This window comes from Theropithecus gelada, chromosome 3, assembly GCF_003255815.1.
Source record: "Theropithecus gelada isolate Dixy chromosome 3, Tgel_1.0, whole genome shotgun sequence".
Lineage (NCBI taxonomy): Eukaryota > Metazoa > Chordata > Mammalia > Primates > Cercopithecidae > Theropithecus > Theropithecus gelada.
Window position 1 is genome coordinate 84,597,347 of NC_037670.1, and position 539,840 is coordinate 85,137,186.

General features: G+C 40.4%; 2 protein-coding genes, 1 non-coding gene and 1 pseudogene across 12 annotated transcripts; 3 read left to right on the forward strand and 1 right to left on the reverse strand.

The window, feature by feature from the left end:
• The first annotated feature begins 19,725 nt into the window (after nt 1–19,725).
• On the forward strand, nt 19,726–372,493 carry JAZF1 (JAZF zinc finger 1). 3 transcript variants are annotated; one of them, XM_025381213.1, is made up of 5 exons: nt 19,726–20,075; nt 209,436–209,508; nt 306,552–306,748; nt 362,263–362,432; nt 370,101–372,493. In XM_025381213.1, exons 1-5 carry the CDS (start codon nt 19,961–19,963, stop codon nt 370,275–370,277), a joined length of 732 nt encoding a protein of 243 aa, XP_025236998.1. In that variant the 5' UTR covers nt 19,726–19,960; the 3' UTR covers nt 370,278–372,493. The 3 variants fall into 3 exon arrangements, with proteins under 3 accessions (XP_025236998.1, XP_025237001.1, XP_025236999.1); XM_025381216.1 differs by lacking the exon at nt 19,726–20,075 and adding an exon at nt 128,585–128,651 and having other exon boundaries at nt 370,101–372,489; XM_025381214.1 differs by lacking the exon at nt 19,726–20,075 and adding an exon at nt 209,165–209,247 and having other exon boundaries at nt 370,101–372,489.
• Nucleotides 81,598–81,704, forward strand: LOC112621847. The gene has a single exon (XR_003118785.1). It is a non-coding gene; the product is annotated as a U6 spliceosomal RNA (small nuclear RNA).
• Nucleotides 372,494–373,292: 799 nt separating the features above from the next.
• On the reverse strand, nt 373,293–465,669 carry TAX1BP1 (Tax1 binding protein 1). Of its 7 annotated transcripts, XM_025381208.1 has the most exons (18): nt 465,450–465,669; nt 457,942–458,110; nt 448,164–448,266; nt 438,745–438,932; nt 434,983–435,141; nt 419,391–419,539; nt 419,213–419,303; nt 417,088–417,273; nt 412,176–412,400; nt 411,190–411,336; nt 409,983–410,106; nt 408,219–408,322; nt 404,348–404,473; nt 400,960–401,031; nt 387,364–387,409; nt 386,720–386,868; nt 375,031–375,113; nt 373,293–374,422 (listed from the first exon to the last, which is right to left on the reverse strand). In XM_025381208.1, the coding sequence occupies exons 1-18, from the start codon at nt 465,464–465,466 to the stop codon at nt 374,221–374,223; spliced, it is 2,340 nt and encodes a 779-aa protein (XP_025236993.1). In that variant the 5' UTR covers nt 465,467–465,669; the 3' UTR covers nt 373,293–374,220. The 7 variants fall into 7 exon arrangements, with proteins under 7 accessions (XP_025236993.1, XP_025236994.1, XP_025236995.1 ...); XM_025381209.1 differs by lacking the exon at nt 400,960–401,031; XM_025381210.1 differs by lacking the exons at nt 400,960–401,031; nt 465,450–465,669 and adding an exon at nt 464,706–464,880.
• Nucleotides 465,670–472,056: 6,387 nt separating this feature from the next.
• On the forward strand, nt 472,057–473,386 carry LOC112620998 (annotated as a pseudogene). The gene has a single exon (XR_003118637.1). The product of XR_003118637.1 is annotated as a phosphatidylethanolamine-binding protein 1-like (transcript).
• Nucleotides 473,387–539,840: the final 66,454 nt, after the last annotated feature.

Consider the following 539,840-nt stretch of genomic DNA (forward strand, 5'->3'; position numbering starts at 1 on the left):
AAACAACAGCCCTAGACACTTAAAAGCAGATGCTAAGTGGTTAGTCAGTACAACAAATAGCTTTTATAATGTATATTTCCAAATGTTGCATGATGAATTTAGTACCTAAGAAGTAGGCTTTGTAGATACAAATGAGTCAGGTAACCCATATTACAATGAAAGCAATGATATATGCATTTTATAGTACAAAGCATTATTTCACAGTTATATAGTCCTTTGTATCTGTTAAATGTTTTCTAACCTTTAATTGTTTCTGTTGATGATCTAGTGAGACCAATCCTGGTGGGTACCAGCATCACTTGAAAGGTGAGAGAAAAAGGCAGAGGCTACAAAAAATGATCTAAAGGGCAGAAAGATACAAATACCATAGGAAGACAGACTCTAAGCAGTGAGAATATTGGAGAAATCCAAAGGCAAATATAACTGAAATGAATGCAGTTGTGACCAGCATAGAAACCTGAATTTCTAGACTGTGGCGAGGGGGTATCTTTCAGAGATTGAGATGTCAGAATCAATGACAGGACATATTAGTTATCTCACTTAGACATAAGCACATGGGGCCGGGCGCAGTGGCTCACATCTGTAATCTCAGCACTTTGGGAGGCCAAGGCGGGTGGATCACGAGGTCAGGAGATGGAGACCATCCTGGCCAACATAGTGAAACCCCGTCTCTACTGAAAATGCAAAAATTAGCTGGGCATGGTGGTGCGTGCCTGTAATCCCAGCTACTTGGGAGGCTGAGGCAGGAGAATAACTTGAACCAGGGAGTCAGAGGTTGCAGTGAGGTGAGATCACACCACTGGACTCGAGCCTGGTGACAGAAAGAGACTCTGTCTCAAAAAAAAAAAAAAAAAAAAAGCACGTAGAACATGAGGAGGTAGTATTTGGCCAAATTTACAAATGACCGGGCCATAACGAACTACCATGAGAGTGCAGAATTCCCTCTCAGTGAATGTCAGAGAGGAAACTCAGGCCTTCTGCTTGCAAATTTCCTTAGCATCATCATCCTTCAAAAAGTCCAGGGAGGGCAACTTGGACCTGAGCCAAGACAGCCACACATACATCACGCCTATCTCACTGACTGCTCAGAGCCTAGAGTACTTCCACAAACTACCAACTCCTCCATGGTCAGTTCAGAACCAGTTGAAACATTTAGACTAACTCTGAGCAGCTGAAATTCCAGCACTGTAGTTAAGGATGTTTAGAAAATAATAAGGGCTACCACTAAGTGCCAGGCCCCATCCTAAGTACTTACAGACATTAACTCATTTAATCTTCATAACAACCTTGTAAGATAAGAGCTAAGTTGACAGATGAGAAAAGTGAGGCCCGGAAGAGTTGAGTAACGTGCCCACGGTCACATAGCTAGTAAACAGCAAAATCTGGATTTGAACCTTGTGCAGTCCCTTTCCAGAATCTGTGCTGTAATTGCTTCTCTATAATGCCTTATTAAGGGCCTTATTTAAGGCCGGGCATGGTGGCTCAAGCCTGTAATCTCAGCACGTTGGGAGGCTGAGGCGGGCAGATCACAAGATCAGGAGTTCAAGACCAGCCTGGCCAATGTAGTGAAACCCTGTCTCTACTAAAAATACAAAAAATTAGCTGGGAGGCAGGAGAATCACTTGAACTCGGGAGGCGGAGGTTGCAGTGAGAGGAGATCACACCACTGCACTTCAGCCTGGGCGACAGTGAAAGAATGTCTCAAAAAAAAAAAAAGCCTTTAAAATCTTATTCATTGTATTATTCACATATAAAATGTCAATGAACATTTCAATATTTCAATAGCATCAGAAAAATGGACAAAGACAATGACCAAGCTATTTTTAAAGATGAGAAAAGAATTTATATATCCTTGCCTCCAGGATTACTCACATAATATATGTACTTCTTTTGTGCTTCTAAGTTGTTTTGGAACTTACTGTACTTGTTATTTTCTTGGTTATAGTTGATTGGTGTTCCTGGGGCAAGTCCAGAAAACATTTCTGTGTTCTTCTACTGATGTGTGATGTACCTGAGACAGGAACCTTTAAAAAAAAGTCCTTGTATCTCCTGGAGTATCTAGGAGATACAATGCTTCATACAATGTAGGCATTTAATAAATGTTAATTGAATTAGTGGTGTTTTTAGTCTAGTCAGGCTGCAATAACAGAATATCAAAGACTGAGTGACTTATAAACAACTGTTTATATTTATTTCTCACAGTTCTAGAGGCTGGGAAGTCCAAGATCAAGACATCAGCAGAATGTGAAGACTCACTTCTTTGTTTGTAGATGGCTCCTTCTCATTGTGCCCTCACATGGAGACAGGAAGGGGTGAGCGTGCTCTCCGGGGTCTCTTTTATAAGGTCAGTAATCCCATTCATTAGGGTCTGTCCTCGTAACCTAATCACCTCCCAAAGGCCTTACCTTCTAATACTACTACCTTGGGGATCAAGTTTCAACACATGAATTTTAGGGGACATAAACATTCAGTCTATAGGAAAGAGTTAAATGCAGTCCAGGCAACAGATTGGTCCTAATTTGATAGTGGATTAAAAGATCATGCTGTACCAACACTGTACAATGGAACTTTTTGCAATGAAGGAACTGTTTTATATCTGCATTGTCTAATGTGGCAGTCACCAGTCACATGTAGCTATTGGGCACTTGAAATGTGGCTAGTGTGACGGAGAAACTAAATACTTAATTTTATTTAATTCTGAATTACTTAAATTAAAGTAGCTACAGCTGTAGAGTATTGGGTTTTTAACCAAATAAATTGTTTCAGTTCCATGAATATAAAACCACTTCCTGAGACTCAGAGTCTTTGTTAAAGTCAAGGATCCAATCGTAGCAATCACAGATAAGAGAGTAAATTATATTATCTTCTAAATGGTTTAGTGATATTGTGCAGAGTTCCTCAAGCACAATGAAGGATAGTCACTGAAGCACTGCTTGTCATAAAAGATGATCTAAAAGCCCATATGTAGGAAGCAGATAAAATAAACCAGGACACTGTGGTAGGCAGAATAATGCCCCCTGCAAAGATATCCACATCCTAATCCCGGGAATCTGTGAATATCTTCCATGGCAAAAGAGACATTTCAGCTGGATCTTGATTAAGCATCTGGAGTGGGGGAGACTATTATCCTGGATGATCCAGGAGGGCCCAATGTAATCACAAGGCAGGAGTGTAACAGCCAGAGAGAATGAGATGTGATCACAGACACAAAAGTCACAGCGATAGCACTGGTGAATGGGGGCCATGAGCCAAGGAATGGGGGCAGCTTCTAGGCTGGAAAAGGCAAGAAAATGGATTTTGCCCTAGAGCTGCCAGAAAGAATGCATTCCTGAGGACACCTCAATTTCCACCCAGTGAGACCAATTTTGGACTTCTCACTTCCAGAACCACAAGATAATAAATATGTATTGTTTTAAGCCACAATATTTGTGATGGTTTGTTATAGAAACAATAGGAAACTAATACAAGTACTTCTACATATAATGGAATACCATGCAGCCATTTAACAGAATGAAGAGCACCTACACATTTTCATACAGGAAGATCCCCATGACATATTATTAAATGAAACACATAAAAGTCTCAGACAATGTGAATATCATGCTACCCCTTGGTTACAGGGGACATACACATGGGCCTGTACATATCTGGAAGGCAAAACAAAAAGTGAGTAATAGTGATTGCCTCTGGGAAGGGGCACACTGGGGAGGGTGTGGTCCTTGTTGGAGGCAGGACTTACTTTTCATGATGTACTTCTGAGAACTGTATTACATTTTGAGAACTGTCACTAGATAGAAAATCCGTTTCCACACCAAATTCTTTGGGGAAGAAGATGAAGAAACCATATTAAGCCCTATTGGCATTTTGCAGGTGTGTTGCTCTAAACTTCAGGGGAGAGTAGATAAATAACATTCCCTGACATGAGCAATTAGCTGCTGAGTGTGAGAACTGCTCATTTCTGGCCCAGCGCAGCCAGACTTGAAGTTCAGATGGAAGCTGAGACAGAATTAAAAAAAAAAAAAATCCAAGGTCATTGTGGAAAAAGTAGGCACTAACTCCATGTTCAGGATCAAACCATTCAGAAAAGGAGATCGTGCTTCTTTCCCAGAAGTATGTGAGGAAGAAATGTTAGAAGGAGATTTTTGTTTTGCGTGCTAGAAACCTAGAACAGGAAATTGAAGAAGGTGGTGAGGCTATGGCTAATGATGAAGTGTGAACTGGAGAAGAAACGAAACAGTCTGCAGCCACTCCTGCAAACTGGTAGAGTTATCACCCAAGGCAGCCAACTGTCCCTGCGGGGCGGCAGGCCCCACTCTCAGCAGGAGCTACACCCCTCTCTCTGCAGTGAGGCATCTCCCCCAACCAAGATTTCACCAGGAACCCTGGCGAACGTGGCCCCAGGAGGGAGGAGGGGCCTAATTGTGGGTGAATGGTAGGAGTTAGCACTGGGACAAGGTGAAGGAATGTATTTTCAGTTTAGGTTTGAGGTATAGGGAAACAACCTGTGAAACCCAATGTCAATTTGGGAAGTATGGGTGATGACCCCCCACCCATGAGATCTAGGGCTTCTCAAAGCAAAGGAGAAAAGGAGAAAAACCCCAGGTCCTCAAAAGCACAGTTGCTTAACATTTGAATCACTTAACCCTTCTAAACCTCAGTTTGTTTATCTGTGAGATAAGAATAAATGGTACCTACCTCTGTGGGAGGGTAAACAAGCTTCCTGTGCTTGGCAAGCACTCTGGCACCCGCTGTCTTACTTAGGGCTTGCATGGGCTTGGCGTTCACTCTCTCTCTTGCTGTGGGCTTCTCCAAGTGTTTTAATACCATTAGCTTCCTTTCCCTCCATGACAGCCCTGTAAACGTAGGCTCCTTCTTTTCCCCATTTTACAAATGGAGAAACTGAGGCACAGAGCCTTCAAACAGCTTGCCGTGGTTATCTAGGAATTCAGTAGCAGAAGCGTGGCTTGACCCCTGCAATTTGGCATTACAGATTGTATGTCTAACCAGTAAGCCATACATGCCTTGTAGTAAATGGGGAAAAAAATGGTAGTTGTGGCTGTGGTGATAATGACTGCAACGTGAAGGTACCATGATTTATCCCCATCATGCAGATAAATAAAATGAGGTTTAGAAGGATTAAGTGATTCAAGTGTTAAGTAACTATGCTTTTGTGACCTAACTTGTGGGGCTCAGGTACCCATCAGAGGAATCCAGGCAAATGTCACTAGGCCTACTCCAGTGACAGTCCCTGTGTGGCTGGTGGGAGCCAGAAAAAGGGGCCCCCCGAGCACATTTGGAGATGACAGATCTAGGGGCAGCCTGATGTGCCCTGTGCTGCTGGGACTCCTCACTCAGGTTACCAAGGTAGAGAAGGCCTCAGTGGGCTTGGCGTGACTCTGGAACAGGGCTCTGAGCGGAGCAACATTATGATAACACATGCAAGACCCTGCAAGAACCCCTGGATTCTCCAGGTGGGGCTGCCAGGGACAGACATTGACACTTGTAGGAATGGAAGCCATTATAGGGCCCCCAGCAATTCACTGTCTTATTTGGACCAGACAGAGGAGATTTAGCCTAAGCAACATAGTGAGACCCTACATTTACAAAAAATTAGCTAGGTATGGTGGCTTGCGCCTGTAGTCCCAGCTACTCAGGTGGCTGAGGTGGGAGGATCGCTTAATTCGAGGAGGCTGAGGTTGCAGTGAGCCATGATCGCCCCTCTCCACTCCAAACAGGGTGACAGAGCAAGACCCTGTCTCAAAGAAATAAAAATAAAAGAAAACAGAAAATGAAGGAGGAGATTGTGGGAGTCGGGACACAGAATGTGAGCTTTATTCCTCATTACCACTTTGAGCATACACCTAGCATGGTGGTCCAGGGAAACACCTGCTCTAGTTTCTATTGAAGTCTATAACACACTAAAACAGCGCTTTGAGTTAAATGTAGTTTGAAAAGCTGGCTCCAGCTCAGCTTAAGAAACCACAGGAGAGTGAAAAGTTTATAAGCTACACCATTACTAAAATGACTCTGGTATTAAGGGATATAGCTCAGATAATTAATTTAATAACTGGCAGAGCGAAAAAAAGTTCTTGATTTTGGAAATGGTCTCATTCATTTACCAAGCAGGTAGATCAGATCTGCTTAAGTTTAAATTCATTTCTTCCTTCCTTTTTGGTTTTTTTTCCCTGCTTTAATCTTCAGTTTGCTTTAGTTTTCTGTATCTATAAATTGCTTTTGGGAAATTGTACTCACAAAATGTTTCAGTATGCAGTTTACCTGTTTTAGTTCCTACAAACATTTTCTATTGTAAACACTTTTTTTATTAATAAAATGATGAGGCCAGGCGCGGTAGCTCATGCCTGTAATCCCAGCACTTTGGAAGGCCGAGGCAGGTGGATCACCTGAGGTCAGCAGTTCAAGACCAGGCTGGCTAACATGGTGAAATCCCATCTCTACTAAAAATACAAAAATTAGCCAAGTGTGGTGGCACACTCGTGTAATTCCAGCTACTCAGGAGGCTGAAGCACGAGTATCACTTGAACCCAGGAGGTGGAGGCTGCAATGAGCTGAGATCACACCACTGCACTCCAGCCTGGGCCAGAGTCAGACTCCATCTCAAATAAAATAACGTAACATAAAATAAAAAAATGATTTGAGAGAATAAAATTTTAAAAACGGGGAAATGGAGTGGGAGATAGAAAGGGAATGGGAGTGAGAGCTGCCACAGTGAGCATTTTCGCTGCTCCTTTCACAGCTGCAGTGATCTTTCCAATGGTGGTGGTGTTGGGGCGGGGGAAAGAGGGTAGAGAATCATCCCTAGTCTGAGGCCAGGTGGAAAAAGGCAGATGCAGTGAGAGAGTGCCTATGGGCTGACGACAGAATCCTTCACAGCTTCCAAAAGCTCTCGACATTTAGATTCAGGGGGCTTGATTAACTCAACAGGTGGGCCTGCAAGTCTCTAGTGTAAAAGCAGGGGGAAGTTTCATATTTGTCGCCACACATTGTCATGGATCTCTCCTTCCTGCTATGACAACAGGCAGGGAGCTCTGCTGTGATGACCCTCAGACCTCAACTTTTGATTCCATCCTGTGGACTTTCCGACGCTACCTTGGAGTAGAAGGACCTGCCCTGCCACTCAGCCCCTTGTTCTATAGTGGATAATTTGGCTTGGCAGAGCCTTTAAAGCTTAGTCTTTCATGACCCAGGTCAGGCAGCCTGAGTGAGTTGTACGCATTTCTGTTGTATAGACTTCTGTTCCAAGTCAATTGTAAAATGTTGAACAAATCAAATGGGGGATTACATTGAATGAATATTTAGAATACCAGAATTGCATTCGACTATGAGTAATAGAAACCTGAGAAGCAGTGGTTTAAATAAATAGGAATTTATTTTTCTCTCACAGAATGAGAATTCCAGAAGTAGGCAGTGCAGGGCTGATAGGGCAGTTCCAGTTCATCAATCTAGTGTGATCCATATTCTCACATTCGTAAGATAGCTACTGTCATTCCGGCTGTCACATTGTGCTCTTGGAAACAGAAGGGAAGATGGGCCAAGTGAAAACAATGCCCAGCAGTTGAGTCAGTATGGTTTTTATTCTCATCCTGTTACTAAGGAGCAAGTGAGAATAGATATTGGATAGGCACCTAGAAGTCTCTGCCACAAGACGTCTGTGAATGCACGAAAATGGGAATTGTTGAAAGTGCCAACTGTAACATGGCAGGAACAAGTTCATAGAAAAATTCAGGAACTCCTGAGCTCTGTTCATGAGCTCCCAAAGGCCGGTAGGTAACACTGATGGATAATAATCCCATTAATCTAGCATATATGACAAGCCTACCTAATAGACAGTGAAAGACATTGCCACTGGAAACACGGACTCCAATTCATGAGGCTGCCACCCTCTACTCCAAGGATGGAACCCATGAAAGGCAACATAGGAATATGTTAGGTAGTATTTGAGTGAACATGCATAGTTTTGTCGGTTTGCATGTTTTGCTTTTTAGGAGATATACATTTAAATGAAAATATTAAGTCAATTAAATTTATATCAACTCTCTCCTCCATCTTCAAGTAAATCTTTCATGCTTAACAAGCTCGTGCCACTAGACAACTAAGCCCAATGAAATGAATTTTTTAGATAACTGAGGCATTACTTTAAGTAAAAATTAATTTAAAAATTAACCAGCAATAGTACCAAATCAAAGCAATAATACCAAATCTTATTGCTTGTTTCATCAACATATATTGAATAATTTAATATAATGGAACGTTGTTTTCTTTTGAACTGACACATAATTGTACATATCAATGAGGTACAGTGTGATGTTTTGATACATGTAAATATTGTGTAAAAGTCAAATCAAGGTATTTAGCATATCCATCACCTCATGGATTTAGCATTTCTTTGTGGTGAGAACATTCAAAATCCTTTCTTCTAGTTATTTTGTGATATACAACATTGTTAGCCAGAATCACTGTGTAACACAATGCCAGAACTTATTTCTCCTATAGAACCATAATTTTGTACCCATTGACTGATCTCTCCCCATCTCACTCTCCCTTTTTCCTCCCCAGCCTCTGCAGCTGTGAGATCAACTTCTTTAAGTTGCACCTCAGTGAGATCATGCAATATTTGTCTTTCTGTGCCTGGCTTATTTCACTTAGTATAATGTCTTCTGGGTTCATCCATGTTGCTGGAAATGACAGGATTTCATTCTTTCTTTATAGCTGAATAGTATCCCATTGTTTATAAATAACACATTCTCTCTCTCTGCTCTATTTCTTTCTTTCTTTCCTCAGGCTATCTCAGTGAAAATACCATATTTTCTTTATTCCTTCATTCCTTGATGATATTTATGAAAAATGCTCAACATCAGTAATCATCAGGGAAATGCAAATCAGACCACAATGAGATATAACTTTACCTCAACTAGAATGGCTACTAGCAAAAAGAAAAAAATAACAAATGGTGGCATGCAGGTGAAGGGGAACTCTTATACACTGTTGATGGAAATGCAAATTAGTACAGCCATTATGGAAAACAGTGTGGAGGTTCCTCAAAAAATTCAAAATACAACTACCATATGATCTAGCAATCTCACTACTGGATATATATTCAAAGGAAATGAAATCAGCATGTCAAAGAGACATGTGCACTCTCATGTTTATTGCAGCACTATCTGCAACAGCCAAGACACAGAATCAACCTAAGTGTAATAAAATGTTTTTGACTGGCTGCTACTTGTGCAGAAAACAACCTTCCCTACCATTACCCACCCCTTCATCATTTGCCCCCCCGCATACTCCTTCCCCTTCCCTCTCCCCACATGACTGCTATATCAGGAAGACAAATTTTGATGGGGGTGCTAAGATATTCCTATTTCATGGAGAATAGGTTAGAACCAGCAGGTATTCAGGCACTTTTGTTATACTTGCATTAAAAAAAAAAAAAAAAAATTTAAGAGAATCGAAATGTATTTAGCCTGTAGACAATGTAAATGTAAAATGCTCTGGGAACTCTGAACCAGTGATGATGAGTATGTAAATTGCTAACCTGGCTCTAGAAAATGGTTTGGCAGAATCTGTGAAAACTGAACATAGGCATATTTACGGACTATACCATGGCCATCAACTTAGTGACACAGCTTTATCCACAGCCCTACCCCAATGCTAGGACCCAGTTCAGCCTTCCTTCCTCTGTGATAGCTCAGGCCTCCCTCCTGCAGTGTTCTCTCCATCAGCTGATCATACGTGGCCCCACCTTAGCCCATCAGAGGCAGGTTCACTGCGGTGAACCTCATTAAGAAAGATTAGGAGACAGGCAGCTGCCTCTCAGTAAGCTCCCCGAACACTGTGTAAACTTTCCCACCCCTTCTCCAGAAACCTTCAAACTCTGTATCATTTAGGATGATGACTTCACCGTCACTATCTAGTACTCTAAAGCCCAACACAAACTGGCTTGTACAATAAAGATGAATAACTGGATCGTGTAACAGCAAAGACCAATGTGGGCTTCCAGCACAGTTCTATCAGAATTCCAGTTCAGTTTCTCTGAGGTCTCTTAATTCCGCATTCTGCTAAGTTGGCTTTGTCCTCAGGCAGAAGTCCCTCATGGTCTTAAGATGTCTGCCAGCATCAACTGGGCTAAGTACCTCCTTCTCAAATGATGAGAAGAGAGCAGGCAGAGGCTTATCTGGATAGAAATGCAGATAACCACTGGATAAAAGCACTGAACTTAATTCTGATGGGACTTTCTGGCCACATGCCCATCTCCCGAACCAAACATTTTGGCAGCAAGATTCCAGCTGCCTGCAGTGCTGAAACCTCAAGCCCCAGTCAAGCAAACCAAAACCAAAACTAAAACAATACCTGTTGTACTCCCCCCAGAATAATAAATGTCTTACTATGTCTACATCACTCAAAAGGATCCACTCAAATGGCTCATCTCAAAATAAAGCAGGTATGCTCCAAAGTGATTTCACATCCTCATGATGTCTCTGAAATAGCAATGGTTGGCAACTTAAAGTTTCCTTCCTATAACTTCAAGCTCTACCTTATTGCTGCACCAGACTGTAACACCCACCCCCTCCTCCAAAAAAATCTAAGAAAATTTGGTTAGATGACCACATGCCATAGCATTTGTAGCACTGGATTCAGAGATAATAATGGTAATACCTCATCTTTGATTAGCATTTTATAGTTTCCAGTGTGTTTTCACATGCAGCATTTCATTTCATCCCCAGAAGCTGGATAGGATCTGTACTGTTATATCCAGTGTGTAGGTAAGGAAGTGTCAGAGAGATTGAGCGACTTCCCCAAGGTTAATGATCTGCAAGTCAAAAAAAAGAGTTGGTATTAGGATCTAGGTCTTTTCAACACTGAACTTTTGTGAAGCCCTTTCCTCTGATCAGTCTTTTGGATCAGGGTACATAATAAGGAAGATAAGAGGCAAATTTGATTGTGGTTCATAAGAATAAGAGACCGAGTATACGGATTATCTGAAGAGACGATTCCTCTGCTGCAGGACTTTGGTGCACAGGACAGAGAAGACAGAAAAGATCTCTCAACCTTTGCTTCTGCCCTTTTTTAGTTTTCTTTCCCAATTTCCTTTTTCCTGTTTCTTTCTCGAATTCTCTTCTCTGGTGCAACTTTCTCAAACACAATACCAAACACTCTCCATGCACAGGCCCCATGCAAGAATCAATCCTGAAAAGTCACCATATTTTCAGGGGGTTGGGGACAGGCAGGGAAAGGTAGCAGGGGAGGGACGCTGGATTGGGAAGGGGAGAGTGAGAATGGTAATGGGGAATGAGAGAGAAAGAAATTGGAATCATGAGTTGGCTCTAACCCTGAAGACTGTAATCTAAAATGTTTGTTTACTGTATACATTTTTAAAGAGAATATCTTGCAAGCAATGTGACTTTGAGCTGCAGACACAGGAGAGGGAATACTCAAAGACTGAGCAGCCCAAACCTACCAACTGAAGGGTTTTGTTAATTATTTTATAGATGAAGACTGGTCAGGTGCTATACAACATTATCTTTTACGTCACTCACTTTAGATAAATTTGGAGTATTTATACAGTCAGCTTGTTGAAAATTTTCTATGACTTTGATCTGCACTGGGTAATATAGAAAGATGCTGAAAACCAAGAAATGTTACAACCAGGAAGACAGTCCTTATCAACTATTTATTCCCTCTGATATGACCGTTTACCTGGGCAGCTCAGATATTATCTTCAAGATCTGTTTAAGGTGCAAAGGACCCTTCTTGAATTGTTTACAACAAGAATTAGATTACATCTCACAGTGATGAGAAATAATTAATCTGGATATTCTTGGGCTGTTGTGGCAATAAGAGTAATCTAATTTGGGCACTGTGGCATGGAAATTAAAACAGAGATTGCAAACTGGAAGGCTCATGGGCCAACTGTGGGCTGCAGGTGGAACGTGTTTGCTTTCCAGTATCTTAAAAGAACAGTTCTGTCCAGGTCACCATTGCCCCACCATTCACACAATACAAACGTGCATTCACACACCTCTTCTCTCACTGCATCCTGTTTGACTCTAAGGTTTCTGAGTTTGAGGCCTTATAAATAAGGAAACTCATTACATATATAAGGCAATACAGAGAAGAAAGAATCATTTATCTTGGCAAACACATAATGGGATGAAAATTACAGAAAGGCAAATTGAGTTATAAAACCCAGGGGGAAAGTCATTTCCTAGAGAAATGACTGGAATCTGGGTCCATTTTCTGTAAGGCAAAAGTAGCCTCCACATTGGTCCAGATCTGCAAAAGAAGGGATTGAGCTGCAGAGCCCTTTGAGATGATGTTTAATGGGACTGTTTGTTCTGTGACTCTGGGAACTAAAATTGCAACAGAAAATATAATTATGCCAAACAATTGGCTGAAAGACAACATGAGTTAAGTCCTTACAAAACAGGAGCAAAGACAAAGAGCATGACGAAAACAAAAGGGTCACCTTTCCTCATGATAGGTGATGCCTGTGTTCCCTATTCCACCCCGAAATCACCAGCAGGAAGGCACAGAGTGGAGGTTGTCAGGAACAGGGTGAAGGGCAACACAAGGGTATCTTTTAAAAGTCTGACATCTCTATAAAGTTTAGTTTTAAAATAAGGCATTTAAGACCAGAAACAAGCTTGGTAACAGCAATGAGAGGACCTCCCAATAGAGAAGGAGAGGGCAAAAGACAAGCCAAGAGCTTCAGTTCCTGCTGGAGGCCTCATGACATCTCCATCATCAAATCCCCATCCTGATTCTCAGTATCCTCACCTAATGCATTTGGCAAACGAGGATGCTTTTGCCCCTCTAGCCCAGTGTCTGTGATTTATGTGAGCACGGGCCTGCCCCCAGATTCAAGGGGAGAGAACAAAAGTGTTCTATAATCCACAAATTCAAGTATGGATAGAATGTTAAGTGCCAGGACTCTGGAGTCAGACAGAGCTGAGTTCAAATCCTAGTTCCAGCACTTATTAGCTTTAAGGACCTCAGCAAGTTACCTCATTTCCCAGGGTCTTGTTTTTTCTCATCCATAGTTTGGGCATAGCATTTGTCTACCTCACAGGATTTAAGAACTGCTCTGTGTTAAGGCATCAAGTCCAACAGTAGGCACAAAATGAATGTAGTAATAGTTATTTAAAATAATCATTATAGTGAATTTGAACATCTGTGAAAGGGAAAGATATCCTAGTCAGTCTACAAAAGGAGAGCTAGTGTCAGATCTCATGTCATGACTGAACGGCTCCCTGCTTATCTCTGTCCAGTTGAATGGCTTTGCGTCAGCAGAGACTAGGAAACCAGCATCATCAAAATAAATGAGACAAGCAGTTTGTAAGTGCCTGTTATTGGCACAGCACAGTCATTGCACTAGACCTTAGAGAGAGGTCTCGTCAAAAGTGGATCCACAATCACAGGAAGGAATGACTTGTAATCTATCCAAGCTAAGAGACTGAAGACTCTTTCCTTGATGCTACATAAGAGAAGAACAGTAACAAATTGTTAGAAATAACTTTAACATTGAAAACTGAAATCTTAGCACACTGCCTTATCACAGTGCTGAACTATACTTCCACACAACTTTTATTGAGCAGTGCAGGCCTAAAGATAGTTTCTCTTTGGGAGGCTGAGGTGGGCAGATCATGAAGTCAGGAGATCGAGACCATCCTGGCTAACACAGTGAAACCCCGTCTCTACTAAAAATACAAAAAATTAGGGAGGTATGATGGCACGCACCTGTAGTCTCAGCTACTCAGGAGGCTGAGGCAGAAGAATTGCTTGAACCCAGGAGGCGGAGGTTGCGGTGAGCTGAGATCGTGCCACTGCACTCCAGTCTGGGCAACAGAGTGAGACTCCAGAAAAAAGAAAAAAAAAAAAAAAGTTTCTTTCCTCAAGGAGGCTACCATCAAGTGCAGAGGCCTCCAAGGAGGAATACATTTACCCCAGGATGTGGGCCAGGCAATACTCTGCAGTATAGTATGAAGATACCAGGCCTTCTATTCCTACGTTTAAAAAAGAGTTTATTTCATAATATACATACTACATTTGGTTTTTGGTTTAGAGAGAGAATCTCGCTCTGTAGCCCAGGCTGGAGTGCAGAGGTGTGATCATAGCTCAGTGTAACCTTGAACTTCTGGGTTCAAGTTATTCCCCCCTTGCCTCAGCCTCCTGAATAGCCAGGATTACAGGGGTATACCACCATACCCAACTAATTTTTTAATTTTTTGCAGACATAGGGTCTTGCTATATTGACCAGGCTAGTCTCAAACCCCTGGCTTCAAATGTCCTCCCACCTCAGCCTCCCAAAGTGTTGGGATTACAGGCGTGAGTCACTGTGTCTAGCCTATAATATACATACGATATGTGAAAAGTAGCACCTGTATATAATTTATAAATAAATATAAATATTAATGAGATCAAGTGGATTCTTGATCAAAAGGTTTGAGAACTACTGGTACACAGGAGATGGAAGACCAGTAAGCCAGCAATCAGGATCTGATTCAGAGGGAATTTGGCTAGAACACAGATGATAGGCATCCAGCTCAGCAGGGAAGGAAGAGGAGGTAGTTATAGGGAAGGCTTCCTGGAGGAGATTATATGCTGAGTTGCTGCAGTATATTCGGGGGAGGGAATGGGGAAGAGGGAAAAAGAATGTTCCAGGCAGGCTACACAACATTTGCAAAGAAAGGCAAGGTGGCTTTTGTGTGAATAAGTGAATGCATTTTGAAAACTAAAATGGCAGCATGCAGTGGCTCACGCCTGTAATCCCAGTACTTTGGGAGGCCAAGGCGGGTGGATCGCTTGAGCCCAGAATTTGAGACTGGCCTGGGCAAATGGCGAAACTCCATCTCTACAAAAAATACAAAAAATTTGCTGGGCATGGTGGCGTGCACCTGTAATCCCAGCTACTCAGGAGGCCGAAGTGGGAGGATTGCTTGAATCCAGGAAGTTGAGGCTGCAGTGAGCCGTGATCGTGCCACTGTACTCCAGCCTGGGCAACAGAGTAAGATCTTATCTCAAAAAAAAAAAAAAAAAGAAGAAGAAGAAAGAAAACGAAAATGATTTGGTACATCTTGAACTGTCAGTACACGTGGGAAAACTGTAGGAGGTAAGGCTGGGATCAAATTTTTCTGCAGAGATCAATTTTGGTCATTGAAAAGCAGGAAGCTTATTCTGGTAGTGAAAGTTACCACTAAGACATTCTAGCAGGGGAGATGAGATCATGGAGTAGTATTCCCAATTTGATCTTCTAGTCCAATCTCCATTGATACTTGTCTGAGTCCTAGAGGAAACGGACTGCAATAGTGTGAGCTGGTAAAACCTCAAAAAGCTACAACAAAAAAGGTGCTAGCAGCCTTTGAAGTTATAGAAATCCTCAAGACTGTGCATTGCTGTGTGAGAATCAGTGATGCCTAAAAACACATCTTTGGGCAAAAACGGTTGTGCAGTCTTTTACAAGCATTAGTGGCCTTAGTGCCTCCAATACAGTCAACAGCAACTGAAGTTATCATCTGAGTGAGCCAAAGCTGGAAAGAAGGGAAATAATAGATACTAGAGCAGCCAAGAGGGTAGTACACGGAGTCCAACCAAGCCACCCCTAGCAGACCCTTAGAATAGATTGAGGAGGACCTTGCAAAGCACCTAGTGCTCTCTCATGTGAGGACAGACTGGGCTTGTCTCATTCAAATTGTATCCCTCATATCTTGCATGGTGGAACAGCACTGCAAGGCTGCACAGATCCCAGGGTCACTGTTCATGCAGTTGCCTATATAAATAGAGCTTTCTGGAGTTGTGTAACAGGAGCCTTGCATAGATGTTCAATCAAGATAGGTTAAAGGCAAAAATGAAATAGTAATTGCTTAGCTGCTTTTGTTAACATTATTCTAAATCTCAGGTTGGGCTGGCCTGAGCAGCAGTGGCTCCCATCAGATTTGGATTTGGAGTTATCATCTGGATAGCAGTGTAGCACATAACGTAGGGGAATGCATCCAAGACGCTCAATTAGAACTGCAGTGATTGGTGGGGTGTTTCACTATTTTAGTTCTGGAAAAGTCCTAAAAGGAACTGGAAATAAATGCCATAACTACGTATACAGTCAGTAGGCAGGAGGAGCCAGGTGGAGAGCTAGGGGCTAACACTCATGAGGTCACTGGTGGCAACTAATGAGAATACCCCCATTACTCATTCTAAGGCTAGCTCTTAATCCTAGGCAAAATGAGACTGGGGGACAAAATGAAAATTAATCAGCAGAGAGCAGATAAAGCTGATTCATTTCTGAGCTGGAATAAAATCAATACAGAGAACTTGGTTGCATAAATATTAAACAATAAAACCTGGAATAGACATCATCCTCCTCAGAAGAAGATGGAGCCTAAAGAAGGCATGCCATTGAGCCCAAGGTTGCTGTTGGTGGAAGTGGCAGCCTTAGTATTCAAGAGCCGGGGAACATCAGACATTGTAAGTGTCCACAGACTTGGATGAGCTGAAGAAGACCGAGATTCATGATCTGCTCATTCGACACAGTGGTGACAATAGAAGAAATATCTAGTAAACCTGAAAAGCACCTCAAGAGGGACCTGGAAAACAATCTAAAAAGCCAGAGAAAGCTAGAGTTGAAGGCAGTATAGAGTTAGATTCAAGATAGAATCTAATGTTCATATAGATCCTCTTGCATCGTTAACAGATGTCCACACAGGACACAGGAAGTGCACGGTTTTGATTATCAGTGTATGCCAAAATAAACCAATTCCTGCATGTGGAGGACAGACAGCTGTATGAAGCAGGATCCTCAGTGTCTTCAGTTGGCTCCATTAGACCAGTGGATTCACACCTTCCGGCAGCTGCCCCATCTTGAGGGCACTGGACATGCTGGATTTGGAGAGACTGTTATGGGATCTCAAACCATTTGTAATGCTAAGTACCACACTGTGGGGCCACTGCACATCCATACTTTGTGCCTACACATTGGGAGGCACTAGGCTCTGGGGAGAGACACATGTTTTCAAGGAAGGCTCTTAAACCCAGAGAATGCTTCTTGTCTACAGCCACTGTCATATCATTCTGACTTCTCAGTTCCCTCACTGTCCCTCTCCTTTCAAATATTTTTACTTCCCAAATCAGACAGATAAATGTTTTTTGCAAGTACAGAGGTATGTCAGTCATCACCTTCTCTCTCGGATGCAATAAGTTGAATTGTTTGTTTTATATATTTTTGTAGCTTAGATGTTGACTTTATCTAAAGGAGTATCCTTGAAACAAACACTTTAAAAATGTAAGTACAGAAAGGTAAGCATGCTATTAGCAATTTTTTAAAAACTTTGCATGTGGTTACCATCTATATATTTGTCCTTCTATTGTTTATCAATGCCTTCTAAATGCACCACGAGTACAGAGAAAAAACTGTGTGCACCTGGGAGAACTTGCTTGATGCCCCTGGCGTCAGTTTACCACATTTCCAAAACCAGTGGTTCTGACAGCCAGAGCATCTTCCAGATCTAAGAGATCATAATCATGTATCTTATACAAAGACCAGAAATGCCTAGAGTATACAGATTATTAAAAACTAGTATAAGCAGAATGACACATAAACAAAGCTTCAGTCATATATGAAGAAGTAGTAGGGTGGATTATTTTCAGGCAAAATGAACTGATTCCTTATAAAATAGTAATAATTATCCAAGGTAGAGAAAATAATTTTGTCTTAAAAATCAAAATCTTGATTTACTTCAGAAGTTATTTTAGCTCACTTCATTTTTTAAAAAAAATCTATTTTTTCAATTTGGTCTAGCAAGGTTTTATTTTAGGAATAGTGAAACTGACAGGAGGTAGTAGAAAGCCATGTATTAGTGAAACCCAGGCCCCTTACTTCCTTCATCTTTCACCTGCACATTTCCGGCACTTTCCATCTCGGAACTTTGTTGCCTGAACCACCTCTCCACACTCTTGGGAGTTAATAACTCCACATAGACAATTTTTCCTCCGGAGGACAGAATTGCTACTTCTTCAAAGCTATTGGGGCTCCCAGATGCTGCACAGTGGGGGTGCCTCACACTCATCTCTAAGAGTGGCTGTTTTGGCACCATTTTTGGCTGAAGTTTTTGTATTGCATTTCCATGTCATTCGGTGTGATGTGTGCCTGCCAGATATTCTGCCTGCTCTCAGTTGAAGGCCTTCCCAGATTGGGCAGCTGAATGTACTGCACAGCTGCCAAAATTCTAATTCAAGATCTAGAATTCTAACTCCTGCTCTTTAGACCCTTGTCTGGCCTTGGCCTCAGTCCCCTGCCAACTGGGTCCCTGGCTCATTATCAGGCCCACCAGGGCCCTGCCCCCTCCCTCATTGGGACCACGAAACCATTCTTGGCACCAAAATGAACTTCAAGACACAGCTGCCCCAGCCCCACCCAAGCCAAATCTCATCTTAGCAAAAGTTTGTCACCTTGTGAGCTGCAAGACAGAAGAGATGAGAAGAGAAAATGATACCGGTGATGGTCAGATCATAAAACTTCCTGTAGCAACAGACATATTACATGTACCTTTACTCTAAGAACTTGCATGAAAAGCAAACAATCCCATTATTAGAAATAACACTAGACAGGGATGCATAGAGTTTATGGAGGGAGGAATACTATTTCTCCATTTATCTGCACCAGAGGGTAAGTAAAATTTGCCGTAAGGAAAAATACTAAATTCAGTATGCATATATTAATATTAATAAAAAATGTACTGTTGGGTCATAAACTGCTGATAATGTGTAGTATTTCTTAGGCACCTGAAAACTGCTATGGCAAATAGACACTTTACAGCAGAAATATGACTGCAACTGGAGGAGGGGGTGGGGACCAGAAAGTAATTGATAATCAGCAAAATGCTGGTTTTCAGGGAAGCTACTATATTCAACTTAAGTGGTTACCTGGTCAACATTATGGTTTAAATGCTCACAGGATGAAATCGCTTCCTTTTTAAATAAGAGTCACCATTTCCCTCGCCGTTGTTTCCATTCCTTCTAGCCTTAACCAATGCACCGTCCTTTCTGCCGTGGCTGAAACGAGGATGGGTTAATTACCACACCTGAGATGGTGGAGTGGGTGCAGTGGGGTGCTGTAATTTCGGGTGATTAAATTATTTTAGCTTTTGTTTTCCTAGAAGGAGCAGGGAGTATAAAAAACGTGGTACATATGTAAAACACAGGCAAATGCACTTGACAACCAAGCACTCTATTTTGAAATTTAAATAAAGCTAAGATTTTCTTCTGGCCTAGAGGGAAGCTTCATTAAAATCAATTAGTACAAACCTCCGGAGAATGCAGACTTTTTCTAAAGAAGGTTTAAAGAAGAAGGTGCACACAATTACCTTTCCCGGGTCCCCTGTGAATGTGTCACACCTAGACAGGTGGCTGAGTACAAAAAAATGTCCCCGAGAGGGGCCAGGGTAACTCCCTGAGTTCTCCTCGCAGGAAGGTAGGTGTAATTAATCCATGTGGGTGCATTAAGAACGTCATATACATAACCAAGGAGGCTCCAAACAGATGGCACGGATCGCAAGCTGTAAAGGGCAGGCCTAGCGAGATAAAGTTGGTGGCAGGGCTCGCAGGTGAGGCCTGGGTCCGGGCGCTGAGGTTGGGGCCGCACAGCTGTAGCCGCGCGCCCTGGTCCCTCCTCCCAGCTGCGGCGGCCTCCCCCCCGCCCCCGCTCCCGCCCTCCCCGCGCCGCTCCCGACGCCGCCGCCGCAGCCGCCGCCTCCCCTCTGCCTCCCGGTGGCTCCTTGCTCTCCTTCCATCTCTCTCGCCCCCTCTCCCTCCGTCCCGTCCTCGCCGCTCCCCTCACCCCGCCTCTCTCCCCCTCCCCCAGCCCCTCCTCTCCTCACCCCACCCGGCCTCCCTCCCTCCCTCGCCCGCCCGGCGCTCGCAGAGCCGACACCAGGGGGGCTCTCCATGTAGCACCATGACAGGCATCGCCGCCGCCTCCTTCTTCTCCAATACCTGCCGATTCGGGGGCTGCGGACTCCACTTCCCCACCCTGGCCGACCTCATCGAGCACATCGAGGACAACCACATCGGTAAATGGCCCGGGGGTGGGCGGAGGTGCCAGGCGCGCGGAAACTCCTGCCTGGGCGGGGAGCCCCGGAATGGCCAGGGGTGGCCCGCAGGGAGGGAGGCAGCGGGCCGGGGAGGGCGCGTGCGAGCCCCGAGGTGGGGGTGGCGGGATGCGAGGACGCGAGGTGCCGGGGGGCGGGGAGCGGTCTGGGGTGGGGGAGGGGGCGGGCGCCCCGAGGTGCCGCGGGCGGGCGGGCTGGCGGCTGGGGGACTCAGGGGCGTGCACGCGGGCTGCGAAGTGGTGGGAGCGGGGAGCGCCGCGGCGGGGCGGCGGGGGGTGCGGCGGCGGGGCCGAGCGCCGGCTAGCGGGGCGCGGGGCGGAGGGCGCGGCGGGCGGCGGGCGCTGGGCGCTGGGCGCTGAGCAGGGGCGCGGAGTTAGTTGGCCCGGGTGGTCGGAGCAGCCCGAGGCGCTGAGGGCAGCGGGGGGCGGGCGCTGCACGCCGCCGGGCGCTTCCGCCCCGGCTCGAGCTGTCAGGGCTCGGCGGCGGCTGCAGCCGCGGGGAGGTGGAGCGGGGGGGCGGGGGTGGCTCCACCGCGGCAGCCATTCCGCTTCCTCCTCCCGCCGCCGCCGCCGCCACTGCGTCCTGTCAGCGCCGGTTGCTAGGTGTGGTGCATCGGGAGGGGGCCGGCGGCCGCGGGCGGGGGCCCGGGCGCTTGCCCTCTCTCTGGGAGGCGGCCGAGCGACCCGGGCGGGGCCGGGGACGCGGGCCCGGGGGCTCTGGGTGCCCTCCCGTGCCCCGGCCTGGCGCGGACGCCCGGGCGCTGCGGGCTGAGGTCTTGGGTGCGCCCGCGGGCCGCGCCCAGCGCCCCGGGGTCGACGCGCCCTGGAGGCCCTTGCGGCAGCGTCCGCTGGAGAGCCACCCCTCGGGCCCATGGCCGGAGATTTAAATGCACCCCGGCTCTGCGATTTGCCTTTCTAATGGTGCTAGGCCCGAGGTGCGCTGGCTGCGCCCTGGGACCGGCGGCGGCCTGCGCAGTGCCCCGGGCCCGGGGGACGCCGGGGAGAGGGCGCCCCGCGGGGTGGCTACTTTCCCTTCACGCCTGGACCCCTGGACCTTTCAACAAATCCTCTGATTTGCAGAAGTCCTTGCACACATTTTCACACTTCTATTCGGAACCCCTGCTAAGGGAGGTGGGCCGGGTGCATCTGGCGCAGGCGGTCCAACCACCTGCGGAAGGTGTGGTCAACGCCAGCGAATTGTCCTGCGTGGGCTGGAAGGTGAAGGGTCCGAGCGGTGTCCCAATGGGGCTGTCTAATCCAGAGAACCTGTAAATTGCCCCCAGGAAGTCCAAATGAATGCCATGGATTCAGCCATGTGGATGCAGCTCACGTTTCTACAAAGTTGAGAGAATAAATCACGACTGCTGTGTATTTATGCAGGAATAAAATGAGGCAGAACCCTATGCTCCTTTGCTTAGTATAGTGCTGTCTCTGCACACAGTGGGTGCTTAATAAGTGTTGAATGCCTGTTTAGAATGTGATTTGATGGGCCATCCGGAATAGGAGATAATCGTGGGAAACGTCTACAAAATGTCTTTCAGAAGAAAATTCTGTTGAGTAATTGTCCACGTTTTGAAACTTTTCAAGTTTTCAGGTGTCCTTGTAATAGCTTCTTCCATTTCCTCTGCTAAAGGTGTGACAGAAGAGCTGGGCAAGTTTTGGTAGTCTTAAAAGCAGTTTAATGGAGCAACAAATTTGCTGATTCATATCATGATTGAATAGTCATTACTGAAAGTGCTTTAAAGTATTAAATCAGATTTTTCATGATGGCTAGTTTAAAATAAAGCGAAAACACCAGTACTGTGAAGTTCTGGTAGAAATGTTACTAGTTTAAGTTCTTCCCCTTACTCCCAATAATAAGTAAAAAATAAGAAATATAAATAATGCTATAAATTCATATGTATGATATAAGTAATATAAATAAATAATATCTCTTGACTTAAGGAAGGCTGTCATTGCATATCCCATTCATTCTCGCTAACAGTTATTTCAGAATAAACTATATTATGTAAGCTGAGTAATAATTTTACCCCATTGCCTGCCTACTTAGACAAGCTGGTTAAAAGACAGTATAAATTCTATTTATTAAAATGTGTTAAAGACAGTTATCCTTCTTGAGGAGTTTGTATGAGATGGTCTAAAACTTGGTGAGTCATGAGGTTTTTTTAAGTGTAGAAATTGTCCTAATATTTTGCACACATTTTTTAAAGAACGTTAAGAGTTTGATACATTTTCTAAAACTCAACTTTGAAGTAATGCTATCTCATTCCCAGAAGGCTAGTGTTGTCCTTTTAATAGTGAAAATATGAAAAAATTAAGTTTACAGCAATAGCAGTGACCTAGGTGAACTGTGTCGCAGGGCTAACACAGTTGAAAATAGTTTGAACCAGCAAACTTTATGAAAAGCAAATGTTAAAATGAATGAACACTTGCAGTTCCCAGGGTGAAGTGGCTCAAACTATTATACACCTCTGCTGGGGAGAGGCCCTTTACTATCAAAGGCAGCCCTATATGCAGAAAGAAGTAAGAATTGATCTTAAGAAAGAATAAAAATACCCCGATTAGTAGATAGTGTCATAATACACTTTTGATGAAGAGACATGGGTGAAAATATAAAGCATTTAGTGAAAGTTCTAGACTGGTATTGTTATGTGGTATTTATCGTTTGTAATTCAATCTATAAGAGTTTGGAGACTGTTATTTTTAATGATTGACTTACTGATTTCATGTCTGTTGGTGAGTGGTTACATTAAAAAGATTCAGGAAAAAAATAAGAGATGTGTTGTTTTGCTTTTAATTTGTTAAGCAGTCTTGTTATTTAGCAACGATGAGTATTAGAGATATGCTTAGGCGAGCGTTCCATTTTGGGGGCCTATCTGGGTTATTACCTTTAGCCGCTAGTAAAATCCCTTAAACAGCGATAAAATGAACATTTATGGGAATGTGGTGTGTTTCTTGCTTGGCAGATTTTTCAAGGCCTGTATTTTTCATTATCAAAGTATTATGTTTAGTTTGGATTAATTAAGCACATTAAGTTGAGAATAACTCTCTGTTATCTTATACGTGTATGCTTAACTTTTGTTTTTAACTATTTTCCTTTCCCCATAATGAACAAGGATTTGGGGCTTTGGCACCAAGGGAAGTGTGATTTTCACCATCCACTGTTTTAGCTCTTTTCCCTCCTGGAAGGGTGCTGTACTGGTATTCCTGTTTTCTTTCTTGCATTTCACTGCTGGTTCAGTACTGGAGTACCTGTCTCAGTGTACACACTGAATATCCTAGCTAAAACTGTCCCCCATTCCCACTTAAATTTAAATTGCCTAGAAATCCCATAGCCCTGCAACTGTGAAGTGCTTCTCCATCAATTTTGTTATCAATTCATTCATAGGTCTGGGTCTGTTACATGGAGGTGGGAAAAGCAGGTCCGGATTTGCTTGCTTCTTATTTTGAGTAGGTATTTGAGTTTGTAGAAACACTCTTGGTATGAACATCCTAGATAGATGAAGTTAAACTGGTAACCGGGAATCTTAGAAACACCAGGAGCACTAAATTTAGCACTGAAGGTCATGCCCCAGGCCCATGAAATGCCTGCTGCAATCCTGCATCCCAGTGCTGTGAAATCGTATGACTTTTCGTCTCAGAAACACAACTGTTGAATCATTCTTATTTATTTGGTGCATTTTTAGAAGTACCTCTGCATTTTGAATTTATTTATGTAATAATATATTGAGTCCCTGCTTTATGCCAGGCAAAGTTATGAGCACTTGATATTTTTTGGTTTACAAAATGAAGATACCACTCTAGGAAGTTTATATTCTAGGGTAGGGGGCCGGACAATAAACAATTGAAGTATGTGATATACAGTATGTTGGGAGGTGGTTAATGATACAGAAAAGAGAAAAACTAGAGCAGGGTCTGGAGGGTTGGGAGGAGAAGGTATTGGAATTTTAAATAGATTGGTCAGGGTGGGCCTTGCCGAGAGGCTGATATGGGAGACAAAACCTCCACGGAGGTGTGAGAGTTAGCCGTGAGGACATTCCGGGAGCAAGCAGTGCACAGGCCCCAAGGCAGGACTGCACCGCTTGAATAGAAACACAGGAATCTGACCCAATTCAGTTATTTGTGTGATAGTACCAGACTAGCAGGTCATTCAGAACTCTCCTCAGATGTTAGGACTCTCAGCTTTGCTATTGAAAGAGATTTCCCTGCAAGGGCCCAGTTAAGGGGCAGAGTCTCACTGACCAAGAATGGCTTGCATTAGCTATAACTTGGTTCTTAACCCCAAATATCAACAGGTTTCTTGTTGTGAGTCTCTACTTGTTAGTTTCCTCATCTCCAAAACCCAGGTAATAAAGCTATAGTGCTTCATTTCATAGTATAGATTTGTAAACCATCTAATTAATAAAGGTCAAAGTTTCTGGAAAGAAAAATCAGGCCACTTACTATCAAAAATATAGAATTTAGCTCCTAAGATGATTTAGTAAATATTTGCATTATCTTCTCAAAGGAGCACCACAGTGTACTAAATAGATAAGTCATACAGTCTGTCATTGGCCCTTATTACTCCCACTTTTAGGTGAGCAAACTAAGGAACAGTTTATAATTGCCTAAGCTTTCGTGGCTGGTTTGTATGATTTGGAGATTTGAATTCCAGACAGGTATGCAAAGCTGAGCCTATGCCAGTTGCCAATTAGGTGAAGAACTCGACAGTCCCCTCCTCACCTCCCCTCACACGATTGGTCTGTGTTTCCTCCTTTAGAAAGTAACTGAACTCCACATGAAGGTCATCTGAGCAGTGGCATAGTGAACCCAGACTGCTTGGGGTTGGACACACATGTCTGCCACTTGTCAGCCGTATGACCAGGGACAAATTAACCGTACTGTGCCTCCTCTGTAAAATGAGGATAGTAGCAGCACCCATCTCACGGAGTGGTTAATGAGGATTAAGTGAGATAATATATGTGAAGTATTTATCTACAATAATAAGTTGTCTACATCATGTAGTTTCTTGCCATTTGTGTATCTGCTAAATAAATATGTAATCCTACTGTCAAAGTCTACCTTCGAGATTAACATGGGTTGTATCCACCTATTTGTGGTATTGTTTTGGGCATTTTATAACTGTGTGACATCATTGGGTTCTTCCTGGGAAGGACTGAGAACGGGAAATAGGAGACCCCTCAACAATCTAGCGGTAGTATTGCAGCCTCTGGCCACGTTCTCTTTTGTGTGGCCAGAGGCACTTTATACCCTGGCAGAGGTATTTGCCACAGTGGACTGGGAAAGTGCTGTTAAAGCCAGCGGCCTCCAACATGGCCTTTCCTTGCGGCCTGAATTTATTTGAAAAAATCCAGGACTAGAAAGAGGCACTGTGCCTTGGGCCTGTGGGTGCATTCCCTTGAGGACACTTCCTGTGGGGAGAAGGAATGACTGAATGAATAAATGAATGAATGAAAGGCTTGTTGCTGCCTGCCCTGCTCTCTGCCTGCACCCTGTGGCTTGGCGGCAAGATCTCCCTGTTACTCCCAGGGTTCCCGAGAAGCCCCCAGGTGTAGTGCTAGGAGAAATATTAAATGCATGTGCATACACACACACACACACGCACACACACCATAGGCAGGATAAGGGAACCTGAAATCTGAAACTTCATGGCAGTCTCCAAAACTCTGTCTTCACTGGTTTTTGCATAAGCCTCTTCTCACCTGTAAACAGTCAGATCATCCTTCAGAAAACATCACTGTTGAACATCCTGTCTCATAAGTTTCACAAGCTTCTAATTGTTTTCATTTGGTATACACATTTTCTGACGTGTGACCGAAATGTACAGACACCAAAACTCTGCATGTAACTGGGTTGACAAAAACATCCATATTCTTCAGAAAATGGTTTTCTTTAGAGTTCATATATTTCAGAGATATCTCCTACGTTGACAGTTCTGGAAATACAAACTGACAGCTGTTTTGAGAAAACCCAATTCTTCCTGTATATGACAATGAGGACGCCTTAAGGCTGGTACAGGCTGGTGACACTTGATGAGGGGCTTCCCTGGGACTGTTGAGAAGCCAGAGGCCTGGTATTGTAGAGCATTGTTTCTGAATTCCTTAAAAATCTTCCTTTTCTAGTTTTTGCTTCTAGAGCAAGAATCATACATACCCCACATTTCCTTATATTTCTCCACCCCATTCTTACCCCTGCCTTTAGATCTTAACAGTGCAGACATGTCCTGCATACAAAGAAATACCTGCTGGATTGTAGATACACATTTTGTTTCCATGTTGACCTGGCTAACATATTAAATTGAAAAGTGTTCTTTATTTAGAATCTGTAGGTGGGAAACCATAGATGTCAGAAATTCATTATGTGTGTATTTTTTAAAAGTGCCTTTCATTTAATATATTTAATTGGTGTAAAGAAAATTGTATTTTCCCCTCGCTGTAAGCACTGGAACATGGCAGTAGTTTTCACCTACTTTTTTTTTTTTTTTTTTTAAGCTAGCTGCAAGCAGGGACCAGATTAGTGGATATCCTCTTTAAGGGTGAAGTCTTTCCAATTGCTCTCAACTTTGGCAGGAGTCAGAGGGACTCTTCTAGGGTCACTAACAATAGACCGTCTGCCCAGCACCAGAGAGCACTGATAGCCCCTGATGGCCATTGTCCCTTGCCCGGCTCACCCACGGGCCTCCCAAGGAAGCACTGTTTATTGCCTGCCAGACTTCAATGGTGACTTTCGCCTGAGATAGACCTCCTTGAAGGGACATGGTCTGGATACCAGGTTAATAACACTGAAAAACTCACCATTTTTTTGGTATTATAGATATAATTGATATATAGAAATAAATATATATTTTAGACACAAAGGCATATAGGATATCTAACACATATATAAATATACATGTATATGTCTATACACATAGCACATATATGTGTGTATGTATATCCACATGTTTGTATACATATTTATGTGTGTGTATATATATACATTTGTATTATACATTTTTCCCTCTCTTTTAAGATCGCCATGGATAGTGAAGACAGCCACATATTTTTTAGTATTTCTTATATGTTAGTGCTTAAGACAGTACTTCCTATCTCTAAGGATTTGAAATTTATTTGGAGAGACCAGACATGTACAGACTGAGATAAATGATGAATAATAATAGGGACCACAGAGGCAGATTTATTGTGAAGTTAATGAAGCTCCAGCCCCAGGGCCCCTCACCTGTACAACACATTCCTTGCCATTTTTGAATATATTGCCAGGGCTCACCTAGCACTTTCCAGGCCCCTGGAGGAGCCCTAGCAGTGTATGTAGCTGGGCCTTTGTGAGATCATAACTGGTAAAATTGGAAGAAGATTTTAACAGCAATCACTTAATGTTTTTCTTTCTCATTCTGACTTCCCTGCTCTCACATTTCTGTTTGGGTTCGATGACATTGGACTTGAAAGTGCTTTTGAGATATAGCTAGAGGGAAGTCAAATTGGGGCCACATTTCGTTTGGGCTTAGTGGGATGTATTTATGCAGTTCACAGTTACCTCTGTGTCAAGTTATCCGTAGCCATCCTAGTGTAGAAATTGCTTCATAGGATCGCCACCCATTGTGCCAGCTCACCTGGGGTCCTTACACAAAGGGAGAGTCAGAGCATTGCAGTGTTAATGGGTACCATGACATCTGCTGTGGGATGGTTTATGGTGTATGGAGCCAGGTCTGTGGAGAATTCTTTCACTTGTTAGATGTGTAAGATTCTACGTGGAGGATTCAGTTCTTATCTAAGTGTAGTCAGTATGAAAATTCTCTTCTTTTAGGAATATACTCAGTAATACAAATATACTATTAGAAATGCACTATTTTTAATGAGAATTCTGTGTTTAAGATTCTTGTTCATTTGACATGAATATGCCTGATACCAAAAATACAACAAACTGGTTAATGAGTATCATTGTTAAAAATATGTTTAAAGTTAGTCACTACATGAGAAAACTTGAAATGTCCTGGGTTTTTATGACTCATATGTGAAAGAAAATTAAGAGATGTGATTAGAGGTTTGATAACAATCCTAAAAATGTATATGTCATTGCCAATAAAGAACTATAAGGCTAAAAGTAAATTTTCTGAATTATCAATAATTAGGAATAAATTTTGATCACCCATGCTTGAGGGGAGATTGAGTCATCTTTCTGCCCTGTAGAAAATGGTATGAATATAAGTCTTTGTGATATGAGGATTCGTCAGAGTATCCAGCCCAAAAGAAGTATTTATAACAGTGTGTCAGGAAGTTAATTAATACACATACTGGGTTCTTTTCCTGGATTCTGATTTTAGGATGTTTTGGGATTGCAGCTTGTAAAATTTTGTGATTTGTTGTGATTTGTTAATCTCAATAAATAATCACTTTGGTAAACATTTTATAACATTCAATTTTTGTTTTTTTCATAAGAAAAGTCTGAATCTGCAGGCCCACAAAACTTGGGTCTATTCCATGAGTTCCCAGTTCGGGAATCATGACTATGTGCCACAGACTGTGCTAAATAATTTTTGTATATTATTTCATTGGCCCTCACAGCAAGCCTGTGAAGTAGACATTACCCCCATCCTATACGTACTGCCTTCTCCTTTGGAGTTAAATATGCTACCATATTAATTAAATACCACACCTAGTGAAATATGAACTAGAGTGTTTGTTTATATTGGTATAAAACAGAAATATTTTCCTTCAGGACAGAAAGCCTCTTTTACCTCAATAAATATCATTATTTTAATAGGTCTTTCCCTTTCTGTCCTGTTGCCCCTGCCCACAGCTGCACCAGCAGGGGTGTGCATTGAACTGTGTGGTCACCTCCTGTGCACTGTTTCCTCCCCCAGAAACTCAGGGTCTTGTCATCATCCTATCCTCCTCCCCAAGACGTGTTTTCAGAAATGGTATGAAAATAAAAATTGAGAAGTACTTTGGGCTGTGAAAAAAATAAATTACAAAGGTAACTTTGGACAGTGAAAAACATCTTTGAAATTAATTTCTGTAGGTTTGCATCTATGAGGGCTGTATATTTATGTGTTTATGGCATTCACACAAATACCGGTTATGCAATTAGTCCAGTGTAGTTTATATTAAGGGAATCTGAAAAAGGCTTTTTTTTAAAGCTGATTTAAAAAGGAAATTGATTTTCCTTGTTAAATTGCCAGGGGTGTTTGGTATACAGGAGGCAGAGGCCTGGGTGGTGAGAAGCATGGACTGTGAAGCTACACAAAATTGGATTTTGAATCCTCCTGATCTCACTAACTTGAGCTTTTCAAACCTGAGCAGCTCTTACAGTCTTATTTGTATGAGATAATAATAGTATTATTTATTATTTGGGGGGTCCCGAGATTGATTTTCCTTTCACAGTACCTACTGGCTAGTTGCTTTAATATGCATTATACAGTGTTAGTCCCATGCAACACAGGAGGAAGCCAGGACACAGAGCAAAGAACAGCCAGGAAAATGCCTGGGGTAGCCAGGGACAGCTTTGCTCCCAGGTGTGCCCATATACTCCATACTTGCTCTTTACATCCTAAGTTGTGATCTTTTACAAGACGTTTGCATTTTCATTGAAGGCTCTTCAGCACCTGAAAGTCTTGCAGAAATAAATACAGAAAGGCTGGATTTCCACCAAGAGCAGTGTGGATGGGAGCAATATGGATGATTGATGAAATATGTTGATGCTGGTTGTCTGGTTGAGGTAGAAATGTTTCTGAATGTTTCAAGACTTCTGAAGAAAACGCTTAGGTAGGACAGGAGGGTCCATGAGCATCCCATCACAGTAACAACAATGAAAACAATACTTTGGCAGTTCTAAAATGGTTGTAATTACTGAATTGTCTAAAGATGCTAACTGGATTTCTCTCCCTCACTGATGATTATTTAAGGATAGGTTCTCCTGACAAACGCAATACCTAACCCTCACACACACACACCCCAACACCAACTTCTCTTTTGCTTCAGATTTCCAAAATTGAAATCATGTAATTATGTTCATGTACTTTACTTTATTATTATTTTTCAGACAGGGTCTTGGTATGTTGCCCAGGCTGATCTTGAACTTTTGGACTCCAGCGATCCTCCGCCTCAGCCTTCTGGTAACCGGGATTGCAGGCACATGGCCCAGTGCTCAGCTCATGTACTTTATTTTAAAGATTTTTTTTTTTTGACCAACGGTACATACATACGGGCTCCAACTATAAACATTGTGAATTAAGCACTGAAAACCCTCAGTGCTCGTGGCCTGTGTGTAGAGCCCTCACTGCTGGACATCTCCCTGGTGCCATCCACACAGAGGGCACACGTCAAGTCCTGTCACTCCAGCACCAGATCTTAAATCGCTTCTGCAGGAGCACATCTGGGCTTAAAATTGAAGCACCCATTTCTTACCTAATTCATTTAGCGAGAGCCTCTCGAATGCTAATTTAGCTGCCTGATTTTCCATATATGGCATAATTATGAAAGTAATGGCAAAAGCAGGGGAATCTGTAGAGACATACTTGTACGGTTTTCTGTTAAGTAAATTGAACACCATGGCAGTAGGCATACAGAAGCAGAAATTATGCCCAGGCTTCCTCAGGTATCAAACATCACATGAAGGAAATGGGGTTTTTGAAGTTTCTGTGTAAACCCAAGCTGAGTACTTCTTATGGAAAGCTGTGGCCTCGACAGTTCCCAGTTAACTTTTCCTAGGCCTCTCTTTTCCTCATTGAGCTCATCTCAGTTTACTTGGGAATCTGACTGGCTGATGGACTGTGGAGTATGACTCATCTTCAGGACTGATAGCAAGTGTTGCACAGGTGTTTCGCAGTCCTTGTGTAACTTAGACATAGTTTAGGTTTCAGAGAGATGCCAAGTACATCTTTTAATAAGATCTTTCTGACACTAGACATCTGGAGTTTGGCATCAATTCAACCAAGTGGTTGATGATGTGTGATTTAAACTAATGTGTCTCAATATTCTGCCCAGATTGGAAACTCCCTTTTATATGTTGGCTCCACTTCAGCACTTTCAGGGGCCCACACCAAAGTATTTGCTGTTAAAATATGCAAACATCGCACAGAAAAATCAAGAGATTAACATATAACGTTAAGTTATACATGCACTTCACTTCAGATGTTAGAGTAAAGGAATCGTCTTTTGTCAATTGCTGGAACTATCATGGCACCTTCAGTGGAATATATTTAACATAACTTGTAATGAGAATGATTCTCATCTGTGGCTTGTGGAAAATCAGCCTTATTGATTGATAAGTCACACCGTGTATGTTAGAGCTTACCCCAGTACTTTAACACATGGCTTGCCATTCAGAATCACTTGGGTGAAGCTGGGGGAGAAAAGGTTTCCAGGGTTCTATCCCTGGAGCTTCTGATGCAGTTGGTGTGGAATGGTCTGGGTCAGGGCCTATGTGTTCTTAGCCCTTCAGAGTTGATTCTAATGTGCGGCCAAGGTTGGGAACTCATTGGGTTACACTAATGAAATATCGAGCATTGGGAGGATTGTGTTGTTTCAAAAAGGAATCAGACTTTTAAAGGGGTGTGTCCATTTTGGGTTTCAGTTCTGTGGGTGTAGTTTTTAGTTATACTGGAGGCAGACGTTTAATATACAGCAAGTTTGATGCTGTGATACTATCTCAGCTATGTGGTTAGAGTAGAAATGCTCAAACCGGGGAGCCTGTGGTGGTGAAAGGATCTTAAACTCACATGCCTGAGGACATAGTGTATGGAGGAAGTAACCAAGTTCAATGCAATGGGGCGTGGTGGAGACTTTGGCAAACTGAAGAGTCTTTGCTTTGCTTAAAAGGGCAGCTGATACCCAGTGTTGCCATGTTGGGGTACAGGCCCTTTGTTGGCAGATGCTTTTATTTATTTATTATTATTTGAGAGAGAGAAGCTAGGAATTAAGATTTTTACATGAAACTCATCTTTAAATGCTGGCAACTAACACAAATGGGTTTAAAAACATTGTGCAAGACAACTACTGCACTCCACCCAATCGCTGTATTTAATAAGAGCCATTGATGACAGGCCACGTGCTTTAATGAAGCACATATGAATGGCAGGGTACAAAGTAAACCTTTTATACCATTGCTTCCTGCAAAGAAGCTATCCAAACTATAGAATAATGAAAAGAATAATAGTTTATAGTGGTTTTTATTCAAAATTTCCATTGTTCTTTATGAAGCAGTTAACTATTTTTAACATGAAAACATTGTAATTAAAACTTTTTCTTTTATACCAAATTCTAAAATGCTAAGCCTTAATCCTAAAAGTGTATTAAGATTATTATCAGTACCATTTCTTTCCCCTGGGAAAAAAAAAGCAGGACCACTGAAAAACTCTCTCCAGAGTGTTTTTATCGTAGCAAAAATCCTTTTGCAAGTGAATTGAGCATCCTATCATTTAAAAACGGAAAGGAAATTTACAGATGATCTAGGCCAACTAGCTAATTCCGTCCTTGAAAATTTAAAGTTGTGAGTGAGTGCAGGTGCTTGGATGAGAAAAGTTGAGAGAACAGCAGTAAGCCGTGGTTCAGTGTGAGGTTCCTGGAGCTTGCCTGCCTCTCTTGGGATCCTGGCTTTGTTCCTGTCAAGTTATAGAACCTCCCTGTGCCTCATTTTCTTCCTCTCTAAAATGGGATGATAGTATGAACATATCACAGTGTTTTGTGAGACACCACCTATATGCAGTGTGTTAGCTGGTGAATTCTGAAGAAAAAGAAGCTGTCTGGTTATTTCCCTTCCTTGTCTCTTGTAGGAGGCAGGGGTGGAGGTTTTACTGTGAAGCGGTTATGCATGCCACTGGAATCCCACAGGCTACGTGACCTTGGCCAACTTATTTAATTCCTCTAGCCCTCAGCTACTGTGCAGTGAGGATGGGAATAGTACTTATCTCCCAGTGTTGTTGTGAGAATTAAATAGAAACATGATTACGAAGGGCCTGGTGATCAGGAAGCCCCCACACATGTTGTAATACTAATAGGATTTACCTTTTTTTTTGCATCCATGGTGATGCCCCCCATGCCACACACTCCTCAAATTCTCCTGTCCTCTTCATGTTTCCATAATATGATGGGAGGAAAATAATCAAAATAACCATATACATTTCTGCTTTTGTTAAACTTTTTAACTTGGAGATATTTGGTGAAATTTGATTTCCCTGGTAGAGTTTTGGTTTGTGTTTGTATAAGTCATACTGAGTGGTCGTAGGAATTCATGAGCTGTTAAAACATTCCACACACAAATTCTTGCTGTTTGAAAATATACCAGCCTTAATTTAGTATTGTTTATCCAGATTTAAGTTTTTGAGACATTAGATCATGTGATTAGAAAAATACTTCCATGTTTGATAAATATAATTTTCTATTTCAGAGAAAAGGCATTTCAAGAGTCTAGAGAGGTTTGTTAAACTATATAAGCAGAAAACATAATTATTTCATGTTGCAACAACTAAGCAAAGGAAAAAACAAGAGATTATTTTATATGTCTGGTTTATAAAGGTTTGTTGTGAATCATTCAAAAGGATTTGTAGGGCTTTTATGAAGAAATCCAAGAACATGACTATAGGACTCACAAAATGCTATGCCTTCCTCTTTAAGGGGCCGTGCATCTCTTTAATAATAGTCCTTGAAATGTTACAGACTTAAATGCTGGAAGCTTCTCGGGCAAACCCCAAGCTGGGCCCTGTTTTAGAAGCTTGCATAGCAATAGTTGAGTTGTTTACTTATTGCAGAGAATATTTAAAATACTTTATTCCTAAACAATCTTTGTCAACATCAGTTGAAACCATTTTTAGCCTTACAGAATATATTGCCCTGATACAGTTAAGCAGCTGGTCCAGGCTTATTTGACTTAGCAGTAGTTGAGTAAGAAAATGGTTTCCAACTTTTTTTTTTTTTTTAATATTACTGAGGGCCTCTTTTGTTAATTTTCTTTCTCCCTTCTCGTGGGTTCTATTTCTTGAAAGATTTTGTCTAACAAAACAGGCTGATTTAATAAGTAATTAAATGCTTCGTTTTTAAATTTTTCATGCAGCACCATCTGAAACACCCAATTTATGTGTTTGGTAACTATTTATTGAGTGCCAGGTACTGTCTAGGAGCTGGGGATATAGTAGTGAACTACACAGTTAAAGCCTCATGTTCATGGAAGAAGCAGACAAAACACAATACATGAGCTAATTTCAAACAGTCATAACCTTGTGAAGAAAAATACAGCGAGTCAGGAGAGGTTGAAAGGCCTGTTTGAGATAAGGTGGTCTGGAACGGCCTCTTTGAGAGGGAAACATTTCAGAAGGGGTCTGAACAAAGTTCAGTGAAGCTCGATGAAGGGGAGTGAATGAGCCATTGGGGTGTCTTGGGAAGAATGTTCCAGGCAGAGGCTGCAAGGGCCTGAGATGGGAGTATCTGGTGTGTTTGAGGAGGAGAATGGTGGGGGTGGGATAGGAGGGGGAGCTGGGACCTGCATGCTTAGCCTTGTGTCAGTCAATGTCACCACGTGGAGGCAACCTAATTCCAGCCCCAAAGGATGATGTGGAATGTTGTGTGGCTTCATTATGGTTAGTTTCCGTTCTGCTTTTTTATAACATTCAAATAGCTCAAAGCCCCATTACCACCTTCAAAGACCCCTAGGGACCCGAGAAGCCCTAACTGGCACTTTAGTTCTCTTTAAATCTAGTTTGCTTGTTTTTTAATCCTAAAAGCTCTATTTATTTTTTGTGTTCTGTATTGAAATAAAAATTTTTGGCTAATGTAACTCATTTGACTAATGTAATTTATTTAGTGTTTGCTATTTGGAAGTGGGAGTGAAAATAAGGTTGTTGTTTTTGCTTTTTTCTTTTGCGACAGAGTATCACTCTGTCACCCAGGCTGGAGTGCAGTGGCACCATCTTAGCTCACTGCATCCTCCGCCTCTCAGGCTCAAGCAATCCTCCCTCCTCAGCCTCCTGAGTATCTGGGACTACAGGTGTGCAGCACCACACCTGACTGATTTTTATATTTTTTGTAGAGATGGGGTCTCCCTGTGTTGCCCAGGCTGATCTCAAACTCCTGAGCTCAAGTGATCCTTCCACCTAGCCTCCCAAAGTGCTGGGATTACAGACGTGAGCCACATGCCAGGCCAATTGTGATGTATTGAAAATAATGTTTGGTACGGTTTTCAAACTGAGAGCCTATAGATTTCTTTAAAAAAATTTCTTCAGTAGCTTTATGAAATCTGCGTATATTTTAGTGGTTATGAGACTGCCAGAAATGGGGGCAGGGAAGGAGAATGGTCTTGAAAGCAGTAACGTGACATATATTTTATTTGAGAAAAAGTACTGTGGGAGATTGTATAGATTCCAACTCTGAAGATACTATTTCACCATCACAGTGCCATTTCTTTAATTCTGAAAGGTAGTATTTTATGAATTCCATGAACAGTAGTTTTTTTCTTTCACATCTGCATGTCATGGAGAGATGTTAGTAGAAACACTTTACTGTCAGAATACGCCATTTGTTTTACCGCAGACATCTGGACCTGTTTTCTGTATTTTCACCTGTCAGCATCTTTGTTCAAGTAATTGAAAAGTAATGTGCTTTGGGTGACAGGATGCCCATGCAGTCAATGAAGTTCAAGAGAAAAATCAGAGTGTGAAATATGCCAAGATAGATATATTTGTACCTGTAATTAAGCCTTTCCTTAAGTAAAATGATGATCAGCTACTGCTACAATAATGCAGCATCACAAACTATCCCAAAACTCGGTAGCTTTAGACAATAAGCACGAATGCTATCTGGTCTGCAGGGGGACTGTGGTTTGGCTGACTGAGTCTGGGTTCAGCTGGGTGGCTCTGTGTTAGGCTGCTGGTCAGCTAATGTGCTGTGGGTTGGGCTTACATCTGCCCACTGGTGTTCCTTCTGGGAACCAGGCTGAAGGGGCAGCAGCTAGTAGGGACATACTTTTCTCATGGTGGACTACTAGAGCTCAAGTGCCAAGCCAAACCACAGAAGCTTATTTAAGGCATCTATTCACATCGTGCACACAACATCCCTTTTGCCAAATTAAGTCATATGGCCAAGCCCAGAATTAATAGGTCAAGGAAGTATATTTCTTTTGAGGAGGGAGAGCTGTGAGTGAACAATAATCCAATCTATCATGGATGCATTTTATCAGAAATAGGAAGAGTCCAAAGGATTTTGATGTTTAGTACAGAGATAAAAATCTTCTCCTAAAGTGACCATGGTACTCTGTAAACAGGAGGTTGCTGTCCCTACAGCATCCCAGAGGGCTTGGGATGCATATGTTGTAACTCCCCATGGAGGAGTTAATAAGCATTTCAGGCAGGGAAACTGAGGCTTGAAGGAGAAAAAAAGCAATTAAATGATTTCTGCTTGGCCACAAAGAATAGGGGAACCTGCTGCTTTTTTTAGGGATGACCCCTTTTCATTCTAAGTTTCCTTAAAAATCTAAAGGCTTTAATTTGGGTTGCCCAGTCTTCTGCACTTGTATTCTCAATTCCTGAGCTGCTTGGCAAGGCTGAGAAGGTTAAGGGATGCTTTCTGTGATGCCCTCCCCTAGCATAGAGAGCTTTAAGAATTTTGGGGCTGCTTTGCCACTTGTTCATTTGCCCCTTTTCTTCCCCAGTTCCAAGTCAATGTCATGGAGGATGGAAAAGGGCAGCCCAGCCAGTTGGGAACCTCTTTTCCCATTCTCCCACTGTATGTCACACCTTCTTGTGGCAGAGAGAGCTGTCACTGATGTCAGTTGACCTAGGTTCTGGTTGGACTGCTGTGTGACCTTGGGCAACTTACTAATATATGATTTTCCCATGTGCACACTGAGGAATGAGGAATAGGATACCTGCCATATAAGACTGATGTGAGAGGGGCACATGTTAAACATTTAATGACTATGAGCTGATAATGCTTTTCTTATTATCTGTTATAGCAGGCACAACAGGCAGCACTCTATTATTGTTATTCCATTATCTTCCTGTTTCTCTTCACTAAATTGTGGGCCTCCAGAAGACATGATCCATGGCTCTGCATCTTATCTTCAGTGGCACTAAGTTTATGACACAGGAACTTAAACTGATTGCCACTGAATCGTATTCAGATATGTTTCCTCTACCATGAAGTCTTAAGCTCCAAGGACCAGATTAGATTATGCCTAAAAACAGATTTAGTCCTCCTTTTTTCACTTTCATATTTTGCCTGAAATAAAGACTCTTGAAGCCATAGGAATGTAAAGGCTTTGAGTTAGTTTCATGCTTTGCCTTTCATCAGACATTTTATATACCCAAGGAAGCCCCTGGTGTCTTTATGTTATATCAGAAGAGTTGCAAAAAGCATGGAGACTAATTTTCATGGTGTATCTACAAGACTTAAAGGGTATTTAAAGAATATATTCTTCTAATATTCTTCTAACACCTGTCCTTTTACTTGTCTCTCAGGTTGTGGCCATGATCTTACTGTTTAGCTTGTTGACAGGTGTTGTAAATGTTTCAGCTTAAGTCACTGATCCCAAGGAGCGGTCACTCTAGGACAGAAAGTTCAGCTGTTGTAACAAATAGGCCCAACCTTACATGTACTAAAGGCTCAAGAAGTTTATCTCTTTCACGTAAGGGCCCAGGGTAGGTAGGCAGTCTTCCTGGCTCCATGTAGTCATTGAGGGCCTCAAGTTCCTTTCATCTTATTTCTCTACACTCCTAAACTGTATTCCTCTTCTGTATGGTAGAAGCTGGATTCTCTGGGGCCTGAGGATGAAACTTTGTGTTCCTCTGGAGGGAAAGGAAAAGAGTATGGAGGAGTACACATACAATGTGTATGGCCTAGGCTGTTAGTGATAACTTGTTATTTCCACTTCTATTGCATTAGTGAGAACTTAATTCCATGGCTACATGGAGCTGCAAAGGCACAGGTGCATGTATCCTCAGCGTGGCCTAACTATAATTCTATTACTGTGGAGGAAAGGAAGGCCTAATTTGGGTAGGCAGCTAGCAAGTTTCTGCCTTGGACCAAATAAGTGAGCCTGCTGTTGAGAACTTTGCCTTTCCTTTGAAGAGCTAACATATAGCCTAATGGTTTAATGGAGAGAGTAGATGGTTATAATGATAATTAATAGCAGTTACAATTTATTGTGCTGCAGCTAAGTATTGGGGACTATAAAACACAATTGAATGCATTTTCTCATTTGACCCTCTCGGAAAGGCTGCAAAGGAGGTACTATATATTTTTTGGATTTTATAGGTGAAGACACTGAGCCTTAAGGAGAGTAAGTAACCCCCTCAAGATCACACAGTCAGGCCTGCTTGACTCCAAAGCCTTCACCATACTGCCCTGGGAATGGTGAGATTCTTGGGGAATAAAGGATAATCATATGCTGCTTCTAAGTCTGGTTTCTATAGCTAGTTAGCAGCAAAGGCTGTCAGGAAAAGCAGTGGGTTCATTGGAAATATTCAAGCAGAAGCTGTATAACCATCTGCTAGGGAAGCCCCAGAGAGACTTACTGCTTTTCACTTTGCCATGGGGACCTCCATGATTCTCTATGAAGATCACGTGCAGTTTCTGAATGTCACTCTTGACACTCATTCCCGTGACAGCAGCAAAGCCCCCATTAGCACATGTTCTGTACTTCCTTAATAACGAGGAGGCACCTGGTAATGCAGAGCGCAAGAGGGCCAGTAGTTGAAACTGGAGTACTCTGTGACCTTGACTAGCCACTTCAACCTGCAGCCTCCATTTCTTAGGGAATAAAATATGTGCATTGGGTTTAATCACTGGTTTTCTAGTTCTTGGGGTTCTAGGATTTCTGTAGGACTTCCTAGTAGTTTTCATCCTCTACCTACAGGGCTTTTTGAATAGACTTGTTTTTTAGATTAAAGGGTTTTTCAAGTTAAAAAAAGTAAAAACCAAAAGGCTTTTTATAATGATAATGGCTAATATTTGTTGAATGCCTGAATTGTGCTACACATTGTTATCGTTCAGACAACCTTACATGAATTAATTCATCTATGGGGTGTACCTAGTATTATTCTCAATTTACAAATGAGGAAGCTGAGCTACAGAGTGCTTAAATAATCTGCCCATTGTTACTTACTAGAACGTAACCAGAGTTCAAACTTAGATGTTGAGATCCACAGCTACATCCTAATGCAGGAACGGATGATTTCTGAGGTTTCTTTCAGATCAAAAAATACTGTGGTTCTATACCTGATAGCTCAAGAACGTTTCTCTCCAAGCAAACCAAAAACGAACTTCCAAATGATTTACTACTTCCTTCTTGAAAATTAGAAGCTGAATGCAAGTCATAAAGGTCCATATCTTGCTGATAATTTTAGAAAGCCTGTAATCTTTTCTTGATCACCTGATGCAGCATGAGGTACTGTCATGCTGAAGTTTCTGACCATGGAGCTGCTTTGATAAATATATCGTGGCCTTCCTAAAACACAGCTGGTCCTGGGGGTGGAGATCATAAGTGGGGCCACCTTCTGATGAGATGGTTTTGGTATGCAAGGAATGGCCTCCTGGGATGGATCTTAAGCAATGTTTTGTGACTGACAATGCTGCAAGGGTATCTGAGAATCTTACAGTTTTGCAGCAGAAGGAACCTTTGAGGATGTCTCACCCAACAGCCTCCCTTCACAAAACAAGCCTCGCCTACCATGTGCCAGGCCCTGCTGTAAGTGCTGGGGGTGCAGCCACAAGCAAAGCCCCTGCCCTCATGGAGCCTACATTCTAGATAGGGGACACAGATAGACAACAACAGAAACAAAAGTATATCGTGTTAGGTAGTGGTAAGGGCTGAAAAGAAAAGAAGAAAGGGTGAGGGGAGAGAGTGACAGGGGAGTTCTGCCTGGGTTATGCTATATTTGGGGTGCTTATGCAAATTCACATTTCTCAACCCTTTTTTCACAATGTGCCCCCATACCCCGGAGCCTTTTTTGACATTTTTTCCTATTCCCATCCCTCCTCATGAGATTTTAATACCACAGATAAACTGTGCATCTGTTGATGTCCTATACGTAATCTGTGCTTTACACTTAGAGTAAGATTCCCTGCTCCACCCAAAACCAATTTTCACCACCTGGAGGGCAGCATCACCCCATCATTCTGTTAAGTTCTGCTTTTTGCTATTGTAAGCAGAACCAAACTCATGAAGTAGCTGTTTTTAAACTATCACAATCTAACCTAAAACAACTTTTTAATTCAAAGCACTTTATTTTGTAATTATGGCTTTGTTTATAAGGGGTATCAGGGCTTGGGTGAATATTTTTAAAAACTGTTGAGGCACCAGGAGTGAAGTATGAGAATCTGGACTCCCCAGTTTTCATGCAGTCTACAGTATAATAGGCTGTGTGTACACCAGGAAGAATGAACTTTACTAGTACAACTAATTCTTCCTGCAGTTGGTGAGGAGGCTGAAGACTGTGACTGAAGCCCCATCACCTTCCTCCTGGGCCTCCCTGCCTCTACGTCCTCCACCGCCCTAGAGCTTGTCCTCCATAGCGGCAAGAGTGATCCTTCAGAATGTCAGTCATGTCAAGCCACTGTGCTGACAAGGCTCTCCATTCCAACAAAAGGAAACCCAGACACCTTCCTAAGGCTTATGGTCTCAACACCTCCTGCCCATGCCCCCTTGAAGGCCCCACCTCCCTCCCGCCTTCCTCTCTGCTCCTATGCTGCACCCACTCACTGTCCTCTCCTGAGTTGGCCAGTGTTGTTCATGTCTCAAGATCTTTGCTCTTGTTTCTTCTGCTTAGGTTACTCTTCTTTAGAGTTTACAAAATTTGTTAAATTAAAAATTAATTTTTAGAATAATTTTAGATTTACAGAAAAGTTGCAAAAGTAGTACAGGGAGTTCCCATCAACCCCACTCCCAGGATGTTTGTGCCAACTAGAGTCTCTGCCATTCTCTTCCCCTTTCGTTAGCACTCCATGATTTCTAGGCTTCCAGAAGAAAGGGCAGGAAGGCCAAAAGGGCTTTCTGGAAGGCCCTACCAATAACTACTGCCTCCATTATGTTGGCTACCCCTCCTTGCCTTTTTATCTCCTGTCAGTCCCCTATGGACGATGGGTTTTGGGTGAGGCCCAGGCAACGTTAGGAAGTCTCTCTCTCTCTCTCTCTGTTTCTCTCTCTCTGTCTCTCTCTCTAGTGCTATCTGTCTCTCTGTGTGTGTGTGTGTGTGTGTGTGTGTGTGTGTGTGTTTTTTTTTTTTACAATGTGGCCTCCTTTCTCCCTAGGCCCAGAGTGCCTGCTTTCAACCAAGTTTTGAGAGGTGGAGAAGTATAATTCCCCCTGCAGGGCACATTGTCCAGGGTTCTGTTATGCAGAGATAAGGAGAGAATAGGCATTGGGCAGTCCCTGCTGCAGGAACCAACATGAGTGTTTATTCCTATCAGTTCTGCTACCTGAGAAAGTTAGGAGGTGACCATGTGGAATTTAAGCTTACATTGGGAATTAAAAAATAAAGAGGACTCTTCCATTCCTTAATTTTTTGTTCATTTTGAACAGTCCTAAACTCAAACCATGTCACACCAAAATGTGATTGTGTGTATGTAGGTGCATGAGTTAGCATTACATGCTAAGCTTCATTAACAGGGACCCTGAAATCAATTGTTTAAAAGAAGATAAAAGCTGTCTCTGTCACTAATGGAAGTAGATTGTGGTTCAGGGTGGGTAGTAGGTCTCCTCCACGAAGCTGTCTAAGGACGGGTTCCTTCTGTCTTGTGTCATCTTCCCACTGGGTAGGGGTTGGCAAATTACCGGCCTTGGGACAGATTTGCCCTGTCTCCTGTTTTTGTACAGCCCACATACTAAGAATAGCTTTTACATTTTTAAATGGTTGGAAAAAATGTGAGAATTATTTGCAACTCAGATTTCACGTCCATAAATAAAGTTTTATTGGAACACAGTCATACTCATTATTTTCATACCGTCTGTGACTGCTTTTGTGCTACAATGGCAGAGTTGAGTAGTTGTGATAGAGCTGATCGGGCCCACGAAGCCAAAAATATTCACTGTCTGGCTCTTTACAAGAGAACTTTGCCACCTTCTACTCTAGGCTGCGGTCCTGACTTGGTGCTTGAGGCCAGCCTTCTCTCGCTTTATCTGCTTTTCAGCCTGTGGGAAGAGGGACTTAGTGGGCACACCTAGCTACGGGGTGGGGTGAGGAGGTCAGTCTGCAGCTGGGCAGCCATTTGCCCAGCAGGCACTCTGGAGGTTCTGCTATTAAAAGGAAGGAGAGAGTGGAGGTTGGGTTACATTGAGCAGACCACCACAGGGGAGGTGTGCATGCACATGTATGTATGCTTTCAGAACCCACTGTGGTTGGTTGAAGGATATCGAAGGCCATCTTTATTTATATGTAGTATGAAGTCCAGTATAAAGAAATATGGGAAATGTAGCATGATAGAGGAGAAGGTATTTATGTGCTCTTTGGTTCATGTATTCATTCAATGACTGTCTCATGAGAATGATTTCCCCCCTTGCTTGGTAGTGTGCTAGTTCTCGGATCTGAATTTACGTTTCTTACAGTTAGTGACGTACTCTTGCTTATAGAGCAGTGGTCTCCAAGAGCGGTCTCTGGACAAGCAGCATCAGTATTTTCTGAATTATCATATTAGATGTGCAGATTCTCAACATTGTGTCCACTTGCCCTAGACCTATGAAATCAGAAACTATGGGGCTGAGACCCAGCAATTTGTGTTTCAACAAATTCCCAGGCAATTTCAATACACTCTTGGGAACCTCTGCTATAGAAGATGTAGCGTTAATTCATAACCATAATGAGTGAATGGCCTTCTCTCTTCACTGAATGAACATTTTGTGCTTTCTGGGGAATCAACAAACATTCTCTCCACTTACCTAAACTTCTTATCAATAGTCTGTTGTACTCAGAAAATGTACACACGTCAAAACAGACAAATCATATTTTGGCTCCACATTTGTTCTAGCAGACAGTGGCAGACTCTGCCAAAGCCACGAAGTGACTCCCCATGCAATTGGCCAGGTGACCACCACCACCACCACACAGAGCAGTCTCAGTCCTTGACTGATTCCTCTGTGTGAAAAGGGGCCTCGACAGCCTTGACCCAGTGACTTTCAGATTCTGAGGAAAGCAGATGCTTGATGCCTGTCCAAAGTAAACAGAGCCAAGATAACCTTTCACAAGCCTGGTTAAGGATCGATGATTCCACCCAAATGATTTAGATGATTTGATGTTTAAGTATATTGTTGCATAACTTTTGGCAGCCGGAGATACCAGCGTGCTAGAGTGAGTGGCAGTTTGGATTGAATGAATACGGTGTCTATCAAGGATGTATATAGAGATACATAGATAGATATCCTTGATCTACATATATAAATATATATAAATATGTAAATATATATGAATAAATATATATGTACACACACACACACACACACACACACACCAGGTACTGTGATTTGGACATTATCTACATTAGCTTATGTAACCTCATAGACACTTTATCAGGTAGGTACCCTTATACCCTTATGATCATTTTCCAGATCAAAAAACTGAGGCATTGTGAGGTTAATTTGCACAAGGTCATCTTCCTAGGGAGAGGCAGGGTTAGAATTTGGACCCAGGTAGTTGGTTCCTATACATCCCATGCTCGCTTGCTTGCTCTCTCTCTCTCTCTCTCTCACACACACACACACACACACATATTCTGTGCTGTCACAACCTAGGTGTGGTTGTTTCTCTTGGTCTCTTCTGCATGGGTCGTTTCTTGTGTGATAATTCTGAATTTAGGTGGAGGTTGTAGTTGCTGAATGGGCATGGGTGGCCAGGCCCTCCATACCGTGTTCAGTACCTTTGATGATTAACTCTGAAAGGGAAGAAAGGATTACTTAGTGCAGGCTAGAGAGCTGTAAAAGATTCCTAAATTACTCATTTCCCATCTGAATTTCTCCTCTTGCCTCGAAAACTAAAACACACTTTATAGGGGAATAATGAAGACCGTATAACTCTGTGGCAGCACAGTTTGGTAATTAATGGACTTGTGCCTCTATCAGAAGAATGATGTATTATTCCAGAGCCCTGCAGAATGAGTTAAACTGAGAGTGAATTATTTGGTTTGACTGATGTGTATAGTAACTGAAGACAGTTTATTAGTGGGCCAGGTTTTAATCTTCTCTCAAAATGAGTTCTCCTCATATTCTGCCCAACTGCCCAGTCTCTTTCATGCCCTGAAATTGAGTAAAAGGAGAAGGTGCTAAAATGGTTGAAACAAGAAGTGAAACCTTCTGTTTCATCATACGTTCCAGAAAATATACAGTATATTTTTACTACAGCCTCCTTTCCATCCCCCCTCCCAATCATTTTCATTAGTGATTGATGTGATTGCAGAGTGGTTTGGTGGGGAAGAGTACTTGCAACCAAATTTAGTAAACCACAGGCCAATTTTATTTTTAGTTTTAGTGAGCAAGGGCAGATAGCAATTGCAGATAGCTTACTGTATCTACTTCTAAGCTTTTTCTTTTCTTTTTCTTAAATGTTTTGCCTTTGCTCTCCCTAGTATGTTTTGTCTATTATGAATATAATTGTTTTTAGGAGAAAAGGCCATTTTTTCGGTCTATCATTGAGACCCCCTTTTTTTTCAATATTGTAGGCATCATCTTTGTAGGAAATATAATATATTTATAGTCATTGATGTTACAGAAATTTTGAAACTGAGAAGTTAAGTACCATAATTAATAAATGTTAAGTAGGAATAGGGAATCATAAATAATTATTTAATATTGTCAGCAGCAGCCTAAGTTTGCTCAGTGATAGATTAATAAGATCCAATTGGCCAGAGAATGTGAGTGGAATTCCTTTTTCACTTGTATGGCACAATGGTGGGCATTCAAGAGACATTCAGTAAATGTGGTTTGGTTAGTTGTTTGATTGTTGAATAAATGTTTGAGTCCTGCGCTCACTCCAGGGCGTCAGAGTATTGGATATGAGGTTAAGTTTGACCAGAGGATCTTGAAGAGGCTATATAATGATCATATCTTAAGTACTGGAAGAGTCATTAGTGGTCTCAAACCCATCTGTTCTCCCCATTGGAGACTTCTGTAGGGACCCTGACAGTGGCCCTCTGCCATGCTTGAACATTGTAATCACTAAGGGCACATCAGCTTATTGCAGGTCTATTCTGTGGTTGGACAGCTCAGATTGTGGGATCAGCTTGTGGGATTGTAGCAAAAGCAGATTCTTTCTTAAGTGATTATACAAGCCAGTTACCCTCATGGGTTGAGATGGGAGGGGGGCAGTCAAGGAGGACAGCAGTCCCCAAAACTTTGGGGAGGCTTTGATAGGGGCCGTCTTCATGTGTACCTCTTCCTCCCTTTATGAAAGTACCCAAGGACTGAGAATTCTTGGCATTTCCCAGTGTTCTCCCTGGATTTTTCATAGTGACATTTTGATAGGGACTTCTTTTAGAGTCTCATGATAATTGTTCCAGCGGGAGGGGGTAGAAGGTAGGTGGAGGGCAGGAGAGGATACACATCTTACAAACAATTCTGAGCTGCAGACATCCCAAAGCACCCCTAATAGAGGTATGGATTTCTGGGTATGGTGAGTGTTAACCCCACCATGCTGATTGCCAGACCACATCAATTCTGATTGTCACATTCAATGAAGTAGTCTCTGTAGAAAGGCTATCAAGAAATGAAGGCTGTGGAAGCCATGAATGAGTAAGCGAAGAGGGACTGGTAATGCTTAGCTTGGTGAAGAGAACATAGTTCCAGATATGAGGAGGGCTGTCAAGAAAGAGGGAATAGATTTCTTCAGTATGGCTGCAGAGAGTGAGACAGTTAGAATGGAGATGGCTGTGGGATAGGTTTGCCTCAGGTAGAATTTCCTGGTATCTTCATCTAACTGAACAATCTTTTTCTTTTTTTTTTTGGTCTTTGCCTTTTTATTATAATTGGAAAAAAGCTGCAATCTGGTTATTAATGAAAATTTCCCCAATAGAAGTTAGTCACTTTTTTTGAATAGTCATATTGTAAATACAGACTTTAGGAAAATAAATTTATAGAAAACATTGTTGCTAATTTTTTTTAGTAGAGATATGATGCTTTTTATCATTTGCAAAGAGCCAGATGCTTACATTTCATTAGTTTTATTTCAGCAAACATTTTCTGAGAGCCCATTTCCTCGCTGACAGTGTTAAGAACCATGTGCTCCAAGATGAGCAAACCAAGGTGTAACGTTGGAGAGTACTAGTGGCCCCACACTGCTCATAGGCCCACAGTGGGGGTGCTGAATCGAGGGAGAAATTGTGATGAACTGGACGTTGGTCTCTGGAAGTTGGAAATTACCTAGACTGCTCAACAAACATTTTACATGATGTATACATTTTAAAAATTCTTCCTAGAAACATAAGAAACTATATAATACAGCTTTGTGAAAATGCAACACCAGGCCGGGCGCGGTGGCTCAAGCCTGTAATCCCAGCACTTTGGGAGGCCGAGGCGGGTGGATCATGAGGTCAGGAGAGTGAGGCTATCCTGGCTAACATGGTGAAACCCCGTCTCTACTAAAAATACAAAAAACTAGCTGGGCGTGGTGGCGGGCGCCCGTAGTCCCAGCTACTTGGGAGGCTGAGGCGGGAGAATGGCGTGAACCCGGGAGGCGGAGCTTGCAGTGAGCCGAGATCACGCCACTGCACTCCAGCCTGGGAGACACAGCGAGACTCCATCTCAAAAAAAAAAAAAAAAAAAAAAAAAAAAAAAAAAGAAAATGCAACACCAATTTACACTGTTTTAAAAAACATTTAATCATAATAGTTATGAAAAAGTTGTAAAATTCAAATGTATTTCTATGTATCTGTATTGGGTTATCTCTGTATCTTTCTTATGCTTTTTCACTGTCATTTTTTGCAGTGTCCCCTTTTCAGACCTCCTACCTTCTTCCTTTTCCTGTCCTGTATCAACAGACCTAGCTGAATTTCACCTCCGCATAACCCATTCTTCAATCACTACTTTCTTGTCTGTCATTCTTCATTAACTCGCCATATTTACTTAACTATTCTTTTATTTCCTGAGTCAAATTTTTAATTTTCATCTTTCTCTTTTACAAAGGAGCAGTAAGTCAGAATTCATTTGTTATTACTTATATGGCCTTTGATTTTTCTTTTCCCTTTTCTGAGTCAATGGGAGATAGAAAAAACTAATTCAATGCCTGACATAGAGGAAGCACTGAGTACGCATTGGAAGAAATGCAGTGGGGTTTGGGAGAGGAAAAGATGTGCTCGGTAGCATAGTGGGGTAACTGGGAGATGGAGTGGGTCAGAGGGCCAGCTTACTTATACCAGGGATTAGATTCACGGTTTCCTGAGTAATCAGTCAAGCCTTTTGATTTATTCCAAATATAGGACTTTTAGATATTCAGATGAATATTTGTGAAGTTGTTGAAGAGATGTAGCCAAATATGGGAAAATCCTATAGAGCAAAGTTTTAGCAACCCTGTCATGAAACCATGAAACCCAATTCATTTCCTTTAAAAACCATCTATATCATTAGCTGACCTGTAGTTGTAGTAGTTGTTGTTGTTTTATATAAAATAGCATCTGATTCATCAACAGACCTAGCTAAATTTCCTCTGCATAATGATATAATTAAGTCAAATCGAAACTCTCACATTGTCATGTGAGGATGAAACTACGTAAAGACATGAAGCTGCTGGTTTGATTTGGGAAATCTATAAATGAAATACTAATGAGATAGTGATAGTAAAGTAGAAAGAAAAATAATTATTAAGTATATGTCAACATGAGCCACAATTCTTTCTTGTTTTTTTTACTAGTAGAGTGAATTGTGGCAATTTATGACAATTTCAAAATGCAGTTTTTTTTAAAAAAATAGTTTTGACTCAAACTTTTAAAAATTAAAAGATTTTATCCTCAGTGGTTTTTTTTTTTTTTTTTTTTTTTTGAGATGGAATTTCACTCTTTTGGTCCAGGCTGGAGTGCAATGGCGTGAGCTCACTGCAACCTCCACCTCCGGGTTCAAGCGATTCTCCTGCCTTAGCCTGCCAAGTAGCTGAGATTACAGGCATGTGCCACCATGCCCGGCTAAGTTTGTATTTTTTTAGTAGAGACAAGATTTCACCTTGTTAGTCAGGCTGGTCTCGAACTCCTGACCTCAAGTGATCCATCTGCCTTGGCCTCCCAAAGTGCTGGGATTACAGGCATGAGCCAATGCACCTGGTCTTATCCTTTGTTTTTGAAAGTATTGTAGAAAATATAGAAAATAAAGGAAAACGTGAAAATAAATGATAGTACATTTATAAGACGTAGAAAAGCATTTTTTAAATTCCCCCTCCAAGCCAGGTATAGTGGCTTATGCCTGTAATCCATGCAATTTGGGAGGCCAGGGTGGGCAGATCACTTGAGGTCAGGAGTTTAAGACCAGCCTGGGCAACATGGTGAAACCCTGTCTCTACTAAAAATACAAAAAATTAGCCAGGTGTGGTGGCATGTGCCTGTAATCCCAGCTACTTGGGAGGCTGGGGCAGGAGTATCACTTGAACCCGGGAGGTGGAGGTTGCAGTGAGCTGAGATCACACCACTGCACTCCAGCCTGGGCAACATAGTGAGACTCTGTCTCAAAAAAAAAGAAAAAAAAAAAATCCCCCTCCCAAGAGCTACTGCTGTTAACATTTGGATGCATTTCCTTTCAGTCTTTATTTACATTATTAATTATTATGTATAATTTGTATTGTGCTTTTCCATTTGCCTTATAACCTAAAACTTTCTTACTTCTAGTACAAATTCTTCATACATGAAATTTTTAATAGTTCTATTCTATAGAATGAACACATTTTAATCTAAAATACTTGACGACTATACTTCACATGCTACCTGCAGACACTTAAATGACTGGTGGAGTTTTGGACCTCAACAACCAGTCTCCTTCAGTTGTCAGGCCATCAGCATGGGCCTCGAGGTGAGGTGGCCTGTAGCATGAGAAGCAGGTGGACACACAGGCTTTCTTTCAGACCCCACCTGAGTGCTTCCTAATGTCTCCCTTGTGTGAGGCTTGGGCAAGTTGCGTGGCCTCTTAGGAGAGGAAAGCCCCTTCCTGTGCCCTGTAGTCATCATGCCCAAATGTGCAGACCAGGGCCGGCCCCATGACAGTGTTCCCACTGGTCCTCATGCAATGAGAAAAAAACATACACACGCTGTTGTGACTGTTCCCTCAAGTTAGATGTGGGGGCATTTGTGGCCTTTATTCGGAGGTGATACCTTTTGATGAATGTGTGCACTAAACTTGTTTCTTTTACAAAATGAAGATAATGATAGTCATTATCTTTGTTTTCTGGACTCTTCTGTGGGCATTACTTTTCTTTCATGGCCTGCTTTGTGAAATCCAAAAGTCTGCAAGCAACTCTTTTGCAGGCCAGCTGTGCCAAATGATTGGCAGTTCCCTGAGTGCTCCCAACACATGTTTGCCCACCCTGTTCCTACTTCCTTGAATGCCCGCCTTTGACAAGATGACAGATTCTATCAAAATTCCCTTGAGCAGTACCCTGCCCCCCTGAGCTTTCTGGACCTGCCTTCCCACCAGTCAGGATGATCCTGTCCTTACAGTAACACTCATTTCAGTTACTCAGTCCTCTGACTGCCTCCCCTAGAAAGTTCCTGAAGGAGGTGGAGTCCTCTTCAGGAAACCTGTCTTCAAAGGAGCCAGGGAATGTTTGTCAGGGTGCTTCTGGCAAGGGAATAGAGGAAGGTAAAACCTTCTTGCAGATCACGTGGGTGCTCTGTTTGCTCTAATGGTCACTGCTGAGGCTCCTGCCAGAAGGGACTTTCCAATCAGCATTGTGAGACTTTGTTTTATTTCATCAATGTGTTTGTTTCCTCAGGGGAAGAAAATGTGGGGAAGACAATGGAGTAAGAATATGGACAGTGGGAAGAAAATGAGATGACTGCTAAGTGAATTAATTAGTAATTATTTAGCCCATTGCTATATCCCATGTTTCAGCAGATACGTTCGTTTCAGACAACTCTCACGTTTAAAGATAAGTGACCTTTCCCCCCACTGATTCAAATTGACGATCAATGTGTGCTTGTGTGGGAATCCAGTTGAACCCGTGGGTTCAGGCTTTCCCATTACCTCTTTATTTCTGTGCTCTTACCAACTGGATGCTCCTCCCTATTTCTGACACTTCTCAGTGTCCTCACCGATGAGGGAGGCATGCCAAGGAGGACTTGCAATAGCCCGAAAAGACAGGCCCTCATAGAGCAGAGAGACTGGGGGTGGGGTGGGGACCTTTGAGTTTGACCCAGGCCTTTCTGCTTGCCTGCCTTTGCCTGCCTGTTTACATTTTGATCTTCAGAGGGAAAAAAATAGGTGAACTGTTGCCCTTTCTTTCTCCATGGACATCTTTCTTGACACTGGCGACATACTTCTTTGGCACTTTTTCCAGTCTGATAGGCATTAAGAAAAAAAGAGTCTTTTCATGCATTTGTTGACAGAGCAAGAAAGGGGATATAGTTGTCTGGTTCAATTGCTAAGATATGAGAGATTGGGCTGCTTGAGGAGAGGAGGCTGTTTACAGGCTCTGCAGCCCAGCCTGTGTGTGAATGCTCCCTGGTAGCACAGGAAAGGTGGTCCATCACCCTGATTCCCTCACCAAAAATGATGGGGACAGCATGTAATGCCAGGAGACAAAGAGTTATTTTTGCTCTACTTGACTTTGGATTGGGGGAAAGATTTGAGTACCATCTCTTCGTTAATATGAGAGCAGTAAAATAGATAAGTAAAGCCAGCGGAAATGGAAACCTCGCCTATCCTTAAGGACTTCTCAGCTGCCCATTTCTGACTGCGTAAACCACAAGGAGGTTTTCTTCCTGCAGACCCTGAGTTGCATGTGTCATTCACTCAGCAGTGAATCAGTGAATCCTTCCTCGTTCCTTTGTTGCTGTCTGATTGTTTCAAGTGTAGTGAGTTTGTCTTCACAGCTAGTTCATGAGCTTATTGAGCGCAGCAACCATGCATTTTAATTTATTTCACTAAAAAAGATCTCTAACATTAAGAAGGAACTTGGTAAATGTGTTTCGAGTAAATGAATAGATGGATGGATAAATGAATGAATGAATGAGTGAATGTAACAGTTTCTTTATTTTTAAGAAACAGAGTTTCTTAGGCCTCACTCTGATGATAACAAGTTAAGTCAAGAAATACTCAGATATGCCTTCTCAGTAGATTAAAAGTCCAAAGACTAAACCGTATACTTAAAGATATTCTCTGGAGTCTATATACAATAGCAAATAATTGGAAATATCCTAAGTGAGTAATGATGAGAGAGGATTGGTTCAATAATGAGTATATTCACTTGCTCTGCTATGCAGCCTCTAAAAAATTATGGTATGTAGCAATCTAAAGAAACATGTGGGCCAGGCGCGGTGGCTTACGCCTGTAATCCCAGCACTTTGGGAGGCCAAGGTGAATGGATCACCTGAGGTCAGGAGTTGGAGACCAGCCTGGCCAACATGGTGAAACCTCATCTCTACTAAAAATACAAAAATTAACTGGGTGTAGTGGTGCGTGCCTGTAATCCCAGCTACTCGGGAAGCTGAGGCGCGAGAATTGCTTGAACTCGGGAGGCGGAGGTTGCAGTGCACTGAGATCACACCACTGCACTCCAGCCTGGGCACAGGGTGAGACTCTGTCTCAAAAAAACAAAATAAAGTAAGAAACGTGTGATAAAGTGACATACCTGGGAAACCCAGTTGCATGAGGATAAAGGAAAGAAAGAAATTCACCAAAATGTAAAGAGTGGTTGTGGTATGTTAAGAGTGATTTCTTTTTCTTACCTTTTCCTTTTTTTTGAGACAGGGTCTCACTTTGTCACTCAGGCTGGAGTGTGGTGGTGCAATCACGGCCCACTGCAGCCTCAGCCTCCCCACGTTCAGGTGATCCTTCCACCTCAGCTTCCCTGTCCCCCATCCCCCCAGCCCACTCCCAGGTAGCTGAGACTATAGGTATGTGCCAACACACCTGGCTAATTTTTGTTTGTGTGTGTGTGTGTGTATGTGTGTGTGTATATATATATACACACACACACACATTTTTTTTGGTAGAGATGGGGTTTTGCCATGTTGCCCAGGCTGGTCTTGAGCTCCTGGGCTTAAGCTCTCCACCTGCCTTGGCCTCCCAAAGTGCTGGGATTACAGGCATGGCCCACTGTACCCAGCCAAGACTGATTTATTTTCTCCATTTTCCAGATGTCTTGGAAGGTAGCTACACTTTCATAATGTAAAAAAAAAAAATTGTTTTTACTAGTAGGGGAAAGGTGATCTGAAAGAAGTATGTTAAGTGTGTACAGTTGCTGAATCAGAAGGTGGGTACTTGGATACTTATTCTTTGGGCTTTTCTGTATGAAGGAAATATTTTATATTTTTTTATATAAAAAGAGAAAATAGTATAGGCTAAGCATCCCAGATTGGAAAATATGAAATCCAAAATACTCTAAAATTGGATATTTTTGGGGTGCTGACCGGATGCTCAAAGGAAATGCTTAATGGGACATTTTGGATTTGGGGTTTTCAGATTAGGGATGCTCAACCAGTAAGTATAATGCAAATATCCCAAACACCAAAAAATCAGAATTCTGGGCCAGATGCACGGGCTCATACCTGTAATCCCAGCACTTTGGGAGGCTGAGGTGTGAGGATCACGAGGTCAGGAGTTTGAACCAACCTGACAAACATGGTGAAACCCCGCCTCTACTAAAAATACAAAAAATTAGCCAGGCATAGTGGTGGGCATCTGTAATCCCAGCTACTCAGGAGACTGAGGCAGAAGAATTGTTTGAATCCGGGAGGCGGAGGTTGCAGTGAGCCGAGATCGCGCCATTGCACTCCAGCCTGGGTGACGGAAAGAGACTCCGTCTCAAAAACAAAAACAACAACAAAATACCGAATTCAAGCATTTAGACAAAGGAAACTCAGCCTGTAGTAGGTTAAAAGCAAGAACACAGCAACAGTATGACTAGTGATAGTTAACATTATAGGAAGAAAATTGGAACTTCTATTTTTAAATGACAATACTCTGGGACCATTTGGAATAGGGAGACAATTGTCTACCATCCCTGAGGACAACTCTATTTAAGAGCTTATCATGCAGTCAGACTGTTTATAATGATCAGTCTGCGTCATCAAGTAAACACTTGATTATATTCAGTAGACTCTGTTTAATAAGGCATAGAATTAGCACCTTTTAATACTTAATTAGTACAGTACTTAATAAGATAAATTTCAGTTATCTGAAGATTCACTCATGTGTTACACCAGAACATCCTGAATCTTCAAGTGCCATAGGATAGCTCATGTCACCCTCACAGTGGGACAAGTTACAGATCATCTGGTGTATCACTGTTCCCTAAATGGAAATACTTACTGATCAATCGATCAATGGGGAAATGATTTTCCTTAATTTAATGTTGTTCTAATCTTTTACAGTCAAGAGATTTCTTCAAGATGGTGGCCTGTCATCTGCTGGCTTCTGCTCCTTAGTATGTCTAGGCATTTCCAACTCTTTGTTTAAATTCTTGTTGGCTTACCTAGCTTGGCCCTCCTGACAGGTGCTATTTTTGTACCTGGCCAAGTGGCCACAGCCGTGTTGACATTTCTGCCAAAGACAAAATCAAGGGAAGTCAATAAATAGTATTTAGAATAATAGCATGGGATTTATCTTAAGGCTTCTAGGAAGAGTATAAAATTGACATGGAGAGGTGGAATACTACTCAGCAATAAAAAGGAACAAACTCCTCATTCACATAGCAACATGCGTGACTCTCAAACCCATCATACTGAGTGAAAGAAGCGTTCATACAGTTTGGCTACATACAGTTTGATTTTACTTTATGAAATTCTAGAAAAGGCAAGACTACAGAGACAGAAAACAGATAAGTGGTTGCCAGCATCCTGGAATGGGGGAAGGAGATTGTACAAAGAAGCACAAGGGAACGTTTTGGGGGTGCTGTAAATGTTCTGTTTTTTTTTTTTTATTATTGTGGTGGTGGTTACCCAACTGTAAGCATTTGCCAGAACCCATCAAACTACACACATAAAAATGGATGACTCTTATTTTATATAATTTTTTTTTATTATTATTATACTTTAAGTTCTAGGGTACATGTGCATAACGTGCAGGTTTGTTACATATGTATACTTGTGCCATGTTGGTGTGCTGCACCCATCAACTCGTCAGCACCCTTATTTTATATAAATTGTTTCTCAGTAGCTGTTAAGTGATATGAGAAAGCTTCCAGTCACTTTCCGTGCTCTTTTGAGGATGAATTGTTACCAAACCCTTCTCCCTCTTTTATTATCTGTTGGATTCCTACAAGAATCTGTGGTGCTAAATATTTAAAAATGCTTCATGTGACATTACTTAGGGGTAAGATTAAGTGGTTGATGATTAAGCTGCAGGGTCAGCATATAATTTATCCTTATCTTTGGATTTTCCTGGTCTCCATTTCAGTATGTGCTTAGGCGTGTTTTCATATTTACCTCCAGTATTTTGGGAGGCATGACCTCTTAGCATCATACCCTCAGTACCTGGAAAAGCAAAGATTGTACATGTGAACCTTGACTCACAGGCCTTTTACTGCCCTGGACATTTTAGTTACCTTTTCCTTTGTCCTTCTACTTGCTGGAAATGTGGATCCGGTTTAGAAGGGATCAAGGATGGGAACTCTCTTGGTTTCTTTTTTTTATTTTTCTCTCAGCCTAAATCATGCTTTGATCTCCTGATTTCTTTATTCCTCGTTCAGTGATGCAAACTCACTATGACCTCTGTCATTAGATCTAGCAGTATTGAACGTGTTTGGATAGTTTTGTGGAAAATGATTTTTAAAGCAGAAGAGGAGAGTGATCTCATCTCCTAACTATAAGTAAAAAGTAAACTGAAAAAGTCCAACCAAAATTAAATTTTAAGTTTCATCAAAATTTACATTTTACTTTCCTTTCTTGGAATATGAGTAATAATACTGGAAGCCAAGTGCCATTTTCCAGCAGATTTACCTTTGATTTAAAAAGGCTGAAATAGAAAAATTAGGAATCTTTATCCATCTGTCCATTTTCCGTTTTTAAAAATTTAATTTGGAATCTCATGTATAATATAAATGAGCATATTTGCTGCTAGATGATTATACTGTGATTAAACTGTGATTAAATATATTTATTTTTGATGTCAGCCTATTGTTTGTTTGATTTAATTATTTTCAAGTTAGGTTTTATTTCCTTTTCTCTTTCCTCTCCAGCTGCTCTGTAAAGAGCCTGTACAAACCCCTGGCAGTGAGCGAGCCCCAGCCTCCTGGTGACAGAGTGGTGTCACTGCTGATTGGCAGGCAGGGCCTGAGACTCTGGAGCGAGACTGCTGCTCCCATTGTTTCCTGCAAATGTCTGCCTCTCAGGGCCTTGGAAATTGATGACTGAATAATGCAGTGTATACACACTGAGAACTTACAATTCCAGACAGAACTGTCTGTTTCTCTTTCGATGCAGTGTGCTGAGAATATGTGCAAAGCTTTCTGGGTCCCATGCCTTCAACTCTTACTTTCTCTAATATTTCAACCTTTTGGAGCTCAGCAGTATCTTTAATCTTATTCTTATTACTGGCTAGGGGCTAAGCATTGAACTTGAAGCTGATTTGCTGTGTGACCTTGGGTTTGAATTCCCTTATCTTAAAATTGGGAGGATAGGCACTACCTACATTGGAGAGAATGTGGCTAATTAGTGATTATAAAGCAATTTGTAAACGTGTTACAAATGCAGCACCTGTTCCTAGTTCTTTCCCTCCTCTTAACACCCCCACCCAGCAACTTTAATTTTCATAGGCTTATTTGTTCATTTATTCTTTCATTCAACAACGTTTTACAGAGCACCTTGTAGGCTCCAGGTGCTGTTTTAGGTGGTGAGGATTCAGCACTAAATGAAATTGACTTTGATCTGCTAGAGCTTACATTTTAGGAGGAAAGACAGATAATAAAATAATAAACATGACCTGGCTTACGGTATATAAGGAGGAACTTATATGTAAGGAGAAAATGATACTATCCATAAAAGGAACCTCTTTAAGACCTGCAGTCTGGCTGCATTGATGAAAAGAATATACCATAAATTCCTTTTATGAATAGTATCATTTTCTCTTCTACTTAAAGGATCTGTCTATAGCTCCAAAGACGACATAGGTCCATCCCTCTCTTTGATCAGAGGGACACTTTAGTAACTGCTAGAGGGTAGAAGAAACAGTTTTCCCATTTATTAATTCCTTCCATGAATGCTGAGCATTCTAAACCTGGGACTGTATAGTCAGTGGAATATCATCTCCAAAGGTTGTGTACCTGCATGCAAAGGGAAGACTGGCACACCAGCCAGGAGCTATAATACAGTGTGATGCTTTGTCTAAGGAAGGCGTTTATGTTCAAGGTGTAGTGGTTGGAAGCAGTACCTGAGGGAGTCAGAGAAGGCTTCCCCAGAGATAAAGGGCCATAGAAATAACTATTTCTATTTCAGCCTTTTAAAATCAAAGTTAAATTTGCTGGAACTTAAACTTGAAGGACATGGATGAGTTCTCAAGACACACAAGTATCAGGAAGGGCTTCCCAAGCAGGGAACAGCACCACAAGGCTGGAGGCATCACAGAGAAAGTCTGATGACTCTTGGAAGTAGAAGTATTTGAGTCAATCTGCAGTATAGAGAAAGAGATGAGAGTTGTGGAAGGTGAGACTAGACCCAGAGGGTTGGACCTAGGCTTAAACAAAACTCTTCATTCTGTCTCTCAGAGGCTGCAGAACAGTGTGGCCCAGTGACGATCTCAGTAGCTGGTTGGAGGCAGGGTAGAGACTGAAAGCTCTCCTGACTCCCAGTACAATGCTCTTTCTGCTCCAACACAATGCCCGTACTTTCTATCCCCAGAACACAGAAAAAGCTCTAGGCAGGGTTGACAGTGAATTGGATTGCATCTAGTGTGGTTGTGCAGGCTGTTCACTGTGCGTGAACGCCTGGGTGGGGGAAAGGGTGCTGAAATCCAGCCTGCTCTCTGCTGGCCATGCCCTGCATCTCGTGCTAGGTTGTTGTCCTACCCAGAAGTAGTGGTACCTCTTTTGACAAAAGGGCTGCATGGGCTAGCAGGGCCCTGGGTGGCCTGCTGAGACATGCTCTGGCTCCAAGGGACAGATATAGTGAGCAACGTAAGTTCAACAGCAAGGCCTCCTATACTTGACGTCTTACTGAAGTGTCCTTTGTGCTGGGAGCTAAACATGGCAGGACAAAGGAAAGGTGCCCACAGTAGAAGGGCCTTGAGTATTTAGGAAGTACTTACGGAGTCACCTCCTCCATTGCCCTTAGAACTTATTTCTGACTCCTGGCGGTCAGTGTTTCCCAAGTGTTTATTTTAAAGTGGAGGCTTTATTTTAAAGTAGAGGCTTCTCAGCGAGTCTCAGGGAATATATTACTGCTCACCTGAGTGTCAGTGAGGCTTTAGAAATGGTTCTCGAGGTGTGGTCCTCAGAGTACCTTTGTTGGAATTGTTGCATGTGTATATGTGTGTGTGGGTAGGGGGTGGTACATACCAAAAATACCGAATTCTGAACATCACATCAGAGTCTCTGAGGATGAGTTCCAGGAGTTTCACTGAGTTCCCCAGATGATGATGATGTTTATGGGCAGTAGCATTTACGAAATTCTGTTTTCATGTCCTGTTGACAAAGAAGAGGGAAAAAAATGCTTGAACATCATTAAGAAGGTAATCCTAATATTTTAAAATTAATTTTCTTACATTTAATCATGTATCTTGAAAATCATTCCATATGAGTAGAACTGCCTCATTGTTTCTAACGACTGCCACATATTTTGCTCTGCAGATGTAGTATAATTTAGCTCATTGGTATTTTTCTGACTGTAGTCTTTTTTCTAACTGTAAACCCAATAAGAAGTTGTATATCAATATCGACCAGTAAAAAGTATTATTTTTATAATAAAACAAATTAGAAAAGAGTGTTTTGTGAAACTTTTTCATTTTAAACATGTAGGTATACTGATGAAGATATTAGAAATTATTTCTTACTGTCAGCCTTGGTCAAAACTCTGAAAGTCATAGGTTAAGAGAACTATACGTAAAGTATCCGTCAAGCACCTAACATCAGAACCTTGCATTTTCTTTCTCAGGGGGAGGTCACAGTAACTGGTGAACTTACTGTATGTGAACATTTGTACTAAAAACCAGGATTTATTTTTCTTTTGTAGTTTAGTCTATGCCTGATGATAATGAAGGCTTCCTGTTCTTAAGGCACGTTTTATTGAAAACATCTAAATTGATCTTAGGGCTATAATACAATCCTATAAAAGTTGAATTGACAGTCTTATGGGAATTAACTCAACATACTCTAACTACACCTTTTTTACCGAGAAAACTGGCCTGGTTTGAGTAGCATTGGCCTCTTACCAACACCTTACAGGAATTTTCTGGCATTCCGTGACTGTGTACCTAAAGAACTCAGGGCAAGTTCTGAGAATCCACCTCTATAGCTTAAAAAGCCGAGTCTTTGAAAAATCCTTTCCTTAAACCTTCTCTTCTGGTTGTCAGGCTTTCCATGTAGGAGGTGCTTGTTCATTTTGTTTGTTAACTTCAACCTTCTAGAAGTCACAGGTCTCTGAGTTGTGTCTGCCTCGATTTTCTATTTCACATTTGGCTTGGGATTTCACTGTAACAGGATACAGGGCTGTGGCTGCATCTTTTGAGTCTATGAAATTTTGTTCTACTCCAAATTAAAAGCTGGGATAGCATAACATAACCAAGAGCTTCCTAAACTATATGCTGTGAGTGAGTTTCACATTGCCACCAGATATTCACAGCTGTAAAGTTCTTTCTGTTAAAACATTTAACATTTCCTACAACAATTCAAAACATTATAACAGTTCAAATTATATTTGAGCATCACTTATGTGGCTCCTTATGTAACTTATGTAAACTTCTTGAATTTAGTGTTTGGAATATTTCTAAAAATTCTTGCTAAGATCTTCCCTAGTATTTTATTTCTCTTGCCATAACAATGTGATATAAAGAATAAAAACAGATTCTTATCTGCATAAATGTTGCGAGGTTATCTCTACTTTAATTCAATGTGTTGTACACATATTATTATTGACTCTATGTACTGTGATGTGAAAATGTTGGGAAGCACCAACAGAATCCATGGGGGCCTGGACAGTAAAATCTCCTCTAGAACGTTTTAAGGGCATACATGTTCTCTCCCCACCCCAGATCTACTGAGTCAGAATCTCAGTGGGGTTTAGGGTGAGGGGTGGCAGGTGTTATGTTTCCTAGACTGCAGTAAAAATACTATAGTGAGTATTTCTGTCTCTGTTAGCCTTCCTCATATTTTGACACCTTGGTTATTTTATTCTCTGCCTGTTTTCTGGGCTACTAAGATTTGTGACTTTTGCCTGGGCGCGGTGGTGGGTGGATCACCTGAGATTGAGACTTGAGACCAGCCTGGCCAACATGGTGAAACCCCGTCTCTACTAAAAATACAAAAATTAGCTGGTGTGGTAGCAGGCACCTGTAATCCCAGCTACTCGGGAGGCTGAGGCAGGAGAATTGCTGGAACCGGGGAGGGGGAGGTGGAGGTTGCGGTGAGCCAAGATCAGCCTGGGTGACAGAGCGAAACTCCATTTCAAAAAAAAAGATTTGTGACTTTCAACTTTTATAGGAGCTGGATACCTTGAAGGACTTATTTTGTCAGAGTAAGCACTTCTTTCTGCAACCTTTTCTAGTCTCCCTCCCCATCCTCCTTCCCTTTCCAGAAAGAACCATGCCTTCTTCCCTGTTCCGCAAATACGTATACTCTAAACATACCTCGACACCACTTTATCACGTTTGTCCAGAGGGCTGTTGCCTCCTACCCCACTCTAAGTTATTTAAAGGCAGGATATAGATGTCTTCTTCATCCTTGTCATTTAGTGGATCCTCAGTAAATATGATTAAATGAATGAATTATTGAGTGTAGGGAAACAGGAAAAGTAAATCCTAAATATATGATTTCCTGGGGCTACAATAACTGTACCATAAACCGAGTGGCTGATACAGTAGGAATTTATTGCCTCCCACTTCTAGGGACTAAAATTGTTGGCATCAAGGTATTGGCAGGGTTGTGCTCCCTCTAAAGGTGCTAGGGAAGGGTCGATTCCAGGTCCTCTTCCTAGCTTTTGGTAGTTTCTTGTCAGCATAACTCCAATCTTCATAGGAAGTTCTCCTTGTGTGCATGTCTGTCTGTGTGTCCACATGTCTCCTTTTTGTAGGGACACCGATTACACTGGATTAGAGGTCCACCCTAATGACTCATCTTAACTAATTATATCTGCAATGACCCTTTTTCCAAATAAAATACATTCTGACGTACCAGGGGTTAGGACCTCAATGGATCAGCTCTGGGGAACACAGTTCACTTCATGGCACTAACTGTTCCCTGGGCCTCTGGCTGATGCACAGAAGAAGGAATGTGCCCTTGCAAAGAGTTTCCTTTGGTGTTTCCATGAAAAGCTTGGCAGCTTCATAGATGCAGTGGGTTGATGGCCCTTGAGGTCTTCAGGTACTGACAGGAGGACACAAAATCAGTGTTTTGTGACAAAATCTAAACCAAGGTCACTATAGGCAGCCGGGAAATTTGCCTCTGATGGTGAAGCAAAACAACCAGTACCAGGCCCCTGATCTTCAGTGCTGGGCAGTGGAGCAGTGACTCAGCCCCTCCACTTCAGGTCTACCTTGACCTAATTAATTAGCCAGTTCACCATGTCGTTCACGTTCATGTGATGGTACAGTTTCCAAACAACTGTCATGTATGTTATCTCATTTGAGCCTCCCGCCACTCTGGGAGGTAGTCTGGGAGGTGCCTCTATTTTATAAATATGGAAACTGAGGGCAAATTCATACTCACAAGTGGTAAGTCTGGGGCCCGAGCCCAGGTCTTTGGACTCCTAATTTAGTGCTCCAGCACTCGACGTCTACAATTTCCTTCCGGGACTGTCAGTCTTTGCAAGTGTAACACTCAGCATAACAAGGAAATCTAAAACCCTTTGGAGAAGAAGATGGGCGGCAAATATTCTTCACAGAGCGAATTAGGATGAGAAGCCTACTAGGATTTAGAAATCAGATTTCCTTTTTCTCTTTGAAAAGTGTCTTTAGTCTAATCTTAAAAGCCTGTCATGCCTGTCAAAAGAAGCTAGCGACAGGTGAACGGCGAAGCATTCTGAGAATGAGAATAAAGGGTTTTTTATTAGGGAAGGAAGGCATAGCAACTTAATAATTACTGTTGAAATAGTCACAGCAATGCTGAAGCTTTTCCATAATTTAATCTAACTTAATACTAACTGCCTCCTCCCTAGTGGCAATACATAAATTAATTAATAGTAGGTTGGATTTGAAGCTATGTCTTTATATTTAGGCCATTATTAACTTGTTCTCTGTGCCTGTCTTACCTGGCGGGGTCTGTTCATAGCTTCTGGCTCCTGCTTCCACTGTGACTTCTACCAGCATCAGGCTTTTGAAAATGTGTGCTTTTTAAATCTGTGTTTATTCCCTTCTGGTAATAAATACATAAGCCCTGCAGAGAGGTTATACCTGCTTGTTTCATAGCAGGTGGTAGGTGTGGTTCTGGAACATGGATCTCTTTTCTTTAGTTTTTCTTGTGGGAGGCGTTGAACAGAGGATAGTAGTTAAGACTAAGGGCTCTGAGTGAGATTACCTGGAATTGAATCCTGGCTCTGCCACTTACTTACCTACTGTGTGATTTGGGGCAAGGGACTTAACCTGCCTGTCCCTCAGTCTCCCTATCAGGAAAATGGGTAATAATTAGTTGTGTCTTCCCATAGGATTGTCATGACAATTGAATGAATACACGGAAAGTTCTTGGAAGAGTGTCAGATACCTTCTATGTACCACTCATGTTGGTTCACATTAATAATGGAATCCCTTTGGGCTCTCAGTTGTCATATGGTCTCAAAGGATTGAAGTTGGCCATCCTGAGTTCCTGGCTGCATGGAAGACACCATTCATGTGGTGACTATCAAGAAATGGCATCTGTGGAGAGCGGTAGGCATCATTTAGAAACCACTGCCATCTATATCCCAGGGATACGTAGTGGAATTATGCACAGTTCATCCAAGAGCGTACCCTGTGGAGGCAGAAAAGGACTTGCAAGGCCTCTTGAGGCCTGTGATAAATGCTGTTAAGGAGACCCAGGTAGGGGACTGGCAAAGGGCATTCTGATTTGCTATGGATTGCTTGTTCCAAATACATTCCTTCCTTGTTTTGGAATGCCGCAGGCTTGTGAAGGGTGACTGGCAGCGGGAGAGGGAGCTATCAGCAAGAGAAGTTTGACCACAGGAAGATGCTGTTGCTGAGCAGTTGACTGGTCTCCGTGCCTCTGGTCCACCCCTGCCGCTTACTTTTCACAGCTGTGAGAGTGGTGTTCGAAGACACAGATTGAATCATGTTCCTTCTCTACCTAGACTCTTTGTGAGTTGCTCTTTCCTGCCCTCAGATGCTTACTGAGCCTCAGAGGCCAACAGCACCACAGTTCTCTGCAGGCTTTGGAGTGAGAGGTTCTGAGTCTCAGTCCCTACCCCACCATGTTAACTGTTGAGCAACTTCACACGAGTCACTGCTTTCCAGTGCCCCAGCTGCCTTGGTAAGACGACATCAGGATGCCTAGCTTATCGGACTGTTGGGCATTAAAGTACATTTGCACAGGGTCTGGCACGGCATAAGCATTCAGCATTGGCCGTTGCTATTTTCTGGCCCTGCAGCCTCATCGCCTGCGAGCCTCCCGTGCGAGCACTCATCCATCCTGCGGCCTGCAGGCTCTCCACCCATCTCACTCTGTGGGCTCCTTCAGGCCTTCTCCTTCAGGAAGCCTTCCTGTCTTCCTCACCATAGGCTGGGTCTAGACATACCCTTGTCCCTGAACAATTAGTTCAGAATTGGGTCTCTTCATGCAGTATTTTAATTCATCCTCCTCCTATCTCTCTCCCTAACTAGACTACAAACTCCATAAGGACGAAGACTTACTCATCTCTGAAATTGTGGCATGTGTTGAAATGGTGGGTGTATAGTGGGTGCTCACTAAAAAATAGGTGGAATTGAGCTGTGTACTCATACCACACATTCAACTCAGTGCCGGAGGCAGCCCTGCACAGACCCACTTCCACCAAGGTGGTGTTTCTCGCTAGATTCTGAGCACGCTGCTGTTTCTAGACTCATCCTTGTTGGGGTGATGCAGCCCAGATCCCCATATGTGTCCAGGGATTTCTATCTTTTCCTTCTTGAGGGAGGTTGAATTTCCGTTTATGACATCACCAGGGCAGGAACTGGTTCAATATGGGAGATAAGGGTATTGGGTTAGAGTTAGAAAAACTGGGTTGGAATCCCACGCCTACCACTCGTTCTTAGCTGAACTACCTTAATCGAGTAACTTAAACTCTGTGTCCCAGCTTCTTCACCTGCAAAATAGGGAGAATAGAGTGTGAGGGTTATTAGAGATAACAAATACCCAACATTCAGCACGGTGCCTGACACAGTGAGCATTCAGTAATTACTCCCTGCTGCGATCATCCTAGTTGTTGTTGTTGTATTTTGGGCTTCCATAGCAGCGTTGTAGATTGGCAGTGCTATCCATACATTTCAGAAGAATGAAATTCTTTCCTGAAGTGAAACAGGGAGAATGGAAAAAGGTATTTGTACAGTTGCCAATCCCTGCAGCTTGCAGAAACTTCATTACATAGAGTTGCTTAAAATAAGAGAGCCAGTACAATAGCACAAGACTCTAATACAGGAAGAGGACCAGAGATGAATTGGTTGATAATCTCCATCTACCTAGTTACATAGATACAAACAGAATTTTATGTTTATACCACCTACTTAGCCAGAATACCACCAGCTTGTTTATAAGAATTTTGTTCTTGGTGTTGCTGTAAATGTCACTGCACCTCACCCTGAAATGAGTTTTTAAGAGGTATTTTATAGTTCTTGCTCTTCGCTATTGATCAGACTTAAAAAGTAATTGCCTCTTTTGAAGCTTTCTTTTGCCCTTGAAAACATCTCCGTGTTCTTTCAAAACAGTGTTTCAAAATGCCGTCCCCAGATGTCCATGTGTGGGGGGCGGTTATCAGATAAGATTTTGGCAGAAAGTCCTAAGTAAACTTATTTTGCTGTAAATCCAGTCCAGTTCTTATTAAAATAGCCAAAGAACATGTGGCTGTGAGCATGTGGCAGGGTGCTGTTTGTTCTTATAAGCAATTAACTGACATAAGAACAATTGTAAAACTCATAACATGTAGCAACCCTTACATATTAAACAATATATTTAGTGCCACATAGTGAAAACTCTGTCTCATATCTGCCTTTTAGTTAATGTTTGTGGTAGCAACACAGCCTGCTTGTTAGGTATCAAGCCGGTGGAGGAGACAGGGCTCCTTAGTTTTGGGGAACACAAACTTTGGGAATAGAACTGTCCATGTTTAAATGTTCACATTTAATTTTCACTCAAACCTGTGTCTGTGTGTATACAGTGTAACTTGTGCATGTTTGTATTTCAAATAGTCTGTATTTTTCAGTTGTCATTTAGGCTGCTACTATAAAAGGAAAATATTGCTTCCCTACAATTACCCAGTTATCACTTAGGGAAATTGCTGTTGCAGACAGGATACGTCATAGTTTGAGTCACTTTGAGTAACAGTGCAAGTATAATTTGTGCATTCATTTGGGATCTGTTGAGCACGTGTATAAAGCACAATCCTAGGCATTCGGGAGGTAGCAGGAATCAGACATGGATTCCACTCCTCAAGGAGCTTATAGTCCAAGCGAGAGAGTATGTGTGTACATAAAACCTTAATACAAAATAGAAGATTTTAAATGATAGTGTAAAACAGGATTGGACAGTATACTGTAGGAGTCACACACCTATATACACATAGTTTTCAATTCTCTCTTCTTATATCATTTATAACAAATGATAAATTATCTTATATCATTTGTTAAAAAAAATATATATCACTTAGATTGGGTTCTAATTGATGGCCTCCAGGAACCAGGGTCTTGTATTTGTTCAGTAAAAGACAAATATTGGTAAATTTAAAACAATGATAGAGGCTGGGCACAGTGACTTGTACCTGTAATCCCAGCACTTTGGGAGGCTGAAGAGGGAGGATCGTTTGAAGCCAAGAATTCGAAACCAGCCTGGTCAAAAAAGTGAGATCCAGTCTCTATGAAAAATTAAAAAAAAAAAAAAGCTAGGTATGCTGGTGTGCATACCTATAATCCCAGCTACTCGGGAGGCTGAGTTGGGAGGATCACTTGAGCCCTGGAGATGGAGGCTGCAGTGAGCTGTGTTTGTGCCACTGCACTCCAGCCTGGGTGACCAGAGCAAGACCCTGTCTCTCTCAATCAATCATCAAAGAAACAAAAATATGTGGAGACCGAACTTGGGCTATTAGAACTATAAATATTTAGTTGGAGATGATTATTGGCTATGCCTTTGAAACCATTCATAATAGAGAAATTCCCAAATTAAAAAAAGAAGTGTCCCATATAGTTACTGAAATTCTTTTCTGAACTACCAACATGCAGAGTGCTCAGTACCCACCAGGCGCTGTTCAACGCACAGGGTTGACAGCTGCCATCAAGAGACGTCACCCCTGCCTTCAGGAAATTTGGGTTGTAGTGTGGAAGACAGATGATACGTGAGTAAATAAATAAACAAGATAATATTTCTTATAGGCCTAAGTGCTAAGAGGGAAGTAAGTACGTAATGAGACTAATAGAGACAAGTAGTTATGTGTGAGTTTTGTGGAATGGCAGTGGGACACCTTTGGTTAGGGTCAGGGAAGGCCCATCTGGAGAGGTGAAATTTATTGAGACCACAGTGATGTGAAGGACTCTCTGGAAGAAGACGGTTTCTCAAAGGAAACAGCAAAGGCGTAAGGCAGGAGCAAGTTGACCTGTTAGAGGAACAGAACACTGAGTAAGGACCATGGTGAGGTTGGTGGGGGAGCTGGTGTCCTAGGAGGCCACGATAAGGAATTATGACAGTGGACAGGTTCCTAGGCTAGTGCACAAAAGACCATATATCTCAAGTGGAAGCCCAGTTCTAGTTTTTGGTTTTTTTTTCCTCTTTAGTGAGCCTAAGTTGAATTCTGGGGCCTGGAAGCAAGTTGCTGCTAGGGAAAGAAGGAAGAAAAGAATATTTGTTTTATTTCCTGGATTCTCCTGGCAGATTTTGAAAAGTACAATTTATGTCATCATCTCTCTTCATCAAGAGCCCTTTAAGCAGCTGATAGGCTTATGATTCTTGGATTTTCTTTCCCTGTTGTGATACTCCTTCCTTGTCATATTCCTGTAGCACTCCGTTTTCTGAATTTAATTTTACCTTTCTTACTCTTTTAATCATTCTCAGTCAAAACTCTCATTCCTTCAAGGCAGCTGATGGTAGCTGGTAGTAGGAAAGTAAATCTGATTCACAGTGTGAATAATGGATGTGGTCTGGTCCACTTATCAAGTCATTTGCATTTTACAAAGGGTGTTTGTTAAGCCGAATGAATCTCCTGCTTTAGTGAACAAGATGGTAAAATAAAGATGAGTAATCCATGTCAGAGGTTTGGAGGGTGATCTTTTTGGGAAGGGGTGAGCCAGCCTTGTTTGCTTGCCAGAGGGGGTTTGCTTCTGTGCTTAAAGCACGTCTGCTTTCACGGCTTCTTCCTTTCTTCCACACACACATTCTCTTGAAAGTTCCATTTTTATCCATAAAATTATTTGTGTTGCTACTGCAGCAGCAGCAGGGAGTTCCATAGTCAAGAGTACATAGTGTGAAGGCTCAGAGATGGGTAGGGGTGGGGGGGCAGCGGTGACAATGAATTTATCAATTGCTTGTAAGTTGAATATTTATACATTGAGCGCTAACTGTATTTTAGTATTTTGTTTGAAAAGTTTCACCTGCAGCTGGAGGATCTGAAAGATGTGATTATGTTTGACCTTTCTTCCATGTCTATGTTTAATTTCCACTCTATGTTTATGCATGTGGATGCAGGGTAATTCTGAGTAATGGTAATGATGAAGGGTCATCATTACACAGAAGATCATTCTATGCTTCTAATTAAAATTATGGCTGGAAATTGCTTCCTTATGTGTAGCTCCAATTGCCTTTGCAATAATTTCACTTTATAACTTCTATTTAATCCTCTCCTTACCACCCTTAAGAATCTTTCCATGTCCTTGAAGTTGACTCCTTTGAAATCTTTGCGGGCAGCCCTGGTTTCCCCTAAGCTATGGGTATCCTGATACTTTGTTACCACAAGTCTTTAAGCTTCTAAGTAAAACAGTCTTTGCTCCCTCTTCTCCCACTACATTTTTAATGAGTTCTGGTTCTGGAACGCGACTTGATTTCATGTTGTGGTCAATATGATAAATTAGCTGAGCCTTGCTGATGCTCGTTCTCCCTAATGAATTCATTGCTGTCTTTCGGGCCAAGACCGCCATGTACTGCTTACCCTAATTAGTATTCTCTGATGGAAACCAAGTGACCAATAGCTCACATGTTTTCAAAATGAGCACTTATTGCATTCCATGTCATCAGCTATAGTAGGAAAATTACCTGTAATGATATTCTCCATGGAATTCCAAGTAGGAAATGTTTTCACCAAGAAGCATCTGATCATGGGGGTAGTAGGATCAAAGAGTATTTTTTTTTTCAAATCAATATTTTATGTGGTCAGTCTTTGCCCCATATATTCTAGAGAGATTGTTTAGTACAATAAATTTGAAGATTTGTGCATTGCATTTTCCATTCCATTAAATTTCAAGAATCACTTCTAATAATACACTGAGTGAAGTATTTTGTCAATTTTCCCATAGCAGAAGAAACTTTTGAGAAAAAATGCCCATGGCAAAGTAACAGCCCAGTTTTCCAACCTAGAGCTTAGAAAAATTAGGCAATATTTGAATATCTGAGAGTGGCAACAAAATTCTATGCAAATTGCAGGATACTGCTCCGGGATAAGCCCTGAAGGTTTGTGGTTGGTGTTGAGAAGTGCTTATTTTGGTCATTTGTTGGATAAATAAAAGAATGTTGTAAAGAGCTTAGTCCATATATTCAAAGATAAGGTTGTATCGACCATGGACCAAATGTCTGTTCTTTGCAAATGCTTACAGGAAAAAGAGATAATACCTATAATTTTAAGGATATTTTTAAAGATTCTGGTCATCTAGTGCATATTGTGGTTTTATTTATGTAAGGAGAGAAGGCTCTGGTGAAATAAAAAGTGTTTTGGAAAGGGATTGAGAATTTTCTGTTATTTCCCTAACATTGGGCAATAGGGAGAAAGTTTGTTGTGTACAGTCAGGTATACTCATTTAGATTTTTTTTTTTTGGAAGTGATAGAGAACACTCATTTTAAGGGTCATCTGTCTTTGTGAATATAAAAATCACTGACATGCAATTCAATCATATTGTACTGAGGGTTCCCAGTCTTACCGAAATGAATGTACAATCTTTTGTCAAGTACAATTTGGCACAGAAAATACTAAGGTAAGTTAGGGCATCTTAGAATTGTCTGTGTGATTAAGTTAAAAGCTCCGGAATCTCTGATGTGAGGCCTGAGAATCCATTGTTTCTGAAAAACCTACCAGGTAATGGTGATGATAAGCTCAGTTTGGGACCATGCCCGATAATTCTCAGAGAATTATTATTAACAAAGATTTTCCCAGAATATATAAGTTTTCATGGTGGTAGTGAGGGATCCATGGGTCTGATTCAATTGTAAGCAGCCATTGGGCCAAATATTGAAAGATTAAATTAGTCTCTGTTCTTTGGCCTAACACACATGCATTTGGTATTCTATCCAATCCCTTGTGTTCAGGAAGTTGCGGAATACTGTGTGTGGGCAATAGACTAAGGAATGGTGAGCAAGCACCCTTTCGAGAGAGAGAGAAATACCAGTTAGACTCCTGATCACATTGGAGTACCACTTACAGTTTACATAGAGCTTCATGTTTTCTCCCATGTGGCCCTCAGAAAACCCTGAGTAAATTAGCACAGATGCTCTTTAGTAGCCTCCATGTTTTCCAGACGAGGAAACTAAAACACAGAAGTATTAAGTGACTTGCCTACATTCATGTGACTACTGTGTTGAAGCTTTTACAAGCTTTCTGATACCAAGCAGGCCTTGCAAGGGAGTGTGAATGTGGGTTGTTACATAAACTCACATTCTTTGTGTCTCATTTATAAACATGCAAGAATTTAGCTCTCAGTTTATGATGAGTGCATTCTGTGAAATATATTTATTTTTCAACCACTCCCTAGTTGAACAGAATTAGTTTATAGACTCTCAGGGCAAGTTAAAAAAAACATCTTTTGTTTGGGGGAGGGTCCTCGGTTTTTTTTTTCCAGTAGAGTCTTTTGGCTCCCTTTGGATTTCATGAGAAAAACCTTCATCGAATACATTTCATTAAAGTGGATACTTGTTGTATGAATATATTGTAGGTGTATCCAGAGGCCTCCAGTAATGTGCATGCTTTCACTAAAATGAGCTAATGAGCTAGTAAAGGTTACTAATAAACTCTGCCTCAATACAAAATCACTTTAATAAAAACAGATTTTTAGCATACTTGTACAAGTGCCATAAATATTTGTATTTATGTGCTGGTTACATAGAATTTTAATTCCTTGATTTAAAAAAAAACTTATCAATAGAGAGTTCATGTTTAGGCATTCTTTCACTTTATATCTTAAAGAATTGAGGAGTGGCGGAAAGATATTGACAGTATTATTAAATGTGAAAAACATATAACACAGTAACTGCATATACTCTGATCCCACTATTTAAAAAATGTGTTTGGAAAGAGCCAGCAGGTTATCTGGAAGAATGCAATGTACCAACTTATCTCTGGATGGTGCGATTATGGGTATTTTATACTTTCTCCCTTTTGTTTTTCTTTCTTTTCTTTTAAAATTTTTTACAATGAACATGTATAGCTTTTATAAAAAGAAAAAAAGATTACTTATTACAAACTTACTTTAATGAGAGACATACAGACTTTTTCTCAACTACTTTAGTAAACACCCAGGGGAAAAGGAAATTGTAGTTCTTTTGCTATAGTATTGCTTTGTTTCCCTAAGTTAAAAAGCCCTCTATCATTATACCATATTAATACCCCTTGAAAACTGGAGAAGTTACCATGCAGATAAGTTAAACACAAGTCTCTCTATCAAAATCACCTGGGCAGATTCTTGGACCCCCAAAAAGGCAGATTCTTGAGCCCCAGTTCACACCAAATGAATCCGAAATGTTTGGGGCCCAGAAATCTCCATTTTTATTAGGCATCACAAGTGATTCTGATGTGCAGTTACATTTGAGATTCATCCTTCTGCTTGTAGATTTCTTCATGTATAGCTATCTTATAATGGTTAAAACATCTTCTAGGCTCTGTTTTCATCTTCAGAGTTTTTAAGTAACCATACGCCTGCATAATATCCATTTTGTTGTCAGGAACACTAAGAGATTATATGATTCTGTCTAAAATATGAGAGGTAGAGGGAGTTTGGGGGGTATTCACAGAGGGTCTTCTTGTATGACTAAGACCCTCTGTCCACTGCTAGGGAGTTCCTGCTGTTTAGGATGGAGACCTGACAGCTGGCCATGAAGGGTCAAGGAAAAGAGTCTCGCATAAAAATAGAGAACCCAGTGATTCTCAGAGCTACTCTCAGAAGGCTACCCCAAACTTAAGTTTCCTAAAGAATAACTCACTTTTTTCTTTTTACTTCTCTCCCAGTCAGAACAATGGGTTATCTTAAGAAATCAGTAAATCAGCATCTTGTGTTCTGAGTGGTACATTCTTTTGAAGAAGTCATTATGTGAAAGAATTCACACCATGAATGTGTTTATTTTGAATGTGTGCCATCGTGCAGGAGGTACAGTGCAACTATCCTTGGTTTCCTGTTGATTGAAATAATTTGCAGCAAGTCAGTGCTAAGTATAAACTCAGCAAATATAAAGTCAGTGCTAATTATAAACTCAGCCAGACACACCTTCCTGCTGAATTGGCCTGGAATGGTAGTTCTCAAATATACCGTGCATCAGAAGCTCCTGGGGGCTTATTAATGCACAGGTTACTGGGGGCACTGCCAGATTTCTATAAGTCTGAGGCCGGGCCTGTGAATATGCATTTATTTATTTATTTATTTATTTTATTTAATTTTATTTTTTGAGATGGACTCTGTCGCCCAGGCTGGAGTGCAGTGGCATGACCTTGGCTCACTGCAACCTCTGCCTCCCGGGTTCAAGCGATTCTTCTCCCTCAGCCTCCCAAGTAACTGGGACTACAGTTGCGTGCCACCACACCTGGCTAATTTTTATATTTTTAGTAGAGATGGGGTTTCACCATATTGACCAGGCTGGCCTCAAACTCCTGACATTGTGATCCGCCCCCCTTGGCCTCCCAAAGTGCTGGGATTACAGGCATGAGGCACTGTGCCTGGTCGAATATGCATTTCTAGTAAGTTCTCAGGTGTTGCATCAGCTGCTGCTCTGGGGACCAGACTTTGGGAACCACTGATCTAGAAGATACATCTCAGTAACTAGGACTATAATCACATGTACAACCTGATTCTTAACTCACAATTTAATATGGCCTTCTGGAACTCTGAGTAGATGCTAGTAAGAGAGGATATCTCTTTTTTTGTAACCGAGTGGTAGGCCACTAAAATGGTTTGGCTGTGTCCCCACCCAAATCCAAACTTGAATTGTAGTTCCCATAATCCCCATGTGTCATGGGAGGGGCTCGGTGGGAGGTGATTGAATCATGGGGACACTTACGCACCGTGCTGCTATTCTCATGATAGTGAGCGAGTTCTCATGAAATCTGATGGTTTCACGAGGGCTTTTGCCCCTTTTGCTAGGCACTTCTCCTTGCTATCACCATGTGAAGAAGGATGTGTTTGCTTTCCCTTCTGCCATGATTGTAAGTTTTCTGAGGCCTCCCCAGCCATGCTGAACTGTGAATCAATTAAACCTCTTTCCTTTATAAACTACCCAGTCTTGGGGATGTCTTTATTAGCAGTGTGAGAATGGACTAATACAGCCACATTTTCTCTTTTTTTGACATTTATCTCTACTTTTCATGAAATAAAACTTTTTCGCACTTTTTTCCTTTTAGACCTCCCTGGTGAAGTGAGGTGCCAGTGGTGTTTCTCTCTAAGGGTTAACATGAATTAAGGCAAGCCCAGTGACGGTTTGTGTTTTCCAGTCAGGCATCACAACTCCCCTTGCATACCTTGACATTGTCACCATTCCCAACGCAGGTCCGTGCTAGGCCACTTGATAGTTTAGGTTCCATCCCACTTCCACAGCTTCCTCTGGCATCTGTATCCCCACCCTGATGTGGGTTATACCTAAGGTTACACATGTTTCTGTAAAGGGCATTCGCATTTAATAGTAACCCTTAAATACTTCAAAGACTGAAGGCATGACTTCTAAGGCTAGAGTGAGATGCATTGCAGGAAGGGTCTGCCAATTTTCCCTTGCCCCAGTACTCTTAAGGTTAACCTTAGGATCCTTGGCCTAGTATGCAGCTGTCAGGAGACTATCAATTTTAATCAAAAGCAAGCTTCAGAACTTTGTGGAATATATGTCCTGTTGACCACTGCCTGGGATATCCCAGAGCCTTGATTGAGTGTCTGGAACAAACTGTTCATTGAGAGGCAGGGGGCTTTGGCCAGAAAAGCCATTCCCCGTTTTCTAGAGGAGATCAGTTTAAGAATGTACTTTCCACTGGTATGGAATCTTTTTGGGGGTGGGGTGGGGTTGGAAAGGGACTGGGCCTTGACTTGGAAAGGAGATGACCTTTAGGGTTCTGTGGACTCACCCTCTCTTCTCTTCCTCTCTCCTCCCTTCTTTTCACTCCTCCCCTCCTCTTCCTTTCCCTCTCCTCTCCCTCACATGGCAGACTTTTTCTCCTGCACTGTACCCTGAGGTGGCTCTAGAGACGACTGTGTCCTTGAAACACCGTAAGGTGGGGAATGGGGAGTGCAGTCTTGTTGGAAGATGGTTTAGGAACTTATCTCAAAGTTGCTCTTCTTTCATCATCACCGCTCCCCGTCCTGTTTTGTCATACTCAGAGCCTCTGGCCTCCGTGCTCTTCCAAAGTCAATCCTGCCTCTGGGTGAGACTCGCTTCCCCCCACCTTGCTTGGCTTGCTCCTTTTCCTTTAGGTCTGTGCATAAGGTATCCTCCCTCCAAAAGACCTTATCCAAAGTGGTCCCCCAGCCATGCCCATCCCCCTCTCCTCATTAAGCTACTTTTTTCTTCCTAGCTCTTATCACTACCCGAAATTATTGTTTCTAAGTTTATTTATGTATTTGTCTCTCCCCTGCACTAGGAGGGATGAGAGTAGGAACTTTTTCTAATTCACTTCTGTGTCTCCAGCTCCCTAAGATCATTGCCTGGCAAATAGTAACTGTGCAATAAATATTTGTTGCATGAGAGTGAAAGTGAGGCAAGCACATTGCTTTTGTCTGGAGTAGTGTGTTACTAGGGTAGCTTTGGGGGATGATGGAGATTATGAAGGGGCTACATCCTTCCCACCCCTAACACCTTCCTGGTTCCTCCATTTACTAGAATATGCTACATTTGAACCATAGGATAAGGCCAGGGTATAGCTGAGGAAGGCTGCCTTATTTGGCAGTCTTGCAGGGAATTTGTTTGCTTGGCTCCCATTCCGGTGGAGTCACCCAAAGGTCTTGTTCCATCTGAAAAACTACACTTGAGACCAACCTTGGTCTTGAGTTGGCAAGGCCTTTGCATCAGCTGATGGAATTCTAAGCTGAAAGCATCATCTGTCTCTATCATTTAGCACTGATGAGAAACCAGTGCTTGAGAAATCACAAGGCCCAGCAATCTCATTTTTTAGTCATCTCTCATGCTGGCACTGAGTGAGGGTGGTGGTGAGGTGGGACAGGGAGGACAGGTACAGAAAAATGCCAGACAAGATGGGCAACCCTGGCAGCTTGCAGTCCTTCCAAGGGAATATCCTCAACTCTAGTGCTTTGAACACCAGAATGATGTTAATCAGGGGATTTTTTGTATCAGCATTGTCAACATTTACATTCACTTTACACATTGGATTTGCATCTGAAAAGACCAACTATAATCAACATTTAAGGGATAACACTCAAATTTGCATCTGATTGAACAGACGTGTTAAGTAATTTTAGCCCCGTTGTTGCTAGGAAACCAATTAATAATGCTCCACATTTCATTAAAAACCGGGTTCTATCTTTGCTTTCATTTAACTTCACAATTCAGCTGCTTGTGCTGCACTTTTTCCCCCTCGGTAAATTGTGACAGATAAATTATCGTTTTACTACATTTATTTCTGTGATTACAATTGTTAGTCATATCTGTCAATACAACTTCAAACTTTTAAAAAATGCTTTGGGGGGAAAACTGAATTTTAACTGTTAATCATTTTTTTCCCTTTATAGCTTATTGGGTCTTAAATGATATTTTTGTGAAGGCCTTCCAAATTGTGGGTTAACAAAAAAAAAAAAAAAAAAGCTATCTTCCCTGTTCCATAATTGCACCTTCTCAGTGTGGTGACTAATAATTAGAATATTAGGCACTATTCAGAAAGTGACAGACAGCTGATTAAGCATTCAGCTGCATTTTATTTTTCTCTGCTTTCCATGGTTTGTAGGCTAGATCAGGTTCTGTCCTTTATACAGTGCAATTAAGATTTTTATGACTTTATTTTACATAATAGACCCTGCTCTTATAAAGTACATTTTTTAGCTACCGTAATGCCTCTTTGAGCCAATCAACTGGGTAGTTGCATTTACACAGTAATGGCATTGTACAGTTCAGCATTTTCTAGTATTGATCTGGTCAAAATGCTCATTAAAAAGCAAAATTAGTTCCTATTCACATCTGTTCCACAGCATTTCAGTCACTTTATTTAAATGTGTCTGGTTTTTCAACTTAGTTAAAATTGTGATCTCCCCCCTTCTCTAAGGGCTAAGAAAAGCAAAATAGAATCTGCTTTCATATTTCATACTCTACTTTGGTCTTTTGCATCTGAAGGTAAAGTGCGAAGGACATGGCCTTGGAAGCACATAGCCCTGCAGTCAAGTTCTGGCTCAGCCCCCTCTGTGGCTTTGAGCTTCAGTGTCCTTATTTGTCAAATGAAGATGAAAGGACGGCACTGGAGAGAAGATGACACCCAGGATGGTGAAGAGTGGGGCAGGCAGCAGATACTTGGAACCTCTTCCTTCCCTTTGTCTCGAGAACTGCTTGGGCTGCCACAGCACACAGTATCACAGGCCAGTTGGCGCCAAGGATAGAAATGTATTTTTCTCACAGCTTTGGACACTATAAGTCCAGCAACAAGGTGCTGACAGGGTTGGTCTCCTCTGAGGCCTCTCTGCGTGGCTTGCAGATGGCCGCCGCCTGGCTGTGTCCTCACAGGGTCTTTTCTCTGTACGTGCGCACTCCTGGGGTCTGTGTGTCCTGCTCTCCTCTTATTAATCAGATTGGATTAGGACCCACCTTAATGGCCTCATTTTAACTTAATTTCCTTTTTAAAGGCCCTATCTCCAAATAGTTACTTTCCGAGGTACTGGGGGTTAAGACTTTAATATATGAATTTTGGAAGGACACAGGTCAACCCCAAACAGGGACTGACCGAGATGCTGCACGTGGCATGTTGTGTCTCCTGTTCATTCAGTTTTGTTCTTTCTCAGCAGTCAAAACAGCTGAAACATCAACAGAAGAGCCAAGAAATGGGTTTTTTGGTTGTGACTTTTCTGGTTAGGTTAGAATTGATCAGAAACAGTAATATTACCCGCCCCCTTGATTTTTGGTTAGTATTTCTACCTGTTTGGATCTGTTCTATGGCCACTTTTTCCTGTCCTTAGTAAGAGTCATCAATCCTAGGATTTTAAGACCCTTATTTCCACCTTCCATCATTGCTATAGATGTATGTACAAGGTGCAGGTGATAGGGATACATGTCCATTTCCATTTTTAAATGAATTCTGGGAAAGTGTTTGCCTCTTGACGTGTCTGGCAGAGGCCAGGCTTTGTGGCCAGCACACAGTGGGCAATTAGAATATAATGACACAGACACTATAGAGAAGGTCATTCGTTCATTCAGCTAATCTTTCCTGAGTGCCTACTGTGCTGGTCACTGGGGTTGCAATGATAGATAAAAATAGTCATGGTCCCTACTCTTACAGAGCTTGCAGTCTAGTGGGGAAATAGACTTTAATCAGGTCATATTGCGGTTCTACAGTACAGCTCTGATAAGTGCAGGAAAGGAAAGGCATGGGTTGCTGTGAGGGTGAATAATGTTGGGGGGTTAGGGAAGACTTTGCTGGTTGAATTGAGATCTGAAGAAGGTGAGTCTTACTTCGATGAAGGGATGAGTGGTGGGGGTCGCAGTGCTGGGGGTGGTCGTGATTTGCAGTACAGGCAGGAACATTTCTCAAGAGCAAACTGCATGTGCACAGGCTCTGAGACAGGAAGCAACTTAACATGGAAGCAATGAAGAAAAGGGCAGTGTGGCTAGAGGAGAGAGTGAAGGTGGGGCATGCAGGGTGGCGTAGCTGGAAAGTCTCCTGGAAAGGCTGGGGGAGTTGGAAAAAACTTCTCAGGGGGGTGACATGTTTGTCTTTAACGATAAATAGAACTGATTGCTGCTGATAGAGAAGAGGGAGAGGCATCTTTAAATAGGATATCAGCATCTTGGTGTGTTCAGGAAATAATGAGAAGTTCATTGTGGCTGAAATGTCACTTATGTGAAGGAACCTATCATTTAGTTAATGGAAGTTTATACTTCTTTGCGTTCCAGCTAACTAGAGGCTCACTAGATTTTCCAAATTGGGATGTATCTCCTTGTAACTATGGAGTGGCTCATTTCCTACAGAATGAATGCATGAACACATGAGTGCTGCGTCCCTGCTTGAGTGGTGTTGGTTAGTGTTCCGGGATTGCCCCGTAGGTTAATATTTCGTCTGTTCAGGTCTCGTGGATTGATAGAAGGCAGGCCGCATTGACATCTCAGGCCCAGATGGTTCCTCAGTCACTGTTTTCTCCTCCTCCACAGATCTGGGCCCAGAGAACCCCTTAAATCCTGCTTGGTGCCCCAGCCTCACCCTAGTTGCTTGAACCAATTTCAGCTCAAGGCAGGAGGGGCCTGAAAGAGCTCCAGCCCTGTGGTCTGGGTCAGCAGTTACTGTTAGGCTGACCTGGGTCATGGTGGCTGGGTTCTGGAAAACAAGGTTCAGATGTTCACATAAGCTGAGCTACAGAGCATGTTCCAGACATGGTGGGAGCCTGGATTGGGTGGAAGGTGCCCGTCCTGTTTGCAGGGGAGGAAGGGGAGGAAAAACTGAAGCATGAGTTTGGGAGCACATTAGAGAAGACGCTCTGGCAGCTGTATCACTGATGGCAGGACTTGTATGTATTTGGTTTTGGCTCAGACATGAATTCTTATTTCTTTCCCCCAAGAAGCTAAAATCAGATAGCATATTTAAAATTGGAGCTTAGAATGGTATGTTTCTCTTGCTTTTAACAGTTCATTTAATTAAACAGAAATAAACAAGGCCACTTGTTGGCTGCTGCTAGGTAGAAAGTCTCTATACCTCAAAGATTTTCACAAATGCAAGGAATATTTTTTGATCTTGAAAACTTTTCTTTCTGTGTGAACATTGGCACCAAACTATCCTTCAGGTGTGATGGCAGCTTGGGAGAGAACTTTTGTCAGCTTCCAAGATTATGGGATTCAGCTAAACCAAAAGACTGGGACATTGAAGGGTGATTATAAAATGCGGGTACAGATTTACTCGTGAATAATGGGAAAGCTGCGTTAAACAACACCTGAAGGGTGTCTAACTTGGTCAACATGGACATCGTAATCTATGTCCAATTAAGTGCTATCACTTTTTCTAGGCCCCACAGAGAAATGTACAAACATATGAGACATTCTTATCTACATTGTCGACATGTCTGCAACTACACCTCTGTTAAATTTGACTTTCACTTTTAGGGGATTCAGGAAACATTATTGAGCACCAATTGTCATTTCAGTGAGCACAGGGGTGGGATGAAAATAGGAACACACATTTCCCCCTTGAGTGTCATACGAATAGTGGAGAGGAAATCACATGGATACAGAAACGGAGCTCATGTTAAAAATCTTATAGCAGGATACACCATGCTGCATCTCACAGCTTTGTAGATGATTCCTGGACTCTACCAGCCTGTTTCAAATTGCATGTCTCATATGATGATTCTTACTTTGTGCTTGTAGATCCTTTTAATTGTAGTCCCATTCTAACTCTAGCTGAGGGTAACAGCTACCTCCCTTAGAGAGCTCTCTGGCTTCCAGCAGGGGCAGCTCACTGGCTAGAGGGGAGGGTAAAGCATTGATATGGCAGAATAAGGGAACCTCTGGATTTTTTTTTTTTTCTTTTTTTTGACAGAATCTCCTTCTGTTGTGCAGTGGTACGATCTCAGCTCACTGCAATCTCTGCTTCCCGGATTCAAACGGTTCTTCAGCCTCAGCCTACCGAGTAGCTGAGATTATAGGCACATGCCACCATGCTCGGCTAATATTTGTATTTTTAGTGGAGACGAGGTTTAGCCATGTTGGCCAGACTAGTCTTGAACTCCTGACCTCAAGTGATCCTCCCGCCTTGGCCTCCCAAAGTGCTTGGATTACAGGTGTGAGCCAACATGCCCAGTGGAACCCCTGGATTTCAAGGCGGGGGTAATATCTGGGCCTAGGGTTTAGTTCTGGTAAGTATCTGGGCTTAGGGTTTAGTTTATTAGCATTGTCTAGGTCCCAAGCAAATGCAAGGAGTAGGGGATTGAAAAGAGAGCAGCAGGGCAGAGCTGAGCAAATCTCCCACTTGGGGTGGCTTCCCAGCTTAGTTAGGCCTCATCTGGGGAGAAGCTCGAAATAATTCATCAGACAGCGTGAGAGCCCCTGCATGAATTCCAGAGTTAAATGAAAATCCCAGCTACTTGGGAGGCTGAGGCAGGAGAATCACTTGAACCCGGGAGGTGGATGTTTCAGTGAACCGAGATCACGCCATTGCACTCCAACCTGGCAACAGAGCGAGACACTGTCTCAAAAACAAAGAACTGTGTACGACTACTGGTTCAGACATCTTCCTTCCTCTACCCCTAGGGACAAAGGGAAGGATGCCTGGTAGACTTCCTTCATATTTTTATTCACTTCTTTTTAGCATTTGATATTACAGTTTAGCTTCTCTGTGTCTCAAGTTCCTCGAGCAATAATATTGGTTTGATGAACGGGGGTCAGAAGTTTCCTTTGGCTCTAGTGTTCAGTGATTATGACATTCTAGGGAGTGCAAAGAAGAGAATAAGCATCCAATCCTCTAAGACCTTTACTCTAATTAGGGAGTTTAAACCCCTGAAAAGCTTAAAAACAAAACAACCCCACCAAACAAATGAAAACCATAAGTGCTTTTACAAGATAAGATCACTGTTGCAAGACAGAGAGGAATTGATGGCCCCTGATGTGGGCTTGGATGCCTACAGCAGTCTTCGCGGAGGTTGGAGGGGTTGGATTGCATATTTTAGGATGGAGGGTTAGAGGGAACAGAAAAGACTACATCTGTCTTGCTGACTGCTGGATCTAACACATGGTAGGGGCTTGTTAGGCATCACTGAATGTGTCAGTACAGTAGAATATAACTGCTGATACAGGTACATGTATAGGTAATGTTTACAGTTATGTAGGGGACTAGTGTGGTAAGGCTCAGGAGAAAACGGGTTAAGACAAGATTAAGCAAGAGTTTTTATCAGTTCATTGATATGTCCCAAATGCCCAGAATAGCATGTGGCACATAGTGGGTATTCAGTAAATATCTGTTGAGTGAATGAAATGATTAATGGCATAATTTGGGGCTGTCATGTAAGTAGTAGGGGGAAGCACGGAAGGTTTCTGAGAAAGTACCGTTTAGGAAAGGTCCATGGCAGCCATGTGGAGAGCCGATTGTAAATGGAGGAATGAAGAAGCAAATTAAGAGACTGTGAAGTAGGCACAGGGTCGTAAGGAGGGTCTGAAATAGATGAGTGGCACTGGAAACAAAAAGGACGGGCAGGATGGAGACATCACAAAAACAGACTTGCTGAGTGGTTATTGTAGGTGTCAAAGGAAAGTTGAGTCAGAAGATGCCTGCCGTTGGAGGTGCTCTAGAGTCCGGGTAAGTTGGAAAATGATCATATGACTGACATAGATAGAGGAAACAAAGTAGGGTTTTGTTGGAGGGGAGGGGCAGTGGTATTAATGGTTAGTTTTAGATACTTAGGTATGATAGAAGGGCAAATCATCTCACTTGCAAGCCGAAAAAAGATTGAAATTCAGGAGCATCCTCTCAGGGCTGGAGATCAGGTTTGTGAGTGATGGTCTGCAGGTTGCCATGGGAAGCAGGAACTTCTTGAGGGTGGGAGTGGATAGGGAGACTGGGGGCTCCCTGGGGAGCAGCATGGCCACTGCCTCTTGGTTCACAGAGCCGTTGGCTTCCAGTTCAACTGTTTCTTTTAATAGCACAGAGGTCTTAGGAGCCATACTTTGTTCATGTCTAGGGAGCTTTCATTCCCAGGGATTCTCCCTGCCCTTTTCCCCAGCATTGTCTTTATTTCTTACGTAGGGGCATTTTGTCGTCATAGCTATTTATCTGGTAAGATCATCTGCTGTGTGGAAGTTTTATAATTTGTCTCTAATAAATTAACATCCCCTGCAGGAACAGATCCCCCTGCTGTTTTTGAAGGATATGCTGCTCATGACTCTGTGTGTGTGTGTATTTTTGTGTGTTTGTGTGTGTGTGTGTGTGTGTGTGTAAAACTCTCTTAGGAATGGATCTCTAACAACTAATCTTACAACCTCAAATGACAGGGTAATGTGTACATTATGGATTGAATAAAAACTTGAAGAATGTTAATATGGAAAATTAGAATTAGTAATGAAATACAAGGTCTTTTGCCATAGAATACTGTAGCTTTCACATTTTTACTTTAAAAATTACAGTTTACAAGAAACTTTCAAATAGAAATAATTGGGAATGTTAGATCCTTGTTAAAAAAAAATTCCCCTTTTTTTTTTTTTTTTTTTTGAGACAGAGTTTCACTTTGTTGCCCTGGTGCGATGTTGGCCCACAGCAACCTCTGCCTCCCAGATTCAAGCAATTCTTCTGCCTCAGCCTCCTGAGTAGCTGGGACTATAGGCGCCCACCACCATGCCAGGCTAATTTTTGTATTTTTAGTAGAGGCGGGGTTTCACCATATTGGCCAGGCTGGTCTCGAACTCTTGACCTTGTTATCCACCTGCCTTGGCCTCCCAAAGTGCTGGCATTACAGGTGTGAGCCACTGTGCCCGGCCAAAAATATTCTTTTTGTGCTCTGCTTGGCAGCACATATGCAAAAATAGGAAAGATACAGAGAAGATTAGCATGGCCCTTATGCAAGGATGACACACACATTTATGAAGCATTTTATATTTTTATCCTTATGAAACACTCAAAGAAATGTCATTTACTACTTTTCCAGCTGAGGTAGACCAGACATTTTCAGATTTGCCTGTTTTCCCTGTCCTATTTTTGTTATAATTTTTTTTAATACTGCACTGGTGTTCATATAAAATAAACTTGAGTAAACCAGAATTCTGTGAGTTTTGCCAGACTTTAATTGTGTTGTATTGCTTGCTTTTTAAGCAAATTAATTGTGAAAAATAATTTAGCGACCTCCCAGTTGTAAACTTCTAAATGGCAGTTTGTGTCTGTATATCTCTTCAAGTCAAGCATCTGCTCAAAAGATACTGTTGATGATGTGATGAATGCAGTTTCATGAAACTTGGCAGTTCCCATAAATAATTTAATAACACAGGTTGTATTTACCTCTGTAGTGTCTAGACTAGAGAATTAGAACCATGAGTTTATAAAAATCTAGGTTGCTGTCTACACACAAATAGAATGGTATTTAAAATTGTGTTTTCCATGGAATGATGAGATTTTTACTGGGCCAAGTAGGTAGATCTCTGGAGAAAGGTGAAGTTGGTTCTATTATCTCATACCATTCAGATAAACTCCAACTTGATCAATTAATTTTATATGATGACCAGCATCATATTCAACAGAGTTATGACAAAGAAAGAAAGGAAGGAGAAATCAGAAAGGCAATTCAGCAAATGTCTAGTCTACCGCAGTTGGAAAAAAGTGAAAAATGATATTTTTAAGAAGGATTTCAATATACAAATATATATTTGTATCTGCATGAAATGCTGAGAAACTAGAAGCCATTCCTTTATAACCTTTAAGAAGGACTTTTTAACCATGACTCAAAATCCAGCAGCCATTAAAAAAAAATTGATAAATTTGACTAAATTCAAATAAAGCATTTTTACCTGATTAAAAAAATGCCATAAGCAAATTCAAATGACAATCAGAGAAGAAACTATTTGCAGTGGACAGTTAACCTTCATATAAAGAGTTTCTACAAATGAATAAGAAAATGACTTTCTTATTCATTGAAGGCCAAGGTGGGTGGGTCATCTAAGGTCAGGAGTTCGAGACCAGTCTGGACAACATGGTGAAATCCTGTCTCTACTAAAAATACAAAAATTAGCTGGGCGTGGTGGTGCATGCCTGTAATCCCAGCTACTTGGGAGGCTGAGGCAGGAGAATCACTTGAACCTGGGAGGCGGAGGTTGCAGTGAGCTGAAATCATGCCACTGCATTCCAGCTTGGGCAACAGAGCGAGACTCTGTCTCAAAAGAAAAAAGAAAATGAATTGGAATACCAATAGCCTAGGCAAAGGATATGAACAGATTATCCTCAGAATAAGAAATACATTGTCTTGGCCGGGTGCGGTGGCTCACGCCTGTAATCCCAGCACTTTGGAAGGCTGAGGCGGGTGGATCACGAGGTCAGGAGTTCAAGTTCGAGACCAGCCTGGCCAACGTGGTGAAACCCTGTGTCTACTAAAGGTACAAAAAGTTAGCCGGGCGCTGTGGCACGAGCCTGTAATCCCAGCTACTCGGGAGGCTGAGGCAGGAGAATTGCTTGAAATGGGGAGGTGGAAGTTGCAGTGAGCCAAGATCGCACCATTGCACTCCAGCCTGGGCGACAGGGCGAGACTCTGTCTCAAAAAAAAAAAAAAAAAAAAAAAAGAAATACATTGTTTTCAAATCTACCAAAAGATCTTCAGCCTTACACATAATAAAAGAATCACAAACTTAAACTGCTGAAGTAGCACTTTTAACTTTTTCCGATTGGCAAAAATTTTACAGTGTGACACTTAGACATTGTTGACCAGTTGTGGAAACATCAGCACTGTACTTCTGAGAGTATGGAATGGCATAACTCTCATGAAGGCCAGTTCGGCCGGTTTTCATCTATCAAGATTACAAATACAGTTACCCTTTGACCCAGCAGTCTAGCTTTGGCAATTTCTCCTGCAGATACGTCTGAATACGTATGCAGTGACCTATAGAGTAGGTGTCTCATTAGACCATTGTTTATAATAGAAAAGACTGGAAGCAATTCAAGTATCCACTGGTGAAAGACTGGTTAAATAAACTATGATCCACCTTTACAATGGAATATTGTGCAGCATTTTAAAGAGAGCATGGAAACTCTTCATACGTTGATATGGAAAGACCTCCAAGATATGTTATTAAATGGGAAAAAAAAAGTATAGAACCATATATAGTATGCTCCCTTTGATGTAGAAAGGAGACAAAATATGAGTCTATAGTCATATCTGGTTGAATCCACATGAAGAAACATTGAAAAGATAAACAAAAGGAGCTCAATAAAAGTGGTTACTTTGAGTGGGTGGGTGCGGGATAGCGTGGATAAGGATGTGGTGAGCAGGAAGAGGCAGGGGGCAATATTCTTCTTTGTGTACTCTGTTGTATTATTTTTATATTTGAAGCCTATAAAGTATTACCTATTCAAAACAAAAAATAAGTTACATGTCTTTACAGTTGTATTTCAGTGCCAGTTCCACATATGTCCAAGGGCCAGAAATACCTTCCCAGAGCTTTATCATTTCTTGTTGGTACTGTTGACTACAGCCTCCTAAGTGGGTCTTATATTAGCTGTAGTGGTTTATCTACAGCTGTGCTGTCTGTCATGGTAGTCACTGGCCACATCTGGCTTTTGAGCACTTGAAATGTGGCAAGTCTAAATTGAGATGTGCTGTACTGTGCCTGATTTAGAAGACTTAGTATGAAAAAAAGAATGTAAGCTATCTCATTTATAATTTTAAAACTCTTGATTACATGTTGAAAGATAGTAGTTTGGGTTTGAGGGGTTAAAGCGTATTATTAAATTAATTTCACTTGTCTTTTCTTACCTTAAATGTGGCTACTAGGAAATTTAAAATTACATAGGTGGCTTGGCCCTGTGGTTGGCATTTTACTTCTCTTGTGCAGCCCTGATGTAGCCTCCTATCCACAGTCAGCTTGTCTGCCAGAATTACTTAAAAGCAACAACAAAACCTACATGTGTCATTTCACTGCTTTAAAACCTCTTGCCTCCTACATGCCTACAGAGACCCTTTGTAAATAGTCTCTGAGATCCTTCCTTTACCCATTCCCCACTTCGCTGCACATACAAACGCTGCTTCTCTTTACTCCCTGGACTGCAGGCCTCTTGATAAATTTGAGTCTCTGAACACACTGTTCTTTCTGTTTGGAATGTTCTTTCGCCTCCATTTTGTTGCCCAGAAAATTCCTACTCATCTATATGCCCTGTTCATGTGGCCCCTTCTTTGATGAGGCATCCCTAGTTCCCCTGTCCCATTTTCTTATAGCATCTAGTAGACCTCTATGTTCTCACACTCATCCTCAGTACCACGGTTGTCCCTTGAAAGGTATTGTCTCCCTCACCAGACTGAGAGCACCTCAAGGGCAGAACCCATGTCATGTTCCTTTTTGTATTTCCAGACCTGAAACTGCCAGTAAATAAACCCTAAAAGTAAAAAAAACAAAAACAAACCTAAAAAGAAGTTGGTTGTATTTGGTTGAGAGTACACCATGCCCGGTTTGCCTTGATGATGCTTCTATTTGTCTAATCTATATATTGAGGAAAGCAGGCTCCAACCTGTCAGCCTTCCTTGGTTAAGAATAGGCCTCTTTGGAGTGTTCTAGCTTTGAACAGGCCAGCCTCCCTGCAAGCAGAAGATGACAAACTGCGGAGTTGTCAGTAGCACCAAACCTGCAGTGAGTTCTAGTTTTCAGGGCTGTGTTCAGACTGGAAGATGGAAATTATCTGTGTTCTGTTCAGAGAGCAGAATTCTCCAGGCTGGCCAGGTGCCTGCGTTTGCAGAAGGTAAAGGTAGCAGGTGGTTGCCAGAAGGTGAAAGCATCAGTGGAACATGGCCAGCGCCAAGGAGGCGGCGAGCTGGAATAATGAAGTTCTCCACAGTCTGGTCTGTGGGATCTTACTTCGGTTACCACCTCTGTGGAAAGTTATTCTTGCTTGTTAATATTCCCATTGTTCTTCTCGTCTGTTGCGTTAAGCTTTTGTTCTAAAGAGAAATGAAGAATAATAAACAATACCCAAGATATGTGGAGCGAAGATTTTTGGAAGGAAAAATTCGAATTTTGCAAGAACCTTCTCTCCTTAGCAAAGTAAACGGAAAGGGCCTGCGTTTACCCCCCAAGATTTTAGAAGCATTGTTACCATTGTTTAGAATCTATTTATTTCTTATATGGAGATCCAGTTATTTTCATCAGGTAAAGCTTCCTGTGCAGCTCTCATAATCAGCTGAATGAGGAGCTCTTTCTTTAGCAAAATTTTGAGAGCTAGTAGCGTAGTAGAAAGGAGAGTGTCTTCAGTGGCTAGAAAAACCAGTCTGAACCTAGGACTGTCACTACTTAGTGGTGTGGACTTAGCAAGTTACTTCATGTCTCTAAGCCTCATTATTGAGTAAAATGAGGCTTAAACGCATCCTAAGTTATAGGCATTACAAGAGGTGAATGAATGCAGGAGCCTAGCACTGTGCCTGGTCTATATAGGTTTTGGTAAATAGGACTTATAGCTCCAATATGAATACAGATTTTATTTGCAGCTATCTGGTGTTGAATAACCAGGTGAGAATGCCCAAGGCCAGAGAGGAGCATGTCCTTTCATAGTGGGCAGACTGTGGTGAGCGAGCGAGTGCTCCTCAGCACCAGTGTTAGTAACTGATCAGAGCCTCACCGCCAGCCCAGAGAGAGAGGACAGGAGCAGCTGGGTAAAGGAGTCAGGACACATGGGTTGGAGAACTGGCTTTGCCATTAGTTAGTCCCATGAGGATTCATTCTGCCTCCTTGGTCCTGTTTGTAAAATGAGGCTGGTGATCATTTCCATCTCTAAATGCTATAGTCTGCCTCCATAAAGCAACAGAAGTGGGCACCCAGAGGTTACGCTGCCTTATTTGTAGGATACCTATTCACCAGGCCAGACTCTGAGAACGAACCTGGACGTTGGGCAACAAGGCTGTGTCACCCCCGAATGCCCTGAACTGGAGGCGGGTTCCCATTTCCTCTTTGAGGTTGTGTCCAGAGGCCCAGGTCTTCTTTCCAGGCTGCATTCCCTGTGTTCTGCTTTCATATTCTCCTGAGCTCGACCTGGTTCAGTTTCTCCCTGGAGAGGCTATTTTTTCTGGGGTTGAGATCTGATCCTTGTCATTCTTTTGATAAGAGATATAGAATAATCATTTTTAAGAGAAAGTTTATCAGCAGGCTGTTTTTAAAAGTGAGTTTTGTGCTTGATACAAATTTTTATGAATGTTTGCTTTCTCTTAAGCACGTGAGGTCTGTACGGTCAGCCTTCTCTGCCTCATTTGCTCCCCTTCCTCCTCTGCCTCCCATCTTATTTGACTGCTAACCTGGGGCAGGCCCACCATTCGTTCATGTTTGAGACAGTTGAACACAGTACTTTGTGTGCCTTATGACCAGATAATTCGAGCTGGCAGTAATCAAGATTTGGGGCTAATTATCATTAAAAGGTAATTTCATTGCTGCCCATAATTGATCTTATCTTAAACCAATTATAGCATTTCTTTTGTCACATGATTTAAAATTTTTTTAAAAAATGCTTTTGGCAATAAACTTTTGCAAACAGATTTTCTACACTCAGTTCTTTTTAAAACCAACTTTACAAACTTTAAGTGTGCCCTTATTAATGTGGTGATTTGTCTGCTTTGTAATATTGCATATTCAAAATAAAAAGAAAATGGAGACAGTTCATTACTGAAATGGATGTTACAAAATCAGCATCTGGTTTGAATAATGAGTCTTCTGGTCCAAGTTTTGCTTCAGTGAATGAAACTAATGAAACTGGCCTCCATTGTTATGTCAGTGACTTCCCCTCCACTAACTTGGTTTCTTTCCGTTGCCAATTTGGAGGCCACTAAGGTTTCTTCAGAAAGTTCTTTCCCAGTGGTACTTGTTCTAAGTAACTCTGGGACAGCCAAGTATCTGTCACCAGCAGGGGAGAGGCGAAGACACCTCATGATCATAAAATCATAGGTTTGGGATGTTTCAAGTATCCTTTGCCACCAGTCAAGCTCTGGAAACAACAGCAAAGTGAAAAAACAGCTCTAGAGTTGGGATGATTAAAAATTAGATGTTGGGATAGCACCGTAATACTACACAATTCTAGGTCAGACATATGATAGCTGTCCCAAGTCTTGTTTCTTCCTTGAACTCTGATGCTTGCAGAAATATAGTTGTACCTGGGAAATTACCATCCTGGTTGCACGGCACAGAGCCACCCTACTTCTCCTGCTGATAACACACACACACTTGTACATGCATGCATGCCGCATGCACACACACCCCTGGGAAGTCTCCTGAAGGTAAATACACTGTTGTTGTTACTAGGTTTTCTGATCCATAGGTATCTATGCTAATAATAAGTAACAATATCCTCTAATACCTACAGAGCACTTTTGGCTTCATCATTTGATTTGGCTTTCAGAAAACCACTTTAAGATGAAAAGCATAGATTTTATTATCCCGCTTTTACTGAGGAACCTCCTCAAAGAAGCCTTGTGACTTATTCAAAGACATAGCTGTCATGTGGTAGAAAGCAATGATATTTTATAAAGGTCTAATTTTATATTTTACCATAAAACTGAAGGAAAATCCTTTATTGCATGTTCTTCCTCAACAGAAAGCTCACCAAATGAATTAATAAACAAAGAAACACATAAATAAAATGTCACAGAACCCTAATAAAACAAAACCCTAGAGAGAAATGTCTCCAGTGGTTAGAAAGTAGAAACATGGAAGCAAATGAATATTTTCTGTTTGTTACTTCTGTACCTATAACCAGATTTGGCAAGGATGCAGGCAAGCCTACAGTAGATTTGCAAGAAGTATTTATTGAACTTAACTGGATTAGCATTGCTTTGCTAACTGGGAAAACAACAGACTATCCCTTTATCTACGAATACTTTAATACTCAGATTGTATCAAGCATAAAATAGACAAAGATTGACTATGAATTCCTTACTTTTCTTCAGCCAGATCTAGTTGTCTACTGTAGCAGAGTCCTCAGGAAACTCTAAGCCAGAAATTCAGGGTCGTTTGTCCCTCTTGTTGACCAGATTGCAAGCATTTTCCCTCATCCTACTTTTTAATTTTAAATGTATTACCAGTGGTAATTTTTACTGCTATCTTCACAAAAATAAGAGGAGAACAAGACTTTTGGATGGAATTAGAAGTCCCTCCCAGGCAAGGCTCCTGGGTTGTGAGTGTGATTTTAGGTGACTGAGATATCATGCTACCCTGTGGCCAGCCATGTAGGCACATCACCACGTCTTAGTCTTCAGGACCCTGAGGCAGAAAGCACTGTTCCATTCACATCTTGGTAACTGAACTCTAACATCTTAGTCTGAGACTCCTGGAAGTTTTGCTTTTTTTTTTTTATTCTTTCTTTCTTTCCTTTCTTTCCTTTTCTTTTCTTTTTTTTTTTTTTTTGATGGAGCCTTGCTCTGTGTCACCCAGGCTGGAGTGCAATAGTGTGATCTCGGCTCGCTGCAACCTCAGCCTCCCAAGTTCATGTGATTCTCCTGCCTCAGCCTCCCAGGTAGCTGAGATTACAGGCACACACCACCACAGCCAGCTAATTTTTGTATTTTTATTAGAAATGGGGTTTCATCGTGTTGGCCAGGCTGGTCTCGAATTCCTGACCTCAGGTGATCTGCCCACCTTGGCCTCCCAAAGTGCTGGGATTACAGGTGTGAGCCACCATGCCCGGCCTAAACTTTCTAATTATAATTCTTTTCAGTTGGTTCTTTTCCTCTTGATTTTAACTCTTCAGCAGTCTTTAAATGTTTTCCCCAGGCTGGAGTGCAGTGGCGTGATCTCGGCTCACTGCAAGCTCCGCCTCCCGGATTCACACCATTCTCCTGCCTCAGCCTCCCAAGTAGCTGGGACTACAGCTGCCCACCACCACGCCCTGCTAATTTTTCGTATTTTTAGTAGAGACAGGGTTTCACCATGTTAGCTAGGGTGGTCTTGATCTCCGGACCTCATGATCTGCCTGCCTCCACCTCCCAAAGTGCTGGGATTACAGGCATAAGCCACCGCGCCCGGTGAATATTTTCATTTTTATTGATTAATGTGTGTGAAGTACAAGTGTTCCTTAAAAAATATCTAGTGTGGTTTGTAATGTAACCTTTGCAGCTTCATTCTGAGTTATTTTCTGACAAATTCTCATTGGGTACTACTACTCTTTTAAATTCACTTAGGCCGTTTAGGATTCAAGTCCTCATATGCCCGTCTCTTTTGGCTTGGCTGATTCTCTCTTCACTTGTTGGCCCAGTTTGGCCTTCAGGAGATAGGCAAGGTGAGTGTCCTCTATCCCCACAGTCTCTCATGGCAAATACTGAACAGGGATTGGCAGAGTGGGTGATGGAAGGACCCTTATTTAGCAGCCTGTTGACAGAGTGAGTCCCAGGTCAGCCATTCCCTAGCTCTATTATCTAGGACTAGTTAATTTGTACAAACCTTAGTTTCCTTGTGTGTAAAATGAGTTAGGTAATAGGCATTTCACAGTGTCGAGGATGGATTGAGATGGTATAATTGGAAGTGCTTTACAGTATTCAGTGCTATTGTTATTGCAGATGTTTTTTCCTGGGCAGGTGGTTGATATACCTTGAGAGAGCGTTTATGGGTTATCAGATGAAATATGTAGGCATGTGGCATATCAGTTGCCTGAATAAGGAAAAGGATAGGCCATTTAAAAAATTATTATTTTTTTATTTCAATTTTATTTTCCCCCACTTTATTGAGGTATCACTGATGAATTAAAATTGAATATATTTACTATATACGATGTGATGTTTTGATATATGTCAACATTGTGGAATGATTACCACAAAACAGCTAATTAACTGACCCATCACCTCACGTAGTTAACTTTGCGTGTGTGGTGAAAATATTTAAGACCAGTCCTCTCACCAGCTTTCAAGTATATAAAACAGTATTGTTAACTATAGTTACTGTGCTTTTAATTACATCCCCAGAATTATTCATCTTATAACTGAAAGTTTATATCCTTTAGCTAATGGCTTCCTATTCCTCCTCCAGCCATCCACCCCCAGCCCCTGGCAACCACCATTCTAATCCTACCCTCTGTTTCTATGAGTTTGACTTTCTTAGTTCCCACATATAAGTGAGATCATACAGTATTTGTCTTTCTGTGTCTGACTTTTTCATTTAGAATAATGCCCTCAAGGTTCATTCATGTTATTGCAAATGGCAAGGTTTCCTTTATTTATGACTGAATAATTTCCATTGTGTATGAATACCACAATTTTTAAAGTCTGTTAATCCATTGATGGACATTTAGGTTGTTTCCATGGCTTAGCTATTGAGAATAATGCTTCAGTGAACACGGTAGTGCAGGTATCTCTTTGAGATACTGATTTTGTGTTCTTTGGGCATCTATCCAGAGGTGGGGTTGCTGGATCACACAGTAGTTCTGTTTTTAATATTTTCAGGCACCTCCATACTGTTTTTTCCATAGTGGCTGTACCAGTTTACATTCCTGCCAACAGTGCACAAGGGTTTCATTTTCTCCACAGAGGACAGGCCCTCCTTGATCAGGCTGCCTCATGGGATGATCAGATCCATGAGAAACTGAGCAAGTGAATGTTAGAGGAGCAGAGAGAACTGACAGGAAGAGTAAAGACAACGTGAGTCGTTTTGATTATAGAGAGATGAGCTTGGAAACTAAGGGCAGGAGCTATCCTGCCACCAAAATGTAGGAGCACCGGCCGGGTGCGGTGGCTCAAGCCTGTAATCCCAGCACTTTGGGAGGCCGAGACGGGCGGATCACGAGGTCAGGAGATCGAGACCATCCTGGCTAACACGGTGAAACCCCGTCTCTACTAAAAAATATTAAAAAACTAGCCGGGCGAGGTGGCGGCTGCCTGTAGTCCCAGCTACTCGGGAGGCTGAGGCAGGAGAATGGTGTAAACCCGGGAGGCGGAGCTTGCAGTGAGCTGAGATCCGGCCACTGCACTCCAGCCTGGGCGACAGAGCGAGACTCCGTCTAAAAAAAAAAAATAATAATAATAATAATAGGAGCACCATGACGAGGCTCCTCATTTGAAACTAGGATGCCAGTGACCTTGGGGACTGAATGAATTTGGCATTGCTGGAAAGGTGAGCGTGAAGAGAGGTTGGAAGGTTAATCCAATCAGGGCATTAACTGGGCCTGGATATGACTGTCTCGACTAGGAAAAAGTATTGCTGAGTCCAGCACCTGGCAGAGAAAGGGCTGAGGAAATATTTGTTGAGTGAGTCAGTGGGCACAATAAAGATAGTGCAGAGAACCAGTTGCAGAATTGAGGTTGTATTGTCACACTACCATCTGGAAAAGCCTGTCCTCTGAAGAAGAGAGTTACTGCATCCCACCTCCCCCCAGGTCTGATCAGTGGGCCTCTGGGACCTGGGAGCTCATTGCTTTAGATCTGGTGGAGCAAATGCCTTCTGAGCTCAGGGAAGTGAGGTATGCCTGGGTGCGATGCTGGATCTAAGCCTTCATGCTTATGTCTCTGGTTTCATTTGTAGTCTACCATTTATTTTAGTTTAATAAGTCATCTCTGTGAAAATGCTTTAGGTCCATCGTAGGGTCTGTAAAGTGGAACTCTGTATGTGTTCTCTGGCAGTAAACTACATTAGATATGTGTGTCTAACAACGGAAATGGTGTCTCTGTTTATTCTTTCCTTTGAACCACTATTGAATGGCATTTTGTTCTGATAATGTTGTAACCTGTGAGGTCCTCATGTCCTCTTTTTGTGTATGTGCCTTGGGCTGACTACGTTTCACTTAATTTTGCCTTGTTTCTGTTGGTCTGCCATGGTGGCCTCTGGCTTAGATAGCTACACGGTAATTTTTGGCTTGAGAAGTTGAAGCCAGTGGAGACACTAGATCCCTATATTCCCGGCTATTTCATACTGTATGTCTTGAAACACATCTCCAGTTTAGGTTTCATCAGTTTGGAGGGAGAAGTACGGTGAGTACAGGCACCAAAAACATTCTCAGTCCCCCAGAGCACATTAGTAAAGTACAGCTGATACCAAGGTGGACACTGCTCCTGGTTGTATTCTCCACAGGTGACTTGTCACAGCTACTGTATGCGCTAACGTTTCTGTAGTAGGTTGTGGTTTTTGAAATACACAAAAATGCTTCAAGAGACTGGTTGTAAAACTCTGCCCATGATGAGAAATACCTTCAAGATACTTCACTCACTAAGTGCTGGAAACATACTCTAGTGGGATGTTTGTGGAATGGCTGGTGTTTGAGGGACAAATATAAAGCACACCTGTCAAACTGGGACAATCAGGTGGCAGATTAATTCGATGTTGGCAACTTGAGTCATCAAAGTTTAGATGATTCTGCTGCAATTAGGAATTTGTAGTCACTTTGTTCCCTCTTCCAGAAATAAAGAACCAAGTTATAATTTACATAATTTTCCTGAACTCAAAATCCGTCAGGAACTAGGCAGTCCTGTAACTTACTCTCAGATTCCTCCAGTTCCAGCCTTGTGCTAGCCCACTAGACCATGGGGCCTGCATGGAAGATGAAAGTGTGAAAGTCTGGACCTGTGTTTCCTGAGTCAGTGGAATGCTGTGTCTCTTGCTTATATATAGAGTACAGTATTTCATATCGGGGTGCGTGGTGCTCACAGCTGAAAGGAGTATTTATATGCAGCCTTCAGAGGTATGCTTGGTATGAAAACCATAAGTGATCTGCCTCACTGGTTTGTTTAAAAATCTCAAGCATATTGCTATCCTAACATAGCTTTTATTCACTGCATCTCCTTTACAGTGGAGGGAAATAACCATGTGGTGAATGAAAAATATACTGGACTTGATCCCTATAGCAAGAAAGGCCGGTAATGTTTATGTTAGAAGGTGATCCTGTGTTTCTTCTGCTTGGCAGAAGGCTTGGATGTATAATGAGGTATTAACATGTGTCAGATCCTGTGTCTCCCTGGAACTCGGTGTTGTCTTGTAACACTTGAGTTCTATTTATTGAAATGATGACATGCGGTAATCAGGACGTTGCTGCTCAGCAAGCCAGGTGCACGTCTGCGTCAGAGGTTGTTGGGAGAGTGGCTATTGGAACATTAACTCCAGATTTCCTGACTTGTGTGTGATGAAAATATCAAACCCAATGTAGAGTTAAACCAACACCAAAAGCAAATGAAAAGAAAAACCATCGCTCTTCGGAAGGAAAAATGCCACATCAGCAATACTAGGGGATTTATTTGTAATCCTTTGGTCTGATACGGATGCATTTATGTTCTCTAGTTTTGCTATCATAAATAAAGCATTTTAAACGCTGAAGTAAACTGTAAGACAGCATTCACAGTGAAGGTTGTTCTTGTTACCTACTGAAAACCTCCACATATGCTTGGATCCTAGCAGAAGCGGTCGTGAGCTTGCCAGTGTGTCATCCTTAAAACAGTTTCCCATGCTACCTCATTTTTTCTTGGGAATATGTTGTTACTCCTGAAAGAGAGTCCAAATGCAAAATAGCTTTTTGTTTGTTTGGTTTACTTTTAACGAAGAAAGAAGCCACGGTTGATGAGGATGAGATGCTGTGTGCTCATTGAGTCACTTACATAAAGTGAGAAATGAAAGCTTTTTCTGTAGCCGCTTGTGTAATTCTTTCCGGTGAACTCTTCCTCTTGCTTCTGGGGTAACGCAGTCTCCATGTAATGAGGTGAGAGGAGCAAGTCAAGCTTGGTATGTTGCTGACAGGCAAAATCTTACAAATTAAGCTGATTAAGTCTTAAATCGGTCAGTTTCCCACTTTGATATTAGGGTATTTTACAGGATAGAATTTTATAAGTTGCTTCTTTCTAAAGGAGCCCTAGGGTGTGACGACGGAAATCCTTTTGTCAAACTGAAAGGTGAACTCAATACAACTGCCTTCCTGTCAACTCTGCGCATTCCTGAAATAGGGCAGGCATTGCTGCTGGGCTCAGGTGTCCCAAGATGCAGTTTTATCCACTTGAAAACCATTATGTGTTCAGCTCAATTAGATTAATTACCTTCCTCACCAGGATTCACAATGCTTTGCAGTTTATCTGCGGTAACTAAGTGTTAGTTTTGTAAGTAAAAAGTACCGTTATTGACCTCGAAAGGGCTATGGTTCTTTTGAACTTACCGAGAAGAGTTCCAAACAACCATTTCTAACCAAGATGGAATGTGGGTCAGCAAAATTGTCTTCAAGTAGAGTTTTCTACTGGCCAAGAGACTTTGGCATTTAGAGGAGAGTTCTTGTTTGTTTTTTAACTCTGTATCATTTCTGTTTGGTATCTTTAAAAAAAATCTGGGCCTGTCATAACCTAACATGCAGTTTTCTGTATCTCCTAGACTTACTAGCATATTTTAAATACTGTTGGTTTCCAGATGAAGATCTTGGAGCTGAACCCAAGCTATTGTCTATTGAGAGAGGTCACACAGAAATCTACCTCGGGTGAGACATGGTTGTTTCATGAGGGCTAAGCAAAAGTCAAGGGCAGAGTCTTCTACCCTGAGCTGCCTTAGGTTCAGTGGTATACTATTTCTGATGCACAGTCAAGAAAGAATAGGCACTGTTTGCACTCTTCGGCGATCACATTCAATGTTTTAATCTCCCCTTATCCTTCCCCATGGGAGACAAAAATGGGAAGATTCAGATAATTATTTAATTTATTGAGTGGGTCTGCGAACCTAATACTTTCCAGAATCCTAGTGTTGTAGGAATTCTCAGTTACCAGCCTTGGTACTGAAATAAATAAAGTAGGAGGGAGGTGGGGAATCACAGGTCAAGCATGACTAATTAAGGCCACATGTGGCAGAACTGGGACACATCTTCAATACAACAGTGATAATAATAACACTATCCACATGTTTAAGTGACAAATTATTAAGTAGTTATGTTTACATTCCTTATTTTGTGGGCTTCTTATATAACTCAGACAAGTAAGGGCAGGCTGTTAAATCCTATTTGTTTATTCGGTAAATATTTATTGAGTGCCTAGTATTTTCCAGGCCCTGTCCTAGGTACAAAGGATACAATTGGGAACAAAACAATAAAGAAATCCTGTTTTTGTGGAATTTATGTGTTAGCTGTGGGGAGACAGACCACAAATAAATGAAGTGAGTGAAACAAAAGTTATGTTGGGAAATGAAACTGCCATGGAGAAAAGTAAGACAAGGAAAGTGGAGAGGAGAGTGTGGGGTTGTCACAGTACTACCTAGGGTGGCCGGGGAGTTGCCCTGGGGAGAAGACATTTGAGTAATGACCTGCAGGAAGTGGGAAGGTGGCCAACTGGGAGAATAGCATTCTAAGTAGAGGGAACAGCTCAGATTGGGGCCCCGAGGTGGGAGCCTGCCCGGTGTGCTGGAGGAACTGCAGGGAGGCCAGTGGAGCTGGAGTGAGTGAGAAAGAGGGCAGGGGGAGATAAGGTAGTGGGCACCCACATAGGCCAGTGTGTGCTTGAGGCATTTACTCTGGGAGATGGGGAGCCAGTGAGGCTTTGAGAAGAGGAGTGACAGGATGGATAAATGGGTGCTTTAATAGTGTGACTCTGGCTGCAGTGTCTTGAGTAGACTGGAGGGGACAAGGGTGGAAGAAGGGAGGCTGATTAAAGGGGGATTGCAATAGTCCAGTAACAAGATGGTGGTCCTGGTGCAGGTAGTACTTGTGAAGGTGGTGGGAAGTGCTAGAGTTCTGGGTAGATTTTAGAGGTAAGGTCAACAGGTTTGGTTTGGGTATGAGAGAAAGAAAGAAACCAAGGATGAATGCAGAGTGTTTGACCTGAACAGCTGGAAGGATTTGGTTGGCATTTGCTAAGATGAGGGTGACTGGCTGGAGGAAGTTTTGGAGGAAGGTGGAAATCAGGATCTCTGTTTTGGCCAGGTTAAGTTTGAGATGCCTATTAGATGCCAGATGATAATCTTCAGTGGGCAATTTAAAAAAAAATATTTTAGAGATGGATCTCGCTCTGCTTCCCAGGCTGGAGTGCAGTGGCTTTTCAGAGGCACAATCATAGTACACTACAGCCTCAAACCGCTGGCCTCAAGTGATCCTCCCACCTCAGCCACCTAAATAGCTGGAACTATAGGTAAGTACCACCATGCAGTTTTGGATATTCAAGTCTGGAATTCAGGAGAGAGGTCAGGACTGAAGATATGCATTTGGGATTGGTGGGCATTAAAACAATAGACCAGATGGGATCCAGGAACCAGTAAAGGAGACCAAGAAGGAAGGACCACCGAGGTGGAAGGAAAAGCCAGGAGGGAGTGACCTGGAAGCCAGGGCAGTGTTCCAAGGAGAAGGGACTGGTCATATCTAGCAAGTGTTGCCACTGGGGCAAAAATGGATACATCAGTCGGTCATAAGCTGAGGCCTAAGATAAATGACTCACCGAGGGCTGTGGCTGGGAAATAGCTGGGTTAGGGCTCAAGGTCAAGTTCACTTTCTCTCTGCCATGAGAGTCCTCTGGCTGTGCTTGACCTTTGAGTGGTGTTTTACGTCATCGTGTGCTTTTGCATTGGAAGTGGTATTGTGTTTGTACTAGTCCTGATACTTTAGCAGCAGTATCTTCTGATTTTGTTTTTTAGTATGTATGAAAATTTTGATTTCTCATATTTTTATGTAACTATGGAATGTATGCTCACTATAGAAAAATTAGAAAAACAGAGAAGCAAAAGGAAAGCCAAAGCTGTTGATTGTAGTTATACTAAGACTCAGAATCTACCATGCTTACAAATCAGTATATGTCCTTTCAGACTTTTTTCCAACCACATATGTAGACTTTTTTTTTCAAAAAATGATTTTATGCTAAATATTATATACCTTTTCACCAACAATGTATAATAAGTATACATTGTTGTATTTTTTTCTCAAATAGTGCCTGGATATTTATGATATGGTTTGCAAGGACATGGTGATAAGAAATAACCTAGGGATTGCCAATGGGAACAAACCCAGAAGTCAGAGAGTGATACTTACGGGAATCGTTTCTATTCACTGAGCCTTAAGCATGCGCTGGGCGCTATTGCCAGGCATTGTATTCACAATATGTCTTTTAATTCTCACGATAGTCCTGTGAGGTGTAGCTGTTACTGTTTCCACTTTTGCAGCAAGCGCCCTAAGAGATAAAGACATTTGCTTGTGGTTACCTTGCAGCAAATGCTGGAGCAGGGATGGGATTTGGTCGTCTCTTATCTCTTTCTGTGTTTCAGATTTGAGCCCAAGCTAAGCTGTCCCTCCAGCTGCCTGCCTCTGCATTGTCCCTCAGGGGTTCTGGGCAATCAGGGTGGTGGCACAGGCTGGGAAAGGTTGTTGGTGCCCTGCCTCCCACCCAGGGTGGCACCACTCCCCAGTTCCACCACTGAGACGTGTCTGATGAGGCACCATTTAATCCTCTGTGGTTCATAAGACAATGCATAGAAAATTAGCATTTTATCCCTCTAGCTGTATTCTGTTAAAAATACATCTAAAAGCATCCCCTGTCATATTGATCCCTTTTGAGCTAAGAAAAAAAAAAGGCATTTCCCTCAAGCAGTTAAATATGGGTTTTTTTTTTTTTTTTTACAGATTCTCAAATACACCAAGCACACACTTAAAATTGGCTTAAATTTTATTTTGTTTTTGTTTTTTTCTGAAACAGAGTCTTGCTCTATCACCCAAACTGGAGTGCAGTGGCAGGATCATGGCTCACTGCAGCCTCAACCTCCTGGGTTCAAGCAATCCTTCCTCCACAGCCTCCCAAGTAGCTGGGACTACAGGCGTGCATTACCATGCCAGGCTTTTTTTTTTTTTTGGTAGAAATGAGTCTCATTATGTTGTCCAGTCTGGTCTCAAACTTCTGGCCTCAAGCAATCCTCCTACCTCAGCCTCCCAAAGTGCTAGAATTACAGGCATGAGCCACCATGACTGGCCAAAACTGTAAATGTGTCAGAATCTTCTGTGATTCCCTTTCAGCCCTTCTTGGGCACCCTAGTCTTCTGAGATATTCTTACAGTAGAATCAATATATAACATAGTATATGTAATAAATAATATATAACACATAGTATAACTGTGTATCTGTGATAGAGGTGTGTTTAATATGTGGTATACAGCAAGAGCTCAAACGTTGAAAAGCTGTAGTGGCAGAAATATCAGATTGATTGTGTTTGAAGTCACAGTTGTATTATTTACAAAATTAATGTGGCACGATGAGGATAAAAAAAGGGTTCCTCCTGTATTTCCAATGCCTCTATTGTTATCTGGAATGCTGAAGGAATGCTTATGTCATTAAGTCACTAAACATGCTTCAAAGCAATTCTGAAAATGTAAACTTCATAAAAATCACTATGATATTTTTATCTTTTCAGGTGCTTAGATGACGTGATCTGTAAATAAGTCATGTCACCAGCTCACTGTTAGATGGAGAGTTTATTCTTTATCCAGAGTGGATGAGTGCTGCCTAAAGTTTTGTTTTGTTTTTTTCCCAGTTTTTAACCCAATACAAAATACAGTGTAGATGCACAGATGCCTCAAACCTGTTTCTTGGTGGCCCCATGACCGCCTACCACAGACTTAGTCCAGCTATTCTCTGGATTCTTTTCCAGACACACCTTTGCTTCTCAGAATTTCGGCACATTTTTAAAGCAGTGCATATGGATGGTGGTCTTGTAATTCTGTTTTCTTTTCCTTTCTTATACTTCTTTAAGTTTGGGTCTAGAGTGATCAGAGTGTGAAGGCACTTCTGTGATGCGTTAAGTTAAACTGAGCCATTTTGTAGGACACTAATCATGTTGCTCATAGAGCCTTAACTTACAGGACCGTAAATTAAGCTTGCAGAATCACCCTAAGCATTGAGAAGTTGTCTGAGATGTAATTCCATCCATCTGAAAGTACCTCTCCCTGCTGGTAAAATGGAGACCTCATCATTTAATAGGGGTTATATCTTGTTATTATATATACATATGTTCTACCTGAACAATCAATAGTTTGAAAAATAAAACTTTTTTGATTTGGATTTGGAATGATTTACTTTATACAAGTTTTAGGCAAGCTCAGAGAGATGCTAATCTAAAACCCAGAGTTCATGTAAGGATTGTGGTTTATAAAAATGTTCTTATGTATTGGTTTAGAAATCCTGGTTTATAGTTTATTTTGAACTTGATTTATGAACAGAAGTATTACTCTCATTTATTAAGGCTGATGGGTTTCTCTCCCCACCCTCTCCTCAGAACTTTCCGCTTTGTCCTTTCTAATAAATTTGGGAGTGTGGAACACACTGTCCACGATTCTTCCTTCCAATACTAGATTTTAGACTAATTAACAGAAGAAAGCAAGCATCTTTCAAAAACTTGACTTTAAGTACTTGGATATATATAATCAGAACCATTAAAAAGAACACGATGTTTAGTGCATCTCTCTTCTCTTAGTGAGCACAGAAACTTCTCTTGGCTGTTCCTAGTGTTGAGGCAGGCCAAGTGGAGCTCCAAGCACTGAAATCTTGGCGACTAAAAGGCCATATCCTTTTGTAGGAAAGTGAGGACCCCTTCTTGTTCATTAGTTCTGTTTTTGTCACTGGTTAGCTTTTAAAAATATGTTAAAAAGGCCAGGCATGGTGGCTCATGCCTGTAATCCCAGCACTTTGGGAGGCCGAGGTGGGCGGATCACCTGAGGTCGGGAGTTCGAGACTAGCCTGACCAACATAGAGAAACCCCATCTATACTAAAAATACAAAATTAGCCAGGCATGGTAGTGCATGCCTGTAATCTCAGCTACTTGGGAGGCTGAGGCAGGAGAATCGCTGGAACCCAGGAGGCCGAAGTTGCAATGAGCCAAGATCGCTCCATTGCACTCCAACCTGGGTAACAAGAGTGAAACTCCATTTCAAAAAAAAAAAAAAAGTTAAAAAGCTGTTCCATCTTGCATACTCCTCTCCCCCATGTTGGTGAAATTCCAAAGCGTGGAAGTTTTAACTTTTCTAAGCTGGAATTTATTAGCTATAAAAAAAAAAATGCTTTTTAGTCTTGCTGGAAGTTGTGAATAGACAATGAAAATTTCATATAATTTCTTTTAGTCAGACTGAATACACATTTAAGAAATAAGTACCAAATGCTAAAGAGCATTGGAATTTGGGGATGGAGATGTGGCCAACTGTCATCATAAGAGACAAGATACTGGACATTTGAACAAAGTATACTTTCCTCTTTGAAAAGAAGAGGAAGGTTTCCATTCCATACTGCAAATAATCTCCACGTTATTCTAAGTCACATTGGCTAACAGGTCAGGAATAACAGAAAGTCCCAAGAAAGTGGTGCTGGCATCCCTCAGTCCTAGTGCTAACTTTGCCCTGCTGCTTATTAGGAAAAAGTAGAGTAGCTCATGGATGCCTATCATGGCCCGAGAGAGAGGACATTTAATTCAGAACATTTTGCTTTGTTTTAGAAATAATCCCAGAGTAGGAGTTGGGCATGACTAGTGGACCTCCCTTTATGGACTATCTTGTTGCACTGGAGGATGGTCATAGTTCTGTCCTCGGAGTGTTTTCCTGATGGTTAGATGAAATGTTGTGCATGATATGCTTAGCACAATGCCCAACATGTTGTCAGTACAGTCAGTGTTAGCGGTTACCATTACCGTCATCATTACTAATCATCTCTTACCATCAAATGTTTCATTGTGAGTCTAGCATTCATTTATCCTCAGTGGGACACATTGTGAGGCATCCCAGAGTTCAAAGGAACTAGAATCTAGTTGCACTTTAGATAAAGGAGACTCTGAAATAAAAAGTGAATAATGTTCCATTCTGAACCAGATTTACATTCTATTGGGGAGATTATGATTGAGTGGTATTTGTTTAGTAATGCCTCCTGGTGGTCGCTGTATACCTCCTATATGCCAGGCACTAAAGGTGCTAGGTACTAAAGACATAAAGATGAAGAAGATGTACCTGGTCCCTGCACTCAGGAAGTGTCTTAGGTTGGGCTGCTACAACGAAATACTGCTACAACGAAATACTGCTACAACGAAATATTATAGACTGTTTGGCTTACACACAAACATTTATTTCCCACAGTTCTGGAGACTGGGGAATCTGAGATCAAGGTGCTGGCTGATTCAGTTCCTGGTAAGGGCCTGCTACCTGGTTTGTGGATAGCTGTCTTCTCGCTATGTCCACATGTGTCAGGGAGAGAGAGGGGGGAAGAAAAGCTCTCTGGTTTCTCTTCTTAAGAGGACACTAATCCCATCCAGAGACCCTCATGATCTGATCATCTCCCAAAGGCTTCACCCCAAATATCATCACATTGTGGATTACAGATTCAACATAGGAATTTAAGGGGACACAGACATTCAGTCCATAGCAGCAAGCTTAAGGTTTTTGGGGTCTAGAGACAAAATGTTCTGTTTGGTGTGCTTCAGTTTCATCATGTGTAAAACTTGGGATTTAATAATAATAGCTATGTTATGGAATAGTTTTGAGAATTTAATGAGTAGCCTGGAGCTGGGCACCCCTGTGCAGAAGTGCGTAGTGTTCTGGGCTTGGTTAAAGCAAGCTGCTGTGTGGCTGCTGGGAGTCATGGCATTTCCAAGATTTACCTCTTTCCTGTCATCCCATTTCTACATGCAAATGACGTCCCAGACTCTAGCAGTCCTGTGGCTGCCACCTTTCTTTCTAGCTCCCCGAAGCTTCCCCTTCATTCAGCTACCTGAAATCCCACCTCCTCCTAAAGGACTTGCTGGCTGATTCGTAGACAGCTGTGATTTCTTCTTGCCCCACCCTTTATATATCCGGCTCCTACAACTCTCCCATTTCTTGCTTCAGAACACAATGTAGGTACATTCACTTAACTTAGTGTACCTGTGTTGTTCTATTGTGTCAATGTGTGTGACTTCATCTATTTTAGGAAATAAGCTCTCAGGCAGGAATTTGTCTTAACTCATTTATACAGGGCTTAGTAAAAGGCTCTCTGGAATTAGAGACACCTAATAAATGCTTCAGACTTTTGAATGATGCTGTAATCATTTTAATGGAGGCTGATGTTGTGTGTGTTTAAACAAATGGCATGTTTTCCAGCAACATTCTGGCAAATTAGCAGCATCTAAATTAAAAAAAAAAAAAGTCTGTACTTAGAAAATGAATTTTGTAAACTGTGGTAACATGCAGTTATTTATTGCTGAGCTGATTTAAACAGAGGCCCAAATGCAGTGGTGGGAGCCAAGATTTAATTTTTTGCAATATTTATTTGTTTTCTGAAAAGTTGGTTGGCATGGCAGGGGTTGAGTGGGAAAGGAGGGGGGTGATTTAAAGGCGTTATTGTGAACTTAATGCATATTTTAAAGAGTTAGTTAAAAACCCTTTATATTAGGTTAGCAGATGTGATTTGGCACCATCTCTTTCTGCACATGTGCCCTTTTCATTAGGAATGTGTGCCTGATGTGGTGCAGATGGCATTTACGCCACTTGGTAATATTTTCCACAACCTGTTTTTAGTAATTAGGCTTGAATTTGCTGGTTCAAAATACTGAACGTCTTTTGGCAACTTTGTAAACGAAGGAACTTGAAATGTGGTCAGTATACCAGCAGAGGGCAGTGTAAGCCAGTGTTTCATTTGCAGTCAGCCTCCCAAGGCCATCCAGCGGCCATGGCTGCTTTTCCACACCCCAGAGGTAGAATGTTCACATTACTTTGAGACACAGATGCAGTTTGAGAATTTAAAAAAAAAAAAAAAAAATTGCAAATGAAAAAGTTAAAAAATAGTCTTTTATTGGCCATCTTCTAGTAAAAAGATAAATTGTTCAGAACAGATTTGAGCTACAGTTCTGTTTTATGAATTTTTCCTTGAATTGCCTATCAACATGCATGAATGATTATGTGAAAACTGTAGTTCTTATGTAAATTATTTTGCTCATGCACTTAAAAGACAAAATATTTAATTTGATGATAGATGTTTTTCCTTGCTCAATAGTGGATAGTATGTTTTTCATTATGTCTATAAGGGTTTCAGTTATTTTTATGACAAGGGAAAGGTCATTTCCGATTTATATGGTCCAGTCAAGTTAACCTTCAGAGAGTTAACACCAAAGGACCGCTTCTTGTCAAAGCTTATTGTGCTTTATAACCAAAAGTGTTGCCTTTTACTCATAATTTTTTCCTCACCACAGAACTCCTCAGACAACCCTACCCTCTGGCCCTCTTGTTCCCTTCATTCTTCTTTTTTCCAACTTCAAGAGCAGACAGAGGCCCTGCCTCCCCCTTCTCTCTTCAGTGGCCTCCCTCTCAGTTCTGCTTATCCCTCTCCCTTTTAGTGTCTTCTGTCTCACGCCACCCTTGCTGTTATGGGATGTTTGTGTCTCCCCAAATTTCCTATGTTGAAGCCCTAACCCCCAGGGTATTTGGAGATGGAGGCTTTGAAGAGATGACGAAGGTTAAACGAGGTCATGTGGTTGGGGCCTGATAAAGGCTAGTGCCAGTATAAGAAGAGGAGGAGCACCAGAGCTCTCTGTCTCAGTCATGTGAGGACACAGCAAGAGGGCCAGCCTATGAGACAGGAAGCAAGGCCTCAGCCGAACAGTCCTGATGGTGCCTTGATCTGGGACTTCTGCCCTCCAGAATTGCTTCTGTTGTTCAGGCTACCCTGGCTGTGGTGTTCTGTTATGGCAACCTAAGCTGACCGATGCCCTCTTAGGATCTCACAGGGATTTGAGGTTCAGAGGAGGGGACCATGATTACCTGTTGGAAGGCAGCAGAGGCTCTGCTAGAAGGACAGGTGGGCTGAAGATGAGCAGAAAGCCAGAGAACTCCTTGAGGAAGGGGCTTGATATGGTTAGGGTTTGTGTCCCCACCCAAATCTCATCTTGAATTATAATCTCCATAATCCCCATGTGTCACAGGTGAGACCAGCTGTAGGTAATTGAATCATGGGGGTGGTTTCCCCCATGCTGTTCGCATGATAGTGAGTGAGTTCTCATAAGATCCGATGGTTTTGTAGGGGCTCCTCCTGCTTCTCTTGGCACTTCTCCTTCCTCCCTGCATCTGCCATGATCGTAAGTTTCCTGAGGCTTCCTCAATCATGCTGAACTGTGAGACAATTAAACCTCTTTCCTTTATAAATTACCCAGTGTCAGGCAGTTCTTCATAGCCGTATAAAAATGTACTAATATAGGGCTTGCCTAGGAGGCCCGAGAGAGTGAACAAATACGTAGAATGATCGTGGTGCTCTTGATGGAGAGTGAAGAGATGGGCTGGGATGAAACTGAAGACTTGTGGGAATAAGATGGAATAGGTTGCGTAGAGCCTTGAAAGTAGTTTGGCTTTGGTGCTGTGGGAGCTTCTCAAATTTGGAGATGGCACAACCTTGGGGTAAATGTGGGTATCGCATAAGCCAAAACACAGAGTAGAGAGTATGCCTCTCTCTGGGGTGCCAGTTTTTCTGGATGGAGCTTCTTTCTTGTTGGGACTCCAGATATATTTCTGTGTGTTTCCTCCTTGCCGTCTTACTAAGGGGGCTTTGGTACGACGATTGAGGGCAGTGGAGCAAAGAGGGCATTGTTAAAACATCATGAGGAGGCACAGCTCGGCCCTTGGTCCCCTCTGGCCACAGGATGGGACTGAGCTGACAAAAACATAAAAAAATATTAATTTTTAAAAAGCACCATAAGCAAAACATGAATTAAGTGGTGGTGAAGCGGGTGCTCTTGCCTGGAAGGAGAAGCTTCGGGTCTGCTTGCCCATGTTCCTTCTGCCAGAAATTTTCAAGTCCTGGGTGCCTACTGGGTTCTTTCTTCCCCCATGACATTCCTATAAGATAGGTGGCTGCTTTTCAGCAGATGACAGTTTGGAGACAGAACTTATTAATGTGTGTAGGGTCACAGACAAGTTAGCTGGTATGTCAGGACAGAAACCCAGGCCAGGCCAAGCCTCTCCAGGCTTTTTGTGCTACAGAGTGGATAGGCAGAAGCGAGCAGCCCTGGAGAGACGTGCTGGGGCTGGAAAGGAGACTGCTGATGTTTGGTGAGTCAGCCCTTTGGTTTCTGTCCTGCCCCTTGCCAGCTGTGGGACCTTCAGGCTGGCAAATGTAGCCTCTGTTCTGAGTGAACATTAGCGATCTGTATTGATGAGAAAAGGGAAGAAGGGATATCGGGGAGTCAGACAACGATTTACTTTTAGATCCTGTCTTGATCCGAAAAAGAAATGCATTCTATCTTGCCTCCGAGCAGATAGAATGTTGACTTCTACTTCAGAGGGTTACATTGCTGATTTATGCATATTACCATGTCTCATAGCCTTACCCTGTTTTGAACATGTATACTTCTTCCACCTCTGAGTCGTGGGGACATGTATCACTGTCTGAAATGATTTTATTTGTGTGCTTTCATAGTTACTGTCTGTCTCTTGCTTTGGCCACACAAGAATCTAAGTTCCAGTTAGGGGTGGGACCATGGTCTGTCCTGCGGTGTCTCTACATTTATGATGTGCTTGTAACATTTAATAAAGATTTGCGAATAAATATATGGAATACTGAAGAAGGAGGGTCAAGTTGTCTTGAGCACTGAATATATTCTTCCCTCCCTAGGTCCTGCCCCCTACACGCTTACTTTTGTCTGCAGCTCATTCTAAAAGGCATTCTTGTTATTGACTTGTTTGCAGGCATTGCCACAGGGGGGTGCTACAGCATTTGAAAAGAAGAGACAGTGGACAGCATCTGCAGGCAGGCACCTGTCTTTTGGGTTTGCCCAAAGCTCAGTGAGAAGTGAACTATCACTGTGGCACTCTCTTCATTTCCCCCTGAATGTGCAAAACAGCCCAGTGAACTCGCTGCCTGAGAGAGTTGACTGGATTTTAGCAATGTGAAATGGTCATATACCAAGAGAAATTTTTAGCAAATTGAAAGGAACATATGTAAGTGGTAATTGATGAAGAATCAAATTTTTCAGATAACTTAAGTTTGAAGTTATCCAATCAGTAATTTTTTTGTCTGCAACACTGTAGTAGTCTGTTTTCACGCTGCTGATAACGCTGCTGATAAAGACATACCCGAGACTGGGTAATTTATAAAGAAAGAGTTTCAGTGGACTCACAGTTCCACGTAGCTGGGGAGGCCTCACGATCATGGTGGAAGGCAGAAGGCACGTCTTACATGGCAGCAGACAGAAGAGAATGAGTCGAGTGAAAAGGGAAACCCGTTATAAAACCATCAGATGTTGTGAGACTTACTACCATGAGAACAGTATGGGGGAAACTGCCCCCATGATTCAGTTATCTCCCACCTGGTCCCTCCCACAACATGTGGGAATTATGGAACTATAATTCAAGATGAGATTTGTGTGGGGACACAGCCAAACCATATCAAACACCAGATTCACAGATGCTAATTAATGGTGGGAAGTAAGGGGTGGTAAGTCCTACTGAAGTATTGAAACATCAAAATTTAAAAATGCTTTTAAAAAGATTGTGCACTTCTGTGTTCTTCAAATGCACATGGCAACTAGAACACTTTGTAGAAACCCTTTCAGGGACATGTTTTAGGAAAGAAATTTAAGTTACATGGAATAATGTTTTGATTATTTGTCTATGAATGGAAATTTCTAGATAAAAATTTCCTTTTTTTCCTTTCCTTCCTTCCTTTTCTTTTTTCTTTTTTCTTTTCTTTTCTTTCCCTCCCTTCCTTCCTTCCTCCCTCCCTCCCTTCCATCCTTCCTTCCTTCCTTCCTTCCTCCCTCCCTCCCTCCCTCCCTCCCTCCTTCCCTTCCTCCCTTCCTTCCATCCTTCCTTCCCTCCTTCCTTCCTTTCCTTTTTCTGTCTCTCTTTTCTAAACAGGGCCTCACACTACCGCCCAGGCTGGAGTGCAGTTGTGTAATTACGGCTCACTGCAGCCTCGATCTTCCCAGGCCCAAGTGATCTTCCCACCTTAGCCTCCTGAGTAGCTGGGACTACAGGCACAAGTCACTACACTCAGCTAATTTTTTCGTTTTTTTTTCTTTTTGTATTTTTGTAGAGGTGGGATTTCACCATGTTGCCCAGGCTGGACTTGAACTCCTGGGCTCAAGCACTCTGCCTGCCTCAGCCTCCCAAAGTGCTGGGATTATAAGTGTGAGCCACCGCATCCAGCCAGAAATTTCTAAAAGCAGTTCTATGAAGTAGTTTAAGCAATTTCTTTTCCTTTTCTTCCCTACTTTTAATTTTTTATATACTTTTAATATTGCTTGCCACTTTCTGAATAGGCAGTATAACATCAAAGCTGAGTCCAACTGTGTATTTTAATTAAATAGAAGCCAAAATAAGGAGCTGTCATTTCTAAAAATGAGATCTTTCTATTTCTTTCTTCCTCTACTTTGACATTGTTTTTTTTTTTTTTTTTTTTTTTTTTTGCCTTTTTTCCCTGAAATGGGATGTTAGAGTTTAGATTATTGCTGTCAGGTTAAAAAAAAAAATTGAAACTAATTAAAAGTTGATAGTTTAAACATTGACTCCTACCCATTGAGTGCCCTTTATATATGTAATTACAGTGTTTACATATATACACAAATACAACATTGTGTTTACATATATACATGAAGTCATGTGTAATACCCCAAATATACCCTCAATGAGAGGAAAAAGAAAATATTGAAAAGTTTCCCTAAATCTAAACCTTTTCTCACTGGAAGTTGAATGTTGCTATGTAGTTGTGTAATTAAGCCATCATAGCAAATTTTCTGCTACGGTAACATACTTGGACTGCATGAAATGTTATTGCCAAGTTGATTTTACAAAGTTTTGACCTATTGACATGCTAAGATAGAAGATATGAGTCTTTTAAGTTCCATTACACAGGATTCAAGGACCCATCATCATTTAAAACAAGAGAATATTTTCCAGTTGGGCCATACATACACTGACTATTCTAACAGCGATATGAATGTTGAAGTGTATTTCTGAATTTTAAAACCCCAAAGTAATAAAGTTTACATTAAACAGATTTTCCTTTGATCTCTCTCTCTCTCTCTGCGTGTGCATATATATGTGTGTGTCTGTACATATATATATATATATATATTTTTTTTTTTTTTTTTAACTTACATTGAGATCTTCATTCAGGACTTTGTTTATTCAGGTTAGTATTAAGTTAATTTTAAGAGGATGAAAGAAAGTAAAACTGTATTCACTTTTCTCCAAAAGTGGATTTAATGGGAAATACCTAAATAAAAAAAAAACTGAACTATTTTAAGAATGTTCTTAGTGGTTAAAATTGTTATGGTAGCATATTGGGAGCAAGGGAAAATGCCTCATAAATAGCTAGTTTAACAACTGTGGTTTTAAATAGTCGTGAAAAATAACATGACTGTTAGGAGGAAACATTAAATATTCATGAAAATATGGACTTCTAGTTGATACATAATGAAAAATTGAAGTTCAGGTTGACAGAAGAAAGTGCATCTCTCAAAAGTATGTAAAAATAAGAATAACATTAGTTCCCCGAAAATAGTAATAATTTAAACTAACTTTTAAGTAAAAAAACTAAAACAAAAAAGTCTGTGGAATAGAAAAAAGTTAAGAACTTGAATAGGAAAAGAGGAAGATAGAGAATGAGGAGGCATGGTTAAAAGTGAGGTAAGTTGGCTTTGATCCAGGTTCCACCAATTACTAGCCCATGGCCTTGGGTAAATTAAGCAGTGAAGCCACCTCACTCTTCTTCTCTATTATATGGGAGTACAAATACCTGTGTTGGAGGATATTGTGATGTTCAAATGAGATATTTTAAACAAAGAGTGAGTTTTTACTTTTCATGTCGATAGAATAGGATAATGCTAAGAATGTACTGTAACGCTAAAATAATTTCCTTTTGGCATGTAATTGGCCTAGAATTTATATTAGATTCTTGTGCTTTGATTTAATAATGTTTAAAGTTATGAAAAATAAGATGAATGGACAAGTTAGGCAGTTATTGAAGAAATTGGGGAAACCCAGTATTAAGATTGCAATTTAACTGGATATTAGCATCTTTGATAAGCAGAGAGATTTGTTGTTCATGATGAAGAAGATGATGTTGATGATAATGACAGTTAATGTTCATTGAGATCATAAGGTATGTTAGGCACTATAAGAGCTATACAGGAAATCTTATCTAATCTTCACTGTAGTCCGATGAGGTAGGTTCAATCATTAAACTGATTTTGAAGTTGAGGAAAGTGTGGTTTAAAGAGGTTGAGTAACTTGTTAGTATCCACAGTGGATACTGGGATTGAAGCCTTGGCAGGCAACCTTGATTCTTGACTGACAATGGCACCATAATGGATTTGATTATGTGGTTAACTTCTTGGGGACCCAAATCTTACATGGACTTTTGAATCTAAATGGTGTAATCTCACCACAGAGTTTCTTGTTTCCCTCACATCTCAATTTCTCTCTTCTTGTATTTTACTATATGTAGTCAAGAAGAACCAAGCTGCTCTTTCAACATGTTGCTTAGAAATTTCCTCAGCTAAATAGCCAATTTTATCACTTGCCAATACTACCTTCTACAAAATACTAGTACATGAACACAGTTCAATCAAGTTCTTTGCCACTTTATAACAAGAATTTACTTTCCTTAATTATTCAATAACGTGTTCCTCATTTGTCTGAGCCTTCATTGGTACCATCCCTATTTCTACCAACATTCTGAACAGCATTACTTATGTGTTTTCCCAGAAGATGAAAACTTTCTATATGTCTCTCCTCTTTTCTGTCTGAGCCCTCACCAGAATCACCTTCCAAAGTCCTTTCACAGCAATATCAACATTTTCTAGCATGTACCTTCCAGCCTCTCTATGCATTAACCAGTTCCAAAGCCACTTCCACATTTTTAGGTATTTGTTAAGGTAGCACTCCACTTCCCAATACCAATTTCTGTTTTAGCTTGGGCTATTATCATAGAATACTGGTATTTATTTCTCATGGTTCTAAATGCTGGGAAGTCTGAGATCAAGTTGCTAGCATAATTGGGTATGACAAGGCCCTCTTTCTGGTTTGCAGATAGCTGTGGTTTTGTTGTCTTCAACTAGTACAGAGAGAGAGAGGAAGCAAGTTCTCTCGAGTCCCCTTTTATAAGAGCATTAATCCCATCATGGGCAAGGACTCCGCTCTTATGACCTAATTACCTCCCAAAGGTCTCATCGCCACATACCATCACATTGGGGATTAGATTTTTAAGTTGCCTTAAAGATTCAATACTATTATTGTTTTGCTTTCTGTTTCTGTTTTATTTTTTTCCTCCTGTATTGCTCTTTGGAATGCACTCTGATGACTGAGTGTATCCAAATGGGAGTTTATTTCTTGGGCAGCATTTTTATTCTTGTTGGAAATTGGTGATGATTGGAAATATGCTCAGTATGTGCAGTGCTGATGATTTGTCCAGTGTCCCCCTAGTTTGGAGATGTTGGTAAAATAAAATTAATTGAAGGGAGGAATTAACATGAGAATCACGCCCATTATTAGTTTAAGAATGCATTTATCGCTCAAGCCTGTAATCCCAGCACTTTGGGAGGCCGAGACGGGTGGATCACGAGGTCAGGAGATCGAGACCATCCTGGCTAACACGGTGAAACCCCGTCTCTACTAAGAAATACAAAAAACTAGCCGGGCGAGGTGGCGGGCACCTGTAGTCCCAGCTACTCGGGAGGCTGAGGCCAGAGAATGGCGTGAACCCGGGAGGCGGAGCTTGCAGTGAGCTGAGATCCGGCCACTGCATTCTAGCCTGGGCTACAGAGCCAGACTCCGTCTCAAAAAAAAAAAAAAAAAAAAAAGAACGCATTTATCCTGAGAGAGATTATATAAACTCAGAGAAACATCCATCCCTGCTTACAACAATAAAAAAGAAACATGTAGGACAACAGAATGCAAATAGTGATTTTTGGCATAATGGTTTGGCAGGTGAAAATAACAGAGTTCTAACAGAGGAGAATCAGAGGAGCTGTCCTTGGGAATGGAGGCAGGCCCCCTTTTCTTTGGGAGATACTAGGAAAAGGGTTGGAAGTAGAAGGAAAAGGAGACCCTCCTTAAACAAACCTAGCTACACTTCATCACACACATCTCTGACTTTGATCCCTGTGGCAGGAAGCACTACTATTAAAATTGGGACTTACTGAGGTTTTCTCATGTAATTAGGAAAAGGAAAGGTGTATTTGACAATGGAGCCTTTAGATCAAATTACCTGCAACCTACTTGTGGCTCAGTGGTCAGAAGGGAGCCACCAAAGCACTTATTAATGTATTGCCTAGTTGCCTTATAAGGCACAGGGAGCCAGTAAGAAAGCTAGCTGCTAGCAGCAAAATATCTCAGAATCCAGAATGGATTCAGCAATGCGGAAGAGAGATTTGCAGAAAAATGTAGAAGTTGCAGTTTTCAAACTGATGAAACTGTTGGAACATGATACCGGTTGAAACTGCTGTCGGCTACCATGTCCCTGCACCATTGCCTCTTGCAGCAGATTGCAGCCCTGCAGGTGTTAACCCTGAGTGACTGTTAAGCTCTGTGAAGGGATGTGTTTTCAGACTCCCTGGTTTTCAGGCTGTGTCTGTTAATGTAGGGCGGCTAATCTGTACGAAGGGGCTAAGGATGTAGTTCAAAAGCTGGCAGGGAGACATCCACTGGGAAGCAGGATTCGTCTTGGTAATTGCTTAAAAGAAATAAAGGCCCTTTGTGAAACCCTTCTCTTTATCTCCCGTATTCCCACGAGGAAAAAAAAGTAGAGAGGAGAAAGAAAATATGTAAGAATACTGATTGTGACTATTTTTTCTTTTTAAAACGGACATTTTCATGGTTTAAGGAAAACAAAAGGAAGGACACAGAGATAAGCAATCTAGATTTTGGTGCTCCCTGTTTGATATTACAAATGGCCTCCTCCTTGCATTATTCCTGATGAGGAATTCTGAAGAACCTTATGTCGAATGATGACATTCTGAAGCTCACTATCCTAAGTAAATGAGTGCTTGATAAATTTTTCTTTGCTTAGAAGCAAGAGATGATTAACTGTATGCAAAGGGTCTTCATTTTATGTGCCCTTTTTCCCCTCAGAAAATTGAGAGGTTGGTTGTTAATACAGACCAACAGTGTGTTTCTGAATGATGTTATTTTCTGAATTAATGCTGCACTACTCTTTTTTTTTTAAATCCTATTTTGGTAAGTGTAAAGTTTTTATCAAAAATAAAGCAAACAAAAAGGAAAATCCCCAAACCACCTAGAAAAAAATTGGGTATCACTTTTGAGGACTGTTCTCATTCAGAGGCAGTCACGTCTGTTTTGCCCTCTGAAATTAAATGGAATATGATTTTTTTTACTTCTAAAGGGGCTCTTCCAAGAGTACTTCCTAGAATAGCTCTGACTGATGTATTCTTGAAATCAAGTGAGACCCTGTCTTACTGTCATCGACATGAATCCAGCTTTTAAGGATGGTATTGGTCCTTGGATTAGCAGCTGCTACGTAATTACTTTTGTCTATCTGATCATTAATGTATAGAGTATCCATATAACTTGTTGAAAGCTAAACAAAAACCTACTTAGGTCAGTCATTTGATATCATAAAACTGATTGTTTATAACATTAAAAATGTTTAACTGAATTAAATTAAATTGATTAGTATGAGTTACACAGTAAAGAGAAGAAAGACACATAATAGTTAAATAAAGGGCTCTGTGTTTTCTGAATGGTAGGAAAATTTCCCAGGGTACATCACCCTTATAATACTACTGTGGGGAAGTTGTTAACTCTTTTTAAAATTCTACTTCTAAGGATATTTGTCATCATCAGTGGCAACCTTTTCTCTTGCTTCAGATGTGTTAAGTCTTTACACTTATTAATTCTTTTATGTAGTGTTTGTAGTTTGTAGAAGGAAATTGATTTTCTTGTAATGGGAAAATCATCGCTCCTATTATGACATAAAACTTTAATTTGATGTCTCCTCCACTGACCCAAACTAATTACAGCAAAAACATGTTAACAAAGTGAGTAAAGTTCTTTCTTTCATGCATCAATTTTACTACTCAGGGCTGCCCCAGAAAGTCTTAAATGAAGGTGCTGCTCTGTTACCCTGGGACTGTGTGTGTGCACATGTATGTGTGTGTCTGGAGTAACCACTGTGACAGCCAGTGAAATATAGATGCTCGTGGTGAAACTTGAACTCCTCAGATCATCAGCTTCTAAGGAGCAAAGAAATATTAAAGGGGTTTATCAGTAATGGTTAGAACACACAACAGCTGAAAACATGGGCAGAGCTTCCTCTTTAATTTGGGCAGATTGGAATGCACCTCCCCAAATGAAACGGAAACAGTAAAATTTAAAAACTTTTATGAGTACCCAGCTCCACTGCACCTGGCTGCTCTAATTGCCTTCAAGCCAGTCATTACTGGGGAGGCAAGATGTTTAGCCACCAACAGCCCTTATTAATGTATAATAGGAATTTACTTGTAAAACAGAATTATTGGGATGGCATGATGTCATAAAGACAGAGTGCTGACATTTCAGATTGTTTTATATAGGGATGTTGAATTATAATTTAGGAGTGGAATATTCTTTTGGTAATTAATCACAATTTGGTACAGTGTCAGTGTGGGTTAGGTATATGGATACATAGAATTCATGATTGTAGTGCTCTTCTAATAAAGGCTGCGTTTGTGCAAATGCATGTAATTCTCATGAATTATCTATGGGGAAAGAAAAATCTTCTCTCGTACTTTGCAGATGTGCAAAAACTGACCATAGCAGGTGTAAATAAATGAAATGTTTCAACAAGTCTGCCTCTGGATTTCTGTAAAAATGTAAAAGCCTCACAATTATAAAGCTGCCTGCAAATTTTCTTCGTGGTATCAATGATATAAGAAATGGGATACATTAATTTTGCTGGACCTCAAACTTAGAATCTGTCAATATGGCTCTGTGATTAATGGCTACAGATTTTACCTGCCTCATAAATATAATGGGCCTTGATTACTGAGCTCGGTTTGCAAAGCAATAGTTAACATGATGTCAACACTTCCATTGTAAACCCCATTTTTGGAGGGGTTTATAACGTGGTCATAAAAAATCACGGGGGGATGACACTTTGAATATGAGGTCTTAGTCTGGGGAAACAAAGATATTTTCAGGAAAAGATTTAAGTATTCCATTTACCTGTTTGTAGGTTTATGAAGACCTAAGCTGCATATAAAAATTTCAAGTTTTATGTACTTTAAAGAGAAAAATCTTAAATAAATAGGATTTCTTATTGCTCCTCTTGTTCAGTTTTTCTAAGGAAATACTCTATAGTTAGAGCATACATTTTAAACTGGAAGGGAACATTTTAAACATGGTATGGTACATATCAGAAGATATTTAAAAAATCATTCTGTATTAATGTCTTCGGGATTTTATGCCTGTCAGCCACATAAAAATCATATGTTTCAGATCCTTCTCAACAAGAATTCTAGGGCAAAGCTTAGTTTTTGCAAGCCTTGGAAAATATAGTATGAACTGGGCCACCTTGGCAAGACAATGTTGCATACAACAGAATACCTGATAATGGGTAATTTATAAAGAAAAGAATTTATTTCTTCCAGTTTTGGAGGCTGAGAAGTCCAAGGTTGAGGGGCTGCATTTGGTGAGGCCTTCCTCCAAGTGGGGTCTCTGCACAGTCCTGAGGTGTGCAAACATGCCAGCCCAGGTCTCTCTGCCTCATCTTATGAAAGCCGACAGCGCCAATCCCATATTAACCTATTAATCTATAAATGTTAATCCATTCACGTCTTAAAGGCTCCACCTCTCAGTACTGCCACATTGGGGATTAAATTGCAACACGAACTTTGGAGAGGATAAACATTCAAACCACAGCAGACAACAAACATCCTTTCTGACCTAGAACATAAGTTGCCTCTTGTGTGAAGAGAGAGTGAGTCTGCCCAGAGCTGCTCCAAGGCCATCTCCATGTCTCCCTCCTGGGCATGGCGATGGCATGATGCTGCTTGCCCCCTGTGGAGTGGGGTCACCCTTAGAAGCTCAGGATTTCTTCTGTGCCCTTACTGACCGTGGCACAGAAAGACTAAAAGAACTCATACACTTTTTAATAGCCAGTACTTCTACAAGTTTGTGAGAGCAAACTTCCTGACGGGAAGCCAGGATTAAGTCTCTTGGAATTTGAGGGAGGTTGGATTGGAGGCCGTGGTCAGAACCCAAACTTTTGAAGTGGGAGTTCAGCTCCCACAATGTACTTGACTTGGTGAATGGCTTAAGAGTTTTCATTTAAAGAGTCATCTCATAGTACTTTGTAATTGGTTCCAAAGCCACTAGGTGGCCTGATGGAAAGGGTTTTTGTTGTTTGTTGTTGCTGTTAGTTTGTTTTTGCTCTGGGGATACGGGGAGACTAGATTGTGCCATAAAATCAGTAAAGCAAAATGGTTAAACCCACAATGATACTGGGCAAGTGTTAGGTTTTTCTCTTCTCTTTCTGAGAAATTCCTTCTCTTCCTTCCACCCTCCCTCACAAGGGGGCTTTTCCACAGTCTTCAGAAGGCAGCAGAAAATGTTGCAGTGTGGTGGTTACAAGGCTGGCATATATTTCAGTGTTGTTTGTAATGCCTGAAATATTTATCAAAATATACCCATGACATCTTCTGCCCTCATTCGATAATCCTGGAAAGAAACAAGCTATTTCACTGTTTGCTTTGTATTGTTAGACTTGTTGTCATAAAATGTAAAATGTAGAAGCAATACCAATAATTCTTAGGCTGGCGGAAATTATCGGATGTTCCAGCCTGCTTGAGTAATAACACTGGGCCCTGGCATTGGGTAAGACAATGTTGCAACAATGTTACAATGTTGTAAGCAACATTTCTTACCCAATGTCAGGGCCCAATGTTTTTACTGGCTGGGTCAGCAGACAAGGCTTTTCCTTGAATAATGCTCACATAAAGAACTTTAAAAATGTCTCTGATGGCCTGTGGGTTAAGGCAGCAATAGCATTAATTGACATAGTGATAAAGAAGTTGGTAGCACTGCATTTTGAAAAATACAAAATAATACAGCACTCTTGGCACTTCACATGCTGTGTGTATTTTAGTCTTCACAGCAACCCTATGAAGTAAGTGGTTGGCATACATTTTCTGAGATCGAATAGCTTGTGAGCTGTGGAGCTGGGATGGGAAACCAGGTCTGTGTTATTTTGAAACCCATGGTACTCCCATTATGTATCAATAACTCATAGGTCAGGTACTAAAATATTCATAATCATGAGTTTATTTATTCAGTAAATATCCATTGAGTGGCTGTCATGTGGTAGGCCTTGTGCAGATTCTGGAGTTGTGATATGAATGAGACAGCCTTAGGGTATATGCACGAGTGGGGCAAGGATACTGAGACGTTACGGGAACTTACACTGAAGCACAAGGGCTAAAATGAGAGATGTGAACCCAAAGAGAGCATGTGGAAGGGGTGCTTGATCTAGGGTTGAAGGGGTTCAGGCAGAACTTACCAGAAGCCAAAAAGCTGGAAGGCAATGGCCCCAGCCAGGTGGAGGGGATTTGGATAAGGGAAAACATTTTAATCCACGAGTACAGCAGAAGTAAAGGAGGTGAGAAAATGTGTTTCCATGAGGGAGAGGCCAGAGCACTCAGTGGTGGTCAGCTCTGGAAGGGCTTTGCGAACCCAGTTGGAGGAGTTTTGACTTTCTCACAGGCTGTAGGAAGGCACTGGTGGGTTCTGAACTGGGACTGAGGTGCCCAGATCAGCATTTGAGAAGCTGACCCTGCCCACCTTGTGGAGCAGGGAATAGTGATGGTGGCACCAAGGCAAAGGCCCCCTTTGCAGTCACTGTGAGTGGAGTTGGAAGTGGACTCTGGTGATGTTCAGCAGGTGGATGCACAGTCCTTGGGCATTTATGGGATGTGAGGGGTAAGGTTCCAGAGAGGTGCCAAGGATGGCTCATGGGTGGCTGGTGGGACATGTGCCTGTCACTCAAAAGAGGCTGCGAGGAGGGAGACCAGGGCAGGGGAGCTTCGGACATACTGCAGCCTGGGGAGCTACCGATTATACACGTCCAATAGGCAGCTGGAGCTGGAGGAAGAGATTTGAGAGCCATCACCATACAGATATTAACTAAAATCACAGGAGACGAAAGATGGTGTGGCATGAGAAGAGAACCTAAGAAGATCCCTAAGGCCAAAGACTCACTAAGGGTGGACAGAGAAAAGGGAGCCTGCACAGGAGCAGAGTGAACGGGCAGAGGTGGGAGAGCGAGGGGAAGCCCAGGAAGGAGAGTTCAATGAGGAGCACTCATCAGTCCAGTGAAATGTTGCAAAGAAAGCCAAATAGACAAGGGCTGCAAGGGTAAGTGATGTCCTTGCCTCCCCACACCCCCATGCATTGTCTTGAAGGAGGTGATGCTTTGGCATGATTTGTCTGAAAAATTCTACCAGGTCTTACTTCATTTTGTCAGAGGGACCTGTCTAGAGGATGCTTTAGCAGGCTAAAGTTTCACGTTTCCAGATACTTTCTCATAATCGTCAAACATACTCTACTCTAAAATAACCTAAGGACTTAGCATTTTTAGGTTGAAAGTAATTTTAGAGATCAACTTATTTAGCCCCTTAATATTACTGTCAGTCATTGATTTATTCTGTAAACACTTATTAAACTCTAGTGTCATCCAGGTATATAGATTAATAGGAGTTTTACTATAGTGATCTTTTTAAGAAAGTATAAGAGTGCAGCATTTTGTTGTAATGAAAATGCCATAATATGTGAATTAATAGAAATAGAGAAAATTCAGTCCATGTTAATTTTTTTTCTCTCTCTGGAAAGATGGAAACACATATAAATGCAGATTGACCCATCCTCCACAAAGTTTTGAGTATCACAAACTCCCTGGCCTTGATGTTTTATTAAATTCTTCTCTGGGGTCTTGTCCCACTTCGCTTTCTGGCAGTGTCGAGACTTTTGGACAAGGCGAAAGGGTGGAGCAGAGGCCGCTACAATGTCCAAGGCCCACTTGCCCACTTGCCAAAGTGCATGGACACTGTTCTGTAGCCCCAGGTACATTTTCAAGTCCCTAAAACCCCAGCTAGGCAGCGTGAAGAAATAGAATAGCAGAGGGAATGGTGCGGCTTGCTGTTTTTTGGTGCTGGTTATGACCAAACCTTAGAAAAAGCATCTGGTGCCCCAAAGTGCCCTCTTGCTCCCCTCTGCAGGTGCAGCCCCCCAGGCGCGCCCGCACCCCTTCCCCCATGTTGGTGTTGGTTCCTCCGAGCTGGCTGTCCTGTCTTCATTTACTGTTTATCTGCATGTGACTCTTCCTCATCATAATGTGATTTGCTTGGGGAGGGGGTGGCTCCATTCCAGGCTTACTGAAGAGTAACAACACTGGGCTTAGCCCTGTCTCAAAACCTTAACCTGACTGGGTCACATCCCGGAGATGTCCTCCACTGCCCTGAGGTCAAAGAATGCAAGGCCTGCTTCATCTCTGCCAGCCTTTCCTGTGCTGGTCCCCACGAGGTTTTCTTGACTTTTCCCATAATTTACCAGCTTACTACTCTATCTTCTAAGGAACTTTGATGCCCTCCCTTCCCTAATACAGGCACACCTTGCTTTACCACACTTGGCGGATAGTGCATTTTTTACAAATTGAAGGTTTGTGGCCATTTTCCCAACGGCATGTGCTTATTTTATGTCTCTGTGTCACATTTTGGTAATTCTTGCAATCTTTTAAATTTCATTGTCATTGTATCTGTGATCGGTCATCTTTGACTTTACTATTGTAATTGTTTGGTGGTGCCAGGAACTGCACCCATATAAGATGGTGAACTTAATAAATGTTGTATGTGTTGACTGCTCTATCAACAGGCCCTTCCTCTGTCTCTCTCCCTCTCCCTGGGCCTGACTATTCCTGGAGGCACAGCAGTGTTGAAATTAGGCCAATTAATAACCTTATGATGACCTGTAAGTGTTTAAGTGAAAGAAAGAGTAACACGTCTCTCACCTTCAACCAAAAGCTAGCAAGAATTAAACTTAGTGAGGAAGGCATGTTGAAAGCCGACTCAGGCTGAAAACTCGGCCTCTTGCACCAAACAGTTAACCAAGTTGTGAATGCAAGGAAAAAGTTCTTGAGGGAAATTAAAAGTGTTACTCCAGTGAACACACGAATGGTAAGAAAGCAGAATAGCTTTATTGCTGATATGGAGAAAATTTGAGTGTTCTGGATGGAAAATCAACACAGCCATAACATTCCCTTAAGCCAAAGCCTAATCCAGAGCAAGGCTCCAAGTCTCTTCAATTCTATGAAGGCTGGGTAAGGTGAGGAAGCTGCAGAAGAAAAGTTGAAAGCTAGCAGAAGTTGGGTTCATGAAGTTTAAGAAACTAAGCCATCTCCATAACGTGAAAGTGCAAAGTGAGGCAGCAAAGTGAGGCAGCTTCTCAAGTACTTGCTGGAGAAGCTGCAACAGTTTATCCAGAAGATCTAGCTCAGATGACTATAAGCATTTTTACAAAGCATTTTTTAGCAATAAAATAATTTAAAATTAAGATATATACTTTTTAAAGACAATGTTATTGCACACTTTATAGACTACAGTATAGTGTAAATATAACTTTTATGTGCACTGGGAAATCAAAAAATTAGTGTGACTCGCTTTATTGTGATATTTGCTATTGCAATGGTCTGGAACCAGACCAGCAGTATCTCTGAGTTATGCCTCTAGATGACTCCCCGATCCATGGTGCTAGCTGAACAATCAGCAGGGTTTGTAAACCGATGCTGCAGTCAGTAAAGGTTATTAACAGCATATTGGATGTTGTGATGAGATTATAAGAAAGCATTTGAAACATGGCGTACTGCATAGTGAGTATAATTAAATGTTTCTCAACTAAAAATTTTAGAGAGGCGTCAAGTTCTTAAGTTCCTACTCAGTTCATCAGCAAGCATGTATTGATTTGCTTGTGGTTGTTATCCTTGTCATTATTTTAATATTTGCTAGCCTTTGGGTAAACTCTCAAGTCATTTTTGTTCAGGAGACTTGTCAGTTTTATGATTTCTCATAATGAATTCTCTTAAGGGATGTTTATGTTTTATTTTGCTCCTCGTGGCTTAGTTTTCCAGTATTTCTTATTCTATATCAATGTCAGAGAAAAATGGGATTGAAGGTGTATTTTGAGTTAAGAAGTGATAAAAACAGAAGCAGGAGGCAGCTCCAAGTGAAGGTGGTTGCTGTGATGGAATTTGGTGGTCAGCGACCAAGTGAGGTACATCTTTCAAATTATGCACATGGCCGGGTGTGGTGGCTCACGCCTGTAATTCTAACACTTTGGGAGGCTGAGGCGGGTGGATCACCTGAGATCAGGAGTTCAAGAGCAGCCTGCCCAACTTGGTGAAACCCTGTCTCTACTAAAAATATTTAAAAACTTAGCCAGGCATGGTGGTGGCCACCTGTAATCCCAGCAACTCCGGAGGCTGAGGCAGGAGAATTTCTTGAACCAGAGAAGTGGAGGTTGCAGTGAACAGAGATCACAGCACTTGCACTCCAGCCTGGGCAACAGAGCAAGACTCTGTCTCAAAAAAAAAAAAAAAAAAAAATTATAGGCATCTTAAATTTTCCATCTGTAAAGAAAGGAGGAGGAACAATGTGGTATCTCAGGTCCTACCAGTTCTAAAAGTCAGTTATTCTAGTTCTAGAGTACGGCAAAACTATGGATGGCTTTTTGTTCCTACAATTTTTATGAACATTTTCACTGGCTTTAATATCCATGTCCAAAGTAACAGGGAAGGTAAGACTTTCACCAATACTCAGCTGATCTCATGCTTCTCTTCTTGTCCAGTGTTTTCCACTTTTCAAAATTTTTATCATTGACTACTAGTACCAGAAAAGGGCCCAGAGTATAGTGTCTGGATTCACTGTTCATAAATGGCATTACAAAAAAAAAAAACCCGAGTAGATCCTTTGAATTGTATATTTCATGTCAAGTGGCCCTCTCTCTATTCGCCTGGCAATTAAGAATTGGTTACATGAAATTAATCTGGTAGTAATACAATCTTAAATTCACAAAATAATTATCTTTGCCTTTGAGTAGCAATGCAGCCTGCCTACCACGAGAGGGCAGTGTAGGTGATTGCATGAAGGAGATGGCTTCTGCAAAAAGAAATGACGTTTATGACACTAGTTTCCAGCTTAGAGAGCATTTTCACATGCACGTATGACTGTCTCAGCAGTTCTCTGTGATGGGTAAAGCATGCATAATTGCTCCCATTTTATAGATGGAGAAACTAATGCTAGAAAGACTTGAAGATAATTTGCATAGAGTTGCACAGCTGATAAATGCCATCCAGTGCTTGAATCCAAGTGTCTTGCCTCCCTGCCCATAAATGGTACATTATCATCATATGAGTGACTTCCTAATGTAGAGCTGAGAGGCTGTACAAAGCTAGGAAACATCTGTTCTATGGGAAAAATTCTCAAATTTTTTCATCTAACATAACATCTTGTGAAAACTTTCAAGACTTATGTTTTCTTCTGTTCCATAAAGATGGGAAAGTCTGGGAATTATTCGTTTCATAAGTGCCACCATGCACAGCCATCATTGCAGTCTCAGTTGTTCTGAGCTAGATTACATAGCGGATCTTAAATAGTTAGTAGATGGGGAGGAGAAGGAGGTCAAAGTGAAGGAGAAATCAGGACCCGGATGTACATAATCCAAATGACCACTTCCTCAGTTTCCATGGTGAGCTTGGAAATTCCCCATGGACTCCCAGAGCTCCAGCTCTTTATGTAGTTTCAAAGGAGGCAGCAGAATACAGTAAAGGCAGAAGCAAGGCTAAATCAGAACCAAAACAAAGCACCCTGTTTTTGTACACCCAGATGAAGATTTTTCTAAGCTCCCAAATTCTAAGACCTAACACTGGGTGGCCTGCAGGCATTCAGACAAGTGATCACTTTGCTGGAGGACTTACATACCGAATTTATTCTACTGGGATTTTGCCAGTCTTTTTTTGTAGTTAAGGTGGTTCGATCAGGTAATTAATTTTAAGTGCTTTTATTTATTTGTTGTAGGAAAGAAAAAAAAAAGACTCCAGTAGCCTTTTTTGTGGTTATACCAGTTGCCTGATGATTCATGAATTCAGATCTAAAACCAGAGTCGGTGTAATCAATACGTGAAAAATAGGTGCTGCCTAATTGCCTTTCTAAATCAGTAAAATAATTAAAGCCTTTATAGTCTGGCCGATTAATGCATTGCACATCCGTATGGTCGGCTTAATAGGGAAAATGCTTGAGAAAGATAAAAATCACAAGACCAAAAGCAACTAATAGCTGAAAAAAAATTTCTATGTAGTTGATTAATTGTCCTCCTCTTTTTCTCTTAAGAGACTAAACATTGAGTAAATCCTCCGAGTTTGTATAGTTCCGATTTAGTCAGCATTCCCATTGTAAAGTGCCAGTGTTATAATTTTTCATTCATCATTTTCTTAGATTCCAATGTAAGTGTCATTGTTGTGTTTAGTGAAAGAATACAAATATTTATTTTAACATTCTTTAAACAGATTCTTAGTAGAGGGTAGAGCTTTCTAATGCTCTGCAGCTGGGTTTCGGGCTTTAAAATTGGTTGTCGTCTGCACACTAAGATCTCTGCAAGTACTCAGCTGCAGAGAGCAAAATCCCACTTGACAAGCAGTCTCTAGATATGGATTTATGCAATAGGATGTCATGTTTACTTTGGACCTGCTATGATCTACCTGGGAAAATTTCCCTATTATGCATTTATTAAAAAGTTCTAAATATATATTTGCACAATGTTTTCTTATGGAAACATCTGTAAGGAATTATTAACTTATTTCCACACGGGATTTTTTTTTTTTTTTTTAAGAGAGAGAAAGACAGCAATTGTGTAAGCAAACCAGAGAAAAACTATGAACATAATACATTTAGAATTCACTCTGAATTCCACTTGGATTTTCTTTCGTTCTCATGTTGGTGAAGGTAGATAAGATAGATAACATAATTGTTATCCTAACCAGAATTCGCATCTCATTCTGATTTCCTTAAACATTTTTAGAATTTCATCAGTCTTTTTTAGCAAAGCCAGTCACGGGAGGAGTTGAGTATTGACCTTTTTTCTTCTTTTTCTTTCTGGTTAGCCTGCATTGAACCTTTGGCCTTACCCCAAGTGTATGGGTGGTATATGTTTTTAAATTGATATATCAATGTTGAATTTTTATTGTCACGGTTTCTGTTCATGCTCCCTTCAAACCTTTCATTTATTTGTTTCTGAACCTTGGATATCTCATAAAAATGTCACCATTGTGGTTGAACATTAAGCACCTTCCCATTTTGCTCTGGGCCGTTGAAATAAATTTGGACCAGGTGCTCTGCTCATAATGGAGCCCCTTGAAGTGCTCTGATAATGAGCCGGGAGCGGAAGCTGTCAGCCTTCAGCTGGCTTGAAGAATGCAATTAGAGCAGTTTTAATACTGCAGAGGGACCCCATCCAATCAAGGCCATTTGAGTTAAACCAAGTCTAGAATCCTAAACATGTACTTTTAAGCTTGTCAGCTTTGTCTCTGCATTGAGAATGGGGAGAAGGCATTCCTGTACAATGGATCCATTTTATGTCCAAGAGAAAAAAAAATGCTCTGAATACCAATAGAAGTTCTCTCTCTCTCGTTTCTCCCATTATGATGTCATTATGACCATATTTATGATCTGATGTCAGTGTGGTCAAGATAACCAGTGTCAAATTAAGTTTCAAATGAATCAAGGACTTAGCAAGCCCATTTCTAGAAATCCACCCTAAAAATAGTGCACAGCCTGTTTTTTTTTTTTTTTTAATAGCAAAATCAGGATTCACCTAAATATCCATTAATATGGGGAGTGCTTCAGTAAAGTATATTCACTATAGGAAACACTATGCAGCCATTAAAAAGAATAATACTGTCTGTTTTATATTGTTGAGTAAAGTAAGTCACTTATAGAACAGTTTGTAGAAGCATGATGTGTTTTTTGGGGAAAACCCAATTACAATATACATTTATAGGTAGAGAGAGAAGATTTGGAAGAAAGCATACTAAATTATTTATGGTAAAAATCAGGAGAAGTGGAGATGGAAGGAGGTAAAGTTTGTTTTTTACTGTCTGTGTATGCGTATTTTAAAATTATTTTCTCATATTTACCTAATGAATACTTTTTATATTCTAGGGGGAGTTTAGCTCACTATCAGGTAAATGCCCTGTTGTAAGTAAATAAATGAGCTTCTGTGGTCCAGGAGGAGTGGGGAGAAACTTCTGGTATTAAGGGATGCTGGGGCATAGTAATGATGAGAGGGGTTATCACTGAGGGAGAACTTTACATTCTTCATTTTGGAAAATCCTTCCAACAGCCCTGTGGGGTAGATGCTGTTACACTTACTTTACATCCGAGGGTGCACAGGTTTGGAGAGATGTGTTGATTTGCCAGGCCACAAATTTGCAGTGAGTGTAGTAAGGCTTTGAACCCAGGTCAGCTTGGCTCCAGCGACATGCCCATAACCTCTTCCCTTTTCCCTGCTTGGTTTCTGAGGACAGTTCTTTAAAAGCGGATTTGATTTCCTGGGACCTGTGTCCTTTCCCTCTTCATTTCTTTCAAGAAAATGAGGACACAATTCAGGAGTAGTTGTTATTGTCGTTAATGGTTGACATTTTTTATAAAGGCTTAGACTAGTCATTAAGAAGTCTCATTCTGTGCTCATGGGATTCACAGTGGATTCTCCAGTGAGTGGAAGCCTTTGTCCTAAAATGAGGCAGTGTATAATAATGTCAGTTAATTTCATTTGAAATACAATTTAAAAATAAATAATTTCACATATCAGACAAGCCAGGGTTGTCTTCATTAATGAGAAATATTATGCAAAATTGAAAGATCAGAATAATTATAAAAGTATGTATAACCTCCTTTATAAACTTAACTCCTGCGAAGTAGTAGCTTACTCAAATAGCTCATTTCTTCTAACATATTTATTAAGCCACGAATCTTTTTGATTTCATAAAAATAAGCTTATTTCATCAACAAAAAATAGGGCTCTCTATATGTATGTGTGTATGTGCACATAAGTACATACATATATGTATTTCTGTTTCAGATTTTTAAAAACTCTCCACAATGTTTTGTTTGTTTTCCATATCTTCTTTAGCTTGGATTTCTGCTTCATATGGGATACTGCTTTCCTGTTGGCTTTTTAAGGTGTTGTGCACAATATTAAAATCTCATTTCAGGTTTCCTCTCTATTCCATGACTCAAACTTTGGAATTATTCCTATGAAAGAAATACTTACTAAATTTAGCCACAAGTTAGCCTCTTCCAGTGACCTTAACAAACATTTCATGGCCCTTCTTCTGACATTGTGACACTGACTTTTTAACTTATTTGGGGCAAGTTAATTACTTAGGACAAATAATGTAAACATCCTTGCCCAGAGGCCTGGAAAAGTAGGAACACATAGGTAGACGTGAGGCACTTAGAAAATGTTGCAGTGACCCCTGTACAGTACTGTCAGCTAATTTTATAATAAAGCATAAGAAAGCAATAGAATACGTTGAAGGGAAAAAGCCTCACTTCTGATTTTTTTTTTAACTAAGTCAGCTTTTTTTTCAAGCATCTACTCTTAAATAGTTGAATTTACTTGGCATTTAGGTTCCTTTTTCTTATGCAATTTCTTTCCGATTATGATTATTTTATTTTATGTTTTGCTTCTTATCAACCCCTTTGACCATATAACCATGAAACTATCACTGGGCCTTCTGTCCCTTTGTTGCGAAGAAAATTCACACATCCAGGGGCTTCTGTATGTAGAAGGCCAGTTTCTTTGAAAATGGCCACAACAGAGTGGTTTTTCCTCCTGGGGTTGCCAGCACTGCCCCAGGCAGGGGCAATAATGCAGACGTGACATAAATAGGCACGTTCACTGTGATGAGACGTGAGGGCTCCTTATTCTTCCAAAGAGACTGTGCCTCGGTGGTTGTAAGTGTACCTTGTGAAATTGTCCCCCAGGAGAACACATGTGCCAAAGTATTAAGAGACAGCCTAACAAACTACTTTGATTTAAAGTGAAAATAAAGCAAAATGCAAAGATTCGGGTCCAGAGAGTCAGGATGGGAGTCGTGTGGTCCTGGCTTTGATTTTCAGTCCTTGGGTGCGCCCTTGCCTGAGAGAAAGCGAGGGGAGACAGCCTGAAGTCATCACACTCCAGGGCAAATCTGAGGACTGACCTTCCCTCTAAGTATAAAAGAGCTCTACCAATAACAGCATGGATGGCTGTGTGGGCTGCATGGGAAGTCCAGAGACCAGGTCTCCAGCCAGGCTCCAGCACGGCTAGCTCTGCTAACTCAAGTACTCTGTAACCTACCTAGATATCAGTTGCTTATTTTAAAACATAGAGGACTGGAGAGGGTCCTGTCCAACTCGGATGAAGGAAATTTAGAAGACAATGGTGTTGTGTTTTGTGTGAAAGGAAGATTGTGGGTCACACATTGCTCACTGCTAACACCTACCAATAGTGCTAATTTAAAAAGTCATATATTTTCACACCGAGGCAAGGCTGGAGTTTCCTTTCCTGAGGTTTGGGAGGAGGGGAACAAGGTGAGAGAGGTTGTCTTTGTACTTTTCTTAAATTTATAATTTTTTTGGTTATTCACACAATGTCATCACTGTTTTGGTTTTTAAAAAATATGTATCTAGAGGAAAATCTGAAAGGTGTATGCAAGTTTATATAAACTATTTTCTAAAAATTAAAAATACATGCACATGACTTGAAAAATTTAAATGATACAAAGAAAGGTAAACTCATCCTTCCCTGATCCTCTAACCCCATCCCAACTTTTGAAACAACTGTTAGGTGTTTATCTCTTTCCTTCTAAAATGTTAACTGAACGTGTTTTGGTGGGGGAGGGGGTGGGGGGTGGAAGGGAGCTGAATTATGGATGGTTTCTATTTTTTCTTTCAGTTTATCTTTTCTATTTTTTATAATGACTTTTAGTCTTTTTAAGTTTTATCCAAGAATTCGTATGTCTGGAGATACTTATCTCAAAAGTGAAGCAAGGCCAATTTACATTAAAGACCTGACTTTGGGAATTGTTATATGCTATTTAAGTGTACAGTTGCATATAGCCATATCCATAAGTAAATATGGTAACAATTATTTGAAATGAACTTTATTCTTCAGCCTGAACAGATTATGTTCTATAGTAGGCTCATGCCATTTTGTTAATTGTATTAATTATTTATTACATACTGCCATTTCGCATAGTTCAGTGGGTTGTGGGAAGCTGATTATAGCAGTTTGTTTCAAGTCAGTTTTACACCCTGGTTGACAAAATCATCACACTTTCTCACTAAAATGAAAGAGCTGGAATAATGCTTGGGGCACTTATAACAGATGCAAGGTTAAGGTGCAAACTGTGTGTGAAGCCTAGCCACCATATTTTTAATGAGATCCAATTTATGCAAGCAATATATACAGTGTTTCCTTCATTCATCTTCTCGGAAGTTCTTCATTTTGGTAGATTTTAGAACGGAAGATGTGTTTGATTCAGACATGTCTCCCAGACTTCATACTATGATGTTAAACTTAACAACATCATCAATTTCTTCTTTAACATTTTCTGTCTTCTGACAAGAAGACAAAAGTTAAAATCAGCTCTTTGGTATCGTTAGTAGTTTCATTACATATTTTTGGAATGAGAAATGCCGAGAACTTGTTAAATATGGAATCACTTGGAACAGCACGATCTCTCCTGAACCCAAGCAGTAATAATGCAAATCGAAAGCAGCTTCCTCCTCCACAGATTTGCAGTTTTTCTGATCACAGATGTGTCCTTCCATGTTGCCTGTCTTTGTAAACCAAGCATATTTTTGTCATCACCTCCAAACCCTTTAATCAGCTGTAAGTGCCGTCACTGGATAGAAGGTCCGTCCTTGGGTCTGTATGTGGGTGGCAAATGGTAAGTGAAAGGTTTCACTGAAATCTTGGCAGATTAGGAGCTGGGTTAAAAATACTTTTATAGGACATACTAACTTTTGTGTATTAATATATTTATTGAAAAACCAAAATCTTTCCAAATGGTTCTATGAGGAAGGAGAGAAACGAGAGTTGAATTATAAAAGTTTGAAAGGAGGATTAAAGAGTTTTTGAGGGCAGTTGAAGCAGGGTTTGCAGAAGAATTTGCATTTAGCCACCAAACTGTCGACGCCTGCTGGTGCTGGAGTTGACAGAGGTGTATCTGCTAAGGATATTGTATTAGGTGTTTGTCCTGGTGCATAAAAGCGGAGAAGAAATATGCTGTGATGAGCTCTTTTCATAACTTTATGAATGCAGGTCTTGCCTGTGATTTAGGACAGTCTCTGTTGGCATCAAACCTCCCTGTGCACTGGTTTCTGGCTGCACATCGTTGGATCTTTGTATCACACCGCATTGCTTGCTGACCTGTAGTATTTCGCTACACACTGGGATTCTGGCTCTCCAGAGCCGATTCCGTTTTAGGCAGCTGCCTTCTCCATGTTGGAATACTCTGTTTATCTTGCCTTCACCTGGTAACCAGTTCTAGGTAAGATGCCTGCTGGTCATGGCCCTGTTCCCATGAAGGTATTCACAGCTTTCATTTCAGTCAATCAAATTTATTGAGTGTCTGCTCTGGGTGTGCAGTATGCAAGTGCTGGAAATAGAAAGATGAATAAACCACAGTCTATGCCCTCGAGGAGCTCACGCTTTAATAGGGGATTTTGGGTGACCTTAATGCTTCAGGACTTAGTAAGAAATAAGCCCGAGTACTTGTGAAATGTTAGGCTTTGTTGATGATTGTCACTAAGAGAACTGGTACTGTTGCCTTCACACTCTGCCTCTGGCCCTCCGTGCTGTTCAAATGCCCGTCTTCCTGCTACCTCCTCTACCTTGGAACATTGCAAGGCTTGGAGGGAGCTTGTTCTAAAGTCAAAGAAGAGCTAGATGCTTTGTGAAACTTTCTTCAGACCAGCTGCCACTGACAGCCTGCCCGGAGCCGGACATGGGGCAGGATCATGCCGGGATTGCTGTGACTGGATGGTGGAAAATTTTGCAAAAACATCTGTTCTGTTTGGAGGGTCCAAATATTTTCAAAAACATTTGCTTAGCCAAAGCTCATATTTCACAAAACCTTTGCAAATATCTAGAAGCTTTTCTTCTTTTCCATGTGGACATGGAAGCAAAGGAGAGGAAAATGTGGCCACATGTATGTTTTCAACTTCTTATTTCCAAGTATTTGGCTGTTTCAGGGATAGAAACCAATCAGATCACTTTCGTGAGGTATGCGGTGCCTCTAGACTGTTCTCTCTCTTTTGGATAGATACATGAAATCTCGAAGAAAGAAAATTTCTCTAAACACAATGGGAGAGATTACAGTAATGCTATCAAGCTGTAGTTTTAATTGCTTGAAAATAAACGAAGAAAAAGGTTCACAGCTGTTTGAGAGTGAGGACCAATCACGGGCAGAGCAACAATAAAGCTCCCCTTTCCTGGGATGACTGCCAGGACTCAGCTCTCCACATCTGAAGATGTTTTACAAAGTGCAGTGTGCCGTGAGCAGGGAGAGAAAGGCATCCAGAGAAGGCGCGGGAGGACCTGAGTGAGGAGCTGGGCCCTGGCTTCATCCCATCTGTGGGCCTCAAGGTCAGGGGAGTAGGAGCTCGTGGCCAGACAGACTGGGATGACAGGGACTTCTTAGGGGACAAGTATGAGTTTGTTCAAACTTGGGGGCATGAGTTTTTGAGAACACTGCTCAACGCTCAGCATGGTGAATGCTGCAGACCAAGCATGGAGCCGTACCCGGCACCTCCAGGAGAAAAGAGCACCCCAAACTGTAAAGCTAAAGGCCTCTGCACATGATTGCCTGTGAACCAGAGGTTTGGAGATAAGTTTTCTCCCCCTTTATGTCATTCTGTATGTTCCAAGTTGGGCATGGAGAGCAGCTCTTCCGCCCTTTGAACCTGGTACAGACCCAGGAAACCTGGGCCTCTCCCTCAGTACCTCTCATTCCAGGTGCATGGCTCAGGCTCGTGGAACAAATCAGCTAACTTTTCTTTTGTTTCTTAATGCTAGGGAGCAAGCAGGGAGCTAATGGCCAAAGGAAGTCGAGGCACTTGTCCTTAAGACTATCTTTAGTGAAGTGGAAGGTGCAGGATCTGCCATTTGTCATGTCACCTTAGAACAAGGAAAAGTCCCCAGAGTACAAACATCCAATTGGCGTACCATACTCGATCTCCAGGTTAAAATATAATACAGCTATGATGCATGAGTCTCATTGTGAAACAGCTGATTGGTGAGGAAGATCAGTTCTCACTAAACTGGAGAGATGAGGCCGTGAGATGAAGAGGAAGCAGTGCTGAGCTGGGAGTCCAGATAGCTGGCTCTTTCTCGGCTCTGCCACCAGTCACGGTGCTGGTTAAGTCACTGGGCTCTTCCATCCCCTCTGTGCCTTGTCGGTAGGCAGATTGGAGGATGTGTAAGTTCCTCCTGCGCTAAGATCCTTGTACTGAGGACCTGATTTCCAGAGCCCTGGGAACATCTTAGAAATGGAGTAAATTCCACGAGATTTTCCCAGGGGAGGCCTTGATCACATTTTGTACAACATTCAGTCATGTATGGTTGCTATGATACCAGGCAGCATTTTGAAACCACACACAGGGATGAGTCTTTCAGTCAGTGGCCTAAACCATCTCCCTTTGCTGCAGAGCCAGCTTTTCTGCAATTCCAGGGGAAAGTATGGGCAATTGTTAATACCCCAAAGATTTTATATGATTTTAAAACAAAGTGGCCAACAGTGTCAACATTGTTTACCAGTGACTCGTGTGTTCTTTTTCTCTTTGTCCTCCTCCTTTTTTAAAAAAATAACATTTCCTTGGCCTCTTAATTTCTCTGTTCTGTGTTGCATGTATGGAAAAGTATCTCAAAACCTATGATGTAAACCTCTCGATTTGCTTTACTTTTCCTGCTCTTGAGATTTTCATGTGGCCCTGATTAAAATTTTAATTTGTCAGTAGAGTCAAATCTCATTAGTGCCATTCCAGCAATTGGGCACTGGAATCATTTGCAAGGTCTTCAGGGAAGTTTGCCTTTGCACAGTTTAGGAAAGATTCTGTTAATTAGGTGAATGGTATAATTGATATGACAAGAGGATTGTTTAACTTAAGGGAAGCAATTTATTATGCATGCATGAGAAGCTTCTAGGTATTTACTGACCAATTGCATGCCCATTACATATCCTTTTTGTATTTTAGAGATAATCATCTTATATTGTTTACCTCCTAGCCCAGTTTTTGGCACACTTGAAAGTACTACAAACTGTCTTAAATAAATAAATAAATAAATAAATAAATAAATAAAAACTAGTCTGGGCACGGTGGCTTATGCCTGTAATCCCAGCACTTTGGGTGGGCGGATCATCTGAGGTCAGGAGTTTGAGACCAGCCTGGCTAACATAGTGAAACCCGTTTCTACTAAAAATACAAAAAATTAGCTGGGCATGTTGGCTTGCACCTGTAATCCCACTACTCCAGAGGCTGAGGTGGGAGGATCGCTTGAACCTGGGAGGTGGAGGTCTCAGTGAGCCGAGATCGTGCCATTGCACTCCAGCTTGGGCAACAGGAGCAAAACTCTGTCTCAAAAACAAACAAACAAACTACTTAGAAGCAGAAGGAGACGGGAAAGGACACTAGGCTGAGAGACTGAGGCTGAAGTCTGGGTTCTGTTCCTCGCCTCAGCACTGATTAGCAAGCGAGCGTAAGTCATTTATCCTATCTATACAGTTTGAAGATTGGGTTGAGCACCTGCCCAAGTCCCCTTCCAACCTATTTTGACACTGAGATTTCACAAATTGAAACTAAATTGCCGTACTTGGTTCAAATAAACTATGTTTTTCTAAGTGGCCCAAATCTACCTTCTTCCTCATTTTTTCATTTTGTTAGCCTGGGCAGAAAACAAGAGAAAGTTTGCCCAACACTTTCTCCATCATTGGTTCTCCAGAGCTTTCCAGCAGCACAAGTCAGATTACCTAAGGCCTGGTGTAGCCTGGGCAGCACTGATGAGGCTCTGGCTGAAGCCTTGGCATTGATTCTCACAGGCCTCTGGCTGTGCTCTGTGGTCACCTCTTTAGTTGCTGGATTGTAGGGGGGCCTAAAGTAGCCCCAAGGAGAGGGCAGGAGCAGCAAGGGGTTCCTTTGGGGATATGGGCACAACAGCATTTGTTAATGGAGAGATAAAGAGTCCACTGGTTTAACAACCAGAACAGTAGAACTCATCCCTGTTGATGTCTGAGTCATCATCTCTGGAATCTTCCCCCCTCACAACACTGATGGAGCAGGGAAACATGTTCACTGAGGATAATATTTACCTTAATTTAGGTTTTTCAAACCCAGCCTTTCCTAGTTCCATCTGCTGTGGACCTAGTAAATGACAAAGCTTCACTTAGTTATCTGGAGTGGACACAGACTCCAGCATTTTCTCCTAGAGTTTTTATCCAGGTGGTCTCACAACCATGGAGGGATGGCAGCAGCTTGTCAAAGATTTTCATATTCAAGGGTAGGCAGGTACAAAGGAGTTAACTTGTGGAAGCTTCATCTGGAATGGGGACCAGCCTTGTGCCGAGATGCTGTAGGTACCTGCTAGTTCTTCTTGGCTCTGGATGAGCAGAGGCTGTCCTTGGATGGATTTTGTAGGGTTTTTTGGATAGCTGTTCTTAAAAAGACCATTCATCTCCTCAGGAGTCATAAAATGGAATTACAAACTGATTTTCCAATTAGAGTTTTAAAACAACAGTAACAACAATCAAATCAACAGCAGCAGCCACCCTCTGGAAGGTGCCATTAGGTAGTAACCGTGAGCTTGAGGCAAGCACAGATACTTTTCCAAGCAGGGACCTTGTAGTACTCTGGTTGAGGATCATTATCTGGTTTGATGGTTCCTACCTTTTGTTGTTAATGCTTTCTCTCTCTCTTTCTTTCTTTTTCTTTTTTTTTTTTTTTTTTTTTTGAGATGAAGTCTTACTCTGTCACCCAGGCTGGAGTGCAGTGGTGCTATCTTGGCTCACTGCAAGCTCCGCCTCCTGGATTCAGGCAATTCTCCTGCCTCAGCCTCCCAAGTAGCTGGGATAACAGGCATGTGCCACCATGCCCTGCTAATGTTTTGTATTTTTAGTAGAGATGGGGGTTCACCATGCTGGCCAGGCTGGTCTTGAACTCCTGACCTTGTGATCCACCTGCCTCAGCCTCCCAAAGTGCTGGGAGTGCAGGTGTCAGCCACCGCGCCCAGCTTTGTTGTTGATGCTTTCTTTGCCACTTCCAGCCCTGACCTGGCCTGTACCAGACTCTTTCCAGTGTTCTTTTAACAATCATCCAGCAGTTCTTAGAAATACCTCTGGTGAAGTTCCATAACCTTAGAGATTTGTTTCTGTAATTGTTAGAATTCAGTGCATCTAAGGTGTGTGTTAACAGTTCTGTAATGTGCTTAGCAAAGACTAAATCTGCCTGGGGTTGATTTCCTTAGCATTCCTAAATTCTTGGTTCTAGGTGGAATGAAAACAAAAAACAGAGATAGCACTAGTGAGTTCCTTGCTTACGTTAGTAGTCCTCTCGTGAACATTTAACTGCACTCTTGGCAAGTTTTGCGATCCATCTGGTCCAGTATTTTGGTCACAAGTAAAAATTTGCTTGATGGAGCTCAACGTACCACCCCCTGCTTTGTGTCAGGTCTGAAATGTACACTGTTTGGGAAAGGAAAAATAGCCCCGGGCTGTAATCGCTAACGCACAAATAAAACGCGTTGTAGTTTTATTTTCTCTGCCTTTTCCCATTTAAAAAGAAGGACAAATGTAGGACCCATATAACTGGCAATTTCCTAGGAAAGAAAAAGAAAAGGCATGAGGTGGTTGGGTGATTTTCTTTTTCTTTAGCTATCACATTAACCCTTGGTATTTTACTACCTAGATAACAAGATGCTAGGCAGGATGTAAAACATTTTTGGTAATTTTTTGAAATAGTTGCAAAATTTCTAGACCATCCTGCACTGACTTAACAGCACATGTTAGGATAGAATAGTGACATTTATGGTCTGCTTGTTGGCAGGAGAAGGTCTGTGAAACATTGTGCAATAAACAAAGTGTGTTTCTTCCATTCCCTCACCTCGCTGTCCTATTGTTCTCTTGAGGCACCTCCCCCCTTCTCTCACCCACTCCTCTACCCTACCCTGGTTTTCACTCTGCTTACATTTGTCAAGAACCCCAAACTGTGTCTCCTGGACCCACGTCTGGCTCCCTTCTGTCCTCTTCTATTTAAAACCTACCACCCCTGAATCTTATTCCCAAAAGATTCCTCATCAGTGCTCAGGGAGAAAGTCAGCTGACTGATTCTTTAGTCATTTTCACCAACACCACAATTAATATGTAGGTTATTGTCTGCCAGGATCTGGGACTATGGAGGTAAAGAGGACCCAGTCATTTCCCTAAAAGAACTTAACCTAAATGTGATTTGGATATGCTCCTTGAGTGAGTTTGGACTCAGGATCTACAAGTGCCCTTCAAACTTTTAGATTCTTAGATCTAAAGTTATAATGAATAACCCTATAGAATGAATCTCTAATGGTGGAATTTAAGATATTCTGTTAGGCTGGTCAAGAAATTTTAAAGGCTAAGTGATCTAGTGCCTCTAAAATTGTACCCTTTTTATTCCACCTGCCCGTAAGATCATTAGCAGAGCATTTTTTAGAGGAAAACAAAAAACAAAAATCTTCTTTGGTTCTCAAGTTCCTAATCTGTGAAAGAAGACTGAGTTAGATGATAATAAGATCTCTTTACGCTTTATCCCACATTCCTGATATTTTGTTTGGCAAACATGAAGTATGAGGAAGTTCTGTTTAACTACTTGAGTGTTGTTGAAAGTTTGCTTCCTCAACTCTCATTAATATTAGTTTAAAAATTTATAGAATTGTTTGTAGCCACATTTCAGAATGCATTGCTTAGTTTTTCAATTTAAAAACTAGTTCTTTGTTGAATGAGTGATAAATAGGACCACATTTCTTTTTGTTCTTTTCTATTTAATAATCAGTTTCCAGAAATCTTGCTTTCTGCTCTCATGTTGGAATAAAAATTGAAAAAGCTTTTGCTTATATAAGATTTTTACATAGTTTCCTTCTTTTAAATTTTATGTTGGTTTCCTGCTGGCTGGTTAAAGTAGAAAATGATGAGGTTTGAAATATGTTTCTATTTTGGGGGAAAATTAAAATTAAAAGAAAAAAATAAGTAAATATATAGCCAGACGTTCTGGTCATTGAGGGTGTTAATTCCGTATCTTTGGTTTCCTTGATTTTGCCTACCTCAGTCATGTATATATTTTTTAATTATAATTTCCAGGATGTCCAATTTTTTTTAACTCTTGGCAGTTACCTATCACTATTAGACTGGTGTGACCTTTTAGAAGATTTTGGGAGGAGAAAAAATAGAGCATTTCTTGCAGTCATGTTGAAACTCTCTGCTTAGATATGATATGCAACTCATTAGATTTAAAATTCCATTTTGATAACTTTCACACTGTGGCATTTCTTGAGCCCTCTCTCACATGTCAAAGAGATGCATATAGATTGGAAACTGTTTATTCAGGGAACCTCAAAGGGTACTATAAATATAGTTGTAAAATGTCAAGTTATTTGCATGCTGGTGAAATAGATGTCCTAAAAATTTTTGTAATCCCAGATATTTGCTTGTTTCCATTACCAAGGAACACAGGAAGATACTACAAATAATGCGTGTCATTCTTTTCTTTCTGTTCTATTTTAGTATAGTTTTGTTTTATATTTTGATTTAATTTAGCTTTGACAGTTAAGAGCCCAAGTTCAAATAGATGTGATATGGAACTATTCTTAAAGATACTTGATTTTTTTCCCCCTGAATTATATGGGTTATACTCTTAAGGAGTGTTTAACAATGTTGGTCATTATTACAAGGGTGATTTTTTGGAGGAAATTTTTTGTTATATCTTGCTATCAAGTCTCCCTGCCTTTCCTTCTCTTTTTTCACCTATGTTCTCGTTCTATTGCAGTTTGCAGAAGTGAGGATGCCTCATTCATCTTTTTAGATCACGGTTCCTAGTCTACAGTCTGTCCAGTACTGGGTACTAAAGGAAAGATAAATAAATGATCTATGTTTTTCAATGTACTTTTTAATGTCTTAGTTTCAAATGTTACTCTGGAAGTAATTAGGATCTGTAAATTCTTGTTAAAATGTTTTAGAATAAGGTATTGTGAAATCTATTTGTTATTTTTAAATTATAAACAAAAGTCCAGCCCTTTTCTGTGGAAGAGAGAAAGAACAGGGTGTAAAAAGAGGAAGAAATAATTAATTTGACTTTAAATCCTTTGGTAGGCAAGGTGCTGAGCTTGGAATTTTTTCATATGATATAAGCAAAGAATAAAATAAGCTTAGAAGATGTTTTCTTGCATCATTCAAAGTTTTTCAAAACATGTAGTTGGCCATCATTTCAGCTGACACGTACATGAAAAGACAGCATATTTTTAATGGATAAAGTAAGTGATGTATGATGAGGAAAGAGTACATGACTATGAATTCAGAAATGAGAATTAAACACTGTGTCAGTCTGGGTCGAACGAGGAGACAAAAACCACAAAGGAACTTAAAACAGGGAAAGTTTAGTGTAAGGAATTACTAAACTAAGATAGGAGAGTAACCATAAAGATGTAAAGAGAACTCAATAAGTGCCCTAAAGCTGAAGAAAAATATGCAAAGAAAGACACACTTGGAAGCCACTCCCCAAGGCTGGGTTCAGACTGTTTTGGGGAGGGTGTGGATGTAGCTCCCTGCCATGGCACGGAAGTTTGCTGGCTTTGGGGCACAGGCAACCTGATGCTGGTGGGGAGTTGGAGTATCGCAGTGGGCACAAGCTGCAGGCGCCGTGTGGGAGGCCTGTGGAAAGGTGGTTACTCAGCCTCAGGACAGGGCTGCGGAGTCGCTAAGGGACTGCAATGCTCTGCACACAAGACCGGAGCAGAGATGTCCCTATATACATGCACTGCTGAAGGACAGTGAAGCAGCAGCAAGAAAATGTCAAAACGCGGTACTCTGGAGCCACTACAGTGTCCCTGCGGCGCCCTCTACTGACAAGGCCTCACTCTGCGCTCACTCTAACTGACATTGAGCTCACTCAATGTTAGGCTTTGAGTCAAGAAGAATGCTTCGAGTCCAGTCCATTATCACAGAGCAGCTATTAAGGGGTGTATTTGGAGTTGAGCAGTGATCACCTGACAGCTGGCACAACCCCAAATCCCACATCCCAATTTAGCCAGAGACGTTTTGTTGTGATAATTTATAAACAAATCAACAGGAGCTCATTTCTCTTGCAGGGTTCACTCTCTACCTTGTAACTGAAGTACTCAGTAAAAAATTGTGTGGTTTTGCTGGGTTTCCCCACTCCGTCCATCACCGTTAGGCCAGATCCTTCGTGTCCAATCATATTTCTGCATGGCTGTTCATTCATCAAACCTAAATATAAAAATAAAGTTTTTCATGGCCAAGCAAAAAAAAAGAAAAAAGTGTTCATGATAATAAGATTGATTTTGATACTTTAAAAATGTTCGCATATTAAAATCAAGAAATACCCCCTTGTCTTACTAAAGCCAGCTCTTTCTGATTGTATGCATAGTATATGCCTTTTTATATTATTTGTATATAATATTAAAAAAATTTGTATATAATTTGTAATATACTGGGTTTTCACCATTGTAAATACAGCCACTCTGGGCCTGAAAACTCTCCTGGCTCTTTTTTGTGTAGCTCTATCTCATAAGGCTTAGTAAGAGCAAGGGATAATCACATTTAACAAAGCCATTTCTTTTTGCTATTAACATGCTCACCTTTACACTTGATGGCAACAGCCAAATCCCTCCATTAGGCATCATTAAAATTATTCTTTGGGTTATTTTGATTAATGCTTTTTAATTTCATTGTGCTCCCTCTTGGTCCTAAATTGTAAGAGCAGTTAAATAGGAGTGTTCAGTGGAGTGTGTCTGCCATTCATTGTTATGCATATATTTATGTGTTTTGTCTACTTTCTTAAATAGCAGCTTCATAAAAATGAGTGCATTGGCAGAAATGTTTATATAAAATTACATTTTGCAAAGCTTGATTTTACAACATGATAATACAAGAGAGAATGTTAAGGAAGTAGAAAGCAACATCTGCATTGTAAGATCTCATCATGGTACCACAATCTAACAGTGATAGTAGTAATAATAATGCCTTTTTTTCTTTTGAGTGCTATGGCCAGCCATGTTCTAAGTAGTTTACTGCACTAATTCATTTGATCCTTACAAAAACCCATGTATGAGGCAAGTACTATTCTTATTCCCATTTTAGAAGTAGAAATATTAAAGCAGAGTTTAAATAACTTCCCAAGGCTGCCTGGCTAGTCAGTACTGTGCAGAAGGTTGAGCCCAGGCAGTCTGGTTTCAAAGCTCTCATTCTGAACCACTGTAAATCATACTGCCTGCAGGATCAGTGGAACAGATTTTTTTCAATTGTACTGCCAATCTGACAAGACAGGAAGAAATACTCAGATGCTAAATACCAAGTGAAATTTGGAAACCCAGAGAGAGCTCTGGAGGCTGACTTTCACCCTGAACTTGCTCTTAGGTTTTTACAACCTCCAGAGCCACAGAAGGAAAACTCTAGGCCCACCCAAGTTGAACTGTATAATTAGCAAAGGCTCCTCCCACCATGGAACTGGTACCTCTAAGCTGTATTCTCTTGGTAACGGCAAGCTAGAAAAAAACCTGAGACTCCTCCAAGGAAAATTTTCTGTCTTGAACCTTAGAGCTATGTGGAGGAGCAAAAAATAAATCTCCTCAGAAAATTTGTAACCACAGAGCAACTTGTGGATTTACAGCTGAAATTCACACTAGCTGAATGGTCAGAAAAACATTCAGCTTAGAATCTAATTAAAATGGTACCAGGTTGGTAGTCGCTCTTGTTACCTAGCAGAAGCAAATGCAGATTCTTTGTGAAGGAATTCTTTCTTTATTTGACCATAAAGAACCCTTACAGAATTCCTGAAATACATTAGCTCCCATTCAAAAATCTCAAAACACACACAAAAAAATAAATCATTGTGAAAAAGAGTCAGCAGAATCAACCTGCAAAGACTTCAGATACTGAATTTATCAGACATGATACATAAAATAAGTATGTTTACTACATTTACAAAAATGGAAGAGAAGATTGAAAATATGTGTAAGGAGCAAGAGTATGGAAATAAAGAATTTGAAAATTAGGCAGATGCAACTTATATTAGCTAAAATATAGAAATTTCAATTAAAAGCTTGATAGGTAATCAATGACAGATTAGATAGAATCAAATAAAGAATTAATAAGCTAGAAGATAAAATTGAATAAAGTATTTAGAATACAGTAGATACAAAGATGAAAAATATAGAAGAGGGCTAAACGACAACAAGAAGAGTGAATTTCCAGAAGTGATTAAAGATACCAACACATTAAACAAGATTAAATTTTTAAGAGATCCGTATGCCTAGATATGGCATAGTAAAATAGCAGAGCACCATCACAAAGAAAATCCTTAAGCAGCCACAGAGAAAAGACATGTAGCTTTCAAAGGAGTGGTTCAACTAACTATAGTGATGACAGGGCAGAAAATAGTGGGACAATGTCTTCAGAATACAGAGAGAAAATTAGCCTGTAATTGTTTGCTCAGCCAAATCTGTCTTTCAAAAATGAGGATAAGATAAAGCAATTTTCAGACCAAGGAAAGAGGAGTAACATATTCTCATGAAAGGAGATTCTAAAATATGTACTTTGAGAAGAAGGTAAGAGATCATGAATAAAATGGTTAGAGTTAAAAGAAGGAATGAAATGGTAAATATGTGGGTAAATTTGAATCAACAGTAACTTTCTTGTGAGCTTAGAAAACCAAAATATGTGTCGATTATAGCATGTCAGTCAGGAGGTGATTACATATAACGTATTATTTGGGAGGAAGGTAAATAAATTGGCAATGTTTAGGTTTTGATACATTATATATAATTTTGGTATTTTCAGAATAACCACTAAATTATATTAAATATAACTGGACAAATTATTCCAGTTAAGAGACAAAGATTATCAGTCTGGATTTTAAAAAATGTTGGCAGCATGCTGCTTCCAAGAATCATCTTCACAACACATAAAGAAAAGATGAAATGAAAAGTATGTAAAGTTATATGCCAGGCAGAGTCCTACAAAAAGAAACCTGGTATATTACTAATGGAATTTAAGCAAAAATATTATTAATGATAAAGAAGGTCCTAGCAGGTTCCATTTACCAGAAACATAAAACAATTCTAAATGTTTATATACTTATTATGTTACTACTATGACCCAAAATATGTAAAATCAAAATTATTGAAATCACAAGGAAAAATAAAACAGTCTTGTTATCATGGGGCAGATTTTAATCTCTTTCTCACTCTGTCTAATTGGTTTATCAAGCAGGCAAAAAAGTAACAGTGTTAAGCTTGATGTGAAAGACGTATAAAGAACGCTGCATCCAACATTTGAAGTGGGAGAGCATTTTAAGGGCACGTAAAATACTTAAGAAAATTGACTGCAATGAAAATATTTAAGACAATTGCACTATAAACTCAGTAACAAAAACTAGAAGAAAACCCGTATGTTTGGAAATTATGAAGCATGCATGCAAATAAATCACAGGACAAAGCAGACATTATGGGAAACATAAAATATTTAGAAATAAGCATGAAAATACATAGAATCTGTGTTAAAACTTATGGGATATAGCTGAATAGTACTTAGAAATGTATTGAAGAAAGGCTGAACATTAATGAGATGAAAGCATCTGTGCTATTCTGTTCCCTGATCAAGTTGGTTAAACTAGGAACTGTTTCCCAGAATCTCCTTCCTTGTATGGGAAGTCCAAAAGAGGAACTTGTAGGAGACTGGGGGGTAGAATTAGTGAAGCAGTGGCCTTCATTCTCCAGAGTACTTCAGGGTGAGATGAGCTGATGAACAGAAATAGAGGCAGGTGCAGGCAGGTTCTGGCTTGTCCTCATTTTTGTCCTCTCTGTATCTAGCTCTTCTTCCCTCTGGCTGGCCACCCCAGGTTCTTTCCTGTGGACCCACAAAAAGTAAGCTTTCCTTAGACCTCTCTGTGCATCCCCCGCTTTGTAGGTCCACTTTGGTGTTATATGAGCCTGGCTTCAGAGTTCCCGGCATACAAACTCTGAGTGGTCCTCCTGCTCCTGGGCTTCAGAAGGAGTCATTGGTGTCCCCATCAGGATCAGCACCACCGCCTTCACTTCCCCAGCCCCTCCCACAGTAGCAGGGTCTAATTGCTGTAAGCATTCCTCCTGTCACATCACTGGTGATGGTTCTGCATCCCTGACTGGTACAGCATCCAGCCTCAGTTAGAAAAAATAAGCACCTAATAACCCCTCAGAAAATGGAAGGATATAATGAAAGAAGAACTAGAATTAAGGGGAAAAAAATTTTTACATTAGACAGGATCAAGAAAGCCAAAAGTTTGTTCTTTAAAAAGATGAATAGAGTTGACAGACCTCTGCCAAGACTGATCAAGGAAAGTGAAAAGAGAAAAGCCATAAACAAATGATGTTAGTAACCACAGTTAGGGCAGAGATTTAAATCTAATAAAAGAATATTTTGAACAGGTTTGGGGCCAATACATTTTAAATCTTAGACACAATGGGAAAATTCCTAACTTATTAAAACTGACTCAAAGGCTGCAAAGACCTAAGTAGCTTATAACCATTAAAAATAGGAGTAAAAAATCCCATAGGTTGGGTGATGGGTCATGAAAATTCATTATAGCATTCTCTTTACTTCCGTGTATGTTTGAAAAATCTCTGTAACAAAAAGTTAAAAATTAAAACAAAATCTTTTCATAGAGAAAACACCAGGCCCAGATGTTTTTATCATATAAGATGATCAAGGATTAAATGAGATAATACATATAAAGTACTTAGAGAGTACTTGGCACAATATTAAGTGGTCAGTAGATCTTAGCTATTATCACTCTTAACATTCCTTGGGCTTGTTTGCAGGGTCTCTCTTCAACCTATACTGAGGTACAGAAGTAGAGTTTAAAATAAATAATCTCTGAAAACCTCATACAGGTAGACACAGAGGTTAAGGTCATAAAAACATTTTTTATGTGCTTTTACAATAATCAGGCTGAAATCTTCCTTATACTACCAGTTCATTTATTTAGCAAATTGTTTACTAAGGTGTGGGTTAAAGGTAAGATTCAGCCTAGCCCCTAGCAGGTAAACCCTCTTTAATGTGCAACAATTTCTGAACTTCATTGATGAGGGTCACAGCATGATGGAGAGCTAGGAACTTGCTTTAATCTTACTTTCTATTATGGAGAAATTCAGAAAAATCGCCAAAGTAGTGTTATTGTTCACGTGTTCCAGAATAAATTTATAGAATTAACATTTTAGTATGCTCTAGAATAGCAGCTCAAAATCTTATCCCCTAAAGACACAAAACATTATGATATATATGTATTCATAAAGGAGAGTACAGGCAGCCCCCAACTTAAGAGATGGGTGGGTTCTGGAATGTCGTTGTACCTTAGTTCTTGAGTCATGGAGGCGAGGAACTACCGACTTGGGAAAGGGTTTCAGGAGCAGGGAACGGGAGGGTGCATCAGGAATTGTTAGCATAAAGAAGACAAAGAGAAGGGTAGTATGCAGCCACATTGGTGATTGCAAAAGCGGCCTGAGCCCCAGCTGAGCATAAAGCCAGATAGCTCTCCTGATGTCATGAGCTGTGTTTGCTTTTAGTTTAATCTACTAGTTTAGCACTTGTGACATGGTGGACATGATTCTTGAGGAGGAAAAGGTTTATGATGATTTCTTCTGTGAAATTTCATGCTCACATTCAGATAATATATTCAGTCCAGCCTCAACAATTTCTTTCTTATTTTTTTTGTGTGTATGTAGTTGTTGAAATAGTTCAAGGAATGAAGCTGCCACGTGGTGTTGCCCTTTGAGTCTTGTAGTTAATTTTTATATGGTAAAGACTTGCGCTCCCAGGAGTCCCATCTGACATGAGGCTGTTCTCTCCTGTCATGTACATGTGGTGTGAACTGCCTGCTTTTACTAATTAACTTTCTTCCTTTTATTAATTAGTGTTCATTTATGCTTTAGTTTATTGCATGCTCCGGGTTTTTTTTTTTAAGAGATATTCTCTAAATCATATTCCCCCACCCCTTTATTATCTACTCTTCAGTCACTCACTAGATATTTATGGAGCCCCTGCACTGTGAAGACTTGAGCTGGGTGCTTCAGAGGACACTGTGATGGGTAAGACAGTCTCTGTTCACAAAGAATGGAAAGCAGAAAGAGAGAACAGGCTACTGTGTAGTGTAGTATCAGACAGAAGATAAGCACCATAGTACAATGTTTTCTGAGAATTCAAAGGAAGAGGAGGTTGAATCCTGACTACCCTGAGCTGTGAGGCCTTAAACAAGTTACTTAACATCGCCGAGCTTCAATTTCCCCATCTGGAATATGGGGCTTATATTATATGTATTGCTTTGGTGTTTTCAGGAATAGAAATGATCTGTATAAAGCACAGTGTGTGGGAAACAGGCTGTCCTTCAGGAAAGCTATTATCATCAAATCAGCAAATAATTATTGTGCACCTACTATGTGCCAGCCACTCTTCCAAGCCCAAGAGATACACTGGTGAATACAACAAAGAGCCTTGTCTTCGTGAAGCTTACATTGTATGTAGTAAATGATATTAAAACATTATTATCAAATCCATAATAAATGAAGATCTCTTGCTGTTACTATTAGAGTATCCATTTGGAGGAAGCTGGAAAGATATACATACATATGTTTAACAGTGGAAGATGGAAATTTGGGGATGGATGGAGGTAGACGAGAGGAAATCACACACACCAAAGTGCGGGCTGGGAGATCTTCATAGGACGGGCTCAAGGAAGGCTGTTGAGGGGTGTTTTGGGCCAGGGCATGTGGCTAACCCTGGAGTGGGGAGTGAGTGCCAGGCCAGGGAGTTCATAGACAGTGATAAACCATGGAGAGCCATCAGGGATTTTTAACCTGGAATATGACTTGATCAGAGTGGAACTTTAGGAATTTTGATGTGTTAGTGATGCAAAAAGGGGATGGAAGGGAGAGAGACTAGACTAGAAGTTGGAGACCTCAGGTCATTGCAAAATTTAGTTAAAAAAAAAAAAACAAAACCTGAAAGGAATGAATTGGAGCCATATTCTGTCATTTAGTAAGTCTATATTGGGAACTTTTAAAATTTAATTTTTCAAAGTCTTACTAACATGCAGTACATGAACTCTAAGTGTACATGACTGATTTTTAACAATTGCATATTTCATCTATAGCCCTGGTAAACACTATCCAGATCGAGATAGAGCACATTGCCAGCACCTATATTGAGGACTTTTACCTCAAAATGCAATGTGAGCGCCATGCATTGTAGCTTGTTTTAGGGAGGGATGGTGTGGATAAGTCTATGAGGTAAATCCTACCTAGCGCCAGCCGTCTTTTCAGCTCTCCGGTCCATCTCCCTCCCCTTCCTTCCTGAGCAGCCAGTTGCTACATTAACCAGACAGCAGGAAGAAAGGCAGACTGTGTCTACCAGCGTCTGCACCTCTTCCTGCGTTAACTTTTTAAGTGGGATACACGAGGCACATTTACCCTAATGGCCTTGAGCATGAGAGAATCACATATTATACCAGGCCCTGGGTTTCCTAAAGGGAAATGGCAGAAATATTTACAAGTAGCTTTAGTGTGGCCAGAACATACCCAAACAGACCGCAAATAGAGATCCTGTCAGCAAGTGTACAAGGGGAGGCTTCACTGGGTCTAGGGGCATGACTAGGGAGCAAGGGCCCTAGAGTCAGTGCTTTTTGCCATTCTCCCTCTCAGAAGAAATTGTATGGTGTTCTCTTCATATATAGGAGAGGACCCATTTTCGTTCCAGTGCTGGTGACTGCCCTGCCATACTCTAGTTGGATATTCGTGCATCAGTTGTTATAAAGGATAACTGGGATTGGTTAAATTAAAAAGGGTAGATTCTTTTCAAGTTGTGTCTCTTCAACTTCTGTAACTACTATGGGGTCAGTTTTATGCTAGAGCAAATAAGAGAGCCATCCATTTAATAGATAAATGGTACTGACTGAGCAAGAATGATGACTGAAAGTAGTGCTTTGTATATTTAAGTAGATGCAGGATTATATGCTCTGTGGAAAGCAGAATTTAAAGGTTTTGTTCTACATCACTGATTGGTTCGAGGCACATTTACTTTTCAAAATGAAGATGGGAAGTGTATACTTGGGGAGGTATATATGCAAAGTGAGAAATAGACAAGGATTCCTATCCTAATTGAAGAAACTGAATTTTAATCCTGGAAGAAGCATGAAGACTACTGGCTTTCCTTTTTTCCTTTTCTTTTGGCTTTATTCAACAGTTTTTTAAAAAGATGGATGCAGAGCTGCTCGGGGCGTGGGGTGGGGTGGGAAAGGTGAGGATGGAAGGGTTCTGTGAGGCCCTCTAGCATCTTCTCAGTATGAGTGGATTCAGCCAGTGTCTTCTTAGCCCCTTCCAGTTCTTTCCATACCTTTCCACTCCTTTGCTCAAAAGCCAAGTGCTGGTGTTATGAAATTTAAGAAAAGCTATTTCATTTCAAACTCTTATTGGTTGAAATCTCTCATTGGGATCACAACATATTTTGGTTCTTTGGGATACTTTTTGCCATTAATAAGAGGTATGAAAATACTGTTTTATCTATTGTTTTCTTTTGCTATATAGTAGAATCAATTTCTTCAATTGTTTCCTGAATACACTCCTGTAAAAGATTTCTTCCTCATATCTGTGTAATTGTCATAGAGTTGACAAGGATGCAGAAAAATTGGAATGGTTATGCATTGTTTATAGGAATAAAAAACAGTACAGCCATTATGGAAAACAGTTCCTCAAAACAGAAACAAAACATTATAGAAAACATGTTCCTCAAAAAACCGAAAATAGAATTACTGTGTGATTCACCAAACCCACTTCTGAGTATATATCCAAAATAATTCAAAGCAGGGTCTAAAAGAGATATTTGCACACCCATATTCTTTATACCATTATTTACAATAGCCAAGGAGTGCAAGCAACCCAAGTATCCATCAGCAGATGAGTGGATTGAGAAAGTGTGGTGTGTAATTACAGTGGAATATCATGCAGATGTAATGAAGGAAATCCTATCACATGTTACCGTATGGCTAACCCTCAAGGACATCATGCTAGGCAAAGTAAGTCTCAAAAGGACAAGTACTGTGAGTCAAAGCATATGACGTATCAAAATCATAGCAACAAAGTAGAAAAGCAGTTGTCAAAGCCTAGGGTAGGGGAAATTAGTATTTAATGGTATAGAGTTTCCATTTTGCAAGATGGAAAATTCTAGAGATCTGTTGTACAACGATATGAAAATACGTAACACTGCTGAACTATATACTTAGAAGTGGTTAAGATGGTAAAATTTAATATTGTATTTTTTACCACAATTTAAAAAAAAAAGTCAGTATCCATACTTGTTGCTGTTTGTTTGCATGAAAATGATTCCTCATCTTTGTGAATGTCCTATATTCTAACACTAGGATTCTTAGCTTGATTTTTGCCAGTTTTATTTTTACATCCTAATTGATCAGCATATCAAGTAATCACAAGTAACACAAAGATACAAGTTGCTTTGCTCTGCTTAAGAAACTGAAGTGATTGGAGGTGTTTGTTTGTTTGTTTAATTTGTTGAATACTTCTGCAACTCCTGTTGTGCCAGATGGCTTCATCTTTTTTATACATGGCTGGAGAAGCCACTTGTAGGTAAGGCCTTGAGTGTAGATTATCTGCTTCGCACTGAGGTAAAATGGCGGGTCAATAGGGATTGCTTTCTTTTACAAGTTTTTATAGTAGATTTTTACACCTGCATATCAATTATCAAATTAGTCAACTGACTCCAGAAACTCAAATAAAATGCACGTGAAGGAGAGACAAAAAGGTATGTCATTTTCTTGGTGCTATTCAACTTCTTAAGAGCAGAAGCACCCATTTTTTAATATGAGCAGTTTACAGCTACTCATGGTTAAATGGTTTATAGGATTCTTTGTAACAAAAGGTGGTCTAATTACCAAGGAGAAGAAAATAATATGCCCAGGTTATTTACAATGTGTGACTTACTTAAATTATGATCCTGTTAACTATACAAAAATGACAGAAAGCAGAAACATCAGAGCAAATTAAACATTTTGGCTTTTCATTAATGATCTTGAATATAGGAGGTGTGCACAAGGTTAATTTTTTTTTTTTCCTTTAAACATCACATGAGGCCTGCCCTCAGAGTGAACCTGCAGTTTCAGATTCTATGCATTGGCTTCTAAACAGAAAAAAATGACAGTGTTTTTTCTTTTCCACTAGGCCACACTAGAATGTTTAGTTTGTCAGTAAATCACTTTGTAAGTTTTCTAATGCCCGTCTAAATCAATTTAAGGTGTGATTTCTTTCCTTGTGATTCTGTTTTCTGAGTTACTAGTTGAGTTTAATTGTTCTTATTTGCAGGCTTTAAATATTGATGAACTGTGTTATTTATAGCACTGTTTGGTGGCACTGACCTTTGTAGGGAGTTTGCATATGAACCTCAGGACTTTTTTTTAGTGGGGAAGTGGGATGGGTGAGGCTTGTTGGGGAGACGCCTTGGTTGTAAGTGAAACAGATGAGTATGCAAAAGGAGCTGGAAAAATTAGGTTTCAAGAGCCAGTTTGCAGGAGACAATGCAGAACTTCACTAGATTAGAGCTATTATTTATTATAAGAATATTATACTCACAGCTGGACACGGTGGCTCACGCCTGTAATCCCAGCACTTTGGGAGGCCGAGTGGGCAGATCACGAGGTCAAGAGATTGAGACCATCCTGTCCAACATGGTAAAACCCCGTCTCTACTAAAAATGCAAAAAAATTAGTCAGGCGTGGTGGTGTGCACCTGTAATCCCAGCTACTCGGGAAGCGGAGACAGGAGAATCACGTGAACCCAGGAGGTGGAGGCAGTGAGCCGAGATCGCACCACTGCACTCCAGCCTGGCAACAGAGCAAGACTCCATCTCAAAAACAAACAAACAAACAAACAAAAAAACAGAATATGATACTCACTTAAAATATAACAATAGTTTCTTTATTAAAAAACAGTTATAGTGGTAGACTTTATTTATTTTATTTATTTATTCATTTTTTTTTTGAGATGGAGTCTTGCACTGTCGCCTGGGCTGGAGTGCAATGGTGTGATCTCGGCTCACTACAACTTCCACCTCCCGGGTTCATGCGATTCTCCTGTCTCAGCCTCCCAAGTAGCTGGGATTACAGGTGCATACCACCACACCTGGCTAATTTTTTGCATTTTTAATAGAGACAGGATTTCATTATGCGGCCAGGCTGGTCTTGAACTGCTGACCTTGTGATCCGCCCGCCTCAGCCTCCCAAAGTGCTGGGATTACAGGTATGAGCCACCATGCCTGGCCATAGTAGACTTTAATATGCCTTTAGCAGAAATTGACAGAATCAGTAACAAGAGAAAGCATATGTAAAATATTAATAACTCGATCAACAACCATGACTTAATGAGAGTATTTGGAATTCTTTTTTTAATCCAACAATGAGAGAATGTATATTCTTTTGAAGTACTTAGTGACACTTACAAAAACTGACAGAGACTAAGCCACAAAGAAAATCTCTATACATTTCAAAAATTGGACACCGTGCATAGTCTAAATTCTCCAAACAAAATACAGTAAGAGTAGATTTTAGCCTTCCCAAATCTAACAACATGGAGATTTGAAAATACTATTCTTTACAACTGTTATTGTTGTGGAATACAATTCATATAAGATAAAATAGACCCTATTAAAGTGTACAATTCAGGGGTTTTCAGTCTGTTCACAGAGTTGTGCAGCCATCAACACTGTCTAATTTCAGGACATTTTCATCACCCCCAAAAGGAACTCTGTGCCCATCAGCAGTCACTTCCCATTCACTTCTTTCTCCAACCCTGGTAACCACTAGCCTATGTTCTGTCTCTTACAGATTTGCCTTGTGACATAATAAATATAAATATATTGGTTTCTGCCCCTGATGCCTGGCACAGAGCTCCTAAAACCCTTGCAATTTTCTGAGTAATAGGGGTGCTAAGTTTATCTTTAATTCTAATATTTGGTCTTTGATCCTGGTTCCTGACACAGAGCTCCCCCATCTCCATTCCTGAGTGACAGGACTATTTGTTGTTCTAATGAGGCGACTCTTGGTGGGCTCCTGAATGGGGATGGCCACCAGAAAGACCAAGCCATGGTTAGAAGGTTGGAGCTTTCAGCCCCACCTGCCAGTCTTAGGGAGGGGAGAGGAGCTGGAGATTAAGTTCATAATCAATCATGCCGACGTGATGAAGCCTCCATAAAAATTCCTAAAGCATGGGGCTCTGAGAGCTTCTGGGTTGGTGAACATGGAAAGGTGCTGGGATGGTGGTGTGCTTGGAGAGGGCATGGAAGTTCTGTGCCTCTTTCCCATAGCTTGTCCAATGCCTCACTTCCATTCCATTCCACTCACATGGCTGTTCCTGAGTTGTATCCTTTATAGTTAATGGGTAAATGTAAGTAAAGTGTTTCCCCTAATTCTGTCAACCATCCTAGCAAATAACTGAACCTGAAGAGAGCTTTCTGTTTACCAGAACTTCCTATTTATAGCCAGTTGTTCAGAAGTACAAGTAGCTACCTGGGCTTTCAATTGGCATCTGAAATAGGGACATTCTTGTAGGACTGAGCCCTTTACCTGTGGGAACTGATACTAACTCGGATTAGTGTCATAATTGAATTGAAAATATTGTAGGACACCAGCTGGTGTTCACCAAGGATTGGAGAATTGCTTGGTGTAAGGGAAAAAACCCCACACATCTGGTGTCAGAAGTGAAGTATTGGAAGTAGTAGAATAGAAAGAAAGGGTTTCTGGCTGGGTGCGGTGGCTCACGCCTGTAATCCTAGCACTTTGGGAGCCGAGGTGGATGGATTACCTGTGGTTGGGAGTTCAAAACCAGCCTGGGCAGCATGGTGAAACCCTGTCTCTACTAAAAATACAAAAAATTAGCCGGGTGTGGTGGCGGGTGCCTGTAATCCCAGCTACTCTGGAGACTGAGGCAGGAGAATCGCTTGAACCCGGGAGGCGGAGGTTGCGGTGAGCCGACATCACGCCACTGCACTCCAGCCTGGGCTGCAGAGTGAGAATCTGTCAGAGAGAGAGAGAGAGATTCTTCGTGCCTCTTCTGGACGTTTCATATAAATAGAAACATGCAGTATATGGCCTTTGGTGTCTGGCTTCTTTTCCTTAACATGTTTTCAGGAGTCATCAATGCTGCAGCATGTGTCAATACTGCCTTCCTTTTTATGGCTCAGTAATACTCCGTTGTATGGTTATACTACATTTTGTTTATCCATTCATCCACTGATGGACATTTGGGATGATTCTGCCTTTTGGCTATTATGGATAATGCTGCTATGAACATTCATTTACAAGTCTTTGTGTGAGCATTTTTTATAACTCTTCAGTGAAAGAAGAAATCATAATGAAAATGACAAACTATTTAGAAGTTAATAGGAATGAGAGTACTTCACATAAGAAACCAGAAGTCTGGCCAAAGCAGTTCTCAGAGAACAAATTATAGTCTTAAAGACATTTATAAGAAAATTAGACAAGCTTTTCGCCAGCATCCCTTGCCTAAAAAAGAAAAGAAACTTAGAAGTGCTGAAAATAAATGGACTAAATATTCAAATCAATATTTGAGAAAAAGAACAACTATTTTAATAAAGCAAAAAGTCAAATATCGTAAGTAATAAGTCCAGAAATTATAGAAAACAAGATTAAAGACAAAAACCTAATGAATTTGATAAAATAAAACTCATCTCTTTGGAAATGTTGATAAAATAGGAACACCTGGAAAGCTTACTTGAGGGTTAGAGGGAGATAGAACCAAAGGTTTATAAAATTTTTCTATGTATCAGTCTTTTAGAAATGAACTTGAAAATTACCAAAAATGACTCAAAAAGGAACGTGTGAATAGAAAGGAACCACAGAAGAAAATTAGTCTTTCATCTCTCTGTCCATCCATGCATCCATGGAGGGTCCATTCATTCTAACCAACCATCTAATTCTTTCTGAAAAGTAGCCAGATCTCCTTCCTCCTAAATGATACTAGGGACAGATTTTATTATTTTACTGGTAATTTGTACACCTCCAAAGCATAGAGAAAGAACATATCCAGGTTTATTCTACAGACTGATTTAACTCTTGTTACCTAAACCAGACAAGAATATGACCAAGAGAACATGAAACCATCTGATTTATCAATATAAGTGTAAACCAAGTACAGCAAAATACCAGAAAAACAATACACCGTGATATTGTAAACTTAGCCTGGGAAAGCAAGACTAGTCCAATATTAGGAAATCAGTGTAATTTGATTAGTTAATAGCATAAAAGGCCAAAATCTATATGATCATCTCCATATATGATAAATATCAGAAGCAATGGATTAGGAGAAATAAAGCTTCAGTAAAGTTTAAGAAAATGAATATTTTTTTCATCTGATAGCAGTAACCATATATATGGTATTATGGGGGGAAGGGATACCTTTCACAATTGCATCACAATCTATAAAAATGTAAAAGTAAAATTAACAAAACATGTCTGTGAGATAAATGATAGAAATTTACTGAAGTATACAGAAAGAGATATTGATAAATGTAGATACATTTCACTCCTGGCTAGGAGCTCAGTATTATAAGTTCTCTTCAAATTAATGTAACACTTCTGTTCAATTTCAATGAAATTCTAATAGAATTTCTTTTTACAACTTTAAAGTTTGTTTCTAAAGTTCATATAGGAGAATAAGTAAGCAAAAATATCAAAGAACTATTTTTAAGAAAAGAAATAATTAGAAGGAATATGCCCCACCAGATTTTAAAATATTCTATGGAGAATCCATAAAGGTACTTGAGAATTTAATATATGATAAAGGTAACTTTCAACTCAGAATAGATGGGATATTTAATATATAGTGTTGAGTCAACTGACAATCTCTTTGGGAAAATATATATTTAGATCCCTAATTCATAACATACTACATTTCAAATCTATAAAATTCTAGAAGAAAACAAAGCAGTATATTTTTATAGTCATGGAGAAGACCTTTAAAAGCATGACAAGAAGCTCTGAAGTCTTAAAATGTTTAACAAATTCAATTTCATGAAATTATGGTGAAAGAGACCATAAACAACATGAAAATATGGAGGGCCAACTGGGAGAAAATATGTGAAACATATGTAACAGAAAAAGCATTAATATTAAAAATTTATAGAGAGCTCCCACAAATCAGGAAGGAAAAGAGTGAAATAGATCAATGTTGGAAGGATATGAACAACCACAGAAGAAATACAAGTGACTCTTTAACATATCAAAATACTTTCAACTTCAGTTACAATCAGGGAAAAAAAATATTGAAATCAGTTTTCACGGCCGGGCGCGGTGGCGCAAGCCTGTAATCCCAGCACTTTGGGAGGCCGAGACGGGCGCATCACGAGGTCAGGAGATCGAGACCATCCTGGCTAACACGGTGAAACCCCGTCTCTACTAAAAAATACAAAAAATTAGCCGGGCCAGGTGGCCGGCGCCTGTAGTCCCAGCTACTCGGGAGGCTGAGGCAGGAGAATGGCGTAAACCCGGGAGGAGGAGCTTGCAGTGAGCCGAGATCCCACCACTGCACTCCAGCCTGGGCGACAGAGCGAGACTCGTCTCAAAAAAAAAAAAAAAAAAAAAAAATCAATTTTCATGTATCAGATTGCCAAAAATGAAAATGATTGGCAGCGTCCAGCACTTGGGAAGGTGTGTCAGAAAGGACGCTCTTGGAACGTTCTTTCTAGAAATGTAGATTTACATAAGCTATTTGGGAGGGTAACACCTATCCAAACTTAAACCATACTATTTTTGATCTAACAGTTCTGCTGTACTGCGGAAATTCATCATAACGATATTTATAATAGAGGAAAGTTTGGGGCAGCCTAAATGTCCCTCAGTAAGAGAACAGATTAAATAAAATTTGGAGTATTCATTATATGTAATGCCATGCAGCCATTTGAAAAGAACAAGCTAGTTTTCCATGGTTTGACAAGGACAGATGCCGTATGTCAGCATAAGGGCTAACAAGCCAGGTCTGGAACTAGGTTTGTCATCTACCAGCTGGTTGACCTTGAGCAAGTTGCTTAACTTCTCTGCGCCTCAGTTTGCCCATCACTAAAAATGGGGCTTTTTGTAGTACTTGGCTCCTAAAAGTTTTGTAGAAACTAAAGAAGTAATTCCTGTGTCATGCTGGGCACAGCTGGAAGCACTGAATAACAAACAGATATAAAATATAACAAAAGCATTTACATATTTGCTCATACATTGAAAACATTAGAGAAGGAAACCTATCACAATTCTTGTAGTAATTAACCTAGGGAGGTGTAGTGGGAGATGAAGGATTCTCACTTTTTAACTTTATACATCTATAAGGCTTTCTTAAAATGTTTAATGGTTTTCCACTTTAAAAAAATGTGCAAATGCTATTTTGTAATTTTTAAGGCCAATAAAATGCTTTTAAACAAACAATAAAAACAGGCCAGGCATCGTGGCTCATTCCTGTAATCCCAGCACCTTGGGAGTCCAAGTTAGGAGGATCACTTGAGGCCAGTAGTTCAAGACCAGCCTGGGTAACACAGTGAGACCCCATCTCTATAAAAAGTAAAATTAGCGGGACATGGTATGGCATGCCTGTAGTCTTTATTACTTGGGAGTCTGAAGTAGGCAGATCGCTTGAGCCCAGGAGTTCAAGGCTATAGTGGGCTTCGAGCACGTCACTACACTCCAAACTGGGTGACAGAGTGAGATCCTGTCTCTAAAAAACAAAAACAAAATTCTGCTGTGAAGTTCTTCTAATCCACACACTCGTTGCGCTTTTAACAGTTCTGTCTATCCTCTAGCCACTAAACCAATAGATGTTTCTTATTCTGAATATAATCACTCCCCATTGCCCTGGGTTTTGAAGATAGCAGAAAATAAGCACAGTGGTGGAGAAATACTTTAATCTCAGTTCAGCAGACCTTTTTCTCAAGAGTCTTTAGAAACTCTTCCCGTTCCTGGCAGCTTCCTCTTCATTTGTTACTCAGGTTGGGTTGAATTGGGTGAAGAAGAAAGTAGCCCAGATACTGTCTGAAGAGAACATATTTTGGATTTTAGGGAAAATGGGCTTCAGGGCACTTAGGCATTCAGCAGCATTTCTGTAGACATACTCCTACCACTCATCCCCACCCCCACCTCCCGCACCTCACCTTCTTTGAACAAGCTAAGCAAAAGAATTTCTTTTATGCCTCCCTAATTTTCACCTTCCTCCTGGCTTCCTCCCAGCCTTTTTCCTTCCTGCCTGCCTGCCCCTTAGGCTAGGCACTGGTCTCACCTCATTCAGAGTTTAAGAGGATGGTGACCCATGGTGTCAAAATTCCATCTCTTAGGGTTGAACTCCTTCTCATGTGCTTTTCTGGTTGCTGGCAGCATTAAAGGAAAAGCTGAGAATAAAGTCCCAAGAGTACCATATGCCAAATAGGTTTGTGTTTAGTCTTTTGCTCCTGAGTGATTACAATGTCTCTCAATCAGTATCCTCCCCGCATCCCAGCAATTAGGTGGTGTGTAGGTACCTAGGAATTCTCTGATGATTATAACCTTTTTCATTGTACTGTCACACTGTTAGTATCACCAGTAAATGACATCGTTTTTCATTACTATAGCTGCCTCCAGCCATAGAATCAGAAAGGTCATTTTTAATTAAAAACTAAAGAAAAATACATTTTGTGTGATTTTTTTTTTTCCTTAGAAGGATAGGTTATTAGCTTTCTTTGTAACTCCCACTGTCTTGCTGAACTTTCAAAGAACGTGGGCAGACTCTTAAAATTTTTGGCATATGGCCTCATCAGCTAGGACAGTGCAGACACTTGGGAGGAGGTGGATCACTCATCCCTGTACCTGCTGTCTACTATGGGATGTCCAGTCCATAGGAACTGCAGCATCCCAGCAAATTATCTGTCAGATGCTACAGCAGAGAAGAGTATGATCATCATCTTCGTGCAGTTCCTATTTTGCAGGTGAAGACTTTGTTTACTTGACTTTGTTGAAGATTCATAGCAAGCTGGGAATGGAGGAAGGAATGAGGAAGAGAGGAGTGTTGAGAGGAAGGAAGGAAGGACAGATGGACACTTACTAGCTAAGAAGAGATGAGATATATTTGATGGTCTTCAGTGAGATGAGATATATTTGATGGTCTTCAGTGAAATGAGATATATTTGATCCATTTTTTTTTTACTTGAGGTAAAGTTCACATAGCGTACTATTCACCATTTAAACATTTTTAAGGGTACAATTTAGTGGTTTTTAGTACATTTACAATAATGTACAACCATCAACACTGTATAACTCCAGAACATTTTCATCACCCCAAAAGAACCTCAAACCCATTAAGCAGTCTCTTCCTACTCCTCCCTCCCCGTCGCTCCTGGTAACCAGTAACCTGCTCTCTGCCTCTATGGATCTGCTTATGCTGGATTTTTCCTCTAAGTTGAATCATACTATATCTGGCCTCTTGTGTCTTGTTTCTTTCAGTTAACATAATGTTTTCAAGGTTCATCCGTATTGTAGCAAGCATCAGTACATCGTTTCTTTTTATGGCTGAATAATACACCACTGTGAGAATATACTACGTTTTGTTTACCCATTCATCAGTCAGTGGCCCCTTGGGTTGTTTCCATTCTGGCTACTATGCATAGTGCTGCTTTGAACATTTATGTTCAAGTCTTTGAACAATTGTATCCGCTCTCTTCGGTATTTACCTAAGAATGGAATCACCAGTCATATGGTAATTCTATGTTTAATTTTGTGAGGATCTGCCAGTTTTCTACAATGGCTGTGTAATAATTTTAGAGCTAGGTTTAACTCACAGTGTTTCTTAAAACAAACACCAACTCATGTATCCGGCCCTTGTCTAGGCCCGGAGAGCACAAAGATGAATAAAAAGTAGCCCCCAAGAAAATGTTGGGGCCGTAAGGTAGGTAGAACATGCTGAGCTTAGGGGAGGGTAGTTCACACTCTGGCTCTCAGAAGAGGCAACACTTGAGCCGAAAGATGGAGGTAATAGGTCATCCAAAAAGACAGACTCACAACAGTTGGCATTCTTGCAACCAAAGAGCTCATGTTCTGGGGGAAAGAGAGCTAATGGTCTGCCATTAACAGGCAGCCATCTTTTGTATAAGGCCATCGGCTAGCCAGTTTGTTGGTTTCCTAGTACTCTACCTTGCCTCCTTATGTCACAGTTCATTGTTACAGACTTAGCTTCACCTGTTAATGTGAATCCTCATTCAATATTCCTATATACTTCCTAGTGATACTCAGATCATATGCATCTTTTGCAGCAGTTTCATATCTATCTTATATTTTTGCAGGTACCCCAGAAGACTGTCAGGTAGGCAAAGCACACATACTTAGTAGAATACAGTCATACGTCACTTAACAATGGGAATACTTTCTGAGAAACCATGTTCTGAGAAATGCATTGTTAGATGATTTCATCATTACCTGAACATTATAGAGCGTACTTACACAAACCTATATGGTAGAGCCTGCTACACACCTACGCTATATGCTATAGCCTATTGCTTCTACAAACCCATATAGTATGTTACTGTACTGAATACTGTAGGTGATTATAACACAATGGTATTTGTGTATCTAAACATAGAAAAGGTACAGTAAAAATACAGCATTACAATCTTATGGGACCACCATTGCATAAATGTTCCATCATTGACCAAAATGTTGTTCTGCAGTACATATCTGTATGTTATAGTGCATAGAAGACAACCAAGACAACAGTGTTTTAAAAACAACCCCTCCCGCCAAGCAGTTTGTTAAAGGACGGTTGTTACTTTGGTTTTTAACATAAATTAATTTGCTTTCTACTTTGGCTTCAGTCTTCACACTTCCCCAGCCTTAACCCATCCATTCTTCAGCTATTGCCATTTCCATTGATCTTTCTAAAACTTGATCATGTCAGGAACCCAGCTCGCCTCCAACTCCCCCTCAAACTCAGAATTCTTCTGTGCTTCTCCATTTCCTTCAGGGTAATTGTCCCACCCTGGCAGGAACTCTAAGGTCTTTCTGAATGGAACTGGCAGTAGTTTCCCCTTCCCTCCCCACACCCTGTGCTGTAATCAGATGGGGCTACTTGTTCCACACATCACACTCCACATTGCCTCTTTCTGTCATAGTTGGCTCCATCCTCTTTGAAATGTTGTCACCATCTCTCAGCCCTCTTAATGAATTCCTGTTGATCCTTCAAAACCTATCCTGTGTGCTTTCAGCACATTCTTCTTCTTGGTTGTCACTGTTTACTTCTGTGCTTCCCCAAGAGGACTGCGTCTTTTAGGCCAGGTCTTTATTTTCCTTGGGTGACCCCACCATCTGTGACTGTACAGAGAATGTGTTTGAGGGCAGCACTTCATAGGGTGATCTAGATACTTGGTGCCCAGTTCGGTTTGATCTCCTCCTACAGGAGTAGAAAGTAGCCTTTCTTTGAAAGTCAAACAATTGTGGAAATGACTCCCTGCCAGTTTCTTAGAAAACTTAGTCATGAGTGGTATTTGTGGGTATGATAAATACTGTTTCTGAGATACTCAAGATGAGTATCAGACAGTGCATTACAGGGGAATTCTCTGAAGATTTATTAACAAAAAGTAAGGTGGCCCTTTCCCAAATGTAGTCAAGGAGACTTGAAATCAAGATTGTTAACTCTGGTATGTATTATAGTCATAACCCATCAATGCAAATCATCTGAAATATGTAGGTCTTGCCCTTAGGCTGATGAGGCTCAGACACAAACATGTCTTGGAAAGTAAAGAGGCACAAGAAGCGGTGATATCTCACTGGCTTCTGGAAGGCTGTGTCTTGGGAAATAGATGTGGCCATGGAATTCTCTGCTGCCTCAGAAATTTGCATAGTAAGATGTCTAGTTTAATTTTTCCCATACCTTTTAAAAAATGTCACCTTTTTAAAAATAGCTTATACCAAATTATAAACTATTTATCCATCCAAAATCAAGCTCAAAACATCCCAAGCAAGGAGATATAATCATTTGGGCCATCTGACTTGGAAGGAAGGTGAACTTCCCTCCCTCCACCATCAGCAATATCAAATCGTACACACTCGCACATTCACACCCATGCAGACACGCACACAATTGGGCTCCAACACACAGACATTCACCAGGTAAACAATAGTTCTTTGTGTTGTGAACCACCACTAGAAAGCCTTTCGCTCTTACGTTCTCCAAATACTCTCTCCGATTACACACATTTTAATTTTTTTAAATTTTTGCCACATGTATCTAGGGCACCCATTTATATGCATTTCTGAAAGAATTTGTTTCTTTGAGAGCACACTGACTATTAAAGAAATATCTATGTAATAGAAATAATCTCCGTGGTTTCTAGATGGGTCTTCTTCTTTTCCTTAATAGAACATTAAGGAACAGTATCTACTCTGTTGAATTTGGGACATATTAAATTAAGTATTAACCGATTAAATGGAATATCTAAAGTGACGCATGGGATAAAGCTTGTTAGAGAATCGTGGTCTTCTACCTTACATCGCTGCAGTCAGTGGCATCCATCCCTAAATTCCATTCCCAATTCCTCTCTTGACTCTGGGCGATCATGGAATTGCTATAAATTATTGTTTTATCATACCATTCTTTAAAGTGGGCATCTAAAATTCCTTGTGTCCAAAATACAATTCTTGATCCCACCAAACACATTTCTACACCCCCACACCCTCATTTGCCGGGTGGCCCAGACTCTATGGCTGCCTTCCTGCTCCTCAAACCTGCCTGGCTCACTCCCACCTCCCCACTGTGGCACCGTGTATTCCCCTCTCTGAGATGTTTACCCCCAGACTTTGTATAGCCAACTGCTGATCATTTAGGACTTGACATAAGTTCTTCCTCTTCACAGAGGCCTTCCCAGTCACTCTTGATTACATTACTCTGTAATTTTCTTTATTGCACACATCTCTCTTCGATATTTTCTTATATATTGGTTGGTTGTTATTTTCCCATCTAGACTGTAAACTGCACAAGAACAGGACCTTGCTTGCCGCCCCCTCCCCCCGCCCCGGAGCAGTATCTGCCGGGCACTTAGTTGGCACTCAACAGATATTTAAATGAGTGGGTGAATGAATAAATAAAAAAATGAAACTGGCTTTAGATGTTGTTTTTTATGTGTTTAAAGGGCTCAAATATTATGTGAAATTGTAGACTTCTGACAGTTTAATTCATTTTTAATAAAAGTAAGGTTTTTCTTTCATGTGTAAAGAATACCCTTTAATAATACTTCAGGTTTGCATTATCTGGACTCTCAGCATTTTTTAATGTGTAGGAGTCTTCAGTTTGAGGACTTTCTGAAAGGCTAACTTTAATAACATCAGACCTGCCATTTCCACAGGGCTTAGAATAGATTCCAAAATGCCAGAGAAAATTAAATGCAAAAAAGCTCCAGTTAATTAATGTTTCAGAATAAATTAATGCTTTAGGCCTGACTTTAACTGACAAGTATAGTGAATTTCAAAGTTAAAACTGCCACCCTTTCCCCACGTCTGTATTTTTTGCTGTATTCAGTCATTCCAGTAATTTATGTCCTTGGGGCGGCGGGAAGGAGACATATACACATTGAATTTTAAATTAAAATAAAAAACACAATTGCAATGATTATTCTTAGGGGAATGGGTTTTAGCATTCCTCATAACTCTCTTTAGTTATGCGATAATTCCAAAACTTTCAGAGTTGAGAGTGGGTCCTAAATATCTTTACCTGTCCCCAAGATGCTGTAACATACTCAAAAGAAAGGAAGCTAACATTATGTGTGTAGTATGTTCCAGGGACTATCTTAGCTTCATATATCTCAGTAAGTCAGTTATAATATTGGTATTTGCATGGGGCAGGGGAGGCACATTTTCATCTTGTCTAATTAATTTCTTATTTATTCTTGGATCTTAGACCATAGAAAAGAATTGGCAAAAAAAACTTGTTTCACTTCTTTCTGGCTTTTTCTTCTTCCTTGTCTTCCCTCTGCCACTTTCTGAACCTCAGTTTCCCTGGTTGCAAGATAAATACATCTGTCTCATAAGACTATGAAATAAGATGATTGTGTGTATGTGTGTGTGTATGCATGTGTGCGTGTGCATGTGTTCCCAATATGGTAGCTAATACCAAAGCATTTTTTAAAACATTAGAACGTTCTTGGAGAAGCTGAGCCCTGCACCAGGGAGGGCTAAGTAAATCTCCAAGGTCTCTTTAAACCTTAAGATGCTATGAGCGTACATTCCATATGCTGAGCGATCATGAATCTTTTTAGATTTAGCATGCTTTGCCTCTAATTTACCACTCTTTATTAATTTGTTAACAGAAATATTTTAGTATGCAGGTCTCATCGATGTGCTATGCATTAAAGTTGTAGAGATAAAAGATAATACCTGCTTATATTCTGCTTTGTTCCACAAAAGAATTTGAGGTAGAAATAAAAGGTAGAGTTCATACCTCATCATGAGCATGGTTTTTTGTATAATACTTTAAGTATACCAAGCATGGACAGTGCAGCTGAATATGTACTGACCTACAGATATGTTCAGCAAGTCTTTTGCTTTAAATACATTTGTATCTTTTTTGTAGTTTCCTACTTTCTTATAAAAGTCATATGGAAAGGACAAGCTTCAGCTCGTCTGGAATTCTGTTTGGTTGGGTTTTGGCTTTCAGTTAATCAAGGATTTGCTGGAGTTATGGGGTGTGTGCATGCTTCTTTTTTGGAATTTTAGTTATGTGATATTTGCAAGTAATTCTTGGGAACAAGAGTTTCAAACACTGAATGTTCACAAGAAATAACAATATTATAAAAAGCAGATGTTAAACAGTTTTGTTTAAATAAAAAGGAAGATTATCTCTAATTTTTTTTTTTTTTTTTTTTGAGACGGAGTCTCGCTGTGTCGCCCAGGCTGGAGTGCAGTGGCCGGATCTCAGCTCATTGCAAGCTCCGCCTCCCGGGTGTTTACGCCATTCTCCTGCCTCAGCCTCCCGAGTAGCTGGGACTACAGGCGCCCACCACCTCGCCCGGCTAGTTTTTTGTATTTTTTAGTAGAGACGGGGTTTCACCGTGTTAGCCAGGATGGTCTCGAACTCCTGACCTCGTGATCCGCCCGTCTCGGCCTCCCAAAGTGCTGGGATTACAGGCTTGAGCCACCGCGCCCGGCCTATCTCTAATATTTTTAAATGCTTGAAAGAAAACAACAAATTCCATAGTAGAATTTTTTATCTTGTCTTCCTTTCTTTAGTTCAGTGATGTAAACAAAATTATATGAATCATTTACTTAACAAGGTCAAGTCTACTTTGGATTTATAGTGTCAGAATCATAAAACCCTGAAAAATGAGCTTGTATCTACTAGTTATGCTAATACAAGCACAGTGAGAAGCTATTTGCCACAATCATTCCCCCATCCCAAAGTTTATAGGTTGTATGTTTTCTTTCACCTGAATGACTCTAATATAATATGTTAATGTTTCATTTACCTTGCCAAAAATAGGCTTCCCACTGCATGGAAATTCCCATTCTCCTCTGTTCTTTCTATTGTTTTGCATTAGCCCGTCGGTTCTGGTATTTTCTTCCTTTGTTTGGTACCATTTGTAAGAATTATCAACTGAGTTTCATGCTTTTCTCTGCTGGAAGAAAAAGAGCTTTTTATTTTTCCTATTTGAAATTGTGATGTTGGCAATGAAAATTCCAAAATCTCTCTGCCCATTTCTAGTAAAGCAATTTATGCGTACACGTGACTAGAGGAGAGAAAAGTGAGTTTGAGGTAGAAAGTATGAGGAAACATATTACCTGGAGACATCTGTGATAAATCATGCTGTCCAAAAATGTCGTGAACCAACTCAGCAAAAGATTCCTTGTTGCTGGGGGTGTCCTGGGTGTCTGGAATTCATTTGTAAGGTTTGAATAAGGAAACTTTCCATCCACACATCTCTGGATATGGAACAATCCTGTGAATTGGCATTTAGAAAGAGGGTTCCTTTTGACCAAGTGTGTTCAACCTGAGCCCCGTTTTTAATAAAATTGAGATGAAATAGACACGTGCAAATAAAACTGTAAAAATTCCTTCTCTTTCTTTCACACGAGGAAAAAGAGGCTCTGAGAAGTGAAGGGACCCCTCCAAAGCCACACAGCTAGTTACTGATCTGGAAATAAGAACTCAGATCTCATGACTCACCTCCTCCACTTTTATCTCACCTTGTCCCCATTTTTTCCCTGAGTCATTTTCAGAATGTTTTACATGAGTCATAAAACTCAACCAAGGTTAAAATGGGGCCTGCTAAACTCTTATAATACTGCACAGATGAATCGTGTCAGCATTGCTTGAGAATTTTATTAAGACAGGTTTAATTGGTCCTGCCTGGAAAACTGAAAAATAAAACAAAGTCACTGATTTCTCTGACTGTGCACATCTCTTGGATGTGTTCTTTAAATTCCTCTGCTTCTGTATCTCATTGCTGAGGACATTTGCAAGAAAACATAATATTTATTGTGTTTGAGTACATCTAGTCTTGCTGCTTTTTCTTTTCCTACATCATAATTGTCTCTTTTCAGAGGTGGACAGTTAAGCAAGTTCTGCATGTACCCAAATAAACTCTGAACAGATTGATTCCCTCTGCACCCCAGTAAGGGTGTGCTCCACTGTGTTCCTTTGTCCCCAGGCCCAGAATCTTCCTAAACTGGGCCACTGAACTGTGCCCATTCGTGAGCCGAAAGATTGGCATCTGCTGTACCTAGAGGGAGTTTGTTCTGTAGATGCCAATGGGCTGCCATGAGGGTTACTGGTTATTCACTTTCTCTGGTCTCGCTATGTGCATTCTTTGCAGATGCTTCTCCCCATCCCTGACCATACTTTCCTACCATCCCCAGGAGCACAGCGTCACCCCCAACATCCCACACCCCTGAGTGCCCAGGCAGGGTTAGGAACCTCTAGGTGTCTAATAAAGGGAGGTAAAAGCCACTAACCCACAATAGGAAGGTAGCTTTCCCTCCTTTCCCCTGTTTGGCACAAGGCATCATGGCATTTGGGGCAGGCCCCAGAATAACCTGTGTGCCACGAGGAAGCCCAAATGTCCTCCAGAGATGACCCTACCTCCTCCAGTGCGAGCCTTTGTCAAGATGCTCTGTGTCCAAAGCTGCCTGCAGAGTGAGGTTGCGTTAATCTACCACTTCTATTTGCATCCTCATTGTTCCCCGCCAAAGTGAGTGAAGACTGTGGCACCAGATGAAGAATAAACAAAGAAAACAACTTCATGTTACTAATATTTCCAAATAATATGCATGCCCCCAATAACTGTACAAAACATAAGAAAAAAGTCACTACAGAAGTCAGATAGGTTTTAGTTTGTTACTATGTCAGTGGTTTGTTAATCAATGTTTATCAAACTGACTCTAACCTGAAGTTTATTCTAAGGCAGGGCTGCTGTCCTTGTGGACTTGAATGTATAATGGAATCATAATTATTGCAGAGTGCTGCATGTTAAAATGACTGGTTGGGGGAAGGTGTTATTTACTTGTATTTTCCCCCACAGTTTTTACATATTAGTGCATCAAGACAGATAAATGATTATAATTTACTGAGTAAAGTTGCAAGGGTCCTTGGCAATCATCTCACATACATGTACTTAAAGAGAGGCTAGAGCTACTCCATTTGACTTTGTGTATGTTACATTGTTAGAAAAAAAAATAAGGTCTTCCTGCTGAATTGTCACAAATATATCTTCTTCCAGTTAAAGATATTATTTGACAATTGCATTTAATTTTTTCTCCTTTATTTTTGTGTATTTATTGCCATACATGTCTATGGTCTGTTCTCAGGGTTTCAGGTTGTTGTTGCTTTAGAACTGAAATTGAGAATTGTTCAGGACAGTGGTTGAAAGCTTTGGTGGGTTTTAACAACCCAGAAGAAAAGTGAATCAGCTATATATATTTTCTGATTGACATCTTGTCACTCTGTGTACTCCCTAATGAGTACACGTTAACAATTTCTAAGCATGCCATACTTTCTCTGCTCTTTATCCTCCAGCTTACTCCTCCTGCCCAGCCCTTCCCAAAAAGAAAGCAAGGAACCACAAACATCTCTCCCGCAGTCATCCATTAGGAGAAAGGGCTGTACACCGAAATTGAGTGGCTTATTTGCTTTTAAGAGTTTGTTGGACATTTTTTGAAAAAATAGTTTCTGAAAAATTTATTTTTGATGATGCTCTTTTTTTAATCTCTTAGATGTCTTAAGTTTCTCATTCTTTTCCTGTTTTTTCACTTGAGATTAATGCCACCCTGATGTTTTTCAACACTATAACAGATAAATTGTGCCTGTTTCTTTCTTTTTTTTTTCTTTTTTTTTTTTTTTTTGAGACAGAGTCTCACTCTGTCACCCTGGCTGGAATGCAGAGGTACGATTTCAGCTTACCAAAACCTCCACCTCCTGGGTTCAAGCAATTCTCCTGCCTCAGCCTCCTGAGTAGCTGGGATTACAGGCGCCCGCCACCACGGCAGGCTAATTTTTGTATTTTTAGTAGAGACGAGGTTTCACCATGTTGGCCAGGCTGGTCTCGAACTCCTGACCTCAGGTGATCCACTTGCCCCGGACTCGCAAAGTGCTGGGATTATAGGCGTGAGCCACGGCACCCAGCCTATTTCTTTTATATATATAAAATATTGCAATTTGAGGATGGTAACTGCTCAGCCTTCATGTCCTTAGCTTCACATTGTAAGTTCTCATCTTACTGGCTGTGATGGTATTTCATTAATATACAGGATAGTAAAAAATCACACTTTGTTTGCAGAGGCCATGGCATGTTTACCTTTTATTCAATAACAAATTCCTTTCCGAGCGAACAGGGAAGCAGGATTTCTCTTTTGATATTTCATCCAGATCTCTGTTTCTGTTAGGAGGATGATGGTGTCATTTCTGTACTTTGTAGAAGGATTGTGGCATTTTAATTCAAAAGACTTCTGTTCAGATTCCAGCTTGGCCATACACCTGGGTATGTGAATATAGGGAAGTCACTTACACAGTTTGGCCTCTGTTTTCTCAGTTGTGAGTTAAAGACAGATCTGTCTCTTTTGTAAATGCTTTTGGAATGAAGCAGGATTGGGAAAAATAAGAATATTTTCCATACAAGAATGTGAATATTAAATGCTCCATTATAAAAATTATAAATCAGTGTGTGTGTATATTAGTTTTCTTTCATATTTTCATTATAACTGGCCACCCTCAAAGGCTGCCTCAAAATAACAAAAGAAACTGAAAGGATTTCTTTGTGCTTCCAATTGTTCTTCTCCCTGTTGTTTGTCTTAAAGGCAGTGGGACCCCCAGTGGACAAAGTCTTCTAGGATTTGGCCAAAGGGAACAAAAACCCACCCTAACCTTTCAGATTCTCATGTTCCTTGACTCAAGTCGCTTAAGTAAGGTTCTGCTTAAACTTTGTGTGTGTGTGTGTGTGCGCGCGCGTGCATGTGTGTGTTTTGCCTGGGATCAGTAGACCACCGAACAGTTTGAAATTTATATTGTGATGTTTTATTTCAGAAAGTCATAAAAGAGAATTTTTTTTTTTTGAGAGGTATTGGTATTTCTTATGCATCAGGACTAACTGATTTAAGAAAGAATTAAGAGTTCCAGCCGGGTGCAATGATTCATGCCTGTAATCCCAGCACTTTGGGAGGCCGAGGCGGGTGGATCACCTGAGGTCAGGAGTTCAAGATCAGCTTGGCCAACGTGGTGAAACCCTGTCTCTACTGAAAAATAGAATAATTAGCCGGGCATGGTGGCGGTGCCTGTAATCCAGTTACTCAGGAGGCTGAGGCAGGGAGAATTGCTTGAACCCGGGAAGTGGAGATTGTGGTGAGCCGAGATCGTGCCTCTGCGTTCCAGCCTGGGTGACAGAGGGAGACTCCTCCCACCGCCCCCCAAAAAAAGAGTTCCCATAGAGTACCATAATTACAAGTTCAGCAATCAGGGCTCTTTGAAAGTCAGGAAGGAAAGAGGTGCATGTCATTTGAAAGAAAGAGGAGTTGCTGTCAAGCACACAGAATAGTATTTACATGTGTGGCTGGCGAGTTCTTGCTTTCCTCAGCTGGAGTGTGCCCTGTGGTCACATTACAGTAATTCCCCGAATCTGCTCCACACCCTCAAGTCTCCTTAGCGCTACGTCCTCTCTCTTCCAAGGGTTCTACTCCCCAAATAACTTTGGGGCCTTCAGAATCTTACATGTGCAGCTCCCGCATACCCTAGGCCTAGCCAGTTTTGGGTCCTAGAGTGTCTCATTTGTAATCAGAGCCACAGTCTACTGCCATCCCAGCCCTGGTGCCATTGTCCTCTGCCACCTTGCCAGCCTCAAGTCTTTATTCACATTACACACTAGGCTCCAAATCTCTGGTCTTCCTCTTTAACTCCTTGAAATGTTTTTATTTTTGTGAACTTTTCGATCTCATAATCCATGTTCCATCCCAGTGGCTGTGCAGTCTCCTTATTTTCACTTGAGTCAGCATTGTATCAACTAAGGACCAAGCACTTTGCTTTGTTCTAGGGGTAAATATGGAAAAGATGGGCTCCCCATCTAGTTTGCTTAAGTAACATAATCCATACTTACATAGGTCCTTTGTTAAATTCAATTTGCAAGGTGCTGTAGTAATATCTTTAGAAAGTAAAAATGAACGGGTCAAGGACCGAGAGGAGATACTTGGACGTTTGTGTTGGGATGCTTTCGCATCCTTGTAGGGAGCTGAGGGGAAGTGCTGGACCTGCAGTGGGAGGACCAAGAGGTATAAAGGGGAGGTGGTAGAGTATGTGGGTACAGCACAGGTTAGGGTCCAAGAATGGGCCCATTGTGCTAATGTTACTTCCTTACCTGGTAATGACACTTGACTGGTCATGGGGTCTCTTCCTGGCCAGAATTATCCAAACTCAGGTGTTTAAAGCTTTCGATCTTTTTGTGTTGATTCTTAGACCTAGCGGAAAATGCCTGAGGCACAGAGGCAGTTAGGTTGCTTCAGGGATAGCCCTGCCTCATGTTCTAAATATATTGGGCAAATTCTCATTCAAGTGAAGATTAGGTTTCACTTATCACAAACACAAAAGGCTGTCTGATCTAGCAAATGAGGGAGTGGGCTTGACACTCTTAAGCTGTCACGCCTGCTAGCAAAGTGAAACATGCTGTTTACAAACATGCCAGGGCAGAGAAAGCTTTCAGCGAGGCACAGCAGAGCCATTTTTTTTTTCTCTTTAATTCCCAAACTATAAGAGGTATTTATCCTCTGTGAGTCTTAAAAAGAAAGCCAGTAACTTTTTCTTATTATTAATTTCCAAATTGCAGATCTATTTATTTAGTTCTGAACTAGTATTTTCAGAGTCCATATTTTCTGTCCTTGGTTTATATCCAAAATATGCAGTGCCAGTGTTGATTCTTATGCAGATTTCACAGTTCCCTTTTGCAGGTTAAAGAAGAGAGAAGGAGAAGGTAAACGTGAAAGTAAGGAAGAAATCATGTTTTATTCATGTTATTTGTACATATACAAGATGAACTTCTATAAACATAGGTCATACCACTTTTAGAACTTTTAGATTTGTTGTGAAGCTTAGGAAGAGAGCCAGCCCCAATCTTCACTTCTGGATGTGTGAGACACTCCAAAGTGTTCTTGGAAAAGCAAAGCCTCCCACACGCAGAAAGAGAAAATCCTCATATCTCCCATTGCAGGTTCCCATGTGACAAAGTGTAGATCCTGTCTCTTCCCAGAGAGTCTTTATCAGAGAAAAGAAGCCCATTTTCTTTTCTTCGTTTTAAAGTTCTGGGGTACGTGTGCAGGATATGTAGGTTCGTTACATAGGTAAACGTGTGCCATGGTGGTTTGCTGCACCTGTCAACCCATCACCCAGGTATTAAGCCCAGCATGCATTAGCTATTTTTCCTGATGCTCTCCCTTCCCCCAGCCCCCATGACTGGCCCCAGTGTGTGGTGTTCCCCTCTCTGTGTCCATGTGTTCAGCTCCCACTTACAAGTGAGAACATGCGGTGTTTGGGTTTCTGTTCCTGCTTTAGGTTGCTGAGAATAATGGAAGAAGCCCCATTTTGTAAGTGAAAAAGTTATGCATACACAAACATATATACACAAATGGTACACTCTGCGGGATAGTCCTAGTAACCAGTATAAGGTCTCACTGCATCACCAGCTGCATTCCTCCGGCTCTCTGCTTCCTAGTCTCGAAGCAGTCTGGGACTGAGGGGTGGGATGTTGGGAGTGAGGGTCTTTCCACAAACACTTTCCCTTCTCTCCATCATCCACTCAACATCTACCATCCACCACCCCCACCGCGCCAGTGTTTGTTCTATATGAATATTCACTGTGTTAGACACACAGGCAGAAATGGCCATCAGAAAGATGATACTTCCTGGCCCCTTCTTCCCCATATCAACTTCTAAAGACCTAAGAAACTTCTAGAAAGACCTAAGGGTGACTTCTTTTTTAGGATCTAATGTGTGAAGGTGCCATCAATAGAGAAAGGATGGAAAGGAGAGCTGAACCTGAGGTATAGATGTCTTTTTAGCTTTAGAGGACTCAACAGCTAGACCATATACTAAGTAGGTGTAAATATGCTTTATGTATAGCAACCAAGCTTTGCCAAGAATAGGTAGGTAGGTAATTGATGAGGTGCCTGGGAACTCTGGTTACTTTTAATGACAACTGTACCTTTGTTGGTATGAATAATAACACCAGGATGAAAATGATGAATATATTTATCTGAATAATCATAAGAAGGTTTATCTTTTTCATGGGGGCAGTTAGGTAGAGCTTGACAATCTTCTTAGTAAATGTTTATGAAATACTTTTGGGCAAGACCAAAATAGAAATCAAAACTTTCATTTTTCTCTCTCCCTAAACCAAAAGAGAGAGAGACATTGTTTAAAGTTTAAGTTCTAAACCAACACAAAGATAAATAAAAACTATTTTAAAGTCAAGATGGTAACTGACGACCTGTACTTCACATTATAAATAGTACAAAGGTTCATAGTAACTCATGTACTTTTTTTTAGTGGTACGAGTCTCAATCTGACAAATAGATAAAGCAAAATTTACAAGATCTTTGCAACTGTCTTCCAAAACGAATGAGGCCAGGCCTTGAAAGGATGAACTGCCCTTATGCAGAGTTACCCATAACAAGTCACACTTACCGTGGAGGTTTACCTGGTCAAGACATCGTTGCTTTTCTCAAGAAGGTAGTGCTGTATCCTGTGTGGTTTCATAAAGCTCTATAACTGGAATAGCCAGACCAAAATTTTCCAAGTCTCCTCTTTTGGCAGTAAACCTGGGCTGCAGAAACATTTTAGTTGTACAAGACATTTAAAACTGTTTATCTCTTACTCCTGTCCACATTGATTTGTTTGTACTCCATGCCTGCCTTCCACAAGCCTATAAAACTTCCCTCAACTACAGTCAGAACTGAGGCTGTGTTCTGTATCTGTATACTTAAACTGAACACTCCTTTTCAATTCCTTAGAAACATTCTCCACCCTGTGCCAGCCCCTACAGGGCTCTTGCTCCTTCTGGTTTGCTCAGGTCTGCATCTAGAGGGGTGCCACCTTCCGAGTCCTTGTCTTTATTTTCTGAATCTCATCAGCTCACCTGCTTTGACACTCTGATATAATGATGCCAAGCTATATTATTAACTCTTCCTGTGTTTCAGATTTTGAAAGTAAGAATGCTTTAACCCAGGTATACCTGAGGCCAGTGCTCCATTCACCTCAACCACTCGACTTTCAAGGAATGTGTGGCACTTTACTGAGTCTGAATTTACCACTGATTCCTATGTTTTGTTTTCCACCTAGTGATGCACTGCAGCCAGCACCTGAGTACTGACTGTGTAGTTCTTCACCTTGTCAGCAAACTTGGCTCTGATCATTGCAAAGGTGCCATTGCTTTCTTTTTCAAGCTTTTAAATACTTAGCTTGTACAGTATAAGAAAAGATCTAAACATTAGGTTAAAAAATTTAATATCTCAGTTGCCTCAATATTTAAAATGGTTCCCATTTGATAGAAAACATTATTTCGTAAGAATTCTATAGATTTTCCTATATAGATTTTGCCATATAGCCTTTCATTCTCTACATAGGTATTACCAAGCTCTGTAGCCTTTTTTATCTGTGATCCATCTGTTTAGGATAAAGAAAGTTAGCAGTCACCTTTGGAGTAACTTCCCATAGTCTGTTTTGTTGCACGTGTTTGATAGTTGATTATTTGAGGGGGGATTTAGAGGACATTCTTTTCATCTGTTAGCAATTCCTTACAACAGACAAAGTGTGATATGTCAGATACTCTTGATTCCATTGTTGCGTCCTCATTCTTTCTCCTTCATTCTTTATTTCATAAGCTTCTGCCTAAGTTTTCTGACTAAAATCTTGCCATATTATTTAGTGATCCAGCGTAAAAGTGAATTGTTGGTTTTGTAGGAAGTAAATTTGACTTGGCAGAACATCACGAGGACAAGTCCTGTGCTGGGAACCCTATTCCTCCCCAGGGCCATCCTCTAAGAAGCACCCAGCGCAGTCTCTTGAATCACTGCAGCCCTTGGAAGTGAAAAACTTCAAGGAAGATGTCAGGAATGTGGATAGTAACAAAAGATGTCTGCATGATTTTGCTTCAAGTTAGGTATATTATGTTAAATCATCTGCAAAATAATATTTTCTTCTAGGATGAAGCAATAAATTTGAGAAAATCATGAGTTTCCATGTACCATGAAAACCATCTAAAAGTCAAATTATTATTTTAAAATTTTAACTTTAATAAGTGAAGTTTTTACTGTATAATATCAAGTTTTCTCTGCACTACAGGGAGAAGTCCATAGTGGCAAGGATTTTTGTCTTTATTCTTAATTCACTTTTGCATCCCCATCATCCTGAACAATGGCTGGCATTTAGTAGACACTTGGTACATATTGGTTGAATGAATAGTTGCCTAATGTTATTCACCAACGCTTAATAGGGTTGTTAAGGCAAAGGAGACATTCCAAATGAGATGCCAAATCCTATCCTTATTTGTGACAATTGATTCTTGCATCTTTATTTGTACCTATTAATGATCGGATGCATTGTTGTTAAATTCCCGGGGTGGATGGTTTTGCTTTGTGTCTAAAAGTGGGAATGGAGCAGAATGGAAAGGTAGTGGCAAAGAATGTTGCAACATCTCTACATATTGCCTTCAGCAGATTCAATGGATGCGAGAAGTTTGATTTAGTATTTAGTGCTATATGACCCTTAAGAATACAGCCATCGTGTGATTTATACCTTTTTAGAAATAGCAACAGCATGGTTAAGTTAAATCTACAGGTAATATTCAAGTGAGCTCCTTGGTCTTTGACATTGTTCAAAATCCTCCCCCTTAAACTCTGGTTTTAATGAACAGTTACTTAAGCCTGCCTGAACTCTTGGAAATGGCAACAAGCAATGAAATACCCACAGGTCAAGAAAGGGAGGGTAATGACTACTTGGGTGCTTCCGATTTGGCTGATGACTATTGCTTTGCAGAAGATAGGTTGCTTGTTTCACATTGAACTTGGGCTTGTTTTGATTAAGTCATTTCCAGAGCCTTGCAGAGCAGTTCCTGAGACCAAACTTTCAAATAAACCAATTAGAAAATGCAGAGAATAAACAAACTTCCATTATAACGTCTTCATGATCATCTGAGTTTTAGAATGTAATAGGCTCCATTCAGAAATGGGTCCCTTCACAACTCTGATTAATTCAAAAGCTCTGTTTTGCTGTTTAGTGAAGCTGATAGCCCTGTTTCCCCACTGCATACCCCGTGCATCAGGGAAAGAAACAGGCATTGGGGCTGAATCCCAGCCTTTCACAGCTACTTGTTGATGGTACATAGCTGCACATTTAATTCCTTAGCTATAAAATGGAAAATGTAGTGTCTGTTTTGCAGGGTAATTGTGAGGATTAACTGAGATAATATAAGTACCCAGCCTGGCCTGGACTAGATGACAAAGATAGCTTTGTTGCCATCCCCATTAGTTATTTAATGTATATGTTGCAGCCAGCAGATTGGAGTTCTGAGATGAGAGTGCTCTCCCCACTCTCCCGACCCACGTTCCCATCTCTCTGCTCTTCAGAAGCCTTGCCATGGAGTCTAAGGAAGTGTTTCCCAGACTTTTGCATTTCAGGGGGCAGTAAAATTTTACCAAAAAACTTTATCAGTATGCCAATGGTAACTCTTTATTTTGCCAATGAAAGACATTTTAAAATGTCACCCACTGTCCAACATCGTTTCACAGAAGAAAGGGTATTTTAATAACCAAACAAGAACATAACCACAAATAAAGGACCGTCCTTATCAATGTTTCATCCCTTGTGAGAGATCAGAAACAGACCAAGGCCAGCATTAGGAACCCTTTTTCCTACTCCCCAGGCACAAATAAAGATTTTCTTCTTCACCATGGAAGCAACACGCCGTATCCCCAAGTGAGCCACTTTTGGGGCAGCCCCTGAGACCGGCATGGGGCTGGGGTCAGTACGTCTGTTCATTCAGGCTATTTCTCCAGGGACGGGAGAAGGGGCCTCACCCCGCCTGACAAGCCAGCTCAGCTGTTACCATTTAGGGGCCTGAGTCTGTGGTGAGCCCAGAGCTTGGAGATTTTCACCAGCCCTAAATGCCCATAAATTAAAGAGTCTGTTTTTAAACATGGGTAATGGAAAAAGACACACTGGCGAATAGGAGGGAAGGTGTGAAGCCCATTCGGGGCAGCAAATCAAATAAGTTTCTGACCTGATGCAGTGGAAAACCGAGGTAAGGGGTGCAATAAGTTTTGTGGTGTAAACCGTTCTGCGGACATCTCCTGACCACTCACCAGTAAGGAGGCACTGACTCCTCTCCAGTGCCGGTGGCTTCAGGAATACTTAACTAGGTCCTATTCAGGTGAGAGAACATTTAGTAAATGACTACGAGGTATAGAGTTCTGTGTTAGGGGCAAGAAACTGGGTCTATCTATTTTTATAAACATGAAAAAATAGCCTTTGCATGGTACCTTAGACAGTTACACAAATGATACCTGCACCATTGGTTGATTCCCCTGCACTGAGGAATTCTTATGAGTAGCACATTCTAGGGGGAATGCATTTTCAACATTCATTCTGTGCTTCTGTTAGAGGCGTTGCAGTCACCCAGAGGAACCTGAGCCTTGAGGGAGAAAGCAGCTGGAACAGGTTCAAAACCCGGACTATTCCTGGGCCACAAGTACCAGGGAATGTCAGTTTGGTATACAAAAGGCTCAGAGCTCTTGTGTCTGCACTACGTTCTCTTATTCTTTTCGTCCTCCTTTGAGAAGGGTATTGTAGTAAGAAAGACAGACTGCCTCCACTGCAGCCCACCCTGCCCCAAGGTTTAGGGTGGATGGTTTGGGCTAACTTCGGGCTTTAGAGAAGAATACTTTTGTAGCTTTTATTCCTGTGGAGCATTTTTCCTTAGATTCATCTTTAGAAGCCACCTGTTGCTATTAGCAACAAGATGAGCATGTGAGCCTGGGCATCCAGACCCAGTGGGGCCTCTAGACTTCCTGTAACCTAGGCCTTAAGCTAGAAAGTAACGGGGCTCCTTATGACCTGGGTGACCATAAGTGTTGGTTTGCGATGGCCAGACCTGGATTACACATTTGTCCTGTTGTCATATTTAATAACACTTCCTTTTGCTGTGTCCCAATGGTTTGGACAAGGAATTATATGATCCCCTACTTATAATTCATTGACATATAACCTACCCTAGTTTATCGGCACCTTGGCAAAGTTTGGTGCCAAGGCTCTGAATAATAACAGTGTGCATTTGGCTAGAGTAACCCCAGCTCCGCCCTAGCTCTCATGAACCTGTGTTCACTATGGAAAACTGGTCTAGAATTTAGGGTTTCAGAAACCTGGCCAAAAATCTTTCCATCTCACATCAGTCCAACATCTGCTGCTGCAAGGGCCTTATTGACAAGACTAAATACGCCACCAAACCATAAATGAAGGTTTAAGAATTGAGGATATAATTTCAAAGTCAAATTTTCAACCCCTGATTGGTTTCTTGACCAATCTTCTGTAGCAAACACGTTAACTGCCAACTTCAGAAAGATAGTATGTTTTCAAATGACCTATTTTACTTCTGAAGAATTAAATAGTGCAGTAGAATGAGGCTGGCCTTGGAGTCAGAACTGGATTTGAAGCCTGCTTATGCTCTTATTTAGCTGTGTGGACCAAGGCAAGTCAATTTACCTTTTCCTGTGTTTTCATGTTTTATGAGGACAAGCACATCTTTTTCTCATGGTGGTGGTTGTAAAGATTTAGATACGATGTTGCTGTATGGAGAGCCTGTTACCTACACTGAACATTTTAGTTTAATTTCTCTTTCTTACTCATAGCTTTGAAGAAAGTAGAATAAAGGGTGGACTGGATTGTTGTTAAGTATGAGGACAAATGTTCTTTAACACTATCATGGGTAAGTGGCATTTCTCCAGCAGGGAGGTGACAAAGTAGCTAAACCCCAAGAGGGAAAGAGTGTGACTAAGCCAGGAATAGCCCTGGACACTCACGGTACCATGTGGACATTGTTAGTGGGTCACCAGGTTAGGATTTGGGACTATAGAAAGGTGTTAGGGGACAGAACCATTGTCCTGAGTTTGTCAGACCCAGAGAAGAACTGGGGCTGTAGCTGTGGTCAGTGCTTCCCTGTGGTCAGGGCTTTCTCTTCCTGGAAGAAGCTTGGCTGTCTTTCAAAGAAGGAACCTCAGTCTATGATTCTGCTGGTCATGGTGCTTTAGAAAGTAGTTGGTCTCTGGAATCCTTGCCAAGCACTGCAGAGAGCACCCAGTGTCCTGATATGCCCCTGGTAGATTATAACCTCCTTGAAGGAAACGGTTCTGTCTATGTTTCCTGATCTCTCAAGTTGCAGACTCAGGGTATGGCATGTAAGATGACAGAAAGTGAGCCCTTTAATCTCTCTGGGAAGCTTAATAAAGATTTTATCATCACTTCCTAACTTCCAAAGCATTCTCTACACTGCATCATTGGTATTTTGCCAGAGACGCAAAATTCATCATGTCCCTCTTCCATTCAGGGTCCTTTGGCTACTTATTGTTTATCACCAACTAGTGTTCTCATACCTGTTTCCTTATCTTCAAAATGATGATAATTATGGGAGGATTGTTTTGAGGTCTAAATGAGTATGTGTGTATACACACATGCCCACACCTGGTTATGTATGTGCTTACTTCTAGCTCACCGAAATCCTCCCTTCTCCACCCTCTGACCCAGCCATTTGAATATCTTTTTTCCACTTTTTCACCATGTTTTTTTCTCTCCCTTAGAATTTTTAACATGCTATTCTCTCTTCCTAGACCTCTCTCTCTTTTTTTTTTCTTTTTGTGACAGAGTCTCGTTCTGTCACCCAAACTGGAGTGTGGTGGCGTGATTACATCTCACTGCAGCCTCAACCTCCTGGTCTTAAGCAATCCTTCCACCTCAGCCTCGTGAGTAACTGGGACTATAGGCCACCATATTCATTTTTACATTTTTTATTTTAATTGTTTTTAGAGATGGGGTCTTGCTGTGCTGCCCAGGCTGCTCTTGAAGTCCTGACCTCAAGCAATCCTCCCACCTTGGCCTCCCAAAGTGCTAGCATGTCAGGCATGAGCCACTGTGCCCAGCCCTAGATATTTCTTTTACTGCCTCTCCTGACTTTCTGCTGTTCTTCCTTAAACTTAAATGTTATCTATTCTAAGAAGCCTTTCCTAATTTTCCAAGCGTAGGGTAATATAGTGTTTTTTCTAGGTGCTCATTTCTTAATGAAGCATTTATATCTGTAGCATCTGTAAGTCCTTAAGGTGGCTTAATTTACCGAGCATTGATTACATTGGGTTGTCATTGTCTGTTTACCTGTCAGCCTTTCTCTTACTAAAACTGTCCACTCCATGATGGCAGGAACCTGTCCATATGGTTCACTTTACCTTAGCGCCTAGCCCAGTGTTGGACTCATTAACTCACATTCTAAAATACTGAACAGTATTTCCTAAATGTATGAGTGGATGAATACAGGTTAAGCAGGAAGGTCTGTCCCAGGAATTAAGCTTGGTTGACAAGTGGTTCCAAGTTTCAATATCATGTGTGGAGTAGATTCTTGCTAATTCTTGTATTATGTGTTATTTAGACACTAGGAATCTGGAATTTCAGAATTGACTTCTAATTCTTCAGATAACCTTTTATTTTCTCTTAAAACCTTGGTTTTCCTCATGAATGCAAACATAATTGGAAAATTGTTTCGAATTACTTACATCCTTATTTATGATATTTGAAAAACAGCTTTTGTGGGAGCTCAGCTTTGTCCGTAAGAACAAAGGCTTAGCAAGGGAAGACTTCAGTGAGCCTGTCCTTCTGTGTATTGGAGAAAGGGAGGTAAATTAGTCATTATCAATTCAAAATTTTTTTTTTTTTTTTTTTTTTTTTTTTTTTTTTTTTTGAGACTGAGTCTGGCTCTGTCGCCCAGGCTGGAGTGCGGTGGCCGGATCTCAGCTCACTGCAAGCTCCGCCTCCCGGGTTTACGCCATTCTCCTGCCTCAGCCTCCCGAGTAGCTGGGACCACAGGCGCCCACCACCTCGCCCGGCTAGTTTTTTGTATTTTTTAGTAGAGACGGGGTTTCACCGTGTTAGCCAGGATGGTCTCGATCTCCTGACCTCGTGATCCGCCCGTCTCGGCCTCCCAAAGTGCTGGGATTACAGGCTTGAGCCACCGCGCCCGGCCTCAAAATTTTTTCTATAGAACTACAATGCTTCACGGCTGGACTCGTTTCTGTCTTCCTTTATGAAGTCCTTGCAAGGCCATTCTAGGCCATGGTAATCTCATCGAGGTGTGAACCTCACAGATGTTGTTTGTACTACTCCGTCTTAAGTCATTCTTGTATCCCATCATTATTGTATGCCATTATTTGTTTTTCCTGTGTGTGTGTCATGTATCCTCATGAAGCACCGACCTCTAGAGAATAAAGACTTCACCTCACATCTCTTTCAATACTGCCAGCTTTATGTAATGTGGTAATTTTTTACAAAGTGAAATGTGGTGGCGCGCACCTGTAATCCCAGCTACTCAGGAGGCTGAGGCATGAGAATTACTTGAACCCAGGTGGCGGAGGTTGCAGGGAGCCAAAATCATGCCATTGCACTCCACCCTGGGCGACAGAGACTCCATCTCAAAACAAACAAACAACAACAAGAACAAAAGTGAAATATTAAATAAATATTAAATAAATCTTCAGCTATAATAAGTGAAAAGATAAGACTGACTCCATTTTAAAAATACATCTGCAAAGAAGACTAGAAGGATAGTAAAGGATATTATAAAATGCACAGCCTGAACTGTGTGTGGATAGTTGATTATGGGTAACTTGTTTTTTATAATTTTCTAGATTTTCTACTTTTTCTATAGTCATCTGTTATTTTTGATCAACAAAAAAGTATAAATGTTATTATTTTTTAAAGGAAGAGATTTTCATGCCCTATTTAGTCTCAGAAGCCACAGCTGAACTTTGTTGGCAGATAGGAGCAGATGTTGTTCTAAACTGTCTCATTGCAGCAACGTTTATCCATTTGTTAGGACGGTCAGGAGAAGGTGGTGCCAACTGCATTCTTTTGGTGGAAATTTGAAAAGATTTCGTCTGGAAAAGCAGTTAAGGGCAGTGCTACCATGGTGTGTTTTTGAAAGCTATGATTAAGAAGTGGGAAAGTTACATAATACAGAGAAATTCAGATGAAAACCCGATTTTCTTAACAACTCTCTTAGAAAATATTGTTGTGATAATATTGTTCAACCCTCTCTGATTTATCCTGAGCATATCCTTAGGTCTTTGAGACTGGGTTTCATAGAAAACAGTCTGCAGTGCTTTCTTTGAAGTTGGCAGCTAGGACTCTAGCAGGTGCAGCTCTCATAGCAGTTATCTTTTATTAGCCTTTTCCCAGTCATTTGTCCATTCACTTGCATTTTCTCATTTAATCTTCACAGCAACCAAAAGAGACAAGTATTCTGCCTTTGTTTGAATTGTACTGAAGAGAAACCTGCCTCCTAACAGAGGTTAGCTAATTTGCTGAAAGTGACCCAGCATCATCAGGGGCCAGGCCAAATGCTCAGTGAGTGTCTGCTCTGCACCTGAGCCTTCTGCTGGACCCGTGATGAACTGTGGCCCATGTCTCCAGAAAGCCAAAATAACCTCGCTGGGGAGAGAGGATATAAAGAGGCAAAAAGAAACCAAGTGAAGAGTCAGGCGACACTATTGGGAGAGCAGAGAGGAGCAAGAGCTGGTCAGGCGACCCTGCCTGGTGTCCAGTGCCTCTGTCCTCCAACCCTGCCCCACCACCTTGTCTTTGTTTGTCCTACGTCCACACTGTCCTCACCTGCCCCTGACTTCCGCAGGTGGTGGCAGCCTTTCCTGCCCATCTCTGCGCTCCTGCTGCTCCTCCAGCTGTTAGCAACTGGCATTCTCATGTGTGTGTCCTTAGTGTGTGCCGAGTCATCGCTTCTACACATTATCTTACTCATTCTTCACAACTGCAATGTGAAGTCAGAATTTTCATCCCTGATTTTCAGAGGAAGAAAACGAGGTTTTGAGAGCTCACAGATCATGTTCAGATGGACAGTTAGGAAGTGATGGGCCTGGGCGTAAATCCCTGTTTTCTGATTCCTAGTAAATCCCTGTTTCCTATGATTCCTAAGGCCTGTGACTTTACCTGCTATCAATGCCTTCTTGCACAACTTTATTTGCCCCACACTGCTCATCCTAAAAGATAAAATGCTGCTTTCCCATGGGAGCCTTTCCTGGTGTCTCCCGCCAGAACTCTCTCGGCCCATGTCCGCCCCTCGCCACCCCTCCTTTACTTCACGGTGATGGGGTCCTGCCCATCTCTTGTTGGATCGTGGGCCCTCTGAGGTGCACTAGTATCCCCAGGTGCTCCGAATGCAGCAGGCACTCAGGACCATCTGGGATTCTGCAAGATGGAGGGTTTCTGGTGCACCTCCATTACTGAGGAGCTCCGGGGAACGGTTGTGAAGAGAAATTTAATTTTGAAATTCCAAAGAACCAGGTTACTGTTCTATTTCCTGCCTTCCTCCCTTAGACTTCATGAGGGGGTGGTTTGGTTGGTGTTTGAAAGCTCTGAGCAGCTGCAGTTTTCATTTCACGTTTAAAACAACCAGTGAGTTTTAGTAATTCTAAAGAAGCCTCGGGTGCTGGAGAAGAAGAGATGCTCCAGCCAAGGCTGCAGAGGCTTGGAGCCACTAGCATGGATGCAGTCGGGGGAGACAAATGCCAGTGTCACATTCATCAACAGTTCCTTCGCTCACTTCTACCTCTACTGAAAACAGGGAGCTTGGAGCTGAGAAAACATTTGATGCTTTTGAAATGCTGCAAAATGAAGACCTGGTTGTGGTATGAATATGCATGTCCATGCTTGCCGTGGGGCCACATAAGTGTCATGACACTTGTAACCACAAGATGTCAGTATGGGATCAGTCCTAGGGGTCATAGGCTTCAACTCCTGCTGGCCCGAGTTTCTGAGTCAGGAGGAGGAGGCACCGTGGAGGCTGGCTCTCCTCCCCTGTTTCCTTCTGCAGCGGTATTACCCCACAGGCTGCATTTCCGATTCATTTTCCCTGCGCCGTTTTCCATGGGCTCACACCTCATCAGAAAGCTTCTCTTCGTTTTCTCTCTAAGCTTACTTTCCTCACTCCTACTTACATCCCAAGTCACCTTAGGAATTCCCCCATTTTGGTGTTATCTCAGCACTCTACTTTAAAAATTTGCAAAAGGATATAAGTTCCAGCATAGTTTTATCTCTTATCTAAGGAGGGTTTTAAGTAGTTCAGCCTGAGAAAAAAATGGTATCTCTGGTAAGAACAGCACTATTGGGATGTTTTTTTTTTTTTTTTTGGTAAAAGCTTAACCTATAGGGAAAATAGCTGGAACTCATATTAACTGAGCAGAGCAAGCAAAAGAGGGAGAAGTGGTGTTCAGGGCAGAACATGTGTCTGTTGAGGCATTTCTGTGCAACATAGGGAGGCTTTTGTAGCCCTCAGAAAGAGGTAGGTATATTGCATCCATTATTCTGATGAAGAAAGATGAATTATAATACCTTTCCTGCAGCCAGTTAGCTACTAGTTGGTAAACTAGTGGCATAGCCTGGATTTGGAGTCAGGTCTCTTTGTCCCCAGAGCCTGTGACCCCTAAAAGCCTGGGAGTGTTACTCTTGTCTCTATCATAAAGCAAGGAGGAGCCTTAAGAGTCCATTCAGGAGTTTGCTCAGCAAATATCTCCCCGGAGACCTGGCTACATGAAAGATGCCATGTTGTGAATAATACAGAGACCTATTAAATACATTATTTGCCCTCAAGAAGCTAAATCAAGTCAAGGAGAGGGGTGGGAAAAGACATGAAAATTCAGCTCAGTATAAATCAATCAGAGGACAGTAACATTTCCATGAAGTGGACGGAGGGGCAGCAAAGCAGAGGGGAAGGGCCACGGTCCAGGGTGAGTTCTGTCCCATCTATGAGCAATTTGTAGGATCAGCCTTCAATAAATCTACCAAATGAAAAGAGTGTTGCTAAGGTCGCGTTTATCCCAACATTCTGAGATTCTAAGATGGAATATGAGAAGGGGCATAATCCAAGCCGACAGAGGTTGCTACCCCTACATGCCTTTATCCCCCAGACACGGTAAGATTATGCTTAATCCTCTCTTTAGGTGGTCTACTCCAAGGAGGACAGGTGGAAGCAAGGCAGGAGGTACAGTGTGGCTTGTCAGCACCGGTTCCAGTTTCCCGGCCCATGGCTTAGATGCAGAGGAGAATGGCTTTGAGGCTTCTGGAAAGATTTGGTAGGGAAAATAGCAGAGGGCTTCTGGAGTATAACTTTAGAAGTACTGTGTCAGTGTGAAGAACTTGGCAAGGATAAACAGAGGAGCCACAAGGATGACTGAACATTTGAAAAATAAGACCTGAGAGGAGAGGTTAGAGAAACAGGGCTTATGTAACCTGGAGCTGCTCGGAGGTGACTTTGGCAGGCTTCTTCAAGAACAGGACTCTCAGGATCTCTGCACAGAGAGCAATGACTGGCCCTTTTTGTCCATATCAAGTGAGGACAGACTCCAACTGAACCACGAAAATTTTAGATTTGATCTGTGGAAAAGTTTTCCCCTCGCAGCAGCTGTAAAATGTGGAATACATCATGGAGAGAAGTTTATAGAATTTTCTCTTCTTCCTGTCTTTCAAAAAAAAAAAAAAGCCATCAGAACACAGTAGAACCTTTTCATAATTGCGGTGCTGGAGGACAGGCTTAATTTCCCACTATAGAATATGTTGTATTCAGCCTCTGCTCTATTTGGGGGGATGTGACTGGTACATAGCATATCAGGTTTCTCAGAACAGTGGATCATGTTAGTTATAATAATGGGTTCTGGATGGGATGACCGTATAATTTTTCCCTTAATCTGCAACACTTTGGAAAGTGAAATGGGGTGCTATTAATAATGATGCTAGGACAACAGGCATAAAGTAACACTGTCCCTGGCAAAGTGTGACATGTAGTCACCCCGATTCTGGGGCAGTCTTTTCAGAGGGATCCTCTTAAAATACAAATCTTGTGTTCTCGCCTGCTTAGACTCTCCTGTGTCTTTCCATTGCACTTAGAATGAAACCCACACTCCCTACAGTGACCTACAAGGGCCTGTGAAAGCTGGCTCCTGTCTTCCCCAGCCTCATCCCCATACTAACTGGACTCTGTGACCACGCACCCAGCACATTTCCACCTCCAGGCCTGTGCCCTGTCCGGCTCCTCCTCCAGGCGCTGCTTCTCAGTATCCTTGCCCACCCCTATCCTGCCCTTGGCCTTGTTGGCTCCTTCTCCCACTTCCTGTCTTGGCTGGAACATCATCTGGGTGGAAAGCCTTTTCCTAGCCTCTGTGTTGCTTTTCTTCTTTTCATCTTCCTGCCGTTTCCTCCATAGAGGTAATCGCTTACCCACTTTGGGAGGCTGAGGCAGGCGGATCACCTGAGATCAGTTCGAGACCTGTCTGGCCAACATGGTAAATCCCTGTCTCTACTAAAATTATAAAAAATTAGCTGGATGTGGTGGCAGGCACCTGTAATCCCAGCTACTTGGGAGGCTGAGATGCAGGAATTGCTTGAACTCTGTAGGCAGAGGTCGTAGTGAACCGAGATCATGCCACTGTACTCCAGCCTGGGCAACAGAACGAGACTCTGTCTCAAACAAACAAACAACAACAACAACAACGAAGAAGTAATCGCTTGTCATTTGCTGGTCTTTTCCACCAAAATGTACACATCACGAGGGCAGGATTTCACTGGTGAGCCCACAAGTATCTGGCTAGTGCTGCACTCATGTGCCTAGGACATGGCTGCTGGAAAATAGGTGTGGAATGGATGACTCACTGCCTGCAGTTGCACCTGAATTAATTCATCTCCTGACTTCCCTGTGCACCCAGAAGGTCTGTGTTTCTAAAATGTGAATCAGCTGTATAAGTTTTTTTGTTCAACAGAATTGGTTGAACGGCGACATTGTATACAATCCCATGCTGGAAGAAGCCAAAAACAGCCCTTACTGTTTGAGAACACAGAGTATCTAGCTGAAGAGGAAACAAAACATTAACTGAGTTAAATAATGGCAGAGTCTGGCTGTGGACTAGGCTGGAGTGCAGTGGCGCGATCTTGGCTTACTGTAACCTCTGCCTCCCAGGTTCAAGCAGTTCTCCTGCCTTAGCCTCCTGAATAGTTGGGATTACAGGCGCCTACCACCATGCCTGGCTAATTTTTGTATTTTTAGTAGAGATGGGGTTTCACCATATTGATCAGGCTGGTCTCAAACTCCTGACCTCAGGTGATCCACCTGCTTCAGCCTCCCAAAGTGCTGGAATTATAGGTGTGAGCCACTGGGCCTGGCCAGATAATGGCATATTTAACCTAAGTGCCAGTGAAGAGAGCAGGACAGCTGTCACTATCATCCCTTCCCCTGTTCTGTTTCTCTTCCTGGAAGTTACCATCTGACATGGTACACATAGCAGTATGTATTTACTGATGTCCTTATTGACCCTTGTCCTTTCCAGAATGTAAATCCTCTTTTTTTGTTGTTCACTGCTGTATTTCTAGTGCCGAGAACAGTACCTGGCACATAGTAGGTCTTCAGTAAATATTGGTTGAATGAAAGAACGAATGATACAAAGGAAAGCAGAGAACGATACAAAGGAAAGCAGAGAACGATTCCCTGGGCTGCCTTTTGGACTTTAACAGGCCCTTTAGGGGGGAATTGGGTTTGACTCCACTGAGGAGTGGAGGGAGAGCAGTCGAAAATGACATAATGGCATGAGTAAGGGCCGGGGGAGCCGGCAGGTACATGAGGGTGATGTGTTTGATCTAGAAAACAAACCAGTAAGCTTTCAGTGTTGTTTCTTGAACTCACAAACAATGCCCCCTTGGCTCCTGTCCCCTCATCCTCACTCATTTGGTCTGGGTAAGACCCAAGGCAAAGGTGTCAGCGGAAGGCTGGCTGCCACACACATTCCTTGGTGTTGGCATTAAAACAGCAGAGTGAAAATAGCCAGCCTCAGAAACGTGTGGGCAGCCGTGAATGTCCCACTATTCTAGGGATTAACATTCAGTTTATGGGTTGTTCAGGCCTCTCAGCTCTCTTTCCTCTGAATCCCTATTCTGTTGGTTTCACTACCTGTTTTTAACTCCTTCCGAGGTTGGAAAAGAGGTAAGTAAATGACTTGATGCATCCTCAAGAGCTCCGGGCTGGCCTCAGAGACATTGCTCCATCAGGAGCCACTGGGGCGAGGGGCATGGGTTTTACTTCTCACCAAGGGCAGCGCAGTCTGCAGCAAAGAAAGGCAGAGGGAAATGGCCAACTGGCTTGGTCTGAAGGCACCAGCAGCTTTCAGCATGCAGTTCACTTCTGCGGGGTTCAGAGGCTCTATAGTGCCCTCATTAAAATGCCGTCACTGTCTGGAGGAGGAGCAGCTACTGTTAGAGGAGGCCTAGCCGAGATGAGGGCCCTGTGGGGTTATAAACATGATGAGATGCCCAGGCCTGTGGTGGGTGTGAGGGGAGAGGCGGGGGCCTGGAGCCTGGGGAGCAGGTGGAACCCAGAGCATCTCCATCACAGCAGTTATTTTTCAGGGAGGATCCTGAGCATGGGCAGGTCCCCTTCGTGGTGCGGGAGCTGACAATACAAAGAGGGCCTGCACAAAAAGGATCCACAGGCTCTGCTGGGACGAGGGGGTGTTTCAGGCCTGCTGCAAGCACAGCATCCTTATCTAAACACATGCCAGTCCTTTTCTGGAGAAAAGACAAAACAGTGTCTGAGTGTAGTTTTTACAGTTTCAAAGTATTATATAGTTTATTATAAAATATTTCATAAATACTTTAAACATACAGAAAATAATGCCATAGGCACCCATTGTGTATTTAGCATCTTTAACATGTATCTCAGAGCATCAGTTCCCTAATTGTTTTAAACAAATTTTTTATTTTAGAAAAAAATCGCAAAGATAGTACAGTTCTTATATATTCCCATGCCCAGTTTTCCCTATTATTAATGTCTTACATTAGTATAGTCTATTTGTTACAATTAATGAACCAAATTGATGCATTGTTTGCTATTCTTTATTCAGATTTCCTTAGTTTCCCCCTAATGTCCCTTTTCTCTTCCAGGATCCTATATTACCATTTAGGCACTATGCCTCCTTAAGCTTATCTTCGTTGTCTCAGTTCAGTTCCCTAATGTTTAAAATGTAATGATACCATCTTTCCCACGTGGTTGTTGGACTTGCCCAAGAAAAGGTATGCAGAGGTGCTTCGAGGACTGTAAAGCTCTGTCAGTAGCTCTCAAACTTGAGCTGCATCAGAATTTTTAGCATGGGACTTGTTAAAATGTAGGTTGCACTGCCCCCTACCCCTAAACACACACACCACACACACACACACACACACACACACACACAGTTTCTGCTTTTGCTGGATCTGGGAAATGGCAGGGGCTGAGAATTTGGCAGGATCCTGGGGGTTGCTGGTCCAGGACCGTACTTTAAACCACTGCTCTCTGCAAATATAAGGGTTGATCCTTGTTGAGTGGGTGAGCCCATCATCTTTATACCACTCCCCTCCCAATAACAGACTGTGTTTCCAGAGAACACAATTTCCTGTTTACTTCTGCTCTAGAAACTCCTTGAAGACTGTCTCACAACCCCAAAGTAGAGAGACATTCAGTTGTCTAACACCCAGATTTATTACTTCTGGCTAGGACCCATATATTAGTCTATTTCCATGCTGCTGTTAAAGACGTACCCAAGACTGGGCAATTTACAAAAGAAAGAGGTTTAATGAACTTACAGTTCCATGTGGCTGTGGAAGCCTCACAATCATGGTGGAAGGCAAGGAGGAGCAAGTCACGTCTTACATGGATGGCAGCAGGCAAAGAGAGAGAGCTTGTGCAGGGAAACTCCCCTTTTTAAAACTATCAGATCTTTTGAGACTTACTCATTATCACAGAAACAGCATGGGAAGGACTTGCCCCCATGATTCAATTACCTCCAACAACATGTGGAAATTCAGGATGAGATTTGGGTGGGGACACAGCCAAACCATATCAACCCATCAGATGGTTCGCCAGAAGTGGAGAGAGAACCCCTGCTTGTGTTACTGTCACAATGCCATTTGTGTCACTGTTCAATGGCTTGGGTGATGGGAGGGTTCCTAGGAACCAGTAGCCAGTGCTTTCTTAAGAAAACCAAATGCAATTGGCATTTTCTTTATTCCTTTGCTTTGTCTGTTAAGAAAGAAATACCTTAACTGGCAGTAGTTGAAGAAAGCTTGCATTTCCCCCCATGTAATTTTAGTATAGCATCTATTTGGATGGCTGTTGGAAGCTTGAATTTTAAACCACTGTATTTTTACAGCTGTAGAATCCAGTGCCTCCGTTGATTTAACTAGCAGCCCTGGGTTTGTTTTCTGGCCTAGGTCTGCCACCGGTTGCTTTTGGAAAATTTGATCTTGGGTCTATTTCTAAGAAAGTGTTACTGTAATTTTTATTTAGATATTGATGGCAGTCTGTTCTTTTTGCCAACCACACCCTAATTCTGAATAGTAGTGGACACATGATGGATAATTCATATACTTAAGCCATGAAGATTAAAGGTAGCGGAGTGACCTGGAATTACAGTTTAAAAGGGAGATTTCCTCAACCCTGGTCTCTGTGGCCAGCAATCAGATAGGAATAAAGACCTGTGCAGCCTCTCCTTGTGATGTCCTTCATAGAATTACTGTCCTTGGCCACCTCATCAGATCCTGCAGTCCACTACTATGTGTCATCTAATCTAAGATTACTAGACGGCTTTGGTCGTTTCAGTGCCTTGGTTCTAGAAGTGTGGTCCTGAGATCAGTCAGCAGCATCAGCATCACCTGGGAGCTTGTAAAAAATGGAAATTCTCAGGGCCCACCCTAGAGCTACTAAATCAGGAACACTGGGGATGCCCGCCCTCCCCCCGACCCCTGCTGTCCTGAGCTGTAACAGGCCTCCAGGTGATTCTGATGCACACTCACATTTGAGAGGCCATCCTGAATGGCCCTCCTATTTTTTCCTCCCACTGTCTTCTTCAATCACTGAACAACATTCTTTTATGTGTTCCATTACTATTTAGCAAGGAGGCCCTGTGCTAGGTCTGGTTCAAAGGTGAACAGCCCCAGGGCTTGTCCTCGGGGAGCTTAGCACAGCAGTTCTTCTCAGCCCTGACTGCACATGAGAGTCACCTGGGGTGCAATCAGGTGTCTCAGTGGGTCTCACATGCCAGATCAATTAAATCGGAAATCACTGGGGCTATAGCAGGGAGACGCTACTTGGTGAACCTACCCAGGTTGAGAATGCCCATCAGGTGGTTTCAAACCATGGGGTACGTGTGAAGATGGGGCAACTAAAAAGAGCAGATGGGAGGGTCACTTTACCCAGGCTTGGGTTGGGAGGGTCACTTTACCCAGGCTTGGGTTGTGGTGGGACAAAGGAGGAAGAAGTATCTGCAAAACTTTTCTCAAATTGTATTTAAAGGTAAACTAAAAGATAAAAACGTGGTTTAAATACAGATCCACAAGTGATTTCAAAACGACTCATGGAGGAGAAGAATCTCAAGAGATGTTGCTTCCTTCTGCAATGCATGTCCATCATCCTCTGTCCACATCTCAACCATCAGTAGCAGTGGGTTGCAAAGGGCCAGCTGAGGCCACACCCAAAGTGGCTGACGTGCCCTTTGACCTTGTGGTCCTCCCTCCACTGGAAATGCCAATTCTGGCTTTGTCTTAAGGACCACCTAGACACCAAGAAACTCCCTTTTCCCTCCTATCCCTCTGTAAGAGGAGGCAGCCCAGGGGTGCAGCCCACACCCTTCAGTGGCCTTTAGTGGCTAAGCTATCAACAACAAATTTGTATCCCAAGAATTTCAGTCGTTTCTTTTCTATCCTTTAAGAGGGGTTTTGTTTTGATTTTTTTTTTTTTTTTTTTTTAAGAAAAAGGAGTGTTTACTTAATTTCTTCTTCATGAGTCCCTCCATTTTTGATTCAGAAGGTCAGGTAGGGAGATTTAATGTGAAATATTAGCTGTCTTTGCCAATTGCTGTGCCCTGTTACCATGCTGTAAGCCAGAAATAGAAGCGACCTGTTTTCAATGACAGATCAAAATTTAGTGCTGTGTTGATAGTTCAGAATGAAGATTTTTTGACACAGTGAATGAAATACATACCAGTGCATTTCTGGTTGTGATTTAGCTGACCAAGTAGTTCAGTTATAATTATATTATTTTTACTCCTGGAGATCATTACTCTGAATGAAAAATGCTTCAGTATCCAGACTGTTAAGATGTGGATGGTGAACATTATTTACAACAAAAAAATTTTTTTCCCTGGACTGTGAAACAGCTTTATGGGCATGTCGAGGCTAGAATATGGTTGTTAGCATTTAAAGTTAAATGAAAACATGGAATTTTTTTGGTTTTAAAAAATAAACTCGACTGTCAGCTATTGTTTGCTGCCTTCTGTGACCCATCTCCCATCCCTTAAGTCCCTTTTAATGGAATGGGGAGACACATCTAGGCAATATATGGTCGACATAAATCTGAGGACATGAATATTATAAAAAGGCATTGCGAAGAAGGGCTGGAGGGAGAGGCTGGAGGGTTTGTTTATCATTTTTTATGAGGGCCCCTGCTCTTTGGGATTGAAGTATCTTTTAATAGTAGGTGTAGGTTTGATTTGATCTCTGGGTCACTGTGTTGTTTTTTGGGCAAATATTTCCCTGCGCTCTGATTACCAAGGTGTTAGAAGAATTTAAAATGTCCTCTCACCCTCAGGTTTAAAAGGCTGTGTGTTTGTAAGGGTCAAAGATGACGTAAATGTTCACCAAGCCCAGTGGTTTTCTCATCATGACACCTTTCTTCCTCCTCGCTTGTAATATAAGAAAACAGAAGCTGACATTTGTCATGTTCAGAAATCCTTGCGTGAAGTGTTTTAAACCAACCAAGTATGAGATTAATGCTGTCTCCTCATCACTACCTTTTGGTGCAGCATAATGATTAAATAACAGTTGTGCAATGCATTCTAAAACTGAAAAGTTTAAACCTAGACTTCATTAGAAGTCATTGGACTAAATCTGAAATGTAAACTTTCAAGAGACTATAATTGAATAGATTTAACCTATACTTATGAAAAGGAGAAATCTCTAGGTGATTATCTATTTTTCCTTCTCTCTAAGGACCTTTTTCCTAAACTCGGCAGGTCTCTTGTCTGTTGACTTGATTAATGAATATTTTGCCCACTAAAATTGGCCATTAATTATTTTCTTGGGTTGCGGCAATAATTACATCTTTCAAGTAAAATCTCATTAGCATCGTAGCATCCCACACCCTGCCAGGTGATGTGGGATTGTGGGGAGCCAGCTAGTTACCACCAGGGATAGGGGGTTCACCACACAGTAAGCAGCAGTTGTCTCTAGCTGGATCCCAGCAGCTACATGTAGAGAAAATTGACTAGATCACCCCAGAATGGGAATTCAGATGAAGCAGCTCTGTAGACACTCTTGTTAGAAAATACTACCTACTGGCATGTAATTGTGATGTCATTTAATAATTGATAATCCTCTTACCTTTCATTCATTTATTCTTTCAATGATCATGATTATTTGCCAGCCCTTGTGCTAAGTGCTAGGGACAGGAGGGAAACAAGTTGCTAGCTTTTGGAGAAGCTGAGTCTGTTGGGAGCAAAGCACTTTAAAATGTAATCTATCTTTTTAATATACCTGACTATTAAGGCAGATTCTACCATGTAGCTTCATGGAATGTTTTATAGAGGAGGTGACTTTTATAGTGGACTTTGGATGATGGGTTTGAGGATGACCACAGAGAAGCAGGTGAGGACGGGGTGTTCTGGGTAGCATGGCATATCATTCTAGGCCCCCAAATAACAGAAGAGGGTTAAATATGGGGGCTATTTATAGGGGTCTGGCAGGGTAGGAGATGTTGAGGCACCCAGGACCTAGCAACAGCAGAAAGCTGCAGGGAAAGGGGAGGTGATGCTGTGAACAGAACCTGGAGAGTGGCAGCCTTGGAAGGGGGACAGCCGCCATCCAGAGCTGTGGCCCTAGGTAGAGCATAGCAGCTGCTTCCAAAACCATGCCTAGCTGGGAGGGAGTAGGAGAACAGATACTGGACCACCTTCTCCTTTCTCCCCCTGATTTTCTCTGAACCTAACCAGAGGCAAGAGAGACTGTGTAAAACAGTACTTGGCACACAGAACAGGACACAGAAAGGCAAACAGGCTAATCAGAACCAAAGGTATGGAGTGTAGACAAGGTATGTGCAGAGGACAGGAAGAAGTTAGAAGCTGCTGGAGTGTAGGGGGCATGTAGAGAACTAGAGATGAATTTGGAGAATTTGATTGAGGGAGCCAAATTGCAAATGATCTTTTATGCTTTACCTAAATCTCATCATGTAAGCTGAACTAGAGATGAGTTTGGAGAATTTGATTGAGGGAGCCAAATTGCAAATGATCTTTTATGTTTTACCTAAATCTCTTATCATGTAAGCAATAAAGAGCCATGTGTAGGAGTGGGCTTAACACACGCCATTATTGATTTGTAATTTAGCAAGATTTGAATTTTTTTGAAGTCACCATTTAGGACTCATTAGTTAGTGACAACATCAAGTTAATGGGTTGTCATAACATTTTTTAAAAATGCAAAGGTGACCGGGTGTGGTGGCTCATGCCTGTAATCCCAGCACTCTGGGAGGCCGAGGCAGGCGGATCACGAGGTCCGGAGATTGAGACCATCCTGGCTACCATGGTGAAACCCCATCTCTACTAAAAATACAAAAACTTAGCTGGGTGTAGTGGCATGTGTCTGTAGTCCCAGCTACTCAGGAGACTGAGGCAGGAGAATCGCTTGAACCCGGGAGGCGGAGGTTGCAGTGAGCCGAGATCATGCCACTACACTCCAGCCTGGGTGACAGAGTGAGACTCTGTCTCAAAAAAAAAAAAAAAAAAAAAAAAATGCAATGGTATTATCACATATGGTGAAGTTTAGTAATGTTTTGTGAAACTTTCGTATGTTTGTGTCTGGAGCGGTGTACTGGTTATGATTTAAAATGTATGTTTTACTGTGAGTTGCATCAAAAATATTGTAAAAACATTGAACTGATTGGCTAAAGTAGGAAGGTGTGAGCTGAAGGGAGGAGAGATTGACAGGCAGAATGGTTGTAGATACTCAGCAACTACTTTTTTTTTTTTTAAGTATGTTATCTCTGCATTCCTTTTAAAACCAAGCCATAGAAATGAAGACGCAGTATCTTTATGATATTGAATCCATGTCTAGAGTATTAAACCTCATCTTAAGTAAGCCTAGAAAATCCATCAGAGTCTCTGCCTTCCATTTGTTGAAACTCAGCTGACAGTAACATTTACCAAATCCCAGAAGTCACCCGAGCTTCTCTGAGGAATCTGATGTCTTGTGTTTACCTTGATAATGTCTATTTTACTAACCATGATAGAAAGTTTTGCATTTGGCTTGAATGTGTGATAAAATCATTTAAATGTATCTTGGTTTTATAAATGGAAAGGCTTTCCTTTTATGTATGAAACAAGTTAGTTGATCACACAGTTTGTAGTGAATCAGAATGGCTTTTAATAAACTCAGCTTAAAGCTAGCCAGAAGGTTTTCTGTCTCTACTGAAAAGTCACATGGCTCTTTGGAAGAACTTTTGAAGAACTTTTCTGATACAGGTCCCTACTCTTGCAAGAGAAAAATCATAATCTGAGTGCATGTGTGCACTCAAGTCCCAAGGATAGAAAAGTAAAATGAAATCTAAGTTCTTTATACAAATAATTCAGGTTTTGGCTGGGTACGGTGGCTCACGCCTGCAATCCCAGCACTTTGGGAGGCCGAGACGGGCGGATCACGAGGTCAGGAGATTGAGACCATCCTGGCCAACACGGTGAAACCCCGTCTCTACTAAAAAATACAAAAAACTAGCCGGGCGAGGTGGCGGGCGCCTGTAGTCCCAGCTACTCGGGAGGCTGAGGCAGGAGAATGGCGTAAACCCGGGAGGCGGAGCTTGCAGTGAGCCGAGATCGCGCCACTGCACTCCAGCCTGGGCGACAGAGCGAGACTCCGTCTCAAAAAAATAATAATAATAATAATCAGGTTTCTATTTTAGTGTATAGTTTAAGCCTTCTCTTCCCAGAGGTTATTTGCCAGAGAGACTAGTAAGTTAAGACATGGCTGCACTGGGTTATTCCTGCTGGAGAGACAATGACTCTGAGGCCACCTTGTCTTGGCAGCTGGGATAGGACCTTAGAATTTATACTGGAATTGACCAATTAAAATGTGTGATTCACACAGTGGCTCACGCCTGTAATCCCAGCACTTTGGGAGGCCAAGGTGGGAGGATCACTTGAGGCAGGGTGTTCAAGACCAGCCTGGTCAAGACCACGTCTCCACAAAAAAAAAATTCTATTTTTAATTCGCTGGACATAGTGGTACACACCTGTGGTCCCAGCCTCTCAGGAAGCTGAGGTGGGAAGATCTCTTGAGCCCAGGAGACTGACATTGCAGTAAGCCATGTTTGTGCCACTGTACTGCAGCCTGGGCAACAGACCCTATCTCTAAAAAAATGATAATTAATTTGAAAAATAAATAATTAAAACATATGATTCTCACTTAAAGCTTGTGAGGGAGTTGGTGCATATATCATTATCTCCTTTTCACAGGTAACTGACTTGATGAAAACTCTAAGCTAGAAATAGTTAGACCCTGGACTAGAACCTCTGGTGTTTTTTAAGATTAGTCACCCAAAGGAGAAACTTAACAAAAGATGCAGGTGCGGTAATAGTGTTGCAGCTGCTGTCATGGGTTTTAATTTCCATCAGAATTTGTCTAAATATTTCATCCCAATGCTTCCAAAGCATTCTGGCGTTCTATGAAGCACTTTTTAGCAAGGAAAAAAAAGAACTCTAGTGGGGAATGCTAGTAATGGGAGAGGCCATGCATGAGGCGGGGACACAAGTATATGAGATATCTCTGTACCTTCCTCTCCATTTTGCTGTGAACCTAAAACTGCTCTTTTAAAAAGTCTAATTTTTCAGTCTTCTTTAAAAAAGGAAAGAGGCATGATTCTGACCTGCATGCTTTCCCATCCAGCCGGTCACCTGGTCAACTTGTATTGATTCCTAACACCATGGCAATGAGGCCAAAACCAACTGCTTAATTCAGAGAGCTGCCTACCAGCCCCAAGAGCAACCTTAGTGTCCAGAAATAATTTTTTTTTTTTTTTTGAGATGGAGTCTCACTCTGTTGCCCAGGCTGGAGTGCAGTGGCATGATCTCGGCTCACTGCAACCTCCTCTTTCTGGGTTCAAGTGATTATCCTGCCTCAGCCTCCCCAGTAGCTGGGATTACAGGTGCACACCACCACACCTGGCTAATTTTTGTATTTTTAGTAGAGATAGGGTTTCACCATGTTGGCCAGACTGATCTCGAACTCACTACCTCAGGTGATCTGCCCACCTCACCACACCCGGCTAATTTTTGTATTTTTAGTAGAGACGAGGTTTCACCATGTTGGCCAGACTGGTCTCGAACTCCTGACCTCAGGGGATCTGCCCACCTTGGCCTCCCAAAGTACTGGACATGAGAAATATTTGGGTCCAGAAATGATTCTAAGCCTAGAGTCAGACATGGGCAATCAAAAACATAAACTTTATTGGAAAGATCAGGAATACCATACTTTTACCTGCTCCTAAGATATAGGGCTGCTGACATCCCATTGCAGTAGCTGGATAGCACTTAAAGAGTGGGAATTGGGCAAGGTGGGGTGCCTGCAAAGTGTTCCACATGCTTCTGGGGATATGCGAGATGATGTTAGGTCATACAAGAACAAAAATGTTTTATGCTAATAGTTACATAATGCTTATTTTAATTTTGTTATAAAAAATCCATGTTCGTTTCTGGAAGAGATATAATAAAATCATCTTAAAAGTTAAAATACAAAGGAAAGGCCACCTGGCAATTTAATTTGAGAGCATTGTTACTGAACAGTGTTGTAGAGCTCCATACTGTGAAACAAGTTATTTCTGCTCAGGGGAAGCAGCAAGTGTGGTCAAATAGCACATACTTTGAAGTTAGACAAACCCAGATTTAAGGCTTTTATCTCCTGGTCATGTGATTTGGGGCCTTCTCGGAGCTTTGTATTTTCCTCTGGGAAGCGGGGTGGGTCAGGAGATATCTCCCTTCCAGGATTTTCATGAGGACTGCACCCGGAAAGCAATTCATTTTGTATTGACCCATAGTAGACACTCAGTGATAGTAATAATACCTTTATTATTAGTTATTATTGCTACTTGAGAACTATTGATTGCTCACAAATGTAGTCCCACAACGTAAGCACTAAATGCTTTCAGACCTTACTACCTAAAATAATAATAGTACCTAGTGGGTAAGTTTTTGGTTTCTTGGGGTTTTTTGTTTGTTTGTTTTTTTGAGACACAGTCTTGCTCTGTCGCCAAGGCTGGAGTTCAGTGGTGCAGTCTCGGCTCACTGTGACCTCTGCTTCCCAGATTCAAGCGATTCTCCTGTCTCAGCCTCCTGAGTAGCTGGGACTACAGAAGCACACCACCACGCCTGGCTAATTTTTGTATTTTGGTAGAGACGGGGTTTCACCAAGTTGGGGTGATCCAGCTGCCACTGCCTCCCAAAGTGCTGGGATTACAGGCGTGAGCCACCAAGTCCGGCCCCTAGTGGGTAAGATTTATTAAGTATTTACCATGTACCAGCCACTGTGCTCTGTGCTGTCTATGGCTTATCTCTTTTAATCCTCATAATAACTTCATCATGTGTAGGAGCCATGAGTCACTGTCGTCTTTATCTGCTGAGAAACTTGCTCAAGTCACACAGAAAGTAGCAGAGTGTCAGTAACTACCATCTTACATTGTCTAAAGAAATTTAAGCCTTTTTTTTTTTAAAGCAACAGAGAGTTCAGAGTTAATTCCCAAGTCCTTCCACAGAAGCCAAGATTGTCAGGAGCCATCTGCCAAGTGCCAGATAACTGAGAAGGTCCAGGGACTTCCCAGACGCCCAAATTCACACCATCAGCGAGATCAATCTGAGTTACAGCTCAGCTTGCTCCCCTACTCATTAGCAAGCAGAATGAATACACAACCTGCGCAGAATCAGGAGCAATAAATCCCCAGCTAGCACGTAACCTCTGTGGCCCATGAGCCTGAACACTGTGTTCCTGGCTGCCACCTGGGCATGGAGTCGGCATGCATAATGCTCTAGCCAGCCAGGCAGAGTCTCTTGGACCAGAATTTGACCTGAGTAAGCTGTGACCTATGTACACTTACCTTTGATAACTGTTAGGCAGAGCCATCCAGTCAGTCTGGGTCCAGATGTTCAGCTCTTTCTCCCTGTGGCCTTTTTTTTTTTTTTTTTTTTTTTTTTTAAAGCAGTGATTCGGCTTCCCTGGGAGATAGGATGTAACAAAGGCAATTTCTTTTGCCAAATCCTTGACAAAACTGGCTTCTGAAATACAAAACTAATATGCCTGGATATGGTCTGATTTATTACTGAGGTGAATAATAACAGCACAGGAAAACCACACTGGTTCTGGCCCATCTGACTTACAGAAAATTTTGAACCGCAGAACAACTAAAGTGATGTGGTCTTATTAATTGTAGGCGCATATTGTGAAGAAAAATAAATGGTTCCCAGTCAGAGGTCTTGTCAGAACACTCTTACTGAATAGATGAAAACCACTCACAAAGACTGTGATTTGGTTTTAGAAATACACGAAAACATTAACTTGTCTACATAACTTCTAAGCTTAATACTTTCTGTATAGAAAGTGAAAGCGGGGGGAATAAACCTGAATCCCAAGTGAAGTCAGGATTTAATGATTTCAGGTAGGTCTTGTGGTTCATGCCTGTAATCCCAGCACTTCAGGAGGCCGAGGTGGGCAAATCACTTGAGGTCAGGAGTTCGAGACCAGCCTGGCCAACATGGTGAAACCCCATCTCTACTAAAAATACAAAAATTAGCTAGGTGTGATGGTACACACCTGTAATCCCAGCTACTTGGGAGACTGAGGCACAAAAATCACTTGAACTCAAGAGGCAGAGGTTGCAGTAAGCTGAGATCACGCCACTGCATTCCAGCCTGAGGGACAGAGCAAGACTTCATCTCAAAAAAAAAAAAAAAAATTTAATGGTTTCACTGGATGTCAGACTTATACAACTTTTAAATCACTTCCAGTAGTTCCTTTCCAGTTTCACAATTGCCTTTTTAGTTTGGGAGGGTGAGAGGGATGCAGATTGGTGTAAATAACTTTCCCAACCAGTTCTCTATCTCTTTTCCAGTTTCTGAGCCTTCTCAGAGTCAAATAGTAGTTGTCAACCCTGATTGCATATTAGAATCTTTGGGGATGGGTCCTTGGCATCAGGCTTTTTTTTTTTTTTTTTTTTTTTAATTACCCAGGTGATAATCATGGGCAGTTATGGCTAGAAACCATTGGCCTCTAGGCTCTTGTTGATTTAGAAATGGCTGAAACCACAGGAGACAGACTCACAGATGGATTCATAGGTGTCAGGTATTAGGCCTCTAGCATGGGTGTTTCTTCTTAGCTTGGGAACACCTGTTCCAACCGGCTCGTCAGGTCCCCCGCCTCTTTGCAGTCATCCCTGCCATTTCTCTAAAGTCTAGGTACTTAAATCACAAAATATGCAAATAGTGGCCTTACACTTTATTAGAAAAGCTGATACTTCTACACTAGATTATTCTTAGATCAATATAAGACACTTCCTCTACAGGCCAGTCTGCTTGAGAGCTGAGACCTTTTTGTATGTGTGTTGGCAGGGGTGGGTAGGGGCAGGCAGGGGGACCTTCGATGCCTAGCACCCCATACTTGACGTATATATTTGGCCATCTGTAAATATCCATTATTGATTATTTTCGTCTTATTTTGTGTTTTCCTGATTGGGCTTACTACTTTATCAACTTCGTTTCCTTGTAGAATCCAAGCTTGTCCTAAATTTATATTTGAGTCAAGGGAAAGGGAGGAAAATTTCTTTCAGTGCAGATAGGAGAGATGTCACGGTGCATGTAGGTTTCAGGTAAATGCGATGCATGATGTCAGAGCTGCCCTTTAAAGCAAAAAAATTTTGGCAGGTGGGGGTGGGATGGGTTATAGGAAAAGAAGAGGAACAAATGGGAACAGATCTGCATTAATAAATATTCAGACTGAGCCCCACTCCTATGTCAGTGTTTGTAGGTAGTGTTATTACATGTAGTATCGGGTGATGGAAGTTGTGCACACTCTCATTTTTCACTTTAATTGCCTGCCTGAAAAGATCCTGACAGCTTCAAAGGTTACTGCTGGTTGTATTGTTCATAACTCAGAAGTAATATGCATGTGCAATTTGCTTCATTATTGCCCACTAATAACTAATTCTGGAGAAAGTCTTAAAACGACCAAAAGAGCCATAATTTGACATGATGATTTTTTCCTCTTCTTTCTCCCATTCTTTAACCATCCTGTTTAGAGTTAGCCACAGAGGCTGTGGTGATTCAGGTGTGATTTTGCTCTGATTTTCTTTCCATGCACTTATTATGATACATTTTTTAAGAGTTTTTTTTTTTCTTTTAAATCCAAGAAAATAAAACAAAACATGAAATATTTCATGTTTCAGATGAGAGTTTCAGGTCCAACAAAATAAACCAGAATTCCGGTGGTTTTGTGTTTCAGTCAAGTTTTGGTTTGGCTTCATATAATTGAAAAACCTTCAAATAATGGCTTAATTGGAAGATAAGTTTATTTCTCTCACTTTAAAGAAGGCTGGAGGTGCTCAGTTCAAGAGTAGTGTGGCGCTTCACCCAATCAGGGATCCAGACTCCTATTGTGTTGCTTCACCATATATGACTTCCATTCACAAGATTATCTCATACCCAGTATTTCTTTCAGGCAGCCTGAAAGAAATCTACCATATTAAGGAGGCTTCCTGAGGCCTTATCCTATTGACCAAGACTTAGTCACATGAATGCTTCTGTCTCAAGGAAGGCTGGGAAATGTGGTTTTTATACCAGGCAGCCATGTTTCTAAGCATTATGGAGGGAAAGGGGGGAAAATAGCTGTTGGGCAGCAGCCAGCAGTCCCGGCCACACTTATGTGAGTGATGAATTCTGAGATTTTCTATGTATCATTATGCCACATAAAATGGAAATAATCCAGAACAGTGCAAATTTTAATTTCAAAATACCTTATGGACTAAAGAACTGAGCAGTAGTTATACTTAACATGCTTGCTAATTTAATCCACATTTCAACCCTAGGGTGAAAGGACTATCCTTATCAATTTCTTGTGGATGAAAAAAACTGAGGCTTAAAGAAGTTACACAGCTAGGGTTGAATTGAGGCAGTTTGACTTGTATGCAACACCAAATGTGCCAATGAGAGGTTGATTGTCATAGTGAGCCTTGGAGACTTGGGTACCAGATCAAAACTGAACTTAGGGCCAATTTTTATTCTATTCTTTTTCCCCCCCAGTCTGTCATGCTCATCTTTTGTGAAATTTACCATTCAGTTGGTTTCAAATGCAGCACAACCTCTGGCTTTTAAAAAATCCCTGCTGGAATTCCACTGGGCCTAGTAGGTTCTCAGCCAGTATTTGGCCAAGTTATTTGATAACTGGGTTTTTAATCAGCGTAGTTGGGATTTTATGGAATATCATTGTTTTGTTTTGAGAGACATGCTTTGGTTCAGTTGCCTGTTGGAATGTGTGGTGTTATGATGGGATTCTTCAGCACTTCACTTCCTATCTATACCATGAGTCTTTTATCTGCCCTTTGAGTTCCAGACTTCTTGGTTCTGCAGAATGTCTTACCACACGTCAGAAGCAGACCTCATATTCTTGTCTAGCAAACTCCTTTTCACCTTCTAGTTACTTTTTGTTTTTGTAATGAAATACTCAGATCTATAACATAAGAAAAATCTTCTATTTCCAGTTCTTTTTACCAAATCTTATATTTCTACATCCCAGTTCCACACCCCACCCTCCTAGTCCTCCCTGCCACCACAGGTTATTTTTCTAAAACATGGGCTTTGTCAGTTTATACCTTCAGTGCTCTGCATCGTCTGCACAACTAAGTTTGATGTCTTGGAAAGCATTGCAAGTCTTTTGCGACGTGACCCAATCTGCATTTCAGGTCTCTTGCTGAGTTCCAGCCCCACTGACTTCTTGCCACTCCCCGCTCCTTTCTATTAAATACTTCTGTTTATCTGCTCAAACTGTGTTCTATTCAGACTCATCATTTTCTCATCGTTTCTGAACGTAGATTTAGTTCAAGGCTCATGTAAATTTTTCTTTCAAAAAGTTCCCCTGAGTAGCACAGAGAATCATGTTTTGTTTCTAGAGTAGTTAGTATTTTCCTCTGTATTGACAAACATTGTAGTCTGTCTTAGATTATTGGGTTTTTTTGTTTAGGTTTTTGTTTTGTTTTGTTTTTGAGACAGGATCTCACTCTGTCACCCAGGCTAGAATGCAGTGGCGTGTTCTCAGCTCACTGCAACCTCCGTCTCCTGCGTGCAAGTGATTCTCGTGTCTCAGCCTCCCATGTAACTGGGATTACAGGCACGCCACCATGCCTAGCTAATTTTTGTATTTTTAGTAGAGGCAGGGTATTGCCAGGTTGCCCAGGCTGGTCTCGAACTCCTGACTTCAAGTGCTTCGCCCGCCTTGGCCTCCCAAAGTGCTGGGATTACAGACATGAGCCACTGCGCCCGGCCAGATTATTGTTAACTGTGAATTCTGTTCATCTTTTTTGCTCAGTTGTGAACCTACTGATTTAAAGTTACCCCTAAGCAACTAAACATGGCAAGAATTCAATGTCTTTTAAATGAATTCAATTTATTTGTCTCCAGTAAGAAAATAAGAACTGGCTAGGCACTGTGGCTCACACCTGTAATCCCAGCACTTTGGGAGGCCAAGGCCAGTGGATTGCTTGAGCCCAGGAGTTCGAGACCACTCTGGTCAACATGGTGAAACCCCATCTCTACTAAAAATACAAAAATTAGTCGGGTGTGGTGGTGGGTGCCTGTAATCCCAGCTACACAGGAGGCTGAGGCATGAGAATCACTTGAACCCAGGAGGCAGAGGTTGCCGTAAGCTGGGATCCCACTACTGCAGTCCATCCTGGGTGATAGAGCGAGACTGTCTCAGAAAAAAAAAAAAAAGAAAAGAAAAAAGAAAAAGAAAATAGGAGCACTTATCCAGGTCCAAACAGCCTCTGTGTTACTCTTCTCATTGCCTCCTCACCAGCCTTCCGGCCTCTTGATTTAGACTGCAGAAAACAACAGAAATTATAACCTAGAAGCAATCTAGGAGCAATAGCTGTGTTTCTCATAATAGTATAGTTTTAAAGCAGGGTTTCTTAACCTTGACATTATTGACATTTTAGACCAGATGATTCTTTGTTGTAGGTGCTACTTTGCGTGCGTATGTAGGGTGTTCAGCAGCATCCCTGACCTCTACCTGCTAGATACTATACTTGAACCCTCCCTCCAATTGTTAGCAGACTTTGCCAAATATCCCAGGGCAGGGGTCGGGGGGTGGGGGGTGCTGCAAAATTGCCTGCAGTTCAGAACTACTCTTCTAAAGTATCTCTATAAGGTATCTCTATAAATATTCTACAACTAATACTAATACTACAACTAATACTCTTCAACTCCACTGCTTTTCCACAGTATCCACGGACTTCTCCCCTGTGCTATTCTTAGGTTTCCCGCCCTCACCTGTGAAGATTCCCTACGCTCATTCCCTTCAAAACCTGGCTCAGTTCCCATTCATCAGTAAAGCCTTCCCGGATTAGCCCTATCTGCCCTCTGTCCCTTGTTATTGTGAATTGTACATCATTTTATAGCTCTCTGAACATCTGTGCTTGGTGGGATGTATTTTGATGGAAGTATATATCCTGGTAAAGTCATTTACTATTCCCCCTCTGTTTGCCTGACTCTCCAAGGCAGAGCTGTCTGAACTGAATGCTTTTGTATCCTCTGTGGTACTGCATGTTCAGGGCATTCATTCGTGTATTCGTCATATATCATCATGGGCACTGATTATTTACAGAACACTGGGCTTAGGATTTGTGGCCTCTAAGATCTGGTTCCTTAAGGAGCTTCCATTTTAATGGACTCATAAGACATATTTGCAAATATATATGGTATAGTGCATGCTGACAGTACTATATGGGCCAAAGCCTTGGAAGATGGGTAGGATTTCCTTGGGCAAACAATGTTAGGCAGAAGGAGGGGAAGGTTTCATTTCCATAAACAGGTTTTTGCCTTCCAGCCTTCAGAGACGAATTCGAGAGCCTCATGTTCCTGCCTTTTCTTTTGTCGCTAAACCTCACTCACAAGCAGCTGTCTTCTTTTCCAGATACCTTCTCATAGGCTCTTTTCATGGGCAGGGGAGATGTAGCAGCTCCTTTATGATCTTTTGCGTTGCATGCTGCTTGGATCTGTCATCAGGTTCATTTCTGGAGAAGGCAGGCATGTATATTTATTTGTATGTGCACACAAATTAACTTGGTCCCAGGATTAAATGGGACTAAATTTTGGCCTTACTCCGGTTTGAAAGAATTTTATTGTTATTTAGTCTCAGCACCCCAGTTTCCAGGGCTGCTGTAGACAGATGTGCAGGTTGTATACTTTACAAGCATATCTTGCAGCCATTATGGTTTCTGGCAGGCTCTTTTCTCACAAGTAGCAAGGCGAGAGCTTGAGTGGATAAAGCACACTCCATCACCACTGAAAAGTGTGAACTGGTAGTGTCCTTTTCATCGATAGAAAGACTATACATCTTATACTTAAGGGAAAATTTCAGCAGTCATTGATGATCCTAGAAGCTTGATAGATTGGTAAAGTTGGGAAGTATCCTAGTCAGAATTATTTTTGATCATTTTAACCCTCTGGTCTGCCAGGAATAGGGAAAGTTGCAACAGCCAGCTAATTTAGCCTATGGAATATTGTCCAAACAGTTCTTGGTTGAATAATGTTTATTCATTCACTTGTGGTGGGAAAACTCGGGCTACAAATGTGAACATGAATGCTTGTTTTAATAGATGGTGTTATTGTGCTGCACAGTGTCCCTGACTTTCAGATATTTAACTCATAAAGTTTACAGCAACACTTAACCGCATCTGGATTTCACATTGAATTGGGGAAAGCCAGCATCTCACTGATTTGCACTGACTTCCCTGTAATGGAAATTATGGCTTGGGAAAAGTTTCAAATGACGTGTCTATAAACTAAGGAAAAGTTGATCCATTCAAAGGCTGGTTACGTGCAATTGTAGAATTTTTTTTTTTAAAGGGCCATTGCCAACAAGAATTATTTGTTTCAGCAGCTGAAGTAAACTAGCCATGAATTAAAAGTTGGTCTTTGTAAATTGTTGATGCAACAAATTCAGTCTTCAAAGTGGACTGAAAGTTGCAACCAACAGAACTACGGGGCTTTTAAGAAAGTATAAAAAAGATTATCTATACGGAGTCCAGTGTTACAACTGGATGGTAGCAATGAAATGTCTTTAGAGGATGAGCAGCATTTTTAATAGTCCAAATGCTGGCCCAATAAGACTTAGGATGCAGGGCTTCTGGTCCTAGCCTTGCCAGTACCGGGTTTGTGTAAGTAGACATGTCACTTAACCTCCCAGGCCTTGATGTGTTTGTTCCTTCGCTCGTGTCTACCTGCCTTCCTTCCTTCTTACCCCATTCCTCTCTTCTTCCCTTCCTTTTTTTCTGTCCTCCCTCCCCATTTGTTTGTTTTGGTTTCTCTCATTCACGTTTAAGACTTTTCCTCCAATGTCTAGAGACAATTTCTTGACTGTTCTTGGCTCATATTTAAAACCAAGGCAGGCTGACCTCGGTGGCTCATAACTGTAATCCCAGCACTTTGGGAGGCCGAGGCAAGAGGATTGCTTGAGGCCAGGAGTTCAAGACCAGCCTGGGCAATATAGCAAGACCCCATCTCTACAAAAAAAAAAAAAAAGAAAAATTGCTCAGCTATGGTGGTGCACACTTGCTGTCCTATCTGCTCAGGAGGATGATGCAGGAGGCTCTCTTGAGCCCAGAGTTTGAGGCTGCAGTGAGCTATGGTCTGATTCCACCACTGTACTCCAGCCTGAGCAATAGGGCAAGACCTTGACTCTTAAGAAAATGTATCACAGCAAGAAAAAACTGCTAGGAGGCTCTCGATGGAAGCATGGATGGAGCTGGTTGACCATGCACTTAACTGTAGGGAGATCGTTTAATTAGGGAATCACCAGATGTTGGCATTGGCAGTCTTTTCTCCACACGCACTTAACTGAATCAGAGAAGAATCCTTCTGACTGGTTACCATTGTTATTGGGAGCAGTGGAGTTGGCATATTTCCGTTTTAACTCCCCTATTTTCAGCCCTGCGCTCTCCCTCTCCTCCCTCCACTATAATTGGTGTCCTGCTTTAGTGTCCCTGGATAATCAACCTTTTAAACAACCCCCCTATTTTCAGGCCTGAACCTTCCCCCACTTGCCTTTTGCCATACCTGACACCTCTAAGTCTGGGGCCTCAGGGTTTCTGCAGGGGCTTCAGATCCTGGCTCTGGGTCTCCCCCACTGCAGGTACTTGAGACTCTGTCTACTCTATGTCTTTGTCTACTCCTGTATGGATTTTCCACCTTCCAAAATACTGGTTGAAATAACTTATTTCCTGATGCCTCTGCTGCCATTCTTCTATCATTAATTAGTTGTTTATTCATTTATTTCTATTTTAGTGGGGCTTTGGATAGTGAAGGAAACATGCCCTTGATGAAGCTGCTACCTATAAGCAAAAGCCTTCAATTTTCTCATTATAAAACTAGTGGAACAGTATATTCATTCAGCAATTACTTGACATCTCCTACGTGCAGGGCACTGAGCTGAGTGCTAGAGAAATGAAAGAAGTTGAGACAAGTTTTTCACCTCTGAAAAGTGTGGAAGGAGGAGAGGAGATGCCTGGATAACATCCCTGCAGGGGCGTAAGTGCAGTGCTAGCACTAGGAATACAGTGGTGCAGCTAGGAATACAGTGGTGCAGAATGAGGAGGAGGAGGATGCAGCAAACTCCACACGGAATGTTGTGGAAGGCTGTGCTGAACAAAGTCTACAACTCTGTGACTTCACAAGTTGGATAGCTGGGGGAAGGCCAAGAACAGACAGCACCCATTAGTTGTTGCTGATTCCCAAGAAAAGTGGTGTATCCAGCCCAGATCTTCAAAATCACTCATCTGGCTGGGTGGATATTCGCCTCCCCAGGGTCTTCCAGCACTGCAAATCCTCCACCCCTTCCCACCCACATCCTCTCAGGCCTCCCACTGTTGCTGTACACAGTTTAAAAAGAACCTGGTATTTGGAGGATATCGAATTTGAACAAGTTCTCAAACGGCATGATATCACATCTTCCCCACCCTGCTACCTCCCAGCCTGCGAATAGCACATTGCCCTTAGAGGCCTCCTTAGTTTTGTTGAGACGTTGTGCGTCTGGTTTCTGACTTTCTAAAATTATAAGTAATCCAGGTTATAAAATGTAGACTAGCTAAAGCATAGCCAAAGCCCAAGAGCTCATTAATTAGCCTCAGTTGACCAGGTAAATAACCCTGATAAAGTTTTCGTTTAGACTCGACAAGAGCACTGCAAAAGGCTATTCTTCAGAACCGTGGCAATCCTGATGCCTAATGGCCGTTGGTTCCAGTGCTAAAGACAACAAAGCTGATCAACATGGGCTTCACAGAGACAACGAGGTGATCTGTGGTGTTCGCCTTTCCTTGGTCACGTTGCAGTTCCAGTTCCTACTAAGGGTCTGAATGCTGTCCTTTCCTTATTTCTGCTATCTACCTTGCTGTTTCCTTGCCACTTGAGAAGCAGTGGGAGCTAGTACTGTGACCCCCAGCCCTTCGCAATGTAATTGAGTCTATAAAACCATAAGTTACTAGGACCACAGGAGCTACAGAAAACTTTCAATTTGTACCTGTGTCTAGTGTTACATAGCGAAGTCCTTATTGTAGAGCTGTGCATTCAGAACCTCATCCCCTGAGATAAAAATAGACACACTGCCATCTACTTTCAAGAATGCTATGTTTTAGAAACTTTGAAATAAGCTAGTGTAGGTGTTTATCACTCGGGTATTTAAAAATATATTTTAATATGTGAATTATTTTAGCCTCCAGTCTACCTGAAATCTGTGAGTATGCAAGGGACTGCGCAAGGAGTAGTCTAGGGCAGAAAACAGTGTCATAATCTCTGTTGGTGCTGTGTTTGGCCCTACCCTGCCCTGCTAAAAAAAAGTTGAAGTTTGAGTTTATCTTCCTGTCACTTCTTAGTGATATGAAAGAGGTTGAATGTTGTTATGTGGCTGTTGACAGCCATGTTATAGAAATGCTTATTCTCTTGCCAAATTACAAGCTTAAGGAGTCTCATGTGGTTATGAAAAACCAAGTACTTTTATTCCATAGACCATTTGCTGAGGTGGATTATATCTCTGGGCAATTGTAACCAATGTTCTAGTTCCAGATTTTTATCGGCACCATAAATGTGTGCCGTGGCCATCTCATTTCATATTATATTCCTTCGTGTAGCGATTTATCATGTTCAAAAAAATTCTGAACAATGTGGCATATTATAAGGAAGTTCTTCCTGTTGGATTTAGTAATGTTTAGTGAATAGTGTTACTCTTTCCAGTTTGTTCTGATTGTATCCCTTCTGCCCTCATATAATCCTCATGAGGAGTATGTCATTGTGCAGGACCTGGGGATCTGTCCTGCTCTGAAAACCTACTCTCTTTTCTCTCTCTTCCTATCCTGTGGAGAGTTTTTAGCATCAGACAGTTACATTTCTGTCAGGGAGGGAGAAATAGTGAAGGCAGCTATTATACTTTTACTGAATGTGAAGTGCTCAACAGCATAATTAAATCCGTAAAATGGTGAGTCATAATCCCCACACACCAGCCAGCCAGGAAGCAAGTGACAGAACCGACATTTATTTGTGACCAGCAGCTGATGTTACTCCTCCGGTGGCACGGGTGCAGGCCTCTCCTGATTTGTGGGTACCAAGTGCCTAATTTCATTTTAAGATTTCAACGCTTTAATGGATATTCTAAAGGTTGCCCAAGGAAACATTTAGTTTGAAAAGGAGATTTGGGGACCCGGTGGATGTCTGTCAAGAAGTTCTGCTGTCTTGTTGGTTACCAGAGTACATTCTAGAGAAAGTAGAATCCTACCTGAGGTGCTTCCAAATGGTTTTTCTGTGATGGAGAGGTTGGTGTTTGAAAGCTTCCAGAAGTCTGTTTCCCACTTACAATTTGAGGATGTGTGAGCCTAGGTCTAGAATAGGTTATAGAAGATGATGAAGCAAATTAAGAAAACAAAACTTTAAAACCTTGCTTTGCAAATAAAGTGCTAAACATTCTTGATTTTTTGTGAATCAAGATTACAAGATGCAGTTTGTGTGATCAGCAGGAGCTGACGCCATTTATATGAGCATCAAAGTTGTAGACTTTTATATAAGATACTTCCTTCCCATTTTCCAAAGAGGTTCTAGAGCTTGAGGAAGGAAAAGGATAATATAAATGTATCTTTGTACACATAGACATGGGAAAAAATAAAAATCGGGTAGTCTGGAGAGGTAATATTTAGAACATTTAGAAATTATATAATTTGGGAACAAAGGAAAGCTTTAGAAGATGATTTGTGGGAATATTGTTAGGTTGGGGAATGTCAGTTATAGGAATGAAGACAAGCAAAAGATTATAAAAATGTTTATGGGCCCCTTTTCCCCTTTATACACAAATTTTAGACTCTGAATGGTGCCCTTTTCTTTCAAAATAATACACCTTATTAAATCATGCACCAGATACCTCTTTGAAGGATGGTTTTTAGCAATTCAAGTTAAGGCCCCTGTGTCAAAAGCAAAGCCCTTTAATCGTCAGTACCTAAACTTGAGGTGAAACTATTTTGTGAGCACTTGAGAAATTTTCTGCATTACCCTGTTCTTTCTTATCTTCCTCCTTTCTTTTCATTTTCATGGTTTTTATCTCTAATTTTTTGTTTCTTACCTCGTTAAGCACCTAGAAAGACCTTGTAGGATTGGCATGTCAGTCACCATTTGCACACATGGCCCACCCAGCATACCAATGTGCCATTTCTTTGGACAAAACACCTTTCCCTGTTGAACATTGTTCTACTGACTCCTCCAGCGAGGATCTTCCTCTCAGAAGCATGGATATATGTTGGGATTACAGCAAATTTAAATGAGTGTGAATAAGAGTTGCATGTGAAAACTGCGTTTCCCCTTGAAGAGTGTTTTTCTTGTATTTAGAGAACCACTCCTTTTATCACTAGGCCAGAGATGGAGGATAGCCTCAGTTGCATATGTACTCATTGTAGGAGGGAGGAAGCACAGAGCTACTGATCTGTTCTCATTTGCACTGCCAAAACCTTCAGACCCGACTCGATGGAGCCATTCAGAGAATCTTTGTCTCTTGTGTCAGAATTTGGCTTTCAAGGACCTGCAGTGGCAAAGACCCAGGAAGCAGGATTTCTGAATAGTGTCTCCCTGAAATTCTTGGCATAGAAAAAATCATAAAGTGAACATGAGATTCTTAACTTTAACACCACGAATAAAACCGGTACTACTGTCCAGTTTTAGTCTGGGAGTTAAAAGCATTGTAAATTGATTTTTATGCTGTCATTGTTGCCACCCGTGTTCTCTGCCACTGTATCTCCTTCCCTCCCCCCATCACCTGTTCATGCACTTTGGAGTTAGTGGACATAGCTTACATCTACCATGTGCAATAAACACTTCCTGTGCAAAGGTGCTGGAAACAACATCTGTCATTACATCAAAGAAGGGGTTACTGCCAAGTGCAGCTGTAAGGTTTCTAATAATGAGATAGTTTTAAGTGGGGTTATAATGAAAATAAATCTATGTGAAGTCTATGAACCTTTTTCTAAGAAAACAAAATTGTGTGCTTGTTTTCTTCCTATGTCCTTATTACATAAACATTGTTTATGCATATGTTTATACAGTCATTTCTCTATGTGAGAAGTTTGAGAATACATTTCTGGTTGTGAAAAGTATCTTCTTGGTGCTGTGCTGGAGAAGCACCATTATAAAGCGTTGCTATGGTGTTGAATTCTGTCTCTTTGAGGGGAAAAGTCCTCTGGTGAATGTAGTGTTTGTTGACTCTGAACCAGTGTGAGAATTTCTGATTGAGAGTCTAGAAAAGTTATAATAAACTCATACATTTTAAAAAGAGAAGAACTGCCCTCCAGAATATGAATCCAAATGCAGAAAAGTGTTTCGTGAACAAGAACAATACTCAGTAGATTTTCAAATTGATGGAGCTTTCCAATGGAAACTAATTTGTTCCAGCATTGAAGTGAGCATAATTAACAGAGACTTTCTTTCTTAGGCCGATTAACCACCAAAAACCATGCCAACATTGTAACTGTAAGCAGTGAAAACCAATATTTATGAGGGGGATTGTGCAAGAGTTTCTGTGACAGATGGACATTTTATCACTGTTGATGTTTGGAATTCCCTTGAAAAGTAATGCAGTATCTTGTTATTTATGAATGAATGAACAAATGATTGTGCTTTGCCGACTGAGTTTGCTTTAAAAAGTGGTGTACTAAATTAATCTTTTTCTCTGCTTAGCCTCTGTTACTTTGTGTTAGGTAGCCTCATATATTCTAATGCAAAAATCTAAAAAAATCATAATTTTATTTTTATTACAGATACAGATCCACGGGTTTTAGAAAAACAAGAATTACAGCAGCCAACCTACGTTGCCCTGAGTTACATTAATAGGTAAGCCATTTTCAGAATTTATACCAACCTCATATCTGCCGCTTATTGACTTTTTAAACACGTCTTTTTTAACAGAGTAGAAAAATGTTTTCAGTCTTAAAATATTTGCATGAAACTATTTAAAAGCAACCTGTGTATGGAATGCTCTTGTTTCTTTGTTAGGGAGAAGTCAAATTGTAATGCTCTGTGCATATGCTGCAAACATGACTGATTTATAAGCTCATTTTGGAAGTATTTTATATGCATAGTTAGAATATGCTCTTTTGATTTCATAGGACGGTTTGGGAGATTAATGGATTTATGTTCGAGTGAACCTTTTAAATCCTGAGGTGAAGAAGTACTTTATGAATTCAAAACATTGTTGTAATATCAGAATATAATAAATTGAAATAATTTAGTATCAGAAAGTTATTTAGTAGCAGCTCATCTTTTAGTAAAAACATTCTCAACAACTGACCCCATCTGTAAAGTAACATAGTTTTTACTTAAACTGAACGTGTGAGCCCAACTTTAGAGCACCATTTCAAACTTGATATATCAGGTCTAAAAGAGGACTTAGTGTTTCAGCCAACTCAAATAATTAAGGAGACAGTAATATTTGGAGAGAAACTGAAATCAACTTAGGTTAAGAAAACATACAGTCCCAAAGCAAAAAAGACAAAGTAAAAGCAAAACTCGTTTTTAATGAGAATGAGAAACTCTCTGCTCATAATTCAGGAAATGAATTTCTATTGATAGGTCTTTTAATAGTAGGTAAGGAGTGTTTTTAGTCTCTTGGTACCAGAGCTGAGGTTCGGGGTCTGAAGTGGAAAGCTGGGAATGAATTATCTGTACTGTTTCATTTGAGTGCCTTTTTAGAAAACTTATTTGATTCTTGCCCAGATAGTGCTGTGAATTAGAGATACCTGTTGTTCAGTTTCAGGCTCTTCTATGAAACATGTTTTTAAAAGGATTTATGGACAGAAATATCTATTTGCATACCTCCCTTGGATTTCTTGCTTATCAGCCTTCCCAAGAAGTGAGATGGAATATCTGCAGTTTTTAATTACCCATAATATTTGACATGTGTTAAATAGAACACCTTCAAAATTACATCAAATGAAAATAAAGACATACAGTTTTCTGGGTTTCTTACAGAGTCACTATTGTCTTCTGTAATTAGCAAGGGTTTTGAAATTTTTTAATTATATATTAAAGTTATATGAATTAATATAACCAATAATATTAGCCTCCTAATATTGGAGAATATGATGAACAGGCATATAGATTAATTATGGTACTGAGTAGGACTTGTAATACTGTGACTGTCACTTTGGGTAAAATATGTCACCTATGTGTATACAAATTTGTGTAATACTAAGCCATATTCTAATAAGAATCTATGAAATTTTCACCTTCATTATTTGTGTTTATATTGTCAGCCATGTTGGACAGCAGGTAGCTACTAATTATATAGGAGTTTTTATTTTATTTTATTTTATTTTTTATTTTTTATTATACTTTAAGTTCTAGGGTACATGTGCACAATGTGCAGGTTTGTTACATATGTCTACGTGTGCCATGTTGGTGTGCTGCACCCATTAACTCGTCATTTACATTAGGTATATCTCCTAATGCTATACCTCCCCTCTCCCCTCTCCCCTCACCCCATGAAAGGCCCCAGTGTGTGACGTTCCCCACCCTGTGTCCAAGTGTTCTCATTGTTCAATTCCCACCTATGAGTGAGAACATGGAGTGTTTGGTTTTTCTGTCCTTGAGATAGTTTGCTCAGAATGATGGTTTCCAGCTTCATCCATGTCCCTGCAAAGGACATGAACTCACCCTTTTTATGGCTGCATAGTATTCCATGGTGTATATGTGCCACATTTTCTTAATCCAGTCTATCATTGATGGACATTTGGGTTGGTTCCAAGTCTTTACTATTGTGAATAGTGCCACAATAAACATACGTGTGCACCTGTCTTTATAGCAGCATGATTTATAATCCTCTGGGTATATACTCAGTAATGGGATGGCTGGGTCAAATGGCATTTCTAGTTCTAGATCCTTGAGGAATCGCCACACTGTCTTCCACAATGGTTGAACTAGTTTACAATCCCACCAACAGTGTAAAAGTGTTCCTATTTCTCCACATCCTCTCCAGCACCTCCTGTTTCCTGACTTTGTAATGATCGCCATTCTAACTGGTGTGAGATGGTATCTCATTGTGGTTTTGATTTGCATTTCTCTGATGGCCAGTGATGATGAGCATTTTTTCATGTGTCTGTTGGCTGCATAAATGTCTTCTTTTGAGAATTGTCTGTTCATATCCTTTGCCCACTTTTGTCTGTGTGTTTGTCTGAGACAGAGTCTCGCTCTGTTGCCCAGGCTCGAGTGCAGTGGCGCGATCTCGTCTCACTGCAACCTCCGCCTCCCAGGTTCACGCCATTCTCCTGCCTCAACCTCCCGAGTAGCTGGGACTACAGGCACCCGCCCCTGCGCCCAGCTAATTTTTTTGTATTTTTAGTAGAGATAGGGTTTCACCGTGTTAACCAGGATGGTCTCGATCTCCTGACCTCATGATCCGCCTGCCTTGGCCTCCCAAAGTGCTGAGATTACAGGCGTGAGCCACCATGCCCAGCCTCCTTTGCCCACTTTTTGATGGGGTTGTTTGATTTTTTCTTGTAAATTTGTTTAAGTTCTTTGCAGATTCTGGATATTAGCCCTTTGTCAGATGGGTAGATTATAGAACTTTTCTCCCATTCTATAGGTTGCCTGTTGACTCTGATGGTAGTTTCTTTTGCTTTGCAAGCTCTTTAGTTTAATTAGATCCCATTTGTCAATTTTGGCTTTTGTTGCCATTGCTTTTGGTGTTTTAGTCATGAAGTCTTTGCCCATGCCTATGTCCTGAATGGTATTGCCTAGGTTTTCTTCTACGGTTTTTATGGTTTTAGGTCTGACATTTAAGTCTCTAATCCATCTTGAATTAATTTTCGTATGAGATGTAAGGAAGGGATCTAGCTTCAGCTTTCTATATATGGTTAGCCAGTTTTCCCAGCACCATTTATTAAATGGGGAATCCTTTCCCCATTTCTTGTTTTTGTCAGGTTTGTCAAAGATCAGATGGTTGTAGATGTGTGGCATTATTTCTGAGGGCTCTATTCTGTTCCATTGGTCTATATCTCTGTTTTGGTACCAGTACCATGCTGTTTTGGTTACTGTAGCCTTTTAGTATAGTTTGAAGTCAGGTAGCATGATACCTCCAGCTTTGTTCTTTTGGCTTATGATTGTCTTGGCAATGCGGGCTCTTTTTTGGTTCCATATGAACTTTAAAGTAGTTTTTTCCAATTCTGTGAAGAAAGTCATTGGTAGGTTGACAGGGATGGCATTGAATCCATAAATTACCTTGGACAGTATGACCATTTTCACAATATTGATTCTTCCTAACCATGAGCATGGAATGTTCTTCCTTTTGTTTGTATCCTCTTTTATTTCATTGAGCAGTGGTTTGTAGTTCTCCTTGAAGAGGTCCTTCACATCCCTTGTAAGATGGATTCCTGGGTATTTTATTCTCTTTGAAGCAATTGTGAATGGGAGTTCACTCATGATTTGGCTCTCTGTTCGTCTGTTATTGGTGTAAAGGAATGCTTGTGATTTTTGCACAGTGATTTTGTATCCTGAGACTTTGCTGAAGTTGCTTATCAGCTTAAGGAGATTTTGGGCTTAATCTCCTTAAGACGATGGGATTTTCTAAATATACAATGATGTCATCTGCAAACAGGGAGAATTTGACTTCCTCTTTTCCTAATCAAATACACTTTGTTTATTTCTCTTGTCTGATTGCCCTGGCCAGAACTTCCAATACTGTGTTGAATAGGAGTGGTGAGAGAGGGCATTCCTGTCTTGTGCCAGTTTTCAAAGGGAATGCTTCCAGTTTCTGCCCATTCAGTATGATATTGGCTGTGGGTTTGTCATAAATAGCTCTTATTATTTTAAGATACGTCCCATCAACACCTAGTTTATTGAAAGTTTTTAGCATGAAGGGCTGTTGAATTTTGTGAAAGGCCTTTTCTGCATCTATTGAGATAATCATGTGATTTTTATCTTTGGTTCTGTTTATGTGCTGGATTACATTTATTGATTTGGGTATGTTGAACCAGCCTTGCATCCCAGGGATGAAGCCCACTTGATCATGGTGGATAAGCTTTTTGATGTGCTGCTGGATTCGGTTTGCCAGTATTTTATTGAGAATTGAGAATTTTTGCATCGGTGTTCATCAGGGATATTGGTCTAAAATTCTCTTTTTTTGTTGTGTCTCTGCCAGGCTTTGGTATCAGGATGATGCTGTCCTCACAAATGAATTAGGGAGGATTCCCTCTTTTTCTGTTGATTGGAATAGTTTCAGAAGGAATGGTACCAGCTCTTCTTTATACCTCTGGTAGAATTCGGCTGTGAATCTGTCTGGTCCTGGACTTTTTGGTTGGTAGTCTATTAATTATTGTCTCAAATTCAGAGCCTGTTATTGGTCTATTCAGAGATTCAACTTCCTGGTTTAGTCTTGGGAGGGTGTATGCGTCCAGGAATTTATCCATTTCTTCTAGGTTTTCTAGTTTATTTGCGTAGAGGTGTTTATAGTATTCTCTGATGGTAGTTTGTTTCTCTGTGGGATCTGTGGTGATATCCCCTTTATCATTTTTTATTGCGTCTATTTGATTCTTCTCTTCTTCTTTATTAGTCTTGCTAGCAGTCTATCAATTTTGTTGATCTTTTCTAAAAACCAGCTCCTGGATTCATTGATTTTTTTGAAGGGTTTTTTGTGTCTCTATCTCCTTCAGTTCTGCTCTGATCTTAGTTATTTCTTGCCTTCTGCTAGCTTTTGAATGTGTTTGCTCTTGCGTCTCTAGTTCTTTTAATTCCGATGTTAGGGTGTCAATTTTAGATCTTTCCTGCTTTCTCTTGTGGGCATTTAGTGCTATAAATTTCCCTCTACACACTCCTTTAAATGTGTCCCAGAGATTGTGCTATGTTGTGTCTTTGTTCTTGTTGGTTTCAAAGAATATCTTTATTTCTGCTTTCATTTCATTATGTACCCAGTAGTCATTCAGGAGCAGGTTGTTCAGTTTCCATCTATTTGAGCGGTTTTGATTGAGGTTTTTTTTTTTTTTTGAGACGAAGTTTCGCTCTTTTTGCCTAGGCTGGAGTGCAATGGCATGATCTCGGCTCACCGCAACCTCTGCCTCCTGGGTCCAAGTGATTCTCCTGCCTCAGCCTCCCGAGTAGCTGGGATTACAGGCATGCGCCACCATGCCTGGCTAATTGTGTATTTTTAGTAGAGACGGGGTTTCTCCATGTTAGTCAGGCTGGTCTTGAACTCCCGACCTCAGGTGATCCATCCGCCTCGGCCTCCCAAAGTGCTGGGATTACAGGCATGAGCCACCGCACCCGGCCTTGACTGAGTTTCTTAATCCTGAGTTCTAGTTTGATTGCACTGTTGGTTGTAATTTCTGTTCTTTTACATTTGCTGAGGAGTACTTTACTTCCAACTGTGTGGTCAGTTTTGCAATAAGTGTGATGTGGTGCTGTGAAAAGTGTATATTCTGTTGATTTGGGGTGGAGAGTTCTGCAGATGTCTATTAGGTCCGCTTGGTGCAGAGCTGAGTTTAATTCCTGGATATCCTTGTTAACTTTCTGTCTTGTTGATCTGTCTGGTGTTGACAGGCAGGCGTTAAAGTCTGCCATTATTATTGTGTGGGAGTCTAAGTCTCATTGTAGGTCTCTAAGGACTTGCTTTATGAATCTGGGTGCTCTTATTGGGTGTATATATATTTAGGATAGTTAGCTCTTCTTGTTGAATTGGTCCCTTTACCATTATGTAATGGTCTTCTTTGTCTCTTTTGATCTTTGTTGGTTTAAAGTGTATTTTATCAGAGACTAGGATTGCAACTCCTGCTTTTTTTGTTTTCCATTTGCTTGGTAGATGTTCCTCCATCCCTTTATTTTGAGCCTATGTGTGTCTCTGCACGTGAGATGGGTCTCCTGAATACAGCACACTGATTGGGTCTTCACTCTTTTTCCAATTTGCCAGTCTGTGTCTTTTAATTGGAGCATTTAGCCTATTTACATTTAAGGTTAATATTGTTATGTGTGAATTTGATCCTGTCATTATGATGTTAGTTGGCTATTTTGCTTGTTAGTTGATGCAGTTTCTTCCTAGCATCGATGGTCTTTACATTTTGGCATGTTTTTGCAGTGGCTGGTACCAGTTGTTCTTTTCCATGTTTAGTGCTTCCTTCAGGAGCTCTTGTAAGGCAGGCCTAGTGGTGACAAAATCTCTAAGCATTTGCTTGTCTGTAAAGGATTTTATTTCTCCATCACTTATGAAGCTTAGTTTGATTGGACATGAAATTCTGCATTGAAAATTCTTTTCTTTAAGAGTGTTGAATATTGGCCCCCACTCTATTCTGGCTTGTAGAGTTTCTGCCAAGAGATCTGCTGTTAGTCTGATGGGCTTCCCTTTGTGGGTAACCCAGCCTTTCTCTCTGTCTGCCCTTAACATTTTTTCCTTCATTTCAACTTTGGCGAATCTGACAATTATGTGTCTTGGAGTTGCTCTTCTCGAGGAGTATCTTTGTGGCATTCTCTGTATTTCCTGAATTTGAATGTTGGCCTGCCTCGTTAGGTTGGGGAACTTCTCCTGGATGATATCCTGAAGAGTGTTTTCCAGCTTGGTTCCATTCTCCCCGTCACTTTCAGCTACAACAATCAGACCTAGATTTGGTCTTTTCACATAGTCCCATATTTCTTGTAGGCTTTGTTCATTTCTTTTTACTCTTTTTTCTCTAAACTTCTCTTGCTTCATTTCATTCATTTGATCTCCAATCACTGACACCCTTTCTTCTAGTTGATCGGATTGGCTACTGAAGCTTGTGCATGCGTCATGTAGTTCTTGTGCCATGGTTTTCAGTTCCATCAGGTCATTTAAGGACTTCTCTACACTGTTTATTCTAGTTTGCCATTCATCTAATCTTTTTTTAAGGTTTTTAGCTTCTTTGTGATGGGTTCAAACGTCCTCCTTTAGCTCGGAGAAGTTTGTTATTACCGATCGTCTGAAGCCATCTTCTCTCAACTCGTCAAAGTCATTCTCCATCCAGCTTTGTTCCATGGCTGGCGAGGAGCTGCATTCCTTTGGAGGAGAAGAGGCGCTCTGATTTTTAGAATTTTCTGCTTTTCTGCTCTGGTTTCTCCCCATCTTTGTGGTTTTATCTACTTTAGGTCTTTGATGATGGTGACATACAGATGGGGTTTTGGTGTGGATGTCCTTTCTGTTTGTTAGTTTTCCTTCTGACAGTCAGGACCCTCAGCTGCAGGTCTGTTGGAGTTTGCTGGAGGTCCACTCCAAATCCTGTTTGCCTGGGTATCACCAGGAGAGGCTGCAGAACAGCAAATATTGAAGGACGGCAGATGTTGGTGCCTGATCCTTCCTCTGGAAGCTTCGTCTCAGAGGGGCACCCGGCTGTATGAGGTGTCAATTGGCCCCTACTGGAGGGTGTCTCCCAGTTAGGCTACTCAGGGGTCAGGGACCCACTTGAGGAGGCAGTCTCTCCGTTCTCAGATCTCATACTCCATGCTGGGAGAACCACTACTCTCTTCAAAGCTGTCAGACAGGGACATTTAAGTCTGCAGAAGTTTCTGCTGCCTTTTGTTCAGCTATGCCCTGCCCCCAGAGGTGGAATCTACAGTGGCAGGCAGGCCTCCTTGAGCTGTGGTGGACTCCACCCAGTTTGAACTCCCTGGCCACTTTGTTTACCTACTCAAGCCTCAGCAATGGCAGACGCTCCTCCCCCAGCCTCGCTGCCACCTTGTAGTTCAATCTCAGACTGCTGTGCTAGCAGTGAACCAGGCTCCGTGGGCGTGGGACCCTCCGAGCCAGGCACGGGATATAATCTCCTGGTGTGCCGTTTGCTAAGGCCATTGGAAAAGTGCAGTGTTAGGGTGAGAGTGTCCCAATTTTCCAGGTACCGTCTGTCATGGCTTCCCTTTGCTAGGAAAGGGAATTCCCTGACCCCTTGCACTTCCCGGGTGACACGATGCCCTGCTCTGCTCCATGGGCTGCACCCACTGTCTGACAAGCCCCAGTGCGATGAACCCGGTACCTCAGTTGGAAATGCAGAAATCACCCATCTTCTGCGTCGCTGACACTGAGAGCCACAGTCTGCAGTTGTTCCTATTCAGCCATCTTGGAACCTTCTCTATATGGGAGTTATACTCACTAAAGTAATAAATATTCTGCCAAGCATGGTTTGGGACTACAAAAGAAGTCAAAGAATAGGGATGGGGCCACATAGAGAAACCACCAGAGAACTTGAATCAAGTGCGGTGGTTTGGCATAAACTGTCAGTAGGATGTGCTGGAATTCTAGAGTCAGGGCATGATCAGTGGGTGTGAAATTTCTTGGATAAGTCATCTCAGAGAAAGTGAGTAATTTTTAAAATAACATTTTATTGTTACAGCCACCTATAGGCATTATAGAAAATTAGAAAATATAGTCAGACAAAAATGTAAAAACAAATTAAAACATCACATTCTCACCACCCAGGTATCACTGCTACTAAAACTTTAACTCATATTTTTCAGATCATTTTATAAAAATACATAAATATATAATTTTTAATCAAGAGCTGTACATACTACTTCATAATCTACTCTTTTTAGTCATTCATCTCTACTTTTCCGTTTCATTAAATTTAAATCTTATCTAATACACAGATTTCTAATCTAATATTCAGATTTCTCCAGGTGGTCTAAACATGTTCTTTATAACTGGTCAGTCTAGTCTAGCATCCCAATTCAGAGAATCACATTGCACGTGGATATTTTCTCCCTCAAGTTTTTTTTTTTTGATCTGGCACAGTCCCTTTTATTGACAATAACTAGTTGAAGAGATAGGCTAGTTGTCCCACAGAATGTTTCTACTTTCTGGATTTTCTCTTGGTTGTTTCCTCTAGACGTCAATTGATGAGTTCCTCTGTCTTCTGTATTTACTGTAAATTAGAAATTAGATCTGGAGAAGATGGGTCTTGAACTGGGCACTTCATTGTAATTACAAACCTGAGAAAATAGGGAATTTGATGGATCAAATTCTGGCTGGGAGAGAAGTGGACATGTATAGTGGATCAGTAAGTTTACCAATTATTTTTAAGTGAAGAGAAAGATTGAGTGGAAGGTTGCCCAAGTTACTACCACCTCCACTCATACCAGATTTCTAGTGCCATATGCCAGAGCATAAGTTTATGCCAGAGCATAAACTTACCACACAATAGGCACTTTGGATATGTATCTGTAGGAAAGTAGTAAATGAAAGAGAGTGCCAAGCAACAGACAACTGCTTCACCTGGCCATGGTAGAAAGATGACCAAAAGGAATCTTGGTGACCTTTGATAAGAGAAAGGAAGCATGCAGTATCAAAATTCAGATGAAGCCAGTATACATTCAAGATGATAGTAATACGGGTTAACTCATGTGAAAGAAAATCAGCTTGACAGCAATAGGCTAAATATGACAGAAGATAATGCTTTTAAAAAAAAATGAGGTTTATACAAATAAGAGATTTTTATTTCCTCTCAGGGGAAATAAGCTCTAATTTTTCTGAGCAGTGAAGACCGGAAAAGAATGATTTTCTGCTCAGATATATGTTTAAACAACCTTGATAGACATTTGGCCGTCTCAAAATTGAGATGAAACTTTCTTTGGCAATAACACTGACTAATCAATCAACAGAGGGTTAGGTTCCTTAAAATGGAGCTAGCTTTTTGGATTATAAAAGAAAGAAGAAAACAGTTAAGTAAAAATTGTTGCCTTTATATACCTATTTAAAATTACTCTACACTCTTGAACATAATATGTTGAACATAATAGATATTTACAGATAGGAAAAAAACCTTTGATTTTCTTAAAAGTGGGCTTTTTAATGACTTAATGGACATCAGCTGGATTTTGGATTTTGCATCCAATCTGCTGCAATGCTATATGTCATACAACCTCTGGAAAACCCCACAGTACACCTATGAAAAAATGAGAATGAAAAAGGCAAATGATAGTACACAGTGAGGCATTGGGTTCAAACCTGCAAATGATAGTACACAGTGGGGCATTGGGTTCAAACCTGCACAGTTAGGCTCTAGACTCTAACCACTGTGTAGCTTGACCTGTTGGGATATCAGAGTTGGAAGTTAAGTATTAGAGGATAGAAAAGTAAGAGGAAAATTTGAAAGAGTATCTAATATTGGAAAAATAGGGTAGGACACCTGGGCAGAGGGAACAGACATAAAAATAATATCAGAATAATTGCTGTGTCCTAGATAATTAGAGGTTAGCAACCTGATAAGATGAAACAGTAGGAGACTGAAGAAGCTGGAAACGCTACGAGAGAGGTAACCAGTAATTCCTATATGATAGATAGCTACCACCGAATTAGGTTGACTGTGCAAGGGAAATCCTAGCATAACAGGCCTCAGCTATAATGGATAAGGACACCTTAGCATCTCCAATCAATAGGAAAGAAAGGGCATAGCACCCAGGAAATCATCCTCCATCATGACTCACCAATGAGGCAGGGGATAGGGGAGCTGCAGGGCAAAGGCAGATGAGTCTCCATAAAAAGGTTACTGAGAAGCATGGGGCTGTCCCTCGGTGTTTCCTTCAGATTATTGTCAGAGTAGTTCAGGTAGCTTAGTAATAACTTGTCAGTCCCCAGAAATGGATAACTGACAAAACTTAAAGATATGATCCTAGGGACAGTGACTCACACCTGTAATCTCAACTATTTGGGAGGCTGAGGTGAGAGGATTGCTTGAGCCCAGGAGTTCAAGGCTGCAGTGAGCTATGATGGCGCCACTGCATACCAGCCTGGGTGATAGAACAAGAACGACTCTGTTTTTTTTGTTTTTTTTTTTTTTAAAAAAGAGAAAGAAAATAAGACATGGTAATGTACATGGCCACAGCTGTTAATTATACTGTATTTTCTGCAAAATACGCTTTTATTAAAATAACATAAATTGGAGTTTCCAAATTAACTTTAACTTAAAAATACATATATAGCATTTAGTATAAGATGTAAAGAATTGTCATGCCTAGGCACAAATTGGCACCTTTTTATACTCGATTCTTTTCATTTACTACCTAACAAAAATATACTATGTTCTTACAAGTTAGTTACAGATCTACCCTCGTTCTCTTTGTAGAACTTCCTGCACTACTTGGTGCAGTAGTGGTAGGCTTGACCTCTAAAAGTGGTTTTTATTTAGCCTAGTATTTGCTGTTGATATTAGATAGCAAATTCTAAAATCTGTTTCATAGAACAATAATTCCAAGGGATATTCACCGGTTTCACATGTACTCTCACACTGTCTCTCTCTCTCTCTCTCTCCGGCCTTTCTCCCCCCAGACACACACACACACACACACACACACACACCCTCACACACCCTCACACCCTCACACCTTCACGCACTTACTCACAGTAGGGTACTGTGGTCTTTGTGTTTGGGAGATTTTAAGTTAAATGGTTTTCTCTACCCTGCGATTTATCAGATCCTCTGCTATGCTGATAGGCATTTTAAGTCTCCAAGAGGAGTAATATAATTCTTATATGCAGCTGATCCCAGAGCACTTTTTCTTGAAGCATCTGATGGGAATAGCGTTCTGTATATAGTTTGTGGTAATAGTAATATCACTAGAGTAGTATCACTTCCACCTACTTCCTCAACTTCCCCAAGGAACCCTGAAGCCTTTTATTCAGAATGGCTTTTTATTCTTTTTCTGATTCAAAAGGTAGAATACTCTTTTTACTCATCATCATCTTGGAAGAACAAGGACAAAATTTTGCCCTAATGGTATAACTCAATCAAATTATCCTCTTGTGCCTCTTTTAGTGGTATTCCCACCTACTTCTCATAACCTGCTCAGACACCAGGCTGGCTTCTATTAAAAATATAGCTTCCGCTTTTTTTGCTCAGAAACTATCACTGTTTTTCCCACATTTCCAATGTATTTCTCCTCTCTTTGAGAAGTAGAACAATGTAGTGGTTAAGAGTATAGGAGCAGGAGTCAGACTTGTTTCAGTTCAAATCTTGTCTCTGCCCCCAGAACACTGTCTGTCATATACAAGACTCTCAATAAGTATTTATTCAATGAATACGTGAATTTGTTTATGAAAGAATAAGAATGAATGATCTAAGAACTCTAAGGGGCCGGGCGCGGTGGCTCAATCCTGTAATCCCAGCACTTTGGGAGGCCGAGGCGGGCGGATCACGAGGTCAGGAGATCGAGACCATCCTGGCTAACATGGTGAAACCCCGTCTCTACTAAAAAATACAAAAAACTAGCCAGGCGAGGTGGCGGGCGTCTGTAGTCCCAGCTACTCAGGAGGCTGAGGCAGGAGAATGGTGTAAACCCGAGAGGCTGAGCTTGCAGTGAGCTGAGATCCAGCCACAGCACTCCAGCCTGGGCGACAGAGCGAGACTCCGTCTCAAAAAAAAAAAAAAAAAAGAACTCTAGGGACACTTTTATGTGAAACCAGGAGCCACTACTGCTACTTGCATTGAGAGAGCTATGTGGAATGTTATTGCAACTTTTATTCAACATTCATATGGCATGGAGCATAAAAATATGTTAAATTGCCATCATGATTTCTCTCACCATAAACAACTGGACAAATGTACAACATAATGGTTTCAGGCTGTAGACAATAAGTAGTACAAGACCATGATCCCTGAGAGAAAGGAAGCTTTGGAGGTGAGCCCCATGGTCACCTACCTGGCCCTCACCATCTGAGGATAATGTCCTTACTGCAATGGAGTAAGCTAGAGTCCAGGCAGAGCGCAGCAGCTTCACTGAACTGAGGAGGCAGAAGTCAGAGTTGGCACAACTAAAGCCACTGAAATCTGCCTGTGTGTGTATGTGTGTGGAGGGAAGGGGGGTGCAAGTGAAGATGAGGGATCTGTGAAGACTTTCCAAAAATCTGTATGAGGATCCTCCGTGAGTCCATGGCTGAGGGTGGGTTGCTGTTGTTCAGGGTAAGACCGTGAGTCTTATCAAAGAGTGGCTGCCACAAGAGTGAGACTAGAATAGAGAAACCATGTTGCACTCCAGCCCAGCCAGTATAGAAACAATTTGTGGACATCTGGTCATTCAACTGAGAAACCAGAAAGACTTCAGATTAGGAATAAGGACTTTGCTCTAAGGTATGACTTGCTCTAAAAGCACCCCAACGATCCCTAAAACCAAACCCACGTAAGATTGTCAGAGGAGACAGAATTTGGAGTCCTGACAAGTTAAAGGGTCTTGGGAAACATTTTGGGCTTTTAAGAGATGTGTTCTAATAAAGTATAAGTCTCGACCTATGCAAGTTCAACATGATCAGCGTGAAATTGAACTGCCTGCTAGAACAAAACTCAGTATCTTCATAGGAATGGATCAGATATCACAATGTCTAATATATAATTAAAAATTACTAGACATGAAGGAAGTAGGAAAATCTTCCCTTAGACAAAACAAAGCAGTCAATAGAGATCTTTTCTGAGATAGCCCAGATGTTGGATTTAAGAGACAATGACTTCAGAGTAGCCGTTATAAACATGTTCAGGGATTTAAAGTAAAAATGTATGGAATAAGAGATTGTTTTGAATGAAAATAAAATCAGTCTGGATGCTTTTTTTCCTCCTTCTACCAGAATGTGAGCTGCTTAATGAAAGCTTTCTTCCTCTTTCCCACATTTCTTCCCACTCCAAAACCTCACCTAATCCTCCCAAACTCTCACTCTTGCTATTTCAGTTGGACTCATTTTTGCCAGATTTTAGTCAGCCATAGCCTCATAAAAAATGCTATAATTAGCTGAGTGTGTACTGGCCTTCTATTTTTTTAATACAAACAAGCCTGAAGCATTTGATGTTTTTTAAATCTAAAAGCAGTGACTTTTTTATTTTTTCATGAAACCACCTGTTTATGGTCTTCTGAGAGCAGTCATATTTATTACAGCACAAGGCATGCCTTCCTATTTTCCTCCCTTGTCTACTAGAACTAAGGTTCTGCTGTGTGCCCCAGCCCCAGACTGAAGTTTGTGGCCTCATACATGCCATAATAAACATGCTGCATGCTGTTTGGTCTCAAACACCAGGCATCATGCTACCATTTTCTTACCCTATATTTTTATGGACATTAGTTGAAGAAAAGCTGAGATGGCTGCCTGCCAGATTTTCCTTGTAATATCTGTAACTTGATTTGGTGTGCTCATTGTGTTCCAGAAAGACCATATATTCTTGAGGGACACTGGGAAGCTGGAAGGACAACCCTTACGTGACATTTCGGCTTGCTCCAACAGAATTAGTTTGCATTGCTCACACAAAACACTTGGTAGGAGAGGTGAGTCTTGGCACAGTTGGGTGATGTGATTCATTTGTTAGGAACTGCACTTCCAGCAGTCTACAGTTCATTCTTAGGACACTCTGTTTTAAAAAGGTTGCTTATACAATTGAAATCACATCAGACCATTTTAAAAAATCTTTATGTCCACTCATCAGTATTTATGACCGATCTTCTTCTTATGCATCTTTGAGCCCAATTCAAAGCTGCTTTATAATTTTTCAAAATTTTTAAACTTGTTACAGGTCAGTAGAAATTCAGTGATACGGAAACTCTCTAGAAATAGACTTGGATTTCCTTTTTCTTTTTTACATAGAAAGCGATGTCTTGGACTTTGTCATAAGCAAGACCTGCTGTACTTTCATTATCTCAAACTGTGAAGTTGACCTATTGACCAGAGGCTCCAGTGCTTCCCCTGCTGTGTCCTCTCCTGGGTGCCACATTTGCCTTGAGACCTCTAGGGTCTCAGCCCGTCCTTCCTTGACATGTGATATAGCTTAGATGTCTACTCCAAATCTCATGTTGAGAAGTAATCCCCAGTATTGGAGGTGAAGCCTGGTAGGAGGTGATTGGATCATGGGGGTGGAATTCTCATGACTGATTTAGCACCATCCCCTTGGTGCTGTCCTTGAGATCATGAGTTCTTACAGGATCTGGTTGTTTAAAAGCATGTGGCACCTCCCCCTCCTCTTGCTCCTGCTTTTAACATGTGATATGCCCGCTCCCACTTTGCCTCGACCCTTGAATGAAAGCTTCCTGGCTGGGCGTGGTGGCTCACACCTGTAATCCCAGCAGTTTGGGAGGCCGAGGCAGGTGGTGAATCACAAGGTCAGGAGATCAAGACCATCCTGGCTAATATGGTGAAACCCCATCTCTAATAAAAATACCAAAAACTTAGCCAGGCATGGTGGCACGTGCCTACAGTCCCAGCTACTCAGGAGGCTGAGGCAGGAGAATGGCTTGAACCCAGGAGGCAGAGGTTGCAGAGAGCCTAGATCACGCCACTACACTCTAGCCTGGTGACAGAGCGAGACTCCATCTCAAAAAAAAAAAAAAAAAAAAAAAAAAAAAACTCCCTAAGGCCTCTCTAGAAGCCAAGCAGATATTGGCACCATACTTATACACCCTGCAGAACTGTGAGCCAGTTAAACCTCTTTTCTTTTCTTTATAAATTACCCGGTCTCAGGTATTCCTTTATAGCTTCACAAGAACAGCCAAACACAACTTGCCTTCACCCAGTTGCTAAATTCAACTTTGAATTTATCAATTAGGTTAATTCCCTTGTCCCCTTGACCTTGCCCACTCATCATCTCCAGTCCTCAGCCTCAGATAAACTTAATACGTGCCTCTCTACTTAGTGGCCACGGAGAATTGCTACATAAAAGTATATAGTGGGATGATTCGTCCCACTTCAAATGCAATCTTTCCAACCTCGGCTGGACCCTCAAGATTGACCTGTAACAGTCTCAGTTACTGCAGTTCAGTTTGAAGTGTTTCATACTGTACTCAAGTTCCTTAAGGAAGTCCCCATCCCCTTGTCAGCAGTTGCTCTCAGTGCTAAAATCCTTTCTTCCTTTGTGCCCATTAGTTCTGTCCTGGTTCTTCTACTTCTTTGCCATAAAAGCGGTGGCCTCTCCCTAAGTTTTGTCTCTAGCATTTTGTTTTTCTGTCTGTATTTGTTCCATGCCTTGACCTTGGCTGTTAACCTATGTGGAGAAGACCCTAGTCCCATGCTTCGTTCAGCCCCCATTTTTAACCACCCCACTACCTGTGGGTTTGGGAATGTTCAGTACAGGCTCAGCTCATCTAGTGCCAGGCCCGTTATTTCACATCCTTCTCCAGAATGTCTCCTCTTTTTTTTTGATTCATATTATGTTAATGGCACCCACCCATTCACTAGTCTAGGAAGCTTGGAATTAATTATATTCCAACCATCTCATTTCCTCACTCCTGTTTCCAAACAATCAAGCACCAAATGTATAACCTTTGCATCCTCATCGCCTCTTGAATGCTTCCCCTGCTCCTGTCCTTACTTGAAGCGCTAACTTCCTGTTTGGGATTGTCCCAAGAGTTCACTGATCACAACGCCCAAAGCCATACAGCAAATGAATGCTTTCTCTGCCTCCATTCTCTCCACTGAAACCCTGTCCACCAGCTGCCATCACAAGATCTGTGGAAAGCATCAGTCTGTTAGTGCCGTGAATGAAAACCTTCCATTGTTTTGCCCTTGACTTGCAGCATCCTCCTTCTTGTCTCTAATTCTTTCTGGCTGTGATAATCCTGGTCTTCAAGATGGACGTTTAACACTATATTAGAAGATTCCCCAATCACTGAGAATAAATTGTTTAAATATTTGATTAAGTGCCTTTTTCAAAATCATACACCCCCTACCAGGCATGGTGGCTCACACCTGTAATCCCGGCACTTTGGGAAGCCAAGGCAGGAGGATCACTTGAGCCCAGGAGTTCAAGGCAAGCCTTGGCAACAAAGCAAGACCCCGTCTCTACAAAAAATTTTTAAAGTAGCTGGGCATGGTGGCATGAGCCTGTAGTCCCAACTGCTCAAGAGGCTGAGGGAGGAGGATCACCTGAGCCCACAAGGTCAAGATTACAATGAGCTATAATTGCATTCTAGCCTGGGTAACACAGTGAGACCCTGTCTCGGAAAATAATAATAAATACACACACACACATACACACACACACACACACACACACACACACTCCAGCCTGGGTGACAAAGTGAGACCACCATCTCTAAAAAGCTAAAATTTTAAAAATCGTAACATTAACACATTTGGCTATGACTGTTGAATAATATAAATTTTAAAATTGTGTACAAATATGTTTAAGACTAATAGCTTCTCTCCTCTCTCCCAAACACCCCACCCTGCCCCATCCCAAGTTAATAAATGTTAACGTTGTGGCGGGTAGTCCCCATGTGTGGAGATATGTACATGTATATATATATATATATATATATATATATATATATATATATAGCCCTGATTGGTTGTGACATTTTTTAAATAAAGTTGAGAGCCTAAAATAAACATCATATGTGTGTGTGTATATATACACACACATACATATATACATATATATGCATAAAATATATCTATTGCATACATATATGCATATATGTATATGTGTATATATCTCATTCCCCCACACACTTATCTTTTGTTTTTCATGTAACATCCTTCCAGGTCAGTAGAGATAGATCTAAGTCATTCTTTTTAACAGCAACACAAAATACTATAATATGGATATATAATTATTTGTTTTACTATTAAGTGGTGGATATCCCAGTTGTTTCCAGGTTTGCTTGCATGTGTTTGTGTTTTTCACCACTAATGATAATCCTGCAATTTGGATTAATCCTTATTTGTTCTACAGACCTATATTTCTTTGCTTGTGTTTTTATCTTAGCAGGAGCTGAGTCGTAGCCTGCCAAAGGCTTCCTGTCACACTAGGAATAAAAGTGAAACTTCTTATCATGGCCAGCATGGCTTCTGCAACCAGGCATCCCCTCACTTCTCCAGCCTCAACTCTTACCCCCATCCCCCTTCCCCCAAAAGAGTTGTCGTTCCTGCCCCTTGAGCACACCCAGCTTAGGTCTGCTCCAAGGCTCTTGTCCTTGTTGACCCTTCTGCTGGGATGCTCTCCCTCCAACCAGAGCTTTACACAGTTCATGTCCTCCCCTTCTCTTAGTCACTGGTCAGATGTCACCTGCACAGCAATATCCTGTTCATCCCTCTCTGTGCCCTTACTCTTCTGTTCTTCATAGTGCTTATCACTGCTTGAAATCACAGTTTATGTAATTGTCTTGTTGAGTACCTGTCTTTCCCTAAGGAATGTGGGCTCCATGGGGGCAGAGACTTTGTCCATCTTGGTCATTACTACATCCTCAGCTTCTAGAACACTGTTACACAGTAGGTAGTACACTGTTACACAGTAGTAGCAGCTCAATAAATATATTTGGGATAAATGCATGAGTAACAAGTTTACAGTTTTACATGTGTGTATATTGCATTGCCCTCCCATCATGTCTTACTAATCTTTCTATTTCCTATCTTTTCACACCTGATTGTATAGCAAGTACTTTGCACATGGTATGAAATTAAATCATAAACTGGCAAATTAAACACAAGAGATGACCTTGGAGATTCCCTTCCACCCACCGTACACATTTACAAAATGACTCAAGGCGCTACACCTCTCTTATTTCATTTGGAAATTCAGATTGCTGGCAGTAATCTACTTGATTTATCGTTTTCCCCTTATGTGCGGCACCTCGGAGTTAATTAAGAAGGCCATGAATCTTCCCTCTGTAGCTCTAGTGCATTCCCATTTGTAGAATACTCTCATATTGCTGAGACTGTTGATTTGGGACTCAAGTTGAAACATTACTTAATTTTCTCACATTGAGGTTCATTATGCTGAGCCTAAAGACTAGTCCTGTCTTTGAAGGCTCTCTCACTGGCAAGCTTTAAAATAGCTCTGTGTTCCCAGTTTCTAAATTACTTGTTCTCATTTCCTCCACTGTGGCCAAGACCTTGCCCATTGGCTCAAAGCAGTTCAGCTAAGTCAGCGGTATATCCCCTATAAGGCGCCCCCATCCTCAGCCAACGTGGACTCATCCCCAGAGCTCTCCCGTCTGGCCTGTGCAGAGGTTGTGTCCAGCGATAGCACTTTGAACTTAGAAGGAAAGGACATCCGCGTAACCATATCATCACAAACACCACCCAAAGCCATACAGCAAATGAAGACAGTCAAGTCTTCATTGACTTAAATCCTTGAAATACCAAAAATGAATTGTATTGAAATTAGGAAGAATGAAAGACACAAAATAGAAATTAATTCCCTTGTCTCATTGTTTCAATGCACACTGGCTTTTGTGTGGGGCACTAGACTGTGTACTTCTCTGTGTCATCTGAAATCTTCACGGTGACCCTGCATCATGGCTCTTAGCTCTCTTTGACACCTAAAGAAATGAATTCCCAGGGAGGTTGTGGGAGCCCTTTGGCAAATTCATGAAGCCTGTGGACTACTTCCCAAAATAGTGTTTTGGAATTAACTAAAACTGGTTAAACTAAGATTCATAAACTAAAATATGTAAGATTCCAAAGAAAACCAGTTACATTAAAATGCTGTTGTCAAAATAGTAAAATTACGAATTTGTGATACACTAATGTGTGCTTCTTTAGTAAAGCCTTAAATAAGGAAGCTTAGGCACTGGGTTAGTAGCTTCCATAATTTCAATTAGTCATGAGTATAAACAATATTTTGAGATACCTGCTACAATGGTACTGTGATATCAAAATATCTGACTTCTAATAGGTACAAAGTCATACGTAGATACTGTGAAAATACTGTGACTCACTGCATATACTTATAATTGAAAGAAATGGTACATTTCAGTTACAGACTAGTTTAAAGTAATGATGTTTTTTGGTGTTTTTTGTTTTTGTTCAGGTTCACAGAGCTCTTAAATTCTCCCCATGACCCCTTTGGGTCCACAGACCTCAGGTTAAGAATGCTTGAGTAAGGTGTCATCACAGTTCTAAGTAGTCAAACTTTTAGAAGTGGGTTCTTACCCAAATTTATGTGATTCCAAAGTTTTTGTTTTTTCTTGGATATCATAGAACTTCTCCATACTAATACCTTGCTTTCTGTAAGATCTTTTATATATTGTACACGTCATCACACTGCCCTGTGTGGTAAATCATGGCAGAAGCAGTAATGAAAACCAAAATGTATATAACCCTTTCTATTTTACAAAGAACTTGCCCAGATACTTCCAGGTGTCTGGTTTATTACAAAGTCATTTGCTCAAGTGAGCCATGATTCTACTTTAAAAGATTGCTCTTACCGCTATTTTTTTTTTTAACAAGGATCAGAGAAATTCAGTGACTTGCCCAAGTTTACACAGCTAATAAATGGCAGACAAGGTTTGGACTCCGAGATCTTTCTATTGTACATCCCTGTTTTTATCACTATTCTTGATTGCTCAAATACAAAGGTAAAAAGATGCTAGATGATTTCTCGCCATACTGCACGGAATCAAGGCATGGCCAAGGCAAGACCTGTGTCTCCTAATCTCCAATTCCATTGTCTTGCCTCATACACATTGCCTCTAAAAACCTGCAGCTCAAGAATTTCCACAGAGTTCTTTAACCAGACATGCAGACTGTGTGGAATTACCAGACTTGAATAATTGAAGTGCTAGCTTGTATTTTATGTCATTGTCTCCAGTTGCAGATAAATCCCCTTGCTTATTGTTTGGTCTTTTCATTCCACCCTAAGCAGGTGGTAATTTAGTCTCTGGTCATTGCACTCGTGTCAGCCTCGTCCCAGGAGCTTTTTTCCCTGGCTTGATATGAGTTACTGCATTTTCCTTGACAATCAATTCACTCTACACCGTTGCTAAGGCCATAAACGTGATGTTCAACAAGCAGAAGGATTCGCAGAGAAGCTCTCCAAGCAGCTTCCACCTTCCGTGATCACCAGAATTTCCCTGCAGATTTAGGTGACAACATGGGCCCTGTGTAATTTACAGTTGGTAGGGCTGGCGTATAATCAGTCCTTGCCATGTCCTCTCTCCCCTAATGAGATATCATTCAGCACACCAAGACCAGAAATGGGATCTGGCTTTTGGAATTGTCCCTGCCTTCTTGGTGATGTCTGTGTGCGTCTCTTCTTGATGATGCCAGACTTGGCTGAACTCACTCTTTCATTTCAAATTGAGAGAGCTAAGCAATCGTCAATAGTTGTGTCTCTCAGGAATCACAGTATCACCTTGGCAAACTGTGAGTTGTCCGAGTTTACCTTTTGACCAGAGTAAGGTTAGCAGAAAAGGATAAATGGCATCACATCCTGACACCCAGAGGAAGAGTGCTATGTTACTCTCAGACAGTGGGGGCCATCTTGGTACTGTAGGCTACCAGGAAAAATACTATCTGTTATTGGTACAAACTTGATTGATCTTTTTTTTCATTTTTATTATTGGGATAAATTCATTTGGAGCAAATTAGCTGGGAGGTTGCTTAGACTTGTCTTCCTTGTGCCCATACAAACATCCCTACTTTCTTTTATTGCCCATTTTATCATGTGTTCAGCACCAACCAGATTTAGCGATGTACACTTCTCCTGGGCCAAATAAGTATGATGAAAAGCTGGTTTCTATATTGCATTAATCTTTGCTAGACAGCAGGCATATTTTTGAAAACTCAAAGCCAGAATGCTTTTAATAAGAAAGGCATATTATGCTCTTAACTCATTTACTGTTTTTGAAAATAGCACTTTCTGGTCTTTGGCATACATTTATCTGAAGGGCTAAGGCATCAAGGTCTTATTTTCTACAATTTTAAAGAGGCATGTGCATATTGTATATAATAGCAAAGTTAAAGAACTCTTAATTTAAATTGGAAAACTATTATAAGCCCTGCAATTTCTGATTTCCTAGGCACAAACACCCTTGTAGCCACTGAAAGATGCTGAACGCAAAAAGACCAGGCTCAGGCCCTGGAATTCTACCTTATATAAGCATTTTTTTTCCATCTTCAAAACAAGTTCTTCACCAGTTGCTACCACCTCTCCCATCTGTTAATAAGTTTATTATGTGACTGTGAGTTATGGGACTAATTATATTATGTATAGAATAATACCTGTTATGGCAAAGCAAATTAATCTGGAATTTCAGGTGGTCTTCGTTTAACTTTCATTTAATTATGTCTGATTTCTTTTGCTCAGCATGTTTTTGAGTTTCTTCTGTATTACTGCATGTGCTAGTACATGTTTTGTTGTTTGTTATATACTGTCCAACTATGTGAGTTTTCACAATTATTTATTCTCTGTTGGAAGTCTTTGACTACTATAAAGAGAGAGGTTATGAATATTCTTTTCCCAGTCTTTTTGTGTACATAGCAGTTATTTCTAATATATTACTAGAAGTGGAATCACTGGCTTGTGGTATAGATGTGTGTTCAGCTAGTAAAAGCAGTCAACCAGTTAAACTTTTTAAAAATAAAATGGACCGGCTGGGCGCAGTGGCTCAAGCCTGTAATCCCAGCACTTTGGGAGGCCGAGGCGGGCGGATCACGAGGTCAGGAGATCGAGACCATCCTGGCTAACACGGTGAAACCCCGTCTCTACTAAAAAAATACAAAAAACCAGCCGGGCGAGGTGGCAGGCGCCTGTAGTCCCAGCTACACAGGAGGCTGAGGCAGGAGAATGGTGTGAACCCGGGAGGCGGAGCTTGCAGTGAGCTGAGATCCAGCCACTGCACTCCAGCCTGGGCGACAGAGCGAGACTCCGTCTCAAAAAAAAGAAAAAAAGAAAAGAAAAAATAAAATGGACCACAATGCTGTCCTGTTGGCAAGGTTTGAGACTTCCTGTTGTTCTGCATGCTTACCAACAATTTGTATTGTCAGTAATTTCAAGGTCTTATTTTAGTCATTCTTGTAGTTGTATAGTGGTATTTAGAGCAATTTATTTTTGATCCATCTTATCTCTTTTTCTATTTAAAAATAATAGGAGCAAAAATGGAAAGAAACAGCACCAGGAATTTATCAACAAATAAGATGCTTTTGTATTTCCCTTCAAGTGTTTATCCACACATATGTGTAAAATTGCATTAGAGGAACTTCTTTAAATTTTGCTTTTTCATTTAACCTATGTTTTCGTAGATTGTTATTTAGTAATATATAGTTTTTAATGACCCTGATTGATCTGAATACACAAATATGGCTGGCAAGAAGACATTACTTCATCTTTTTACAACTGAAAGTGTTAGTCTGTCAGGTCCCTCCCTTTATCACCATGAGAGGGATCGGACAGTCAGAAAGCTGTAAGATGCCCCTATGTTCTGTTTTCTCTTCCCATGTGCAAGCAGAGGACCCCTCAGATTCCTTAGCTGTTCCTGTTCATGTCTCAGGGGCAGGAGTATGGCCAGAGCATGGTCCGGGGGCCCTGCAGTATCTACTCCAAAGCTCTGTCAGGTGCATCATGGGTCTGCCAGTGACTTTGACCCACTGCCCAAAACCATCTGGAGGAGGGTGCAGCTAGTTGAATTTCTTTCCCCCACCCCAAATTAGGACAGCTTTATTTTTAAAAATTAGAACCGATGTGTCTGGGATACATATGTGTATAATAAAAGCATAAAAACTGTGCTTTATGAAAAGGAGACCGCAATAAGAAATGATAGTCGGGTCTTTTCAGATCTCTTGGTTTATCACTGACGTGGACACTGACTAGTCAGTTCCTTAGACCTGTGCAGTCTGCACCATCTTGCCAAGCAACCTGGATGCCCCCATCCATTTCTTTTCTTGTCTAAAGTTGAAGCAGCTGGAAAGTTAAACCACTACCTCATCTTTGTTGCTTATACTGCTTCATTGCAAGTTACTAGGTCAGAATCTCACACCTTTAAAGGAATTAAGAAAGAAGTAGAAGGAACTTTCTAGACAAAATTATCCCTTGAGAGTTCCCTAAGAATTTTGTTTATTCAAAGGCTTTAATATAAAAGCATGAAAAAGAAAACCTGCCTTTTCCACCAGAGAAATTTGGCCACCAGTAACAATTCTTGCAAATTTACCCTGCTTCTGCTTCTCCCATGCATTTATGGAGTCTCAGGAAAAGGGGAACTGTAGTTTATGGACCTCATCTCATTACAGGCATGGCCACATACACCATCAGTGCCCTTCCCTTCCTGGACTACCCCTGTGAACTTGACTGTGTCCAGGATCAGCCTTGAATTGTGTTTTTCTCACTTGTGATGGGAATAGAATTTTGCATCTCACTCTCTACCTCCATCCATTGCCAAACCACCCCAATTCCCTCATCACCACTTCAATCTGTGCAAACCAAGGTTTCATTTCTCTATTTGTAATAAAAATACTATAAATCATGTAAGGCTGGTGTAAGAAAGAGTGGGTGGGATTAAAGAAAAACAGCACCCTCTTCCTGAGTAAAACTCAAACCCAGCATCTGTGCAAGGCACTTCCTCAGAACCTGAGGTTGTGTTAGTAGGAGAGTCTTGCCCTCATTGTAGCGTTGTGGAATGTATTGTATAGTGTTAATGTGTTGAGTGCTTTTTAAAGAGTGAATCTTCTACAGCTAAAAAGGGATGCCAGCATGCTGCTCATAAAGCATTAGCTTTTTCTAATTACATTACCATATTTTGCAATAGCAGGGGAAGGAGAATTCAGATTCTTCCAGTAGCTTTCAGCTTGAACATTCATGACAAAGTACAGAAACACATGTATCCAAGTGACATGTCACTTGACAGTCATCTTGGTTTTGTATATGCAGTGGCTGCATTGCTCATGTGTTTTTATTCATGTAGTCATATCTCTATACCCTGCAGCCTGACTCGTTCTGGAGATGGAACAAGACAAACTTCAGAAGTTAAATTCAAACAAGATGTGCAGGAATGAATTTCTTTTAGGGATAAGGGAGGAATGCCTTCTAGTCAGGAAGGATTTATGATTTTTGGCTTTGTTTTTCTCTTTCGTTTTTCATTAGTCTTTAGACTACTGAAATCTAAACTGCTGAAGATTTATAAAATACAAGGATCTTTCATTTCTTATCAGAAGTAAAGATCAAGAAAGATTAATCAGCATTTTACTGAATATGCTCAAATGTATCCCAAAAAGATGCCTCATGTAGAAATATAACATCTTTTAAAAGAGGGAGACATTTGCCAGTCTTCTTCATGCAGTCAAATTTAAGAATGTTGTGATCCACAGTCTTGATTCACCTCAAGCAGTAATTTTGGGATGTCAGAAGACTTAAGTGATAGGCATTTATGTGTGTTAATATTAGCTATAAGGAAAACATATGTATCTATGCTTTGTGAGACAACTTGACTATAAAAATAAACATGTTCAGATCTTCTTTTAATACCTGTCACCAGTTTTACTTTCTTAGACTTCGAATATAGAATGGATGCATTTTGATTAGATGCCTGATTTTTTGTTTGCTTATTTGTGTTATAAATATCGGGGAATAGAGTATGTTGGGTGTACAATGGCTGGAAAAAGTAAGAGCAACATTTTGGTGCTGTCAAGCGTTAAGATATTTGCTTAGATTTTATGCTGAAGAACAGTATGCACATATTTTAACCTTTGTGTCTGATATATACTGAAATATGCAGTGTCAGTATCTATAAATGAAACCCTGTAGCTGTCGCAGCTGTCTTGACTTCTGAAAAACTTACAGCACATTTCTAGTCATTCTCATGCTGATAATGTTAGAAAAAAGAAACACATGCGAACATACACTCTTCTCCGTCACAGATACCACAATAAATTCCAGACCACAGGATATACTGGGAAAGTGTCTCTCTTGCTCTCTTGCTTTTTAAAATGACTTTTATTGAGATTAGTTTGCCCATTGTAGCCAATAGTTTAAGGACTAACAGATTCATGAGTTACCATTGTTGGCATCTGAGGTGACCCAACTAGCCTTTGGTAAGATTCATGACTACCAAAATATGTGGGTTCTTTTTTCCTTTGGTTTCCTTGGTCATCTTCTGCTTGACTTCTTTTTAAAAGCATAATATACTGTGTCAGCCATTTAAAAAAAATTTTTTTCTGATTATTAGGGAAATAGTAAAAAGTAAGCTTTGAAAATGGTTTTGGTGGTGGGGTGGATCATTTATATTGTACCACTCTTGTACAATATTTTATGTTCAGTGGTTCCATGTTTTTGGTCCCATTCTAGTTTTATAAGCATCTGTGGCAAGATTATAATTGGGTCATACATTTAATTATTGTATCATGAGCATTGTCCATATTGCTGCATCTTCAAAATTACTGTTTTAATGGCCACGTAATATTCCATAAGATAGAGTTCACTGAAACATGCCCTTCATTTTGTCATGATAGCTGCTTACAAGCTTTTATTATTTTAAATGACACTGAAGCAAACATTTTTCATTGTGCCAGAAAAGATCCACCTAATGGATCTTTTTTCCATTTAGATCATTTTCATAGAACCTTGTCTCAGAAGTGGTTGGACTGGGGAGAAAGGATACGGATGTTATAACGCTATTTACCAGTGAGTTTCCAATTTTTATACCAGTGTGTGTTTTGGACGATAATATTCATTAAACATTTCCAAGGGAAAACTTAGACTTTTACTAAATCCCAAAACATTTGGGGGAAGAGGGTATAATAGAAGCACTAGAGAAATTCACAATTGCCATCACTATATTATGGGTATATAGATATATAAGCAACCAGTTCAGATGTTGTCCTCATTCTCCATTGAAGAAATTGTGTTAAAAGAAAAGAAAGTGCTACTTACATCCAGTACTTTAATCTTCAGTCTACTTCAGTTTATTAAAAGTGGAGCCATTGCCTGGCATGTTGGCTCATGCCTTAATCCCAGCACTTTGGGAGGCCAAGGTAGGAGAATTGCTTGATCCCAGGAGTTTGAAATCAGCCTGGGCAATGTAGCAAGACCTTGCCTCTACCAAAAAAAAAAAAAAAAAAAAGCCCGGCGTGGTGGTGTGTACCTACAGTCCCAGCTACTTGGGAGGCTGAGGTAGGAGGATCAGTTGAGGCCAAGAGGTCAAGGCTGCAGTGAACTGTGATTGCACCACTGCATTCCAGCCTAGATAACAGAGCAAGACCCTGTCTCCAAAAAAAAAAAAAAAAAAAGAGGGGGGCTTTTGCAAACATAGATCCATTTGCTGTCATTTGTGCAATTATTCGAATATTTGTGACCCATCACAACAATGTGCAAGACCCCAGGATTGACAGCTGCCCCCAGTTTACCATTGTAACTTGAGTCATCATAGGGAACCAGCATGGCAATTCTGAATTTGGAAGGAAATAAAAGAGTAGGTTTTTTTCTCATCCAAGAATTTACTCTGATCCTCTTAACAGGTGGAAGGAAAGCACCAAAGCTATGTTGTTTCCAATTTAAAGTTAATTGAAATTTAACTGTGATACAGAGAAACATGATTATTACCATACTCCTAAAATTGTCCTTGACTTAACTAGAAAATAAGTTTGCAGAATGCTGTATGTCAAATTGTAACACAGTATACATAAAAATATATTCCCCAGAAAATTCTGTATTATTACGTTTTCCCCTTCATTCACAGAAAATCCATCCCAAAGAATTACACTTTACAGCACAATCTGAATTTGGAATTCAGATTCCCTAATTCTGAAGGTTTGCCGTGTTTGGTTTGCTCAGTTTATTAAACAGGTGAATGCTAACCCCACACAGTGAAGCTTTAAAAGGAGGGATAGTGGGTAGATCATTTCTGTTAAGCTTCAGAGCTTTAGTCTATTCATTTAAAAAGGACAAAAAAGATTTGCAGTGTATTTCAGAAAGGCACATGTAGGATTATTCCACAGCAAAGGCCAAAGTTCACATTCCCTAGAATATCAGGGGAAATTCTCCCCTCAGCATGTTACTGTTTTTAAAACAACTGCTTTTCTTGCTGATTAGAAGTGATTTTAACTCCAGGACTAACTACCAAAATGAAAGCAGCAGATAGGGAAGCTCTTGCATATCTTCCTGCTTTTACCCTAAGCCTGGCTATTAAAGGTAATTAATTTATGGGCTGGCAAAACCTACTGCCTTTCCTCTATGGATTTGTTAGTTCTGCATTCAATATGGGATTCCAAATATAACTTGTATCCACCATTTATAAAATACAAGGACTGATCCCTTTGACTTCTCTTGTCCCTCAGAGATTCCAGGATTAGCATGAAAGCTTTCTGTTTTTAGAAAAGCAAGTCTTGACTCTCTGTGGATTGGGGAAGGCTGTGAATCACCCAGCCATGAGAGTCAGTTGGATAAACTTTTCGTAAGTGATGCATATGAACTGTGAGGTTTGGCCTTCCTAACACTTAATGGGTGTGGTTGTCAGGGTAATTTTCTGAATATTACTATGATCACTTTTATCTTTTTCTAACATAACGTCAACAAAGTTAGGCACCTCTACAATCAGAAAATTTTGAGAAAAATGATTTGATACTTCTTACCTATGTATGTTTCCTCTTGTGTGCAGTTAGTCTGGTATCTGGTCAATATTCAGTAAATTAAGTGAGAATGTTCATACTGCAGTGAATCGTGTTATTGCACATGAAGACTATCAAGAATTCACATCAATCAAAAGTTGATATGAAAAAGCAAAGAGTGTTTATGACCACTATTTAAATAATCTATTATTATGACTGAGATGCCATCTTCATTTTATAGATAAGGTAACAGAGCTCAAAAAGGTTACTCACCACTAGTGGAGCTGGAATTTGAACTGAGGTCTTTCCAGTGCCAAAGTCCTGGACCAGCATATAGCCTTCTGCCTCTAGGTGATGACAGTAAACCTTTGATACCCATGATGAAAGGATCCGGAGAGCACCATGAATCCCTAGATTCTCAAATACTATGGCATGGGTGTACAGTTTCCCCCTTAAAATGCAGTATTTCTCTGGCCGGGGCTCCCACTGAAGCTGTTTAAATGACAGTGTTTCCTTGTTTTACATTGACTGTCTGGTGGACAAGTCCAACTAGCATCAAAGTCAACATTCTATTCTTTAATTTATCCAAAAAGCAATTCTTCTATAATCTGGCAAAACCTATCACTTTTCCTTCTTTCCTGCCACCTCTGGCTCTTGCAGTAAGCTTTCTTTGGGGAGAATATTTTCCTGAAAAATAAACTCTTTAATATCTTCACCAGAGTTCCTGGGCATATGTGTGGTGACAGATAGAAACCAGCTTCTCCCAGTTATGATGTGGTCGAGGACAATCAGTGGGTCTGAGTCATCGCCTGTGCCACTCACCCACACACCAGCTTTGGGCGGCAGTCGGAATTGAGAATCCTGCCTCAGGCAATTATGTTTCATATACAAATCATATATTATAATTGCATGTCGTGGGTCTGTGGGAGAGAGTACAGCTTAGTGACCAGGAATACAGATTCTGGAGGTAGACTACTTGAGTTGAAATTTCATCTTTGCTTCTGATAAGCTCAGTGGCCTTTGACAAGTTGCTTAACCTCTGTGTGCCTTAGTTTATGCATCTGTAAAATGGAAGTTGTAATAGCTACCCTAACGACTGTTGTAAGTACTAAATAAGTTAGTATTTGTAAAATAGTTAGAACAGTGCCTGGCACATAGTAAGCAATAAAACTGCCAGCTATTATTGTCCTGGTTTCTCATAGAAGATCAAACAGTAAGTCCTCAAATGCCATGTTTCCATTTTGATGAGGAGATTTGTTTGACTCCATTTGCTTCTGCACTGCCTACTCTCTGACGACTGTTATAAGTACTAAATAAGTTAATATTTGTAAAATAGTTAGAACAGTGCCTGGCATGTAGTAAGCAATAAAACTGCCAGCTATTACTGTCCTGGTTTCTCATAGAAGATCAAACAGTTAAGTCCTCAAATGCCATATTTCCATTTTGATGAGGAGGTTTGTTTGACTCCATTTGCTTCTGCACTGCCTACTGTCACATGCTCCCTCTATAACACCCCAGGGTTTTCTTTGGCCTGTCATGATTCTCTTGGACTCCTCATTCTTAGCTGTGTTTGTTGTCTGTTCTGCCCACCTTCAGCATCTACCCTCTGCTCCCTCCCTCGCCGTTCCTTTCTTGTCTGCATACCTTCCTGCACTTTTCTCCCAGCAAGCTCTTCCACCAGGTTGTGAGTTGGAGCTGCATGGACCCAAGCCTCCTGGGTGGCTTGGGAAACCAGGCTTTGTTCCTCCAGATTTCACCCTCCTGCGGCTTTACTTTTTGCCAGACTTCTCCAATTCTCATTCTGCTGATGTGCCAACCCCTCAATTGTCAGGGCAACCACAGCAACCTCAGCCCTCTCTGCTGTCCAAAATATGTCAGCAGCCAGGCTGAACTTCCACCTCATGCCACAGCTTAACTTCTACAGAATACCCTGTTGTGCACTGAAGAATATATCAGCAAGACTGTCAGACATTGTTAGAGCCAATCAATCCTTGTTACATTTTTACACAATGCCTTCTCTTCTAAGTCTGCCCGCTGGGTTCATTTGGCATGGGTTACCCCAAAACGAATGTAACCTAAAGAAATTGTGCATACAAGATAAACACTGTGCTCCTGGGAAGAAAGATATGCAGGTTAAAAATTAGCACTTAGAACACAGAATTTTTTTTCGCCAAAGGAGTAAATTCTCACTACTGGATTCCCTGGGTCCTTTCAGTCTTGTGGTTTAAGGAGATACATGAATTGGTTAAAATTTTCCAGTGAAAATGCCATTCAATTAAATAAGCACAATAAGTCTAACGAACTGGGAATATTTCGTGTTCTGAAGTTTGCCTTTTTCACTTAGGGAGTTGCTCACAGATGTATACCTTTTCCAGAGAGAAGAATTGGGGGATTTAAATGCATTTTTATGCTGAGTAAAGTAAGTGGCAAGGTTGCAGTATTTCACTCTAACCTCATTTTAGACCCCCGGTACGTTGGTACAGTCTGTCCTTATCATCTGCAACAGGGCATCTGATCTGAGTGTCATGCACTTCCACAAAATTAAGAAACTCATTTGCACATTTTTGGTTTTTTTTTTTAAGACAACATCTCACTGTTGCCCAGGCTAGAGTGCAATAGCGTGACCTCGGCTCACTGCAACCTCCGCCTCCTGGGTTAAAGCAATTCTCCTGCCTCAGCCTCTTGAGTAGTTGGGATTACAGGCACCCACCACCATGCCCAGCGAATTTTTTTATTTTTAGGAGAGAAGGTGTTTCGCCATATTGGTCAGGCTGGTCTCGAACTCCTGACTCGGCCTCCCAAAGTGCTGGGATCACAGGCATGAGCCACCGCGCCCAACTGTTCATTCATTTTTAGAGTGTCTAACATATGTTCTGTATAGGGAATGGTTACTGTATACTCATGGGTGCCAGGTACTTTAGAAGAGACAAAGAAATATAAATGGTGGGTCTGTATACTCAAGATGACACATATGGAAACTTAAATAGCAGTGTAAAGTATGTCACAGGGCCAAAGTATGTCCTTGTGCCAGGCTAATAGCTCAAATGATCAGTGCTATAACTTCATAGGAGTTAAAGTAATCAGAGAAGTTTCATGGAGGAAAAAGTGAAACGGACTTTGCAGTATAAAGAGGAGCTGGCTAGCTAGAGACATTTTATGTAAAAGGAATGATAAAATGACTAGCCTAGAAGTATTTCCTGAGATTTGTTCAGAGAACCCTGATCATAATTAGAAAGCATTGGGACACTTGGTATCAAATCTTTATCTGCTGTTAACTGTGTGTGGCCTCGGACAGGTTCCCTTGGCAGGTTACAGCTATAATTTTCTCATCTGTAAAGTAAAGATAGTACAGAAAAGTTAATAACATGTCTTTTTATTTTACCACTCAGTAGGCATTTCCCCAAATGATTGCTGCCATTAACATTACTCGTACTACTGTCACTGTTCTGCCACCACCACTGCTATTGCTAATCTTGCCATTACTCTTGCACTTTTACTGGTACTACTAGTAAAACCAGTTACTGCTATTAGTACTATAATTTATATTAGCAGGTCACATCCCAGCTCCTTCCCTGCTTGTCCCCCTCTGCCCTCCCCATTGTCATCCATTCTTCTTTCCAAAAATTCTTTGTAAGGAGCCCTGACTTGGGGATGGCAGGGTGGATCTGGTATCGTCTGGACTGCAAAATCAAATTTGAAGGCTGAAGTCAAAGCCAGAACGTTTGACCTTACTTTACTCCCAAGTTATGGTGAGGAAAGGTAAGTCACACAGAACTGGACCCCCGGCTCGAAACAAGAACGAATCGGAGAGCCTGGGCTGGGTTTTAGGTTTCACCGGAGCCATGTACATAGCTCCAAGGATACTTCAGGTGAGCTGTGAAGTCTAGCCTGCCAGATTGCTTTGGTGGAGCAGCAGCCATGTTCCCTCTGCAGCACAAAAACTAGGGGTTGCTCTATTAGACCACTGTCAAGGCTTCCATGTGATGACTTCATGGAGGTTGAGTCCTGTAGCTCTGTTATCCTTCTTCCTCCTTTCCCCTTAACTTAGAACTGGTTATGTGGCATTTGGAGCAAAAAAAAAAAAATGGTTTCTCTCTACTTGCTTTAGAAGGCATTCCTTTCCTCACAACATTTCACCTACTCTTTAGTTAAAATTTACATCAGTCATCTTAATGAGGCACATTTTGAGCATTTTCTTGTAGAGCCACGCTGAGCATCAAGTCATCTTTTAAGAACAGGAATGAATGTTAAAATATCCAAAATTGGTGAGATCCATGCAATGTTACTTACATATGCCTTTATGCCATTACAGAGAGATGAATCTGTAACGGAGTAGGGGAGTAAGAAATGTAAATTAATAAAGGTGACCCCATTCCTTGCACCTGCTCTCTGTGTGATAAATAATAACAATTTCCAGTTCTCACTCTTGATATATTAGACCACTTTCAAGGTTTCTCTGTGATGACCTATTTCCTCATTTCTTGTTTTACTTACCAAGGTCTCCTATTACATAGATATGTAAAACTTGTCTGGTGGGCACATTAGATATGTGTTTTACTGCTTTATCTCAAGGTCTGGAATATTTTACAAGCTATTCTTAGAATTTTCAATTAGCAAATTTTAATTAACTAATTGGGGTTTCTTATTAAGAAGCTTTTATGATTTGTCATAGTAGTCTAGCTATGTGTGCACCCTGTTCTATTAAGAAGTCATTAAATCCTCAGAAACAGCCTGTGAATTCATTAATCTTACTGTGTAATTGCAGTAGTCTGAGTATGGAGCAGGGGCATTTGCAAGATAGTGTCTTAAAATAGGAGGATCTTCTGGGTGGTAGGACGTTACATCAATGGAACTGGGCTGGGTAGGAAATACAGTAGTCCAGGGTAACCAGAGTGCTCCGTTTGAATGTATTTTTGAGTTGTTTTCATTCCTCCACTTTCTTATACATCTGTATTTGGTGTTCTTGAAATGTATAATGCTTCACACCAGGTGCGTCGTTTGAAATCCTGCAGAAATGTCCCCACTTAGATGAACTACCTCGAGGTATTGCTTCCTCTGAGGACACCTTGAACAAACATCATCCCCTATGTCATCATATCCTAGAAAATAAAAGCAAAAAATCATGTTATTTATTTTATAAATAAAATAATTAAGCACTGAACCACTTCTCAAGTGCCAAGTGGGGCCTCATATCTCGGACACAAAAGCTAGAAATTTCAGGAATAAATGTGGCCAACTGATGTCAGGGTCTAGCTGCTATTCCTGAAGGTCACAGGAGGAGTGCTTTGAGGATTTAAATTCAGTTCACTTACCTGGGAGAGAACCAAAGATGATTCCTATGTCAGGTCCAAATAGGCCTTTGCCACTGGGGGAAGGGAGGGGAAAATGCAGACTCAGGGCAGAGCAGAACTGAGTCAACGGCACAAACTTTCCATCAACAAATGGCTTTATGAGGTACCACTAAAACTCAGAAGTGAGGTTTGCCATTATTTGTGTGCGGCCTTGCCTCCGTGTGATCTCACATAAATAGACTCTTGCTTTGGCAGTGGCACTCAACAGAGTTTACTGCCACTCCAGCCTCCCAGTCCCCCAGTGGTCAAATTGACAGTTTGCAAATATTCTTCTCAGACAGCCGTGGAGGCAGATGTCCTCAGCAGCCCGGACTGGCCATAGCCAGAACCGTGAGGTGAGGTTCGGCATGACCGCATTTTCACCCCATCTTCCTTTTGGGCCATGGTGTGACTTGCCTGGTGTTCTCTGGCCTTGTACTCTGTAGCCCTACCACACAGGGCCCTTTCTTCCAGAAGAGCAGTCCCTGGCACTTTTATGAAGAGAAAATAAACTTTCTCCCCAGTAGTGTTGAGAGGCCTGGTTAGGAGTGGAAAATGGGGAACAACAAGTGGAGCAGATATTAGGGAATAATAATGAGCAATTCATGAGGTTCAAGGGCATTGACTAACCATGGCCTAGCACGTTATCATCCTTGATAGCATTCCCACTTTAAAGTCTTCGGAATGCCTGAGTCACACCCCCAAAGAGCATGATCTTAATAGGGGTCTTTGGTCACCTGGCAGAATCAATGAGGGAAGTAACTGAGTCAGAGGACCCTCAGTTTTATAATATATGGCTAGTCGACTGCTCTCATGAGAATGTGAATGGGAAGGATAGATGCACATTCACAGGTGCCACGTCAGCGCCTCCACTACGTTCCTCCCTTTACTTCATGACAGCTCTCGGAGCCAAATACAGGTTCTGATTCTTGTGAAACGCCTTTAAGATCTGCTCTACCCTACTCACGAACTTCCTTGACACTCCTTCACTACTTCATCTCTGCTACCCCATCCCACCCAATCAGAACACAACAAGGTCGCCTGTCCCTTCCTCCAGCACTCTCTTAATTCAGTGAATGAAGTCAACGTGCCCCAAAGTGAGTTCTTGAGAACACTCATCCCGTGAAACGCTCTTCCAAAGAAGGAGTCTGTGGTTGAGTTTGGGACCTGCTGTGTGTCCTAGGCACAGATTTAAAAGATTCACAGTGCAGGTTCCAGCCTCTGAGCATTTTATTCACTCAAGATAATCTGGCTAACCTTGTTGAGCTTTGGCACTCCTCCACCACCCTTTAGGGAGTGCTTCATGAAGTAGAGGTCATGCCTCATTGTGGTCTCATATTACCACCCCCAGCTGACATTATTGTGTAAAAACATGCCTTTTAGTACACTGTCACAATCAGTTGTAAATAAACAAATACAGTCAAATTGCTGAGCAGCAGGTTTGGGGACTGGGCTGAGAGGGTACAGAAAGAAGCCTCTCTACGTAATTCCCAGTAAACAGTTGCACCCAATTTCACGAAACAACGATTTGTTCTTGACTCACAGAAAGCCTGAAACCCCAAGAATGTCCCTTAACTTCTTGTTCTTTTTTAGAAGCCAGGAAACTTACAAGGCTTTAGGGAGGTGATGTCCATCAGGAAAACACTCTAGAAAGCTAATTAAAAGTCCGTCAGTACGGAAAGTGTTTAAGGGAAACAAATCATTGCAGTTTGATTGGAAAGACCTCTGTCAAAATCAGCCAAGAGCATTAACTTAGCACTGTTGTAAATGAAATGATATAAATTATACCGCTTTTTCTAAAAACACACTGAATTCAGGGAACGCATGTTGGCATCCTTTTCATATGAGCTACAAAGGATGTGTTTCACTTATGACCACTTTTTTCTATTACTTCACAAATCTGGCAGAAACCAATGTTGAACATGTAAAAGACTAATATACTTTTTAAGAAATCTGTGTAGACCAAACCACAAGAATTTATTGGCCAGGCAACTTAATTGTCATTTAGTTGGAAGATGTCAGTTAGAAAGAAGTCCTGGCTGGGCACCATGGCTCATGCCTATAATCCCAGCACTTTGGGAGGCCAAGGCAGGTGGATCACCTGAGGTTGGGAGTTCGAGACCAGCTTGACCAACATGGAGAAATCCCATCTCTACTAAAAATGCAAAAATTAGCTAAGCATGGTGGTGCATGCCTGTAATCCCTGCTCCTCGGGAGGCTGAGACAGGAGAATCCCTTGAACCCAAGAGGCAGAGGTTGCAGTGAGCTGAGAACATGCCATTGCACTCCAGCCTGGGCAGTAAGAGCAAAACTTCATCTGGAAAAAAAAAAAAGAAAGAAAGAAGTCCTGTTTGCAGTCTGGAAAATCAAGTGTGATACTTAGAGAGTGACCTTGTTTACAGATTGGGGTGACATGCCTTGCCCCCCACCCATGGGCCTCAAGTTTTTCCAGCTGGCAAACCACAGGCTGTAAAAGTTAAGTCATGTAAGGCTTTATAGCCCCATGTACTAAAACTATTCCCAGCCAATGAGTAATTTTTAAAGCTGTTCTAATCCTACCTGTAGGTGGATAAATTTGATTGTCACAGAAATAACTGCATTTACACATTACCAGTTGATACCCTAAGCCACCTGCATTTGAGTTGCTGAATTTGACCCTTATGTATGGGCTGACTAGTCATAATATTGAAAAGCTGCTGGAGTACAAGACCAGAGTTCTTTTTTGAGGGGTGGAGGACAAGATTGATATTGCAGATGGACAAGGATGCCCTGCCAAAGCCACTATCCTAAATTAGTGTTCCCAACTCAGCAGCCACACCCACTGCTGACCATGCTCTATTCCACAGATAGTGTCCCTCTGCAGATGATGGCAGACACTGAGCTTCCAGAGGGCCATCTTTATTGACATTGCATGATCGGTGAGACACAGCCCCAGTCAGGCTGAACAGAGTAGTTGAGCAGGAAATAGTGAAAGGCAGCAGGAAGAAGAAACACCATGGACCCCACTAACCACAGTATTTACCTCTAGGAGCTATGATGGATTGGATCCCTGAGCTGGGCTACTACAGAAGGACAAGTGATGTCTATCAGAAGCCTCTAGGATGTTTGCAGTTAGATATCTAAAGTCCCGTCTTCACTGGTTCCTAGACAGACTAACTGGGAAGGGCTGGCTGAGGGATTAATGAGCTCACCGCAGGGTGGGGCATGGCAGGACACCAGGGTGGAAAGAGGTTGGAAGCCCAATGGGTCACCGGTCATGTCATCTAGCTCAGGATGTATGCCTTTATCTGCCATGCTGAGGCAGTGTGAATGCTGTCACTGTGACTTCTCTGATGACATCTCCAGTAAGAAGCTGACTGTGTTGCAGTTATCCAGGGTAAACATCCATCTTTTCTCCATATCATTGAAGCTGTACTTCTTATCATCTCACAGACTCAGCCCATAACTTAGGATACGTATGTATTTTACAGACCTTTGATCCATCAAGAGGATTAAACATACTTTTCGGTCTATTCATTTTCTAGTTGTTCAAGTTAAATTTGTCTTTTTAATCCTTCATAACCCACCACCCCCAAAGAATATAGATGCGTGTGTGCCACCTCATTGGAGTCTCTTCAGAGATTCCAGGGATCCAAACCTTTCTGAGTAGGTGGATTCTGAGGTCAGGCACCCCAGCCAAACCACAGAACCTTTTGAAGCCTACTCCCCTCTCGTCCTCTCAAAGCTGAGCTTGCATTAAGCTGCAGGCACTTCAGCTAAGTGTGAAGTCAGAGGGCTAGATTTGTCATTTGTCATGGTAACTAATATGGCACATTTTGGGTTCAGCATTAAGTTTGTAAATCCTTTTTATACACATAAATTTTAATCTCAAACATGACCTTGCAAATGAATGCCAGAATTGGGTTTGGACTGTTTTTACCTCTTGGCTATAGTTAACAAAAAGCCTACCCCTTAAAATGTTGTTCAAGCTTAAAATTTATCCACCTACAGGTAGGATTAGAACAGCTTTAAAAATTACCCATTGGCTGGGAATATTTTTAGTACATGGAGCTATAAAGCCTTATATGACTTAACTTTTCAGCCTGTGGTTTGCCAGCTGGAAAAACTTGAGTTTGGTAAAACTTGAGGCATCATCAAATATTTGTTCCATGCTTTTAAAATAAAGTAAGCTCAGGATTATGCTAATGCTGTAACTAATATCCTATGCTACTGCCTTTAGAGCAACAAGAGGAAACTGCACGTTTCTCTCTGCTAAAAATGATTTTGCTTAATACTATGAAGCTCTTTGTTGATCAGGATGTGGTTCCACTTGGTAACATTTAAGAGATCAAATAGGTAAGATTTTTATATTGAATATTGATAGCAGATGCCTTCAAATCCCTCCATGCTTACACTCTCATAAGAATAAAAATATCTTAATGTGTTTTTTCCTAAACATGTTTCAAACATGTTTTCAGTGCATTTCTGTGCATAACAAGAAAAGAGATGAAATTTGTTAACATCTGATTTTAATAGAAAGGAATATGCTTGTTGTTCAACTCCCCCAGCCCTATAGCTGGTTGCAGTTTTCTCCAGCCCTTTTCCCTCAGTGATTCATAACTCAGAGAACAACTCCATTGCCAACTACAGCTCAGCCACTTTGTGAAGGCCTAAAGGGATTTAACTTCTTGTAGCCAGATCTGTATTTCAGCTGTTGGTTTACTTATGAGACCTACAAAAGAATGTAAGAGAGAATTGGTGGATTAGAATGTAATTTTGTACTCATAGGTTGTGTCTGCATGGACAAAGCCCCTCATGGAAAGTGGGGAAAGGTCCCGTGTTGAGATTGTTGACACAGATGAAGCATGGGAACCATTTCACTGGGTGCCAGGATCGGTCCTCTAATCCCTGTTTGGGACTGATAAACTTCAGATGTTTTATCACAACCTACCTCCTCAGAAATGTCTTCTCTGACCCCTCTCCACCCGTTAGGGTTCATTACCCCTTCTTTGCTAGGTGCTGCCTCTACCTTGTGCAAAGTAGTTAAGTTTTTCCATTTGTGAACCTGCCTTCCCTGCTAGACTATGGGCTCCTTGAAGGGAGGTGCTAATTCTTATTCATTATGTCCCTGGAAGTGAACACAAACTCTTTATTGTGCCATGAACTGCTGATGACACAGCTGCTCTGAGTGCCCACCCCACCTGCCTAGTCATTAACCAGTTTCTCATCCTACAGGTATATGCAGGGAATATTCTGTATTGGCTCAGTTCCTCAAAGAGTAGGCTTTTGTAGTTTCTCTGTAGGAGGGAATGGAGTGAGCATGAAAGGAGACAGAACCTGCAGCTCAGCCCAGTAATTCAATCTGAGGAAGGACACAGAGACAGCAAAGGAGAGAGGCTGTAGAATGTCAGCAGTGTGGCTCATGAACCCGCCGTCTTTCTCTTCTTACACCAGATACCTTTTCTGATGTGTTGATTCTAAAACTAGAAGATGCCTGAGCCGTGTTTTTGTCTTGTTCCAATAGTGTGGGACCAATATTCTGTTCTCCTTAATTGGTTCTCTGCCTTTGGAAGAATTGTTGAGTATAAGCACCAACATCAGGACCTAAATACTGTAATAATTAACTTGTAAAAGGATTCAGGATCCTGAATGTTTGCTGAATGAACTAATTCATTTTGCAAAACTGGACACACCTGGATTTTTGAAGCTATAAAAACAAATCTGGTTGCCCAGGAAAGATGACCATTTCAGAAAAGTAACCATAAGGCTTATGCTTTAATGTCTAAAATGCATGCTTTTCCTTTTTATTCATGTACACTGTGGCAGCAAATGCCTTAGAACCCGGCAAGAAATTGCATTATTAAATAGAGACCTATACAATTTCTGAAGGTAATAGTACTCTTCTTTTGGCTTAGCAGGGCTAATGTATCAAGCAATGCCAGAGTAAAGACCATTACACATCAGCGGGGTTCTAGGTGTATGTGAGCCAGAGTGGCATTCCTACAGGGAAGTTAGCACACCCAGATGAAAATTGAACAGCATATTTAAATAGGAGTGATAAGCTTAATTATAACAACCTTTTATTGAGTCCTTACTATGGGCCAGGCACTGAGCTAAGCCTCTTGAGTAAGATGGGGGAATAGAAGTAATTAAAGCTGGGTTATGTGGGTTCACCATCCTAAAAGAATGGGCAAGATTCCCTGTAACTCATACCAACATTTATTTAAATATCATTTAAAATGGAAAATGTTGTTGCTTCATTTTGTATTTGCAGAAAATTAGAAGAGAAAGACTAAATTATCTTTTATGCAAGAGTTGTGCCTTTTTTGTCATTGAAATTCAGGTTGTTTGAGCCATCCGTTCATTTCTAACAGGAGCCTGTTGCGCTGATTTGTAATTATTTTGTGTCCTGTGTTTGGCCTTGAGGTAGCCCTTAGCTTATGAGTGCTGTGACCGACTACTTGGTATAATCTTATGTAGTACAATGCAGGTAATGTACTTGGCTCAATATCAAGCTCATGGTGCATAATGGACACTCTCTAGGTCCCTTGGACAATACGGAATTGAAGTTTTGTTAATCAGGTTTGGTTCAAAGTGAGAATGATTTCCTAAGTACCAGACCTGTGTTTGACATTTGGTTTTTCAGTTATTACAGGTTGAAGATCATTAGGGCTAGTGTCATAAAAATCCTGGTTTTCGGTAAAGTGTACGCCTACCTAGACCTACTCAAAGGTCCCGTGGGCGTGATAGTGGCTTTTCATTGGTAGTCTTCTGTAGATCTTTTCATCAACTAGATAGGGCCACTGGATGATCCCAGTCCCTTTTGGGAGGGATGGCATTCCAAGGCAGTGGATCCAAACGTGCCTGTGGGTACTGGGCCACCTTGAGGTTGAAGCAGCTTTGCATATTTAGTCCCTCAAGTGATTCACTGTCATCTACTCAGGGTGTCAGCTGAGACTCCTGCTCTGACATCAGACTGTATAGCCTCAACAACTCTGCAGAGAGTCTTAATGCTCTGGTATCTGGCTCACCTAACCACTTCTATATTACTTAACAGATTACAAAATATTTTGGTATACATAGTCTCATTTGATATGCTCATGATGGTCCTACAAAGTCTTAAACCTTGAAATGTTTAATGAAATCTTAAACCTTGAAAATGTTAACTGGTGCAAAGCTCAACTTGATGCCAGTGTTTCACAAAGAGGAGTGGAGGGTGGAATGAGATTGTATCAAAAGTATCATGAAAAGCAGGTAAGTTATCTCTCTAATTTAGGTCTGAAGCTGAGTGTCTAGTAAAAGTCAGGAATCCTGGGAAGTTCCTAAGTTGGAGGTTAGGAGATAGTGGAGCGATAATTTTGACCTGTGTCTGAGGGGTAAACTTGAGACTCCTGACATACATTCATGAGGCTGGCAGAGCTGTGAGAGGAAGCTTCTTAAAGACTGGCATTGTCTAGGAGGCAGACTGTTAATTTAATTTTATTTTATTTTATTATTTAGTTTTTGAGACAGACTCTTGCTAGTCTTGCTCTGTTGCCTGAGCTAGAGTGCAATGGCACAATTTCCGTTCACTGCAACCTCCCCATCCTGGGTTCAAGCAATTCTCGTGCCTCAGACTCCCAGGTAGCTGGGATTATAGGCACGCGCCACCACGCCTGGCCAATTTTTGTATTTTTAGTAGAGATGGGGTTTCACCATGTTGGCCAGGCTGGTCTCAAACTCCTGACCTCAAGTGATCCGCCTGGCCAAAGGCAGACTTTTAAATGACCACAAGAGCACACTTTGTGGCTCAGGCCCACAGGGTGAAGGTCAGCATCACACACGAGCATGACAACACTTCCCTGCGTGTAGTTTGGGTCCTGGAACTACACATGCACTCTAAAGGCCAACTGTGGGGGCCTCCCAAAAGGGACTGGGATCATCCAGTGGCCCTATCTAGTTGATGAAAAGAAAACACTGGGGAATGACAGGGGGGTGCGACAATAGAAAGGCTAGTGGAGGTCAAACAGGGAGCCCAAGGAACAGCATGATCAGCCAGAATGGTTGTGTTGACAGTTGCCTTGCGTCGCAAATCCTTCCCTTCCCTGCTCGTCCCTTTCTCTCTCCTCAACTCTCCCTGGCCTCCCAAACTCCAGATGTCAATACTATTGTTCTACAGAATTTATCTGAGCAACTATGGAATTGGAGGAGTCCAGAAAATAACATCTAGACAGGGATGCAAAGGGTGTAACTGATGAGAGCAGCTGTTGTGGGATGAGGGTGTGGCTGACAGCAGGACCTGCTGAATTTGGCCTCTTATGCAGCCTTGTGAGTTTGTGGGTGCACATTTTAGCATATGTCAGGACTTCCTAGGTGTTCAGAAAATGGATGTCTTCTAAGGGCAGGTAGAAATCCATGAAGTTAATTGCCCAGTTTTCTAATTGCTGACATAGGGTAGAATGCTGCACAACTGTGGAATGAATCAAGTCAAAAAATTCCAAAACTCAACCACTACCTTCAAGTATGATATTTTACATCCAGGAGCCCCCATTCTCTTTTTAATCACCAAAAATATGAGCTAGCAATGTAGCTGCAAACCCTTGTAAGTTATCAATATACAGATGGTCAATATACAGTCAATATACAGATTGTATATTGTATACAGATTGTATATGATCAATATTCAGACAGTCACTGTGTTTCTGTTCCTGACGTCTTGGCTGTAAATGCTCCCGCATGCCTGAAGTGAATCTTCAGAGGAAGGGACAGAAAATACAAGGGTGTACAAATGATAAGTCATTACTGTCAGGGTAATTACAGACTCTTAGAAGGTTTTGATTCGGTCTCTTTTTCCATAGGCATCGTGGCATAGTGGGAAAGGGGGTGCAGAAAATAAATAATGCTTCATTTGGATTTTACAGTCTGTCATCCTTATTGCCAGATTTGTTTGATTAGATGAGCCTCAGGTGAGGCAGGATACAAAGAGCTGCCCCTCTGTATAAATTTTACCAAATGCCACATGTAGTTTTTATTTGGCCATGTTTGCAGTGATAAGCTGGAGCACCGTGGCATGAAGCAGTTGGGAAAATGCTTGAAACTGAACACAGATGTAAACACCCCTGGGTCTTATAAATCTCCCAGAGTAAAGCCCCTCAGAGAGTTTTTCTCTGCCCAACCTGTGATTTTCAGCCTCCCCAGGACCTCTCAGTGACTGGCTACCCCACATCAGTGACCCGAATATCACCAGTCCAGCAGCACTGTCCAGTGGCCTGGTACGGCACATAGACCATCTGCAGGCCACACCCAACCCTTCGTCCCCATGTCCTCTTTTTGACATCCTTGGCAGCCTCTGCCATGAATTGACCAAAGACCTAGGTGTAAGATAAGGAAAAAGAGATAGGAAAGCAAACGGAGTTAGCCCATGGAGGCTGGAGGTAGAGAGGTCTTGTCTGAGACACCCAGCTGTTAGTCATCAGAGTGTCCGTCTCCAGCCAGCTCAAGGCAATGCTAGCCAAGGGTGCTGTGAGCAGCCAGGTGGGATTCAGTGGGCAGAGGTCTAATAAATTTTCATCAAGCACTCCAAGGCTTTGATCTACAGTGAGGAGTGGATGGTGATGGCAATTTATTATAGTATGTCACTAGTGATGTAAATAACCAACTAGAAGGAGAAGGGAGGAAAAAAAGGAGAAATTCACTACGTTTAGAGTTTTGTAGTTTTTTGTTTGGTTGGTGTACACATAGTCATAGATCAAAGGGGAAAAAAATTAAGGAGTGTTGACTAAATTATGTGAAATGTCAAGAAATAAATGCTGTATGAAAACAGATTCATTTGAAAGGAATAGCAGGGGCTATCATGAACCACAAATGCCAAAAACAGAACAACTGTGAGTGGTAGATTCTTAGTACCTATTGTGTTGTTCTTTATGGATGGCTACTATTGTGTAGTAGTTATAAATCCATCAGAAAAAGAGTATATTCAGAGATTAAATGAAATTGAACTGTCCACAGAAAGCAAAATAACTCAGCAGTTATTTTAATCTTGGAAGTATTTGAAAGCATTTAAAGCTATTTTGCAAACATGACATTATGAGCATCCTTTGGCAGAGTAACTAAATAATCTACTAGAAAGGAACAGAAACGTAGACTCTTGAAGATAATAAAAATGTGTAATATCATCTGCTTTTTAGATGTCATGGCGTAAGTAACAGGAGGCTTTACATTTTCACCTCAGAGAGGAAAAACAAATTGCTTTGTGATTCCACTATAAAATGATCTAGACTTTCGCCAAGTTTGCTTGAAAACAAAGAATTCAGGACCATTTCTGATTGAATGCAGTGGACATAGTGTAGCTACTCAGAACATTTTGAATTCTTTTTTCACCTTAGGGCAGTAGAATTTGTTGGTAGCACATATTTACATATTACAGTGGTATTCTGTCCTCAGTGGAATAAAAGACCACCGTAGTTTACTAAACATGTAGGTACGAGTTCAAGGACTGACATGTAGACCACAAAACCCTTCCTCACCTTTGGATTCAGAACTCTATGTCATCAGAATCTCTGTGTATAAATCTGTGTTTGTGATTGAGGTTACAGCTACAACGTAAGACAGAAGCCACTTTCAGAGCCCCTCAGTGGCCTGGAGTAATTGCTCCCACTTGCGGTCCCTCCGCAGTCACTAGGGAGATTTAAAACCACAAATCCCTATCCCAACATCTGATGATTCTGCTCTATTAGGGATGACATGCAGCCCAGAAATCTATTTTTGGAAGCCACTCACAACCCTGTGAATACTGAGTTCTCCAAAACTTCAAGGAAACTCAGTTGGTCATTGGGGGAATCATGGAGACTCTTGGATGTTTTTTCCAGTAGAATTTCAGTTAAAACAAAGGCTGCTTTATCCCTGGCCTTTGTCAGCTGGTGCTAAATATGAGACACTATAAAATTTCAAAGTGCCTTCGGATTGCGTATTAGATAGATCTTCTTTAGGTTAATTCTTCAAAAATTATATATCTTTATTTGGTGTGTGTGGTAACCAGAACATTTAATTTCACTTTTAGACTAAACAAATTTACTACAGATTTAAACATATCTCCTGGATATCAAATACAGATGTTCCTGGATTTATAATGGGGTTATGTCCTGATAAACCCATCATAAGTTAAAAATACATAAGTTTAAAAGGCTTTTAATACACCTGACCTACCAAACAAACATCATAGCTCAGCCTAGCTGGCCTTAAACATCCTCAAAACACTTATATTAACCTTTATTCTGGCAAAATCAACTCACACAAACCCTATTTTATAGTAGAGGGTTAAATAATTTATTAAATACTGTACTGAAAGTGGAAAACAAAATGGTTGTATGTACTCAAAGTACTGTTTCTATTGAATGTGTATTACTTTTGCACCATCCTAAAGTCAAAAAATTGTAAGTCAAATTATCATAAATCAGAGTCTGTCTGCAGAATGAAGACTTCAGCTGTGAGATTTTAGAAGGCAACCATGGTTGTCAATATTCTGTGAATTGGCCCAAAATCCTAGATCACTCATGAACTCTCAGAAATAAGTTGCTTTCAAGAAACACCTATCATTTCCAGACCAGTGCTTCTTAAACTTAAAGTGCATGCAAATCCCAGAGTTCTGGGGTGGGGTCTAGGATTCTGCCTTTCTAACAAGTGCCCAGGCAATGCTGATGCAGCTGGTTCTGAGAACTCCCAGCAAGGGCATGGTGATGAACCACAGCCCCTGAGATGTGTTGGTTGCTGGTCTAGAGGGAATCAAATAACCATAAAAACTGGACAGGTGTAACTTGACCTGGGTGTGGGAAGTGGTAGTAACTTTCAGAGAGGAGGAGGAGGAAGAATTGAAAAGATCGATTTTAGGTACCCACAAGGCCTGGGGCTTAGAGAAGAGGTGCAGAGGACCCTGCTAGCCCACACCAAGGTCAGGAATCGGGAGGTGCTACACAGAAGCTCAGGGGGATGATCAGGAGAGCTTTTCCTAGTCCAGGGAATCAGTGCTGGGCATGGCTTGCCCCACTGGACTTCCCTGGACATCTTACATGCTAGCTGTGTCATAATCCAGCATAAAGTCAGCACCCACACTCAATTCTGCTTGAAATCATGGCTTCTGGATTTACTTTCTTTTCTAACAGTGTGTCTAACAGTGGTGTGCTTAAGCCCCAGCCCTAAAAGAAGATTTTTAAAAAAAATTTTTTTTACTTCAGTACCCCCAGAAGTACCAAAGCGAGTTCTCGATCACTTTTCCAAAGATCCTAGGTGGAAGAACTATTTTCCCGTGGGTCTTGTGATAGTTTTAAGATGATAATGCATAGTGGGGAGGTGTCCAGGATTATTTCTCGAAATCCAAAATGTATTACCAGTCACACCTTAGCTGATGACAGGGTTCCGGAAGGGGTGTGGCTTAGAGAAATAGAAATTAGGCAAGGGGTTTCCTGCAAAGCCAAATGATCCAAATTTTTTTTCTGTCCCTTGGAAGGCCAGTGAGGCCCCAAAATAGAAATGAAGCTCCCTAGGGCTGGCTTCAGTAATACTGCTGGATTGCTAACTGCTGACATGTGTTTTTAGGAAGATCGTTGCTAGTGGAAACAGCTTCAGGCAAGTGGCAGCACCCAAGATTCTCATGTGACCCCTGCAGAATTTCTGGAGGAACGTGACTTTACCAAAAACAATAAATGAAATCTCACATCCGTATGTTTCAGTCAAGTTCAGGGGACTATTTTGTTGGCCTGAGACCCAGACTGAAACAAACTTTTTTTTAAGATTTGGTCAACATTAATGGGTGCAGCACACCAACATGGCACGTGTATACATATGTAACAAACCTGCACATTGTGCACATGTACCCTAGAACTTAAGGTATCATAATAATAAAAAGATTGGGTCAACATTATAAAATGAAAAAAGTAGATAACAGCTGCTCAAATCGGGCACCCACCTACAAAACAAATTATAGTCTACCACTTAAGCACAGTTTATATTTCAGATTACTTGATTTTTCAGTAAAATGTGTCAACAAGCATATTGTTCAAAATAGGAAGCCAAGTGGCAAATGGTTGGATAACCAGAAAATTAAGGGATTGGTCTGCAAGCAAGCAAAGGCCATTAAAACCTTATGCGCTGTAGACACAGCCTTTGAGCCACACTTTTTCTTGCACTAGACTCACACATAGAACAGTTTGGAATACAGAGACTACAGATATGAATCTAACAGCTCACCGGGCACATGTATTATGTTCCTTGTTGCTAAAGTGTTCGGCAAGATGTTGTTCCTTTTATAGTAGTGTTCAGAGGGAGGTAAATAATGTCAGACCCAGTGGGGTAATAACTTCCATGCTAAGCTCATCTGTAGAGGATATGTTTCCATAGTTCCTGTGAAACTTACGTGGAATTTGAATGGTTGCTGAAGGACACGCCAAGGAGGCAAGTGTGGTACAAAATAATTTCTACATCAACATTGCTTTGTGTCATAGGAATCAAAGAAAGTATGAAAATCAGGAGACAGACTTAAACCCACAAGGCTTTATTCCCAGCTGAAATCTGGGTTTACCTTGACAGAACAAGGTGATGAGAAGCGTCAGGATGTTGAAAACTGGGCCCCCAGATATCTCTGTGGAATGCATTAACTCTCAGCTAATGCCCTAGAGAAAGAGCTTTGTAGCTCACCCCAAATGACAATTAGCATCACTCGTCAAAGAAAGCACAGGCACGCTCACTTTATGGGAAAGCAGCAAATGCTCATGAGAGGGAGATGACTGACTTGAGTACCCCTGGAAAGAAATTAGCCCACACAGTGTTTATGAAACATTTGATTTACACCCTCGTGGCACTAACTTGGCATCATATCGAGGGGAAGGATTGGCTTCCTAATTTGAGATCATCGGTGGAGGAAGTAATGAAGTGGGCCCGAGGTGTCGGGGAAGAGGGAGCACATTATTTCAGACGGAAATGATCGCATTCCTTTCTCACATCTCCCCGGATCAGTCAGTGAGAGACCCGCATCTGGGCCTCATTAGCCATCCAGCGCGCGGCCTCCAGCTAGCAGTGGAGGCGTCTACACTACCCTCCTTTCCTCTGCATTGTTTCCCACGACCCTGAGCCTTATCACAACCTGGGTGTGGCCACCAGGGAAATGCCATTTGGCTCCTTACAGAGCAGGATGGATTCCCTGTTCTGTCTGCATAGGCCAGGCAGTCCGGATGTAGGGGATGTGAACATCTGTGTTTTAATAGGGGTTCACTTGAGACAGTCCCCTTCTATTCTGGGAAAATTCAGAACTGTATCTGAGGACGTTGCCTCCAGTTATGCTCAGAACCCTGCTGTATTCCGGGTTCTTGTCAGGTTGGCCTAGGAAGGGCAGGCAGGTGAGGCAGGAACGCGTCAATGTGACAGAATTAGTTTCGTCATGAGAAAGAAGCCTCTCTGGATTAAGCCAGAGGAGGTTTGTGCCCCATAAATTACCACCCAAGACTGATCATGCTTCAGGTCATGTGACCAAATAGTGCCTCATCTTACTTCACTCCCAACACACCTTGCCCCATGCAAAGGCCAAAGCTTGTTTCAGATCTGCCTCCTGCCCTGCTGCCTTTGTGGTTTGTCACAGCAGAGAGCCAAAAAGGCATGTATTGTTTATTGTTCCTTATCATTAGAGTGCCATATGACGGTGTGGGGAACATTCTTAGGCTGGTATCACCCTGTCCTTTTCTACTAAAAGCATTGTGGAGGTAATTAAAATCTGTTGTGGTGTCCCCCCTATTTTGAAAAGTGGGTGTTTTGACTCTCAGCTCAGGCCTGGGCTCTGAAACGTACAAGTTGTAGAGGTTGCACAAGTCGTTTAAGCTTTCTTCTCTTCTTTCCTCATCTCCAGAGGGAATAGGCTAAGAGCAGCCACCTCATAGGGATGCTGTGTGGATCAAACAAAGTGAAGCACTCCCCATGGTGACTGGCACGTAGTAAATGCTCAATTAAATAAATGCTACTCCATTTGCGATACTCAGATAACCCTTTGCGAAGAGAGTCGTCTTTGCTTTTGAATTCTTTAAGACGTTTGTACCTACGAAGGGGAGACTGCACTAAATGATCTGGGTAGGGTAGCTTTCAGCTCCGCTCTTCTCATCAGTTCTGACCACAGGGTGAGGAGGAAGGCTGCACATAAGACAGTGTGCAGGATGCGTGCAAGAGCTCTGTAAACGGCACTTCTAGCTGTTGTTATTGGTTGTCTTGGTCATTAGGAAAGGAAAAGGCAAATGGGAAGAAAGTCAACAAGATACTCAGCACCTTCTACGTGATAGCACTCTGCTAAGTGTTTCTACATTTGTTACCTTCCATTCCCCTCACTCACCCAGCCCCCAATGGAGTGAAATGGTGTTGCCTCCATTTTTCTGACGAATTGATTTATTCAGCATCACACAGCAAATAAGTGAGCTGAAATTTGAACTCAGATCTGATTCCAGATTCCCAGAAAAACTGTAGAAACATGCAGTTCCTTGCCTGTCCCCTCCCCCCTTACCCCACTTTCCAGCAGCTTGCCTCCTGTGGGCCATGCTGAAGCTGGCATAAATTTCAAAAACAGCTCATTCTTCCTGCTGGACAGGCCATAAGTAAGATGCATCATAATTAGCTGTGTCTGATTGCCCTCCTGTTGTCCTAAGCTGTAGCCCCTAATTGTATGGTGGTGGGGGTTTTGCTACAGCTAGTTTTATCATTTTGACAGTTTGCTAATAAAAGGTCATCACAGGTACAGAAGCACTCTGATTTACATATGGCAAGTAAAAGGGCATTATGGGAAGTCAGCATCCAAGGTAGGCCTGTGCATTTGTTGCTATTGACACCCATGCTGAGATTCCATAATTGACAAGAAATGCTATTATTAAGCAGGTCTGTTGAGATAATTAGCACTCAGGGTTGCATTTTTAATCGGACTTGAGTCAGATAATTTATCACAGCAGTAGCAAGCTGTCAGGGTCACACAATAAATACTCATTAAGGCTGAATAAAGATTAACTGCAGGCTGAAAGAAAATTAGGCGAAGTAGTAACATTTGATTTCAATATTTACAGTGCTAATTTGGACTGATATTGGCAAAAAGATCAGATCCCCAAATTGAGCTCATTTATGAAGGAAAAAGGGAAGGGATGCTATGTTGAGATGCCTGAGTGGGAATCTTTTTAAAGCTTGAAATCTTATTCCTAATTGATTGCCAAAAATATTAATTTTGAAAGGCTCATTTGGTGCGGCTATTGTAGGAGCTTTGGTATCTCTGCATTAATAAGATGACAACTCCAAACAGAAATTGTGCATCTTGAAGGCATGCCTAATTTGTTAACATTAGTCAGATACTGCACTTTTAATTTAATGCAACTCACTTGTCTTTGTTCATACATGGGCAGTTTATGGCACTTCAAGTTAATTAAAAACACCTACCATTAAAGCACGCAACATCTTTAAAGGAAAAAGGAAGTCATTTCAGGCCACTATATTACCAGCCCAAGACATTTATGTACTTGCTTATAATTTACAGTATACTAAAGATAGGGAACCAAATGAGAACATTAGTATTTATGAATACAGTAAATTTTGTTGACAAAACCAGTGTAAAAGGTCAGATACAGAATCCACAGTAAATGTGCAGTTTGTTTATCGGACTGAGAGGCTTAGATTTTAATGGAAAATTAATTTCAAGGGCTGCTGCGTTGGTGTAAAACCCTTCTGATCAGAGACCCAAGACCCAGGCAGCCTCCACCCGAGTACGCCACCCACCCACCCAAGATGCAGCAGTCAGTCTTTCTTGTGGACTGGCCTCTCAGTGCTGTCATCAGACTTGAGGGATTTCAGCCAAATCAGCGGCATCATCAGAGAGCTTTTGTTCAATGCCTAATTGTGCCTGTGGTCGTTCTCTGTGAAACCATGTAGGCTGACTGCTGAGATGGCGTCTGGGCATGTGGGTGTGCTGTGTATTGGAAGTGCAGGCTGTAGAATAAGATGCATTACACTGAGGCAGAAGGACTCTGAGGTGAGTCTGGGTCACAGGGTGCATGAAGGAGCTAGAAGTGAGGAGGTGCAAGGGTAAGGCTGATCACGGGGGTGGCGGGGAGAGCACCCCCACCACCACACTGCCGTGACCCGGCTCTGCGAAAGATAGGAGAGCAGAAAGCTGTCGCCTTCTTCACCAGCCTTTCCCAGGAACTTATCAAAACTGAACATGAAGAGGCCTTTGTGTTCCGGGCTCACTGAGAATGGTACCGGGGGCATGCTCAGGGCTGGCGCAGCACTCTGTAGGGAGCAGGTGAGAGGAGGGCAGCGGGCGGGAGCCAGGTTTCTTCTTCCCAGGAGACAGGGAGCTGCTTACTGCTGTGCCAGGGCTCCTGGCCCACACCTACAGTCTGGCCCTGCTGCCTGCCTCAGTCCTCAGAACCCTCCTCAGTGGCCACGGCAGCCGTGGAATGGCTTTCAACCACTGTTAGCAAGTGGCAGGGTCACTTACATGCAAAGAGGAAAGCAGAGCCCCAGATTCCAATGTGTTCATCCCAATAAACATCATGCGTAGACCCCGTGATGAGAACCGAGATGTGAAAACCGTCTGAATTCTGAAGGGGTTTCTCATGAAGTGGAGAGAAAGACCATGAGTGGATGTGTTATAAAACCAGTCTGCCTCTTGTGAGTGCCCAAGAAAAGCAACACGTTAGGGATGCTGATGGCAAGGTGGCATTTGGCTTGTGGCCTGACACACAGGGTCTTCCCCCTCTAGGAGGCCACGGCCATTTCTTCCCTACACTGGCTCATTGCTGAAGATGCCATCAGAGGGGTGTGGAGGAGGAAAAAAGCCTGAGGCCATGGGTAACTGGCAGGTGGGACAGGGCACAGGGGCCATCTCACCCCGGGGACACACAGCTCATCCCCTTCTGTCCCGATCCAGGGGCCTCTAAACCTGGCTTGGTGCCCTCAGAGTATTGGGGGTATGGCAGGACCTGGGAACCACACCCTGCAAAGGAAGCAAGGCCTCTCTCCTGTCCTGTTGCCTCCCCTGCCATAGTGCTGCTGCTTACACTGCTACTCAGTCCTTCCCACCCCCAGCTGTGATTTCCACCTATTTTAGCTTAGCTGACTGTCAATTCATCTTTGCTGAGCTGTGAGATAACTAAAGGTTTTCTTCCTCCCAGGAGTTTTGGTATTTTAAGCAGAGAATTCCTGATAACAAAACCATCCCTAAAGCCCCACGCAATGAACCTCTAACCATATCATTTTGTTCATGTATTTGTTCATGTGCTCCATACACCTCATGGCCAGCTGCTACTTGGCTCTGCAACACAAGGTGTTTTAGAGAAACGGCCTAAGCTTCAGATTTCTTGCTAAACAGTGATGGTGGCAAAAGCGGCATCAGTCATGGAAACAAGTGAGAGCCATTCTCCCTGTAGGGGGTAGAAATCAGTATTTTCAGTTCTTTAAAACGGAATCATTATGGCCAGGCATGGTGGCTCACATTTGTAATTCCAGCACTTTGAGAGACTGAGGCGGGTGGATGGCTTGAACTCAGAAGTTTGAGACCAGCCTGGGCAATGTGGTAAAACTCCATTTCTACAAAAAAAAAAAAAAAAAGAAAAGAAAATTAGCTATTTAGGAGGCTGAGGAGGCTGAGGTGGGACAATTGCTTAAACCTGGGAGGTGGAGGTTGCAGTGAGCCATGATCATGCCACCGCACTCCAGCCTGGGCAACAGAGCCAGACCCTATCTCAAAAAATCATTAAAAGCAACCAACCAACTATTAACAATAATGGCTACTACTTATTGAATACCAGCTATTACCAGGCACCATTTGAAGTACTTTGCACTGTATTCATTCAGTCCTCACAATTGTATTATACCCATTTCACACATGAGGTAACTGAGGCACAGAGATAAGTACCTTGCCCAAGGCTGTAGAAGCTGAGGTTAATATGCCCTGGACCTCCCTGGAATTGCTACAGGACAAAGAGCTAGTCAATAGATGAATGGGCCAGGACAGAGAAACAGATTTTCAGAGGATTGTAACATAGACACAGATGCTTTAGTGTTTTGTTTTTGTTGTTTTGTTTTTCCCAGGGAAGAGGTAATGTTGGAAAGTTAAGAACAAAACAAGCCATGCTCCTGGATACAATGTAACGTAAGCTTTCTAAAGAGAGGAGGACATGAAATAGCAGGGCTCATTTGAGGATGGATGTTGCCATTCATTTCAATAGATAATCATGAAGCTTGGAAGAGCCTTTCAAATATAGAGATTGGGTCAGATTGTGAAACTGTTAAGAATTTGACCACAAAAGTGTTTGTGATAGAAAAAAAAAAAAAAGGAAGTAACCAAAATATTCTTCAATTTGAGATTGGTTCATTAAATTGAGTGTATCCATCCTGTTTAAAAACATGAGGTAGCCGGGCGCGGTGGCTCAAGCCTGTAATCCCAGCACTTTGGGAGGCCGAGACGGGTGGATCACGAGGTCAGGAGATCAAGACCATCCTGGCTAACACGGTGAAACCCCGTCTCTACTAAAAAAAATGCAAAAAACTAGCCGGGCGAGGTGGAGGGCACCTGTAGTCCCAGCTACTCGGGAGGCTGAGGCCAGAGAATAGTGTGAACCTGGGAGGCGGAGCTTGCAGTGAGCTGAGATCCGGCCACTGTGCTCCAGCCTGGGCCCCGACAGAGCGAGACTCCGTCTCAAAAAAAAAAAAAAAAAAAAAAAAAACCATGAGGTAGATCTGTATGTACTGACCTGAAAAGATGTCCAAGATCTATTGCTAAGTTTAAGAAGAAAAAAAAGTTGGTAAAGAAAATGCACCAAAAAAAGGCAATCCAGAGTATTTCCCGATAACTGACAGTGGCTATTGGGATAGGACTGTAAGAATTTTCCTTTTTTACAGTATCAGTAATCCTGTGATGTTTGCATTTTTATGGAAAAATATGTTGCTTTTGAGTTCCAAAGAAGCAAAGAGATAGAAAACAAGTTTAAATGGATAGTTCTATTCACTCAGGTATGAGATTTCCTAATGGAATATAAAGCTTTTTCATAGCATATTGATTCTGTTGTTATACATCCATCCATAAAACCAAGAGGGAACACTGATTGCTTAATTTTTTTTCTTGTTTATAAGCAATAAACCTATTCTACAGGTTTTTGAGTGTTTTCGAGTCAATAATATATTTATTTTACATATGCTCTTAAAGGAGAGGATCATATTTTGGTTACCTTTAAGCAAACCAGAATAAGAGGCTGTCATGAGAACATCTTAAAGACAAAAGTTCAACAGCAATACTAATGGCAACTGCCTCTATTGAGAGATTGCTAATGTACTTCATTTAATCCTCACGACAGCCGGATGGAGGAGCTGTCACACTGGTCACCATTTTCCATTAAAGAAAATAGGCAGAGCTAGGGTAAAGAATGTGCACAGAGCTAGTAAGTGGTAGGGGGAGGTTTCAGACCCTGTATATGAGTTAGTCTTGTGGAGTCCTTGTTAAACATTAAGCCTATGTGCTTGCTTAAGGAGTAAACGTTGTGGACATAAGAGCTGTCTTCATAATGCACAAATCTCTTTGGTTTGTAAGATGTATACTAAGAAAGTAAATTTGGCAAGGCTTTGACAACTCTAGTTGACACCAAGCAATAGAAGTGCATGAAAAAAAAACCTAACACTGTTGGCAAAGCCTCACAAGAAAATTTAAGAATGAGTACAATGCTTATGTAGAGAAACAAATAGAGCAAAACTAAACATTAAGACTGTAAAGCCCAAGCACCTATTTAACTTGCTGTGTAATGGGATACTTAAACTTAGAGTCAGCAAGCATGTCCGTGATTTCAAATATTTGGCTATGATTAAAGCAGGAAAGGGTATAAAAATATGTTTAGCTGGAGCATGGAGCTCATTCTGGAGGGGATAATAAACAGGGAATCTTTGACAACAGCAAATAAATCAGAACATGTAAATAGAAAGTCTGGCCTTACAAGCCGTTTTATACCATCAACAGGCAGGATAGATAATCAGGATAGACATGGGAGAGCATTTTAATCTTTACTACCACCATCTCATGTCAAAGTAAACAAATGGACAAAATAAAGCTGAAAGCTTCTATACTCTTTCAGGAATACTTTGTCCCTGAGTTTGTGCATTGGATATAACCATGTAGCATGCAGAGTGTGTGTGTGAGCTTACCTTAGAGAGACTGCATAGATGTGTAAATAAAAAATAAAAGATTGTTGGGGAGCAATAAGGCCACATTTTTATTGTAGTATTTACACTATGTCCACTGCACTCACAAAGAAACTCACTAATCCAGTTGAAGCATGTTGGTATAGACACATATGAGGAAGGGAGGTGGCCAATCTAGATTCCACTGGCAGCTGTAGTAGGCATGTTGTGGAAGACCATGCTAGATGAAACTGTTAAAATAAGTGCTGGTGGTACTTCTGGTCACCAGAGAAAGCATGTCCTCTTGGCAAGCATGTATTTTTTCAGTTAGTTTTTCTTCCAGGCTCTGCCTGACTTCTCATTCTTTGGGTCATCTCTCTTTTCCCTGAAGTATTCCCTAAAGTAAAGGGGAAAAAGAAATCTTTTCTTGTTCTTTAACGACGTTTTTAGGGGAAAAAAATGAAGAATGATGGTTGATGCTTTAACAATAGCATTTCTACTTGCAGCTGTTCTTGTTTCGAACTTCCCAGGGAGGTGGCATGGAAAGCGGAACCAGGGCTGGGACTAGGGCAAGGCACACGAAGTGCTGGGAGTGAGCACCCCTTTCACTGGGGCAATCCAAGTACCTCACTCCTCACCCTAGTCCTGGCCCTGCTTGAAACTCTGGGCGACCCAGCTCCTGGTCCCACTTCTGCTGCTGTGTGACCTCACCAAGTTGTCACTGTTTCCCCCTTCAACATTGCGTAGAAGAGATTTGCAAACTACAGGATCACAGAGGCTGTGGCTGGTTTATTTTTGTGTATAAACAATACCTTCTATTTTGCTGGGGGCTAGCAATTGAGAACTATTCAACTGAATGTAACAGCTTTGTAGATATAAGTCACATACCATTTCACATATTTAAAGTGTATAATTCATTGGTTTTAGTATATTCACAGAACTGTGCAGTCATCAATACAACCTAGTTTTAAAATATTTTTGTCGTCTCTCAGAGAAACCACGTACACATTAGTTGTCACTGCCCATTTCCCCACTTTCCCAGCTCCTGGAAACCACTCATCTACTTTATTCCTTTATAGATTTGCCTATTCTGGATTTCCTACACGCGGAATCATATAATATGTGACCTAAAGTGTCTGGCTGCTTTCATTTAGCATGACATTTTCAGGGCTTATCCATGTTATCACATATGTCAGTACTGTTTTTATTGCCAAAGAATGTTATTGTGTGTGAATATGGCATATTTTGTTTATTCATTCCTCACTTGAGGTACAGTTCCATTTTGAGGATCTGCCAACTGTTTTCCAAAGCAGCTGCACCGTTTAACATTCCCACCAACAATGGGTGAGGATTCCAATTTCTCCACATCCTCACTAACACTTATTATTGTCTGTTTGATTATACCCATTCCAGCAGGTATGAAGTGGAATCTCATTGCGATTTTGATTTGCATTTCTCAAATGACTGATAATGTTGAGCATCTTTTCAAATGCTTATTGGCATTTGTATATCTTCTTTGGAGAAATAACTGTTCAAATCCTTTGCCATTATTTAATTGGGTTAGTGATCTTTTTATTGTTGAGTTGTAAGAGTTCTTTTTATGTTCTGGATACAAGTTCATTATCAGATATAAAACTTGCAAATATGTTCTCCTATTCTGTGGGTTGTCTTCACTTACTTGACGATATCATTTGCAGCACTAAGGTTTTAGTTTTAACGAAGCCTAGTTATCTAGTTTTTTTCTTTTGTCACTTGTGCTTTTGGTGTCATATCTAAAAAACCACTGCCTAACCCAAAGTAAGGAGGATTTATTCCTGTGTTTTCTTCTAAGAGTTTTATATATAGCTTTAGCTCTTACATTTACATTTAGGTCTGTGATCATCTTGGTGTATGAGTTCATTCAACTGAATTTTGAACCTTGCAAAATGATCCTTTCTGTAAATTGGATTGATTTTTCCCCCTACCCGATGGGATATGGAGCCAAATATAAGTGCTCCAGAGACTACCGCCACGGTGTACCATCTGTCAAACTGCATTTATCATAACAATCTGGTACACTGTAATATATATGTTTTATATATATTATATATGGTGTGTTATGGGTGTGTGTGTGTGTGTGTGTGTGTGTGTGTGTGTGTGGCAAAATGAAAAATCTTCACTGGTTTTCAAGCTTCGTTTAGTTTTTATTGCTATTGAAATGCCCTTTAGGTGGTGCTATTGCATTTTCTCTCTTTTTCTTCCTTTTGGCTTTAAAAATAAGAAGGTTTACATCTTGCTTTGGTAAGCCAAGTAATTTACTAGAGAAAAGCCTTCCACCAAAGTAGAAAACTAAAATAACTGCATTTAGATCACATTTACCTGATACAGCTTCTCCGGTTGAAATTCTTGAAGACATTACCCAATGAATATCCTTCTCCAACTGGGTTGTTTTGAATGTGCACCCTAACTAACAAATGAGCATACTGGCTTCTGAGAACTGGTTGCTCAACTGTAAGATCTCCATGTGGAATTAATGATCATTTCCAGCTCATATTCTTTCAACTTCCATGCTGCTAATTAAAAAGTAAAACTTTCAAGTGGTTGACTTCCTAAATGGAAATGCATTCTTTATGTTGGCTGTTTGCGAAATGCCTCTTCTGTTAAGAAACTTGTGTACAGTTTTTACATCTCATTTCCTGGATTATCTTTCCTGTGCCAACTCACAGTGTGGGACATTAGGAAATGGTATGCCTTTTTTGTAACCACTTAAAAAATTCCCAGGAAGGTTTTTTTCCACTCCAACCGCCTTCCCATTATGTTCTGCAGTCTGCCAAGCTTGCCAGAACTCAGCAGGTAGCCCACATGGTATGCATGTCTGTGTGAGAAAGCTCCCCTGATGTGGACAAGATGTTAGTTGTAAAATGAAGCCAACATCTTGTCCACAAGTGTGCAAAAATACAGTATATCCACAAGCACCAAGGCCTTAAAGAATATTTAGCGAAATATGGCTTTCTTAAATTACTCCATTATTGTAAATGTGATTCAAAGATGAAAACTGCTAAATCTAGAGAAGAACATCCATAGCCAAACAACCTGTTTTGTTTGCACCTTTTCAAAAGCACAAAACATAGTAATATTTGTGTGTGTTTTTGCTAATAAACTGGAGAGTCCCAAAGGAGGGCCTAGGAAGGATTTTACCGTAGATGATTTCCTACTGCAGAAGCAGCCCTGCTCATTTTCTAGAGCTTGTATTTCAGTCAGTTCTTACCCTCTCAGTGCTTGGAGTATTATTTTGAGAAAATCTCTGCTTAGTAGTTATTGGTCAGCTAGTGATTGTTTGCTCTTTTTGAATTCTCCATCTATATTCAAAATGATCATATCACATCACATATCCATTTAGAATATAGATTGAATGTTGTCTTTATTAAACCCTCCACTAATTTGAGAGCATTATTTTAAAAATGTTTAACCATCTTTGTCCTACTTTTACCAGGAACATCTATACATCACTGAGCCCATTTTCCTCTGCTGGAAAATTGAAATAATAATACCCATTCCACAGAGCTGTTTATAATGTCCGTCCCGGTAACGTTTATAAAGCATCTCCTGGCCTGCCTATATGCTCAGGGAATGATAGCCATCGTTACCAGATGCAGCCCTTTCATATTTACACACAATATCAAAAATGTCATAAAGAAGCATAAAAACATTTATATGTATGAAAAAGTATGTAAACCTCAAAGAAGAAAATAATCATTGTTTTTCAGTAGCCTATGCAATCACCACACATGTAAATAGTTCTAAATCTCTTCAGCTTATAGGTTTGCAGGAGAGTGCATGAGGAGTCTGTTGAATATCATCACCAAGTTCATTTTCACATCTTGAAGGACTTTGTTTTTTGTCTTCAGTCTCGATTTACTTCTAGCTGTCGTTATTTAAATAAAAGATTAGTTTGCAGTAAATGGATATACATTAAAATGGTTTGGGATAAACGATGTGTAACTAAAACCTTCATTTAAAGTCTTTCTTTTTAAAAGTCTGTATTTCATGTTGGGAATCATAAATTTATTTATTGTTTCCAGCTGATTGAGAGCACAAGATGTACCCTGTCTTCCACCTGCACCTAGATTATGGATGACTGTATCTGTGACTTTACATGGCGACAGTCCTCATAAAGTATTACATTATAATGTGGGAGCACCTATCAAACACCAATATTTTTCTCAACTGTGACAGGCTGTAGAGCCAAGATTGTGCTACTTCAAACAGCATCTCATTATACATGGATTTACAGACAACACATGCGTCCTTTCATCCCTGATTGGACTTGAGAACAGTTGGGGGAAATGTCTTAGATAACTTACTGCCTTAGTCCTGTCCAACTCCAGATGACCTTCCCAAACCTTGGGTTTCTCTTTCTTTTCCTTTCTCACTCTCCATACACATAAAACTCTTCCCTGTCTTTTTTTTTTTTTTTTTTTTTTTTTTTTGAGACGGAGTCTCGCTCTGTGGCCCAGGCTGGATTGCAGTGGCCCGATCTCGGCTCACTGCAAGCTCCGCCTCCCGGGTTCACGCCATTCTCCTGCCTCAGCCTCCGGAGTAGCTGGGACTACAGGCGCCCGCCACGACGCCCGGCTAGTTTTTTGTATCTTTTAGTAGAGACGGGGTTTCATCGTGTTAGCCAGGATGGTCTCGATCGCCTGACCTCGTGATCCGCCCGTCTCGGCCTCCCAAAGTGCTGGGATTACAGGCTTGAGCCACCGCACCCGGCCTTCTTCCCTGTCTTTAACCCCTTTTCCTTTGGCTTATTTCTCCAGTCCCCCAAACCTCCTTTTTAAAAAACTTACAATAGCCCATGCTATTAGTTTATCAAACAAGTTCCTGCTCAGGACTGAGCCTGTGATGAACCAGGGAGAATTATTTCCAACTACATTCAAGAAGTCACCCAAACCTGATTTTTTTTTTTTTTTCAAGACAGTGTCTCACTCTGTCACTTGTGCTGGAGTGCAGTGGTGCGATCTTGGCTCACTGCAACCTCTGCCTCCCAGGTTCAAGCAGTTCTCCCAGGTTCAAGCAATTCTCCCAGGTTCAAGCAATTCTCCCATGTTCTAGCAATTCTCCCAGGTTCAAGCAGTTCTCCCAGACTCCAGCAATTCTCCCAAGTTCAAGGAATTCTCCCATGTTCTAGCAATTCTCCCAGGTTCAAGCAGTTCTCCCAGGTTCAAGCAATTCTCCCAGGTTCAAGCAATTCTCCCAGGTTCTAGCAATTCTCCCAGGTTCAAGCAGTTCCCCCAGATTCCAGCAATTCTCCCAAGTTCAAGGAATTCTCCCATGTTCTAGCAATTCTCCCAGGTTCAAGCAGTTCTCCGAGGTTCAAGCAATTCTCCCAGGTTCAAGCAGTTCTCCCAGGTTCAAGCAATTCTCCCAGGTTCAGGCAGTTCTCTCAGGTTCAAGCAATTCTCCCAGGTTCAAGCAGTTCTCCCAGGTTCAAGCAATTCTCCTGCCTAAACCTCCTGAGTAGCTGGGATTACAGGTGTGCACCACCACGCCCAGCTAATTTTTTGTATTTTTAGTAGAGACATTGTTTCACCATGTTGGCCGGGCTGGTCTCAAACTCCTGACCTCAGGTGATCTGCCTGCCTCGGCCTCCCAAAGTGCTGGGATTACAGGCCTGAGCCACTTCGCCCAGCCTCCAAATCTGATTTTTGCCATCATGTGCAAACACACACATTGCTGTGCCAAGGTATCCTAAATTCCCACCTGCGAGTTTATTCTTATAATAGTCCTGTGTCTTTCTGTTTTGTTGTTTTGTTTTTTTAGGATAGAGGTTTTAAAGAATGGTTTTATAATTCAACAATTAGGTTCCTCCACACCAGCAGCTATGACTTGTGAGCCAAATCTGGCCCTCCACCTGTTTTTGTAAATAAAGTTTTATTGAAACACAGCCATATTCATTTATGTATGAATTGTCTATGGCTGCTTTCACACTTTCACAAGAGTGAAGTAATTGCAGCAGAAACTCTCGGCCTGCAAAGCCTAAAATATTTCCTGTCCGACCCTTTACAGAAAAAGTTTGCTAACCCTTGCTCTACATGAAATCTCATTGTAGATGGCCTTCCAGAAGGCAAAGATGTAATCACTCCACTGAGAAATTCTCCTTTGCCACAAATTTACAGAAAGGACTTGGACAAGTCATTTAATCTACTTAGATCTGGTTTCACATTCAGTAAAAATGTTATTTTTAATACTGGCTTTTTTTCTGATAGCAAAGTGATCGAAAACTTCAATTACTGTTCATATAATACCACTGCCCTGCTGATGGCTGTGTTATATTTAGCATATCGTTTTGTCAACTTATCTCTTCCTTTTTAAGAAAAAAAATGGCTGTCAGACTATAGGAGAAAATTATTTGGAATATTTGGGCTATAGTGGTAAGATGTAAATATAGTTTCTTAAAATAATACGAAATTTAGATTATATGAATGTTTTCTTAGTGGTAGAGCAAAAACCTACAATTTTAAGTTTTTATGACAGTGTCTAAAAATAGCTATTTGAACCATTTTTTTATGAAGAAAAGTTTAATCTTTCCTTTTAAAAAAATATATCACAAAACCAATAAAACCATCAAAAAGTGAACATACTTGTGTTGTATTGCCTTTTTGTATGCTATAAATGTGCCTGTTTTCATTAACCTTAGTGTGACCACTTGCAATGTGTTCTTGGGAGAAAAGGAGGACAAGGTTGGAATGTTCCAGAAATACTGTCAGGGAAAACAGTGGTCAGGTTTGCAATAACTTTTTCTCATCTTGTTCTTCATAGCCATTTTCTTTATATTTTCATGTAAGATACATTTTAGTATTGTAATAACTTTGTTCTGACCAAAAAGTAATATATGTTCATTATAGAAAATGTAGAAAATTGGCCGGGCACGGTGGTTCACGCCTGTAATCCCAGCACTTTGGGAGGCCGAGGCGGGTGGATCATGAGGTCAGGAGATCCAGACCATCCTGGCTAACACGGTGAAACCACATCTCTACTAAAAATACAAAAAATTAGCCAAGCACGGTGGCGGGCGCCTGTAGTCCCAGCTACTCGAGAGGCTGAGACAGGAGAATAGCGTGACCCGGGAGGCGGAGCTTGCAGTGAGCCTAGATCGCGCCACTGCACTCCAGCCTGGGCGAGAGAGGGAGACTCCGTCTCAAAAAAAAAAAAAAAAAGGAAATGCAGAAAATATGGAGGAAGGGATAGAGAAGGAAATATATTCTCCTATAATTTTGTTCCCCAGAGATAACCACTGTTGATATTTTGGGGTGTATCTTTCTAGGCTTTTTTTTTCCCACATATGCATTTTACATGCATTTTAAAAAATTGCTATTATACTTTCTTAGGAATAATAATACTGCCATTTATTATTTGGCTTTACTCTGCACTTTGCAACAGCTTAATCACTTAATCCTGATAGCATTCCTCATGTACAGATGGGATAAACCTCATTTTACCCATGAGAAATTTTACCCAAGAGATTAAATCTTTTGCCCAAAGTCACACAGCTCATGCCTAAACTCACATTCTTAGGTACTGTATGTACTCTCCTACCTACAAACTTCTGCTTATAGTCAATAAGCTAAAGTGCTTGTAACTGGCAAACTAAGTAACTTCTTTGTGGTTAGGGTAATATTTAGTAAAAGTGGTTATTCTGTAGTGTACCCTGTAGTGAAGGTTTTCATTGAAGATTCCAGGCTGACCCTCACTTCCTTCTGGGAGCCTGGATCTCCTCCACAGGGCTGCTGGACACACTCCCTGGCCTGCTGGCCACCAGATCTTTCAGGGTGGCCGCCACTTCTGCTCCCTCCCCCTGCTGGCCACAGCACCCGATATGCTGTGGGCATGCCACAGGCCACTGGGCAATGCTTGGCTGCCCACTGGAGCCACCCTACCGTAAATCACAGGGAAATATTTTAACCACTAAATAAATCAGAAACCAGAATATAGCAGCTCCTCTCAAGGAGCTGGCTCCTAGAAGACTGCTTTATTTATAAGTTTTGAAGAGGACTCCAGAGGGATAAGTTGCTTAGAATACTTTCAGTTGCCAAGAAAAGTGAGTTGCCAGTTAAAATCAAATCTTGAACATGCCCCTCTTGCCCAGGTTAGATTTTGAGCCTGTAGGTAAGCATCATCCCTGCCCTTCCTGTCGCCAACTGCCATGTGCTCTTTTTTTAAGTCCAGGGGTACATATTTTCATATGTACATATGTGGATTTGTTACACAGGTAAAGTGTGTTGGGGGTTTGTTGTACAGATTGTTTCGTCATCCAGGTACTAAGCCTAGCATCCATTAGTTATTTTTCCTGATCCTCTCCCTCCTTCCACCCTCCGCCCTCTGACATGCCCCAGTGTGTGTTATTCCCCTGTATGTGTCCATGTGTTCTCATCATTTAGCTCCCACTTAGGAGTGAGAACATGCAGTATTTGCTTTTCTGTTCCTGCGTGACTTTGCTGAAGATAATGGCCTCCAGCTCCATCCATGTGCTTGCTCTGTTAGAAGGCTGTAACTCAAAGATGTTTAAGAAAGGTACTTGTACAATACCTAGGAAGGGCACTAGCAAAGAACAAAGCAAAGAACTAGTGTCCTTCAGAGCATACTATATCAGAACTTAACACAAGCAAGCTTTGAAGAATCGTGTTTTCTTCTTTGTTAGAAGGTAAATCTAAGATTGACTGCGACATCCCAGTCGTAAAAGGCCTTGCCTGCAATTGGCTTTCCATTGGGAAACCCAATAAAAATTTGTTAATGCAATGTGATTCAAAATTACTATGAAAGTTAAGAATAATAAAGCTGAACCTAAATAAAGTGCTATTAAATGTGTTTATATCTGCATTAGGCTTAAGCTGCACTGGCAATGAAAAGTTTCTACTTTTCATTGTTCAACAGTTTCAAATGTACCAGAAAATGTTGGCCAAAGACTATTGCCTAACTGAAACCAGATAGGCCCAGACTTCCAAAAGCTATGAGAAGAAAATAAATCCCTCTGTTCAAAATAATCTGAGCATTTTAAGTATAGCCATCACATACCATTTGGCACAATGTAGTACAAGTCTGTGTTGCTTTTCAGTAAATATATAATTAAATAAATACAAATGAACTATTCAAATAAAACACAAACATGTTGACACAGTTATATGACCTCATGTTGCATGTGGGCCTTGTAGATTCGATTATTATTTCATTTTATCAAGTACATGTAAAATGAGAAGTTTTCATCATAGGGTTCCCGAAAATTGATTTGGGAAAGAAATTCTTGCCTCTAGAATTTGCTCTGACCTTCTTGTAGAATACTAATTAGCATTTGGGGTGACTTAAAGGGTGCCGAGAACTCCTTACCCAAACAGCATTCCCACATCTACCATTATGAATTATATTTTTGGCAACTTCTCTTCATAGTTCTTTTTTATATTTCTGTGTTGCAATATAAAAAACATCTCTTGTGAGATGTTATTCAAATGAGAAATATAGATTGATGATTCTATGAGGCTCCTGCCCACAAAGGGCTTATAGTTTAAAAAGCAGAGGGAGGCATTAAAATCTCACTACTTGTTAAGTACTATATACCAGACACGATTATCAGTACTTTATATTTATTATATCATTTAATGCTTACAACAACACGATAAGGAAGATACTATTATCCTCATTTTACAGATGAAGATACTAAGGCACAGAGATGTTGAGAAACTTGTCCATTGTCACAGAGAGTAGATGATCAAGCTGGGATTAAAATCACAGCAGAAAGGTTTCGAAGCCCATCCTCTTAATGTTCCTAAGTGGCCTTCCCAATAGTGAGAGTTTCTTTGTTCATTTCTTTAGTAAATACTATAAACAGAAGTTTGGGGAAGAAATTGGGATGGGGGCTCCGCAGGGGATTCCCAACTCTGAAGGGGGAGACAGAGCAGCTCCTGGATCTCCTGTGCATCCTCATTCAAGGCAATGAATGAGAGATGAAAAAATAGGCTAGAGTGCTGATATGGTGACTTTTTCCAATTAGTAGAGCACCTATATGTTCTTAGAAGAAAGTCTGATGTCTTCTTGACATGCACAAATTACCCAAGAACCCAGTGGTTTGCTCAGTGAAAAAGGTCAGTCTTGCTTTGTAGATGCTAAGGAAAAAGTGCAAGCCAGGACCTGAATGCTGTTTTTCACTATCTCCCTTGTACAGTGTTGCTGTTGAAGGTATGTCCTGCCAGTTCCAAGGATTAGCTGCTATTTGGGGGGTTTGCAGGTCCATTTATGGCTCACACCATGGTAGATCCTCATGTGGGCCTCTGTTCACAGCTTTGTTTCATAATTGTACTCTCAGCCATGATTTCCCCAAACCCAAGTACTGTGTCCAGGAAGATGAGTACAAAGGAGTTTCCAACTCATCATACACTCTTCCCAAACCAGCCTTCCTCTCCATCTTGAGCCTGTCCTCAAGGTGTCCTGTCTATCTTGAGCCTGTCCACACTCTGCCTGCCCTAATGATAACATCACTTCCCTTTGGGGACTCCCTCATCACTCATGCAGAGTGGTTCACTTCTTCCAAGTATTCAGCTCTGCATACCACAGGGGACTCTCCAGGCTGGCCATGGTGAGGTTTCTAAGGTTTTTAGTACACCTTACTTTGTAACTACGGAGGTAAGATTCCAGTGTCTTCCCAGAAGAAAGGTGATCTGCATCCAGGTGACCTCAATAGAGATTCCTAGTTGTAGAAGGGGCTGCCATGATTTTTAAGAACTCCTCCCACGGACATTTTGCTTCCTCTGCAAAAGACACATAATACACAACATACCAGAACATATACATCCAAATGAATATTGACCGTGGGCTGGGCACATGGCTCATGCCTGTAATTCCAGCACTTTGGGAGGCTGAGGCGAGAGGATCCCTTGACGCTGGGAGTTCAAGACCAGGCTGGGCAACATAGCAAGAGCCTGTCTCTAGAAAAAGATTAAAAATAAAATTAGTGGGGTATGGTGACCCATGCCTGTAGTCCTAGCTACTTGTGAGGATGAGGTAGGAGAATCACTTGAGCCTAGGAGTTAGAGGCTGCAGTGAGCTATGACTGCCACTGCACTCCAGCCTTGGCAACAGAACAAGACCCTGTCTCTAGAAAAATAAAATAAATGAATGTTGTCTTTTTAAAAAGTACCACATTGGGGGATGTTTACCAGACCTATTTCAATGACTCTACCATTGCTCAAAATATGTTTTCAGCTGCTTTTTTGGAATGGTCTTCAAAGATAATTTCCAATCTCATGAAAGGCTGAGATTCTATTTAGCTTCACTTATTTGTTTTGGGTAAGTTTTTGCTGTGTGGTTTTTACTTCAAGGGGTTCTGGGAGCTGAATTACCTGCTTTATTCTCCAAACTTGACTACAAATGGCCTTTGGCTCCTCAGTGATAGTTACCACCCTTAGTGATCTTCCATAGAAGTCCAGGTATTTTCCAAAGGTGTTTTCAATAGGAAGTCCAAAATATTTTTGAGTAATAAAATGGCAGCACAGCAGAGTAAGTACATATATCCCCCTAAGATGGCAGCATTAAAGGGAATAACCCTATTTTTAAAAATATATGTCTGGCATTTGTCAGTCACCCTATGTTGGTAAAGCACTGTGTTCATGATGGATGTCACCGTTGTGTTCCAAGGGATGTTAGGCTCGTGCTTACTTACAGAGAAACTAACTCGTCATTGTCTTAGCAGAAAACAAATTAAATAAGCTTTATGCGGATTTGCCCGGAGAATGCACCCAGTACCTTATTGGATTCATAAAAATGAGAAGAAAGTTTTAATGGCATTCATTTTTCTAGGTACCTTCATATGACAGCAAATTGAAAGAGCATTTTTTTTTTTTTTTTTTTTTTTTTTTTTGAGATGGAGTCTCACTGTGTTGCCCGGGCTGGAGTGCAGTGGCCGGATCTCAGCTCACTGCAAGCTCCGCCTCCTGGGTTTTTACGCCATTCTCCTGCCTCAGCCTCCCGAGTAGCTGGGACTACAGGCGCCCGCCACCTCGCCCAGCTAGTTTTTTGTATTTTTAGTAGAGACGGGGTTTCACCGTGTTAGCCAGGGTGGTCTCGATCTCCTGACCTCGTGATCCGCCCGTCTCGGCCTCCCAAAGTGCTGGGATTACAGGCTTGAGCCACCACGCCCGGCCGAAAGAGCATTAGCTGCCTTCTTGCCTGCTTCAAATTACAGAATGACACAGTTGTCTACATAATCATTTTAAAAAAATCAACCCCTTTTCTGACTTTCCCACAAGAAGCAGCTTTAGAAAAATGAAAATATACTTCATGGGTACTAATTCATTTTCTCATTCACTTAACTTTGTGAGAGATTGTGAAAATGTTTTTATGCTCTTATTATAGTGAACAAAAATTGTATGACATGTTCAGTTTCTGAAATACCTAATTGTCAGAACATTTCTGAAATGCCTAATTGTCAGAGCATTTCTGAATTTGGCTGCAGACAAATGGTCAACATTGTCTTTAAGGGCCTATTAAGACTGTGAGCTGGGCGCGGTGGCTCACGCCTGTAATCCCAGCACTTTAGGAGGCCGAGGCAGGTGGATCACGAGGTCAGGAGTTCAAGACCAGCCTGGCCAAGATGGTGAAACCCCATCTCTACTAAAAATACAAAAATCAGCCGAGCGTGGTGGCAGGCGCCTGTAATTCCAGCTGCTTGGGAGGCTGAGGCAGAGAATTGCTTGAACCCGGGAGACAGGTTGTAGTGAGCTGAGATCACGCCCCTGTACTCCCGCCTGGGCGACAGAGCAAGACTCGGTCTCAAAAGATTGTGATACGGCTGCCAGAGGAGAAAATGATCATGAAAACTGTCCCACCATTTTCAGTCCCCGTCCCCATCCCACAAGAATACAGTAAAGGTGGCATTTCTTATGCCCAAGAATAAGGCCCACTCATAATTTGTGAGTGAACGTTAAACAACACTTCGTACTCAAACTAATTCATTTCTGTTTCTACTATTAACCCTGGACAAACCCATCCCTGCCAGATGGGTTGCATTTTACATCTCCCTCAGTCTCGTAGTGCTCAAAAATTGGTTCAGGGCTTTCTCGGGTTTAAGGTTAGCCATTAAATCATGTCACTGTGGTGTTAATTTCCGTCCCTGTGCTGAGGATATGCAAATACGTTTGGCCTAATCCTCATCACCTGTCCTCTCCTAGTGTGCCAAGTCTGCAAGCAGGCATTGGTGGGATGGGGCTGGGGGGCTGCAGGGGGAATGGAGCGGGAGGAATGGCTGTAAATGTTGGTGGCGCCAGCCCAGCCATGCTCCCATCCGTTGGCAGCCCAGCATCTGCTGGGAAGTGTGCAGTTCCATCCAGTCAGCCACAGCCTCTCAGTAGGAGATAAGCCGGATGAAGGAGGCTGAGTCTGGCAGCGGATTCCAGGCCTGATAGAATAACGTCTGACATTCAACTCTGCAAAGTTGGGATAGAGTGTGTGGAGACGATCCCACAGGAGCCACCAGCTGGCCTATTTTAACTTTGGCTGTTGACAGTTCATGCTGAGAGCACTTGTTTCTGAGTTCAACAAATCTGGAAACTCGACGTTTTAATTTCGGGTTTTCATTTGGAAGAGTCATTTTACTGGAACCCAAGCCCTTGTGGACATTACCCTAAGGACATGCTGGTGTTGTCTATACCACTGAGTAGAGAAGACTAGAAAAACCTCCAACACCAAATGGCTGTCCTTGGGAAAAGCAGCAGTCAGTTATGCCAAACAGCCACAGAAGGCATGGTCTTAGAATGTCACCAGAGTCTCCAGGGAGCTGCTGAGGCTCATCTGGAGACTGCCTCCAACCACCACAGCCTGGGTTCTCACCTCCAGACCACGGCCTCCTCATAACTCCCTTCAGGTCCTTAAAGAGACCCTGTTAAATGATTAAAATGCTATGGAAGGAAATTCTAACATATGCAATATCAGATTCTTTTCATCGTCATATCACTTCCCATTTTTTCTACTTATCCTAGCTTCTAGGAGAATGTTAATCATAATGTTTTACTGCCAGGGTGAGGAACTTTGAGGAGACGGCTCTGGCACCTTTGTGAGTTGTTAGAAGCATGTATCTCTGGGTGCTCCAGGAGGTTTATGAGTTACCTGGCACAGATTAAACTCAATAAAAGGAAATATTTTGGTCAAATGCTTCCTCTTTTAAATTAATACTCTCTTGACTACTATGAAAAAAAAAAAAACCACTATTAAAAGCTGTTAGTACTTTTGCTGACTTGAAAATATTAGGAAAAATTTTCCTATTAAAAGTTGTTGGTTATTTTGCTGACTTTAAGAATATTTTATAAGGCCCGGCGCAATGGCTTACGCCTGTAGTCCTAGCACTTTGGGAGGTCGAGGCAGGCAGATTGCCTGAGCTCAGCAGTTCAAGACCAGCCTGGGCAACACAGTGAAACCCCATCTCTACTAAAGTACAAAAAATTAGCCGCACATGGTGGTGTGTACCTACAGTCCAGCTACTCAGGAGGATGAGGCAGGAAAATTGCTTGAACCTGGTACATGGAGGTTGTAGTGAGCTGAGATCGTGCCACTGCACTCCAGCCTGGGCGACTGACTAAGACTCTGTCTCCAATAAAAAAAGAATATAACCAACATAAAATGTGGTTCGAAAAGTACTGTCTAAATGAAAATGAGACCTTACTTTGTTCTGTTTGTCTTCAATGCACTTCCTCATTTTTATCTTTACATATGCATTCTTTCTGTAATGATTTATATCCATTTCATCCAAAAAGTTTAAAACATATAAAATGCCCTGTAAAAATTTATACTAAGTTCCCTAAAACACTTGAGAAATTCACTGAATTTTTCTAGGCATACACTTCATTCACTCGAATGAAAACTTGGCTGAGGAAATCATGGAGTTTGTATAATTAACTTCTAATTTATTCTTCCTTATACCTAGGCTTCTAAAGCCCAGGTGTGATAGAAATTCTTTTTTAAAAATACTTTTCTATTTTTGTAGAGACATGATCTGACTACATGGCTGGTCTCGAACTCCTGGTCTCAAGCAGTCCTACCCCCTCGGACTCCCAAAGCGCTGGGATTGCAGGCTTGAGCCACCATGCCTGGCCAGAAATTGCATTTTTAAGTGAACAGTTCAGAGCCCTGTATTTTTCATGGATTATTTTAAGAATTACGATGATGATGAAGATGATATAATCCCTAACACTGCAACCCATTATGAAGAGTTTCCAGGGGCCACCAAAATTTTGCTATCAAGGCAACATCCCTCAATCAAGTTAACAGATGTTCTTTTTCAGTGCGTCTTCTGGAAGAATTGATGCCAGTCTGCCCTTATGACAAACATATTTCTTAATGAGATCTGATTTATGAAGTTTTGACAATTATACTTTTCCCATCTCTTACTGCCACTTTAAGAAAAGTCATGCTGGTAAGCTACACTACAAAACTTCTGGCCTGCAGAGGGCTCTATAATACCATATTTTCCGAGACAACACTTGTAAAAAGCAAAAGCGGAAAAAAAAAAGCTACTTGCTGGAAGGGGGAAGGGGAAGCCCAGAGGCTTTATAATGCTTCCAGCAGGCAGTCTGGTTGCAGTCTGGTAAACAGACTAGGAATTGTGGGCAAAGCCCTTTTCCTTGAGTTTTCCACCAACCATGAGATCAGATGACTCTGTCCGGACTCATTACTTTAATAGCCTAGAGCTAGTTCACATAGCAGCAGGAGTCCACCAAAAAGGCATTTAATTATTGAAACTAAAACTGGTACTTGTAACTGCCGATTAGTAGTAGTCAGATTTTTTCAGTATTTCAAGTAATTTATAAAGCGCTTACACACATAAATAGAAAGCTTTAAATGCTGGTATTCCATAAAAAGTAAATAAAATATATTTTTGTGCATTAAGACTTAATTAAGTGGCATGATTTCATGTCACAAATTTAAAACGGGCAGGTGAGGCTTGCCAACATTACTACAGCTGTGTTTTACATTAGGAAATTAATTAAAATGGTCGTTTATGCTTTTTTCCACTTACGGGTATTTAGACCTCTCTATTACGCCATATATTTTCCCTTCAATCATTATATTATGGTAATTTATCTTAGCAGGCGATATCTTACTCTGTTGTTGGTGGAAGTGGGGAGCATTAGTCAATTGAAAAATTTGTGCTGGGCTACTGAGGCAGATCAGACAGCTGGAGGCACTTCCTGCTGGCCAGGAAAGAAGAGGGTCTTATTCACATGCCCCCCTTTTATCCCGTAGTAGCAGAATTTATTTTCTATTTCACTAGAACAAAGTTTTTTCTGATGTCAGGAAGGGAAGCAGAGGAAAGCAGAAAAATATTTGACATGCCATATGACACATCGTCATTTAGACTTAGCTGTTACATGAGACCTTATTTGTGAAGCCGACCTGCTTACACAGTTCAGTTATGGAATGTGCTAAACCTAAAGCCAATTAAAACATGCCCAAGTGAATAGCTGATATGCAGTTTGAAATGCAAATAAATAATGTCCTGATTTTATATATCAAAGCTAAATAAGGACTCCCTTGAGATATCAAGAACAAATTGATCACTCTGTACTTATTTACTGTAGTTATTTATGTTAACAATTATAACAAAATTATGACTTGATGAAGTTTTAACGATGTAAGTAATTTTGCTCCCCAAGAGGCATCAGTTGCCAAATGAAGCTGAAGTTTTCAGGAAAGCTAAGAACTCAGTGTACTAAAACATCACCGTAGTGCCTTTAATATTGGATGTACCTTACAATAATGTGGATTAGTTTTGGGTCAGGGCCAGGAGCTTTTGGTTCCTCAAACACTGAAGGCACTTCCCTTGAGGCATTCATCCCTGTAAGAGAGTCCCTTTAGCTTGGATTTTAAGGGTAGCAATGAAGGAGGATTCCAAGGCGCAAGCAGTAATACAACTTGCACACAGAGTAAACTCCACAAGCTGCTTATTGTGAAGTTGTTTAGAAACCAGGATTGAATTTGCCTCTACTTACATTGTCATTAGTGATATTTAGATTTACAGCCAATTCCCAACTAGTACTTTTTCAAATGATTAGGTATTAATTATTTAATAAATGGTGTGGGTAGAATTAGACTGCTGGTCCAATCTTCCTGGGCGTTCCAGAGCACTCCTGTAGTCAAATAGCACAAAATTGAGCTTGCTCCTTCCTTCTGTAACCGTAAGTCACCCCTCTTTTCTATGACTTCACCCAAGCAAATTTGGCACTATTTTAGTGATTATAAAGATGTTATTTCATGTTGCTGCCTTATCATCATAGAATGCATCGTCATGCTTATTCTGTTTTACCCAGCTCTGATAGTTACATTTTTGACAAGATAAGCAGCTACTGAGCTTTAAGGCATTGTTGACATGCTTGCATTTTCCATTTACCTTTGAAAAATTAAATGATTTTTCTTTAAGTCTCATCACAGGTTTTGGCATGAATGACCTATGATCTTTATTCCTTACTGGTTTATTTCTCCAAATTTTCCCATTTTAGTTTCTATTCACAATGGGGGGCCAGGTTCAAAATATTTTTCTCTTCTAAGAGCTCAAAAATCATAATTCTTCAAAATATAATTTTACATTTCATGCTAATGAGATAGTCTGCCCACCTATGTTGAGCATTTAAAGTTGCCCGTTACTCGGACCTGTGTTTCAGTGCTACCTTCATCACTTAGTAAGCAAGAGACCTTCACTCTCTTACCTTTTAAGAACCATGATACTTCGCGTGCTCAAAAGCACAAATCTGAAGACCAAGGACTAGGCCAGATAATATCACAAAGTCCCATGTTTAGATGATTGGTGTTAACGAAACTTAAAACAGGCTGTATTTCTTTTCAACAATCAATGTCATTTCCTATATTTAAGCAGCAGTTCAGTATAAGCTCACCAAATTTCATTTTAAATCTCACTAGCTGATTTTTTTTTCTCTTATCACCACTGTTTTCTCCTTAATTCATTTTGGAAAGAGAGAGTGAACAGGACATGCATAGTCAAATTCTTCAGAGAAATGGAAATTTGCACAGGTGGTAAAAATTGCCACAAGCACAGTTAATGAAGCAAGCACGTGGCTACTTATAACTCTGCTCTCAAATTTTCTGTATGACTCTGTGCAGCAATATGTGCTCAATAACTGCCTGATTGTGTGCAGATAACACATGGAAAAGTTCAAATACTAGAAAATATTGACATCCATTCTCCAGCTAGATTTTATCTGAAGACTACTCATTTTCCTCCTTTGCTCAAGATGACACAAAGATGCCTATGACATGAACTCTGCCCCCCTCCTAAGTCTCTGATGTAGTCAGTGAGGTGATACTAATATATATGGATAACTATAAAATAATCAAGTGCTAAACTTTGTGATTTTTCTTAGAGTTGCAACTGGTGTTCACACAAAGAGATAAATGTTGGCTAGAGTGATGATGAAGATGTAACTTGAGCCAGAGCTTGAAGGGTTATTAGGATTTTTTTTAAAGGGGCATTTGAGCTTAAAGGAAAAAAATGTATAATTAAAGGGCAGTATAAAAGTTTTACATCCTTTGTATTAGGATGGGTTTGATTATACTGCAGTAACAAATCCCCAAATTTCAGTGACTTAACACAACAGGAGTTTATTTTTTGCTTACTCTGCGTGTCCACCATGGTTCATTAGAGAGGCCCTGCTCCTTCACTCAGGAACCTAGTCTTATAGAAGCTTTATCTCAACCCACATTCTGTAATCACTATAGCAGGAGGTGCCACTATAGCTCATCATTGCTTGTGCATTTTCCAAATCAAGTCATCTGCCCATATGTAACCTCAAGGGGAACAAAGAAGTGCAGTACCATCATGCGGCCCAAAAGTGGAGAGTCAGAAATATGTGGGAAACAGCATCAGTGACTGCCACATCTTTCTGTGTAATCTTTAGAACAAATGCAATGCTTAGAGTAAATAAAACTGTCTATGCAAACTTATCATAGCACGAAAATCTCCAGCTTACCTTCCAGGGATCTTAAAATAGCTTGCTTGGCTTCTGCTTCCATCTTGAATGCTGCTATATATGTTGCTAGCCTTCTTTGGAGTACTTTTCCCCACTTGCAAATCTAGCTGGAGAATGGATGTCAATATATTCTAGTATTTGAACTTTTCCAAGTGCTATCTGCACATAATCAGGCAGTTATTGAGCACATATTGCTGCACAGTTATACAGAAAATTTGAGAGTAGAGTTGCAAGTAGCCACGTGCTTGCTTCATTAACTGTGCTTGTGGCAATTTTTACCACCTATGCAAATTTCCATTTCTCTGAAGAATTTGACTGTACATGTCTTGTTCACTCCCTTTCCAAAATGAATTAAGGAGAAGAGAAAACAGTGGTGATGAGGAAAAAAATCAGCTAGTGAGATTTAAAATGAAATTTGGTGAGCTTATACTGAACTGCTGCTTAAATATGGGAAATGACATTAATTGTTGAAAAGAAATACAGCCTGTTTTAAGTTTCATTAACACCAATGACCAGTATCTCAGCAGACATCATATGTCTGCAAAGACCATGTAGAACAGCTCCATTGCCTGTTTCCACCTAAAACTCTCCCCTTCTCATTTGCTGGAAGGGCCATAAAAGTGTATTCAGGTGGTAAATCTTAAATCGTCTAAGCTCCGTGGTTCTCAAACCAACAGCATCAGGATCACCTGAGAACTTGTTAGAACTGCAGCTTCTTAGGTGCCATCCTAGACCTACTGAGTCAGAACTCTGGTCTAAGCTGACGGAAGCAACTCATTCCTCATGCCACTGATTGATGTAAACAATATTGTGATGTAGTTCTGGTCATTGAAACCTGAGGAGAAATATGCCAGAGTTGGGAGTGAGGAGAGGCACTCTGGAACAGGTCCTCATTGCCTTTAGAAAAGACTGTGCCTCCATGGAAAGCAAACTCGGGATGTTACCTAATGCTCCTTAAGGAAATGAAGCCCTTCTCTGAAATATGCCGATAAATAAGAAAATGTTTGACAAGCACTTGAAATGTCCCCAAATTGTGGATAAGCAAATATAATAATACATAGGTGAATGTGTAGTAAGAGCCTGTAGTTTAAGGTACAGTCGGGTTTTTTTGTTGTTGTTAAGAGGTGAGATCTGACTCTGTTGCCCAGGCTGGTCTCAAGCTCCTGGGCTCAAGGGATCCTCCCACCTCAGCCTTCCAAAGTACTGGGATTGCAGGCATGAACCATTGTGCCAGGCCCAGTCAATTGCTATTATTTGTGGATTCGGTGTTTGTAAATTTGCCTTCTTAATAAAATGTATTTGTGTCCCCAAGTGGTGCTTTCATAGTCACTCGCCGACATGGATGGAGTGGTGAGATTCTTGAGTTGACCAGTGCACACATTCCCAGCTAAGGTTGAGCAAAGCAGTGCTCTGCTTTCTTGTTTCAGCTCTTACATTACACACGTGTCCTTTTCACACTGTGTTTAGTGCCATGTGTTTGCATTTCAAGCTTTTTATTGGTGATCTTGCTGTTTAAAATGGCCCCAAGTATAGTGCCGAAGTGCTATCTAGAGTTCCTAAGCACAAGAAGGCTGTGAGGTGACTTAGGAGAATATATGTGTCAGGTAAGTTTACACCGGCATGAGTCATAGTACTGTTGGCCCTGACTTCAAGGAATCAACAACATGTATTACGCAAGGTGTCTTTAAACAGAAACACACCTAAAAGAAGTTCGTGTATTAATCCGTTGAGGAAAATGTTGTGGCCAGAGGCTTGCAGGAACCTAACCTTGAATTTCCCCTAGGAGCACTGGTTCAGTATACACTAACTCAGTTTCAAAGAAACTTAGTGCTATGAATAACAAGTATTCTTATTAGTATAAATAATCCTATTTGAAGGAGAAAAAAATTCACTGATCCCTTTTACTTTTTTTTTTTCTTTTCCCTGAACCATCACTAAAATGTTGTGTTTGAGACTTAGGTTGCAACTAATCCTTTAGGTGTAACGAATGTCCTTGTGGTATTTTATTATGAACTCCTTTTGGAGAGAGTCTAAGAATGACCATACCACTACTGACTTCATCAGAGAATTCCAGCTCACTAGGGTGCAGAGTGCATGGTATAAGGCCCTCTGAGGCCTCCCATACCCACCCCCATACACACACACATAAGCACACACACAATTTAAATTCTTTTAAGGAACAAGCAAAGTACAGGGATAAGAGATTTAAGGTCAAATCATTCTAAATATGAACTGAAATTTCAGTTGAATTCTACTTAATTTTTCAGAATCAAATCTTCTCTTGTAAGAACCCCAGTATTTACTGGATAGTATTTCACTGTTAATCTTGAATAAGTCAATAAATCAGGTCCATCATGTTTCAAATTTAATAGCTGCCTTATTAACCAAAATTGAGTATTAATAATAAAGTCAACATATTTACTGCCCTTTTCAGTGGGATGATTTTCATTATTCATTACTCAATTACTTTTGCAGTAAAAAGAAATGAGTTATGATTTGTTTTGGATGAGCATGTTGTTAAATTAATGGCTTGTTTCAAATGTTTCAACCTAAATGTTGTAGTTGAAGAAATCAGTGAAACTTTGCACTTCACCTTATTCAGGATAATAAACCTGTTCTAATCAAAACATTAAAACTTGCTTCATTTTTAATTACTCTACAGCAATATCATATTGTTTTATGATACCTGGAATATAAAACTTTTTAAAAAGTGCTAGCGATCAAATTATGCACCTTGATTAATTAGCCAATAACCCATGAAAGATCTATTGTTACCAGTGGGTAAAGACTAGTTTGCTATTTAATGATCCAAGATGAAGTCAGGCTGAGCTAAGCTGAAAGAAGGCACTCGTTCACCACAGGAAGGATGAATTTTGCAAATTATAATTACCATATTAAATGGAATTTGGGGATTTATTACAGCCCCCTTTTGAAACATAGCATTATAAAGAATTCCTGCCTTCAGCAAGGCAGGAAGCTTGATCTCCTCCCTGTTTATTTTATAATTACTCAATAAAATCCTGACAAAATTAGTTGTTACGAGTAATTAATGACCAGTTTAATAAAGAAGGGAGTCTAGCAGATGGTGATTATTTTTTTAATAGGGCCTGCTTGAAGGAATCATCCTGATAGTAGACTCTTAACAGTAATTTGCAGCTAAGATGCTGGTGGCTGCCATCCTATTGGTTGCTGAGGCTGGGTCTAATCCTCGCTTAAGGGCTGGGGCTCATTTCTTCACCAGCTGAAATCCTTTACATAAAGTAAACGGCACTCTGGTTGCTGCCATGAATAAAATAGATCCTATGAGCACACCAGAGGGACGTTCTAGAACAGAGGAGCACAGTGCATGGCTTGTGAAATCCCAAAGCCTGTTTCCTACAGGGACATTGGGCATCAGATGGAATGGAGGCTGAACCGATCTACTATAAGATCCTCAGAGGCCCCTGTGTGGAAATGAAAGGTAACTGTCGCCCTGTGCTTTTGAAGAAGTGCTACATCTATATGGGAGATCTAGTAACAATTGCAAGGTAAATGTTGGCCACACAGCCCTCTCTTCCTTGGCTGGTGAGCAGGAGTTTCCATTTTTAGTAAGGGATGTGAGGGCTGCTTCCCTGGCAGTCCTGCTGAAGGCATGAGAAAATCACAATGCAGTCTGGCAACAAAAGGTTGCCACGATTTGTATAAACCTGAACAAAACAGAAAAACAGAAACTGGGGTTGACGAGCACACACAGTAGTTTTTAACATCCAGGACCAAAGTACAGCCCCCGGCCCAACCACACACAGTGGTCTTCTGCTTCGGGCCTCACCCTGTGCAAACATACTCCCCACAGTCGGCTTTAGAATTCTTTGTGCCCTCCCTCAGACACCTGTTCCAGGCTGTTAGCAGCATTTGGAGAGCAGAGACCCTGTCCCCATCTCCATGTCCCCTCAGCCCATGTACAAGTACTTCCATAACTACTTGTGGAGTTACAGCACATGTTGGTCCTTCACTCAGAAGCATCTGAGAATATTGGGAGCAATTCCTTGCATTGTTGACTCAGAACTTTCCAATTTACAAGTATTCAAGAACTTTCAACCCAAATAGCAAACAGGTAGCAGGCGGTTCTCCTCCACATTTTGTTTCTGCTGCCCCATTCCTGCCCCTATGCTCTGTCCCCTGGTTTGTTCTCTCCCAGTTCTCCCACACCTCTTACTCATTCGATTTTATTGTGCTTTAAATCTTTATCCTGAAGAGCCACCTTACGCACCTTCAGAACTCGTGGAAATAAAGAAACACATCAGTGAAACCCCCATTTACAGATAAGAAAACTGAAGCTCGGGCCAGGCACGGTGGCTCACACCTGTAATCCCAGCACTTTAGGAGGCCGAGATGGCCAGATCACGAGGTCAGGAGTTCGAGACCAGCCTGGCCAACATGGTGAAACCCAGTTTCTACTAAAAATGCAAAAATTAGCTGGGCGTGGTGGTGGGCACCTGTAATCCCAGCTACTTGGGAGACTGAGGCAGGAGAATCATGTGAACCTGCGAGGCGGAGGCTGCAGTGATCTAAGGTCACGCCACTGCATTCCAGCCAGGGCAACATGAGTGAAACTATCCAAAAAAAAACAAAAACAAAAAACTGAAGCTCAGAGGTTAAAAGCTTATCACAGGCATATAACTAGCACGTGGTAAAGCTGAATACAGGGCTTGCTTGCAGGTCCCACCTTTGTTTTTCTAAGAACCCCTGCTAAGTAACAACTCACTGAGAATGAGAGAGAGAATTAGACTTCAATTATAGTAAGAAGAAAGTAGGACAGAAATCAAATGGGCAAGGTATCTCACTGCCTGAATACAAGAGAAATGAGGCATCTGCAAGGGTTCCCACAGGTGGGTTAGATTTTCTTCTGGAGATGTTAATCAGTCAAGGAAGAGAGGGTAAGAGCAGGCTTGAGCTGAGCTCTGACTGGGTGTGAAAGAAAGCAAGGGGTTTCCACCCCTCCTGCAGCAGATATGCTGACCACTTAGCTCCTCAGCACCCTTCCCACCAAGCTCTGTTCTCGTGTGGTCTCCTTGTTCCCCACCCTCCTCCGCCCACAGACAGCGGAGATGAGACAGACTAGAGAAGACCTCCCTCCTCACTGTCCTGCTTGTCTAACAGGTATGGCCTTCTGGTTCTTTTGTTGTTTTTTTCTCCCCCCGTTTTCTTAATACATTGCATGGTTAGAAAATGTCAGTCTGGCTACAAACACACACATACATATATAAAAATATATATAATATGCCGGGCGCGGTGGCTCAAGCCTGTAATCCCAGCACTTTGGGAGGCCGAGACGGGCGGATCACGAGGTCAGGAGATCGAGACCATGCTGGCTAACACAGTGAAACCCCGTCTCTACTAAAAAATACAAAAAATTAGCCGGGCGAGGTGGCGGGCGCCTGTAGTCCCAGCTACTCGGGAGGCTGAGGCAGGAGAATGGCGTGAACCCAGGAGGCGGAGCTTGCAGTGAGCTGAGATCCGGCCACTGCACTCCAGCCTGGGTGACAGAATGAGACTCCGTCTCAAAAAAAAAAAATATATATATATATATATATAAAATATATAAAAATATATTATATATAAATACAAGTATGAATATATAAACATATACAATATAAATATACATTATATGTATATAAATATATAATATGCATATAAATGTCATATAAATATTCATCTATAAATTATATTTATCAAATATGTATATGAATATATAAAATATACTTTTTTTTATATGTATGCTGTTCTGTATTGACCTCCCTTTGGTCCCATAAGGCCTAATGAGGAGGCAGATTCTGGGGGCCCTCAGGAGGTGAATTAACTCTTTCAAAGACACTGGGGTAGCATTCAGTGAATTACCCACTAAGTAGCTCCCAGATATCCTGAAAGATATAAAGTCTCCTCACAAATTCCTCATGTTCTCCGAGGGAGCAATACCGACACAGAGAATGTGTGGTTAATTGCGTAAATGAGGCCAGAGCCAGCTGTATCATCAGCACCGTGAGTGGAAACAGTACCTGCCACCATCACGAGTGAGGACAGGGAAAAGGGAGCTTTGTGTTGGCCGTCTCCAGTCTTTTCCCAGCTGTCATAGGAAGGCTGGCCTGTTTGCGCACTTTGTGCATTTTAATTCCCAGAATTCCTCTTTTCCAAATTCTGCATTGTAGGGTCACATGCTCTGTAGTCACCCAAGCCCCATTGTAAATTATGTAGGGGAAAAAAAGTTGGAAATGTCTTAACTGGCCTTTCAGAACTCTAAATTTCAAGGTTTTTGTTTTAATTTTAACCCTAATCCTAGCAGCCCATTCTAATACCTTTCTCACTATTCCCTCTTCCTCCCTCTCTGCATCACTCACCTCTATTTGTAGGGGTGGGTGAAAATTTTTCTTCTGAAGTCAGAGTTTCAGACTCCTGTCCTTCCATAGGATGCAGAGTATGGAGGTAAACTAGCCCCAAGATTTTTCTCACCCTCTCCAAGGGAAAACCTTTGGTCTCAAAGGTTTGGTCTCAGATCTTACCAAAGTGAAATTCCTGCGTTGTGAGCAGACTTTTCACGCCCAATAAGGAAAAGGAGTCGACTTTTTCTCTAGGTGTTTTTGGTTTCATGGTAAGAAATACAAGGTCGGTTAACATCACAAAGAATCCCCCAGGCAACTGAAAGAAGTGTAAGTGAAAATTACTGTAAAGTACCCTTCACAGCAGGTACCAGTGTTAGAGTTTTATTTCAGCAAATTGTTGGGATCCCATTATTTAGGAGGTTTGTGGACAGAATGAAATTGAATTTGAGCTACTTATTGCATAAAAGCCACGTGATGCCTATGTCCTGTATTAACATTTTTCAGTTCCCAATTACACCCCCGTTCTGAGCTGGAAGATATAAATGCTATGCCTTTGAAAGAGAGGACATCTTTGCATAAAACACTCAAATAAATAAATGTACTTTTTCATTTAAGATCTTCACTCTTAAGTAATGTTTGTACCCCAGATGTTCATCTAAAAACGTAAAAATATTAAGTCTGAAAAAAAATGTATGAGACCCATTACTCAGTCTCTCCTCCTGCCATTTAAACTGCAGGCATTTCCCCAAGTTTCTCACCCTTCGCCTCTTTTTCCCTGCTTGCTCACTTAGTTTTCTCTGGGTGGATGACTCCCAAATCTAGATCGCTGACCTGTTTGTCTATATTTTGAGTATCCCACCACCATTTCACACCCAGCATATCCAGATGGAGCTCTTATCAGTTATAACAGCACTGCTCAATAGGACTTTCTGTGATCGTGGAAATCTTATGTTTCTATTCAATATAGTAGCCCTTAGCCATATGTGGCTACTTAAATTTAAATTAAGTAAAATTATAAATTTCATTCCTTGGCTGTACTAGCCACCTTTCAGGTGTTCATGGCTTCATATGGCTAATGGCTACTGTATTGAAGAACACAGACTTTTAGCACTTTGTAACTTTCCTATGGTGTGATATTAACTGTGGGTCCTTGGGCAAACTAATGTCTCAAGCCTCAATTTTGTATCTGTAAATAGGACTGATAACCCTTTGCAAGCTGTCATGAGGATTAAATAAGGTAATAATGATAAAGCACCTAGCATATCACATACTAAAAAGACTTTTTAAAAGTCATAGATCTTCTGCCCTTATTCCTTCTTTAATATTAACATCCAAATATCCACCTGAAGCTTGGATAATGTGAACACGCTCCAGAGCCATTTTAAGAAGGGGTTAGTTTGCACACTGTTGGGAACACCTAAAAACGCTATGGATTAAATCTGGCTTAAAGCTGTAGATCTTTGGTGTTCGGTTGTTGGAAAAGTTCTGAGTGATTCTCTGCATCATGGTTAATATGAGTGTGCTCAGCAGGGTCTAACAAGATTCTCCTAGTTGGTTGAAATTATTTTAGTTAGGGTATTTGTCTCATTTCCCAGGGCATAATAACAGGAGGAAAATCTCCATGAGGCTAGCATCTGTTGGAGTAATGATTGAAAGGTAAACCCATCTGAAAATGCCCATTGCTTCAGTGGATACTTGGGGCAGGGGGAATAACCTCTTGGTTTGCATACCTGAACTTGGTGAAAGAGGCTCCCTGGTCACCAAAAATGGCCTGGGTGTTGGGTGCAGAGGTGTCCAGGACCTTCAGTCACTCAACAAGGAGCCCTCTGCTGTGGACCATTCCTGCATACACAAGTAATAGGTTTTAATGGGGGTTTGCCTGGTTTATATCCTGGCTGCAATCCATTAAAGCTTTAATTACACTAATTAGGGATTTGGGATAATCAGGTTGGCTGGCCTGAAATGCGGGCCTGTACTCTCTGAAGAGAAGCTTTGCTAAATAAACCAGCAGGATAAACAGGATTGTGGGACGCATGCATTCCTGGAAGCCAGCTGATGCTAAGGATTAGTGCACGCCTTTGGCATGCAAATGAAGGCTGCTCCTTGTAAATCAGCAGAAGGTCCAGAGGCCCCTCCAAGAAGTACTTCATTAGCAGTTAAGTAGTGACATTCTTGAAAAATTTAAACACACACATACCCCCTGAATTTTTTTCCAGATAACCCATAAATTTGTGCAGGCTTTGCATGGGAGCTATGCATGGGAGGAAGCATGTAGGGGAAAGGTGGCTAGGAGATCTTATAAAATATACATTCATTTCAAAGCATTACTGAATAGTGGTTTTATGTCATTCTTTTTTCCCTCTAACTTAAAAACCACCAAAATCTCTATACTGTGTCTAAATCTAAATACTGTACTATGCAACGCAACATACCATTTGACATTATAACAGACTCTCATACCTGAAAGAGTTGGAAACCATTGGCTGATACTTTCAAATTAATAAATGTTCAGTGTCATTCAATGGTATAGATTCTATATAACAGTACTCTTCTACAAGCATTTGGCAGTGTGTTGTGTCCCTGCAGTTGTGCTGCTGGCCATCTTAATTGTGAATCTATGTTAGGTATTTCCCAGGAACTATGTTGGAATAATTTCCTTCTCCCTTTGTTCTCTTCTCTCTTTCCTTTCTTCCATTTTTAAAAATCCCTATAAATTTTTAAGTGATTATGTGGACACAAGATGAAAAATATGTGATTTATCACTCATGGCCTAAAAAGGGAGGAAGGGTGAAAGCTTAAATAAGATAGCAAAATACTGACGTTGTGGCGGTAGTTGTGGGTTTTTTTAAAAAATTATGCCTAATAAAAAGTTTAAATTATCACCATCTGCATCCTTTCCATAGCCAAGATTTACACATAGTTTACAGTTTACCAAGTATATTTAGCACTCAGACTAATTGGGTTAACTCTTCAGTAGGGCTGAGGAAAGCAGAAACAGGGAACAAAAAGTGCATTGGTTCTTTTAAAGTCATTTGTTGTTCTCATAGGGGACTTCCAGCTTGGATAAACTGGGCCCCTTCTGATTGGTTGCTGTGACTGTCCTGCTTTTTGGAAAACTGGCCCATTTCAAAGTTTAGCCTGAGCAACTCCATTCTGGTTTGGTCTGCTCAGTTGGGGCCTAGTGCAGAACCTTAGTCCAAAACAGTGACCGTCCATGAATTTTATTTAATGCTCTTAAGTTCAGAAGTAGTTTAACTGAACTCTTGCAACAAAAGGCAGAAAAATCACTTTGGAAAAAAATCAGCCCCCAAAATCCATGAGACTTGAGGTCTGTAAGCTTGAGATGCCCCACATGCACTTGCTTTGTCACAGAACAGCCCGTGCTTGAAACTGGCTTTGTGGGCTGGGCGCGGTGGCTCACGCCTATAATCCCAGCACTTTGGGAGGCCGAGGTGGGTGGATCACGAGGTCACGGGTTCAAGACCAGCCTGACCAACATGGTGAAACCCCATCTCTACTAAAAATACAAAAATTAGCTTGGCGTGGTGGCGGGCGCCTGTAATCCCAGCTACTCAGGAGGCTGAGGCAGGAGAATTGCTTGAACCCGGGAGGCGGAGGTTGCAGTGAGCCGAGCTCACACCACTGTACTCCAGCCTGGGCAAAAGAGCGAGACTCCATCTAAAAAAAGAAAAAGAAACTGGCTTTGTCCCCAAAATAGTTTCACTGCCTTATTATTAATAGTTCATTTAAGAAATACTGCTATAGGGGACCGGGCGCAGTGGCTCAAGCCTGTAATCCCAGCACTTTGGGAGGCCAAAACGGGCGGATCACGAGGTCAGGAGATAGAGACCATCCTGGCTAACACGGTGAAACCCCGTCTCTACTAAAAAAATACAAAAAACTAGCCGGGCGAGGTGGTGGGCGCCTGTAGTCCCAGCTACACAGGAGGCTGAGGCAGGAGAATGGCGTAGACCCGGGAGGCAGAGCTTGCAGTGAGCTGAGATCCGGCCACTGCAGTCCAGCCTGGGTGACAGAGAGAGACTCCGTCTCAAAAAAAAAAAAAAAAAAAAATACTGCTATAAACTCCGCTCTATCTTTCAACAATGCTAATTTGCTGACTGCTATTCTGTGTATAAATAAGTCTTATATACACAGTAAATTGGAGCAGTTGACCCATACACAATTACATTTCATAAATAGATGCTGTTATCTGAATATGTTGCTAATATTCTTGCTTTAACCTGGGGACAGCTCTTGTCTTAGACATACTCAACTTTCTCTCTCAGATATTACAGTGTGCCAGCTTTGTTCTCTGATTCTCTGAGAAGGGATAAAGTATGTACCAAATGCCTAGGCCAGAATATTAGTGGAAATCTTAGTAGATACAGAGGAAAATGTGTAAGTCCGAGATGGCACAAACTTTCAGCTTATGTGTCACTTTCATTGGTTTGTAGTGACTACCTAGGGCACAGTGCTGAAGAAGACTGTAAGGCTGAGTCCCAGAGCAGCACAGGCAAGAGTGCTGTAATCGATTAGTTTACACGATTAGAATCGTCTTGGGCAGAGTGCATTTAAGTGGCACCAGAGCCACTGTGTGTGCCATCTCTGGCATAGACAAACCTTACCTATTTGAAACCTCCTCTCACATTGAGAATCTTCTGCCATCTCATTTGCTTCTCCTCCCCTTTCTCAACCCAGTGTTTCATTCAATGGAGACCTCCAGTGTGCCCCACGCCCTGGTGCTAGATTCCCTGGGAGTCACTTGTTCTTAGCTGGGTATTGATGGTCACCCACCCCACCTTGTCAGAAGAATTCACCTAAGGGTAAGACCATGCAACATCAGAGAAGTACTTTTCTTTGGAAATGGAACTGTCCAATCCCAGACTTAGATACCTATCTTAGCCTACCTGTGGACTGTATAGGTTCCCCCAAGAAATTACCTCTTATGTAAGAATTCTCCTAGATGGCTGTTAAATTTACAAACAATTTCTCCTTCCTGGGAAAGGGTCAAGAGCATAGGGCCAGCGCCCATGGAAATACCACAACTCTGAGTGGTCTCCTAACATATATTGAGTATTATGTGGAGCCAAGGGCTTTTCATGCATTTTCCAATGAGATCTTGATAATAACCCCCATGAGGTAAGTGTTTGGATTACCTCTCTTTTATAACAAAGACCCTAAGATGAGAAGGAGTCATTAATTTGCCCAAGCTTGAACACCAGCTAAGTCAGATCAAGAGTTTGCCTTCAGAACCTAGATTTTTCATTCACCAGGCTGTGTTCCCAGCTGTATACTGGATTTAAAACTCTCAGAGACCGTAAGTGCAACTTTCTCTTCAGTTTTTAAATTTCTTCTAGTTTACGGGGAAAGTTACGCATCATCTCATTAGCAGCTTACAGTGAAACCTCAGTAACTCATTTAATTTACTTCTGGAGGAGGCAAAAGAAGAAAACTCAAAAGCTATTTGTAGTTTTATATCACAAAACCTTGTAAAGTGCAACTTCTTTGTTTTGTTAATTAGTCTTTACGTGAATGTCAAATTAGCAATGAAAACCATGTGTAAGAAATAGCCATAGTTATTTGCAATTCAATGAAGGGTATGAAAGGAATGGAAAGGAGGATAGGGAGTTGCCAAGAGAAAGATATTCCATTGGTCTCCAAACCAAAGACTTGTGGTATAGTAACTTTCAGAAGTGTTTTTTATTCTTGGCATCAATGATGAAAAAGACCATGGTTTATTTTATTCAGGCTAAAGTACATCAAAATTAATTGCTTCACTGATAATTTATGCTGACCTGTGGCTTTAAAGAGTGATTGCCGGAGCCTGAGCAAGCTTTCATTAGGGTAAATTGACTGTATCATTCCATAGTTGTGAAGAACATATACAATATTTGTTGGGAACATACAAAGAAATAGTATTCAGGAATGGGATTTTGTTTGTTATTTCAGTGGCTTAACTTTGGTGCCTGGATTTCATTTGAGTGTCAGAATTTAGGAAAAGATACTACTGGTTTAAAAAAATGGTTCTTAAGTGCTATCCGCAGCACAGCTGCTAGTCTGCTGCTGTTCATGAGGACGTTTCCACTGGTCTGCAGTGTCTGAGCTGCCTGGGGCATGTGGGGCCAGGAACAGTGGGCATCCAGCACCTCACCACCCCTTTGTGTGTCCAGCTGTAAGAGGACACTCAGCTCTTGCTCACCTTCTCCCAGCTCTTGGAAACGAGAAGCTGCTGGATTTGAGTGCCCTTTTGTTTGCCTTCTTCGTTTGCTCAGCGTATTTCAAGCAATTCCACCTAAATTTAAGAGTTCTGTTTGGTCAGCATTCCTTGCAACTGAATTTTTTGCAATGATAATAATAGAAAACACATTTAGATACTTTTAAAAATGTGCATCTACAGAATAATTGTAAACAGTATATTATAAATAATACAATATATATATGATGCAAGTATAAAGTAATAACACGAAATTTTATATTGTGGCTTTTCTTCATCAAAACAGTTTAAGTAGATTTTTCCTGTGTTCTGTTATCTTAATCTCAGAATAAAGAACAGTCTTTCTCAAGAAAAGATTTATGCCAAGATTATGATCTTCTTATATTTTATGTTAAAGTAGTTTTTTCTTTTTAATCAGAGGCTGGTGATGATAGATGTGAGTTAGATAAGGTATACATGGCAATATAAAAATTGGCAACCCAGTGTTATTTAAATAAATACTAAAAAAGGTGTAGAATATCCAAGCTATAATATACCAAACAGAATATAAATTAACTGTAGCTGCCTTTAAAAAAAGAAAAAGAAATAAAATATGATTGTCAAGACAGTAGATGAAGAAAAGATCACCTTTTATCTTGTCTTTATCTTACTCCACCTTTTCTTCCCTCACCCCCACAAAAAAAAAAAGAAATGAACGTCTGTACACAAAATAAGCTAAAGGTTTGCTCTGAAATTGGCTTGCCCTCATATTTATTTTATGCAAAATTAGATTAGAATTCTCCAGAGACCAGGAACTACATCCTTCCATCTATGTCAAATAGAAACTTAGAAAAGCAGGCCAGATGTGGGTAGCTCATACCTGAAATCCTAGCACTTTGGGAGGCCAAGGCAACAAGACTGCTTGAGCCCAGGAGATGAAGACCAGCCTGCGCAACAGAGTGGGATCCTGCCTCTACAAAAATTAGGTGGATGTGGTGCTCTACAAAAAGTACAACAATTTGCTGGGTTTGGTAGTGCATCCCTATAGTTCCAGCTACTTGGGAGGCTGAAATAAAAGGATCGCTTGAGCCCAAGAGGTCAAGGCTGCAATGAGCCGTGATGATGCCACTGCACTCCAGCCTGGCTGACAGAGTGAGACCCTGTCTTAAAAAGAAAAGGAGAGAGAGAGAAAATAACGTCTCTCTTAATGCAGTAAGTCTGTCAGTTTTAGTTTGGTACCTGAGAACACAGTCTATTTCGTTAGCTGTGTACTTCTCAAATTATGTCCACAACCAGTGTAAAGGTCAATCACAAAAAAATACCCCTTACAAGTTAAGTGCCAAACTGATCTGATCAAATGGAGTGGGTTTTTTTCCTCGTGCTGCTTTTAGTTTTATTATTTTGCATTAACATTTTAATGGCATGTTAAAAGGGGCTCAGAGTTTTGGTGATACTGCAAAAAGTTTTATGAAGCTTCAAAATCCACCCCATGGGCCTCAGATCATGAAGTCAAAAATAACTCTGGGATAAGAAGTGAAACATAGGATTATTTGAAGTATTACTATAAACTTTCTGAAATTAATGTGATATGGAAATCCAGATTTTCTCTTTTCTACTGAAAAGTACATTTATTAAGTTCCCAGATCACCAAAAAAGGCCATTCTATTAATGAAGGGGTGCTGACAAATGATTACTCCACTTGCTGTTTCTAGGTCATGTTTCACTAACTAGCTGTTTTAACCAAATACACCTTTAGCTTCACTATGGAATTAAGTTGCTGCTAAAATAAGAAGACCCGCCACATGAATTTATTAGCAGACGTACGTTCTGAAAGCCATCATTACATTGAGACCTAGAGCAGCCAGATCCTTTGACATGTGGGCCACACATGGTTGCATGCTGAAATGTACCCATTATTTCCATCCATTTCCCACAGACACATTTCAAATGTGCCATGCACTGTTTTGCTTGCTTACTGGTTCTCTATCCATTCTTGTCCTGGATTGCATAGTAACAGCCAGAGAAAAGAAAAATCCTTACTCTCCATGTTAGACTGTCCTTCAGAAGGTTAGATTTTTATGTCAGAAGTACCATCATCTGGAGCAATGAATTACCAGATTTTGGAGTGCTTGGAATCTCAGGGCCTATCTGCCAACTCCCCACAGCTTTTCTCAAAAGCTTGTTTTTGCTGAGAAATGACAGTGCCCAAAGGGCCATTGAAAAGGCAGAACAAAGCTTTTGAACTTCAAATGAAGCGTAATTGGATGTGGTGTTCTACAGAGGGTCTGCTGACAGACCAAGTCAGAGCCTTGTGCAACTTGATGAATCTCCCAAGCAGAGAACAACCTTTAGCTGGATGGAAGGATGTCAGTCCAGCAGCTCGTGGTATGGAGGGTCTCCCATTGCCTGTCCTGCTGGAAAGACCCTCTATAATTTGGTTCTACTCTAGAAATCAAGGCCAGGAAGTAAGAAGAGGTGTATGAGTTTATAGGTGGGCCCCAGCATGTTGTCTAATGAGACGAACCTTCTTTTTCTGTTGTGTTAATAGTTACTGTATCTGTCTTCTTGAATTTGCCTGTGATTGCCATTCAATAGATGCCATTGCAATTTAATAGATTCCTGGGCCGGGCACGATGACTCACACCTGTAATCCCAACACTTTGGGAGGCCAAAGTGGGCAGATTGCTTGATCCCAGGAGTTCAAAAGTAGCCTGGGCAACATGGTAAAACCTCATCTTTACAAAAAGTACAAAAAATTATCCAGGTGTGGTGGCGAATGCCTGTAGTCCCAGCTACTCAGGAGGCTGACAAGAAAATCACGCAACTGCTAGTGAGCCATGATCACGCCCCTGCATTCCAGCCTGGGCGACAGAGTGAGAGCCTGTCACAAAAGCCAAAAAATAAATAAAAATAACATGAATGCCTGCAGAATCAGTAAAGGTGGCTCTTTGCTTTCAGAATCAGCAGAACTCATGATGACAGTATTTAAAATCCTAATATTCAGTGCCCCAGCTCAGAAATAACCAAATGCTAGTGTAGATGGCAGAAGGTAAAAGGTTTGCGAGTTAAGATTTCCAGTACAAGTGTTAGTCGCTTCTCTTATGAACCAGGAACCTGACATTTGTCAAGCATGAAGTGTCAGGCCCTGTTCTAAGTGCTTTATGTATATTAACTTACTTAATCCTCACCACAACAGGTCATTGTCACCATTTATAGATGAGAAAAGGGCAGCACCAAAAGGCTAGGTAGGTAACTTACCCACTGTCATCACACAGCTAGCAGGGCATGGATCAGAGATGTGAATCTAGACAGTCCACCTCCAAAGCCCACCCTCTTAACTGCTACACTAATGTATTCAGACTCCAGGCCATGACCTCCCAGGGGGTCAAGAAGTCAATGTGGTGGTCATGACCATCAGATTTTGTTAAAATGAAATAGAACAGAAAAATGCCAGAGTATATCACATGTAGTAAAGATTGTTTTGTGAAATTTCTGTTTCAGATATTTACATTAAAATGTCTCATCCTTGAGTCCAGATATGTTTCATAAGTCATAATTTTTTAGATTTCATAAAGGTAATATGGTACAAATACTACATATTACATAATACCCCCAGTAGGGTCTGGGGCAGCCCCATATAATCACGTACATTGATATTTTTACAGTGAAACACACAAATATTTTCACTAAATACAATAAAATCTGTAAGTAGGCTTTCACTCGGTCAGGTTAGAGTTGCCTTCCAATGACGTTTTATTGCCAAACTTTATTTTTTAAAAATTTCAGATTTCAGAGCTTTGGAGATTTCAGAATTGCAGGTTGCAGGCCTGTTTATACATGTGAGCACACCAGGTCGCACCGTGAGATACATTTCTTACAATGGGTTGAAGTGAAAGTTTGAAAAATACTGCACAATGCTATTGCTGGAATCATTCACTGTTAGAGCTGGGAAGGACCCTAGCAGTGATGTATTCCATATATCCATAAAACCAAATCTCCTCAGTTTTAACAAGTAGAAAAACCAAGACCACAAGAGCAAATGCAGTGACTCCGGAGGCCACCCGTTTCTTTGCCCCAGAGCAAGCCTCCTGGCAACATGCAGTGCAGACCTCTGGACCACGCGCCTTCTCCAGAGTCGTATAATCACAGCCACGCCACACCACATATCTTGGAGTTTTCAGTTTTTTCTCAGACTGCGGTTTTGAGTGGTCACTTCCATTTCTGATTTCTCTGATCCAGTGAAAGCCCAGTGATGTTTTTTCCCCAGCAGGTCACTTAGACTCAGGTGTTTTGGCCATCAAGTGAGGTGGCAATGGAGTCTCTGCCCAGGTTCCAGCAAATACTGTACATTTCCTGAGTTTGTGGTTGAAACTAGTCTCCCTGGACCAGCAGTTGCCATTTTCCCCCTGCGGAGCTATATTCATGTTTCCACATTGAACATGTCAGACTAAATGAACGTTGTGGTCTGAGGATTTAAAAGATTTATAATGGAGTCTTGAAAATTTACTTAAGGAATATGTACTTCCCCTAGCAATAACAAATATTACTACAAATGACCATATTAAATTAAAGTAACTTAGACATTTCTGATTTGTAGGAAAGTTGAAATTAATCTTACAGCAGTTTCAGTTTCAAAATGAAAACATTGCTTTGCCTGACCGCAGATTTTCAGGCTGTTAGTCAACAGTGAGTGAAAGAGTCTCAAGTGACTTTTTTTCTTTAAGAAATACTCAGTTTTCTCTATGTGTAGAAAAATGTTAGAAGGAAAAACCCTAAAATATCAACCATAGTTTTATCTGGGTAATATTTCTCTTAGAAAAAAAAATTTTCACACAGGAAACATCAAAAATTCCTTTCATAAGCTGAATGATAGGTACACAGATTGCTATTTTATTAAAATCTTTATGCATGGCAATGTAGATATTGATTTGCATATATATTCCATAATTTTAAAAAATACCTTTATTTCATTTCTTTTCCTAACCTCTGTATTGGTCAATTAAAACGCTTTTTAAACACAAGTCACAAATCCATAAAAAATGTTCTGTAAGTGTTCTTTACTGAGATACATTACTTTTTACAATTTGAAAAAAGAAGACTTTCTTATTCATTCTTTGTTCCTTCCCTGATTAATTCCTTTAGTGAGTAGGCAAGAAGCCCAGTTCAAACACTTTTTTCCCCACATTAAAAAATAATAATCACAGCCAGGCACAGTGGCTCAAGCCTGTAATCCCAGAACTTTGGGAGCCCGAGGCGGGTGGATCACAAGGTCAGGAGATTGAGACCATCCTGGCTAACACGGTGAAACACCGTCTCTACTAAAAATACAAAAAATTTAGCTGGGCATGGTGGCGGGCGCCTGTAGTCCCAGCTGCTGGGGAGGCTGAGGCAGGAGAATTGCGTGAACCTGAGAGGCAGAGGTTGCAGTGAGCCAAGATCACGCCACTGCACTCCAGCCTGGGCGACAGAGTGAGACTCCATCTCAAAAAATAATAATAATAATCACTAGAAGGTGTACTGGAAAATGTTGAACTGACTTGGGGAGGAAAAAAATCCCAATTTGTGGTATTGCCAGTTTCAGTGGTGTAAATACTCCTGCCATAGCCAATTTCAAGCTACCCACATGTTACTGAACACAGAGTAGGTTACTTTGCATTATATAGCATATAGTTATACAGGAATTCTACCAAATAGATAAAATATTAATGTAAATAACCTCAAGAATATAGATAATATTAAAATGCAGTAAAATAATTAAGTGATGAGCCTTGAGTTAAGTATCCTTGTTTTTAACAAAGCACTTGATTTAATTATTTACATAATTTAGTTTTTAATAACAGCTGTGTTTAACAACAGATTCACCAAATCCCTGAAAATTTAAGTCAGCTTTCACAACCCAGTATGAGCCAGCTCCAGCACACTGCAGCTGCCAGATCAGAGCAGTGTCACCACTGCAAAGCAGAGAGAATTCTGGGAGGTGGGCACAGCCAGCTTGCCTTCCCCAGATTGTAGCCCAGTGGGGCTACAATTCCAGAGACCCCCTGCCCCACAACTGGGGAGCCCAGTGGTCCCACACAGCAGGACGGACTGACATTTGGAGGATGAGCCTTTTGTTATCCCAGCTGCCCATTGCCCCCATGTAAACTGCCAGAGGGGCATTGCCCCAGGCCCCATGCTCCGGCTCCCTGAATGCTTTCAACTGTGAAAACCATGACAGAGTCCCGAGGCTTGACTAGGCTCTGATGCCAGCTCTGCCACTAGCCTAAATGACCCCAAACAGGTCACACCACCTCAGTTCACAGTTGCTGTAACAAATGAGGGGGCTGGACCGGATGATCTGACTTAACCAAGGTTCCTTCCTGCTCTAAAACCCAAGTGAGTCAGGTGCAGTGGCTCACGCCTATAATCCTAACACTCTGGGTGGGAGGATCACTTGAGCCCAGGAGTTTGAAACCAGCCTGGGCAACATAGTGAGACCCCATCTCTACAAAAAATCAAAAAATTACCTGGGCATAGTGGGGCATGCCTGTGGTCTCAGCTACTTGGGAGGCTGAGGCAAGAAGATCACTTGAGCCCAGGAAGTCAGGGCTTCAGTGAGCTGTAATCACACCACTGCACGCCAGCCTTGGTGACAGGGAGACCCTGTCTCCAAAAAAAAAAAAATCCACATCATCCGTGATTATTGAGAGCTTCAGAAAGATCGCCAGTGGTGTCCAGACTCATTGAGGAAAGCTCAGGCTACTGAGTGACATGACTCCCTTAACCTGAACTCAGCCTTGGGAACATGGTGAACCTTTTCCAGCCCTGATATTTGGTAAAATGGGAAACATAGTCCTCATTTGTTGGCCAGAATCACAGCCTTTGCTGTGCCTCCTTGGCTTCTCTAGACACTCTTGTCTCCCCAAATGGTTCCTTGCCACTGGGAATCTGCCCACCTTTTGACAGACAGCTGTGCTGATGGAACATTGCTCAAAAACTTGAGAACTTAGTAAGTCTCAGAAAATGGGTTAAGTCATGGTTAATGAAGTGAAGAGGAAGAGGAGCAACATGGTAGTGCAGGGGAGACACGGGCCTATTTTAACCAGGGTTCCCACAGCGCTTGTGTGGCACTCCTGTGTGTGTTTGTGGGGGCGGGTGGTGTGGGGATGTGCGTGTATGGTTGTCACTAGAACAAATTGTGCAGCTGTGTGCCTTGATATGTCAAACTTACCATGATTTATAGATCGTATGTCCAAATTCACAACACCAATCCAAGAGAGGAGGGAGAACTACAGGAGGAAGTCTTGGCGACAGGGCTTTAAGAATGTGTTTCAAGTTTAATGCTTTTAACATAGGTGCCTTGATCTTGTTTCTAGAAAGCACTATAGAAGATATAACCCAAATCCAGATTGCTGTCTGTAGCTGGCCAAACCCATGTGAGGGTGAAGGCGGGGTTTGTGTGTGTGTGAATGTTGTTATGGTTGTTTATAGTTGTTGTGTTATATCTGAGCTGTAGGAGAGTATTTTACAATAAGAGGTATGAGTTCTGTAATCCCAGCACTTGGGAGGCCGAGGCGGGCAGAACACTTGAGGTCAGTAGTTCAAGACCAGCCTGGCCAACGTGGTGAAACCTTGTCTCTACTAAAAATACAAAAATTAGCTGGGCATGGTGGCGGACACCTGTATTCCCAGCTATTTGGGAGGCTGAAGCAGGAGAATCGCTTGAACCAGAGGCAGAGGTGAACCGAGATTGTGCCACTGCACTCCAGCATGGGCAACAGTGCGAGACTCCATCTCAAAAAAAAAAAAAAAAATGTATAAATATATGAGTTAGACATAGAGAAGCCTTTCTCTCTCTTCCCTCTGGTTGTCTCTCTCTCTCTGTCTCACACTGGATATGCACCCTCTGGGTTTATTCCATTTAGCTGTTCCACAAATGGAATTTCTGCTCTACACAAGGCATGTGTGTGCTTAGTGGTTTCAGAGCCATGGGTGTGTGGTGTGTCCTCAAGACACTTGGAGTTGAGTAAGGTGGACAAAATAAAGAGACATAACCATATTATAATGCTTTATGTAATTAATAACAGCTTCTGCATGTTGAGCCATTTGCTACATGTTGGGCCAATTACCTCATTTATCCTCACAACAGTCCTCTAAAGTTGAAATGTTATTGCCCCGTCTGCCAGCAGGTTACCTTCTTAGGTCGTGAACATTCAGACTCACAGATGACCATGGGCCACAATAGGGCACTGGGCCCGTTCAGAGGATGGAGGACAGGCCGCCTTCTGCAGGCACCCTTGCAGCAGTGCACATGAGAGTCTGTTCAGGTGCAGAGGGGTAGGAGTGGAAACCATCCTGGTAGAAAAGCCTTATGCCCTACAGAAGCCAAAGCTCTTGCAACATGCTCTGGGCATAGCTCCCCAGTTCTCTGCAAGGGCCATGCCCAGCTACAAGATCACCATGCTCAGGAAGCCTAAATCAGGATTCTTGGCTTCCTATCAGATAGCTACAGGTTCCTAGATCCTCCCAGGCTGTGCAGTTCACCAGTCAGAGGTCATTCTTATATAGTGTCGCCTGGTAACGTGGTTGACATACTGTCTTAGCAGGTTACCAAATTTAGCCAAAGATCAGACTCCCATGCAGAAAGGGAAAAGACTTATGTTAATTCTTACCTACTCTCTCATTCCCATTTTACAGAGAATAAACCTGAGATTCAGAGAAGTTTATCAACTTGCCTCAAATTACATAATAACCCAGCCAGGATTTGAACCCTGGCCTCACTCCAAATATCATGCTCTTAACTAAAATGCAAGATGTGAAAATTTTTTTCTACCCCCATAAGCATGTCCGTGTTTATTTTGCTATTTGAAACACTAGTTTGAATTACTTGCCCTCGAGAACAATCAGCCTTCCTGGAAGCAGCAGCCTGTTTATCCTGTGGCTTTGCCACTCCCTGGCGCGCTGCATACCCCAGTGTGAGACGCTCAGCATCATGCGAGTTAGCAGTTCTTCTTAGAATAATTTTCTTAAAAAAGCACTAATTCTTTGCTTTTCTCTGTGAGTCTGTATTTTTAGTAGAGGTTTATGAGGAGGGGAATAAGAAGTTTTAAGGACAATAGAACCAATTTTGCATCTGAAAATAAATGAGTACCTGGCTACATGTGCAAACAATTCTCTTTTGCATTGACAGTCCTTTTTAAATCACCACTATGCTATAGCACAAAACCTAAGAGCTCAAGGCAAAGCTTTATTACTAACCTCAGTTCAGCATATAAAATCCAGTTTGTATATCTGCATTATATTGCAAGAACCATTCAAGAAATGTGCCATCCATGTTCCAAGTATAAAAATAGAAATTTTAAGACAGCGTAACAATATTACTGTTGTTTCATTGGGTATTTAATTGACTTCAAGCTTTCACCAGGTATTAGAACTATCTGTTGACTTCCAAAACTTCATCATGTAGTGAGGAAAAATACTAAGGAATTTTGTAGACAAAATGTGAAATAGCTTGGGTAAAATACCATGTTCAAGTGCAATGCAGTGAGTTTATGATAAATTGTATTGAAATAGTCAAAATATAGTTCATGCGGAAGGTATTGGAGAGAGGCCTTGAGGGGCCTGGAATGTTCTGTTTCTTAGCCTAGGTAGTGGGGACAGCTGTGGTTTTATCATCTGAACGCTATCATACATTTATGGACTATGCTTTCTATGGCAGTTTTCAAAAATGCAGCTGACAAAGTTTGCCTGCCAATATGAAAAGGTGAATGTTCTTTAGGTAGGAGATACCATTTCATAGATTGTTTTGAATCTCATATTACACGAATTTACAAAATGGTAGATTATACAGTGAGAAAAGAATGAAGTTTGAATATTACCAACATCAGAGAAGCATTGGAAGAATAACTCAAGTTTCCAAAGTGAAACTGTCAGGAAAAGTCACCTTTCTCTTTATGAGTAATAAAATTAGAACGTAAACAGATCATCAGTGGTGACCTCCCTCCTTGTGCTGCTCTCTTCCCTTCTGGAATCTTCCTGGGCAAATGTATGCAGTTCTGTCTGTGTTTCCTGAGGCGGGCCTGGCACTGTGCTAGGAACTGGGGACTAGAATCCTTGCCTTCATGATGAGGCAAGCAAGGCCTCAATTAGCCAAGAAGAGTTTTTAAACCCAAATAACAATATGAGAATCAAAGTAATACAAAAAAGAGAGTTTTCATGAGGCCATATATGTTAGGTGGCAGTTAAGAGGTACAAAGAAATACTGCCAACCTGCAGATAAAGGAAGCGCCGTCTACTTAGGAGTGGTTGGGGAACTTTGAGGATGTGTGGGCTTCCTATGGGTAGAAAAAAAGAGAGCAGACCTTCCAAGAGAGGAAATCTTGTAACTGAAAGCATTACAGTGGGTGCAGATATATTCTGTGTGTATAAGCTTCCTGGCAAGGAGGATTTGCTAGGGAAGAAGTGAACCTGACTTTGAGGAACCTTAAAAATAACAAGCTAGAAGATAATTCCATTGCATTGGAAAAGGGAAGCTATTGTGAGTTTTTGAGATTGGGACTGACCTGTGGCCAAGGTCCTTTTCCAGGGTCGGGCATCTGTGAAACTCTAATGAATGTCGTGAGTCCTCATGCTCTATACGTGGCCCAGGTTCCTTACCTTCTGTTGTTGTTTCAGATTCATGACAGATGCTGCCCGCCGAGAGCAGGAGTCCCTAAAGAAGAAGATTCAGCCGAAGCTGTCACTGACTCTGTCCAGCTCAGTGTCTCGAGGGAATGTGTCCACTCCCCCACGCCACAGCAGTGGAAGCCTTACTCCCCCCGTGACCCCACCCATCACCCCCTCCTCTTCATTCCGCAGCAGCACTCCGACAGGTGAGTGGCTTGGCCCTACCGCCTTGAGGAGGAGGAGAGGAGAGAGGAGAAAGAGAAAGTGTGTGCGATGTGCTGGGGGCAGAAAGGGGCTGGGGACAGACGATGACACAGACCCACCACATCATCAATCCTTTCACTAGTCTCTGTATATTGATTCATTCTTCAGTTTATTACTGAAGAAATATTTCTAGATTATTGTTAATATGCATGTGATAATGGTTTTGTAGATTTTTTGTCAATATATTTCCCATTTTTACTGTGCATACCCACATACACAACATTTTTAATGGGCTCTACAATAATATATATTTCATCACCTGATTTACAACTAAATATGTTATGAACACTTTGTCTTCTAAAACAGTTAAAATCATTACATATTTTAGAGAAAACAATTTATTAAGCAGTCTTGGAGAAATTTAGATAGAATATTTCTTCCAAGGAGACTTCATTGTTTTTACAATGCCTTGAGAAAAAGGGGGAGTCCTTGTCTTCTCCAGGTTTTTCTGTAAATAGTGGAAACTTGCCCTTCAATTTAGCTTTTTCACTTGCTTCTTTATACCCACCTATTCTCCAATCAAGTAATCCATTTTATTTTTCCCAGCCCATCTCTCCTATGTGCCTCCTCTTTCATCTCAGTCTCCCTGACACACATGGATGTCCACTACTCCTGCACTCTCATCTCCTCTCCTCCAGGTCCTCGCCTTAAAGAGGCTTCTGTCCTTTTAAGGATACCGTCTTCATTGGTTTGGATTGACTCTGCTCAAAACTTTATCCTCAGTTCCACATTAGGATTAGCCTGTAATAATCTGAAGACAAAGTTCAGTTGTTTAAAAAATTTATTAGTAAGAAAATCCTGGTAGAGTTACATGTATCAAGAAACTAGGACTTCAGCTGGGTACTGTGGCTCACACGTATAATCACAGCTCTTTGGGAGGCTGAGGCAGGAGGATCACCTGAGGCCAGGATTTCAAGACCAGCCTGGGCGAAATGGCATTTTGAATGCCTCGTAAGTGCCAGAAACTGAGCTACTGAGGTGAGCAGAGAGAGGCCCTTTTCCCTGATCACAGGAGCTTACACCTGTTGGAGAATGTTGGCATTCTAGAGGCCAAACAAGATCACTTTTGTCTTCCTCTCCTAAGTGTGGAAATGATTAAAAAATAAAACAGCAGTCACAGATGAAGAACAAAATATCACCTGTATTACATAAAGCTAAACCACAGAATGGAGCTTGGATCTGTAACAATTGGGCTTCCTAGTATGTCTTCCCAGAATTCAGTTTATTTCCCACAGTGCACTTCTCAGCTTACCTCAGGGTGGGAGCTGACCAGACTGCACCCTGGACCCTGAGCAGAGCGTGTCCAGCCCTTCCTCCCTAGTTCGTGCTTCATTAAGTCACTGTTCCTCCTTGGGCAGGAGTGAATAGAGATGGTGGAAGAGGTCCCGCATCTTTGTGCTGTCTGAGAAACAGAGAGATAGCTCTCTTCCCCCGGTGGGAGTATAGACCATCACTAATCAAATCAATACACAAATAAATATAACCTTGTAATCATGGCAAGTGCTATATAGAATTCTGTGATAGGAGGGCATCCAGAGAGAAGTTTGACCCAGGCAGGAAAGGAGTCAACTTAGTAAAGAGGAAAGGTGGAGCAATGTCACAAAGGGAACATTTTGCAAAGGCTCCATGGAGGGGAAAAGCCCAGCAGGTCCCCAGTACTGAAAGCAGGCCAGGTGGCCCAAGTGTAAGATGAGACTCAGAGGTAGGTGGGGACTAGGGCATTGGGGGTCTTACTCAAAATTTTGGTTGAATCGAAGAGCAAAGAGAAGCCACTTGTAACTACACCATCATCTCCTTAGCCATGATTAAAATTGTTTATCTTCTCTGACAGTTTATGTATCTCTCTGTCATCCATTTTCCACCGTGCAAAGTGTGTTTCAGAATACTAACTTCACAAAATACTAGTTGGGGAAAAGGGATTTCCTAGTAAGTTTGGGGAGATGATGAGTTCGACAAAGTTAAATGGATTTCTTTAATTCAGGGCTTTAATGTGCACTGTTAGTCTCCAAAGGGAGGATTTAGTAAACTTAGATGCTGTGATTAGGGGACCTCTTTCTCTATGGGGCATCTCAGGGTTGCATCATGTCAGGCATGTCAGGCATCAACCATGACAGATACCCTGTGTTCAATCAGGATTGAACATTTTGAAGACAGGTTAGGTATGGGAGATAGACCAGAGTTCCTGCCTGAACTTCTTTCTTTACAAATGTTACCTTGGGCAAGTCACTAATACCAATTATATAGATTTTGTATCAAAGTTAAATGTGATAGCACACGTATAACACAGTGCTCAGTAAATGTTCATCTCTTTCGTCTGGGGTTTTCAACTTTGTATTTTAGGAACAGTATCAAGGTCATTCTTCTAGAGGACGAACCAGTTCATTTGTGTTAGGCATTTATCTATTTCCTTGAATAGACCACCATGTTTCCCTTATATTTTATTTTGTGAAGATTGACTTTCCAGGATCTTTGTGTGACATTTATGTTGTAAATCTAAGGAATGAAAGAGAGTGAAGTGTAATTCCGCAATCCTCTTTTCTGGGTATTGCTATGATATTTATTCATGTATAATATGAATTATGGAGGCAGTCTCCAACTGGCTGTGTTTTATACCTGAAGTAATATGGACTGACTCATGTCCAACACCAGATAACTATGACTGCCCCAATTAGTGACGGGTGCCTAGGACCCCCTGAAAATAAAGACAGTTTAAAAGTGAGAGTTTATTATTTTTCACGTAAGAATGTTTGGAAGAAATGGAATCATTTCCTTTCCTTCAGACATAAAGAAATCTTTCTGACACTTTGCCTATTTTAGCAATTTCCCATTGAGAGAATTAATTTATGTTGTGGTAAAGATGTATCATTTTCAATCTGTCAAGATCATTGGTAAGTTATTTGCTGCTGGAAGAACATTCCATGTAAACATCAAAAATTAGCAGGGGAAATGGTTTCTTAAACCCCTACCATGTACAATTTTGATTGTGTACATTTTTCAGTGTTTGGAATGTTATTTTACCTGTAGTTAGAGAGATCAGCTTATTTTGCCTGACTAATGTGGTTTCAGTCACTTTCATTGCCAGGTTATAAAATTCCACGTTTCTACCCCTTAAATTCACTCTTCCAAGTTCCATATTCATGGTGCATTCCCACTTCAGAAATAATAGTCATCTTGTAGGAACTTCATTTATAAAATGTTCTTTAAGGTTTATTTTCTTGACAATACTGAATTAGAGCTCAGCTTTATCCTAGACTTTCGAGTATTTCTTTGGTATACTTGGAATCAATGTTTGTTTTGCAATTTTTTTTTTATTTTTTATTTTTTTGCAACAGGGTCTTACTGTATCACTCTATCACGTAGGCTGGAGTGCAGTGATGCTATCATAACTCACTGCAGCCTCAAACTCCTGGGCTCAGCCTCCTGGGTAGCTCACCTCAGCCTCCTGTGTAGCTGGGACTATAGGTGCATGCCATCATGCCCACCTAATTTTTTGACTTTTTTTGGTAGAGATGAGATCTTGCTATGTTGCCCAGGCTGGTCTTAAACTCTTGGCCTCAAGCAGTCCTCCTGCCTCTGCCTCCCAAAACTCTGTGATTATAGGCAGGGGCCATCATATATGGCCTGTTTTGCCATTTTTACATCCTAGAAGAATCTTCTTCTCTCCTTGTTTTCCTTTCCTATCCTTGTCTTGTTTTCTTTTAATATATAGAGAAAGTATTCATTTAAGAAAAGCTTAGAATAGTTTAAATCATAGATCAGCAGACTTTTTCTATAAAGGTCCATATAGTAAATATGCTTTGCAGGCCACAGGGCCTCTGTTTCAGCTACTCAACTTTGCCATTGTAATGTGAAAGCAGCTATAGAACCACCTAAATTAACGGGCATGGTATGTTTTATTAAAAGTTTTTCGAAAACTCCATGTACAAAAAGAGGCCAGAGTTGGCCCATAGGCCACAGTTTTCCAACCCCTGCTTTAAATAATAGAGAAATTGAATTTAAAAATAAATGTGATTAAATTATATGAAACTGTTAAGATAATTTATACCCTTCTCCTTTTAAAAGTAGTAACATCGGTGAGGCACAGTCGCTCACGCCTGTAATCCCAGCACTTTGGGAGGCAGAGACAGGCGAATCACCTGAGGTCAGAAGTTCGAAACGAGCCTGGCCAACATGGTGAAGCCCCATCTCTACTAAAAATATAAAAATTAGCCAAGTATGGTGGCTCATGCCTGTAATCCCAGCTACTTGGGAGGTTGAGGCAGGAGAATTGCTTGAACCTGGGAGGTGGAGGTTGCAGTGAACCAAGATCACGCCACTGCACTCCAGCCTGGGTGACAGCAAGACTTCATCTAAAAAAAAAAAAAAAAGTAACATCTAGAGTATAATTACTTAGGGGGAAAGGCAGGTAGCACTTGTGGAGTGTTTGCTATGTGTGCTTACTGTATTCTTTATGCATGACCTTGTATTTAATCTTAACACCAGCCTCACTGAGACATTATTATTCCTATGTACAGATAAAGAAATAGAGGCTTAATAAGGTTAACGACACATCTATGTCTGTCTATTCAAAGAATATGCTCTTTCTAGTATACCCACACTTTCTATCCACATTCGTTATTATTACATTAATACTTTTTTAAAAACTTTATTAGACCATCCACAGTGTGTGTGAACTTGACACCTCCAAACTCAAAATACGTTAAGTTACTGAAACTTTGGTTTGACTTTATTCACCGTAACTTCCATTTTCACACAGCTGTACCATTCAAACAGCATGTCGTAACAGAAGGACTTAACAGTTTCGTTCAGCCAGGGTTTCTCTAAGGGTCAGCTGACTCCAGATAGCCAGTTGTTAAATAATCAGGTTTGCAAGCTGTTTACTAAACTGTTACCTTGAAATTGGCCATGGTGGGAGTATTTACACCAGTGAAATTGGCAAATGCTACATATCAGGACCTTCCCTGCCTCACTTTACCATTATACCACTGTTTTTTCCTTTCAGTATTTACCAGGTTAATCTTACTTAGTTTGTAGTTCAAGGAATCGTGGATCCATGTGTCTGCGAATAAACCTAAAGTCAATCACCAATAAATAAATAATGACCATTTCAAGCAATGGACTGCTTTGTAGCCACTCACCACAATGTTGTAGGAAAGGTTTTTACATTATATTGTTACACGAGAAGATCCCATTTCAAAACTGCATAAGCAATATAATCTCAATTTTTTTTTTTTTTTTTTTTTTGAGACAAAGTCTCACTCTGTCACCCAGGCTGGAGTGCAGTGGTGTGATCTCAGCTCGCTGCAATCTCCACTTCTCAGGTTCAAGAGATTCTCCCACCTCTGCCTCCCAAGTAGCTGGGACCGCAAGTGCACATCAACATCACCTGGTAATTTTTGTATTTTTAGTAGAGGCGGGTTTTTGCCATGTTGACCAGGCTGGTCTTGAACTCCTGACCTCAGGTGATCCGCCTCAGCCTCCCAAAGTGCTGAGATTACGCCACCACACCTGACCCGTGATCTAAATTTTATCTTTTACTTCAGAGAAGTTAACCATGGTTATCTACCTTAATATGGTAGGAAGATGAATGTTATTTTCTTCTTTTTCTTTTCCCACATTTTCTGAAATGAGCTTGTCTTTCTTTTTATAATTAAAGCAACTTAGTCCATATGATTGGAAGATATAGAATTACTGGCCCTAAAAAGAGTTGAATGGTTCTCTTTCCATCAAATTAATTGACCTGTGGTGTGAGGTCATCCTGTAGCAAAGGCCTATTTGCTTTTGCGTCCATCATTAGAGAGCAGGTTGCCTTAGTTATTATTGCCTACAGCTTAGTTAAGAAAGTAATTTGTCCCCCCTCCCCCCATATTTCCCCCTTGAACCTCTTAATACAGTGACTTTCGATCAGGATGAATGTTGAAATCACCTGGAAAAAATTGTAATCTCCCTCTGCCTGAGCTTCCCCTGCAGCCACTCTGATTCAGTTGGTGGATGGGGCTTGGGCATTGGGAGTTTTTAAAAGCGCTTTTGGGTGGGTAGTTCTAACCTACAACCAGAGTTAAGAAACCACTGTTTTAAAACGTGGCCCATCTCGTTGTAGTATCTGTGTGCCTTCTAGCTTGAATTTTGAACATATTTCCACGTTGTCTGGAGAAAGATTATTGTAATCTGTTTCCTTGGCCTCCGGGATGAACCCAGTGGGACTGACAGATGCTCACTCATGTCTTAATGGAGAAGCGGTGGAAAGAGCTGGCTGGGTTTCTGGTTCTAGTAGCATCACATAGTTACTCCTGGAAAATATTGGTATATCTATTTTGGCATACTCTGGGGGGGAAAATTCAAGTATTAAACCAGAGAAAGGCACCCAAGGAAATTAAACCAATTTTTAGGTTTTCTTGTTTAGATTCTTAAAACAATGCAGAAACTTAAATTTTATATTATTTTACCTCATATTCCTGTGTCTTTTGGTATGGCCTTTTACAAAATATTTCTTTATGGCTTTTACAATAAATTGTTCAGATTATAAAGATATTGAAAACTTTAGGAGTTATTAATACACAGCAAATTATTTTAAATAATATAGTATTAATTTTTCCCTTGGGGTGAACATTACTCTGCAATACAGACTTACAGGACTGACAGAACTTTGCTTGGCATTTAGAAGCTCTATCTGAATGGAGTTAAGGTGAGCTCTTCCCTCATGCCTTTATTGTTAGAAAATGAAATAAACAGGCTTAGTAAGGACAAAAAATTCCAGACAGAAAAAAGATAAGCAAAATAAAGTATAAACTAATATACATCCCCCACCTACCCAAAAGAAAAGAACAAAATGGAAGGAAAAATCTCAGAGAAATCCTGTTCTGTTTAATAGTGGAAAATGAGGGAGGAAAGTGAAATATTTCAACCTGACTGAATGTCGTGATCTACTTGTGAATTCCTGAGGTTGTGATTTGGTTTTTCTAAAAAACTCTCCCTAAAGAGTTGGATGTCTGCATGATACCTAAGCAACATTCCCTAAAATCTTCCTATTGATCTGATTTACATTTTCCTTTTCACATAAATTCCCGCTCTTGTAGCTGGAGAATGAGAAGATGTTGCTATATTCTCTGCCTGCATTCTGTAGGTCATTTGCTTGTTTATATACTACTCTGTTCTAATCTTTGTCGCTTCCTCTTCCTTTTTGATTGACCAGTAAAACCTTTATTCCTCTGCCTGAGTATCATGGTCGAGTCTTATGGCTAATTCTGCTTCCCCAGCATCTTCTGCAGCCACTTATTTTTAATCTCTTCTTGCTACTGAAAGTGTTGCAGTGAGGATGGCAACAAGGAAATGGGATTTATTTTTCCACAGCTATACCACTTAGAAAAAACCTTCCCAAACAAAACCTTTTTTTGACTTGAGGAAAACAATCAAATTGGCCAGGTGCAGTGGTTCACACCTGTAATCCCAGCCCTTTGGGAGTCCAAGACGGGCAGATCTCCTGAGGTCAGGAGTTCGAGATCTCATTATCCCTCTGCCCAGCAGAGAGTGAAATGGACAGAGGTGTAATGTAGGTTCCTCAGAGCCACAGAGCTGAGTGATGTTGACCCAGCACTTCCACTCTAGGTATTTACCAAAGAGGAATTCATGCCCTGGCCAACATGGCAAAACCTCGTCTCTACTAAAAATACAAAAATTAGCCAGGCGTGTTGGTGCACACCTGTAATCCCAGCTACTTGGGAGGCTGAGGCATGAGAATCAGTTGGACCTGGGAGGCGGAGGTTGTAGTGAGCCAAGATTGCTCAACTGTGCTCCAGGCTGGGTGACAGAGTAATACTTCATCATAAATAAATAAATAAATAAAATAAATAAATAAATAAATAAATACAAACAAGTCAGTGGTGATCTGTAATCATAATCTTTTTCGAACCTTACAGTGCACAAAAGCATTCACATTCACCATGTAATTTGATCCTTGTTAATATTTGATAGGACACAGGACAAGTATTATTAACTTTTATTTTAAGTCCAGGGTACAAATGCAGGTTTGTTACATGGGTAAACTTGTGTCATGGGGGTTTATTTTCCAGATTATTTCATCACCCAGGTATTAACCCTAGTACCCATTATTTTTTCTGATCCTCTCCCTCCTCCCACCTTTTGCCCTCCACCCTCCGAAAGGCCCCAGTATGTATAATTCCCCTGTATGTATCCATGTGTTCTCTCATCAGTTAGTTCTTTCTCATCACTTGGCTCCCACTTATAAGTAAGAACATGCAGTATTTGGTTTTCTGTTCCTGTGTTAGCTTCCTAAGAGTAATGGCCTCCAGCTCCATTCAGGTCCCTGCAAAGGACATGATCTTGTTCTTTTTTATGGCTGCATAGTATTCCATGGTGTATATGTACCACATTTTCTTCATCCAGTCTATCATTGATGGGCATCTAGGTTGATTTCATGTCTTTGCTATCGTGAATAGTGCTGCAATGAACATGTATATCTTGTTATAAGGCATTGTGCCAAGTATTGGGGATACAGAAAAGCATAAGGCATAGCCTTTGTGGTTTAGAACTTACAACCCTTAATAGAAGCAGGCTACATATGCCTGTAGAACAGACAACTAATGAACATGATGTATACACATATGGGCTACATTAACACAGATGATTAATAAGACAGTATAGAAATACACATGGGGTCATTCTACGCTGTTTTAATGCAATTGAAAGATGTATATTCACACTCATAAAATGTCATAGATAATTGCAGGGCAAATGTAAGTTCCAAAGGAGTTGGAATAAGGTGAGATCACAGGGAAAGTGATTTGGGCAAACAATTTTATAGTCCATGATTATGGAATATGTCAGGTTAGGGAATTAGTGAGCAGACCTGGATGCGTTGACTAAAGGTGGTATGCAGATCTAGACTTTTCTGGGAGACCCTCCCGAACTCTGGGAGCACAGAAGTAAAGTGCTAAGAGTCCTGGACACCAAAGGGGTCTCAATCCAAATCTTGGTTCTGCTGCTTGAGAGACAGATGAACTTAAACGTTTTCAAGCCTCAGTTTCCTCATCTGTATAATGGAGGCAGTGTTTACCTTATTGGGAGGATTAATTAAATAAGGATAGGGCCAGGAACAACTGCTGTGTTAACACTGATTCTATTTAAACCACCAGTTCAGAAAATAAATTAGCATAGGAATATCCCCGCTCTGCTTTCAAAATACCCTGCATTAGTAAGTAAGCCCCATGTGTTCAGGAACTGTTGACTGGAATTGGTGGAAATGGCTTATGTAGTCAGGTTAGTTAGGGCTTCTAGAAATAGCTAGGTAGCACCTGTAAATCAAAACATTTTTTGCTGTAAGCTGAATCCAGCCCTTTTGGGCAGACAATATTTCACCAGCCCTAGCCAGGGCTGCTTGTGCATGTTTATTTTTAGTCTGCACTAACCTCAGAGAAGGCTGATTCCAGGAATGTGCATTACAGGTGGTATTTGCTAATGACCACTCTGGACATGGATACATTTTCAGGAAGGAGATGGGTTCATTTTCTTGTCAGAGTGGATACAAACGCTGTATCTAAAGTGTCTATGGGACCAAAGGGAAAAAAAAAAAAAAACAGAAGTTGGACTTCGTCAAAACAAAACAAATGTGTGCTTTAAAGGACACTATCAAGAAATTGAGATGGCAATCAGAATAGGTGAAAATATTTGCAAGCCATGTATCTGATGAATGTCTCATATCTAGAATATGTACGAACTCCTACAACTCAATAATGAAAGGACAACCCAATTTAGAAATGGGGGGACATGACACCGTTGTTATTAACACAGAAGCATTTAAGATTATCATTTTATAACCAGGGGTGGCAGAAGTGAAGATGTAGCAAGTTGACCAACTTTTATGTCCTTTTTGTTATTTTAGTAAAGGTAGCAATAACCCTTTTAACTGTGGAGGCTCAGAGTACTAAGAAACAGAGCACTGGATGTTTCCAGCAGGTGAACACACTGGTGAAGGAGCTCTGTCCCCTCTCTTGTTGAAGGATGTGCCCACATAGCCCTGACCATTGTCACAGTTGGGACTGGGGGGACACCCCTTTGTGCCACCCAATTTAGGGTCCTTTTACATTTCAGATTCCCTTTAAGGTGTGTAGAATTGAACATCCCACTGGTAAGATTTAAATCAAGGTCAGAGGGCCATGTAAAGGGTATCTCAAAGTCTTTAGAACTGGGGGAGTTTTGACTATAGTGTCTCTGAAACTCCCTTCCTTCCTTCCTGTGCAGAGCGGAGAATGTCCTCAAACCTGCTCTGAGGGGAGAGGGCAGCAGATCTCATTATCCCTCTGCCCAGCAGAGAGTGAAATGGACAGAGGTGTGATGTAGGTTCCTCAGAGCCACAGAGCTGAGTGATATTGACCCAGCACTTCCACTCTAGGTATTTACCAAAGAGGAATGAAAACATGTATCCACAAAAGACAGGTACAAGGATGTACATAGCAGTTATTCACAGTAGCCCCAAACTGATGAGTAGTTCATCCACAGATAAATGGGTAGATAAACTGATATATCCAGATAGTGGAGTATAATTTAGCAATAAAAAGAAAGTACTGATACACACACAAAAAAAATGGATGAATCTCAAAAACATTATGCTGAGCAAGACAAGCCTGACACAAAGGGTACTCATGAAATTCAAGTACAGGCAAACCAACCTGTGGCGACAGAAATCAGAACCGTAGTTAATGTGAGAATGTGAGGAGGAAGGCGTGGACAAGGGAACTTTCTTGAATGATGGATATATTCTGTGTCTTGATTGGGATGTTGGTTTCACAAATGTATACATTTATCAAACTCATCCAATTATATGCCTGCCCGATGCAGTGGCCTACATCTGTTATCCCAGCATGGGAGGCTGAGGTGGGAGGATTAATCGAGCCCAGGAGTTTGAGGCCAGCCTGGTCATCATAGTGAGACCTTGTCTCTACAAAAATCAAAAAATTAGCTGGGCGTGGTGGCACATGCCTGTAGTCCCAGCTACTTGGGGATGAGGCAGGGAGGATGGCTTGAGCCCAGGAGGTCACAGCTACAGTGAGCTGTGATTGTGCCACTGCACTCTAGCTTGGGTGACAGAGTGAGACCCTGTCTCAGAAAAAACAAGTATACACTTAAGATTTGTGCATTTCACTGACCCCGTCTCAGAAAAAAACAAGTATACACTTAAGATTTGTGCGTTTCACTGTGTGTAAATCTTACCTCAATTGAAATAAAAGAGTGGTGGCTCAGGCAGGAATAAAGAACAGGAGTCCACAACTTCCAGTCACTCTTTGAACTAGCAAATAGCATTTCCTCTGTCACAAACAATTCATTTAGGAACAATGAAGTAAATACATGCAGTAGTCTGAGTTTGAAAATCTCTGGAATTTCCTCTTCATTGAAGAAAGACAGTAGGCGGAATTCTTTATCCTTAGCATAGGAACACTAAGGAAGCAGTAACATGGACAAATAAAACAGTTACGGGACATATTAAGTAGAGAGAAGGAGCAGGGAAGACAAGATAAAGAAGCACTCTTGCCAAACTCTCAGTCCAGTGACACAGTTGAGAATTGGTTAATGACTGAAAGTGTTTCTGATAGAACTTACAGCACCTACGTCTTCCAGTACCCAAAATATTTTGTTTCCCATGAGATAAAGGGTGCTTCCTTACGTTGAGAATATTACAAGAAAGAAAATTAAAGCCACCCAGGTTCAGTCCATGTTGAGCACATCCTCAGAAACTCTAAGTAATCCGGTTTCTCTGATGGGCAGGCACTTAAATCCTCAGATTTAATATCTGTGCTAACAGAAAGCCAATAATTCAGTGTTTCTGTGTTATTTTTTATACTGTTCATGCAGAATGATCCTATACCACACTTGACCATTTACATTTAGTTAAAAACCTGAATTTCATCTCTACTGTTAACTGTGTTGTTTAATCAAACTCAATAAAAATAGTATGTCCATTGTTAAGAATTCCCACAAGAAATCTCAAAGGTCTTTACAGTCATATTTCCCTTCGTGCTAGCAACACGGTTAGTGGTGAGGCATTGGTCCTAGGTCCTAGCTGCTTTTTCTTTGTCCCAGCAGGAGTCTCTGCATCGTCCAAAAAAATACCAAAAAAGATCACAAGGTAAAGTTGTTTTAAAGAGCACATATTAAGACTGTGCAGCTCACACCCTGTCTCCCCAAGAAAGAATGCCATCTTTTTAAGCCAACATCCAGAGCTCGCTCATATGCCAACATCCATCAGTGCACACTTCTCAGTAATTTTCCTTTGGAAGCACAAACCAGAACTGAAATATGAGTGCTAAAGAGAGCAACATATTGTAAGCCTGGAAAGTGGTGTGGATTCTACTGAAAACATGAATAAACAAACAGACGCCCGAGACTGCCATACGCCTCCCTTATGAAGGTGATGTAGATTTAGCACCTGAAGAATTCACAGCCCAGACAAACTCATATATTTCCAAAGACACCTTTTCTCCACGCCCCCGCCCCTGCCACCACCAGTCTACAACACGGCATATTAAAATCAGAGAAGCCCTTTCATCTTTCTGAGTATCACGGCAGCAAACTTGTTTTAATGTCTTTTCCATGTGGCTCAAGTTTTAACAATAAAATGATCCCCAGGCACACCCAGCTGCACAGCGTTAAAGAACCTGCAGAAAACTGAGAATGCTTTGAGCTAATTTGTTTCTGCTAAAAAGACGAGGGGCAGAATCTCACTGCTCCTGTCCCAGGACTTGCATCAGATGTTGGAAATGCACTCAGAACAAGCGGTGTTTGACAGGCAGGGAGAAACTGAGGTTGCTGGAACCTTTCTGGGACCATGGACAAAGGGATTGTGCATGTCTGGCACCTTGCAACCAAAATTACACAGTTCCTCCTTGGAAAATTGGACTGGTGTTAATTCATCTTTAGCAGTAACAAGTTGGGTTGGTCTTATCAGATCAAAGATTTATTTCATATTCCACTAGTCTAAATAAGTATTTTTTTTAAAAACCAAGTCAATTAGGCTCTGTTTGGTATAGAACACATAGGTAAAATCAACCATAAGAAACTAAAGCTGGTTGGGGGACAACTGTATATGAATTTGACATCTACTGATCTCATGATGGACTGTGTTTTCTATCTCAGTACCCCAATTCTTCAGTTTCATTTTAAGGCAGCTAGAGTATTCTAAATAGGTTTAGGCGCCAGGACAAATCATTCTCAGGGAACCTGAATAATTTTGAATGGAGTAGTTGGTCCCTGACATTGTCTACCAGCTAAGATGTTTCCTTGCAGCCTGAGACTGGATGCATTTTTATTTTTCAAATAGATTCCTATTTCAAAACTATCAAAATTTTTAAATAAAAAATAAAAGTCAAGCAGACTTCTTTCTGGCAAATAAAGTGGTGCTTTTCGTGTGATCTGTTTTCGTGTGAGCTCTCTAAGATAAGCTGTGTCACTGTATAGTAAAAAGTCTCCTCAGAATGTTTGACTTGAAAATGGCTGCCTAGAGTCTTAAATTCAGGGGCAGGAAAGGCCCTCGATATGCGTTTCTGGTGGTGCATCCTCAGCTATCCTCCTCTAGACAGAACTGTCTGGGGTTATCCAGGCTGTACTAACAGGGTGCTAACAGTTACGGGGACTGATGCTGGGCCGTCAACGTAGGATGGTGTTTTTGAGACGTGAACGTGACTCCCATATCTTGAGCAGGCCCCCACCCTTTTAAATGGTTACTTTCTAATATTCCACCAAGTTCTGGACCATTATTGTGTTGAAAGTCTCCCTGAAATTCACCATGATGAAGTTAGTTTTGGCAGAGCACTTAGATGCTATGAACAGCATTTCACTGCCATTAAAAGGAAGCATTCTTTGAAAAAAGTGTTTAATTAAAGCCACTTGGTTTCTGTAATACCAGTATATATAATTCAAAATATGCTATGTTGTGTGTATAGGAAAATTATTAAGACTAACAAAACTTGACAAATGGTTAATATTTAAAAGCATGCAATTAAAATGTCACAACTTAGTTGTGAGTGAGCTACCAAGGGGATCTTGACTGGAGTTGGTTCTGAAGGGCTAGATGGGGTACTGCCACCACCTGTGGGCCATGCACCTTAACCTGGAACGGTTCCCCCCACAGCCGGGAGATGAATAGGCCCCTTTTGGAAAGTAAAACCATAAAATTAAAATTATGAAGTAACTGCAAATATAAAAATTGGCTTTTTCTTTAAATCAAAGAAAAATGAAACCATTTCTGGAATAACTGTATAATAAATACGCATTACAGAAACATAAATACACCTTTGGTTACTAATGCACGGTACTTGCCAACTAAATAGTAAATTAAAAGTTCAGGCCAGGCACAGTGGCTCATGCCTATAATCCCAGCACTTTGGGAGGCCAAAACAGGTGAGGCCTGAGGCGCTTGAGCCCAGGAGTTCGGGACCAGCCATGGTAACACAGGGAGACCCTGTCTCTGCAAATAGCTTTTTTTTAATTAGCCAGGTGCAGAGGCATGTGCCTATGGTCCCAGCTACTCAGGAGCTGAGGCAGGAGGATCGCCTGAGCCTGGGAGATTGAGGCTACAGTGAGCCTAGCTTGCACCACTGCACTCCAGCCTGGGCAACAGAGCAAGACCCTGTCTCAAAACAAAACAAAACAAAGTTTAGTAGAATCTAGTTAACCTTTTTTTTTCTTCCCCGCAAGATGGAGTCTTGTTCTGTCACCCAGCAGGAGTGCAGTGGCATGATCTCAGCTCACTGCAACCTCTGCCTCCTGGGTTCAAGCAATTCTCCTGCCTCAGCCTCCTGAGTAGCTGGGATTACAGGCATCCGCCACCACGCCCAGCTAATTTTTGTACTTTTAGTAGAGACAGGGTTTCACCATGTTGGCCAGACGGGTCTCAAACTCCTGACCTAGTGATCCGCCCACCTCAGCCTCCCAAAGTGCTGGGATTACAGGCATGAACCACTGTGCCCGGCTAGTTAACACATTTTTAAGTAATCTATAGGGCTCTGTTTTCTAAAATGAATAAGTAATAAATATTCCAAAAAGGATTTTTTTCCTTCCCTTTTTTGCTTTCCAACAAATATGTGTTTCTTGGCATCATCAAAAGTGGAAGTTTTGCCAGGACTAGAAAGCTTGTCCTTTGCCATGTGGGAGACCTTTAGCTAAAGCTATAAATGTGGCACACTGATGAACATTGTCATTTTAATTCTGTCAAGCAAGGAGGGTAAACTGGAAAATGAATTATGCTATATATAAACTTGAAAGTAGCTCCATCTTCGTGGTAGCTGTGCCTCTTAAAAATAGCATCTCGGCCACTGCACTCCAGCCTGGGCGACAGAGCGAGACTCCGTCTCAAAAAAAAAAAAAAAAAAAATAGCATCTAACAGCCTCCTAGAATTTCTATTTACCTTTTGTTTTCTATTATATAATAGTCTATTTTGGAAAGATGGCAGGACTGAAAAGTGAATGGATGTTTTCTCATACATTTTGCCTCTTTTGTTATCTTCCAGAAGATGGCAATTTGTGGCTCCTTCGGAGTGTTCGCAGGTTCTTGTCTATAAAGTGTTCTGAATTTATTAACCTAATAAACCATATTGTTACTTAGACGCCAAATTAATAGTTATCGTTGGTTCCTCTCATTGAAGTATATTTTCTAAGATACTAAATGAATGTACTTTTAGTATCTTTTCTAAGATACTAAATGTAGGATGGTGTTTTTGAAGCATGATCATGACCCTATATCTTGAGCAGGCCCCACCCTTTTAAATGGTTACTTTCTAATATTCCACCAAGTTCTAGACCATTATTGTGTTGAAAGTCTCCCTAAAATACACGATGATGAAGTTAGTTACTAAATGATACTAACTCATTTAGTACCTTAGAGAAGATACTAAATCGAATCAGTTCTGCATACCTGTTCATTGTTGTCTTATAAGAAGTCATTTCCCTCTCTGTGCATGATACTCGCAAACTGGAGCTCGGGTGATAGGAGCATGGTATTAATAAGTCTGAGGTCATGGGTTTAATTCTCATATGGGCCAGTTAACTTAGCTTCATCCTGGTGCCATGAACCATGCCCTTGAAGCTAGCTAAATGTCAAACAACAGGTAGTGTGGTCCCTTGACTCTCAGAAAAGAGGTGATGCTCGGTATGAAGAAATGGAACATACACATAGGACAATGACATTCTCAAAGACTGGCCTTACCCTCAAGGTCAGTGTGAAAATATCATGGTTATGCAGAAAACAACTCAAATGAGTGTCTTACTGTGTATGTTTTGGAAATAAAAGAATTGCAGATTTCAGAGACTTCTGAGAGCTCTGTGTTAAGATCTCTGGCCTCCATTTATGCATTGACAGAGTAGCAGCACTGCTATAACATGTTGTTTATCTTCCTGTTCATCTTTTGTGTTCAGTACAAATGTCCTCAGAATATTCAAAAGAATGGGAAACAGATTGGTAAAAATAATAATAATGTATGTCTTAAGAATGGGGAAGCTGCAAACCATTTTAGTAGTTGCTGCCCGGTAAGAACAGGGATCCTAGTGACATGAATGGAAGGGGGCTGTTTCCACCTACTGCTCTCTTTTAAAATGATGGTCAAATCAAAACGCTTATCCACCATGATCAAGTGGGCTTCATCCCCGGGATGCAAGGCTGGTTCAACATACACAAATCAATAAACGTAATCCAGCATATAAACAGAACCAAAGACAAAAACCACATGATTATCTCAACAGATGCAGAAAAGGCCTTTGACAAAATTCAACAGCCCTTCATGCTAAAAATGCTCAATAAATTCGGTATTGATGGAACATATCTCAAAATAATAAGAGCTATTTATGACAAACCCACAGTCAATATCATACTGAATGGGCAAAATCTGGAAGCATTCCCTTTGAAAACTGGCACAAGACAGGGATGCCTTCTCTCACCACTCCTATTCAACATAGTGTTGGAAGTTCTGGCTAGGGCAGTCAGACAGGAGAAAGAAATAAAGGGTATTCAATTAGGAAAAGAGAAAGTTAAATTGTCCCTATTTGCAGATGTCATGATTGTATATTTAGAAAACCCCATTGTCTCAGCCCAAAATCTCCTTAAGCTGATAAGCAACTTCAGCAAAGTCTCAGGATACAAAATCACCGTGCAAAAATCACAAGCATTCCTTTACACCAATAACAGACAAACAGAGAGCCAAATCATGAGTGAACTCCCATTCACAATAGCTTCAAAGAGAATAAAATACCCAGGAATCCATCTTACAAGGGATGTGAAGGACCTCTTCAAGGAGAACTGAAAACCACTGCTCAATGAAATAAATAAGGACACAAACAAATGGAAGAACATTCCATGCTCATGGATAGGAAGAATCAATATCGTGAAAATGGCCATACTGCCCAAGGTAATTTATAGATTCAATGCCATCCCCATTAAGCTACCAATGAGTTTCTTCACAGAATTGGAAAAAACTACTTTAGAGTTCATATGGAACCAAAAAAGAGCCTGCATTGCCAAGACAATCCTCAGCCAAAAGAACAAAGCTGGAGGCATCATGCTACCTGATTTCAAACTATACTACAAGGCTACAGTAACCAAAACAGCATGGTACTTGTACCAAAACAGAGATGTAGACCAATGGAACAGAACAGAGCCCTCAGAAACAATACCACACATCTACAACCATCTGATCTTTGACAAACCTGACAAAAACAAGCAATGGGGAAAGGATTCACTACTTAATAAATGGTGCTGGGAAAACTGGCTAGCCATATGTAGAAAGCTGAAATTGGATCCCTTCCTTACACCTTATACAAAAATTAATTCACGATGGATTAGAGACTTAAATGTTAGACCTAAAACCATAAAAACCCTAGAAGAAAACCTAGGCAATACCATTCAGGACATAGGCATGGGCAAGGACCTCATGTCTAAAACACCAAAAATAATGGCAACAAAAGCCAAAATTGACAAATGGAATCTAATTAAACTAAAGAGCTTCTGCACAGCAAAAGAAACTACTATCAGAGTGAACAGGCAACCTACAGAATGGGAGAAAATTTTTGCAATCTACTCCTCTGACAAAGGGCTAATACCAGAACCTACAAAGAACTCAAACATTTACAAGAAAAAAACAACCCCATCAAAAAGTGGGCAAAGAATATCAACAGATACTCCTCAAAAGAAGACATTTATGCAACCAACAGACACATGAAAAAATGCTCATCATCACTCGCCATCAGAGAAATGCAAATCAAAACCACAATGAGATACCATCTCACACCAGTTAGAATGGCGATCATTAAGAAGTCAGGAAACAACAGGTGCTGGAGATGATGTGGAGAAATAGGAACACTTTTACACTGTTGATGGGACTGTAAACTAGTTCAGCCATTGTGAAAGACAGTGTGGCAATCAAGGATCTAGAACTAGAAATACCATTTGACCCTGCCATCCCATTACTGTGTATATACCCAGAGGATTATAAATCATGCTGCTATAAAAACACATGCACATGTATGTTTATTGCGGCACTATTCACAATAGCAAAGACTTGGAACCAACCCAAATGTCCATCAGTGACAGACTGGTTTAAGAAAACGTGGCACATATACACCATGGAATACTATGCAGCCATAAAAAACGATGAGTTCATGTCCTTTGTAGGGACATGGATGCAGCTGGAAACCATCATTCTCAGCAAACTGTCGCAAGAACAGAAAACCAAACACCGCATGTTCTCACTCATAGGTGGGAATTGAACAATGAGAACACTTGGACACAGGAAGGGGAACATCACACACTGGGGCCTATTGTGGGGTTGGGGGAGGGGAGAGGGATAGCATTAGGAGATATACCTAATGTAAATGACGAGTTAATGGGTGCAGCACACCAACATGGCACATGTATACATATGTAACAAACCTGCACGTTGTGCACATGTACCCTAGAACTTAAAGTATAATTTAAAAAAAAAAACTGAAATGAGCAAGAATTTTAAAAATAATTGTATTAACTGAATAAATAAATAAATAAATAAAATGATGGTCAAAGAGACCAGAGGGTGAATCCATTCCCTATTCCACCAGTTAGATGAGAATTCTTGGGAGAATGGCAGGTGAGGCAATGGCTTCGTTATGGAAGTTGTCATTCCTTAACACTCCTAAATTTACAAAGTGCATTACTGCTCCGAACTCCTCCCAATTAAAGAAAACAAGGAAAAACACTGTGGCATAAAATAGCATCAGATCTTTACATATATGGAATTTGGGAACCAGAAATTTATGCAGAGATCATCTTGGCTACTTTTTTCAAACTGAAGTCATATCTCATTGATGGATCATGAAATTAATTGGTAAGTTATAACCAGTATTTTTAAAAGACAAGAAAAAAACAGAAAATAGTGTTTCACACTCCATAAGGATAAATATTAGCTCGGGAAACGGTGTGAGTGTGTGTGTATGTGTGTGGTTTTCTGAGTTGTAATGTAAAATATATTTTTCAATGGATCATGGTCAAAAAATTTGAAAGCCTACAAGTGATCTAGGCTCATCTCTTCGTAAGTGTAGGGTCAAGGATGTATAGTTAAATTGCGTAAAACAGTACCACAGTCCAATCTTCCTGATTCCCACTCTAGTGCTTATTCCTTTCAGTCACATTCTAGCCACTACAAAACAGCAAGTGTGTTTCCATAATCACACTGCATCATGTTCGTAGTTCACTCCTGAGACCCCATCAAGCCATAGCTATATAATTCCCTCGGGCTTGCAGACCCTGGAACACTCGCAGACTCGGCATCACCAGAATGCGTACACAGTCCCTGTCTGGAGCATAACCACAGAGAGGAAGAAAAATGCTTTTTTAAAATATGGCTGCTTTTGTAGATGGTCCCCCTTTGCATACTCAGTTATTGCATTGTAGGTGTGAAGCACTTAGCTTGCAAGACCATCATAGGGCCATCAGGGTGAAGTGCAGGTGGAGAAGATGCCACACCCTGATGAACTCAACAGGAAGGAGAAGAAACTGCGTCCCTACAAATAACATAGACGTGAGAAAACCACATCAGTGAGTGCGAGATCATCTGAGAGCACGTATGGCAAGGAAAGCCGCCATGCAGGGCCAGTCTCCAAGGGCTTCTTGGAGAAGATGCTGACTTGCCCAAATGGGTTTTGCATTTGGATATGAGACTCGGGAGCACAGGCTGACATCCCTGCACAGAGGCCGCTTGTCAGCTGACCAGAACCCAAGGCTTTCTAGACAGGTGTTTTCTCTTGGCTCAGTCCTAGGGTAGGTGAAAGTTATTTCTTCCCCGTATTGAAGGAACACGTACAACCACCTACCTCTATTGGCCCTGTAAAACCTGAGGTGAAAATAGTTGTGAGTTCCTCTGGGTTTTAAAACTATGACTTGCTGACATTTGGAGGAGCATTTTACCCCATACCCAGTTCAGACTGTTATACCTTTCCATGTTTGCTTCCAAAGATCTGAAGCTACTGAGAAAGCTGAAAACGTTTTATGTAGAAAATATACAACAAAAAAAAGTTTGGTATTTCCGTATTTCTCAGAGAAGGCGTGACCTCTCATTCAGAGCCACGGGCAGGCTTCATTTTTTGTTCTCCACTATTACGTTGAGTTGTGTTTTCTCGCTAGCTCTCTTGTTCCCCTTTCCTGTCCTTGTTTTGACAGGGAAGAAAATAAACGTGGTCGGTAATAAAGCCTGGGATGCTGGCTTTCCAGCAGCGGCCTCTGCCAAAGTCTAGCGCCCTCTCAGTAGCTTGCCCTTCTGAATGCTAATTAGTTGTATGGGAATTTTTCACAGTAACCTCCCTAAGGAGCAATTTCACCAAAGAGTAACCCTCTTGTCTAGACCATACAAACCCATAAAGTCATCACTAGCTGGGATTTCCAAGCTACAAAGCAGCAATAGAAAAGACTGCCTCTAGTCTTTAAGGGCATTCAAGTATAGAGCGCTCATTGTGGAAACCCCCCTTCCCACCAGTGCACAGACCTCTCCAGAGAGAGTAATGGAAACTCACCCGCTCAGTTCCATCCTCTGAGGAAGGACACTTGGCTCATGATTTCTGCTTTATTTGAATCCAAATGATCTTTCCATCTCCTTGCGTTTTATACCTAGTCTGCTATCCGGGATCTTATTTTTGAGAAAGATCCAGCCATGCCTTTTACTTTCTTGCTTGCCAAAGCTAATTATTAATTAGGGAGATAAAAGCAGCTTAATACTTGACATTTTAAGAAACTAGGCTGGCAGAACTTACCTGTAGAGAGATTAAAAGGCTTCAGAATTCTAATCCAGGCCTCTTTCTGCTTTAAGTACTTAGCAAAATCCTAGCAGTTGTGGTGACGGTGGTGTTAATGGGACTGGAAAATGGAAACATGCGCCGTGGAGGGAGAAGGGCAGAAAGGGAGAGTGTGCCCCTCGAGGTCCCATCAGATGTCCTCCCAAGAGTCAAGGTGGAAACAGATGACCAAAGCTATTCTAGAGTCCAGTAGAGCTGACTTTTCAGAAATACTAAAAATCAAGATTACTTAAAAAGGAAAACAAATCAAGAGTTATGCTTTATTAGATAAAACAGTTCTGGAAGCAGGTTGAAGAGAGACCCTCTGTCCCTTCCACCCCACCTTGGCCAGAGGCATTAGAGGGTTAGCCCCCTAAAGGAGTAAGAACAACACTGTGAGTTACCATGTGGGGACACCCAGGATGTACTGGGCTCTTGGCTAACCATACCTACTTTCTATGTAATTCACATTCCCATTTTCTATGTAAATGTAGACCAGAAGGTAAGAGACGTTAGGTAACATGCCCCAGGCCACACTGCTAGGAAGTTTTAGTGCCTGGATCTTAACCCAGGGCTGCCTTGCTGCAAAGCAGACTCTTGAGTGCTCTCCTCTGCTGCCTCTGAGGACTTAGGAATAAATGGAAATATAGGAAATGTGATTCCTTTTGTGTGTCCTTCCATAACATTCATTTTAGCTCCTAGGATAATTACTAGTTTTCCAGGTATAACTAGGATCGGTCTTCTTGTTAATATACTGAACAAACATCTGAGTGCCTACTGTGTACCTAATGAATGTACAGAGATAAAAGACATAACCCCAGTATCACAGAGACACAGAGGGGAGACGGATGGTAAGATTCACATGGGGTGGACAATTCTCTGATAGGGACGAGCTCAGAGCCCACACAGGGCAGGCACCTACCTAGCCCAGACTTGGATGAAGAGTCAGGAGACTTCTTGGAAGCGGTGATTCCCAGTCTGAGCTTTAAGGATGAGCTCAGAGCTCATGTTTAAAGATGAAGAGAAAAAACAGGAGTGTGAGGCTGGCTGGTTCTGGTGGGTGGGGTGGAGGAAACATGCCCAGATGACAGGAGTTAGCACTTTTTGCTACATGTGAGGGGCAGTCAAGGGAGGGTTTTAAACAGGGGAATGTCTTGGTTTGCTTCACATTTTTAAAAGGTTATTCTGACTGACCAATGACTGTTGGGATTGGGGCTGTAAAACTGGCTAAAAGGGGACTCTATTCCAGCTGTGCAGAGGAAAGAGGAAAGAGGAAAGCGATGCGAGTCTGGGACGAGGATCACAGAGCGGGGAGGTACGGATGAACTCGAAATGTTTTGGAGGTAGAGCCGATGGGAGTTGGATGAGGCTGGAAGGGAAAGCGAGAGAGAAAGACTCCCAGGCAACCAAGTAAAGGCCGGGCCATTTCTTGCGCAGATGGGAGACAAGCAGGTTTTCAGGGGCAGCCTACGGTCAAGGACTCTCTTTTAGAATCAAGACATGGTCTTAAATCACTGACCCCTTCTGTCACAATATATGGTATTTCGGTAGTTCCCAAGCTTTTCCCAGTGACCCTCAAAATATGGCTCTCTGGAACCCACCCCAGATCTAGCAAGTCGAATTCCAGGGGATAGAGGAGCCTGGGCCTTAGGTCCTTTCTGCAGCTCCGGCGCTCCAGCACTGCCGGTCCAACATCATCTGTAGGTAGTGTTTGCAAGCCAAACACTTGCAAAACTGCTCTGTTTCCTGTTTGCTGGGGCCAGGTTTGATGATCCCAAAGGCTGTTGACCAGCCTTCCTGCTCAGGGGCCAAGGCAGTGCCACGCCACACCAGCCCTCATTGATCATTGTCCAGCAGGGCTGCTAGCGATTTCCCCAGATAAGTCAGTCATTCCGAGATTAAAGGTTCAGCGGTTGGCCTGATTCAGGCCATGCTTCTTTGCTATTTTCCCCTAGATGTTGGATGTGTTCCATAGGAGGAACTTTGAAAGAATAATGTTTTCCTAAGTGACAGGAATGCCCTGTATGTTAATGTTTTTTCATAAGGATCTAAGCTCGGATATCTGTCTGAATGATCTGATTCTCATAAATCGACAGATTGGTTCTGGAAATCCCATGAGCCTAGGCTGTCTTGAGAGATTTATGGCACTTCCTGCTCTCATCGGGCCAGGAATAACATGACAGCTCCCTCTGCACTTCTGGCTTTTGTTCCTGAGGGGATGGCAAAGGAGGGCAGAGGTGTGCTGAACCATACCACTTTGAAAGAAAACTGTCCAGACTTATTTTCCAGAACCTCGGAAAAAGCCTCATGTTCTGCTAAAGACGTAACAGTCTTCTGCCCCCTCCCTGGGGATTTTCCCAGCCTCAGCTTCTTTAGCCACATGGGTTCTGTGGTGTGGATCAGGGCCAGGGCTGGCAGGAGCCCATGGACATTCCAAGGCTGAACCAGCCTTTGTGGGCAGTGACCTTGGACCTTCAGCAGCAAGGCCCTGTGCCCAGTTGGAGATGAACTCATTCCTACCATGGTTTAAGATTGCTCCAAATCAATGTTAATGAGTTACAAATTAATTCCTTCTTGGCCTGACCAAGGAGAAAGACTAATTATGATGGCCATTCCAATTAGAACCCACGCCTAGCAAATCTGTTTGACTGAATTATATGTGATATTGGTGGAAGTCTGATTGTTTTTAGTCCATATAATAATCGCATCAGAGTGTCTCAGTCTGCCTTCTCAGCAGCATATCAGAGTGGAGTCAGGAAATGTTCCACCAGCTCTCTAGAAGAGAGACAAGCGACTGGCTCTAATGACTGTACCTTGAAGACCCAGCACTGAGTGCTGGAGGGGATGCAAAGATGAGCCACCCTCAGAGAGATGGCAGTGAAGTCACAGAGGAAAACAAGGGTGTAAATAAAGCTCCTAGGAGACTCTGAACCTCAGTGCCTTCAGTGAACCGCTATCATGGTTAAAAGGGTTAGTAGTCACATCTACTGGGAACAATTCAGCTAACAATAACCTGAGGAAAGTAGCATTTGAGAGGTTTTCAAGAATGAGTGCAGGAAAGGGTAGAGGGTGGGCTGAGTGTTGTGTATTTCAAGCCAGAAAAACCTAGACAGACAGCCAGGGGATGGCTGGGGACCCATTCCACACCAGTGAACTGGTGTGTTGGGTTCATGAAGCATATGCATAGATATAAGGACCTTAAATCCCACGCTAAGGAATTTGTGTTTGAGTTGGCAGTGGAGCCATTTTTAATAAGCAAAGTAACCAATGCAGTCAGAGAAGAGCGGTATTATGGATTGCAGCTATTTGGAGGAAGGTTGAATGTGGCAGCCAGAAAGACGATGGATTGGAGGGCCAAGAGACTAGAGCCTGGCATATCAGTTAGGAGGTTATTTCATTAGCTTGGGGTGGAAGTATGAAGACCTTGTCGGAAATAGATTTGATTTTCTTGATGAAATTTCTGCATGTTGGAAGGGAAATGACTTGATGTGGAAGGCTTTTCAGCGCTGTCATGCATAACACACAAATCCCTCCCAGTTGATAGAAACCTGCCCTGTTGCTTAATATAAGTAAACCTTGTAGACACTGGAATGTTTATGTTTGGCCCAAAATGGCTCTGGTTTTTTACACAGCTGTAAAGTGTATTTAACTCCCAAATATAAAACACTTATTGACTACTGGTTCATAGCTTCATAAAACAAGGCTCCATTGCGTAGGTACTTTTTGTTGTCATCCCCTATCTTTTTATGCAGACCTGTTTCCTGATATTGTTATTCCAACGGGAAAAAAAAAAAAAAATCAACCCCAAGTAAACTACCTTTTTTACAAGCAGCCCGAAGAAGAAAGCTCCAAAGACAATAAGGAGCCTCCACATTTATATTTTTAACCCAAGATTACAGCTGTAACTAGCAGGGAAGCAAAATTGCTTTAATTGTGAATGTTTTTCATTGTGGTTGTGAGTGTAAGTAAGTAACAGATGTTCATTTTCCCCAGTTCAACTGTTTTTAATTCTTTCTTGAACATGGAGAGAGAAATCTTTAAACACTTGCCAAAGTTCAGTTAACATCCCCTGGCTGAAGGTAGAAAATGCCCTACTGTGTTTTTTCTCAGCCATATACCCGCGTGGGCTGCCCTTGCCACAGAGCACAGGGGAAAAGATTCCAGCTGGCACAGGTTTTATTACTGCAAAGTTAATTTGCAGAAAAAGCCTTTGGCAGGAGGGGTCTGTTCGACGTTTTATATATTTACTTATTTACTCTTTTTCAGTTATAAATAAAATTGCACTGTAAAACATTGCGGCTTAATTGCAGGAAACCCAATGCATTTTTTTTTTTTTTTTGTTCTGCAAGTGGTTAATAGCTTGTTTTTTTGTTTATATGGAGTTGTAGAAATCTCGTGTAAGAATATGTTTACAGCCAAGGCTGTGTGACTTGGTTTATCATGTTTTTCCTGTGCTCTGTGGAACAGACGGCTGTTCATTATTGAAAGGCCTTTTTCTGTGGAGAATGGAGTTTGCTGGGGGGGAAAGAGTTTATGTAAGAATGCAGAATGACTTCCAGAGACTATGGGCGCTCTGTGGCTATAAAGCCTCCACAGCACCATGGGCAGTGACATTATAACAATTTGCTTTAGCACCTCAGAAGTGTTCCAGCTGCACTTTCTGAAGTGAGCTCCGCTGAACAGAGCACATGCCACAGATAGTACCACCACTTTCTCTCCACCTTCCATCTTTGACATGTGTGTCTCCCCACCTTCCATCCTTGACAGTTCTCGTGTGACAGTCGGCTGAGGTAGAAAAAGTTCCGCCCACTTGAACCACATACCCTTTACACGCTTCTAATTCTCAAACCCACCCCGAAAGATTGGGACCATCATATAATTAACAGTTGAAGCTTGTTCTTCTAAACCTTCACTCTTTAGAAAAATATAGACATAGAAAACATTTCTCTTGGATGCACAAACTTGAAAGTTATGCCTCTGAAGTAGTTTGCAATGGCCATTTACAAATGTGTACTAGGCAGGCTTCTTGGACTTTGATGACACTGCCCATTGCAGAGGTTGTCTGTGTCTCCCCAAAAGGTTTGCTGAATATCTATTCATTAATCCTTATTTAGCTAACTGGAAAGTACTTTCCTTATCGTCTGTGACACATGGATTATCCCATTAGGACATCTGTGGATGACATATCGTTGGTTTGTCCTGAGATGAAAAGGAGTATTCTCCTTACAGAGCAAAACAAAGCAAGGAAAGAAACAGTTAATAGACTTGAGCTGACAAATGGAGGTTTGCTAAAGATTGTGATCATCTCCTTACAGATGTCACAACCCTGTTGGCACAAAGCACTGACCTTGCTTTCCCAAGGTCGACCTGTATGTCTCTAGATCAAGATTGATTTGAAAAAGGAGCCATTTGTATTTAGTGCTGGTCTCAAATCAAACTCCAAACCAGTTGAGGAGGAGCAGCGAAGCTATTCAGTGGTTTGAGAACTTAGAATTAGAAAATCTCTCCTTTTTATTTCCCTCAGGACCCAACTCTAACTTCCCATTAGAATGACAGTTTAAGAGACACATTTAAACCTGGTATTTTTCCTCTATTCATGAAACTGCGTCTACAGATACATACCATTGCTTGGGGGTACGTGAACCCAGTTAAAGTCATCTAGGAAGCATTGATAACTACTCTGGAGTTTTCAAAAGCACTCACTATTTGAACTTCAAGTTCAGAAAAGTAGATAAGCAGCTTGTTTGGGTGGACGCAATCGCAGAGTACTGGACGTGTGCACTGGTGTATGCCTGAAAATGAGTTTTAAGCAGCCTTCCGAGCAGCATCTGTGACTCAGGAGGGCTCCGTCACCTGACTTGCAAACGCTGGTTTCCCATTTATTTGACCTGGGCAGCCACTGGCAGGACCTTGGAGGGGTTGCCAGTGACCTGGGGGCTGGACTTCCACCCTTGCTTGGACCTTTGCTGAGTGTGTGACCTGGGACAGGTCACCCCCTCCCCAGGCCTTGGTCTGTAAGAGGGGAGGTTGGCACAGGAAATCTGAGGTTCTTTCCAGCCCTGAAATATTATTATTCTATGACGCAGTGATAACATTGTACAGAGGTCAAGCTTTGGCCGTTTTAAAATCTATCAGAAAGTATGTACTGATGGCATACTTGGGACTTGTGTAGGAGAGACTCATCAAACAGGGTCCCAGCCCACTTGGAACTTAAAGCAGATGTGGAATTCATACATGAAAGAGGTGGGCATGGCGAGAACACAGGTAGCAGAGCCAGAGTCAGGGGCACTGAGCAAGGTGGGGCTGGAGGGAGAAGCACAGCAGGACCAGTACCTCCTCCAAGACCCCAGGAAATGAGCTTATGGGGGCTTTTTAAATGCAGTTAGGGGCCAGGTGTGGTGGCTCACACCTATAATCCCAGCACTTTGGGAGGCCAAGGCGGGTGGATCATGAGGTCAAGAGTTCGAGACCAGCCTGACCAACATGGTGAAACCCCAACTCTACTAAAAACACACACACACAAAATAGCCAGGTATGGCAGTGTGTGCTTGTAATACCAGCCACTCAGGAGGCTGAGGCAGGAGAGTCACTTGAACCCACGAGGCAGAGGTTGCAGTGAGCTGCTATCGTGCCACTGCACTCCAGCCTGGGCGACAGAGCAAGGCTCCGTCTCAAAATAAAATAAAATAAATGTAGTAGGGAGGCAGGGCCTGATTAGAGGGGCGAGGAAAATAAGACACAGAAATTCAAACCAGCCTCCCTTTACTTTGCACAGAAAGTCAGCCCTTGGTACAAATACCATTTCCTAACCCTAGAAGGGAAGAAATGGCAGAAGGACGGAGAGATAGTGTCTTTTGTTGCCGTGTTTCTATTTTTGTTTTACACAAAGCCTACTTCCTACTGCACATTACGAGTGGCAGCTGGGGCATCTTCCTGGCCTGCCCCATCCTGGATTTGATTCTGGAAAACAGGCCAGAATCAACCCCTCGGTTCCTGCATGGGGTCACCACGCTAGGAAGGGACCCAAATAGACGCCTATATCCATTTAATCATCTGTCTCGGAAGCAGGGGGAGGGAAGGGGGATGGGACAGCTGATGCTGGAGATGTTTGTACCTCCATGTTGGTGCCGTCGAGACACCGCTGTCTAGAATCCCAAAAATACCTAGTCTGTCCGCATGTATTATAATGAAAACTGCTATCCAAACTGGCCACCCACAGTTCAGGCAGAAGCTAATGGAAGCACCTGAGGGTTTTGGAGTCCTACTGGTAAATACGTCATTCATCACATTTCCATTCACAGCAGGGTGCAGGGTCCTCCCTTATTTCTGTTGCCGCTTGTTTGGGAACTGATAGGTGTGATTTATTAGACCATGACTGTTCCTGTTTTTCAGCCCTGAATAGATGTCTAGTAACAGTCTTATTACCAATCCACGTAAAAACCTCTTGCTTATCACTGTGTGGCATTTATGTGGCATCGTTCTGTTCCGCAAGACATTTTATGAACATGCAGAGAAGTTTGCAGCTTGTGAATGCAGGATTTCCAGTGTAGCAATACATAACAATACATGTATCCAGAGAGGCCCTGAAGTTGAATGAACAGAGGACCAGAGCGCAGGGAAGAGCCCACACACCTCTATTCTGGGGAAGAAAGACATCGTGCCTTTCGTTCTTGGTGTGACCGTCTGCCCAGGGTCTAGACTGAGTTACTGCTCTCTGCCAGGCACCGTGAAAAGCCTTCTCCATGTATTAGCTGCATCCTTACCACAGCGAGCTACTGTTGTGGTTGTCATTTTTCAAGTGGGGTAACTGGGGCTTGAAGAAGTAAGTCCCCAAGATCCCACAAACAGGGTTTAAATGTTGGCAGTTTGACTTAGGTATCATGCTCTCTCTTATCAGGAGGCAACATCTCACTGCCAGAGTTAATGCTTATAAGTCACAGCAACAGGGAAATCTGAGTGCCGCTTTTGAAGTCCACTGTGTCCAAATTAAAGAAGAATCCAGTCTTCAGAGGAAGCGATATCATGCCTTTGTCACCTAGATGGGCTGGGGCAGGGCAGCTGGGGAGCTGACCAGCCAGGCTGGAGCAAGCAACTCCACGCCTTGTTCAGAGTGGACAGTGAGAAACCCCAGCGAGGCGGCCCATGCAGGGGCGGAGGAATCTGGAGAGGGAGGTGGGGACGGGAGAAGCAAGCGGCTGTCAACCCCACACGGAGTTGCGGTGAGGACCGAGGAACGGCATCTGCAGGAGCAGGCATGGGCCATATGAGTGACAGTGGGCAGGGGAAATTGGTCACCCATGTTAACCCCACTGCTCCTGGAGTTCTGTCACTGATCCTAGGCCTTAAAGCCATTGAGCAAGCAACGTGCATCATCCCAATAGACGGTGTCATGTGTGAACTCACGTGTCTGCTTAACCAGTGAAAATAGTAACAGGTAGTGCTGATAGTATGGCAGGCACTGACCCAAGCACGTATGTCTTATTCACTCACTGAATCCTCTGAAGTGGGCTCTGTAGCAAGAGAAGAAAATGGCAAATGGAATTGAATGTCTTGCCTGAAGTCACCAAGCGAGTCCATGAAGAAACCAACATTGGAACCCAGGCTAGTGGGACATAAAGTGTCCTCTCATAACCAGGTGAGATCCTGTGAAAGAAATAGAAATGACAGGAAAAGCATCGCCAGGGTCACTGGGCACTCCCACTGAGACCTTGGCCTGCTGAAACTGGCCACAATGCCCATGTCTACTTGGTAGATCAGCCTGTCGGACATGAATGGCACCGGGAGCAGGGACAGCCACGCCGTCTACCTCTCCCTCGGTCTTTGTTGTCATGCCTGGAGTGTAAAATTCTGACTGATTTTTAGAGCATGCTTAAAATGATCTCTTTGAGTGGGAAATTCTTGCCCTTGCAGTTTCTCCCAATCGCTTTTGTCAAAGTTTGTCACCCGCATAACGTTTTACCAGATTTAAATGCAGCCCTGATGGTTATGAGGCCTGTCTGGTACGTGCAGTATGTAAAAGCGACATTGCTGGTGCTCTCGGGAAGCTGCCCTGTTATGAAGCCAAATAGCCTTCTTAAAAATCAGAAGTACTCTCATAAAACTCGTTTTTCATGCGGCACAGGCTGTAGTTTCCACATGGGACGAAGTGTGAAACTAAGCTTTTATGGGCAATCTCTGAGATTTGCGTGAACTTTCAGTGACTCTCACGACATTATTCCCGAGAGAAGCAGCTTATTTTCTGTTGGTGCATGTTCATGTCATATGCGATGTCTGGGCAGAGACAATTACTCTGATGTAGTAGAAACTGGTTTTGGCTGGCAGACCCTAATTATTTCTCATCTTGATCATTGCAACATTTTTCTCTATATCAATCATCCTCCCTTTCCCAACCCTCCTTTTGAGCTTTCTCTTGGCCTAAAAATATCCACCCTGTCTGTAGGTGTACGCTCTATAAATATAGCACATTTTATTTCACAGTTAAGAAGGAAATCATCATACCAAAACAAGCCCCGGCAAGGGCTGCCGCAGTGCAGACACAAACAGCACTTGGTCCAACAAGGACAGTACTCACTCTCACTGCCTTCAGAAGTCATGTCGTTAAGAGTGAGGCACTCCCTTAGTGTCTGGGCCATCTCCGACCTTGCATTCCTCCACGGCATGACGCAGTCTGCCCACCCAAGTCCTGCATCGTGCACCTCGAGGCCAGAGAGACGGCGTGTCTTCTTTATCCCCAGGTCTCCAATAATGTGAGTGGATTAATGAAAATAAATTCAGCAATATAATCCTCAATGAGCACGCTGTTTCTCCAACATCATTAGGAAGCAGTATTGTGATCGAGTGTATTCGAAATGTAAACTACATTTTAGACATTTTAGTCCACTAATTATAGGCAGATAATTCGAATTGGATTATTGTTAGGCCTTTGTGGATCCGTGGTCATCGTTCAAATCCAGACATTTAATTTTAAAATGCTGATTACCAGGACTATAGCAACCAACGCTAATACAGTGTTCACTGTGTGCCGGAAGTCAACCTAAATATGCTTATGAACAGAATCTTCACCACAGCCCTGTGAGGTTAGCTCTAGTATTATTTCCATTTTACAGATGAGGAAATGGAGGCATGGAGAGGTGAGATATCTGTCAGAACAGAACAGAATCTAGCACAGGCCACCTGCTCCCAAGTGCCTCTCTTAGCCACCTCACCATGTGGGCTCTGGACAGTTGAGTTTGTGTCATTGTGCTCATTAGGGTTAATAGAAGGATGAAGCTGTTCTGTGTGTACCTTTGCACATTGCAATCTGGCCTGTCATCATTGTGGCTCCTTTCATTTTATCATATAGAAATTGTAGTGTCTATTAAGTAAGCAAAATTACTAGGTACAAAATATCCATACTACATACAAACGCCTACGTGCACTGTGTCACAGAGCACCATCCTTCCAGTGCCGGCGGTGCTGCCCTCACTCCATGAAGACAAGCTGAGGTCGAGCTGCAAGACTTGAACCTGTCTGCGCACCCATTCTAGGCAGCAGCCCAATGGCGGCCTGAGTAAGGGCTGCAAAGTACTGCATACATGATCATTCTTAGTCCAGCAGAACAGCCCCAGGTGACTTGTGGCCGTTCCCTAGAACAGTGTCACCTGCTCAGAAAGCAAGGGTGGACTGCCCTTGAGAATATTCACAAAGAATATGCCCCGTGTCCTAAAGGATACCGAATCAGCCAGGAATCTTCTGCACACTGTCCATCAGTCTGTAAGTCTGTCACTTTCGTGTCTGTGGCTGTCAGCTCCCTTCTACTTGGGCCCTTCTGCAGCTACGGAAGTCAGATTGGTAACAGCTCTTCTCCCCGGTTAGACTTCAGGTTCCTGGTGGGGAGGGCTGGTGGGTGGCACTCACTGTACACCTACCTAACACAACATCTTGTCGATGGTCGTCAGAAACTCCCTTTCTCTTTCTCTGTTAGCCTGTTTTATATCCTATTTAAATGTTGGATACCTTTATTCACTAATATGTTTTTTCTGGTTAAATGTTGGTTCTTTTATAAAGAAATCCTGTAAACTAGATGCTGATGGTTAAATATGGCTTTAAAGGTTTTTACTGTTTCACATAGTAAGAACTACATTTTACGTGAGAGACAGCACATACACCCCTGAAACAAAAGCTTCATGAACACATCTCTTTTGTCATTGTTTTCTGTTTGGAGACAGGGTCTCTCTCTGTCACCTAGGCTGCAGTGCAGGGGCACGATCATGGCTCACTGCAGCCTCAACCTCCCCAGGCTCAAGCAATCCTCCTACCTCAGCCTCCTGAGTAGCTGGCACCACAAGCGTGTGCCACTACACCTGGCTAATTTCTGTATTTTTTGTAGAGACAAGATTTCACCATGTTGTCCAGGCTAGTCTTGAACTCCTGGGCTCAAGCAATCCGCTTGTCTCAACCTCCCAAAGTGTTAGGATTACATCTGTGAGTCACGGTGCCCAGTCCATGAACACACCTTATACTCTGATACTCTCTATTCCATTTGTCCCTTTTCAAATGCTCATCATGCCCCATTAAATGGATCTCACAACCTACTCCTGGGTCACGGTCTGCAGTTTGGAAGCACTATTGGAGACTCTGGGGGAAGCAGGTCCTGTGAGGGAGCCCTTTGCCACAGGAAAACTTTATAGCAAATGTCCCCAAGTGTTTAGCAGCAGTGAGAAAGCTAAGGGAAAAGAAGTCATTTTGATCTCCCTAAGAAGGAAGCAGTGGGACTTCTGAAGCAGTGGGACTTCTGACTTGGATAAGGGATGGGGAAAGGTGTCCCTCTAAGTCCCCTGCTGTCCTGAAGAGACATTGGCATTTTTCGTTGCTCAGTTTTTCCTTAAAATGTGGGATATGTTAAAGATATGGGACCTGAAACAACATATGGGAACAATAAAGGAGACCATATTTTCTTGTGCTACTCAGGTGGTTCTTTCTCTTCTAACCAAGCTGGGAGAGCAGGGAACTCAGGTACCAGGAGAAGTCAGCTTGGCCGGAGCCGTCAGCAGGGAGAGGACTCCTGCTAGGGCCACAGTAGGCTCTGAGCTGGGCAAGCCGGCGGGTGTTGACTCCAAACTGAGTAGGTGAGGAGAGGGCTGCTTTGAAGTCGCAAAATGAAAAGAAGAAAAGGATGAAGGGGCCTGGCGCTATAGGGTTAATGAGAAAGGGACTGTTTTTTTCCTAGGGTGTGCATTTCTTTTCATCTTTTTCTGAGAATGTGCTTATTTAAATACATGCAGAATTTCTTGTTATGGCTTTGTGGAATTGTCTTAAAATCTGAATTTCCAGTTTTTAGAAGATGTTGATTTGAATAGCTTTGATCTTGACCTCAAATTAAATCGCGGCCATGGAGTTAGGGTGACATTATTCCTTCTTCCCTGATGGAGGATGAGGGAGCCAAGGGTGAGTCACAGCCTCCTCTGTGCGTCATTAGCCGTTAGGATGACAACGGTCTCGTCACAGCGGCCAGGCGGCAGTCAGGCCTCTGCGCTCCTGATGAGTCTGGGCTGTGTTCACAAAGCTGGCAGCTTGGGGGAGGCGACCCCTGCATTCCCCTGCGCTCCTCTCTTTGGCAGTTGACCTAGTGGGAAGTGCCACTGCCCACAAACATTCCACGAACTCGTGAGTTTCAATTCTTTGCCAAAAACTGGCACAGAGAAATGTGACAGGGAATTGGACTTAGGTGTGTCACTTGCTGGAAGCTGAATCTCAGGTAGGTGAAGTTTTTGTGTGTCTTCACTATAAATTCCTCCCTTGGGCCTTGTACTTGGATTTCTGTTCCCCCAGGAACCACATCGCGTAGTCACAAGACATGGCCTGGGGGTCAGGAGGCCCCGTGTTTGCACATTGTCTCTGCCTCTGATTTGTTTCTTCGACAAATATATATTGAGTGTCAATTGTGTGCAAGTCACTTTTAAGGATACCAGGAATTCAGGTTTGCAGAACTTGCATTCCAGTGGGGAAGAAGGATGGCAAAGACGAAAACGATATGATTTAGAAAATTAGCTGCACTGTGAGGGAGATACCCAAGTGTGGAGGTTGTGCCTGGGCAAGGACGGGCTCCGTTGGCAGGGAGGTGATCAGGGCAGGCCTCCTGAGGGAAGTGACATTTGAGCTGACATGACCCGAATGCTGAGCAGCCACCCATGAGACAAACCAGAAGAAGAAAGTCCAAGGAGAGGGCGCCATGAGAAGAAGGCCCTGTGGCAGGGACAGGCTCAGCATTTTGTAGCCACCGATCTCTAATTCAGAGCAGGGAGAACAGGGTCATCTAAAGGACCCCAACCAGATGGACATGGAGACATACAAGCATCATAAAAGAGAGGGAAGGATAATGATGGGCAGGGAAGGAATAGACAATGAAGTAGCTGTAGGCAGAGAAAATAAATCGCATGTTCACCTGGAATAACATTTTGAAGCACATGTTGATGTTAGCATTAAATTGGAAATGTCAGTAGTGAATTCATGATCCTAAAGAGAAGCCCAGACAGCCCTGTCCCCAAGGCAGGCCAGAACAGCAGTGCTGCCCAGAAGCAGCCCTCACATGGGACCACTGGGCCCCACAGCAGCACCTAGATTTTGGTCTCAGTGCTGTCCTCTATTGAGAGGAAAGGAGCAGACCACATGTCTTAGGGCTGGAGTAATCTAAGACAGGCCTGGAACTTTTGTTCTTGCTAGAAAAAAGAATGATTTCAAAGCAGCCAGGGAACTTCCAGTTTTAAAAGGTGGTGTGAACACACACATGTACCCAAAATACAGAAAGCGGAATTTCAAAATCATAATCCACAAAGATGAAGATAGAGGAGAGGCAGCAGCAACAGAAGCGTGGAAGCTGAACAGCAAGTGGAAAAGAGGTCACTGACTTAGCAGACTAGAAAAAGCTGGAACTTAAGCTGAAAAGGGTGAGCTCAGAGGTGGGCTGATTCACGTTCAATAATCCCAGAAAGCCTCCAGGTCTGGAGCAGCCTAATAGGTACATGGTCTCTCTTTGGAGAGATGAAAATTGTCTGAAATTGATTGTGATGATGGCTGCACTAGTCTGCAAATATATGGAAAACCTTGAGCTGTACGCTTGAAATAAGTGGATTGTATAGTATGTGAATTATACCTCAGTAAAGCTTTATGTTCATTGGGTATTCATGGACATAAAGACGGCAACAGTAGACACTGGGGACCTCTGGGGCGGGGGAGGAGAGAGGGGACAAGGGTTGAAAAGCTAACTATTGTTTGCTATGCCCAGGACCTGGGTGGCAGGATCAGTTGTACTCCAAACCTCAGCATCACACAATATACAAACCTGCACATGTACCCCCTAGATCTAAAATAAAAGTTGAATATATCTTTAAAAAGTAAAAAATAAATCTGTTCTATTTTTTAAATGGAGCTACAGATACCTCTGAATGTGGGAGTGCAGACAAGGCTGAAGTCAGGAGAACTGGCTGACGGTCTCCACAGGATGTCCCTTCCTTTCCCCCTCTGTGTCCTCCCTAACTCTGCAAGGCCAGGCAGCTGCCGTCCCTCCCGTGACAGAGCATAGCTCTGGAGATGCTGAACCAGAGCTGCCAGGCAGAGCCCAGGGTGCGGGCACCGTTCTGAGAACAGGGAGACTGAGGAAGAGACTCCATCCTGAGTGGTAGAAGCCTAGTGCCCTTTCCCTACCCGTAGCCACTCGCACCACCCAGGACGGCCAGCCCAAGGGAAAAGGACCTGTGAGGTGGTCCCCCTCCAGGTTTACTATGTGGACCTTCACCATTTGATAGACCCACCCATGCACCAGAGCATCCAATCTGCTTTTTATGCCTCATTTTTAAATACAAGCAGACAGACAAGGATCCTGAAGGTTTGGGAATGGCTTCCAGGACAGACAGTGTCAGACCAGATTAAAGAGGAAGAAAGGCATACCAGAGAAACAGTGACAGTGCATGGGGCAGGAGAAAATAAAAACAAACGATAACTTTCTCCTTACAGAGAGGAGAAAGCTTTGTGCGTGAAAAAAAGAATAAAAAGGGAGTTTTTGGAAATTAAAACAGATAATAGCAGAAATGAAAACATTTGTAGAAAGGACAGAGAGATGTTTTAGAAAAATCTCCCAGAAAGTAAAAAGGAAAAAAAAAAAAAATCAGAGATTTAGAAAATAGAAGTGATAAGAATATGAGAGGATTCGTCCAGGAGGTGTAATATTAGAATAAAAAGAATTCCCAGAAAGACAGCTAAGAGAGGAAATTATAAAAAAGCAAATTTCAGAGAAATTTCCCAGAACTGAAGGGCGTGAGTTTTCAGGTGGATGAGTCCCCAGCACAGTAGTAAAAGGATGGCAAGTGGAATGACAGAGAGCACCAAGAAGCTGAGTCTCCTGGGAGGAGGACACAGCTGAGACTGGGAGTCATTGCGGCTCAGGACTCGTGGGCTTCGACCTGAGAGTAGAATGAAGACATTCTCAGACATTCGGGGACTCCAGATTTTACCTCCCATGACCCAAGCAAGTGGTGAACGAAGAAAGAGGAAGACACAGAACCTTGGAAAAGGCATCGGCCCCATATGGGGAGAAGAAAAGGGAACTCCTGGGACAGTGGAGAAGGGGAATTCCAGGATAGCAGCCATGCAGGGTGGTCCTGGAGCAGAAGGACAGAGGGCACCAGGTGCTTGGAGACAGTCTCTTAGGAAAAAGGAGGGATGAGGGGAGGCAGAGAGGAAAGTGGGGAGGGGGGACCAGAATACCTGGGGGCTTAAACACACTGAGAGGAGGCTTACAGTCCATCCGAGGGTCGGACTGAATTCAAGTGTGCAGCGCAGTATTCTGGCTGGGAACACAGACTCTGCAGCCAGATGGCCAGCTGGGAACCCTTGCACCCCCACAGAGGACCTTTGGACCTCTGACAAGACACTGTGCCTCTCTGGGCTTCCATTTTAGGTAAAATGAAGATAATGTTAGTGCTCACCTAAAAGGGTTGTTGTGACATTTAAATGAGCTAATAGATGTAAAACACTTAGAGCTGTGCCTGGCCTGTAGTGGGCCCCAGATACACATCAGCCGCTCATGCAATGAGGAGGATGGGGAGGAGGATGAAGATGAGAAAGATCACAACAGAGGTTATGGAGATGGTGTTGAACTCCAAGGAAGATAAAGATGTGAGCTTGGTTCATCCTATGGCTCAGCGTCATCATAGTGCAGCATTGAATACTAATGAAGCCAAATACAGGAAGGCCTCACTTAATGTTGTCAAGAGGTTCTTGGAAATTTTCACTTTAAGTGAAAAGACATATAACAAAACCAGTTTTCCCAAAGGCTAATTTATACAAAGAGAAGTTAAGTTCCTACAGCATATTTCTGGTCACAAAAACATCACCAAACTTCTAAATAAAGACCCAAAACACGTCTAGTAGTAAACATTAAAATAAATGTGAACTCTCATACATTTAAGAAAATTAATTAAACAGGGTAATTATTTACCCAATCCTTTTGATGCATCAGTGAGTGACAGTGGTCTTCTTGGTAGTGGGTTAAATTAAGGAATGAATGTGTGAATATTGTAAGGAGCACCTTCTCCCACCACAGTTCAAAAACCAGCAATAACAGATGTGGCAGGATCACTGAGCACTTATGTACATCATCATTTATTGTCGTGCACTTGTATGATTATCATAGGCTTTACAGACTTTTATTTGATAATTTGTATTCTTTTTCTTTTTTTATTATACTTTAAGTTCTGTATACATGTGCAGAACGTGCAGGTTTGTTACATAGGTATATACATGCAATGGTGGTTTGCTGCACCCATCAACCTGTCATCTACATTAGGTGTTTCTTCTAATGCTATCCCTCCCCTAGCCCTCCACCCCCTGACAGGCCCCAGTGTGTGATGTTCCCCTCCCTGTGTCCGTGTGTTCTCATTGTTCAACTCCCACTTATGAGTGAGAACATGCGGTGTTTGGTTTTCTGTTCCTGTGTTAGTTTGCTGAGTGTGATGGCTTCCAGCTTCATCCATGTCCCTACAAAGGACATGAACTCATCCTTTTTTATGGCTGCATAGTATTCCATGGTGTATATGTACCATTTTTTCTTTATCCAGTCTGTCATTGATGGGCATTTGGGTTGGTTCCAAGTCTTTGCTATTGTGAACAGTGCTGCAGTAAACATACGTGTGCATGTATCTTTCTGGTACAATGATTTATAATCCTTTGGGTATACACCCAGTAATGGGATTGCTGGGTCAAATGGTATTTCTGGTTCTAGATCTTTGAGGAATCACCACACTGTCTTCCACAATGGTTGAACTAATTTACACTCCCACCAACAGTGTAAAAGCCTTCCTATTTCTCCACATCCTCTCCAGCATCTGTTGTTTCCTGACTTTTTAATGATCGCCATTCTAACTGGCGTGAGATGGTATCTCATTGTGGTTTTGATTTGCATTTCTCTAATGACCAGTGACGATGAGTTTTTTTTCATATGTTTGCTGGCTGCATAAATGTCTTCTTTTGAGAAGTATGTTGATATCCTTCACCCACTTTTTGTTGGGGTTGTTTTTTTCTTGTAAATTTAAGTTCTTTGCAGATTCTGGATATTAGCCTTTTGTCAGACGGATAGATTGCAAAAATTTTCTCCCATTCTGTAGGTTTCCTGTTCACTCTGATGATAGTTTCTTTTGCTGTGCAAAGCTCTTTAGTTAGATCCCATTTGTCTGTTTTGGCTTTTGTTGCCATTGTTTTGGTGTTTTAATCATGAAGTCTTTGCCCTTGCCTATGTCCTGAATGGCATTGCCTAGGTTTCCTTCTAGAGTTTTTATGATTTTATGTCTTACGTTTCAGTCTTTAATCCATCTTGAGTTAATTTTTGTATAAGGTGTAAGAAGGGGTCCAGTTTCAGTTTTCTGCCTATGGCTAGCCAGTTTTCCCAACAGCATTTATTAAATAGGGAATCTTTTCCCCACTGCTTATTTTTGTCAGGTTTGTCAAAGATCAGATGGTTGTAGATGTGTGGCATTATTTCTGAGGCCTCTGTTCTTTCCAATGGTCTATATATCTGTTTTGGTACCAGTACCAAGCTATTTTGGTTACTGTAGCCTTATAGTATAGTTTGAAGTCAGGTAGCGTGATGCCTCCAGCTTTGTTCTTTTTGCTTAGGTTTGTCTTGGCTATACGGGCCCTTTTTGGTTCCATATGAAACTTAAAGTATTTTTTTCCTAATTCTGTCAAGAAAATCAATGGTAGTTTGATGAGGATAGCATTGAATCTATAAATTACTTTGGGCAGTATGGCCATTTTCACATTATTGATTCTTCCTATCCAGGAGCATGTTTTGGGGGAAACCAGCCCCCGATATTTCATGTAGGTTCTTTTCTATTTCCCTAAGTGTCAGCCGGTCTGAGAAATAAAAGGAAAGAGTACAAAAGAGAAATTTTAAAGCTGGGTGTCAGGGGGAGACATCACATGTCAGCAGGTTCCATGATGCCCCCCAAGCTGCAAAACCAGCAAGTTTTTATTAGCGATTTTCAAAAGGGGAGGGAGTGCACGAATAGGGTGTGGGTCACAGAGATCACATGCTTCACAAGGTAATAAAATATCACAAGGCAAATGGAGGCAGGGCGAGATCACAGGACCAGGACGAAATTAAAACTGCTAATGAAGTTTTGGGCACACATTGTCATTGATAACATCTTATCAGGAGACAGGGTTTGAGAGCAGACAACCGGTCTGACCAAAATTTATTAGGCGGGAATTTCCTTGTCCTAATAAGCCTGGGAGTGCTATGGGAGACCGGGGCTTATTTCATCCCTTATCTACAACTGTAAAAGAGAGATATCCCCAAAGTGGCCATTTTAGAGACCTCCCCTTGGGAACGCATTCTCTTTCTCAGGAATGTTCCTTGCTGAGAAAAATAATTCAGCAATATTTCTATTTGCTTTTGAAAGAAGAGAAATATGGCTCTGTTCCGCCCGGCTCTCAGGCAGCCAGACCTAATGGTTATCTCCCTTGTTCCCTGAACATCACTGTTATCCTGTTCTTCTCTCAAGATGCCCAGATTTCATATTGTTTAAACAATTTGTGCAGTTAAATGCAATCATCACAGGGTCCTGAGGTGACATTCATCCTCAGCTTACAAAGATGATGGGATTAAGAGATTAAAGTAAAGACAGGCTATAGGAAATCACAAGAGTATTGATTGGGGAAGTGGTAAGTGTCCGTGAAATCTTCACAATTTATGTTCTTCTGCCATGGCTTCAGCTGGTCCCTCCATTCAGGGTCCCTGACTTCCCGCAGCAAGCATGGAATGTTTTTCCATTTGTTTGTGTCCTCTCTTTTTTCCTTGACCAGTGGTTTGTAGTTCTCCTTGAAGAGGTCCTTCACATCCCTTGTAAGTTGTATTCCTAGGTATTTTATTATCTTAGTAGCAATTGTGAGTGGGAATTCACTCATGATTTGGCTGTTTGCCTATTATTGGTGTATAGGAATGCTTGTGATTTTTGCACATTGATTTTGTATCCTGAGACTTTGCTGAAGTTGCTTATCAGCTTAAGGAGATTTTGGGCTGAGACGATGGGGTTTTCTAAATATACAATCATGTCATCTTCAAACAGAAACAATCTGGCTTCCTCTCTTACTATTTGAATATGCTTTATTTGTTTCTCTTGCCTGATTGCCCTGGCCAGAACTTCCACTAGTATGTTGAATAGGAGTGGTAAGACCTCAAGGGCATCCTTGTTTTGTGCTTGTTTTCAAAGGGAATGCTTCCAGCTTTTGCCCGTTCAGTATGATATTGGCTGTGGGTTTGTCATAAATAGCTCTTATTATTTTGAGATATGATCCCTCAATACCTAGTTTATTGAGAGTTTTTAACACGAAGGGGCGTTGAATTTTATTGAAGGTCTTTTCTGCATCTATTGAGATAATCATGTGGTTTTTGCCATTGGTTCTGTTTATGTGATGGATTACATTTATTGATCTGCATATGTTGGGATGCAGTCAACTTGATCCTGGTGGATAAGCTTTTTAATGTGCTACTGGATTTTGTTTGCCAGTATTTTATTGAGGATTTTCACATCGATGTTCATCAGGGACATTGGCCTAAAATTTTTTTTTTTGTTGTGTCTCTGCCAGTTTTTGGTGTCAGGATGATGCTGGCCTCATAAAATGAGTTAGGGAGGAGTCCCCCTTTTTCTATTGTTTGGAATAGTTTCAGAAGGAATGGTAGCAGCTCCTCTTTGTACCTCTGGTAGAATTCAGCTGTGAATCCATCTGGTCCCAGGCTTTTTTTGGTTGGTAGGCTATTAATTACTGTCTCAATTTCAGAACTTGTTATTGGTCTATTCAGGGATTTAACTTCTTCCTCGTTTAGTTTTGGGAGGGTGTATGTGTTCAGGAATTTATCCATTTCTTCTACATTTTCTAGTTTATTTATGTAGAGATGTTTATAGTATTATCTGATGGTAGTTTGTATTTCTGTGGAATCAGTGGTGATATCCTCTTTATCATTTTTTATTGTGTCTGTTTGATTCTTGTCTCTTTTCTTCTTTATTAGTCTGGCTAGCAGTCTATTTTGTTAATTTTTTCCAAAAAACCAGCTACTGGATTCATTGATTTTTTTTAAAGGGTTTTTCTTGTCTCTATCTCCTTCAGTTCTGCTCTGATCTTAGTTATTTCTTGTCTTCTGCTAGCTTTTGAATGTGTTTGCTCTTGCTTCTCTAGTTCTTTTAATTGTGATATTAGAGTGTTCATTTCAGATCTTTCCCGCTTTCTCCTGTGGGCATTTAGTGCTATAAATTTCCCTCTAAACACTGCTTTAGCTGTGTCCCAGATATTCTGATACATTGTGTGTCTTCGTTCTCATTGACACAAGTATCAATAGCTGAATCAATCAAGCGGAAGAAAGGATATCAGGGATTGAGGATCAACTTAATGAAATAAAGCATGAAGACAAGATTAGAGAAAAAAGAATGAAAAAGAATGAACAAAGCCTCCCAGAAATATGGGACTATGTGAAATGACCAAACCCATGTTTGATTGGTGTACCTGAAGTGAAGGGGAGAATGGAACCAAGTTGGAAAATACTCTTGAGGATATTATCCAGCAGAACTTCCCCAACCTAGCAAAAGAGGCCAACATTCAAATTCAGGAAATATAGAGAATACCACAAAGATACTCCTTGAGAAGAGCAACCCCAAAAAACATAATTGTCAGATTCACCAAGGTTGAAATGAAGGAAAAAATGTTAAGGGCAGACAGAGGAGAAAGGTTGGGTTACCCACAAAGGGAAGCCCATTCACACTAACAGTGGATCTCTCTGCAGAAACCGTACAAGCCAGAAGAGAGTGGAGGCCAATATTCAACATTCTTAAAGAAAGGAATTTTCAGCCCAGAATTTCATATCCAGCCAAACTAAGCTTCATAAACAAAGGAGAAATAACAACCTTTACAGACAAGCAAATGCTGAGAGGTTTTGTCACCACCAGGCCTGACTTACAAGAGCTCCTGAAGGAAGCACTAAATATGGGAAGGAAAAATTATTACCAGCCACTGCAAAAACATACCAAATTGTGAAGACCATAGATACTATGAAGAAACTAATGGGCAAAATAACCAGCTGGCATCATAATGACAGGATCAAATTCATACATAACAACATTAACCTTAAATGTAAACAGGCTGAATGCCCCAATTGAAAGACACAGACTAGCAAATTGGATAAAGAGTCAAGACCAATTGGTGTGCCGTATTCAGGAGACCCATCTCATATGCAAAAACACACATAGGCTCAAAATAAAGGGATGGAGGAATATTTACCAAGCAAATGGAAAGTAAAGAAAAGTAGGGGTTTTTGCTATCTCTGATAAAACAGATTTTAAACCAACAAAGATCAAGAAAGACAAAGAATTACATAATGGTAAAGGGATCCATGCAACAAGAAAAGCTAACTATCCTAAATATATATGCAGCCAATACAGGAGCACCTAGATTCATAAAGCAAGTTCTTAGAGACCTACAAAGAGTCTTAGACTCCCACACAATAATAGTGGGAGACTTTAAACCCCACTGTCACTATTAGATCAACAAGACAGAAAATTAACAAGGATATTCAGAACTTGAACTCAGCTCTGGACCAAGTGGACCTAATAGACATCTACAGAGCTCTCCACCCCAAATCAACAGAATATACATTCTTCTCAGTACCTCATCGAACTTATTCTAAAATTGACCACATAATTGGTAGTAAAACACTGCTCGGCAAATGTAAAAGAACAGAAATCACAACAAACTGTCTCTCAGACCACAGTTCAATCAAATTAGAACTCAGGATAAAGAAACTAACTCAAAATCGTATAACTACATGGAAACTGAACAACCTACTCCTGAATGACTACCGGGTAAATAATGAAATTAAGGCAGAGATAAATAAGTTATTTGAAACCAATGAGTATCCACTCATCTTCTAATGCAATTATTTCCAGGCTCACTTTTGAATCATCTTGTCCTGACTGCATCCTGACCAAGCACCAGTGTGGGTTCATAACTCAGAATCCCCAGGCATCAGTGTGGGTCCATAACTCAGAACCCCCACCCTCCACTGGCCCGAGGTCAGTTCCTCTGTCTTTTAGGTCTCACCAGATTCTTGTGACCCAGAAAGGTCAAAGCTAAGTATGGAAATTATGAAAAAATAATTCAGCTCTTAAGAACCAACTGTGTAACAGGCTAAATTTAGGCTTGATAGTCATTGTGGTCATTGGTGTGATTCGTTTTTTGGTTTGCATTTTTTTATTTTTTAGGAGACATGATCTTTCCCTGTCACCCAGGTCAGAGTACAGTGGTGCCATCACCACTCGCTGCAACCTCAACCTCCTGGACTCAAGTGATCTTCCCAAACTTATCACAGGGTTCTATCCTGGTTTTGCTCATTTCCCGCCTCAGCCTCCTGAGTAGCTGGGGCAACAGGTGTACACCACCACACCCAGCTAATTTTTAAACTTTTATTTGATAGAGATGGGGTGCCACTGCATTGCCCAGCCTGGTTTCAAACTTCTGCCTTCAAATGATCCTCCCACCTCAGCCTCCCAAAGTGCTGGGATTACAGGTGTGAACCACCATGCCCAGCCTTGATTTGTGTATTTTTAAGATCTTTTAAAGCTTACATAGTAAAGTTGGCATGATTTTGTTGAAATATGTCAAATTTGAGTGTGTGTGTAATCAATATTTAAATGTATTAGAACATATTATTTTAGGCCGGGCTTGGTGGCTCACGCCTGTAATCCCAACACTTTGGGAGGCTGAAGCAGGTGGATCACCTAAGGTCACGGGTTCAAGACCAGCCTGACCAACATGGTGAAACCCCGACTCTACTAAAAATACAAAAACTAGCCGGGCGTGGTGGCAAATACCTGTAATCCCAGCTACTCCGGAGGCTGAGGCAGGAGAATCACTTGAACCCAGGAGGCAGAGGTTGCAGTAAGCCAAGATCGCGCCATTGCACTCCAGCCTGGGCAACAAGAGTGAAACTCCGTCTCAAAAAAAAAAAAAAACTTTAAAAATTACGTTCCAATGTATTATTATTTAATACTATCTAAAGATTTATAAATGTTTGTTAGATTTATAGTTGTAAAAGCTTATCATTAAACCAAGTACAAATAGTTCTTAAGTTAAAAAAAAAACTGGTCCTTCAGAGCTGAAAGATGCCTTGATAAAGAAACCTTGATAAAGAAAAAAGTCATGATGAGGCCCAGGGCTGCTCTTTGCTGTGGGAAGCCACTGGAGGGTTTAAGCAGGCAAGTGAAATAAAGTAATTTTTTAAAAAAAGATTAGTGGGAGTCAGGAGTTGAAGCTGTGTAATCTTGGGGCCTCCTTCCCCTCTGAACTCGATTCACTGGTTCAGTGCTTCAACAAACACATGTCCAGTGGCTCCTTGTGGCTCTGGCAGTGTCCTGGGGACTGTGAGGTAATCACAAATAATGACCAGAACTCCAAATACCAGAGATGAATCCAACACCGGGACGGCAATTCATTAGAAAGTGTAAAGTCCTATGGAACTATTACTTCTGGCTTGGAGAACCAGGAGCAGTTCCATAGTTAAGGAGGAACCTGTTTCCTCCTTAACTACGGAATTACGTTCCAGTAATGAGCTGAGGTCCAGGAACAAAGAGGGCAAGAATTTTCCAGGCATGGCCTGTGGTCCCAGAGCCATTAATGTGTCTTTCATTGTAATCATTCATTGCCAATTCATTTCGACTATTGTTGCTTTAGCTCCTATAAAGTGGGTCAGTACCAATTAAAGCTAATTTATAATGATAAATCTATAAGACAGAAAGGCAACTCTTTGCTAATGTATTTGCCAGAATTTGATACCCCAGGAAAGTTTTAATTTGCTGTCACCACAGTTATCACTTTTACATGAATATTAATGATATGCATTATAAGAAAAATGTGGCATATTGGGTTTCTGGAAAAGGTTGACTTTTATCTGTATGTCACTATTTTATGTTTATGACTACAAAGAATGAGAACTCTGTAGGCAGTAAAACAGAGTTGGGCCATCTCCACAGAGTAAGGAGTCAGCAAAGGGAAGTGCGGGCAGAGGTTCGAGGAGAGTGGGCAAGACTGGAAATCTTCTTCTGGCCAGTGAGAGAGCAAATGTGGCAGAAGCACCCGGCAAGGCCCCTGGATGGCGATGTGGGCTCGGTGTAGGCGGGTGGCCAGGAAGAGAGGGGTGTGTGTGTGTGTGTGTGTGTGTGTGTGTGTGTATGTGTGTGTGTGCATGTGCATGCACGAGTTCCAGGCCACCTCAGTTTCTTCATGTGATTCATGAAACTGACACTGATTTTTACCTCCTTTTCCAACAACCCTCCCTGGCCATCCTGTGGTATATAATTGTCTTATATACCAAGGGTCGTACCTTGGTTTTGGTCATTTCCCCAACTGAAATGCTGAAATGAGCTCTTGAGGCCCCTCTCGGCTGCTGTCCTGCCCGCCCCAGGCTCCCACCACAGTGGTTATGAAACCATGGAGTATGAATACAGAAAACTCAACCCAAGAAAGATGAGTGGCAGCCAATTTTTATATGTGACAGCGTCAGGTTAAATTACATTTTCTTGCAGAAACCCTAACATTAGTGGACATCATTTTAAAATTGATTAATCATATCTAAGACTACGGAGAGCCTTACAAAGATAGCTCTTGTCCCTTGCCTTTGGAAAACTGGACCACAGCCACCTGGATGGCAGGGTCCCATCACTGGCTGTCATGAGGCTTAGCGCGCTGCTCCCACCTGCTCACACACTGCGCACCACATGTGGTTTTGAGCAACTCCATGCATTGTGTTCATTTTCCTCTCTCTGCAGCCCATCTCCAGGGCCTTGCTTTGTCTGTCGCGTCTCTGTTCTCCCCATCATACAGGGGATATTCAATTTAAAAATGAATCAAAGGAGCACAAATTTTGAAACCAAAGACCTGATGGGCCTGTTGCTAGCCAGGTGACCTGCGGCACATCCCTTACCCTCCCACACCCTAGCTTTCCCCTCTGATCAGTTGGAGAGAAAAAGGCTGGTGATGTGGAAAGCACCTCTCCTAGGGCCAGGTTCATAGGCGGCACCTCAAGCCTAAATGGCAAAGACACTTCTCTGGTTAAATGCACATGTAAAACAAAATTTGCCCATTCTTAGGCAGCTAGAATTTTTACCAAACTAAAAAATCAAGTAAGCACAGGTAGGTTTGGGTATAAAGGCAAGTGCCAGAATTTAAGGAGCTAATGGCTTAGAGCAAAAGGAGGCCAAACAAAAAACAGGCATTTTGACTGCCATGACATGTACACATTTGTACAATCTGCCCATTTGTTTGTTAAAAAATAATCGGGCCTCAAAACTGTGGAACTTTCACCGGAGCATCAGCAGAAACAATTAACCATCCCAATAAAAGGGATTGCTGGGCTGACTCTCCACCCTACTGTCGCACTCACCCAGTGTCACAGCCGGTGGATCCTTTGTGTCCTTAAACCTTGTGTCCTTTTGAAAGGTAGATCTCTGCGGGCATTCTCCTCTAATAGAGGATTGTTTCATGAAAATTACAAATCTGATCCAACTAATTTTTAAGTACAGAGGAAGATGAATTCAGTAAGGTTGAAGGATACATTATCAATATACAAAAATCAGTAGCATGTCCATACACAAATAACAACTTAGCTGAAAAAGAAATCAACACAACAATCCCATTTATGATCGCATCAAAAAAAGGAATAAATTTAATGAAGGAGGTGAAAGATTTGTACACTAGAAACTATAAAACATTGATGAAAGAAATTGAAGAAGACACAAATAAATGAAAAATATCCCTTGCTCATGGATCAGAAGAATTAATGTTCTTAAAATGTCCATACTACCCAAAGTGCCATATGAAATAAGTGCAATCCCTATCCGAATCCTAATGGCGTTCTTCACAGAAACAGTAAAAACAATCCTAAAATTGATATGGAACCGCAAAGACTCTAAATAACCAAAGTGATCCTAAGAATGAAAAAGTTGGAGGCATCACACTTCCTGCTTTAAAATTTTATTACAGGCACGTGGGGGCTCCATAGCTCAGTGGTTAGAGCACTGGTCTTGTAAAATTATATTACAGGCTGGGCACAGTGGCTCACGCCTGTAATCCCAGCACTTTGGGAGGCTGAGGCGGGCGGATCACCTGAGGTCAGGAGTTTGAGACCACTCTGGCCAACATAGCAAAACCCTGTCTCCACAAAAAATACAAAAATTAGCCGGGCATGGTGGCTGGTGCCTGTAATCCCAGCTACTCAAGAGGTTGAGGCAGGAAACTCACTTGAACCTGGGAAGCAGAGGTTGCAGTGAGCCAAGATTGCACCACTGCATTCCAGCCTGAGCAATAGTGCAAGACCCCATCTCAAAATAAAAATTATATTTCAAAGCAAAGGTGATTATCAAAACAGTATGGTACTGGGATGAAATCAGCCACATAGACCAGTGGAACAGAAGAGAGAGCCCACATGTACTCAACTACTGTTTGACAAGGGCACAAAGGGAACACAATGGGAAAGGATAATCTCTGCAGTAAATGGTGCTAGGAAAACTGGGTTTCTACATACTCTTGAATGAAATTGGTCCCTTATCTTACACCATACACACAAATCAACTCCACATGGATATAAGACCTGAAGCTGTAAAACTCTTAGAGAATAGGAGAACGTGGGGCAAACGCAACTTGACATGAGCCTTGTCAATGAATTTTTTGGTTATCACACCGGAAGTTCAATCTACAAAAACAAAAATAAATGAGACTGCATAGCTGGGCACAGGGTCTCATGCCTGTAATCTCAGCACTTTGGGACGCTGAGGCGAGTGGATCACCTGAAGTCAGGAGTTCGAGACCAGCCTGACCAAGATGGAGAAACCCCGTCTCTACTAAAAAAAAAAAGAAAAAGAAAAGAAAAAACACACACACAAAAAAAAAATTAGCCAAGTGTGGTGGTGTATGCCTGTAATTCCAGCTATTTGGGAGACTGAGGCAGGAAAATCACTCGAACCCAGGAAGTGGAGGTTGCAGTGAGCCGAGATCATTCCATTGCACTGCAGCCTGGGCAACAAGAGTGAAACTCTGTCTCAAAAAAATAAAAATAAAAAATAAATGAGACTACAAACTAAAAAGCTGCACAGCAAAGGAAACTATCAACACAATGAAATAGCAGCCTATGGATTGGGGAAAATATTTGCAAACCATATATCTGATAAGGGGTTAACAGCCAAATTTACAAAGTAGTCATACAACTCAATAGCAGAAAAACAAATAACTTGGTTTAAAAAATGGGCAAAGGACCTGGACAGACATTTTTCCAAAGAAGACATAAAAATGGCCAACAGAATATGAAAAGGTGCTCATCGCTAAGCATCAGAGAAATGCAAATCAAAACCACCATGAACTATCACTTAAAAGACCACACCCATTCAGACAGCTCTGATCAAAAAGACAAGTAATAACAAGTGTTAGCAAAATAGAGCTACCATATGACCCAGCAATCCCTCTTCTGGATATATACCCAGAGAAAATGAGATCATCACCTCAGGAAGATGTCTGTACTCTCATGTTCTCCCAGCATTACTCACAGTAGACAAGAATTGGAAACCACCAGCGTGTCCGTCAGTGGATGAATGCACCAAGAATCTGTGTGTGTGTGTGTGTGTGTGTGTGTGTGTGAGACACACAATGGAATACTATTCAGCCTTACAAAAAGGAGATCCTGCTATTTGCCACAACATGGATGAGCCTGAAGGATATTATGCTAAGTGAAATAAGCCAGACACAGAAAGAAAACTAGTGCATGATCTCACTTACATGCAGGAAAAGTCAAATATACAGAGATAGGGAATAAAACAGTGGTTATGGGGTAGAGGGAGGAAATGGGGAGATGTAGCTTAGAAATTACGAAGTAGTAGGTACGTAGGATGAACGAAGCTAGAGAGCTTTGTGGTAGTGGTGAGAAAGCGTTCCTCTGGACCCCCAAACAGGAACGTATCGGGAGGGGTGGTTGGCACATAACAGGTTTTTTCTTAGCACCGTGTCCCTTTCCCTTGAAGCATCCTGGGATTTAGGGCTGGAAAGGGTGGGGTGGAGGAGAGAGGAAGAAGAGAGGGAATGTGAATGGGTGCAGGCCATAGCGTGATCTTTTCCTGCTTAGAATCCTGCATCATGAGGCAGACCTGGAGAAGAGAAGCCCCCTGAACGGGCTACGGACCACTGTGTGACTGTGGGCCAGTCACTTAACATTTTTTAAAATTTCTTTTTCTATTTTTTTTTTCACCCAGGCTGGAGTGCAATGGCACCATCTCGGCTCACTGCAACCTCTGCCTCCCGGGTTCAAGCGATTCTCCTCCCTCAGCCTCCCGAGTAGCTGGGATTACAGGCACTCATCCATACTCAGCTAATTTATATATTTTTTAGTAGAGACGGGGTTTCACCATGTTGGCCGGGCTGGTCTCGAACTCCTGACCTCGTGATCCACCCACCCCGGCCTCCCAAAGTGCTGGGATTACAGGCGTGAGCCACTGCGCCTGGCCTAAATTTCTTAATGTTAATTTTTGTGAGTACATAGTAGGTGTATATATTTATGGAGCACATGAGCTATTTTGATACAGGTCTGCAGTGTGTAATCACATCATGTAAAATGGGGTCTTCAGCCCCTCAAGCATTTATCTTTTGTGTTACAAACAATCCAATTATACTCTTTTAGTTATTTTAACATATACAATTTATTATTGACTAAAGTCACCCTGTTGTGCTAGCAGATACTAGGTCTTACTCTATTTGTTTTGTACCCACTAACCCTCCCCACTGCCCACCCCCAGTCACTAACTTCTTTCTTTTTTTTTTTTTTGAGACGGAGTCTCGCTCTGTCTCCCAGGCTGGAGCGCAGTGGCATGATCTTGGCTTATTGCAAGTTCTGCCTCCCGGGTTCACACCATTCTCCTGCCTCAGCCTCCCAAGTAACTGGGACTATAGGCACCCACCCCAGCTAATTTTTTTGTACTTTTAGTAGAGACAGGGTTTCACCATGTTAGCCAGAATGGTCTCGATCTCCTGACCTCGTGATCTACCCGCCTTGGCCTCCCAAAGTGCTGGGATTACAGGTGTGAGCCACCGTGCCCAGCCCCAGTCACTAACTTCTGAGACACCAAGATGAGTGTGGGATTCAGTGGTCTGCAAGTTCCTCCCAGTTGCAACATTCTGACTCCACAGTCCAGGGTTCCCCAGCAGAGCTTGCTAAGAGGGTGGCCTTGAGGACACCTGCCAGCCTGTCCCCAGATGCCCACTCTGGCCCCTAGTCACATTCTTTCTGTGACTCTCACACTCCAAAGAACTTTCCTGCCCCAACTGCTTATAGCTATACATACACATGGTTGTTTTTTCCCCTCTCTTTTGAGGAAATACTTTATATATTTTTTGTTTGTTTGTTTCAAAAATTGTGTGGAAATTAACATTTGTTGTCTTGGGATGGTGTGAGGCACAGAACAAGAACATCATTTCATTTCCTCATGATCTTCTGTCTCCTGGCGGGACACCCCGCCCCTCTCCTTTGGCTTATAGGGGGGCTTTTAGACAGGACCTAGGGATCACCAAGTCTACTTATGACAGGTGTTGGGTAAAAGTTTGCCATGTGAATAAATGAACGTATTCATCCTTAAGGTCCCCTCATTTTCCCCTAGAGTAGCCCAGAGCCTCATTTCAACCTGATAGCCTCAGTGCAGACTGTGATGTGCCCCGTTGAAGCCCCAGCTGGCATGCAGGGCAGTGGGCTCAAAGTGAGGGGCGAGAAGGGGGTATTAAATCTTTATACCTACTTATAAATAATTTATTAAAACTATTCCTGTATTAAGATATTTATACTTATTTTAGCCCTACCCTTTTTGCTTCTTTGCAGATGTGGTTTCTGCAATAATATATTAATACATATACGGCATTTATAATAAAAATATTCACACACATTCATACTCGGGGCGGTGCTCACGATTTTTTATTAAGTGAAGCACAGGAGTAAAACTTGGGAGGGTGTTGCTAGGAGAAGCAGCTTTGCCACCTCCTGCTTTCCAGGAATGGAGGAGGAGTTCCCTAGCAAAGGCGTGGAGACGGCTGGGGATTTGTTCATTCTGCAGTGAGTGTTGAGATAGCAGCTGAAGCAGCAATTGAAAACGAATGAACGAGCTTGGGATTTATTTTCCTCTTGTGGGAAGACATGAGGAAATGGATAAAGCAGAGGACAAAGGCTGGCCCAGCAGCTTTGGTGACTTTAGTTTTAGGGTATTTCTTTCTACAGTTCCAAAATGTTTGAAAGGAGACTAACAGCAGTTGTGTTTTGGCCTCAAAAGTTTTCTGCAGGACCCCCCCACGCCCTGCCAGGGACACGAATGAGTGCCAGCATCTGAGCGCCTGTGACTCGGGTCCCGCAGCCCCTATGCTGCCCGCCCCAGGCCCTCTGGCTGCCGCCTGGTGCTGTGGACACCTGGTTAATAAAAGGGGGAGCATTTGGGGTACAATAAGAAAAGCTGTAGTAGAACCCCACCATGTTCCTCAGGTTTAAAAAGGGGACTGTTCTCAAGAGAGAGCAAGGGAACAGTAGATGAGATAAACAGCTCACATAGCATTTTATTTTCTTGCCTACTTTAATGCCTGCCATGGGCCAGGCATTGTCCAGAGTCCTAAACACAGGAACTCAGTTATTCTTCACAACAGCCTTAGTGAGTACAGGCATTCACCATTTTACAGATGAGCAGTTTGAAGCTCAGAGAGGTAGCGGCACTTGCCTTGGCTCACAGTGCTCTGAGCCCCAGCTGCGCTCCCTCCCGGCCTCTGCAGACTCGTGGAGGTAGGGGCTGGAGTGTGCTTTGCTCCTTCTTTGAGCTTAAAGCAGATGGGGCCTGTCTGGTCCTGGAGTCTCTTGTGTTTTTTCCAGTAGGGATTCCCAACCCTTTTGGAATTATCTCGTTTGGTTTCACAAAAGGCTCTTCTAAAGATAATCTTATTTTATATGGAATATGTCTATGTAATATGATTACAAAGATGGCATTGCTTACACTGCCTTGCATGTTTTCAGCTCGTACTCTATGGAAGTCCTCCTATCCCAGGTATTCTGTACACACTCATTCTGATCCTTAAATTCAACCTGCAAGGAACAGACTTGTGCCCATTTCATGAAAGAGAAAATAAAAGCCAAGCGGCTTGTCCTTCAGCTAATGAAAGCAGAGGCATGAGCCCAGGTCTGTGCTGATGTTCTCTGTTAGAGGACAAAATTAAGTATAAACAAAAGTCCATCTTGTTGCAGCCGAGGGAGATGACTAGTTTCACCCAAGGATTTGATTGTAGCTGCTGAGTGGTGTGTGTCCCACCTTGCCTGGGACAGTCCCAGCTTACACCTGTCGGCCCACACTACCTTTCCGTCTCAGAAGTGTTCCAACTTGCAGGGTGAGCTGCGTGGCCCCTGCCTGCCCTGCCTGGGGCTGGATACCACACGCCTTCCCTAGAGACGGAGACGGTGTAGGCAGCTTCAGCCCCTCGGCCTGATCGCTTTTGATCCAGTGGAGTTTTGAAGTTTTCTCTTCTGTTGGGCTTCATTAAGCTCCCAGTTGGTCTGAGGTGCCCCACCCTCCCCCATTCTAAATGTTTCGTGGTTCTTGGTATTGAGGTTAACAAATTAGCCCAATTAGATGGATAAATTAGTCATTCTAACTTTCTGAAGTCCCGCTGGAGGAGCTTTGCGAAATAGCATTTATAGTTTTCTAACAAGCAAGTTAAAGGACGCCAGCATGTGGCATTTGTTTAAGAGTAAAATGTCTTAAACAATGCCCTACTTAAAAACAGATTTCAAGATTTGCTCCAGGACAGACCCTGAGCAACGTGGCAGAGTGGCACCCCTGTGTCGCCTGGTACAAGCGTTTCCAAACCGGCTGTCTTGATTTAGGGAGCTATGGCCAAGTACAGCGGAATTTACTGAAACCCACATTTAACTCCAAAGCTTCATGTTTGCCAAATTGTTTTTTCTGCACCACCCAAGAATTTCTAACAGACTTCAAAACAGACTGCTTTGAATTCCGTCTCAGTATTAAATGGTGAAGAGCCAGCAACTCAAAGGAGATTAAAAAGGAACCCCTCAGAAGAGCTTGGCACTGGGGGCTGGGAAGCAATGGGGGAAAAGCACACTGTCCCTTAATGGCTAATTCAGAATGCATAAGCGTTTTAACCTCACTAGGGCTCAGGTGCTCGTGTGTATAAAAGTGACAGTAATCCTCACCTCACAGGGTTACTGGAGGATTAAATGAGATAATGCATATAATGTGCCTGAAACATAATAGGCACTCAATAAACTTCAGGTCCCTTCCTTCCTTCCTGGCTTCTTTCAACTTTTAGCCTCAGATGCCGGCGTCCCTGTTCCTGGCTCAACTGGCTCTTCAAACAATCTTATTAATGCCTATTAAAATGAAACCCAATAAAAGTGCCAATATTTGGTGTTGAAATAATTGATGTAGCAGAGTAAGCCCCTGAAGCACCCAGGCAGGCCCCTGGTACAATTTAGCCTCACACCTGGGGGATGAATTTCACAACTGTAATTGCTACCATATAATTCTTATTAATGTTGTGCTATAATTCCTATTTATTCCACGGGGCTTGTAAATGCATTAGGACTTGTCAACATATTATTTTACACTGTTTATGATCTGTAGAATTACGTCCTTCAGGGTTGTATTGTGCAAAAGCTCCAAATAAATGGCTTTGGGCCTCATTAAAAAAGAGCGAAGCGAGGCTGCCTGTTGAAGTGGTTCTCCATCCCTGCCGTCTTGCACAGAAGTCAGTAGAGTCTATTTCAATTCGATTCTTAGCAGAGCTCTTCACCCTTAGGAATATAAGAGAATCCCTGCTTCCTGTCTGAGCTGCGTGACGGCGATGGGCCAGCCCTAGCAGGAAGCGTCGCATGAGCTGAAGGGCAGACGCAGTGCCTGGGACTGCGTGTGTAGAGGATCGCTTCGTCTTCCAGGACGAGTCGCTGCTGGCGATTTACCCTCAGAGCTCCTGGCCTTCTGTGCCTCTTGCTCCCTAGCCTGAGGGTAACCCTCTTTTAGTTCCAAATTTCCCAGCTCAAATCTATAAAGAAAAACACCTGAAATTCATTCCTACTGGAAATGCCTCAGAAGTCCAAAACGTAACCCCTGACCCTGGAGATTTTTGCATTTACTAGGCCAGTAAAGCATAAAGCTAAGGGGACAGGGTTCTGCTCATTTGGGAGTGTCAGGCACTAGTGTGGGGAGTGTGAGGAGTCTGTCATCGTTGCTTATTTTTGGTTTTGGCCCCAGAGCGAGTCTTCCCTGTGCCTTCGCAGCCACAGGCTGGGCTGCCGTAGAACCGAGTTAATGTTCTCGCCAACTCCTAGCCATGAATTGCTGGGAAGCCCTTGCCCTGGTCTCTTAGGTGGGAACGCAGGGCTCTTGCTCCCAGGGTTGTAAGGGAATAGTCGTGTTTGCAGTCACTTGGTGCCGCGAGTGCCCTCTCCTTGGGCCATCAGCGCTGCGCTGCCACTGCCACGTCTCCTGTCCTGGGAGTGGCCGGGTGAACCTGTGGGGAGATGAGTGCTCCTGACAGTCCTTGCCCTTCTCTTGTCCCACAGGCAGTGAGTATGACGAGGAGGAGGTGGACTATGAGGAGTCGGACAGCGATGAGTCCTGGACCACAGAGAGTGCCATCAGCTCCGAAGCCATCCTCAGCTCCATGTGCATGAATGGAGGGGAAGAGAAGCCTTTTGCCTGCCCAGTTCCTGGATGTAAAAAGAGATACAAGGTAACAGAGGTGCTGCGTGCTTGGCATAACCACATGGAAACAGGGCAAGCTTCATGGAAGGCAGCCGCCCTTTCTTGATTTTAAAGCAAGTGTATGGGCTGGGGGGAGACACTCCCCTCTCCTGCATTAGAGTGCGTGGGCCTCACCGCTGCGTGCACACAGGTGCCCTCAGGGCAGTGCTCACCCGCCACCGCTGGCTGCCGCCAGGGCTTTCCCCTCTGCTCACCTACTTGGGATCCTGGCGGTCAAGAGAGATCTTTTGTAGGAGGATCATGTCTTTCATAGTCTTCAAATTCATGTCATACTGGGGGACCCATCAGAACAGAGTATCAAATACGTCAACCTATTTATTTGCCAAGCACCTTCCCCAATGGATGGCCCTGCAGGTGGCTCACGGGAGACCACTTTGAAGTTGTAAAAGCCCCAGATGGCTCCCAGAGCCATTTGGTGAGTGTGGTAGGGTATTTAGCCTCCAGCTGAGGAAGTTCTTGCTTGCTTCCACCCACTGGCATGAAAGGGGATCAGGAGAAAAAAGGTCTTTGATATTTTTCTCACCAAACCACCCACTTCAACTTCAGCTGCCTGTCTGCTGACCCAGGTCTCTGAGGGCCTGACTGGGTGTCACGGGCAGCTGGGGGTGCTAAATTTTCTAATAAGGAACAGGGACAAAATGAGAAACACCACAACAGTCAAGTATGGGTCTAGAGGGCATTTTAAAAAACAAAATTGCAAACTTCCCCATGAGGTGTTAGCAGCTCTTTCACATCCACCTGTGAGCTAGGAGTAGAAACATCAGAAACATACCTGGCATACTCGATGGTACGCTGATTCACTCAGAGCAGACTGACTCTTTTTTTAAGCTTAAAAGAAAAGATGGCATAAGCACTTATGTTGCCCCTTCTTAAATAGGTCTCTCTGAACACTCATCTATTTCAGTACTTTTCATAGCAGCTGTCGATGTAAAAGCATGGCACACAAATGTGCCACAAAGTTAGCATTTCTAGGTTTCACCTACTCTATGTACTGTTACAGTTCCATCATGCAAAGTCCAGATGCTCGTTGTTTAAGCTGAAATGAACTCCCCAGGACGCAGATGTGAGAAGCCTCTGCGGGCTGGCAGAGGAGCGCTGCATTTGGGTCAGAACAGGCCTCAGGACGCATCTGTACATTCTGTGTCAGAGGCATGGAGTTGGGAGAGGAGGGAAGGGCCACTCAGGGGTTACCTTGGGATACAAAACATCCACAGGATTGTTGGACAAGCCCATTTTTCCAGAGGGCAGCGCTTCATTGCAGAAAGAGACTTTTTCCTCCTTTCTTGCTCTCTACAGAGAAGGCCATGACTGGCCCCTGGGGCCGGTTCCCACCGCATCTCACCGCAGCTGTTCCTCCCCACCACTGCCGTCCTGCTGCCTGCTCTCCAGGGCCGAGCACCCGGCCGGGGGTGTCTTCCACATCGGCCATGTTAAAAGCGGGAGCCAAGTAATGACCTGTACTCAGGCTGACCCGCCAAAACACAAAGGAAATACAAGCTACGCCCTGAGTTCTGGGCAGCGGGTGCAGGGGAAGCATCCTCTCTCTCCCACCTCTAGCTCCATCCCCTTTTCTTGTTCGCATCCTTTCCTTCTTGTCATTTCTGTTTTGTCATTCTTTTACTTTTCCTCTGCTTGGGTTTCTGGCCGTTTCCCCCTTCCGTTGTCTGTGTCTGGGTTGGTGGGGGTTTTTCTGAGTGTTCTCTCTCCACCACTGAGAATTCAATGAGCCTTGGGCTGAAGGGGCTGCCGACTCCAGCCCCGTTGACTGGCAGGTGACGTGGGCGGCAGTTGGTGGTCCTGATCCCGCGAGGGAAGTGTGAGTTTCCTTTTCTGGGCCAGAATGCAGGTCATGATACGCAGGGCCATAGCAGGCTTGTGACCTCACCTCTGACCAGGCACTGGAGATGAGCCACTCCTACATCCCAAGCTGGCGGCTGACTCTTTCTGCCCCGAAGTTGCTGGCTGGAAGGTGGGGCTGTGCTCCAGTGGGATTCGTATTTCATCTGATTCACTACATCATTGCTGGCTTGGGTACTGGAGAGAAGAGGGTGGGATGAGCTGGGTACTGTGGACTCGGGCAGAATCCAGCAGTGCTGCCACCTCATTTGTTCCCAAGGCAAGTCAGACTCTTCTTACTCCCTGCTTGCTGCTGGCAGCAGTCTCTGCCAGCCAAGTCTCCTGGACACTGACTCAGGATCAGCAGTCCTCGCCATTTCATTGGCATTTACAGAGCAGACAGAATGAGATACTGAACTCCCAGACCTCATGCCGAGCGGGGAATGGGAGAAGGACCCTGCAGTAAAGCCAGGTCTCTACATTTCCTTCCCATGTTAACTCCTTAGCCGAGGATGCTCCCTGCCCTCTGTAGAAGAAAAAAACAATGTTTCCCTCAATCATCCTAAGTTCTAGTTGCAACATCTTCTCTGTAACAACAGAGAGATTAACAAGAGAAAAACAGTTTATCAACATGTGTATTTCATATACACATGGGAGACAAAACACCCAGGGAATGGGCGGTTCTCACAGCTTATACAGCGTCTTCAACAAAGAACCGTTAAGTACATTTTTAGAGAAGTAACAAAGGAAAAGGGCTTTGAGTCTCTGGGAGCAGCAGCTTGTGGAAGGAAAAAAGAAAAACAAAAGGCAGACAAGAGTCCTGTTAGTGTATTAGCTTGTTCATGTAGATTCCTCCAGTACCATCTCCAGGCCAATAAGAGTCTAAAGTCTTCTGCATTGGTTAACCTTCGATCTCCCTGGAAGAAGTGGGGGTGGCCTTCCCTTTGTCTTTGTAAATGTGTGTCCTGTTTTTAGGCACACAGAGGGAGAGCAGGGACTCCTTCCTGCATCTGCTGCTGCTTAACTGCCTTCAGCTAAACGGTCCTTAGGGCAAAGAGGCATATTCCGGTCCCCCGTCCCTTCCTCTCTCCCTCAGTATCTCTCATTTGAATTCCGCTCCTTTCTCCAGCACAGCTCCAGTGCCACCACCTTTGGGAGCCCTCACCAACCTCCCAGACCGACTCCCCTCTCCGCCTCTCGTAGGTCAAGTTCTCATCCTCCCCACATGCTCTTTCTACATTGAGGCACCATCTCCCTTACTGCTCCCAAAACCCTCAGAGCTCACTGTCCCTCCTCAGCACCCAGCACAGGTCTCAGATGTGACAGGTGCTCTGAGGGCAAAGGAATCAAGGCGTAGCCCATGGGAACAGGGAAGTGTGGGCTCCCCACTGAGCCCCGGAGCCCCAAAGCCGTGGGAGGATTATTTCCTTTGTATCCTTCCCAGAGGCGTTCCAGGCCACAACCACTGAGCCCACCACTCTTGCCCTGCTCACGCTTGCCTGAATTCAGGGAACAGAGACGACTTCCCTTCCTTATAATGCAGATAGGTTTAAAAGATGGGTTGAAGTGCTTTGAGGTTTTTTCCCTTTGATAATTTTTATGTTAGAATGGCAAAGATTAAAGGCACTTTAAAGTTTTTTTGTTTTGTTTTTTAAGAAATGTAAAACAACAATACCCCGCCCCCCAAAGTTCCTCTGGAGTCCTCTGCATGGTGACAGTTTCATCAACAGAGACAGACCCAGATAGTGTCCCGTTTTCAAACACTGAGAAACACTTAATGATGAGGGAGTGCTCACAAAGTAACATTAAGTGGAAAAAAGGTATTGAGAGAGAGATTATTAACTCAACTCAATTATGTAACTCAAGATATAATTAACTCAGATATTAACAGTGATAGTATCTGTTCTTTTTTATGCTCTTCTGTGTTTTCTGAATTTCTGCAATTGTCTAACTGAACATATTACTTAAATGACTGAGGGAAGAGGCAATTCTTTTTTCCTAAAGACCCCACCCAACTTGCTAGACACCCTGTGTGCTGGTGTGCAGTGGCCAGTAGGGAACTGCGTGCGCCTCAGCCCTCCTGCTTTCTGCGGCTGGTGGGGTGTCCACATTGCTGCAAGTGGTTTCACTTTTAACCCCCACCATTACCACTACTACCATCCCCAGTTTGTTTTCTTACTCTTCTTCCTCATCAAATCCCCAAGCAACTTCATCTTCTCCATTGTGTACAACATCCAGGCCCCTGGGAAACTGACCATTGGGCTTATCTAGGTCAAGTGTCATGTTGTACACATGAAGGTCTGAGTACTGACAACAAAGATCCCATCCAGGTAAGGACAGGATGGCCCAGCTTGGCATCTGGACTTTAGGCTTCATGATTTGATTTGGAGTAGACTTTTAGAAAAGCCTCTAAATCGCCTGCTGTCTATTGACTGGCCTAATTCCATCAGAGGGGACAAGTAGTTCCTAATGGTAGAACCCCCACCTAAGTCCTCCTTTCCACCTCCTACCTTCCCACTTTCTTCCCTTACTAGCTTGATGTCAGAGCATCATTGTAACTCACAGACAGTTTTCTCCAGACTATTATCCCAATCCTTCTTCCCAACTGGTAAGATTTTTCAAAGACCACCAGCTGGTTGTTGTTAATTAACGAGTACCTAGCACGTTAGGAGACTACATGAGGAAATATGGACTATGGAATCGGACATCCCTGGGTTCCTATTCCAATTCTGTAATTTACGAGCCATGTGATCTTGGCCAAGTCACTCACCTCCTCTAGGAGTCAGTTCTTTCATCCAGAACATGAGTATTAAATAAGGCAATTGACATCAAGTACCCAGTATGATAAGCTCTTAATAAACGTTAGCAACCTTCCTTGCCCTTTTAAGCTTGATTCCATTTTTTTCAAAGACCAAAGAATTTCAGCAATTTCAGCATTTCAGGTTTCCAGCCATTATTTATTTTTTTACTAATATTTTTGAAAGATCAAATTTGTTTCAGGACTGATGCAATAAGAAACTTTGGTGGATCTTTTCAGAGCTCCTCTGGTCTTGTAAAGAGGATGTTCCTGCGGCCTCTAACTGAATGGCTGGATGGAGGAAATGTCTTAAGAGAGTCTTACTTGACCTTGTACTAACATTTGTGATAAAGGCAACCCACTCACACTTGTCAACATTTTTAATCACAGCAGCAAAGACAAAGGAGTGATGGCACAGCAGGTTCTTTGACCAACCCTGGAAATACCTTATGTTTCTAAATGTGCTTCCTGATTTTTCCATAAAGCTGATGTGTGTGTAGTGTTGGCTATTTTCCTCGTAGTCTCATGCCAGACACACAACATAATGTTTACATTCAAGCTGGGAACGGGCCACAGCGCCTGCTGGAACCCCCTCAGCCCTGGCTTGTCCTTCTCTTGATGAACGACAGATCTGACTTCACGTTTTAGCAATTTCTGGTCTTAAATCTTTTTTTTAGCCTAATTAGTTATAAAAAACCTCAGCCCTCAATGGAATGGCTAAGCCCTGACACCATTAAGAGTTGCTCTGCCTTTTTGTTTCTTGGTTAATGCTTTTCTGTTTTTGGTTTCCTCTATTTTCTGACAAGGTTTGAATGGTTCTGGGGCACAGAGGTAGCTGGATTACTGATGATCTGTCCTGCATCAAGTTCCCCATGAAAACAAGGACATGAAATGTTTTAGTAGCCCTTCATCCGCAGAAAAGGACCCTGATAGGTGCTCAATATTCGTTGAGCTATAAAGGGATATTACTAAGCAGGCAGGTGCACATCTCTAGCATTTGTAACCCAGGACACTTTCTACCATATTAAAGTTGGAAGTCTTTTTCTAATGGCCATAAAACTAATATTCATTCTCTTTCTGTCTCTCTCACACACAATACATGGCTTAAAACAATTATCTTTTACAGTTCTCTGGGCTGCCTGGCTCAACAAGGTGGTTCTCACCTGGGGTCTCTCACGCAGTTGCTCTAAGACACCAGCTGGGGCTAGAACCATCTGAAGGCTCACTTGGCCTCGATACACACGTTGGCCTCTTCACTCATGTGCCTGGGCCTCGGAGGGGATGGAACCGCCAGGGACTGGCAGGACATATCTACCCATCAAACATCTCAGTGGGTCTGATTCTGCCACTGCCACTACCCTCCCCTTTCCTGCCCCAGCAGGCTCTGAAACCCCCAACATGCCTCTTAACAAGACTGAAGAACTTAAGTTTGAAAGGATTGATGCTGGAAGGACAAGGCTGGAGACAAGGTACAGAAGGCCTGGAGCCAGGTGTTCAGAGCAGACTGTTTGTCCTGCTTCAAATCACTGGACAACCTTCAGACTCTGAGCCAACTGCTACTTGGCACCCCTGGGTTCAACAAAGTCCAGCAGAGTTCTCTTCCAAGGACTTTTTAAAAACATTAACGTGCATTGCACATCTCTAATGTGGTAGTAATAACCACCAAACATTTATATTTATATTTAGTAGCAACCTTTCTTCCATTACTAGTGAGGCATGAACTTGGGAAGTGCTGTTGTAACTTCATTCACTCACAGAGACTTACTGAGCATCTACAATGTGCCAGGCACTGTGCTAGATATTCATGAGACGACAGCAGGGAGCTGTTTTCTGGGAGCTCTTTAAAGGCATCCCATGAAGAGTGAGAACAGTATTGTGTTGGAATCCTTTAGCTGGGCAAGGGACTGGGCCTAGCAGGACTGGATTTAGGTAGTATTTTAGGAAACAGCTCACTCTCCTAAAATCTGTGCTTTTTGTTTTAGGCTGTCTTCTGTGTTCCCTTACTCTCTAATCTGGCAATTGCTAACTTGGAAATTAAGACCTATGCTCAAATACCACACCTCTGCCATCCCTTCTTAAATCTTCCACCAGTTACTTACTACCTTTGAGCCTATTTTCTCACCATTTAATTGGGATGAGGATTACTGGTTGTTAAAACTGTAGAGAGTGACTCTAAGAATGGAGTCTTACATAGAATATGCTGGTGAGCTAGCAAAACCGATTAATAGAAATTCAGAAAGCATTTTGATAACTTTAGTATCCAGATGCTAAGAAGTCCAATCTTAGTGACTAACATTATATAAATAACCTTAAATTTTTAAAGTTCATTGTATGTTTGGAATGTAATACTTAAGGTAAGGCCCAGTCTGACCACAGGTGCTTATTAAACATATACAGTTGTACAGTGGGGCAACACGATTTGGGCAACAAGTAGCTCCCACAGTGGCATCAGAGATACTGGCTTAGGGCAGAGCGGAACATTGACAAAAACTCTGGTTAAGGCATGGTAGGGAACTGTTAACACAGTTGTCTAGAAGCAAGATGTAAATTGAGTTTTCAAATCAAAAATTTCTATACGTCAAACTTTGAGATGTGCCCTAATGTTTTTTTTCTTTAGAAAGATATTTTGTTGGACATGCTGAAGACATTTGTATAGGATTGTTCACTGTTATTTAGAATGGAAAAGATTCAGAGGATTTTCTTTATACAGTCTAAGTCCTAAATATATATTTTATATAAAATTGGAAGAAATCAGTAATTTCATTTTCAGAGTAATTGAGGCACATCTGAAATTTGGAGTCAGCTGTGTGTGTGGCCATCCGTACAGCCCATGATTGACACACCAGAATGTCCCTAAGGGTCCCAACTGGAGTCCTTGCAAAAGACTACACTCTAAACAGCTGCCATCCAGGAACTGCAGTCCAGACCCAAACTGAGGTTTCCCAAGTTTGACAGGCATTCTGTGAATCCATCTAATAAGAAATATTTTCGTCTTCTCCACAGAATGTGAATGGCATAAAATATCACGCTAAGAATGGTCACAGAACACAGATTCGTGTCCGCAAACCATTCAAATGTCGCTGTGGGAAGAGTTACAAGACAGCTCAGGGCCTGCGGCACCACACAATCAATTTCCATCCCCCGGTGTCGGCTGAGATCATCAGGAAGATGCAGCAATAACATGCTGGTCATAACTGTGCCAAGAAATCCTCACCAGCAGTTGCTGATTTTGAAAACAGCCACCTTTTTTCAGGGGAAGCATTCAGCAACCCTTTAAAGAAAAAGAATTAAATGCATGCTTTAAATTTTTTCTGTAATTTTGGAATGATGTATCTTTGTAGAGTTAATGATTTTGTACATTTGCACATGTAATCATCATACCCATTTTCATTACTTTGATATAAGGTGCTAAACAAAACAAGCTCTAGGTTCTTCAGCACATTTCCCCCAAAACAAAATAAAATTGAGGGCATGTTGCATATTGTAGAATTGTATTGCAGTGGTATCAACTGGGGGGAGGAGGGGCTGGCACTGAGATGTTTTTTCAAGATTGTAATGTGATTGAAGTTTTCAACACATCAACTCACATATGTTCAAAACCAAAATAATACCTTCATTATCAAACTGGTTACCATGCCTTACATAATGGAGTTAGTATTTGTGAGTAGAAAGACTTTAGGTAATGGAAATATAAATAAGAAAGAATGTTTAACATAATATGCTAAAAATATTTTCATATTTAAATAACATACATAAAAGGTGTGCTTTCTGTGTTTTATATTATCTTGCAAATCCTTTTGCCCTTTAAAAAGCTGAAAATCTTGCCATCTGACTTACTAGTCATTTTAGTGTTATAAATGGCATTTTGTACAAAATAGTCTATTCAGTTCATTCATTCATTTAATACACATTCATTGAGTGCCTGCTGGATACAAGGGATTCAATTTATGCCTATTGATATCTGCGGACCAAGATACCCACTTAGTGAAATACTTTTCCCTGAAATCTGTTAGGAAACACTTTGAAATACTTAAGTGCAAATTTTGTGTGTGTGAAATTTAGTTATATCTTCATCTTCAGATGAAGTTTTAAAGCACTTTGTAGTTCTCTATTGCCAACAATTTAATGTTTATGTGTTGCCAATTCTCGCAACCACTGCCCTACCAAACCTGTGGGTTGCAAATCAGAACTAAAATTCTAAGCACGTTTCAAAGAGGAACATTTTCGTTAAGACCCCTGTTGCCTCCTCTTCATGCTCATTTTTGACTTATTTTTAAAAGGCACTTTTCTCATCACATTGTAGAGAGGTCTGCGTTCTCATTGGAAATGTCTGTTTAGCTTTATAAAACACTTTGCTGAAATATGAAAATGAGCCTTATTGACAATTAAGTGCTTCTTGCAGCAGGTGGTCAAAGAAAAGCGTGACTAATATGACCCGTTAGAGTAACCTACACCTGGACCATTCCTGAAGTTTTTCCTCACCGACAGTACCATCATGCCTTGAGTGTTCTTTTCTCCCAAGTGCTATTCCTTAAACATGAGAGTTTACCAGTTGCCTAATTATGCAATAAAAAATGCTTCAAGATAGCTAACTGCCCATAAAACAAACTCAAATTGCTTATTAAAAAGTTTCTTCCCATGTTCCCATTTGATGAAAAGTCTTACGTAACATATAGCTGGGAAGCAGGGGTCCCTCCTCAATTTTCAAACATTTTGAAAGGATGACAATTCTGTTAGCCAGATGAGTAAACCTCTGTATTCATTAAGTTCTGAATCTCTCATAATGAGGGATTTTAAAGTATTTATAAAGACATTGCCCTCTAAAAATTTCCTCAGATCTGAAGTATGGCCTTGGTCCTGCATATACAGTGTTATCCTATGTTTAAAAGGGTGATCCAGATATGAGACGCAACTAGTTGGTGCATAAGAAGGCCCCACTTGGCTATTTCATATCTACCTACAATCGACCAAAAAAAATTTTTTAGGCCAGCAATTATTATTTAGCTTCGCTCCTTCTAGTGCAAGAAACTGCAGGCTGGATCAGTAGTTCAACAGCTAAACAGTCATAAAATAGTCATTGTGCATGTTACATTTCTTTCAATGATAAATTCCAATTTCTATTTACTTATTCATTGTGACAGTATTACTAAACAGGTAAGGATGGGAATATTTTGTTATACTGTGTATAGTGAATGTATTGTACTGTGTCTGTGAAAACTGTGCTTTAAATTATATTTTCATATGTTTTGTTGGGGACAGAGCACATTAAGTCTGAAAGCAACAGAGGTTTGTTTTAGAACTGAAGGCAATTTAATCAAAATTCCTGTCAAGAAAAGCTGCTTATAAATGTAAATGAAATCACATTGAAAATAAACTGCCTCTGACCCAAAAATAAATATGGCTCTTTATTTCCCTTAGTGTCTATTATGAAAACCAGTATCAAGTTTACCATGGAAATTAATAAATATATCCATTCAGTTCCTCATTCTAAGGCTGTTCAGCTGATGCACGTAGACTTTATTCCCTTACATTTTTTGCTTAGATTAGCCTGTATTACTTTTCTATCAATAACAAGCTTGGATTTAAACTATTTTAAAATAAGTTCTAGGCCAGTAAGATCAACAGCGTCTACTACTGTAATATTCAAAGGATACTTTTGGATTAACATGGCCCATAATTATTAACTGCAACAAAAATGCTCCCATTGTTGAACATATTTTACCTAAGTATATTCTGCTCGTCATATAACCCGTCAGGAAGCTGAAACTTGGAGTCTCCAAAGCTATTGCTTCCTAGGACTGCTGTGTCCTAACAGCTGGCATACGAATGCCTAATACTGGTTTGCCCTAGACTCAAACTTTTTAAAGGATTCTAACAATATACAAACTCTGCTTCCACAAACAAATACAAGTGACATATGCTGCAGTTCACATATAGCAACCCAAAATGCCCCCAAGTCTAAATATTACGTTAACATCTTCAATAGCTTAGTTTGCTCAGAACAAATGTAAACTATTTTGATAACTACAAAAGCAGCAAAATCAAAAGCTGGTACTTTAAATTATTCACATGCACATTATAAAAGGGAAAGGGAATACAGTTCAGAAGAATTTTAAAGGCCCAAACCAAAAAAAGATGTTCAAGGTGCTAGATTACTGAAAAACTCACAAATAAATGTGACAACAATGAAATCATAGATCTTGGAAAATGTGTCCTCGTTCTTTAATGTTAGTGAGAGTTCTATACAGCAGAGACATAACTGAAGAAACACATTACTTTGATTTGGGTTTATGCATTATACTTTTAATCACTTACTGAGAATATTTCAAATTTATATTCTCATCAGGAAAATGTAAAAAAGATACTGATATATATTCTGTGATTTTATGCCACAAACACCCCTGTTATGAGATCATTTAATCAGAAAACAATATTGACATCTCTTGTTCCATTTTCCCATTAGATATATACACACAACTTTAAGATAGTTTAAAAATAATCATTCAGGTTATTCTAAAATTTTGTCATAAAATTAGCAAAATATGCCTTCTGTTAATTGCTAAAACCAACATTTCACATATAAAAAGCATGTGATCTCATTCTACATGCAGCTCCATTTCTGGAAATTAAAAACCTATCATTTCATGGGCTAAATTATAGAACTCTCTGTATTTGAAGAACTACTTCACAAGACTGTTATGATAAATGCTTTTTATTACATAATATTTAGTAGTCATGCTCAATCAACAAGGTCAACAGAAACTTGTGAATATTCTGCTAAATAATGTAGCACACTAATACATACACATTTTTCAGTGCAGTAACATTGAAATAATCCTTGTATCCTTTATTCAGACAATTCTGCAAACTAGGGAATAAATAAAGATAAGAACACACAAGAACTTTGTTTTAAAGCAAGTAAGATTAACAGATTAAAATTTATTGATAAACGAAAGACTGACCCTGATCCTAGTAACACCGAACTCAAAGTAGCTCCTGGTCAGAAAGTGCAATAGAGGGTGCATGAAGGCATCACTCTATGGTCTCCTCAGTGGTCTATTTTAGGTGATTTTTTTTTTTTTTTTTTTACCGCTAAACTGTCTTAACTCATAATAAAAAGTAACTAGTCAAAATTTAGAACATTCTGATCAAAATGGGTCTGCACATGCCTTTCAAACACCTGCTGGTCATAGTCAGGAGGGAACTGCTCGCTGCACATCGGGCACACCTTCCAGTGACTTTCAACATGTTCTTCAAATTTGCTCTGATCGTAGTTGGGAGGAAACATTAACTCACAGAGGGGACACTTCTTGTGAACATCAAAGCTTAAAGAGAAAAATGAAAAAATTACATATTTCTAATAAATGTAGAACAACAGTAACTTGTCCATATATGACAAGGTTCCATTTATCTAGTTAGCTGATATTCATACTAAACAACCTACCTTACAAGTCTTTACTCCAGAAACCTTTCTCTGCTTCTAAATGCTTGCTGTAGACAATTGTGTAACCCATTTATAGAGCCTCTAAATTTAGTTTTACAATTAGATTAACAAAACCTTTTTTTCCCCTTAAAACCTTCCAAATCCAATCACAATTATGTGAAATTATTAGTACCAAGAATTCTTCCACGTTTAACAGAAAATGCCTTTTGTAAGACTGTAAGGATAAATACAACTCATAACTTCCCACCAGTGCATTTGGTTTAATAGCTAAAAGTTTTTATGGCACTGGTTCTCAAATGATTGCATGCATCAGAATCAGTCAGAGGACACGTTAAAACACAGATTGCTGGGCCTATGCCCAGTGTTGGTGTTTCTGGTTCAGCTAGGCCAGGCCCTACATATGTGCATTTCTAATGAGTTCCCAAGGACCACCTTTGAGAACCACTGGCCTAAATTAACCCAAATTATACAAAGGAAAGAAAAATCTACCTGGAATCAAAGCAAAAGCCTGTCCCATGCCCACGTAAGTGTTGACTTGGAGGATCAGGAGCAGTAGGCACATTCTCATCTTCCTAGGGGAAAAATAATTTTGGAACTTTTAAGGAAAGTAAAACCAAATATAAATTCCTTAATTCAATCAAGCACATACTGACTGTATAAAAGAAGATTACACTTCAGGAAATTTTCTCTCTGTTATCATTTAATTAGACTTTCAAATAAACATGTTTGAAACTCTGCAGAGTATTTCACTATGGACTAACAGTGTGGTGTTCTTGAAATAAAAAGCAGTATTCAGTGGAATAGAGACATACCATTTACCATATCTGTGTGTGTAAATGAAGCTGAGAACAGTAGACCTTTTCAAACCTATATACATAGGTAACTTTTACTGACTGTATCTTTCTGCAGACTGGGTGGCCACTTTTTTTTTTTTTTTGAGATGGAGTCGTCACTGTGTCACCCAGGCTGGAGTGCAGTAGCACGATCTCTGCTCACTGCAACCCCTGCCTCCTGGGTTCAAGCAATTCTCATGCCTCAGCCTCCTGAGTAGCTGGGATTACAGGTGTGCACCACCAGGCCCAGCTAATTTTTTAGTAGAGACAGGGTTTCACCATGTTGGCCAGGCTGATCTCAAACTCCTGGCCTCAAGTGATCCGCCCTCCTCGGTCTCTCAAAGTGCCGGGATTTCAGGCATGAGCCACCGCGCTCGGCCCTACTTTCAATATTGTCAGATGGCATTACTGTCTCAAATGTTCTCATTTAATAACTGTAAGCTTAATTTACAAGAAAGACAGTCTCTCTGACAAGATACATCCATTGCATGATATACAGAAATCATAATGAAAAACTAATGGAGTATGTGTGAGTTTGTATATGTATATTCTTGGGAACACACAGCAGCAAATCCAACTGGATTAACACATGTTAAAGCAAAGCAATGCACTCAACTACAAGCCTCAAAACTCTGCTGTAGAGGAACAAAATCCAAAATTAAATATTTCAGAGGTTGTCAAGTGAGACTTCTAAAACTGTGTGCATCTAGTTTTAATCAGAAAGAAAACACTGATTTGGATTCCCATGGCTGCATCCCAGCAGTCAGTTTTTAGAGATCTGTACGTGCTACATCAACAGCCAAACACACAGGCTCATTTAACACTAAAATAAGGCACATCATCTAAATTGCCTATTTCCTTTTTATATCTCAACAGCTGTTAGTTGCTCCATGTCATGAACTAACAGCATATCCCCAAGTGTAGCCGGCCCTGATGAAGTCTTTATGTTACTAGGTAGGCATGCTTGCCCCAGAGCTGCTATTAATGGGTTAAGTCTGTTATGGGAAGGAGCACCAAAAAAGTATATATGGTGTGAAGTGCAAAGTGAACAAACAAAAGACAAAATGAGTATTTCTGGTACTTGACTATCCTGACAATATTCCCCTCTTGAAAAGTAAAAGAAGAGGTAAAATACCTTTGTTTATCTATGAGTCCCATAGGATATAACTGAGCAAAAGGAAAACAGGACAGATAACCTAATGGGGGATTAAATTGGGAGATAAAACAGGAATCCTTTATATACTTCAAAAATTCAATCAAGTAACTAAAATCCAGATAGTTTTTTTTTTTTTTTTTTTTTTTTGAGACGGAGTCTCCCTCAGTCGCCCAGGCTGGAGTGCAGTGGCGCGGTCTCAGCTCACTGCAAGCTCCGCCTCCCGGGTTCACGCCATTCTCCTGCCTCAGCCTCCCGAGTAGCTGGGACTACAGGCGCCCGCCACCACGCCTGGCTAATTTTTCGCATTTTTTTTTTTTGGTAGAGACGGGGTTTCACTGTGTTAGCCAGGATGGTCTCGATCTCCTGACCTCGTGATCCGCCTGCCTCGGCCCCCCAAAGTGCTGGGATTACAGGCGTGAGCCACCGTGCCCGGCCCCAGATAGCTTTTAAGTCTGTAGATACAAAGAAGGAAGATGAGAAAGTAGTTGAATCTGCTGACAGTGAATTCTGATTCTGTGCCAGATTACTCTAGCTCCCAGATTTAGGCCTCCCAGCAACAATCTCTGAAACACTGAGTATGCTTAAATAACTACAAATCAGTGATAAGGAACAAAAGTTTCTCACTCATCTTTGAAAAACAAAAATCCAAAATTATGAAATGTTGAAGAAAATAATGGGAAAAGATAAAACGGGGCAGGTCTTGATATATTTTTTAGAATTTTTAATGACAAATATTTAAGATAGAACACAATTTTCCAAAGGCCAAAAATGTAATGGAACCAAAAATCTCATAACCTTCTTTTCCTGTTTTATAACAGCTAACAGCCTACACCAATTTACTGTTTCCATGAATCAGCTAACAGTAGAGTTTGTAGCTAAGGTTTCAGATTCAGACAACCTGTCAGACATGTTAATCCTGCTCGTTAAATACCTGGAGGGGAAAAAAAGTAGAAGTAATTTATACTTTCTTTTTTTTTTTTTTTTTTTTTGAGACGGAGTCTTTGCTCTGTCGCCCAGGCTGGAGTGCAGTGGCGCCCACTCGGCTCACTACAAGCTCCGCCTCCTGGGTTTACGCCATTCTCCTGCCTCAGCCTCCCGATTAGCTGGGACTACAGGCGCCCGCCACCTCGCCCGGCTGGTTTTTTGTACTTTTAGTAGAGACGGGGTTTCACCGTGTCAGCCAGGATGGTCTTGATCTCCTGACCTTGTGATCCGCCCGTCTCGGCCTCCCAAAGTGCTGGGATTACAGGCGTGAGCCACCGCGCCCGGCCGTAATTTATACTTTCTAAGTCATGTATAATTTGGCAATGATAACTCGATTACTCTGTTATCTTCTACCACCTATTACCTAATAAAAGAGGAGAGGGGTTCAAGAGTATAATTCTACATGTTATAATGAGAAACAATAAGTTCTCATGAAATAAAACATGAACCATCTACTCAAAACATAGGCTGAAATCAGAGAGTATGCAGTAAGCACTCTTAAGAAGCCAATACATATAATAACGTTTCTCATGATATTGACAGGCAAAATGATGAGTGAAATCTTTACCTGAGAATACATTTTTTTTTTTTTTTTTGAGACGGAGTCTCGCTCTGTCACCCAGGCTGGAGTGCTGTGGCCGGATCTCAGCTCACTGCAAGCTCCGCCTCCTGGGTTTACGCCACTCTCCTGCCTCAGCCTCCCGAGTAGCTGGGACTACAGGCGCCCGCCGCCACGGCCGGCTAGTTTTTTTTTTTTTTTTTTTTTTTGTATCTTTTAGTAGAGACGGGGTTTCACCGTGTTAGCCAGGATGGTCTCGATCTCCTGACCTCGTGATCCGCCCGTCTTCGCCTCCCAAAGTGCTGGGATTACAGGCTTGAGCCACTGCGCCCGGCCGAGAATACATTTATTCTATTTTACTCAACAAGCCTGGTTAGTTTCAGAGCCATAGTAGATTAAAAATACTTTAATTGGGAAATGAAGCTATTATAAGCAGGCTGACTGGCAGTTTAGGAAAAAAAAAAAAAGCTATTGGGAAAAAGAGAAAAGCAAGACAAGAACTCGAAATATCCGATGTTAGGCATTTCACTATTGCTAACAGATCACACAGCCTTACTATGCATCTTAAAAGAATATGACACCATGTAACATTGATTTTTTAAATAAACCTTAATCATCAAGGTTATATTAAATGAAAGCCAGAGAATCATGTATTCTGTTTTAGAAATATTTCTACCTCAAATTATTAAATTATCAGTTTCAGCACTGAAACTTAAACTACTAAAATAATCTTGTAAGCAAATTTTATTGAGAATACCATACTGAAATATATTTATGAACAATTCCAAATTTTAAGAAAAACCTTTTCAGAAAACTTTTTTTTTTTTTTTTTTGAGACGGAGTCTCGGCGGGAGTGCAGTGGCCGGATCTCAGCTCACTGCAAGCTCCGCCTCCCGGGTTCACGCCATTCTCCGGCCTCAGCCTTCCGAGTAGCTGGGACTACAGGCGCCCGCCACCTCGCCCGGCTAGTTTTTTGTATTTCTTAATAGAGACGGGGTTTCACCCTGTTAGCCAGGATGGTCTCGATCTCCTGACCTCGTGATCCGCCCGTCTCGGCCTCCCAAAGTGCTGGGATTACAGGCTTGAGCCACCGCGCCCGGCCCAGAAAACTTTTATTAATATTACTTTAATCCATTTAAAGATCTAAACGCCCTATTGTGTTCATCTACCTTTACACCCATCAGCACAATACTCTTTCCATTACAAACTGGTTTTTAAGCAAAGGAAACAAGCTACGATAAACTGACGCTCAATCTGAAACCCAAAAACTTCTCATTATCTGCTCAGGATATACTCTGTACAAAAACATTCTTGTTTTCTTATTAAAAGCATGTGACCACCTTGGACATTTAATAGTAATTTTTTTTTCTTTTGAGACAAGGTCTTGCTCTGTCACCCAGACTGGAGTGCAGTGGCACAGTCATGGATCACTGCAGCCATGACCTCCTGGACTCCAGCAATCCTCCCATCTCAGCCTCCCAGGTAGCTAGGACTACCAGAGTGTACCACCACACTCGGCATATTTTTTTAAGAGACAGGATCTCATTATGTTAACCAGGCTGGTTTCCAACTCCTGGGCTCAAGCAATCCTCCCACCTTGACCTCCCCAAAAGTGATGAGATTACAGGCATGAGTCACCTGCCTGGCCTAATGTAAAGGGGGTTATAATCTGTTGGAAAATAAACTAGGGTTAGATCACACTAACTTCAAAATACAATCATGATCATACATGGTAGTTCCTCAAAAAATTAAAAATAAAATTACCATATTATCCAGCAATTCTACATCAGGGTATATGCCCAGAAGAACTAAAAGCAAGGACTTGAACAGATATGTTCAATCACGAACCCATGTTCACAGCAGCGTTATTCACAATAGTCAAAAGGTACAAACAACCCAAATTTCTATTGATATAGGCACAGATAAACAAAACGTGGCATATATCCATAGGGTAGAATATTATTTACCCTTATTCAAAAGGAATGAAATTCTGATACACGTTTACAACATGGATGAACCTTGAAGACATTATGCTAAGTGAAATAAGCCATTCGCAAAAAGACAAATACAGTATGATTCCACTTACATAAGGTACCCAGAGTAGTCAAATTCAAATTACTGGTGGTTTTCAGGGGCTGGAGGAAGAGGGAATGGGAATTGTTGTTTAATGGGTAAGGAGTTCAGTTTTGCAAGATGAAGAGTTTCCAGAGATTGGCTGCACAGCAGTAAAGTTAACATTACAGAACTATATGCTTAAAAATGGCTAAGATGGCAAATTTTATATTTATTCTACCACAATAAAAAAAAATGCCATCTATCATAATCAAGTTATGGGAATACATACTCAGGGGTTAATGACTGAGTTACATCATCTGTATTATTAGTATCCAGACTGTGGGACTCTATCTACTCAGCATTTCCCAAACCGTGTTGTAATTCTACCTCTGCTAGGAACTATTAATTGAAATACTTAGTTATCATTCAGGAATTAGTAATGAATATCAAGGAAGAAAGTTTTACCACTTAACAAAACTCTTACTAAGTTGGTAATTATTACTTTAGTTCAAGAGCATTCACACTTTAAGAAATTTATATATTTGCTAAGACCAAAATCAATACATAAGGGAAAAGAGAGTACCCAATGACTCTGGGTAACTTTTATTTAAAATTTTTATTTAAAACTTTTATTTAAATTGCCCCTCAAACCTTTGTATTACTATACAATATTAGTCAGTATTCCTCCTCTTCTTATGAGATGTTATTGTTTATGCTTTGTCAGACATTCAATTCTAGTAATAAATCAATGAAGAAATAACATTGAACTATATCATTTATCTAATTTAAAAGTATTTAAAATCAGAAAGAAAATAATTTTGCAAATCTCTATTAGTTTTCAAGTTTTACTTTGCTCCATATTCAAAAATTAAAAATAATTTTGCAAAGCTCTATTAGTTTTCAAAAGCTTTAGTTACTTTGCTCCATATTCAAAAATTAACTGAAAATAGACCAAAAACCAAATATAAGAGCTAAAACTATAAAGCCCTTATAAGAAAACACAGGAGTAAATTAAAAACCTTGGAGACAATGGTTTCTTAGGTATAACAGAAAAGTATAAGCAACAAAATAAACATAAATTCAGCTTCACTAAAACTAAAAGTTTTGTGCTGCAAACAGCACCATCATAAAAGTGAAGACAACCCACAGAATGGGAGACATATTTGCAAACCATATTCTCTAATAAGGGGCCCAATTTGAAAACAGCAGAAGGATTTGAACAGATATTCTTCCAAAGAGGATATACAAATGGCCAGCAAGCACATGAAAGATGCTTAACATCATTAACCACCAGGAAAATGCAAATCAAATCACGACGATGAACCATTTCACAAAGACAGTAACAAGTGTGGCTGAGGATGTGGAGTAAGTGGAACGCTCACACACTACTGACGGGAATGTAGAGTCATGCAGCTACTGCGGAAAACAATCAGGCAGTTTTTCAAAAGGTTTAGATAAACCTAAGTGTTACCACATGACCCAGCAGTTCCACTCCTAGCATTTCTACTCCAGCAACTACTAGTGGAACTGACCTAGTAATTCCACTTTCCCCAAAGAAGTGAAAAGTTACACAAACAAAAGCATGTATGCCATAACCAAAAGGTGAAATAACCCAAATGTCTAACAGATGAATAGGTAAACAAAATGTGGGACAGGTTGAGTCTCCCTTACCCAAAATGCTTGGGACCAGAAGTGTTTCAGATTTCAGACTTTCTCAGATTTTGTAATACTTCATTATGCTTGCCAGCTGAGCATCCCAAATTTGAAAATCCAAAATGCTCCAGTAAGCATTTCCTTTGAGTATCATGTCAGCACTCAGTTTCGGGTTTTGGACGCTCAATCTATACATCCAAACCAACAAACAAGAATAAAACCCATTCTTCATGTTGAACATGGATGCATGCTAAAACATGGGTAACTTTGAAAACATACTAAGTGAAAGAAACCAGTCACAAAAGATAACAATTTTATGATTTGACTTATATGACTGTGCAGAACAGACAAATCTATAGAGAAACAAAGTGGACTGAGGGTTTCCTGGGCTGGTGGGAATAAATGGGAAGAGGTTAACTGCTACAAGGTACAGGGTTTCTTTTGGTAATGAGGAAAATGTTCTAAAATTGAATATGGTGATGGTTACACAACTCTGTGAATATATTAAAAACCACTAAATTGTATACTTTAAATGGCTAATTGTACAATATGTAAATTATATCTCAATAAAGCTACCACAAAAAATTAACTACTTTTCTTTTTTTTTTTGAGACAGAGTCTTGTTCTGTTGTCCAGGCTGGAGTGTAGTGGCACAATCTTGGCTCACTTCAAACTCTGTCTCTCAGATACAAATAATTCTCATGCCTCAGCCTCCCAAGCAGCTGGGATTACTGGCATGTGCCACCATGCCCAGCTAAATTTTTTTTGTATTTTTAGTAGAGATGGGGTTTTGCCATGTGGCCAGGCTGGTCTCAAACTCCTGGCCTCAAGTGATCTGCCTGCCTAGACCTCCCAAAGTGCTGGCATTACAGGCGTGAGCAACCATGTCCAGCCCAACAATTACTTTTCTAAGATGGCCTGAATTTTAAACAGTTTAACAGGCAAAAATGGAACAAACACATTTCTTTAAACTAAATTCATTAATAACATTTAAAAAGCCTCTACTATATAAAAGGTATTATACTAATATGGTATAGAAAAGGGAATATTCAGCATTAAGAGATGCCAACCAGCTATATATTATCTGTTGGAAATAACTGTGTGTAAAAAATTTTAAATGGAACAGCAAAGATTCATTTAATCCTTTTGATGACATATTCAATTATAGGCTGAATATCTTTAATCCAAAAATCTGAAGAGCAAAATGCTCCAAAATCTAAAACTTTTTAAGCACTGAGATGACACTTAAAGGAAATGCTCACTGAAGCACTGTGGACTTTGGATTTTCAGATTAGAAGTGCTCAACTGGTAAGTATAATGCAAATATTCCAAAATCTGAAAAAATCTGAAATTTGAAATATTTCTGGTCCCAAGCATTTTGGATGAGGGATAGTCAACCTATATCTATTTTTTCTTTGTTGCTTATGCTGTTGGTGTCATATCTAAGAAACTACTGCCTAATCCAAGTTATAAAGATTTATCTATATGTTTTGAGTTTTGTAGTTTAGCTCTTACATTTAAAATCCAATTTTGAGTTAATTTCTGCACAGGATATGAGTCAAGGGTCTAATTTCACTCTTTCATCGAACTGGATATACAATTTTCCCAGTACCATTTGTTGCAAACACTATTCTTTTCCTCTTGAACTGTCTTGGCACTCTTGATAAAGATGAAATTGACTGTAACCACACACTATTTTTGCGAACAGAAAACACATTAAAATTAAATTTAAAACGTAAGGTAATACACGAAAAATGGCAAATTTGAGAAAGGCAAAAACTCAAACAGTGCATCATGATAAATGGGAAACAGGCCTTGACTCTCTCAAGCACTGGTTCTCAATCATTTTGGAGTCACAGACCCTTCTGAGAATAAAAGCTACAACTCACCAGAAAAAAGAAAAAACTGTCTATCAACAAAAAATGTCTTCAGTTTAGGGGTTCACAGTGAAGGGCTCATGTGGAAAGTTTCAAATAAGCCACATATTAATAGAATGTGTGGGCTTTCATCTTTAAGAGACAGAGGAGAAAGGAATGAAAGTAGAAGAGAAACACTAAGAAATGCAAGAACACAACTAGAAAGTAAGATATGAATTAAGGGAAGAGAAAATAATCTGGCCTTGAACGATTAGGGTTAGGAAGTTTTAAAATAGTGTATCCCAAATGTTAAAAATCATATGATCGCCTAAAGATTTTGTTAAATGCCGTCTGATTCTCAGTAGGGCTGGAGTGGGGCAGGAGATTCTGTATTTCCAACATACTCCTAGGAGATACCACTACTGCTGGTCTACAAACCACTTTTTTGAGAAGCAACGATTTAGACCCATAGTTCCCAAAATGAGGTATGAAAGTACCTAGGGCACCACAGTAAATTCCGAGGATTACTGTGGGATAAGTTAAATTTTCTAAAGATATTATATATGCAGAAGTACACAGAAATACTCATTAGAGTTGGCCTCCAACACACAATGGCTAGACTTACAATTTTTGAACTTTAAGATGGCACAAAAGCAATACACATTCAGTACGTTCCTCAACTTATGATGGAGTTACGTTCCGATGAACCCACTGTAAGCTGAAAATATCCTTCAAGTCGAAAACACATATTCAACTTATGATGGGTTTATCAGGATGTAACACCATTGTAAGTTGAGGAGCATGTGGATTTGTCATATACCACGTGAACAACTAGAATCGTTGGAGACGGCTCACAGATTCAACTTTGAATAGTGCTACCCATTCCTTTCAATGTCATCTTATCTTTGAGATGCTGGTTTTGGCAGCTGCTGTGATATAAAGTAAGTGCCACATTGTGAAAATCAGTGAGAAACAGGAAATGAAGGTGGCTTGTCCAATCTGATTCTAAGGCTTGAGGAGTTGTATAGTGGCCAATAGTCACACACATCCCATTAGTAACTACTTATTTAGGAATGAAATAAACACATTAATTTTCTTTCAATTTAGGTGTAGTTTTTTTTTTAATAGTCACTAAATTTGTTAGAAGACAAATACTTAACTGTCAGTAAGTCCTTACTTAACATCATAGAGCAGTTCTTAGGAACTGCAACTTTAAATGAAGGACTTACAGCAGGTTGAAAGAAGTAACATCATTTCTTTTGTCGGTTCATTATAACGCTGATGAGGGAAAAAACTAGTTTTGTTATACATCATTTGGTTTAAAGTCACAATTTCCAGTAACTTATATATGACATTAAGTGAGGACTTACTGTCCTTCTTTTGGCATAGGAGTTACTGTGAAAAAAAAATTACTGACATGCTAAGGGTGCCATGAACTAAGAAAGTAGGAAAACCTCTGGTTTAGTCCATTTGACAGGTAGCTAAGACCACAGCTTTTATAGCCAATCTCATGAGGTTCAATCCTGTCTCTACCTACAGCAGCTATGTGATTTGGGGCAAGCTATTTAATCTGTCTCTCGGTTTCCTCCATTATAAAGTTGTGACAGGACTGCTATGAAGAACTGCTATGAAGAACCAATAAGTGACTCTATCTAAAGAGCTCAGCATTAATGGCAAAGAGGGGTATAGAAATGTTTGCTGCTGTCATAATTATGATGTTAAAGTTAGGTAAATGGGAGCCACAAAAGGTTTTTGATCTGACAATTGACCACAGTTTCTGGTGCAGAAGAGAGGAGACATGGCAGGTGTAGGCACCAGGGTAGGCTGAAAGAGTAGGTAGGTCACCTCAACCCTGACTCAAAAGTGCTGGGGCCTGTGGCTATTAATCACTCCCAGGGCAGAGAAACAGAAAGAAAGAACAGATTAACTCAAATTTGCTTTCCATATTCTTACTAAACTTACTTACTAAAACACTTCATTTGCAAGTGATTTTTTATTGTTGTAATGACAATAATTTTTTTAAATTCTGAATATACATAAGAATTACTTTCTAATGTGAAAAATCTTCTGACTGCAAAATAAAGTTACTCAAGGTGTGCATATTAAAAGTCCTCCATCTCATTACCAAATCTAAGCATGTCAGCAAATGAGCACAAGACTCTAACACTGCTTCTCATGGGTTTGCAGGAGGGCAAAGCACACAGATCAGAAAGAACATTCTGCTAATTAAACTGAAGCAGATGACTACAGAAGAGAAAGTCTTGTCACATGTAACATCTGTGCCAAGAATGATCAGATTAAATATGCAAAATGTGAGGTAAAGGTGTGAAAAAGCAGTAAGATGATACTCTAGACCTTAAATAGGCTACAAAAGTTCTGACAGTTCTCCTAATTATTCCCAGTAATGGACATAGGAGGCCAAAAGGCAGGAGGGAGAAATACATTTTTCTCCATTATGGGTGTTGAGCACTAGGGCTAAAATCATGCCTGTCTGAACACTGATCAGTTTCTGCAAAGGTTAATAGCAATTAAATGCAGCAAACTAGATTAAATAAGAAACAGGTCATGATACCACTGTACTTGCAAAGAGCACGATAAAGCATTTCTTTTAAATTCATCTTAATGCACAGGAAATCCAAAAAGAGCTTCTATGAAGAAAAGAAACTATTATCCAAAAAGAGCTGCTGTAAGGAAACATAATATTGCCATTAACACTTTGCTGCTTCAAGCCTAGTACATCTATAATCAAAAGAATATAGTAAGTTACTTAGTGATGTTTAAGATTAAACTATCTGATAACTACAATATTCTGAGATTATTCCCTAAACTTAATCTTTTACTTTAGTATATAACTCCTAAAGTATAAGTCTGAAGCATACTGGTAGATTTTTTTCTAATTTAAATACAAGCAGGTTTTTCCAAAAATCAAGTAGGCAATTGTGTGCAGGCACAAGTACACACTCTCCTTCCACACACACACATGCACACACAAAGATACACATATGCACACATACCCTTAACTCTCTACATAAGCTAAAAAATAAAAAAGGGACAGGCTCACACAATGAAAATTCAAAATTACTTTGCTATCCTCAGGGTCCTCTAAGCCATCAGGTCGACTAAGGTTTCGAGCAGGCTGGCTGCAGACAACATTGTCTTCTAGTCCCCAAGCAGGGACTCTCACAGGTGGCCTTTGTATTTCATCTGGGTAAAAAGCACCATCTGCTCCATCTGTAATAAAATGTTTGGAAGGGTACAGTGAAACCAGTTACTAAAATTAACATCTGTATGTATAGATATGATGAACAGTATATAAAGAACCACTTTGGTACATGAAAAAAATAGATGTTTTTATTTTTAACCCAGGTGATTTTTTAAATTGTGAACTATATGTAATAAGCAAATAAACTACTCATCTCATGGTGCATCACTTATAGATGAGGCCAGTTACACTGTTAAATATTAAAACTGCTAATTATACAAATAAAATAATGTTTGTATTAGAGTTGATTATACCAGCAGTTTGCTAATCTATGAAAATATAAACCATAAAAAAATCTCCAGACGCAGCTAACCCCAAACCAAAAATACTGTAATAACCTCTTGTTTCCTGAGATGCATAAGGATTACCATATTGCAGAACTGGTTGTGCATTTGATAGTGTTAGAACATAACCATTTTGCTCTGAGCATGTATTGAGACATTGAGGACTCTGGAAATTCTGACCTTCCATTTTCCTTTCTGCTTGATTTTCTAGACTCCTTTTAAGTTCCTAAAATTAACAAAAACAAAGATGAATAAGCAAAGCAATAAAAGATTTCGTAAGTACAGTACTATTAAACATTTAGTCAAAATATAACAATAAAATTATTTCCTATTATGAAGTTGGAATGCAATTGGAAATACAGTTAGAAAAGCTGGCTCTCAACTTCTCATAAATGTATCCTCCACATATAACAAAATCAGAAAGCAGGATAAAGCCAATATATTTTCAAATTTATTTGTGCCAAGAAAAGTACATCATTCTCACTGAGTTAATTTAGGGTAAACTGTGAATCTCTTACAACTTAGCTATGAATAAAAAGTCGTCTTTTTTTTTTTTTTTTTTTTGAGACACAGTTTTGCCCAGGCTGGGGTGCAATGGCGCAATCTTGGCTCACTCCAACCTCTGCCTCCTGGGTCCAAGCGATTCTCCTGCCTCAGCCTCCTGAGTAGCTGGGATTACAGGTGCGCACCACCATGCCTGGCTAATTTTTGTATTTTCAGTAGAGATGGGGTTTCACCATGTTGGTCAGGCTGGTCTTGAACTCTTGACCTCGTGATCCACCCACTTTGGCCTCCCAAAGTGCTGGGATTACAGGCATGAGCCATCGTGCCTAGCCAAAAAGTCTCCTTAAAAAAAGAAAAATGTGAATTCTATCATTTAAGATTTTTTTTTATAAAAGTATGTCCTGTATAAACTCTTTCAAAATACAAAGAAACATTTCCTAACTTGTTTTACAGAGCCAGTATTATTCTTATACCAAAAACAAGGATTTCACAAAAAAAACTAGAGACCTTATCCCTCATAAATATTGATGCAAAAGCCTTAGCTTATAGCAAGTCAAACCCAATATTAAAAAATAAAACCTGATCAAATGGACTTTATCACAAAAAAAAGTCACTTTAGCATCCAAAAACCAAATGCAGTTCAACATCCAAAAATCAATAAATGTAATTTACCTTTTAATAAAGGAGAAAAAGAAATATGATAATTTCAATTGATGCAGAAGAAATATTTTACAAAATCCAAGTCATTCATGATTTTTTTTAAATCTCAGAAACTAAAGAATAAAAAGGAACTTTTTTAACCTCGTAAAAGGCACCTAAAAAAAACCTACTGTGACCCTTAATGGTGAAAAACTAAATGATTCTACTGAAGATCATAATGAGATCCAATAATAATAAGGCAATGATGTCTGCTCTCAACACTTCCATTCAAAATAGCCAGTGGATCAAGGCAAAATTAAGGTAGATTGGAAAGGAAGAAGTAAAACAATCTTTATTCACAATGGTATGAGGATGAATGTGAAATATCCCAAAAAATCTATAAAAACTAGGAAAATGGCCGGGCACAGTGGCTCATGCCTGTAATCCCAGCACTCTGGGAGCCCAAGGCAGGTGGATCACAAGGTTAGGAGATAGAGACCATCCTGGCTAACATGGTAAAATCCCGTCTCTACTAAATATACAAAAAAATTAGCCAACCGTGGTGGCACACGCCTGTAGTCCCAGCTACTCAGGAGGCTGAGGCAGAAAGAATTGCTTGAACCTGGGAGGTAGAGGTTACAGTCAGCCGAGATCGCGCCATTGCACTCCAGCCTGGGTGACACAGCGAGACTCCGTCTCAAAAAAAAAATAGGAGTTTTTTTTTTGTAAAATGAGTGTAAATAATTTAGTCAGGTTGCAGTATACAAGATCAATATGTAAAATCAATTGTATTTGTACATATAATAAATAATTGGAAAATGATATTTTTAGTAATTCTACTTAGAGTAAAATCAATAGATAAAATGTTTAGGAAAAAATATACAAAAGATGTGCAAAGCCTCTACACTAAACAAAATAATGCATTAAAAAGAGCATAAACAAATGGAGACATATAACATGTTCATGGACTAGAAACTTAGTATTTTTACACTATTAATTCCCCCCAAATTAACTATAGTTACAATGCAATACCTATAAAATCCCAGTAGGCTTTTGTACACATTGACAAAATAATTCTAAAATGTACACAGAAATACAAAGGTCCTGTAATAGCCCATATGTAAAAAGCAGAACAGGCTGGACATGGTGGCTTATGCTTGTAACTCCAGGGCTACTGAGAAATAGGAGATATATTTAGAACAAGACAGGCATTCAAAAGATATCCTTCATCTCTTGCCATAACTGAAAACCCCAGAGATGCTACTGTAGTCATTCAAGACTGGCATGTGACTACAGAAAAAAAGGAAAGGTTAAATCCAAGAAACATTTCAAACACGATTCAAAAGAAAGAAAAAAAAAGGGGGGCCAGGTGCGGTGGCTCATGCCTGTAATCCTAGCACTTTAGGAGGCCGAGGTGGGTGGATCATGAGGTGTTATTTCTTTCAACCTGCTCTAAGTCCTTTCACTTACAGTTGCAGTTTCTAACAGCTGCTCTATGATGTTAAGTAAGGATTTACTGACTGTTAAGTATTTGTCTTCTAACAAATTTAGTGACCATTAAAAAAAAAAAACTACACATAAATTGAAAAAAAAAGTAATGTGTTTATTTCATTCCTAAATAAGTAGTTACTAATGGGATGTGTGTGACTATTGGCCACTGTACAATTCCTCAGGCCTTAGAATCAGATTGGACAAGCCACCTTCATTTCCTGTTTCTCAATGATTTTCACAACATGGCACTTGGGAGGCCGAAGCAGGAGAATTGCCTCTTTGAGACAAGCCTGGACAACACAGTGAGACCCTATCTCAATAAAACATTTTAAAATGGCCAGGCACAGTGGCTCATGCCTGTAATCCCAGCACTTGGGTGGCTGTGGATGGATCACTTGAGCCCAGCCTGGGCAACATGGCAAAATCCTTACTCTACATGAAATACAAAAATTAGCTTGGTGTGATGGCATGTGCCTATAGTCCGAGCTACTCAGAAACCTGAGGTGGGAGGATCACCTGAGTCTGGGAGGTCAAGGCTGCAGTGAGCCATGATGGCACCACTGCACTACAGCCTGGGTGACAGAGTAAGACCCTGTCTCAGGAAAAAAAAAAAAAAAAAAGAAAAGAAAACAAGAAAAAAATTAGCCAGGTACAGTGGCACATGCCTATAGTCCAGCTATTTCAGAGACTGAGGCAGGAGGATCACTTGAGCCCAAGAGGTCGAGGCTGCAGTGAACCATGATCAAGCCACTCACTTCAGCCTGGAAGACGGGGTGAGACGCCGTCTTTAAGGGGAAAAAAAAAGAGAGAGAACAAAGTTGGGGGACTTATGCAACCTGATTTCAAGATGTATTATAAAGCTACAGTAAACAAGACAGTAGAGTATTGGCATAAGAAAATAGATAAGGAGTTGGCAATCTTTTTCTGCAAAGGGCCAAACAGTAATATTTTCACCTTTGTAGGCCACACAGTCTCTGTTGCAACTACTGAAATCTGTCTCTGCAGTTGCAGTCATAGATGATACCTGCATGAATGGGCATGGCCATGTGCTAATAAAGGTTTTATTTATATAAAGCCAGATTTAGCACATAGGCCTTAGTTTTCTGACCCTTGGTAAAAATCAATAAAATAGAAGATAGATTCTGAAAGTAGACCCATACTTATAGAGTATTTTCAACATTTAAAATACCTCAAGATGTAGAGGAAATTCTATGGAGGAAAAGGATGGTCTTTTCAACATGATGTTTAAAAACTGGGTATTTATAAACAAACTTTGACTACATATCATACCATATAAAAAATAAATAGATCATAAATCTAAAGTAAGAGAGCTAAAACTACAAACCTTTTGGAAGAAAAAAATAGAATATCTTCATAACCTTGATTTAGGCAAAAATTTAAGATAGGACAAACAGCATGAATCATTAAGACAAATACTGATAAACTGGACTACCTCAAAATTCAAGGCTTTTGCTCTTCAAAAGATAATGTTGTAAAAAAAAGAAAAAACAAACCACAGACTGGAAGAAAACAACATCAAAATATCTGACAAAGGAATTATATCTGGGATATATAAAGAACTGTCGCAACCAAAGATGACAGACAGCGCAATAAAAAAAAATAGATTTGAACAGAAACTTCACAAAGGAATATGTACAAATGGCCTGTAAGCACATGAAAAGATGCTCAGCATCACTAGTCATCAGGGAAATTAAAACTAAAATCTACAACGAGATATACACCCAGTAGGATGACTAAAATTAAAGACTGACAAAAATACCAAGTGCTGGTGAGGATATGGAGCAGCTGGAATGCTCATACACTGCCAGTGGGAATACAAAATGGTACAGCCACTTTGGAAAACAATTCGGCTGTTTCATTAAAAACATACACTTACCATATAAGCCCGCAATTCCACTCCTAGGTATCTACCCAAGAAAAACGAAAACATATGTCCACAAAAAGACTTGTGTAAGAATGTTCATAGCAGTATTACTTGTAATAGCAAAATATCAGAAATAATTTAAATGTCCATCAGTTGGTAAGAGGATTAATGTCTATCAACTAATGAATGGATAAATTCTGCATTATTGCAATTACATGAAATACTAGAAGCCATAAAACAACAGCGACAGAAAGCAGACCAGAGGTTTTCTAGGACGGGGGGTAGCGGGAGGGGATGACTGCAAATGAGCAAGAGGGTACTTTGTGCAGTAATGGAAATGTTACACTGCTTGGGTGAAATGGTAGTTACAGAACTACATGCATTTGCCAAAAGTCATCAAACTGCATTTAAATGAACAGATTATATTACATGTAAACTACACCTTAACAGAGCTGTTAAACCGAGACGGGCGGATCACGAGGTCAGGAGATCGAGACCATCCTGGCTAGCAGGATGAAACCCCGTCTCTACTAAAAAAAAAAAAAAATACAAAAAACTAGCCGGGCGAGGTGGTGGGCGCCTGTAGTCCCAGCTACTCGGGAGGCTGAGGCAGGAGAATGGCGTAAACCCAGGAGGCGGAGCTTGCAGTGAGCTGAGATCCGGCCACTGCACTCCCGCCGAGACTCCGTCTCAAAAAAAAAAAAAAAAAAAAAAAAAAAAGTCAACCAGAGGCCTTATTAACAAAGGATATAAGAATGAAAAATTTAGTCTGGAAAGTTTAGCTGGTTTTGCTGCTTTTCATTTCTTGGGGGTAGAGATGAGACTCTAAGTTAACACATTTTTACCTATATAAATGATCCAAAAAATGGACTAAGTAACCTTAAAATGAAAGTCATCATCAAGAGCATAACTGGCAAACATTAAGAAAAATTCAAGTCAACTTAGGTTTGGTAAGAGATGGAGGAATTAAACATTCTTTCTAAGCAAGTCCATTCATAAATACATGTCCATGTATCACCTCCGCCAGGTACTGTGTAAAACTGTGAGGTTAAGATGGCATTCCTGCCTTTCAATCATTCACTATTTTATTGTAAAAATAAGACTTGTGAAATTTTAAGCAAAAAAAGAAAATACTCATTCAAGATACCTAGCACACCATCAATTATGTAACAGGTAGCATACTAGGAACTAGAGATACGAAGATTAACTGGAAATGGATTTTGCCTGCAAGGAATTCAGTCTAATAAAAGGTACAACTCTAGATAAATAATTAACAACTAATTGTGATAAGTGGACTAGTATAGAGATGAAGGTAAAATGCAATGTATCAAAATGGAAACACTGTATACTAGGAAGAGACTATAGAGAAGAGCCATTTGAGATGGATCCTCAGGAATTTTCACCCAGCAGATAAAAAGCATTATAGACATAAAGTAAATAAACGGATACAGAAGATATGAGAAAGAATAACATATTTCAGGCTTGGTAAATGAATAATATGACTAGAGCAAAGGATACATATTAAGAGTAGCAGGAGCCAGGAATGGTGGCTCATGCCCATATTCCCAGCACTTTGGGAGGGAAGATCACCTGAGCACAGGAGTTGGAGAGCAACAGAGCAAGGCAAGACCCTGTCTCAGGTAGGAGATATAGCTGAAAAGACAAGTTGGAGGTCAGATGTGTCAAATCTGTCATACAATTTACTACAATGGGCCTTCAGGTTTTTGAACAATAACAACAGGTAAAAATGGTCCTTGGTAAGGTTAATCTAGCAAAACAATAATGGGCATATGCAAACAAGAAGCAAATTAGTAGGAAGGCAGCACAGCATGGTAGACTGGAATCAGGCTGACCTAGATTTGATCATCAGATCAGCACTAATAACCCTAAAGAATTTATCTTTTCTAAGCCTTACAGGGCTATTGAGAAATAGGAGATACATTTAGAACAAGACAGGCATTCAAAAGATATCCTTCATCTCCTGCCATGACTAAAAACCCCAGAGATGCTACTGTAGTCATTCAAGACTGGTATGTGACTACAGAAAAAAAAGAAAGGTTAAATCCAAGAAATATTTCAAACACGATTCAAAAGAAAGAAGGAAAAAAAAAAAAGGGCCGAGTGCAGTGGCTCATGCCTGTAATCCCAGCACTCTGGGAGGCCAACACGGGCGGATCATGAGGTCAGGAGATCAAGACCACACTGGCTAACACAGTGAAACCCTGTCTCTACTAAAAATACAAAAAATTAGCCCGGCATGATGGCACATACCTGTAGTCCCAGCTACCCAGGAGGTTGAGGCAGGAGAATCGCTTGAACCCAGGAGGCAGAGGTTGCAGTGAGCCAAGATTGTTCCACTGCACTCCAGTCTGGGTGACAGAGCAAGATTCTCCGTCTCAAAAAAAAAAAAAAGCCATCTCAAAATAGCCTTTCTATTCATCACCACTTCAAAATTATAGTCATTATTAGACATGCTATTAAATCTTATTTAGCTTTTAAAAGAATAAGCACATACTCTACTATCAAAAGTTTATGCAAAAAGAAGTAGAGTTTAAATTCTTCCGTAAGCAAATAACATACTACTGAAATACAGTCAAGGGTTTCATCAAAAGATTTATGCTGCATTGGTACAGTCAAGCAACTTTATAGAGAGTTCCAACCTAATAGGGAGTTTAATCCAATATGCCTACTCTACCATCAAAGATACAATAAATCCCTTGCAAATAGGATTCAGGGTAAGAACAGGATTGGTGACAAGTAGCTTTGATTCCTCATGGGGGAGAGAGAATGCATGAACATGGACAAGATAGTTAAGGTTAGGTTCTTTTGCAAATCAGAAGACTGAACTCTCCCCTCCAAAACATAATACCTGGACTTAGAAAAGGTTCTTAAACTTGCATTCACAAAGCCCCTCAAAGGGTCCGTGTTTAGATTTCAGGAGGTCCATGAACTTACATGGGCAAAAACATTGTATCTACTCACTAACTTCTAACTAAAATTTAGGATTTTCTTCCATTAGGAATGTAGACCAAAGAACACAATAATAGTTGTAGTGCCTGCAATTTGGCCACCTACAGAAATCAAATAGATTTGTTTCATATTACATTTGTTGTAGCCATCTCAAAATAGCCTTGATATTCATCACCACTTCAAAATTATGGTCATTATCAGACATGCTGCTAAATCTTCCATTTGTTTCGAACTACATTTGTTGTAGCCATCTCAAAATAGCCTTTCTATTCATCACTGCTTCAAAATTCTAGTCATTATTAGATAGGCTATTAAATCTTATTTAACATTTAAAAGAATACGCACATACTCTACTATCACATATATCACAAATTTGTCTTAATATTTTGATAACCACAACAATGCGTTTCCTTTGTGATTCTACACATTTTGCTGTACTCATTCTAAATCATTTTCTGAAAACAGACTTCATCAAAATATCAAAGGGTACTAGAGACAAAAATGGTCAAGAATCCCTGGGGGATCTCTCCTACTGACAAAGGAATGGAAAACATGAGTGTAGCTATCTTAACTGAGCAAAACAATATTAACTGCTGACTCATAATTTTCCTAAAATAGAAAGCCACCACAGTTTAAGAAACAGATTTTGTCAGAAGTAGTCACCTCTTACTATTCCAGCTCCCAGGAACAAGTCTGTTTAGCTGGTTGCCTTTGCCGGGGTGCCTAAATACTTTTTTTCTTCGGTACCCACAATGGCTCACAGTGACCCCAGTTTTACAAATTATTTGACAAGTTAAGGATGTTTCTAATATTCCCAACTGGTAAACAGGAGAAATAATATATTCCTCTTCTCTGCCATTACGGGGATGCTCTGAGAATAAAGGAGCATGGAGAGTACACCATGGGACAACTAAATATGTAAATTTTACACTCTCCACCCCATCCGCCAAAAAATGAAACAAATGTTGAACTCTAGTTAGATGTGCTTTTCACAGTGTTATGGGTTAGCAATTCTGAAATTATTTTCTGTGTATTCAACACTTGAGTAAATATATCAAGGAAACTGAGACCAGGTTCCTAGTCTAATTAGAAAAGGAAGTTATATTATGGAAAGAGAGAAGACTAGAATTTATGCTGTAGTTTTAGACTACAATTGGAGATATAAGTATTTACTCATGGGTTTTTGTGTGTGTGTGTGTGTGTGTGTGTGTGTGTGTGTGTTGCTATTTTTTAATATAAAGAGAGGGGGAGAAACGTATTTTCTAGCTGTCTGCTAAGGACTATGAATCAATGAGGGCACACCTACAGCCCAGATCTTGGTTTCTAAACTACATTCACCAGTAAATGGAACAGGGCTCCTTGGACAAAAGACTGATTCCAGGCTGGGGCAGGAAAATAACAAGATGAGCCTAGAACTACTTTCTGCACCAGAAAGTAATAAGTGCTCAAAGAATAATGAAAGACATAATAAAAAGCCACAAGAGCTAGTTTGCAGGGGCTCTTATTAGTTAAATCTGATACAAGCTGAGTATCAAAATGATTATAAAAATAGACTGTAACCCACTGAATAAAACAGGAATCCATGAGTCTACAATGATAAAAATCAATGAATAAACAAACAAATTAGGGGGAAAGAAAAGATAGCTCTTTCTTACAGAAAAATTCTAATCAATATAGAAGGAATGATGGAGTTAGAAGATCATTAATAGATATTAAAATACCAGGTGAAAGTTTGATAAAGAATAAGATATTTACATGGTCTCAAAGTATCTCCCTACAAATTACTTATTAATTACAAAGGGAAAATATTAATGTTACATCAGTAAAACCTGGTGGACAATACCTTAACCAAATAATGAAAGATTACCAGTATTGAGAAGGATATTTAAATTCTGTAGCATTCCTGGCAAAATTCATAACCTAAGTTTCATCATGATGAAATATTAAACCAAAATCAATATTATATTAAATAACTGGCCCATATTTTTCAAAAATGTCAAGGTTAAGAAAGGCTATAAAGTTGTTCCAGATAAAGGATAACTAAACACATGATCACTAAATGCAATGTATGATCAGGGATTAGATCCTAGATCAGGGAAGAAAAGACTATAAACAATAAACGAAGTATTAAGGATATGATTTTAATATGTACTGTAGGTTAGATGGTAATACTGTGTCAGTGTTAAACTTCCTAAATCTGTTAACTGTAACATGGCTGAAAGAACATCCTTGTACTGAGGATACAACATGCAGGGACTCTTATGTCTTCACCTCCAGTTACTGTCAAATGGTGGGGAAAGAATATATATGAGAGTTCACTATACTATTTTTTCAACTTGAGTTTGAAATTACATAAAAATTAAAAGCTACAAAAAGTTCAAGAGTCCCACATTCAAAAACAATAACCAGTTACAACATACAATGAAAGAGAAAATCCCATTTTCAAAAGGAAAAACAAAAATACTTAGGAATAAACTTGAAGAAGAATTCTTCCAAACCCATAGGAAGAAAATTATTTAAAATTCCTGAAAGACACAAAACAGATTTGAACGACACATCCCGTATTGCCTATTCTTTATTAAAAAGTAGAAATATCACCAAGATGTTAGTTATCCCTAAGTTAATGTACATACTTAATGCAATGTCAATAAAAATACCAACAATCATTTCTAGAGCTAGAAAAGTTGGTATTAAAATTGATATGGAAAACTAACCCTTCAAGAGAAAAAAGCCAGAAAACACTGAAAACAAAGAGTTATGAGAAAGGACTAACCCAACCAAATATTAAAATAGACTACAAAGTTCTTACAATTAAAACATCATGGTACTACCATATGAGCAGACAGATCAATGGAACAGTACTCAAAGTATAGAAAGAGACCCAACTGCACATGGAAATCTATTATACAGTAAATTTAGTATCTCAAATCACTGACACGAAACCGGCATTTTGATAAATGGATTGAGATAACTAGACAGCAATTTAGAAGGAGATAAACTTAGATTCATTCCTTCTGTGATATCTAAGAATAAATTCTAAATGGATAAGAAATTTTAATGTAAAAAAAAAAAAAAACAAAACACTGAAACTGGCTGGGCATGGTGGCTCACACCTGTAATCCCAGTACTTGGGGAGGCTGAGGCAGGTGGATCACCTGAGATCAGGAGTTTGAGAACAGCCTGGCCAACATGGCAAAACCCCGTTTCTATTAAAAATACAAAAATCAGACAGGTGTGGTGGCGGGAGCCTGTAATCCCAGCTACTCAGGAGGCTGAGACAGGAGAATCACTTGAACCCCGAGAGGCAGAGGTAGTAGTGAGCCAAGCTCACACCACTGCACTGTTGCCTGGGCAACAGAGCAAGACTTCATCTCAAAAAAAAAAAAAAAAAAAAAAAAAACTGAAACTATATCAGTATTAGAACAAAACACAAGTGAACTCCTCTATAACCTGGGTGTAGGGAATGCTTTCCGTGGAAAACAAAAATTCAAATGCAACACATCAGTGGTTTTCAAAGTTGAGCATAAATCAGAAACACTTGGAGGGTTTTTGTCAAACACATATTTTGGGGCATCATCTCCAGAGCTGCTGATTCAGCAGGGCCGGAACAGGACCCAAGAATATGCATTTTGTTGTTGTTGTTGATACAGAGTCTCACTCTGTTGCCCAGGCTGGAGTGCAGTGGCACGATCTCAGCTCACTGCAGCCTCTGCCTCCAGATTCAAGCAATTCTCTTGCCTCAGCCTCCCAAGTAGCTGGGATTACAGGCGTGAGCCACCATGCCTGGCTAATTTTTGCATTTTTAATAGAGACGGGGTTTCACCATGTTGGCCACGCTGGTCTCGAGTTCCCAACCTCGGGTGATCCACAAGCCTCAGCCTCCCAAAGTGCTGAGATTACAGGCGTAAGCCACAGCACCCAGCAAAGAATATGGATTTCTAACAAGTTTCCAGATGGTGCTGACACTGCTGGTCAAGGCAGTACCACACTTTACACAAAAATAAAGAACATTTACATGGTAAAAGTAAGCATAGTGAGCACTGTCAAAAGTCAAATAAACTGAGAGAAAATCCTTACTACATATATATCACAGATAAAGGGCTAGTATCTCTTAACAGGGGAAAAAAATATATATATAACAAGGTAAGTAAAACAAACCAAAAATCAGAGAATAATGAGCCAAAAAACTCACAAAAAAGATAAGATGTTTAACCTCACTCATAATAGAGATGCAAACTAAAACTACACTAAGATACTATTCCTAATCTATCCCATATGCAAAAATTGGAAAACCTGATTACAATTTATATGGGAAACAGGTCCACTTCTCATACATTGCTGGTGGAAACAAAAAATAATACAAACTCTATGAAAGGGGATCTGGCAATCTCTAACAAAACTACACATGCATTTACCCTTCAAACCAGCAATCACACTTCCAGCAATTTACCTTGAAGGTACTACCCCAACACCAGAAAACTGTATCTACATAGAATCTTTCATTGTAGTATTATTTGTAAAATATTAGAAACTACCTAAATGGCCAAATATACGAGGTTGGTTGAATAAATTATGGTATGTACAATGGAGTACTACACACCTGTTTAAAAAAAAGATGGAGGATTTGTATGAACTTCATATACAGAATGATTTTCAGAATATAGTAGTGTTGAGAAAAAGCATACACAGGATGAGCATTCCCTGATAAAAAAATCCAAAATCTGAAATGTTCCAAACTGAAACTTTTTGAGCATTGACATGATGCCACAAGTAGAAAATTCCACGTGTGCCACATTATTTTTTCACTGTTATTAATGGTACATAATAATTTTTGCTATTAAGTACTTATGTGTGAATAAGTGTAAGAAAATGATTGCTATCAGTAGCCTGAGGACTTCACTTGTAATTGGCCTCTAAAGTGGGAGCAGTCCTGTGGGACTGAGCCCTTAACCTGTGGGGTCTACGCTAACTCATGGTAGTTAGTATCAGAATTGAACTGAATTGTAGAATACCAGTTTTGGCGTCAGAAAATTGTTACTGGAACAATACCACACAGACATATATAAACAAGGACAAAGGATGGTTCTTTCTTACAGTAGAATGCCAAAGAAAAAATGTGGAAAATGTAGTAATAGTTGAAAAATCAGAATTTCACAACTATTACAATAACCCCATACAACCTTGAGGTCTAACTTGCACTTAGAATGGTTCTTTTATGATACATGATTTTGCAACATAGCTGCTCATTTGGAAAACTACTGGTTCACTGAATTATGTGGATCTTCCAAATGCTGGCAAATTTTGCTATACAACAAAAAAAATACAGTCTAAATATTACACCCATCTCATTAGAAAAGTTTATAAACATTGGAAAGCATCAAGCTCACAGTGGAAGATAACAATTTTTTCAAAATTCTAGTTTTTGCTTAAAAGCTTAAATATTATCAATGGTGAAAAATATTATCAATTGTTTTTCCTTAAAATAACAAGCTCATTTCATTTCACTTTGAGAAAATATCTGCCAAATACCCAAGTCTGAATATAGAAATTGTTCTTTAAAGTAAAAATAGTTTCCATGAAAAAAGAGACTAGTTCAACTCACAACTCAACCACACAAGCACTTTACCTTTATTAACTATCATACTTCATTAGGCGACAAAAGAACTTTAGGGGTACTTTCCATTTAATCACACAGAATACTAAAAAGACATGTACCCAAGGGTCAAGCATCAATAAAATTAACATATTTTACTGTTTTAACATCTTCAGTACAACTGGCTTTTTTTTCTCTATTGTGAGCACACGGTGGTGATGAATACAATAACTACTAAAGCAGTTTGGTGCCACTGTCTTAATTCATAATAATACACAAGCAGTTTTCCACACTGCTTTCACACAGTGTGAATATAACAGCAGGGAGAAAATCAAATAATGTGGTAGTATTATTATGAAAACCATGTCTTTGCAGGCCCCTGAAAGGGGACTGGGGACCACCAAAAGGACCACAGACCACACTCAGAAATGCTGCACTATAGTGTCTTTTACATTACCAATATATTGCTCTATCTGACTGTGAGCTTTTGCTGTAAGTCATTAAACAACTTCAAAAATGTTTCCTATTATAAAAGAAAACCAGATAAACATTTCATGTAATTTTTAGAAATTTCACGTTTTCCTAAATTTGAACACTGTACTGTCACATGAACTTTAAAATGTGTCTCTTCATAAAGTTCTATTATTATTCAGTTTCATATGGTACAAATTTTTTTAACTACATTGCTCAATACCTTCTCCCTGGAGAGGTTTTCCAAATGTGAAGTCAGACCACTTATTTCTTTGTCTTTCTCTGCCAATTGAAGCTGAATAAAGAAAGAAATTGCATTATTTTTTTTCATTACCTCTCCCTCCTTGCAACTTTGATATCTGGTTTATACTGCTTTATGAAAATAATTCCTATTACTAAATCCATGTATTTTCCTCAGCTAATTCTTTGACTTCTCTGAATTATTTGTCATTTATTGACCAACTTGCCTTGTTCTTAAAACTATTCCTTTGGTTTATGTGAAATTGCATGAATATTTTCATCATCCCATGCCCTTTTTTGTGTGTTTTTTTCTTCCCAATACAAATATGAGTATTCTCCAAAGTTTCTTCTTTGGCCTCTTCTCTCAATATTCTCTCTGAAAACTCACTTTCTTCCATACCTTCAAATATCACCCCCCTGGGAATAAATCACAAGTATTAACTAATGTACCACTTTCTCTTTCCCAAGTTCCAAATCTGCCTTTTAAATTGATAGTTAATGTCCCAAGCCTACTTTCATACTTCTGTTAACAGAACTCAATCTCAGACTACACTGTGACTAAAGCTGAGAAACTATATTGTAATACTTTTCCCTTTTCCTGTTTCTCCATTCTCCAACACTTTCAGTCTCTAAATCATTCATTCATTCAGCAGTCACCCACTGATCACCTATTACAGTTTAAGCATTAATGGATACAAATACAAATAAAATCATTCTTCAATGGTTCTTCCCTAAACATGTCTTTCACAGCTTTCTCTAGTAAATATATAATCCATTCAATGGCAGGTGATCAGGGAAGGTACCCAAAAGGAGGTGGTCTTTATCAATTCATTTTAAGAATATTTTAACCTGATTTCCTCACCTTCAAACCCTTCCCACCTCTAAATCCTCTTCAATACTGCCAAATTATTTTCAAAAAGACTGTGATTGAGTCTCTTTTCTCCTAGAAAATTCTTAATAGAACTAGCACCGAAATTCCATTTTAGGCCTAAAACCTGGCTTCAAGCTATCATTCAAGCCTAAGCTACTCTATTACAGACACAAGTCCTAATGATCAAGACTGCTCACAGTTCGCAGACTACGTGCTCCATTTCTCAACTCCAAATATGTCTTAATGCTCTTCCATCTACATAGAATGCTGCTGCTTCCTTTCCCTAGCTCTGCTTCTCCTCCCCTCCAGTTTGTTCTTTCAAAGGTGTAGTTATTCCATAATGTCTTCCCCCTAAATATTTGATTGGAAACAACTCTAAGGCAATTAAACTTATTATTCATGTGGAGCTTTATCACATTTTGCCTTGTCTGGTCAGTGTTAGTCCATGTCAAAATAGTACAAAATAGGGCAAAAGGAACTAAATAAAAAGCCAAACACATTTACCAGCTACATAATTTTAGATACACTGTTTGATCTCAATGCTTACTTTTAACATTAATGAAATAAAATTATCTGTTCAGCTTCCCATGGTTTACAGATGATTACCTACGGTGGTGTGAAAATTTTGTGCACACTACCATTACACTTCTAGCAATCTACTAGATTATAAACTCCTTAAGCATACCACTGTGCCTTATGTGATTGCCCACATAATATCTAACATAGTACTTTATGTAAAATAGGCTTCAGTAAACATTTACTAAATCATTTTCCTAGTCAATATGCAAAAAATTCTTTTCATATGAATTCAAGATTCACACTTAATAGTTAAGGAAGTTGCCAGTTACTGAAAAGAATATCCACAAGGGTCACAGAAATAATAAGCTAATGTATCTTAGTCTGTAATGTCCTACATCTCCAGCCCCTACAGGGGAAAACTAAAGTAATTCTAATTTTAAAATTAGATCACAGGTAGAATCAGCTATGATATTTGAACCATTTAGAATTCCTGTCTTCAGTCAAAAAAAACAATGTAAATTATATCTATATACATTTCTTAAAATATATTAAATTATACTTTATTCCTTAGAAGAAATATATATTTCTACTTATTAAGTAGCTAGACAGCCTATTTTTTTTTTTTAGTCTAACATTTTATTTATTTATTTATTTATTTATTTATTTATTTATTTATTTTGAGGAGTCTTGCACTGCCACCCGGGCTGGAGTGTAATGGCATGATCTTGGCTCACTGCAACCTCTGCCTCTAGGGTTCAAGTGATTCTCCTGCCTCAGCTTCCCGAGTAGCTGGGATTACAGGTGCCCACCACCACGGCTGGCTAATTTTTTGTATTTTCAGTAGAGACAGGGTTTCACTACATTGGCCAGGCTGGTCTCAAACTCCTGACCTCGTGATTCGCCCACCTCAGCCTCCCAAAGTGCTGGGATTACTGGCGTGAGCCACGGCACCTGACCTTCTCTAACATTCTTACAGTTACCATTTATTATTTGGGCTTGTCTGTTGCCTAACATTATATTGGCAAAAATAATTTTCATTAGTTAAGATTACATCACTTGCTTTTACAGTATTTCATTTAGGATCACAGTCACATACTTTGGTAACAAATGGTAAAACTCTAGCCAAATTTTTAAAATTACTGATGATATATTATTGTACTACAAAAAAAGTCAAAGCCCTAAAATAATTCTTTTTATTTATTTATTTTTATTTTTTAGAGACTGGTGGGGGAGTGGGCATCTCCCTATGTTGCCCAGGCTGATCTCAAACTCCTGGACTCAAGCAATCCTAATAATTTTACATAAGCATTCATGTTTGTTTCAAAATGAACAAGAGGACAGGAGGATAATGATCACTTTTCACCTTTAAAAATAAACACAATTAAAAGATGCAATTTTATTTTATTTTTTTTTATTTTTATTTTTTATTTTTTATTTTTTTTTGAGACAGAGTCTCGCTCTGTCGCCCAGGCTGGAGTGCAGTGGCCAGATCTCAGCTCACTGCAAGCTCCGTCTCCCGGGTTCATGCCATTCTCCTGCCTCAGCCTCCCAAGTAGCTGGGAACTACAGGCGCCCGCCACCTCGCCTGGCTAGTTTTTTTTTTTGTATTTTTTAGTAGAGACGGGGTTTCACCGTGTTAGCCAGAATGGTCTCGATCTCCTGACCTCGTGATCCGCCCGTCTCAGCCTCCCAAAGTGCTGGGATTACAGGCTTGAGCCACCGCGCCCGGCAAAGATGTAATTTTAATAGCCATCTGAATCCACAGCATTAAAGCCACAATAGCAACCCAAATGGTATCCATTTTCTCAATTCAAAGTTAATGAACAGTATTCACGTAACTAAATATATAGTACATTTTTACTTGTAGAAAAAACTATCAATTATCCATATTTAAAATGTACATTAGATTGAATAAAATTATACATAGCAAATTTTCAAAAGTTTATGCCTTAAGTTTACATACAATGAGTACCAAACTTACTTTATAATTGTCCTGTACTTCAGCTAGTTCAAATTTTACATTTTCAGCAATTTTCACTTGTTCTTTCCATTTCAGCTCCATTTTTGCAAGTTCATCAGCATATTTATTGCACTTTGCTTTCTCATCCTAAATGAAATTAGTATAATTACCAAAAGATTTTAAATCCATGTAGAGTGAAAATCTATAGCAACATACTTAGATATGGGCTGAATGTTTATTATAACACTGTTGTAACAGCATAAAAACTGAACTAATCAAATGTCTATTAATAGACAATTGGATAAATCATTTTCTATCCACACAATGAAATAGTATATATATTTTTAAATAAGGCAGATGTACAAGTTGACAAGAAAAAATGTTAAGATACATTATTGAAAATAGCAAGTTGCTAAAAAAGAAGATATAATATAATCCATTTTTGTTTATAAGTTGTTTTACACAGTTATAATATCTATGTTTGTGTTGTATACAAAAATATAAACCAAAATATTAATAGTTCTTATCTCAGGGGATCAGAATGATAGAGGTAATTTTTGCCATCTCTACTCTTCATTTCTGGAACAATACAACATTTCACAATAAGTATATATTACTTTTGCAAAGGGAGGAAATAATGTCATATTTATAATGCTGTTGTTTCCATACATTGATAAACTCCAGGATTTGCTGACCAAGATAATTTTTAGGTTGACTTCTTATACATTGATCTTCTCTACAACCCAGATTATCATAAAGGAGGAGCTACAAATCATGACAAAAAGGTAATTAGGCCAGTTCCACTTGGAACATTTTGTTCAATGTGAACACCTAAAAATATACTTTGAGCAATTCAATGGAGAGGAAAATCTTTTAAACAAATAATGCTAGCTCAGTTGAATATCCATACCATACATTCCATATCTCATACCATACACAAAAATTAAAATGATTCACAGACCTAAATAGAAAAAGCTGATTATAAAACTTCTAGAAGACAACACAGGAGAAAATCTTTATCTCCTTGGATTAGGCAAACCATTCCTTAGAAGGTAAAAAGCATAAAACATAAATGAACTGATAAACTATATTTTATCAAAATTAAAATTCTGCTTTTCTAAAAACATCATTAAGGAAATGAAAAGGCAAGCTACAGACTTGGAGAAAATATTCACCTTACATATATCAGACAAAAGACATATCCAGAAAAAAAAAAAATACAACTCAAGGTGAACAACCCAACGTTTAAACTACCAAAAAGATCTGACCACTCACACAAAAAGAGATAAAGAGCAAATGAGCATAAGAAAAGATGCTGAACATCAAGTCATTACAGAAACGCACATTAAAACCACAATGAGCTGTCAGTATACACCCATTAGGCTGGCTATGTAAAATGATACAAACACTTTACAAAACAGTTTGGTAATTTCTTTTTTTTGGAGACAGAGTCTCACTCTGTCACCCAGGCTGGAGTGCAGTGGCGCAGTCTTGGCTCACTGCAACCTCCATCTCCCAGGTTCAAGCGATTCTCCTGCCCCAGCCTCCTGTATAGCTGGGATTACAGGAGTGCACCACCATGCCCAGCTAATTTTTGTATTTTTAGTAGAGAAGGGGTTTCACCATGTTAGCCAGGCTGGTCACAAACTCCTGACCTCAAGTGATCCTCCCACCTCGGCCTCCCAAAGTGCTGGGATTACAGACATGAGCCACTGCACCCAGCCAGTAATTTCTTATAGAGTTAAACATTCAACTGCTATATCACCCAGGCAATTCACTCCTACATATTTACCCAAAAGAAACAAAAAAATCCGTATGTCCATAAACAACTTGTAAACAAATGTTCATAAGCAGCTTTATTTGTACCAGCCGAAAAACAATCCCAAATACCCACCAAGTGGGGAATGGATAAACAAATGATACAATAAAAAGAAATAAATATAAGCAATAATGTGAATAAATCTCAAATAATCATGCTGAAAGTGGGTGGAAAAAAGTACATATTACATGACTCCATTTTATAAAATTGTCTAAAATGTAGGCTAATTGATAGTGACAGAAAGCAGGCCAGTGATTTCCCGGAGGTAAGGATAACGAAAGAGATGTGTTGCAAACACGCACCCAAAAAACTGGAAGAGTGATGGCACTGTGGTGATAGTTTCACAATTGCGTATGTCAAAACTGATCCAACTGTATACTTTAGGTATGTGTAGTAATTCATTGGATTTCAATTATACCTCAATATGGTTGTCAAAAAAAAAAAAAAAGATTTTTGCTTGAACATTATTCTACCTTCCTTTCAATACTATTTCTATAGAAAAATCTTGAAATATTCATCCAGAATTGTTTCATCTTTAATGAAAATGTAGTTCAGTCTTACAAACAACTGCCCTGAACTCAAAACTGTTCTAATCAACCCTTCTACAAGATTCTCTCAAGCAAAAAAAAAAAAAAAAAAAAAAGTTCATTTTAACTTTGGTTAAAAGATTTTGCTATTTATAACTAACATGAAAATATTTTAAATAATTACTGTAAATTAAATTACAGTAAAATTAAGCTAATGTGTAAATTTTATTCTATAGCTCTAAACAAGGCTCCTCCCCTCCCCAATGCACACAAAAACACACACAAAAAAGCACATTTAATAAAACAAACAAAAATCACATACACAAACAACACTTTTTCCTCTCCATGCCAAATTGATATAAATGAGAAGCATTTTCCCTTTTCCTTTAAATATTCCAGTAGTGAATACTACACCAAGAAGGCTGCAAACCAGAAAAGTCTGAATGATGCTGTTTAAAATAATCAAAATAGGCTGGGCACGGTGGCTCACGCCTGCAATCCCAGCACTTTGGGAGGCCGAGGTGAGCAGATCACGAGGTCGGGAGATCAAGACCATCCTGGCTAACGTAGTGAAATCCTGTCTCTACTAAAAATACAAAAAATTAGCCAGGCGTGGTGGCGGGCGCCTGTAGTCCCAGCTACTTGGGAGGCTGAGACAGGAGAACGGTGTGAACCCGAGAGGCAGAGCTTGCAGTGAGCTGAGATCGCACCACTGCACTCCAGCCTGGGCAACAGAGTGAGACTCCGTCTCAAAAATAATAATAGTAGCAATAATAATAATGAAAATAAACAACACCATAAGAGACAACTCATTTGGTTAACATTCCCTTTTCCACTATGCAAGTCTAGTCACTTTAAGATGTAAAAATCTTTGCTATTATAATAGTAATTTATTTTATTTATTTATTTTTTTTGACAGAGGCTCGCTCTGTTGCCTAGGCTGGAGTGCAGTGTGCAATCTCGGCTCACTGCAACCTCCGCCTCCCAGATTCAAATGATTCTCCTGCCTCAGGAGACTGTAGCTGGGACTACAGGCATGCTCCACCATGACCTAGCTAATTTTTGTATTTTCAGTACAGACAGGGTTTCACCATGTTGGCCAGACTGGTTTTGAACTCCTGGCCTCAAGGAATCCACCCACATCAACCTCCCAAGGTGCTGGGATTATAGGCATCAGCCACCGCACCTGGCCTATAATAGTAAATTTAAAAACAGCACTTTCCTTTTATGAAGTTCAAATATTTCTCATGAATCTTTATACGATGATAGATAATAATTTCTAACCTCAATTAACTATTTGCCCATTACCCAAACAAGAACATTTTATTAGGTGAAAAGAAAATAATAACTTTAGGTCTCATGATGTTACACACATGCCTATGTGAACAGGTACACAAAACGCCCATATCATCCCAAAAGTGAAACTAAGTAACAGTATATGGGGATGGGAAAGAAACTCAAAGATACCAATCAATCAAAACAATAAAGGTAAGCTAAGTCATCAAGATTTTATAAACCTCTTTCATTTACAAGGTAGTTAACTTACCTGCAAGAGTTGTTTACATTTATTATACTTTTCTGTTTTGTCAGCAATTTCTTTGGTCATTTCACAGACTTGCCCCTTTGTTACTATGTCAAAATCTGTCTCTGCTATAGCAAGGCAGAAAATAAGACTGTTAAAAAGTATTTTGCCCCTTATATTATCTTCCTGTTCAGAAAAACTTAAAGGTCTGCATATTGTGAAATATAATAAATGGAATACTGAAGGACAGAAATATCTATTTATATCCTAGATATACAAAGGATACATAAACTCTAGTTGAGAATTTTTAAATGTGCGTTTGGCTAGAACCAAGTTCACGTTCAATAATAAAGGATTATTCTTTGATTTTTAAAAAATTTGCTAAAAACTGGCCGGGCGTGGTGGCTCATGCCTGTAATCCCAGCACTTTGGGAGGCCAAGGTGAGCTGAGGCTGAGGCAGGAGATCAAGACCATCCTGGCTAACACGGTGAAACTGTGTCTCTACTAAAAACACAAAAAATTAGCCAGGCATGGTGGCATGCACCTGTAGTCCCAGCTACTCAGGAGGCTGAGGCAAGAATCGCTTGAACCTGGGAGGCAGAGGTTGGAGTGAGCCGAGATCACACCACTGGACTCCATCCTGGGTGACAGAGTGAGACTCCATCTCAAAAACAAAAAAAAACATTTTTTGCTAAAAAGAGTTCCAAAACAGCACAAAAATTGTTCTCCTTATATAACTGAATAGACAGGGTAAGTAGGAAAACCATACTCTGAGAATTCTCTTTCCCCTCTCTGAAAGCCAGGGTCTCACTATGTTGCCCAGGCTAGCCTCAAACTCGTGGGCTCAAGTGATCCTCTTGCCACAGCTTCCAGAGTAGCTAGGAGACCACATGCTACCACACTCAGCCAAGAACACATTTTAAATCATTCTTCTAGCCCTTCATTACCACTAAGTCTTTATTAAGTAAATACCCTATAACACCATTTTAGTTACTACAAAGGATACATGGAAACAGAAGGCTCAATTCTGTCCTATAGGGAATAAACCTAATATTTAATAGTCTAAGATGTTTACATTTAAAAAGACTTAAAAGATCAACTACTCCACACACCAAACAAGAAAATATACTTTCTCTAGTATTTAATGTCAGTACTGTCAAATTTACATAAAAGTGAAAAAATTAGGACAGATGAAAACCTAGTTAACCCAAATTTTCATATTATTCATGTTTTCACTATGTCTCTCTATTCTGTTCTATAAGGTAATAAATTAATAAAAACTTAACTCCATCAGCCAACAGGTACATTGACAAGGGAAGAAGTACCCCATTGATCCAAAGCAGCCAAAAATAAATGAATAAACGAAAAACACGAGAATAATAGGGGATTATTTTCCCCTGCAGAATTTAAAAATTAAAATTGACAAATAAAATGCTTCAAAATTCCATAGATTTAATGGAACATCAAGTAAAAATTCAATTCATGGCTTTTGTCCTATGTAGCCCAAATTAGTACTCACAAGCACCAGCTCATTTTTAACATGTGTGAATAGTCTCAAGAAGATAACTACTAGTTTACATTCACATTTTATCTATTCATGTTTTGTATATTCACCACATGCATGACTCTATTTTACATTTACACCCTTATTTTCTCGTTGCCTCAATTCCTTCACTTATCACATGAAAATTTTAATAAACACCCTGAAGTTCTTACACATGGAAGAAGGCAGTATAAGTACTTTCCAGTGTACACTACCCTCCACAAAAAGTCTAAAAGATTTTTACCTGCAGAAGGTGATGGCTTTACATCTACAGTAGAGGCAGAAGTGGCTGGGTCTGTGTTTACTGAAGCATCATTCACTTTCTGTTGATTCCCCATTTTCTTTGTGAAGACATTATTATTATTAGCCTATTCAAAATGTTAATAAGTTGTTAAATGAGTCAATGAATTAGCTATATTTCCTTCTTGCAGTAACTAAGTACATAATATTTTTACATATTACTTTAGGAAATCCTAAGAAGTCCACAAAAGCTGCTCTTGTTTTAAATGCCAACAAAGACTAAAGTTATACACATCATTTTCCTCACTGACCTAAATGTTGCAAAATATGCCATATTTTGCTTTTTCTTATAAACTCATCAAAACACCACCAAAATAAGTCATTCACAGAAATCTACTACAAAGTTATAATGTACTCAAAAGGCCCCAGGCCAAATTCATACATGTGGATGAGTCATACTTAAAGTATCATATTTTTTCACAAAACCCTTCCTACTTTACTACATGCATTTCTTGCTTGTCTCCTCTGATTTAAAAAAGTAGGACCAGGAAAGTATCATATGCATCATATTCAGGTTTTAACTATGTTTCTTCTACATTTCCAGGAGTTCCTCAGATAGCAAGCCCTGTATTTAAGTACAATTTAAGGACCCACATTGAAACATACATACCTCAAAATAAAAACATTTCCTTGGCTGTCTTACAAATCTACCTACCTAGTCTCAAATGGAATACAAAAGAATTAGCTAACACTCTTTAACTGTTCCTAATCTAATAGGAATAAGAATCTTCCTAATATGAGTAGGAAGAACTTGCCAATTACAACTGAGAAACCATCTAAGACCAAGGGATGATTAATGGTGAACTCCAATGAGAACAGATGTCATTGTCACAAGAGTCAATAATAAGTATTAAGTTTTAAGTGATAAAGATATTCATCAAGAACTTAAGGGGGAAATTATCTAGAAAAGAGGACTGTTTGTTCTCTTTGTCTTTTCCTTGCTACTGCCCTTGCTTCCTTTGTTGGCTGTCCAGTAAATTAAAATTCCAGACTTTTTTAAAGAAGAGTTCTGACAATATTCGGCCAATTACTTGAAATCAAGCAGAGATAAATTATATTTAAAAGGTTGATATTTAGAATACTACAAATTTGATTTTCGAATAAGAATACTAACAAGATATTTTACTATGTGTAAATTTAATGATACTTACTGATTGATCTGAAAGTTTGTTTATTTGTTTTTGGAGTCTTTGGCATTCCTTAAATTTTTCTTTATAATGGTCTGCAGCCATCTGAAGACGGAGTTTCAGATCTTCAACTTCTCTTCTTAGTTCGTGTTCCAGTGTATCAGTCTTGTCCTAGAAAGAAACAAACATTCTAAGAAAAAAATAAAAATCTGGTCTCTCCTAATGTTAATAGTAACCCCAACTTCAATCTTACTTTTTTCTTTTTTTTTTTTTTTCCTGAGACAGAGTCTTGTTCTGTCACCCAGGCTGAAACACAGTGGCCCAATTATGGCTCACTGCAGCCTTGACCTCCTGGCTCAAGCAATCCTCTTGCCTCAGCCTTCTGACTAGCTGGGACTACGTGTGCACACCACCACACCTGGCTAATTTTTGAAATTTTTTTGTAGAGATGAGGTCTCACTACGTTGCCCAAGCTGGTCTTGAACTCCTGGGCTCAAGCTATCTTCCCACCTCAGCCCCCCAAAGTGCTGAGATTATAGGTGTGAGCCACTGCCTCCAGCCACTTTTTTCTTTATTTTGGGATTTTGGTTACAGAGCAACACAGGGTCTCTTGTTAAGTCCAGTTTTACATTTTTAGGACTAAGGTTCATTTAAAAAACTAGAGAAAAATAATCTACCTCCTGAAGAGCAATTATTAAGTTCTTAAACAACCATAATACTGTTTTATACAGCTAATAAGAAATTCCAAACAAAGCAATACATATCTGACATCAACATATTTAATTAATAGGGCAGCTTTCACCAACGATTAAGAATTCGCTCACAGAAGTTTTTCTTACAGCATACATTAACTGTAAGCCAAGAAGTCACAATGACTAAACAAAAGGAATGAAAATTTAACATTCTCTGATCAGATATCTGACCTGCCTTATTTTAACACAATTTACTATTTTGTGAGATTATAGTGGTTTTTTAAATCAAAATGCAAATTCAAAATTAACTTGCTTTACCTGATCTTTTTTCATAGCATTCAGTTTAAGTTCTGCCACTGCATCAGCTAACTGCTTTTTCACTTTCTCATTTTCCAAGCGTGCAGTATGCAGGTCTGCCATTGTTCTGTCTCGTACGTTGACAGCATCGCTAAGTTCTTTAGCCAGAAAGACAACTTCTTGCCGAGTGGCCTGAACCTGTTCCTCTGCCTTACGAAGTTGCTCCTTTAAAAAAAAAGTATCTTCCTGAAGAAAGCAGATAAATATATTTGTAATTCAGCCACTCAAGTAAAAAACAGAAGCAGAAACAATTTTTGCATATTTCAACAGGGCCAAAATTTTAGATATTGATTTTTCTACTCATGACTTACAGAGTATATGCCTATAAAAAACTTAAGAGGTAACTTTGTTTTAGGTTCCCTCTATAACAACCCTATGTACTTGGTTTCACTGCTACTACTTCATACCCAAGGAACCTAAAGTACAGGGAGTCAGGCAACATACCCAGTGCTTAAGGACCTGCCCAAACTGAGGTTCAAACAAAAGATCCCATCCCCCAGAATCTCTCCTCCTAGAAATACTGACCCTCATTTTGTATGACTACCCCGTAAAAATCATTCCAAAAGCTTCTTTGTAACACCAAAAATTTTGGTTAAAAGATGTTTCCTACTTTCTACCCTAAAAGACATCGCCAGGCGCGGTGGCTCATGCCTGTCATCCCAGCACTTTGGGAGGCCGAGCGGGGAGGATCGCAAGGTCAGGAGATCTAGACCATCCTGGCGAACACAGTGAAACTCCATCTCTACTAAAAATACAAAAAAAATTAGCCGGGCGTGGTGGCGGGTGCCTGTAGTCCCAGCTTCTCGGGAGGCTGAGGCAGGAGAATGGTGTGAACCTGGGAGGCGGAGCTTGCAGTGAGCAGAGATCACGCCACTGCACTCCAGCCTGGGCAACAGAGCGAGACTCCATCTCACAAAAAAAAAAAAAAAAAAAGACATCAAATATAATCTAATCTATTTCACATATCATTATAAAAACACAGAACAGATTTAGGCCTTAGTTCTAAAAACAAAATATTGATATACAAGGAGTAAAGACGAGCCACTGGGAAAATGAAAAATAACGCATACTGCTTGACAAATCTAAAAGTATCTTTAAAAAGCTAAAATTGCTGTGATGAAATTATTTCCTTTAATATTAATGTTTAAACATTATAACATTTAAACATTATAAACAATAAATTTAGTTTATTCAACTTCCTGCTTTTAATCTCTGCACTAAAAATAATGTAAAATCAGGAAAAAAAATGCAACCTAATATTGGTTTCTAAAGTGTTAGCCCATTAGAAGGACATGTAAATGATGATTTTAGGCAGTGTTGGCATGGACAAAATCTTCGGAGGCATCACACTAATAGATCTACCTGTACAAATATTGCCAACTTCTATATGTCAAAGGAGAAGAAAAAGAACTAGAAGAAAATTATATGTAATATATTCAAGAAAGGTATAATAATACTTGACATAAATAACTTTTCTAGTCAATAGGAAAGGGAGAAACAAAACAAAAAAAGTCAAGAGTCATGAACATACAAAATTTTTTAAAGCAATAAATGCAATTATGCAGTAAAAAATTCAACTCACTAACAATCAAATAAATAAGTTAAAACAAATGCCATTCACCTTTCAAACTAACAAAGATTAAAAAACAGTAACATTCCAATATTTGCATGGGTTTTGAGAAACTGGCACATTCACAAACAGGTGGGCTTATATAAACTGTAACTGGCATCTTTTCTCATCAGATGTTTACAACATTCATCAGCAACTTAAAAATTCTCACAGCTTTTGATCTAGCAATTTTATTTCCATAAGTTTCCAAGAAAATTATCAAAGGGCAGACATAGGTTTAGCTTTACAAGGATTCAACAAAATACTAAAATAATGAAAAATTATTAAGAACCTAAAATGTCTACCAATATGAGAATTTATGATAAACTATGATATACTACTCCCATATTATCAAAGTCTGTGCAGTCATTACAAACAATACATATCTCATATACTCTTGGTAGGAATAAAAAAAATCAACAGAACATTTTGTTGAAAGGTAATTTGAAAATAACTATCAAAATTTAAATACTCATTGACCCAGTAATTCCACTTGAAATAATTTATTCTACGGATTATAAATGTGCCTACATATTGCTATAAGGATGTTTACTGCAGGATGCTTATAAAAGCTGAAGACTCTAAACAATCATATACTATACAGTTGTTAAATGAAGAGAAGAAATACTAGGCAGCTGTTATGATGAATGAAAAAGATTCACATGTGTATCATAGTGCAAGATATCCATTTATAAATTTTTTTAAAAAGGAAAAAATGTATAAATTCTAATTTGTGTTAAAATATAAATATACGTATATTCATAAATTCAATATTGACTTATCTGAGAAGGGATGAGGGTTACATTTTACTCTGTACCCTCACATACTGTTTAAATTTTTTTATAACCATAACCTCAAACTACTTTTACAATCTTTTAAAACGCTTTAGCAACTAGTACTCATTTTTCTCAGGTACTTCCATAACTAAGCTTTTCCTCACAGAAGTCTTGCTTAAATAGGAAAAAGATGCTTAGAGAAATTTTTAGCATCTTATTAAATAACGAATAATCAAATACACTTCTCATGTTTGCACTGGCAATCTGTTACATTAAAAAGTAACAAGGATTAATCATTAATTCTAAATGTCATGCACTTCTGACATTTTAGGTATTACATTAACTATGTCTGAGTATTTTTAATAGCAAATTACTAAAAATAACATCATAAGAAATAATGAATCAATCAAGGGAAATCTATATAATGGAATATTATATGGCCATTTTTTTCAGATGAGGAAGATCTCTATGAACTGATATGGAATAACTAGCAACTTATTTTGTTCAGTGAGAAAAAGATGCAAAACGGTATGTATAGTAGTGCCACCTTTTTTAAGAAAGAAGAGGATAAAGAAGTATGTATGTACATGTACACATGCATATATAAGCTTATTTTTACAAAAAGAAACATAAGAATAAACTAGAAACTTATGAAAATGTTTACCTATGGGTATAGGTAAGAAAAGGGTTTAAAAAAATAAGGAAAAGATTGAGACCTCAGAGTAAAATTTTTCTATCATTTTGACTTCTGAACAAAGCAACTGTTTCACATATTCAAACAATAAAATTAAATCAAACAGAAGAATAAAAGCAAACATTAAAATTAAATACAAACAAATGAAATTATATTACAAATTTATAACATATGTATGCAAAAAAAAAATAGTTCAAGTAACTTTTGAACATGGTGATCTATACATCCTTAGTGAAACATATTCTAAGAAAAAAGAGCTGTAAAAATACCTTAGCTTTATTTAGTAGATTTATTGTTGGAAGTGGCATCGATGTAATAATTGTGAAACCATTGGTGTGTACAGCTGGATGGAAACACATGAGTAATAACGATGTTTTAGAAACAAGAGTTCTCACACTGGGAGAAGACAGATAAAAATATGGAACGGAGCAAAGGAAGGAAGAATCCTAAGGTACTAAATCTGAATTGGAGCTACCAATATAAAATAAAGATGCAAAATACCCACTGAAAGTGCAAAGCAGCAGCCCCATAGTAGCAATAGGATCCCGTTCTTGGTTTCAAAATACCATTACCTACTAAAAAAACCGGAGTTTCTTGGAGAAATGGTAATATCAGGTCTGGGGGAACAACCTGAAGTTAGAACATACAGTTGTGCCATAAAGCAAGTAAGTATTCAAAGCATTACAGGAACATATCAGGACAAAAAAGCAGGCTTGAAAAGATTCCCCTGGTTAAATTCAGAACAATTTGGGAACGAAAAAGAATAATGATGATTATGCATAATATGCAACAAAAAATTCGTAAGTACAAAGTTATATTAAAAAAAGAGGGAGGGGTGACAGGAACTTCCTCATTATAAAAGATTACCTACAAATAAACATAAAAGGAATAAGAGAATTTTTTAAATCACCATTTTTCTATCATTAATTATTACCAACGTAATAGCTGCTGCAGGTGAGGAGCATCAAAGGACAATAAAACCATTGGGGAAAGGCTGTTGGAGAATAGGGCGTTTATACAGATTGCTTAATAATCACAAAGAAGAAAAGAAAGGCACCTATACAGAGACAGGTAGGCATAACTTTAAACAAATTATTAAACCTAACATTATCAAGAATGGAACAAATCAACATTATATAATTTCTGATATGACTCCAACAGGATGGACAAAACATCATCTATGTCTTTTCTTGCAAAAATGTCTCACCTGAATCTAGTCATGAGAACAAATCCAGATTATAAACATTTTCTCAGACTAGCCTGTCTTCTCCAAAAATACCAATGTCATAAAAAGTATAGGGACACTATTCTAGATTGAAACAGACTCAAAATACAACAATCAAAATAATATGTAATCTTTAAGTCTGAATCACAAAATTTTAAAGGTTATATAAGGTTATACATACATTTGGGGCAATTTGAAAGTGAACTAACTATATACAAGAATGACTATTAATCAATGCTAAATTCTTAGGTGTAATAATGGTGTTATGACTATGGAGAAGAATGTACTTGTTCATAAAGGAGACATGCTAAAGTATTTAGAGTAAATTATCATAATACTTGCAATTCACATCACTCAGGAAAAAAGGGCATATAAATGAGGGAGATAAAACAAAGAAAAGCAAAATATTTTAGCATACATTAGTATACACTGTTCTGTTCTTCCAATTGTTTTGTAAATTTGAACTTTTTCAAAACAAAAGGTTGGGGGAATTAAAAATGAAAATCATATTGCATACATTTCATAGGTATGTTTTACAATCTTCAAATACATATAGCAAAAGTACTTACTTTACTTGAGGTTGTAAGCAGGAAAGTCCTTTGCAGATTTTCCTTTTCAGCCAAACATAACTGCAGCCTGCCAATCTCTTCTTTGAAATGAGTAATCACGCTTTCTTTATTCCCATCTAAATTTTTTAAAGTCTGGACCTCTGACATAAGCTTGGTATTTTCTATTTCTGTATTCTTCAAATGTACCTGTAATGGTGTTTGAAAATGTCAAGAACATTCTAACTCCATGACCTAAGTCAGTCAAAGTTTAAAATACCATTATATTTCTAACCCAAAGATAATTAAAGGAAGGAAAGACATACTAGACTAGGATTTAGGAGACCCAGGTTCTGCCAAATGACTAGTTAAGCATGCAGGAGCAGAACGCAGCTTTTCTAAGCTTTTTTATTTTCCATAGAGATTATTCTAAGGCCTAACAACATTACCTGATCTCTAGTCTTTTCCTTTGATTTAATGGTTTCAGGTTCTCTTTAAAAATGCAAATAGATTTGGCTGTTGTTTTGGGGAAATAAATTATGTTACTTGGCATATTCAAATCTGGCATGACAAGACTCTGGAAAACTAGAAGGGGTACATTCAAAAACAACATCTCAAACAATTCCATTTTCTGCAGGCTAAAAGTACGATATTACTTAGTTTTAATGTGCCGAAAAATGTATTTGTTGACTAACCCAACTATGTTGATTTTCCCATGACTTTCGCTATTGCAGATTTGCTCCTAACAGATACACAAATCAAATTCAATAACTGGAATTATAAGTACAGACCCCTAGTGTCCACTATCAAGTATATCTTATTTTGGTTAAGAGAACTGAGGAGAAATGAATTAACTTACTTCTTGAACTTTACTCTTTAAATGTACAGAATGCTGAAGGACTAATTCTTGTTCAAAAGGATAGAATATTAACTCCTGATTCTCTGAAGGCATCAGCAGCCAACACCCTTGCAGCATCACTTTAAAACACTACCTGATTTTCATAATCATCAGCTCATTAAACTGACTTAACAAGAAACGGACTTAACTCAGAATGTTCTTGAAGTTCCTCATCTGGAATTGCCTTCAGGAAATGCTTATGAGCCACTTAAAAAAATAAGTCTCAATCTGCACCCACATTATTAGTTAGTGACAATTAAGCTAACTACCCTATATTTCAGGGTTGCTTAAAAATAAAATAAAATAAAAACTGCCAGGTGCAGTGGCTCACACCTGTAATCCCAGCACTTTGGGAGGCTGAGGTGGGCAGATCATGAGGTCAGGAGATCGAGACCAGCCGGACTAACACAGTGAAACCCTGTCTCTACTAAAAAAAAAAAAAAAATTAGCCGGAGGTGGTCGCGGGCACCTGCAGTCCCAGCTACTCGGGAGGCTGAGGCAGGAGTATGGCGTGAACCCGGGAGGTGGAGCTTGCAGTGGGCTGAGATCGCACTACTGCATTCAAGCCTAGGCGACAGAGTGAGACTCCATCTCAAATAAAAAAAAAAAATTAAAACTTCAAGCGGTCAAGATTTGTTAGTAGTGATGATATTTTTATAAAATGACATCTCTGAAGATATTCTAAAAGTCAAACTCTAAAACAGGATCATTACTAAATTAATGTTCTCCCCAAGGTATATATATATGTATATTCTTAAAAAGGAAAAATAGTTACATGAATTGTGATAAACAAGTATCTTAATGTCATTAAACCTCTTCAACTTATTACACACTACCTGTTAAGTATGTAAAACAGAAGCAAATTAATTCCCTGAAAACTAACTTTTAGGGGTGATACACAACATGACTGTGACTTCCTCCTTGCTCTCTCCTGGATCACTCACTCTGAGAGAAGCTAGCTGCCATGCTGTGAGGATATTCAAGCAGCCTATGAAAAGACCACTTCAAGAGGAGCTGAAGGGCCTCCTGTCAAAAACCACGTGAGTAAGCCATCTCAGAAGCAGCTCTTCCAGTCCCAATCAAGCCTTCAGCTGACTGAAGCCGCTGCCAACATCCTGACTGCAACTACACAAGAGACCAGAGCCAGAACCACTCAGCTAAGCTGCTCCTCAACTGCTGACCTACAGCCCCTAAGCTTTGGTGTCATTTCTTTTGAAGTAACAGGCAATAAATATGGAACAAATAAATTACCTTATAAAGTTCCTTCTCATCCTTCTCTGTCTTCAACTGACATTCAAGTTGTTCTCTTTCATGTTGTGCCTTCCTGAGTTTGTCCTTTAAACTGAGATAGGTATGATAAAGTAACATTATAATGTTTTAAAGTTTTAAAATTTTTATTGAATTTATTTTTTAAAAGCATGAGAAATACCTGTCTAACTCAGTTTCTTTTTCAATTGCTTTATGTGTTACTGACACAATATCTTCCTCAAGCTGGAGGGCTTTGGATGTAGCATCACTGAACCTCTTCTTAAACTCTTCATTTTCCATTTTTAAACTTTGTGTTACTTCAGTAAGACCCTGAGAAGTGAGAAGGTATTTTGAGAAACACAGAAACATAATCAGCAAAGCAAATTTGCATAGCTTTAAGAAAACTATGTATTCTTACAATTTTAGTCCCGCATTTGTTCCCTCCAAAATTGAGAAGCTAAGACTATAAAACCTGAAATGATAACATATATTTAAATTTTCATATACTAAATTAATCGATAATTTGTTTTTTGTTTGTCTGGGGTCTCACTTTGTCACTCAGGCTGCAGTAGAGTGGCACGATCACAGCTCACTGCAGCCTCGACTTCCCATGCTCAGGTGATCCTCCTACCTCAGTCTCCCAGGTAGTTGCGACTATAGGCACTCCCACCACATCTGGCTAATGTTTCGTTTTTTTTTTTTTAATAGAGACAGGGTTTTGCCATGTCACCCAGGCTGAAACTCCTGGGCTCAAACAATCCTCCTGCCTCGGCCTCCAAAAGTGCTGGGACTACACGCATGAGCAATGAATACTTTTTTTATATACATTTTCCCCCACCTTCAGACTTTTCATGTACCCTGTGTGTTGATTTTACTAACTTTTCTCCACCAGGGGGCAGGCAAGAAAAATGAGGAAAAATTTTTAAAAATTAGTCACGACAAATCAAGTCTTACACAACACCATCGAGGTTAACATCCACTTTTTCTAGCACAGGTAACTAAGTCCCATCAAAGCACTAAAATATGCCTAAAGCCATGTTCCTAATGTTCTTGCTAGTGTGACTCAGACGCCTAAACAAATATTCAAAGATACTAAGACAAATACAAAAGAGGTAGTTAGTGCAACAAATTGAATGTATTTCTACTTGGAATATTCTACTTTAAATGGACGATTTATAAGACTCAAATATAACAGTGTATACAGGGAGGTGCTTTGTTATAGAAAACTATACAATAAAAGAATTGGTAAATTAAAATAAAATTATTTTTATTAGAGAACAGTTTTAAAATTTCTCCCCAAAACAGTAATACTTACCTACCCAGCAACGAAAACTTAAAAAATTATCATTCTGCCAGGTTAAAAGTATGAAACATTATATAGTATTTATATTTCACTTTAATTCACATAGAAGAACTCACCCAAGTATTTTGATAGAATATCATTTTAAATATCTTGCTAGAATATGCACATTGCTACATTATTTTATAAAAGTCAGATACACCCTATTGATATATTTTTGTTCAAAGCAAATGTTTGACTGTAACACTAACCAAAAACTGTTGTACAAAATGCGTTTTTTGTTCCAATGCCATAATACCAGAGAAAAAACAAGTAATATTTATTTCCTCTGCAATCATAATGATTGCTGTGAAACTGGACACATTTTCAGGATTTGTTGTGTTGATTTATAAAGACAGCCAGAGAGGTTTCTAAATAAAGTTTACGGGTTTTTTTTTTTCATTTTTAGTTTTACCAATGCTCTCTTGGCACTGCAAGTACACTACATATTTAACCCAAGTATTTCTCCCTAGGACAAAATTAGCTTCCAATCCTGAAAGTAATGAAGCCCTATAATGGGTATACAGCATTCTACAAAACGCACAGGAAAAGAGAAAAAAATCACTAGCAACTGAATGTAAATCATGAACTAATTGCTTTGAGTCAGTTAACTTCACAGTGAATTATATATTAACTCTGACTACAAGCGCTTAGACTGTTTCTCTGGTGCCCATAAAGGCACCTGATAGCTTCTCAGCATCCAAGCCTCCTTTCAAAAGACATGAAAATTATAAAGTAAGGATTAGTCTTCAGGCCTCTAGTTTTCATGTCTGAGTTAAGCATAAGCATCTTCAATGTGGCTCAGTCCTCCTTAGCATGAAAAAGTTAAGAGCTTTGCCATTTCAGACAACTAGGAATCCTGCTTTCAAAAATTAACTTTAAAAGAGTAAAATCTAAAACACAATTTTTCTAAAACACTTTTGGTCACCATTTGTAAATCACGCCAAAAGCACATCATAATTCTAATATTAAAACAAAAAAAACCTCCATCAGATAATTAAGCCTGCTAAATTGTATACCTATAAGAAAACAATCATAAAAATTGGGGCGAAAGGAGATAAAGAGATGTGAGTACTTCAGATTCATGCAGGGACTTTCCTCTCACTCCTAAACTGAAAAATCACTGTTTCCAACAGCCACTACTACCAATTCCCATAAGTCATAACTCTCACATATGAATAACCACATAAAAAGATTATGAATCATTCATCTAGGTGGCTAAACACATTTTAAAAGTATTTAAAATAACAGAGCACATTTATTCTCATGTTAAAAAATAAAATTCTGATTATAAACAAAAGCATATGAAGAAACCAGATATAGTATCACTAACAATTATCTAGAAAAAAGGAATGGTATTCTAGATTCACACACAGAGTAAAATTTAGTAAACTAGCACCTGAACACTTTAAATAGCAAATTATTGACAAAACAACTATTTATGAAAATTGCTAGTCAGATTATAAATCAAATCTCACTCATTTTACTTAATCTGGCTTTTCTCAAACACCCTACTTTTGAAATCAACTAAAATACCAAGTTATGATGACAGCTACACAGACTATAAATGCATCTTCTCTGGTTTCTGGAAATCCACCAGACAAAAATAACAATATTTGGCCAGGTGTGGCGGCTCACATCTGTAATCCCAGCACTTTGGGGGGCCTAGGTGGGTGGATCACCTGAGGTCAGTAGTTCAAGACCTGCCTGGCCAACATGGTGAAACCCCATTTCTACTCAAAATACAAAACAAAAACAAAAACAAAAAGAGTAGCTAGTCGTGGTGGTGTGTGCCTGTAGTTCCAGCTACTCGAGAGGCTGAGGCAGGAGAATTGCTTGAACACAGGAGGCGGAAGTTGCAATGAGCCCAGATCACGCCACTGCACTCCAGCCTAGGCAACACAGCAAGACCCCATCTCAAAACAAAATAAAACAAAATAAAAAAAGAAAAGAAAACAAAAACTTTTTAAAATCGAAAAAAGCTTATGGAATTTGGATACAAAGAAAGAGTATTTTTGCACAGCTGTACATGTTTGCGTTTTGAGCTAAGAGTTATTTCAAAAGAATCAAAAAGTTTTTAAAAATAAAGTTAGAGAGTGAAAAAGTTACAGTAACCTAAGGTTAATTTATTTTTGGAGAAAAAAATTTTTTATAAACTTAGTGTAGTCTGGCCAGGTGCAGTGGCTCATGTCTGTAATCCCAGCTTTGGGAGGCCGAGGCAGGCAGATCACCTGAGGTCAGGAGTATGAGACCAGCCTAACTAACATGGTAAAACGCTGTCTCTACTAAAAACATAAAAATCAGCCAGGTATGGTGGCGCGCATCTGTAATCCCAGTTACTCGGGAGGCTGAGGCACGAGAATCACCTGAACCTGGAAGCCAGAGGTTGCAGTGAGCCGAGATCACACCACTACACTCACTGTACTCCAGCCTGGGCAACAGAGCAAGACTCCATCTCAAAAAAAATAATAATTAATTAATTAATTTAGTGTAGTCTAAGTATACAATGTTTATAAAATCTACAGTAGTGTACAGCAATGCCCTGGGCCTTCACGTTCACTCACTACTCACTCAGTGAATAACCTAGAGCACTGCCAGTCCTGCAAGTTCCATTTGTGGTAAATCCCCTGTACAGGTATAACAAATCTTACATTTTATACAATATTTTTACTGTACCTTTCCTCTTCTAAGATGTCTAGATATGTTTAGATGCACAAATATTTACCACGTGTTACAACTGCCTACAGTATTCAGTACACTAACATGCACTACAGGTTTGTAGCCTAGGAGCAATAGGTTATACCATATAGCCTAGGTGTGTAGTAGGCTATACTATCTGTTTGTGTAAGTACACTCTATAATGTTTGCACAAAGAGGAAATCACCTAACGACCCATTTCTCAGAACATATCCCCATTGGTAAGTGATGCATTACTATAGTAAAAAATGTAATGAGGGCTACCTTCAATTCACTGAAAAATCTGCTATGAACAAATGCACTTAAATTCAACTTTTATAGAAAATAACAGATCCAAGCATTATTTTTGTGGTTGGAGTGGAGAGGAGGGGGAAGAGAGACAGGCTACAAATATACTAGTGTCTAAATAATTTCCTGAATATGAATTTATTCCACAGACTACTGATTTTATTTTTTTGAACATTAGGTTTCATATACATTTTTAAAGAGTTAGGGAATAAGTGCAAAAATTTAAGGTAGTATAACTTAAATTACCTTTTAATTAGATTGAATGGGAACTACTCAATGATGTAGTCTTATGAAATAAACTATAAAAATGCTTCATTTTACAGTTCTATACTTATCAATACAAAAATTATGGATTTAAAAGTATATAAATATATTGTAGAAATAATATATTATGAATTTCTTAAAACTTACTTTGTAGAGCAGGTACAATATTAAAGTAACTGGCTTGAAAGAAATATATTGCTATGTATACATAAGTCATAATAATCACCCCATGTATTAAAATTAAGCCTTTTGTATCTTTTCTTGATGACAATCGGCAAAAACAAACAAAAACAAATTCAATTAGATCATAAATTCAAAATTGGTTTTTGGCAATTCCATGTATTAGATAGTAAACGCCTTAAACTGCCTCTGTCCAAAACCAGGTACCTAATGCTATGATAACAATAACAGCTATCTTGAGAGCTACTGTGTAGGAAATTCTATGTGCTTTATGCATAATACATTCTCATTTGATGAACACATGGCCTAAGAATTAGGAACAACTATGATGCTTGTTCACATGAGAAAAGTGAGCCACAGAGAAGTTAGGTAGTTTATCAAAGGTTACACAGCTAGTAAATGGAAGAACTGAGAATGATTTCAACTTTCCAATATTCTTAAAAAGTTTTCTAAAATAATAACTGAAAATTTTAATAATTGAGGTATTGAAATTTTGGTAATTTGATTTTTATCTACTCTTGATATGACCTTTCTTAACAGTGGTACTAATAAATAAAGTTATAAGATACTCTTCAAAGATAATTTCCAGATCTCATTCATAAACTGCTAAATTCAAAGACTACTACATTGGTGTTGTGTGGTGTGGCAGAGACTGTTGGTACTACATTGGTGTTGTGTGTTGTGGCAGAGACTGCTGGTACTACATTGGTGTTGTGTGTTGTGGCAGAGACTGCTGGTTGTCTGCCAAATTATGACCTCCTTTCAACCATAGTAATTACATATCGCTGCCCAACTACACTTTATTCCCAGCTTCTCTTGTAATGCATTATAGTTATCTAAATTATCATCAGTTAAATATCAATGAAATTATATATATTACTTCCACCTCTAGAACTTACATTATTGATCATGCCTTGTCTAAGATCTCTTTCCCCTTTTCAGCCAGCTGAAACCAGGATATGCCAGTGACTAAGTTTCTATCATGAAGACATAAATTCTCTAGGACTCTAAGGGTAGGCAGTGGAATGATATAAAAGGTAACAAGGCCCCTGAATAATCATGTAAAGCCAATCCGCGCTCCCCTCTCCAGACTTCAATGACTTATGACATAGACTGTTACATTAACAACAACAACGAACACTTTACACTGTTGGATTGCTTTGTCTTCACTCTAATTCATTATTTATCCCTGATTAGTATTCAAATCAAGTAACCCATCTGATACACTGCCATTAAGACAAAAAATTAAATTGGCTATGTAATAAAGTATAAGATATGCACCACTGATCATACCCAAATTCAACTACTATTGCAAATTACTTTAAATATGTGATTCTTGAAGAGAAAATGTAGCAACTAAAAGCCAAAAATAAGGAAATTATAAAGCTAGTTCAAACACTGCTACGATACTGAGTACACTTAATCCAAAAACAGCCAATTCGAAGGGCAACAAATACATATGATAGAGGATCCCAAAACAGTAAAGCACCTGTCAGAAAAATATTTGCCTCAAAAATCAAAAATCTAGATATGAGCCAAGCACACTGGCGCACACCTGTAGTCCCAGGCACTTGAGAGGCTGGGGTGAGAGGCTGGCTGGAGTCCAGGAGTTTGAGGCCAGCTGGGAAACATAGTGAGGCCTTGTCTCTATATTTTAAAAAAATTTTTTACATCAAGATACAGAATACTATTAAGCAATAAAAAGAAACAAAGTACTGATCTATGGATGAACCTCAAAATCATTATGCAAATGCAAAAAAAAAAAAAAAAAGGCAAATATAGAGACACAGAAAGTAGACTCATGGTTACCTAGGGATGGAGACAAGGGTATGTAAGGAGTGACTGTTAACGGACTCAAGGTTTCTTTGGGGGATGATAAAAACCATCCTAAAATTAAATTGTGGTGATGGTGGCATGACTCTGTAAATATACAAAAAACCACCCAATTGTATACTATTTTTTTTTTTGAGACGAAGTCTTCTGTCACCAGGCTGGAGTGCAGTGGCACGATCTCGGCTTACTGCAACCTCCACTTCCCAGATTCAAGCAATTCTCCTGCCTCAGCCTCCCTAGTAGCTGGGACTACAGGCATGTGCCACCACACCCAGCTAATTTTTGTATTTTTAGTAGAGACGGGTTTCACCATGTTGGCCAGGACGGTCTCGATCTCTTGACCTCGTGATCCACCCACCTCAGCCTCCCCAAGTGCTGGAATTACAGGCATCAGCCACCGCACGTGGCAAACTGTACATATTTTTTAAAAATCAAGATAATTGACATTAATATAGGTTGGCTTTTGGATGCTTGCTTTCTTTTATATCTGCAACTGAGTAATCCTGGGTACAATTTTACAGAACCTATCTATATTCTTGAGTCCAATAAAAAGCATATTAAATAAAAGTCCACGTTTGTTAAACTAAGTAACATAACGTACAAGCAGCTACTCAGGAGTGTGACTAGGGGAACAGTACTAGACCACCGACAGTTACCAGGCTATATCAAGACAAGACACTTGTAAAAAATATAAATCAACTACATCACTAACCACACTGTTGGGTTCACCTAATAGCTTTTCACAGCAATACTTTCTCAGTGAAGGAAGTAATGCATTTACATACATTGCAGTGTACATTTTTCATTCCAACACAGACCAGTAACAAAGTTTCTGAACCAGCTACTTTGAGTACCATGGAAAAGAAAACTAAGAACAGAACGCCAAATACATGCAGAAAAACCATACAGGCTTTTAAACCTGGGTACCTAGAATACCAGATAATTCAAATCACTTGAGAAAGAACATCTTGGTTCCTCTAAATAAACATTTCTCCTGATAGCAACTCTAAAACACACAAATAGATGCAACTAAAATAGTGCCAAGATAGAGTAACAAGAACCGAATGAACTCTACCACCTGAAAACTAAAAAACTGAATGAAGAACAGCTCTCAAGCCACTGGACGTCAGGATAAAAGGTTAGTGATCCCCGAAAGAAAAGAAACAACACAGGTCACCTCTATAACTGCTCCAACTTATTACTGCCTAGAGAGACTTTTAAGGCCACAGGGCAAAGAGGGCAAACTCAGGCAGAATCCAGTGGTCTCCCTGAGTTACGGGGAGAAACTGAGAGTCTAGGAAAGCTAAGAAGAATAGAGTTTTCAGGACAGAGTACCAGAGAAGGATCATGTAGAAAAAAGAACTCAAGAGATCTGCAAGGAGTCCCCCTCAAGTCTTGAGCTGATTACTGAACAGCATATGCATGTGAGGAAATTAACCCAGGCTGGAGAAAGAATCACCCAAAAAGGACTACAGGGAACAGTGCCTGGAACTCAAAAAGGGCCAGGAATAGTGGTTATTCCTACCAGCCAGAATGGAAAAACTCATAATTCGTGGGAGAACAATTACAGTATAGTCTTTCCTCAGTAGTGGGGAGAGAGTAACCCCAGTCTAAAATGCTGCTCTGGTACCACCAAGCAAAGCATGAAAACAAGGCTCAAAAGGATCAAACTGTTGCCAAGTAATTAAATCACATCCCAGAACAAACCTCAAGAATATTTTTAGGAATATAAAAAATACCCCAACACCCAGCAAGGTATAATTCACAATATATGACATCCAATCAAAAATTACTAAGCATGCAGAGAGGCAGAAAAATATAACCCATAATGAGTAGAAAAGCCAATCAATCAAAACTGATACAGAAATGAGCCAGATGATCAAGTTAATGAATAGGTATTTAAACATGTGTATTCCATATGTTCAAGAAGCTAGAAGAAAATTGAACACAGTATACACAGAAACATGAAAGACATGAAAAAGACTCAAATCAAACTTCCAGGAATGAAAATGACAATGTCTGAAATAAAAAATACATATACACTGGATAGGACTAATGGCAGATTAAATATTGCAAAGAAAAGATTAGTGAACTTGGAGACATACAAAATTTAACTATTTAAAATGAAACAGAGCGAAAAGAGACCAAAAAAAAAAAAAGGCACGAGTGGGAGAAAAAAAAAAAGCACGAGTGAGCTCTGAAACAACTTTAAGCAACAAAACATATGTGTACTCAAGTCCCTGAAGAACAGGAAAGACAGAAAAAACAGCTGAAGAAATAATGGCCTAAAATTTTCAAAATTTAATGAAAACCCTAAGTATACAGATACAAAAAGGTCACTGAACCCCAAGCATAAAAAATAAAGAAAATAAAGAGGACACAACATAATCAACTGCTTAAATTCAATGATAAAAGAGTAAATCCTAAAAATAGTAAGAGGGAAAAAACACATTAAATACAGAGGAAGAAAAATACTGACGACATTGAATTTCTCATCAAAAACAATAAATGTGAGAAGAACCACATTTTTAAAATACTCAAATACAAAAACTATCTCTCTAGAATTCTATACACAACAAAAATCTCTTTTAAAACTAAAGGTAAAAATAAGACTTTTCCTAACATAACATACAAAAGTTGAACAAATTCATCAACAGAAGACCTGCACTACAAATGTTAAAGAAAGTCCTTTCAGGCAGAAGGAAAATTATACCAGACAGAAATCTTTATCTACACATTTTACCAGTTTGGTTCTTTATAAGAATCCTCAAAATTACTTACAATACACTGAAGAACACTTTAGTACTCCAAAAGATGCCACTACCATTTTGAAGGGAAAATGGTTAATTCAATTTCCTAAATGTTAATGTACATTACTAGAATTTCAAATTTGAAATTGCATTAAAAACTCCTTAAGAATTACGTACCATGGTAAATTTATCAGTAAGCGCTTAACCAGATAAGCAAACAGCTGGGGAGAGAGAGAAAGACAGATGAACAGACAGATTGAGAGAGACACTAAGAGATTTGATCTTGTGTAATGGTAGAAACTGGAACTAGTTTGTGTAAGGCAGGCAATCAAGAAAGACATTTATAAAGTGGGAAAAGCAAGAACAAAATAGGATCCACAATCACCAGCTGAAGCCCACCAGAATGGACTGAAAACTGAAGTCCATGTTGGTTTTTATTCTGACCCTGATAGTCTCAAGGTGTCTTGAGCATGCTGGGGTCCTTCCTGACAGGCCTAACCCAGGAGATGGAGAAACTGAAAGAGGACTCCACAGAAGGTAGGGCAATTGCAGCCTGGCTACTATTACCTCATACCAACAAGGAGAGCCAGGAGAGAAGCCGCAACTTGTATAAGCTACAAAATGGCTGCTGCTTCACTTCTGCCTCATCTCATGCAAGAATCTCTCCTGTGGCTCATCCTAAACAAATTACAGAGAAGGGAACTCTGGAAAATAATTTCAGCCTAGCAAAGCTGACATATTACAAAGCTACCACCATAAAATTCCATTTATCAAAAAGAACTCCATTTGACTTAAGTTCTCGCAACTCAAAATTCTAAACTTTAAACTTTTAATACATATGATCCTTCAATTGTATTATCAATGAGTTTCATCTAACCATACCATTATGTATCCTAGAATATTCTGATAAGAAAAATTTCTTCTATAAATGAGAAAACCATTTCAATGACTAATATCCACAAAGACATTACATTACTGTACTAAAACTATATGCTAATTTTTTTCCCACAATTTATCCTTTCTGAAACGGAGATGTATCTTACAATCAATGGCATGTCTTAGTTTACTTGGATTATTTCTTCCTGGAATTAAAAAGGTATTACCATGGCTTCTCAGGCTCAATGAAGCAAGATAATAAAGGCTTCCCAAAATCTTTACAGGAACTATTGATTTTCTATTAAAATTATAATCAGGACAATCTTAAATAAATGTAAATCAAATTCCATAAAATGTGAAACATAATTTAAAAAGTATTAAAACTATTTTTTTCTGGTTTTCAATCAAAACATGGTAAGTAAATGGGCAATGTGGAACAGTTATGTGATCGCTAGAGGGAGACAAATGACTGCTGAGTTTTAGTAATACAAAATCTTTCAATTCATTTGTTAGCTGTTACAAACTGGTATTTTCGTCCCTTTAAATGCCAGAATACCCACAATATTTGTAAAATGATAAAGTGCAAAATAGTGCTCTTTTTAAAACTTCTTAAAAGAACTGGAAGGCCACAGAAAAACACTAAAGATGCATAAAAAGAAAACACTGTAAATAGCTTACATATAGTAAACCAGGACTGTCCAAGAATGATAGTTTTTAAGTATATGTTTTTTTAATCCTTTTCAAGACCATAAAATCCCATATCCGAAGTAAAATGTCACCTTCAGATCCTTCTTTTGACTACAATAAAAACTGGTCGGAATGCCACAAGCCCCAAAACTCATTGTTACCTATTTATTCCACAAACACTCGATGAATAAAGAGACATACCACACTTGCGTCTGTTATTATAAGCTATTGTAATATAGCAACAAAAACACCTATCTTGGTTTTTCAGGTTCTCAACTTTGCCACTTGTTAACTAGATGACTTATCCATGAGGAAGCCTGAACTCAGAAAAACTAAGTGACCACCTTTTGAAAGCAATTTCAATGAGAATAAAAAGGAAAACTCTATGTGATGACAAGTTATTCTTTGGAGTACATGCTGTCACTCTACAACAATGCGAAATATGTTTACATTTTAGAGAAGAAAAAGCCAAGAAGATAAAGATAGCTTAAGAGGTCCACACTAGCCAGAGAAGAAATCTTGCACATTGTCTCACTCCTATACCTATGATACTTCCCAAATACCTGGTGATGTCTCCTACCCAGTTTGTGAAACTTAAGAATCAAAACAGTATGAGTACATTTAACAGTTTGTAACTCCATTACAAACTCCATTGCCTCCATTACATCGTTTTGGCAATATTACTTTAATATTCTCAAATATAATATAGTTCAAAAATGTCTTGAAGTACATCATATCCATTTTGTTATTCAAGTTGAAAATACAATTATATGAAAAAACTCAATTCATAGTTTAGGCTCCAAAAAATTATAAACTAAGCTAACTGAAAAACTTAATGGGGCACAGCACTTTTTAGTCCTGTTTGAAAAACAAGATTCAAAATCATTGGTTCTCTGAGCCTCAATTTTAAATCCTTCAATTTCCAATATGTATCTAGCACTCCAAAATACAAATGAGAACACAATGAAACACACAAACTGCTAATTTTCACAGAAGTCTTTGATAAATGTAAAGATGGGGTTTTTTAAAAATACTCATCAGTACAATAGATTATTTGGCAATAAAAGGAATGAATTAATAATATATATTACAACATGGATGAACCTTGAAAACATTAGGCTAAGTGAAATAAGCCAGTCACAAAGGCCACATATTATATAATTCCATTCATGTGAAATGTCCAAAATACACAAATCCACAGATACAGAAATTTCAATTAGTGGGTGTCTGGGACTGGGGGAAGGAATCGGAAGGTAAATGGAAAGTAACCACAAGTAAGTAAAAGCTTTCTTTTGGGGATGAATTTGTTCTAAAATTAGACTATGGTAATGGTTGCATGATTTTGTAAATACATTAAAATCCACTGAATTGTATAAACTGGTGAACTTTATGATATACAAATGACATCTCAATAAAGCTGTTTTGAAATATAATCAATTAGATCAGCTCACATCTTTGGCCCTCAGAAGTATGGAGTAGTGGTTAAAAGCACTGATGGAGCCATACTGCTAGCCTCTATCACTTACTAACTGTGCAGTCACGGACAAGTAAGTAGCCTCTCTGGGCTACCTCTGAAAAATGCAGATGATACTGCTTACTTCACAGGATGAAGTTAGCTAACATATGTAAAGCACTCAAATCACTTTCTGGCTTTTATTAGATGTTATATGAGTTATTTTTATTAATGAGCCTTTTTCAAGAGAGGAGGGGAGAAATCTTCCCTTACAGTTGAACCAGAAATGAATGGAAAATTATCCTTAATAATAGTTACTTTTCAAATCTAGGATGTACATGAATAACGAAGTAGATACCACAAAAATCTAGGGGAAATATAATACGTAATTTATTGTTTCTCAATTTATAAACATTATCTTGTCTTAGTTTTAATCTACTTTGTAATCCTAGTTTATTCCTTCAAGCAGCCAATTTCATAAAATAACATTAAAAACATATAATTTAAACCAATCTGTTGTAATAATCCCAACATATCCAATTCTTTTAATTCACTGAGTTAAAGAATTGTAATTATCAGAATTTCATTTAGTTTTAATTATTAGAGCACTTTAGAGTGATAAGTCAATGTGATAAAAGATGAAAAATTTTATTAATAAACAATTACAGACATTTAATTTACTTTTATTTTTTGTCAAGTATGGAATAGGTAATAAGCTAGTCATATTATTTTATAAAAGAATCGAAATGCAATAAATTTCTATTATGAAGAAAATGAAGGTCTCTGCTTATTACATGGAGTATCCATTATAAAACTTTAAATGAAATTATAGATGATACATCAGAACAATCTTTCAGATATTCAACAGTTGATATACTCAGTACCTCAAATAGAAGACCTCTAGAACTACTATAGGATTCATACCATGGAACAGATTTAAAACAAATGCCAAGAAATGTCACAGATTTTATAAGCCATCCAACCAGACCAGTTTGAAAGTCTGGAGCTGTAGCAGCCCAGCAGGAGACTAATTTTGGAATATGAAGCAAATTCATAAAAAAATAAAAAATAAATAAAAAAACTAAAAGTCCGTTGACTAGTAACAAAGAGGAACAAAGAGGAACTATCTCTCCTGGCAAACACGTTTTATCCCCAGAAATAAACAATTGTCACCACATATGTTTTATAACTTAGAGTGTTTTTTTGGTTACAGTATATATGCATTATACTTTTAGAATCTGAGGGAAATGCTATGAATTTCCACTCCTGTTGGATGACACTTTATATTTTAGTCCTTCCTTGATGATTCTCTGGTTCATATTATGAAAAATAGTAAAATAATAATAGCTACTTACATTTAGGGACAACCTCCCATGCATCAAGTACCATTCCAAGTACTTTTATCAACCTTTTCTATAATATGGAGCATCATTTAAAAAATCACTTTCAAGTGCCTCCCAGAGAATATGCCCCAATGCAAGAATGGCAGCAGAGAAGTGGTCTCCTCCAAGATTAGTGACTGTCATCAAGATTTAAGAGTTGCCATAAAAACTTCTGCTGAAGACCTCTTCTGAGCACCAAGGCCACAATCTCCTACAAGTTTTGCTTCATTAATCCCCTGACCTCAGTCTACCACTTTAGTCTTGTCTGTAGTCCTTAACCCCTTTATCACCTGGAAAGGACAGAGAATGTGAGACTGTTTAAATTTCAGCTACTACTCAAATGAACCACAGAAATGGCCTGATGTGTGTATATATATGTAATTTCACATAAATGAAGGTCTATCATTCTGCCATTCCTATTCGAACAATCATCCATTCTTTTCTTGGATTTCAAAGTAATCAGAGTTAAAACCCCAAAGGCCACATTTCAGGATATTCTTGATCTCATGGGCTTAGGACATGGTGAAATGGGCCTTTTTCATGAGTTATCTATCTCACCTTGATCCCTCTGGCTTGTAATACAGTGGGAAAAAAAAAAAAAAAAGATTGACATTACACTTTGGAAAACTGCCAAATCCAGGTATAAATCATGAGAAAAATATGTAAAGAATGGAGAAAAAGAGAGTAATAACTACACAAAGCAGCAAGAGATTACAACAAATGAGTAAAAAAAAAAAAAAAAAAAAAAAAAATTAGCTGAATGTCCTAATAGTCATGGAGGGCACGTATTATGAGATTTCACTATATTTTAATATTTGGTATACCTGCTTGAAAGGTTCAAATGAAAAAAGTAGTTCCTTAACCAAATGGAAAATCCTACTCCTACAGTCCTACAGTCTGCTGCAGGACACTAAAAGTAAAACTGGCAAATACTTGCATATTTTTAACTAAAAAGACTAATGATGAAAAGACAGAAGTGAAGACTTCACAGACATTTATAAGGAGATTTGTAAATGTACACAGTACTTGACATTATGTTTACCCTCTAACTCAAAAGAGCAATCCTCAAACAAATAGAACAAAGCAAGGAAAATCTTTTCAGAATTTAAGACTTACTTGTATAACATCTCTGCCCAGGTGTGCAATATATAACCATTCCACTGGAGTATAAAAATGTTTGAGAATCACAGGACTAATAGTTCATGTAGCAATTATTAAGCAATTGCTGGAGGCCTTGTTGAACAAAAGGATAACAGAACAGACCCCATCCTCAGGAAACAACAGCTCAATACTGTCAATGGGCATAAGTATATCCCACCAGCTCTACTATAAGTGAGACTGTAATATATATGATCACAGTCTGTGTAAGTTTCATCAGAACAAATTGCTTTTCTTGTGAAAATATTAAACAATTCAATGACTAGATAACTGTTTTTTCACTGTTTTTGGCTTCTTACAAGTCTATTTCTATTACTAATGAAGCCACAATGTTTTCTGCATGCATTGTACCTGTCTCTCTCTTTCTTAGCTCAAGAAATTCTGCCAATTTTAACTAGTTTGTTTCTTAGGATAATATAACATTTCTCCCATTAAAAATTTCAAAATGTTGTCTAATACTACATCTTATTTCACCAAATTACACTTTTTTGAAAAGTAATTTTAATTTATGTATTCTATTTTTCCTTTATTCAGTGCTTATCATTTCTAATTGTATTTCTAAACAAGAACAAAAAATCTATCAAGTATTCTACAATTAGATGTAAAACATCTGGAAATAGTTGTCAGGGACTACCTCAACAAGCCTGGTACCAAAAGTCTAAAAGTATTTTAACCATCTTACAAACATAAAAGCAGCTGTGGCAGAAGGTTAATAGGAACTGACCTGTTCTTGTATAAATGTCTATCTAAAAGGCTACTTTTCTCAATACCTGGTTTTTGCTTACTTAATTGGTTCAGCTCTTTTAAAAGGTGGGTTTCAGGCAATATACTATCAACTTCAGTCAGTTACACAAGACACAACTAACCTTTTGTTCCGCCTGCAGTTGGTCACATCTTTCCTTCTCATGGTTAAGTTCTCTTTCCATTTTCCCAACTTGTTCTCGAAGTTGTGCTGTTTCTTTTTCCAGAACGGCAATTAACTTTAACAGTTCTTCTTTTTCTTTCATGGTTTTCTCAATTTTCAACTATAAAGCAAAAAACTCAAATTAAATAGTTTTTTGCTTAATCCTAAAATATGTTATTACAAATTCAGTTTTCCATTTCCAAAAAAAATAGTGAAGACATTCACAGAAAGAACTTTTACATTCTACCTACTTAGACTTCAGTTAGAAAAATTCAACAATCATAAATTTAAACCTTCTTTTGGTTGAGCAAAGAAGAAAATATTAAAAGAAGATATAAAATGAGAGAACTGTATTATGAAGTTGGCTGCTAATCATTTTTGAGATCAAAACTAAAAAAAAAAGGCATATTAATTTTTCCGTTAATTACGGGGCTTTCTGATCCACAGTAATAATCAGATACTCCGAGAGGAAAAGTTGTACCTCTTCTGGAATGCAAACCTATAGGAAATCTTTGAATCTATCACAAACTTATATGGTATATATGGCCTTCATCTATGGAATTACTATTCAAAGTGCTGATTCTTTAAGACATCAAGAAATTTATAGGTTCTATATATAAAATGGCCTCTACTTGGCTAAATTAAAACACTCTTCATAAGTAAAAATACAAATTTTAGGACAAACATGCAGACTGTAACAATATATTAACAATATACCTGATTCTTACAGGAACAGCCAACAGTTCAGGAAAATATGAACTTCAATATTCTAAAATATTAGTAAATTAATGGTCATAAGATAGTAAAACAAAGTTTAATATTTCTCTTATAGGAAGAATGAAGACTCAGAGGGAAGACTTAACAAAGGTGGTATTATACATTTAACTGGTAAAATGTTTTTCCTCCATATACCCTAAATTGGTTTTCCAGGGTCATGGGATTATGAAATCAAACTGATTAAATTCTAAAATGGCTCTTATCAAAGTTGAATAGCTGCAAACTTTCTGAATGACTCTTCTACCTGTTCCAACAAATCAAACCAAAATGCCAGGAAAAGTTTATTTATTCAATCATTGAATTTCTTTTATATCTTATCTATTTTTTAAAAATGATTTGAAGTAGATTGCAATAAATGGCATTCAATAAAGTCAACAGAAAATTAGAACCAGGCAAGTATATTACCCATAAAGGTTAGTATCATTATTAATTTGGCATTAAATCTGGCTCAAAACTATCTGGCAGCTTAAAAATAAAGATATATCTTGACAAAGCGCAATACAGACTTTATAAAAGAATCACCTTTTCCAGTGGTTTATTTAATTCACATATACTTTCTCGAGTTCACTAAAGCTTAAGTAGACATTTTAGAAGAATTCAAATTAGATAAGAACGTATATGTCTCATTTCTTGCCTCAATTTTGTATTTTGAAATACGTTAAGAATACAAAATAGTTAAAATTTTACAATGATCATCCAAACATCCATCACCTAAATTCACTAATTATTAATATCTTGCCATGTTTATTTTATCTCTCTTTATATACTTAAGCTTATGTATCCTTTTTTCTTCTAAGCCATTTGAAATGAAATTGCAGACACTTCACTCCTAAATACTTCAGAGCAAGCATCACCTAATAAGGACAGTGGCTTTAAACCACCACTATTATTATAGCTAAGAATATTAAGAATAATTTTATATTCCCCAATAGGCCATAGTCAAATATCCCTCACTATCCCCCCAATTTTTTTTAAAATCTAGGATATAATCAAGGTCCACACACGGCAAAATTATGTCTCATTAATCACTTTTAATGTCAACAGGGCCCCAGATAATGTCTCACATTTGTACTAATTTTGTGCAGTTTTAGATAAAACAAAAACTTTAATGAATGTGGGGATTTTAAAGACTCATCAAAATATTGGTTAAAAAAATTTAATCTTAGAAATACTTCAGAAACAGCAATTTTCGTTTTCTTTATAAAGTACCCTTTGCAAAGTAGGAAGGAGTGAAACAGAATGTGGTATGTCTCAATCTACTTGAAGAAAAAGTACAACATAGATGTGAATGCCAAAATGCCCATCACTTTTCTGTTGGAGGCCCTGAAATGAGGGTGGTCTAATAAGTATTCAAAAAGCTACAGTATAAATACTAACTGCATTCTTAAGATCTGGGCTTGTTTCAGCATCTTTGACTGGCATTCAAATACAAAGCTAAAAACCTTGATCATCAGGCAGTTGCACCACAAAATGTTTTAGTCACCCTATAAAAGTTACATTTCTTTAAGATAAGAGAGGAATTTCTGGAAAGGGGAAGGAAAGATATGAAAGAATTCACAATAAAAAATGATTGGTTCCTCCTAACCTAGTTTGACTGTCTAATAAAAGTATTATATCTGTAGCCTCTTGTCTTTTTGCTCCAGTCTCAGTTCTTTGAGGTAAATAAAAGTAAAATCAAAGGCATTAAATATTTACATGTTAAAAAAATCTATCCAACTATAAAAAAAAAGCAATGGCTGCAATAGAAGAAATATGAATATAAATTAGCCAAAAATGTATAATGAACCAATTTGAGAAGCTATTTTTCTTACTATTATAATAGCGGGCACTATATATAATTAATCACAATAACTCAAATATAGCTGTAGTTTTTTAGGTATAGGATAAAGATACTGAAAAATGTGATCTTAAAATGAGAAAAGAATGTCACTCTATTTTCTCTGTCAATGACTACTAAAAATTAATACATAAGGCATTATTAGACCATCTACACAGTAAATTTATATTGAAGCCATTATCATGACTCCATAATATTATATTTACAAAAACAGTAAATAGTAAATAGCTTTTTAAATTTTCTTTTTAAATTATGGTTAATCTAGGCTTATCCATTTCATCAGAAGTACAACAACAGGAATCATTCTAAAAATGTTCAATCTAAATTAAGAGACTGGGAACCTCTCCTGCCTCACTGCCACACTTTAGAAAGAGAATGCTCATGGTAGTGAAACCAAGTTCACATCCTTACAGTTAGATTTACTGATTTATACCATTATCCCAAGCAGCTTCATCCCCAAATTGGTAACATTCTACAATGAAATGATTGCGCCACCACAAAAAGTTAGGCAAAGGAACGTAAAGAAAGTTTTAGACCTAAACTCTCCCAATTGGTACTTACTGCACTATCTACTATGCACAAAATAAGGACAGGCCCTAGGGACAGTCCCTGCCACAGTGGAACCAACAGCATAATTATGGCCGAAAGATTTTTTAAGCATTTCAAGAAAGACACTCTATTTTAGTTAAAAAGCATTGGATTTTTTTTTTTTTGAGACAGAGTCTCGCTCTGTCACCCAGGCTCGAGTGCAGTGGCGCGATCTCGGCTCACTGCAACCTCCGCCTCCCGGGTTCAGGCCATTACCCTGCCTCAGCTTCCCGAGTAGCTGGAATACAGGCGCCCGCCTCAACGCCTGGCTAATTTTTTGCATTTTTAGTAGAGACAGAGTTTCACCGTGTTAGCCCGGATGGTCTCGATCTCCTGACATCGTGATCCTCCCACCTCGGCCTCCCAGAGTGCTGGGATTACAGGCGTGAGCCACTGCATCAAGTTAAAGCATTCGATCTTTGTGGCAACTCTCACATAACCTTAAAGTTCTTAAAATGCCAACCGACATGAGCTCTGTTCTTAAAGTTATCAGTGAATCACTATCTCACTGTGAACACCAACCTCAAGAAGGCCTGCTTTTGTGGTCACCACTAACATGTCAGAATTTCCTTCATCTTCCATAGTAAGCAGCTCTTCAACTGGAGAAGCAGCTCGAAACTGGAAAGGTGTACTTGCTCCACGAATTTCACCCTTATGGGTAACATAACAGAACTGATAAAATTCTCCATCATCATTTGGAAGGTAATATCCTAAGAGGAAGTTAACAAACAAAATTATTAAACTTCCTATTATAAAATTCATGTTATTTCAATTTAACAATACTTGCCATATCTCATTCCGCACACTGTTCTTGGCACGTATCTGGGATATGTCCTTTCTCCTTTCACAAATTATCAAAACTAGACTCTTCCTTCCTCCTCAAAGTTAAAATTTTTCTTCTCTTAGGTTTAAGCTTATATTCCCAGAATATCCTTTCCCCTTGTATCTTCTAGGGCAAAACCCACTCATCTGGGAGAAGCAAGTATATACTTTACAATGGGAAACAGGCTGGAGGAGGAGCAAGGGAAGAACCAATATAAAAATCTACTGAGGACTGGGAGTGGGGATGGGAATATGTCATTTAAAGAAATCTTCCCTCCAATTTGACATTCATTACATGTAAATGAGAGATATTAACTAAAGGAATATGCTGCACATGTGAACTATATGAAGGCAGAAAAGAAGATGAGGTCTGCTAGTGCAGTATGGTAAAAATAAGCTTTAGAACCCAGTGCAGTGGCTCATGCCTGTAATCCCAGCACTTTGGGAGGCCAAGGTGGACAGGTCACTTGAGCCAGGAGTTCCAGACCAGCCTGGCCAACATGGTGAAACCCTGTCACTACAAAAAATACAAAAATTTGCCAGGTGTGGTGGCATGTGCCTGTAGTCCCAGCTACTAGGGAGGCTGAAGTGAGAGGATCGCTTGAGCCCAGGAGGTCAAGACTGCAATGACCCATGATGGTGCCACTGAACTCAAGCCTGGGCGACAAAGTGAGACCCTGTCTCAAAAAAAAAAAAGCTTTAGAACCCCACAGCTCTATTCAGAATTCCAGCTCTACCACTATTATTTACTTAACCTCCCTGAGCTACAGGCTCTTAATCTGTTAAAAAAAAAAAAAAAAAAACAGGGGTGGTGGCTCATGCCTGTAATCCTAGCACTTTGGGAAGCTGAGGCAGGTGGATCACCTGAGGTTGGGAGTTTGAGACCAGCCTGACCAACATGGAGAAATCCCAACTCTACTAAAAATACAAAATTAGCCAGGGGTGGTGGTGCATGCCTATAATTCTAGTTACTCCGGTGACTGAGGTAGGAGAATCGCTTGAACCTGTGAGGCGGAGGTTGCAGTGAGCCAAGATCGCGCCTCTGCACTCTAGCCTGGGCAACAAGAGCAAAACTCCATCTCAAAAAAAAAATTAAAGAAAAAAAAAAAGGCTGTCTCAGAGATCCAAAATATTAACAAATAGATAATATATTTATAGTATCTAGAATAATATGTTCAATATTTGCCCCCTTCTTCCCTCAATTTGTTATTCCACTTTAAATTTTGCTGGATTATTGTAACTTAAAATTAATCTTTGCCTCCCCCTCAAAGCTCACACAGTACTTTCTACATTAAAAAATAAACATCTCCTATCGCTTCTCAGCCTTTTTGGCTAAGATCAAGTGTAAAAACTACATACCTCCACAGTAAACCTAACATTACTGGTTACTATGTACATGACTTACAACTACATCAGACCTCTAAAACACCGTAGATACCACACACACACATTGAGGGCACATGTATGTGTATATATTTGTGCATATACATATTAAAAAATTCAGAATTCCCCACAATGACTTGTAAAAAGAAAACATTCAATAATTGTGAAACGAATAAACAAAGATAAATATCTTACCTTATTAATATCTACCCCAAAAGCTATAATCACTATGCTTGCTATTCTTTCATGCCTTGAAATTTTCAGCCTCAGTTATTATACCTACTTCGCCTGATTTCACTCTTTAAAAAACAGCTGGCTGTTCTCCTTAGAAACAGAGAGGACAGGCCGGGCACGGCGGCTCACGCCTATAATCCCAGCACTTTGGGAGGCTGGAGCGAGCGGATCGACGAGGTCAGGAGATCCAGACCATCCGGGCTAACACAGTGAAACTCCGTCTCTACTAAAAATCCAAAAAAATTAGCTGGACGTTGTGGTGGGTGCCTGTAGTCCCAGCTACTCAGGAGGCTGAGGCAGGAGAACGGCGTGAACATGGGAGGCAGAGGATGCAGTGAGCCGAGATCACGCCGCTGCACTCGAGCCTGGGAGACACAGTGAGACAGGCTGTGTCTCCCAGAAACAGAGAGGAGAGGCAGACAATGTATCACATAAGATAAATTCTTGTGGCACTTTAAAGCGAAGTAGTAGTCCACAAAAAGAAATTAGGAGGGGTGGAGCATGTCAAAAAAAGTACAGGAGCCTACTTGAAAAGCTCCAATGGCTAAAGCTGAAACAAGTAACAAAAAAAAATACGGTATTAGACTTTATTTCACAGAAGAAATTAATGATTCCATGGAGAAGACGACAATTCTTTCTAACATAATGATCAACTAATAAATATACAAGTAATGAACTTCATTAGACAAACACCGCAATAATCGTAGGCAAGATGCACGGAGGGATACTAAAATTAGTGGCTGAAAATATGAGGAGAAACAAGATATTTCCACAGTCTCAAAGTAGCTCCCTTTTAATATGCATTAATTACAAGGGGAAAAAAATAACTTTATTTACAGTGGAGAAACCCAGAAGACACAATCTTAAGCAATCAAGATTATTATAACCAGTAATAAGATATATGGACATCACATACTCCCTGATAAAATGTACTGAGAAAGGTACAGTACTATTTCTATGGCATTCTTCCCAAAAATGCATAACTTCAATCTAATGATGAGAAAACAATGAGCAAAACCAAGATGAGAGACAAGCTACTACCAAAACAAACAACAACAACACAAAATGCTAACAGTACTTTACAAGAAAGTAAAGGTTATGAAAGATAAGGAGAAACCAAGGAGACTAAGACAACATGACAACTAAATGCAAAGAGGGATTAGGGACGGGATCTAAGAACAGAAAAAGAACAGTAATGGAAGCACTGGTGAAATCTGAGTAAGGCTTGTACTTTAGTCAATAGTACTATACCACTATTAAACTACTGTTTTCTTAAATAAATGTACCATGGTCATGCAAGATGCTCACATGAGAGGAAGCTGGGCAAAAGGCATACAGAAAATCTGTGAGCTACTTTTGCAAGTTGTCTTTACATCTAAAATTACTTCAAAATACAAAGTTTAAATAAGCAAATATCATAGACATGTATCTGGCAATATACATTTTTAAAGTTTTTAAAAATCCACCTTCCTAATCTCTACTAAAAACTTACTAATTCATACCAACTTCCAAATAGCCACTAGGCTCACTTAAAAGCTTAACTAGAAAACAAATATACAGCATAATTAATCAGCTCTGGCATCAAGACATTAGAAACTCTACAAACTAGGTATTCAAGGTCTGATTCTTTTTTTTTGAGACGGAGTCTCACTCTGTCACCAGCTGAAGTGCAGTGGCCTGATCTCGGCTCACCGCAACCTCCACCTCCCTGCTTCAAGCAATTCCCCTACCTCAGCCTCCCGAGTAGCTGGAATTAATAGGCGCACGCCACGACGACTGGCTAATTCTTTTGTATTTTTAGTGGAGACAGGGTTTCACAATGTTGGCAAGACTGGTCTCAGGTAATCCACCCACCTCCGCCTCCCAAAGTGCTGGGATTACAGGCGTGATCCACTGCGCCCGACCTCAAGGTCTAATTCTTTAAAAAACAAAAACTTCACTAAAATAAACTGCTAAAAAATATGGTTCAAAACCATTTGAGATAGACCTAATTATTCAGAGCTGCAATTTAAAGCTGCCTGGAAAAACTGTTGTCAGATAGATACTGAAAATAAAATCGGAAAAAGTAAAAACAAAATTTTCGAGTCGAATTTTACAGACTGTGCCTTTAGTGTTCAACAAGATTATAATAAATAAATAAGGGTTCATTTAGGAAAACAATCACGTTTAGGTACTGTTAGATGTTTCGGGTTTCACATTCCAGGATTCTCATGACTCATCCACAAAATGAGCAAAGTGATTTGCATTATGCTTGAAAGCCCTTCTATAACTCTAATATTTGATGACTAAGCTTTCCTTGACTTCCTTACGCAACAAAAAAGTTCTAGGCAGGCAGATGCTTTTATTTCTGAATTTCAAAACTCAAAATAAAAATGAACTGTTGAATTTTCAGAAACTTGTAAAACATATTGCATTTATGCTTAGTGCCCATGAATTTTTGAGACAGGGTCTCACTCTGTTGCCCAGTCTGGAGTGAAGTGGTACAATCTCGGCTCACTGCAACCCCAGCCTCCTGGGCTCAAGTGATCCTCCCCACCTCAGCCTCTCAAGTAGCTGGGACTACAGGTGCACACCACCATGCCTGGCTAATTTTGGGGATATTTTTTGTAGAGATGAGGTTTCACCAAGTTGCCCGGGCTGGTCTCAAATTCCTAGGCTCATGCAATCCATCCTCCTTGGCCTCATAAAATGCTAACATTACAAGCGTGAGCCACCACGTCTGGCCCAAAAATGTTTTTGAAGTATTAACAGAAATAAACTGGATGCTTTTTCTCTCTCTCTGTCTTTTAACCACTTTTAAACTTATTGCTAAGTCCCTAATAAACAAATGCAATAGTCACTATAACACATTAAATAACTTTTTTTGCAACAGATGGAGTCTCGCTATGTTGCCCACACTGGTCTCTAACTCCTGGTCACAAGCCATCTGCCTGCCTCAACCTCCCAAATAGCTGAGATTACAGGTGTGAGTCACCACTAAAAAAATAAGTTAACCTGGCAGTTAACTTATTTTTTAAGAGGAAACCAATCACAATAAAAATGATTAAAAATAAAACAACAGCTGTTAGGAAAGAAGTTTTAAACATAACAAAACTGGTTCCAATACACACCTAAATTTTATTATCTAAAAAAAGCTATTTTAAAAGATAAACTACATATATAATTTATAACATTTCCTTATCCAAAAACATCTATGGGGACCTAAATCATTGCCCATATTACACTACAAGTTCTATCCTCTGCATATTGGTTTCCTGGCACAGAACATAAGGAAATATCTTTATATATGCAAGCTCCATGCACTCACAGTGCCAATTAATGTTTAGACCAAACATATGCAAAATTCAGAATAAAGTGAAAAAAAGTTTTTAAACAAACAGACCACCAAAATCCAAAACATCAAATGCTGCTGAAATGTGGAGTAACAGGAACTCTCATCATTCATTGCAGGGAGGAATGTAAAATGGTACAAGCCACTTTGGAAGACAGTTTCGCAGTTTCCTACAAAACTGAACCTATCATACAATTAATTAATTACATTCCCTGGTATTTACTCAATGAAATGAAAACTTACATCCACACAAAAACTTGCACAAGAGTGTTTATTGTAGCTTTATTAGTAAGTGCCAAACGTGGAAGCAACCAAGTTCTCCTTCAATAGATTAATAAACTATGATACATCCATTCAATAGAATATTAATCAGTAATAAAAGAAATGAGCTATTCAAACCACTAAAAGACATGAGGGAATTTAAACCACATGTTACTAAGTAAAAGAAGCCAATCTGAAAAGACTACATATCATATGATTCCAACTCTATGACATTTTACGGCAAACTGTGGGGACAGTAAAACATCACTGGTTGCCAGGGTTTTACGAGGAGGGAAAGAGAGATGAGTTAGTGGGACACAGGAGACTTTTAGGGGAGTGAAGTTATTGTTCTTTATGATACTGCAACAGTAGGTATATGTCTTCATACATTCATCAAAATCAACAGAATTTACATCACACAGTGAACCCTGATGTAAACTATGAACTCAGACAATAATAGTGTATTAATATTGGTCCATCAGTTGTAACAAATGGAGCACACAAGATGTTAAAATTAAAGAAAGCAGGGAAGGGTAGTGTCAGGGACTGCAAGAGAACTACTTTTCGTTCAATTTTTTCTGTAAACCTAAAACTGCTCCAAAAAAGTTTATTAATTTTTTTAAATTAAACCATCTGAAGCTGATTAATCTGAGCCTAGTTATTTTAGAAGGCTGCTCTGCACATGTCACCAAAATCCAAGTCAGATATTGCCTGATAAAAAACAGGACATTTTAACTTAGATAAGACCGTATCAATTAGATAATGTGTATTTGTTTTTGTTTTTGTTTTGAGACGTAGTCTCGCTCTGCCGCCCAGGCTGGAGTGCAGTGGCCGGATCTCGGCTCACTGCAAGCTCCGCCTCCCGGGTTTACGCCATTCTCCTGCCTCAGTCTCCCGAGTAGCTGGGACTACAGGCGCCCGCCACCTCGCCCGGCTAGTTTTTTTGTATATTTTAGTAGAGACGGGGTTTCACCGTGTTCGCCAGGATGGTCTCGATCTCCTGACCTCGTGATCCGCCCGTCTCGGCCTCCCAATCAATTAGATAATGTTAACAATTATTTGCTGAAAACTGTCTGCCATGCCACTGGTTCCCAAACTTCAACATAACAGAATCACCTGTTGATCTTTCCAAAATTCTAAAACCCAGGCCATACCACAGACCAATAAAATCACAACATCTGGAGGTGGGACATAAATTTCTGCATGTCTTAAAGCACTCAGGTGATTCCAAATTACAGTTAAATTTGGAAATCACTATACCAAAGCTATGTGCATAGGCTCCAAGTTATGCTGCCCTTAAAACAGGCTGATGCTCTCTCTTAGCAACTATAACAAAAGCTAAAACTCAAGGGAGGGATCACTATAAAAATGTTTTGGCCAGGTGTGGTGGCTCACGCCTGTAATCCCAGCACTTTCGGATGCCAAGGTGGGTGGATCACAAGGTCAGGAGATTGAGACCACCCTGGCTAACACGGTGAAACCCCATCTCTACTAAAAATACAAAAAAATTAGCTGGGCATGATGGCGGGCACCTGTAGTCCCAGATACTTGGGAGGCTGAGGCAGGAGAATGGCGTGAACCTGGGAGGCAGAGCTTGCAGTGAGCTGAAATCGCGCCACTGCACTCCAGCCTGGGCAACAGAGAAAGACTCCGTCTCAAAAAAATAAAAATAAAAAAAAGAAATCAATAATACTAGAAATGTTTATCCCAAATTCAAACTGTCTTTTAGTTCCTTTCTGAAGTAAGCATTTGCATGCTAACAAAGTATTTTCATTAAATAAATATTTTAGTATAGTTTGGTTTTTTAGAGGCTTTTCTTTTAGTTTGTTAAAACAAATTTAATTTTTAACATTCTGAAGATGGTAAACCAGATCAGATAAGGGAGAAATGATTTGAGGTTTCATTTTAAAGATTTAGGGCCAGCCATGGTGGCTCACACCTGTAAACCCAGCATTTTGGGAGGCCGAGGCAGGTGGATCACCTGACGTCAGGAGTTTGAGACCAGCCTGGCCAACATGGCAAAACCCCGTCTCCATTAAAAATACAAAAATTAGCCAAGCGTGGTGGTGAGCACCTGTAGTTCCAGCTACTCAGGATGCTGAGCCACAAGAATCACTTGAACCCAGCAGGCGGAGATTGCAGTGAGCTGAGATTACACCATTGCACTCCAGCCTGGGTGACACAAGTGTGACTCCGGCTCAAACAAAAAAGATTTACACGATTTTTAAATTGCATTAAAATATGTGAAAATGTGTGAGACAATAAACTTTATTTTAAATCATTCATCTCATAATCCCGAGCACTTTTTTTTTAAAGTAATGATTCATAAAATGTAAACTTCTTTCTGCTAACATAAGAACATTCTTAATAGAGCCCATTGCTTAAAGATATGAGAAACCCAGAGGAAAAAGTCTTAATTATTAATAGCCAGTCCCAGGAAAGAGCAATAAAGTCCTAAAATTTTTTTTTTAAACACAAAGGCAAATAAAGTTCTCAATAGCAAAGAGGCAGTTTTAGAGAATGTTCAACCTGGGGTCAAATGATAAAGAAAATTCAGGTCATCCACCAACTTTAATGGTAAAAACATTATATTTTTATTTTTACCAACATTTAACTAAAATTTCAGCATGTACTTTGATTATCAGTATTTGTGATTTTTGTCACCAACAGGAATTACTTATATGTTAATACCACATTACAATTGTTACAGGTATCTCAATGTTATCTTACTTGGAAATCATGGCAGCGATTAAATCTGCCAATAAAATACATCTTGTTACACAGATTTTGAAGCACATGTATTAATATATCAAAAATCTGTTATTGTGATATTATAATTATTTCAATATAATTGGTTTTCTTTGCAATTTTGTCTTACTTTATATTCATTAAAATATTATTCTGAGACAGAGTCCACAAACTTCACCAGACCAAAAGAAATCTATGACATACACAAGAGTAAGAATTCACTTTAATACAACCCTAAAGTCAGTAAAATTATAATACAAAATTACTCTGCAGCAAATTCTTTGATAGATCTCTGAATAAGTGTTATTTTTTTTTTCAAGTTTTTAAGTTGTGGTAAAAAAACACATAAAATTTACTATCTCAAGCATTTTAAAGTGTATAGTTCAATGTTAAACACATTCATATTGTTGTGCAACTAACATTATCTCCAAAATTCATCTTTCAAAACTGAAACTCTCTACCCCCATTAAACAATAACTCCCCATTCCTCCCTTGAGGGAACCTGAACGCCCTGCAGACCACCATTCTACTTTCTGTGTCTATCCCTACTCTAAGTACCTCATATAGTGGAATTATACAGTATTTTTCTTTTTGTGATTGGTTTATTTGGCTTATAACATCCTCAGTGTTCATCCATATTATAGCATATGTCAGAATTACCTGAATAAGAGTATTTTTAAAATTTTGTAAATAATGCCAAGCTAACACAAGAATGAATTTTATATTACTTTATATCCATTTTATAATAAAGGAACTTACACATGACAGAATTAAAATAACTACAAGTTCTGTTAATCATTTTTGTGGTTTTCATCTGGACTATTTCCTCACCTCTTTTTTGTTACATTATTCTAATATCTGTTATCACTATTGTATTGTTTTCTCACTTGAAAAAAAAATCCCCAAAAATTAATACCTAAAAAGAAACCCACTCTTCAGTGAAAGTTAAGACAACAACCAATAACTTTTAAATGTCTACATAAAACATCATGTGGCCTACACTAGACAGTTACATTCTTAGGGCTTTTGCTAAGTAAAGACACAAATTAATTCAACTTTGGTACCCTGGACATACCTGAACAAATCATTACAATGGAGTACAACATCTCTAACGGCAATAAGACATCCAGTTTCATCGAGTTCTGCAGTTTTCAGTCCTTACCTTGGAATGCTAGTACACAATTGACTGTTGATCCTTCCACATAATGTTCAGGCATAGGGGACCATAAAAACGTGTAATAATCACGAGCAGTACTCCATCCAACCTAAAGGGAAATAACAAAAAAGGCAGGTTTATAAGCAAATAGTTTAATATTAGGCTCATACAGCATTTTTTAAATTGTATTTTATAGTTAAAATATACATTTAATATGTTTACAAATCATGAGTATTTTAACAAGCATGTCAAATTATTTTTACATTAAACCACAGCCTAATGCTATAAAAATCTACATAAATTGAATAGTAGAATTTCTACTGTATTAAAAAGGAATTTGCTTCCAATTTCTCAAGGATAATCCATCCATATGATCAAATATAAAAACTTGTTTTGATTAAAATTTAATTTCACTAAACACAGCAAGTTTTTAAATACTTGTTATTTATTTTTTATTGACCACAGAGTATTATTTTCAAAGGTGGCACATACTGAATGTCTAGTAGATCCAACAACTGAGGGAGTTATAGACTAAAGAAAATTAATATTTAAAACATTAGACATGCGTTACAAATTCACCTCTGAAGAATTTTCAGATATATCAAAATTCAAAAAACTTAATTTATACCTCCAATTTAAGTGTTTTATTTGTTTTACTTAGACATCTGCCTCCCTCTAAATTCACTAAATTCACTAATCCCTCATCTTTGGCAAGTCTTGCCTGCAGCCAATTGGCAAATTTTGTAAAAAGACCTTTAGCACCAAGATGTTTATATATACACAGATAGATCACCCATGTCTCAAATAACACATTTTCTACTTACAACATGAATATATACATATCTCAATCCGTATTTTCCAGATGGACTATGCCATGCTAAATACTGAAAACTAGAGATGTTTAAAACAGGTACTAGATATCCATTTGCTAGTAATATTACAAAAATTTATGCATAAGCCAAAAGGTTAGATTATACCTAGGATTCTGATTGGCCTGATTATAGACAACAGAATGCTGAAGCTGGACAAACCTTAGTCACCTTTAGCCTCCAAAAGAATGGTTGAAACTACAGGTTACAACCCAGTAGGAAGTGATAAAACCAATTTAGTGGTTCATGACTGGCATTTATTTTGTAATTATATAGAAAAGAAAGTACTGGAGTACATTAAGGGTAAGTGTTTCATGAAATTTGGTTTCTGGTGTATTTGCATGCTGGGACAAATCTTACAATTTATTCTGTTCTGTGTCAAGGTAAAAAACACTTGACACTATTCATCTCTTTACAGATATGAAACCTAAGGAATCAGTGAACAAGTCATTTACCTCACCTGTTTGAGCCAGTTTTTCCTTTCAGTTGTTGGAAGAATTAAATAAGATAATGAACCTAAAAGCAGCACGTGAAGTGCCTAATCCATGGCAAACACTCCATGAATGATAGTTATTATAGGTGTAGTATTTTGTAATAACTAAGAGCATACAGTGTGAGGTCAGAATACCAGAACAGATCATTTGCTAGCTGTATGGTTTTGGACAAGTTATTCATTTCTATTTTCTCCTCTGATAACAAAAACAGCCTCTAAAGGTTGTGTCTGTATTAAATGAGATCATCCCTGTAGAGTATTTAGCACAGTGCCTATCACATAAGTGCTTCTTAGCAGCCTGAGAACTGAGCCTACCAAGAAGTTGGGGGGTGAGATACAATCCTAAGCAAAAAGTCAGAAATACAGAACTACACTTCAAACTGCTTTTAAGTAAGGAAAACTAAATAGTTCTTAAGTCACTTAGAGAGGGGCATGTTAGGCATACATAAAAAATAAATGTAGAAGTCTCTCAACCTGGAAAGACATAGGGAATGGGCTCCTTTGGGATGTAACTGTCTTATATCAAGCTCCCACATGAAAGTATGTTAGAGTGTACAGTACTGGAAGGAACACAAAAGATGAACATCAGGAAATTATGTAGGAGTCCACTGCAATAACAATAAATCTAATTAGAAGGGTCAATAAACCAAAGGTTGATTCTCTGTTTTATTTTCCTGGTCACCGGGCTAGAACTTGCTTCTCAATGCTACAGGATACACTGAAATGCAAGAAATCTTGTCTTTTAGTCCACCATTACCAAGCGAAAAGAAAATTATTACACTTACAGTTGATAACAGCAATTTTTAAATATTGAAAAATGGCAGGGAGAACATGGCAACACTTCAGACAATGGGACAAAATAGCCAGTTATCTAAAACTGCCAAAATATATTGCTTCTAGGAGATATACCTGAATCTAGTTAACCAGTTAATTGTAGTCACAGATACCATTGGAGGCTGTACGTATGTTAAGAAAGAAACTAAAGCAATGAATATGTCACATACTTTAGTTTGAAAAATTACAACAGCAGTGGGCATCATTCTTGTTACTACTGCAACAGCAAAATAAATGAGAAAATGGAAATTAAACAAGGATGACAGAGAAGGGAGAAAGCCACAATATATTCCTTTTAAATAGGATTAACATTTCAGAAAAACACGCTGGGTAAGTTTTTGTTTTTGTTTTTGTTTTTGTTTTGAGACGGAGTCTAGCTCTGTTGCCCAGGCTGGAGTGCAGTGGCGGATCTCGGCTCACTGCAAGCTCCGCCTCCCAAGTTCACGCCATTCTCCTATCTCAGCCTCCCAAGTAGCTGGGACTACAGGCGCCCGCCACCACGCCTGGCTAATTTTTTGTATTTTCAGTAGAGACGGGGTTTCACTGTGTTAGCCAGGATGGTCTTGATCTCCTGACCTCGTGATCCGCCCGCCTCAGCCTCCCAAAGTGCTGGGATTACAGGCGTGAGCCACCGCGCCCGGCCGGGTAAGTTTTGATCATAAAGGAAATTCTGAGAAAGAACATACAGAAGACCAGAATGACATCAAAGTTACCTAGAAAAAATAAAGATAATAAATCCTGGAGAAACACTGAGGAAAAGACAGAAACATTAGGGTGAGGAAAGCATACGAGAGACCAGTTGGAAAGAAAGAAACAGAGAAGAGGGGCTGATGTTTGGAGATGAATAAAGGGAGACAAGCCTTGGAGCAGGAAGGGCACTGAAAATAAATGAGCTGATTACATATGGATATAGGAGGATTCCCAAGAAATACAATTAAGTGAGGAAAAAAGCCCACAAAAAAGTATAAAATGAGCCTATGAATTTTTCTAATCCAGAAATATATAACAACAGACATCACTGGGGAAGCTAGGAGTACAATGGGTAGGAGCATTCATTTTCCTTCTTTTGTATACAATGTAGCTTCTAAAAATCATGTTACCAGAAAAGTTCCTTTAGGAAAAAAATAACTGCAAAAATGCCTAGATATACAAAGGGAGTATGCAACATTGATTCAAGAGAGAAATATCATAAACAGCATAAATTCCTCAATGAGATAAAACGGTACAGAACTAATTGTAAGTGATTAAGTGAAAAAATTACGGCATTAAAAAATACATGAGATATGCCAGCAACATTCAAAATATATATATTAGAAAAAAGACTGAGGACGGGCGCGGTGGCTCATGCCTGTAATCCCAGCACTTTGGGAGGCCGAGGTGGGCGGATCACGAGGTCAGGATATCGAGACCATCCTGGCTAATACGGTGAAACCCCGTCTCTACTAAAAATACAAAAAAAAAATTAGCCAAGCGTGGTGGCAGGCGCCTGTAGTCCCAGCTACTCGGGATGCTGAGAGAGGAGAATGGCGCGAACCCGGGAGGCGGAGATTGCAGTGAGCCGAGATTGCGCCGCTGCACGCCAGCCTGGGCGACAGAGCAAGCAAGACTCCGTCTCGAAAACAAAAACAAAAAAGACTGAAAGTCTCCTTCCATTAATAAAACAAGGCTGGAAGGAAATACAACATTAACAGTGCTAACCATTGATATTAGGTAGGGATATACTTTGGTAGTGGGACTATAGGACGTTTTAATTTTATAATTATAAATAATTATAATTATAAATATTTATATATTATATAATATAATAATTATAATTATTTTTTTAAAACCAGAGGACTTTTTTTTTTAAACAGAAAATGAGTGGAATGAGACAAGACCGAAGGGGAGACGAACGCAGGAAAACAGGAGGAGGAAAAAAATTTGAAAAGGAAAAGGAAAAACAAGGAACAAAGAAACAAAAGCTTGAAACAGGATACTCAAGAATAAAATCACTGTTTAGATCCACCTTCTAATCAGGCAACTTAGTTTTTGATGTGCTTGGCAGCAGGATGCAGTGAAAACAGTATCTTATAGGGAGGTTTTGTTTGTCTAGTATAGGGTACCTCATGCATTAGCAATGTAACTTTGAACACATCACATGACCACTCTGCACTTCCAATTTCCTCAACTGTAACAGTATCTCGGAGATGTGAGAATTCCAATTAGAACAGTATCTCGGAGATGTGAGAATTCCAATTAGAACAGTATCTCGGAGATGTGAGAATTCCAATTAGAACAGTATCTCGGAGATGTGAGAATTCTAAGACTCTAAAGTTTAAAAAACAAAAACTAATGGACTTGTTACTACAGTAGTCATCCTTTATCTAAGGTGTCACTTTCTGTGGTTCTAGTTACCTGAGGTCAACCAAGACCCCAAAATAAGTAAGTATAGTACAATAAGATATTTTGAGAGTGAGAGAAACCACATTCACATAACTTTTACTCGGGCTGTTTGGTTAAGTGAAAGATCTGATTATTCAAAATTAGCAACAGAGTTGCTAATGATGCAGGCCGGGTATCAGGTAATATAACAATTACATGTTATAATTGTTCTATTTTTAGTTATTGTTGTTAACTCTTACTGTGCCTAATTTATAAATTAAACTTTATCATAGGTATGACTGTATCAGAAAAGTACAATGTAAACAGAGTTCAGTACTATCTGTAATTTCAGGTATCCACTGGGGGTCTTTAACTGTAAGGTAATTTAATTTGTACTAAGCATAAATCTAAACATACACCAATTCCTCATGCTTATGTACTTATACAACTAAGACCAAATCAAATTCATAAACACAAAACAGAACAAAACTCAAATATAATGTAACATATAATGTTTTACTGCAATTAATGTTGGTTTAATAATAAAGATATGGCATCAGGTGCAGTTCTTTTTATTTTTTTATTTGAGACGGAATCTCGCTCTGTCACCTAGGCTGGAGTGCTCTAGTGCAATCTCTGCTCACTGCAACCTCCACCTCCTGGGTTCAAGTGATACTCATGTCTCAGCCTCCTGAGTAGCTGGGACTACCAGCACGCACCACCACACCTGGCTAATTTTTATATTTTTAGTAGAGTCAGGGTTTTGCCATTTTGGCCAGGCTGTTCTCAAACTCCTGACCTCAAGTGATCTGCCCGCTTCAGCGTCCCAAAGGGCTGGGATTACAGGCGTGAGCCACTATGCCCAGCCTGCATCAGGTGCAGTTCTAAATCTTTTCCTGTAATTTTACTTCAATTCTGTCACTAAAGAAAATCCATGCTGAACTTATTGGCAACTCTGTTGTTAATTCTGAATAATCAGATAGCTCAACCAAACAGCCAGAGAATAATTATTGAATGCCAATTTACATAAGGTTCAAATCTCAGCTCCAATGTGTAATGGATAACTTTGAACAAGTCACTTTAATCTCTGGACCTCAGTTCCATCATCTGTAAAATAGGGAGTATAATGCTCAGATGAGAGGTGAACGTATAAAATAATAAACATAAGTTATATGTTTATTTTCATTATAATTAAAACGAATCAATCAATACTGCAGAGGGAGTAAAAAAAACTAAAAGGAACAAAAACCTCCAACTCGGTCTATATCCCTTGTCTGGCTTCACTCATTTCCCTACCCAACCTGGACTTCACTATCAGTCAATCATTTCAATAATATACTCAAAATCACCGTAGTATCCTTCGTCCTCTTCCCTTCCCATTCCCACCCTTTTCCAATACCCAGTTTGAATGACAGCCACTTCTGGCACTCTTGACACAATTCCAAATGCTAAATCTCTCTGGAGAAAGTCATAAAATTGCTGCTTAGTAATCTTCTGGTTAAGCTACTCCAATTCCCTGTGACATTCTTCCACAGTAGCAAGGACAATTATCTATACTCAAGCCCTCCCCAACTTTTAACACATGACCTTGCTCCTCCTTACTGAGATGCCATAGAATGAGTGCCAGTCCTAATTCAATTGACTGTTGACATATCCTATGAATTCTATTTATGGATTATTACACACAACTTACTTCCTTCTCCACTTTAGGTTTTCACTATCTCACATAGAAAATTAGGATAGTCTAAACGTTCTTTACCTCCATTCTCTTCAAATTCCAATTTATCATACTCAGCACTATAAGATTAAGCTTCACTTCTAAACTTTATTACTCCTTACTTAAAAACTATCCCTCAAATATTAAAACAATCTACAACATGATCCAAACTAACCTTTCCCATCCATCTTCTAAAACTGGTATCTGCAGCTGGGCACGGTGGTTCATGCCTACAATCCCAGCACTTATCAATCCCAGCACTTATGTAGGCTGAGGCAGGTGGATCGCTTGAGCCCAGGAGTTCGAGACCAGCCTGGGCAACATGGCAAAACCCCGTCTCTAAAAATAATAATAATAATAGATTTTTAATTGATAGCTATCCCAAGCAAATCAAATTCCTTAACACTTTCTCAAGCATACCACTTTTCCATCTTCATTCCTCCTCCCTTACAATTGCTACCCAGGCACTCTCTTCCTGCCTGCTTGTCAATATGGTGTCTATCAAAATCACTTTAGAGGGCAATTTGCTGTACACATAAAGTGCTTAAAAACATACAATGTCATAAACATGGTGATTCTACTTCCAAGAACTTACCTTATGAAATAAGTAGACAAAATGAAGATAGGTAGACATTAATACTTTATTACATATTAATGATAAGCATTTAGCAACAGTGTAAATTCCAATATTAAGAAACTGGTTCAATGAATATATACACACACTATGATGCATCAGTAGTATGTGTGTATATATTTATTACACACACATTATGCATGTGTATAATTATTTGTAATTTTATTACATGTAGCTATATACCATTATGTTAACAACAGTTAACACTAGGTAAAAGTGTTAAGCATGATTATTTTCTTCCTTGAGCCTTCCTGTATTACCTGAAATTTTTACTATATGCTTGAACTTCCTATTGAGTTTTAAAGTTTTATCCTGGCAAAAAGGATGGAAAAAGTATTAAACAGAAGATTTTTTTTTCTTTTTTGCTGAGAGAAAACTTACAATCCTTAAAGTGCACAATGAAAGAAGTATAGTTCAGCATTACCAAAGCAAAAAAGCAGCAGCAGGAATGACCAAAAACGAAGCTGGAAATTAAATCTTATACAGGAGCCCTGTATGGCTCTAGGTTATTTGGTCTTGGCATTATTCCATAGATGATGAAGAACCAATGAAGAGTTTCAAATAAGAGAAAGATGTTCAGGTTTCCATTTTACAGCTTATATAGAGCAGTTAAAAAACAAAGGTTAGAGGACAAGAATGAAAGTGGGGTAAAACAGGTGACCTATTGCAATAGTCTTGGTAAAAAATATGGAAGGCATGAACTAGAGCAGTGATATTAAGGATTTAGAAATATGTAAGTAATAAAATGGTTAAAACTGATGTTTGGATTTGAAGGGAAAGTCACAGGCTTTTGGCTGTAAAAAAAAATGAAAAAATACAAGAAATAAAAAAGGAGTCTGCAGGAAAAAGGTAATAATTCATCTTCTTGAAACATAATTTTTCAAACAACCCATACATATACAAAGACTTCTCACTGCCCTTTAGAAAACAGTCTATCAACTGTCTAACACTGAAGGTCTTCCACAGACAGAATGAAACTTATCTCCAATCTCATCTTCCACAACTTCCCTAACTGAAGCTTATGCTGTAAACTGACTTACTCATTCTCATGAACATTCCTGCCTCTGATCCTCTGCTTATACAGATTCAGTATCCCTTATCCGAAATGCTTGAGACCAGAAGTGCTTTGGATTTCTAAATTTGTCATCAGATTTTGGAATATTTGCATTATACTTACTAGTTGGGCATCCCAAATCCAAAACATAAAATGTTCCAGTGAGCATTTTCTTAGCACATCATGTCAGCATTCAAAAAATTTTGGATTTCAAAGCATTTCAGATTTTCAGATTTAGGATGTTTAACCTATACCATTTTCCTGCTGGAAATGCCCTTCTTTTTCCTCAATCACATTTCTGTTTTCTTCCACTCTGCTCTGTTACTACAGAAAACACCAGTTCTCAATCAGTATCTTTAACTTGATACCGGTATCTCCCATAAAATCGAAACTACTACTGAGGGCAGGTGCGGTGGCTCACACCTGTAATCCCAGCACTTTGGGAGGCTGGGACACGGAGGATCACTTAAGCCTAGGAAGTTAAAACCCGCCTAGGCAACATAATGAGACCCTGTCTCTACAAAAAAATTTAAAAATTAGCCAGGCGTGGTGTGTCTATAATCCCAGCTATTTGGAAGGCTGCAGGGAAAGGATCACTTGAGCCCAGGAGGTCAGGTTGCAGTAAGCCACTATCCCACCACTGCACTCCAGCCTGAGTGAAAGAATAAGACCCTGTCTCAAAAAATAAGAAATAAAATTTAAAAACTACTACTGATTTCATAAAACGGTTACAATGAATGTTTCTCCATTTTGGGATCTAACAAGCCTAAAAAACTGACACAAAAAGTAAACGGTAAATAACTACAGTAAATAACTATTATGTTGTATTCAGAAACATCAAGAAATGAGGAATTCAAAGAAAGGAACTAAAAGTCGTTAAATGCCAAAACTTTGTTTTGTCCAAATGTTATTCTGCCTTCCCATCAGGCTGGACTTTTACTTCTAGACACTTTCAATGTGCCTAATTTCTAGCAGCTATTCATTTCTTTCTTCCTTGTCGTTTAACTTTATACAGGTTAGACAATCAAAATATCAAGCCCATAAAAATCCTAACTAAAATAAAACAAACTGATTCTGAGGAAGAATACAGAATAACACAGGAGAAAAGTGAATGTGTTTTACTGTTTGGACATTCATGACATTATTTTGACTGCTCAGAGGACACTCTTATGTTTTGGTTTTCCACTACATTCTGAAGAGTTAAAATTGCCAGAAAATGTCCTGCATAGTGAGGTGTACCACTGTAATGATCACCTTTATTTTCAAGAAAGTATTATACAAAATCACTCGTAAAATATAAGAACTGGAACTCCTGCCATCAAAGAGTTTACTATTCAGTCATGTTAAACAGAATACTTTAAAACTGTGTAATACAAACAGAATACTCTTAAAACTGTGTAATACAATCTGAGCAATATTTAAGCCATGCAGGACAACAGTAGAAGGGATAATAACATGACTGTCAAGCTGTATAAAATTAATTTCAAATGACTGGAAAAGACAGTAAATAATATAAGAACCCAAAGAAAAAGATCATTTTTTTTTCAGGTAATGAACGGAGAAAATAGGAAAAGAAGATTCTGAAAAAATTTTCACAAGTCCTTAAGGTAAACTTTTTGATGAGAGAGAGGAAAATCTGGTGAAATGGAGTTCCCAACATTCATTTTATCTACTCCTCACTGTTAAATATTTCATGGTGATGTTTAAAAAAATGAGTTTTAATGCAGAGTTAAGAAAAGGCAAGTACAAGCTACTTATCAATCTGTTTTAAAAGAAAATTAAAAGTGTTTACATGGAGAACATATTCCGAAAGCTTTCTTACCTTGAATATACCAACCCAATCTTTTGGATGTGGATGAATATATGGAGTTAAGGTGTAATGACATTCCAGGTGTGCATTAGGAAGGTAACTCTTGGCCACATTTTGAAAGATGACATGGGCAAAGTTGGAAGTCTGCAATGGGACTTCTTGAAAGGATGTCATTGTGAATCTGAAACAAGTAATTCATACAAGTTAAATTATACCAACTAAGAATAAACTTATGCCTTCAGAAAATACATAATATTTAATATAAATTTCATGAATATTTGCATGTCATAATTAAGAAAATATATACTTTGTAAATACTGCAACTTCTTAAAAATATGATTAAATATAAAAATACAGACAAACTGGAAAATAACTAAAACCCATTTGGCTCAGAAAGTTATATGGGCATTTAAAAGTTAAAAAACCAAACCAAAAATTCAACTCTCCTGGAAAGCCTAGCCCTCTGCATCTATCTGAATCAAAACCAAATGAACCAGAGCTGTTTTCATGCACATGCTGCCAATATAAACCTGCTGGCTCCTAGTAACGAACACTAGAAACAGAAACAAGGACAGTTAAAAGTCAGTATTTTATTGGCTATGGGTCAATTAACTTTTCCTTCCTATGAGAACCCTTGAACTTCATCATTTTCCTCCCTAACCTAGCCCATCCCATTCATCTCTTCCCCTCTCCCTAGGTTTTGGGATCCTATAACTAAACCTGATGCTAACATCTCTGTGCCTACATTCCTGCCCTTCTAAATCCCCTGGACCAGCATTTCTCAACCCTGGTTACACATTGGAATCATTAGGGGCCTTTAAAAAAACAATAGATGACAACGACTTTCTGGGAGTGGGGCCTGGGGGTGTGTGCATGTGTGTCTGTCGGTGTGTATATGAATATACATATCCCTGCCCCCACATCTCCCCAAGTAATCTCAATCCTGTATGCAACCAGAAAAGAGAACCACTATCCAACAACTTAAGTCTCTACTACTAACTCTCACTCATTTCCACACATCCCAGACCCAGCCTGTCTTCTTGGGTTTCTGGTACAAGCTTGTTCAAATCTCTCAAACCATGTAAAATCTTAGCTGGTCTACTTGAAATGGCTCAGCTTATTCATTCTTCTCTACCTATAACAAACCTATCATTTCATCCTAGGTCCAATGATCCTACTTCGACTTCTAGTATTCATGTACCCTTTCCACATGTTTACTGATTAAAATAAACTTATATTTAAAAATAAAAATAGAAATGTAGTGTTAATAAAATACATACTGTTGAAAATCTATTAGAAATTCATGAACGCTCACTGGCTTAGTAAACACCAAGCACTGGATAGCAGATGAATGGTGAAAGCAGATTATAAAAACTGCAAGATCCAAATGTTTTCCCTATTTTGTGCTCTACTTTTGAGAAAACAGAAACAAATGAGGATTTACCCAAAAAAGCAATCTGCAGAGTTTGTCACAGGCTCAGTACAATCACTAATTCTACAATACACATAAGAAACTATGACTGTCCTGACCGCACTTGCTTGAGTCATTAAAACAGGCATTTCTGTAATAATGGGGAAAACTGGGGCAAGATTTTTGCTAACCAAATTAATCTAATTTACTTCACAAATCAATGAAGTTTCTACAGAGCAAGCACAGCAGTAAGGCTCTACTCATATTTTAGCCATTAGTAAGAAGGCTTATTGCTAAGATCTGAAACAGTGTGCTTTTACAACTGTTTCTTTTGCTGACCTGTTTGAAATACTAAGGCAAATTTTTAAAGTTTTGTAATAATAAGCACTTTCAAAAATACCAACTTTCTTCTTATGTCCCCTCTGCTTCTGTTACGGCCAAAGTCCTGCTTTACTGAATATAATGGATATTCCAAAAAGAGACTGTAAATCATGAACCTGGAAACCACTGTAGAGTATCAGGCTAGTTGTTAGCCTCTCCCTACCTGAGGTTTGCAAGCATTCCAAGATAAAGAGTATATTCAGTAGCAATCCTCCTTTACCTCTGCACTAACAAAGGGACTTTGCTACCAGCAACCATATTTCATGGAAAGATTTAACTATGTATACTCTCTACCTGGTAACCTAAAGCCATCAGAAAAATGAAAAGGTAGCATTTACAAACACTGGAGAACTCTGCCTAAAATAACTGAAGAGTTCTATTATTTTGTTTCTTTGAGTTGTCTGAGCTAATTTGGGCTCCCAGGGAGGTCATATTAATGAAGTCATTAATGATAATCTCTTTTCAAGTCAGTGGCTTAAGAAAGAGGAAAAAATCACCAATTCCAGCTCTTTAAAAAAAAAAAAAAGTCACTACTGGTTATAAGATACCAACAAAAGAAACTATAGCTAAATCAACTGAACCAACATCTATTAGATACAACTACCAAAACTGAATCAAGAGAATATTTTTCTATGAAGCGAGTGAACAGTCACACTTCCTCTGAGAAAGATTTTCAGTAAGAAGGAAATAAACTAGCTTAGAATAAACGTCCCATGTTTTTAATCAAAGGCTGATTAAGGATAATACTTTTTTCTTAAAATTTAACATGTCATTTCCTAAAATAAATTAAACAACAAAGCTGTAACAATTTTTTTTATAAGACAAGGCAAAAGTGTTTGAACTTCTGTTAACCTCAATTAAAACAGTTTTTAAAAATCCACAATCCAAACTTATACTTTTAGTTCACTGAAGTTTTTGAGGTACAAAATAGCACATAGGTATACATATATGTATTTGTATATGTTTACAAATGCATCAAAAGGAACTCAAGAAGTATACACTATAGAGTTAATAGTCTTATAAGGGATGTGTGTAAAAACAAGACTTAAGGACTTTAAATTTTACATCAATTTATTGTTTGAATTTTTACAAGTATATATAAATGTATTATTTCTATTGTTTTAAATAGCCCTATTAACCAGAAATCCCATTTTTAAACCCTCCCCCGAATTTCACATTTTCTAATAGAAAACACTAGTATTTCACTTTAAAATATAGTATTCACAATGTTTACAAGTCTGAAAAGTAAAATAATTTGTGATTATCCTATTAATCGCCTTCATTAATCTCTTTCCAACACTCCAATCTTTTTAAAATTTAATTGCTATAATTATAGAAATATTTTACAAAAGTCATTCCAGCACCTTGTCATTTTTTACTCTTCTTATTAAAATATAGCTACGAATCATTTAAAAAGTTTACATGGATGAACGCAATCTAAATATAATTATGTCATTAATCAACCCATTTTAAATAATAAAATTTCTAATTCCCACATAGTTCCTCTGGTTCACTCCTCCTACAGATAACAGACTGAAGAGACAGGCAAGCTTATAAAAATGCTGGAATTCACTGAGAATGTCAAGGTCGCATGGGAGTGGAGAAACAATATGCAAAGTCACTGCATCACCTTGTGGTAATGCCTGGGAAGTGTAGCTTCACTAACATCCTGAGAAAAAGTACAAACCTCGTCTCAGTTGGACAGAAGTACACTCCCTACACAAAAAGCAAAGTAGAAGCAAGCAGCTTTACCATGTCAAATTCTGATTCCCCTTCTCTAAAGTGCATCTCCACAAACAGGAGTATAGTAAGTTGGCAAGCCAAGGATAAGTACAAAACGTCCAGTCAACAATCAAGGGACCAGACACATTTGGCTGGGAAACAAAGTCAGAAATGCTTACACATGCTGACTACAGTGCCCTCTTTCAGGTTTCCTCCTACATTCCCTCAAGCTCCAATGCCTCTAGAATTTCTTTATGTGTGTTATGCTGTAAACTGTATACTATAGAGTCTTTGGTCTAAATTCCAATTTTATTATTTTGCAAATGCATTAATGTCTATAAAAAAGATAAATAATACATAGTGGGCACTCAGTTATGTATACAGCTAAAATAAACATGGGGTGGGGGTGGGGAAGCATTTCAACGTTATCTTTACTTACTCCTCTTGGAACTTTTTCAACCCCAAAACAGATTTGACTTTTGTGGTAGTATTTTTCCAGTGGTTCCCAATACTTGTTTTACTTTAGCCCAAAAATATAAGCCTGAGTGAACTTACTAAAAAATAGATCATAGTAAGAACTTCTGTACATTAAACATATGAAGCCAAATTAAGCTTTTTAATTTAGATAAATATTAAATATAATTTGCCAGTCCTAACAATTAGAATTCAAAAATAATTTTGTTATGTGTGATAATATAATTATGGCAATTCTGTGTTTTTCTAAAGTCCTTATCAGTTAAAGATGCTAAGCTAACTGTAAATGAAACGTCTTGATGTCTAAGATTTGCTTTAAAAACTCCAGGGGAAAAAAATAAATGTTAGAGGGGTAATAAAACAAGATTAGTAAAGTGTCAGTTCATTTTACTGTTCATTCTCCTTTGTGTGTGTTTGAAAATTTCCGTAATAGGAAAACCAAAGCAAATAAAGAAATGAAACAGATTAGTAACACCCCACATATGACCTACTGCAGCAGAAACACTGCATTTTAGAATATGAACACTTTGTATCTTTAGAAGTGTTATAATTCAGGTAGTGGTTGACAGAGTTACCGAAAGTTTTTCACATCCTCAGCTAAAAAACCTTTAGAATTATCTCCAAACTTCAGTCCGATAGGACACGCAAACATATGAAAGCAAAAAATGTCCAACATTCAAACAGTTTCCAATTATTCACACTGTGGCTCAAAGAAAGAAAAACTTAACAACTATCAACAGACCTCTGCTTCCAAAAAAATGTAATCAGCAATTTTTCTAGGAGGCAAAAGCAAAGGCCCCAGTCTATTAACTTGCACCATTGCAGGCATCCCTAGTTCCAGAATCCTTTACACCTGAGTGCCTAGACATTCCGCTCAGGTGTCACCCGCACCACTTTTACTTACTTCTTAGATTTTATAAGTTGGTTTCTAAAATGCTATGATCTTGGCCCACATATATTAGGGGAGAGAACATTTTTATCTTCTTCCGAAGGTTTATTTGGGACAAAATAAGCTTTACAAAGACAGAAATGCATAAAGCCCAGATTTTACATATCCATTCCAAAAGAATACAATAAAGTCCCCAAAAGAAGTATACAAGGAGCATCGTTAGGATCTTTCATAATTATTTCAACATCATTAAAAAGGTTGAAACTCTGAATTCCAAAATTTTACTTTTGTTATGGAAAAGATATTTACTGGTTAATTCTACAAACATGGCTGCAGTGAGAACTACAAACAGCAGTCTACAATTTAAGAACTTGATGGGCCAGTCGCAGTGGCTCACGCCTGTAATCCCAGCACTCTGGGAGGCCGAGGCGGGCAGATCAGGAGGTCAGGAGTTCGACCCTAGCCTAACCAACATGGAGAAACCCCGTCTCTACTAAAAATACAAAAATTAGCCGGGCGTGGTGGCGCACGCCTGTAATCACAGCTACTCAGGAGGCTGAGGCAGGAGAATCGCTTGAACCTGGGAGGCGGAGGTTGCAGTGAGCCGAGATCGTGCCACTGCACTCCAGCCTGGGAGACAGAGCAAGACTCCGTCTCAAGGAAAAAAAAAAGAACGTGATGGCTATAAAACAAAAAATACAATAAGATGTTCTTTGAAGTTGAACAGCTTGAAAAATAAATAAAACTTTATTAGAAGTCGGCATCATCAAACAATACTTCAAGTTTACCCTTGAAAAGAACAACGAAGGAGAAAGGCTGTCCTCAGCTCCTTCTCTAAACCCGAAAAGCACTGAGGACAATCAACCCACTTTTAGTTTCTATTCAAATGATCTCTTTAAATCCTTTTGGAATTAAGCACCAAATTTGTAACTAGTAATTGTTCGTGCACAGCACGTAGAAATGTTAACATCAGCAGAATGCAGACAGTTGAACAATTAAGATTTTCCCATCTAAAGCCTGACATAATAGCAATTCATAACCACTGTGTGAAATCGGAAATCTAACACTGTACGTCTAAAGTCATATGCCAGTGTTGTCCAACAAAACTTTTACCAATAAGGTGTGTACACACACCCACACAAACGCATGCTAAGCTCTATTTTTTACTAATAAGGTGTACACGCGCAAGCTAAACTCTAGCCACAGATTCCCTAAGCGAGGAATGCAGGTCGGTCGGGACTAGTTCACACCTCGCGAACCTGCGGGGTGTTGGGGCGGGGTGGGGAAAGGATTCCAGGTGAAGCAGGAGATCAGCCGGAACAGCCAACTCCGCCCGCGGCCCTCAAAAGTAGGCGGCGCAGGGAGTCTCCGCCCCCTTCGCCACCGGCGACTCTAAACCAAAACAGCTGGGTTTCTCTCCGCAGAGGCAAACCCCAGCGTCCTTCTCGGACGCGACCTACGTGTTTTCTCAGCTTACTGCGCCGGTAACACCCACAGGGACCTCAAAACAGTCATCCCAGAGTTGAGCCTTGGACACCAGAAGCTTTTCCTTCGGGGGTCGCCAGCGTCACTCGTCCCCAGCCAAAGGGCACCCGTCCCACACGCCTCCCCCAAATCGCGAAGGCCTGTCCCGCGGGCCTCCCTCCGCGTGGGGCGGCCACCCGTTGCTATTCCAAAACTCTATGGCTGATCCGAGTCGCCCACACCCCCGTCACAATCGCAGTCCGGAAGGGAAGGTTTGTTCTCGGGAAGGAAAGCCTCGTCACCACTGAGACCTCTCCCGAGACCGGCCAGGCCCCTACAGTACAGGGGCAGAGGGGTGTAGCACGAGCCCTAAAAGAGATGCAGCTGGGGTCCAACCCGCACAAGGCGCTGGGGTGGACCGGGGAGGCGCCTTACCCAGTGGAAAGACTCCCGGACCAAGGGAGAAAGTTACACAGGCTTCCGATCCTGATCCGCCATCAGCCACTGAACCTCTTCCGCCACTACCGCCTACCCCCAAAGACCGGCTACACCTACCCTCACAGCCGACAGTAGGCCTTGCGTCACTTCCGCCCACGGGGCGGTCTCTTCCGCCTCCTGGAGGGTTCGCCCCGCCGCTCTGCTACGACACGCCCCCAGCCCACTCTGCCTCGGGACGCGAAGCTGGGCCCAGGCGTGCCTCATCAAGCAGGCAGGATGGTTCTCTCCTTCGTTCGTCCTTGCCATTTTCGCTCAGCAAGTTAATCGCAGAAAAACAATGCGTCTGGATTTATATTCTGATTTTATATTATTATTTTGACATACGAAATGGGGAAACACACCAGAGATTTAAGTAACTCACCCGCGATGTGGAAAGGGCAGCTCAGAGGTTCATGAACAGTACCGTGTCCCTGCCTGCGTCTCAGTCGGCCTAAACTAACCCACCGATTTTATAGATAAGGAAATAGCCAGAGAAGCAAGGGAGTTACCACACGGCTAGGGCTGCAAACCCCTGAACTCCAAGACTGTCTCTCAACTCCCGGCCCAGTCCTGTGCTTTTTTGACTACGAAGTTTTGTTCACTGAAAGCTCCTAGGAGCCTTTCAGTTCTAATGCCGTCTGATTCTATTTGCTCTCGCTCCAGCAGAGAGGCCTCTTTTCCACCCGCGTTTCTGTGAGATACCGGCTTTTGTTATCCATATCATTTTCCGTGTGTGAACTTTGTCCCGCGTTCTGTTATTTCTAAAATCACTTTTGCCTTTTGTATGTATTGCCTTCCTATATTAGACATTCAGTTTGAATCGTAACTTCACAGAAGCCAGTGTGTCCCATTCGAATTCATCATATTCGTCTGTTGCCATAAAACCCTGATAAAACTTGCAATAGCACCTGAAAGGATATGTAAATTAGATCGCATTAAATGTTGAAGCACATTCTAAATACAGAACATTCAAAATTATCTTTCATATACTTTCATCTTTACTTCCAGCTATTTCAGAAGACATTAGCTTTGATAATACAGGTTCTCAGTATTTACAGACTGATTTCTTTCCTATGTATTGACATTTTTTAACTTGGTCTTGTGCTGGGTACTATACTTGATCATAGAATTTCAGAAGAACCTTAACAGGTCATTTAGTCCCAGTCTCCTTATTTTATGGATGAAGAAAACGGTGTGAATAATCAACTTAAGTTATCACTCGCGTTACTGGTAGCAGCCTTCTGGTAGTAGAAATAACTGTGTCCCTTAAGAAATGTAAACATAGCAGTGAACTTTATAGGCACAATTTGTCAGAGATGTCACTCCTTGTATGTTTAAATCATATTCCTATTCACATGTAATAAATTTTTAATGACTACTAATTTTCAGTTAATGAAATCAGAAAAACAGTGTGCCTAATAAAAGCCACAATTGAAAGTCTTTTTGGGGGGGCGGGGGGAACGGAGTTTCACTCTTGTTGCTTAGGCTGGAGTGCCGTGGCGCAATCTCAGCTCACTGCAACCCCGGCTCCCGGGTTCAAGCGATTCTCGTGCCTCAGCCTCCCAAGTAGCTGGGATTACAGGCGCCAGCCACCACGCCTGGCTACTTTTTGTATTTTTAGTAGAGACAGGGTTTTGCTGTGTTGGTCAGGCTGGTCTCGAAAGACATTTTCACAAGTATTTTTTACTTTGTTATTCTTAATAATTTCTTGAATTTTTAGACCTTATTTTCCCCAGGAAGGTATTTGTTCTGGAATTTTAACTTGCTTCACTCATTTTAGTAATGATCCTTTAATTTTTACACCACATTTTTCCCACCGAGATAAATAGATACTCTCTTAGTATTTAATTGAATTTCTGGGTTTGGGGGGGGGTTGGGTTTTTTGTTTGTTTGTTTGTTGAGATAGAGGCTCGCTCTGTCACCCAGGGTGTAGTGCAGTGGCATGATCTCGGCTCACTGCAACCTCCACCTCCCAGGTTCGAGCAATTCTCCTGCCTCAGCCTCCCCAGTGGCTAGGATTACAGGCGCACACCACCACTCTGGGCTAATTTTTATATCTTTAGTAGAGGCAGGGTTTCTCCATGTTGGCCAGGCTGGTCTCGAACTCCTGACCTCAGGTGATCCACCTGCCTCAGCCTCCCAAAGTGCTGGGATTACAAGCACGAGTGACTGCACCCGGCTTTAATTGAATTTCTTAAAGTTAGCCTATTATGTGTATGGCAGTGGACTACGGCTAGAAGAGATATGGATTCACTTCCTTTAAGTGAAATCTTTCTGCCAGAGGGATTTCAGAATTCAGAATTTTTCAGACTTTAGAGAGGTGTGTTTTATGTGACATTCCTCACTATCTGGGGCAGCACCCACAGTCAACTTTTTTTTCCAGAACAATTATGAATATCACACTAAGATAAATGAGGTGTATAGTCTCACTTCAGATCAAGTTTTTCAGGTCAGGTTCTGCCACTTTGCCCTTGGGTTCAGGTCAAGTTTTAATGACAAATGAGTCAGGTCAAACAGGTTTTGCCACCAAATGTTAAGAAAACATTTGATTTTCAGAGCTTTTTTTTTTTTTTTTTTTTTTTTTGAGACGGGGTCTCTGCCCTGTGCCCTGTCACCCAGGCTGGAGGGCAGTGGCAAGATCTCGTCTCACTGCAACCTCTGCCTCACAGGTTCAAGCGATTCTCCTTCTGGGATTACAGGCGTGAGCCACCGCACCTGGCCAATTTTCAGAGCTTTTCAGATTTCAAAATGGTGAATAAGGGATTGCAGACCTATTGAGAGAATTATTGGAAAGTAAATCAGTGAGTAACCCATGATTTTTCTGGAGCAACTACAGTTTCAAGTAGTTTGTAGGCAGTTGTCCTGTGTTTTGATTGGGAAAATATGCTGACTATATTTAAAAGACAGTGTTCTTTCATTAGAGGAACTTATGATAGCAAAAGGAAGAAAAGAAATGAGCCCATGAAAATGTAGGTAACTAAAGTGTAAATAAATGAATAAGAAGACAGATATTCAGAGATGAGAGAAAGTACAGGCTAGTGTTAGCAGTACATTTCTCATGGGAGAGGCAGGCCTGGACTGTTAAAGTGAGGTATGATTTTGATGAGGAGATATAGGGGGAGGACTTTCCAGTCAGGATTTAAGAGCTTGGACAAAGGAATCAGGAAGAAAATTGTTAACCAAAAATAATTTCCTCCAAAGTTCATGCATTCACCATTGTGTCATGTTGCTTCTTACTAAGAGCGTTTTGTTCATTTACTATGTGCTCTGGGAAAAACAAGGAATCAAGCATGGTTTCTTCCCTGAAACTACTTAAAATCAGGTCAAGGATGGTATAGATAACTGTCAAATTTGCAGGAAATGGACTCTGAGAAATAAAGTAGAAAGATATACAGAATAATTTTGAAATTAGCTAGACTTTGTAAAAGAGATTGGGTTCTAAACTTCAAAAGACTGATAAGATTTGAAAAGATGAAGAAAAGGCTTACATAGTGAGAATAATATAATTTAAAAGGCACAGATGGGACAATTAGATAGCAAAACAAGGATTGAAAATTTTTGAAAAAGTTCAAATAGACATATTTTATTAGAAACATTACAGGTTTTAAAAGCCAGGCAAATAAGTTGTTCTCCTTTCTTAGAACAATGGTTTACATTAGAATTTGTATTAAAGATACCTTTTGCTATAAATGATTCTTAATTTAAAAAAAAAAAACAAAAACCCTGTGTAAACCTTTGTTTTAGAAAGAGAGCTTTTTTTTTTTTTTTTTTTTTTTAAAGACAGAGTCTCATTCTGTCACCCAGGCTGGAGTGCAGTGGCGCAATCTTGGCTCACTGCAACCTCCACCTCCCAGGTTCAAGCGATTCTCCTGCCTCAGCCTCCCAAGTAGCTGGGACTACAGGTGCGTGCCACCATGCCCAGATAATTTTTTTTGTATTTTTAGTCAAGACAGGGTTTCACCATGTTGGCCAGGATGATCTCAATCTAAAAAGAGAGGCTTTAAAAATGAGATTTGAATAATGGTAGGCTTTGGATAGGCAAAGAAAGAGAGGATTCCAAACACTCTAAAATAGGGTTATTTTCTCTTTCCCTATCTATTAGATTTTACTGATGTACTCATTGCTCATTTCCCAACTACTACCTACCTAGATGCTTGTAAAACACCTTTGCTCCTTTGAGGTATACACTGCTGTGTTATGCTCCGTCTTCTCTCCCTGTGGCTGTCATCTTCTGATCTCCAAGTCACTGTTCCTCATTCAGTGAAGACTGTCACCTAGTGCACAGTCTCCTTCTCCATTCTAAGCCGTTCATTGTCTACTTGGATGAAATTAAAATGAAAAGGCCAACATCCCAGCATTTTAATTTCCTGAATCCCCCATCTCAAATACTCCACTCCACTCCAGATACCTATTTCTGTGGTCACACCTTGGCCCTTGTCATCATCTTGAAAAGCAAGCCTCCTACTCTTTGACCACAACCTCCTATTCTTCTAACTTGCTCATTCAGATATGCCCAGCAGAACTATTTTTCAAACTCATCAGCATCTCAGTCCATTTCTTCTTTTAATACTTCCCTCAGTATCCAACTTAGAGTCCATAGGCTATAATTTCATTAACATGACTTCCAACACCGTAAATTCCCTTGACTTCCTATCTTGCACATTAAAGAAAATTTCCTATAACAAATGTGTTACAGACTTTGTGGTCATCACATGCTTCACACTAAAGTTTACGTCTGGAAATACTAAGCAGAAACTTTGAAGTTAAAATAGAGTGTTTTGGGAAGTTTCTTGCACTATCAAAAAGAGAAACTATAATTTATGATACTAAGAAACAGAGCCTGCAGAGGTTTATATTTCAGAAAGACCTTTGCCCCATTGGCTCCTAACAGTGTTCTTTGTTCCTTGTGCAACTGAAAGGTCACTAGAATGTAAATATTCTCTAACCTCTCTTCCTCATCTTACTGAGAAGAGTAATAGCCAGCAAAGTACTTTGAATTTTTAAGGTACTTATGTCAACAAGATTCTTCCTTCCCAGTGTTTCTTATTAAATACCTGTATTTTGTGAGTCACTGTGTATCAATGATAATTAAAGTTAATAAAAATTATTTTAAGGAAATGTTATTAAGATAATCTTCAAATGTTTAATTTTAACCCAGGCTAAATCAAAGTTTTAGGCTCAAATATGTTTTTATTTCACAGATCTCAACACCTCCCACCTTCTCAGGAACTCTACATCATCTCGTTTTTATATTCAAGACTCCCATCTCCACGAGATCTTTTCCGTTGTCTTTTTAAACATGCTGAAGTCTCTTCAATTTTTAAAACTTTTCCAGCTCCCTATTTCTTTCCAGCTCCTATTGTCTTTTGTCTTTACAAGCAACTGTCTTGCTTCTAGAAAGAATTGTCTATATGGTACTCCCTCATCTTCCATCTATTTCCAGCAAGTTCCAGAAGGCATATTTCTAGCAAGATGCAGAAGGCAGATTTCTAGCAAGTTCCAGATGGTAGATTTCTGGCAAGTTCCAGAAGGTGAATTTCCAGTAAGTTTCAGCAACACAAGGACTTCTCTGTGAGACTTCTCTGTGGGACTTTATTCAGGGACCCACAGCCGTGCCCTCTCCAGGGCCTAGATGTCAGCTCTGAGAGGTGATCTTGCTTGGACACTCTATCTCAGTCCCAGGGGTAGTGTCTCTCCTTATATCAGCCATTCTTATATTTTTTAGAGTTCCTCTTACTCCCATTAGCCTTGTGACTCCAATCTCCTGTTATAGTTAATAATTCTTTATATTAAACTTTCCTTGTTCATATCACCTATGTGGTTTTTCTCTGCTATTTGGACACAGACTGACAAACCACTCTACTGCTTCATTTAGCTTCATAGGTAGAGCCTGTCTTGTTTATTTTTCTTTCTTCCCCTGAAGTAATTGCTCAGAGTTCATTCGGTTCCAACCAAGTAGGGTTGCTGCCAAAATGTAGGTCTTTGTTGTACTGCAAATTTCTACTGCTACTTGATGTTAATTATGATGCATAGGGGCTAGAATTTCTTCAGTAAGGTATAGTTTAGGTTGCAGAATTCAATGAATGATGATTTATTGCCATTTAGCATTGGGTTTAATAGATGAAAGAAATGCCTTTATTCTCACAAGAGACCATGGCTAGGCTGATCCTGCCATGAGGACAAAAGGAAACATGAAATTATTACTAAGTACTTAGGCTGAGCATCTTTAGAAAGTAATTTGTAATATATTTTATTAGTTAATTGTGAAAATTGGCTTCTGAGGTTACATAGTGTGATATAGCAAGTTCTAAGACAAGCTGTGAGTAGACAAAATTCCCCTTCCTGAATCTTTCTTTTTCTATGCTTTTTCTTCTTTTTCAGGTACCCTTCACAGGTTTAACAGCTCCACCCCTCGGGCACCAAGCAGTCTTACGGGGGGGGGGGGGGAACCTGATTCTCAGTAATAATCTCTGTGCCTACGAGGAACTTAATGCAAGTCTTAGGATCTCAAAAAAGGACCTACGAGCATAAAGTAATGAGTCTGTCAAGCGAGGTTTCCATGCATGGGGGGAGGATCTCTTTAAGTAAGGAACCTTCCTTGTGCTTCTTTAAGCACAGTTGCTATCATTCTGGAAGAAGCTCCTTTTAACCCATATCTTCTTCCAACTAGCATCCTATTTTTTTTCTTTCCTTCCCAGCTGAACTTCTTAAGGATCAGTCTATATGATGTGTTAATATATTTGAGATATTAACCTATTTTTCTTGGTATTTTCCCCTTGTATAGCTTGCCACTTTCCCAACCTTTACCCATAGATATGTTGCCTTGAAGAAAGGACGTAGAAGGAAAATCTTTCTGGCTTTTGTTTCCAGACTCTCGAACCCCACAAATGGGGAGAGGATTCAGGCTGCAGAGAAATGGCTTGAGGAGAAGCCAAGGGCAGGGGTATATAGGTGGAGGGAGAACAGCCAGCATTTTCCTCCCCCTCAACTCTAGAAACAGATTTCTCTGGGCCAGAGAGGATGGGAGGGTACCTCTAGGTGGACAAAACCACACAGCCCGTTTAACCTTCCTAGGTCTCCAAGACATCCCCTACCCTATCTTAGTACAGAGCAATATTTCAAAATCCTGACAAAACTAGAATGGAGTGGGGCGGTGCGCGGGGCTGAGCGGTGGCTGGGGCGCGTGCTCTCGCGCGGTCGCTGGGTCTGCGCCTTCCCGGGCCAATGTGCTGAGGCCTCCGTGTCGCCGCTGCCGCCCGCGCTTAGCCTGCCGCGGCACTCCCGGCTGCACACTCTGCTTGGCCTCGCCATGCCGGTGGACCTCAGCAAGTGGTCCGGGCCCTAGAGCCTGCAAGAAGTGGACGAGCAGACGCAGCACCCGCTGCATGTCACCTACGCCGGGGCGGCGGTGGACGAGCTGGGCAAAGTGCTGACGCCCGCCCAGGTTAAGAATAGACCCACCAGCATTTGGTGGGATGGTATTGATTCAGGGAAGCGCTACGCCTTGGTCCTGACAGACCCGGATGCTCCCAGCAGAAAGGATCCCAAGTACAGGGAATGGGATCATTTCCTGGTGGTCAACATTAAGGGCAGTGACATCAGCAGTGGCACAGTCCTCTCCGATTATGTGGGCTCAGGGCCTCCCAAGGGCACAGGCCTCCACTACTATGTCTGGCTGGTTTACGAGCAGGCCAGGCAACTAAAGTGTGACGAGCCCCCTCAGCAACCGATCTGGAGACCAACGTGACAAATTCAAGGTGGCGTCCTTCCATAAAAAGTACCAGCTCGGGACCCCGGTGGCCAGCACATGTTACCAGGCCGAGTGGGACGACTATGTGCCCAAACTGTACGAGCAGCTGTCTGGGAAGTAGGGGGTTAGCTTGGGGACCTGAACTGTCCTGGAGGACCCAAGCCCTGTTTCCCAGTTCAGTATTGCATGTATAATAGATTTCTCCTCTTCCTGCCCCCCTTGGCACAGACCACACCTGACCAGTAAGATGGTGGTTGAGGGTGACTTTTCCTGCTGCCTGACCTTTATAATTTTACTCACTCTGATTTATGTTTTGATCAAATTTGAACTTCATTTTGGGGGATATTTTGGTACTGTGATGGGGTCATCAAATTGTTAATCTGAAAATAGCAACCCGGAATGTAAAAAAGAAAAAATCGGGTGGGAAAAAGACCAGGTCTACAAGTGATAGAGCAAAGCATCAAAGAATCTTTAAGGGAGGTTTAAAAAGAAAAAAAAAAAAAAAAGATTGGTTGCCTCTGCCTTTGTGAACCTGAGTCCAGAATGGTACACAATGTGTTTTTATGGTGATGTCGCTCACCTAGACAAGCAGAGGCTGGCATTGAAGCAGACCCCCAACACGGTGCATCTCAGATGCCTCAACAGGCATCCGCATGTTGCTGTGACCCCTTTAAAGAGCAGTCCTGGAAGAGGCAGGAGGGACGTGGCTATCGAGACCAGCAGCAGCGCTCGCTGACAGCTTAGGAGGAATCCTTACATCTTTGTCTGTTAAATTGATTGTTCTTCCTGGGGGTCAGAAAAGCTGGTCTGCAGCTGCTGAATGTTGTGTTAATTGTGCTGTTTGCTTATAGTTGAATAAAAATGGAAACCTGAATGAAAAAAAAAAAAACTAGAATGGAGACTCAAAACAAATTGAATTGGTGGAATATATTAAAACATACTTCTTTATAAGCTTGAGGTGTGGGCTAAAATTCATACTGCTACATGTTCATTAATCTTGCATTCCTCACCCCATAAAATGTGCTCAGGCTGGGCATGATGTCTTACGCCTGTAATCCCAGCACTTCGGGAGGCTGAGGCAGGCAGATCATCGGAGGTCAGGAGTTCGAGACCAGCCTGGCCAACGTGGTGAAACCCTGTCTCTACTAACAATACAAAAATTAGCCGGGCGTGGTGGCGGGTGCCCATAGTCCCAGCTACTCAGAAGGCCGAGGCAAGAGAATCGCTTGAACCTGGGAGGCGGAGGTTACAGTGAGCCAAGATCGTGCCACTGCACTCCAGCCTGGGTGACAAGAGCAAGACTCTATCTCAAAAAAAAAAAAGTGTGCTCAACCCCCACCAGTCCACTGAAAGTTACCATGGTAAGGTCATCAATGACCCTCATTTCCCAACCTACTTTTCAGTTCTCAGACCTTATTCCACAAACTTTTCAACCAAGAAGTTCTAATGATAGAATTGTTCACTCCTTCCTGCTTAAAACTTTTTCCTTATCCCCTTTGGGATACAATTGCATCCTGGTCTTCCTTTTATTTCTTTGAATATGCCTTCTCAATTTCATCTGTGGGCTTCTCATTTTGCAGTTGCTCCCATAAGTACTAATCTTCCTCAGAGTCCAGCCATCAGTCCCTTCAGGTTTAAATTATTTCTGATTATGATTACATATTTTCAATTGCCAAATATACTAATATATTTATTAATAACTACCAGATCTACCAAATCTATATCTCCAGCCCGGGCTTTCCTCCTGACATCAACCCTATATATAATAGATATCCACTTACATGTCACACAAACATCCTAAACCCCAGCTTTTTTTTTTTTGAGACGGAGTCTCGCTCTGTCGCCAGTCTGGAGTGCAATGGCACAATCTCGGCTCACTCAACCTCCACCTCCCGGGTTCAAGTGATTCTCCTGCCTCAGCCTCCCAAGTAGCTGGGACTACAGGTGCATGCCACCATGCCCAGCTAACTTTTGTATTCTTAATAGAGACGAGGTTTCACCGTGTTGACCAGGATGGTCTCGATCTCTTGACCTCGTGATCCGCTGGCCTTGGCCTCCCAAAGTGCTGGGATTACAGGCATGAGCAACCGTGCCTGGCCTCTTTTTTTTTTTTTAAGAGACAGAGTCTTGCTTTTTCACAGGCTGGAAGGCAGTGGCACAATCACGGCTCACTGCAGCCTCGACCTCCTGGACTCAAGCAATCCTCCCATCTCAGCCTCCTGAAGATCTGAGATGATAGGCATGTACCACCACACCTGACTAATTTTTCATTTTTTGTAGAGACAATGTCTTGCTGTGTTGCCCAGGCTGGTCTCGAACTCCTAGCCTCAAACGATCCCCTCGCCTTGGCCTCCCAAAGTGCTGGTATTGCAGGCATGAGCCACCATGCCCAGCCCCACATTTCTAAAAGCAAATTTGCCATCTTTCTCTCACCTCACTCCCCTTCACCTGTATTCCTTTTCTGTACCAATCAAGGTCCCGGCAGGAAATGGATGACACACTCTGTAAGTCATTGATGAGAGTTTAATGATGGGACCCTTTAAGAATCCTATAAAGTTTCTCTCTAGCAACAGAAGGAGCAACAACAGAGAGGAAGCTGTTATCCCCCAACTAGGTCAGGGAAGCATTTGAGACCTGGGCATGGAGGAAGGGCTCTCTGACAGAAGCTGTGGCCTCTCTCTGATCTCTTGCTAACACCAGTCATTGGCCAAACCCAACCTGAAACCAGAGATAAAAGGAGTCCAGGGATTTGGTCTCTTGAGGTCAGCTCCTTGGGGCAGAAAGTAGTGAGGTAATGGGTGGAGAATAGTTCTGTTGGGGCAAATGGACAATCACCAGCCTATCTCCTCAATGAATGGCAACACCAAGGACCCAGTCTTGCTTGCCAGGAACCTGGGAACTTGTCTCAACTCTTCGCTCTTACTTACTCCACTATATGCAATCAGTCACCAAATCCTGTCTATGTTGCATTCTGAATGTTTGTCACCTTTATCTCCTCCTTGCCATTCCCTACCAGTGTTCCCAGCTCAGGTCCTGATCTCTTTTCACCTTGATAAGTGCACGCATTTCTTATCTAGTCTCTCAGCTTCTAGCATCAAACCATCCCTTTACCATCCCTTCACACTGCTACTAAAGTTTCTTTCCAAAAGGCTAAGATCTAAGTGCTTTAATGACAAGACCATTCTTTTCTCCCAAATTTCTTTTTCTTTTTTTTTTTTTTAGTTTTTAAATGACAAAAGTCATATACCATAACTCCCAAGGAAAGCCAAGCTGAACTGAAGTGTATTAAATAAAATGTAAAATCTTCTAAAGAGGTAACCGTTGTTAATAATTTTGTTATGTTTTTCCAGATACCTTTTTTTTTAATTTTTAATTTTGAAATAATTAGACTTACAGGTAGTGGCAAAAAAAAAAAAAGTAAAGGAAGTGTGCTGTACCCTTCACCCAGTATCTGAGTTGAATTGTGTGCCCCAAAAAGATATGCTTGAGTCCTAATCCCAGGAACCGATGAATATCACCTTATCATTTCAGATATAATCAAGTTGAAATGAGGTCATACTGGATTAGGGTGGGCCCCAATCCGGTGGCTGGCGTTCTTGTAAGAAGAGGGATATTTGGACATAGGTACACAGAGAATCAGAGAACACCACATGACAACAGAGGCAGACATTGAAGTACTATATGTACAAGCACGGGAACACCAGGGATTTGAAAGAAACCACTAGAAACTGGGGAAGAAGCCAGAAACAATCCTCCTCTAGACTCTTCAGAGAGCGTGGACCTGCCAATACCTTGATTTCAGACTTCTAGCCTGCAGAACTAAGAGAGAACAAATTCCTATTATTTTGAGCTATCCAGTTTGTGATAATTTATTACAGCAGCCCTAGGAAACTAATACACTCGGCTTGCCCCATGGTAATATTTAGTATAACTATAGTACAATATCAAAGTAAGGAAATTGACATTAGTACCATACTGTTAACTAGACCACAGGCCCTGTGCAGATTTCACCTCTGACTGATTTTTTTTTTTTTTTTAGAAGGCTTAAAATTTTTTTTTTATTATTATTATACTTTAAGTTCTAGGGTACATGTGCATAACGTGCAGGTTTGTTACATATGTATACTTGTGCCATGTTGGTGTGCTGCACCCTCTGATTGATTTTTTAATCACACAAGTGCGTACACACACACACACGTCTCTTGCTTTTTAAATTATTTGTTCTCAGTTTAGATAAAGTTTAACCATTAGTAACATGACAAAGGAATTTGTTTTCATAAAGAGCACCTTCGAATAAAAAAAAAGACTAACCAATGGAAAAATGGATTAATATACGTAAACAAGCAATTCATAGAAGGAAAATTATAAACAGTCAATGAACGTGTGAAAAGATGCTGAGCTACACTAATGATCAGGGAAACATAAATTAAAATCACAATGAAATGCTTTTCACCATTAAATTGGTACAAATGTAGAGACTGATAACAGAAAGAGACCCTCATACTCAGAGAGGTGGGATGTAAATTGGTACAAAATTTTTTAGAGGACAATTTAGCAATATACATAAAATTTAAGATGTTTGTACTATTTGACCAGCAACTGCACTTCCAGGACTCTTGGAAATACTTACACATATGCAGAAAAATATTTAATAGGACTTATTACTTTGAATAGGGAAAACTTAGACAAGTTAAATGTTGACTAATGGGGGAATGGTTAAATTAATTGTGATATGCCCATAATATGTAGCCATTAAAAGAATGAAGTAGACAATCACATATTGTAAGTGAATAAGGAAAATAATAAACAATAGGTATTGGAGAGGCTATGTTTAAAGAGTGTATGCTCTATCTGAATTCACAATCCTGGCTCCACCACTTACTAGTTCTGGAAACCTGTATAGTTTAAATATTTAGTTAACCTTCGGTTTTCTTATAGGACAATTAGAGTGATAATGTTAGTACCCGTATCAGAGGATTGTGTTGTCAGCCGTAAATGTGTTAGTTTACATAAGCAGTATTTCAAAATGGTATCCGGTACACAGCTATTATTCAGTAAATGTTAGCTACTACCATTATTATTGTTTATATAAAATACATTTTTTACCAGTATCTTATATATCTATATGTATTTATATCTATCTGTATATATGGAAGGATACATATAAAATTGTGATGCCTTCCGGAAAGGGGTATAACTCTTTTTTCATATGTCTCCTATGTGTCTGTGAAGGAGTGTAACTTTCATCTTCAATAATACATACCTCTGGGCTGGGCGCGGTGGCTCACGCCAGCACTTTGGGAGGCCACGGCGGGCGGATCACGAGGTCAGGAGATCGAGACCATCCTTCCTAACACTGCGAAACCCCGTCTCTCCTAAAAATACAAAAAAATTAGCCGGGCGTAGTGGCAGGCAACCGTAGTCCCGCTACTTGGGAGACTGAGGCGGGAGAATGGCGTCAACCCGGGAGGCGGAGCTTGCAGTGAGCCGAGATCAGGCCACTGCACTCCAGCCTGGGCGACAGAGCGAGACTCTGTCTCAAAAAAAAATGATAATAATTAATACATACTTCTGTAGTTGACCTTTGTTATTGTTCTTGGCCAATCAACATCTTAACCACCTTGCTTTAGGGAATCCCCCACCTTATGAGGCAGATTTTGTATTCCATTATAAATACTGAAAAGGTAAGAAATGTGTTTTTCATACTCCCTTGTTATCAGGGCCTGGGCTCCACCAGTTAGCTGCATATAGAATTCATTCTGGCCCAGGAGAGGCAGCAGCTCGGTGGAAACTATCGGGTCTCCAGAGGGAGACATGACAGTAATTGTAGCATCAGTTTTAGCAGAACCAGCTGTGTGGACGGTAGGGGAAAGGTGAGTAGTTCTTGGAAGGACTGGTCCCCAATATTATGATTTTCAAGCCTTCCCAGAGGATCTGTGAGCTGTCCACTACCGGTTCAGTAAAAACTGTTTTCCTGATAAGCCGGAGTTCCTTTCTTTACTAGACACTAAAAACACAGATTTTTGAAATGAAAAGCCTCCCTAACTTTTTATTATGAATAATTTCAAACATATAGAAAAGTTAAGTCTGGGTGCAGTGTCTCATGCCTGTAATCCCAATACTTTGGGAGGCTGAGGCAAGCAGATCACCTGAAGTCAGGGGTTCAAGACCAGCCCGGCCAACAGGGTGAAACCTTGTCCCTACTAAAAATACAAAAATTAGCCAGGCGTGGCGGGATGTGCCTGTAATCCCAGCTACTCGGAAGGCTGAGTCAGGAGAATCTCTTGAACCCAGGAGGTAGAGTGCAGTGAGCAGAGATAGCGCTACTGCAGTCCAGCCTGGGCAACAGAGCGAGACTCTGTCTCAAAAGAAAAAAAAAGTTAAAAGAATAGTAAAATGAATAACTGCATATCATCCATCCAGATTCAACAATTAGTAATATTTTTATATATTTGCCTTATATGTATGCTTTCTGAACATTTGAGAAAGTTGCAAACACCTAGGAAAATGAATAATAATTTCATAATATCTTCCTATAAATCAGCCATATTCAGAGTTCACCAAATGTCTGAAGAATGCCTTTTGTACCTATTTCTTTTCAAGCCAAGTTCCAGTAAAATACATTTTATTTGGTTATGTCTGCTCGGTGTCTTGTAAATAAAAAATGTAATTAAAAAAGGGCAATATATGGGTTTTGATCTTTATTGTTTCTACCCAGTGACTGAGTAGATAAATATGGGAACTAACAGTTACTTATTATTAATCAAATGCCAGGCTTATGTGAGGCGATGGGCATAGCAATATGAATAGGACAAGGTCCCTAACCTCAAGGATATAGTCCCTCTGTGTTCCTCCAAATGCACACAATTTATCTGCCTTACTTTTGCCCAGCTTAAGGAACAGAAACGGACAGGGAATATTAGAGTTAATCATTTTCTTGACCTAGAGCCACAGTATGGAGTAGGAGAGCTGAGCAGGGCTGGATGTACACGTCTAAGGAGTTATCTATCATTCACTTCTTTACACATCTAAGGAGTTATCTATCCTCTTTCTTTTTTTTTTCTCCCTCTCTCTCTCTCTCCCTCCCTCGCTCCTTCCCTCCCTCCTTCCCTCTCTTTTTTTGGCTGGAGTACAGTGGCAGGATTTCAGCTCACTGCAGCCTCCACCTCCTGGATTCAAGTGATTCTCCTGCCTCAGCCTTTCAAGTAGCTGGGATCACAGACGTGAGCCACCACACCCGGCTAATTTTTGTATTTTTAGTAGAGACGGAGTGCCGCCATGTTGGCCAGGCTGGTCTGGAACTCCTGGCCTCAAGTGATTGGCCCAGCTCAGCCTCCCAAAGTGCTGGGATTACAAGTGTGAGCCACCGAGGCTGGCTCATCCACTACTTTCAAACGCCCATACAAATTAATGGCCATCAGGGACTGTCAAAGGCTGATTCCAGTCTAACTGTCCAGCCACATCTCTCACCACTTCCTCTTACAGAACTCAAACTAGACCCACAACTTCTAGAATATATTTCATGTTTTCCCATCCCTACATCGTACTGAATTACTTCCCCCCATCTGTATCTTCAAACTCCTATCTACAGTGCAAGGCCCAAGATATATGCCACAAGCTTAGTGAAAATGCTCTAGAATCTACTTCTAACTAGAAGAAAGCTTTCCTTCTTTTGTACTCTAGCTTGTATATCTCTTATTTTGCTTATAAGTTTTATTTTATATTATCATATTGTGCTTTTACCCTAAGTAACTCATTGAAGGGAAGAACTTTATTTTAGTACTTATACTACTCATCACATAGTACGTGTTCAGTTTTTGTGTATTTGATTATAACTAATCATACAACTTTGAAAGTAATTGGAGAGTAACTTGGGCAAAACACCAGCCATTAAAAATTCTAAAGACAATGAGATTCAAATGGCTGATTCTGTATACCAGGCCCTCTTCACCTTAAACATGACTTTCTCAGGAAGGCCTTCTGAGATGTTCCCAAACTAAGGCATATTTCCATTATAATCTATCAGCACCACATACTTTTCTTTATTCACATTTCATAATTATATGCCTTTTTGGGGCCAGGCGTGGTGGCTCACACCTGTAATCCCAACACTTTGGGAGGCCGAGGCAGGTGGATCACAAGGTCAGAAGTTTGAGAACAGTCTGGCCAATATGGTGAAAGCCCAACTCTACTAAAAATAAAAAAATTAGCCGAGCGTGGTGGCGGGCATCTGTATTTCCCAGCTACTTGGGAGGCTGAGGCAGGAGAATCAATCACTTGAACCCAGGAGACAGGCTGCATTGAGCCAAGATCATGCCACTGCACTCCAGCCTGGACAATAGAGCAAGACTCCATCTCAAAATTTAAAAAATTTTTTAAAAATTTCTTTGGTGATTATTTCATTAATATATTTAGCATTAGACAGAAGATTCTGTGAGGTAAAGAGTCATATTTGGTTTTGTCCATCATTATGGCCCCAGAACCAAAGTGAACAGCATCTCACAGTATTATTTTCAAATATTTAATAAATATTTGTTGAATAAATTAATGAATAAATAAATGGATGTTGTATAATCATGGAGCCCAAGAATCAAATGTTTATAAAGGAAAATACTAATGACTATGTAAGAAATAGTCCCAGCAGCGTGACCAGACCCTTAAGCTACAAAAGGACACGTACATCATGCTGTGTGCAGTGTCATTCTTTATTGATGATCATAAGTTTTAAAAATTACATGTGGGCCGGGCACAGTGGCTCATGCCTGTAATCCCAGCACTCTGGGAGGCCAAGGTGGGCAGATTGCCTCGCCTCGGGAGTTCAAGACCATCCCAGGCAACATGGTGAAACGCCATCTCTACTAAAATGCAAAAAATTAGTCAGGCATGGTGGCGTGCGCCTGTAATCCCAGCTACTCAGGAGGCTGAGGCAGGAGAATCACTTGAGCCCGGGAGGCAGAGGTTGCAGTGAGCCTAGATCACGCCACTGCACTCCAGCCTGGGAGACAGAGAGAGACTCCGTCTCAAAAAAAAAAAAAAAAAAAAAAATTAAAAAGTTACATGTGAATTAATATAATAGAAAATCATTTTAATGTCTATTTTTTTAAACCCACTGCTACATATTCTAAGAATAGTAGGCAGTTTTTTAAAAATGCTTTTCCTGGCCAGATGCTGTGGCTCAGGCCTGTAATCCCTACACTTTAAGAGGCCAAAGCAGGAGGATTGTTTTGAGCCTAGGAGTTTGAAACTAGCCTTGGCAACATAGTGAGACCCTGTCTCTACAGAAAAATTAAAAATTAGCTGGGCAGGCCGGGCACAGTAGTTCATGTCTGTAATCCCAGCCCTTTGGGAAGCCGAGACAGGCGGATCACCTGAGGTCAGGAGTTTTGAGACCAGCCTGGCCAACATGGTGAAACCTTGTCTCTAGTAATAATACAAAAATTAGCCGGGCATGGTAGCGTGTGCCTGTAATCCCAGCTACTCAGGAGGCTGAGGCAGGAGAATCGCTTGAACCCGGGAGGTGGAGGTTGCAGTGAGCCAATTCGCACCATTGAACTCCAGCCTGGGCAACAGAGTAAGACTCTGTCTAAAAAAAAAAAAAATTAGCTGGGCATGGTGCACATGACCGTAGTCCCAGCTATTCAGGAGGCTGAGGTGGGAGGATTGCTTGAGTCCAGGAGTCCCAGGCTTCAGTGAGCTATGGTCATGCCACTGCACTCCAGTCTGGGCAACAGTGCAAGACTTTGACTCTAAAGAAAAAAAAATTTTTTCCATATATAGGTATTTGAATATGTGTATACTGTTACTAGATACATATATAGTATGTATGTATTATATATCATGTATTATGCACATATGTTTACATATTATATATATGCACATGGCCTTCTTCAATTGGTTTATTCAAAGTTTTTTTTTTAATTTGCAAGAAAATGATCTTGTAGGCCAGAGTAATTATTAACACTGTGTAATTTGAAGAAAGTAAAATGGAGATATAGCAATTTTCTGATTCATGGGATAAAGACATTCAGTTGACAATATAAGCCAAAAACGTAAAGGTATCTAGATTACCAGTTTATTTACATTGATCATATTTTCTGGATAATTTATAAATCTTCATTTTCATTGTGGGGAGAGTAAGCATAGATTTTTATTCTCTAAAATTTATCATTAAAAAGAATGAATAAATTCCTTTTCAACGTACTTTTAAAACTCTTCAAAACAGTCTGACACCTTAAACTCCAGTACAACTACTGTCTTTGGCACAAGCTAAGATCACATGGTGTTAACATTTCTTATTAATGAAAAAGTCCCTCTGTATGTTTTCTATTTTCATTTCTGACACTTAATTAGAATTAATAGTTACCCCATTTATAGATTGCAAGAGCTGCCAGGGCTCCTGAAACTGTACTAGAAAGATGGATGAAATTTGTGACTTTTCTCACATGAGACCGAATGAGATCAGACACATTAATTCTACACATGTAGCTGAGAATGTGTGTGCCTCCACGTCTGTGGCAAAGAAGCTCAGTGAACTTAAGGCGTGATCTTTGGCAGCTTTATGCAGCGTGATGTGCATGAAGAAAAATGTTTATAAAAGAACACATTTGAATCCTTGGTACCTCTCGGTGTGATCACTACATTGTCAAACAGTAAAGGAATGTATAAGCACAAATAAATTATGCATTCCCTGAATGAAGTCTGCTCCCTGGAGTGTAATTACTGGATGTGTACTTGGGAGTTCCAAGTTTGAGCAAGTGTTTCATTTCTCACTTAAGGGATTCAGCACACCTCCTGGCACCCACCATACAGTAAACAACAGCATCCAGATGCCAAAACACACTCCTGCCAGCAGCCAGCAGATGGCTGTGTGGATGGCAGACAGGATGCCCTCACACACTGCTCCATCCTGCTGACTGGCTTGTTTTATTTATTTATTTGATACCTACAAAACAAGTCACGTAGTTAATTTCTGAGCTTTGAAGTGGTATAATAAAATAAGCAGCCATTAACACACCACCCAAACTTAAGAAGAATGACAAATTATCTATTTTTTTCACCTACCTACATATGTTTCTCTCCTTTACCTCACAGAATCTTCTCATTTTTCTGCTGCCTTTTCAGAGGTAATTGAAATCTTGATTTGTTTGCATCTGTTTTTCCTATATTTTAAAAAACGATTTTAGTAGATATAATATAAATGCACAGATATTTAAACTTTGCACTGTTTCATCTTCCTTGTTTTGTGCTTTATAAAAACAACATATTTAAAATAGTCTTCTGCAACTTGATTTTGTTCACCCAAGGGTATGTTTTCAAGATTCATCTATATTGTTGCTGGTAGCTGTAGCTCACACATTCATTTTCACTGCTGTATAAAATTCTGTTGTGTGACAATAGCGTGCTTTATGAATTCATTCCACTGTGAATAGAACTACAAAGTATTGTTGTTGTTTGCTGTTATGAATGATGCTGCCATGAAAGTCTCCTGTAAAGAGGTACAAGAGTTCTCCAGGAATAAGGCCTAGGAGTGGAATTGTTGAGTCTTAGAATATGCAGAAGTTCAATTTTACAAGACAGTGCCAAGCTTTTCCAAAGTGATTTTATCAACTCACATTCTCACCAGTGATACGTAAGAGTTCCTGTTAGTCCACATCCTCACCAACACTTGATATAGTCAGCCTTTCTTTTTACTGATCTAGTAAGTATAAAATAGTCTCTCAGTTGGGGTCATTCCTGAGCTATTTTCATGTTGCCTAACTCTGACCATATTCCAAGCCATCGAAGACCTGTGGATCTAGAAAAAATAAAGAAAGTAGAGAGAGGTAGAAAGTATCATGTTGAGCCATAGAGACACAGAAATTGATCTGAAATTGAGTCAATCCCTGCAAAAGCATTTTCGGTGAGACCCAAGGTTATACAACATGTATATTGATACCTTAAATTAATATATATATTTTTGTTTCTTCCATGTGCCAGTTAGTTTTCTAGGTCCAAGGATATCACAGTGCATGAAACAGACAAGGTCCTTGCCCTTGTGATGGGGACAATAAAGAAATAGATTTAGGATATAATATCAGAAAGTGAAGGTCAGTTTTGGGGCCAGATAGGCCAGTGCTCAAATTCATTCTCCACACCACACCAGACACTTGACTTCTCTGAGCCTCTTTCATCTTTTATAAACAACAGTTATCATCTTGCAGGGCTATTGTGAGAATTAGGAGCTGGTATATAAAGATTAGTATTCTCTCCTGTCTGGGGCAAGAGGATCCAAGGATCTCAAGGATGGGGCAGTAGCATCTTCTAGATTGCTCCTCCTGGAGCTGGACCCACAGGACGACACTTCTCATGAATGTTGACAGAATCCTGTGCACCTCTGCCAACCAGCACTGGCCCGTTCATTGCATCCTCATAACTACTGATCACCTTCTCCCACTTCCTTCTCCCACTTCCTTTCTTGATTCCAATCCTGCTTTTTTTCCCTCTCTGTGAAGCTGTAAGCTTTGGTATTGAGCTATGTTCTTTCCAGCCACACCATCCTCCTTGCTATTTTTCAGATGTTGTAGATAACCTTATTTACATATTGATTTTTAACAAACCAACTAGTAAAAATATATATAAGTCAATCTGGGAAAGTTGAACACTAGTTAATATTCAATGATATTAAGGAATTATTGACAGTTTTTGAAGTATGACAGTGATGTGGTATGTCAAAGGAAAGTGCTCCTATCTTTAGGAATACATACTGAATTTTTTTGGATGATATTATATGATGTCTTGATTTGCTTTAAAATAATCCAGTGGGAGTGTTGATTAATTGGTTGGCAGTATAGCAGCAGATTAATGAATACATGGAGTTTGTTATACAATTCTGTCTACTTTTGTATTGTTTAAATTTTTCCATAATAAAAAGTAAGAAAAAATGATGCAAATATGCTTCTGCCTTAGGACCTATGCACATGCTGTCACCTCTGCCAGGAATATCGTTCTTTCAGGTCGCCACGTAGTGTGCTCCTTAATTTATTCTGGCCTCTGCTCAAATGTCACCTCTTAAGAGGGGCCTTCTCTGACTACCTTATGCAAAACAGCATCCCTCTTATCCTGTTTACTTTTCTAGTCCTTCAGCCTACTTACTTACTCTTTTTTCTAGTCCTTTATCCTGCTTTTTTTTAAATAATACTCTTCATTAACTCACATTTGTCATCTTTGCGATTGTAAAAATTATAGGCTCCATTTGGAGAGGGACTTAGTTTGTTTCATTCACTGAAATGTCTCCATGCCTTGAACAGTGTGCTCACGTAAGAGAAACTCAAAAAATATTATTTAAAAAAATAGGCCTGGTGCAATGGCTCATGCCTATAATCCCAACACTTTGGGAGGCCAAGGCAGGCGGATCACCTGAGGCCAGGAGTTCCAGACCAGCCTGGCCGACATGGCGAAACCCTGTCTCTACTAAAAATGCAAAAATTAGCTGGGCATGGTGGTGCACACCTGTAATGCCAGCTGCTCAGCGACTGAGGCACGAGAATCACTCGAACCCAGGAGGCAGAGGTTTCAGTGAGCCAGGATTGTGCCTCTACACTCCTGCCTGGGTGACAGTGAGATTCCATCTCAAAAAAAAAAAGTGTGTGTGTGTATATATATATATACACATACACATACACAATTTAAATAAATGAATGTACATGTTATACAGCTCACAGTCCTCATCAAAGCCAAATCAGTAAACCTGCTATATTGAGTTACTCTATCTGCCACCAATTAATTATCTGTCCAGAGTCTGACTTATGCATTTAGGGATGGGAGAAAACACTTTGCAAATGCCAAGGCCCTATATAGTTTAGTTACCATTATTTCCAGTCCAGTTTGAAGAGACTAAAAGAATTGTCAGATTACTACACCGAGGTCAGCAGTGTAGTAATGTCTCAGAAAAGCTTCCATTTTAGAACAGGCTCTTCTTGAGGTCACTGCCTAGAAACAAATGTACTGTGGCTAACTTAACCCTTAGAAACGTAGAACATTGGCTGGGGGTCGTGGCTCACGCCTGTAATCCTAGCACTTTGGGAGGCCGAGGAGGGCAGATCACTTAAGGTCAGGGGTTCAAGACCAGCCTGGCCAACATGGTGAAACCCCGTTTCTACAAAAATACAAAAATTAGCTGGGCGTGGCGGCAGGCGCCTGTAGTCTCAGCTACTCAGGAGGCTGAGGCAGAAGAATCGCTTGAACCCGGAGGCAGAGGTTGCAGTGAGCCGAGATCGCACCACTCTACTCCAACCTTGGTGACAGAGCGAGACTCCATCTCAAAAAAAAAGAAAGAAAGAAAAGAAACATAGACCATCATATTATTCCACAATTGAACTCTGGCTTCTCCATTTCCTGGACATAATGGAACTGCCCTGTCCTTTGAAAAACATAATTTTGGATTGCATTTCCAATAGTACTGAATTTACTCTGAGCTCCTTACCGCAGTAGACTGATCCTTTTCTGTACCATTGTGCACATTAACACAAGACTGACCAGGCCTCTGCCCATGGAACCAAGGAAATCACGGTCCTGTCTTCATTCAGCAAACCAAAGGGACTTGAAGGACACATGCCTCTCATTCTCCCTCCTTACCTTCCCTGCTCTGTTTAATGTGATATCAGTCATTTCTGGACACTCTTGCCAGATCTTGACTTCTGGGACTTTGGTTCTGCTCCTGATATTCCCCACACCTGTTTCAAGGAGTTACTAGTAAAGACAGCTACTGAGTTAGAAGGCTTTAGAGCTGACCATTCCACAGAGACTTGTCCACAGGTAGAAGGTAAACAGCTCCAATAAAACTTCAGTGTTTTTTAATGAAGCAACAAATTTTGAAAATCACAAGTTTATGTAAGGATTTCAGATTTAGTGTATTTTACTTCAGACAAACATACTTCTCCAAGATTCTATGAACAATCATATTGTAGGCATTACACATAACACATATGTAGCATACATGTATGATATCAAAGACCTTTCTTATCTGAACTATACTCATAATGGAATGTTACATAATTGCTGTAATAATGCATAAAAGGAGAATACTATTTTAATATGAGAAATTCTTAAACATACTAAAGTTTGTATAAATAGTGCTAAATGAGCATTTTCAAAATGTTTGCTTTAATATCTGCCTTCAAGGAGATTTTTCTGCTTAGAAAAGACCGAGTAGACCCACTATTAGTTTCCCATATTTTGTAAATCCGACTAATACGGACTGTGGCTCTTTTCATATATAAATTTTTATGGAAAAGAGCCTGGAATTCTGGGAAGGGCCACTCCCATGCAGTAATGATGCCTTATTTTCAATAGTTTCCATGAGACAGGAAGCCTAGAACAAAAATACAGATAACATGACCGACTTCTGCCTCATGCAAAGGTGAGGCCAGGAGGAGACAATGCAAGAACTGAGCAAGGAAGCAGAAATATTCACCACAGTGAGCCTTGGGGGAGGCTAGGAGTGCTTTTAAGCTCCTTCTAAGAATAAAATGTCACACCTCACATTAAAATGAAATCATTTTTCACAGACTTTGTATGGAGAGGACTTTCCCTTTGTCTAACAACTAGTTTCTAAAATGAATTCTGAGCTTGGGGGACAGCCAGTGATGAAGAAATATTGATCACTGGAGGACAGGAGGAGCAAACTCATGGAAGGATGGCTGGTTAGTAAATAGTTCACCATTATCAAGATGTATGATATAGAAGTCTATTTTGTGCTTCACTACCCTAGCCTAGATGAATTCATGAAATTATATGTATATTATAGTTAATTTATCATGAAATATTTCAGACTTTCAAAAAAGCATAAAGAATAATAAATGCCAGGCATAGTGGCTCACACCTGTAGTCCCAGCACTTTGAGAGGTTGAGGCAGGCAGATCACTGGAGCCCAGGAGTTCGAGACCGGCCTGGGCAACATGACGAAACCCTATCTCTACAAAAAATACAAAAATTAGCTGGATGTGGTGACATGCACCTGTAGTCCCAGCTACTCAGGAGGCTGAGGTGGGAGGATCACCTGAGCCAGGGGGGTTGAGGCTGAAATGAGCCATGATCATGCCACTGCATTCCAGTCTGGATGAAAGAGTGAGACACTGTGAAAGAAAGAAAGAAGAAAGAAAGAAAGAGAGAAAGGGAGAAAGGGAGGAAGGGAGGGAAGGAAAAGGGGAGGGGAAACTAAGGGAAGGGAGGGGAAGGGAAGGGAAGAGGAGGGGAGGGGAGGGGAGAAAACAAAGAATAATAAATTCTCATTTACCCTTAATCCCCCTTAAAAATAAAGCCTTATCAAAACTTTATCAATATTGACTTTATCAATCAAGCTCTCAGAGTATTGATTTATTGATAAAGAAGGGCTCTGTGTACTCCCAGAGATTGCATTCCCCTCCATATAGGGGTAACTAATATTCTGAATTGAGTGTTTATCATCCCACATATTTCTTGAAAATTATATTTCATGCCAACTCTGTGGAAGTTATTAACATACTCTTTCAATTCTAAAGCTCTAGGGCACTTTTTAAATTGTGCTAAAAAATATCTCTCATTGCTATAATAAGTTTATATTAAAAATATTTTTAGCATAACATGAAGCTTTCCACCATACATTATTTTAAATGAGTCAACTAATTGGTAGTAAATATCCCAAGTCAAATAATAGTTGCAAGTAATCTGGGGACTCTGTGGATTAAATTTATGGTTTTCATTCTACCTTATTTTAAACTGAAAAAAAAAAAATCAGCCATTCAAAAGTAGAAGGAACCCTTGATTACCTGGAGCTTGGCCAATGCTCATGGCATATCTAATCAATGGACAGTAGCCAGAATGAAACATTTTAAAGGGGCTAATGACTAAACAGTGTACTCTGTACTCTTTAAGGGGAGCAAAATTCCCAATGAACTCAGCCTTGTGTTTGACCATCCCTACTTATAACTTAGGCATGTTTCAGAGTTGTGTGAATGCTTGTTAACCAGCAGGGCACCCTTTAATAAATCTCTGTACTGTTACAGTCACCCAAGAGGCCTTGTCTACTAGAAGCCAACTACTCTTGCCAGAGTGGGAGAACAATTGATGCACTTAGAAAGGGCATTGTTTTAGGCTGGATAAGGAAAATATGAATGGGTCAAACAAAGCACAGTTCATTTTGTGAAGGGCCAGGTCAATGACACAATGACAGAAACTGTCAGTAAGGAAAGCTATAGTCTAGCACTTGGTTTGTTGGGCTTTAGTTCCTAAGACAAAGACCTTGTATTCTTAATACAAGTCCATAAAGTTTCATCTGAAATTTTGAAATCCAAAGAACTCTTGAAATTGACAATTTGTCACATCTCAAAATGCCAAACCTTGGACTAGTCTGAACTCATTTAGTGGCAAATTATCACCTGAACTGATGTCAGGCTATTTAAAATCTATTTAAACCATTTACTGTTACTATTTATATATTTCACTGCAGAAATTTGAATGTATTTGATCAGAAGGCTTTGCTCCAGACTCCCTGGAGGTGCTATAACATATGGAATTACTATTCTAAAGTCCAAAAACTTCTGAATCTTAGAATATGGTCAGCCCTTCAGGTTTCAAATAAGGGATTGTGGAACTAGAATGGCTAACACTCATTTAAGAGATACCGTGGGCTGGAGCTGTTAGCCTTTTGACTATCTCATTTGATTATCATATCGACCCTACGATTGAGATAAACATATTCCTGCACCTTTGCTGTTGCATGAATATACATATAACTGAAAGCTAAATAAGATTTTTCCTGTCGCCTCTTGATTGCTGGAAAAACCCCAAAGCTGAGAACATCGGATCCTAAAACTGAGGAAAATACGTGCTTGTACTTCCCACTCATAATTCTCAAGAAAACCTTTAGCTATGTGGTGAGTCCCCTCTCTTCACCACACTTCTTTTGTGCTTCTCCCTTCTCCATTCCCAAGCCAAGCCACAGGAGGAGGACAGTAAGAGAATCTCTGGTAAATTTGTACATTTGGAAAGGGCCTGTGTGGAGAGAGTCATTCCCCAGCTGAAGTTATAATTATGCCCTGATATTACTGATTTATCCTTTGTGCCCATTTGCGCATAAGGAAAAAGGAATCAGGGAGGGACAACAAGGAAGGGAGAGGGGACGGTTAAGGAGCAGGCTGCTCCCTTGCTGAGGTAGGAGGACAGCTGCACTCAAAGACGGCACCATGTTAGCCTTAGCTGATAAAACACAAATGGGTCAGTGGAAACAGTTTTGTGTTTTGTTTTGTTTTGTTTTGTTTTGTTTTGTTTTCTTGTATGAGTAATTGGCCAGATTTCTCTTGGGCTTGGCAAGGATCTGAGTGGACCCTGATGAAGACAGATAGGCTTGAGCCATCTTGGGGGTGCCCCGCCCAAGAGGGCTGCCTGTGGGCAAGAGGACGCAAGATCAAGGGGCGGCAGGACTGCAAAAGAGGGAAAGGAGAGGGGGTTGGTGGATTTTAAAAAGCATCAGGCTAGCTTCTCTCTAGTCAGAGAACTAAACAGTGGGGAGGACCCCTATAGGGGTCCCCAGAGAACCCTACATATGCTCCACTGGATGCCTGTTTTACAGAGAGCATCTACAGCCAAGAGGGGACAACATAGCAAGGTGAAGTAGAAAGATGTTCGCCATTTTTCATTGCCCTCTCCCTTGCGATGGTACATAGAGGAGAAAATGACCCAGGAGTGTGTGTGTGCAGATGGGTCACCCTTTTAAGCTTCTCATACTTTGATATCCACTGTTAACTCCATGCCCACCCCCATCCTATCACATCCTTTCCTCTACCCTTGGCAGAGAAACTCTCTGGCTCAGACACGAACAAAAGAACATTGTTACTCTCAGCACAGCAAAGCAAGCTGGAATTTCCCAAAGGAATATGATTGAAGACAAAAGAATGTAAAGAAAACACAAAGTTCATAAGTACAGTGAGGCTGAGAAAGCACAGACATCCCCCTCCTACAATAACCAAACAGCACTAGGCTCTCACCAGTGGTGTCCACACCCTCCTGAGAATCCCATCCAGTGAAACTGCATCTCAGATCACCCACATACTCTCTCTACACACCCTTCTTAGTCTTCATGCCTTCTTAGAGGGAGATTTGAAGGACATCCTGGCTGGATAATAGGTGATACACACATGGATAAAGAAATAGTACTGTTTCTTAGCTTTTGAGTCTGATAGACCTGAGTGACCTTATGAAAATTACTTCACCTCTCTGAACCTTTTTATCATCCATATAGCACCTATTTCATAGTTACGAAATATTCACATAAGTGCCTGCATATGATAAATATTCAAAAAAGTTTCCTATCTATAATGGACTAAATGTATCCCCCCCTCCACACCGTACATTCATATATTGAAATCCTAGCCATTAGTGTGATGATATTAGGAGGAGGGGCCTTTGGGAGGTAATATGTCATAAGGATGGAGCCCTCATGAATGGCATTAGTGCCCTTATAATGCCTTCAGAGAGCTCTCTTGGCCTTTTTCTGCCTTGTGAGAATCCATTGAGAAGTTGGCAGTCTGCAACCTGGAAAAGGGCCATCCCAGAACCAACCATGCTGGCACCCTGATCTCAGACTTCCAACCTCCAGAACTGCATCAAGTAAATCTCTGTTGTTTCTAAGCCGTTCAGTCCATGACACTTCGTTGTAGCAGCTCTAACTGACTAAAATACTATCATCATCATTATTATTACTAATATTAATGATATCAGCATGGGAAGACACCACCTGTCTTCCTTCTCTCTACATTTATATGTATTAATTTCCCCATTCTTTCTCTCATTCCTCCTACCCTCATGGGTAGGTAAAGTTTATTTCTTTTCCCTTTAAACTGATTGCCCTGTTGATTGAATAAATTATATTATAGGTTTGTTGGAATAAACTATATCAAACTCATCAATCCACCCCTAGGCAAAGCTTGCCTTCTTTACCTAGAGTGCTAGCCTGGCATCTGGACTTTAGTATAATGACACAATATTACATCCCAGGTGATAGGTTTGGCTCTGTGTCCCCACCCAAATCTCACGTCAAATTGTAATTCCTAACGTTGGAGGAAGAACCTGGTGGGAGGTGATTTGATCATAGCGGGGGATTTCCCCCTTGCTGTTCTTGTGATAGTGAGTGAGTTCTCACAGGATCTGGTTGTTTAAAAGTGTGTAGCAAGGCCGGGCGCGGTGGTTCACGACTGTAATACCAGCAGTTTGGTAGGCTGAGGCAGGTAGATCACCTGAAGTCAGGAGTTTGAGACCAGCCTGGCCAACATGGTGAAACCCTATCTCTACTAGAAATACAAAAAATTAGCTGGGCATGCTGGCAGGCACTTGTAATCCCAGCTACTCAGGAGGCTGAGGCAGGAGAATCGCTTGAACCCAGGAGGCAGAGGTTTCAGTGACCCGAGATCGCGCCATTGCACTCCAGCCTGGGCGACAAGAGCGAAACTCCATCTCAAAAAAAAAAAAAAAAAAGTGCAGCACTTCCCCCTTTGCTCTCTGTGTTCTGCTACAATATGTAAGAACATGCTCACTTCCCCCTCACCTTCTGCCCATGATTGTAAGTTTCCTGAGGCCTCCCAACCAAGCTTCCCGTAAAGCCTGTGGAACTGTGAGTCAATTACACCTCTTTTCTTCATATATTACTCAGTCTCAGGTACGTCTTTATAGCAGTGCAAGAATGGACTAATACATCAGAACTAGCTAAACATTTCTATTTCATGTTTAAAGGATATCTTTATTTTCCAAACCCTAGTGGTGAACTTGCTCAAGGCCAGCCATTCATCACACATTCCCCGACTCATATAGCTCATGCTTGAGCCAGGTAAACCACAGCTTCTTTACTGCCAGCCAGGCATCAGACAAATCCAGGCTCAAACTTGGGCTCGGTACGAAATTACTAATAGTAAGTGCTTAATCTTTCTAATTTTCAATTCACTCTTTATGGAATTGTGATTAGGATATCTCACACAAGAGTCTTTGTGAAGGTTAAATTAGAAAATGAATGTCTAGCACTTAATGCAGAGGCTGGTCCACATCACCGCAGGCTCAGTAAATGGTGGCCAACATCATCAGTACATGTTTATGATATCACAACTACTTTACATCAACAGTTAGGTGGACAATACATATCAAAAGAAAACAGGACTTTCTTTTACATAGTCTCTCACCCACGTACAACCTACTTAGTAAACCAGTGGTTCTCAACCTTGAGATATACATTAAGAGTCACCTGTTTACCCCTGAATCTTAATAATGTCCTACTCACTTAAGATAGAAGTACAAATAGCACATGTATGGACCTGGGTACTATTGGTTTCTTAATTATGATCTATCTTTATTGACAACTCCAAATCATAATTGAACACAGTTTCCCTGCATTTATTGTTCTTAGGAGTCTGATGGTAAAAGGCAAGAAATTTGACTTTAACACTAACGTGTTGATATTTCACACTCACATTTACTAGCTGGGGCCACATGCCCCAGCCTGACCTTTGTTTCTATCCAAAGTCCTTTCTGCAAAGTGCAGTCATTTCTGCCCCATAGCATGAGCTAAAGCACTTGTTAAATGAATGAATTCACAGCAGAGAATGGCTAAATGCCCTTCATGTTACAATCTTGGATGAACAATGAGTGGTTAATGGATAAGAGACGTGGCATACTGGCGAGGCCTGGTGGCTTATGCCTGTAATCTCAGCACTTTGGGAGGCCGAAGCAGGCAGATCACCTGAGGTCAGGAGTTCAAGACCAGTCTGACCAACATGGAGAAACCTCATCTCTACTAAAAAATACAAAATTAGCTGGGCATGGTGGCGCATGCCTGTAATCCCAGCTACTCGGGAGGCTGAGGCAGGAGAATCGCGTGAACCTAGGAGGCAGAGATTGTGGTGAACCAATTTCACGCCATTGTACTCCAGCCTGGGCAACAAGAATGAAACTCCATCTTAAAAAAAAAAAAAAAAAGAGAGAGAGAGAGACGTGGCATCCTTTCTTTGAAATATACCAAGGGGAGGCAATGAAATGAACTTCTGAGTCAGACACATCTGTGACCCTGGGAAGATCAATGAACCTATCTGAGTCTCTATAAGGATGAAGACGATGACAGCACCTACCTCCTAAATGGCTGGGAGGATTAAATGAATCCATCAATGAGCAGTGCACAGCTTTTAAGACATAGTCTCCTTGATGCTGATCTCACATCCTTTCTTTTTTTTTTTTTTTTTTTTTTGAGATGGAGCCTTGCTTTGTTGCCCAGGCTGGAGTGCAGTGGCACCATCTCGGCTCACTGCAACCTCTGCCTGCTGGGTTCAATCGATTCTCCTGTCTTAGCCTCCAGAGTAGCTGGGATAACAGGTGCACCACCACCACACCCAACTAATTTTTGTATTTTTAGTAGAGACGGGGTTCCACTGTGTTGGCCAGGCTAGTCTTAACTCCTGACCTCAGGTGATCCGCCTGCCTCGGCCTCCCAAAGTGCTGGAATTACAGGCAAAAGCCACTGCGCCCGGCCTCACATCCTTTCTTGGGGTTGCCCCAACCTCTCTTTCTTATTTTCATTCACTTTCTGGTTTCTGACCAGGGATCTTCTTTGGGAAGATTACATCTGGAGAATCATGTTTATTTCTGAGCATTTGAAGAGGGCTTTGACTAGGACTATAAAGGCCAGAAAACTGTCATGTGAAAAGTGGACTTTTAGACGTTAGGTAAAAACTAAGGCAATGTGAATAAAGTATGGACTTTAGTTAATAATATCAGTTTATTAACTGTAACAAATGTACCATAATGACACATATAATAGGGGAAACTAGGTGTGGGGTATGTGAGAACTCGCTGTAATATTATTGCACCTTTTATATCAATCTAATACTATTCTAAAATAAAAAGTTTATTCACTGTTAAAAATATTTATCAATATTAAAACCATAAAAGTCAAAACTTACATATATGTTTATAATTTAATCCTATATGTACATGACAAGAAGTTATCAGAATAAAAGTGAATTTTCTTTTTTTTTTTTTTTTTGGTAGCGTATGGTAGAGTCAGTGTCTCACTATGTTGACCAAGCTGGTTTCAAACTCCTGGCCTTAAGCAGTCCTCCCATCTTAGCCTCCCAAAGTGCTGGGATTACAGGCATTGAGGCACCATGCCTGGCCAAGAAATTTTTTTAATGGACCTTTAGTCAGGAATAAGAAACACATTGGGGAGATGATAATATTGGTTACTTTCTTAAAATATTTGCAGGTCTCTATTGTGTGGAAGGTAAGATATGTGCCGTATAGTTCCCAAGGCAGAAATAATGAGCAGAAATGGCAGATAATCCAGTTTTAGCTAAATTAATGATTAAAACTGTACCCCCACATACACACACAAAATGGACACATTATAAAGTAGTATATAAACTCTTTGAAAGTTGTCCATGCAGAAGGCAGATGACCACCCGTTGAGGGGATGTTGCATGAGTAGATAGGAAGTTGCACTTGACAAAATTGTGTATATTTTATGACCATTTGTTTATCCTTACATCTATCGGTTCTACCTTGCCCTTTTCTACCTTCATCCTTTTGATCCATTAAGTTTTGAATTTGAAAAGGACTTCAGAGACTGTGTAGTTTTTATCTGGGGTGTGATTTTCTGACAGTCTTCTTGACCCCTGGTATTATAGGCAAACACATTCCTAGGAATCCTACTTGTTCAGCTTAAATCACTATTATTTGTTCTTTCTTACTCTGGCTCAAGATCCTCATCTCAGGCTTTTCTTGCTTTGACAACCTGTTTGGAGTCAATTCTCCAGCTCCAACATTAGAAATCTCACAGATTTGTTCTTGCCCTCCTGACATACAGCTGGAGCCATGATTGGTCCTTCTGCCCCATACCATGCCATGGACCTACTGGGCAATCAGAAACAAAAACCTGTCTGTGATGGATCACTGCCCTGGCCCTGAGGCTGACATCCAGACTGAGTCATTATTTTCATGTGACATATTACTCAGATCATGGCCTTATATTAAGTGCACAAATGGATCCTAGAAATGAAACAGAAATACAACTTGGAAAATGCACTATGACTCACAAAACAGATAAACTGCACCAAGCCACAATGTGCCACACACACAATCTAAGATCAAATTAACTCTATCTCCTTTAGAGCCACATCTTCCAAGTAAGACCACAGATAAACTGACTTAACTGAAAATTTGCAGACTCATATCTTGTGCAGATGGAACCACTGACTCTTCTAACAGGCCACTTCATTTACATATTCTGACCAATCCCTGCTGAGACCACACTTACTATCTGCCACCTAAAACCACCTGATGATTAACTGCAGCCCCGACCCAAGTACCCTTCCCTGACTCCTTCGTTTTGGGACACCATCACAGTCGTGCTCTGCCTTGCTCGGTATGCGTAATAAACCCAGCTTTGGACAATCAACAGGTACTCCTAGTGATCTTTGATTAGAGAATCTAACAATTCTTTTGCCTGGTTATGCTCATTTTCCTCTTGTTTCCCTAGCACACACCTACTCTTGCTTCAAGAATCAACTTACATATCACTATGAGTCTTCCTTGATTCATTCTTCACCTTTATCCTCTGCACTACTAGTTACCTCATCCTCTGTGTTGCCCAAGCACTTAGCCCAGACTTCCATTAGCTTTCCTCTCACTATATTTTCATTCTTTTGTTTATGTCTGCCCACTCCTTCCATCTTTCCTTAAAAGCAAGAACACATTTATGCATGTTTATATGTTCAATGTTTACACTGGTCCTAGATACCAAATAGGCTTTGAATAAATAATTGTTACTTAAACCTGCAAACACAGCTTTAAGGGATGCATGTGTTACTTATTCTTTCTCAGCCATCATATATGTATAAAGGAGCCTCATGTACAATTTTCCACAAAACCCATTCCTTCGTGGTAAGAAGAGTCTCTAAAACCGGATACTGGGTGGCCAGGGTCAAAAGTGGTGATATAGAATTATAGGGACCCAGGTGATGGGCATGACAAATACTGTTTGCAATTCTATCTTGCAAAGAGGAAAAACAGCCCAGCAGTTTCATTTTACGAATTAGTTTAATTATGCCTGCCTGGTTGTTACTGGTGGAAGATGTCCAGGTTCTTGGTGTTTTAAACAAAGAATTGGACAAACGCACAAACAAAGCAACCAACAAAAGCATAGATTCATTAAAATAAAAGTACACTCCACAGAGTGGGAGCAGGCTCCAGCAAGCAGCTCAAGAGCACTGGTTACAGAATTTTCTGGCACAAGGCAACCAGTCAGAGACTGAAGGGAAGTTACAAAGTTATACCCTATGCAAATGTCTGATTGGTTGCAGGAGGTTACCAATCAGAGGTACTTTCCTTTTTTCATCTGCAACACAGAAGGTGGGGGGTGTTGCAAAGGAAGTAGCCTCTGATCCTTTTGTTACTTGGGTGTGCAAAGTTGGAGTTTTCCTTTCATTCAGTTCTAGGAAGTCAGCATGAATCAGCCTTAGGTTCCCTGCCTCCAGACCCTATTTTCCTGCCTCATGCTGGGTGGGATGGAAAAAGTTTTTAAAATTAATTCCTAAAACAACACATAACTTAGCTTCTTGTAAAAAACAGCTGGGTGTGTGGTGGCACACACCTGCAGTCCCAGCCACTCAAGAGGCTGAGGCAGAGGGATCACTTGAGGCCAGGAGTTTATATATGTAATAGAGAAAACTAAAGTGTCTTAGAACACCACTTCCATCCTGATGCAAGCACTACTTTTCCAAAGGTATTTGCTGTTATTAGTTAAATATGCATCCTTCCAGATTATTTCCATGCATTATACGCATAGGAAAAATACAGTACTGTTTTGTGTGTGTGTTTAATACAAATGTAATCAAGACTAAATGTCTCTATTTATTTATTTTTGAGATGGAGTCTTGCTCTTTTACCCAGACTGGAATGCAGTGGCATGATCTCAGCTCACTATAACCTCTGCCTTTCGGGTTCTAGCTATCCTCCTGCCTCAGCCTCCCGAGTAGCTGGAATTACAGGTGCCTGCCACCACACTGGGCTAATTTTTGTATTTTTAGTAGAGATGGGATTTCGCCATGTTGGCCAGGCTGGTCTTGAACTCCTGACCTCAAGTGATCCATCCGCCTGCCTCCCAAAGTGCTGAGATTACTGGCGTGAGCCACTGTGCCCAGCCAAGACTAAATGTCTTTAGACTTTCATACGCATGTGAGATATGGATGGTAAAGATTTCATGAAAGATGTTCATTTACTAGGCTCTGTTACTTAACCCGTGTCTAAGTAAAAATGTTAAGAACTGAACATACTCAGAGCATGTGTGTATTCTGCATACAGCATATTAATACTTATATTAATAAATATACATCTATATTATCTCATCCTTATGTTACCCAAAGATAATGACTGATTCCCATTATAGCTCAAAGGGAATGTTGTGAAGATTAATGACAGCATTCCTAAAACTATTTCAGTTCTTTAGAATGCAAAAGCCAAAAATAAAGCAGTATACTTTATGTGATCAAAAATATCTGAATGCACAAGCCACATATTATCTTTAGTGGAAAAATAATTATTACTTTATATTGAAAAGGCTCATGCCTAGTCATAAAATTCTTATTCAACACTAGAAAAATCATAACATAAATATCTCTTCTTTCTCGGTTACTTACATAAAACTCTAGTTTACCTGTGTAAATGAGTCACCATTACATGTATAATTTTATATTTTGGAATAGGAAAATCACATTCATGCTCAATAATTTGTTTTCAGTGCCAACTTGAAGTTTTTCCAACCAAACATTGAAAATGCACTTTTGAAATGTACGATGAAAAAGTATCAAGGAATGATGAATTGATGCATTCACAGTTGGAAAGTAGTAAGAGTTTGTGGTTGTGAACTATATTTGCTAATAAATTGTGTTTTAAAAGCTGCAAAAGGCTTTTAGAAATGCAATTAATATGCACATTAATAAGCATTCCAGAAAATCACCAGCTCAATATGGAAAAGTAATATGAGTAAAACACATAGTCACTACAACACTGTGTTTATATAGCCCCTACTTTATGTGTAAAGACCTTGTCTATCATAAACATGGTTGGAATAGGCAATGCACATTTATACCCAGCTAAGAGTTAATTCTCTCCCCACTTAATCATCCAAACAGAGCCTCATTGTAACCAATCTTGTTGGTATTGGGTCATTATCCTGTGCTTTCCTCAGATACAGTGACGTTTTAAGACACATCTTAAAAAGGGTCAGTTTTACTAAGGGATCTAGGCTAAAGGAGACTACAGTGAAATTAACCCCTTGGTTTTCTGTCCGATAATATATTAGTCAGGGTTATCCAGATAAATAGAACCAATAGGGGATGGGGTGTGTGTGTGTGTGTGTGTGTGTGTGTGTGTATACATATATAAAGAAAGAGAGATTTATTTTAAGGAATTGGCTCAAGCAATTACCGAGACTGTTAAACCCCAAATCTGCAGTTCAAGTGTGAAGGCCGTATGCCTCTAGAACTCCCTCTGGGGGTGGTGGAGGTCAGCCTTTTGTTGTAGTCAGGTCTTGTTCAATTGATTGGATGAGGCTCATCCACATTAGGGAAAGTAATCTGCTTTACTCAAAGTCCACCGATTTAAAGTTAATCTCATCCAAAAACACTCTCATAGAAACATCCTGAATAATCCACATATTTGGGCACTGTGGCCCAGCCAAAATAACACATAAAAGTAACCATCATGGAGAACTATGGCAGAAGAGCCTTTGAGATCTCCCATAAGGATACAAGAATACCTGTTGGCACTGCTAGTCAGCAGCCTATTGGAGAAAATTTTGAAATCCATGAGAACCAGTTAGCTCCTGTTTTCAACATCAATGCTGCTGTGCCTATGAAACCCCTCCAAGTCCTGCTCCAGCCCTGGATCTTATCTTTTAAAATCACTTCTCATCAGATAAATATGAAATAGCTCCCACTTATTATTACAGTTAATCTTCTTGCTAAGCATATTTTATTTTATTTTTATTTTTTAAAAATTTATTTACTTTTTAATTTTTTAAAAAATGTATTAAAAAACAAAACCAAAAAAGAATCTTAAAAGAGGCAGAATATTGGCCAGGCATGGTGACTCATGCCTGTAATCTTAGCATTTTGGGAGGCCGTGGCGGGCAGATCACTTAAGGTCAGGAGTTTGAAACCAGCCTGGCCAACATGGTGGAACCCTGTCTCTACCAAAAATTAACCGGGTGTGGTGGCACACACCTATAGTCCCAGCTACTCGAGAGGCTGAGGTGGGAGAATTACTTGAACCCAGGAAGCAAAGGTTACAGTGCGCCGAGATTGTGCCTATGTACTCCAGCCTGGGCGACAGAGTGAGACCCTGCCAAAAAAAAAGAAGAAAAAAGGGGGCAAAATATTGTAATAGAAAATTTCCTGGACTGGGAGATAAGGCATCGATGATGATGATGATGATGATGATGATGATGATGGCCAGGCACTCTAACAAGTACTGAGCATATTTTATTTTCTGCATTTATGCAAGAGAAAATTAGGGTTTGGATATCAGCTTGCCTGAGGCCACATAGCTGGTAAATAACAAAGATAGTATCAACGCCGGGTTTCAGACAGACTTCAAGTTTCATGCTGTTGCTCCCTAGAGCAAACAACTTCAAGCAACCAAACTTGCTTCAAATTTTCATTGCCATGAGGAGTTTTGTTGGAGGTCTGTGGCAGACTGCTAATTGCCTACCCAATATCCATTCTGACCTTCTTCTTTAGTGAGGAATAGGATCACTGTTTTATCCAGGCAGCAGTGTGCCCAGCTAAAAGACTACAACTCCCCAGCCATGATGTAAGCAGAAGTTGCTGAATGATCCCATGTGTCCTGCAACTCTCACTCCTGCTTCCTGTCTGGAATATGAATATGATGGCTTCAACATATACAAATGTAGCCTGATCTTTGACTATAGTCACAAGCAAAGGGAACATATTAGAAGAAAACAGACCATAAGTTTTTTTAAATAAACTTTTTATTTTGAAATAATTTTAGATTTACAGAAAAGTTGAAAAGACATAGTACAAAGAATTCCCGTACCTTGAAAACATGCTAAGTGAAAGAAGCCAGTCTTCTGACTACTCTCTCTAAAACCCACGTATTGTATAATTCCATTTACACAAAATATCTAGGACAGGCAAATCCACAGAGACAGAAAATGGATTAGTGGTTTGCCAGGGGCTGGGGAGAAGAGAGAGTGGAGAGTACTTAATGAGTACAGGGCTCCCTTTTGGGGTTACAAAAATATTCTGGAGTTGGACAGTGGAGATTGTGCATAACACTGTACGTAAGATTGTGAAGGCACTGATTCCACTGAATTACTGAATTGCACACTTAAAAATGGTGAGTTTTACCACTATATAAAAAAGTTCCCTTCTACCTTTCAACAAGCTACCCCTAATATTAACATCTTACCTCGGCATGGTACATTTGTCAAAACCAAGAAATCAATGGTGGAACGACACTAGTAACTAAAGATTTCTTCACTGTACATTTCACATTCTCCTCTTTTCTGAAAAGGTGTCTTCATTGCAATTACCCTATTTGTTCCCTTTTCCTCCCACTCCCTTCATTCTGCTTCCTGCTAGAATGTAGATATGATGGCTGGAATAAGGACAGAAGCCATGCAACAAGGATAGCAGTGCTTGGGTCCCTGATGACTTTGTGAAGTCTTTACATCAGCCCTAAACTGCCATGTCTGGACTTATTTTATGAGAGATAATAAACAATATGTTTAAGCTACTATAACTTCAGTCTATGTTGCCAACGACTAGCCAAATCCTAACTGATATCAGGTTGTAAATTGCTTGGGGTTAACCTTCAGCGTGCATGAAATTTTCTTTCTTTCTTTTTTTCTTTTAGATGGAGTCTCCCTTTGTAGCCGAGGCTGGAGTGTAGTGGCATAAATGAACCCATTTGAATCCAAGGTTTAAGCAATTCTCCTGCCTCCGTCTCCCGAGTAGCTGGGATTACAGGCACCCACCACCACACCTGGCTAATTTTTGTATTTTTAGTAGAGACTGGGTTTCACCATATTGGTCAGGCTCGCCTCCTGACTTCAAGTGATCGACCCGCCTTGCCCTCCCAAAGTGCTGGGATTCCAGGTGTGACCCACCACACACAGCCATGATGGGAAATTTTCCAAGCTCACAGGGGACATTCAGGAACTGTCAATAATATTGTTTCCATATCATAGAATAGGCTATGAAGGGAGAGACTACAATATGAGGTGATTTAGTCAATATTTTATATTTGAGCTCCCATTAATTCAGTGTTAATCCCAGCATAGAGATTTGCCAATTCTCAAACATATTTAGTATCCTTTCCACATGTCTATTCTTCTGACTAATGAATAATTGTGATGCTTACAGGATATAGAAAAATTTTTGACAATTTTTTCTAGCTGAGAATAAATGCAAAAGATTCCTTTAGCGTTTGCTAATGTTCCTGAGATGACCTCAAAACCTCAGGTTTAAATACTTAGATTTTTATTTCATAGTTTGTGATTATATGAGAATGAGTTGCATGAACAAAATATTAAAGTCAATTTTGTTTTTCTTTTAAAATTATCATTACTTTTAGCTCTTAGAGGCTATGATTTTCATCTTTTCATATTTTACATTCCACAAGACATTGTATTAACAAAGACTTCTTTAAATCCACCTCTTCTGGAAAAGACATTTTTATGTTCACAGGCATTCTGCCTTATGTTTATAGAAGCATCTAGGGAGAAAAAATGCGTTAATGTTGAGGATGAGTGAATTTTGTCATGAAGGATAAGTAATTTTCACAGACTCTCGTTCTATCTAGGCTTTCTCTTTCTCAAGAGATGGGGTCTTACCCTGTTGCCCAGGCTGGAGTACAGTGATGCAATCATAGTTTACTGTAACCTTGAATTCCTGGGCTCAAGTGATGCTCCCACCTCAGCCTCCCAAGTAGCTGGGACTACCAGTGTGCACCACCATACCTGGCTAAATTTTTTTGGTTTTCATAGAAACAGAGGTTCACTATGTTGCCCAGCCTGGTCTTGAACTCCTAGCCTCAAGTGATCCTCCCACCTTGGTCCCCCAAAGTGTTAGGGTTACAGGCGTGAGTGACCACACCCACACCTGGCCCTCTATGTAGATTATATCTAAATCTCAACTTATTAGATGCATACCTTTGATTGATAGCTACTTTTCTATAGCAGCATAAAAATTGGATTCAGAAATGACCAAGTAGATACTATGCACTGTCTGAAAGACAACTTAAGTCATCACAAGTCAGTCTGTTTGTATTAGAAAACTATATTGATTTAGTGGTATTAGTTAAGATGCTTTTGGATGTAAGTAAAAAAATCAATTAACAAGCGGCGTTAAAAGATAGCTTATTTTTTGGTACATGCCTTTAGTCCTAGCTACTCAGGAGGCTGAGGCAGGAGGATCACTTGAGCCCAGGAGTTTGAGGTTGCAGTGAGCTATGATTAAGCCACTGTACTCCACCCAGGTGACAGCCTGGGTAACAGACCGTAAGTTGGCTTTTATCCGTTATCTTGAGCGTGATCCTCTTTGTCTTCTGGGCTCCAAACATCACATCTTTCACAAGATCACATTAAAAACAGAAAGCCTGGGGATGTGAGGTGGGGAGAAACTTTTCTTTCTTTTCTTCTTTCCAGAAATTCTCAGCAGACTTCACCTCACATAATAAACCAGAACTGGGGTCACAGGGAAGCTAGGAATGGAAGTACTGGATATTTTCTGTCTCTGTTATAGAATATAGATGGCCCTGCCCACAAGGAAGGAGACCTTGGGAAGGCAGCCAATGAGGTCTGCCACAGGGGTCTTGTAGCTATCGTCACTCCATGTGCCTTGCATCTTTCTTATGGCCAGTGAGCTAAAATATGGAGGATGTGAATGTCACATGGGGTGGAAGGAAGAGGAGAGGGCTAAAAGACACATGGTGGCTGGGCGCAGTGGCTCATGCCTGTAATCCCAGCACTTTGGGAAGCTGAGGCGGGCAGATCACGAGGTCAGGAGTTCAAGACCAGCCTGGCCAACATGGTGAAACCCTTTCTCTACTGAAAGTACAAAAATTACCTGGGCCTAGTGGCAGGTGCCTATAATCCCAGCTACTCGGGAGGCTGAGGCAGAGAATTGCGTGAACCTGGGAGGTGGAGGTTGCAGTGAGCTGAGATTGCGCCACTGCACTCCAGCCTGGGTGACAGATTGAGATTCCATTTCAAAAAAAAAAAAAAAAAGACACACTCCTGGTATAGAATGATAGTCTGATGAATATGTAATGTGCCAGAGTCAGAAAAATTGTAAACTATCCCTAATCCACAAAGCTATTCAAGTCGGCAGAACAAAACTTCGAGGTTAATCAGGTGAATGTTGGTATTCAACATTCAGCTGATTTCCCTCAAAAACCTTCAGTGGATCTTTTTCCTACTGTCTGAAGCCTCACACATATTGAAAGTGATCTTTCTGTTAGAATTTTTCCTCTTAATGGTTTGACTAGTTTTTCCTCATATTTATTTGTTCATAATTGTTATTCAAGAGCTCTCGTGTGCTGTCCTAGGTTCTGGGTCATTATATGGTAATTCATGGTTAGAAATCCAGAAACCAATGGATACAGCATTATTTATTCTGCAAGATAAGATAATCCCTCATTTGCATTTACTAATGAGGAGACTCCCCGACCTTTACAGAATACAAAGAAAGATGGCATGCCAAATTTGGGTTTCATTCAATAAAATTGTACTTTCCTATCAACCTACCAACAGCTATTTTCAGCATTTTCCTTAGAACAAAAGAGTTAATGAACAGTAAACCAAAAGGGAAGGTTGGCTGGTCATTGTGTATTATAAATTGTAGACAAACATCTTTTGTTTTGTTGTTGTTAATGAAAAACATGATAATGTGCATCTTAATCAAATTTAAAATGTGGGCATTTGAATATTTTTAATTAGAAGGAGTAGTGCACAGTGCCACCTTTAGTCAAATCTAGAGTTCCCATTTCAGGCTTAAATAATAAATGTGGGCATTATTACCTTTTACAATACACCATTGATAGAACACCAACTTTAAAGCCAATTAAAGGTTGGCAATCTTCCTACCATTGGCAAAGTAACACTTGTTAACAGTTCCCCTTGTGACACGTTTCAGCATAATCACTGATTTCTGGAAACCTTATTTAGCACTTACGGATATTTTGAAATCTCTAATGAATTTCTTTTTATAGACATTTTTACGTTTTATTCTAATTTTTTAAAGGTGTTCAGGTAGTTTAATTTTATACACTCAGATGTGCATGTACCCAGATATTTATATGTGAAAGACAAAATGTCAGAATATGTAGAACTATACTCTATAAATAACAGTTTGCTCATAATACTCAGATTTTAATGGTTCCATTTTTGAAATCGAATTGTGCCCAAATTCATTCAGAAAAATCTCACATTAGAATCTAAATATGCAGAAATTGTTCTGTTTAATAAACTACAAGTTCTTGTAATTTAAAAACAAATTTTAAAAACTGGTCGGAATAAGTAAATTCTTTCACAGTTATTTACTTGAAATAAAAATGTTGTGGAGGCTAGTAAAGTCTTTTTTCATTTCACATGGAAATAATTTGATAAGCCTGGCAAAGATGTGAGAAACATAAAAATGAGCTAAGAAAATTCAAATTATTTCAGCCTTGAGTTACTAACACCAGACAGAGAACTAGTTTTCACCAATTAAAGAACAGCTTGATTATGTGCCATGTAAAACGCTAATGCAGAAATGAACAATAGCTATTTCTCATTTAAATTTAGTTATCTGGAATGCTTCAAGTAGACAACATTAATGCAAGATGATACAATGCATCCAGATATTGGCAGTAGATTGATTTAGGTAGACATAAATGATCTTTAAAAAATCAGCAACCTGCCGGGCGTGGTGGCTCAAGCCTGTAATCCCAGCACTTTGGGAGGCCGAGACGGGCAGATCACGAGGTCAGGAGGTCGAGACTATCCTGGCTAACACGGGGAAACCCTGTCTCTACTAAAAAATACAAAAAATTAGCCGGGCGTGGTGGCGGGCGCCTGTAGTTCCAGCTACTCGGGAGGCTGAGGCAGGAGAATGGCATAAACCCGGGAGGCGGAACTTGCAGTGAGCTGAGATCTGGCCACTGCACTCCAGCCTGGGCGACAGAGCGAGACTCCATCTCAAAAATAAATAAATAAATAAACAAATACATCAGCAACCTTTAGAAGCTGCTTATATCACTTTTGCTTTATGTAATGTAGTCACACATTAATTAGCAACACTGTACAGGAACAGAAAAATCATAATTTAGGCCAGGCATGGTGGCTTAGGCCTGAAATCCCAGCACTTTGGGAGGCCAAGGCAGGCAGATCACTTGAGGTAAGGAGTTTGAGACAAGCCTGACCAATATGGCGAAACTCCATCTCTACTAAAAATACAAAACAATTAGCTGGGTGTGGTGGCATGTGCCTGTAATCCCAGCTACTCGGGAGGCTGAGGCATGAGAATCACTTGAACCCAGGAAACAGAGGTTGCAGTGAGCCAAGATTGTGCCACCGCACTCCAGCTGGGTGACAGAGGGAGACTGTCTCAAAAAAGAAGAAGAAAGAAAGAAAGAAAGAAAGAAAGAAAGAAAGAAAGAAAGAAAGAAAGAAAGAAAGAAAGAGAGAGAGAGAGAGAGAGAGAGAGAGAGAAAGAAAGAAAGAAAGAAAGAAAGAAAGAAGAAAGAGAGCGAGCGAGTGAAAGAAAGAAAGAAAGAAAAGAAAGAGAAAGAAAGAAAAGAAAGAGAGAGAGAGAAAGAAAGAAAATAATAATTTAACGTATCTTTATCTTAGCCATCTATTCCTTGACCCACAAGGATTTATGTCAGGACTAAATATCAATATAAACATTCAATTGCCCTCCTTTTTAAAAAGAACTCAACTGTTATTGTTGCAACCTTAATTAAATACATATTATATAATTTGATTTAATAAACAGAAAATTATTCCAAAGAAGTGTACTTGTTATTTAGGGATGTGTTTTTTAAAAATTTAGAGCAAGACACAATTGAAAAGTTTGGAAGTAATGTTGATAATGGTGAAAAATCAGATACAACCTATGTAAACAAAAATTAAAGTTTGCTTACATATTTTTTTTGGTTGGTATGGCAGGGACTGTTGGTTGCCTACCCATATCCATTCACCTTTATTTCTTAGTAACAGCCTTATTTCTTGCTAGGTGGCCATGTATGCAGCAAAAAGACTACATTTTCCAGCTGTCCTTCGAGTTAAGTGTAGTCCCATGATTAAGTTCTGGCTAATGAGATGGAAGCAGAGCCAGGCTTCTTCGAAGTCTCCCTCGAGGAAGCTGATTCAGCCTAAAGGGGAGACTCCTTTGCACCCCTTTTGCTGATGTTGAACTTCAACAGTCAGCTTGGACCATGAAGTGACCTTGAGGTTGGAGACCCTCGTATGAAGGAGGAAAAAGATAAAAGAAGACCAAATCCTGGAAGATTTGGAGTGTGCAGTCATACAAGGACCTCTGCTCAGAAGGGCCTCACATGTGGTTCAATGCTCTATTATTGCTACCTTGAAATTCTTAATAACTGTCATCTTTGACATTGTATTTTTTGGTTTTGTTTTGTTTTTTGAGACTGGATTTCCCTCTATTGCCCAGGCTGCAGTGCAGTCTTACTGCAGCCTCTGCCTCCTGAGCTCAAGTGATCCTCTCTCCTCAGTCTCCAAAGTAGCTGGGACTACAGGCATGTACCTCCACGTCCATTTTTGTTTTGTTTTGTTTTGTTCATTTCTTGTAGACACAGGGTTTTGACACATTGCCCAGGCTGGTCTCAAACACCTGAGCTCAAGTGATCCGCCTGCCTTGGCCTCCTAAAGTGCTGTGATTGCAGTCATGAGTCACCACACCCAGCCTGAGGTTGTGCTTTCTACATAAAGTCTAGTAGAACAAGGAAGCATGAATGTGAGAAGAGAAGTTACACACAATCAGCACATCTGCTGTTTCTTGTTGCCCTATTTGCATGTAGCCCCATGAGCTCTGAATTCTGGAGGCCCCACAGTGAGTGGGAGTTCAGTGAGACTCAGAGTGTACAAGGAGAATGTGTTAGATCTATGACTAATTAATTGGAGTACTGATGGCCCCAAGAGGCCACACTTCCCATCTGAACTAGAACTTGCTATGCAGAAAGAAGGCAGTGGCATTTCTAGAAACATACACAATCAAGGAATCCTGTTGTGTCATTTCTTACTTACGTTACTTCCCTGTAGTAGTCAACAACTTACCCTGAAAATAATAGCATAGAAGGAAAAGGGAAAACAGCCCATAGTTCCTTTTAATTTCAGTCCTTCCTTATCAGTAAGCCAAAGGTAGAGAGTGTTGGTAGAAGGTGCTCGTATCAAGAAGTGAAATAAAAACAGTTAATTTCATTTTGGGCAACATTTTCATTCTTCTGGTTAAGAACAAAGTACAAATGCACACACATCCTATAAAATATGAATTGTGTGATTTCAGTGATCTCAAGTACACACATTAAATGTTCTTATATTTGCATTTAAAACTAGCATTGCTTAATATAAAGATGAAGGGTAAAATTCATGCTATCAATTTAAGTTTTTATGTATTTTTTGTTACTTAGAACAACATTAAAATATGAAATTTTTAAAAACATCAGGGCAAGTCAAGAGAGAGGTCTCAGTAGAAAAGAAAAATCTTTATATTTCAGTACTCTTTTTTTGTTTGTTTGTTTTGAGACAGAGTCTCACTTTGTCACCCAGGCTGGAGTGCAGTGGTGTAATCTCGGCTCACTGCAACCTCTGCCTCCCGGGTTCAAGCGATTCTGCTGCCTCAGCCTCCTGAGTAGCTGGGATTACAGGCACCCACCATCATGCCCAGCTAATTTTTGTATTTTTGTAAAGACAGGCTTTCACCATGTTCACCAGGCCAGTCTTGAACTCCTGACCTCAGGTGATCTGCCCGCGTAGGCCTCTCAAAGTGCCAGGATTACAGGTTTGAGCCACCATGCCCAGGCTATATTTCAGTACTCTTAATGAAACATTTTTAAAATTTTTGAACAGGGGCACCCACTTTTTCATTTTGCACTGGGTCCCACAATTACGTAGTCAGCCTTCACATCAAGGAACCACCATACCATCCCTGAACTGCCTACTTTTGTGTTTAAATCACCGTTTCATTTTAGTCAAATATAATCCTTGCCCTTATAGTGTACAGTATAGTCACTACACTGCTGCTAAAGAAGGATATTTGATTTTTTGGAAAACCTTTGTTGGGCTTCAAAAACAGTGGGGTACAGACAGTATTTTTTTTTAATTTTTGTTTTAAATATACAAACACACACATAGCACATGCAGAAAAAAAAAAGACCAGAAATAATTACACCAAAATATATTCATAATATTTATTTCCAAGAGTTGGAATTATTGATGTTACCTATTTCCTTTGGGTTTGTGTGATTTTCTGTGTTGTTCAATATTTCTTAAATGAATATTTAATATTGTTATAATTAGATGAAATTTGGAAAATTTACAAATGAATCCTGAATCAGTATGAAATTTACTGCTGAATCTAGAAACTACGTAAAACTTAGTTGTGTAGTTTTTTTAATTTTCCTTAACTTGAGGATTTTCAAACTATAAAAATGATACAGGCTAGTTGTAATAACTGAGATTATACAAAGTTATATTAAAAAAAATTTTTTTTTCCTGGCACATGCCTGTGGTCCCAGCTACTTAGGAACCTAAGAGAGGAGGATTACTTGAGTCTAGGGGTTCCAGTTATCCTGGACAACACAGCAAGACCCTGTCTCTTTTTAACAGTCAAAAAACTATTTTGTCTCTATATTCTGTCTCTGCCATCTAAGGCTAACATGTTAAGTGACCAACATGCATCATTTCACAAATTATATAATATAATCTAGCCTATATAATTTGCTCATCACACACACAAACACAGATTGATTTTTGAGTTTGTTTTCTGTGAAATAGAATTATAAAAGTGAATCTACAATTTACTATTTTTTAGTTAACGCATCACAAACTTCTCTACAAGAAAATATATAAATTTATCATGTTTCTTATTTCTCCATGTGTACATACAGACATATTTTAAATGCCATTTTAAACTTCTCATTTTGGAACTTGGAGGTGTCTTTTGACAAAGATGCTTTGCTTGACCAAACTTTAGTCAGTCTCCTGAACCTTCTCCTAGGCCCATCTATGCTCTTCCTTGTAAAATCCGATTTTGGCAAGAGCCCTGCTAAGTCAGTTTAGAAAGAACTCCCCACCCTGCATATCCTATCACTCTCAATAGCTTGATCAGGTTCCTCAAACTCCGCCATCCAGCAGGAGATGTCTGATCATCCTGGTCCATCTTCAGCAAGAATCCTGTTAGGTCAATTTCACCAGAATCCTTCTCAACCTTAATGTTTCCTCTTAGTAATTTTTTATCACTGAGCCCTACCCGGCTTCTTGGCTATAAATTCCCACTTGCCTATATTGTATTCAGAGTTGAACCCAATCTCTCTCCTCCACTGCAAAATCCCCTTGCCATGGTTCTTACATCTATTGCAGTGTTCCTGAATAAAGTCTTCTTTAGCATGCTTTAACTAGCATCTTTGAATACTTTTTTTCTTTAACACTTTTAAGTATACATTTATTAAAATAAACATTCTGTTTGTGATGCTGTGGAGGGCAGAGGGTGGTTTTCTTGCGGGTAGGTTGTTGCTTCCAAGTAAACTCATTCTGTCGTCTTGATCAGAGATTATGGAAGGGAATACTTTAAATTTGTCTTTCCAGACAAGATATATTTCACATCCATATGTTTCCTCCTTGCCTGCACTTTCTTAGGCTGTATTTTATCCCATATCATGCTAAAACGTTGAGTCAGTCCTCTGGTCTGCAGTATGCTTTCTGGTACATCATTCTCCTATTCTCTTGATGGAAAACAGGTTTGGTGCCTTGAAGAAGTAAGTCAATACATAATTCAGTGTTGATTAGATTAACCTTAGAAGGCTACCTTAACAGTATCTGCTGAGGAAGTGGGGGAATTGGGGGGATGCTTACTGGGTTGCAAAAGTTATAAGGTAGACCATACTGATTTTATAAAATTATGATTATTCCTACATGATAGTGAAAACAGATTTGTAAGGAACTGTGTCAAAACTGATGACTCTGAGCCCTTGCGTAGACAGAGTCTCAGTGAATTCCTCGGTGACCTCAGTGTCCTTATTAGTATGAAGCAGTTGGCAAGAAGATTCTGTCTACTCTCTAGTGCACGTGTATACACTTAACTGCACTTAAATCTTCATTTAATCTGAGCTGAGGAAGAGTTCTGTACCAATGAATGGTTTTCTTATCATTTTAAAATATATTACATGAGTAATTAACTTGTTTCTTCTTGGTAACATGTCCACCATTATAATTTATAATGAATCACACTTTAATTTTGCTTATTTATGGTTTTATCCTTATTAACAGCTATTCATTGTTCATTGGCTGTGCTCTGCAGTCTCAGCTTATGAGACTAGAAAATGTTCCCATCACCACAGGGAACAGGTAATTACCCTTTTGGGATTATATTCTTGAAAAAAAATTGGGGAGTTTTTACTCCTCAAATGAGTCAACAGAAAAATCTTTACAGGATGTAAGTGCAAAATATAGATGAATCAGCCACTACATCAAAAATATTATGGAAACAAGAGAAAAAAAGAAAAACCCTTTCAAGTCTATAGCTAGAATATCTTTTTCAAACCTCGATTTTTGTACCAAAAGCTGCAGCTGCACCTAGTTTATTATTGCAAGGGCTTTGCCTACATGGCAGATAGAAAATAAAAATTAAGTGCAGAAAAGCTAAATTAAAATTAACCCTCTGCTCCAAATATATATCAATACATTACTGTGTCTCCCCAAACCAAGGTCATCCCAGGTTAAATGTGGTGATTAAAGAGGGCCTTGTCCTCAAGGCCTGGCTTGGCCAGAAGCAAGCTTATGCAATAGGAAGTTTGTCTCTGGCACACGCACATCTCCAAATAGCTCCCTTTCTCTTTGCAGTCACTTCTTCTCCCTTCCTCTAGCTCTCAGGGGTCTTCCTGTCCCTGCTACATTTTTCTCTCAGCTGGAAGCAAATTAATGGGTAAGAGGGTACCGTTTGTGGAGAAAATTGTGCTGCTTAGCATTTATAGTCTTTATATGTTTTTTTGTGTTTTTTTTTTTTTTTTAGTTATTAGAAACAGGGAGGAAAATTCTGGTAGAAAAACCAGTTTGGTTCTGGGTCAGTGAAACTATCTGGCAATTTAATATAATCAAATCTTAGTAATTAATTTTGCATTATAATTGTGTTAAGTGACCCTAAGGTATCTAAGCAGCAGAGGTGGAAAAGGGGAAGTAAAAGTTAGTAGTACTTTCACGATTTACTTTTTCATAGGGTAGAAATAGTCATGGGATCTACCAGACTACGGGGAAATTGCTATTTTCTTCTTTTTTGAAGAAATATTTAGCAGAAGGGAAAAATAACCACCAGGAGAACTGTAATCAGAAACTTTCGCTCTTGTAGGGGTTAAAATATAAGCATAATGGGCTTAAATGTTGGAAAAATAGAATTTAGACACCAGGCACTTCCCGCCTACAGCATAAGCAAACAGGCTAAAAGATGGTGGGACTGAAAGCTAGTATGTCCTCTGGCCAAATTCTATATTCAACAGGAAAATCCCCACATTTGACTAGACTCAAGAGTAAAAAAAGGGCTGGGCACGGTGGCTCATGCCTGTAATTCCAGCACATTGGGAGGCCAAGGCAGGTGGATCACGAGGTCAGGTGTTCGAGACCAGCCTGGCCAACATAGTGAAACCCCGTCTCTATAAAAATACAAAAAATTAGCCATGTGGGCTCCTGTAATCCCAGCTACTCAGGAGGCTGAGGCAGGAGAATCGCTTGAACCTGGGAGGCAGAGGCTGCAGTGAGCCAAGATCGCGCCACTGCACTCCAGCCCAGGTAACAGAGCGAGACTACATCTCGGAAACAAAAAAAAAGTTTGCTTCATTAACAGAAATTTTACTAACACGTTATGTTCTTTTCCATCCTTCTCTTTTCAGTGGAGTATTTTTTAATAATTATGGCTGTAAGTATATAGTTATATTTTCTTAATAGAGTTTAAACTGTTTATTTTTCTGGTTCTTTAGACCCAGGGCCTTCAAAATTCTTTGCAAATTTAGTCTCAAAAGCATTTTGAAAAACAATGGATCTCTTGAACATTTTACATGGATATCTAAAAACATTGTATCAAGTTTAAGTCATTGCAAATAATGTATTTTCTGGTGTATTGTAATTTGAATATGTACTTTATTTTTTGGGACAAGGTCTTTCTGTCTATGGCCCAGGCTGGAGTGCAGTGGCTTGATCATAGCTTACTGATGCCTCAAACTCCTGGGCTCAAGAGATCCTCCTGCCTCAACCTCCCAAGTAGTAAAACTACAGGCACACAGCACTGTACCCAGCTTATTTTTCATTTTTTTGTAGAGATGGAGTTAGGGGGGCAGGGTGGCAGTCTATGTTGCCCAGGCTCATCTGGATTTCTGGCCTCAAGTGATCCTCCCCCTCAGCCTCCCAAAGTGCTGGGATTACAGGCCTTAGGCACAGTGGCTGGCCTAATTTTATTTTTATCAAATCCTTGGAGCTGCAGGTTTAGCTCATTCACTTTATGGAATAAGTCCACCGCACAAATACATTACTGGAGAAGCCAGTCTTCCCTGTCAAACCAATCAGCTAAATCAGACTTACTGCCTATCATTTCAAAATTTAAATGAATGGCATATTATTGTGAATCTTAATTCTATAAGAGAGAGACAGAGATGAGGTAGAGAGAGAAGGCATGGAGATTTGCCAAGAGTTTGTTGCCTGGATAAAATAAGGCTTTAGCAATTTTTTTTTTTTTTTTTGAGATGGAGTCTCGCTCTGTTGCCCAGGCTGGAGTGCAGTGGTGCCATCTCAGCTCACTGCAAGCTCTGCCTCCCGGATTCACGCCATTCTCCTGCCTCAGCCTCCCGAGTAGCTGGGACTACAGGTGCCTGCCACCACGCCTGGCTAATTTTTTTGTATTTTTAGTAGAGACAGGGTTTCACCGTGTTAGCCAGGATGGTCTCGATCTCCTGACCTCATGATCTGCCCGCCTCGGCCTCCCAAAGTGCTGAGATTACAGATGTGAGCCACCGTGCCCAGTCAGGCTTTAGTAATTTTTACTGATACTTTCTTTACTCTTGTTTTCTTTCCCTCTCTCCTTCCTTCCTTCCTTCCTTCCTTCCTTCCTTCCTTCCTTCCTTCCTTCCTTCCTTCCTTCCTTCCTTCCTCTCTGTCTCTCTCTCTCTCTGTTTCTTTCTTTCTCTGTTGGGGAGGAATGAGAAGAAGCCCCCTCAGAAGCAGTACATTTTAAATTATCCCCTTATGAGTTATCCTCAAGATTTGTATACCCCAGAGCAATGCACGAAGGAAAGATTCAGGTTGGGAGAGAGACAAGTCTGTCTTCTCTGAGATGGAAGAAGGGTGAACATGTAAAGGCAGATATTGGCAGGCCTTAAGAGGAGGGCTCTCAGGAAACCAAGTTGTAGAAGTTGGGAATCTGGAAACTGATTGCATTATCCATCACCATATGCTTTTGGAAAGTCTTCATGTACCCTAGGAATATGAGTATCCAGTTTGAAGCCTACTCCCCTGAACGCTTTTTAAAAGTGCATGTGCTATGAAGATGCAAGATAAAAGATAGGCTTCTGGTGGTGAGGCATGCAAACGGCACCAGACCTTCCAGAAAATCAGTAGGGCAAAAGGAACTCCTTCATGAACACGACCCGCTATTGGCAGAACTCAATTCCAAAGTTGAATTCTTTGCTTTATTTTAATCTATATGTTTTGAATTTTTAGAGATGAAAAAGTCTGTAAGACAAAAATATAAAACTAGAATAGTAGAATAAATAGCAGTGGGATTATTTTCCATTTTTGGGCTCTACCAAAGTAGTATAAGGCAGCTTCTGATTTACTTTCCATTGAAGCTCCTAAATTATAATGATAGCATATTAAGGGAGAATTTAAAGTAACTCCACATGTCAGAGAGTTTGAAAGGATGCCAAAATCATGCCCCAGCTTTAATAATGCCAATTATATGGGTGAAAATCCAAGCTTCATAATAGATAAGCTAATATTTCAAAGGAATGCTTCAAAGGACATTCTTCAGCATCACTTTATGGTAAATATGTTTTCATTTTACCATTCTTTCCCAAAGCATATCATTCCCTATTTTCTCCATGAATTGTAAAACATCCCAAAAATGAGAACTAGCCATAAGGAAGGGTCAAATCTCTACCAGTAGGGAATGTTTGTTGCATTTATTCTCTCAGTATTTCTGTCTCCCATCTTCAGGTAATACTTTCCCACTTCTTTGAGGATACTGCTCCTCCTTCACTCCATGCAGTTCCAGGTTTTCATTTATATTCTTACCATCATAGAAGTTATCATGTGATGCAGGTCTCATCATTCATAGTATTCCATCCTCCTGGCCACACACTGGCCCAGTAGTAGGCATATGACCCAAGCTGGGCCAATTAGAGTCTTTCTCTGGGATATTTATATGAAACTAGGAACACTTCAATGAGGCTACCGAAACACAGAAATGCTGAGTTGTGTTAGATTTCTTATGGAAAATGATAAACAATCAAGTTTTCCCATTGGGATCTCATATGGAGCAAGCCATGCAGATAAAGTAAACAATGGAAGACAGAAAGACGCAAATAAATAAGGACACACAAATTATAAGAACTTGAACCCAGGCCCTGGAATGGTATTCGGACAAAGCATTGCCTGCATCAATGAGAGACATAGAGGGCCCTGGTGACTTATGGATGACAGAGTCTAAAAATCAGATGTCAAAAGGTAGAAGTTGCCAGGACAGATGCAACAGAAAGGTCCTATGATAGGACTTTTAGGCAAGCAGAATGCCCACAGGCTTTTGGCACTTAGGGAACTTCCTGCACTTGAAAGGAACCGGGTGTGAAGGGAGACAGGGATGTGAGGTTTTTAGAAGAGATGTAGGTTTTGCATGACTGAGGACAAGCTGGGGGCTGGGTGTGGAGGGGGGTACTGAGGCAGCTGCAACACCTGTGTTTCAATAGTGCCATCATGTGGCTATGACACCAGCAACAGCCTAGATCTAGCCCAATGTGCCACTTTGACTGAGCCGAATTTCTGGTTTTCTCTTCTAGAGGCAGACCTGACTATCCAGTCCCTGAGGTATATGGATTTCCTATGGTGGAATGTGGGAATGGTCAGACAGATGGGATTACAGAGAAGAAAGATATTTTCATGTCGGAGAAGTATGATTTGGATAACAAAAATAGATGGTTCCTCATTTTGTCCTTCAAGTCAGAGAAGTGGAGTTTGTAAGTGATGGTGTTCTGAAGTTGGCTTGTACCAGATTGTGAGAGCTGAGTATTAAATTTTCAGGAATTTTGCAAGCTGGTTGTTAAATGAAGCCATCATGAAAAATAAAGTACACATGTCAGATTTAATGACAAAAGATTTACTGGGGAAAGAGTTAGCAGATTGAGATGCAACTCCATTTGTCAAATCATCGCTCAATTGTAACCATATGTTGGCTACAGAAACAAAAGTTTGGCAAAAATTAACAAACACATTCTTCACAAATCCATTGGCTTCATGGAAGTCACAATAAAAGTATTGTATATTTTATTATTATTTGTAAATTATATGTTGTATATCTTTTATGTCACAAAATTTATAATAAACATATATACACACACATAAATATGTATGCACACTTTTATTCCCTGAAGAGCCAGTTTTCAAACATTTACTAGCACACCACTACTTCTAGGTAATATGTTTGTAATTAATTGCTAATAGTAACAAAATATGAATAATGCATCATTTCATTCCACTCGCACTCACTTAGTTCCAGACTAGTATGACTCCATCCTAAATCATACTCCATCAATGCTACAAAAATTTCAGGCTGTTACCAGTGCTTAATAGGAATTCCCATTCAGTTATTTCCTTAAACACTTTGATGACAAATAGACAATTGAACTCCTATGAGATCTACGGTGAGACTTTAAAACCATGTTGAAGTGCTAACTGCATAATATTTTTGGAAAGTAACATTTTATTCCCACCTATATAGTTCAATTTTATATAATTATATAAGAGGTTAGATCTTACCATGAGCCACTTTTTTTTTTCTTTTTTGAGATGGAGTCTTGCTGTGTTTCCCAGGCTGGTCACAAACCCTTGGGTTCAAGTGATCTTCCCACCTCAGCCTCCCACGTAGCTGCAATTACAGGCACACATTATAGTGCCTAGTTGATGGAAAAAGTAGAAAGGTGGATTCTTATGCATGATGACAACCAACAACACAAGCTTTGCGACTCTAAAAAATAAAAAGGACAAGGGAGAAGCTTCCATTTTCAATGGCAAACTATACACATGTATTTGATCTGGATGCCATTAAAATGACAATAAAGGAACAAAAATTAGAAAGGAAATAAAATCACAAGAATGAAGAGAATGGAACGAGAATCACCAACAGATGAGATTTGTTTTAAATTTATGGAAGTCAGAAAAGAGATGGAATCATGTAATTAAACAGAAGGAAGGAAGCCATAACCCAGATACAATCAAGAGGGGCTACAGTGGCAATAGGAATGAATTTAACCAGCGGCACTTCAGAGAAACTCTGAGACTGGAGAACTTGGAGTCAAACCATCAAGTAAGCATGAAAAGAAGATAAAGATACTTTAGGTCTCAGAAAATCCTTTTCTTAGGAAGTTACTTGATGTACCCAAGAAAAAAGTAAGACGGAGGGAAATCAGAAAGAAAATCACTTAGAATACAGAAAATGTGGAACTACTCAGGAGTTCAATAAAAAGAACTTATTTTGGGTACTGCAGGCCTAGAAATAAGTCTTTCCAAATTGGAACAAGAATTCAATGGGGACTAAAAAGAACATCTTCAGTAAGAAAGGAAAGAATCCCATGTCATAGGTAGAATAAATAAAATGTTGGAAGATATTTGGATATGACAAAGTAAGCATGTTCTTTTTTTCAAGAAAAAAAAGGCAATTAGAAACTGCAGGAAAACAAAAATGCTGAAATAAAGTTGTATTACTAATATTAATCAATCTAAAATACAGTATAATTTAATTGTATATTGTATTTATAGTACAAGGATTATATTGTATTTAGAGTACAAGGAAAATACAATACAGTATAAGGCAGAGTATAAAGGAAATACAATACAGTACAAGGAAATACAATACAGTGGAAGGCAGAGTATAAAAAACAATCTGGCCACGTGTGGTGGTGCACATCTGTAGTCCCAACTCTTTGGGAGCCTGAGGCAGGAGAATCACTTGAACCAGGGAGGCAGAGGTTGCAGTGAGCCGAGATCATGCCATTGCACTCCAGCCTGGGAGACGAGTAAAACTCCATCTCAAAAAACAAAAATAAAAACAAAAACAATCTAGTTGACTATGATGTCAGAAGCATTCTCCTTCATGTATACAGCAATCCTAAATGAAATCTATAGTTTGAAAAAAGCAAACTTCCTGGCTCTCTATTGAACAATACCTTTATAGTCTAAATAATAAATGTGTTATTAATTATGATTCAACTTTTAAAATCAATTTATAGACAAGATACAGAAAATGTTATTATGTTATGGCCACAGAACAGAATATAAACCACTCTTGACAATATAAAAGAAAGATAAAGCTGGTAGAAATTGGTAGGTAAAAGTTGAAGAAGAGAAGTAAATGGAAGCATAGGGACACTAATAACCTTTTTTTAAAAAAGAAAACATAACGGGGAATTAAGAAATACTGTCTTTGAGTAAGAGAACAAGAAATAAAAACTTAAATATTACAAAGTTTAAAAAATGATACAACAGTCAAATATCTAGAAGAGGAAAAGTGGAAAGAGATGTAGATGTAAGTTGAGTGAGTTAAATCCTCATCTTTTAAAGTGGGAGATCAACAAATAAATCAAGCAATGAAAATATGAACATATTATTTAGTTGTATGGAAGTCTCTACTAGAAGTAAAATCACAGTGATTAAAAGCTGTGGTTTCTGGGGAGCAGAGGACTATTGTCTCTCATTATAGTTGCTTTTATAAGATGAAAAAATTTTAACAATATATACATATTACTTTGATAAATATAAAACTCAAAGTAAAGTAGTGAGACAGGATAGTATCTGACACATGAGCTCTGAAGTCAGTTTATGAGTGTTTAGTCTCAGCTTCACCATTTCCTGGCTATGTGACCTTGGTATGTTACTTAATTCCTTTGTTCGTTACTATCTGTGTGACCTTGGGCATATTACTTCATCCTTTTGTGCCTTACAGGACTGTTCTGATTATTAAATAAGCCAGTGTATATTAAGTGCTTAGCAAAGTGCCTAGCATATAGGAGATGACCATATTGTCTGCTAATTTTGAAATAGACAACCGCTAAGGCTTTTGGAAATCTATGAGGGTGGATAGAACTTTTTCTATTATCTAAAACTATCTTATTCTTGAATGTAAATGTATAGAACCTCTTTAGAAGAAATTTTGGAGATTGCTGTTAAAATGTAAAATGCATGTTTTTTGAATCAGTTATTCCATTTCTAGGAATATATCCTCAGATTTCTATTCACAACTTTGTCTAAAGATGTAAATTTAAAGACGTCCATTTCATCACTATTTATAATGGTAAAAAATTAGAATTGGTTAAATGAATTGTGATATATCCATACAATATAGTATCATGCAGTATTTAAAAAGGGAGATAGATCTATATGTATTGATTGAAAGATATATAAAGTACAGTAAACAAGATTTAAAACAATGTGTATATTGTCTTGTATTTGAGCAGAAATGAAACACACACACACACACACACACACACACACACGAAACTTGTTCTGAGGTTGACTCTGGAGAGACGAATGATGCCTGAAATGAGAGGGACATTTACTTTGATTGCCCTTTTACACTGCTTGAATTTTACCATATGCTTATAATTTTTTTTTTTTTGAGACAGAGTCTCGTTCTTATTGCCCAGGCTAGAGTGTAGTGGCGTGATCTTGGCTCACTGCAACCTCCACCTCCCGGGGACAAGCGATTCTCCTGCCTCAGCCTCCTGAGTACCTGGGATTACAGGTGCCCACCACCACGCCTGGCTAATTTTTGTGCTTTTAGTAGAGACAATGTTTCACCATGTTGGCCAGGCTGGTCTTGAACTCCTGACCTCAGGTGATTTGCCCACCACAGCGTCCCAAAGTGCTGGAATTACAGTTGTGAATTAAGGCTCTAAAATACTTCAAAAGTGAAATAAAATTAAAACTAACTCACCATTTCATTTAGAATGTTTTTTGAAAGTAACAGAAAACCAGACTCTGCTTAGTTTTCATTGGCTTATGTAACTGGGAATTTACATAACGGAAGTCCAGAGCAGGGCAGGCTTCAGGTTTTGCCTGATGCAGGCTGCCAGGACTGTTATTTATTCCTGTTTGTTGGATTTATTTTCTTTCTCTTTTTTCTTTTTGAGACAGGGCCTCACTTTGTCACCCAGACTGGAGTGCAGCAGCACAACTGCGGCTCACTGCAGCCTCAATCTCCTGGGCTTAGGTGATCCTCCCACCTCAGCCTTCTGAGTAGCAGAAATTACAAGTGTGCGCCACCAGCCTAGCTAATGTTTGTTTGTTTGTTGAGTTTGACGGAGTCTTGCTCAGTCACCCAGGCTGGAGTGCAGTGGTGCAATCTCAGCTCACTGCAACCTCTACCTCCCTGGTTCAAGCGATTCTCCTGCCTCAGCCTCCCAAGTATCTGGGACTAAAGGCGCAAGCCACCATGCCTGGCTAATTTTTGTATTTTTAGTAGAGACAGGGCCTCACCATATTGGCCAGGGTGGTCTCAAACTTCTGACCTCAAGTGACCCACCCGCCTTGGCCTCCCAAAGTGCTGAGATTACAGGCATGAACCACTGTCCCTGGCTAGATTCATTTTCACATTGGCTTTTCTCATGACCAAATGCTACCTTCACATCTGCTCTCCTTAATGCCCAAAGAAAGAGAGGAAAACTCTCAGAAGGTTCTGCATGTGTCCTCTTATGTCTCATTGGCTTAAACTGGTTCTTATGTCATTCCTGAACTACTCCCTGTGGTCAAAGGAATGCCATATGCACATAAGCTTAGGCCTGGGTTCCTGTACCAGTCACTGTGGCGAGGGAGATGGCATTACCCTTCATTCAAAATAGTCTTCCTCTGGAGCTGGGTATAACAGTGTTCCCTGAAGTACAAGAGAAGAATTATACTGGAACCTGAATTAGGAAACTGTTAGAAAAGGGAAGAGAGGGAAATTGGTGCCTTGCAGGCAACCAACAAAGGCCATGACTCCCTCTCTAATCTTCCTCAATGCTATTATAAAAGGCTTTCCACTATTGCCTCCAAAAAGTTCTCAAATTATTGTCAAAGAGAAGGAATTAATTTCTCTTCTATAGCGACAGAGTAATGCCTGGCAATAATGATCATAATATGTCTTATGAAAAGATGTGCCGGGCGCGGTGGCTCAAGCCTGTAATCCCAGCACTTTGGGAGGCCGAGACGGGCGGATCACGAGGTCAGGAGATCGAGACCATCCTGGCTAACACGGTGAAACCCCGTCTCTATTAAGAAATACAAAAAAACTAGCCGGGCGAGGTGGCGGGCGCCTGTAGTCCCAGCTACTCGGGAGGCTGAGGCCGGAGAATGGCGTGAACCCGGGAGGTGGAGCTTGCAGTGAGCTGAGATCCGGCCACTGCACTCCAGCCTGGGTGACAAAGCGAGACTCCGTCTCAAAAAAAAAAAAAAAAAAAAAAAAAAAAAAAGAAAAGATGTAATTTATAGGAAGTTCTCTCATTTGATACAGATCAGTTGTTAGATTATCCTATTAATTAGCATACAACCATTGGGGGAATAGAAATAGAACTATATCTTCAAGTATGTCAGGCTTGGAGGGAATATAGAATAATTATCATGATGATGAATGTATAATTTTAAACTCCAAAGTGGGATTCATTAGGTCTAACTTTCCCTCACTAATGATTGTCTACAAAGAAACAATGTAAAGGTTACAGAGAGAAGCCCACAAAAACCCTAACAAATAAGTTACAGAATATTTCCTTGCTAATACAAATGATGTTAAAATTTTAAAGTTATGTTAAATTTATGTTAAAATTACCACGAACATTCTGTCTTTCCCAGATTTAGCCCAATATAGAGTAAACATTGATGCTATCAAGAGAAACAATGGCAACTGTGAACATTTCAGCTTATCTGTTTTTCAATGTATGCCCAGCAAAAGGAGGTATTCCCAAAGAACCTCATAATGGAAGCAAAGCTGAATGTTTCATGGACACCATCTACAAAACAATTATTGTTGGCCGTATTTCAGACTTCAGAGTCTAGTCTTTTAGGTCTCGAGAGGCTTGATGGTTCTTCTGGGCTGCATGGGATTCTCTAGATGAGTTGTGGTAGTGGTGATTGAAGTGAATAATGGAGAATTATTTGGAGTGTGTAATGGACTATATGTCTGTGTCACCCCCAAATTGATATGTTAACTCCTAACATACATTCAGTGGTAAAATTTGAAGATGGAGTCTTTGGGAGGTGATTAGGTCATAAGGGTGGAGTGCTCATGAATGGGACTAGTGCTGTTGTAAAAGAGGCCTCAGAGAGATCCCTCACCCCTTCAACATGTGAGGACACAGCAAGAAGACAGCATCTGTGAACCCGGAAGTGGGCCCTCACCAGATACTGAATCTCTTGGTGCCTTGATCTTGGATTTCCCAGCCTCCAGAACTGTAAAAAAATAAACTTCTGTTGTTTATAAGCCACCCCATTTATGATTTTTAAAAAAAACAATAAATGTTATTGTGTATATTTAAGGTACACAACATCATGTTACAGGATACATATAGATAGCAAAATAATTTTTAGAGTGGAGCAAATAAACATATGCATCATCTCACATGGTAACTCATTTTGTGTATAGAGGCGGTAAGAGCAGGTAAAATCTACTCATTTAGCAGGAATTCCAAATACAGCACAGTTTTATTAACTCTAGCCGTACTATAGCCATGGTGTTGTACATCAGCTCCTTAGACTTGTTCATCCTACATACCTGCTACTTTGTGACTTCTAACCTACATCTCCCCATTTCTTCCCTATCGGGAGAACCCACTCCCGATGTTTAACATGGGTTCTTTTCTATTTCCTAAGTGTCTCAGCTGGGTTGAGAAATAAAGGGAAAGACCACAAGAGAGAGAAATTTAAAGCTAGGTGTCCGGGGGAGACATCACATGTCTGCAGGATCCGTGAGGTTTCCTGAGCCGTAAAACCAGCAAATTTTTATTAGCGATTTTCAAAAGGGGAGAGAGTGCACGAATAGGGTGTGGGTCACAGAGATCACATACTTCACAAGGTAATAAAATATCACAAAGCAAATGGAGGCAGGGCGAGATCACAGGACCACAGGATGGGGCAAGATTAAAATTGCTAATGAAGTTTTGGGCACGCATTGTCATTGATAACATCTTATCAGGAAACAGGATTTGAGAGCAGATAACCTGTCTGACCAAAATTAATTAGGTGGGAATTTTCTCATCCTAATAAGCCTGGGAGCACTATAGGAGACCGGGGCTTATTTCATCCCTTCGCTTCGAACATAAAAGACGGCGCACTTTGAGAGGGCCAGAGGACTGTTCGTAGGCCTACCCTCAGGGCGCATTCTCTTTCTACGATGTTCCTTGCTGAGAAAAAGAATTCAGCCATATTTCTCCTATTTGCTTTTGAAAGAGGAGAAATATGGCTCTGTTCTGTCCGGCTCACCGGCAGCCAGTTCAAAGTTACCTCTCTTGTTCCCTGAACATTGCTGTTATCCTGTTCTTCTTTTAAGATGCCCAGATTTCATATTGTTCAAACACACATGCTCTACAATTTGGGCAGTTGATACAATCACAGGGTCCTGAGGCGACATTCATCCTCCTCAGTTTACAAAGAAGATGATGGGATTAAGAGATTAAAGTAAAGACAGGCATAGGAAATCACGATGATATTCATTGGGGAAGTGATAAGTGTCCATGAAATCTTCACAATTTATGTTCATATGTTATAGTAAAGACAGGTGTAAGAAATTATAAAAGTATTAATTTGGGGAACTAATAAATATCCATGAAATCTTCACAATTTATGTTCTTCTGCCGCGGCTTCAGTTGGTCCCTCCATTCAGGGTCCCTGACTTCCCGCAACACTTCCCTCCACCCCCCTAACCCTGGTAACCACTGCTTTATTCTCTATCTCTGCATATTTGACTCTTTTTTTTTTAGATTCAACTTATAAGTAAGATAATGTAATACTTTTCTGTCTGTGTCTGGCTGATTTCATTTAGCACAATGTTCTCCAGATTCAGCCATGTTATGGAAAATCACAGGAGCCCTTTGTTTTTGGAGACAGACTCTTGCTCTGTCACCCAGGCTGGAGTGCAGTGGTGTGATCTCGGCTCACTACATCCTTCAATTCCCAGGTTCAAGTGATTCTCCTGCCTTAGCCTCCCGAGTAGCTGGTACTACAGGCTCCTGCTACCATGCCTGGCTACATTTTTGTATTTTTTTTTCCCTGCCCTGGGACGGAGTTTTGCTTTGTCACCTTGACTGGAGTGCAGTGCTGCAATCTTGGCTCACTGCAACCTCCACCTCCTGGGTTCAAGCAATTCTCCAACCTCAGCCTCCCGAGTAGCTGGGATTACAGATGCCCACCACCACGCCCGGCTAATTTTTGTATTTTTAGTAGAAATGGGGTTTCATCACGTTAGCCAGGATGGTTTCAATCTCCTGCCCTCAGGTGATCCTCCCGTCTCAGCCTCCCAAAGTGCTGGGATTACAGGCATGAGCCACCACACCCGGCCTTTTATTTTTTATTTTTTATTTTTGGTAGAGATGGTGTTTTACCATGTTGGCCAGGCTGGTCTCAAACTCCTGACCTCAGGTGATCCGCCTGCCTGGGCCTCCCAAAGCGCTAGAATTACAGGCGTGAACCACCGCGCTGGCCTTTTTTTTTTTTTAAAAAAAAAGAGACAGAGTCTTGTTCTGTTACCTAGGCTGGAGTGCAGTGGCATGATCATGGCTCACTGTTATCTTGAATTCCTGGCCTCAAATGATTCTCTTGTCTTGGCCTCCCAAAGCACTGGGATCACAGGTGTTAGCCACTGTGCCTGATCAAGATCTCCCTTTTTAAGGTGGAATAAATATCCACTTTACACACACCCGCACCCACACACACTGTGGTACATATATGTGTAAATGTATTTCTATTTTTACACATATATGTAAATATTTATATATATTTATGTATATACACAAAGATAGCACACTTTCTTTTTTCTTTTTTTTTTTTTTTGAGACAGTCTCTCTCTGTCACTCAGGCCAGAGTGCAGTGATGCAATCTTGGCTCACTGCAACCTCTGCCTCCCGGGGTCAAGCAATTCCCCTGCCTCAGTCTCCCAAGTAGCTGAGATTACAGGCGCCTACCACCACGCCTAGCTAATTTTTGTAATTTTAGTAGAGACGGGGTTTTACCATATTGGCCAGGTTGGTCTCGAACTCCTGACCTCAGGTGATCTGCCCCCCTTGGCCTCCCAAAGTGCTGGGATTACAGGCATGAGCCACTGTGCCCAGCCTCCACGATGTCTTTATTCATTCCTCTGTTGTCAGGTGATGTTTTGTTACAGCAGCCCAAATAATCTAAGACAGGGTGAAACCCATAATTGTAGTACGTATTTTAAATATTGGCTGAATGGAGTTATTTTTAAAAATTTCATAGTGTGAAGTTTGGCTTATTAAGGGCAATTACCCTATTAAGAAGATGCCCTAAATTTGAAGTGTTCTAGCACGTGGTTGATGAATTCTTAGCCGTGAGTTTAAGGGTAATGGGAAGTACATTCAGACCTGGAATTGATGTCTTACAAGGCGAGTCACAAGTATAGGTCCTCTGAAGGGTTCTGTATGACAGGAATCTACTCAGTGGTCTATACTGTTCTATCACATTTTGTAGGTGCATGGTTGAGTGTCCAGTGTTAAGTGTAGTCAGGCACAAGTGATAAATAAAACTATCTTCATTAACAGCTCCATCGTCCCTGAGATGAACCCAGATAAACAGGAAAGTTTATGATTAAATCGAATGACATTGTTCCCTAGGAGGCTCAGGGGGCAGAAAAGGGAATAATAGCATTTTGGGAATCACCCATTTATTTTTTGGCCAGGAGTACCATTTGCACTTGCCTGACTAATGAAAGAAGTTATATTACACACGAGACCATTAGAGTCCCTAATGAGTCAAATTAGTTTCCTTGAAAGGGCCCCAGTGGCCCTCTCAGTTTGCATCCTGGCGTGGCACAAAGACCTGGACCCAGTCCGTGTCTGCTGGGACATGTAACTGGCTGTACTTGCATGGGAGGCCTTCCTTACTCTTAGTTCACATGGCTGACTCTCAGGGTATGTTCAGAGCCCTGTAAGCTTGGACGGATACAGAAATTTTGTTTGGTGGCACTGGGTGAGTTTTGCCAATCCTTTTGAGGTTGTAGGACTATATAGTAGAGGTTTTTGAGTGAAAGATCTGGAATGGGGGTAATTTTCTGACTTCTTGGTCTCAAAGCATCTTAAAACCTAAAATTAACCAATGGAAGAATGAAGCCTCTGGCTGTTATTTCTAGGGGCACATATCTGCTGAGGGCTTCATTCTGAACTTACTAGGAGCACTAAGTCTTTTCTCTATTTTTGAGACAGGGTCTTGCTCTGTCACCCAGGCTGGAGTACAGTGGTGAAATCATGGCTTACTGTAGCCTTGACCTCCTGGGTTCAAGCGATCCTCTCACCTCAGCATCCCCCACCCCCACCCCCAGTAGCTGGGATTACAGGCCTGTGCCACCATATCCAGCTAATTTTTGTATTTTTTTTTTTAGAAAAGGGGTCTCACCATGTTGCTTAAGCTGGTCTTGAACTCCTGGCCTCAGGCGATTCACCTGCCTCGGCCTCCCTAAGTGCCAGGATTACAGGCGTGAGCCACTGTGCCTGGCAATAGATCTTTTTGAGGTGGGGTCTTTAGGCGTGGAAGGTGAACTTCATGGTGAGGAGCTGCTCTTCTACCCTAGTAATTAGGCTCATCTGGCATCAGTCTGTGTGAAACTACTGAACATGTAGCAGGGCACCTCCGCAGGTGTTTTCTTAGGACAATGGCATTGAATGCTAATGTGTAGGGTGCATTACAGGGTTACCGACTTCCTGACTGCTGGATCTGAGTGACCCCCTGGCCTTTCTCTAGAACTTCAAAGTCCTGTAGAGTAGCCACTGGCCACAGGTAGCTACTGAGCACTTGAAAGGTAGCTGGTACGAATTGAGATGTACTCCAGGCATGAAATAGAACCCAGAATGAAAAGGTTTAGTCTAAAAAAGTGTAAAATACATTGTTAATCATTTTAAAATATTGATTATATGAAGCAACTATATTTTTAGTATCAGGTTAAATAAAATATATTATTAAAAGTAATTTCACTTATTTCTCTATACTCTTTTGAAATGTGGCTACTATAACATTTAAATGGCTCAAATTACGTTTATTTTGCACAGTGCTGCTCCAGAGAATAGTCAGTGGGAGAGTTAGGCTAGTGAATGTGTGGCCAGAGGCTGTAAAATCCAAAATCTATGAATAGATATTGGGTCTGAGGAGGTGCTCTCTATAAGCAAGGCATTCAGAATTGAATTTCTTCAGTTTGCCTGAAGATCAGCATACCACATCCATTTCAGTCCAGGACTTTCAGCACCAGAGGTGTGTGAGAGGCAAGATCCAGGGACCAAATAAGTCTATTAGTTCAGAGAGTCATAAAAAATGTTGTTAATCAATTGCTAGGAAACTCATATTTATAGCCAGTCTTCAAACATCTGGACTGGGCTTGGAAAAATTGTTTTATTTCCTGAGAGATATGCCCAAGGCTTTAGCCTCCTCAGAGATCTAACTCCCTGATGAGCCTCTCAGGGCCTCTTAGTACTGGCTGCAGAGGAAGTGAGTGGATAATGATGCCCTAAGGTCACTGTGGGCAGGCCACAGTATTCCTGACATAGGGTCTCATTCTTCCCAAGGAGCATGGGATGCTGCAGCCCGGTTTGAAGTGAGGTGGGGGCTTTTCTTCAAGAATAGTTGGCTGTATGTTGTGGGATACTACACACATAATTCAGCATCTGCCACAAATGCATCATTGAAAGATCGGGTCATGTCAGACACTGAAGTTATTAGACTTTGGCTGGAAACAAATGGAAAAAGCAAATGGAAAAAACCAATGAAAAACTCAGAACACTGGCTTTCTAATACAAACACTCACCTCAGTGACCAGTCACAGCCTTTCTTCCCCGAGGAATCTTTGCCATGTCATGGGGGGCATCTGGAGAGTGTTTGCCAATCTTGACTCTACACCTTTAAGTTGCTTGATTCACCTATGCACCTGGAGGGGTAACTTTGGGCACCCAGCAGCATTTGGGACCAATCAGTTCTGACCAAAACATTCAGTGGGTTGTACTTCAATCAGCTTCCTGCTTGGTTTCCCATTTTGGCTTTCTTTCCCATTCACTGTCAAGCTGCAGACCTTTGGACTTGACAATTATGTCTGGCGACTCCAGCCTCAGACCCTTGGCTCTCCCTCAAGGGATTTGCCTTAGGGAAAATCAGATCTCTATTTGTATTTCCTCAGATATTTAAAAAAACAAAAAAACAGTTAACATAGCAGGCCTGGCTCCTTACCAGGTTCACCCTTGGCTGACATCTGCGAACTTGAATTTGGGAAAGGTTTCTACCATGCTAACTGATAAAAGCGGCTCACTATACCTAAACTGTACAAACAATGTGAGTTTATGCTGAATATCTGCTTTATTTCTGGGAATCTGGAATTTGGTGGTAGGCAGAGGATGCCTATGTGATTTAACCACCAGTGAAAACCCTGGATGCAGAGTGTATAATGAGCTTCTGTGGTATAAAACATTTCCCATGTGTCATCACAATTCATTACTAAGGAGTTAGGCATGTCTTATATGACTTCACTGGGAAAGAATTATCAACAGCTTGAGCTTGGTTTCCTCTAGACTTTGCTCCATGTGCTTTTGCCTTTGCTGATTTTTCTCGGTATCCTTTCGCTGTAATAAATCATAGCCATGAGTGTGACTATATGCGGACTCGTGAGTCCTTCTAGCAAATAACCAAATCTGGGGATGGTCTTGGGGGCCCTTGACATATCAGTTAATATACGGAAACTACTGGAGGAAGTCTTGAATGTAATTTTTGCTTTCATTATTTTTCTTAGAGTTCAGAATGGGAATCCCTGAATACATCCATCATTACATAATATGGTTGGGAGATTCAAAGCACTAAAGCCGAGGCTAATAATATGTGGAAAATTGGCATATGTTGTAGACTTCTCAAAAGATCCCTGTTAGGACAAGTTACATAGGGTACACTCAGGAGAGATCAGTGCAGGAAGACCAAGGAAGGTTTGAAGGATTCAGTATGGCAGAGAGACATGCAAATCAGAGACAGGACCCTCCTTAAACAGAACCCAAGACCGCATCCTAGAAAAGGGAATAGAGAGATAAGGGCTGGTATTATCTCTGTCACATTGGCTGAGTAGGTTAAAATCAGAAAGTGTGTTGGAAAAACAAAGCAAAGCAAAGCAAAACAAAACAAAACAAGGACCTGCAAGAAAGAATAAACTTCATTTTTTCTGAGGGGAGGGACAGTATCTCTGTTGCCCAGGATGGAGTGCAGTGGTGCAATCTCAGCGCACTGCAATTTCTGCCTCCTGGGCTCAAGCGATCCTCCCAGTTCAGCCTCCTGAGTACTTTTAGTGGAGATGAGGTTTCACCTTGTTGCCCAGGCTGGTCTCGAACTCAAGCGATCTGCCCACCCCAGCCTCCCAAAATATTGGGATTACAGATGTGAGCCACGCATCTGGTCACTTCTTTTTTAAAGTATACTGTTCTTGATAAAGCTGCAGTCAGGAATATTTTTAGGGACAAAAAGTTTACAAACAGAAATAGTAAAAAAAAAAAAAAAAATTTATTGAGAAGCATTGTCATTAGTCTACCCTATAAAATGAAAGTTTTTTGTATACGGATGGTGTAGATTAGGTTTAGCACTGAATATTTTTTGTGTATTAAATACTCAAAAAAAAAAAAAAAAAAAAAGCCCTGCGAGGCCTCATTAGTTTTGTTTTCTCACGGAAAACCACAGTTCAAATTCCCAACGGGGATGCAGCCCCTGATTTTTTGAAAGACAGAGTATATAGTGGTTATGAGCATGGACTTTGGAATCAGATGCCTATTTTTGAGTTCTAGTCCTATTTATAGCTGTGTAATCTTGGACAAGTTAACAACCTCTTCATTTCCTGTCTTATCTTCAAATGCAAATAATAATTATAATTGCTTCAAAGGGTTGCTGAAAGGATGACCTGAATTAATCCACATAAAGGACTTACATAGTGCCTAGCATATAGAGTATGCTCAATAAATGGTAGAGATCATTGTTATTATTACTATGACATGATTCCTGTGCTCTTAGAAAGTGAATTCATAGGATGTTGTAAATAATTGAGAGCTATAGTGATATGCATTGATAACTTACAAATGTGATAAAACAAAATGCCCCTAAATTTTTAGTTATAGAGCTAACTAAAATGAATCACATGAAGGATAGCTGGAAGGGCCAGAATTGTTTTTTTTTTTTTTTTTTTTTTTTGAGATGGAGTCTTACTCCATCGCCCAGGCTGGAGTGCAGTGGCGCCATCTCGGCTTGCTGCAAGCTCCGCCTCCCATGTTCACGCCATTCTCCTACCTCAGCCTCCCGTGTAGCTGGGACTACAGGTGCCCACCACAATGCCCCGCTAATTTTTTGTATTTTTAGTAGAGACAGGGTTTCACCATGTTAGCCAGGATGGTCTCGATCTCCTGACTTCGAGATCTGCCCGCCTCGGCTTCCCAAAGTGCTGGGATTACGGGTGTGAGCCACTGTGCCTGGCCGAAGGCCCAGAAAATTTTAATGAAACCAATTTGAAGTTATTATTGCATCTTAAGGATGTATCAATCAAAACAAGTAGTTGTTCAACTCTGGCAGGACAGAACAGTAGTTCCAGGACTTCAAGTTTTATGACGAAGTTAGAAAAAAAATTGTAGAATGTGATGAAGTGCTGCCAACTTTTCAATTTACCCAAGACTGGCATGAAAAAGATCTAATAGTCTATTACCACTGTCATGTCCTAAAAGAAAAGATGTTTCATCTCCAAAAAATAACAAATAGCATATCTTTAGAACAAAGATAGTACTTCCCAGAAAGTCTACTAATCTAGGGAGATTTTTTTCCCCCAACAGGTGAAAATCTCCTTAAAGGCAAGCAACACTCTTTGGATCAGTCCTTGGGATAAGAAAAGTCACAGTTGGGGCTGGGCACAGTGACTTGTGCTTGTAATCCCAGTGCTTCGGGAGGCTGAGGTAGGGGGATCGCTTGAGTTTGAGTGATGAATTTGAGTAGCGAGGCCCCCTGCTCTGCCTGCACGGTCTCTACACATTTTTTTTTTTTCAGTTAGCCAGGTGTAGTGGTACATGTCTATAGTCCCAGTTACTCAGGAGGCTGAGATGGGAGGGTTGCTTGAGTCTAGGAGGTTGAGGCTGCAGTGAGCTAAGAACATGCCACTGTACTCCAGCCTGGACCTCAGAGCAAGATCCTGTTCCAAAAAAGAAAAGTCACAAAGGCAAACACCAGTAGTGTCCACTGTCCAAGCAAAATGAAACCATGCCACCTAAATTTGACCTATTCCTGGTTCCAGTTGCAACACCATTTATTTTTTCTCTCTTTCTTTTGTAGAATCAGGGTCTCACTATTTTGCTCAGGCAGGTCTTGAACTCCAGGCCTCAAGTGATTCTCCCACCTCAGCCTCCCAAAATGCTGGAATTACAAACCTGAGCCAACTGCGCCTGGCCTTGCAACACCATTTCCAACGTGAAGATAAATATTGGAGATTTAGGCATTGATTTCGAGTTCTTCCTGTTAATATAGGTCACAAAAGTAACAGGACATTCCCTAAACATTTGATTTATCTGTTTCTCTTATCCTCATGAAGCAACCATCTAATTCCAACGTAGGTCAACCAGGGAGAGCCTGGGTTGACCACCTGAACTTCAGACATTTCTAGCAAATCACGGAAATGACTTGTGAATATGGCTTAGCTTCCTATGTAGCTTCATTACAGGAGTGGGAATATGCTTATTATGTCCACAGGGGTATTGCTGCTTTATTTCTCCTAGTAAATTAATATATTTGCATTCTGGTATCTATTTTGGTCTCTTGTGCTTTTCAGACAACTTGTCCCAGTCTCTCAGGGCCTGATTACTCCCAGGCACTGAGAAAATGACATTTCCAGGATGTGGAAGCAGCTGGTCTTCTTGTATACCATGGCACATGCACACTATTCCTTTTTTTTTTTCCTACTTTATTATTATTATTTTTTAATTATACTTAAGTTCTAGGGTACATGTGCACAACGTGCAAGTTTGATACATAGGTATACATGTGCCATGTTTATTTGCTGCACCCATCAACTCATCATTTACATTAGGTATTTCTCCTAATGCTATCCCTCCCCCAGCCCCCCACCCTCTGACAGGCTCCGGTGTGTGATGTTCCCCATCCTGTGTCCAAGTGATCTCATTGTTCAATTCCCACCTATGAGTGAGAACATGCGGTGTTTGGTTTTCTGTGCTTGTGATAGTTTGCTCAGAATGATGGTTTCCATCTTCATCCATGTCCCCGCAAAGGACATGAACTCATCCTTTTTTATGGCTGCATAGTATTCCATGATGTATATGTGCCACATTTTATTTATTTGTTTATGTATTTATTTTTCTTTCTTTTTTTTTTTTTTTGAGATGGAGTCTCACTCTGTTGCCCAGACTGGAGTGCAGTGTTGCGATCTCAGTTCACTGCAAGCTCTGCCTCCCAGGTTCAGGCCATTCTCCTGCCTCAGCCTCCCAAGTAGCTAGTACTACAGGCACCCGCCAACACACCTGGCTAATGTTTTGTATTTTTAGTAGAGATGGGGTTTCACCATGTTAGCCAGGATGGTCTCCATCTCCTGACCTCGTGATCCACCTGCCTTGGCCTCCCAAAGTGCTGGGATTACAGGTGTGAGCCACCGTGCCCGGCCTATATGTGCCATATTTTCTTAATCCAGTCTATCATTGATGGACATGTGGGTCGGTTCCAAGTGTTTGCTATTGTGCACAGTATTCCATTTTTAAAGTCATGCCTATCTACTGACATTTACAAAAAAAATACATGGCAGTGGCTTTATTAGTCAAGGTGCAAGCTAAGCTGCTATAATAAAGAGACTCCAAAATATATTGACTTAAATAAAATGAAGTTTCTTTCTCTCTTATAAGTCTAGAGTAAGAGGTCCAGGGCTGGTCTGAGGGTCTTACTTCATTAGAGCAGAGGCCTGGGTTTCATTCGGATACCCAAGTTTCTTCTGTCTCCTTGCTTTACCACCTCTCTAGGTATTGTCTTCATCCATATAGTTGAAACTGGCTCTCTCCAGGTTTATATTTTAGTCTGTGGGAATGGAAAAAAAAAATGTTGAGGGCAAGGGACTCTGGCTTTAAGGAAAGATGTGGAAGTCACACACATCACTTCTGCTCATATCTTACTGGCCCAAATTTAGTTATATAACCACAGCTAGCTGCAAGGCAGGCTGGAAATGTTCTACTCAGTGTCATGCCCTGTGACTAAGAATATATAAAACATGTTGATTTCTCTGAATCATTGATCCAGACTCATGGAATAATCCCTGTGAAATTTTCCTGACTTTACTATTATGTAAAGAATAATAATAAACCTGCCTCCCCTTCCTCCCAATCAGAGGTAACCTCTAACTGAAACATGTGGTAATTATTCTCTTGCTTAAAATAATAGTTTTAGGCTGGGTGCAGTGTCTCATTCCTGTAATCCCAGCACTTTGGGAGGCTGAGGCGGGTGGATCATGTGAGGTCAGGAGTTCGAGATCAGCCTGGCCAACAGGGAGAAATCCCGTCTCTACTAAAAATACAAAAATTAGCTGGACATAGTGGTGGGTGCCTGTAATCCCAGCTACTTGGGAGACTGAAGCAAGGAATCACTGGAACCCGGGAGGCAGAGACTGCAGTGAGCCGAGACGGCGCCACTGCACTCCAGCCTCAGCAAAAAGAGCAAAACTCCATCTAAAAAATAAATAAATAAATAATAAATCATCATCATAGTTTTACTATCTGTATGTGTATTCAAAAAATGAAATACTTTTTGTTCTGCCTGGTTTGAGTACCATATAAATGTACTTATTCTTTTGCGACTTGCTAAACATTGCTTTGACTTCTGGTTCCTTTTTGCTTGACAATTTAGTCTTCAACTATTTTCTCTCCTGTTGCATTTTACTGCAAATGGAAGGAACCAAACCCCTCCTTTAACACTGCTTAGAAACCTCCAATTTCATCACTTGTGAGTTCTACCTTCCATAAAACACTACAACATAAACACAATTCAGCCAACTACTTTGCCACATGTATAAACTAAATGGGGAAGTTTGTTTTTGTTTTTGAGACAGGGATTCATTCTGTCACCCAGGCTGGAGTGAAGTGGCATGATCATGGCTCACTGCAGCCTCAACCTCCTGAGCTCAAGCAGTCCTCCCACCTCAGCCTCCCGAGTAGCTGGGACTACAGGCATGCACCATCACACCCGGCTACTTTCTTTTATTTTTTTGTAGAGGCAGTGTCTTGCTGTGTTGCCCAGGCAAGTGTTGAATTCCTGGGCTCAAGGAGTCCTCTCACCTCATCCTCCCAAAATGCTGGGATTACAGGTGAGAGCCTGCCCAGCTTTTTCCCCTTAGCATTTAAACATACTCATATCTCTTTCCTCTTTAAAATGAAAACAAACAAATAAAAACCTTCATTAAATTTGCTGTCTTCTGATTTCTCCTTTCCTTCACAGGTCATGTTTCTTGAAAAAGTGGGCAAGATTCGTTGTCTTTATTTCCCCATTTCTCATTCTTCCCTTGACCTATTGTGACTGGCCCCACCATTTCACTGAATCTGCTCTCCCTTATTAAAGTCAACAATAACTCTTAGCTGTAAAAGCCTATACAGACTTTTCTGTACTTACCTTACCAAGTGATGATAATAACCAGCACTGTGAAATATTCCTTCCTCGAGCTTTGCTGCTGCTTCAACTTCTATGACATCATTCTTGTTTTTCTCCTCAATGGCCCCTCCTTCTTCATCTTCATAAACTAACTTTTCTACACCCCTTCCCACCTCCTTAGGGGTGTTCCCAGGGGTTTTATCAGCAACTGTGTTCTCTTCTCATTTTATAAATGTTTGGATGATCCCATCTACATTGATGATTTAAGTATCATCTATTAGCCCACGACTCCCAAATATATATCTCTAACTCACACTTTCCATATGGCCAACTGCCCTTGAACATGTCCACTTCCAACTCAGTGTTACTCAGTTCCCTGTCTTGGGAGATGGCACTTTCATCTATCCACTCACCCAACAGCCTGGGAATCTACCTAGATTACCCATCCTCCTTCAAGTCTCCTTCAACCCCTGCAAGTAACTGATAGCATCAATTTTGCACCCCAGATATCTCTCATACCTGCCTCTTTCTTTCTATGCTTGCTATCACTACCAGCATGATTTATTCCTGAGCATCTCTTTTTTTTTTTTTTTAGACAGAGTCTCGCTCTGTTGCCCAGGCTGGAGTGCAGTGGCGTGATCTCAGCTCACTGCAAGCTCCACCTCCTGGGTTCACAACATTCTCCTGCCTCAGCCTCCCGAGTAGCTGGGACTACAGGCACCCGCCACCACACCCGGCTAATTTTTTGTAGTTTTAGTAGAGACAGGGTTTCACCGTGTTAGCCAGGATGGTCTCTATCTTCTGACCTCGTGATCCACCCGCCTCGGCCTCCCAAAGTGCTGGGATTACAGGCGTGAGCCACCGCGCCCGGCTCCTGAGCATCTCTTATGTCTTAGATAGCTTTACCTTTTATGGCAGTGGCTCTCAATGATCACTGTAGAGCAGACCTTGAGGAAATTAAAAATAAATTCGGCCAGGTGTAGTGGCTCATGCCTGTAATCCTAGTACTTTGGGAGGCTGAGGTAGGTGGATCACCTGAGGTCAGAGTTCGAGACCAGCCTGACCAACATGGTAAAACCCCATCTCTACTAAAAATACAAAATTAGCCAGGTATGGTAGCACATGCCTGTAATTCCAGCCACTCAGGAGGCTGAGGCAGGAGAATTGCTTAAACTCAGGAGGTGGAGGTTGCAGTGAGCTGAGATTGTGCCATTGCACTCCAACCTGAGCAACAAGAGCAAAGCTCCATCCGAAAAAAAAAAAAAAATCAAATATTTGATGACTCACCTTAGAAATTACTTTTGGATGGGGACTGGACATTCACATTTTGAAAAAGTTCTAATGTGCCCTTAGGATGGCAAGCCACTGCTTTATGATCTGTGAAGATGAATTGGAAGTGGATTGGAAGATAAACTGAACCATCTTGGGCCAGATGTAGAAGTAATCTGACTAGGAAATATCAGAGTGATCCAAGGCTACCAGAATTATGTTGTGAGTCTCTGGTAATTATATTCTTGAACAAAACCAAATAAACAACAGCAAAACCCCATACTTCAGCTATTTTTGTTATAATTGGTTTATGGGATATTGAACAAAGTTGATCCACTGCTTCCTCAATCACAAAGGGGCCAGTAGGTTATATAAACATACGATGTCAACATGGGAGACTGCCTGACTTCTCCAAAGGCATCTGATTCCAATTTTTTCTTTTTCTTTTATTATTTCACTCTAATCCCATGACAGACTGTGATTCCAATTTTTAAAAGCACTGCAGCACATTTTGAAGATGAGATTTTACCTGGAGCTGCCAGTCTAAAACCCTGCTTAAAGTCACATTTAAGTATTAATTTGCTCAGTCGCTGTCTGAGGTCAACATCCATTGTTGTTATCCTGTAGCCTTTCATCCTCTTGTGGGTTAAAAAACCCGGAACACATCTTTCCCTCATCTCCCATGCTCAAGCCATTTAGTTTGAGTGAGAATGACCTCAACTTAGCTCCACTGTGAGCCCAGAGCTTTGTATTATTCCATTGTTGTGGCAATAGTAATTGATTCAGAGATAAGCAAGAATCTAATCAGTTCTGTGAGGACAAAAAGTTTCTGTCTTCCATAAGAAAGTTCATATCCACCCCAGGATGGTTCAGTATGAGAATGTAAAGCAGCCATAGCCACTGGCCACTGCCAGGGGAGCAACTAGGACAGTGCATGATGCTTGAAGATGAAGCCAAGACCACGGCAGGTAGAGTGGAGCAAGTCTCTCTACTACGGACTTTTCGGTAATGCAGAAAAACACCCTCTTTTTATTTCTTTAAGCAAATTAAAATTTTAAAATAATTTGTGCTATGGTCTGAATGTGTTCCCTAAAATTGATAGTTGGAAACTGAATCCCCCATGCAACACCGTTGGGAGGTAGGGCCTTCTGGGAGGTGTTTAGGTCATGAGGGCTCTGCCACTATAAAAAGGACTTGAGGGAGTAGATTTGCCCTCTTTCACTCTTCTGCCACGTGAGGACACAGCCAGCAGGCCCACAGAAGATGCCACCTTAATCTCAGACTTCCCAGACCCCAGAACTGTGAGAAATAAATTTCTGTTTTTAACAAATTACCCAGTTTGTGATATTCTGTTATAGCAGCACAAAATGAACTAAGACAACTTGTGACATAAAGACTGATTTAATACATGGTCTTTATTAGAATTAAAATAGTTTTGGCCAGGTGTGGTGGCTCACACCTGTAATCCTAACAATATGGGAGGTGGAGGTGGGTAGATCACTAGAGGTCAGGAGTTCAAAACCAGCCTGGCCAACATGGTGAAACCTCGTCTCTACTAAAAATATAAAAAATTAGCTGGACGTGGTGGCGGGTGCCTGTAATTCCAGCTACTCAGGAGGCTGAGGCAGGAGAATCGCTTGAACCTGGGAGGCAGAAGTTGCAATGAGCCAAGATCATAACATTGCACCCCAGCCTGGGCAACAAAAGTGAAACTCCGTCTCAAGGAAAAAAAAAAAAAGAAGAAGTTTTATCACTTGTATACATCCCTAATATTATTAATTCGTACGCTAGTTTTTTGTTTTTGTTTTTGTTTTTGCTAGTTATATAACTAGCAAAAAAGTAAGGATGATTTTGAATCTTCCCATACTCAGAGGTCATAAAAATTCAGGTCCATGATTGAGGAACCAAATTATCAAGATGGAACGGGGATTTATGGGAATTTGTAACACCTTTACACCATAGACATCATCAAAAGAGGTAATTACGTCTCAGGCTCCTTACTATCATGCCATATTAGAAAGTATGCCAGGCACAGTGGCTCATGCCTGTAATCCCAGCACTTTGGGAGACCGAGGTAGGTGGATCACTTGAGGTCAGGAGTTGGAGACCAGTCTCACAAGTATGGTGAAACCCCATCTCTACTAAAAAAATACAAAATTAGGCAGGTGTGGTGGTGCACACGTGTAATCCCAGCTACTTGGGAGGCTGAGGCAGGAGAATTGCTTGAACCCGGGAGGCAGAGGTTGCAGTGAGCCAGGATCATGCCATTGCACTCCAGCCTGGGCAACAAGAGTGAAACTCCGTCTCAGAAAAAGAAAAGAAAATAAAAGAAAAAAAGATAACGAAAGATGTAGTGCATTGCTCAATAGTAGTCATGAACATTAACAGTAGTCATATGTTTTATGAAACAGAAACAAAAGAATATAGTTAATTCATTTGATTAAATGTTCATATTGAATTTGCATGTTGAGGACCACATAGTAAGTAAAATAACTGAATATAAATTAGGTTGTATGATAATAATAATTGGCAGAATCAACAGATATTTATTGAATGGTAATTAAATTTATTCAACAATGTAATTGTATTCAATAATACAATTTTGTAATCCATATTTACAAGGGATCTCGTAATCCAATTACAAGATAATTGTTGACCACCACAGTCAAAGACATATAGAACTGGAAAACACACAATTGTTGCTACTGGAGTATAAATG

Bases quoted from the DNA above. Each gene is read 5' to 3' on its own strand.
- JAZF1 (XM_025381213.1), top strand. From the start codon at position 19,961: ATGACAGGCATCGCCGCCGCCTCCTTCTTCTCCAATACCTGCCGATTC. The intron at 209,509-306,551 runs GTAAGCCATTTT...TTGTTGTTTCAG, and splicing joins GCCCTGAGTTACATTAATAG to ATTCATGACAGATGCTGCCC. The intron at 362,433-370,100 runs GTAACAGAGGTG...TCTTCTCCACAG, and splicing joins GATGTAAAAAGAGATACAAG to AATGTGAATGGCATAAAATA.
- TAX1BP1 (XM_025381206.1), bottom strand. From the start codon at position 458,103: ATGACATCCTTTCAAGAAGTCCCATTGCAGACTTCCAACTTTGCCCAT. The intron at 448,267-457,941 runs GTAAGAAAGCTT...ATTTCCCTTTAG, and splicing joins ATTGGGTTGGTATATTCAAG to GTTGGATGGAGTACTGCTCG. The intron at 438,933-448,163 runs GTAAGGACTGAA...ACTTCCTCTTAG, and splicing joins TTGTGTACTAGCATTCCAAG to GATATTACCTTCCAAATGAT.